The sequence below is a fragment of the Xylocopa sonorina genome, chromosome 5 (assembly GCF_050948175.1).
Source record: "Xylocopa sonorina isolate GNS202 chromosome 5, iyXylSono1_principal, whole genome shotgun sequence".
Classification (NCBI taxonomy): domain Eukaryota; kingdom Metazoa; phylum Arthropoda; class Insecta; order Hymenoptera; family Apidae; genus Xylocopa; species Xylocopa sonorina.
In genome coordinates, this window is record NC_135197.1 from 8,526,921 (window position 1) to 8,981,137 (window position 454,217).

The window sequence follows — 454,217 nt, forward strand, 5'->3', positions numbered from 1 at the left end:
TCTTGGTTGTACAGTTACGGCTACTGATACGCGCATGCCACAATATTTAGCGTATTTTAATTAACGAAATAAGAAACAGTTTCTCTATATAATACGCGTGTGTGTGTGCGTGTGAAAAAAACGCGTATATTAATTAAATACACTATACAAATTATCTTCGCAGGCACCGTCCCTTATTTCTTCAGTATTTATCAATAATTTCACTTTCTTCGATCGAATTTACTATTTGAAAAAACTTGCTGATACACACGTGGCGTTATCTCTGCAAAAAGTGTTCAAACTGGTCGCACACAATTATCGACATCGAAGTAAACTACTGAAAGACTGGTGTCGCCAACTCAGCGAAAAGTGCTCAAACTGGTTGCACAGCGTTATCGACAGTGAAGTGAACTACTCAAGAACTACTAGCGCCTCTCTGCGGAAAAAAGTGAAACTAACGCCCAACCAATTTCAGCGCTTCTCAGAGAAATGGCGCTAATAGTTCTTAAATAGTTTACTTCGCCGTCAATAATCATATACGACAAGTTTGGGCACTTTTTACAAAGATGACGCCATCAGCCACAAAATAAGCGATTCAATACAAATCACGTACATAAAAATCAGTTACTAATTGAGTGTCTAATTTCGCGCGCAAATTGTAATAAATATAACATGTTCCTTATATTCCCAGTGATGCTAAAACGGTACTTGAGAGCCTCCAAATTTCGCGTGCAGAAGAATACATTGGTCGAATGCAGATCCGCTCCACAGCTCGTCGACGAAGACACAGGACCAAGATAGATCCCGATCCAACTTCTATTCATCGTACGTAAGAATCGAACCTGGTAGATCCCTACTTTGACCGGGAACAACCGCAGGGAGCAGCACTTTCCCAGGGGACAACGAAATCCCGGACGCGAGCACTCTCGTTTCCCCTCTATCGCGACGTATCGTTCCCAGCGAATTGACTCGACCGCGAGGCAACATGGCGGCGGATCTCGAACACGTTTCGATACATCGCCGGGCGATAATCTCGTTCGCAATCGATAATCGTTTTCACGATGGACGGCGAACGTGCCGTGGACTTGATGTTCGTGCGAAATGACGATTTCCCGTGGTGACAGTGTCCCTCGCCCAAGATTTCACGCGCGTCGTTCTCTGCTTTCGTGATACCCAGGAGTTTCGCGCGTGAAACAGACAATCCCGACAGCGTCGAGTTAAGGGATCGTCGGTGGTGCTAATCGCAAAGTCTGTGGCTGTGCAACTCAACGTTAGTCCTCTCGTGCGCTCTCGTGCCGCTGTCAAACGAGACTCGAGTTACCCGGCCCGTAGGTTAATCAACGCGGAGGAATCACGCGAAACGACGAAGAACGCGAGCAGTACCTCGCCTCCATCCGCGATAGAACTCAGAATCCCCTGGAACGAGAGTCTCGCGAGGTACGCCCATTTTACAGGTGCCAATATACATTTTTTCCGACACCCATCGAGAAGAATCGACCACTAAAGACCACCATCCCGAGGAAGCCTGTTATCACCTCCCTGGAGAGGACGCTCGAACGTCGAACCGTCTAAATCAAACGCTTGACGCTCAGACATTTGCTGGTAGTTTCGCGCAAAATCGATAGCGAGCGTAGGTGCTCGCACGTTGCCCGTGGAGCGTGGTAACGCGCGAGAGGCGAGCCGGCGACAAAAATAGCCGTGGTCCTCGAAACGCGACCGGGACGCACGGCGCACGGATGTCCTTAGCCGTAGTCGCTCGTCCTTCGCGGCGTTTTACCCGGCGTTACTTGGAGCGCGACCTCTGACCGCGCCGCGCTCGCACGGCGCTGCTTGTCGAGGTGGAACGCTGCCGTATCAAAACATCGTGTCGAACGAGCGGAGCACTGCGCGCGTTCCGGCACCAGCCGTACGAGACTTAAAATCCCTCCGAGTCCCTCATTCTCGCCGCCATCGCGTCGCTCGGTTACTCCGCTGGCACAGCGTGCATCGCGCGCGAGTAAACAGTTCGAGGATAGCACGGGATGAAAGTCGAGAAGCAATTCGAGCGCGAGTAACTCGCACGCGAGTGATCGAACCCGTCGCGCATTCTAACCTAACTCTCGCTGCGACGTTCCAGCAGCGGCCTTTGCGCGCGGACCTAACCTCGACGTTCGTCGAGCGCGAACGTTCGCGTCGTTCGAGCGCGGACGCTCGATGATCGATTGAAGCGTGACTCGATGATCCCGTGACGAAGAGGCGGGTTTTGGAAGGTGCTTGTGCGTGTCGAGGGACATCCGTCGAGGGGTAACGCGGTCCACGAGCCGGCTATGACGAGGACAAGGACCAGCACGGACGGATAGAGTCGCCGCTGGCAGCCGTCGCGGATGCTGTGACCTCGTTGAATGTGGAGTGCGATCTCGCGCCTCTTCGCCAAGGGGAAAACAGAGGTACCTGCCCCTGGAACGGAGGAACGGGCGTCTGACGGCGTGCGCGACACGGCCGTTCATGTTTCCGACGCAATGGATCGTAACGCGGGTGACGATAGACGCAAGGGCTCCGCCGGCGAGCAGCATCACGGGGGAGCCGAGGCTGAACACTTCTCCGACGCCTACGATTCTCGTCAGGTACGGATCTGCGTTTAATACGACTTTTGTCTGAACGGTTCAATGGTTTAACTCTTTGCGCTGTGAATTGGTTCATAGATTTTGATTGTCGATGGACTGTCTGCGGGTTGAAAGTGGTATGGTTGAAATTTAGTTCGCAGGAGAGTTTCTAGAGAGTTGTGAACGATGTTGTTTACTGATTCTGTTAGATGGAGCTCCGGAACTTGAGAGTTGTATTTCGTGGAGCGCGCAGTTGTTTCTTTGGTTTTTGTTTACTGTTGTTGAGCGATGATCGTCAGTCCATCGACAAAGCGCAATGAGTTGAATAATTCTTTCTTCGCTAGCGTGGTTTATATTTGGTATGTGTTTTATGGGAGAGGAGTAATCGATGAAAGTTAAGAATGATTGATGAGAATGTAAGCGTAATCAGTGTTTGCATACTTTAATATGTATGTATAGAGGAAAGAATGTCGTGTAAAAGTTGTATAATACCTAGAGATTGGTATTATAGCAGCAGAGGAATGTTTTAAAACAGAACTGCAATTATTTATGCACATATACTGCATTCTCATCATGTTTAAAGTAGATACAACAGCGAACGTGTTAACACTTTTATTTTCTGATCTTGCTGTGTTACCGAACGTTTGCAAATGTTATCATTTTGCACATGAGAGATTTTGATGGAGGTATTTAATCTGAAATTGTAGAGAGCTATACGTTGATAGGAAAGAGAATTTTAATGATGCAATATAAGAAATATATTTGACATAGGTGCAATCGACTAGATGATAACAATATTGATTGCATTCTGTATTATTAGTATGCAAATTAATTGACCTGTATGTTGTCCATAGTTTTGAATTGATTTTACTCGACGATGAACTAGCTTTTGCATCCTTGATTAATATTAATGTTTGTCTATATCGTTTCTTTCAAATACTATTTATTCTTGATGTGCAAATATTAGATATGTCTGATAGAAGATGGAATAGTGGTCTTTCCAAAAGAATTTTCTTCTGCCACAGATATTTCTGGATATAAATTTATTCTGTATGATTAATTATTGAGAATGCTTTTTTGTATGTTTATGTACATATAATGTTGGCAAAAGCATATTTCCTTACTATTTAATTCTGTAATTATTATTTTAAGATCCTTGGCTTATAACTTAATACTAACGGACTAACGTTTAAAGTAAATAAGCGATAATTACTGCTGGGTATAAATATTAATCAAATTATCATGAAAAACAGATATTCATAATATGTATAAGAGGAAGTTCCTTAATTTGGGAAGTCTAATATTAACACTGTTCATTATAATTAATTGTAGGAATTTCAGAAATACCATTACCATTCTTTCTATTAATCGTATATTCCTGTTAGCACTTCATATAGTGCTCGTTTTCGTTCCAAGTTTTACAGAATAGCATTTTTAGTATTATGCTGATAAACTTATTTCTCTATGTAATTCTCGCCTTCTTTTTTTGGTCGTTAATACTTCTTCTCGCATAGATTTACGAATCGTATCTCGAGAACCTCCGCTCGAAAACAGATCTCCCCAAACAGAATAATAAAACGAATCAATTTATCCGTATCATCGAATCGATAACCGATCTTTTAAATACTTGAAATGAAAATTTCACATTTTCTCGATGTTACACAAAAAATGTGGTTCACAAGATCAAACATCAAAGAAATAATTCACACTTTCTACGACACCGACTACACGTTGGCTAGTCTTATTAAAAAGAAATGCTACGGAGTGAATGCACTTCATGATTATTCAGATCAGTTATTATTCCGATAGTCATCAGCGTGTATACATAAAATATTCAAGAATACTGTCGTTAGTCGAGAGTATCGCGAATTCCTGAAACAGCAGATTTATTCAGAAAAAAGGAAAGAACCCGAAGGCGATTTCCCCTCTTATTTCATTCCTTCAACACTGGTTAATAACAGCGTTCTCTGTAAATTAGCATCTTTACAAACTCGAAGCCAGTCGCTGATCGTTTGCATCGCAACGTTATTAGTACGGTTAATTATCAAAAATGTTTCGCAACGGTACCGGGAAGCGATTCTCATCGGGTGGTTGTCGCCGTTCCGAGTCGAGCAATTCGTCTGGATAAGAGAGCATCGTGTTCGATCAATGAAAAGATATCTCTGCGCAACGCCTCGTGTCCAGAGCTCGTTACAAGCCCCGCTGCATCCGTGTATCATATTCCAATTAATCGTAATTAATGAAGTCTGAACTTACACGCGGAAACCGTTGCACGCGAGTCGTAAGAGTTACAAGCGACTTTCTCGACCAGCTCTTCTTCTTTTTTTTTTTTTTTACCAATAGACCAACCGAGCATTATTTCTCGCGATCGAAACGCGAGGTACCAACTTGAAAAGGTGCTCCAACTTGGCGATGCTCTGAAGGACGAGGGGGGTCGCGAATTCTTCTGGCGAATGAAAGGAGGGTGCAAGTTGTATAAAGGACTATTTCGCGTCCTCCTCCTCTATTAAAGTGTACGAGAAAATATTCTTAAAGAATTCTTGAAAATGTAGACGAGTCAGTATGAAAGAAATAGGTTTCGTAATGTATTTCCGGTAGATGGTGGTGGTGGTCGCTGGTAGCCGTGCTGGCGACAGTTTGCACGAAAGCTATTCCCGAGCCGCGACGCTATGACGAATATGGCGTTCGTTTCCTGTACGCAAGGTTATTTATTGCACGGTAAAACGAGCCTGTACCTGAACGAAGAAGCCACCTCTCCACGGGGGGCTTTTTATTTTGGTTTTTTCGCATTGCGTGCTGGATCTCTAGGAATCGCGACTCGCGCTAGTAATTAGCCGTTTAATTACGCGACTCTCGCTGACTTCGGATTAACCATCGCGAGAAACCCGTCCGTGGAACCGCGTTCGGAAATGTCGCGTTCCTGGAAACCTCTGACCCTTCTCTTTGAACCTATCGCGTTAATGTGTGTGCAAAGAATTCGCGACTGTTTTTTTTTTTACTGGTTTCGACGTGACCCATACTTTTAAATTTATTACGATCGCATATCGAGCTTTGAAAGATCGCAGTTCGAGTCGAAGAGCAAGGATAAAATAACAATTTCTCTCCCGCGTAGGAATAAAATAACGTGCTAATATTTCTGCACAGCGGAGGTGTATTTTCTTTAACAGATCCCACGCACGCGTTACGGTTCTCATTTGGATCGAGGCTCGATTTGTCGATGTTAAAAAATTTAATAAACCACTTACCATACCTCGAGCGTCGTAAATATTTCCAGCGTTCCGTTTCTGCTTCGCCACGTTCCATTTTTCGTCTTCTAAAAGGGGCTTCAGGATATTCGCACGCACCCTCTGATTTAGTTTTATTGACATTTCAAGAGCGCATATGGATGCGAGAATTCTGGGTTACCGGGTTACGCAGACACGAATTGATTAGAATCCACTGCGATAGACGAAATTACATAATTTTACAGAGAAAGAGAGAGAGAGGACATTTTTGCTTTGGTAAGTCGTGATCAGATCGCGATACGAATTCACGTCTCGCGCGAAGCAGTGTCGATTTAAATGGACGAACTTAAATGGAAGTTCGATGCTCCTCAAACAGCCTGCTGCCTTCTGTTGGATTGCTTCGATTTAACCTGCGAATGTGTAATTTTAAAGATGAATGATCTTCCTTCCGTATCGATCAAATTCCACGGAAATTGATCCTACACCCAGCAAACTTGAGTACAATTTCTTCGTGGTCGCACCTCGGACAGAATAAACAGCAAAACGTGAGATTGGATTCTCGCGATGTTGGCAGGATGTTACTACAAGCGATGTATTTTAAACGGAACTTACTTTCAAGAAAAGTTTACATCGAAGTGCCACTCCGTTTTGTACGCATACAATTTACTGTCGACAATCTTCCGCTTGATATGCAACGAGGAAGTATATCGCGATAAACAAATGTCGATATCACGATCGAATATCGTGACAATAGAGTTTATTAATCGTTTCATTAATTCACGTTCGCGTTACTGAACAGCCGTTGAAAGCGACGCTTTCGATGACTCATACGAATTCTTGTTCTATGAATCGGACCACGTGGACTGATGCCACAATGCGTTTCGACATTTGAAATTTCCCAAAGACGATCCAGTTCGTTCGCTGTTGAGAGAATAGAAATGTGGAGGACTGAACTCCCGTGTGCTCTGTTGGTAATTAGGCAGATTCAGATACTTGCGCGTACCTCGTCAACTTCTAGATGTCCTGATGGTCCCGAGACAGTAGGGTCTCGCAGGACGAAACTTCGTTCCACTTGTTCGGTTAATTTCAGTTCGCAGAATAACCTGCTAGTTCAGAGTTTCTTAAACTTTCGAGGACCCCATAATATTTACAGAATAGATTGCAGGCAAATATTTTATGGCATTCATTAATCTTGAATTTTAAGGCACAAGACACTTTAAGAAAATGTCCTGTTGGAAATGGGTTTTATAAATAACAGATAGCGATTTATTTTTCTATAATGTTCTTTATTTGAAGAGACCTTTGCCTTGCGCTCTCTCCAGAGAACTGAACTAAAGTTAAAACATATAGAGCCAATGACCTAAAGAGGCTCTATCGCTTTTTATATAAACAAACTTTAGAAATGTATATCTGAAAGGAACTGCCATCCCTTCAGACTTGAGGACGAGAGATTAATTCTTGTATTTGGTTTCCAACGAAAACTAACATGTTCAATAAACACCAAACTTAAAAATACAATAAGTGTATAATACAATAATAGAAATAACATTTGTCGAGCTTTGGCGGCACAGTTTAAGAAACTCTGCGCTAGATAGCTGGAGTATCCTTGCAGGATCTTTGGTGCAGACGATGAAATCGTTGTTCTCACAGAAATCTACATCCGAACAGTGATTGGTTAGATCGTAGAGGAATTAGCCTCGCGATACGCCTCGCAATGTAATTGTCCATTCCGCTCGACGATGAGTCGAACTTGCCATTGTCCTGTGCGGTTCGTGGCTTCGTTTGCACCGTTAATCTTGGCACACGGCAGCCTGCGCAAACCCGTCGCGATAAACAATCAATATGTAGGCATCATAGCGACCCCGTTATCGACGGTCAAAAGCTTGGCGAGCGTCCCAAACGGACGGCCGTGTCTCTTTCGGTTTCCTTTCGGGAAAGGTGTCGGAAATTCTAACCGGTTGACTGCAAGAAAGCGGTGACGGACACTTTGCCAACCGGTCGGCCCCACCCGAATCAGTTTTCGACGATGATTAATTCGATTTTAGTTCGCGTGAACGTAAAACAGTGGCGTTGTCGACGTTTCAAGACGGGACGATTAATCGTTTCGAAGGTTTGGGAAGAATTAAAAAGCTGGAGAAGGTTGGAGCTGGACGTGGGATTTAAATAGGGACGATAATACGCGAGAATGTCCTGTCTTCTCTTAGATAGAGACTTGATGTGATTCTTTCATGGTATTTTAAATAGCACAGCTGATATTTGTAACGTTGCGAAATTGTTCGTCTTCTCAGGGAGTCTGTCGATTATGTCTTCTAATTAATTTCTGCAGGTTTGGGAAGAGTCAGAGTACTGATCATGGGATTTAAATAGAGACGATAATACACAAGAGTATCGTATCTTCTTTTATATAGCGACTCGATGCGAATCTTTCGCAGTATATCAAATAGCACAGCTGATTCTTGCAACGTTGCAAAGTCATTCGCCTTCTCAGGGAGTCTGTCGATCTTCTAATTAATTCCGTTAATGCGACGATGAATCTGTTAGCCGATATACAATCTTTGACGTAATGCCAGCTGGTGGTGCAGCACGTGCGCATGGTGCGCGCAGTAACCAGATTAAAATTGAAATTCGAACGATCGAATTGGCTCGATTAAATTTGGTAACACGTCGCGAGCCGCGATTAAGTATATCGCTCGATCGAAGGGTTGGAGCGTTGGTCCGGTTTCACGGGGCGCTTCGTTACTCATCGGCTAACAGCTGTAATTATTTACACACGCACAGCTGTGACTATCGAGTAATCGATGTCCTGGCGCGCAGAGCGTTCGCCGTTTTTTTTGTTAACTCCTTGGCGAATTGCTCGTCAGAACCTCGCGAAACTAATTCGCGTCGTTCAATTCGTGATCGTTCCGGGTGAAAACTATAGGGTAGAACGTTGTAGAAAGCATCGATCGAATGTCACAGTTCGACACGCGTGCAGTACACTTTAAATAGAGAGAAATTATAACGGAGAAAAGTGATTTTCACGTGGCACGCTTGTCTCGTATCGTGGATTGCTTAAACTTAACTCACGCGCTCGTTTATTATTTACGAGGGTGTCCACGCGGATCGTTAAATCGCGATTTAGCTGCTGCCTCGAAAGAGGAAACCTTTTGGTAGTCTTGCCTCACGCATTGACGAAATGGGAACACCGACGATTAATTTCCAATCACCAGAAATCACGTCGCTAAGTAAATAATAAATTCCATTGGATAAGATATTAAAATACTCGATTGAAAATATTCGATAAGTGTATCTCGATGTTCTGTCGTGTATACGAAGTCGGGATATCGAATTTTATCGGCACAGTGGAGAATAAAAATGCGTTACGTAGCACGTGACGAGTGCACGTTAGACGGTCTGTTTTCTCTAGTTAGAAATAGCGTATTACCGAGCGTATTCCGTTATTAATACACTGTTGCGTGTAGAAATGTATAAGACGCTATGGGCGATGTTATCTGGACGGATCTTTAGGCTTCAAATTGTTTCCGCCGATTAATGTTGCGGAAACGGGGGTACCTAATCTAAGGTGTGTCGCTTAATTCTGCGTTACACAGGAGAAAATATACCGCGTGTAACAGCATCGCGAAGCGTGGCGACTGCTGCCAACGATATCGTGCTGTTGTTAACCAGTTAACTGTGGGGCGTAATTTGAAAAATCCCTCGCGAAGCGTGTAATTAGATCGAGCAACGACGAGTCTCCACATCGAACGCAGATCTTAGACGCTTCTATTGCGTATCTCACGAACAAAGTAAAGCAGAACGAGGAAGCGTTGCGTTCTTGTTCGATAAAAAAATCAGCAATTACAGTCGTTAATAGAGTTCTCGATCGAAGTGTATACACGTGTCGAACGTAGTTAATTAGTTGAAGGTATCGTCGATCTTAAATAATTGATAGAATACAAATTTTCATGGATCGGTTCTTCTTCGATTTTACTATTATTCGAGACGAAATATGTTTACAATCTCGTTATTGATCTCATTAATGATTAAAATAAAGTAAAAAGATAAATAGAGGAGAATAAATAGATAAATCGTATCAAGAATAGAAAAGATGCAAAATGGAGCCGCAGCGTTGGTTCGAGCTTCCTGAAAAAGGGTTATCGTTCATTTCACCCTTCTTAGCCCCTCGAGTTCCTCCACAGGGAACAATGTATCCACGAGCAAGGGAGTATCGCGTGCACGATACGATCGCCGGTAGATCGAGCGAATTCCAAGCCGGTTTATCGCCAGGTTACGCGAAAACAGGTTGCGAAATCGAACCACCATTCGTGAATTATGGCTGGCCACATGGAGGAAAAGCTCGAGCACGAAGTTCCTTTGGTAGCTGGTTTTTAACACTCGCGACGTCCGAGGAAACGAGTCGACTCGGACTAGCCTTGTAATCTGGGTCATCGGATTAGGGATCCGACGAGCAGCTTTCGCGAAACTCGGAAAAATGCAGCTCCATTTCGAAGTGAAAGTAGCGGCTGACAGTTCGCAAAAGTTGCCACGATTTACGGCGCTCGGTTAGCGAGGCAATTAAACATTTAGACGCTGGTATCCGAGTAGATTTTTGGGGAGAAGTTCGATGGAGGAAGTCAGGACGAAATTCAAGGCGTTCAAATATTTAAATAGCTTCTCCCTTCGTGGAAAGTTCAGCCTCGAGTTTCCTTCTTATCGCGCCTTCTTATCATAAAATCTGAATGATTAAAGCTTCAAACGCTCTATGTTAATTATTAATACTCACCGTCAGATAATATATATTTTCTGTAGGCTCGTAATCTATTAATTTAGCTATCAGTTGTGTAATTATATCGAACATTTCAAAGTACTTTCTCCACAGTTAATTTTTTCTTAAGAACGACAATGGAATAGCAGATAGATTTTTTTTCAGAAGACGATTCGAAAGGAGTCGCTATCTGAAATCGTTCGGTTTCGTCTGACTGGGCATCATCACCGTTTCACACGGTCGAACGACTTCGTTGAGAGCTCGAAACGTATTCATCCTTCGTCTTCTATAAATAGTCTTCGCCATTTACTTTCTGAACATTTTTTCACTCTCTCTCTCTCTCTCTCTTTCTTTCAATTTTAGCCGGAAAAACAACGAGGCAGCGTCCCTGTTCGAACGATTCGTCCATACAATTCGCTCGCTACAATTCAAAGCGAGAGAAGAGACAAAACGAATAGTTTGTGAGCATAGTCGAATAGCGAAGCGTAAATAAGAAATTCTTCGCGGCTAAAGAATACTCCCGAAAACGCGCCAACTATTCATTCAATTTTAACCGAGAAATCGATCGAAACCCCTTCCTACCTTCCCAGAAACAATCCTGTTAATGGAACCCTCTATTCCAGAATCCACTCGATCTTTATTAACGAAACTAAAATCGATCGGCTATCTTTAACAGCGATATAAATACGCTAATAATCTCTCTTTGTAGATGACGATAGAAACTTGTACAAAAAGTTTGCAAAACCGAGCAAGCCCACGAATCGTTCGAAATCTCGTTTTTCCACCCAGGAGCATTTCCCTAGAATCATTTTCTTTAGTTCAAAAATTGTTCCTACAAATAAAAGAGGGTTACAGTCCTCGAGAATCTGTAATCATAATTCGTCTAGCGTATTACCAAAAATTGAACGACTAAAACCATCGTTTGCACAGCAAATGACTTTCGTGACTGCGTACGACGCTCGCGAGACGCGCCATAAGGTCCTCCAGTTCTCCACGAAATCGTCAGCTCGCGACTTAACGCGGAATTACTATTATCTAACTTTCACCGTAAGAAAACAGGGAACAAGGTACATCTACCAGCTGAATCGTAAACGTTTTCTTATATAAACGAAGGGGAATCCGATCGCGGAGGCTCGATCGTTACTGGTCAGGTGTCAGCGGACTCTGCGATCTAAATAAAGCTGTGCTTGCTCCAATGATCTTGACTGATCGATCGCGTTTGGTCACGACTGGTGCACGCTCTCTAGGCTAGCGCTCCACTTTTAAAGATCGAGGCTTTTCCGGGACGCTCGCGTTAATGTCGCCTCCACGGCCAGCCGTCGACGAGATCTATCATTCGCAGAGGAAAATCGCCGTGGCGCACCTTGGCGATCACCTTCTACGGTGATCGAGACGCTCGCGATGTATGCGCACACCTCTCGTACCTGCTGCGCGTTCCACGCGTGTTACACGAGACGCGATTTAAATCGCCGCGACTTCATCCTTGCAACTCGCTCGAGTTTCCTTTTGCATTGGATCGCGACGCGTTCGATGTCGAACAGTTTCCTTCTCTTCCTTATCCTTTTCGAGAGGGTTTGCATCCTTCGATCGCTCTCCTATGGTATTTTACTTTGCTCGATGAAGATTTCCGCGTTTCTCTAAATCTGTGTAACTAAACCTCGAATTTTTAGAGAATTAATCGCGCGTAATGTTTCATAAAGGCAATCGTAATCGAACGCGAATGGTAAGTTTCACTTCTCCCGTTCGTTTATCCGTGAGCCGTAAATCTCGATGGTTCGCGGACGTGATTGGGAACGGGAGAACCGTGGCACCGAATAAAATCGCGAGTTGTTAGCCCACGGACCTTTCCTTTCTTTTCAATTTCGAAATCCAGCAAACCGTGACGGGAAAAAAGGAGCAGCAGTCGAGGGCAGCGTGGGCAGCGGAGGCGAAAGCCGGGGTGATCCAGCGTCGCTGAGGAGGCGTCTCTAGCCGGTTGCTGTTCCGTTCTACGCGAGCATTTACAGCACTCGAGACGCGTCCTCTGTCGATGGAGTAGCTCCAGGCTGAAGATAAATCGCTGGGTTGAAGATAGCATCGCGTGCGATTGGTTCAATTAAGAATCGAATCCTCCCTCTTAGTGATAAACGACGCGTTTGCCCACGAAGACAATGCGACATCCTCGCGTTCGTTTCAACGGATGAACTTGATCCGTTCAGGGAATCTTGACTCCGCTATTCTTCCTGTATACGACGTTGCGTAACACGCGATAGTCATTAAATATTCTATCGACAGAGATTGATGCATCGTAATGACAATTCTTGGCTCGTAAGATGTGGTCCAGAAATTTTCCAGAATATCGTTCGCAAGGCTGAAATGTAATAACTTCGTTTTATGTTTGCTTGAATGTGATGTTTGATTGATTGACAATTATTTTTCGTCTCTGTCAGCTGTTTAATTGTAACGATCAATATAGGAGTATGTAAAAATGCTAATGGATGGTAAGAATGTTACCGCGTGGAAGTATCAGAGTTTGACGTTAAGTGTCTTTTAATTGCCACCGTTGACCTCACTCTTCCACCGTGATGATGGTGGACAATCGTCATCGTGAGCATTCCGCGATGCGATTCCCAAGGACGGGAACGATTCTCGACGATAACTCACTGTTTTACCTACTTACATCAGTTACGCATTCGTTGCACGCACATTCGTGTTACACAATGTTACCAGTAATACGTGGCTGTTTATTTCTTTTTGATTGTCTGTTATTTTCTGGTGAACGGACACAGTTTGGGCTCGCGACTTGGGAAGAGATTTTGTCAACCGTTCACGTTACTTAAGTAATGTCCAGATGAGAAACGAATTAATTCGACCGTTTATATTGAAAGTGGTGCAAGTATATTTTCTTTTGTTTCGAGAAAATTGAATGTTAGCAGATTCGACAATTAAAAAATTAGGCGAATTTAACTAAAATGATTGTCAATTTCCAGGCTGGAAATGGACTTATACCAATTTCATAATTAGCATAATTAATTTCAATTTTGAAATAACAAATATCACTCAAAATATATCTCATATTAATCTAATTTTGTTTATAACAAGAAATAAAATAGGATTAGCATTTTTTATTATAAACATTAATTATATTTATATATTGTTAAACTTGACATAAGATACTGGCATTATTAATTATTTATGCTCTTCATGTGGCAGTGTTATGAAATATTCATGATGCACAGGAGTACTACATATCCTTATATTTTTCGTATGTAACAGTCTTGGCATCGTGATACAAGATTGAAATTGAACAAAGCATTGGAATTTTTCAAGATATTAAATACTAACTAGTTATATACTATATAATACTAACATATCTCATTTGTTTTAAGAAACGATTTACACCACTTTCAAAATAAAAGATCCAATTATTTATTCGTCCATTGGCTAAGAATGTTGGTCTTTCTTAGACGTTTCTTAAATAACGAGTAAAGTGCCAAGCAAGTAGGAAAAATCTGGTACGCAAGTGGTACACCCGAGCGACTCGAAACTTTCGTCTGAAACGAAATTCGTGTTCTCGTTGGCAGTGGCAAGGATCGAATGAAATTTTAATCCGCGATTCCCAGCTGCAGTTCTCATTATGTCGCTTAACTTGTCAATTATCAGATTCGCCGCGTTGCAGGCCGCGGTGGGATCTCGTTAAGACCGGTTTCCGCGTGTCGCGGTTCATGTTACTTTGGTAAATTTTCTTTCTAAATCCGTGCACGCTTAAATGGTTAATTAAATCCTTTAGAATATTACGTTCCTTCCTTTGTACCATCCGTGACGCGTGAAACGTGAAATCTTCGATCGAGTTTACTTGATATCCCCGCAAAAGCAGCAGCACGACGTTCACTTGATTTTGCATACGGAAGCGTGTTCGTTCTTTTCTTTTTTTTCAACGTAGAAATGTAAATAGCGATGGAGAATATTAATAGCCACATTTGAGAGAAGTTATTGGCTGCCTTTACAGTTAATGATTACGGAGAAAGTCTGCGCTATCTTTAACTGCACCCGATAAAGGCTGATTAGCATTCAAATATAACCGCCTACAATTTACCAGGCATAATTTTACAACAAAACGTACACTGATAAATTTATCTATATTAATTTGTAGAAAAAGTAAAGCTTGATAGACGATTCAGCTTTTGCTGAAAGCTACTTGATTATTATTGGTGGATCGCGAACTAAAACAGCAAAAGCTCGGAAGTGAGAAAGAAGACTTTGTAAATTCTCACCTGTTTGCATATATATGTGTATGTGTGCGTGTATGTGTGTGTGTGACTGCATAAAATGAAGGAGAACCTTCTTCAAGCATAGACGATCTAGCTTCATTAATATTTACTCACTGTAATCAGTATGAAATTACGCTATTACAGTGGAAAGAATTTTCCCTGGGAAGGAGGGAACGAGATTATCCAATTATATGGAAATTGGGATAACTTAATCACGATCGAGGAGATTGCGAACGTGTGTATTCCACGTTCAAGTCCTCGGCGGCGTTTCACGGCGATAAATCATCAGGACCAGCTCCCGTGTTATGGAGAAACGCGATGAGATTAGATAAGTTGTTCACGCTTCCACAAGAGATCGAACCAATGCACGCAACTTTGTAATATCCATGTACCAGATTTTCGAAAAAGAGGAACAGAAAAGAGAGACTGTAGCGTGTGCCACGTACTCGTGGTCGTTGTGCACATCCAAAGAATTATGCGAATCATTTGTTAGCTAAGTGAACAGTCGCGTAATTTTTTCTATCTTCATCGCAACAATGTTTCCCTCGAGGAACAGGGAAAGAGATATCCTTATTTTTCAAAGAGATACAAATTTCACAGAGCTTACGAAAAAGCGAAGATAGCATTCCGTAAAAAGCGTTAATATTAATGTCCTCGTTTGATTTCGCGTGTTTCGAAAGCATCGCGGTGATAGAAGGGGTTTCCGGTAATAGAACAACTGTTTACGAAGCTCGCAGGGGTTTCACCAACGAAATAGTTAATTACAGAGCTTGGAGAGTTTCTTGGTAACAGAATAACTAATTGCAGCGCACACAGAGCGGTGGCAGCGTCGGGTATAACTAATTGCGCTGGCTAACACTTATTTTCTGCTAACTTCGATTCACGCTGGGAAGCATATTTCTATCGACTATTTAAGGAACGACGTATATACAAAGGAGGAGTCTAACAGATGTATTTCCATTAACTGAAAGCCATACGGTGCTCACGCTGGTTTACAACACCGCTCGCTGTTCAAGAGAGGAAGCTCGTCCCGCGTTGAAGGAAACGCATACGTTTCCGACGATGGAGTTGAATTGATTGGTCGCGCAAATTTTACAGTGGTCCTGTCCACTGGATAAGGGGATGTGGAAGACTCGTATAATACTTTTATTAGAGTTTTTATATAGAGAAACGAGATACGAGAAACGTAATAACACTTAAATAGTTCACTGTCGAAGGACCTTCGCGTCCTTCAGTTTCCATAATTTCAAGCAAACGCTGCTGAGGACTTGAATGCGATGGTCGAACAAACGAGTATAAGTTTAGCTTAAAGCACTTGCATTATTTAAAGTTTAATGCAAGATAAGACATGATTAATAAGACATGATTCACGTACTTATTCCGTCGTGACAACGTCTTTTGACTTGGTCAACGTTTGAGGGGTGAAATCGACCCTCAAAAGGGGTGTTAAGGAAATAGTGCAAGGATCGACATAAAAAACAGTGAGGACACTGGACAGAGAATTTGGGACCGTCTCGCACCAAGAAAATGACTATGTTCATTGGCAATCTGTTCATTTACAAGATTCCACTTCTCAACAAGTTGTCATGTTGAAAAATCCAACACACAGTGGTCACTGCATCAAGAACAAAGAAGAAACCCGACAAATAGTTTATTGTATATATTATTTTATACAAATAGTTTATAAAAATTAGTTGATAAGTCTCATATGCCTGTAATAGATAAGCCTGTACGTTTTAGTTGTATAATATGTATCATACATCTATTTTTAAAGGTGTACACTAACAATTAGCTTGTAAGAACACTTGTTAATCGCAAATTGTAAAGAAGTTACAATAAATGGTTCAGCTATTCTTAATTAATTGTTTAATCATTTAGAAACCTGTCCAGCACTCCTAGAATGACCAATCCTAATCCTTGAACGAGAGAAAACTCGTAAAAAATAGCCCTAAGCCCACTTAAATTACTTGGACGTTTAAAGCTTTGGCGCCTCGATTCCAAGAATTTCGACGATTCTTGGAAATGACGTCATTTTCCAGGAAATGGCACGTTCAGATACCTCCTCGCATGTTATGTTCTCCTGATACAAAGTTCGAAATCAGGGTTTCGCTTAGAAAAATGCCAGAAATCTGGCAGTTCCAAGAAAATGACGTCACTTCTAGGAATCGCCGAAATTCTCAGAATTCTCGATGACGTCATTTCCAAGAAGTGGCACGTTCGGATACCTCCTCACATGTTATGTTCTCCTGATACATTGTCGATTTTTCGACCAAAATTTCCAAAAATCGACTTTGTATCAGGAGAACATAAGTAGTGAGGAGGTATGCGTGCCACTTCTAGGAAAATGACGTCACTTCCAGGAATCGCCAAAATTCCAGGAATTCTCGATGACGTCATTTCCAAGAAGTGGCAAAACTCGGATACCTCCTATGACGTCATGTTCTCCTGATACATTGTCGATTTTTCGACCAAAATTTCCAAAAATCTACTTTGTATCAGGAGAACATAAGTAGTAAGGAGGTATGCGTGCCACTTCTAGGAAAATGACGTCACTTCCAGGAATCGCCAAAATTCCAGGAATTCTCGATGACGTCATTTCCAAGAAATGGCAAAACTCGGATACCTCCTATGACGTCATGTTCTCCTGATACATTGTCGATTTTTCGACCAAAATTTCCAAAAATCGACTTTGTATCAGGAGAACATAAGTAATGAGGAGGTATGCGTGCCACTTCTAGGAAAATGACGTCACTTCCAAGAATCGCCGAAATTCCAGGAATTCTCGATGACGTCATTTCCAGGAAATGGCACTATTCGGATACCTCCTATGACGTCATGTTCTCCTGATACAAAGTCGAATTTTCAAGATTTTGGTCGAAAAATCGGCAATGTATCAGGAGAACATGATGTCATAGGAGGTATCCGAATAGTGCCACTTCTTGGAAATGACGTCATCAAGAATTCCTGGAATTACTGAGAACCCCTATGACGTCATCAAACTTGGATTCTCAAATTGTTGGTCGAAAAATCGGCAATGTATCAGGAGAACATGACGTCATAGGAGGTATCCGAATAGTGCCACTTCTTGGAAATGACGTCATCAAAAATTCCTGGAATTTCGGCGATTCCTGGAAGTGACGTCATTTTCCTAGAAGTGGCACGCATACCTCCTTACTACTTATGTTCTCCTGATACAAAGTCGATTTTTCAAGATTTTGGTCGAAAAATCGGCAATGTATCAGGAGAACATGACGTCATAGGAGGTATCCGAATAGTGCCATTTCTTGGAAATGACGTCATCGAGAATTCCTGGAATTTCGTCGATTCCTGGTAGTGACGTCATTTTCCAGGAATTCTCGACATACTGAGACTCGAGGCGCCAAGATTCAAAGTTTCGACCAATTTATTTGGGTTCAGGGCTATTTTTTACGAGTTTCTTCTCGTTTAAGGATTGGAATTGGTCATTCTAGGAGTGCAGAACTTAGAGGAGAATGACAGTGCACAATTGCATTTCGTTTAAATAATTAATTTATTCATTAAAATTGTTACAATGTACAATAAATACAATTAAACTGTATTTTTCAATGTTGTAAACGTTGTACATATAATACAATCACTCTCGCATTCGCTATACAACTAAGTATGCTGACGTTAACGTAATATACTTGTAACATAGTAGAAAATATAATATAATACAATATATGATAATCAGCTTAAGATTACTGTGTAAAAATACGAAATCGATGTCCAAGGAGTGTGTCCTGCTTGTACAATATTGGTGTCGTCGGTTCTCTTGATAGAAAGCTGGCGAGAATACTTCTGCTGAGACTTGATTAATGATTCCTACGAGTAACATCCCATCTTATATTATCCTCTGGAACTCCAAAATTCTGGAATATAAAGATACATGCCACTTGTCGATTTGATCGACAAGTGGTTCAATCAGTTAATACTTTCTACCACCTAAAGGTGCCAAAATGTGCAAGTAAACCTACATTTGTGCCACTCATGGCTTTTACTACAACTTCATAAACTCGCAGAAGAGTCAGAAAATGTTAAACACGTATTCTCCTTCTATCGACAACGATCAACATTTAAGAAACACCGCGCATCGACATAAAAATCGAAATCGTCACCGTTCGTTCAGTTTCACCGAATCAGAGCCATTTAAATCGAGCCCAGAAAAATGTCTCGTTGCACGAGGATCCCCCGTGCTACCCGGATACTTACGCTCGTTAGTGTACTTGAATCACAATGATTCCAATGATTCGCGTATCCCCCCCTCCGTGTTCCCATCGTCGAGAGCCGACGAATCGACTTGGCGCGAGTGCACGAAGCCTAGAGTGCACGCCAGCTGACTCACTCGGCCACCACCGTGGAAGGTACTTCTCCTCGTACACGCTCGCACACTCTCTCTTTCGCTCCTCTCTCGGCTGGTATACGCCGACAGAGAGAGAGAGAGAGAGAGAGAAGAGAAAGAGAGAGAGAACGAAGAGCCACGTTTCGCCTCTAGTCTCGTTCCAAACTCGGAACACTTCTGGCATCCGCGGCCAGTTCCGTTCCACGACGGCACCGATGATTAACGGCTCGCCGATCTCACCGCGAGCAGTCGATCGCGCGATTTTTCCGTCGCGAGATGAACAACGCCGCTGGTGCATCCGCGTTCATCGCGTTTAACCTGCTATCGATCACCAATGGAATCGAGACCCGTGTTCATCGCCCTTCCGGCCATTTTGCTCAATTTCCGAATCGTTTTTAGCATACCCGGGACGCAGTGACCGACGAGGTGCTCGAGAATCGTTTCTTCCTCGAGGTAGTCAAGTGGAAAGGGCGGTTTCGAGGACTCGCGTTTTTTGTTACCAACTTTTTCACTTCGCTCGCTACTGCACTGGTCGTACTTGAACGGGAATGTTTTTGCTGTATTTGTGGTTTTTCGTAAAAAAACGCTATTTCGACGATTTTATATCTGTGTCCGTACACGCGTTTCGCGGAGACGTGTTTCTGGTGCGTTTCATAAGTTCCACGATATTGTGATTGGTATCCCGTGGTGTACTTTTGTCGAAGTTCCAAGGATCTGTGGCTTTCTTGGTTCCCTCGAACAGTGTTGGAGCATTGGTGACGCGATGCCCGGAAATATGACGGACGAGTGTGCACGGAGACGTGTCTGATATAGTCGAGAGGACGTTGGTGTGGTTCACGGAGTCGTTCCAACGCTTTGGCATTGACTTTTCTTCTCTATTTTCGCATTTTCCGTCGGATCGTAGGTGGCCACGTATATCGCGAAGATTTGGTGTACGAACACACGCGAAAACGGGATGACAATTTACCAACCAGCCTGCTCGCTCCCTCATCCGACGCCACGGCTGAATCAGATTCGCCGCGACTACTGGCGTTAAAATCAGCCCCTGGCTCCTTGCCACGTGAAATTTGATTCACTCGAAGATTATACGGAGGATACAGAGGAATGCGCTCGCTTCTCTTACAATGGAAATTACGACCTCGCAACATTTTCGTCCGCGTTTATCGTTTCAATGAAACGCCCCTGGGATGTTTAGTCTCTGATTTCCCTTGATCCCATAAATTCAACCGGGAATGCAAGTAAAAGCCAATTAAAATAGCACCCATCATGGAACAATGTCTGTTTAAAAGAGAACGCGATCCGTTGCAAGGTGGATTCTCGAAAACTCGATCGAGGCAAATGTTGTCGTGACTCAGAAAAGTTCTCAGAAAATCATGGAGCCCATCTCAGTTGGTCTTGTGTGAGAAGCATCTGAGACGAGTGCATCTCGGTTTGTCACCTTCGATGCGGTTTTACGGTGCATCGGTGTTGTTGCATCGCGAGCAACGGTGTTTCCGGTGACGTTTTCCTGCGGGGATCAGCAGTTTCTGGGATGGCGAGCGAAGTGATGCTGGCGCCCGCCGCGGCGCCTGGAACGTCCAGACGAGAAATAGACGACGTCAGAGATATGGTTAGAAACGCGGCCGTCACGACCGTTTACGTAAGTTAACCGAGACCATCCGCACGACGTTACAACGCTGGACGATATGTGGGCCACGAGATTACGCGAGAGATCCCCAATCACTCGTTTCTCCCTTATCGGACGCGATGCTCGAGGATAGCGATCTTCGCGCGACGATGGTCGAATCGCTGTTTGCATAAACAGATAGCTGGCTACGATATCAAAAGCGTGGCGAACGCGTTTGCGAGGCAGGAGAGCGTCACTCGAGTGTCCTGTCGGAGGACAGACTTTTTTTAGTCGCGTTGAAGGCGTTTAAAAGATGACGCGACGTCGTTAGGGAATTTATTAATTCGTTGACGCAAATGACGTCTATAGCCGTCCGATCCTTGGCGATATTTAGACAAATGACGGCTATAGCCGTCGTGGATATTTTAATCAAGAGAAAAAGAACAACGTTAGTACGATTGTTAATTATTGAGTAACGCATCTAAAAAAAAGTGATAGCATGCCATAAACAGTAACATACAACTTACACTCGATTTCATCTGGCAGTCATGAAAAATCGAAAAAGAAAGTGTTTCTGAGGACGATCGTAAAGTCAAAAATGTGCGTCAACGTGTTAAATAATGCATAGTATCTTCGTACGTTTGAGAGTGCGTTTAGATCGGTGCTTCCGGCGGTGAATGCAATGTGAAAGCTACGAGGAGCCGTAGCCTATCTGAAATTTCGCCTGGTGGCCAATTTACACGGTTCACTTTGGTCGAGCGTGGCGGTTAATTGAAACGAGTCGAAAAGCGAAGGAGAATCGAAAGTGGACCTGCGTGGCGCGGTCGAATCTTTTTTAATTCGCGTTCGATTGAACACGTTCGAAATATTTTCGACTCGCGCGACGTTCGAGCTTTCTCGCGGAGAGCCTTCGAGCTTTCGCGCGTCACGTCCATTCCGAAATTGATTTTGACGTTCAGCCAGCGTCGCGGTTATCCTCGTCAGATCAAACGAGTCTCGAGCAAATCTCTTTTACATTTGTTCTCTGTTGGCTAAAATTGTTCTAGCTAAAATCGCCACGTTCTAATGTACACAGTGGAGTCCATTAACGAACTCTGAAAGGGGTCTAATAAATGATTCTGCACAGAACGAACCCTTCCCTGACTCGAAGCTGTAAAACGGTACCAAGAAGAGCTTAATTCATGTCTTTCGCGAATATCTCTCCTTTTTCCGTTGATTATCGAGCGTCGCGATATAAAACCGAGAAATCAGAATGTTTCATTCGTACGATACACGATACCATTCGCGATAAGGCTAGATTGAACGCTTGAATGGGATATCGCAATCTGGTTTCGTATAAACGATTCTTGCCTGGGATTCGTGCTCGTTAATTTGCAACGCTCTCGCTAAACTAATACCGCGATTAACGTATTATTTATTATACACGTTATCCAGTGATACTCGCATCCACGTTAAAAGGGGTGAACCAGATCGCGTAGAAATTGGTAATCGTGACATAATTTCGAAGCACGTCTCGCGATATCTGTTAAATCAGTTAGTTCCACGACGAATATGAGATTAAACAGAAATCGAATGTCTGATTTTTCCAGATTAGATTAACGCTCCTAAGAAATCGTAATCCTCGAGATCGCCTGCGTTTACGATGCTTACGTTTCGATTCCATTTCCTGTTGATCATTCCTCTCGCGCGTTTTATACCATTTCTTGCGAAACACTGTGTTGTACAATTCGCTAGATGCGTGGCTGTTTCGCTATTACGAAATCTGGTGTTATTCTAATCCTCTGAGTTACGACTCGCTCGTAAAATTTCCTTCGCGTATTTTTACCATTTCTTTCCTCGATACGTTCGCAAAGCGAACCCTCTCGTTCGCCAAGCGAACGTTAAATCTCATCCAACAGCTCGGTAGTTCCTCGTAGGTTAAAAGGCGAAGATCGCTACGCGTGCGATGGAGATGATACGCGGCGTCTGTGCTCGCAGGGCGAGCAAATTGAAACAAGCGTCGTTCGTTCCCATAGATCGCGGCACGGTGTAATCCTCGTTCCGCTTCGTAGGTCTTTCGATGCTCTGGGTGTTGCCGGCTCGTTGCACAACTAATTAAATAGGCTGATCACGTATTCGACGCACGGGAGCTGGTTCTCCTCCTCGCGTTGCGTGTCTGCGCGGATCTCGAGCTTCCTTTCGGTTTTGCGTGGACTGTCCCAGCGACGCGTAGGTTCGGAATGACGACCGGCTGCCTACTCCTGCGAGGTGGCCAGGATGTCGCGAGAAATCGTAGTACGTTCCAGGGATATGTGTTTTCAGACGTGACGTCTGAAATGTTAGTTGTAAATTTTTATAAATGAACAATAATTGAACGTTTATGTTGGAAGTGGTGCAAGTCCATTTTCTTTTATTTCGAGAGAATCGAATGTTAGCAGATCTGACAATTAAAAGATGTAGGTTAATCATGTGGAGTCTGGGGATGTGTAATTTGATTATATAAATTTCTTTCAGGTGAGTTCAATTAAAATAATTGACAATTTCGCGGCTGCAAATGGACTTACACCACTTTCAAATAAACGGACCAATTATTGGACCATCATCGACTGTCATAATCATTAATTTTATACTGTGAATTTTAGTGTAGATTGTTAGGTATGAATGTAGATTTAAAGTTTGGCTGTTGCGTGGCTGTTTTGTTTCAATCCTTCGACCATCAGACTTAGAGAAGAGCTGCGCACCATACTTTAGAAATTCATTCGCGATTTACAACGAGAATGGCGAAACTTTTCATTTGGTGTGCATAACTGAGAAAGTAGATTCGAGTAATCGAAGCGCTGAAACAAACGCTGCATTGTTGCAAATTTTCTAAGCGCCCTCAGGCGCCAACAGCAATCAGAGGGTTAATATTTAAGGACGAAAGGGGTGGACAAAGTCCTTCTAGTCGAAAGAGCAAACAGTTGAAGATTGGGGTGTGCACGAGGAGCAGCTAGAGCAAGAGTGGTTATAGCATGATTTCTTCGTTACGTAAACGTTTTACATTTAACAAACGTTTTTACTCCAATTAGCCCGCGAACTTAATGCACCTTTTGTTCTGTTCGAGTTTCGAAACCGGTGTTTTCCTTTGAAATTACGCTCAGATTCGCTTCGTTCGAGTTTCTCGACGTTGAAATTGTCCGCGTCGGGGAAGTTTGGAACCGTCCATTTGTTCAGTTTCCGGTCAAGTAACTTGATTTCAACTCGTTTTCATTGACTCAAGCGACTCTAAACTATATTCAGCGACACGGAGCTGGTACCTCGCGTGACTGGACGTAATTAGTAACCTGAATTCGTGGTATAGACTCGAGGGGTGGTTTAATAAGCTGTCGATGGGGACGTTTCTCGACAAAAGAACTGGAAGACGTTCGAACGCTGTGTTACACAATGGGACGTCGCGTTCTTAATAATCGCAGAAGAATTTAAATGAACGACTTGCAAGGTTAATTAGAACGTTGAATGACGGATGCGAAGATAAATGATGATAGGATGCGTTCTTAAGGTGCCTCTTATTACTTAAACTCTTTTTACTTTCCGCGGATTGAACCCCCTTCTAATTGAACGTGGTAACACCTTATTACCAGGCTTGTCTTCATTGTTATTAAATATCAAGATCATGCTGGAGGATTACACGCGTTCGCAGACTCCTCTGACCCCTCGATGTTCGTTCAACTCGCGTTTCTAGTCCCCTAGCCTCGTTTTTTTCCATTTTCTTTCGCCTGTGATCCTTGCGCGAAGAAATTCGTCATCGTTTTTAGAGGCTCGATCCAGAGGTGACATCATCGTATGAGTAAAGCGCATCCAAAAATGCCACGGAAGTCGCAAATATACGTTTTATCGCGTCCTCGAATAAATTTCACTCAAAAGGTGGTACAAAGACGCGAAATTAATGTGCAGTTTTTTTTTATAGAAATCGAGTTCAAGCTTTTCAGCATTCGATGATAGCGAGCAGAAATTAGGAAACGATTTACATTCGTGGCTTTCTATATTCGCTTAATTGTGCGATCGATCTCGAGTCGTATGCATGAAAAACTCGGTTGACACGCGTCTCAGAATTCCTCATCAGACTTTTACATTAATTGCAATTGAAACTGAATTCGACGCTTGTACAGATAAAAGAATAGACGTGTGCCAATCGCAGGATACGATTTGCGTAGCGTGTAGGCGTACGTTTGATTATGTTTGAGGGAGACATTCGAGAGCGTTTAAGAATTTAGCGAATAAACTTAAAAAATTCGATAATTATAACGTTTTAGTAAAACAAATGCGAACGAGTGAACGAACAAACTCAGAAGATGGTCGATTAAAAATTAATAAAAAATCATCGCGCATTCCTCGCGCAAGTATCGCTAAATTTTCCTAATCATCGTAGATTTCAGTTTCTTCAGAACTACGTTTAAAAATAGACGACTAGACTCAGCGAGTAGGTCAACAGATGATTCCTCTCTTGCCTTCTGATAAATCTGTTATCTGGTCTTGTAAAAGTCGAGTAAACAAGGCAGATGAAGGCACACGACGCTCGCCTACTTCCTCGTCGAGCGAACAAATCATCGTCCCGCTAGATTAGAATATTACGAGAATTAAACGTTCGGAAATTCTCGTTCACTCTCACCGTGAGACCTTTGTGATCCTCGTGGGCGGATCGAAATGTGAGAACCAACCGCTTCCTTGTTTGGTAACGCTGATCAACGCTTTCCAGCACTTTTTATTCATCCGTGACAACGTGAGCATATCTGGTCTCCTCGCAGATAATTTCACGCCAAGTTTCACTGGCTATTTTTTTCTCCCCAGTCGAGAAAAGAAACCGCTTCGAATCTTTGATATCCACAAGTCGATTAATTCCTCAGAATCGAACCCTTTCCCTATTCTATTTGCTCGCCACCGTGCTACAAACTGATTGGCAAGCGTAACATTGTTCTCACCGGAAACAAATTGGATCGCAACGGGAACAGAGGTTCGATTTGAATTGTTGAACACCAGATACATCTTATAAAATTCTAGTTTTTCTTTCAATTCCATTAATGTTCAGATTAATGCTGACTAACCCTCCTTCCGTCGTCTCAGTTGCGCGAGGTAATTACCACTAGACTGTAATTGGCTATAATTAGCGCTACCCACCTCCGATCGCCTATGATGGATGCAACGCGATGAAACGCTCGGAATTTTAACAGTTGTTTGTTGAATCGCTGTTCAAAGTGAATCGTAGACATCCAATTAAAAAATCAGACCGCGTAATCACGCCGCGCGTGCATCTTACTTTTCGTTTTTTTTTCAATTTAAACGTAATAACATACTTTTACCGAGAACAATTAGCATCGACGCGTCGAGAACCGTAAGAGTTCCTCTTCGCGACTCGATCGAATCGCTTGGATGCCACCCCCTTTCCTCTGCGTGTCGATTGTTCACCCTTTGTCGTAGCATTCGACGTTCAGAAGAATTCGAGCTCGAGCAGTGCACAGAAATGTTAGCAAAATTAGAAGAAAATTCATTACACATACATTATTTATTATATTACATGTGTCTCAGGATTAAGGTCACCAGTTCGATTCGCGATACTCACGTTTGCCTCGAAATTTCGACCACGAATCAAACTCGTGACATTCATGTTCGACTCGAGATTCTCATCGCGAGTCAGACTCGTCAAAATATATCTAGAGATTAGTTAACATTCGACGTTGGAGAAGTTTTAACGATACGAATAATTGGGGTAGCGAAAAAGTGTTCCCAGCAGCGACAGTGGAAGTTCGAACGAGCTGCTCGAACTCTTTGAGCGTCTAACGATTCTTTGACCGTGCCCGGAAGAGGTGTTAACGATCTCACTCGAACCGTCCGAGTGGGTACTCCGATATAAATCCTGAAACGTCGTGTCGCGATGCGTCGGAGGAGCCCATTTTTTTCTACCACGCTGCTCTTTCTAGTAGCCTCGCGTACCCACTCGACATTTCCCGAGCTCCCTTCGAATCGTCACCCCGTCATCGCCTCGTATACACGCGGCGAACACGTTGGGGATCGGCCAGAGCAAATTGGTGCGAGTAGTTTTCACAGTTTTTTTCTTCCCTCCAACCCTCTCCTCTTTTTCTCTTCAGAACTTCAGCGAGAGGGAATTTTCGGTGACATTTCACGGTCAGATTTAATTCTCTGTGTCACGAGGATAATTTTGCGACCCTTTTCACGCGCATCCAAATGTACAAAACTTCAAATACCAAAGTGCATCTGTGTATTCGTTGTTGTTGGAAAACCTGTCTACATGTGTAATCATACGTCGAATCGAGTTCTATCGTTTTGCGTAACGACGATCCTTGAAGTCGAGCGAGATAAATAAAGATTGATCATACTTATGACTTCATCCTCCAGTTCTCCACTTGGCAAGAACGAAGGTCTGTCGCGTGGTCTTTCGAGGATAACTCATCGTGGATCGATAGAAAATGGCGTTCGAGGGCCGATCGGTTCCGTCGTGGTTTCCGCCGCTACCACCGCGGAGGATCGGCTTCGACTTTCGAAATTACCCGTATCTTGTGCAAATGGCTCGCGTGGGTGGGTGTAGGTGTACGGACGCGGTATTATATTTATTTCTCGTGCCTCCAGGCATAGCCTCGGAGTTAACTCTCCCTCGCTAACCGTGTACACAATTTATCACCGCTGTACACGGCTACGATTCGCATTTCAGCCACGTGATCGTGTTTCCGGCATTTTGCGAATCAAACTGCCGTTGCGCGCCGCGTGCGTGATTTTCCGACGTTTATTGCATTTATGATCGATTAGGCTTGTTAAGGTTACAGAGAGCCCCTCTCTGCAGCTTTTCAGTTACTTCTTGTTCGACTGTCGAAACAATGGTAGGATGAATCGCAGGGAATGATTCGCAACGATTACAGCGTGTTTAGTGGACGTTCGAGGTTTGTCGAATGAGATTTCGCATTATTCGTAAAACGAGTCGTGCATTTTGATTTTTTACGATTCCATTACGCTTGTAATGGAATCAAAGTAAGAACGTATGAAAACGGAGTCGACAGTTCTTCGTACCCTCGCTACTATCTTATCTAGCTGGAAAGTATTATCAGAGACGAAATAAGACATAGTTTGTGGGCGGTAGGACGATGTTTGCATAAGCTTATCGTTATCGTTCTACCTATAGCATGCGTGCCAGTTAGTTGGGAACACTGTTTCTACTTCTGTTGGTAACCGAAAGATCTCCAGCGTAACTTCCACTCTGCCACCGGGTCGTTCATCTTTACAGCGTACCGGATAATTACAGAAACGGTTTTTTAAATACACGATAAAGGGAACGCGAGTTCGCTTCTGCAAAGCTTTGTACGTACACGCTCGCGTATCACTCGCGTATCATTCTATGCTCTTACCCGGGCCATTTAAATTTACTCCGCGCGGATAAACATCCGCGAGAGTTCTCCGTTTCGTTTTCACGTGCTGGAAGGGTTTTTAAATAACCCCGATGCATCAGTCCCTTTCATCCTGTTTACGGTAACAAAAGCGTTTCGCAAAGCAGACCAAGAACGACGAGGAACGATCGTACGCGGAACATTGCGGCTTCTACAGGCATCCGTCGTTTTCCAGCCTCTTCCGTGAATTTCGAGCGTTTCCGTCCAGCCCGCCAGCTCGCACCCCCCGTTTCGTACGCGCCGCCACCGAAAATCATTGCTGCGCCTCCCCAGTCCTGTGCGGCTCTGCAAGCTCGTGACTCATCGCTACGAGCTGGTTTTTGTGCGTACGCTGTTGTGCCAGCTGACTTCCCAGACAGCACTCGACACGGCCACAAGGGGAGAACGAACGCCTCTCGGTTTCTATTCGCGGACGAACCGAGGCGAAAGGGTGCCGCGAACAGTCAAAAGGGAACCCTCGTGATGGGGGCAGGTGCGACGCTGCTGGCGAACCGAGTTGACCCTTTGACACGCGGATTTTTATTGGACTTAAGTTTTTGGGTACATCTTGACCAAGAATTGTAGTTGTATTCTGCGATCGACGCTCATTTTGAAGTTGATGATGGACGATAGAAGCAATTTCTTAAAGATTAGTGGATGTCTACTGTTAAATGCAAACATGCAAGATCCAAATTAATTTATGACCGGAAGGTACTCTCATCGTACTTCGAAATTCAAAGCAAGTTCATACGATAGTACCTAGTCGCAACAAAACTTTCGACTAGCAGTGTATTAGCATTCGATCTATTAATCAGTCGGATACATCGCACGATCGAGACGAAGGTTCGCAAGATCGTTTCATTTATTTAGAAGCGGTTCGACCATCCTCGCGATCATCCAGCGTATCTCGCATCGAGGTACCACGATGCTACACATTCCATTCCCCATCGCGCACCCTTCTCCAGTCAGCGTGTTAATAACAGTAAAAATGTTCTCTATAGAAGATCATCACCTGGCTGGCAATAAAACGAGCTTGACCTACACCCCCGCACGTATCTCGCGTCTCATCTTCACGGCAGATCCATCAGTCCTCATTAATTACAGTATCCAGGTGGTCGGTGTTAACTTTTCCCTCGTTTAATCGTCGCTCGTTCTCCCACTTAGCCAGGGCGCATCGCCTAATTTATGCCTCGTCCACTAACAAAGGAAGCCATCTCATCCCACCGTGACCGATTCCGTGTACACGTATAAATACGCGATATGCATACATTACGATGCGTGTCGCGTGCGGACGCGCGCGCGCGTGCATTTAAGTCCCGTGGTTAATCGTAAGCGCGGTTGCACACGCGCCACGGTGCAGTTGCATTTCGCCGTGATGCAATTCAGGTCATTGACTCATCGACAGGAATATGTCGAGCCTGGTGGAAATCGTCGAGAAAGACGGAGGTCCTGGGGCCGTCGACGATATCGATCGCCTCTGACGCGAACCGTGACACGCTGCGATGCCCCCAGCGTCGTCTTCCAGTTCGACCTCGAATTATTCGAAATCGCGCGCTCGTTCAGCTGGAGCGGCCTCCGATCAATGGTCGTGGATTTTCGAAAAAGTCATTTACAATGATCGCACGCGCCAAACAGTAACCTGGTGATTTCGTGTTTCATGGCAATGGAATGCGAGCTCGGAAGAAGTATGTCTCGCTTGGTACGCGTGGTCTAATATGGAGAGGGATTTTTTCTGTCCTCGGATATATCGGAAGAATGTTGCTAGCGAGCGTAAAAGCCAGGTTTGAGTAATGCTTGAAGCAATGGCAGGAAAAGGAACGAATGTTTAGCTGCGTTTATACGTATGGAATTTTTAAGCTCTTAGATGTTATGTTAGCTTTAGAGGTGCAATATTTTTAATGAATCCCACGAAACTCTTATCTTGTAATAAATAATAGAAAAATTAAATTTCTACGCGCTACACAAGGCTTTCTATTATTTGTAATAAACTATAGATTTCGTATATTAAAATAAACGAGTATCGATTAATTAAGTAAGCCATTAAGTGGGTCACTGGTAGTCCAAAATATCCTCAGCTCAGACTACCCTCGCGAATTCTGCTTGAAATGCAAATGGACGTTGCATATGTTGCAAATTGAGAAAAATTTCCTGTTACTTTTTTTAATGGGACAACAAACGTTTGTAATGTATACCACGCGTTGATACATGCAGGAAGCATACTCCTTCGCTGCAGAGTATAAAGTCGTCGGTCGTTAACCCGTTGTAATTAACGAAGAACTAGCCATGGTCAGACGGTCCTGACTCGAAACGATCATTTCATCGAACGAAGAACGTAGAACCATACAGATACGATCATTTGAATTTCCGCTTATTTCTTCACGATCCTTCCCACTTTCCTAATTTTCGACATTCTTCACTCCATCTCTGATAACTCTGGAATCTGTATTCATTCCCTCGCAGACGACAAACGACGATTCTCTACGAACTTTGCTCCACCGCCAGAGCTTACATTAACGCGAGCAAGGATTCTTCATCGTGGACGAAGATCGATTCGAGTCGAATGGAATTCCACAGAAATCGGTGCATACCAACCGCGCAAATGGAACGCGCGACAAGAAGAGCGATCGAACGGTGAGATGACTCGATGTTGCGAAACGAGCACGATTTCGCGTCCAACGAAAATGGGTGGTTCGCGTTCCATATCCGACCGCAACGAAAGCGACATTCACGTTCTCGTCCCAGCTCGCTTTCGTTGGGAATTTGGCGATCGCTCGCGACGGGACCGGTTCGACGAAAACGCGGCGGGTAAACGAAAAAGGTCCATCGCCTCTGCTATCTTTGGTCGTGGTGGAAAGTAGAAAGTCAGCTGCTGGGTCGGATATACGGGGCTTACAGGTTTTACGCGTTAATCGGACGTGAAACGCATCGGTGGACGCGCGATTCTCTCTGAAGCGAACCGATACGCGGCTGTTATTGCGCGTTATGCGGCTCGCGTACAACGCTTGTGCGCTCGCGGTTGCGAGCTCGCCAGTCATCGTTTCATCTGCTCGCGTCTGTCTTGCAGTCGGCGTAACGGTATAACATTCCGATTGCATCGATTCGAGCTATTTTTTTTTCCACCAACAACCTCGTAGCTGCTCGTCATTTCTATTATTCGCGATTGTTCCGTCTTGTACGATTGTCTGTACGCTCTCCTCTCAGAGACTAGCTTTCTGTCCACGTGTGTAGCGTTTGATGACTGTAATTTATGTTCTACGTACTTCAGAGCCTGCTGCATCAAATGTTCTATCGAGAATCGAACGTTTAAATGTCTGGCTCCGTTTCTAATGATTGGAGAAATGTTTGAAATATGGTTCGATTGGTTTTAGAGGAGTATAGATCACTGTCTGAAAGGATAATCGTAAAATAAAATAGTTTCACTATCTACGTGTAGGATGGATAAATAAAATTTTGCAAAATTCCAATCGTTCAATTATTTCCTCGCATGCATCGAAATCGATTGGATTTATTAATTCGAATCTGAGGCGGTGAAGGGTGATCGTTAATTCATGGTTCGATTGGTTCTTGAGGAATATAGATCACTGTCTGAAAGGATAATCGTCATCATCTACGTATTAGGATGGATAAATAAAATTTTGCAAAATTGCAGTCGCACAATTATCTCCTCGCATGCATCGAAATCGATTGGATTCATTAATTCGAATCTGAGACGGTGAGGGGTGATAGTTAATTCGTCGAACAAGTTTCGCATCGGTGTTTTGGAGGTTATTAAACCTCAGAAGTAGTAGCTCGATTAGGGCTCCAAGGGGAGGGTGTGTTACCCTAACCTCGTTAGGAAGTTAAAATGGCCCTGACCGGGCCGCTCGACGCGCCTTTTACGAAACAATGCTATCCAATTTTCACGTGCACGATACTGCTTGATCCCTGACACGGAGCAGCCACTGTACCAGATTGAAATTGTGTTTTCCGATTCGAGCACCTGCTGGGAATTTATAGCCGCACGGTTAGCGGGGGTCGCTCGTTTTATGACACGAGTGTTCTCCATATTTATGCGTCTGCATTCCGCACAATTCTCCTCTTTTTCTTCGTTTTCTACGCGAATTCCATTAATTTTATCGACCTTCCAATTGCGTTGCAACACGACGAAAAAAAGCTATCCATCGAATTCGTTTCGCAAAACGAAGCCGTTCGATCGCTTCGTTTTGGAGCTCGAACGGGACCAGAAGGGGCAGCCAAGTTTTCTCGGATCGAAGTTAAACTTTTATAGAAAACCGATTACGCCTCCGTTTAAAACGCTCGAGCTGTATCCGTTGCCATTCGATGAACACTTGCACTATTTTTTCTCCTCATAAATACAGATGCTAGCCTACTTCGTTTCCCGTACTTATCTTTCTCTTCAACAAAAAAAAAGAAAAAAGAAAGAGAAAAATAAAACACACGCTCGCGTACCACTTTTATACGGAGCACCTCAGTCGTTACCAACGAAATAAAATTTCCACGTAGACCATTTGGAATGATTACCCAGAATTAATTCGATTAATCCAGTTTGCAGCTACGATTCGCAAGATATACCTATATCCAAGGATAGTTCTGGGATTCTTTAATTACTGGAACCTGTATCCCGTTTAGTTACCACAGTAAAAGTTACATTTACCAATGTAGATTACGATCTTTTCTCCAATCTAATATCTTGAAAACAATAATTACTATATATAAAAACTACGAACTGCATAACGCATGGAATGCACGTTGAAAATGTATACAAAGTGTCAAGGAAGTCGTTCAATCGTTATTACCCTTCTACAAGACAATCAGAGCCAGACTACCCTAATGAATAATCCCTGTTCGACCAAAGGGGTGTAACAAATTGACGTCGTAACGCTTAATTAGCGAAGGACCAGCGGCAACCCCGCGAAAAGACCATTCCCAAATCGAATCAGCTCGCTGGTTACCCCTTACGCTTGAAACCAGCTAAAGCGTTCCTCACCCATGGAAACGATGTTCTCGCTCGCGTAACCACGGGGCACCTGCCTCGATCCTCGTTGTGCAATACGCTTAACAACTGGACGTTAAATAGTTAACGTGGCCATCGGTGCGTGCACCGCGATCCACATACGAAACAGTGCGAAGTTCTTTCGTTCGGTTCTTCGTGGAAGTCAGCCAGTCTTTCCGCGGTCTTTCCTCCGGCCGTCTGCCCTCGTGCGCGCAAGTTCCTCGACGCAAACCCTGGACTACGGATGTCAATGCGAATCCGGATCTCTCGCGAGCCACGCGACTGACGACTGCGGAATTCGAACAGACAGAACCCACCATTGGGCACCCTTCGAGTAACGTAAACGCGTACGTAATCGTTGCGCGCTGCTCGGTTCCGCTTCCTCCGGTTCACCAACGATGTCCTCTCGCGTAACGAACGATGGCGAACCATATTAAGATTCGTCGACGTTGGTCCCGCACGATTTACTCGAGCAGCGCGCAAGGGTTACTTGTTCGTCTACTCCTTTTTAACGATCGTTCGAAGATTCCCAACGAACGCACAGACCATCCTCCGCAGTCTAACGTACGATCTCGTCCGACAGGCGAATCGAGTGTGAACCGGATACGAGGTTGATCGATCGGGGGTGGTGCGCGCGGAACGCCAGAGTGACTACCCACGCGTTTACCAGAAATGTAATGAGCCGCTCGTGTCCGCAGCACCGGGGACTTTTCCGCGCAACAACCTTTCCGCCTGGATGATTTGGATACTCAGGCTCGTTTTGGTAAGGCCGTTGAACCACGGGAAAGTTGCGCTCAGGGAGAATCGCGGTTGCGGGGATAATCGACGCGGTTGCGCGGCTACGCGATCGATCGATCGATCGATCGTCGTTTCGCGATCCCAGCCGCGATCTTTCTCTCTCTCTCTCGACTCTTCGCGCCCTTTCCTCGAGGAACGGGAGCGGAAGAGGGTGGAGAGGCCGCGTTTCCTGCTTTGTCCCGGCCTGCCTCGGATCTAGCGGTGGCATGGAGGTTCTCGAATGGCTTGGGGCGGTCTCGCGTCGGCTCGCGTGTCGCGTGTTCGATCTGATTCTGCGGCTCGGTCGGTTTCGAGTGGGTGAAGAATCGGGCGGAGAACGGAGTTTCTGGTGCGCTGGCGGTTTCAAGGAAGGTAATTGTTGGTACATGGGTCGGTTAACCTTTTAACCAGCAAGGATCAACTAAATCGTGCTGTTTTATTTCTTTTCTTTATGACAAATCAAACGTTTAAAACGGAGACGATGTTAACTTTTAACTACAGACCATTGGATGGAGTTTTAATATTTATTCTCAAGTATTTCTCATTAACGATTGTCATTGCACACTGGTTACGCGCGTTAGTTTATAATTTGTGGATTAAACTCTACGTACGGCTCGAGATAATAATTTTTCGTTCGTCCTGGAAATATTTTAACGAACGAAAAGTTGTACACCGCGTTTGTTTCTGTAACGCAGAAGGAATGCGTGTCTGTGGTTAAGGGTTAACACGAGGCAAATTTATCGCGAGCGAAACGAGGATCTCGCGGCTTCTTCCTTAAGCAACATCCGGTCGTGGAATATTATCGCGGAAGAGCGTGCTGGTTAACAGGTTAAATACACTCGGGTGCATGAAAGTAGAATGGTGGAAAAAAAAAAGAAATTAAACGATTTTCCGCGCTGGCATTAAAACTCGTACGCTGGCGTTACCTTGATGTAAATTGCCGACGTTTCCCCGCGATTATACGCCAATAAACATTTAGAATGTGAGGAAACGAGCGATTATCAAGTTCAATTGTAACGCTTTGCAACAACGTACAGTTAACAAGCGTGTTCCACCTTTTTCAACCACTCGAGTGTAGGCTTCGTAGTCTCGTAGAGAGTGTTTCACGTTTGTGGGTGGACTCGTGGCGTTTGGTTTGCACGTTTAACGAAAAAAAAAAAATAGGATTACTCTTTCACGCTTGCACTCTATGCTTATCTGCTCTTTTTGGAAGTCAGCTTCGTGGAGAACGGCGGAGAATGTCGAGCGTGTTTGATTGCCACGTGGAAAAAAGGAAATCGTCGGTGTCCACAGTTGGAACGCGCGGGTCTGCGATACAATTGGAGCGGATTATATTTCGTGGTCGGGTGATGGCAGACGTCGCGTGACAAGCGCTTCGCGAGCCGCTTCTCCACCTTATTGTACAGGTTTATCTTCCGAACCGGCTGGCATTGAAAAATGTTAGGCTATTTATTTTGCTACGAACGTTTCGCGTCTCGCTCCAGCGTCGAATTGCTTTTAATCCACTTAAATGTAAAACGTAACGTCGCGCGGAACGAAAGTGTAATTACAGCGAGACTTACAGCGGGACAGAAACGTGTGAACAGAAAACGGACACGCGATTGAGATAAGCAAAGTGTGTAGGAAAAATTCAATTACAATATCCATCACTTACAACTCGAATATTCTTCATCGCATCGAACATACGTATCGATAAATTATTTATTTACTCCTTCGTTCGACCACTTGTGATCCAACCAAAGCGTGGCGAGGAACGAACAAAAATCCACTTCCGCCCGAATATTTTCATTGCTCACTCGAATAATTAGCCCGTTATTATTTCGAGCAGCGTGTATTCCAGTCCAATTACAACGGAATCTCCTCGACGCCTTTTCTCTCGAATGGTGTCAACTTGTCGCTGCTACGAAATTGTTTAATATGCAATACCCGTCTAGCAGCCCACACGCGTCTCCCCGTTTCTTTCTCTCCTCCTGGACAACGGTTGTGGACGCGCGCGATACATAAAAGGAGCGACACGCAGCGACGCCAGGGACACGCGAGGACTTCGCTTCTCGTCCTTTGGTCTCGTTTTCGGCGGTCGCAGCCATCGATTCTGGCAACGCGACAGGTATGCAAATTCCACGCTCGCGTTTAGTTTACGCTCGCACGCGTCCCGTACAATTTTTCCGTCCAATCCCCGTTTTTCCACCCCCTCCTCGAAAGAGGAAACGTCCAGCGAACGCCAGGAAAAACCGCGCAGCGGATCCGTCGACGTTCGTCTTTGTTTCGCCAGGAATTATTACACTTCAAGCTACCTGGATCGACGGTTTTTCGAACGTGGAACCATTGTATCGAAGCGTCGCATGGTAAATTCTCAGCCACCGCTTCCCGTTAACTACAATCGTTAATTATCCCTCGCGCGATTTAATCGAATTCAACGCGGATTTATTTCGACGAGATTCCTCGCTGAATGTAGATACATTTCTCTTGCAGCCTTAAGCACGCGTCTACCCTTGTTCTTCACAGATTTATCGCGATAGAACTGCTTTCACGTGAACAGGAAATCGATCGAGAGTAATTTCTCTATTCTAAACGATCGTTTAATCACTCTTACCAGATGAACACTGAATAGTCTCTTTTCCGTCCAAGAAATCCTCTTATTCTCGATGGATGTCTTTTAATTAACATTTTCGTAACCATCCACTCGATTCTTCTCGACGATTTCGTCAGATCTTCTGTATTACTCGATCACGCTCCGTTGATCGTTGTTTCTCGGTCCCTGTTGGCTTCCGGTTCAAATGGCACGCTTCGTGTTCATCACAGCGCTGGTTTCATTCAGAACGGAAATTTTCTTCTTTAAAAAACAGCACGTGAAAGATATTGGCGCGGTTAATTTATTTGATTGGTAAATAACGTTCGAATTCGTCCAGCGACTAATTGTTACGATCGATCCGTTCTCCAATATGGCGGTGGCTGAGGGAACCACGCGGACGTTGTACTCGCGGTTAGGGAACGTAATTATTATCGCTGGTGAAAAAAGACTAGCTCGTTACCGTTAACCACGAACCGATTACCAGTTTTGCAAGCGAGCACAGCGAATTCTTCTGGTTTTACTGGGATTCTCGATGGCATTCCGTGGCCAGCCGATTTCGTTGCTCGTTTCGTTCCCTTTTTAGCCGCGCGCATGATCGACGAACGCGTGTCCACGGTGGAACGAAGATTCGCTGCGATCGAGTGAAACCTCGTTTCTGCAGTTGTGAAATATCTTCTGAATACTGCACCTCGACGTTGTATTATCTTCCTTCCTTTTCAAGGACAATTTTGTGATACTCAGAGTATTGCGATCCACGATACGAAGGTATCGTTTGAACCATTTCGTCATACTCTTCTCTCAATTAAGTTTTCTCCTAATTAAGTTTAAACATCTCGCGAAATTATTTGGACCAAGTTGAGACTCGTTAGCAGGTGTCCGTCGACCTACTAGACTCTAGTCTTCGTTCGAAACGAGTCAACCTGGGCGTTATCTCGAAGGAATCTTTCGTCGCCAAAGGAGTCTATAATTTCTCTCGTTCTCGAAAAAGTTTCTTCAAGAACGTGTTTCTCGATGACGCTGCGCGAGACAGCCAATGGAATCCAACCTGTTTCGTTCTGCGAACCGTTCGCAGAAATTGGCCAGCGAACACCGTGGCGGCCGGAAAGTGTCGTTAGTCCCGACATTCCAGCGGCCAAAGATGTTACGCGAACTCATTGTCTATTTTTAAACGTTTGACCGGTAGGCAAGAAACCGGGAACCGAGCGTCGACGTCTTCTTTCCCTCCTCGGCTAGCCGGACGCCGGCTACGCGAACAATGCTCCGAGCACGGGAACGCTTTTTCCGTCCGCGTAATTTTAATCTTCGCGGTTACGAGGGAAGCCTCAGATTACGAGGCTGGGCGCATTAGCTAAACGTCCAGCGAGAAACGGGTAACTGACCTACACCGATGCCCGGCCTGCATGAAAGTTGCCTTCGCGCACACGGTCAACGTACTCGGGATTTCTAGCCGCGTTGGTGATCTTCGTTTCGTGCTCCGATTTGCTCTTCCTCTTCTTCTTTTCGTTCTTCTTTTTTTTGTATAGTTCAGTTTTTTTTCAGCTGACATTGCTTTCGAGCAGGATCTTTTACGATCCTCCATTGAGAGGGTTGGGTGTCCAAGAGTAAAATAATTTCGAGTTACTTCTTCAGAGTCGATTTTATTAACGTTTCACGTGGAAATTTTCTGTTCGAGGTATTTGAAATTTTTGTCGCAAGACGAAGAATGCATCTTTTATATACTTTTCTTGATAATTGTAGTTTTTGTATTATTGTGAAAATTGTATTCAGATTGGTCTTGCGTGGAACGTGTTAATGAATGTGATATCAGATGCATGTGTGACCATGCATTTGTCTCTGCGATAGGTCGTGGGGGGTAGATTTTTATGTAAGAGGATATCGTAGTTATCATGGTAGAGTCTCAGATAAATTTTTCTACTTCCAAGATAAGCGCAAGATTCATTCTGCTGCTGTGTACCTTTGCAGCAAGAATACGAGCGATGTCTGAAAAGTTTCGAGATAACAGCGGTTGAGTAATGGAGCAGATTTGTGGGTCACTTCGGGAAGAATTACTCTTCGAAAAATTCCAGAGAGTATTATTTAGCGAGGACGTCTGTCTGAAATCTAATAAACCTTCGTCGCTCCATTTTTGATACATTTTCACCTGAAATTACGGACGACTTTGATTTAGATGGACAGACGTACGGTTCCATTAAAACAGAGTGCCGACTATGAAATATGCAGCCATCGCTGGACTTGTGGAAAAAATGCCGCTGAAGATGCACTCTCCTTTGCGCCATTCGTCTCTTTCTTCTAACGCATTTTGCTAATTGCAATCAGACAAGAAACACGACTCGTTCCACTTCAGCCTTGCAGATTTATATTCTCCGCGCTAATCACTTTGTTAAAAACGCGAAAGCATGACGCAAGTAAGACGCGTTTAGGCAAACGTACCTGTTTTGCAGATTCGTTGCTCGACTGGTGATCCCAGTGGAGAAAGGACCGCGAGATCTGCTCGTAGCTCGTAATTTTAACGATACACAGCCTAACAGCCGCGCGAAGCGATTTGCAATTTTATAAGATCTCTACGAAAATTTGCAGAGCGTGTACCAAAGAATTGAAGAGGCATCGCGTCTCGCTGTTTATCGCGATGTTTCGCGGATTAAGCCGCACTTTCGTGTCGTTTCTCGTAGAAATTATTAAAATGGATGTTGGCTCTCCTCGCGAGCCTCTCAAATGTGCGTCTATGCGTCCTTCCGGCGCGTCGTCATCGGTGAACGTTCGGAGTGCATCTTGACACGGATTCGGATGGAAAAGCTCGCGCGTTTCAGGCCAGATTTCGTCAGTTTCGGAATTATTAAAGCTGACACCCTCTTTCGTTCGAATTTTCCACGTGCTCTCTGCGAAAATTCGCTTGGAAACACTCTTTATTCGTCCTCGCAAAATCATAGTTCTCCGTTCAAGTGCTCGCATTTCTTCTCAAATTACATCCAAATTATGCGAAATATACGCTTGTCGATCGCAGAGTCTTCTAAATCGAATTTCACGCGATCGTTGTTACGCGATCGCGATCGAGCGATGCGCTCGACGATGACTCGAATATTTATTCCGGACGATTATGCGGATCGTTATTCCACTCGAACAATCCTGGCTATAGGTAAAATGGTTGTGTAATAAAAACAAGCTCGTTGACCAATACTTGCCTCTCTCTCAAGGATCCCTTTTTATCACGCTCCAGATTTTCTGCCTATACTTTTGCTCGCGATGCGATCTAGCGATGATTCAAGGATCGTGTTCGATTCATTTTTTCCTTCTCGTCGCACTTCTCGTTCGTGCATGAGATTACGTATTCCATCAGCTGAGCAATTGGCGGTTTTCTTCCGCGAAGGATCGTTCAAACGCCGTGAACAGCTGAGGATCGTTTGAACGCTCGAAGGATCGGTAACGCAAGAAATATTCCCATTCGCGTGCATCGTCGATCGATCTGCACGAGGCAGATACGCGTCCCTCGTTCCTCATCGCGTCGAGTTACTTGGATTCTAATTACAAATACGAACGACAACGCTGCAACGCCGTGTCCGTTATGAATATGCAAGCGGATGCTAACGAATTCGTATTTTTACAAGCACCACTGCGAGCGAGACATCCAAACCTGGAGCGTTGCGTTCACTTTTAATTATAATTACAGTACAGTATTATCTTACTGTATTTGTTGTTACATTCTCGCAAGCTATACGAATTTTATATCTTTGAAGTGTCTACAAACGCGAGCAATTTTTTTTTTTACGAAGAGCAAACGCGTTTACTAAAGATTCCTCGAGGTACGCGACGTATCTATAAAACGATTCGAGAGATTCACGATTTTTTCCATGCATTTGGTTGTTTGCCTTCTGGCGTCTTATTCCACCAAATCTACGTGTAACACGCCATCAAGTTCTATTACTGAGATTTCTGGTCCCGCGATGATATCTCGCGAATCTCGTTGCCATTTTGCGGCTGGTGATATGCACTTTCACGGTTTATTTAGTAGATTCGCCATCTCGGTTAGAATGATCGTTTCTCGAGGATTTCCTTTATCGTATTGCATCGCGCCGCGCCTCTTTCGATTAAATGATATTCGCGTTACTCGAAATAACAACAGCGATCGACGTGACAAGAAAGCTTCGTTAAACGTATCAGACTTTCAGCATGAATTTTAATATCGAATTGTGGTACAACTTAATATCAATGATTTTTCTATTGGATGATAGTGTTGGCTTTTGTTCATTAATCGCTCCTCTTTCGATTAAATGTATTTGCGTTACTCGAAATAACGACAACGATCGACGTGACAATAAAGCTTCGTCAAACGTATCAGACTTTCAGCGTGAATTTTAATATCGAATTGTGGTACAACTTAATATCAATGATTTTTCTATTGGATGATAGTGTTGGGATTTGTTTATTAATCGCGCCTCGTACAAGCAGAATCCATTAGCGGTTCGCTCGTGGTAAGTTCATAATGGGCTTAGGAAATGTAAATAGTATAAAATGGCTTCATTGTCGTACGCACGACGGTGTGCATTTTATACTGTACTCTTTTTTACTCTTTCGGGTCGAGTGGGTTAAAAGCTGTCCCACCTTTTGCCTAGCTTTTTATCCGTGCTAGGATAGACGTATTTTAACTCGACTCTCGAAAGGCTGAAGTTACTCGTTTCAGAATTTTAAGATTATTTACTTTTATTTGAAACATTAATCGCGTTTGGAATTACCATATGTCTCAGTCTGTAATAAAGGATATATTGAAATATTATAATTTTACTTTTCTCATTTCGAGTAATTTCCAAGTATCTTCTTCAAAATCGCGTGGCTTGGAGAGTTAAAATAAATTTCAGAAAAGAGCATTGGCAACGAGCGTTCTTCGCGTTTCTCTTGCGAAACTTCAAAGACCTTTCCTACTTTCCAAAATTTAATTTTGTTGATTTATACGTGTGCAGCTGATCGAGCAACGCCAGAGCATCGCAATTTATTGAAATCTAATTACGGATAATGGAGTTATTCCTTTACTGTCGAGGGTGACTCGTCGACAGATGTTTTTCCGTTCTTAATTACCAGACGAGTTATTAACCGATCACTTTGATACCGTGACGCGTGTATAAAAAAAAATCTACCACGGGGTTCGTGTGTTCGAACCGCATTTAATCAACCATAACGCAACATTGCCCCGACAATGTCGTTAAACGAATAATGTCACCAAGGAGGAACGACGTCCTATAAATTTAATTAACGGTGCCACTTTTTACAAACACTTTGACGCGGAAAATGGAACGTGGCGAGGTCCCAGACGCTTTAAAACGGCTTAAAGTTATTACTCTGGTACAAAATTACAAGATTAAAAATACTGTAGAATTATAAAAATAATATATCAATATAGAATCTATAATATTAATAAAATATCGTTAATGCTATTAAATATCCATGGAATATCTAACGAAAATCGGATTAAAAATATTTGCGAGTCACATTCTTCTTCGCGTTAACAATCACGAAATAATTGCTGCGTATACTCCTCCCAATTAGTCGCCTTTGAACGTTAATTCGAAATCGAACGTATCGTCAACAGTCTATCGTTCGTCTAAAGAAAATGTGCTCTATCAATATACACATACCGATCGTCCCAGGATGTCTTACATAAAAAAATGTAGAGACTGTCAAAATATTGACGGCAAATATTGATCGTCTGTACACAGAGGAATGTTTACAAGCACGAGTGTTAGAAATTTCCTCGGTTCGTTTAAAGATGTTCCTTTAGATAGAAGAAGCGTTACTACTTACTGGCACAGCCACTCCTAACTTCCGCCAGCCCCCAACCTTACGTATTCACTCCTTTTACTGGAAATTATCGCACAAGTCGATCCATCGCACAGAATTATTCTTGTGGTCGATATTTGGCGCCCTGTAAATTAAAGAAAATTATGCAGACGCGCATACAAGCGAATGTTTCTATTCTACATCGCGAAATATGGAAAATTTCCAGAAAAATTGCTCCCCTCGACTCAGAAATTGGTTGAAAAACGTTTTTCAAAATTCCAACTTTTCCACTACGTTTCACCACGCCACGCAGACTCACTTTTCGCGGATATTCGATGGATAATTTATTTAAGCAGTTCTCGAATACCCGTTCGAGCTTTTCGCTCGCGAAATGGGGCGTAAAGCGTTATTCAGGGTCGTCTATTCCGAAGAATGACGAGCGCACGTTACAACAATGGTTCCGTCGGTCGATAACAATGATCAGGCAGACTTCATTGACCCCCTTAACTTGCTCACATCCCAGAGCCTCGCCCAATGTTGTAAAATCGAGGCTCCTCCTCGCCCAAATACGCGCGCATTCGCGATAACCGCCCTCGTGGCTGCCCAAATTACGTCACCTCAGCTGTTATCGTAATTAAACGCGGAATCCGCGACGACTCCGCGAATTAATTAATTAGTTCGCGCGGTTCGACGCTCCTCAGGGTTCGTTTACTCTCGCGAACCTTCAATTTCGACGCGAAGTCCAGAATTTTTATTTCGATGATGCCATACGCGTCCTCGAAGGTTAATTATTCTTCACTTTAATTTTTAGGGTTCCATTTCTATGAAATATGTTGGTTTTCGTTGGAAACCAAATACAAAAATGAATCTCTCGTCCTTGAGTGAGAAGAGATGGCATTTTTTTTACAGATACATGCACACACATGATTAGTAATCGACTTTAACTTTAGTTCAGCTCTGTAGAGAGAGTCCAAAGCAAAGGTCACTTGCAGCGTGGAGATAAAGAAAATTATAGACAAATAAATCGCTATTAGTTATTTATAAAACCCATTTCCAACAGAATGCGTTGAAAATAAACGCGTACGTCTCCTACCCTCTGGTATTTCCTGTACTTTGTTACAACTTCCTTCGCGACTTTCTTCCTTCAAGAGAAAAGAGACTATCCACTCGCAAGTGGTAGAATTAAAAAAAAAAAATTAACTTAAACGATAAGAGAATCAAATATTAATATACATCGTTGATACTCTAGTTAATTAGGTGACGAATTGTAGACACGCGTTTTTCCAGCAATTTCTAGGAAATTTAATTCAAGCTAATGTCAAAGTATTCCTGCGATCTGAAATTGAAGCGTGTCGCCGTTCGCGTTGCGCAACGCGAATCTGCGAGAACAAAATTTGTCACAGCCCCTGGCGCGTATCGTCGTACGTCGCGAGATAGAAATGCTGTCAGAAAGTTCGCTTGAAATTGTTGGAATAAATCGTGGAATCGCGCGAGATCGTGGACGGTTTGTTCGGAGGTTTTTGCGATGGATCGAGAGTGTCGCGAGAGTTCCATCGAAGACCGTTTTACGCTGCTGAGGGTGGAACTGCGACGGGGTGGCAGACGAATTTAGGGAACAACGGGACGCTTGAATATTTGACTATACAATAAGACGTGAAGAAGCGTCTCGAGTGGCTGGTGAAGTGGCTTATCTTTTTTGTTTGGAGAAAGGTGTTCGAAACACCGAGGTGCGATACCGCGATAAGTAACGACCGATAGTCGTTTGTTGATCTCGCACACATTTCACAGACAGTACATTACGCGTTTTTCAACTTTCGATTCACGAACTTTGCATAAAAATATAAATTTCCAGAGGTGTGAAATTGCTTCGTCGCTTCAGAAACTATTGGCCTATCAATCAAGCGATGTATTAAAAAGAAATAAATGTTAACTTCGATTGCTTCTCTAATTTTATGAGAGTACGCGAATTGTAATATGATTTTCAATCGTGAAACGTAGTCTGACTGGAAGAGAGGAAAAGGAATAAACGAGCGACTCTGTTTCTAACGTTCGTTAAGATTCCAGAAACGTTGATTGAGAAACGGAAAGAGGGTTTCTATGATTTTTTGTATCTCGTTGAAAGAGGAAGAACTCTGAATATTCTAAGAGCAGCTCTGAACCGTACTGGTATTCTTATTTGCGAATGAAAGAGCCGAGCGAGTTGGGTGCACATGTGATTCGTAGTCTCGAGGATATCATCGCGATATTATCAGATTCTTTTTACCCAAGAGCTTGCGATCGGTGAGCCAATTTCACGGAGAATAAAAATTCTAACACGAAAACTCAAGCGGTTTACACGGTTATCTACAATTAATGTATCTTTTCTCCTTTCTTTTTCATTAAGGATGATACAAGTCTTCCATCAATTATATCACCGACGATAATGATGTACAGTAATAATTACGCTGCGAGATATAACTCGCAACGTTGCGAGAGCGCAGCGATTACAGTTTACTACCGTTTATTTAATCAATTACCCTGGGCACCGCTCCATTAAGTCTTTATAACAGCGTCCATAAATTAATTTCCCGCAACAAAGTGTTCGATATTAATTATTCGTCTGTTTATCATCGAATATAGATTCAGGGGAACCAGGAAGCACGTAAATCCTTGCTGCCAATGGATATCATTATCATTATCAAGAACCGTTTAATAGTAATCGCGTCCTTTTTTAAAGTACCATTCGTCCTTTCAGCGTTTACATTTGTTATGCTGCGAAATAAAAATCTAGTTATTAGCCACGATCGGATCTCGTTCTCGCAGGTTGGAAGTAATAATTACCGAGTACCTTCTATTTTATTGTTGCAGGCCAAACAGCGTGCCTCCGTGAAATGGCTTCTCTCAAAGGCGTACAACAATCGAGTGCCAGAAAACCTTCGTGAGCCGTACTATGTCGATCATGAGGTATGTAATCACGATTTTATTTATCCCAATCGAACAGCAAAATAAAAACTTCCTGCAACATTCATACCACGTTAATTAGTTAACGATCTCTTAAATCGACCAGCAGCGTTCTCCAAAACCATCGAACCCAATCAGATCGAATGGCGATCGAACAGCAAAATAAAAACTTCCTGCAACATTCATACCACGTTAATTAGTTAACGATCTCTTAAATCGTCCAGCAGCGTTCTCCAAAACCATCGAACCCAATCAAATCGAATGGCGATCGTTCAGACGACCGTCTCTATCGTTCGACTCGCAGCGTTCGCTTTCAACCGCGCGAGGATCGCGCAGGAGGTGCCATCGCGGTACCAGCCAGCCTTTTAACGCGTCCTGAAAGAACACTTTTGCGGCGCGCGTCGTTTATTTCGCGTCGAGGTGAAAACCGGCCGCTGGCGTGAAAGGCGCGACGAGGCTGTTGGACGTTCGCCCCGAGACACGCTAATAAAGTTTCCGCGGAAAGGATGCCCCGGACCGAACTTCGATAATGAGCGCGGTAACCGCGAGAAACTTTCACGAGGTGGGAAACGGCAGACATCGAGCCACGCTCGGATTATCCCTGTCACTTAAATCCTGCTCGATTCGACAGAAGTCGACTTTGGTCCTTGTTCGACTCGGCTGGGATCCTTCGACCTCTTCTCGCATCGACAGAAGCGATCTAATATTCCGTTTTTGACTATTAAAAATTGCAATTCTGCTTCTCGTTGAAGTAGAGACGTAAGAACGAAATCGAATTTTAATTTCGAGAGAGATTAACCATATCTTAGAGAAACATCTCTCTAATCTCGTCTCGTTAGAATACAAATAAACAAGTATCGTTACGCTATTAAATCGTACAACTTCACATGTGTATGCATAGAAAGCTTTCGCGTTTGATCCAGTTAAACCAATCGAATTACCACGCGATCGCACCGCAGGGACGACCTGCTACGCGATGGCCAGTGAATGCATGGCACCCTCGCGAGAAACGTCCCCGTCCTCTTGTAAATTCGTTCCGTTTCGCGCCGCGTTTGCACCAGGATGCGTTCGACAGAGGAACATCAGCTATCCGCGACGCGAAAGCAATCCTCTGGGTATCGATCCACCGTCCAGACACCATCGAGATTCACGAGCGAGAAGGAGTTGTTCAAGGCGCTCGGATGCCGCCAGGTGAGACCCTTGAACTTCGAAAGTCCGGTCGAGCGATCTGCGCTCGAAGGTAGAAGGGAGGTTCGGTGAAAGGGAGAACGCGTTGCCTTGCCTCTCTGCAAGGATATCGTACGATCTTCTCGTCGTGCGACCACACCGTGCAGCGTTGACCCTTCGCGTGTCGGGACATTTTTTTTTTCGTTACGTTACCAATGTCACCGTGGCGAAGCCAGCGGAGTGCAAAGGGGTGGACAGTTGGTCTTCGATATTTTGAGTCTGTCGCGTGTTATTTTATTGTTTTCGTTATTGCTGCAATGGTTTCTATCGTAGGTGTTTCGAGAGGAGCGCGTAGTGGTAAAAAAAGCGCTACTTGGGCTGCAACGCGAACTATTTTAATTAAGTTTCTTTGGTACTTGGAGCTGAGTATATCGAGTCGAAATTGTTGGAGGTACGATAGTTCCATCGATAATAAATGCGTGCTGGTATTGGCAAGACAACGACGCATCGCGAAAGTAAAGGAATATCCCAATTAACCAGCAAGGAAAGTTTAAGGAAGGTCCATTTCCAGACCGTTACCCCTTTAACGAGACACGGCGCACGCCTCGATACTCTTTGTTCCTACGATAATGAATTCGGCCACGATCTCTCTGGTATCGCCTGATTAACCACCAGGAATCCCTCTTTCGTTACCCTTTCCTTTTTCACGCGCGAGACGCGACGCTTCTCGCGAGGCGTTTGTCCAGACGCGTTCGTTTCGTACTTGAACCTTTGTTAGAACAATCAGTCTGCTCGCAGAGTCGGTCTTCGCTTTCTTTCTCAAGCCAAAAGTGTAATCTGACGATGATTACGACTCTTTCTCTGCTGCAGGAACAATGGAGGAGACGCTGGCTCTTCTCCAGCTAGACGCTATCGTGTCTCGCTGCTTTCTTCGCCTGCAGAGTCGACGGATGCGATATTTAGTCGATCGTTTACACTGGTTTGCGTCTTTATCCCGTTGAAGCTCTCGTTGTTTCGTCTCTTGTTAAGATTTACGTAGAAATTCGTCTTTACTCGCGTTTCGACTCAGCGAGGGAGACTGTTCGTTCTCCAAGGTCGTTCATTAATGGGATACACCACTGTACTTACGTTTCATTGCAGCCATGCACTTGTACGGCTATCGTTAATTACGTAGATAGACAGAGGCGTTGCTCGAGCGAGAAAGGGTGCGTAGAAATATTTCTAAAGTCGTTCAGAGACTTCCCTCTTTGTTCTCCGGGGTTGTTCGCGTGTCCTCGCCACTCTCGAGGGTCGTGGGGCTTTTCGCCTGGCCTGTTTCGCGTTTATCGACTCGTACCAGCCGTTTCTACGACGTCATCTGTCCCCACGAAACCAAAACCGTTTTCCCAGACTTTCCATCGCCTTCCCCAGCTGTCGACCGCAAACGCGATATTCTGGGCTCCTGAAATGCTTCCCCAACAAGGGTGAACCACGAAGTATGGACAGTATAAGCAAATATGTCCGCGGATAGTCGGCAAACAAACTTCCGTGCGCTCGCTAACAGCCTTTAATCTTCGAGAAATACTTCCTCGTCCCGAGGGGTGATCTAGAACTTTATTTTTTCGTCTCGCGTATCGTTTATCGTGGAATATCTTAGATAACGTCTTCAGAAATTGAAAAAAAAAATATGTCAGATTGCAAGAGACTGTGCTCGACTCTGTTCTATTTGTGTCTGTTCGAGAGATATGCTTTCGAATCGAAACACAGCGCACACAAAATGGAAGAGCGAGAGTAAACGCTCGACGCGTGCACCCTCGCGAGTCGCGCGGTTGAATGAAATTCCTGAACGTAGATCGGTCCGCGTCTACGGCTGCTTCTGCGCAAATTTATGGCGTCCTTGGACGGCGTTTACGAAGCGTTTATTCGACCGTGGATGAAAAAAGAGGAACTGGTTCCCCCTTGGCTCTCTCATTTTCATTCACCGCGGGGGAATCTCTTTGTTCGAGCGACCGTGATTTCGTCCTTTCCTCCCTTTTTTCGTCTTCAAATTTTCTTCTTTAAATCGCAATCTCGCTGGAAGTTAATCGCGTCTGAGAAACAAGCGCGACGTGGACAGCCAGTGTACCTTCAAATCTGAAGTAGTTCGAAGAGACTCCATTACTCTGCGTCGATCGTTTCGTTTCTCTGCGATCAATGCTGAAAACCTGCTGCGTCACGAACAACGCGATAGATCTCGAAACTTCTCGTCGTAGCGTGAATATAATTCTGAATTCTCTGAAAGGTTGGTCCAGCTCTCTGAAAGTTCCGTTCCGCGCTCTGCGATGGATTTTAACGAACGGCGCTCGAAACACGTTCGTTCGCAGGCAGAAACCGAGAACCAATAATCGCGACGACCAACGGCTGCTTTTGTGTACGCGTACGTGTGGAGAGAAGATCGAACGTGCTATGAGCTGCGTCACGTTCCTGTCGTAAAGTTGCGCACGGCTCGGACGATTCCAGTGACCGACAGAAACGGCCAACTCCGGCCTAATTTCTTTTCTCGAGCGAAACAGGATCGTAAAGGGGGAGAGGCGAGTTTCCACGTTTGCCCCGGGACCCGTCGACCGTTCCAGTAAAAACGACCGGACTAACGCGAGATCCAGTTTCCGCGGATCTGGGTAAATCGTACACAGCTGGATCTAAAACTGTTCTACGACGGTATTTCCGTATTATTTCTCTTATCGAACCGTACACCATCTTCGCGCTTTAATTACGCGGCATAGAAACGGTTTATTAATCCAGGAAACGTCGAATCGATTTTACTCCACGGTAGAAAGGTATCTCGAGTATTTCAGGTTTTTATCAGCCCATCGATTATTCCAATTTAAAGGCGTTTCAATATTTCAAACGAAATACTCGAGTGGATAATTTAACGAGAGGAGAAAATTTCCTTCGTCCCCCCAAGAGCAACGGACGTGAATATATAGTTCAGCTCACGTATTCTCAAGAAATTGCATTTCACTACTAGACTCGATTCAAAGTGATATATTGGCTGCTCGAGCAGAAGTGAGATTGTAATCGCGTTTAATTACCCGATTATGTATATCGTAGTCCAGAGAAGTCTGAGCCGTCTCGTCGATGGCGCTGGCGCTGGCGAGAATAACCGAATCGTCGAGAGATGTGTATAGAAACCAGCTGCTTGTTAAACGCCATGGCAGGTAATTACAGAAATTTCCGTCACGTAAAAGTATCATGAAAATTCATACGGCGATCCGACGAATCGCTCATCCTCGTTTTCGCCAAGGCTTTCAGCGGGTCTCGCACGCGATGGATCTTGGATGATGGCGCGTGTTGCACCGCGACCGTTTGGCGACAATGGCCGCGAGCGGAGTGTCCCCGTGTATTTCCGTTACCACGACGCGCCGTCTCGAGTTCTTCGCGTCTCCACACCGGAAATTACGGAATACTAATATTTGCACGCCGTGTCTGCCGGATATTTCTACGCGGGTCGACCTGCGCTCCGCGCGATATTGTGTTTCAGGCCTCCCCCTATCGCGCCTCGGATCTATTAGTCGCGATACCGATTTTTCCAGCCAGAGCTTCCTCTTTCGCTCACATTTTTTTTTCTCTTCTTTCCTTGGTGGGATTTTCGCATGAATTGTCTGATTCGACGAGGACAGCCACTTGTGGATCGTCGTTAACTGTTATTGGATTTAAACGGCGTCGTCAGTTGTTATGTTTTTTTTTTTTGACACGAGATTTTGAGATATCCAATTGGAAAGCGCCATTGGAACGGTGCTTCCATGTTTTTTTTTTTTAAATATAGTAGTATGTAATATACGAAATATTTTCCTAAATATATTATCAAGAGTTAATCTTGCATTATTGTTGTATCAATCTCAATATGGTCAGCCCATTCGCGTAATCCGAGAAAATGGAAAATTAGCTCGAATCGCCAAAATTTAATATCGCGGCAATAGTCTACATTTTTATAAGTCCAATTACTCCTTCGTTACAATTAAAATCACAACCTTCCATTTTTATCGAAACCTTTTGCCTCTAACCGAGAGAAATACTGTAATCTGCGAGGAAAACTCCTCGCGCGTACGAGCTTACGATGCAAATCAGCCGATGGTGGCCGAGTTTTAATGTTTTAAGTTCAAAAGTGAAACAATTTAATATTGAATTTAATATCGTCCCGACGGGGACCACATTATATTTTTCACCCTTCGGGTATTACTGCGGGGTATCGCGATAGAATCCCCGCAGGGGACACTAGAACCGCAATTGGGAAGTTTGTACGGTTTCTTGGGTACACGGTTTGCGTATATAGCGTACGCAAACCTATTACACACGAGGCGTACGCGTCTAATACAGAGACACTGTGGGTGTTCCTAATTAAAAACGTATGAAACGATCCTCCGCGGTTCTGCCGCGCGATGGGTGGCAGCGAGGGTGCACCATCTCATCGACGCCTCGCGAGACTCGTCCCGAATTCTTCTGTTCAAGGATCAAGAACACCTGAAGCCGCAGATCGTCCACGCGCTCTCCAATGCGGAACTCTACTGTCTGGCGTTGGCGAACATCTATTCGGATCCAAATTACCACAATCAGAATCACTACGGTATCCTCCAGGCCCTCGCCAGAAAGGGCGTCTACCTCGCGGAGCCGAACAATACTCAACTCACCGAAACGATCCTCATTCAAAATTCACCACTCAAGATGGTAAGATACCAGCTACTTTTTCCTTTTTTTTTTATGGCGTATTGTTAACGACGCTCCATTCAAACAGCGACCAAGAACCAACGTGGAACAATACGATCGAGATAAAGCGATAATACAGAAACCCAATTAGGGTAACGTGGAACGGTACGAGGAGGGAGAGAAAAAGTTTTCTCCCCTCTCGCGAGTCCCCCTGACTTCGAAACGAGTTCAGCCGCGTGTTGTTCGCGAGCTATTTCAAGACTACACTTCCCTCATTCCACAAAGGCAAAGCGATATTTAAAATATGATCCTGCTAAATAATAATAAACCTGTATTCTCTGGTTTCCAGTCGGCGCATATGGCTGTGATAGAGGGCCTGATGATCTTGTACGCGAAGGAAGTGGTCACGGGGGACCGCGTGGTCTCAGCGATCCGCCGTTTCGACCCGCAGGCGGAAGTGGACGTGCCGTCGGACCACGAGAAGGGCCTCCTCCTCTGGATCAGCCACGCGTCGCACGCGCTGATCGCCAAGATCCAGGCGGAGGAGGGCGCCGGCGATAAAACGCGACTGCCAGAGCTGCCGGCTGCCAAGGACTTCCAATCGTTGTGCGACGGCGTGGGGCTGGCCGCCGTCGTCGCGTTCTACTGCCCTGGCGAGCTCAACTGGATGGACATCCGGGTGTCGAAGAGACCGTCGGTGGCGGACGCCCTCCACAATCTGTCGCTGGTCCACGCGTTCTGCAACAGATGCTTACCCTATTCCATTTTTCATATGCAACCAGAGGACGTCACGTATATGAGGGGGTAAGAGGGACTGATGGGGCTCCATTCAACCCCCCTCAATTACCCAGCTTCTCGTTTTTTGCAAATGCAACTAGCGACGGATTTGTAGATTATAGCTTGGTGCTTCTTCGGTTGCTCAGAGACTTTTAATACTTGTGATCATTCGCTGAGATTTTTGTTTTAACTCGAGGAGACGTATCGGTTAATAATTTCGCTATCCTTTTGCTTTCTAATTCCTTTCTCTTTGCGGTTCGTTTTCCTTTATTTAAGTATTTGAATGTTGTTGAGACTTGAACGTTTCAGTTATTTATTGAATTCTTCCAAATCTCGTTTGTGACTCTCGACGAGTTATAGCAGAGAGTGAGAGATCGAAAGAAAAGAGAACTCTGTGGTAAAGGAAGTGGTTTCAGTTGGTGATCACCAAGGATCTTCGGTCGACGATCACAGTAGAATGGGGGTTACTTTAATACGAGATGTAAAATTGTAATCGTCACCAAGCTTGATCTCTCGCTAGTCTCACGAATAGAGTCCACTGTTTGTAGAATTTTATGTGGTTTCATCTTTCGTCATCAGAGTCTCACAGCGTGTACGTTTTCTCTTCGACAGGTCGATGAAGCAAAATTTAGTCGTTTTCCTGGCGGACATGTACAACGTGTTGGAGATTCATCCGGCGAAATGCGTACGTTATCCTGGCGAGGAGAGGGCGATGCAGTTCTTAGATGGTACGTAAACTATTAAAAAACGCCGGTACGGCCATTACCGATTAAGAGAAGCATTCGCAGAGATTTGTTCGACACTATGAACGCACCCTTTGATCAGTAAGGGCTCATGAACCTTGGTATCGAATCAATGTGATTGGTGAAGGCTGCGTACATTCTGTATTGGACTTACCCGTTCTATAATTTATTTTATTATACTTTTTTTCCATGGAATCCCGTTCCCGTTGCGAGCAATGAAGGTGCGCGTACAATTTCTCTCTGTACAAGATTATCTTCAAGCGTGTACCATTGTAATTACTTTTTCACGATCTATGCGTACAGGTGTGATTCGTGAAACGTTTCTGCTAAGATAGATTTTAGACGAGGAGAGAAGGAGTTGCTCGCAGTTGGAACGGCATCACGCTTTTTATCAGTGTCAGTACACACACTCGTTCCCAGTCTCGAGATCCAGGTCCTTAGCAGCGACTAATAAACGCATCTGTATCTCTTTATTTTTCTATGTACGAACGAAACGGTTAAGTCGAACCATTCTTTTTAACAGTTTATAATATGTGATATTTAATAGAATTTCCTTTGAAGAGAGAAAGAGTGAGAGAGATTGAGAAATGGAGAAATGAATTGCAAAAGAAATGAGATGAAAGAAAATGAAAAGAAATGAGAACGTAAAGAAGGACTAAAAAAAAAAAAAAAAAAAAAAAAAAACAACAGCGACGATCCTCCACGTAATTATGTCACTAAATGTAAAACTGTAATATTTCCATATATTTCTATGGCGTAACCTTCTTGATGCTTGCCAACAACGCTATCCTCGCCTTCTTCTTTCGTCAACTTCCGGTTGCCAATGAACGAATACGGTGCGGTGACGGGTGCAGCCTGCCCGCGCAATAGTCATGGCGTAGCTCATAAAAGAAGTCTGCCACAGTCTATAGCTCCGATACCTGATCTGAGAAGCAACCTCTCCGTATCCGCGCCAGGCTTCACAGGTACCCATACGTTACCAAACAACCAAAAATCATGAAACTGGGTGGTCCTCTTCTTGTCGATCGCGCGTGGCTCGATTGGTTGACGCGTCGATTTCAATTCGTTTAAATATCGAACACACGTCTGAAGTTCAGAAACAAAAAAAAAAAAAAATAGTAACAATACGAAAGTGTTCAGGTCTTCCGTGGGATCAAAATATCCTTTCGAGTTTGTCGTTTGTTCCTCGATGTATTATTTTTTTCTTTTTTTTTTTCCTCCTGTTTTTACGTATGTACATTCTTTCGATCCCTTTGGGTTTTCTGTTTCTGGTCTTTCTTGGATTTTTACTACATTTTAAATGCGACGCATTTTCGCCTTCCTTCGAGCGAGTCGCGATACCGCGAGGTACCGTGAATACGTGCGCGAATTCACTTTCGTTGGCATTCCGACCTCGTTAGATAACGGGTCCTGCTTATCGATTTTTCTTTTCCACTTTTTTCTTCCCCCTTTTAAGTTTCACGAATATTTCCCAGGCGAAACGAAGAGATGTCGGTCTGAAATGCTCTCTGAATTCGTTGCAATAAAATTCTAAACAATATTCGTGCAGGTATATACGGTACAGTTGCATTTTCTTTTTTCTATACAATATAAAGAAAAAAAAGAAAACTATAAATTTTGATACCTTCAATTTCTTTACGTGATCCTTTCTCAAAAAGTAGCGACTCGAATTATCTTTATTACACTTTAACAGCAACGTTTCCCTACGATTCTGAATTCTGCGCAGAGATAGAGGGGGCGGTAAAAGTTCGAGCTTAGAGAATCGAAAAGTAAACGCTCCTCAGCTTGACGAGGACTGAAACGAGTCACACCGCAGAAGTCGATCGATACCTATTTTATCGGCTGCCAATGAAACACGAAGAGAAATGCGTTCAGCATTTAAAACGTGGCCAATTTGTTTAGTTTAGCTGTGTAACAAAGCGCAGATGTTAACTAGGCGCACTGCTTCTTACTAACCATATTATTTACGTGTACATCATGAATTAATGCCATGACGATTATTATAGCGAGTCTCTAACCACTGTTATAGAGCTGCATGACAAACGTTTGTTCCGCGCGTTTTGGTTTTTCTTGCGACAAACGAACATATAAGTATAATCTATCTCTTTTTTTATTTTTTATTTTTTTTTACGTTTCTTTCTCTCGTTCCCGCCGTTTCGTTGCCGCTTGCGTTCACGTTAGCTTCCCTTTCGTTCCCTTCGTTCTGCATGACGCCTCCACTTGTCTTGTGTCACGTTGAATGAGGCAGGGAGAGAAGTCTCGGCGATTCATTAAATCTATCCACTCCATATTAAGTTAGTATACTTGTTTTGCAACGTACATTGTCTACGTTATTGCGTGTATCGTAATTTTCGTCTATTGTGTCCGTTCTGCGTACCCATCTCCTCCTTTTGTTTCACTTCGTACTGGTTCCGTATTGGGTTGTCAATTATTTTTCTCTTTCGTTTTATGTTTTCGTTGTTGTTGTTGTTTATTGTTATTGTTGTTGTTGTTGTTGCGTGTGACACACATTACCACGAACAGTAATAGCGAACAGTTTTTTTTTAGAGACTTTAGTCTTCTTGTACAGCATCGATTGTTACGTACGTTCTCGGTGTACAGCGGTTACACGCTCTAGCTTGCGTTTCGTTACAATAGTTAACACGTTCGAGCTCGACACTCGTGTGCTTCGAAATTTCTACGATTTTCCATCTTTTCTATCAGCCGTATGGAATTTTATCGAGCAAATTTTATTCTTACACAGCGACTGTCGAACGGTTTCGTGTGTCGATGTTAGAGAAAAAGAGAACTCGTTTGTACGCATTTTATAGTACGATAGAAATTTCGCACATGATACTTGCTCGACGTGTAAACACGTCTCGTGCAATCGTAGCGTTTGTAAAAATGATTGTAAAGAGACTGTTTCACACGTCGAGCGTCTGATCGCTGACTTAGACATTGGTCACTATTTTTACTGTATACCTAGCTGAACGATCGCTACAGTGTTTGATTGTTTTCTAGCTGCGAAAGCATCGTCCTCGTCCTCGTCCACCGTGAAGAAGTCGCAGTCGTTGCAACAAACTGCCGAAAGTTACACCCACGACGACAGGTAACGTATTCCAATCTGAAACGACGGACACGAACGCGCAGCATCCCTCTCCTCCTTCATTCCTCGACAAATTATACAGCGAGTAACTTGAAAAGTAGAATCACGTTAGTAATCATACGATCGTTTGGTCGCGATTACTAAGAAGACTCGCGACGATTCTTGGAAAGACAAATAACAGTCTCCTCTCCGATCTGCACTGCATTCAACTCGTTGATTTATCAGAGGAAGAATTCAGAGCACATTGGTATAGTTTGAATGGAACAGTTTCGATGGGAGTACATTTAAAGCGCGCTAGCTTTCTGTTGGAAAGAATAGTCGAAGCTACTTTTCTTTCCAACTATCGTCAAACTCAATTAGCGTCACGATAATACAAAGCATCGAAGTTACGTGAAAACTGTGTCGAGCAAAGCCATGAATTTCTCATTGGATTGTCCACGCTCCCAACGAAACCACCCTCGCGGATCCTCAGAGAGTTCGTGTTCGTTCGTGAAGGATCGAGAGCACGATTGATCACTGACTAAAACGATTTGCTTTCGCAGACGAGCGGGTAGCGAAGAAAGTTTCGTGGTCCATCGCGGCAAAGGCATTCCTACGTTGAGCTCCGTGGCGGACGAGAAATCGGTAACTAGAGCGGACGCCGCTGGTCGGCCGAGCAACTGGGAAGATCAGAGGAGAAGCTCGTACGCTGGCCGGCGTTCAAGGCGTAACAGCGTCTCGGACGACTCTCAGCTGACCATCGAGAATTTTGGCGGATCTCAGGTGAGAAACGGAAACTGGGCCGCGCGGGGCCTGCTTGACGCGCGCGATGGACTTTCAGACTTGTCTGTCGCGACGAAAATTCGAGGTGGAAGAGCTATCAAGAAAAAGGGAAGTTTGCGATGCGCACGAGAAACATTGGCTTCCTAAATCGACAAGCGTTCTCGCACCTTTTACTTTGTAGAGCGAGAAAAGCTCTGGATTGCTCTTGACAGAGCTTTTCCTCTCTTTCTCAGCTGCTGCAAACTCTTGCTTTCTTCGTTCGCTGAGAGACGAAGGATCGCGTGGCAAACGTCCTGTGCAAGATACGTCCACGGATTGCATCGAGCTTGCACGAGGACGCGTGTCTACAGACAAGTCTGCAAATCTGTACGGTCGCAACGGGAATGTAAGATGGTCTCGACGATTGGTACCACTTGCTACCTATTCGAGTCCCGTGGCATCGATTAGCCGGCTTTTTTTCGGCAATCAGAGCACGTGTACCTTGGCGTTTGACCAAAATTCTTAAGGACCGTGGTATATTTGCGCGGCGACCGTGCGCGCGCGCGTGTTGCGAAGCTTTTTGAGGAGGGGAACGATCGAGTGAGGACGTTTCCTGTGCAGGATAATTTACACAACTTCGGTAGAAATCCAGACAAGGAGGTGGGGCCGCAGATCGGGAAGCGAAGCACCACAGAGCCGACGCTGCCGGCGAGGTCCAGCGTTCAGGACGTGTACGGTAGCGGTGTGCGGTATATACTGTTCGATAACGGCTACGACAAGGAGGAACCGTGTAGATTTAGAAGGCAAGCCTCGTACTGTAGGCTGGACAACGTCGCGCTCAAGCAAATTTTACATTCCAGTGAGAACGATCATTCAGAAGGGGACACGTCCAAGCTAGCAAGCTTCGCGAATCTAAGCAGGCAAAGCTCCGAGAAAGGTATTAACCTGACCTATACGGAACAGGAACGCGACGATAGTAAATCGAACGCGTCGAGCAAGAAACAGGGCCAGACCAATGGCAACGGGAACGGCGAGAAGAAAACTACGTTCGCCACGTTACCCAACACAACGACATGGCAGCAGCAGTGTAACCAACAGTCTCAGCAAGTGGAACAACACTCTACTGGTACGTGTTACTCGATCGAAGCGGCGCCAGGCAGTTCGTTTTTGTACAGGGTGTTCGCGACCAACCCTGGGAGAAATTTTAAGGGTTGATCTCGAAGATCGAAGTGGAAGAGAATTGATGAACCTGCTTGGCAGACACTGACAAACTCGAATCGTCCGTTTAAATTTCTTTCAGCAGCGATCTACCGAACACTTTGTACACTGTACAAAGACAGAGGATCGTTATCTTCGTAGCGATGAGCAGACTGCCATCTTTAATATAATAGATGACGCGACATTTGGTATTTAGAATGTGATCTTTGCACGAAAGATGACTGAAAAGACAGAGTTATGCGAGAGGATTAGCTTGCAATTGAAGACGGAAACGTAATACGTGAGATTAAGATTCCGACGGTGCGTGCAGTTTATTTTCAAAGATGGCAGAAGCATCCTCGTCGTTGCAGAGGATTTTCCCTCTTGCAATCTTCGTGGTGTGTTTATTTCATTTTTTCTTAGCACCAACTTCGTTGGACGTGCTTGAAAGAAATTTTTCTTCGCGTATCGTCACTTTGCTAGTTCAGCTGGAATAATTAAAATAAATTGTAACCATCCTCCTGTAGACGAGAACGGTGGTAACACGATTATGGCCTCGCAGCTGAATAATATTAGACTGAAGCTGGAAGAGAAACGTCGTTACATAGAGAACGAGAAAAGGAGGATGGAAGTGGTGATGTCGAAGCAGCGCCAAAAAGTGGGCAAGGCCGCGTTCCTGCAGGCTGTCACCAAGGTAAAACGCGTGATTTACGTTCGAGACGAACGATCGCGGACTTTACGTTTCTCATTTTTGACTCACGGTTGAGTTTCATTACAGCCCGACTCACTATCATGGCCTTTTTAATGATTTGTTTCCTTCAATAGAAAGTAGAAACATATGTACACTCGATCATTTTGTTATCATCTTCAATTGTACTCTGTAACGAGAAAGCGGAATTTCCCATTGTTATATAAAGCTAGACACAAATGCGATATTGAAACGAAACAGAACATTGAACGCAGCCATGAGGTACATGAAAATTTAGCCACGGGTGTTTAGTATATATAGACAGTGCATAATTGTATTGTACGTCGGACAACGAGAGGTTTCTTTTTCTTCTGCGAGAACCATTTCTTTCTAGATTCACTGTGCAACACGATAGTTATTGTATATTTGCCTCTACGTTTTTTTTTTTTTTTCGATTTCGTATCTGGCTGTGTATATTACTATATCCGATTATTTTCCAAGTAGCGTGCAAGCCAGCTTGCGATAATAACGTTTTATTTCAGGTAAACGCCGCATACGTATTTTCCGATACTTGTTCGTTTCCTTTCGTAACATTTGTATTATTGTTATATCGTTAGCTTCTCAATTAATGAATTGTTTTGCGTGTAGTTGCAAATGGGTGACAATATAATCTGTTGATGGCTATCATTTATTAATGCAGATAATATTTATTGCCAGCTATACTGTTTTAATACGTTTTCTTTTCTCTTTCACACCTTTCAGCTGTACTTGGTGGTAAGTGCATGCTGATACGATCGAATTTACGTTGTTACAGAACACTAAATTGACCGTAGTCTACTACACAGACTGTGTATAATAAAATAGGCTGTCGATACCCTGGATGAAACTCCGGGCGTTTCCGCTTCTCTTTTCGTACATAAAAATATCTCTAAACAAGCCAGTAATACGAATACTGAATCGCGTAACGATTGGACTTAATCTGGTGACGGGTATGCATGCCTTACGTTTCAGTTGCTAAAACGATAACTTTTAACCGGGAAAGTTACGCATGAACTGACCAATCTCTAATCTAGCCAAAATTAACTCTAGCAAAGACGAAGAGTTCGAAATTTAGTCCGAACTGAGATTGTATCAACAACCGGTAGATCCAAAGTAGCGAGAGATCTGTTCACGTTTAGAAAGATTAGAAAATAACTGTTAAACAACCGCTATGTAGTACGTGTCTTTTTCTATGATTATCAAATAATCAAGTATAGAGAGAAAACTGTTCACTTTCACAATTTAGTTGAGGACGCAATTGCACCATGAATATTTTCTTTGAAAAAAAAAAAATATTTATATATATATGTACGTACCAAGTCGTGCGATAGTTGAAGAGAGCCCACTGGCAATGATGTATTTGCAAGTCTTTGAATTGGCTTTGGCATTTAGTGCTTGAATGTTACGTACATTTGGCCGTGGAGAAGCCCGACCATGGTGTTGTGGTGGTTGGTGACATATTGGACTCGGCATATGCGGACTCCAAGTACTTAACAAGGCACGGTGGTTGGGCTGGTTGCAGGGTAAGGTTAAATCTCCCTCTTCGTCAACGTCTGGGGGGGACAGTCCGGCTGAAATCGGTCCCCCCACTCCTGTAACCTCCGGATCATCGGGGGAGACCCCGACAAGTGTTTCCGAGGCGCCCCCCGTTACCCAACAACCCTCTCAAGAAAAACCACAGAGACCCTTCTCGCTCAAGGTACGATATTACGACAACAAGTTGTTTCTGTAGACCAGATCTCTGCGACTGGAGCCTGCACGGCTGGCAAACTTTCACGCTTCGCGTAGAAGGACCTCCTCGTGGTGGGATAGGCAAGAGGAGTGTGAAAGTACCTGTGGAAAGATAGAATGCACGTTGTAAAAAGATGAAAGTTCGCTTCTTCGAGGAACAATAAAGCGTCGCTATGGAAAAGTCTTACCTTTCAAGCGTCTCGAGCGGTTGCCTATGCTTGGTCAATGATAACAACCAGTTTTGCTTTTCAGGAGGCAAGTTTGGGACCAGCTAGTCTCCGCTCCGTGTCGCTAGTTAACTCTCCAGTTGTGCATAGTACAAAGGTAGACAGTGAATACGTGCATAGGCTTGCAGGCACTCTAAATTAGTCGGACGAAGTGTATGGGCTTTCTGATACGTACCATTGCAGTTATCCCACCATGATTCTGGTCGAAAACTTTGCCAGCACAGGCACCAGTTGCACAAGCCTGCTGTAGACGAACATTTGAAGCAGAGATATTTGTTGATCCGTCTAGCAATTTACATACATTGCTTATGTATGGCTTCTAGACATTCGTTGACTTTCTTTTGTACCGTCGCTTCGAGGAACACTGTTAAAACAAAAATTTTGATTACTCTTTAATACACGAAACATGTAAAGAGCAGTAATACAATACGCCTTAGTATGCTGTAAGCAAGATAGGATATGTGCTTCGTACAATTTCTTTCAATTACACGATGATTCCAGTTAGTTTGATTTTCTTTCATTTTTTTCGTTCTTTTTTTTTTTCTTTTTTTTTTTTTAACTACGAATGATCATTCCGCTTCTTGTCGCTTACATTTAGCCATAGAGGAAAACGAAACAGTCCCAAACGCATTCTGTGGTCTTTGATCAAGTTTGCCATTCTGTTCCCACGTTTCAACTGCAATCTTGTATTATACAACATCGCTCTCGGAACGCATGGTACAGTACTAAACACTCCCTGGACAAGAATCTATATAATCTATATAGAGATGTGTGTTGGAATTCTCTCAATTGAAATTCTTGTTTGCGGTGGTGGTTCTTTACACTTGTGTTCTACGTACGCTCTAGCACAGACAACTTTTAACAACAAAACCAGTCTTACATTGTGATACATGTGTATTGTGCGTATGAATACTATTAACTGGACTGACTTAATGTTATATATGTATATCTTTACCCCAAGTAGTTAACTCTGTAGACATTGGTCTGTGTTAATCTTATCTGATTCTCCACTTCGGTGGAAAATCGTAATCAAAGGCAATCCTAGTACTTGCGACTAAACTTGTAAGAATAAGGTTTTACCAGATTGACTCTGAAGAGCTTTAGGTCATCGACATTACGGATTTCCGAGCGAAACGATTATTAGAAGCAATAGTCTATTATTTCTCACATACATCTATTGTTTCATTGTATACTTACAAGTAGATTTTACGATCTTAAATCACACTTTCCTTTATACATGATCACTGAGGCTGTAAATTTGTCACGAACTGTTAACTGTACAACAATGGATGAGATACTTGTAGGTGTACGCTATACCAATCGTATCGGTGAACGTTCTCCTTTGCATCATCTGAGTAATCGTTCAATATTTTATATCGACAACTGTAGGAAATTAGCGAAGATGTTCGGGACGTCGAACATAAATGGTTGGAGCACGATGGTAACGCGCCGTTCATTGAAACCAGGCGTACACCGGACATCGAGAATATGGATCTCGAGCAGTACCATCAGTCCATATCGCAGTTAGTATCTACTTTCATTGTGATGATGTAGTTAGACGTGCATTTGATTTCCCGAACTTTGTTGAACTTTCATACCACAGGATGAACAACAGTCTGAGTGAAATACAAGCGGACATACAACGTTTGGCGAACCAACAGAATCAGATACAACAACAGCACCTAATGACGCAACACCAGCAACAAATGCAACAACAACTTCAGCAGCTGCAAAGCCTTAGCCAGCAACATATGCAAGTGAGCGTTGCCTCTGTGTCTATCGCTTGGTACCTATCCTTCATCGCGAGCTAATACGTGTTTTATTCTATTTTTTATCGTTTAGAATTTTGGAATGCAACCTATGAATCCGTTAACGTCGAAACTACAAGACACTCAGCAGTCGCAGTTCTATCTACACGATCAGCCGCAATTGCACAGAAGAATGTGGGGTCAACCGCCACCAACGCAAAGTTTAGCGAATGAGATGGCTGCTGTGGGTTATCAACAATCAATGGATCCAAGATACACTGCACAACCAACAGGTATAGAATATGTGCACAGTTTCATGAATTTAGATAGTATCTGGATTAATTAAACTCTAAAGTGGGAACAAAAAATAACATCCTATATACCGTAAGAGATACCAGAACCGTAAATCGTAGTAGAAAACTGCATTAAGTAATTTGCACTGGAAAGTACCGTATTTGGATGTAGGGTATACCTAAGAACGGCGAAATAGAAGCCATCCGACTGATTACACCGCGATTAAAATTTTCTAAATGAATACGGACTGCATAATTTATAGCTTATCAACAAGATATGCGTTTGTATCAAGATACACGGAATTGGGCAGCACCTCAGCAAAAAGGATTTGTTTTGCACGATACCTCGCAAGAACCGAGATACCTCAACGGTGGAGATCATAGTCTTTGTAATAATCAAATGAGTCAGCCTGGTTCTACATATCCGTCATCTGCATCTATATTTAATCAAACACCACCATCCTCTGCTAGTCCACAACATCGTAATGCTGTGAGTATAAATTTTCATTGTTTTGTGTATTTTAATTAATAAACCGACTTTTAATACCATATATTCCTGGTATCTGCAAATATAATGGGAAAATATGAAAGCATGCAAACTATATATATTTTTATAATGACAGTTTCAATTAACAGCAGAATTTAATGTAATTATTGACATGGTCCACTATTAGGATTGCACATTGTTTTCGACATATTTCCTGGTCAGTCAAACAGCAAACGAATTGCTTTGTACATATATATATAAGTGAGCAGCAGTCATGGAACCAGTTAGTGATGTAATGCACATTTATAGATACTCTCTTGACACTTAGCACAGCAGACGCTACTCGCTTTGAAGTTTCGACGTTCGAACGCTCCTGACGTACCGCGATATTATCTGCTTTTGTTTTCGATAGTATTCAAAGAAGTACGATAAAAAAATGCGGTTTTTTCATTCATCTAGCATTACTAGCACGTACAACTATCATTATGAGGTTCGTTTATTTGCGATTGTTCTTTTTTTTTTAGAATGGTTACGCCTATTATATTGCGCTGTATCAGTTAATTAGACCGTGTTATTTTAATGTATTCGTGATCGAATTTTCCATTTTTGCAATGTAGGTCCATCGAATAAGTCAGTTAATGAGTGAAAGTCCCGAACCAAAAAGGCCAAGTGTGCATCACATACCGATTAAGTGCGAGAGTCCCACCGAAAAGAGGCAAGTTACTACGTTACACACACCAGTTCCAGCTCCACCTGTTGATGATATGAAGCCTCAGAATATATCTTTCATTGGTAAATATCTTTTATCCCACCTTCCCGTTTACGTTTAGAACGCGTATAACTATAAGCGGCGCGACGCTACCGAGAGAGACTCATCGCCGTTTACAATTTTTTTCTTCCCATCATCTTTTCGTTCACCTCGTTCATATGTTTTAAAGGGAATGACGATGAGCTTACGCACGGTATAAAAGGTTTAAACATCACGTCCGGCAGCCGCACATATAGAATCCCATCACCAACTAGACCTTCGATATCACGTAATTCATTTCAACCTCATCCATCATTAAGAGAAGCCACACCATCCCCGTCAGGTACACCAGAGGTAACGCCTTTAGATCCGACAGACGCTGGCGAGAAAGGATTCTACATTTGCTTCGACAACGACGCGCCGAAGAAACCTAAACCGACTCTTAGAGTGAAGCGAACATCTCCCAAGAAGGTGAATACATTCTGCAAGCAACATTTCTGCAAGTGCTAGTGTCTGTAACAGCGCAAGCGAGTGACTGTAGAATTTAATAATACATCTTTCATATTGCTCTAGGAAAGAACCGTATCCTCGTATGTCGATAACGACGATTATACGATGCGTCCCGATTCCCCGTCTGCCGCTATAATTGACAGACAGAAACAGCTGGAGGCTCAACGAGATCTAGATCGGGAGAAGCAACGCCAGACCGACGAACGAGAGTTCCAACGGCAAGAAACGAGGGACAAGGAGATGGAAAGAGAGAAGCTAAGAGAACGACACGATATTGGTGGAGAAAGTCGACAATCCGGAGTTGGTCTGATAATCGGAACTCAATTGGCAAATCCTGATCCGGTAAGCTTACGCGGCTGACTCTATTTAATTTCATTCGTTGTCATACGTATCTTGTTGAATATATCGTTACAGAATTCTCTGGATGAGATGGAACGGAAGAAAGAGCGTATAATGCTGCTGTCGTTGCAAAGAAGGCAGCGGCAAGAAGAGATGAAAGAGAGGAAGGAGGCGGAGGCACAAGCGCGTCGAGAACAAGAGAAATTAAAGGCAGAGGAAAGAGCGCGTAAAAAGGAAGAGGAGAGGCAACGAAGAGCAGCTATTTTGGAACAGCATAAAGTCAAGAAGGCGATTGAAGAGGCAGAAAGAGAAGTGGGTGCTCCTTCTTAGCTTTCTGTTGTTATGGTGTTCTTTTAATTGAATTGATCACTAGAGATCGTCGTTGCTATTTAGGGAAAAGTTATCGATAAAGAGCTTCTCAATGCAATAAAGCCGACGAAACTACGCAATAAGACTGCAACAACGACCCGGCCACGACCGAAAACGATTCACGTGGATGCTGGCGCGGAGTTGGATTCCGGTGCTCTCACGCCAAGCCGCGGGAAAAAGGGTTCTTCCTCTAATCTAAGTACAGGTATAACCAACGCGTCTGATTGATTCGGTAGTGTTGCCATAATTACTCGTGTTGCAATGATCAGTGTTTCTTGGAGATTAAACTTGCGTACACTTAACACTTCGAGCGCGGAGGAACGTAATTTTCTTTTTGCTTTCGATGTCAATTATTTCTAACTTTTTGAAACTAGTATATATGGACATCGTAGCGCTCGAAGGGTTAAAGGATCAAGTAAAATACATGCACAGTTTAAAAAGAGTGGTATTTGCACACGATCATGTGACGATACTCCACTATAAACACGTACCAAATCGTCTCCAAGACAACAATCACCACTGCTGTCGTAACAAGAGTGTATCCCTTTGTTACAATTTTCCAATAGCGACAGTTTCTCAATGTTGTATTGTAATTGCATTCATTCTTTGCATGGCGAAGATTCGGAAGTCAGAAAAGTTTTGTTTTCTTTGCGTTTTTTTTTTTTTCGTTTTTTCTCTACCCCCGTTTAACGTAACGCCGTCTCTTTGTGATACTGAGTTTGTTGTTAGTGTTCTCTTTTGTTTTACGAGATCTCTGTCTCTCTCTTTCACCCAGTCACGATTTCACGAAGCTCCAAATTTTCTCGCCCACACTAGTTTATCCGCACGATAACGTCTCGGAGACGTGTCTAACCGGCTCGCGTAAACTGTAAACCGATCACGTATATATCTCGTAGACACTAATTCGAATAAACTAGAACGGTAAAGAAAATTCGAGCTGATTTGTTTGCACTAACACACTTACTGTAGCGTCGCTGACCTCCCCGACGATGAGGCGAGACTACTACCGAGGCTCGCAGGACAGTCTCACTGCTGCCCATTTCGATGAACGACGTTCCGGCCCTCTTTATCGGGGCGGCAGTCTCAGGGGTATGCACACCACACACTCTCTGACTCGCATACGTATCTAATACAACACATAAATATATATTTGTTAGCTTTACATAAAAGAAACATATATGAGAAGCTACACAAGTATAGATCGCTCGGATGGTACGTCGACGGTTGACTGCACGCGAATATTCCTGTCGATCACGAATTTAATTCCACATTGTAAATTAAATTCGTATCGCTCGTTAAATTGGAAGAAGAACGAGCATGGAATAATTTACGCTGCAAACCATCGATGTATCGTTCCACGTGACTATCGACACACCGATTGGAATGTTTTGCCCCTTGTTCTTATCGAACGTAATAATTTAACGGGGATATTTGATCAATTCTTTGCGAATCAATTGAATAAAATAACAAATTGCCTTGTACGTAACGGGAAACATGCGATATATATATATTGTGTGCGATACGTTTTCTTTTCAAAATTATTAATTTTTAACATACGAATGATCTATATTAGAGCACTTTTTGTTTTGTACGATTTTGCATGCTTTAAATTTGATTTTGAATATTCGTTGATTAGTGTAATGTCGTAGCAAAAGATATTCTTGAAAACTGTTATAATAACTATCTATCTATCTATATATATGTAATATCTAGTATCATCTTGGAGAGGAACTAATTGATCGTAATAGAGGTACCCTATTTTAGTATCTTCCGTAGATTCACCCGACGACGGTAGAGGTTCCTCGCCTTGTCGAAGTATGAATCAACTTGGCCGACGTGGTTCCTACAAAACATCTAGAGGTGGGTTCGACAATTGTTTTATTAGAACGAATGCCGTATCATGTTCCTTAAACGTTTGGCTTGACGAAAGTAGACTCGTTGCAGGATGTATCACTGGTATGGGCAGCTACAGTATGAGATCTTTACAATGTTGATATATTTCATTAGCGTGTTTGATTATTCTCTCGGAATTACCTAAGTAAAAGGTTACTTAAGGGGTATGACTTTACTTTTTTTTTTTTAAGTAGCGCCTTTATAGTAGACATCTTTCAGTTGGAACGCAACATTATTCTGCACCAACCTGCACCGGCTACCCTGAGTTTATCGATGTTCCTAATTGGACATGTGGCTCGTAGTTAGACTCTGCCCCTCTCCCCCCTGACGCAATGACCAGTACGATTGAAGCATCCCCTACTTAATTAATCGTTTGATCGTACATAGCGTTTGGAATGTAACAAGGTAAACATTGCATTATTGCAGATGTGCAGGAGCCTCAGCAACAGGTTAGAGGCAGGCCTAAATACCCGAGTTACCAAAACTTTAAGGGGAGAAAGTCTAATTCCTTGATGAATTTGTGTGGTAAGAAGCACCAGTGACTTGGAATATCGTTTAAATCCCCCTTCTATCGTGCAACAGTTTATACTTTACGTGTCCCGTACACACCGTTCCAATATTTTGTAGGCTGTAGCGTACACGTAGTCGCATGGTGGCAGATTGGAGCACAGGTGGCAGTGATATATATATACTTACACGCATACACCAGAAGCACATTATTTATATGCACTCGATATTCTATCTGCTGGCGCGTTTGCGTTTCATCGTTTAAAAAATACTCTACCCTCTTGTACAGTTCTAGAGAGAGAGAGAGCAGATGGAATGTCGACTCCCATTCACAGGATAACTCATTCGCTGTAGTAGATGAAATTAAGTTGACGCTTGTTGGGCTTATTGTTGTACAGCACTGGTTGCGGGTATCGATATTTTCAATGTTTTTTCAGATTATTGGTGGTTCCAGTTTCCATTATAATAACCTTTCACTCTGACTCACATTTAGGTCCTGTATCATACGGTTCTCCTATCACTTACGTTTAATATGTATTTGTTCTCTCATATTCCTCTCTATATTTTATTTCCAGGTATTAATGGTAATGCGGCATAGTAAATTCATCTAGGCGACGAGCAATCATACTTCTCGATAGTCCTCATAACTGCTGCACGTTGCGTTTAACTCGTTTGCCATCGCATTCAAACTCAGGACCCAACATGTACAATCGTTATAGATGAATTTCTTATGCTTCGTTTCGCCCGCCTAAGATCGCAAATATATTCTCACTAGCAACCGTACGTTTCACGACAAGTGAAACGCCCGTCCGTTGTTTCACGCGTGGCCGTGCCACGCCGAGTCTTAGACGAGATGATTAGTACCCGGTACAAAAATCGTCCAAGCTATTGTTGTTGTCGTTACTCGACGTTCCTTAAGAGAAACTAGCTCCCTAGATCGTCTTAGAATCACGAAGCGCTTCCTCTGTTTCGTTTTTTCGAACAAGTTTACCCGAGATGCGTAGAATCAGAACACGATACTTTCGATCCTTAGACGTTCGTACGATCTATCAATACTCGTTCAAGTTTCTTGTATTGGACGCAAGCTATGAAGATGGATACTGTTCGAAGGTCCCTCGTAAGTCTAACAAGTGACTAATAACGTATCACACGGTTTATCATCAGGGACTAACCCCGTTCTAGTGATTAATCAAATATATATATATACATTCCGTACGAATTTACCTCTTGCTTGGATGGGTGGATAAACGTTACATATATTATCGTGGACCGACTGTGACAAAAGTCTCGTCCCTTATCTCGTGAACGGACACGTACGTTCGAGTCTATTCTCTTTCTTTTCTTCTTCTTTTTTTTCTTTTATTTCTATCTTCATATACCGAGCTTGCGTTCGCAGGTTCGTGTAGTGATCAAGACGGTATGATGTGTCCATACACAGATACGGACAGCGGACTGGGCAGAGCGACACCGCCAAGGAGAGCACCGAGTCCGGGCATGGGCAGTATGAGGCACCTTCCATCACCATCAGGGCCTGGCTCCTTACCTCCTGGCTTGATGACCAAGAGGCGGGTGTTCGACGACGGCAGCAGCGACATCAGCAGCACGCCAAGTTCGATGATGGATTATAACGGTGAGCGGCGAAGCGAGCTTGCAGGGTTGCGTGTAAGTCGCAAAACGGTCTTGACGATATCTTCTTCTCGTCGACAGGTCCGAGATTGTACAAGCAGCCGACGACCAAGTCGAATCGTGGCATTATGCTGAACGCTGTCGAGTATTGCGTGTTCCCAGGCACGGTGAACAAAGAGGCGAAGAGAAGAGTTCTGGACGAAATCGCGAGATCGGAAAGTAAACACTTCCTTATTTTATTTCGAGACGCCGGCTGCCAATTTAGGGCACTCTACTCATACTGCCCAGATAGAGAAGAAGTTTCGAAGCTGTACGGTACCGGACCGAAACAGGTCATTGATAAAATGTTCGACAAATTTTTCAAGTAAGTTCATCATCTTGGAGTTCCCGTTAGTGGGTGTACACACTCTAATGTCATCTTATTATGCAAAAGCGTTGAATGTGTGAGAATTGTATGTAATCAAGGGAGTCGGAAGGTTTGAGAACTTTTTTATTAACGTAAGTTGCACTGTTCATCGTTGACCGTTAAGTGTAAATAGATGACTTCAAAGTGTTTTGTTGAATAATAATATAGAATTGCGTCTAGAAAGGTAGCTATCCTGTTTCTATAAATGCCAGACTTCATTTGTAGCGGTACGGAAAATTCTTCTTGTCTCTTTATGTGCTTGACGCTTACACTTTTAGGATAGGCAATGAAATATAGAAATTAAGGAAACAAACGGTCCAACGCTATTTTGTCGATCCCTAACATGTGTTGTTGTTTCTAGATACAATTCAGGAGCGAAATGCTTCTCGCAAGTCCACACGAAGCATCTTACCGTGACCATAGATGCCTTTACGATACACAATAGCCTCTGGCAAGGTAAAAAGGTGAATTTGCCGAACAAGAAAGACATGCCTCTCGTCATATAGTTTTACACAAGTGTTACACTTAACATTATGCTACTATGCCCTCTGTTGTTCATAGTTACTATTTTAATACAGGCCCATATTAAATTAATGCAAACGTTGCGTTCTTAGTCAATTTTATAAGGACAAATGATTGATGCTGACTAGTAGACACTCGCGGGTGTGCGATCATTTTCAGCGTTTTTACTGATTGCACGCTATACCGAACGGCGCATTGTTACCACGTATACGTTTTCTTTCTTTTATATATATATATATACACGTATATATTATTTGTTCTATATTTCTCCCGCATTTTGTTTTCCGTTTCTCCTCTTTCGTTTCGTTTTTAAGTTAACGTTGGCATCAATCACTGTGTCGTAAGATTACCAATATCTAATTAATAGGAATGGTTTGTAGTCAGTATCTAATATCTTTGCGGACTAACTCTCGACGTGTAACCGCCTTGTAATCGTGTAAGCTGCTGTGTTGTAAATGAAATTTGTGACTGATGTAAAACGGTATTAATTAATTTCTCTTGTAATCGTTTCTCCTTTTTCGCTGTGGAAGAGAGGGAGAGAGTGGGAGAAAGAAAGAGAGGCAGGGCTTTCATAAATGTCACATAACAAACGTTTCGACTTTGTATTGCATAAAAGATAATTCGCACATGTTTCCCTGTTTACGCGTAAATTAAAAAATGCTCTTAATTATTAATTACAATTCCCATAATTATTATCATTATTATTATTATTATTATTATTATTATTATTAATATTATTATTATTATTATTACTATTATTATTATTGTAGTACCATTGACATTTACGAATCGCAAAAAGCAAATGAGGGATTCATTAATTTGAACGTATTTACGAACGTTTGAGTCTATAAATATGAACGTCGGATTAAATCGACGAATAGATTCGAAATTTCCGATGTGATTTCTGTAATCTTTTACTTTCCGTTTAATGTAATAAATACTAACAGAAAGAGTAACGAAGCGTTTGCTTTGCAGGAAGATTTCATTTTTAATCAAACGATACTGGGTCTCGATATCGTTTCGCGATCGTTGCGTCTATCTAAAAATGTTTCTTTTTACCGTTTAACCGCCACCGTGGGAGACGAATTAATGATTCCTCGTTAAAAAGCATGAGATTTTCACGGCTGCTGACAGCTGCAGCAGTGTACGTAGTATATAATGTAATTCGTTCGTTGGGAAGCGTTGAAATTGAACCAGCTCATGGATAAAAATGAAAGAGAAAAAGCGAAAAAAAAAAGAAAAAAAAATAACGTGGATTTGTATATATCTAAGTTGATTCTGATTAGTGAAAGAAAATACCAAATCAGCCTTAAGATCGGATCTGGATGTGTAATTGATGTCGTGCGAGGATGTTTTTCCTTTTACCGTATAGGAACATCGATTATAATTTATATATACATATATATATATTGTAACGAAATGCCTCGTTGATTTGAATATCTCGAAGCGAGTCTTGTGAACAGTGTGCATCGATGTAAGATTATAGAACTTGCGAGAGTATTTGGAGAAAGGAAGAGAATGATGAGACCGTACCAAACAGTACCAAAACTAAACATTAAAAGAAATTTTGGTGACTGACAGGAAAGGTGTCTGGTAGAACCGTGAAAAACCGCTCGCGGATTAAACAAGAGATTCTCGATTTGAATTGCTGTTCTTCTTTCCTGCGCGCAATACATACTTATTTTGTACGATGCGTCGAACTGTTTCGAAGTCTTGTAATCGTTCCGAGCATTGTAAGAGGAAAGCAGAGGGTGGTTGGGATGTAGAAACCGCGATGAACAACGCGAGCATTCGTCTGTACTCGAAACTTTTCTTTGTTTTAATTAAATAATTTATTCGAATGTCCCCCTTAGGCCTAAATGTTTTTAATCCAACGCCCGTAGTCTGCGTTCCTCGTCACCGGGAAAAGAAGGCTCCGGATTAGAATGTCTACGATTTATTTATAATTCTCATTGCGTATTGTTGCAAATTTTAACGAGACGGACTAATGTTTAACCCGTTTATATAACTTGGGTAATTTCTCTTTACGAATTCTGTCGACAGTATATGGATCCTTTTTCTTTCTATGGCAATCGTTCTCTTTTCTTTTTTTTTTAGTATGGTTCTTATTTCCTAATTAAACGTGTCAGTCCAATCTCGAGCGATACGAAACACGCGGCTTCCGTATTGTACATGATGAATGATTAGCATAATAACGTAATGATGGAAGAACTATTTATTGTGCCATAAATTGTAAATGACCGCCCGTTCGTATGGGACTGGCACTGGCCTTTCATCTTGACGATTCGATCCTTTATTTTTTGTTTTTTACCATGTATACGCAATTCGTTTTTGCCTTAACATGCCGATAGAACGAATAGATAGAAACTAAATAGAGGTAAAAAAAGAGGGAATACAATTTTTGTACAGAAATATGGAGGGTCTGTCCGTCGTAAAATTGATCTTTTCTCTTTCTTTTTTTTGTTTTTGTTTAAGTTATATTTAACGTGTACATTTCGCAGCGTTTATCAATTCTGTTTGTCATTAATTTGTATAATATATTCTTTCGCTTAATGGGCACGTGCATGGAATTTGGAATGATAATATTAGATGAAATACGAGGGAGAAAGAAAAACAGAGAGAAAACGGACTGGAGATCGGTTCATTGGAGCAATAGACCCCCCCATATATTCTGCAAAGGCATAAACAGAACACGACCTTATTGATTATTATTAAGTAATTACGCAACATATCGAATTTCATGTTCTTCACGATTAATCGCGGAAAATATATTTTTAATTCGCAACGATACACTTGGTTTACTTGTCTCGAGATCGTTTTGTTTCGGTCCCTTTATACGCGAGGCACGAATACCTCGTTTAGTATCTTTATATATATAAATATAGGGACTTGGAAAAAAGATTTTAATTCGAAAAAAAGAAAGAAATCCGTCGATCGTAGTATCCAAAGAAGTTCATTGTATTCTATTCTCGTCTATTGTAAATCTACCGCGTGTATCGTCGTTACAAAAAAAAAACTGATGACTAGAGAGATTTTTACGAGCTTCAGACTCTGAAAACAGTCCGACCTGACAATATTGAACGCGAAAATAAATAAACGCCATATAAAGATGAATTATTATCACGATTCGAGGGTGCGAGCCTTGACCAAGGGCCTGCGATGACTAACGTGAACGAACAGTGAATGAAGATTTACGATTAACAATATAATAGTCACTAATCTTAAGAATCAACGGAGGAACATCGGGGCTTGAACAATGTAATCGAACGGAAATGGTGTAAACAATTAGAGAACGTAACGAGAAACTGATGCGTTACTCTGGCAAGGAAATGGTTGACTGCTTGTGCTTGATATTTATATTTTTCAGAGATAGAGAGAGAGAGAGAGAGAAAGAGAGATAGAGAGATAGAGAGATATTATTAGCGAGCTATCCGGTAACCGGCGTGATAATCGATGAAACGAAAAAACACAGAGATTACGAGATAATGGGATATAAATAATCGCGCTTACTAATAATAAACGATTACCTTTATGTAATAATCCTTCATTTTTATTGTCACAAATGAAAGAAATGAGAAAGAAGAAAGAATTACTGAAAAACTTTGTCGAATCGTACTCGTTCGATTTATTCGTGTCTGTAAATATTATGTTTTTATATGCGCATAAACGAAATTACTTACTCGATGATATATGTATATATATGTATATATGATATATCGATGATACACGTATACATATACATATATATACACATATATATTTATTGAGTACGTTAAGTAAAAAATTTTGGGTCATATTTTACTGTTAGCATCTTACACAGCGAATGTCATCAATAAAATTTAATAACCCACTTTGCAATAGACTTTTATTCTTCTTGCGAATGGTACATATATATATACCATTCGCTTATATATATATGATAATAATGTGGAATTAAGCGTGTCTCCTTGGTTTTAATTGGTTGCGTAATGTAAATGTACATATATAACTTTTGGAGTACAGATGAGAGTGAATCAGGTGACCATACTTTCTCATTGTTATATATTTTATACACAATAGCGGAGGCGTCATTGTTAATTTTTTTGCATATGTATAATATATTACAATTCAACGAATAAGAAAGATATTAGACATAAATATTAAAATATTCTTGTAAAGAACGTTTCTTCCTAACGTAATTATACTATGTATATTCAATTTGTTAAGGACACTTTATTACAGGGCGTTAGATATGACTTTTCTTTCGCTTCTAATCGTCTTAAATATTAAAACTCGGATACCTCTCTTGCTACCGCTAAAACAGTCGTCCCGTTTCCGTTTACACGTTTTCTTTCTAATTCTTTTAAAGTACACGGTTTCGATCGAGCGCAATACCGTGCCTTCGCGCCACGCTCTCGACCGAAATCGCTGGATGCGCTTATATATTAAACGATAATAAATAGCTTTAAATACTGATGTACAATTGTTTCATGACTTACAAGTGAATTACAATTAAACTATATGGCAGTGATCTTGCTACTTACACGTATGTCGGTGACGTTTGCTTTTTTTTTTTTTAATATCGAATTTGCGATACGATTCGACGCGAATTCGTGCCACAATTTGTAAATGCTTTTAAAAAATCGTTTCTCAAACTATATTTTGTAAAGTTTACTCGCAAAGTTATCGTGAACGCTGATTCGAATCTTTACCGAGTTCGTTCACTTTTGACACCATTTCGATATTAGACGTAAAGTGTGTAATCAAATTTTTCTTCAGGTTTCATCAAAAGTATCACGAGGTTCGATAATGTACGACTCTGTAACCGGATAAGATATTGATCTGTTTTTATGGCAAAGCAAATCAAATAATTTTATCGCTTCTTCAGTTAATTACTTCAACGATTTTAATTTTTCACGATGATTTGTTTAATTAACCGTAGTTTAAGGAAGGAAATGTTTTTTTATATTAAATTTATCATTCCTGTTAATAGATCCTAGATAAAGTAGAAAAATGTAAGACTTTCTATGTACAAATGGCACACGCTAACTTATTCTGTTTAAGTTAGGCTCATTTTGCGTGTCCCATTATACATTTCAGCTTATTTTTAATGAAGATATGTCTGATACGTATAAAGGCAAAAGGAATTATCTCGAGTACCTGTGTAAGAGTTTGTTGTCGTAGAATTTTGCAGCCGAATGAACAAGTTTGAGAAACATCAATGTAAACTTCACGCCTTTAGCGTGTTAGCATCTCTTGGCTTGGTTTAATCTTATGTCTTAACGATTAAAGAATTTCCCACCGTGATATGGCACTTGACCCCGTTGTGAAATTGCATTGAACACAGTTCATAGAAACGTTTCAAGCATCGTTTGCGTCCTTTGAACAGTCTTTGGAACTAAATTGAATGACTCGGAGGAGTTCACACATTGTACTGATTATCATTGTACTGGGCAGGAGCTCAAGTGAATATTATGCAATTCGTCCATGTCTGTCCAATCTCGTCTCTCTCCTCCTATCATTACATTTCTTATACATCCATTGAAATAATCCCTTGTTCTTAGCGTTCCCTTTGGGGCAGAGGCTGCAAAATTATTGTTTCTTTGTTTTTATCAGACGCATAAGCGTCCAAGGGGAATTTTTAAGTCTTCAAAGCTTATATCCAACGTCTATTAATAGCCTGACAAATAGAAGGATAAAAAAGACTGATAGATATTCCTCTTTACCTGGTAAACCACCAATATATAAAGGCCCAGAGACCGTTGAATCCATCATGTGATAATTGACGTTAGCTGGAAGCCCGTACTTCTGATCCATCTCGTCGACTTTCAACGCCAACTCTTCGTCGTTATAAACCGCTTGTATTCTGTGCCATCGATTGTCACAGATCGTGTACGGATTAGTGAAGTATTGCTCTACATCCAACGGATTATTGTCCCCCAGATCGACCGACATGATCACCTTGCCATTATTCAGTTCCAATGACAACGAGGGCGAATTGCCGGGTGCCGTTATGGAAAGCAGAACACCCGACAATTCTGATGTTCTGAACTCCAATTGGAGCTCCAGCACGGCACCCAATTCAAAGTTCCTCTCTGAAAAAATAGACAGATGTTGTCCCTCCGAATTTACTGAACTGTTAATTTTCATTTTTAAATGTAGACAACGCGATCTTATAGAACAGCTTAAAGTAACCGATAATACTTGGCTTAGGTATCAGAATTTGCCTATCTTACTGTACGTGGCGTACGCCTCATCTTGGAAGTAAGCTCCGCTTTCAACGTTTGGGAAACATTGCCCCACTTGATACGCTTTGCTCGTGGAACCAACCATATCGTACACGTTCCCATTGATTCTCAACCCTCTGATACATCCCTTCAATGTCTCGAGTTTAACTACAACTTGTTCAGGTATCAGCGTCCCGCTTTCAGGCAACCCTCCAATGTACATCATGGATGCCAGTCCAATTTTCCAAGGCACCTTGATCGTACGTGGTGTTTGAGTATCCACCAGCAACGTCAGTTTCCTTTCGCTGTGACTGATCATTACGTGATGCCAGTTGCCATCATTGAACGGTGTCTTAAATAGTATCTCTTTTTTCCGCTTGCTCTTCACTAACAGCAAAAGTTGCCCGTCTCGTATCACGACCATGAGATAATGCTTTGTGCGGATACCCTATGAAATTATACAATACATTTTAATTGGAAGCATTCCACGATTAGATAGAATTCATCGTCCGGTAGAGATGATTTACAACATATGTAAAGTTCTGCTATAAGTTTCTTCGTACCGGAGTAATAAACAGCAAGCCATTCGGATAATATGTTCGAAAATCGAATTCTATCGAGTATTTCTTCTCCCAAAATTTCTTAAAGTCTAGGTAATGCTGCGTGTGGCTGTTCGGTTTGTCTCCAAATTTTAATGCGCCAGCTTCCAAGGAATAGTATGGCACTTTTTGACATCCTTCCGGTTGAGTGGACATACCCCTTGACAACGATGCCGACGGTGTATAAGCAGGGGGATCTTTTCCCATGCTTGGTCCAGCTCGACCAATCAATGCGTGTTCGAAACTGATAGCTTTATCGAATCGAATAATTCTAAAAAAAAGTGAAGTCGCGAATTAACGAACTACTCCTCGTTTACATCATCATCTTACGATGCACGATGCGTTTTTAACCTACTCATCGTTAAATATCGCGTCCTTGATCGCACCGTACAAAGGAGTCGTGGTGGCAATCATATTGGTATTGTTAATAAGTACTGGTAAGCCACCAAAGAATAATCCACCGTTTCCTTCGGGAGCTTTGATGGCAGCACCTGTGGGTAGTTTACCTGCGCTCTGGTAAGCATCGTCTATTCGCAACTCGACGTCTTTTCGCTTTTTAATTACCGTCACCGAATGATATCTTCCGTCATTGAAAGTGTCATTCGTCTGTAAAACAAGCTCCCCCCTCCCACTGTTCAAACGTACTTGCACCTGCCCGTTAATTACGCATATGGAATAGTAGCTTTTTTTCTGGAAGAAAAAGATCAGATGTGCAATAAATTGTTTCTAGTGAGTTATCGCAAGCTATTGATAAAATTATGAACAGGATCGCAGTGAAAACGTTCGAAATCATTCTTACGTTCGATTCATCGTTCATGTGCCTGATGTTAGGCATATGTTCTTCTTGCCCCTCGAACGTAGAAAGGAGAAGCACAGCTTCATCCTGCATTGTTCTAAAGGAGAAACTCAAGGTGGACTTGCGCAAAGTGTACGCGGAATATTGCAAATAACCATCACCGTAAAATCCCACTATTCTTAAAGTCTGCAATGTAAAATAATTGATTGAAGATACGAATGAATCCGACGAACGCTTGTAAAAAAAAAAGTAACCAGCGTTTCTGATCCACTTACTTCATTTCTGCAAGTAGGCTCGACGCCGTAATACTGTTCAGCCATTGGATTGTAGCCCTCTCCAATGATGATGTTCGACATGCAACCGAGGAAGGAAACCTGCGGGGGCAACATCACTTTATCCGCTCGAAAACTCGGCGGAACACCGCCCATGTAATATTTGGCTTGGCTGAAGTCGGGGATGTCGTCCGCCGTGGGCTGTAGCGAAGGCGCGACGATCCTCTGGTCGTTTCTCGCCCCAACGTTCAAGCTGCACTGCTCGATCTTTTTACGTGGATCATAGTGTCTGGACGCGTCCACCTTTATCCAATTCCCGGTGTTGTACTTGAAATCGGTCGACAATTCTATGCTGACGTTGCCACCGTAACGGATGTACAGGATCACTTTCCCTTCCCGCAGGAATATCATTATGTGTTGGTCCTACAGTTGGCCGAGAATCGGATATAATTGCGTTTCTAGTCATTTGGAAGCTTAGAAATAGAGATACACTAAAATTACATACATTCTTCGGATTGATGGCTAAGAGTAACAAGGCATTCTCGTCGTAAGTTCGAAAGTTAATCGATACACTGAACAGGTACTTGCTGTACGGTCTGGAAGAGACTCTGCTTCTGACCGCGTAACCTTCTCCGTTGAAACTGTACGTGTCATCTCTAGCGTCTTCCACTCTAGAATGTTAAAGTAAAAGATATGGGGAAAAAATGATGGGGGTGCATGAAAATGGTGATCTTTAAAGTTCGTGAGAGTTCATAGTCCTCGCTCAATTACCCTCCGACGCATCCTTCGCAAGCCATATCCGGTGCGGTTGTAATGAAATTCCAAAGACCTAGAGGCTTTCCATCGAGGATAACTTGGTGTACACAAGCCGGAAGTCCGTTAGGAGCGAGAAGCTCGGTCCTTCTTCGTTCTGATCTGGGAATCTTCCCTATCCAGGCACGATCTGTCGTGGTAATATCGAAACGACCGTACTCCGCGTTCGTCGAGTTCATTATGAAATGGTTTCTGCCTAATGTCGCTTGCTTCGTTACGGATAGTTTACCTATGTGACGTATCCTGAAAATTGTTAACGTTCTTTGTAACACGTTCATTTCGTTCGCGATGAGTTCGTTTCATTTAAATAACGCCTCGAACAATGGATACCTTTCAGCCTCGATTCGGTACCAGAGGCTATCGTTCTGAAGGTCACCGTTACGTATTACTTCAGGATGGACAACTATTCCTGTACCCCCTCCGACATTCCACACGAATCTTACTCTCCTGTTGACGATCTCCAGAGCGAGGAAATCATCCTGCAAATACAACAAAAGTGCGAGGTGTTATTCTTTCTTAAACGATACGTTAAAGTACCGCCTCTAACGCGAACGGTACACGTACATTTATGCTGCTTGGCAAATAAAATAGAGGGCCTTCCTCCTTTCCCTCTGGGAGTGCAAAGGTCATAACGATCGTGTTCGTCGACGTTGGTTGCAACGTAGACGGTCTGTAGGATCGACTGCATTCCTTTCCATCCGCTGACTTCATAGAAACACGAATCTGAAAGGAGACGTGGAGTTGCAGGTTCGTTCGAATCACGAATTTGATATATTATTATATAATTACTCCGTCAGCAGTGTTTCTGGCTTCAACGATCTTATCTTTCAGACTCTGCAATTTTGTAGCCAGTGTATCATTCCATTTGTCGAATTCGTTCTTCCTTCTGACAGCAGCGTTCGCTAGACTCGTTAATTTTGCGTCGGTCTTTTTCGTATTACTCAGTGCCTCGGTCACTGAAACAGGATTATTTAAAGCGAGAATGCATACTAAGTGCAAACGCACGTGGATACAGAATAGTAGAGAACAAATGGTATATACTTAATATATCTTACAATTTTCACTGGCTAAGCTAATTTTCGAATCGCTCTCTCGTTTCAGTTTGTTCAACTTTGGTTTTAATCTATTCATAATTGCTTCTTTGTAATCATCGATGAGCATCTGTGAAGTTTGAATGTTTTCCATTACCCTTTCGTTGTCCCGTAGCACAGCGTGGATATTTTTCCGCACTGAAATTAATTAATCGCGCCAATTACGATTATTCATAATATAGTCATTGCCAGAAAACGAACTTACATTTCTCGCTATCTCCTTGCAATTTCTCCAATTTCACATTGATCTCGTTATCTCTGATTCCGGTACTGTTCAGAGTATCCTTTAAAGTATTCACCGCTTCCTTCTGAAGCTCCGATTTCTCGCCGACTTTTTGCACTAATTTCCTGTGTTTCTTCGCGCTATCTCTTTGCCTCGTTGACGCTAGAAACATTTCTTTAGCCGTGTCCAGGAGCGATTTCAAGATAGGACCGTTGGGAAACACCTGAGGGAACACGTTTAGCTGTGAATCACTGGAAAATCCTTAGGATCCACGTTGTTTCGCGTCACATCGCTGCGAAGTGTATTCTCACCTTGTCGAACGTTTTTTCAGCGACCTCGTTAGCTTCAGTTGCTGTGATATTCGCACTGTTAATTCTATCGACGATATTCTTGTACGCCTGGCTGGCCTTCAGCGGGCTAGCTGCGATGTTTCTTGTCTCGGAAAACAGACTGCTCGGCAGAAACGCCAAGTTGCACTTTATCAAGTTATCGTTCGTCAATTACATTAAGTAATAGCGTACAATTTAAGTAACAATTATTCATTCGCAACTGGAACTGTTGCGAATAATATTTTCTTAAGTAGTCAAGCATGTTTAAATATCCTATTTACGTTATAATAACTTAAATATTTCAACAGTTTATGCGAATCAATTTTCGAACTTCATTATCGTTACTATTATCTCGTTTCGACTATTTAAATATTATTGAACGTTACCGTGAAATGTAGTGTCGATTAATAAGTATTAACGAATACGAGTAAAAGATAAATGAATCTTCTGTTTCTCTTACCTGACATACTGATCAACGTAGTTTGATAAATTCTTTACGTGTGCAACTGCTGGTATAACGTACGTGTCGTTATACTCGTAATTTAATCTCTCTAGCAGCTCCTCTTTCATGCTTAATTTATCGTACAAGTGCATTAATTTGTCTCGCAAGTCCAGAATATCCTGCAATTAAATATACGTACTTCTCCAAGTGTTTCTTGATAAACAGACGATAATATCTTCAGTCGTACATACTTGCATATTGCTTTGATAATCGTCGATGTAGCCGCGCGTTTTGTTCGTCAACTTCACCGCTTCTGAGATCGGTGCATCAACGGCGCCGCGTAGCATGTTGATCTCGTTGCAATAATCTTTACCTTCCCAATACGTCTGATTAATATCGTTATACAGGCCATCGTACGTGAACAGTGTTTCCATCGTGTCCTCTATGATGTTTCTCATGTCGTTCAGCTTCACAGAATAATCCTCAGCTTCGTCTTGCGCTATCGCTAGTGCTTCCGTTGGATCGTTCAAGGAATTCAACAAATCAGTGTATTCCGCTACGGTCCTGTTTGTTTTTGAAAAAATTTCCAATAATTGCTTATCGTTAAGTCGTGTTAAATTGTAAAAATATATCACTTCGTTTGAATCGGATTAGGTGAATTAGAATGACTGATTATGCGAACAGATTTATGTAAATACTAACTCGAGGAAGCTTTCTATCTCCATTCTCTTCGCTGGTAAATTGGCAGCTTTCATATTGTTTAAGATCATCGTTGCTATTTTCAACGCTTTCTTGATCTCGATCCTCTTATTTTCGTTACTGTATTGGTTCAACAGCGTAACCGTATCTGAGATCACAGAAGTTACACGTTTTATGTGTGCACCGCTTTCAGTGAGATGTATCTAACTACGCTTCGTTTAAAACACTTACCTTCGATGTCTTTTCTTAACTTTTCCATTTCGATGTTCGCGCTAAATATGTTGTTTTTTAGATCGTTGCTCTTCGACTGCAATGTATCCGCCTCTTTTGCATATTCGATCGCCTAAAATTCAAGATATCGATGCACACGTGGATATTACTTATCGAAACATCAATTCCTCCTTTTTAATTAATGAGATTCCAGTACGTACCGTCCTGAACAAACTCTCAACGTGAGTCATGAGCTTTTTATATTCGTGCCACGGTATACTCTTCACTCTTTTCTTCAGTTTATTTTGAAGATCTATCTCGTTGAGAAACGCCGTCACATTGGTATCGATATATGATAACTCTTCCCAGGGCGGAGGAACGTAACCGTTCGCGATGTGAGTGGTTCCTTCAGCTAGATCTCGTGAAAGCTCAACCACGGTATCGAGCAATATCCCAGTACAGTTGTCGTTACAGGCTAGTAATACAAAATAATTCAAAATATTTGACAGAAATAAAAATGTTTTGAATTAAAGATATATAAATTATTTGATCCCAGTGATTTGATCGTGCGATATATTAAATAACTCTTCTAAGATTGACGAGACGATATGTTGCAAAAGTAAACTTTAAAAAAAATTGTACATCTTTAAGGAACCATCGAGTTCTATTTTACTCACACGTGCAAACGTTATTTATATAAACGTGGCGATACGCGGTACATTGAGAGCAATCACGGCCCGTAGATCCAGCTCTGCATCTGCATTGTCCTGTTTCCGTGTTGCATTCATCGCTCAAACTTCCACCGGGATTGCAATTGCACGGTGCACATTTGCCGTCAGGGAGATGTGGAAATCCGTAATATCCGGGAGAGCATCGTTCGCATTTTCTCCCAGTGTAACCTGTGCTCAATCAAAATCAGAACAGCTAGATATTTCCTGGTATCGAACGTGTTAAACGCAATTGAGATTGTTGCGACAAAAATTGTTGCAATATATAACAAGTACGAACCAGGTTTGCAAACACAAATTGGTTCTGCATTGGCAAGAATCACACAGGTACTCGAGAACCTTTTATCAGCTTGCGGACAGGGACACGGTTTGCAACCATAATCTGGATGTCCATAAAAGCTGTCCGCGCAAACATCGCATCTTGGCCCTGCGGTATTTCCACGACAATTCTGCAACAAAAAATGTATTCTTCTAGTCGCAAATTAACTTGAAGGGATATAAATCTCTACATTAGCGTATGTCTGACCAAAAACGATTCATTTCACTTGTTTGCTTCGAAGAGCAAATTCAGCAAGAAATCAGTAACTATATATAAAAATTGTCATATTCTACGTTAGGAGAAACAGTAAAGTATATTTTACCAAACAATGCCCTGTTTCTGTGTCGCAAACATCAGATCTCCGGTTGCACTGACAACGTCTCGCCTCTCCAACAAGGTCGATGACAATGGTCGATGTGACGGTGGTGTTCTTGTACCATCTATAGTATCCGATACTTGGATTCTGACAGGATGTACTGTTGTACTGCGGTGGGCATTTGCAAATTTCAATACCAATTGCTAGAGATGGTGTGTGGATAGGCGTTAAAACTGCAGCGTCCAAAGAGGCCTCGAGTAAGCTGAAATTTAATATAGAATAAAGCAACCGAATTAGTCGATCGTACGAACGATCGAATTTAACGTACGTGGTCTTCGTGAATTCAGCATTGTCCGAAGCTTTCACCAGGATATGTTGCAAATTCTGCAACGCGACCATAAGAACTTCTCTTGTCACTTTGTAATCGGGTCTATTTTGCAATTGCCACAGGGACTCGTGGAATCTAAAGTGAAACGAGAAACTAGCCAATGAGAAAAGGAGCAAATCTAAACAGCGATTGATCAGCGTAATAATTCAAATCAAACGTATCTCACCTGACTTCGTAATGATTATCATTCGCAGGCGCGGGTAAATAATATTCCAACACGATCTTGTTGTTCCCCTGCAGTTGCACTATTGGATATTGGAAGGTTGATCTTAAAGGGATCCCACCTTCGGTTAATGTAGCGAATCTCAAGAATCCTCCGTAAGAGACGACCTTGAATCACGAATCGTTCTACGTTATTAAACAACGTTCACCAATGTTTCGAGAAAGAAAATTTAGTGGAACATTCAAAATGCTGCTACCAAAGGTGTCACGAGGTTACCTTGTCGCCTAGAAAATATTTAGGCAGCATCCAGTAGAGCGGATAATTGTAATACAAGTTCGGTGGTATGGTGACGTCGCCTTCTGTGTCAGGAATAGTGGAGAGTCCATTGGTCACGTTCAACCCACCGTTGATTGGTGACAAAAAGATTCGAGATCTGAATTTGCTCACCTATAGAAAGAACAATTCCAAATAAAATCTACGTCTATTGAATATTATTGGATGAGACGATAACGATACTCGCCACTATGTCGTTGCTGGAGTCATTGACATAGAGAGTTCGTGGTCGTGTCAGTCTTCGTTGGCCCCAACTGAGACCAGCTTGCTGGCAGGAAGTCGATCTCCCGAAACAGAAGCATTCTGTGCAGCCTTTCGGATTGTCCACCGCCAAACCAAACGTACCCTCTTTGCACTCGTTGCACTGTCTTCCGAGCACGTGTTCCTAAATCGAAAACGCAGCAATCCTTAGAAACGCCAACAAACGCGTTCGAAATGTTTCTCGAGTTCTACGCGATCTTCTTGAATTGTTATTAAAGAAAAGCTCGTTAAAACTACGATCGTCGATGTAAATCCAAGTACCTTGCACGGACACTGTCCTTGATCATTGCAATCGCAGATTCCATCGTCGCATAGCTGGGTGCCTGCCACGTTGCAGTTGCAAGGTCGACACCTTGGGTAGCCATAGTATCCTTTGGCGCATCTATCGCATCTGAGACCATCGTAGCCTATCCTACAAGGACATTGTCCTTGGTGGTCGCACTGAGGCCTCGTAGAGCCGAGGGTGCAGGCGCAGGGCCTGCAACCAACTCCTGGGACCAGGTCCCAAGAGCCTGGTCTACACCTGTCGCAATGTTCGCCGAAAGTCAACGATGGGCAAACGCAACGACCCGTTTGAGGATCGCAAATGTGGCCTGGTCGCGTGCACGGATCGCAAGCTGCGAATAATCGAAGAGAGTTAAGCATTCATCGCGTCTAAGTGAATCGAGATTGAATTTTGTTGGAAGCTGGTATCAGTTGATTTTCAATTTAGAATAGGAAATAGCTACCTTGGCATCCATTTAAAGAGAATCCATAGTAGCCAGGTAGACAGCTGTCGCAGCGCATTCCACCAACCCCTGGCTTGCAATGGCAGTGTCCCAGAGTCTGGTGGCAGGAGGAGTTGTACGCTCCCACAGGGTCGCACTCGCAAGGAGCGCATCCTGTCCCAGTGGATAAATCCCAGAAACCAACCTTCGAACGGAATATCGAGACGATTCATTGGTGAACAAGTGAGAAAGGGGTAAGGAACGAACGGTTTATTAATTCGCTCACCATACACTGATCGCATTGTCTGCCAATCACGTGAGGCTTGCACTGACACTGTCCTGTCACGATATCGCAGGCAGTGGCCGTCGAACCGATCGGGTTGCACCGACATCCTGCAAGATGTTGAAACAAAAAATTGATACTCTTTCACCTCGCTATCGATTTAATTTACAAATTGTCGCGCGACATTCATCGTAGGCGATACTTCGGAATAATATCTCTCCCGCGCGACTCAGTTCTATCGCGTTCATATTTCATATCCCATTCTGAGCGTATGAGATCACGCAGGGGTGGGAACGCGGTAGAAATATGCCTGCCATCTATTTCTAGACGACAATACGTATAAATCCGCGCGTGTCCTGATCACCGTCTATTCAATTCCTGGCGTGGTCATGCATGACTAGTGTTTGTTGATGCGCGATCGATCGCATTTCGCAATTAGCAATGCCGCCGCGGCGAATACCTTTATTGTATTCAAACGACGTAAGCCTTCGGTTGGCGCTTTCACGGCTGCTGCGTTCGCCAGCGGAAAGAATAAAAGAGCATTCAACGGGGAACTTTTATGACGCGGCGATAAATCAGCGAGCAGGTTCAGAGCGCGTTCAAATTCAATTTAGTCGCCAGTGTCGGGAGGTGAGATAATACAGGCGATCGTTCGTTCCTCCGAGTGTTCGAACAGTCGACTCGATCGCTCGAGGTATCTCCTGAATTCTTCTCGTACGCGTGTCTTTTTTCACCCTTCTCTTATCGTTTAGAATAATCCGCTCCAAGTGCGTTTGCCGTACAAATTACAGCCTCGCGGTTGCTAACTGCAAATTGCTAGAGGAAGTGGATACTTATTGTCTTCGCAGATTTGCAACTAAACAAACGTTGGCTGTCAAAATATAACGGTTGCTAACAGAGTGATCAAATTATTGGTATCTCAGGATTCAATTTACAAAGCGTACGGATTTAATTTATCGGTTCAACGAGGTACAACATTATTGCATTTCGCCTTGGGTAACATCCTCCTGCTCGTGGTGCACGCGATTTGAATACCAGTTGCACTTATCGTGCAACATCTACGTGGAAAGTTTTATGTCGTTTAATAATACGTTAAACGTTATTAACGGCCGGTTTCGTGGGATTAGTTTCGTAATCGGTTATTTGTTGCCTGTGTAAACATTAATTAAGGGATCGTATGTCGCAGGTATCGCAATTATCACGTTCTCGAATGGGCTTTACCAAAATAGTTCTAACCGCACGCTAAATATTGCGGAACAAGCTGAACTATAAATTTCATGGGAAATGTGCGACGGTTTTAGAGTGAAAACTGGACAAGTATGTATTTGCTCTTTTTTTAAATATCATCTACCATGTTATCTGTATTTATTAGTATCAGATTGCGTATGAATTTTTATTTATTAATAGTTTTGTAATCTCTCAAACATGTTCAATAAAAATTAGACGTTGATAGTTGATGACAATTAATAGAACACGTAGCCATTAGCTTAATAAGTAATTACCCAACCAAAAACTTTGAAGCAGTATAAAATAATTTAATTGACGACTCAATTGATTCGCAATTATACGTGGAAGCATAGTTGAATAAAAGACGAGACATCTTCGTTGAGATTTCACGTGCACAAGACACGCGTCCTTTGGCACAGTAGAATATACCTGTTGCTGGTCAGACAGACCCACGCGCGTAGCGTGAAGTTGAAGAATACAAGTCCAATAATTCTTGACCCATTTCAAACTACGTTAACAATCGATGCATGTATATTTTATAAATTCTCTACATTCTTAATGCTTAATTACACACAACAATAAATTTATTTCCAAGGAATACTTTAAGAAACCCGCGTCAAAGCAACATCTGCATCATCTCTCTTTTCAGGTACGTCTGATTTTCACCAATTTTTACAATTTAATTCTCAAGCCGCATTAGTCCATCGATAATCTTATTTCTCTGCTTCGCAGCAACCCTGTTACAGCCAATAAGTTCGAACGAAACAGAAACACGACGTACCCTCGCAGCGCCTTAAAAGAACAAGAAAAAAAACAATCTCCAAGTGGAGTAGTTTTAATCATCTCCCACAATGGGAGGGAACGAAGGAACTCTGTACTTAGGAATACCGGCTGGCGAGTGACACATGATTAATTCGTGCAGCCACGAAGACCAGCTTGACTCCGTGCCGCGCAACACCGTGGCTAAAGCGTAAGTAATGGTGGCCGGCGTCTCTAATCCTGCGCGGCGTCCCCAAGCCTGCCCCGATAAATAAATAACCGTTCTCGTTACAAAGCTCGATGGATCAGCTGGGAGCCAACTGTGACGCCGTGGACTTAATCGTGACTAATATCGATCATCCTTTAAACCGATAAACCGACGTGCTCCGGCATTCGCTCTATTGCCAGCTGGTAGACGGTTCAATCGCGAATTCACTTTGTTCGACACCAGCTAACGAACCGTGCATTGATTACCAGACGAAGATAAGACGGCGAACAGGCGCCCGTTGATTCGTCCACGGTGTACCGTTCGACGAGCCACCAATGGGATTGTGATTCGATTACCCAGAGACAGGGTGGAGGAAAAGTGTTGGCAGAGAAGGAAATAGAACGGCGAATGGGCTGGTCGTGGTGGTGGTGGTGGTTTTCGTTTGGAATCGCTGGCCAGGTTAGATGGTATCTCGCGCACACCGTATATATTATAGAATCCTCTGGTGTATAATCTCATGCCGATGTAGTGTCGGGTTGATAAGTTCTCTGGCAGGTATTTTGCGAAGTATCATTCATCACCGCGATCACTTCCTACTTCGAGGCTTGAATTCGCGTAGAGCCTGATTTATCGACTCGATAAGTAGTATTTACTTTCGAGTTACTAAGTATATTATACTTCGATATGGATTACCGTCGCGACTCTGCTCTCGCTTTTGTCGATAACGGGCCCGGCGTTAATAGCGGTTAATTTGCATCGTACACGTGTGTTCGGGTTTATTAGCCGTTTTCAATTTTTCCTTCCTCGTCGTTTCAAAACGATCTCTAAAACGCGTTCTAGACTCTGATTATAGTGTCTATATACTTTTAACACGATCGATACGAACGAATTTCAACCGATAAATCGCAATAAAAAAGAAGTATACAGAAAAATTTGTCACAGGAAACACTTTCAAATTGTGTGACAACCCTCGCGTTACTTTGCCTCGAATCATAGTCTGGCCCGTCGATCAGCTCGAGACGCATCGCGATCGACCCCTGGAGATCGCGTTCGATCGCAATTACGAGGTGGATAAGTACGATTTACTTAGCGAGACAGCGAAACGGTGGACGACTAGAAAGCGGTTGGAATTCCGCGCGGTTGGATCGGCGATTTTGACGACGGCGATGCTTACGAGGCCACCGGTCGATTTATTAGCCGATAAATTGGCCGGTGGTTACACTGGCGATCCTCGAAGCGGATCGTTAAACGAAGCCCGGGAGAAGTGTCGAGCCGCGAAACCGCGGCTCGTTCCTCGCCGCCGATTTTCAATTTCAAATACCTCGTTACCGTCCGCGCGGTAGCCGCGCTAATAGGCCGGAAGCCAGTGGTATTATACTTTGTAATAAAGATAAGGCGCGCGGCCGTAAACGAGGAGTTACATCCATTGGGCATATACATCCAACGCTGGTACCTTGGTTCCGTATTATTGGAGTCGAGCAACGGTCCACTCGAGCATAACCGAGGGATCAAAGGGTAGTCGAGAGACACCATATTGTTCCTGGATTACATAATCTTCTTGGAACATTACTCGTAGATAGTTAGTGATACTTTACTCTCCACTCTTCGTGCTACAACGAGGTGTATTATTCTTAAGTACTTCCTAGGGTCAGACTAAAGTTTTTAGTGTACGCCTTGGTAACTTTTACTTGTTAACTTTCACTTGGTATACCTTCTCAACGTGCAGTGATTGATCGCAGCTATCTGTCGTGGTAGAGTAAATAGCAATAAAAAGGAGGTAGTGTTTGCTCAATTGAGTAACCTGGTGGCGTTCGCGCGAGAGATGAAATGGCGTTCGAGGGACGTCTCGGCTAGACACTCTTTAATTAATCCCGCCGTCGAGATCGCCGTCTGCGATTGCGCGCAGAAATCGCTGGAATGTCGTAAAGCCGCGTGTCTGATCGTGGCTCGATGTCACAATATCGTCGCGGATGGGCACGCGGTAAAAATTGCTCGACGAGGAGCAGGAGTTTGCGTAACAGACGTACGCGATGTTGGGGCGCGACGCGGACAATTCGCAGGAGCGCCCTCCTCGTTCGTAAGTCACTTTGATCGCTTCAATCAACCGTCGCGGGGGTTTTTAGTAAAAGTTTCACAGCCGCGTACGCTTAATGCGTTCCGGTAATTTTCTCGTGCCGCGAAGGGTTTCCTCGAGCAGTCGTTTCTCCACCGAGATGATTGATGGCGTGGAAGATGGGAATCATTAATTCCCCCGTGTTTGATGTTTCAGACATTCAAAGCGACGGCGCCATTGAATAATGCCTCGGTATTGGACTGGTTTTCTTTCGTACTTTTCTTCAGCGAGGGTCTATTTAGATTCGAGCGTGACGTTTGAGCACTCTAAAGACGAGTTCAAAGTGGGGATGATGTTTTTGCTATTCGAAAGAGAATTTATATAACGTAGAAAGCGCGTTTGTGATACTCACTCGTTTAGAAGTATTTCAGGTTTGCAATAAAAAAAATATCCTATAATTTAATGGTACTTTCGAGTCGTCTGAAAAATGTTAATCTGTGGAAAGAAGATGTAGACTTTGATTATTGAAAGGTTGTCTGCCGTGGCAGTGCGTTCTCCAATAATTGTCTCCTCATCGAACAGACGCGATGGTCGTAAAATCCAGCAAGTAGGCGTGCGAAACGTTTTGAAACGCGAGAAGCGCGGCTTCGCAACGAGTTGCAATCACTTTTGGGGAGTATCCACCCGTAAAACATGCTTGTGAATTTATCTGGCGAATAATTCCACAGCAATTTTAACGCGTGTTCCCATTATTCTTTTCTACCCACCCACTAATCGATCGCCTTCACCCTTTGCCCGATCGTATCTGCGCGGCGCTTTCACCGCGTCGAAATGGCCGCGATGTAAAAAAAGTTTCGCGTTTCAAGTCTTTTGTTAACGGAAGTATGCAAATTTCAAGCACCCCCGTGAGGCGTTCGATCGCGCGCACGACCACGGTTTTATTGGGTTCGATAAATTCCCCTGTTTTATTAACGTTCTCGTTATGAGTAGCCTGGACGTTTATGCGAGTCGGTGCTTTCGTGTAGAATAGGTAACGCGGAGTTCAACCTGCGTGGAAATTTCTTTTTAAATATCCAGACGTTTAACTTGGAGCTAGTCGAGTACTTGTTCGAATCGATTCGCGTCAATTGTGTATGCAATCGCAAGTTTAATTTATTTGTTAAAACGTTAAATCAATCACGAGATATCGTTTCCATTTCTCTGAAGGATGCGCTAAACACTGCTCGATATTTTAAGTTCGAAGGCATCTTCATCGATCGCTGAACAATATCTCCCTGCATTCGTTCATTTAATCGAGCGCTAATTAAATCGTCACATTTATTGGATCGTCTCAACACACGTCTCACTCGCGTTTCTTCTGATGCTCCTCGAGACGGATGCGAAATTCCATCGATCTTGATCATCGATCATTATTACCACCTGTTACCAATCGTTCCTCGTCGGTTCGACGCGGACCAACTTGCGAAAAACACGAAACGCTTTGTACATTCGTCTTTCTGAGACAGCGTTCGTGCTGTCCAAGTTAATCGCGCAAAACTAATTCCTCGTTAAGATGTTAAAAACGTTATCATCTGCCGCTCGAATGATTCAGTCCCATTGAAATGCAACTTCGTAAAGTTGCACGCTCCGATAATGCACCCTAGCCAGTCGAAGCGCGTTGCTGTTTTGCAACACGGTACGCTCTCGATAATGGCGAGGTAGGTCGTTGCGTGCAATCGTGTGTAGGTTGAAAATAAAAACGACGATACGTTTGTTTGAAGTTGAACGCCAGACGCCAGGATTACAAGGGCTCTGGTGGTACTCGAAAAATCTGTTTTGATAAGCCACATTTCAGCGATACATCATTGCTACTCGATGCTAATACGACGGATACATGTCAAGTACCGTTGGAACCATTCATCTCTTTTATACACATTTAATACTGCGAATTATTTTTCGTTTGGTTGCTAAAGAAACTTGTTCGCAAATTGACGTCAAATATTCTCAATCGAATGGAAATTGTTTCAGCTTCCGCTGACACGTGGAAAATCTTCTATTTCCAATCAGACGCCAGAACTCTCTATATTTCCCTCTCGAAATAAAACTTCGACTTGGAGAACTTAAATCAAGTTCAAACCAAATGGCTCGAGTTAAAGAAAAACAGACGCGCTGATAGGATCGACCGTGGATCAAACAAACTGGATGTACTGTAAACGATACTGGTTGGTACTGTCCAGACTCCGATGGTACTGCTATTTAATCGTACAAATTGGAACAGTTTTGCTAACCAGAATTAAACATTAATCGTATACTCCATCACGCATTACATCTCCAAAGACACGAATTCAACGTTGCATTTAATTCGAATAAGTAACCTTTGCCATTTCACCGATTCGTACACGCAAATTAATCAAGCCACAATTTTATAAAACGAATAAATAGCAAATTGCTGCCCTTTTCCGTGATAAATGAAGCTTTTCCGCTAACCCAGCGCTACTTGAACCGAAAAACCCGATGACAAATTGCAACCAGAGTGTGCAAAAGGTAGAAAATTCGACGAGGGGCCCTGAAACAGTTTGTAACAGAATTTTCCCGTGAGCGATCGTGTTTCGATCGTCTACCAGCGGCGCGGAGCGATCCCTTATCGGGTCGATCGCGGCGTGGGAGGATCGACATGATCTACGAGCCACCGTAGCGACAGCATTAACGTGATCTATGGATCGAGCCGCGGCTGGCGCGGCTCGAATGCATTATTTCAAGCCGCTTGATCAATGCGTGCGAAACGGAAGGTGTGTTGCATCTAATCGGATCCATAGATCCTCGAATACGACGGGGTGGAAAGAGAACCGAGACAAAAGCTTCATTTGAATTTGTACCTGGTTGCGTGTGATACTCTGCTACTGGATTTCGTTCGACAGTGGGAGTTGCCTTTTCCTCCTGCTATACGATTCGATATTTGTCAGACATTCACGCGATAATCTCATTTGTTCTTCGAATATTTCTCATTCAAATTGCGCGTTTAATATTTTTGAAATTCATTCGTTCGAAGGTAGAGCGATTCGATGGAAATAGTTCAATTTCACTATGTCTACGATTCCTGAATACAGTATTAGCGTGTGTGTAATCGTAAAACGCGTTATCTTAATTAGATAATGACAGACATATATACTGGCACAGACCAGCAACAAACTCGTATTCGTACCAACTACAGTGTTTCATAATTCCAGCGTAATTTGTGACCGCATAATTCTCGCGTCCCGCAATTTCTTCGTAACTCGCTGCAGCATTAATTGCTGCAACATTCTACCGTCCACGTGTGCGCGTGCAACGATCCAATTACAGCTTTTAGCTGCGAGTGATTTTTCTGCTGCAAAATTTGTTGCGACGTCTCGTCGCGCGAATTACGAGAGTACGTCAACTTTGTCTGAAAGAAAACGCAGTGCCCCGTTGGAACGCGGAAAAGCGGAAATTCCCGTCTCCCTGGGAGAAAGTTGAGCGTCCCTGCGGAGGAAGACTTCCTTTTACACGCCCATACGAGAGACACCCACGCTCTGTACGCGGAGTATCGGACATGCGTCGCTAAAAGTCGGCGGCGGACCTTTCGTTTCGCCCCGAAAAATGTCCAACTACTTTCGATCGCTCCAATGTGTGGGATCGAGCAAAAAAATGGCGATAAAAGAAAGAAAAGAAAATAGAAGGAATAAGAAAAACGGAGGGAAACGGTCGAAAAATTGGCATACCTAACGACGAGAGATTTCTGTTTCGCCTACGCGCGTTCGCACAGTCGACGCGCGCTACGGGGGATTCTAATCGGAATGCGATAAATACGCTGATAATCCGTGGTGAACCACTCGCGGATAAGAGAGGGAAACTCGTGGCTATGGGTCGGTGCGATATTAATTAATCTGGCTGGATGTTATTAATCCGCTTCGCTGGATAATGTGGCCGATGTATAAATCCATCTGCACGCCGATGGAATCGAATTTCAACTCCATTCTCTCCTCTTAGTAGTGTATCGATTAGGACTTTTCGACAAATTGAAAAACTCTGCAGCGTCGTCCCACGTTCCCGTCTTTCCCGTTATTTTTTATTTCTTTGATATTTTTGTATAAAGGAACGAAGCGAACGAAATAAACGCAACAGAGTTCTCCAGTAGCGATGCTTCCAAGTAAACCCAAATAAACCGAGCTCCAATTAAGCTATTATTCAATCGAGTTGACGATCGAATAATTACTCGTTTGCAGTAAGACAGAGCGATCCTCGTTAGCGACGAGTCCCTCGATCCACGTTCCGCATACTGTTCCAGATTGCGCGAGTTCCAGCGCAGGACTTTAAGAGCGTCCCGCTCCACATTCTCGAGGATGGTCGTCGCGGTCGGAACCGACGCGCAAAGGCCACAGGAAATATACGTGGCCTCCGGGAGACCTCTCGGATCCGGCTGATCCCACTTCTCTCGTGCACCGTGGCTGTTCCTCCTCTTTGACTGATTTGTCGTCGACGCGGCGTCTTAAATCGCTGGTACCACGCGTTTCTGGATACGACAAGGCGGGGGACACAGGACGTACGCCAACTCGAGGACGACGAGAAGCCAGCAGCCGAGCGCACGTTTCTCCGCATTGTGGTTTAACGAGGAAATTCGTTTCCGTGGATTTATTTGCATGCCCCGTCTGCGGCGGACCTCTGAGCTCGTCTCGTCCGCTGACGTGGAAATTGCGGTTTGTCCGAGCCGCTCGAGCGGCCGAGTGTTCTTGTAATTGAGAAGTTTACGAGGCGATTGTAGTTGGGGGGGAGAAAAATTGAAAGCGGAGGAGTTGAAGAGGGTTGATGGTTTAATTAGCCGTCCAGGGAGAACACGGCTCTTTTGTGGCAAATTACGGTGAGCGAACGAGGTTGAGTCTGTATCGAGAGACACGTCTGACTAGGACGTACGAATCTACTGTTTGAAGACTTGGACGTTTAAATGGCCGCGCGTAGAAAATTGTAGGGGGATGTATATTATATAGCTTCGAGGATTCTTAATCGTTACTAATATGAAGACTACTAAGAGCAATGAATGTCGCGGGAAGAGAAGCAGAGAAGAGTTTCTTCAATTTCCTTCGAACAATCGCGCGCGACGATCGCGAGGAACGAGTCCTGACGAGAAAACGCCATCAGGTGGCTCGATGACTATCCGGGAGGAGACATGGAAATTTATTTTATTTTATCAGGTTCGACTAAAAGTACGCGATTTCTGCATCCAGTGTGCAGGCCTGTTCCCAACACGCGCGTATAAATAGACACGTGCGTGTTTAAGGTGCGCCGTTCGCCGAGGTATCAAAGCGACTGTTTGTGTGTTCCGCGAATTTATCTCCGCTGACAGCTCATTACCCGATAACGATAGGTAACCTCGAGAGTGGCAATTACGAAATTTATGCAAATGCCGTGGAATCGCTTTTTCGGTTGCCTCTCGTCGCTCCTTCCATTGTTTCTCCTCTCTTACCTTCATTTTTCTACGACAACTGTGACTTTTAATTCGATTCTAATTGAAATACCTCCAGCGAAATAACGTCAGAAACGTTGTTCTCGCTCTCTCAACCATTTTTTACTTCGTTATCCACGTTTTCGTATCATAATTGTACCCTCGTTGCGTAACGATACAGAATCTCGTTCTTGTTCCTCGGCTGCAGGATATGTCCCAATTGATTTACTAGGCGACTCGGTGGTACACATTTTCCAGCGGCTGATAAAGACATTTTCGCGTGCAATGCGTAAATTTCTGTGTCCGCGACTGTTATCGATACTTCCTTTTCCGGTCACGTAATCCTCTCTGGCCCCGTTTACATGCAAATATCAAATAAGAGAAACTGCTATGCACGCGGCTGACTTTATCTAGTCGGAACGAAGCGAGAAACATCTACTGAAAAGGATACTGTCCGAGCGCAGGGAGCGTAAACGTACGTGCTCTCACACTATTGCGTATCCTATTTAATTAAATACAGGTTTACACAATTTCACGACGTCTCGAAGTTCAACGAGATCGACAGAGTCGCGCGATCGCGATGAGAACTGTGCGCGTGATATTAGAATTTTATCGGAACGCGCTCGACTTACCATATTACTTCGAAACGCTCTGAAGAGCTGGCGAAATCGAGTAAAACAGGACGCGCAATTTTTCAACGTGACCCCGAAATAACGAAATGTAAATACGTTCGCGAGGTACCGCAAAAGGAGAGGCCCCGAGGGCACCGGAAGGCATTAAAATCAGACGCTCGCAGGCTGCGCGGTACGATTTACATGCTGAAGGGTACGCTCGAGTCCCGCCGCCTCTCCAGCGCGGTTACTCCTTTACTTTTTATTGATCCCGCTTCTTCTTCGTCCGCTGCCCACGTAACCGCGTCGGTCCATATATAAGTGCCAAACGTGCGCCGCGATGCGCCTTTATTACCGCGTGTACACACGCTGGTACCAGCCGTTTGCGCGTGTGCGATGCTCGTTTCTCATTCATCCCCGCACGGCGCCGAATAACAGAAACGCGCAGGTGGTCTTCTCTCGGCTGTTCCGCCGCGTACACGAATGAATGATTTCGCCGCGCGAGCACCACCAACCAGCCCCAATCAACCCCGTTATGGGAGGATTCGCTTCGCGGCGTTCGAGCGCTGTTCGAGGACTCGAGTCGACGTCGAATGTTGAAGGATAATTAGACAAAAATTTGTTCCAAGTATTAAGATTAAGAATTTGAACTTGATCAACGGAACTTCGATAAAAGAAATCGAGAAAGAAGCTCGTCTAGCTTTAGAAAATCGCTAAATACTTGATGGACGATTTCTTTTTCTTGGAACGCTTGATCATCCCCTTTCATCCCTTAAATTTCGACGTTTGGAAGAAATGAAATTTGCGTTCGAGCGCTGTTCGAGGACTCGAGTCGACGTCGAGTGTTGAAGGATAATTAGACAAAAATTTGTTCCAAGTATTAAGATTAAGAATTTGAACTTGATCAACGGAACTTCGATAAAAGAAATCGAGAAAAAAGCTTGTCTAGCTTTAGAAAATCGCTAAATACTCGATGGACGATTCTTTTTTCTTGGAACGCTTGATCATCCCCTTTCATCCCTTAAATTTCAGACGTTTGGAAGAAATGAAATTTGCAACCCAGTTTGGGTTTTTAATGGGCGAGATAATTGATCGTCGACGGTTGGATAATGTCCACGATTAGATCTAGTAATTGTTTGGAGAGGGAGAAAGCGAAGGTGTCCTTTTAATTAAACGCAGCGACGGTAGAACCGGGTGTTGTGTTCCGCGCGGAAACGCTGTCCGACAATCGTAAGGCTGACAGGGAACAATAAGGCGCGTTGTTAGAAGGCGTGTCGGTGCCGCGTCTTACCCATTGGTGGTTCGTGGAACGGACGTGGGTGGATACGGGCTGTTTCAGGAAAACGCTTGCAACATTTTAGTCCCTCGCTCGTGTACCGTCTAATGGCGAGGTGGCAAAGTTTATTGCAACGTTTAACTTATCAATTTCGCCGTTTTATCTGGAGATTTATTCATTGTCGAGGCGTTTCTCGCGCGGATAAAGATTTACCCGTGAAGTTAAGTTCGAAACACGGAGGAGGACTTTTGCACGCGTTCCTCTTCTCTAATTAACTCGAGCAGTGCGAAAGGTACCGAGTACTACAAGAAAAGTGAACAGGTTGAGAATATGAGTACAGAGTTCACGGAAAAATTCTTACGTAAGAGATGTGAAGGCTTATTAGGCGATACAAGCTGCTCTAGCTGGGCTTAATTGAAAGCGGTACTCGCGTGGAGATGGTAAATCAATCGAAACGCACGGAATAATTAAACAAGTGTCAGTTCGAATGAATTAACTCATTTGACTAACCAGATAATTCCAATGTGGACTAACCGTTTCCTTAGCCGTGGTAAAAACCAGTAACGTAACTTTCTTCTTACGTCCAACGCGCAAACGTAATCCTGTTTGCGTAACTACACGTGCCTACACGCGCGTGGACGCGCGCGTGTGTATTAAACGGTGCGCGAACGAGCGTTATAAATATTTGAGAAATAGGGATACGAGCGGGTAGAAGGCGATCAGGCACAAAGAAATTACGAGGGGGCTGGGCAGGGATACGGGAAATTCGTATCGATTAAGACGAGACGACGGGAGACATCATTAGCCGTTGATCCCAATCGCGAGGACAGTGGGTCTAGGTGGGCTGGCTCGCGTCTCGATTTAAGTTACGATCGATCGATCGCCACGGTGCGCCTCGCCAACTCGTTTCGCCGGAAGTAATTACATTTTAATCAATTTTTCGCCAACACCATAATATCATTATCGATAATAACGCGTACGCGGTTAATTAATAAACCGAGAGTAGTAAGAGTATTTTAAAATGGGTTTAACGTTATTTAGCGTCGATAATACGGAACTTATGAATTCCCTTGGACGTCGAGCCGTCTCCGTCGTTAATTTTTGGTAATTTTGTTTGGCTTTCGAGCGTGACCGTATCGACGAGAGCAAATTTTTAATAACTCAGCTGACTCTGAACCCGGTAATTAAACGACAGTTCGAGGTAACGGAAAATTCGCTGATCGTCGAGACCCAATTTCGGCGGGTACGCGAGCCAGAGATCGATCCTGTAATAAATATTATCTACGATCACCGATTACACTGTACATTTCTACCGCGAGTCATTTTTCCGTCCTCGATTATCGAGTATCCCCCCGGGTACGGCGTGGTAAATTTTATTACATCAGAAATGCAACGCGCGCCTCGCCGGATTAAAGTTTATTAAAGCACCGGATAAAAGTCGGAATTAAAGCCGGACTTTATCGCGAATCGGAATCACGTTCCTTACGTCCGAGCCATAATTTTCGCCACGTGTGTGACTCGATATTACGACGGCGGGGAAACGAAGAAGAAGAAGAAAAAAAAGAAGGCGATATTTTAACGATCGAGTAAAAGCATCGATACGATCCTGGCAATTTTTCGTTGTTTTTTCTTCCTCCTCCTCGATCGACACAGACCACGGCCCCTTCGATTCCTACTCATTTTGTTTTCCCTCGTTCGTGTATCTGGCCCGCCGCGCTGCAACCGGGATAATAACTCGCGGCAAAGAGTACAAGAGCGCGAGCCAGCCGCCGAGAAATTATACGCTCGTAATTTGAGTTCAAGGTGGAACCACGAGGAGGAAACACCTCTCGAACTCGTCGCTGCGCGGCATTCGAGATCGCCTCCGCCGTGGAACGATGTTTTATTCATTCATAAACCGCGACGCTTAAACGAGAGCCCAGCAATTTTTCCCGCTGCGAGAGGGGGCCTCGCGATTTTAGGATAATTGCGAAACGCAATGGCCAACGGATTGTTCGAACGTAGCGAACCAAGCGTTGGTTTGTAATGGTACGTTTTGGTTCTGGCGGTGTGATTAATGCGCGATTGTTGCGTCTTCGCGTTTCGATAAATCATCACGCTGGCTAACGCAATGCTCGATAAGGATTTTCTTCATACTTCTGCTGTTCGTTCTCGAAAAATGACAATCAGAGAATCTAAGAGTACCTACACACTCGGTTAACGATAAATCTGTCTTGCTCGCGTTTAATCTGTGCGCGATGGAAGCAGACTGCAGAGAACGATCTCTAACTCGTCGAGACGCGAGCGTTTAGTAACGATTTAGATAATAAATCATAAACTCGTGACGTGGTCGGGAAAATGTCGCGCAGGTGCGATAATATTAATACGATCTCTTGTTGGTGAGCAATTTTAATTGATACGTCACCGTGACAAGCGACTAATGCGTCTCGCCGCGTTTCGAATGATACTTTCCGTCCCCAGGCGGTGGGACGTGGGCAAATGGGAAAGAGCGGCAGCGGATCGCGCGCGGTTGGTCGTTTCGTTCGCCATCGAACGAGTCCGGGACATTTTCTTATCGATTACGGGTAGAGAAGCGGTCTGGGCGCGTTTTAGTCGGCGCTGGTGTCACGGTTGATGCGATTCGAGGGGCAAGTCGGCTGGAAAGCGCCCGCCATTTTGTTGGAGAACGAGCAAGCGCGTCTGCGAGGTTACCAGCGTCCACTCGTGCTCGCGCGAGCGACCGCGACAAATTGCTTTCGCGTTTCGAAGAAACTGTCACAGTTTGAAGAGAGTCAGGCCTTTTTCTCGTCGTCCCTCGGGAAACTCGTTCCGTGCAGCAGGCCCGTGTCGATCGGTTCATTTGATCCTCCGTTGGATTTCGCATTTTGCAGGCGCTTCGCCAGTTTTTACTCCTCCGTTTTTCAGTAACAAATTGATTCTTTTGTTTTGCAAAATGTTCCATGATACTGCGTTATTCGTTATTCCCTGTTCGACGCTATAAATAGAGACTCTGCGAACGATGATACGAGATCTGTAAAACGATCGCAGACTTTTGACCAACAGCGTAGACGAGGCAAAGGTTACGTGCCGAATACAAATGGAAACGTACGCATGGAACGTGTTAAACGTTTAATCTGCGAGCGCCGGGTGTACACGCGGGCGCGATCGTTTTGAATTTCAAATGAAACCACCGCTGACTCACCGTTTCGCAGCCTGGCAAACTCTCGTCTGTCGTCGTCGTCGGCAAATTGACACGCGATTAATCAACGATTCCATCGTGTCTGTTCCCCTTGGGCGATATTTTTAAGCGTTAATGAGGATCGCGAGCCGCCTGGTACGCGTCGAATTTAATGCCAGCGGACATAACCAACCGAACCGAGCCATCGAGGCGTCTTCAAGTCCCTTCCGGTCGACGAAACCTAACAAGCCTACCGGCTGTCTATGAAATATCGTTTCCACCGCGGCTCCTGCTTCCCAGCTAAGCGTTCGCTGTGCTCGTCGATCGTTTTCTACTCAAGTAGCTTCGAAAAGCGCGTCAAGGCGGACCTGTTCATCTTTTATAGTTTCGAATAATAAATAACTTTATTCACGGTAGAGGGAAGCGTCCAACTTGATTCGCCTCCTTTCAGCCTCTCGCGGCTTAAAGTTCGCTCTCTGATCGATTCCAACAACATTCATTACCGGCATTTTTATCTTCATCCGAGCTCGCGTCCATGGATTGAAAATAATTTAATTACACACGCTGAGTCGCGCCTTGAACCGACTGCGACCAGCTGAATTAATCATCCCTTTAAAATCACGGATCACGGTTGCGTTAAGCGTAGAAACAACTCGCTGCTAATAACGCTGCTATTCACGGTAACGCGAGTCTCGCTTCGGTAATTTCACGCGTCATTTTTCAGCCGCGTCATTAGCAGGATTAAAACGATTGACGCATCAGTCAAACGCGCGCGTCGCTTTCCGCTGGACGATTAGACAGATTAATATTCCATCCCTCTCAAGGTTTCGTATCGTTGCGACAAACGCCAGCTTCTCGTGTCTAATTATTGATCACAGCCACCCTGCGCTTCTACCAATCTCCAATACGATCGTTCGATGGTATCGAAGCGCGCAGTTGGAATTAAAGACGCGCGAAATTTCGCAACCTCCTCGCGGTGCACCTTGCGGTCCTCGCGACTTCCAATTCCTGGTAATTGAATACACCTGGAAACGATTTCGCGTGTCGTGTTACGCGTTTACACGACCAGGGTATTCCCTGGTCGCTCGTTGGACGGTTTAACACTTGTACGAATGTGCAATGGCGCTTCTGCAGCTGGGGGTGTGTCGCGCGCGTGGAGAACGGGGCGACCACCTGTCGAGCGCGCACGATCACGCGTCGCGTGGTCCTTTCTGTGATCTGTCTGCTGTTACAATCGTGAGATTGTTCGTTGTTTTAATCCTTGGGTGCAGCTTGAATGGACAAACGTCGCGATGAAATTATTCCGTTATGAGAGATTTCGATGGTTTTCTTTTTCTAATTGGACGATCAAATTGTCTAGTTCCATTGCAATAATCTTTTATCGATATTTATTATTAGATTCTCATGCGCGTTTTCAACTTCTTCCTCTCTGATTTCGTCTCAGAACTGAACGAATAGCGTGCATAGAAATGGAGACACAAAAACCTGGAGGATTTGTGGTTTGGTGTATGAGAAACGCGAAGATCGCGTCGTCATAGTTCAAGGGGAGATGACATGAAGGCAGCTATTATGCCCGGTAGAATTCGTTCTTTACCTCCTTCGCTCCGAGCGGCGCGAGCAAACCGCTTTCGCGTCGAAAGTAGTTCGCCATCGTCCACTTTTATCTCGTGCTCCGATCTTAATTAATTTCAGTTGCCTATTAGTCGACTTAAGACGTGACCTCGCGCGCGTTACGTAAGCGCAACCCTGTAATGGAGCACGATGAATCAGCTATTGGCTCCGTTTCACTGGCACGAGAAAACATAAAGATTGATTGCAGCGGAACGCGCGGAGATGTTTGTCAGATTGTTTGCACGTAAGATGAATCGTTTCTAAACCGCGCTCGCGCCACCATTCGAGGATCGATCGATGCCTTAGATTCGACAGGCTGTTAACTCGAATATTAATTTTAATTTGCGTTCACCATCCCACTTTGAAAAATTCGCAAAAGTCTATACAGAACACGTTTCGAGGTTCCATTGCGTAACATCGAAATCGAATTGTTGCTCGCATCGTGTTAAAGCGATCGATAACGTTCTCAATAGCACGATTCGATCAAGATCCGCTTTATTGACCCAATGAGTCACGCATCGCATTTTGCAGTAATTATGCGCTGCCTTCTCGCACTTTAAATTAATATTAAACTAGAATGGCGCCAAGCTAGTGTTAGAACTCGTGTCCCCTGCCAACGATAACGCGTCACTTGTGTCAGCATAAATTGAACAACATCTGTAGTGTCCATGCGAGAGGACATAACATTTAACCGAGGACACTTCAGTTTTTCTATATTAAAAAAGTCAACATTGCAATTACCATTTTTACAATTCTCCTTTTTTTCTCAAACAATCGCGTTTAGATACGATAAATATTAACCGTGTTTTAAAAGCACGAACACGTTACACGTTCCAGTCTCGATCATTCTAAAAGACCACACTGACAGCTAACATTACACGCGGCAACAAGTACTCTTGGTACCTCGACAAAGCATACAATTTGCTGGACTTTTTCAAAAAAAACCTAATCTCCATTTAATATACATCTCCTGGTAATAACCAGCGAGTAACCGCGTGCCTACGATATCCCCGTCTCTATCTAATGGCTCCAGAGACTAGCAGCCACGAGTTTCCCAGCTTTTCGCGTAATTTACAAGCCAGTTAAATCGACGTGAAACCCTCGCGTACCCCGTTGTTCGTTCATTATTGTTCAGGAGTAACGACTGGCATTAAATCTGCAAATCGATCGGTAACGAGCGCAGTCGAATCGAGACAGTTGGCTTGGTAATAGATAACTTAATTTCCTCCTCCTTCTCTGCTATGGGGCTTGCGATTTGTTCGACGATCTGTAATTCAAGTTTGGTCGCGTGCAACCAGGTCTCTATCTTAAATAAACCCAATGGCTCGTTTCGAATCAACGTTCTCCAACGGTGCGACGTTCCTGGGTCGATCGATCGTTACCATTTTCCGAATGCTGGCTAACTCTTTAGCTGGCTAACTCTTCGGATGTTCAGCGTGTCCGTTTCGCGTCTATGGTCCCCACGATGCTCGTATAAATGCAAATTTCACTGCACCCGGACAAATTGCTAGGCCTCTCTCGAACGTAACGTCCTTTTTTTCCTCCCCGCGCGATATATAAATGTAAATTTGTAGCGGCAAGAACGCGGACTTTAGTATCGTACTCGTGTTTTGTCAGTGGTATATTCTGTACGAGGCATCGGTTTTTCGGTTCGATAATCGACGCGTACTGCTCTAATTTAATTATGTAAATCGACAGAAATGGTGGTCCGTAGAGCATTAAAACGATCGAACGAGGCGAAGTTATCTCTATAACATGATCGTCGATTTTGCCTATTTATTGATCGATCAAGAAAATGTTAGGTATATTGTTATTCGATGTAGAGAGAATGAATCTTCCAAATTGCGTTCATTAACATTTTTTCGATCGAGATCGCAACATGTTAAGACGGGATAACGATCGATAGAAGGTTGTAATGATCCTCGCGTGTTCCACGTGTTCTCTCAAATTCGCTAGCGTTCCATCCACTTGGCAGAATTTACGAGAAACTTATCTCACGGAGGAATCTTTCTAATCGATCACTCGAGACCACGTTCACTGTCGACGATAATATTTGCGTCGCATTTCGAGTGTCGCGAAAAGGTGTTCGAACGTAACAATCAGCCATTGAACTCTCGCTCTATCGCTGACATTTCGTTTCTGTAAAAAGAAAGGGCAGCGCAAAGCAATCTTCACGGTTTCAAGCTCTGTCGCCTGGAGCAAACAATCTAGAAATGATCCCAAGTCAAACACGAGGCATAAAAAGCGCGGCAGTTATCTCGGTTAAACAACGTGAACGCGTACAACACTGGAAAATGCACTGAACAATCAGAACGCCTCGTGAACCGCGCGATTTCACAATCGGTTTATCCGACACCACCGCAACCCTCAGTCAAAAGCTATCTCTGAACGAACTCCTCTCGCCGCTATTATCCATTTATCCTGTTCGACGTTTTAATTCCAAGCCAAACAACCAAACGCACAGGCGAGGGGGGTGCGGTAAAGAGTAACAAAAATATAGTTTCCAAAGAAACCTACACGCGATCGACGATTTGTTCCCTTTCATTTTTTCAATGCTTCGAAATTTCGATGAGCTAATAAGCGTTCAGAAAGCATCTGTACCGCAGATTGCACGTATCGACATGGTTCCCTTTAGCTAGCGATGGGTTCAAGTATGCCGCGAGTACGCTTCACAACTGCACAGATTCACGAAAGATCCTCGCTTACCATATTAATCAACACTTAAGATCGCGATACTTGATCTAAGAATTCATCACAGAAGCTCGCGTCTAAATGAGATTATTAACGAATTAATTAAAAGTAGATTCTGCAGAGATATCTACGGTTTTGGTGTTTATCGTCGCGAAGTTTAAAAATATTTTTAGTTATACGATATAATTGTAGAAAATGTGTGAATGTATATGAGATAGAATCTCTTCCTGTTAAGAGTAGGATTCGAACGAAATTTTTTCAGGAACTGACTCGAACTCGCAGCCATACTTGGTCCCATCCGTGGCCGTGGCATGCGCATTATGCATGCAGTTAATGCGTGCGTGCACCGCGAGAACGGGCCGCCTGTAATTTCGGATTATGGGAACCGGACGGCGAGTCGCGGTTAACCACGAGGAACCGGGAGGAAGAGAAAGAGCCGCTCGGAACGAGGAAACGCGAGACGATTTTGATTAAAAATCGCCGAGAAACGAAAATTTGATAGCTGCAGATTAGGGCTGTTGCAGCGCGATTCGACGCGATTTTATTTATTTCTCTTCGCCAGAGAGGAAACGGCGCGAACTGCGCTGCGATTATTTTTTACGGCCGTGTACGCGTTATCGTCGTATCAGCTGCGTTTAATTGATAATTATCAACGAGCAGAAGAAGAGATCGTTCGAACAAGCATAATTTTTGTTCGCACGATTTTTCGAGATTGCGTTTAAAGGATATTCAAAAATACAGTTCCATACCCTTCGTTAACCTATCGTTACCCCTATTAGTCGCCTCTTACGACAAGCAGGGGATACTGTGGGTGTATTCTGATCCCCACCGCACTGGGATAGTTATTTGAACTTAATTTTTTTAACAACACGAATCCAGGAGTATCTTGATATATATTTGTTGGTTAAATTATAATACTAAATTTCTAAACGAAAGACTACTCCGATTTTTAATTAATTCCACCCTCGTTCTATACGATCGCGCATCCAATGATGCGATCGTTAGAGGAATCCGCACGGAAAACGCGATAACACGATACTCTGATAAACGACGCGTGCTCTACATACGCCAACGTTGCTCCCCGCTAAATTGCCCGTTTTTCACCACACGGGATTGTATCACCGATAATGTAATTAATCGCCAGGAGGCATTCAACGTTCGTTCGCCGCAGCGCGTTTGTTTAATTGCTCGCGCTTAATTACGCCTCGCTGATCGTTCGACGGTTTCTCACGGAGCAGCAGTTTGCGATCTTCGACACCGTAAAACGCACGCGCGCAATTATTTATGCGCCGTGTATCCGGTTGGCTCGCGTTTTACTTGAAAACGAAAAGCTGGAAGGCGAGTACGCCGCTTCGCGAGTTTCTGAATAATGGCGAGAGATTGGTCGCGTATGACGAACGTGAAGGAATGCGGGAAATATTGCGTGATAAATGCTGGTAATGGCTGGTGTGAATTATCGAGCCAAGTGCACGATGATCGAACCAACATATGTTGCTTCGATTATATTTACGCGAAACTCAGTCGAGCTGTTTATTACAGCATTCGAAAAGAATCCAAAGAACATCGAGTCGACGTACACACGCTCTGCCATTGTAATTTATAGCAGACATAACGTAAATCGAACACCGAGCTCCACATTTGCCGATTACCTTCCGATTTCTAATACAGAGGGTATCATATTTGTATTACATTCTACAGTGCGAGTACCGAGAACCACAATTTTCTACTTAGCGACCACATTTCCTGCGCCACATCGTTCCTTCTACTTTATTTCTCTTTCTTCGAACTCATTTACCTCCGCAGTAGAAGCTACACGATTAGAAGATTTCCTTTCTCGTCTATAAACTCGAATAAACTTACCCACGATCAACGATAACCCTGACAATACTCAACGACAATCTTCATCACCTATATCAATAATCACAAAACCCCACCAATCTCCTTTAAAAATCTCCAAAACGTACCAACTCGAACTAACTCAAAACTCAGAGTCAATCTCCACCCTAATCCAAGCATCAAACACAAATCCCCGCGATACAAATCCCACCATCCAGTCTCAGCGTGCACGAAAGCAACGCAACAACCTCGAATGGAGGCCGCCTCCAACATCTCCAGCAGGAGTGGCGCGAACCATCCATTGGCGAGACCCAGTCTGAATGCCCAATCTGAAAGAGAACACCTCAGCCGAGTCACCTGCGGTACGCACACCACGCGAGACAGGGTTACGACTCGCGTATGCAGAGGTACGCTCACGTGTGCAGATAATACCCAGCCATTGGTATCCGGCGGTGGATCTACGTTTTGTTTGCCTCGCGCACGTCTGGATTAGAGGGCCCGCGGTGTGCATGGCCGACGTTACACCTGTTATTGAATAATAACACGTGGAGCGGGATCCTCGAGTGGACGTGCAACGGAGTTGGCGAGCGGTCGTTACCAGAGGATAACAGCTGCACGCGAAACCTCCCCCGGACGCTCGTGAAAAGAAGAAAACGGATTTCCAGATAGCCGTGGAGCTCGTCTCGAAACGACGCGATGCTCTCCTCCTGATCTCTGCCTCGTTCGTGTTGGATAGGGATCGCCGCCGCGAAGAAGACTCGCAGCGAGTCGTTCGCTGCGATCCGCGGCGATGATCGCGGTCGCGTCCCGCGGATCGACTCAGCGCACCAGCGACGAGGCGCACCACGGAGGGGGTTATTCGCAGTTTGCCGGAAATCTGATCGCGGTACCGGTTCCGAGTGGCCTCTAATAAAGTCGTTCGAAAAGATACTCCGCGGAGCGGCTCGTTCCGGGGCACTTTAATGGCCCGATGGCACCGATCCTCAGCTTTAGTCGAGGCCTCGCGTTTCGAGACGATTTTACGGCCCGCCGTTAGGTGGTTAGTTGCTACTATTCGAGCGACAGTTACAGTTGAAGGCCTCGGTGCCGCGAGGACTTTCGTTCAATTTATTTCACGCACGGGATTAAGCAGGATTATTTTTAAACGTCTTTGCTTCTATTTAATTTCAGATAATAAAATCGGTACTTCGTGTAATCGTATATTACGGGGAATATCTACGCGTTGTCTCTGGTCGTTCTTAAATTTCTTTGAGGGATGTGAAAAGATCGCGTTGAAATTAGTGGAGAGTCCACGAATGCTAAGGGTGCGAGTTCGCCCAAGATTTACCCCCTCGAGAGCCGAATTTACCAATATGCACGATACTAAGAAACGTGCAAGTACGAAGTCAAATTTACTCTGAGTTCAATAAAAAAAAAGTCAACATAAAAGAGTCACCTTAAAAAAGAAAAAAATTGCAATAACGAACATTCCATGCTAAAGAGCACGATTCGTTGTGGAAGAATTCTCTGTGGAAATCGAGCGTCACAAGGTGCAGCGTTCACACAGCGAGAAAGTATGCCAGCCCTTCGCAATGGCGGAAGGAAAGGTACACAGATTCGCAGGCACGCGGGTACCGTTAACCTCCTAGTTTCTAGTCCCTTGCGCTCTGTCTCCGATCACGACCATTGTGTACCGGTTGGCCGTTGTACCTTGGCCCGCAGAAGAGGAAACGAGCCGATTAAGACCGAGGAAGAGAGAAGGAGGAACGGTGTCCAGCCGTGAACAGGAATTTTCAGCGACGTTATTAGCAGCCCGGAATTTATGGCACGATAGCCTGGTCTTGGACTGCGAAATAACGCGATCTTATTCCTTCGTTCATACTTCCTGTGGGGGCAAACGAAGATGGCATTTTCGTTTCAGAAGGAGAGGCTGATCTACATAATTATTAACGCCCCAGTGTTGTAGGCATTCTGAAAACGGTTCGCGTTGAACAGAATGGAAACTGTACGTGTAACGAAACAATTGCGAGTTGGAAAAATGATGTTGGAATTTTGTCGACTTTCTTCTTCCTTTTTAAAAATCTCCATTGAGCCCAGAACGCGACGTATTCGATGTCGAAAGTGAAATAAGCACGCGCTGGTCAGCCTAGCGCGGTCAGCTTCAGCGAAATCAGAGAGTGGGGTTAGTATTCGTTATAAGTTCGCATAAGATGGTGTCATGCAAAAAAGGAACGCGAGTCCAGCCTTCAAAGAACCTTGATTCAGTCTCGTTGCCTGTTTTTCTCTCGTTGCTTCGTCTATGACTCCGGTGCGCGTAATCTAAGCATCCGATCGCGGAGTAGCTTCAGTTCTCCATCCACATAGTCGCGACAAGTCTCTGTCCGGCCCTCGTGGTCGTGCTCGTTGCTTTGATGCTGTTCGCGTTGCAGTAATTCTTGTATAAATAGCACGACGACGCTATTCTCGTTTCGGCTGTCGATAGAATTCGCCTGGTGTCTCGTTAAGGAGCAGAGCGCGATTCGACTTGTTTAGGCTGTGCGTTCGAGGGTCCCAAGGAAAGACAGATTTGCGAGCTTTCCAAGGGTTTCTGGCTACGAGGGTTTGTAAACTGAGAAACGTCTCGCTCGATGAATCGAGTGATTTAAAGGCTGCGATCACTGTTTTACGTACACCGTGACGACTGATCGGGTAAACGTACGCGAGCGATGTACGCGATCGATCGTGCTAATTAATTAATAACGAAAGAAGCTGTGCAGATGTCGCTTTACAGACGTAAGCGACGAACTCGTGTACACGTGGAGTTGTAGCGTGTCACCGATAACTGTTTCATTCGACATTTTTACGTCTGTCGTGATAATATTAAATGGACAAAGAAAGTTAACGATTAAGTGATCCGTAGATAACCGCGCGACGTCAAGTATCGATTAGTCTGAAAGAGAAAATACGCGTTACCTCTGCGCAACGTTCCATTAGAAAAATCACGCGTGTCCCCCCGTGATCGGGTAACGAGCCACTAGGCGAGTACAACTTGATCAATCCAAGTAAGGCTGGAATCATTTCGCATGTAAAACAAATAACAGCTGTGTCACCGCGTCGAAATGATAGACGCGCGCTCGCTGAACCGATTCGATTGAATTGCTAATGCGCCGAGCAATCTCGATTCCGACGAACGCGTGATAGATATCGCATTCTACCCGGGTTAATCGGCGTATTAGGCGTAACGTTTAATCATCCGCCGCGTGGAAACCGCGCGGGAACAGCTGCTATCCCGACTGCACGGTTCTTAATCCGACCTCGCGTTTCTAACGCGTGACACGGTTGCTCGACGATACCACCAAACTCCTGACAAATCGTTGCGCCACGCTCTTTATCGAAGCGAGCCTCGAGTTTCTCTCGAGTGGAGCTGATAAACGATATTGAACGATGCGAAGGGCGAGTATGATCGACGCGTGTACTTAGAAAAGCGAGAATTCGGAGATGCACTCTTCGTGGCGCGGTTTAAATCGTCCTCGAAATTAGTCTCTTATCTGTCGTCGTAAATGTTTCACAAGCTTACACTTCGTGTCCCATTTTCGTGAACCGCGTGTAAAATAATTCGTGTTACGCAACTGGCTCTGTACAAACGTTCGTTCTATCTTTTTCCATTTTTTTCTGGTTACTTCATTCAGGTTCCCAGAGCTGGATAAGCACAATTGAGCGTAAAACGGTCCATCCGTCACACCTATCATCGTGTACTATTACACGGATGCTCGGTAGCATTTGCTCTCGTAACATCATAAATTTTCTCGCGATGATGAAACGAGGACAGGAAAATTACTTCAGCAGGGAATTTTGATTTCGTACGAGTTCTTTTAAAGCGCATCTTCGTTCTCTAAAGTATCCAACACATTTTATCAGTTTTCTTTTTCGCAAGCTACGTCGCGACATCGACTTTCTCGATATTAAAGTAGTGGAACGCATAATCGCGGTTTCGAAAATTATTCACGCGATGGCTGGTTGAAATTTCCCGTGGACCAGCCGTGTCCAGGTGCCAATAAAATCGAACTCGACGCTGACATCGAACTCCGCATCGAGAGGGTTAATCAAGTCGTAAATCACGTTTCCATAAAAAAGTCCCGTTGCGGCTGTTGCGCGCGTGGGGCCTCGGGTTGGCTCGCTGAAAAGGTTACAGGAAGAAGCGATGAAATACCGCGAGGCGAACGTTTCACGAGCGCTGGCGAGGAAATAAGAAAGAGGTGGAGAGGAAAGGCCGGACCTTTGATCCGCGTGGATGCGTGCGTGCATGTTTGAGCAAACCAGCGATGAATTACGGCGTGAAATAAGAGTAAATAGCGACGGCGCGAGCACAGCCGAGGAAGGGGTAAAGGGCTCGAGGGTGTTGTAATATCGTTGTAAATTACGCTTATCGTCGTGGCACCTCGCGAGCTGCTTCCTTTTTTTTTTACGATTGTACGTCGAGAAGAATGTTGGAGAACGAACGTGCGACTGAAACACGAGATGATGAGATTTTTCAGCAACCCCTTCGATACCTTAGAATGTAGAATTCTTCCTCCAACATTTTTATCGAACACGTTATTGTTACACGATCGAAGAGAGAACGTTATCGAACAAAGGTCTTCATCGAATCCTCCTTGGCGCTTTAGTTCTCAATTAAAAGAGAGCTTCCTATCCAGTAACAAAGCAGATACGATAACAGAATGCCACAATAATCGTTCGATGTATCATCCGCGATAATTGCATCGCGATTAAAAAAAAATGAAGAGACGAACCCGGCGATCGCGATATATTTTATCGAGAAGTGATACCCGTCGCGAGTAATCGCTCGTCCCATGTTTCATCTTTCGAAAAAGCGCCCAGCCCGATGCGCGCGTCCTTATCTCAAAGTTCCCTCTTCCCTTTCGAATTTCAGTCGAGCAAAACAACGAACAGGAGTTTAATCACAGAGTCTCGAGCAACGCGCATCCCCGCGTACAGCGGTACTGTGCAAATAACGACATCAATTTCAATATCTATTATCAGATAGCATCTGGAGTCCGTTGGTCCGCATCTTCGAACGATCGCGTCGATCCTGGGTCATCAGACGACGGATAAAATCGCAAAAAAATGTGTGCACCAGGATAACCAGTTAGAGATAGGCCTGGCGCGTGTCGTAGAGCGTGTAACGAATTATTCGTAGTGAAATCGGCTTTTGTTACCACTGGTAAGTAGAAGAACTTAACTATTCTAGAGACTAGACGAGGATAGATCAGCGTGACGCTGAGAGCTGTTAGAGATTGCGCGACTCTTAACCGCAGCAGCGACAGAGGCGACTAAAAGGAAAATTAATGGCGGAGCGATCGATGATATCATCGATGAAACGAACGGTTTAATGAATATCAGCCGATCGAGAGTGGGTTTTAAAAAAGAGCAGGGACAAGATCCGCGGCGAGGCCACCCGGGTACGAGAGCGTTTCCACGGAGAATCGCGTTCGATTCGATTATGTTGTACGTTCTTGTGATTGATACCGGTCATTAACCGCATTCGTGATGTAATTAATGGGGGATCCGCGGTGGTGTCCGTGCTACGCGAGCAAAAAACTAGCCGCGTAATACCAGCGTGAAAGTATTTTAAATAACGACCATGGGTGGCTGCTGGAAACGAGATTGCGAGAAAAAAATTCGTAAATCGATACAGCTTTATTGTATTTCATTTTCTGTGCTTCTTTGACGACTCTACGATCTTGCTGATATTTTTCATTGATTTCATTTCGAGGTTTGTACACTTGTCGCTGTATGTATGTAGCATTTAATTTAAAGCCGTATGGATCGCGAGAATCGACACGGTTTCCTCGAACAGTTTCATTATCAGTCTCGCAGCACGATTAACCGTATGTATCCAACGATATGTGTAACAATTACGTGAATCAATCTCTATGCCATAAACGCCTTTTCCGTTTCCGATTACGCTTCATTGATGCGAACGCTCGTTTCCTGAAACGAGTAACCGCGCTGAACCATTGATTCATCGTTCGTTCGCAGCGATGGGATCAAGTTGAACGCGAATCAGCTCGTTGCTTCGTGTCTTCTACTGCTCCTAAACATTTACGATAAAAGTATATTTCAAACGAAGCGTGAGTGTTTTTTTTTATTTTTTATGTATTCACAAGTAGTCGAACTGTATATGTGGAATCGTTTGAAAAAACTTTTAGCACCATTTATAAAATTTTTGCATCGCTCGAGATCCTCTCAATCCCATCCCTACTAGAGAAACACACTTTCGCTCAGACATCACGCATTTTTCTACGCGCGAACGTACTCGCGCGTGCATCTACCGATATTTCTAGTCTCTCCTTTCGTCTCTCAATGGTGCGTGCCCAAACGAACACCTTCCACGAAACTGTTCTCTCCGTTTGACGATAACATCGTCGCGACATTTGCGCGGATTGTACACGTCGCGATATCAACGATGAAAGTAAAGAGGCGACGAAGAAAGCCTCGACGGGACAACCTGTTCTCCGTGCGACCCTTCGAGGATGGACGAGGAAACGGAAGTCGAGTGGAGCACGGTCAGTCGTGTCGGGTCGCGATCGCAGGCCTCGACCTTCCTAACCCTCGCGGCGAACTTGAGGGGCTTCGAACGCGGCTCATTAACCGCGCGATGTCTCGTTTTTTCTAGGCGCAGAACCGCGCGGCGATAAATTACAATCAACGCCGGTGGATATGCTCTAGCGAGAGGTTTTTTTTACACGTTCAGCGGATTTCACGACCCCCGTGAACGCACGGGGAAGGGTAATTAAGGTGCGCTCGACAGGGTTACTCGGTTAGCCTGGCACAAAACAGACTTCCACGGAATCGCTCAAGTTTCCCTAGCTTCCTCGAGGAGAAGATAATTAATCGTTAATTACACTTGCGTCGAGCCATGACGATACGATATTATTACAGAGTAAATTATACAGCAAGATCGATCGATCTTTTTCTTCGTTTTCTAAACCCTTTTCTATCGATACTATAATAACGTCTTCATAAGCGTCCCCTCGTACGAATATTTTCTAACGAAAATACTCGCCACTCGTCCTCTCGAGTCGATCACTCACCGTACTTCAATCCCTGCCATTTCGAAGCCAGGTCCTGGTACTTGTACGTCGGTGGAACCGTCCTAGGAGGCAGTCTAGGCGCAGAGGAACACGGCTTGTAAACAACCATGCACTGTACGCACTTCCGGCTCGGGGCTGGTGGCGCTGGTACCGGATACGCCGGCTGGATGTGCACGTATGCCATGGGACTGACGGACTGTGGCGAATAGTAATTCGTGTATCTCTTCCGACGACTGCCGTGCGCTTTTTCGCGATGGAATTCAGCGCCACGAGGAAACAACGACTTCTCATCCGTGGACTTTTCCGCTATATCCAATCCTTTAACACTTGGAAATTCACCATGGAACCCGTGACCATCGTTACTCAAAGTCAATTCCTCAAAAGCTTCGTGCTTCGACTTAAATTTCGCATCGCTGATCCTTCGAACCATCGAAAATCCACTGTCATCATCCAAATCGAGTCTATGTCGAGTCTCCTCGTCCTCGAATCCTTGAACCGCGCGCACCATCTTATCAGTCGCTCGCGTAGCTCTGGTTATCTCTCCGTCAAACAACTCCGCGGTTCCACGAAGCCGGGACGAAACGGAGCGAAGTTTATCAGCATTCGCGACACCCCAGCCACCGCGACGGTCCGTTATTTCGTGGCTGGGCTGCGCGTCGGTCTCACGAGACGCGGAGGAAGGCTCGCTGGCCCCGGGCGATCGATCGCCGGATCTCGTTTCGCGTGTTCCTCCCCCAAGGATGTTCCCGCGGTCCCGTTTCGCGGCACGATCTTTACGGCTTCCGAACCGCTCGAACGTCTTCAAGGAAGATCCAGCCGGACCGTGGCCCTGGCGAAAAAAACGCCTGGGGCCCCTCTGCATTCCTGCGAGACGCCGCGTGCCTCCTCTTGGTCGATCGATCGACTCGACGATCGATTCTTCGCTCGGTTCGTATCCTTCTTCCACGTCGTCCGTGAATAATCGAGCTGAATTATGGGAACCGCTGGCGTCTACCTCGCTTTCGACTCTATGCTCGATGGAGACCGATCGTTCGTTTCTGCGACTCTTGGATCTTGACGATTCTGTTCTCGGATGGTTGTAACTACCTTCTGACTCGAAGGTACTCGAAATTAAACTGTTGCTACCATGATATTCTCTGTTATTTGTATTCAAAAATGACGGCGTTTCTTTGTTTGAAATGTAACGATTTGGAGGGGAGTCTTGTTTGATGCTTTCGTGACTTGTTATACTTTCGAAAGGGGGCAGCAAGTAGTGTTTCGTAGAAAAGAACGTTTCAGTTTCGTCGTCGTTCTCATCGAGTCCCTCGCGCAAGGTTAGCGACAGGCTGCTGCCCACGTCGTTGTAGTAACTTCGTTCCAAACTCTTCCCGACTTCATTCATCGATCGCCCATTCACCTCGCGCGACAAATTCTCTTTAACGTCGCTCCTTTCACCGGCCGGCGAGCCATTCAACTCTTCGTCATCCTTCGAAAACCGACTTTCATCCTTCTCGCCAGGCTCCGTGCCAGCCTCGTCGCTCCTCAAGGTAGAACGATCTTTACCCTCGTTCAGTGGTCCCCTGGCTGTTTTCAGCGACGAGATATTGTTCTTTTTTATCGAACTTTTCTGCTTCGATTCACGCTTGTTTTCTATGGCATCGATTTTTTCAAGCTCCAACGCTGGAACTCTGTTTCTCCTCGAGTAACCCTTCTTCTTCTTTTTCATCGCATCCTCCATCGACTCTTGGTTATTTTCTACGGTGTTTGATGCTTCAACGTCCGACGACGGCGATGAACTTTTTTTCGTAGCACTTGTCGAACTGTAATCATTAGCTTTACCATCACCTTTCTTCGAATTTAACGATCGACTGGAATCGTAAATTGGTTCGCGATCACCATTATCAAGAGCGCTTGATAAATGTAATTTTATTCCTTCGATTTCTGCAGCGTTTTCAAGATTCTGCATTGAATGGTGGTTCGATGTACGATCGTTTACGTATTCTTTTGTATTTCTATCCAAGTTCGAGTCGTCGTTGGTTTTATAGCCAGCACGGTCATCGTTCTTTGAACCCGATAATGGAAATGACCGTCGAACCGAATAACTTGCTGAACCGCCATCGCGTTCACCCTTTAGTCCGTCGTTTCTTTCAGGATTCCTCGACGGAAGCGACTCGTCCACCGCATAACTCTTCGATCCACCATTCCTTTCAGCATTCCGCAATGGAAATGAACTTGTCACCGAATAACTCGTCGAGTCGCGATCGTTCCCTTCGAAATGTTTTCTTCGATTCCGCGCGATCGAGTCCCCGGACAAATAGCTCGACGACTTCTCATCCTTCTCTCTCGGATGTCCCGTTGAAATCGCTCGCTCGATCGAGTCACTCTTAACATTCGAGACCGCGTGCAACATCTCCGACGAATAACTCGATGCTCCTCGATCGGTCCCCTCGAAATTCCCTGACGGACGCGAGTCCGCGGACGAATAACTCTCGTCGCGTCCCTCTTCCTCCTCGAGATCCTGCGACGCAGTCGCGCTTCCTGCCGAATAACTCGCCTCCGCAAAATTCCCTGTTCGACGCGACCTCGCAACCTCGTAACTCCTCGCGCGTTCCTTTTCCTCGGGGTCCCGCGGTGCCTGCGAGCTCTCTGCCGAATAATTTATCGACACCCGATCATTCCCTTCGAGACTCCCATCTGAACGCGACCTCTCAACCTCGCGACCCTTCGAGCGTTCCGTTTCCTCAAGCTTCCAAGGTGGAGTCGGGATCTCCATCGAGCCGTTCATCGATGGTAACCTTCCACTTGTATAATTCCTCCAACTGTCCAATTCACCATTTCCAAGATCGAGAAGCGACTCATTCATCGATCCACGATCGTCAACGTTCTCCAATGTATCCAAACCAGTCTGCACTCGTGACTCTTCATCGTTTCCTTCGAAATCTCCTGGTGTAATCCATCCTCGAGTTGGGTGGCTCCTCGAGAGTGGCTTTCGCGACGGAAGCGCGTTCTCCGTCGAACGACTGGTCCCGTGTTCGCCATTTCGATGGACGCTGGTCGGTGAATAATCCCCCCTGGACGGCTGTCGATCCAGCCACGACTCGTCGCCGTTCGACAGCCACTGCTCCTCTTTTTCCGCGCGGTCGTCGCGCCGAACGACCGATCCTGAGGACGAGGCTGCCACGCTGAAGCGGTGGTCCTCGTCCGAATCGATCGCCGTGGACGCAGACGAAGCGTCGCCAGCCGCGTTCGCCCGGCATCCCAGCAGAAACAGGGCCCCTACACCGAGGGCGAGCAAGCCCCGTGTCCACGATGACCTTCCCGGGTACATTTCTACCCCATGCTCACTGGATGCACCGGCACGCTCCAACGCGCCTCTGTCGTCACGCTGTCATCGTCCAGGATCGCCCTCCTGGGACGCGCTGCACGCTGCTCCACTGCCAAACTGGAGAACGGTTCTTTGGCTCCTTCTCAGAGACAATGGATGATTTGTTCTGTACGATTTTTAGGCGAGTCGATCTTAAGCTCGATGGATCTTATCTTCTGAGATGTTCGTAGGAAGTTCTACTTGTTTCGATATCCTGGTTCTCGCGAGGATAATTCACTGCTGCGGTTTTCTTTCGTAGAAGAGACTCGTTCGCGAACTTGTCGCGAAGAGTACTACGGTTACACTGATTTCTTAGAGTTGGCGAATTTGCGAGTTACTTCCTTCGAGTTCACTCACTGAGATCACCTGTTTACGAATATCACTTTGTTCGGACAGTAGAAAAATGGTACCACCCAGCTGGACCCACGGTCCATTCCACGATCTACGAAACTCGGTTGCGAACGGTGAGCAGTCGGTTTCTTACGCGCATTCCCTACGAGCTCGCGATTTCCAGCGTCGTCCAGGAAGATACTCGACGGAGCACAGTCGACCAGCTAAATCCGCGAGCGTCGTCGACGACGGAGCGAGTCCGGTTTCGAATGGTCGCGCACACGCCGCTCTCGCAGGGAGTACGAAAAGATCGTACGCACGTCGTCGTCTCGGGGATCGAACGGGCGGATCGCGAGAGGGAGAGCGCGGTGACCGGAAGAGAAAAAGAGCTGCTCGATCGAAGAACCCGTCCACGGTCGATCGACGAACCGCCGATTCCTCCTGCGAGGTGAACGCCTTCGGCCCGCGAGGAGGACGTCTCCTGATCGAGGCGAGTCGGCGTTGAGTCGCGAATCTGGCGAACGCGCGACGCCCGCGGATCGAACAATGGGCCGCGTCGTCGTCGTCGTCGTCGTCGTCGTCGTCGTCGTCGTCGCTGAGAGAGGCACACGTGGACCACGACACGACGAGGTGAGTATGTGTACCGGCTTCGACGGCGGCTCGAGAGACACTGGCTTGCTACCATTACCATTAGCCGTCTCTCTGCCCTCTCCTCTCTTCCTCTTCTTCCTCGTCCGCGGTAAGCGTCCTCCTCCTTCCTGCGGGCAAACCCGAATATCTCCTCCGCGGCGGCTCGCCAACCGGCGCACGTGGGTGTACGTACGCGAACTCCACGACCGGGTCTGTAGATCTGTCGCGCTCCCGTTTTTACCCGCCTCCCTTCCTGCTCAAGGACCTCTGAACCTGGACTCGCGGCGGTTACATCACGCGCGCGGCGTAAACAATACGCTGAGAGGAGGATCGTGGCGGCGATTTACGAAGAGAGCTCTGAATTACGAAGAGAGATGAATTCTTCTTTCAGCGAGAAGGAAATTCGTACCTCTTCGATGTATGGAGAAGTTGAACTTGTTTTTTGCTTGCGTTAAAGCTTGTCGCGGTTACTCGAGGTGTTATCGAGCTGGCACGAAAATGGGCATCGCGCGCGATTCGTGATTTAAACGGGGAAGATAGTTTCGACTGGTAGCTCACGTACCGTGAGCCAGTGTTTCCATTTAATACACGTTCGGCTGTTGATGTTACTAAAGTAGGTCGAAGTCTGCTCCGCGCCGCCTCGTTATCGATTGTTTAACTATTAGATAAGATGATGGGTTTCGCGCTAGTGCAGTGATAAACGTGTCCTCTAATAGCTGACAGTGATATAGAACATTGCGAATCGAGCGTTGATACCGATTTTTTTCATGGATACGAGTTGTACAGATAATCGTTGTGACGAATGCTATTTGGGACGAGAAATCGAAGAACCGTCACGATATTCGAAACGCACTGTCCTTTTAGATAATTCGATGAGCATGTAAATTATTCTGGCAATTATTCTGTTATTTAGAAAATTTTCTATTTATTGGAGAGACTTTGCTCCGCGACACGACACTCGAGCGAATCAATTCGATTCTTGGACGTGACTACACGTCGTATACATATTAATTGTTTTTTTTTTCCCTCGCTCGGTACACGTGTACATTCGTTGCATATTTATAAACTGCATTAATGCCTGGTGCATCACGAATGCGACTCGCCAGATCTCGTTTCGTAAGGCTCGTCCTTCCTTTCGTTCCTGTTCGATTCCTGACGTCTGAGTGGTCCCGAGATATCGACCATGTTACTCTTCGAGGCATCCAAACATTTTTTCACGAAAAATTCTCATTCAGAAAAAAGAAAAATCTGTGCCTGTCGAATTTTCCTAATTTTCTCAAAGTTACACTGAAATCATTTTTTACACGATCAATAATGAACGTGGAAGATTCCAATTTCCAAGCGAGGAATTTTTGTGTTTTCGTAGATGGAAAAATTCGGAGCAGAGTCTAGAGAGGGGCAAAGAAAGCTAGAAAATCGTGGTTTACACTCAGATCATTTTTCACGCGATCGATATTGAACGTGGAAGATTCCAATTTCCAAGCGAGGAATTTTCGTGTTTTCGTAGGTGGAAAAATTCGGAGCAGAGTCGAGAGAGGGGCAGAGGAAGGTAGAAAATCGTGGTCGTGGGAAAACCGGAACGTATTCTTCGATCCCTGCGCTTTGGTTGCGCCGCGAAGGGACTCCCGTTAATTGCGTGCTCGCGAGCATACCGCTCGGATTTCGCTTCCGGCATCTAGACAGCCGAGAATTTCAGCTGAGGAACCGGCTGGAATGCGACGCGGCCCGCAACAGATTCCGCAGCTTAGGGCGGATAGAAAAAATACGCGTGCCACGGCGTCCGCCACGATAAACCTTTATCGTGGTTTAATTGCGTGTTACACTAGCCGCTTCTTACCGATCCCTTTCACTAACGACACTATGGAACAAGTATCCTCGCGTGCTCGCGGACACCAATTAAAATATCTAATAACCTCGCTGTTTAAATTGAACGAAAAAATTTCATCGTTCTTAGGCTCGTACTTGTTCCACGTGTTAGATGCTCGAACAGAAAATAGTGCTGATGTTTAGGAACACTAGACGGTGACAAAAAGTAAAGCAAACAGGAAGCGAGGGCAAAGCACGAGCCCGTACATCATCGTATCTGGCCTGCACAACCCCCTGTCGTTAACGTTAAATCAATTTTATGAATGAATACATTCGTAATTGTACTGCGGATAAGTTACGGTCGAAATTAGCATAGTTAGGCGGTGCTCGCGAGCATGCTCTCGCCGCGGAAGAAAAATATCCGCCGTACCGTTACACTGTTCGCATTTTTGCCGGAGCAACAATAAATTACACCTGGCCGAGCAATGATTAACCGACGGGATGATAATAGGATATAAAATATGTCACGATGTGAAGAATGGTTTAATTCACCGTAACTTACGGCCCCGTGGCCCTATCGTATTCAAATCGTACGATTTATTTCCCCATCGAATCGTTCCGCCGACAATGGATCCTGCCATCTTTTTAGCTCGCGTTTGGCGAACCGACGATTATCACGAGTCGACCCTCTGACAAATCAAACGCGCATTATTCTGGACGTAGTGGACAAGTATCGTGTGAAGTTCGATACGAGATATCTTCTAAAAGATTCTCGAGTGTCTCAAAAACTTAGCAGGTGCGCGACAATAAAGTGCTGCGTGCACGATTCGTGACATTTTCATCCGCGACAGTTCTCGACAAATCCAGCTGCTCTCAGACCACGCAAACTTCAACCAGTTACCGTTACCACCTAACGCGATCGAATCATATCCGCGTCCCACAGTGAAATAAAAGTTCACCAGCGATCTCGAGCCGATCTTACGCGTGTCCTGTCGCCACCCACATTCGAACCAACCATCTCTCTTACTGATAGAAATCGAAATTAGACACGTGTAAGTTTATAAGTCTCTAGAAACAAAATCGTTGCATCGAAACGTTTCGTAAGTCCACTCCATTGCTCGCGATCGTCCAACGGAGCAAACATGCATCGATGATACGCGAAAGAGTTAAACGACCTCGACGATCCACCCCGGAGAGCCAGCGCAGAGGCCACGTAACGATCGTGCGCGGGCAAAAAAGTCGAATTTATCTGAAAGAACCGCTCGAAGCGTTTCAACAGCGGCGCGTATGAGTGTTCTCCGAGGGCTCTTGGTACCAGCGGGGTTAATGGTACACCGGAGAGCCGAGTTCTTGCAGGTAAAGTGGCTATTACGCTTGTCAACGATGCACTCGTAACGAACCAATAAACGCGCGCCCTCCAGCAACGAACCTCGCCGCGGTTCATTAATTATCCAATCAACCCGCGTCCTCTTCCCGCTTTCTTTCGACCGCGTTCGCCAAGTGTCGAGGTACCGTTCGCGTTTCCGCGGCCACGTCGCGGTGGACCACCTGCGATAAGGTTCGTAAAACCCTCGCGACGATCAAACACCCACCCGCGCGGCTGGATGCAGCGAGGATTACCGCATTCAATTAACCGGCCCACTTCGCATCGCCCGCGGCGCAACGGGTTAACGAAGACCGCGGTGCGTTTATCGAAACAGGTGCTTCCGATGCGGAGGCGGTGCGCAAGCGTGACCATCTCATTTCCGGAGCGCAATCGTTGAAAAATGTATTTTTCATCGTTGGAGTATGATCACAGCGTTTTAGATTCGATGAATTCTGTTTCATTTGCGACTCGATGGAGATGACAGTGTAGGATATTGTATTTAAAGAGTTTCGATTTGCCTTGTACAAGCTGGAGAACCTGGCGAACTATTTTCATCGAGATTTCGAGCTCTGGAGAAACGAGTCAATTTCATTTTTTCGAAGGAAGCATTGGCGAGACTTCTCTATTAGAAATGGAGTTAATTTCCAACGAGTTAACTGATCCTTGTGCAACGGCAACGTTCGCCAAGAGCGGATCGATAAATTAAAATGGACGTCGCGTAAATTTCACCGCTTTACTACTGAACGAACCGTGTCCAACCGGCGCGAATCAAAGGCGAGGAGCACCGCAGGTATAAAAGTGGTTTCACTTTTACGTGAGATCGTGGGTTAGGGTTCTCTTTTCGTTGGGATCGAAGGTGAATCGCGGCGTTAATTAGTCGTTGGGTGAAAGCGGACACGTTGATTGCAAATTATATGTGCGTCCAATCGGACGTACGCGATTATCTTCCGGGCAGATGGCGTGATTCCATCGATGTTTTTAACGCGCGAAATAATCTCAGCTCGAGGTCTTCGGATTTGCGTAATAAATTGGGGATACATTCTTGGGTTGCCACTTTGGAGAGTGAAAAATGACGCGTGGTAGACTTGAAAGAGATCCAATCAAGGAAAATCTCTTTCATCAGTTGATCGAAAAGCGAGCCTCGTTCGTTGAATGGAATTAAACGAAAGTTTATACAATTTTATGATGGGTCTTCTAATAATTACTAATAATTGATGAGATTCGTATACAGAATCTTTTAACAATAGCGGATTAACTGTAAGATTACGAACTACGTTCGTAGACGCAGGCTTAAAAACCTGTCCATTTAACCGGACCAACGCAATAAACGAGGTCATACGGGACGAAGAACCGCGTTTCTCTTCTTCCTCCTAACTTTCATTCCCATTTGACCGCTCGTTACTAAGCGGTTGTACAACAATGACACGGTGCAAGAAACAGGCACTTCGCGAGACTAATCAAGACTATCCTGTTACGAGCATCGTCCAAACTAATGGAAAGAAGAAAATCGAGGGAAAGCGGGAGAGTTGATCTCAGCGTATCGTTCGTTCATCGCAGTGCTCACCTATACACATGTACACGTGCGTTTAAAATGACACGTTTCCATTCGCGAAGCCGATCGATCGTGTTGATACACCTTTTGTCTGAGCGAGAGCACTCGCCAGGAATCAGAAACTGCGCGGGCGCGACACTCCCAGGGCGGCAGGTTCGAAAGAAAAGCAAAAGGCGATTTTATGGGATATTCATGGTGGCACAGGTGGTCTGGCTACGTGACGATGAGTATCTGGCGGCGGTCCGACGTCGCACATAATGGACAGCCAGCGTGGGCACGGTTAGTTTTATGAAGCCCACACGTCCGGAATACAGGATCCCCGTTCACCGTCTACTTCCGCGATGAGATCACCTGCCTCTGCTTCCCGTTCGAGTGTTTCGGTCAACTCGACGCTGTCTACCCGGACCTGGACACTGTTGTCAGCCATTGTGTCACAGCGATTCGAAAAAAAGAAATTCGCGAGGACGCCACGACTACCACGCTCGACGTTAAACCTTGCGATCGCAGACCCAGATACACGTTGATATCGCAGAAATTTCAGAAAAATTATCAATCGCACGCGGCACCCTTTTGAAGCGAGATGCGTTTCTTTGCTGCACCGCGTGAGACTGGTTGCGCTTTGGCAAAAACGCGACAAAGTGAGTGGGACGCCTCTCTTGGGGCGCATCGTGGAAGATACGATCAAAGAGAGGCTTGTTTCTCTTCGTGGCTCGGAGTGGAGATTCGCAGTTTCGGTGAGCACCGTCTCAAGATCACTGGGCTAAAGTTTGTCCTACAAACTGAACTCGTTCAGTGGAAGCGCATGCTTGATAAACGCGTATCCGTTTATGCTGTGCAGTGGATTCGTATGGAGCGAGGTATGGAGATCGATCGATGGGTTCTTTTATCGCAGTCGTTGGAATTATTCTTTACCCAATCGCGTATGATTTCGTTTTAATGCGAGACAGAGGGAAGTTGCGTTAAGACTTTCGAATCTCGATCGAACGAGAATGTAAAATTTGAGAAAGATATTCAAGGATTACTTACGGTGCAACTGATAACCGCCCACGCGTTTGTGAATATAGGTTTACGATCTTACCAGAGAGAGGGCACTCACCTGAAACAATAAAACGAACGTTAGTTCCGAATCAAATATAGTTCAAATGAAATATCATTGCCACGCCACAAACTTCGAATCCCTCGAACGTTTCCCTTCACCTTCCCACCGTTTGCAACGATCGAGCAATCGAGCGAGCGGAAGAAAAAAATCGCGCGAATCCTTCAATTTAAAATTAGTTCTAGCGCGATCGTTCCAGTGGAAAGCGCGACGAAGGAAAAAGGCCAGGACTGGCGACAGTGGTCGAGGAGGAGGCAGGCCGAGAAATTAGCGTTCGTTCGCGTAATTAGAGTCCGTCCGGGTAATTATATAGCAGCGTCGCGTCGAATCGCGAGCCACGACCGTCCCGTTCCCTGGCGTCATTAATAAGCTTATTGATAAATACGTCAGACGAACGTACGCGACGTTCTGCGTACCTCCTCCGCCGCCTCTTCGTCCACGGTACGCGCGCCCACGTCTCTCTACCTATCTGCATTCCCACTGCCGCCGCGCTGATAATGCGAGTAATTACGCCCGCTTCTATCGCGACGTTATTAACAGCCGCGTTCGCATAAATTCGCGATCGAACGGAACACGTTGGCTCTCGTATGCGCGAGAATGCTGTCTTATGACTAACGCCTATTTGCGAGGGCAATACGGTTCAGCGAGGGACTCGATTTCTCTCTATCGTAACGTAACATTTAATCTAGGAAGAGCAATTAGACGGATAATCGTAAGAGAGTGAAATATCACCAAACGATAATTATATATCGTGGTTGTACTTTTTCGCGTAACAGAGTCACGTTTTTAAAAATCACTCGTCCATAGAATCCTTTGGTCGATCAGATTGAATCTTGCCTGTAGAGAGGGATAAAACGATCACAGCTCGTGGCGATGAAGCGATCGGATACCATCGTGGCTTCGGTTCCTCTGAACGCCACGTTCTACCCTTTCGTTAACAAGCACCCGATGATACCCTGAGGAACGATCTGTCGACACTATCCGCGGCCCGCTTTTTGATCAAGCGCCACTAAAAACACGAATTTCGGCCAATTACGAATCGTCCGGCACTCCCGGGCCTCGCCATAGCTCGATTTATGGTCGCACCGCGTAGACCCTCGGCAATCTTGTAATTTTATAACTCGATCGCCAGCATCGACGAGTCGCGATGTTGAAACATACCAAGTGTTTAGCTTCAGGCTCTACTTGTCGTTCGCAAGTTTAGCCGTTTTTATTGCAAGACAATCCTATTATTCGATGGTATATCGGATAGGGAAATTCGTCAGAGCATCGACTTTCGTATAAAACCCAGTTTCTCTATGTCAACGAATTTCTTTTTCTACAGTTTCAATGATTCCAGAGCGGAGAAACGGGGGTGTCTCAATTTCACGGTACGTATGTAAGACAAGCGTGTAACGTCGAGCGCGAGAGTGGCGCACGCGACGACAGCCGGTGGACCTCGATCAGACGCGAGCGGACCCACCTTCCGGGGACTTATTGACGAAGCGGGGAACAGCCGCGACCAGACGAGCATGCGGGAAAATGACTTAATACGAACATACGAGGGAGTTAGTTGCACGAGATGGCCCGTGGCGATACGTCGGACCACCCAGCAGGTGATTGCCGTGGAGAGGATCTATCTACGGTTGCCCGAGCCGTTGCCTTCTACGTGGCTTTAATAGCGCGCTCGCTCCGCATTCCTAGATCGTCCCCAGCCGGCAGACGGAAAACTCTTCACGGCCGGATCTTGCCTCGAGGCTCTCAAACTCGTCCGTGTCGTTCTTGTCTCGCGGATATTTTCTTTCCTCCCCTTCTTTTATCCACTTTTTTCCGCTCTCCCTCCATTCCTCTCTTCTCTATCTCTCCTATCTCCTCTGTCTATCGAGCGCGATTCTCTTCTCCTCCGCCGCTATTTTTTCTTCTTTCTTTCTTCGTCGCTGGTTTCTTTTTCCCTCGAACGAGCCGTTTCGTGTTTATTCGTCCGGTTTATACGTTCGCACTTATTTGCACGCTCGGCTCCGCGGTGCAGCCTCGAGATCCGCGTCGTCAGGCATCGCGTGCATTGTGCATCTCGCGTTGCTTGTTCTCGCCGTTGCCACGCTGCGCCGGTTGATCGTTGTTTGTGCTTCGAACGTTCTTCTTGCGCGGGTTTTACGACCTCCTTGGCGAAGGGTGCACGAACTGTGAATTTTTCTATGTTTACTGCGAGATAATGTGGGATGGATATCTTCTTCTTCTGCTTCTTCTTCATCTTCTTTCGTCTGACTTTTATTTAGAGTTGATTACGACGAAGATTCCTTCATACAGCTATGAAATTCAGTAGCAGTTTGTTTTTCACAAGTACGCGCTATAGACACCGTTTTATCGTTGAACTTCTTGTTCGACGACCCGCAGAAAAAAAGTACACGCGGAACGAATGGCTCCACGATTTCCAATTCTTCAATGATCACGTTACAGAGGAGCTGGTTCCATTTAATAGAACATTCGCCTTATCTTAATGGCTTGACAATAAGACCGATCATGTTTTCCGCCGTGGCATGTATTTATTATCTTTCTATCGTGCCAGTTCAACCGTTGAATCAGTTTGCAACGCGTGTTCGTGCATCCGTACACGTTTCAGTAATTCCGTATTCCGAGCCACAGAAAGGTTACTTCCATTACCATTTCAAGTTACTCAGCGCATGTAATCAAGAGCCAATAATTCGATTACTCTAAATTAGTCTTGAACCCTGACTAAGTCAAAGAAGAGAGGAAGAAGATAAAAAAGTATCGCAGGGTTCTTCATTCAGGACGTAAATCACAGCAGGCTCGAAAATGAAATTAGCATGCAGCGCCTCATCGACAGGTTCCCCCAGTGATGAAGATCGCGTCGAGGAAGCAAGCCTCCCTCTCGTGGACGAACGCAACAATCGACTCCTCCGTATCACTTGTCCGGCTGTATCTTCGAGGGACCATCTTTTGTTAGCATTTCCACGGGGCGACGTCATAGCGTATCGGGTCCCAGTATCGATGACGGTGTTTGTTTCCGAGGGTATTACATTGTAATTAGATCGGGACGTCAGATAAAGGGGTAGGAGCGTTTTGCTCGAGCCCTGGTGAAGCGTAAATGCCGAGATCGGCTATCTGGCGGCGCGCGAATCGAATGCAAATTTCGAGACCCGATATAGATGAGAAATCCGATACCAAGGTCGTTCCTCGCCTCCTCATCAGCTGACACCGATCTCGGTCAGCCTACCGCAACGCTGCGGTTATTTTTCGCAACGCTCCGTGGACGCCAACCCCCTTTTCTCACCCGCCCAGCCACCCTGTCAGCGCCTTTCCTTCGGAGTCGTTCCTCTCCGCCAAGAATTCGGACTCTTGTGTTGCTCGATCCTCGTGCACTGGCTGTGTATTCCTAGTCGTGTGCATATGCTGATAAATTCATCACGGATTGATCGTGAGACGCGGATGTGAATGGAACTCGGTTGTACGCGTCGAATCTGACGTGTCCTATTTGGTGAAACACAGGAGGAGAGATTGAGAAATGGGATGAAACGTTGTTCGTTTCACGAGGCTTTCTTGACACGTAGAAATTTCGATTGCGCAACGTCTCTTTAGTAAAGAATGTATACATATACGGAAATAAAGGAATAATATCAACATTTGTAATATTAATTTCGAATTGTTCGGATAACTCGCGTCGAGGGTCCTCCCAGGAATGTAACAGGTTAGTGTCGCATTTGCGAAACGGTTGGAACAGCTGGTCCACGAGGCGATACTAATAGGGACTAATTTATGACAGTCTCGAGTGTCTGTCATTTTCTTTAATTAGCGAGTCTTCTGGTAACAAAAGTCGAAGCTCCTTCCGAACAGTCGAGAAGCTGGCGTACATACTTTATAAACGATACGAAGTTAGAGGGATCTATTGGAACTCGTTCGTCTCGTCTCTTCTTAACGATGGGGATACCGTTCAGGCGATCGAAGACATTTTAGCAACCCGATTCGGCTTTCAGCGTGCAACGATCGGCACAATAGACGGGCATTATTCCAGCGCGAAACACGTGTAACACGAAACGACAACTGCACATTCTACATAATTTTACGACCAATTTATAATCACTGCTTGCGTTGCGTGCAATGCGCGTACATTTTATTACTCTGGAGAAAGTGCACGCAGCAATTACAATACCCTCGACCCAACGATAAAAGTTCCTGGACAATTCGTCGTAAACTTTATTACGTGGTCGATCGGCCATTAACCGCGTTAATTAAATAAAGATATATTCATAAAACAGTCTGCACACGTACAAATGAGACAGTTTTCTTAAAATCGCCATTACTTTTTAGAATTTCTCAATGAAAAATTTCAATTCCACTATATACATACACATTACGTATATGTAATAAGGATAACGTGAAGATTTGTTGGATACATTTTACTACCTTTCAATATAGACACGTACTACTTGGAATTAGAACAATTTGGCCAAACAAGACCAAAAGTATTTTCATGAAGAAAAAGACTCGAATCATTTGTAGTACAGTACCTGTTCGCTATCTCGTACAGGTATCCACATAGATCGCATTTTGATCTAATCGTGGTGGATTTCCTGGAAGGCTTACACGAGAACTCGCGAATCGAACGATTGATTTAGGGTGTCGTTAAGGCATCGTGCAACTTTCTACATAAGCTCGTTGGATCGAGCATGTCTCGAGGAATGCCTCTCCCTCTTTCTCTCTCCCCCTTCGTTTCGCTGAAAAATATACGATCCTTCAAACTCGCACGCGTCTTACTCGAGTTCATTTGATTTTACGGCGCGCCATTAAGCGGAAAAATGTCGCGAGGAATGCCCCTTGGGCGACGCGCTGCGTGCACCCTGCGATTTCTATTTTCGTCATCGCGATATTGCAATCAGTCTGCGGAAACCGTCAGATCGCAACGTGTCTCGAAGAAATTTCGATATCCAAGGTCTCCTACGAATCAAGTCCCTTGGAACCATTTGAAATTTCTTCAAACTGTTCGCAGAGATACTCGAATATCTATAACACGTGCGCGATTCTTGAATTAATATTTCTTGCTAGAAAATTTCTCCCTGTCTCTCTTTTTCTCTCTCTCAAAAAAAAGTAATTGGACTGACTTAATATTTGATATCCTGATTACCGCTGTCTCTGCTTCCCTTTCCTACTCATTTCTTTACTTTCTGGTGACTTGTTATCGGTGCTGGTGTTACGGTAATGACAGGTATCGGGTAGTAATAACGACAGGGCAGCGGCTCGCTGCCAATGGCGGACGTTACGCTGATTTAACGACCCGCTCCGCGAGTTGTCGTTGGCCGCGGGGTCAATTAACAGCCGCATTTTTCACGACGACGCGCTCGCCGCCGGAAGTGAGCCGCGAAAGCCACACGCGACTCCGACGAGGAATCGAGGCGCAGTCATCGCGAGCAGAAACGTTTGCGGTTTCGATCCATTAGTTGTATCTTAACTCTTAAACTCATTTTTTTCCACAGAATTAAGAATAAATAGAGTTTGTGATCTAGTTCTTAGTCGAATCGATCTCATAATTCTATATCTATAAAATATTCCAAATGACTAGGCAATAAAATTCTAGTACAATTTCTACCTGCAGTCAATAATTTAATTTATTTTAAGGATTAACCGTTACCCGATAACCCTTTACCGATACCCAATTTCCCCAATCCGAAACGCTTCAGTAAATTGACCTAAATATACAATAATCCTCTTTATTACAACGTAATTACCCTTAACCCTTCGACATTTGAATCCGTATCTTGCATTGGATCGTCCATCAAATTGCACCTGGAAATACCAATGGTTCATCGTGAAATACCATCGACTTCGATACCGATTGAAACGATGGGCGAAGATTCACGACGGACAGGACGCCATTGCTCAAGCCGCTCTCGCGGCCACGCAATTAAGTGCATTCGAATCTAATCGTTATCGAGCCCACGTGGACTGGGCGCGCTGTATCTTCTTCCCGGGGACTTCTTCATTAACGCGAGCTGGATTCGTTATCTACGCGTAGCCGAGACGGTTCGTCGACTTTACGATCGTCGTCCGTCGATTCGCGATGGCTATTAGCGGTCGCGAGTTGTGACTCGCCTCGTTTCGAAATCAATTAGCCGGGATGTTACGGTCCTACGCGGATACGAATCATTCGCGAGACGATCCCCTTTTCTATCGCGTTATGGCTCGCGCTGATAGGGACACGCGTGTCCTATCTGGGGATGCATCGTTTGTCTCGAACCAACTCGAATAAAACTTTTACCAAAGAGGATACCACTGTCCCGTAATCGTCTGCTCGCGTGATTTGTGCGCGATGGTTTACGTTCGCCAGAGCAACAGGACTTCTGCTTCTATGCTAATTCACTGGCGAACAATCTATGAGGGTAAAGTAAATTCTTATTCGTATTTGTAATACTGTGTTCAAAGTGATTGCAAGAGAGAATTTCAATGAGCAAAAGGTTGTGTATATCTACCGTGGAGCAATTATATTAATTGCTATACGTTTTTAGTGATCGCAGTGTTAGTTACTTGAACAAATTTTACCTTACAGTGAAATGTGTGTATATCGAAATTTGTTCTATATAAAAATTCAAAGTTCCATTACTGGTACGTAGAATTGCTAACTAATAATTGTTAACTAATAATTGTGAAGGGTAAGCCATAAATGGGCGTCTGGCATAAACGAACGATTGTAATGTCAGTTCGTCAAGTTTCCTACCTTGGAGCGGAGTCATATACCTGCCCGGATGGGGTTATTATTTCGCGTACCCTACGAAAACTGACCTGAATGAAACACAATTCGGTACACCACCCAAACTAGCCTACCAGGGGTGGGGAAAGTCCCACTGATTTTACCATTGGCTAATTGAGTCCTGAAAATTTTCCTGTTCCAACATTTTCTTTAAAAGCTAGCACCCTCGTATTCGCCAGTTCACTTCCTGTCGACTGTTCCAAACGTAACAATCTTCACGCGTCTCAGTGCTCTCGAGTCGATCGAATAAACTGTTCAAATTGAATTTCGACGATGTTACCTATGTCGTACGATTTTAACAAGAACCTGCCCATACCGAACAGAGTAAGTACGAAATTATTTTCATTGCTTCGAAGAGTGTCGCAAGTGTGCTAAATTCCCTGCTATTTTTAACAGTGCAACGACTGTATATTTCCAAACTAAAGTGTAGAATAGAAATTTCAAAGCATTGACGTCAAGTATTATTTATTCACTTCTGTGAGAAATTCTAAGGGACAATTTTGCAAGTTAAAATAACATGAAATTGTGTGTTTCAAGCTTCGTCATTCGAGTAGAATGATTCAAAAATTCTTGACGTATACGTGCAGTAATGCCAATTGTCAGAAAATCCAATATGGCTGCTGACAGTATACGCTTACGCTAAGAATATTCGAGTCGTTTTGCTCGAAAACGAAGTTTTACACGAAATTTCGTTACTCTTAATCTTCGTCTAGCTTTAACCCGCAGAATTATCCCTTAAAATTTCTCGCAGAAGTGACTAAATAATATTCGACGCCTGTCGTTTTATTTTTTTAAATATTTTCCATCACTGGTACACGTCTGGTACGATCTAAAACTTTCGAGAAATGGCTTTAGCATTACTAAACACGGTTTGTATCCATAGAATTCCAGCACCTCATCGAGAAATTCGAGGGTCACGTTGAAACAATTGAGATCTCAGGTGGCGATTCGTTTTCTGCTGGCGAAAACGAAGCGATTCAACATTCTGAAGCAGCAGTACGAGCAGATGCAACAGAAAAAGCAACAGGCCACCTTGAAGACGGGGTCGTCGCCGGAATGTCTGTCGTATTTGGGGTTGGCGCCAAAAGACGCGAAGCTGGAGGACAGGAACGCTCGTAAGCAAGAGAACCTAGGAGACTTTCAATTTTTGAAGCCAGAGATCTACGAGTGCAGTTATTGCACTAAAATATTCTTTCACAAGCTCATCCACAGAAGACACTCGATTCGCCACCTGAAGAAAATCCACTGGTGCCTCAAGTGCAACCAAGGATTCCCGAGCAAAACGTCCAAGAGGAGGCACGACCTCGTTTGTCGTCGTTGAAAAATCTCGAGAATCTCCCGTCTGAAGAGGATCTGAGTTTCGCGAAGAAACCAAGACTGTACATATTGTAAAATTAAAACGTACTAACACATGTAGCACACCTAGAGTTTAAGGCGTTCGTTTGTAACCATGTTTGATCGTATTATTAGACAAGGATATTTTCTACTTTGCGAATGTGTAATATATTTTTTATTAATAAAAGACGTTTGTGGCAATCTAAAAACTGAGATATATATTATTTGGGTATTATGTATTGTTAGAATAGTTTAACATTTTATCCTTTCCACCTTACTTTCTCTTCTGAAAAGTTCATATAATAAAAGTATTTCTTTTTATTATTAAATTGTGCTTTCTATTGGCTAAACATCCCTCTCCCGTTGGTTAGTTAGCGTTTGCGCTGGAAAAGTTTCGTTTTGGTCATTCTGGTGCGTCACCAATTTCATAATCCGACTTTCCTTGTTATGGCGATTGTTTTGAACATCCTTGGCTACCGGTCACGTCAGATCAGCCGTATTGTTCATTTTATCAGTACTCTCTTAGAAATGCCCCGAGCCTTGAATTTTATCAGTTATTATTTGTTTACTTTCCTTCTTCGATGACTCAACACGGTTCACGTGCGCGTTGCGTGGTTTTATTTCAAATTCAGGCTACTACGGTCCTTGCCTTCTAACAGGCACGAATAAAAAAAAAAGAAAATAGGGCCAAGTCAGATAAATATTCTTTATTAAATTAATAAAATAATGATTGTTTCAATATTTAGGTTAATAGTTCAGACAACAGTTTTCTTATAGTATAATTTAGAGGAACGTTTAATACACGGGACCTTATACAAACTAGATACATAATTAAGTCTCATTATATCAGATAAATTGATTTTAAAACGCTGACTTGTACATCAGGTTCGATCGACAAATTTTTATCTGACTATTGCATTATACTACATACGTTTAGTAGCGTTAAATATCACATATATTTATCATATCGAACGCTGTGTACCAGAGATTAACAATAATTAATGACATTTTTTACCGAGATAAAATTAGATTTCTAGAACTAACGATGAGTATTATTCATTCGACTTTTATATCAGTGTGTAACGTTTCGCTAGAAAATGTCATTAACCATTATACTATTCTACGGTATATTATGAAGAATTATAAATATAATAAATGAGCTAGAAAAATATTTAAATATTCGTTTGTACGTCATATAATAAAATTCTTCTATCACATTTAATATGTCCAGGTTAACATTGTAGTAACAGTAATGATAAAATACAGCCTTCAAGTCGATACTTTCGGAAAAAGTATCCCGATAAACAATGTCGTTTTTTCATTTTCCTAATCACACAATTAACCTATATCTGAAACAGGCTTCACTGGATTCTACGCTATGATTAAACGTCACTAGCCTCTGTGTCTTAATAATACCCCTGATAAATTATATCTCAGTTTTGCAACATAATCTTTCCAAAAAGCACATTCAAACGTCTACTAAAAAGAATAAATACTAACAAAAAAAATATGCAATCTCTCGTTATAAACTTTGAAGAAAATATATCAGATCCTCTGTTAGATAGCGTCATTGTAGAAATAATTCTACGTAGACACGGAAATATTTGATGTCGAAACAAAGTGATTCTTGATCTACACACCAGACACCCTATAGCGACTTCTAGGAAAATGGAGGCGACTTAGATTATACGAGATGAGTTTCCATCATAGCGAATACTCGTAGAAATATCAAAAACTTAACGTTTTACGACTCTAAAAAAGCTTTGCTGGTACGATTCGTTAGTAGCGACAAGATTCTTCGAGCAGAACTCTACCACTGAGCTTCGATGAGTATCTGTTTCCTGCGAGCGCAGGGATGGAAGTATTCATAATGTCGGCGGAGGACGTTGGCGCTGTACGATCGCATTCTGCAACATGGACACCGTAGCTGCTGTTTCGCGTGGCAAACTTGGTGTCTGCGGCACGCTGTTCGACTGTAGAATCGTTTCAGACAGTACATACAGCTGTACACCTTCGGTACAGCGAATACTTCGTTCTTTTCCTCGTGATCGGTGCTTGCGTGCGGCTGTCGATCCTCCACCTTAATCTCACGACGATCCTCGATCTTTGCCAGTCGAGACTCGTCGTAGAAACTGAGCTCGAAGCAGGACAGATCGAGGGTGCCGTACTCCAACTGCGCCAACGCGGCCACATCGTCGAATACCGCGAGAAGCTGGAAAATTTTTTATTTCGTGGGTCAGTCGATGCGATTTTCATGTCTAAGTCTCTCATGCTTCAGACGGATTGTCTAGTTTGTTAGTACGCTACACGGAATTGAATATTTCCAACAACTTTTTGGTTCTACGAAGAATTCTAAGAGTACAGAGTGGAGGTGGCTACGATGAGGAATATGTTTCAAGTCGATATAGAGAGTCGATATAGATGAAGAGTGGATATTAATCGCAATTGGGAAAAATTTTGCAAACGTTCATCCAATCTGATAATATTTCTGACACTAACATCATGAAACACGTTTATAAAAAGAAGAATATTCAATTACTTAGAACACTTCTAAGAGGACGAACGTTTGAAACACTACTGGGGGGGGAGTCACCAAATTTTTGGAACTGTCAAAGAAGAATTCTACTCTGAATAGGATTTTGGAACTGCAATCATGCTTCTACTAAAGGATTTACGCTGTTATTACATACCTCGTAGTCAACTTCGTACTTTTCACTGTCTAAGTTCGCCATGATTACCGCGACAGGGATTAATCGTGTCCACGAACGAGCGAGTGCTGTTTTTCTTTTCTTATGACAGAAAAACGGAAACCGTGAAGACAGAGCGACACCAACGAAAATGTTTCCAGACCGTCCTGTTCCTCTGACGGATAATCAGTAAATGACCAGTCATAACAAAGGTCTCATTTGCTCTTTGCGTCGCAGGCTTCAACTACCCCTATTTACGGTGGTGGGGGTATCTCATTATACCTGACAAACTTGAAGAAAAATAACTTGCGACTTACTAGTGGCTAGTCCGCTTTTGGAGAGGGAAAACTCCTAACTATTGGTCATCGGCTGATTTATGAATTTTTGTTTGGGTTACCCCAATGGACGACACTTGCAGTGTCCGCATTATGTATGGAATAGAATAAGATAGACATAGCAATGTTATTCTACTCTGCGACAATGTATACATACATTGCGTCCCTTAAATAAACTATTCATGTAATAATTATAAATATTATTTCTTCCACGAACATAGCATAATTTTTAACAAATCTTAGAAAATGTCCATCGAATGGTTATCGAAGGATAAAGAGCGCGAATGAGTAGCCTTTGAATAATCCACGACAAATTTTCAATCGCGCCTCGTGTATCAGCGTTTGTAGCAGCCGCGAAATTGAAACTCGTTCCTCAGAAAGCAATCGCTCGAGTGTGTGTCGATCGTTAATCTCGATCGTTTCGGACCACCGAATCGATCGTTCCAAGGATCGACCGGCATTGTCTCTTAGCTCGCGATCTCGCGGCTCGCCTCTGTCGAGCGGAAATAGGTCGTGGTAGCACTTAGCCGGTGGGTGGTACTCGAGTAATCTTGTTCTCATACATAAAACATAGAGCGCCCGGCATTACGTTGCCCCGGCTTCATCTGACTTATCGTCGAGCGCGGCTCGCGGTCACTGGTTTGCGTGATCCGCGGAACGGATCTGCTCTATCATCGTGGAACTCGACGAGTTTCCATTATTCTACCGTACGAACGGAGATTAGAGACGATAATCAGTTGTCGGGACGAATGGTTCTATCGTCGTCGAGTTAATTGCGCGAGTTGACGTGCTCGATTCGATTTGACGTTCTACGCGAGCATCCGATATCAGTCGTATGGAAACAATTAGTGTGGAACAGTGTATCGATGGAAATTGGATTGGAACTGATGAAAAACTCGAGAGAAGACAAACGCGAAGCAGAATAAATATAACGAAAGAAAGGTTGAAAAAGGGAGGAGAAGACTTGGCGAAGGATCGTTTTTTGTGACGCTGAGATCTGCATATTATGCCTATATATTTGACGATATTTTTAATGGCCGCGAGCACCCTATTACGGTGTTGACAGATTTGCACCAAGGAGCCGACCCGGACAGGGCAAAAGGAAAAGAGTCACTTGGAGCACCGGCAATCAACCTTTCCTCCCTGTAGCTGGCTCGTGTTTTATCAACACGGACTAACGCGAGGAAGCATCGCGCGGATGATTAACGAGGGCGTTCTCGAAAATCGACGGGGCCAAATTCAGCGTCGTGCACACAAGATTGTCCAATATTAAATTACCAAAGGCAAGAATTAATTTTCTGTGTAAAAGCTTCGTCCTCTGCGATCAACTTTAAACCGTACACTTCAAATGATTATACAACTTAAGAGAAGAAACCAGGAAAAGAAAAGATAAAGTGCATACAGCGAACAGAAGGACGCGACGATCGAGCAGGGAAAACGAGAGGCACGCGAGCGAGCAATAAATAAAATCGTTCGACGTCGTATTGAAAACCGGTGATTCGAGAGAGAGAAAGAGAGTCGAAGATGCGATCGGATAAGATTCACCGATGGCGAACGGTCCATTTGTAACCGGAATATTATTACCCCCCAAACGGTGGGCGCAGGCATCCGCGTACTGCGATACACAATTATTGCCGGGTATCGATAATTATTGATTCGATGGAGACCAGCTGCCCACGTAGCGTACGATCGGACGTGCCACCGTGAAACTAGGATCGCGTCAGGTTCGCCTAGGCTCGCGGATCCACGTGGGTGGATTGAATGGCCGTACACGATGATATTGGCGAACGTTGCGGAGAGGCAGAGCAGGTCGCAATTACAGCCGCGGATGAACAAATAGCTTGTACGGGGAATCGATCATCGAACAACCTGGCTTCCTCTTCATTAATGCTTCCACCTTTTTTCCCATCTCCCCCGGAGGGGGGATTTCGCAATGAGTTGTAATTTGGCACGAAGGATGGATACGCGGAGCGTGATTTGTGGGGAGGATGGCGCGTTGAAGAGGACGATTAGAGTGATGTGTGAGGTATTGAATCTCGTGCACGGCGAGGCGGCTAGTATACGCCGATGATTTATCGTTAGTGTGACTTCTGGTATTCGTGATCGGGTCTCGATTAAAAAATTGTTACCCTTCACTTTATGAGATGGAAATAATTTTAAACGCTCGCGATATTTTATAGAAAATTTCCTACTAAGGCTTGATAAAATTGTTGGTACAGTGGGGTGCTGTTAACTGGTTGGATAAAACCGTATACTTTATGAAATGAATAAAGCATTGCATCTATTAATTAAAGTTCTTGCTGGGCGAGAGACTGACGGAACTCCCGAGGAGAAATATGCCAGACTGGTTAAACAAAGTTATTATCCTCCGCTGCTATCGCGTTACGCAAGCGGAATTTATGGCACGAGTAATATTTGCCCGTAGGAAAACATTCGTTTATGCAAAGAACGAAAATACAGCATTTTTTTCCACCCGGTGCAGTTAAGCTAGGGATACTTTCTCGAGCGTTGCGTTCACGATTGAAGTCTCGGAGGAACAAAGTCCCGCGGTGTTGAAACCGTGCTTGCGACACCGCTGACCTTTCCATTCGATAAGATGTGAGCGTTTAACGCGTAAAATTGATGCAGGTAAAAACTGTATTCGAAATGTCACTATCCGGACAGCACGATTTCTCATCTTGTTTCTAAGCGGCTGTCATATTTAAGAGGACGAAAACAAGAATGGAGGCACGCCGCCGCCTCGAACCGCTGAGTATCTTTGTCGTTTCAGACATTATGTCAATATACGACGGATTTCTCTCTCGAGGTTTGCGCAATCGTTTAAACTTCATCCTGAGAGCTTTACTGGTTTAATAAATATTTTTAGAATTCTATTTAACAATCGTCTACTTTTCTTTTTCGAACCTCATTGACCGCTGATTGACTTCAATTTCCTTTCAAATTGACCTAAGAAATTTATCTAAGAAATGTGAAAACTTATTTACTCCCTCGTTATTATTAAGAAACTCGCGTCTTATTAACAAGCTCGAAGCTGAACCTGAAACTTCGTCGCACCGTTTCCGTCTCAGCAGCTTTTCACTGTTGCATATCCACGTCGTTGTATAATGCCTACAAAATGTACAGATTAACACCGCGGCGCAAGCCAGTTTAAATATCCCGTGTGGAGAGCGCTTAAGTCGGTTGCGGTGCAGGTAACCGATCTCTACCGTACGAATATAATTTGCATATCAGATTATCGATCGGAGTAAATCATTGGCAGGTCGGCAGGCCGGTAGACCTGCCGGAAGGGAAGCCGATATCCTCCGATAATATTGATTCCTGATTGTTCTCTCTTTAATTACGTCATTCGTCTAGCGGACGGCACTCCGTAATTAAAAGGAGTATTTTCCAGGGGACGATCGATGGCTACCACCGAGGGAAATTCATCGCGGATACCAGATCGAAGATAGCGACAATAATTTAGTTAGTCGACGACGGGCAAAGTGATTAGTAGGGCGGTGCAACAGAATGCGATAACTTCTTCTTGAAACGAGACTTTGTTGAACTTGCGTGCACGCTCCTTGATTAAGTGGACGATCGATCGAGGCAGAATTCTTGCGCAGCGAATAGCAAATAGTTTTAATAGCCCTCTGGAAGAAGAGAAAAATTCCTAACCTTTGCAGATCTACTCGCAATATACGATATTCTTTCCATAATCATATTTTCTGATAGTTGACGATGATAGCTTCAACAGATTCCTTTCTCCTTACTCTCTTGATTTCACCTAGCGTTACCTACCGTGGTCATTAGAAGTCTCAGATTACGTTTTATCACTGGTGCTAATCATCGATAATCTAAATGGTTACCTGTCTGCGGACACTCTAATTATGACCATTGCAGATTAACCCAACGACGAGCACTTGCTTCTAACCCTCGCCAACTAACTGATAATTGTCTAACGTTACTCCAAAACCTTTCTCATATCTCAAACAATGTTTCCCTTATATTTCCTACCTTCACGGGTGTATCTTTTGCATATCGTTAGCATCGTGACAATCTAAATATTTGAGGCTATCGTTCCATGAAAACGGCATCGAAACACTTCAAGAATTCTCAAGGCTGTCCAGAAGCTTCAAGAAAAGTTTCGAGCCTCAGCCAACGCAAACTAATACCGTCAAACCCCAAACTACCTTCGACTTCTCACCCTCCTCTCGCCCCCAAAGTTCTATTTCAATTTTACAGCACCCTCTTTATTATCCTTGCACGTTCCACAGCAGCTGAGAGGCAAGTGGTGACGCGCGGCACCCGGGCCGTTCCGTTTCAAAGTAGTCGCGTAAACGACTCTGGCCGAACCGACCCAAACACCGTGCTCGTAAATCACCGCGTTCGTCGGGGCACGTTCAAGAGCGCCATCATCGTTCGACACTTTTTTTACACGCTGTTTACGTGGTCTCAGCGAGCCTCTGGGCGTGCTTGTAAATCTCGCTTCCGGCTGCGTAAAACCGGAAGGTTGGGCGCCGTACGGGAATCTTCGACTATGCTCGCGCGAGCTTTAAAATGGCGAACGATCGCCATGAAAGAAGCTGGCGACGCGCGTCGAGACTTCCATCTTAACGCGCGTTGCCTCAACGCTCGCCTGGTTCTAACTTTCGAGTAATTATATTCGTCATTTTGCAAACGAGTTCCAAGGAATTATGGAAAATATCGTTTCTAAATAGGTGGAAGTTAGGTAGAAGTTAATTTGGAAGTAATAAGAACCAGGTTGCAGGCTTCTTCCTGCTTCACCAGTTCCTTTAAGTACGCCTTTATGGCAGGATGGGCACCGGGCGAACGTTCCGGTATTTTCATCAATAGGTGGCAATAAACCGTGGTCCCATAGTACAGTTAGGTTTCCGCACGGTAGGTCGAGCAGTCAAGCGTGCTTTTGGAAAATCCCAAGTGGTAATATGCAAACTAATAGAACTGGAGGAGCACCTCGCTATTGCGACCTTCCTATTGCGACTAAGCCACGAACTTGCTTGTATAAAAGCTGCTGAATTTTCAGAAGACAGTTATTAACTTCTGTCTTCAAATAATTTCGCATCTCTGTTTTAAAATTCTGGAAAATCTACGAATGGAAGAAAATCGCAAGAGGTTGATATATTCATTATAATGACGACGGCAATGTCCGAAATTTCATTTTCACGCCAGAAGACTTAGAGGTGCTTTAGATTCGACCAACATTTTCGTCACTACAAAATCGATGACACAAACGACCTGACATTCTCGTCCATTATTGTATTCATAGAGAGCCACGAAGGGCGAAAAGCCACTAGTATCACTCATTATGGCATCCACTATAAAATTTCCAAAATTCGTCCGTAATTTTATGACCGCCAAGTTTCCACGTGGACGAGCACGCGCAGCCGGCGCGAAATAATTATACCCAGGCAATCTGTCGGCAGGTAGAAAATACCCACGATGTATACATACATTCGAATACTTAATCAGTGGCTGGCTTTTGTTGCCTCTGCTTTCTAAGCCCAATAGCCATTTGGGTCCTACCTGATTCTTTATTACTCTCGATTATTATCCTCGAAACGCGTAATAATTAAGCCCGACTCCTTGCTATTTACCATCGTCGCGCTATAAAACTGCCTGTTATAATTAAGGGACTGTTATTTGGGTCACCACCTGGCGGGATGGATTTTCCAAAAATTTTTATATTCACTAATAACTCGTCATTTCTCCAATATGCTTCCCCTCGATTTTAGCGAAGTCATTTATAACGGTTCACGAAAATTTAAACATGCGTTTTGTCGGGCAACTATTGCCGCAAGTGTAAAATCGATATTCGAAATATTCGAAAAACGAGAAGAAATAAGAGTCTGCTATTATTCGCTACAGATATGGGTTTCTATTTTCATTAGTTACAACAACAGCAACAGTATAAACCTATCCACCCCCATGTATCTACCTTTAAACCTTCGACTCACGAAACAGGATCAACGAAGATAGACTCCAGAGGCGTATCGATTAATAACCTACACGAATCACGATCATTTAACAGTGGCTAATGACTATCGATGTCGATTATTCACCGCTAGCCGTCGATAGATCGCAAAGCAATTAAACGAGGGTGTCGTAAGCTCGTTAGCGTCGGGGGGTAGTTCGCCGAAACGTTCGACGAATCGATAAATTTCAATCGATGGCGGCGCGACTCGCCTATTTGCATCGAAATGGTTTATCGTGGACCCGCGCGAGATAAAATTTCGTGGCGAACTCGCGTTGTGTACCGGTAAATCATTTCCGTCGATGCCTCGGCGTGGATTTATCATCGATCTGATAGCGGCGGGCCCCTCGTCGTCTTTCTTCTGCTTCCGTTGCTACCGAGGGGCGGCTGCGAACGAACGAACGAACGGACGGCTCTGCTAACGCGTTCCAGTTCGCGGAGAGAGAAAATAGAAAAGAGTTGAAATCACGACATTCCCCGGCTACTTGATATACGCCTTTCGCCCCGAGCCGAGGAGTCGCGTTACGCGGTTCACCTGTGACGATCCTCCGCGTTCTACCCATACGCGTTGCCCCTGGTATACCATCTTCGTATCTGTATCGATATTAACCCATTCGCCATATGGATTTGCTCCAAGATACGTACGCTATTTAATTTTAATCAAATACTTGCAGACATATCTTTATTTCAGAAAACACAATACTACTATAAGGAGGTAGTGGGACAGTGTGAATTGAGGATAGTAAGTAATTTGCTGAAACGTATGACTCGCATCTCAAAGCAAAATGGTGGTTAGAAGGTTGCTATGGAATTATTATCGAGAGTTTTTTCGAAGTTCAACCTAAGACTTAAATGTTTTCATTCCAGCCACACAAAGTACTGTGAAATACAAGAATTTTACGTTCAATATAAGCAGCAGACTGGCGCAACGGATATTACCAGTATTTTATACATAAAGTATCCCCATTTGCGACAAGGGACCATAAAAATCTGCAATTTATTTAAAAACGACAGGAAACAAGCGTCCATAAACTGAAACAACCACTCTACGCGTGCCAAATGTTACCTATCCTCGCGTGTCCGAGTGAAAAATTCTCTACCGAGGAAAGGGATCACATTCCACGCTCGCCACCTATATAGGAAATAGATTCCGCAGAGACAAAGACGAAGGAGGTAGAGACGCGGAGTGGAGGAAGGGAAAAAAGGTAAAAAACGAAAGAACGAAGGAGAAAAAGTAAATATTCGATCCGGTTGAAAAGTTATTCGCTCGTCTCGCCGGCACCCGCGGTGCTGCGAGTTCAAACTCGAGCACTAAAAACCAGATTCCACGCCACCGTGCGCCACCCTCTCGCGTTCTCCATCACGGAACGCGCGCGCCCGGGTTCTGGCGCCCGCCACCGCCGCGTGGGCGGAATTATTTTCTAGTAACGCGGGCCACGTTGCCACCCTGTAAATTAACCATCGACCGTGGGACGCGTGGGCGTCGTCGATCGCGTTATTATACCAGCCGATAGTAAATTCAACGGAATCGTGCTGTACAACGTTTCAGGTTCGACCCCCGTTGCTCGCCGCCGCTATTCATTTTTGGCCAAGTGACCCTGTTCTTTGCGCCGCATTCCGGTTGCCGTGCGATACCACTGGGTGTGGGTGCTGCTCTCTGCGAGGTTAAAACACGACTGGCGAACGCGTCGAGTGCGCTTTACACGACGTTCGTGTATCGTAACGTTAATTATTTATCGAACTTTATCTCTCTGTCCTCGAAATATTTCTTACTCTCCTTTTTCACAATGGCTTCTTCCACTCTTGTCATCGTACTGAATTTACTTTGCCAGACTCTGATACCGCGAGTGAAGTCAATCGCGATATTTCCTTGTTCGTATCTATTAAAAACTGGACGCCTTTAGTATCCAGTTGCAAATTCCAAGGAATCCTTTCGACTCTGAATACAGTCTATAGATAAATGGTTGAATCGAGGACTGGAGAACAGTTTGGCATATTTCAGCGAGCGACAAACTAGTGAAAGCTTTCTAAAAGAGTGAAACACGAACCTCGCCGCGGGGCATCGGTCCTCTTATCGCGGCGTTCTAAAACAATGCATCGGGGATAATATCACGTGGCAAATTACCACGGCATCGAGGCTCGATCTAAACGACGAAGGGCAGAGTGGAGGTGCACGGGGCATAAATCGTGGGGCGCGAGCCGAGGTATAAATCGTGCGCGGTTCAGACGCGAGAACGCTAGCAGCTGTAGAGAGAGATACGGGTGGCTGCGGCCCCGCGTTCTATGGGAGTCGAGCTCGAAATTCCCCCGGCCTGCTGAAACAATGTAATGAGAATCTTGTCAAAGTATAGCGGACGCGAAACGAACGGACAATGGAACGGTCGATAAACGTTACTGATTGCCCGAAATTATAGGCGAACGTCTACGATGTATTCATAGTTTTGCTCCTCTGTGCAATCGAGTGGAAAAGGGTTTTTGTATAAAGAAGGAATCTATAATTTGTACCTCGACATATCTCAGCCGAAAGTATTTCCACTACAAAGAAGCACATATTTAATTCCATTCCTTTCTAAATTCAATTGCAATCCTTTGAAATTCGATTCACGAACTTGATTCAAGAAAAATCGGGACGAGAAAATTGATACACGATTTAATTGGACGTAAGAAGGCGCGTTCAAAATGGTGTCCGTAGCAGCTTGGTAAGCTGGCGATAACCAGCCGGTGAGTAACTCCTTCAGCAATTTTTCATAATCGCCTGGCTCGAATTAGAGGCTGAGAAACGGACAAGTAACGGGCGATTTCGCGTTCAGGCGGCTCGCGAGGCGGTGTGCTCGAGCAGCAACGAGGGTATCGGTTTGCAGGGTTCCCCGTGAGGAAAAATCCCGTCCTACCTGGTGTCGACGATTCGACCTCTCGACTCGCCGCGTAACCGGCGCGTTAGAAGGGAGAATTTATAAACCTGCAACTCGAGCCGCGTTCCTACCGCAACTTGGCGGCACGACGCACACGTGCACACACCCTGCTGCCAGGGAAAATATGAACTCATTCACCGCGATGACGACGATGGCGAACGAATTTGATTAGCGCTGATCGAAGCTGCGACAGTTCTACTTGTCACGTTGCTCTAAATTGTAGCAATTTTACTTTTCGCGCTATTAGCTTAATTAGCAGTCGTTCCATTCTAATTCTTACGTTGGTATCTTGGAAGATTAGTCAAGAATTAGACAAGGACAAAATCTGGCTTGAACACCTCGCAGGGGATTAGACCTGTGCTTCGACCAATAGCATAACGGGGCGCAAACAGCACCGAGGGTAGCTAGCGAAGTACAGGTACCATAAAATGTCAACCACTAAATTTCGTGTCCGCAAACATCTGGCATTCCGTTATTATCTCCGCCTGTTCCTCAGCCACTTCTAAGTACCCCAGCGAAATTTCTAAACCCCGTCTCAGATACATCCATCGACGACCACTCTATTTCCAGTATGCAGGATTTATTAAAACATTAAAATACGAAAAGGGAGTGGTGATTCGAAGGCTTGTAAAGACTCTTGTAAGCAATCTATCAACTCGTCCGTCGCTAATCAATAAATAACGGCCGCGATGGGAGAACACCCCGACCATTAATTCTTCGACGCGGGCATCTTCTCAGCCGGCGCAACGGTTTCAACCGAAGCGAGCCAACTGGAAACTCAGCCGGCTTTCTCCCGGGGATTAAATACACGCGACAAAACGAAGCGATCGCGGCGCGCGGGTATCGATGAATGGAATGCCGCGGGTTCGAGATGATACGGGGCGGATGTCCCTCCTCGGGCAACGCCTGGAGCGTGTCGCACCGCGGCGTGTACGTAGGTATACACGCGACGAGCTGGAGAGAGCAAAGCAAAACGAGGCGCGGCTGCTGATCTGCCTCTGGGACGAGATCAACGGCCAGTTTATGGAAATTGCCGGGGTGCACGGAAATTGATTGGCTACAAGTTCGCGGTACGCCTGGGACCACCCGCAGGTGCTAGAATGGCTTTTAGCCGTGGTTACACGCATGAAACCGAGTATGCACGGCTGTCTAGCGCGCGGTGAAGCTAGGAACGTGGCCGATCAATGAACGTGGGCTACGTTCGAGGGGGAGATGGGACAGTCATGGGAATCCTTTGATCCTTCGGCTGCGTACGGAGGGTGCATTCCTCGGGTGTTTGCGAGCTGCTTCTGAGAAGCTTGCGCACGAGGCCTTTGAGAGGATCGTAGGTGTGATGTATGCGACCTGAGTCACGTTGCAACCGTCACGTTTCAGTTTCTATATCGCTGAATTTTGCGAGCAATTATTATCGTTAAACGATCGAGTTGATATCTTAATAGAGCTGGTATAATAATTGAACTGAAACGGATAAGTATTCGTGGTGATATTATTCGTAATAAAAAACCTGCGATATGTCTTTCGTTTATAGCTCGTTTAAGTTATTCGTTGCATTTTAATTCAGCGAAATGGCAGTCCTGGCGCTATTCCGGGCACGAGATAGCACCATCCGGAGACACGGGAATTAAACTAAGCTCCTCCAGCGAGAGCGTGCATAATTCAACCGCGGGTATCGCGATTAAGTGAAATTAGAAAAGGCCATGGACTAGAGAGGGATGAATCGCGACGAGTAACGATTTAGATAAACCGTGAATGGTGGTTTAATCCTTTTAATCCGAGTCTTAACTAATTACGAACGAGCTGCGGGTAACGGAACAATATTTTCGCCAACAAATTAAACCGAAGACACATCGGCCGTTTGCGTGGCGCGTTTCGTTCGATGTTTCCGCGTAATCGAAAGGCTAATGGACGCCTATAATTATCGGGGAATCTTATCGACGCGTGATTTCTTTTACATCGACGGATGCCTCTCTCCTCCCTTCCCTCGCCGTTTAATTATTATGGCCTAGACAGCCGCCAAGTGGAAACCAGAAGGGTGCGCGGACGAGCGCCGGAGGAAGGTAATGGGCTTCACATTTCACAGGAACAAGATAAACCGCTGGGTTCGAAGCTTTTTCAATTTACCAACCCGATTGCTATTTTACGATTACGATCTCACTGTTCGAGGGAAAACTGGTGTAACGAACGTTGTTCAAAGTCGTTGCTCCTTTTTTCAATGAACCATCGTCCAGACGTGTCCTTACCAGAGATTTTTCCAAGGATAACTCACCCTTTCTTGTACCAGTCAAATAATAACACACGCTTCTTTTAGTTCTTCCTTTCCTTTTTTCTTCCTTTCTTTTGTCAATGCCATACGAATTATTTATGGATATCAATGGATTCGAAAGCAAACACGAACGTTTGAAAAATCGGAGAGACACGACAGAAGTACTAAATTTTAATTGAAAATCCTGGCGTATCCGCGGCTATGCAAATTTAAAAAGAACTCGGGAGTCAGTTCGTTTCTCGCTGGCTCGTCGGCGCAGAGGGAGAGAAAAAAAACTTCCGCTCAATGAATTTGTACCAGTTATGATAATGCGTTTTTTGCCCGGCCGTGGGGGCAATTTTTGAAGTCCCAGTTGACATGTTTCGCGACTCCGTGACTCATATGTATTTACATATTTATCGAACGAAAAATAATCAAACACGTGTAACAAAAATCGCAGATAATAAGTCTCAATTAATCATCGTCTACCAATTACTCTCCGAGGGGGAGAAAAAAAACAAAAAAAAAAAAACCAAACATCTTCAATAAATCTTACCGCGCAACTGTATGTACGCGGAATATTTATTCCGTATATACCTAGAGAGACGCAACGTGATTTCTCTCTAATGAATTCTCCCCATTTGACGGAATTTAATTAACACCCTCCGGATCGAGGAGCGTAGACGCTTGCGATACGTTGCGAACGAAACGATCGAGCCAATTTCACGCGCGATCTCCAACGCGGGAATAACCGAGGCACGCTCGGATACATGGTTTTCGCGTGGAAACTTTCGCGAGATATCCGGGCGTTCGACCGCCGTTAACTCGCAGCTACTTTGCGCGATTTTACACGGCCATAAACAAGTCAACGATCGAATGAATGGCGAGCCGTGCGTAATTAGTACAACCGCGTTACCAGAGGAACCTCGCGATCGTTTACAAATTAATCGCCTCGCGAGTATCCAGCGGTGATTTTCAGGACGGACACGGGCTCTCCCAATCGTGTTTCATCGCGATCCGCGCGGCATCTTCGTCCCGCGCCTTCCGCGATTCTCGCGCACGTCCTCTCTAATCGTTTACAAGGGGGTTCGAGGAGATTTCATTCATGAAATCTCGCAATCGTCCGACACGGCTCGATAGATTAACGTTGTTCGCTCGGCTCTCTTTACCAGGAATCCTGAACACGTCCGCGGGCCAGGTGTTGAGCACTGAACAGCCGCCTCTACCGGGTGTTTCAAAAATTCCCGACGGTTTGCGTAACGGCGGTCTGTCACGCCACATAAATTCGCGCGCTGGCTAGACGCGGTCGTGAGATAAATCAACCGAGTCGAGGGGTCACGGGGACAACAACGTCGAACGGGGCCACGGATCTGGGCTGGTGCATGTTTAGCCGCGGTTGCTCTTTTTCCCTCTACACGATAATGAACTCGGCCACTGCGGTTTCGAGATGGTGTCGGGTGGAAAAATTCATTCGTGACTGCATTATATGTAAATCTGCTTGTACCCATAGTTCAAAGTTAGATTAATGAGAACAAATTAGGATCAGATTGTGATCCTTGGAGGAATCTCGACTTTAGTAGCTTAGTCGATATTAGAAAATTACCCTGTCACTGGTGTCAACTTAAACCTCGAAACCTATCGAATAAAGATTTAGTTGATTTCGTTGCGATAGCGGAGATACTTGTAACCAACAGCGGCTGGTAGCTCTCTCGCAAAGGGTTGGAAAAAGAACGGAAGTAAGATCAGAGCAAACGGTCACCCGTTACAACGAGCTGCCCACGCGTTCTCTAGACTAGTACGGTCAGGTGGGTATATAAGGAGTTAAGGAGCAAGCAGCAAGGAAACAAGGAGCAGGAGGAGGAAGGCAGCCGGTCGACGTATCTGATGGGCCGATTGCATCATTAGCGAGTGTACGTGCTCGCGCTAGAGAAGTCCCGCGGCCAAGTTAGAATGCCAGGACTCAGCGTCTGGCGACGGGTGCCAAGGGGTGCCAGGAGGGAGACGGCGGAGGGTGAAACGATCGAGATACACCAATTAAATCTGATAGGGACGGCTTTTCGATATTCAGTGCAAATGACGGTACGAAATCGATGCGCTCTGTCCGCGGACGGGGGCCCCAAGGATCGCGGCGCGCGATCGAGGAAGCTTTCAATCTTCCATCTCTGATAATAATCGTAACTATTTTCCGCTTCGCGGGACGATCATTCGCGACGATAAGGGCGCGTATTAAAGAGCTGCACTGGCGAGGAAAGCAATGCTAATGCGCGATAAGTAACGCTACACGGCGGGCAAGAAGGAAAAACCTTCCACGTTCTCTTCTTTCCTTCGCTTCTTTTTTTGTTTACCAGCTGGTGAAGAACTGTTTGGATACTAGAGCGTGTTTGAGTAAGCTGATCCACGCGTGTATAGCTACTTTAATTATTTACGAAGTAGAACAAAATTTCCCTTAGTTTCCCAACTGTTATATTTTTTTTTTTTTAAGTGAAAGCACCCTACAAGCTCTGTTAAAATCGCCAGGGATCGTTTCTCGCCATCTCCTGCTGGCAAATAAATACCGAGGCACGAAGCGACGCGCTCTCGCGTCGAGCAAAAATGATCCGTCAGTTTCGCCAGCGGCGATGACACGGCGGGGCATCGAAAATCTATACGCTCGGAAGGGGATGGACGCGGCGGTGGACAGCATTCCGCGGTTTCGTCCATGTTTTTTGCGCCCGCCATCGAGAGTGAAAGAGCGAGCGGTCGCTGTCCGTGGAAGCGACGCGAGAACAACAAGAGGAGGCGGCAGCAAGAACGGCCACGAAATGTCGCCTCCGTGTCACTGTCCGCGATGGTCCTTATACAGGAGGAGGGCCCGGTTATCGGGCCAGAGGATCGCCGCCACTTCGTATTGTGTATCGGCGGCGATTTAAAAAGGGAATGACGTTTTATCGTGCGGTACGATCGATAAGAGGGCGGGCAGAGCACGGGGAACGGAAAGGATGGGCCCCGTCGTCTCTTTTCTTCTGGGCCCACTTCGACGCCGCGTAAGAAATGACTTACTGACGACTTTAAGCGGCGCTTCTACCGAAAACGCGGCTCCCATTTCCGGAATTCGAGCTACGATTTGTTATCGTACGACGAATGATTTCTGCGAGTATCCGTCGATATCGAGCGTAGAGATGGCTTGCAATTTATTGGACGATCGAATTTATTCTTCGTCGAATGTCTCGGTCGATGCGATACAGATAAAGCGTTTCTCTTCTGTTCTTTACTTTGATTCCACACGCGATTGTGTACTGACGGCCAATCCTGTCGCACTTTTTCCCGACGAATCGATCATTCAGATTGTTAAGAAAAATTGCACGACACACACAAGATTGGCCGTCAATGGAACACGATAAAATACCTCGCGTCGCGATAGGGGTAACGCGAATCGCCGATAGGTGCCCACGCTCGGTGATGAAAACCAGATCGTCTGGGATTGACCGATTCCACCATTTCCGGAACGGATAAATCGTTCGATTCTTTTGCTTTCTTTGGCAACCATGCGAGTAGTTTGAGAATAGAAACCCGCGATGTTTCATTTTCAGGTGTTGTAACATCGCGCGAAGAATGCGATTCATTTCTCTACGTTTCAAATTGAGTTCGGAAGTATAAGGAAATGGAAGAGACATACGTGATCAACTGTGACGATTAAAACTGCCCCTGACGACTAATAACAACAGAAATTGTTTGTAGAAAGCATTCTCTTCAAAAAATCCTACAAAGACGCGTTGACTCACACATTACACTTTCGACGCGGGGGTAGTAACCGATGAAAGTGATTAGTCAGCGAGCATCGAACGATAGCGTATCTACAAATTGTTATCAATTTCTCTCCTCTAGTCTAAGTTAACAGTGACCTTTTCTAAATGAAAAACTAAACATCAATAATTATCGAAAATTCTAAAAATCCTGGAACACACCGTATACGATAAAGCGTTCTACTAAAGAAACTAGCAGTGCGTTTTTACAAAACGGTCGAAACTTTACTTCTATCGCCGTGTACGTAGATCCTCGATCAGGAACGAGCGTGGGCGGACAGCAACTCGCGAGTGGAGATCGACTCGATCCGGATGGAAACTGGAGAACCGCGAAAATGTTGAACCCAGCCACCGAAACGGCTTCCAGGATAATCGTGAGCCCCATCATCGTTGCCATTGTCGCTCTATGTTGTTTTTAAGGCTCTCCCATTTCGAGTCTAACAGGATTCGTACGTTGGGAGTGGCTCGCGAAAACTATGTAGAGATTGGAGGTACGATTCGACGTTTATATGGCTCGTTCGTAGCCCTGTTGGAATTTTCATTTTTCAAACGTCTAATTGCGCCGCTCGATGGATTATTCTACGTCTTCCTCTTACCTTTTTCACAACGATTCACATCTTTTTCGATTGTATCGTCAAATTCTGACAATCCAAATTATGAATTGAAACAACAATCGAGAGCTCTATCGTTAAATTTAGAAACATTTGAAAAGTGAAATCAATTGTGTACTCGTCGATCAATAACGAGCCTCGAAGTAGAATTTATCGTGATAGTGGTCGTATCATCTCAAGAGAATATATTCGAACGAACGTAAAACGTGAATTGAACCTCAACGCGAAAATCAGTTCGACGAGTTCGCTTTCTGCCCGCACCGTTTCGTATCTCCAGAATTCACGATGGCGGACGGTCGCAGGAACGACGCGGATATCGAGAAGTCAGCGTTGGTTCGCCGTCCCACTGACTCCACGTGTATCGCGTCGTGAAATGCGAACTCGCGTCGACTTGTAAACTTCGCCTAGGCCTCTTGGATCACAGCTCCGACTTGCAACAAGCCCGATGGGACCCGATGCTTTGTGGAAATGATCCCACCGTGGTTCGCCGTTGGTCGACGCCTCGCATACACGGACATTACGGTGGGCAGGATCGAATCTACGCTTCGAGCAGGGCATAAACTAGACCAGTGGAGAGCACAATACGCGCGCAACGTTTCATCATTTCCGTGGAACGGAGGATCTTGGGAATGTTCTCGAAGCGTGTTGCTCCAGCTGCACGAAGTTGTTCGTTGTCAACTCGCTATTCGGCGTTTTCGTGTGCTTCATCGAATTGATATAACGAACATAGGAGGTAGCGAATTGAAGTAGTTCTCAATTGGTATGAAAAACTTCTCTATTCGAACACGTTTATGCTTTGGAAAAATTTAGAATAGAAAGATCGACAAAGACACTGTACAATAGCGGATGATTACCATGACTTCGTCAGGATTGAGATAAGAATGGAATCAAGAATTGACACGATATTTAAACGCGAAGCAATATCGTCAACACCTGAGAGGAACGTATAACTTGCTACTTTGGACGTTCTAAACAACGTAACCAGTAGTGTCAAGGGAGGAAATCGAAGAATATCTCCGAGTTAAATCGAGTGGTCCAAGTTAAGCGAAGCGTGTCGCTCGAACGCGAGGAGGAAGGAAGCCGTAACACCTTGGTCGCAGGACGGTAATTAACATCTCAGACAGCCCGTGGCTCGTGTGGAATGAGCTAAAGCGAGCTGGAAGCCTATGGCGCGACATATCTTACGATATCTGTCCCCGTATCTCGATGCAGCGGTGAGATACGATGTCTCGACCGCTGTTTCGACTAATCGTAAATAAGGATTCGATTTCGCACTTTCTTGCCTGAGATAGGCTGCGCGGGGTCGCCGAACGATAAATTTCTTCATACTTTCGCGGCTGTTCCTGGCTGGCCACCATGAACAGCTGTTGGGCCGGACGTCCAAGAACTCGCGCGATTTTTATCCAATGAAATTCAACGACAGATAAAAGTGCGACGCGAAAGCAAATTGACGCGGAAGCATTGCATCAAACGTATATCTAAATATGTATTCGCGTTAAAAATAAAAGATATACGAAGGTTTTCGACACCCTTACGACGCAATAAGAGCTGGCGACTACTGTGCAATGAATTGTTATCAACTCGAGCATTCAAACAATAAGCAATTAAGAGGATACTTAATTAAACAACTTCCCACGCGCCAAAGCACTAACTGTCAGCGAGACACTCGATACTTTAACGACTCTATTACACCGAGTAGATTCTCGATCTATTCGCATAAATAATATTCCATTACACCTCGAAGGAATTTTAATAGCAACGTAATATCCCTTTCACTCCTAATCCTTCAATTATTTTTCGAAATTTCTTGGAAAACGCGCCTCGTTTCTCGTTTACTTGGAATTACTTATCGATTTTCTCGAACGTTTGTCTAGAAAAAACAATCGTGCGATCTGTCGATTGTCCAGAATAGCTTGGCGATTTATTCCGACATCTGTGGACGCTGATAATAATTTGAGAGAAACGGCTCAGGCGAACGGCACAGTGGCTACGTTCATTTCGAGTTTGCGATGGGTGGCTCGATCGATCTTTCGACTAACGGAACCACGAGTCGGCATGGATTACGCAACTGCCATGATCCACGGTTAGATCACCGATTACGAGCATGGATAAGCTTTTAAGCGCGTTTATGCGAGCATTCGGCCTCGCGCTGAATGATTACGATTTATGGGATTCTTTGTGGTGGCTGATCTACCAGCCCGATCTCGAACGTCCTCGCGGAGTCTACTGGCTGTGACGAGCTAAGACACCAGCCACAACGAGCTACGTATCAAATAAATAGCGAGTGGCAATGGACGATAAGATAAGATTAACATTCGTTTATCCGATACACGAGCATCCACCAATTCTATTTGACTTTATCCATGAGAAAATAAAAATTCGAAAAAACCGTTCAAAAAATGCAAAAATCGAAAAGCTGCACCGCGAGACCTGTAAAAAAATGGCAATCATAGTCAGGGAGAAAAATTGTCCACGTGTAGGGGTTCATTTTACGTATCCATTCCGTTCATCCCTGTGCACCAGCAGTTACGGTACAAAGAATTTAAAGCAGCGAAGCAGCGCTCGCAGAAAAGTTTCAGACGATGCGGAACATGGTAGCGCACACGGAAATTGCGATCGTAAATTAAACCTAAACTAAACAGACGATACGTCAGAGGCGTACCGCGAGCAAGGGTAGTTCGGGCTCTTGTAAATCTCGAGATCCTCGACTCACGATCGCTGTCCGGTTGGATAAGTGCCCTGTACTTAGGGGAGCCTTGAGATAAACATCCACGGTTTATGTTAGCTAGAACAAGGCCGAGCGTTATGCATTACTCTTGCTCGCGTTCCTTGACGGTGAGACCGCTGCGCCGTCGCACTTCCTACTTCAAAGAGCTTCGACCAGGATCTTCTACACGATACTCTTGTCACGTTTCGGAGAAATTTTAAGGGCTAATCCTGGACGTAGTTGGAATAGGATGAAATTGAAGTAGAACAGAATTGTCTTCCGTGCTGTGTCTTCGAGAAGACCAACTTCGAAAATCCATTAATACGCGAACGCTAATGGTGGAAGTCAATAAGAACAGAGCGACATGTGACGGAAACCTGTGTCACTGCGTTCAACGTTCCCATTGCATTATTGTACAGGTGATGTAGAGAAAATTTTCGAAGCAGTTTTCATCGAAGACAAATTTGTTCGTGCAATTTTGTTCCAGTTTGGCTTACGAAACCACCCCTTAGAATTTCTCCTAAGATTATTCTAACATTCAGCGAAGTTCTTTCTTTCGCAAGAGGTATCCTTCGCGACAGAACGGTCTTCGTGAACGATTCTAAGGACAGTACTCACCTGTGCAGCCTTCCGCGGACAAGCCGTAATGGTCGATGCCGCAGCGATCACACCGGAAGCCAAGGACGCCGTTCGCGCACCTGCATTCGCCGGTTACGGGATCGCAGAGCTCGTCGAGGGCACCCACGTCGCAGTCGCATTCCCGGCAACCTGCAGTCACGTTCCCGTAGCCTTCGATGCAAGAGGAGCAGTCACGACCCTCGAACAAAGGCTTGCAGGGACACTGACCGCTTCTCGCGTCGCATTCGACGGAGCTGCTGCCCATAGGATCGCAGTCACAGGCTGCAACCGTGAGATTTTCTCAATTTTCCTGTTCAAGATTCCTCTGCACGTGAATAGAGAGACGCGTACTGCTACGATCTCTCGTGTTATCGTTAATCGTATCGTCGAATAAGCGGGTAATTTACAGAGAGCCGATACAACTTGGGAATTTTTAATTAAATGTCGCAATGCGTATGTAAATTCGTTCGGCTCAACGGTACGCTCGACTGTAGGCTGATAGTAATTATTACCATAGTTTAAAGGACAGCGTACCACTGGTTAGTAATATGTAGAATATCATAGAACGTTTAGCGATCGGAGTGTTCGCGAACGGTCTGATATCGCCACGGGATATCGCGTGCTAGGATCGACGAAATAATGAACCAGAAGTAACAGATGATACTCACGCAAGCAGTTTTGTTCCAGGGGATTTCCGTAATGGACTGGTTTACATTTGTCGCATTTCCAGCCTTCCGTGTTACCGCGACACTCTAGGCACCGTCCTGTTTCCTGGTCGCAAGGGCCGCCGCCGCAAAGGCATGGCTCGCATGTGCCACCGGGTATCAGAGGGTTTCCAAAGTATCCTACGTCGCAACTTGGAGGAAACGAGATTTAATTCGACGATTTACGAAAACGAAAGTTAAATATGTAATATGGATTAATAAAATTTTCTTTTAAATGTAATTTGAAAGTGGTACATATGGATGCTTACCTCTCACAGTGATCGCCAGTGTAACCGGTCGGACACTGCGTGCAGACGTATCCACTATCGATGTCAGTGGGATCATCGAGCTGGCAGTTTGGACTAAAGTTGTTGGATTCGATTAAAAGTGGACAAGCGCATCTCTTGCAGTCGTTTGGCGCGCCTTGAAGAGCGATGCCATAGAAACCGGGTGCACAGCGATCACATTTGGGACCAACTGTGTTATGTTCGCAAGTCTTCGAAATAAAAATTAATTTAATTTATAAACACAATCAGCTGGAGGACTATTTCAATTAAAAAAAAAAAACTGATACTGATGTTACGTGTAAAAATTTAAAAAAAAATTCGATACACTGATTGTTGATAAACGTGATACCTATCCTCCCGCGACAACTAATTTCCTAAGCTACCATCGATTCCCTTCAATATCTTTGGACGGTTAGTCCATTCAGGGTAAGGAAGGAATCCTAACGGATTTAGGTTTATGTCTGAACTACGAAAGGTACGTATAGTTCTCGTGCAACATTTCATCGGTAAAAAATGCAAATGTACTCACAGTACACTCGCCCAAAACAAGATCGCAGGTACTCGCGTGGCCATTGCAATCGCATTTGACGCATACGTGTTGATCCTGTTGGTCGGATCCGTTCTTGATCAACTTCACGTATCCCCACGCGCAATTCTCGCAAGAAAGACCCGTATACCCCTCTGGGCACTCGCACGATTCGACTAAATTGTTGTTTTCGCCAGTAGCTGTGACATCTCCAGTTGACAGGACAACCGATAGCAAACTGAAACGCAATGGGAAAGGTTAAAAAAAATGATATATATATATAACGGTGAACTGATTTACGTACTTTCCCTCGATCTGCACGGAATGATACTGCGCCCTGATCATGAGATGCTTCAAGTCCGCGAGAATCTTCATCATTTCGACTCTGGTAACAACGTTCCTGTGAAATTCGGTCCCTTTCATCCTTGCGGAGGTATCTTGGATCTCGTCGTGTATGTGGTACCAGCCGTTTTCGCGCAGAGGCACGACGATCTCTGCTTCCTGGCCATTATATTGTTCCTCGCCGTAAGCTATTCGCATGCCATTATTACCCTGCGAGGAAACGGGACGAGGAGATTAATTTAAAGAAAAAATATTACACGTAATCATGGTGATCTTTCTTTCGGTACACGGATAAACTGAAAGTGGTGCGAGCAGAAGAATGTACAGGGTGCTCCCCTACATGCTATTACTAATCAATTACTGTTGGTATTGAACAAAAATAGTTCATACTTTTTAAATCAATAATTTTCTCGTAAAAACTGGTCTGATACGTGTATTCATCGGAAGTAAAGAGTGATCGAGGTTATACTTACAACCAGGATAACGTTGGGCCCTGTGGTCGGTTTTCCACTGATGTCTCCGCGCATAACGACCCAGCTGACGGCGTAAGTAAGATTGCTACCGTAGGATGAGAGGCGATTACCGCAATAAATTCGCGGGGCTAACCAGAAAGGATCGTCGTGTTCTACGTCGGACATTGGGATCGTGAGCCAGCCACTATCCGCATCCAAAATAGGAATAATAGCGAGGCTCGCGTCTGTGTCTGTCACCAACCAATTCTCCAGCGACGATATCTGAAATTAACAGAGATGAACGACAGTCCTCCAATTTGAGATTCTCGACAACCATGATGCATCGATTGAATCAAATGAAAAGAAATGAATGATTATTCGAAATGTAAAAAGTAAAATAGCAGGTGTATCGAATGCGCGACTGAAAGCGCAAGGTATAATTTGTAACTGTTCTCTTTTATGGAACTACCACCTATGCTCGATTCAATTTTCCTCGTTCGCGTTAAGACGATAACAACGTGCTATTACGTTCTTGCTCGTTTCGCTCGATGCACGTGTAACGCAGAATAGTTGTCGCTCGACGATGTAATTGCGACTTGTCCTTTCTTCGCGAGTGGATAAATGCAGTTATCATGCGTTCATCCAGTTGATCTTGAAATCTGCGCGTCGCGTCAACTCTCTGGTAGGAATCGAGTGTTTAAATTTCTTTTACCGTGTAATTAAATTTGCTATTTTATATTTTACACAATTTTTACCACAATCATATCGATACGCATACATTGATGGTTACACAGAGAAAATTCTCGCTCGATTGCGCGAAGAAGGGAAACTTACCACGGAGTAAGACAATTTGGCGGTACTGCAACGATCGCTGACCCCAAAGCAGTAACAGGAAAGGCATCCATCGAGATTCTCCTTGGTCAACGCGAAATGTCCGGGTTTGCACTGGTCGCAGAACTCGCCACCGACGTTCGCCTTGCAGAGGCAGTCGCCCTCGCAGTCATGGGACGGTAGGATCCCACGGGGATCGCACGGGCAAGGCATGCAATCGGGAAATTGTCGATAGCCGGCTGCGCACTGGTCGCACTTGTATCCCGAGTAACCGGGTTTGCAATCGCAAGCGCCTGCTACCTGGAAACACGATCGGTGTTTAACTCGATCGAGATCGAGATCGATTTGGCCGAATACGGTTCAGGAAAAAAAGGAAGCTGAGCCAGAACTGCTCCAACTGAATAGTAGTTAATCTTTTCTATTTCCTACAAAGTTAAACAACCAATCGTACGTTTTAGAAAGTGACGTCGATCGGTTTGGTCACTTGATAGTTTTTCCACTACTTTGTCTACATATAAATCTGCTTTTTACCACGTAAACGCTTGAGATCGAAGTAAATTAAAATCCAAGTGCCCAATTACTCATATCGAGACCACGAGACTCGCATAACTCATCCTGTGCCGAGCTCGACTCGCGTTTCACGCGGTGTACCGTCCCAGAAATCAAACGTAGTAAATCAATGGAATTGAAGGCTATTAAGATAGATGAAGCTCATTCATCACTGCGTGCATTTATGCGTACGCGTGCCTACCTTTCCCATATGCGTGTAGGAGTCATCCGGAGTGCAGTATCCCGTGCTACCGTGTACGTTGCAGTCGCAGGGCAAGCAAGGTTCAAGTGCGTCAGGGGCGACCCCGTTTGGTCTGTAGTAACCAACTTGGCAGACTTCGCAATTAATTCCAGTCGTGTGCTCCTGAAACAAACGATTCCACGCGATCAGTGTTGATCCTGCTACCGAAAATCTCCCTTGTACGTTACGTATGTACACTTCTCAACACTTGGAAATAAGCACAACATTTTTGTAGGAAGCACAGTACACAGCTCTGACAATTTTTACACAGATGTACATAGATGAGGGATGAAAAGCGTTCGTTTATTACAGCGTGTGAAAGGGTTAAACAGTGTCATTGTAAATTCGCAGTAGCAAGCAAATGCGAATAGGAAGAATTAATTCGTGAAACGACAACAGATAACGGTTTGTAATAGTTGCTACTTATATTAATATATCTGTCTCGCGAACAAGATCTAGATACATCTACGATACGTGAGTTAACTATACAGTCGATGGAAATGGACAGGCCAAAAATTGTCCTAATCGATCAGAGACTACAGAAGTACACGATAACTACAAATAAAAAAAAAGAAAGCGTAATTTGCGTCTATACAGTGTCATGAAAATCGGCTAATTCTACCTATACAGAATACACGTATGTAGGTGTAAGCAAAGAAACTCGTGCGGCGTGGCTTCTCCTCAGCGGCATTCGCAATCAGAAAAACAAGAGGGAAAAAAAAAAGAAAAAAAATGCACGACACAACGATCGCGTTTCACTGGTGAAATTCGGGCTTACTGTGCAATTAATGCAGACACCACCGCCGCGAAATTTCCCACGAATGTCCACGGACATTCTCCTGTCGGCCACATCCTGATCATATCTGCACGAGGTTGCATGTCCATTGCAGTTGCATTTCTCGCAGTGAAAGCCCTTCGCAGCTGTGCCAGGTTTCCACGGAATCTGATTGTACATGGGACAGCATTTTTCGCATCTTTCGCCGCACGTGTGGCGCTCGCATTCGCATTCTTGATGCTGAGAAACAATACCACCTCTTAATGGAACCTTATTAATCACCCGGACGAGGGTAAACCCGGCCAACGTCTAAATAATTCAGTGACTTCCGCGAGCTTTCTGCGAGCAGCAGACAGATACGCGATCTGTTCCCTGGAACCGTCTCGTCCTAAGTAAATTTTCGTTCCGCTACTAATGGATTTTCGTATGCGCGTCACTATCGTCGCTGATAAGGAAATAGTTCACGTCCTATCGATTCACGTACTCCGCGTACGTACCGTTCAATATTCATTAAGTGTACGATATTAGGAATATTGTTATGTTTACTTCGAACAAATATCGCGAAGCGTTGCTAAATGTAGTCGATTAATAAATTTCTCATCGTACACGATAGATAGCATAACGAATTTTATTAGCCGCGTATCGTTAGCCACGTTTAGTTTAGTTCACTGTGCTGTTATCGGAAATCTAAGAATACAATAATCCAAAGAAAATGATTGTACTCGACGTTTCTAGGAAAAGCAACGTCCCGCTATCGGTTCACTGAATGGGAAGAAGAGACGAGAAAAATAAGTGAAACGAGCGAAAGATAGTGGACTTCCGGTTTCTAGTCCCTTTCCGCGGCCATAGAATCAATTAACGCGGAAGACGTAATGGATATCGGCCGCGGGGCGCATAGGCGTGCATTATAAATCGCGACACGGCCTCCGCAACGAAGATGCTTCTTTATGCCTCGCGATACAGATAGCCGGTATTGCGCTTGGGTAAAACGACGAGAACGAGCGTGCAATCTCCTCTTTGTGACGTTTGGGAATTTATGCGAACGTTAAGATAACCGAACGCGCGGTATCGAGGGCATTAATTCGCACGCGGTTCAATTGACACGCGAATTTTATACTGAACTGGCGTGTAGACACCGCGAGATGAATTTCACCGAGCTTTCGTCTTCTTCCGGTTGTTCTATGCGAGCGTTACTAAAGCGACAAGATCGCACGCGCATCTCGCGTTTGTGAGAACAAAGAAAGTTCAGAAACGGAAAATTTCATAATGTTTACTTTAAAACTCCTCGTCGATAAAATAAGCGTCAACTTGTTAAACTAATAAACATACTTTTCAACGTTTGTTCGCATCGTTCAGCGAGCGAAAAAATATAATTCACGAGCAAGTGGCACACGTTAGTTTAATTCATTGAAATGGTTTAAGCCCGCACGAACGACTTCCCACACACAGTGGAGGATCGATTAAAGAGGTTACGGACAACATCGTTGAACTTTTCCATTAACCGTGCCCGTGGTTCGTGCAACGGAGCGGTCTCAATAAATAATTAAAGATCCATCGTGAGCGAAACGTGGTACTCCGCGCAGTAAAATTACAAACCCGCGTATGATAAGGGTTACGAGAAGTATCTACATTGTAACTGGCGAGATATTCAGCGGCGGACGGCGGGGGCAGTAAATTGTAATTAACACTTTTTACGAGGCATCACAGGCCGCATTGTGTTTCCATTAATGACCACTGTCATTCATGAGAGAATAGGCGAACCGCGGGAAACGGTTAATGACTGCCTCAATGAAGTTTTATCGGGTGATTTAGTGAAGTGATCGATGGATCGAAGGCTTAATTAACACGAGAATACGCTACGTACAATAATCGACTAGAATATTTCCTCGATCAGTTTGCACAACAAAATATACATATTCTAATATACAAATGATATACACGAGTTCTTTGCGTTCGTTGGTACAACGCGTAGCTATTAAAAATAAAAGTATTTAAGGAAGCAAAAAAATATTCAAATAAAAAAGCAAAACGCTCGATAACCGATCGTTTCGCGTGTAACAAAATCGGTCAACAACGTCGACAGCCTCGATCGAAGGTAACGGAACGAAATTTCTCGAGTGAAACCGCGAGCAAGACGGAAACGAGGAACACGACGTCATATGATCGACGATGACAGCTCGATTGAGACGTAACACGGAATATTTCGGATGCTCCACCGTTGGCTTCGTATTCAGCAATGCGATCGCAATTCGGTCTACGTGCCAATCGTTGGCCGCGTGCTGCGCCCGGACCCGCCCCAAAAACTAATTCAATCTGCCACGGTGAGCGTCGCCAAAAGTCGATTCTAATCGGACGGAGTTCGTTTCGGCGGGCGAACGGTGTCACGATAAAAACGTTCAATCGGCACTCGATCGTGGTCCCGGTGAATTTTTTCAGAGAACTCGTGGTCCACGTTGTTCGCCGTTCGAAACGAGACGCGGCATTCGGTGACCATTAAATGGAACTCTGCTGCGAGAGAGGAAATAATGACAAGTGATGGATGCGCTTAAGGTAATCGAAACTGGACGAATGCCTGGCTGGTCGATGAACTTGCTGAATTGCGATTTCGAGAAGAAACGATGGCTGAGAACCGTTCTCGAACAACTTTATCCCGTGTCACCGATCTAACAGCCTCTAATTTTAATTAAAATTTTTCACAGAAATAATTCTAGTTTAGTGTAACTAAATTACACGTCGTGTCGTTCACTGGCAATTTCTAACGCGATCCTTGAACTGAAACCCAGTTAGAACTCGTTCGAGCGGCTCGATAACGCGTTGGGTTCAACGCGGAGCATCGATCACTGTGCACTTGAGTAACTTCGCCACAGAAATGGAAGTATAATGGGACGTGAGAACAACGGCGAGCCGTTTGACGCGAGGCACCGACCGGCGATATTTTCAATTTTATTATGAAAGGCGCAACGGCCGCGTGATAGTCGCGGGGGTGATTAATGCATCGCCGAAGAAAGGTTTCGCAAGGATCGACAGAAGTCTTGCTCTTGCTTTCGAGGACACTGAAAGAGCGCGATTGTTCGAGCCTTATTTCAGCCAATATGCCCATTTCTGGATTTTAATTAATTGTACGCAGGTGTTCTATTGTCGTGATCGTGCAACCCTGCTGTTGTGAGAACCTTTCGATTTCCGAGCAAAATAATTCATTTAGTGACAGAGGAGTCAACTGAAGAAGATAAGTAGACCCTAAGAAGAGTACGTTGAACTACAATTCGCAAAGAATTTAATCGACGTATTCTACTGGTCGATTTAATAACTAAGAGGATCAATTTTAGAATCTTGTTTGGTAATTCCACAATATTATAAAAAGAAATGTAAGAAGGAAGAAATTATCCCAAGCAAGAAGCATTTAAAAAATCTTGCTCGACGACCATAAACTGTTGGAACTCCTTTCTTTTAAATTCAACTCTTTCTTCGCTCGTTTTTTGCCTTTACAACCTCCACCTCTCATTAGCGAGACAGATCGCGAATAAAAAAGAGAATTAACGACGGCTGAAAATTTGGAGCAACTCCCGCGCGATCGTACAAGAAACTTGAATGCACGGTAGTTCCTGCGGGGGCCAGCGGGTTTCTAACAGGCCACAGCCCCGAAACGATGGCGATCCCGCCATTAGCAGCGACGGTAGACAAAGGTCTGACAAGTTTATGGCATTTCGGACAGATTTATTTCCACGGACCTCTGCGGCTGCCTCTTCGAAACGGAGATGTTCGCGAAAGCTAACTTTAGAGCGAATAGCCCAGTGGAGAACGCAATCGTTCCACGATTTGCTTTGTAGACACGTATTTTTCCGATTATCGCTCTATCATTATCGAACTTCTGCTGCTCATCATCGTTGTATCGTCTGGTGTTTGGGATCGTAATATCGTTCGCGAATTTCTGTTACTCAATTTGCAAGTGAATGCAGAATGCATAAAATATGCAAAATATGCGCAGCAGCAACGCATTATAAAATTCAGAGAACGAAATGTACAATTTCCTTGTTGCATTTCGAGAAGTATAATATATAAGAATATCATGTTGTAAAGCGTATAATACGTATCGCAAAGATTTTAACGCTCGCTGTGTCCGAATGGGAAATCTTGCAGCAGGTTCGAGGCGAATGTGTTAATTATGGAACTTGTGATCTGTCGGTAGTCAGTGTGCGAATTTTACGACTTTTCATTTAGAGACGAGTCGACGTATGAATTATAACCATCGGTAACTTGTTGCGCGATATCGTGTTAAACAGAAAATTCGTATGCGTTCTCGAAATCTCGAACGTAACGTGATATCGTTGCTTTCACCTATCACGGAACATTGAATAAGGATCGTACTGTTATTACGAGTATTACGAGTCCTTCATCGATGTAGCTAAAATTTCCAAATTAAATTGTTGCGTTGGCAAAAACGAAAATTCTTCCATTTATTGCCAACGTTCGACCATTAATGAAAAAATTCCTTCGTACACTCACCCCATGTTGAACGCTGTAACGACACCTCGCCGCGTGACCGGAACACAGACACCTTCCGCCGATGTTAATCTCTTTAATCGAGTAAAAAGCTCGCCTTTTATCCGCGATCGCCTCGCCGTTACGTCGAAGACCCTGCAATCGAAGCCGTACGTATCTGGCCTGGGTGAATTCCTGAAGGGTCGTGCTGTGATTCAGGGCACCAGGTCTACCGTTCACCAGGTGAGTATGGATCTGTACAAACAGGCGATCGTGCGCCACAAATTATCCTCACGTAATGTACTCTATAAATAAATAAAAAAGTCAACAATTTCCAATTATACGTCGAGACACTGTGAAAATTGTTAAAATTTCCATTCTTCGACAGGAACAAGGAAGAAAGAGAGATGTCCGCTTAAGTGATTCTAGTTTGAGGAACGAATCGACGTAAACTGGCTGCACGAACGACACCAATGATCGATAATAAGAAATACAAACGTTCGGTTACGGCGTTGAATCGAGGAGAGCGTTTAAATCGATGAAATAAATCATTCGCGAATGGTGCCGCGCGTTAAGACGAAAACGAGTCCTATAAATGGCATTCCGCGGCTCCTAATATGGGACAATTACACGGGTTTCGGAATATAGACGCGCCTACACTTTCCTATCATTTTTTCACCTAATTACATGGTTTAATGCATGACCTGTCATACGGTAAGTAATAAACATAAAATTGTTCGAGCCTACACGATGTTGAACTCTTAAAGCATTACACTTGGAATCGTAGGAATTCGAGTAGAAAAACGAAACAGTTATCTTTATTTAGGAATCTATCTGTTCAAAGAACGATCTACAAAAACCAATCTCCTTAGAAAGTTCTCCGCTATTTACCCTTTTCAGCAAGTAATACACGCGGTACATAAATCCGGATAATCAAATAGGAATAATCACCAAAAAAAAAAGATGAATATTAGAGTTCAATTGTTTCCAAAACAACCTATGAAGTAATGCACTCAAAATAAAAATATTTTACGAGAAGAATCGCCTCAGGATTCAATCATTGTTCCGCGTTTCGGAACGAGCAGAGATTCCGGCGAGAACGTGACCGTTGTTCCACCCATGAGGTGCACAGAGCGCGTACGACGATTCCCATTTCTTCGGTTTCCGATTTTTTCCCGGGTACGATCGGTAGCCGCGTACAGAAGCGTAAAACTGGCAAACCCCCCATAGGAGGTGCGTACGTGATAGCCCCATATAAGGTGTGCCTGCGCCATACATGGCCGGAATGTAGGGATCGCCGTTTTTGTATCATCGATTCGCTCTCCCTTTCCCTCTCGATCTAGAGCCGATCTCGCTGTCCTGTTCCTTTTCTCATCCACCTTCCAGTTTGCACAAAACCGAGCCCGCGCTCGCGCCGCCTCGTGCACGGCCGCAAGCTCTAATTATCCGTTGCTCTTCCGAGAAATCGGCTAATTCGTCCCTCGTCCTCGAGAGCCTTGTAGTTTTGCGACAAAGAGATTGGGCCGGTGCGATTTTCTTCGAGGATGAACGTCTCGAGATATTGTCTCGCGAATAGAAGACGAATTATTGAGAATAAGAAACGGATAGCTGTGCGTTTTGGGGATCGTCGAGGTACAGACGAGTACACGATACAGTGGAAGCTGGTTGCACCAAGAATTTCAGTGGAATCTTTAATCTGGATAATGTACCGAGTAACGCTCGACATAATTGCTGAAATTACTCTATAAGTTAAAGTGGATCTCCGATCGAGAAAATCTTCGAGAAGGGAAAAAAGAAGCCCGCAGGTTCAGCGGAAATGCCTTGGAAGAGTTGTTTCCGTCTAGCGTGCAGTCGAGCGCGTACAGCGGGCAAAAGCGTCGGTCGACTAATCATCCAATCATGTAATTACACCAACGACTGTACGGGATGGACGATAATTAATGATCTCGTTCTCGATCGCTACCGCATCAACGCGGAAATAACAGACGATTTCGCGCGCCGGGTTTTCGCGTGGAACGCGAATAATAACACACCTTTGCTTCTTAACGGGAGTGAGCAACGACTCGACGATCATCTGGGCGGTGGTCCGATAGTTACACTTGTTTTCTGTTTGATTGATTCTGGTTGGTCGAGATTCCTTTCAATTTTACGCATTGGAGAATGCCTTCGTTTGGACGTGCGCTATCATGTTCAAACATTATCGGAATTTATACGAATACCCTGCATCAAATGCTCTAAAACGCCTCTCGAAGGAGAACGAATAACGAACCCTGAATTATAGTTGCACGTATGCCTAAAAGTATGTAACACGTTGTACCTCTCCGTTTTCCATGGGTGTCTGCCTGGAGTAGAGGCTGGTGCATATGACATCGTCGTCACCCATATAAACGGGTTTTCCGGTAACAGGCGGCACGGAATATCGCGTCCAACACTCTTCGTCGCTTGGTGCATAATACTGCCATGGTTGGAAATTTTCACCATCGATAGATCGTTCCAAGATCCAGGCAGCTGGCCTCGGTGAATTCGCTGCCTTCACTATCACGTACTCTATTTGGTACACCTGAACACAAAACGATTGCGACGTATTAGACTAGATACTATATTTTACATCGAACACACCTTCAATTTTCATCAATTATTTATTATTATTTCTTTAAGTACTCAGTATATCGCTTACCACGATAGATTGGCAAATTCCTCATCCTAGAATAAAAATACGCAAATTAATTCGAAACGAGCGATACTGTGACTATTTAACGAGATGTTTCTCGTCGTTATGGGATCGGCAACGATGTACAGAACGCCCACGATATCTCGAGCTGTTTCATTTCACCGTGCAATAGCGAAAAGCGCAATAGCAGACAGTGATCCGTAGATACCCTGCAGTTTACCAGAATCCCTGCGGAGCCCAGTGAACTTTCTGCCGTACAATTAATTCTAGCCACGTAGAAATCATGCGGAATAATTCACATAGCTGGATCGCTCGTAATCCCTCCGACTGTGTCGCGTTTCCCGCCGCGTTAATAAATAACAATGCATGTACAAAGAGAACGTAGACATCTCATAAATTCCTTTCAACAAAAAGCTATATACATTGACATCAAAATTTAACCACTAATGAAAACGATTCAGATCAAGTCTACAGATAAATTTCGTACATTCAACTATCTCCAAGAGAAATTTCAAGGGATGTAAAATAGAAACTAACAAGCTTTGAAGAAAAAACTCTGAAAATGCTCGAAGAATTAAATGTCCCAATCACACTGATCAGACTCAGCTTCCTGAATGTATGCACAGCCACCCACCATCCTCCTGGTTCTTTTAATAATTTGTCCAACCGAAGAGTAACTCACGAGGACTATCCGATCCCCGTGGAGGACGTCGTGTCACTCTGAACGGACACGCGTCGCCCTGTTCCATCGGGTTAACAAGACAGGAGTCCCTCATTCTCTAGTCGGGTCTGTCCTCGCCGCTGTCGTCGTCCTCGTCGTGGCGTCGTTACGCGAAGCATTGTGAGAGAGACCCGACCGACGCCCACTTTCGGACCATAAAGACAGATCGCATACCCGCGATACCAGCGGGGCCTGGCTTCCTTCTAAGGACTTCGCCCAGGACGCTCCTCGATCCGGGCTTCAATTATCCGATCCTCTTGCCCGTTCGATCGGGCAGCGTATGTAGATACGAGTCTCCCAACTAGTCGAATCATGGAAATTCTCCTCGTTAATATTAAGGCCGAGGGGATCGACTTTGAATCGGGGGCCTTAACTTCGCGATGGGGGCTTGGGTACGTCACGGTGTGTTTGATGAAAAATCCAGCGAGTAGGTCGAAGATTTCGCTTTGGAACGAAGGGGTTGAAGAGTGATGTAATTTGCGTTTGTTATCAGTTTTCAGGATAAACTGTAACACTCGATTCTATCATCGTAAGGCTCGATGTGATATATGTAACCCTGAGGAAACGTGAAGAATACTAAGGGTTGATTCTGACAGCTACATCTTACAGAACATAGTAACACGTTTCGAATTTGGACTTCTACTCTGAACTAAGATACTATTGAAGTCATAGAAAGAGAATAAATTCAAGTAACCAAAGATGAAACTGACAACCCTTGAACCGACCTCTATCTGTCAACGTCAAAATCGGTGCACAAAAAATGGTTCGCGTGGGAAAGAGCGTATCAACCCGAGAGGCCGTCACACCGCGGAACCGTATCCCTTCTGGTCTCTTTGCGAAGCAATCCGGACGCGGCGGCGGCGTCGTCGTCGTCGATATTTACAGACGCAACGTGAAGCGTCCCGACGCGCTCGCCATCGAGCTTACGTGCCAGGAGGACGAGGCAGAAACGGAGCAGAGGAGAAGCGCAACACACATACGGTACGGGCGTGCAAACGTTCCGAAGGCTAAATATTTACACTGGCTGCACGTGTTCGTCTGCTTCTTCGACTCGCTATCAGCATCGCGTGCCTCGTCATGGGGTAGGTCGTGCCGAAGCCGACAGCGTGCTCCGAGTTCAAGGTTGCCGCTCGCTATGTACCCTACCCGGGGTATATTGGATCTCCTCCGCTGTCCAATGGCCGTCGACGAGCACCGGGAATGCAAACATAGCCTCTCCGTTGATGTTTCCGTTCAAAACATGCTGACGTTTTCACGTTGAAACAGCCTGATGTCTCGGGGCTTTATGTGTGACGACGATTGCTATTTTCACTGCTACCAATTTGTTGGTTTCTGTAGAAAAAACGGATTGCTGGGTGTGCTCGCACTGTTGCACGTGCGAGAAATATGTTTACGTCACGGAGGAATTGTGTATTCCACGGGATTTCAAATGTTTTTTTTTATTAAGAAGAATTCACCTGAAAGACGTGAGAGAACCGAAGAAAACGTTCCGGTGTAAAGATTCTATCAACCCTGTCTAATCAAATAAATTTTCCTCGCAGAAATGCTGAAGTGCAATAAAATGAAACAAAGATGAAATTGCCTATCCGCGAAGTAACAATCTTATTGGCAATAAAAGTAACGAAACAGGTAAATACATCGTAAAATGCACGCTCAGAGGAACGCGAGGAATTTGTCGAGAACCGACGAGACGCAAGACTTCATGAAGTCATCGAGTAATCACGTTAATTTTCAACGGGTCGTGTGAAAAAAGTGCTTTCGAACCGGTCTTGTTGGTTCAAGGGCCAGCACGTTTATCTTCGACGGGGTAGCCCCAGTGTAAATAGTAGGCCCTGGATTGGATGACCCTGCAAGAAAATACGTCAAAGATCATACTTGACGCACCCCATCCGACACGACCTTCCCATAGCGCGATACATAAGCGTGCAGCCTCCAATCATGCTGCACTTACAGCTTCGTTGAAACTGCGTGCTCAGATCTTGTCGGATAACGTACAACACAGTTGTCTATTATACTTCCTGCATTCTCTTTGATTTAAAGTTAAATCTGAAAGAAAGACGATCGACGCAAAGATCAGAGATTCTCAAGTAAAAAAAGAAAAATATAATAATTCGGCCACGAGGGGATTAAATACACGAGTGAACGCCGCGGCAAGGATGCGACCAAAACGGGAAAGAAGCGCTCGATCGGTTCGAAGAAAATTAAAAGTGACCGCGACCGCAAAAGTCACGCTCGATCTCGCTCCAAGCATCCAAGAAACACGATTTTTTTGCCAGCTCGCCGCTGGCAAGAGCGGAGTTCTCGTGGTCCGTAGGAGCGGACACCGAGTCCAGGAGAAGGCTCCCACGATCGGGTCGGCGACTAGTCGCCTTCGTTCGAGCTCGAACGCATCCACGTAGCCTTGTAAGGATGCGGCCGGCATTAGCATCGGATGACAGAAATGGCTTTATAGTGGAAGCTCGCAAGATGAAGAAAGTCAATAATGACTGAGGACGATCAGCCTCGGTCTATTGCCGAGAATGCGTGCAGATCGAGCTCGATTACGGTGCGATCCAACAGATTTTATCGTAGCGACGATTGTTTGTTCGACAGGTGCACGTGCTCGATACATATTGTTCAAGTTATTGGTTCGTGTTATGATCGAATCTTTTGTAACTCTGATCGATGTATAAATTTCTGCGGATAAAGTTACCATATTTCTGGACATGATTCGACATGCCACGAAATATCTCCGAGGCCATAATTCTTCGCAGCACCCGTGTCCGCGATACTTTCGAAACACGTTCGAAGATCGGCTGGGCGCGATGTTCGCGTGCAAAAGTAACCGCAATCCAATTACGCCCTCGAATGATACACAAATTGCGTTTCGACTCGGTGGCCGGATCTTCTTGGAACAATTTACGTCGCGAGAATTATCCTCGGAATTACCCAACAGAGAGACACCATATGGTGGCTAATTAGGTTCACAGAAGTGTTTACAATTAACCATGTCGTGACGATTAATTGCTCCGCGGTAGAGGCGTTTTCAACTGTTCTTCTCGCGTGGGTGGCGATGTGACTCAAGAGCGTCGTCGTTCGTGCCTCGAATGCTCCTCATCTATCTTATTTTTTCCCTCGATACAGTCTGTCGTTTCTCTTTCTATTTTTTTCTTGTACAGAAGAGAAGACAATATTTAGAGCAATGCGTTGCATGACAAGTAAATGGCTCCTCGACTAGCCATAACAAAAACTTTATCGTATTTGCTATTTTCAGTCAAGCCTGATCTGAATTTCGATTAAAATCGTCTCGTACGTTGAACGTACATCCAATTTTCGAGCGGAACAAAGCACCGTGGATTCTTCGTAAGTCAGCGTGCCCAAGAATTCTAATAACGACAAGCGTCGCCCTTTCTTCGGCGAAACTCCTCCGACCCTGAGGAACGGGTCTCGACCACGCAAAGAGGAGCACACTTCAAGCCTTACCGGCTCCGAGAACCGTCTCTCCGGTAAACTTTCTTGCCGCTGCACCTCGGTGCACCCCATTTACGGAGCTTGCGAGATAGCGCACAATGCCAATTTATTAGTGGTGCCCCTTAGCCTCGCTTCAACGGGGGTCTTACGGTCTTGCGTCGCGCCCATAAAGGGATGTCTGGCATTATCGTTCGTGAGAAATGTCGGGACCGTGCACGGCTATCTCTCATGTCCGTTTCTCCTGACTTTCGAAAATTTCCCATTTTTTCTCCACGCCTTAGCTATATCGTTTAATCCATCAACATCCAAAACTGCACGCAAATCAAGAGATAGATGTACGATGCGCTGGATACACGGCTGCGAAACACGTATGCGTATCTCAGCGTGTGCTACTTAGCGTAACTAAGTCTTCATTGAAAATTCAAACGTGCAAAGAAATGCAGAACGCAAAAATGTCCAAAAGAAAGTTTAGACGGTCTCAACGATTCTGGCGCCGGCCTTTATTTATTTAGCGCCACGCAAGACGCCAGGAGCGTTAACGCAAGTTCATTACAATATTTAATGAGTGAAATATCTGTCGTGTTCCATTCCATTAGCAATGTCTATAATCGCGGAAATTTACATGAATATTCTGCAAATACATATGCGATTTCTATACGTAGACTGATAATTAGTTTGAGCTTTACCAATACGCTCGCGACTTATACTTCTTCCGCTAGTCTCCAGCAACAAGAACAAGGATTACGATCTCACGCGGACCCTTTGGAAGGCCAGTCGGTTGCAACGCGATAGAAATAAGTAGTAGCACCGGTAAACGATTGTAGAACGCTTATTGTTGGCGGCACGCGTGAAACGCTCGCGTGGAGCCGAGCGGACACGCGTATAAAGCAGCGTTTCGCAGCGTGTACATGCCACACGAGCAAAGGTGTCGCTCCCCGTGATTCTATCGCCGATACCAGCGTGACAAGAGATCTGTTTACGATACAACCTTTCTAGCTCTTTTGCCGACCCTTGTTTCCCCTCTTCTTCTTCTTCTTCTTTTTCATCTTCATCGTCTTCTTCTTCCACGTCGGACGAGCACGCGAATTGGAGTGTGAGGAACGTTTATCGTGAGTGGCGGTACTGCGTTCGAGACTCTTATTCGTATCAAGTCCGAGGCTATTTCAGGGTGTTTCAATTAAAATCGAGCTGGTACGATTTTTCAGGCGCAACACTCCTTTTACGTTTCAGATTACTCTCGAGTGGAGCTGGTAGCATTTTTTAATCGTAACTCTCGGCTGTTTTTATAATCTTAGTAATGATCTCGTGGAGTTATTCGCAAGAAAAGGAAGAATCGTGCAAATTTCATTTCACTGACCTCTATAACATTACACAACGAATTCTCAAAGAACATACTGTTCAAGAAAGTGAAGACTCGATTACAAACGTGACTTCGATATTCGAAGATTCGATATTAAATTTCGCATAAAAATTTGCGGAGATTTCCCAGTCGGGGCAACGCTTTCGCAATCTGGCAAATGGTGGGCTAAAAAAATGCAAATTACAATACCGTGGAGAAAGGACGAGTAACAGGGAGTGCGATGCAGCAAACCGCAAGATCTCGTAACCCTATATTCAACCAGAAATCCTGGTCGCCGTCGAAACTGACGTCTAGTCGACATGAGCCTCATAATCGGATTATGTCGTCTCGCGTTACCTTAAATCCATCTGCAATTAATACGTCCACCTTCTATTTTATATCGTAACACGATATCCTCCTAAGCCCGGTTGTTTCATGCTCGCGTATCTACGCGTACAGAGTGGATCGGGACATGGTAGCCAGTGATACGGCACACCCCATCAAAATAAGCTGTGCAACCACCTGTAAATCGTACGCAAGGGGTGGTCGTGGGATCGTTATCGTTCCTAACTAAGAATGCTGCGAATTCTAATAAGATCCTTAACAAGATAACTTGCTCGCCAGAAGACATTCACCCAATCAAACGACACGGGAATGTAATGAAAACCGTGTTCCAGAATACAACTTGTGTAAATGAACAGAATCAGCAAAATTTCCGATTAGTATTTAAATTGAGTACAATTTTATGTTACAAGTTTCTTCCTCTATTAGGTAAGCATGTAAAATTTTACCAGTCAAGTAATACAGTCAAGTCATCAAACTGCTTCCAGTCGTAGATTGATCGAATAAGGGGTGAATAATGTTGGAAACGATCGAGAAACTTGATCAAGCTCCAAATCACGATAAACACTCAAAACGAACCGAATTAAGGAACCAGTCGGGATGTTCATTACCCCGAGCGGTTAGTAGAGAGTTCCAGGAAGGCGAGCATAGACTTTTCGGAGACTACCTAGGTTCCCCGAGACGCGTTTATACGCGTCTGCCGTGAAATCCGCGAGGGGAAAATCGAGGAGCGGACTCCGCGCGGTCTGCCGCGGAGATTCCACGCCCTGGTCTCTTGCCAACGTGATCTTGGCTTGGACCTCGTTTCGCGATGGCACCATTGCCAAAACTAATTCGCGTGAACCGTGAACGTGAGCGGAGAGGTCCGAGCGTTAACAAGAAAGCCCCGATGCGCGCGTGTATGCCGGTGAAATTAGCTTCAACACGAGGAAGTGACCGCGTCTCGGTCCGATATAAACTTCCGCCGAATGGAAGACACCAAACGGCGAGTCCTATTTAGATTCATTAATCTTTGAGCGTCCCGGGTAATATTGGACCCTTTGAGCGAGCGCGCGGACCATGCAACCCGGGGGATTACGTAGTAATCTTCCGAAAATTGTCCGTCATTCATTTTAGTGTTAACGCTGAAACCAACGACGTTTTAATTAGACACGCTTATTTATATTACGAAGATCGAAACGACAAATAGTCGAGAGAGTATAAAGGACTGCAAAGAGGGGAGCGAAAATTCATCCTTTTTGGGTCCAGTTTTACAGCTCCTCGAAGCAAGTACAGCACTTTTTAATGAACAATAAAATCATTTAAAGATGTTTAATTACGTACTCGAGTCCATCTGAACAAGCAAACAAAGCCAAAAATCATCCTCGTTACAAAGTATACGAGGCAAGCTGAACGCAAAAAATTTAAAGGGCCATTTACGTTGCCAGTCAATTATCAATCGTGACAATGTCTAATTTATTGTACGTATTGTGTACGGCATAAAGGGGATGTACGGTCTTTCGAGATGTTCCACGTAGCCGCGGCTGCTCGTTAACAACTGAATCGCCTTCATCACCCGAGAAAGTCCGAAGAAACGTATTATCGCGGACTTTGGGTGGTCCAGGACCGTCGATTTTACGACTCGACTCGCTTTCACGACGACTCTGCGGTTCGAACGCAGTCCTCCTTCGTTACCAAACCCAAAGTCGATGAAAATGTCGATTTATCGACTATGTTTCCTGGCCTCTGTTTGCTAATTGCATTTCTTCTTGAAAACCTCTCATTTTGAATGTAATTGGCGACCAGGTGGAACTTTACGCACGATTCTTTTTGGTTCTTTTGCTGGATGAAATTGTGTAGTTCGTGGAATATCGAATTTTTCTGTATCAATTAACATATTCAAGGGCTATAAGTATCGAATCATGTTCAAGAAGTTCGACTTTTTCGCCACGCCTATTAACATGATTCGAAGTGTTTCAGGGGCTATTAATAATTCCAACTCCCATTGAGAACCGTACAAAAGTTATATATATAGTATCCCAGTGCTAACTTTGTTTCCTCGTTTCGACGTACTTGCATACAGTGAAACCTACTTGCATACGAACCCCGTTTCAAAACTGAGACTCGAATGAGCTCCTCTCGCTACTTCGAACCGTTACCTTTCCATAAACCACAAGCCAAACTTCTTGCCCAAGCGACCGCACCATAAAATCTCGAACACCTCTGCTAACTTTACTACCAGGCCATATTCTGACGAAAACTGCGTTACATATTTCGATTAACACACTCGCCACGAAATCTAATCGATCCTCGGCTCGGAATCAGCAGCGCAGGCGCAAAGGATCCTCCTCGAGGATCCGTGGGGGCTCTTACGGATCGTCAAGCCTTCGTGGTTTTTTTCCCTTTCGCTGTACAGCCTGGCTGGAGGAACCACGCCGCGAATACTTGTACGTACGATCGACTCGGTGCCGGAGGAGCCGAAAGTATGCAGGTACCGTGTACAACCTGCACGGGTAAATACCTGCTCCAGTATACCTGCGGTGCGACATAAGACCGCCTCCATAAACAGCCCCCTCTACGTACTTGCATTTATTCCTTCTCAGCCCTTGCTCTCTGAGCCGTAGCTCGCTGGCTCATCCCTGTAGCCTCGGATTACAGGGTAAATGAATAGTATCGTAGGCTCGCTAAGTCCATGTGTATGTATGGTTTCCAGGTATACACCGAGTTTGAAGTCTTCGTTCAAGGTTCAGTCTTGTACCATTAAATTTCAGTTAGTTTTTCTTATTTTTAATGTTGTGCGTCTCACGATGCGCTACGAAATCTCTGCTTATAGAATGTTTAGAGCTTCGCGTGCATATGCATTTCTCACCTCACTGGGCGAAAAAATTGAACGAACAAACCCCGACGTCTACATAAATTGTACGTGTATTGCTTAAGAGCCTCTGATGGTATTACCGGTGTTATTACAGCACGGTCGATAGGTCGGTCATTGGCGCCAAAAGGGTTAAATAAACCGTAAATAACAAACTTACACAACGCCACCTGGAACGGAGAAACTGGCCTGAAATCCAATCCCCCGTTCGCTGGCGCGCGAATTACGAGGCGGCGGGGTCGTTGGAAAACTGCATAACACGTCTGGCGGAGCACGGCGAGCGCCACGGCTCGATCGCCTCCGAGCGATTAAAGGGTGAAAGAAGCGGCGCGAACAGGTACCGGGCGTCAGGTGAAATAATCGCCTCGTGATGTCGCGACCACTCGTACCCCCCGCAGGCTCTCTCGTCGAATGCAATTATTCGATGCAACGGAACCGTTTAAGTTCAGTTCGCGTCGAGCGCACGTGCGCCACGGCGTTCTCTCCCTCGCGCGTCTCCGAGAGACTAGTTTAAAAATAACCAGAAGCTGTGCAGAGAGTGCGGTATGGGCTTAATTGCCGTGAAGTCGCCCCGTCGTGTATACGTGTGCAACGTAGCAGGAAGAGATCACGTTGAATATGCAAAGGAAACTACGGTCAATCCCGCCCTTTCACCCTTTAACCCGCAAGTTGAAAGGCCTCTCTGTTTAACCCTTAGGTGAAGGCCGAACCCGCCTCGAGGAATTTCTCACCCCCCACAGGGTGTTTTACGAGTATTTTTCCTATACATTAGATACACCTCGATTCGTTTCGAGTCAAAGTTGTGAGTTATTGAATCCCATTACGTGAGAAACGCGTATCCATTTGATTCCAGAAAACTAGCACGTACCGTATTCTCAAAGATGGCGGCCTTTCTAATCGACGCAAGTTCACGTCACATCTTAAGCATACGGCATCGCTCAAACAAGCTCTAGCTAGCACAGAGGCTACTCAATTACAGAGGACATTAACATCGAATCGTTTTCACTCGAACAAGTGGAAACTACTCGCTACTCCCACCGGCTGCATAGCAGCGGGTGCTGCATTTCCAAGCGCGGACCGTTCCACATAAACAATCCTAATATCCATTATAAATCAGCGCAGTCTCGAATTATATTTAGAGATGCAACGGCACGAGTAATATATATCCAACCGCGAAAAGTCCCCCTTTATCGCCGCCAGTACGTCTCCCCTGGAGCAGCCTTTCGGCTGGGCCACGGAACCGGGAGGTTCTCCATTGATTTATCGTCGACCCGTTCTCGCCCTCGATTTTCTCACATTTTCAGTCGCTGCGACTGGTCACGATGCCCGTTACCGTGCCCTGGTACCGGTCCCCGTGGGCTCTCTTTCCAGCCACGGTCCTCCTCGCGGTTGTAAAAACACCGTTGGGCTGCGGATGGGTGCCCCCAAGTGGGTGGCGGGTCATTTCCTTGGGAAACAACCCCTCTTCCACGGGTTATTACGGGAAGGAACGGCGCTCGTCGAACAGGAATTTACGGCGGCCTCGAACGCGCTAATTGGACAGCCGTTATGGTGGCCAGCTTCAGCTTCACGGTCGCTTTGAACTTTTACAACTGTCCGGACACCCGGACAAATTTTTGTGGACCTCGCGCCCGGGGCTAATTGAATCTGGCGTTGCTTCGAGTTCACTGCGCTTCGTTCAGATTGTGCTGGTTTGCCGCGCTCGGTTGTAACAATTTAGTGGATGTAATTAGGCTGTGCGTCGCTGACAGGCGTTTCAGGATCGTCGAGATCGCTACGAGAGTTTCGGCTCTCTACGCGGTCCAGGGAGGTCGTTGAACATTTATTACTGGGGTACTTGCAGCATTGCGTTTACGTGTGACGAATGACTTCGCGACGATATGGGAGACCTCGCTTCAAAGTAATAATCACTAACATTATCCTACAACTTCTCCTCTTGTCCTACAGTATTTGACGCGACCTTCGTTTTCATCTTTTTCTAATCTGTGTAGCATCTAATGTCAGACTGAAATGACTGCACGCGTATCAATTGGAATTGCGTGCAACCACTCTCAGCTGTATCCAGATAAATCGGTAAAGATTTGGAAACCACTGGGTTTCTGGACAGCCATTTTTGTTGGCCTCGCCAGGCGTAAACGGTGGGTCACTTCCTCTTCTGGTCGGTAAAGGTACGACAAGGGTCCACGGATAATATCGCGGGCTCTGAAATATCTTAATAACGAGTTCTGGCTCGGTTCGACTGCGGCTCGAGATAATAATTCACGCCGTGTGCTCGAGCGTGCACCGCCAAACGGCACGGGGATGGGAGGGATCAGGAAGGGAAGAACCGCGGGCACGAGGTGCAATGACAGGAGCACCAGCAGAAAATCGGGAACGAATGGGGAGAACAAGAAATGGAGTAAAAAGTAACGGCAGATCGCAGTAAGAGGTAAGATTTGTACCAGCTGGCGGGGTGAGAGGCGATATAAATTGAAGGAGAAAGGAGTGAGAAGAAAATGAGAAATAATAAAAGAGAAAGAAGCGAGTATGTCCGTAGGATAAAGTGCTAAGGAGTGAAAAGATTAACCGCATAATAAGGTCGCTGATTACTTCAAGAATAGAACGCTTAATCAAAATTGAAAAGACAAAAGTCAAGAAACAAACCAGAAATTACGCACATAAAACCGGACGAAACTCCAAGAATTCAGCCATCAAAAGACCGAAAGACGATTAAAATTTCAGAGCAATCAGGCCCAAACAAATGTAAAACAAAAAGCAAGCTATTAAAGAACAAACCGAGGAGAAACTAAGTAATAAAGAGGGTAGAAGAAGAATGAAAAGGGAGCAATAGGGGGAGAGTGAAGCTAAAGGCGTGAATGAGAACGGCGCTGAAAAAGAAGATAAGAGGTACAAAGTGAGTATAAAAGAAGGAAAGGGAAAAAAAGGAAAAGAAAGGGGGAGCAGCCAAAAGAAAGCAGGAAGAAAAGGTGCGGTTGGTTGCGGAGAATCACCTGTGCGCCCGGCTGAAAGAGCAAAAAGATGGCCGCCACGTCGCGGTGGTACGCGAGGGTTCAGTGCCGCGGCCTGTAATTATCGCCAGTGGCCGTGGGAATTGAATTACGAGGTAAATTCGTAACGTGCCACGGTGTCCGTGTGCCATGTGGAATCAAAGAACAGCGGCACAGCCTCTTAAAGAGTTTCGTGCGGTAAAAAGTCCATTCTGACTGATCGTCTGACACACTTTGATCGCGCGAGCTTTCCGTCCCAGGTGGAAGCACTTGCTTGTTATTAATGATCATCGGACTGGCGCAGGACGAAAAAAGCGTGCACTTTACTTTTTAATTCGCGGTATGCTTGGAAATTTTATGTGAACACGGCGAAGATGATTTATTTGAAACGCGTGACGCGAGGAGAATCGTGATTGAAAAATTAAGACCCCTTGTTTGTGGATGTTCTGTTCGATTATACATACACGATCCTAATCTTTCAAGTTCCAGCAAAAGGAGGCAAGAAACCTCTGGCAACAACAAAGATAATTACATCCATCGATCCACATCTTCCGCTTATGCATAGCGTGACACAGCAATTGTCCCCTCCACCGTTAAAACCGAAATTATCATTTAATCTTATAATATTTAATAAAAATTCTAATTCAAAACGAACTTGCTATGCAATTAAAATTCATAACCGCGAAGTCAAAGCAGGCTCCAGTCCCCCAAGGTACAAAACTCGATCCAGACACGGCACGTATGAGACCCGCGATCATGGGTCTCCGATAAGGGAGTTCCTCGCTCGTGTTACAGGCCGCATCACCCGGTCGAAAAACGAGCAAATCTGACCCGCTCGAGAAGCGATCTTCCCTACCCTACGGGGTATTATTTACGCGGCTCCGTCTTCCTCCATTCTCTTCTACCCATCCGAAGGAGATGATTCATTCAACGGTTCGAAGACGATCGGTCAGGTTCGAGGACCTTGAACGCGGGCCATCCAAAGGACCATGGTTCGACTCGTTAATCCGTGAACAATGAGAGATTTCGATGGCGTCCCGTCGACCCGTGTCGAGTGCCACTCGCTGCCTCTTTTCACTTGCGGCTCGACCCTACGCCCTCAAGGGTTACAGCTTCTCCATTCCACAGCCTGTGATCTAGTCTGTGCTTACGTACTTCTTTACACAGGGTGTCCCCACACACGTGTGCCGCCGTGAGGCTTCAGAAATTCAATTTCAAAATTCAATTTCAAGTACACCTAATAACCTAATAACCCATTGAATACCCAATTTCTTCGATGTTCGATAATTTCAATTTTTGTTCAACGTAATTCTTTGAAGAGATCAAGGAAGCTACAGAACAAATTTACACGGGACACCCTATAAATATACCCAGTCCCCGACGTCCCACTTTTCCATCGAGCGATACACCGATACGTCTGTCGCGTTTGTCGGGCTTTGAACTACTTGACAACGTGTAGTTGCCATTACGTTGTAGGAAACGGTATGGCAATAAGTTGGTATTATTATGGACGAATCTCCGAGCGCTGTTGAGTGTGCTTTTGTGGGTCAGTATGAGTCACTGCAATAAGGTATAATGTGGAAGGATCTTCTCTAAATTCGATCTGGGGCTAATTATATTGATTCAAACACGTAACCATATAATCTCTATATAATTAGAATTATATTCAAACAAAATAAAAACAAATGATATCAACGTTATGCAACATCCTATTATTAAAAAAAGCCTTATAAGGCTTGTTGAATCAAAATACCAATAACGTTAACAACACGATTACCAAATCCTTTTGATTTCGAAGGTAGTACAAATCCAATTAAGGTCAACAATCGTATATCTTTGGCGATTAACGTCACGTGGAAGTGTGCACTTAATAAATTCACCTGTTTATTATCGCAGCAAGGATTCTTAACATTTATCAGGGAATTAAAATGCAGACCACTTAATACCCCGTGACGAGAAAGAATGGACTTACGTAACGACATTAAAAATAAACGGCTCGTTCGTATCTGTCTAGCAATTGTACGATACGTTCCATCTTCGAAGCCATCTCCACGAGGATAATAGGTAGTCCGTCAGCCTGGCCATTTTAGGTAGGAACAAATTAATTTATTTCACTGGCCGTGCACGCGTGGGCGGCCGCAGGCTCTCCGATCCCACTGTGTGCCGTCATGCCAATCAGTAGCGCAAACAGAAGTTAAATTTAAAATGAGCCAGCGACTCGAGTGAAATGCACGGAATGCCTGACCGACTCCGCGAATATATTAAGCGTCGTTTATCGCCGCTTTTACTAAAGAAAACGGTGCCAGTGCGGTCAACGCCGATCTCAAGGGAGAGATACTAGTCACGCCTGGGAAACGGGTTAATGGTTCGCGTGGGACAAAAAAATACACGGAAGTGGGATCTAATTGGCAGGTTGGTGTGACAAAATGTACGATGCTGATAATTCTTTGGATGTTTAGAGAGTTGGTAAAAGTTTGCGTGAGAATTTTGGCAGGTTCTTTTTAGAGCCAGGACTATAATGGTGGGATTGTTTCTGTGCCACTGGAAGAGACTCGGTGCCTTCACACGTCGGTGACCGACGAAGTCACGAAATATAAATGTTTCATAAATTTGCTCGACGATTAACACTTCTACTTTCAACTCTAGAATAAACTTCTTCGTCTGTCTCTTACTTTCTTCGAATCGGCAGTGAAAAAAGGGAAATCTTAATAACAGTTAATTACAACCAATAACGCGTTATCGTTAATCCAACATTTAAACTAGTAATCTTTCGTACGCTTTCCGAGCCCCTTCGTTTCTCTTAATTACTCTAATTGGTAGTTTAATTGCTCCGACTAAAATGTTACGTCCGTGGCCCATGGACGATCGGCCAATCAGACGAAGAACAGTCGATGATAATCGCGACGTTCGCGAAACACAATGATGGAACGTCGAATTCGACGTTGGCTCGCGACCAGACGTAAGAGAAAACGATCAAGAACAAACGACCGCCGCTCGTAAAATTAATAAGCGCAATGAACGTTAACGAGGACTATAAATATGGCCGCCGCTGCCTGCTTATCCGCCGATTAGCATAATCACTCCTGATACCCGTGGACCGTAATTTAAAAATATCTCGATGAACCTCGGCTCGAGCACGGCCACTTTATAAAGGGTCTGACAGGGTCTACGGGGCCGAGCTCCAAGGTTCGACGGTTCGATGATATATGGCGGCTCACCTTCTTCGTGGCGTACCTTTTAATATTTAATACGCGTACGGTTTGCGACGCGGAAGATGCAATTTATTTCACGGTTACACGATCGAGATATGGATTGAAATTCCCAACTGGTTATCGCAGAATCATCACTGTTCAGACTCTCGGAATTTTTCTACCGAACCACTATTCCTAATGAGTGAAAGCGAAGAAGTAAGACAGCCGTGCGCGCAGATCAACTCAAACGTCGAACGTTTCCGATGGAAATCGTTACCCTCCCTTAAAATTACCTCAGCCGCATTGTTCGACGAAAACCAACAGGCGCATACTTTCGCCTTTCCTCTTTCCGCGTTCTAACCACCGAGAGAGGCTACAGAAAAAGGGGCCGCATAGCTCGTTAAAACGTTTTTCGCCAGCGCCGCCCGCAATTTGCTCAGGGGTCCTGCTCCTCGGGTCCACCCAATGGCTCTCTGCATGCGAAATTCCGAGAAAGGGGCCAGAAAGTATCCTCGGTTCTCTCTCCTCTATTCTCTCGCATCCTATCCGTCTATCTTCGTTCGCCTTGCCTTGTGGCGCTCGCGTAATCGCTGTCGTGCCCTCCTCACACGGCTCTCTCTCCTTTTCCCGGCGTTTCCGTTCTTTTCTGACCCCCTTTCGCCAGAACTCCCTTTTCACCCGACTGTGGTCGCCGCCGCCGCCACCGCGGATCGTGGGGGACGCATAAATTCGTGCCGGAGCCGGGCACAATGCGAGAAACGAGGCCTAACGAGCGGGAAAAAGCGACTTTACGATTTTTCGGTTGGGACAAGAGGGACCACCACTCCTCACCCTGGTCGAGCGCAACACGGCCCTTTAATGGCGACGTAATGTAGGGCCATTTCAGTTTCGCCCGGAGAAAGCCGCGGAAGGGACGAGGAAGGATAAATCGTTTAGAATGCCGACCTCTTTTTGAATAATGAAACACGCTTTTCTCACGGTAGCATTCAGAGCGTGCTCCGCGTATACCTTGGCATTGTTTTTCCTTCCTGGCTTTTTAGACGGGTTTTGGTAAGCGAGCTTGTTTTGTGTTTTATTGATGCAAAGAATGGGAGCGAAGGGGAGCGAGAGGGCTTTAATTGGAGCACGTAGAGTTGTGCCTGTTATGCTGACTTTCTGAGAATTATAAACGAAGCTGTTAGTTCAATAGTGATTTAACATGATTTTAAGCAAACTTCAAACGTAGATGTCGAGTGTAGAGTTTACAAACAAATTTTTAGAGTTTGTAAGAATTCTATTATTACCTGTTTAAGATCCAAAACGATAGTCACGTACTCGTACTGGTCGCCACTGGCGAGGGTCGGACTTTGCCACCATTTTCCAGGACTCGAGTCCAGTATGTTGGTAACGTTATGTCTCTTGCCAGGATCGGGGCTCCTGGCGTCGCAGACCGCACATCTGGACGACTCGGACGGTTTGCAGAAGGTTTCTGGCCCTTCTTCGCCGCAGGTCGCGTTTACGAAAATGTCCGCCTTCGTGGCCACGTTGAAGGTTGACGGGAAAAGACCGCTGTTCTTCAAACTCTTGCTCATTCCATACAGCGCGGATTGACCTAAAAAAAAGAGAAGTACGTTAGACGAAAATAGAAAGTAAGTTAAAAAAAACGAAGGAAATCGAAGTAACAGATATAATATGAAAGTGAAAATTCTTATTACCTGACTCTAACGTTAAACGTGTTATATTTTATCACCTCTTTGATTATAAGTGCGTGGAAGGCTATCGTGCAATTTTTATTTCAATCGTAAAGGACTCACTGTAAGACAGTCAGCGATTCTCACGAGGATTCCAAGTCCTCGCGCTTCGACCATAAAAAATTCCCACTTATCATAAAACGTTTCCCGACACGCAATAAAATAATAATCCAGCACAATTTACAGCTTGTGTAATTTCTTCTCTACATAGATAGCTGACATTTCGGATGTCTGCCTCGCGATTCTTACGCTCGATCGAGCAAAAATTTCCAGTCGTCAAACATTTGCGATACGCAATAAAATAACAATCCAGTACAATTTACAGCTTTTATCAACCCTGATCAACGTGGCTCGACGTTAACTATTATTTTCGCCACGTCTACGAGGCGAACAAAACTAGCCACCCTTAAAAAAAAATTCATCGCACTCTGGTGGTACGCATACCAGCCAGGGTCAATACACTCGTGAATTGCCCTTTGGCGCCAGCGAGCGTAAAACTTCGCGAGACGAGAAACGGAAACTTGCTGCGCGAAACGGCGCTAAAGGAAAATCCTCTGCGCGGTGGCAGCGGCGGTGTTAGAGAGCTACGTCGTAATTTTCTCGGGATACGGACTATCGACAGGTTTTGACAGAGCTCGCAGCACGGAACCAGTCGCACACGCGCAAACAAGTAGAGACGCGGAGAGATGCAACGCCGTGGAGAACGGCTACGTGAACAGGTCCACCGGTATCCCGGCCACCCTGGCCACCTGAACAGGTTAAACGCGCGTAATCGACACGCGATTGCCTGTGCCGTGTCAGGGGAACGTGACGAGCGATCGCCGCCTCGAATAATCGACGATGAGATAACAGCTACTTTACGTGAACTTTAGATAGCTAGTCGAACACTTCGCTAACTAAGAGGATGCTTTTAGAGACAATGATCTAGGCTCTGCGTGGTGTATAATATTCTGCTGTAGGATTAAGCTTGCACCTATAGTAAATCTTATTGTACTCCCATGGGCACACCTCCTCCTCAATTTCTTTTACGTGCTAATGAGAAGAAAGGAAGATCGAAGATCGTAGATTACTCTATCGTATCGATGAGTCAACACCAGTGGAACCGCAATTTTTATTTTTAATATTTCGGTAATAAAAACTGTATTAACATACTGATGACGTTTTCACATCAGAATGAAACCACACACGATGCAATTTGGATTTATCGGCGTCTGATAAACCGCAAGTGATCCAAATTACATCGTGTTTGGCCTTGTTTTTACCAGCCGACATTTGGATAAAATTTTCGCAAATTAAATTCAATTAAATTTAAATTAACGTTGCCTCATCGACACGCAGGCTTTTATCTCACGCAACTCTCGAAAAAGCCGCCAGCGCCATTACGTTACACGCTCGAGTGGATCGGAGTAAGGGGGTAATTCTGTTGCAATTAACATGGTTCTCGTATACCACAACCATCGGGAATTCGTTGTGCATCTACAACGTTTCCCTTCAAGATCCTGTAGATCCTCCTCCTCGCATAAGAGAAATCACGCGACACGAGAGATCTTTGAACAACGACAGCCATTTGATTTATCGTGTACACCCACGAATCCCGCGTTATTCCTCTCTAAACTTAGCCAGGGAGCGTTCTCTGATATCAGATGAGAGAGAGAAAGGGGATTTTTGCGGTTAACTGGTTAATGATTCTGCCGGGTGTAAATTATGCGGCGGGTACCGTGTATCGACGGGATCGTGTGGTGAGAAGGAATCGGAGAGGGAAACCAGTCGCTTTGAGATGCAAATGCGCCGTTTCTGAAGCTACCCGCCGGGGAATGTGCGAATCGTAAGCCGCGTCTTTTAGGATTCGCGAAATCCGGAACTACTTTGTACGTACATACGAGGTACAAAGTGGAAAATGTCGGTGATTAATATCTCTCGCGTTTCGAGCAATAGAGATGTAAATAGTTATTAATGCGTTTTATTACCGCGTACGCGTGGTCCTCCTTTTCGTTTCTGCGATGATGGATTGTTGTTCATTCATTTACAGCGGGACGGGGAAGAAATCTTAACAAGGATACAGCTCGTAATTAATGTTACAGAATGTACAATTTGTAATGCAATTTGTCAATTGTCAGTAAAAATGAAAAGTTCTTAATCGATTGCGTTTTAATGATCAACTGGTAACTTATTCGAAACGAAATGAAAGGGGAATTTTAACAAGACGATAGCAATAATTCAATGTTAATAAGTGCGCAATTTGCAATCCTATTTGTCAATTATTAATAAAAATAACAATTTCTCAAATATATTACGTAAAGCGTTTGATGCAAGACCATTCTAACATATTTCTTATTATCTTCTAGTTCACTTTTGTACCTCATTTGAACGTAAAAAGCACCGTTTTATAACATCTATCTCTATGCTAACAAGCACGCATTAGAACCAACTCACACACCTACAAAAATCAACCGAAAGAAAAATAATCTGATACAGGTATCTCAAAACATTCCACGCCCCTATCAGCACTTCGTTCGCAAACGAGTGTCACGTATACGTATCTCGATCCACAACATATCTCAATCATGTCCTCGCGGATTCAACCCGCTAATAAGCACGCGTACCGCTGATTCATCGGAGGCAGTCACGCGGTTCAACGATTTCGATCGGACGCTTGATTTCCTGGTGTCGTTTCGTCAACGGGAGTTGCGCCTACGTTCGATACTTCCCACTCGTGCTCGATCTTATCCGAAGAGGATAGTTAGTCACCACCCCTGACGGAATTCTTGAACAACCGTCGTCCCCACAGAGAAACGATCCTGGTGCATCAGGAAGAAAACGTGGCTGTAGCCATCGCTACCATCTATGATCCACCGATCTCGATTGTAGTTGAGCGTGTCCCGCCTGTTTCGACCCGTTATCGATTCTGGTGCGCCTTTCATCGAACGGTAGGTATTAATCGCGATCACTGATCGAATCAATCACTGTGCTTTTGAGTAGTTTAATGAAAATCTACAATATCGCGTGGTTTCTCATTGGTTATGACAGCTCGACGTATATAGAACTCCCGTCGATGAAAATGCAATGAACGCGTGGTGCGATAAATTCTACAAATTTTCTGGAGTACGTAACATTCTATATTCCTCACAGTTCTAAATAGAAAGAAATAATCGGCTAGCCAAAAAAATCTCAAAGTTTGCCCTATTTATACACTCTCTTTCACCATCTAATTCATCCATCACGAAAACATACGCCCCACTTTCCAACGTCAGGATGAAAATTCCCTTCCAACCTGTCATTCCAGACGCGGCACACGCTTCTCGTCAAAGCGAACCACCTTCGTGGCCTAAAATTACGACTCGACTCGGTACATGTCCGTCCTATAATAAGAATCCACGAGCAGCGAAAAAGTCACCCCTTCGTTACCAATGAGTAATCCGCCCCTCCCACTGATCCTCCCGTCCAGTCGCGAAAAGAACCAGACCGAACAGCTCCGCGCGCGGATCGGGCGCGTGCACAAAAGCTTCCAGAAAAGGAGCAGACCCGTGGTAGCTGCATTGTGTTGTGTCTCGCCGGCGAAACTGGCCTGTTTCGCTCCCTTTCTACCGGCCGTGGCAGCGCGCCCCGAACTTAGGCCCGCCACAGAGTGACTGATGACGACAGAAATAACCCTGCTGTTCCATCTTTCCGCCGGCGCACGTGTCCACGTTCGTGAGCGAGCCTACGCAACGCGGCGGCGGCGGCCAACACGACGGGAACAGGAGGAGAAGTGCGTGTATTGGCCAGACCGCGTGATTTGCATGAGAGACCGGAGAACGGTGACGCGGAGGATGCCGATGGACGCTCGAAACACGCGACGGACAGACACCGGTCCCGGTGGATTCCATTTAAGGGTGGGTTTCGCGTACCGCGTTTCCTTTACCACGTTCAAACCATCCAAGCCATGGTTTCGATGGAATCACGTGTGATCGATATCTAACTTTTTTTGCAGCCAAAAGTTCCAGATAATTGCATTGTGCTTTCAACGAGCTGACTCACTGAATGATTCTTTTTGGTGAACTTGAGTTCGTGTATCGACATTTGGAGGCTCTGCGACGTATAATAAATGATTTGACGCGATAGGTTTTTAATAGACAATTGAGAGATTAATAGGCATTCACGAATGTCTAATTTGAAAATTAAGTGTGCGTATAAAGTACGAATGGACTGGATAGTTTATGGAGTTGCCATTAACGATATTGAGATAGCTTACGCGTATAATTGCAGGTAAAATATCGTTCAATTAGCATAAAAACGAGCGGGAGAGTTGCACTTTTGTGATTCTGATTAACTACTAAAAGGCAGTGACAATAAGACGTAATTGTATATCCCATGCAGCTGTAGCGTGTATTATAAGGTAGTAGCACGTGTATAGAATTTTCTCTGATTCATTGTCCAATTGTGCATACGAAAGGTGTAATCGGATTTGTTCGGCGAGGACGTAATTCATAATAGAAATTGACGTCGATGCAGCGTGAGAGCGAGTTTTGCGATACATTTGAAACTGAATGAAAATTCTTACAATACACGTGGTGTTCGTGAAATTTCGTCCAACTAAACCATCAAAGAACAAGTATCTAAAAACACATATCTATCAATTTTTATAGAAAGCGATAGATTTCATACAAAAGTAGACTAATTGTCCAATTTGATTTTGCGCAAATTAATTTGATTCAATCACTGCAAATAAAATCATCGATCTCTACTAAAATACTTGCCAACCTGTACTCGTACAATCTGCATATCTGCCAATTACTGTGCCGTACAAATTTATTCATTTACTTAATAAAAATCCTGCCTGCAGGAAGGATATTCAAAAGAAGAAAATGTGACTCATCCTTAATATCTCTATTCGTGCATAATATGAATACGTAATCTATGCACGACTACTGCCAACATTGCAGGTAGTCACGATCATCACATTAAGGCGCGAATAAACTTGTTCAACTAGTTATTAAACCATTGGGGCCGCCGCTACCGAACAATGTTTTCAATGCATGAAAACTTCGAGTTGTTGGACAAGCTCTCTTAACCATGTTACACGTCAAGCAAGTTATTTTTAATGGGTTCACAAATATGCGAAATGTTGACCCTTCCTACCAGATCGTTACCTATTCCAATAGTGACATTTGCATGATGATGCGTAGTCGGGACAATGACAGTATCAATATGTCGGATCATATTAGCTATTGTTGCTATTTTTATATTTATTTACTAGTAGAACGATCTACTAGCATTTCGTCTGAAAAAAATTAAAACTACATTCCTACCGTTTCCTGTACGTTTACACATATCTCTTGCCTTCAATTTTCATTCAATGCAACATTGTTATACAACTAGTTTGAAACTAAATACACTTTCTGTGAACACCGGGTATATGGCTGCAATATTGTGAACAGTTATGATGAGCAAATTAAAGTGTAATTAAACCTGTCTAACAGGTTGCTAAGAGCTACGGAACATTGTGTACATAGTATTAATATGTTGTGTTAAATGATTAAGACTGCCAATCATTTAGATAAACTACTGTTCTACATTATACGTTGGAATTATTCGTTCAGTAATCAACTCTTTCTAACGTTTACCGATATATTACAATTTTATGAAATTTATTTGCTATTTATGAATTCGCCAAAAGCAATCATGACACATCCAACTGAAAATTTTATCGTCACATGCCCATTTTTTTAAAGTCACTTTTAAAATTGAATTTGTGGAACAAATCAAGCTATTTCTTCTGACGTATAGTCTCGAAATAAAAAGGATAACACTAGATTATTCCGTGGGAGGCCATAAATTCGCGCGGATTACGAAATCGGTTTATTTCCATCGAAAGTGGCGCCGCGATGACATCAAGCCTCATGATTTCGGTGCTATGAATTACACCACGGGTCGCGATGGACTGAATCATCAAAAATGCTAATGACACTAAAGTATAGTCGCGTACACGGGTGTAGGCTAGGAGATCGAGGGTACTATGACTCATGTTTACGGTTCGTTTAACTGCTTACGAGCTCATTGTCCTATGAGAAATTGTTCTATTCATGATCGCAATAATCGCGTACGGCCAACATAAACAAGGATAAATATACTTGGTTACTTCATGAATGTTTCTGTTTTACACTGTAATACCGCTGACAAACCGAAAATAGAGAAAAATTAACTAGAAACACAATCGTTCGAACTTGAGCAACAAAATTCTAATCTCAAGTGAATCTCTTATGCAAGTTCAAAATAGGAAAAGGAAAAATGGACTCGATCGGGTGGAGAAAGATCCTACCAACGTCCCCAGCAGAATTAAAAATATTAGCTTCAGAAGATGTTCAAGTACCTCTCAAGAATGCTCCGAAACCTGTCAGAGGCCCAAGTCCCACGATTTATGACCTGCTAAATGAGCAAAGCCAAAGCTGGAGACGAAACTTTCCAAAACTTCACCGCCCACTTACTTTTCCAAGCAGCCCTCTAGCATATACAAGAGGGAAAAAAGGGGAGAAACTGTCGAGATTCTCGAAGGGTCTATCTCGAAGGGGAAGCCACTTTTTCGTGTCCACGATAACGTGTTTACAAAATATCCTGCGGAGGTTTGGCCCACATGCTGATGGGCCACGAATGGCCTCGCACGGTGGTCCTTATGACTAATGGGCCAGTGTGCCCGTGGCTTGTTCCATTCGTGTTCTACCGTTCAGAGCCTCGTCTCCTAAAGAAGTAGAACCGTAGTAGCGAGCAAACGGGGGAAAAAAGTAACAACTGGAGTCGCTGACCGAAGCGATCGAAATTCATGGACTCCTGACGTAATCTCGCGTCGTCCGAGGTTTGGCTGCCGGAACGTGTCTCAAAGAATGAAGACGCTGAGGAAGTTGGTGTTTATCCATTAAGTTATCGTACCTAGAGGGTAGAGCCGCAGGCTACGCTGTTATCACGTCACGTGCGTTCGAACGACGTCTAGCTAGTCTTGGCTACCAGGGATGATGAACGCATGGATGTTATCGCGTTTATGCTGTTTTACTCTCTTCCGTTGGTTTCTCAGTGATATCGACTCGAGACATTGGAGCTTGGGACTGGTTGCATGTCAGGTATGAGAAATTTACTCGTGTTGCGCGTCGTCATTAGACTGTGGATTTTGAGTCGACGTATGCTCTTGCAGAAAATAATACTTAAGTCTGAATAATGAACCGAAATTACTTACTTAACGTATTCTTCCAACGATTACTTATTTTTAAAACATCCCTTTACACTTTTGTTCGTATGATTTCTCAGCGATCCATGTTCCTAATCAATCTTCTTCCAATTGTCACGAGCATTTCTCCAGTTTTTAAAACGCGCAACCCACTCCCAGTGCCATTTAAACTAGAATACAATCGGCGACACAAAGGAGAGGTAACTTTCACAACTGTCCTTTGATTGGGCAGCGGATCAATGAGAGAATAAATCAATGGAAACAACTCTCCACCGTTCGATGATAGAGCTCGGCCAACGCGGAAAAGAAAAACGGCATCGCAGACGATGTTGCAATGGCGGTAATCGCTCGTAAATAATGCGATAAATCACGGGCAAACGGCATCGTCGGGCAACACGCTTCCGCATAAGGATATGCCCCGCGAGCCGAGGCAGAACGATACTTTATTGTTTCGTTATACTATACACGTCATCCCTAGCCACCGTAAAACCCACTCGCCTTTTAACTACCGCCGCTCCCATGCAATCGTATGAATGAAACTCATGAACGACCGGACAGGGATGTGCGTAAGTCAACACGTGAACCCGTTTTGTCGGTCTGCGATAATCTCAAGTCCATGGCATATAAATCATCGACGAAGGAAATAAGTGTTGGCTGAAAGAAACAGCGAATGGAACGACAAACCTATTTCTGGCACTGTCTTACGCTTCGAGTGGAAAAATCTTCCGTATCCTGTATCCCAATCGTGGCAAACAGAGGACTAAACATCAAACGCTCCATCGCAAATTGGGTTTCCCCAATTCTGCAACCATGCCAATGCAGAGGCACGTTACGAGCCTGTACTTGCATACGTTCGTGTTATTCACACTCAAGATTCCGCGATCGATTAGATAAGCATGAAAAGTGTTCGTTCGGACGTCCGAGATAGTTGGTATGTCGTTGCCGGCGCCATTGTCTGCTAATTAACATAGCAGACAGCTGTGGGCAGGCGTGCACACGCGTTCAACGCGTATAAAGACAGCGTTTTGAGACGCGCGCGGACTACGCCTCGTTTGGAATTTACGGACGCGCGACACTCACGCCGCGGAATCGCGTTTACGAGAGAATTGCGTTTTCATTGACGCCGCTCATTCAAGAGGCCTTTGCGTTTACGGGCGAATGAAACGCGTTTCGCAACAGGCGCTAGGCCGCGCGGTTCGACGCAGCGGCGACGTGAGCGGTGTACAACGGCGAATTATTTATGTATTTCGGCTCAGAAACGACCGGAGGCGGTTACGTAGGCACCGACCACCGAGAGAATAGATCGTTGTTTAATGGCACTTTTTAACAGCCATGTTTCGGTTTATGTCTTTTTAATGCGGCGAAATATGGGGGCTGGATATGATGTACGGCGTCGCGCGCGTTATACGAGAGAATTGGAAAGGGGATAATTAAATTGAGCACGCTGTTTCTTCTGTGAACTGGATACTTGCAAAACCGACAAGATTGTAGGTTTTAAACACGTACCTATCAATTATATCATTTTGATCAGACCTAACATCCATGAACTAAACTTAATAAATAAATTTTGGAATTCTAATGGGATAAATATTTAGGTAATTGACAAATATGAATACAAATGTCTTTTACATTGCCCGACAGATGCCAACAAGATTAACCAGATGGAGAGATTGCTTCCAGAATAGGAAGTATCAATTGTAACTAACAAGATGTTATGCACTCTTTTATTATCACAATAACATGATGTTTATCGTCCGAGGAATTTTAAAATTAGCGGGGAAAAAGGATGTACTATAAAAATGACTATTATCCTAACTTTCACTTTGTCAACCCCTAGCGATGAAGTTACAAGTCAGAAACTCGGTCTGAACATTCTACGCTTTCCATTATTGTAATAGGGACCATTCAATGTAAATGTACGAAACGAATGCTGGTGTTGATTAGTAACCAATTGACCGAACAACAAAACTTTAAGTTTTGTATGATAATCATTGCTTTATGAAACTACAAAAAGAACCTAATTGCACTGTATTACAATATCAGTGGTATAAATATCTTTCATTAGCAAGAGACTAAATTTTTACTAAAATTTTGTAGAAAATTCAATACAATGTTTACTGCATTTTTAAGACAATTTTGTATAATATGCTACCAATGTAGGTCGACTATGAAAAAATTATAATAAAATACTTAGAATCGATTCCAATATTCTCTACTGTAATAAAAACCTAGGAAACATGCGTCTTTCATATTTCCTAATCACGACGAATCTCGCTTCTACAAGCAGCATGATCTACAAAGTTTTTCTCGATGATTCTTAAGCAATGACTGTGAGATCACCGCCACGAGTGGCTCGTTTTTACAACCCAGTCTATTGGCAGTGAAAAGAAGCGGTCGCGACCACTCGAGACTGACAAAGTCAATTTCCTGCATTCAAAGTGGCCAGAGCCTGCATACTGTCATCGAGGCAGCTCGAAACGCTTTTGTACGCGGTGTCGTGTTAATGCGCCCCGGTGTTTATTAAAGGTAATTTGTCAGCGTAAGTGTATACACATGTCGCGTATCCCAGCTTCTGAGCTTTCGTACGATATCGATACGTTGCGTGCTCCGTTATTACCATAACAATTTAAAGTAATAACATCGTGCGTTCGCTATGGAAATGCCACAGAAGGTATATTTAACGGGGCATTTTCTTCGTGGAAAAAGACACACGTTCCCATGTTTCAGGATAAAGGGTGAAATTAAGACGAAAATCTGAACAAATTACTACTTTCAGGTACGATATATTTTACTGAATGGAAATCCCATTTTTTATACGAACGCTTGATACCTCATAACATAGAAAAAGATTTTAGAACTATGATTAAAACTAAAACAAAACCAAACAAATGTAATCGACCTCTTAATTTCAGAAGAACACCTTTCTTCGCACCATCACGCGTACTAAATAAAAAACTGAACCCGTCGACCCTCCAATTACGCAACAACGTTTCTACACCAACTAATCACCGCATCTCCACCTGACCTCATGAGTTCTCGAAAACCTGAAATAAAACCCTTGGGCAATAACCTATGGCTCCATCCTTCCGACACAGCTTCCTCCCAGCAACTGTTACACACGAGCAGGCCTCTTCATCAACGATAGCCCCGTTTCACCGTGCACGCACCATGGAATTTATCCTAATTAAATCATTAAAATATCGCGGCACCTTTTCCCTGGTCGCGAGTGGGCAATCATCGCCATCAATATCGCCATCAAAGGTTCCTACTGCGATATATGATTATTTATATACGGGTTCCAGCGCAGTGGCGCTGATTTACGCGCTTGAACGGGATCCTGGCGCGTCCTCCGCGCCGCGAGAAATCGATTACCACGGCCTGGAAGTCGTATAAGTGGCGTCCCGCGGTGAATATCGGGCCGAAAATGAAAAGCTGTCCGTGAGGAATAATTAATGCCGGTCAGTCGACGGACCGTTCGTTCGATTAATCAGCCTCGCTCACCGCAAGATTAACGAGGCGCAATATTAATGGTCACGGCCGTTTCTAGCGGCTGCTCGAAAATACAAGGGGCCCCGATGAACCGACGCGACGGACTCATCGATGTCGGTCACTACCGTCAAGAATCGCTTCCTATCTGTAATCTTTAAATATCTACGACACAGATTCTCCTACAATAACTTTTTTTTTACATCCATGGGAGGATATACGGTTCGAAATATTCTAAATTTTCCATGCCTCCATGGAAAGAATATTTTATACAGAAACAGGTCGTACAACTTTATCTGGACAAATAAAAAAAAAAAGATCAAAAAACAAAACTGAATCTACGGTAATCGCATTCCACGGGTAATGAAATACGTGCACCGTGTGACAATCACCCTGTGATCACTTTTCACTCGGCTGCTGTGCTCGCTTGCGTGAAATCAAACTATAATCAAACACGATACGAGAAATGGGATTCTGTTTTTTCCCGATAAGTGTTTCTCAAGCTGATAAATTAAACAGCCGTAGATTTTTCTATGAGAAAATTGCTTTTGGCAGTGATAAGCGTAATGGCCTCTTAAGAGTCCATAAGAGTTCCAAGGAGACCTCGATAGTCACACTTCTAATTATATGGGGCATGAAATAGTCTACTATGATTAATTTGTGCATTAAACCCTGCACTCTATCGTCAATATTATCCATACATTATACGGATACATAATTCTCTTTGGATATTTCTACGTATTTTATCATACAACAATACTATCGCGGAAAACGCTTGTCTATTATCCGTTAAACAAACAAATTACAACCGCTATCTGATTTCCATGCTCTCAGCTACCTCCATTAGAAATACACGTGTTCGTAATTCAAACAGCCAACACACCCAGCAGTTCCACGAAAATGTTCTGAATAATTGAGCTATGCACACAACTCGTAATTGTATCCAACAGCGATTACATTCTTTCGATCTACCCGATCGGCATGCGCCACTTCATTCAAGCGGGCAGGAACGCGATCGTTCGCGCACACCCCGATTATTAATCACCCCGCCGTTTTGTTCGACGACTGTTTTAATTCAATTCGTGCGGGCCGTGACACGTTAATATTTCAGACGACGAGGCAGACAGATTGATCCGCGGATACGGATCTCGATTCGGTGTGTATCATTTCACTCCGATTGCATAACGCGAACCGGACCTCACGCGTTGCAGAATCATGAATGGAACTTGGGGGATTGCGCACACCTGTACGAACGAGCTTCGAATAAAAATGGTATCCCGTTCCGAAGTAAACAAATTATCCTATCGAAATGTTTGCACAAAAAAATCCTAGCATTTATATCTGATTTTTCCTTGTATTAAACTATTTCATAGCTGTAATTTCACCACGTTAACCCTTTAAATTTGGAAAATTTTGTGGCTTTTGTATCCACAATGTACAACGTCATTCTCTCTCAACATCATAATGAAGAAAAACCACCTAATAATTTCTTCAATATCAGCTATCCGTAAAATGGGACCACAGGGTGACAAGTTCGACCGAAATCACCCCTTTCATCGGGCCAGCGCAACGGTAACATTGCGAATTCCATAAAAGCGTCTGATCCATCGCGTGAATCGCTACTTCTTCTTCCCTCGCATGCTGAACCATTCATGCTTCTATACGCCATAATGCACGTTCAACGCGGTAAAGACATACTGCAAATCGTCAATTTAATCCTGGATGACCCGCGGTTTCGTGACCAGTTTCCGGGTGAATTAGAGTTACGTGACCACAATGCGACGTAATTGGTCATCAGCGTGAATAAATATTTTCAATCGTGGAATATTCTCGCGTGAATGCATGAAAGATTGCATAGAGGAAAATTAATTTTTTTTCCTCCTGCTGTTCCCTTCGGATTGATTGTACGTTTGAAGCATCACGCAACGATTGCATAAATCATTGCTCGAGGTAATGGAATCATTGATGGTAAAGGATGGGCGGGCTTCTTCGTTGCGTGATGGCCGTTGGTGAACTTGACGCGTTGCTGTCGTAATGCCCCTCTCGATTTTTCTTATTATATAAATTTACAAAATATTGCTGCAGTATTTGAAAAATTGCAGTAAATTTTATAGGACTGTTCATCAAATTCATCAAAAGAATGATACGAAACTGTTATTGTCGCATACTATAACCGCGCTCCAACATCAATTAATGCTCTTAATTGCGTACTTAACAGAAGTTCATTCGCTCCTAATTAACGCGTGGACACCACCGCGTACAATTTCCGTTCCAACGAATCAAAGAATTATCTTGACAGATAATATTTATGCATAACACGAGCAATAATTTTTAAGCTATATTATTATTCTTTTTGCGGAACGAGCGGCAATTCGCCGAGTCGAACGAGTAATTAATTATGCAACCGCGTGCATTAATATTTCAAGTGTCGACCGCTTCGACTCGCGCGGCTTTTGCACGCGAACTTCTTGTACAACTGCGGGAATTGAAAAGCGACTGCGAAATTAACGCGCGATGAAACCGTAATAAATTACTTTACAATTGATACCTAATTAAACGAGCCCGTGAATTTCGAGAAAGACTTTCGGTGATGAGTTCATTGGAATAAGAATTTCAGGTATGCTCGTGGTTCGGCAGAGTTTGTGAGAAACCCTGGAACGGTGAACACGTCGTCGAAACACTTATCTTAGGGACATAATTCTTGGTGAAAAATGTTCCTTATCATATTTAAGGGCCATTTGTATGTCGAAAAGTTTGTCGTAGGAGTTCTAAATTTCTTGTAGACAGAAATACACTTTAACTTGACGTAGCAAACATCTGAAAGCAATACATCGGCACAGTCATGTTTCGACGGTTGAAAAAACTATTCTATACTTTATCTTTCTGACTAAGAGAACGTACCCGTGGGATGTTGAGAGTAAAAATGATGAGTTTGAAAGAAATTAAGACGTAAGTTGTTTCGTGTCACACAAAAAACCCCAAAATGTTTCAAACATTTAGATGCAATCTATTTTTACCAATTAAATATTTAGATATGTTACAACCGATCTTTGGAACGATAAATTCCTCAATTTTTCAATGAATTATTGACCAACCCATTTGTTGAACGACATTTAACTCTCAACTGTGAAATAACACTTTCGCGGGCCACGTACGATTTATTTCGATGCCGGTTGCGTGTTGATATTATCAGGGGAGAATGTAACGAAGTGAGGCAAATAAGATCGATGCAGGTCGCACTCGAGGCTGTTCGACTCCAGAGCTCGTCGAATCTCGTTATCGAAATGATTCTCAGCGAAGTTACGATGATCCTCGATATTACGAGCACCTACATAGGATATAACCGAGCCACAGAGAAATCTCGCAGGATGCCAATCGTGTAATCGATTCGAGGGTAGAACCGATTAGCGGCACGAAGCATTGATTAAAATTGAAGCCGGACGACGATAATGATCGAAACTCTCATTTTCTCTTTATTGCCATGCCAACGATGAAAAAATTTACGACTCGGTGAAATCTGACCTGAATCGAAATTGCCAACTTCTTCTTTTTTTTTCTCCCGAAGAGCTTGGCTCGTGACGAATTGGTAACGAAGAAAGCGTACATACAACTTCATTCGATTCGGTTTTTTAAGGGAGACTCGCGAAGAGTTTTTTTCTTAGAGAAATTCTGGACTGGCGAGTAATTCACAAAGCAAGATTTTTGTTTCCTCGTCGTTAACTGATACTTTCGATTCCCGCAGTTTTTTGTGGTAATACAAAAATTCGACTCTTACTTAATATTCATCGCGTTTATCAGCAAACTCTCGTTTCTCTTACAGGAGCAAATTGAACGCAGTTTACAAGCACTCACGAAACTTTAGTACTGCATTTAACATATGTCGATCTCTTTACGAACGTAGTGGACGCGAGGTAAGCAGAGTTGCAGACCTGTACAGCGAGATTTTATCGTAGCAATCACTTCGATCTTATTTACATTCGCTAACGCGGCGGACTCTATTAATTAACATCGCTACCTGCAACTTGTGCCTGGCTATTTTTATTTGAATAATGTTGCCCTCCTTTAAGAGGCAGGAAGTTGTAACATCAAGAAGTCATTTAAAATAACAAAAGAACCTATTCAACAAACCATGCGTTTATCATAAATCCTTCCCAACAATTTCATTAAACCTAACAGAGAGGGAGAGAGAAATGTTGAAAAATCAACGGAACTATAAATTAGTATCCATTTGGCGGACGTTTACTGGTTTCAGGGGCCAGTGTTAATTAATAATTGCCTGTCGTTTGGTCGGAGCGGCAAAAGGAAGATCGACCGCTTTTTGTCCTCTCGCGGACGATCCAACCAGTGAAGAGAAGAAAGGAATAATCGTTCGTTCTCTGACCGTAGTTGGTATGTGGAAGAGAGGAACACGTCTCGTTACCTTAAACAGCCTCGCCCTTAGCCACGACTTCAGCTATCGTAGCCACGACTTCGTTTTTCACATGGTAGAAAAACTGATTGCATTTTATGCGACTCGCAACAAATGCGCGCTAATAACTATACGCAATTATATATATTATAGATACCTTTGCCTCGTTAACATAAGCGTGTAATCGTTCGACGAAAGAATGTGGAATTTCGACTCTTCGAAAAACGTCTCGCGTTTTAACCAAAAAAAAAAAAGAAGGATCGTATGAGATGTCTCGATCAGAGTGTCGCATGAACGACATTGATTCGCAAGATATGTCGTTGCCAGAATGAAGTGGGTACGAATCTGGTATTCGAGAGACGTCTTGTCCATAAATGCGAAAGAGTTAACTGCGAGTCGCGTAAGAACTAAATGAGTATATGAAATTCCAATTGACTAACGGGTTGAAGAGTTGAACGGTGAATGCCGGGTGGGAGTCGAGATGCGATATTATACGCACGTTGGCAATTACGTGCGCAATTATTTGTTGATTGACGCGAAGGAGTACGGAGAAACGCGTGGGAAGATGCGTCGCGTGTTTTGAAAGGCGTAAACCTAGACTGCGAATGGAAGTTGAACCGTAAGTTTGGATTATGCTCGTGACTCATAAGTTGAACGGGGATTTCGTGTAATCAAAATGTATTTAACTCAGTTTGGAAAAGTCGAGAACAGCTTACACTATAGTTGCAGATATGTACGTAAATTCATATTTCTAGAAATCAACGGGAAATCACTTTGCATATACCAATTTTCCACGAACGCATAGGCATTTAACATTCCAAACGCGCCTGACGAAAATATTGAAATTCATGAGCGAAAACATGCAAAATAAAAATCATTTTACACCTCTCAACCGCCTAACTGTCCATCCTCTGTCCGTTACAATCTTTCTATGCAAATCAGCGTCTAGAAGAGCACCTAACAAGTATCACGTCCAACTACAAGCGTCCAAAAAGAAAACGAAGGAGAGAAAAAAAAGCAGGAAACGTATCTCGATGGAACAATTCCAGCACGTGGTTCGCATTATTTATGAAGCAGTGAGAGAGTCGTCACCAAAGAACTAATAACGGCGCTTCGAACATGGAACAGATTGCGTGCTTTCTACGTGTGCAGTAAAATTAGGAGCGGTTATCTTCTGTCGGCGTTTCCGGTCCTCCCTCGAGTGGCGCCTCGAGGAAACGAAGCAGGAAAAGAAGGAGCGACGAATAAGAGGGGAAAAGAAAATACAAAACAGAGGGAGAAAGAGGAGGAAGAAATGAGAGCGAGTAGGCGCCCGCGATCTCGAAGGTGCAATTTCGGGCGAGTGGGCGGCTGTGAGGGCGCGAAAAAGGAATAGAAACGAACAAGGTTGAACGACCCAGCAATCGGACGTACGAATGGGCATTTTTATTCGGTTGCTCGACGCTTTCGAATCACGCGAGAAGGTGTTACATTCCGGGCTGGCGCACTTCAATTTCAGACCTCTCCTATGGCGACATTTAATAACTCTTTAACGTTCTGATTTTTGGTAAAATTCTAGTTGTCTGGAAATTCTATTTGGAGCTCTATTCGATGAATGCTCATTCGAAACATCTGTTCGTTGGAAGCATGATGTCTTGACGTTCGAAACGCTCTTCGAGGAATCCTTGTATTAGGGATTTTTATTGCTTCGAAGACTTAATTATCGTTTTTACAAGATTTTGATTTACCATATACGCAGTACCTATCTGTCCACATCACCTGAACAATCACTAAATTACTGAAGCAAGGGACTATTCGTAAACTAGCATATTACTTTTACATGTTTCTTCAGGTGTTCAACGATGTGTCGATATCCTGTCGAGTCTATCGTGACTGATGAATGCAGTGGTAGATTTATAGCAGACTGACTACGTGACATTACACGTATCGAACGTTTTACGAATGCTCGCTGACAAGACGGTGTTGTAATGCTTGGTGTTACCCTTATAAGAGACGCTTGCTGGTGATTTTCGTGCATGATTAGGTGAGACGTTAGTACTTATGTGATTTTGACGTGTTATGTATGGTTGTGCAAGAGGAATTCTACGATTTTCATTCAAGCGAACAACATTCCTCTCTGTTCTCTCGAAATCTCTCTTTTGTCAATTAAAATTGATCTAAACACGCATGACAAAATAGCGCGAGTAATTAGGGACGAAACTAAAAACAGCACCACGTGCAACTTCTCTTAAACGTTTAAATTCCAAAGCAGCTAAATTCACATGGAATTCATTAAACTAGTACGGTCTCAAATAAAATTCCGAAGGCAGCTACTGAATCTCATCGTCCAATTTCCATAACTCTTTTGAAAAAAAAAAAACGAGTAGCTCGCTTATAACCAAAACGCGTAGCGAGCCCGATCCTCCAGAGGGATAGACTTAGCCCATATTTTACGTTCTAAACAATTTTGTCCGCTGATACACCGGGGGCGATAAGAAAGGAACGACCGGCAAAAGATGAGCTACTATCGTTAGGAGATTTTATCGTGTCCAGCTTTGTCGGGGCGCACAAATTGTGCCACGAACGCGTAGCAGCATTCCGATGAACCACGATTAACATCAGCAACACGCAGATAACAGGGTGGATAATCTTCAAGGAGGATCGCACGAACGATATCTCGAAAAAAGGATAGGCGCGAGGACACGCTGGAAAGGCGTGTAGACCGCACAGCACGCATCTCCCATAAATTCTGATGAAAACCATCCACGCTTCAGGTATTCGTCACTTCGTATCAGATACTTCATAGTTTTTTTACTGCGCTAATTTTCTAATCGAATAAAAGTTTTAGAATTCATATGCAAATCATTGGAATATTTGTATAGTTCTCTATTGATTTTGTTATCGATAATGAACTAAATTTGGTTCTAACAAAAGGCTGAAATCTGATCCAAGACTGAACGTCCTTTCTCTTTAAAGACTATCCGAATGTTTAAATGGACTATAAAATTGTCGTTAGTATCGAAAGAACGAGTAAATCAAGATTCTAGCTAGGCGGTTAACATATAAAACTGTCGTAAAGTTCAGTAGGATACACTTCAGGTCGTGAATGTCCGTTGATCGAACAAATGCGATTGTAATGGGATCGTGCGAGAAAGACCATCAACATCTGGCAAGACTTCCTGTCGCGGCAACGATGCCTATTTACGAAGCCACTACGAGTTTTACGCGCAAGGATCCCCCTTCATTGCTCGCCCACCTTCCACTTCCGGTAGATTCGAATAAAAACCTACGCGTGATTTCATCTCGAACGAGTGGTCGCCCTAACTATTCATCAGCCAAACTTAACGGAAGAAGTGAACGTCTTAGAAAAATGACTACATAAATAAAACTCCACGTCTTAGACATTCGATTCAGATAAATTTACGTGTACAGTGTAGAATGAACTTATTGAATTTTTATTTGTAAAACCTCAATTTCATCGAATAACACATTGCGTGTATACGTAATACTAATAAAGATCAATAATTTCGAACATTTTTCTATAAACCCCCAATTTTCTAGTTTTAAACAATCTTTTATTATTCAAAACTCTTTTTGAGACCTCCAAGAGAATCGAGAAGTGGAACGCTTGAAAACCATCGTAGACTACCAGCTAGTGACTCTGATATAATGCTACCCGGACACGTCGGAGGCATATCTCGTGTTAATTGCACAGTACTCTCATGGTACACCTTGATGACACTCACGGGTAGTTGTCAGAAACGTGTTTCACTTCCGGCTTCTGACCTCGTCTTCCTTGTACGTCTTTCGAGTTAGTATCGTCTCGAATTGCATCGTCGTAAAGAAAATGCAAACAGAAAAATCTATGGGACGCTTTACGTCTGTAAACTCGATGCAACAATAAAACTGCACGTACGCGTGCATCTCTTGACTCTTCTATGCGCCTCAAGTTATTTTCAAGAACTTATTATACGGTCTCCCTTACTGTTTTTTTTTTTTTTTTTACTATTCATATCAACCAAATTATCGCTAACAAACGTAAATATCGCTTAATTTCCTCCAAAAAGATCTATCTACATTTAACCAAATGGATGAATATCCCTAAAAACCCTTGATCTTTTACAAATATTTGAAATTTCGTGAGCGTGTGTACACTTATGCGACTGACTGTATAGACAGATAATGACGAAGCTCGGTCGAGAGAACGGTTGTTGGTTATGGTTTTGAAAGGGCAAAACGGGACGAAAAGGAGCGGCGATAAGAGAGAAGGTAGGCAAGAAATAAGTATACGGCACTGGACTCATCGTGGCACGGTATAAATAGCTTCTACTTACGGGCCCGGATTTTGCCTGCTTAAATGCGACATTGCGATCGGTGACAGTCGCCGGACGAAGCTGTCGCCTTCAAGCGCTATGAATCACGGCCATTACTATATATTCCGACTTAAAACCATAAATAATAACAGGAGAGAGGCGCGGGTATACCGTCGCGTTTCGGGATGTCTCGATCGCGGCCTCCCTACCGGGAAACTAACCGCTTCTAATTTTCCATGAACGCGTGCTGGCAAACACACTCGATGTTTCTGCTTTAGGGAAGCTATTGCGGGACTCGCGGAAACGGGTTGCTTTTTTAATGCGGCTCTGCGGCGAATCGTGACAGAGAAGGAATCGGTGTTGGTCAGGGAGGATTGCGAGACAGGGAAATGAGCCAGCTTTGGAACTCCGATCGGAAAGAGAGATTATTGCAAGTTACAGAGAGAAAGTTCGAGTGCGAACTAAAGACTTCAGAAAATTTTATAACAGACGTCGGAAACTTCGTTGAAAAAATGTTTATATCGAGATGTGATTTGTAATTAAAAAGAAAAAGACGAACGAACGAACGATTAGATATTGAACCGTTAATTGGGAAATTGGAAAGAGAGAAGCTATAACAGAAGAAAAAAGGACCAACAAAGCGCTGTACACTATCAAAACACCTTTCTTCTTCGCGCTTCAGTCCACTCCGCTTCAACGATAATGCGCACACTTAACAGTGCAAACACGTTTAAGAAAAGCCACGCTCCTCGCTACGAGGCAAATCGTAATTATGCTCTCACAGAGAAAGGTCTACAAAAGCCGGCAGGAAATTAATCTCAATTTCAGAGAAGGTATCCGACCGCTGGAGCCCGATCTAACATAAATCTGACGTATACAAACGACACTTTAATGATATCTCAGCCGCGATCGGGGTGGCAAAGTGTAGAACGGGTGTCGTCTAGGGTATAAATCTCCGCCAGGGTAGAACAATGAACGCTGTCCATGATGGATGCCATCGATCGATTTAGAATGGTAATTACGAGCGACGCCAAATTATTACGCCCTGAGCGAGCAAAAATATCCATATTGTTCGGAAGTAACGAACGATTAATGGGCTCGTGAAACTCGACACGACAGCCTCTGGATATTAGCTGGATATGAACAGCTAGACTTGGTCGCGGAACACACGCGTAGGTATCACGATTTAGTAGGAGAGACGGGACAAAAATATCCGGCCTCGCGACGTTCCATATACAAAAGCGAGGGTATGACGAATAAAGGCGTTAGAAAAAGAAGAGAAGAAAGGAAAATGGACAACTCTTGCCGGATGCTTTGGCTTGATACACTCTCTCCTTCTCTCTATCTTATGTGGAATGTTGCTAACGACACTGCGTGAAATGGACGGTTTAACGAGGTTTACGAAGCCAGCACCGCCATGATACGAGACGGCTGGAACGAACCGGCGGAATTTCCCAATTGATTCGTTCTATGTCTCATCCCTGTTCATTCGAGATTATTCTATTATAGTCGATGTTCCCCTGGTCTTTTATGAACGTATAAATTGTGAAACGTTTTCAGCCTTCCTTGTGCGAGACGAGGAAGAATGGCGGGTTTCAAAGTTTATGTGCTCGGTAATGGCATTAAGTCTCGATCTGTTGGCCGAGTACGTTGGTCATTAAAAGGTTAAAAGTGTTACGAGTGGGAAAGCTGGTAAGGAATGGTAGAGATTTTTCATTTTAAATGAAATATGTGAAGTTTAATAATATATATGCAAAATTTTGAAGATAAGCCAATAACATTTATCTATTGACAACGAATTTTATGTTTGGAAACTATGGATTCATTTTTCAAAGTACACTACGATTAGCAAAAGGCCAGTCGTCCATTCTAAAGTCATTTATAACCCCTCTAAATGAGAAGTCAGCCAAGTAACCTAAGAAATTGCACGCACGTTTTCAGTGTCGTTTATCCTTCGAGGAACAATGAAACCACGGGATGAAATCCATTAGCCAAGCGCAATGTGAATCGAGAAAAATAAACATGTCACAACTACCAGTCTAAAGGGGTATTTCACGCCATAGGGTGGCGAATCTCATAAATCATTTAGACTTACGCGTAGTGAAATAGCAATAAAGGAAACCAAGCTAGGTTTTTGTTTCGTATACCAATTTGATGAAAACAGAAACAAGAGAAGACCAGAAATGTTCACTGAGGAAATGCCAACGAATAACATTGGATAAAATTCAACTTGAAGAATATATAATCTTTACGCAGAGATTTCATACTTTTTTCCACAAAATTATTCGTTCGACTGATTCTATTCGCGATGTCTAATCTATTCAATATTTCTGCTTGGATAACTTTCTTACATGAATCAGTAGAGTAGAACGGACGTAGCTTTCAACGCGTGTCATCTACGATTCTCATCAACCAGGCAAACCGGTTAATTAATGCAGGAATAAGGTATATTATCAAAATGACACGTGATTTTATTTGTAACACTCGTTTCGCTGTAAAATTATTAATATTCGCGTGCACGTCTACACATGTTTCACAATACTTATCTGCATTCATTTTGTATTTCTGATTCCACTGATTACATAAAAGACTGAAAGGCTGAGCTTTTCGGATCAGTATGCTCTTTTGTTGCCTTTTCTTTTGCGTCTTTCCTCATCTGTTCTTATCTGGCAATACAGCCTTAGCGATAAATTAACATAGTTTAATGATTAATTGACATGTTTTACATCCATGCTTTCCCTGACATTATCTACAGGAAAAAATGAGAAAGATATCTATTTTTCATAGCAATGGAATAATTTGATTCTACAAGCAATAAATTTCGACAGATTATTCAGTTTCTGTCTCGTATCGCGTCTAGCTACACTAAATTGCAACATTCTAAAGCGAGCGAAGGAAATATAATTTCATCGTGAGTTTCACATCTTAAATGGCAAGAACTGTTCAAAACATGATTTAATTCCTATCTTACGTTAATTGAATTTAAATCACAGAATCCATTAACCTTTGACAGCAGAAGGAAAATATTTACAAGGAAATAATCGCGCTTTTTACTGATATTAAACAATTTAATTAAACGAGCTCTTTACCTGACATTCCAAATAAATTGTTTTAGTTATTGCTGGAGCATTAGTAATTTACGAACATTAGCGTTGCTAAATATTTAATCCATTATTTTCTTATCATGTAACGAGCAATTTTGTACAGCTTGCACATAACTCGTGACTAGGCATATCTAATCCTATTTAAGCATATCGCACAGAATTATATAATACACTTTCTCTTTTTACCGCATTACTGCAACCATGCATTGTACTTCTAATCTCATAAAAATTTGTGTGCAACATTAGCATCTCTAAAATATATAGGCATTTCATCAAGAAATTATTTCTAAAGAAACAACAGTTACCGATGAGATTCATTTACTGTGAAAATTTATACTAATGTACGATATATAAAAGTGGTTTATAAGAAGTCTACATAAGTCAACCGAACGTCTGATAACCTTTGAACTCTAAAACCAATTAAAGTACTTTTTATTTTTGTACATTGACAATCACTGTCAGCGACCCTTCTACGTTATCATATTTTATTCACGTAATTTATCTAGCAAAAGTGTGATATTAATGATAAACCTATAAAACAATGGATTTTCCTCCATTTTCAAGTAACCATAAATTTTCTAATTAATTAACAGACTAATTTTTATGCTAATTTTACTTGTCTATCTTGAGCCTATTAGGAAATTTTAAACTCTACAAAAGACTTTTATCTAAAAATAAAAGCGATTCTACGTGGGATTTCCTTAAAAGTGTAGGTTTACAGCTTGTTACTCAAATAGGGTGCTTATTTATGTATGTCTCTAAGTTTACAATTCCGTATTTGATGCGTTTCTGTTTAGGAGTTTCTTATGCATCTTAGAACCCCTCAAAATCTAGCATCTGTTTAAACATACGGACGCTTCAGGTTCTATTCAATTCAACAATCTTCTGTCTCAATTCTAAAAATGATCTTTCTATTCTCAAATTACTTACTATTTCTTTCTAACTAATTATACATATCTTAACATACGATTCAACAGAAAATTTTTCTTCGGTATCCGCGGATAATAGAATTTCTTCAGCAAAGCTTGTGTGCCTTATATGTGCCTATCGATCCTGAAATATTTCAATTCTTCCTACATCCGGAAGGTAACACGATAAGTAACAACCGTCTACAAGAGCAAACGCGTGCAAATAATGATCAAAGAACAGTTGCGTGCATACCAGTAGCAAAGTTGCTGCTGTACAGAGGATATTGCTGCAGGATATGGCAATTTCTGCAAATAGTAACCTAGAAACCACAGATTCTCTGTAGTTCTATAATTGTCGAACAAGTAGGTACTACTCGATACCACTGTGAGTTTGAAATCACGTTGGTTTATCTACACTATCGTTACTTTTAATTACTTTTGGTCGAGATTAAGTTACATTACATCGTCCACTGATAAAGAAGAAGAAAGTTTCGCAATCGTTAAAACTTGTTAATGCTTATCCAAAAAATATGCGATTACCGCATGAGAAATGTCCACTTTTCATCCGACAAATGACATCGTAGAAGAACAAGCGCATATTGACAAATATATCGTCTCGTGGAAGGTGTGCAGCCGATTTAATCGGTCCGTTCGAGGGTCTGGGGTCGAGGTTCAAGGCGATCGCCCCCGTCACGGCCAAGCCTCGCCTCGTTCCCTTAAAATACCCTGTGGGGGCAGAGTTTCTCCCTGAACCCTTCCAGCACTCCGGGCACGTACATAAACGCCGTCAGTGTTACTTTGCATGCCGCGCGCGCGGCGGCATTTAAACAAGAAGAAAACGAGAACGGTGCGCCAGGACGAGAATGAAATTATTTCGAGCGACTAGTGTGGCGATTTACTCGCCCCTGGACCCAGAAAAAATCCCGGTTACACCAGGCGTCGGTGCTTTGCGCGGAATATTTTAATCGTCGGGTACGCCACGCATAATTCAATTTAATTCCATTCCACGGAACGGTAAACGGTTACGCGAACGTGCGGAGGGGCTGGCAATCTTCTGAAATATACTTCCAAGCTGCATTTTCATGGAGAAATCATTTTATTTTCGGCTAGAAGTCGCTTAACCGTGAACAGGAAGCTGGATGAAAATATGCGAACGGTGGTATGGTAAATCGCGTTCCTCGAAGTATAGTTATTCGGTTAAACGATTGAAATTCCATTTTCCGCTTGAAATATCGATACGAGTAGATACGGATTTAACAGGAAATTCTTCGGATTTTTCTGGTGCCAATCGAGGAGGAAAGTAGTGCCAAACCTTAAAAAACCGTACCTCGCATCAGAGACCGTATTCATCGCTGTCAAGTATCATGATCGAGGAAAATAATTGTAACGAGTAACAGTGAAAGAGGCGCGATTACGAATATGTGGAAACATTAACGTTTTATAACGCTAATGAAGATAATAGCGGCATTTGTACCAACATAGTTAGAATGAAAGAAATTCTGGTCTAAAGACTTCGGCTTGGTCTCGAGGCGGGTATGCGGCGCGCATTGAATCGCTATCTAAACGGACAGACGGTGTACTCTCTGGAGAATCATTAATTTAATTACATTCGACGAAAGAGCGAATTTAATCGTTCGCTCCGGCGAAACGGTGTAAACGCTCATTTGTTTGCGAAACAACCCTATTTCAGACGAAGGAAGATCGTGTCTTGTAAAACTGTTATCGTGCCTGGCGTTTAGAGACGGATCAGTGATTTCACTCGCGTTTGGAGATTCGTTCCGAGCTGTTCTGTGCTCGACACGTTTTCAACGCCTCGCGTGTCCCAATTTCTATCTGTTTCGATGGTCGTTTATGACGGGAAAGCTGCATTACTTTCTTGGTATTAAATGTATGATGAATTTAAAAATGAAACGTAAATAAATTTGTAGATTAGAGGAATTCTACGTAATAATTAAAGATTCGACAAAATTATTTCCTTGAAGGAGCAAAGCTATTCATCTCAAATGAGTTACAGATCGCAAAATGATTGCTATGAAAATCGTTTGTAAGCTTATCCTAAAACGATACTCCTCAGATAAAATATAAAACAACTTCCCTTGATTGCCAGAAGACTTGAAATTAAATAATTAAGAAGATCGTTGAAATTCTCCTAAAGTACCACGAAAACGAGATTTCTATACCAAGAATGCAATTTACATATTGCCCATAATGATACGCGCGACATATCGAGAAGTTTCAACGATTGTTTTACCATGGCCAAATAGTATACATGATAATTAGACTTGTAATTACAAGTAAGCAAATTGCTGACTTCCTTACGAGCTTCGCAATGGCAACGTTGCACAATGCAAATGTAATAAAACGATGAAAACCGATGATGTACGATGCTGTGTCGCGCAATTAACCCAGTTCCACCCATAAGTGCATTACTATGCTTACTTCGAATAGTAATTACGCGGTTAATTGTGAAGAAATCGCTCAGTTATAAATACACAATTATACTCGGTCATAAAAATACTTTAATGCATGTGTATATTCATAATTTGCGCGTTAACCGAGATTGTATTCGTATAATACAATAATGAACTATTTAATGAAATCAACGAATTTACGAGATTATCTAAACAGAATATTAATATAATACTTTCATTCTCGCTGATAGACTAGTTCGATAATGTCACTTGTCAGAATTGTAACGAGCACGATATTGATTTATGCAGTAGTCAATCAACCATTAAGTCAATCTGGAAACAATGTTAAGAAAGAATTCAAGTATGACATGAAACTTTCGATAAAATTAAATACGATGTACTTTCTCAGAAATCAGATAGTACTACGAACTTCACTATTACTCTAATAACCAAATCAATTGCTTGAAATAAAACGACTAACATCCATCTTATTCAATTAAGCATCTCGTATCTAACATCCCTCGATCATCCTACTTCTCGTTAACGAGAATCCCATTTGCCGGATAATCTACAACTGGCCAATCGTTTGCCACGTGAACGCAATGATATATTGCGATAGTAATAATAACAATAATGTGCTCGTACAATGGTATGCACTTAGAGTTTTGCATCGGCCCAGTTGCATGGGCACTTATTGAGCGTATAAAGAAACGATCGATCCGATTAGAGAAACAGGAAGCGATACATGGGCGGGCCTGTGAGTGTCGGCTCGATCTCTCGAAGATCCGATCGCTGCCACGGTCTCGCGGGCCTCCATGATCGATCGATCGATCGCGCTCGTGCAACCCACCGTGAACGTTAATTATCGCGCGTTATTCTTATTTATCGTTGCACGTAGGAACGATAGTTACGCGGGACCTCCTGTGTTCGACACTGTCGAAAATGCGAAGAAAGGGAGCGACTAGCCAATGAAAATAGTAATGATCGGTGGACAATGCTCGTTTACATGATCTCAGATTAAAATACGAACAATTTCGTGGTTGAATTCTGTTTAAGAACATTGAATTAGTACGTAGGTAATTATGCATCATGAATTTATGCACAATTCCAATGGGACCAAATAAAACATGTGTGCGCGTATACGCTTAGGCAAAAAGTCGATCGAACCGTCGCGGTGGTGGTCAGCAGCTACCCTTTCGCGTAATGAGGCTCGCGTAAATACGTTTCGAATGAGCGATTTTTAGTGGGTCAATAAAAATGTTTCTATCTCGATCTGTGTTCGAGAGCTGTTGCTCCTGGTAATTTGCATAACATCCAAGACTTTACGAATAAACGGCGATTCGCTTATATGTATTATGCAAATAACCGTGGTATATACATCGAGCCACGTCGTTGGTCTAAATCATAATCGGCCGAAAACGTAATAAAAAGTTTGACGCTTGATGACCCAGGAGATCGAAAACTTTTAAACGGTGAATAAAAACGATGTTCGCCTCTGATTTTATTTATCGTCGCAAATATTGTATTCGTGCTGAAAAATAAGGCGGTCACTGAAGAAGAACGAGAACAATGTCAACATTATCGCGAGTAACACGTTCAATGGAGAGATACTGGGATGAACAGCATGATTTATTTCTCTTGCTTACGAATATCGAAGTTAAATGTGAGTTTCGCTGAAATACATCTACATCGTTACAGTAGAATAAAAAAAAAGGAAGTAAACAGAGCATAGACGAAAAGACTCACCGTGCCTCGTGTTGTGTCTAAATCCACGGGCAGCATGCGCATCGTTCAGATTCCACAAGAACAACAAAACCACGAAGAGGCTCCGTAACATTAAAGAAGAGCGTAGCATTCGAACGGCCATGATTCACAAGAATACTCGCAATTCGCGATATCGTCGAGACAAAGGCTAGCATTCACGCACAAGCGGGGTACAAATCGAGGGGAAAGTAGCGAAATTCTCTACCAGTCTTCGACACTGGACAATCGTGAGACGATTTCGCGGCGAAGTGAACGATCGACATTCGTTGAATGGCAACAAGCTCGCTCTTCGTTTCGCACTTTTATCCTCGTGTCTTCGGTTTCCGTCGACGCGCGGATATCATTTCCGGTCGCCCGTGTCGGACACTCACGGACTCCAGTCCTTCGAATCGACGTTCATTTTTCGCGTCGTTTGCCACGCCGCTCTACCTATCGAAACATTCGAACGCGATAATCGCGCACCGCCAAGGAAAATGCCGCGAACGCGCACACCGTGAACGATCGATCGATGGATTCGATTATCGATATCCGCCGGGCACTTGAATTGAGCCGACTCGCGTGTCGACCGCGCGAACAAACTTCGACGTGTCGTAACGTAACACAGGCACGTTCACCCTTTATCGAACTGACACATCGTTTGCGGGACCCTCGACCAACCGTTGATACGTCGAATTTGTTTCCGATTTTTCCACGTGCTACCCGCGTTCACTTGTTGCACCGTGACAGCTTAAGGTCTCTTTCTGTCTGCCAATAAACGAAGACGCCTCGCCGCGAGTATCGTTTTATTATTTCCCGTTCCTCCCTCGCGTGGTGAACAATATTGCTACGCGCACTTGCGTACATACAACAAAATTGACTTCTTTTTCTCGAATCGATGCTTGTGGCGACACAAATGTATCAAAAGGGATCCGAACGAACGGTACACAACATTAAATACGAACGGTGTGAGCGCTGCGAGCGAACTGAACCGAAGTGTCGAGCTACCACCGAGTGCGACTCTTTGTACAGCCCCCACCTCGCACCCTCGACGCTTCAATCGGTTGCGCCACCCTAAGCTCTGACAGGTAAAACGGCTACCTAATGAACGTGGTTAATCTTAATTTTATTTAAATTTTCCCCTCATTTTTCTAGCTAGTGAATTTCAACGATACTAGATTTTACAACGAAATGACAACATCCATCTGCTCGCATTTTCATATCTCCTTACGTACCTCTGTTTTCGTAGATTCACAAGTGAAATATTAATTTTTTGTGTGTACTAATTTACTAATGATATTTTACAATATTTTATTCATTCATAGAAATAATCCACATTTTACAATACTACAGAGATTACCAAATGATGCCGATTTGCAACATTAAATAACATCAGAGACAAGATAGTGGATAAACTATATCCTTTTATTGGATTTCCTGTTTCACAAACTGAAAACGAGGTAGAGAAGCAGACAAGACATAGGATAAACTCATCACTTTATGGGATTTAGTATCACACAAACTAAAATAGCGATCGTATAAAGAAACTCTGATTCTATCACGGCCATTACCTCTCAGAGCAACAAATAACAAATTAAGAATCATATTCACTAAATCCCAACATATAAATACAATAACTATTTCATGAAATATTGTCCTCACTGAAAGATTCTATTTAATATCTTTACTCTGAAAACAATGTTTAAAAAATGTAAACCATATTACTTATAAGTGGCCAATGGAAGAAATAAAAATGTTGCTAACCCCATATGAAAAATCCCTATGTATGATATAAACAAAGTGGAAACGATTTACCATGACATGGTAACACCTACATTATCATCTACCGTTAATACTTTTATATATTTACCACTTAGTAAAATTAAACTTGAAAAAATTCTAGTTTATTTTAGTCTAAATAAATTTATCCCTATGACAGCTATTTGCCCATATTATTTGTTATATAATTTGTAATTGTATCATGCCACCATGATGCGATTAATAATTATATATTAAATAATATGTTGCCCAGGTCTCACCACGTGGAGGTTGCTGCGAATCGAGACCCGCCCTAACCGCGGCCCATCCACCCTCCTTTTAAGCAAATTTTCATTTAATGAAATCTCCTCTCAACGTATACTTGCAACAAGATCGCTATGCAAATACACGGCCAAAGGAGTTTTCTACATTTATATGAGATCGTATACTAATATACATTCACTAATTTCGAAAGCTGATACATGCCTATGCATAAAACACATATAGAATGTTTAAAGATCAGTCATGAATTAAAATTAAACGAACAAATTACTTACTTACTAAGTAAGAAAACTGATCAAGTATATTTTAATGAACAATGTCTATTTATTGAATAAATTAATGCGTAATATTTTCTGACAAACGCTCGATTTGTAATCAAACGAAAACACAAGAAATAATTCAATAGAAATATTCATCCAACACAGAAACAATTCATTATTATTCAGTATATTTATTATTCAGTATATTATTATTCAGTATATTAAACATGAAATAATCATCATATTCCTAAAGATTATATATCAAGCAACAAAGTGAGCAAAATTAATCGCGACAGCAGCCACACTGTGGCGCTCTTTATAATTCACAACACTAAATTACTAAATAACAAATAAAGAAAATCTGAAATTTAATCGCGGGGTGTGTCATGAAAAAGCAATTCGCGAGCAGCCACTTCAGGGCGCTTTTCTTAATTGGCAACACTAATTTATACACCCATAATTTAAGCACGCAACGCTAATACAAGAGATTTTTAAACAGTGATCCGCATAGGTGCAATGTCACCACGGTGCAATGTAGCCCTTTGGCTACTGTGGTGACTCTATGTCAAAGATCACACTTTCATAGCGCAGATGGAAGGATTTTGTAGGTGTAACAAAATCATCAACTCCTTTAGTAGCTCCTTTAGCTACGGTTGATATTTCCACAGAATAAGTGGACGATTTGGGCATTTCGTTAACGTTTCGCAACACTATCGTAAGAAACGCGTCGTTCATTATCGCAACACTAAATGGAATCAGAAACTTAACAATTGAAAACTATTATTTCTACAAGAAACAAGATACAACTACTCGCGATATATGTAAATCGCAACACTATAGAACTAATTAAAAACTACTACTACATATTAAAATAGCAAATGTAATTTAACCTTATTCGCGAAACAAATATTAGCAAATAATAATTATATATCCAGCAAACAATCGCGATCTCATGGTTCGCAACACTAAAAGAGCAACGCGATTATCATTTCTACGCAACTCTAACTCAAATCCCGATATATTAATTAATACGCAACTCTAATAAAAATCGCGACCTGGAGTTAATCGCAACACTAATAAAAATCGCGATTTGGATTTATTCGCAACGCTAAATGGAACCGTAATTAATTATTCGCAACGCTACAAATGAAACCGCGGTTTGCCCAGCATTCGATGAGCCAGCATTCTGCTATACTACTACTACTACTACTACTACAAAAATATGAGCATAGTGACAAAGTAGTAACAAGCAATGACTCTGCATCGAGAGGGTTGCCTGCCTCTGAATGCATAGCCATTAGTAGTTGCCCTTTTCTCCGGGCCTCTTCGGCATATAGCCTCTTCTTTCTTCGGGCATGAAGCCCAGGACCCTGAAACTTATATCTAAGCTCGAGATTCCCTAATCGCAAACCACCAAATGACTCAAAAAATGAATCAAAACATGAAGCCAGACTTCTAACCACACGCAAGACGAGCAACGATTTAAGAAATCGCTGTCCGTGCAAGCGTGCTACATCTCGAGCAGAAAACGTTCGTTTCGTGCAAATCGCGACCGCGACCGCGAAGCGATTCGAAAAATCGATCGAGTAAAGCCAGTGGCGAACGGCAACCCCCGTTCGCGCCAACTATACCGTCGATCTTTCAAATCTAATTCCCTGAAACAGGTTGAACCACGCGAGAAATGCGCCTGCCCGATCGGAGACTGTGGTCAACCTGCCCGGCCCTACCTACTTATTATTAACAGACAAACATACCAGAAGCAAACTACCTACCTACCTAACCCTCCTATATTTAAAAATGGCAAAACATTCACACCAACACATTCATTCAACCCCCGGAAATTCTCACTCAAACACCCGGGCGCAAAAAGCCTACACTAGAGAGAACGCCCCGGGACGCCTCCGACACCCGAGCTTGGCATACAACTTTCACACTCTAAGGGTACGTACCAGTGCTGTAATCAGCTGACGAGACTAGCGAACATTGCGTACAACGCCAGTAAAGCGTTTCTATCTACATTTGATTGTCTAATATGGAATTTGAAACTTTGAAAAAATCTGTATTTTTCACAAAACACAGAAGTTATATTAGCGACGAGAATTTTATTGAAATTGGTACTGTTATTGTAATTAAAAGTAAATTTGGTACCATTTATAAGTAATAGCAAATCGTTTCTATGGAAACGACGCACTTCCACGACCTAACTACACACACACACACACACAATGTGGAAGATACGTCGTGCACGATAACACTAGCTCGTCAGCCGCGAAAAAAACAATTTATTAGTACAAACATCGCGCCCATCGCTGTTCCCCACCCAAGTAGCACCTGGGCACGTGAGTGAGGTCCAGACAATGAACACGGAAATGCCAAAACCTGAAAATCCTGATCTAATTACAATGGTTAACACATTATTAAAAGTTATCCATTGATAGTTATTACGCTGCACAGAGTTTGAACAATGACACGCTGGATTTTTTACAGTATCCTCAAACGTAATCCCTGGGCATGATCTTAAAAATGATCAAGTCAAATATACGCGATAATGTCGCTATAGCCACCAGCGTCGTTGACGCATTTTCGCGTCCGCGAAAATGGTTAACGTGACCAGAATGTCGTCGAATAACATTCCAGACACGGCCTCCCATGAGGCAGGAATTGAGATACGCTCAATTAGCGCGCCGCGAACCCCTAGGCGAGATTCGAAGCTACCAATACCCTTGGTGAGGGTGGCGGGCTCCCCCGTCTGCCCTTCGGAATAGCCGAGGGCCTTACGGACGGGGCAGGGCGCCCGTACTGGGACGCTATAGCGACAGCTAATAAACTAACCGGACATGAAGCTAGAAATGCTCTATGCAGTGGAGTAACTAACTACCAATTATTAAATACTGATCGAGAAATAAGAAAGAAGCTTGACAATTCATTATAACATTATAATGTACAGAATAGAGTTAAAGGCGCGGCGCGACGCGAAAAAAGTGAAGGATTCTTCACTCTCAAAAATGATCGACATCCTTTGGGATGTATCCCTTCCTTCGAAGCGAACCCTCCCTCAATCTGGTCTTGAAAACAATCAAAGCAAACCCATAGGAAGTTACTACTACAGCCACCAGTACCATTTGACGTATTTTCACGTCCGCGAAATGTTTAACGTGACCAGGTGCCTACGGTGACACCCAGGCACGACCTCTCCTTGAGGCAGGGATTGGGATACGCCCAATCAGCCGGCAGTGAACCCAGTGCAGTAATCTAAGTACGCAGTCCACCACTACCGATGCCCTCGGTGGGGGTGACGGACTACCCCGTCTGCCTTTTGGAATAACCAAGGGCCTTACGCAACGGGATAGAGGCCAATACTGGGACGCTATAGTGGTAACACTTTGCTACTCGACGATGAACGCAAAGTTCATTTATTGACTGATAGAAATAATTAAATTTAAATTCAAAATTAAATTTCGAGTTCAAGTTAAACTTCAAATTAAAAGTTAATTTAAAGTTAAAGATAAACTTTAAATTACAATTAAATTTAAAATCAAAATTAAATTCGAAATAAAAATTAAATTTAAAATCAATTATTTTGTATTCCGTACATTATAATGATAGAAGGAATTGGAAAGTGTCTCCCTCATTGTCTCGAACAATATTCAATTTAACTACAGTATATTATCTCAACTTATAAGAAATGTACTATTGATGAGCGATCTCGTCATCAAAGCAATCATTCTAAAATATGAAAATAATATTCAAGTTCAATGCTTTGACTTCAAAATCTACTCGATGCAAAATGCCTTCTTACACATGTGTATGAACATAATTTCGGAAATCAGACTTTAATTAAAACGAAAGCTATACTATATATCTACAATCTATTCCATATATATGATATTCACCATATATATGATTTATTTCATGCATTCAATTTGCAATAAATACAAACTCGATAGTTTCTATCATATTAAATCAAGATTAAAATAAATATTACATATCTTTGTATCAATAATGATGCACTTTGTCAACATTATTGGACACTAATTATAATTATTGCAGATACGAAGTCGGAGGGTATCCGACTTCACCACTATGTACTGCTATGACAAAGCAGTTTTCATATATATTACTTATTTATCCACAAAATATATTATTACTACATATGCATACATGTATATAATTATTAATATGCATAAAAATATTGCACCTTTATATATATTCATATCTAATATAACTACTGTAATATTCATACTTATTTATTTAATACTTATTCATTTACTTATTTAATAATTATCAAATATTACTATTTATTATGACATTTAAAATCGCGAAGTGCAAGAAGACCTAGCCTACTCTAATAAATAACACACATAAAATAAATGTCACCACTCATGGATACATTTATTATATATCCATGGTCACTGTGCTCATCAGAAAAATTCTACGTAATTACAACCAGTCACCTGTGCCGTTTTGGACCTTTCGCCCTACGACATGATTAGGTGACCAGAGGAACTTAAAACGCATGCGACTCACCGGACGATGAGTAGAGCAGCTCAGCCAGAAGTCATCTGAGATGTTGCTGGCACCTGGAAGAAGTCATCAGAGATGCTAATGCCTCGGGGAAGTCATCAGAAATGCCAATGCCTCGGGGAAGTCATCAGAGATGCCAATGCCTCGGGGAAGTCATCGGGGATGCTGAAGCCTCGGTGAAGTCGTCAGAGATGTTGAATCCTCGATGGAGAAGTGGCAGCTGAATCCGTAGTAGAAGTTACTGAAAAAAACTTAAATAGAAACCACATTATTATAATTTGGTCTTTAAAAACCCTTGTCGAAATATTTTTATATTCATTTTATTGATTTTAATTAATTTTGTAATTGGTTACAATAAATCAATCGAAATTATGCTAATTTTGCAAAAGATTAAAAATGAAACAGATTAAAAGTTTAAGAAATTTAGATTTGTAAGTAAAGTACGAAAGATACTTACATTTTTGGCTTTTGAAGCACAGCGAAGTCCTTTGGGATGACAGCAATGACTCTAATACCGCGAGGCAGCAAATATTTAAAAAAAAAATAAAATAAAAGACTACAAAGCTATTGCCATTTATACGAAACAAACACTGACTCTATTTTTCCGCGTATGATTATTAAAAAAAAAATGCAATTGAAATTAGAGCAGCTGTGCTCTAAGTAATATTATAACTATTTATCGGAACAAGCACTGATTCTACTGACCGCATTGCGCGCGGTCACAAAAATTTTCTGGAAGAAAGGCATTGTTAGTAGGGGAACAAAGGGTATAAATAAAAACAACACATTTTACTTTCATATTATTTGTCGTCTTTTCCTAATCGAGCGTCTGTCAAAGAAAATATTACTTTCTTTCTAAATTATTCAGCTATAGTAGAAGTATTATATATATGTATAAAACATTATGCATAAATAAAATAGATTATAAAGTTTGAATATATTGTAAAATATATTCAAATATTATAAACTATTTATGAACACATAAAAAATATAACATGACTGATCGATAAAAATTCTACTGTGATTATTTGTTATACACTATGAATTATATCCAAATGTTAACAAATAATCAATAAAAAAGATATATAAATTTATACCATACGTTCCTCTTGTCACCTCTTTTAGACATCAGTGCAATATTACTCGTCATATCCATTGTTTGTAAGATGTAACTCATTAAAAACCTGTAACAAAAAAAAACAGAACAATTCGAATAAATGTGCAAAAGTAAAATTAGTTACGACGAGATTTTATAATAACTAAGATTATAAATCATACAAAAAAAAATAAAGAGAAAACTTAAAGATGTATTTGTATTTATAATAATAATGTTGAATAAATAATTAGTCAAACATATAATGATTAGATAATGTTAATAATAGAACAAAGGTATTAGTAGAATCAAAAATGAGAATACTACGTAGTCGATAAAAAAGTGAACGTACCTCGAAAGTAAAAGCGTGGTCTGGATACGTATTACTAGCAACAGAGGTCACTCAAATGGCGGTACTACTTCCCGCGCATCCTTTGACACGTACGAATTCCATTACCAAATTTCCATCAAAGACATCATTGGTCGTTGTTGAATAGTGACTACGATGTTAGTTACTCCTTATATCCCCTTATATCCATTGGTTGAAAGATATAACTGATCGAGAATCTGTAACAAAGGAAATAAAAGAATTCGAATTAATGCGCAATAGTAAAACTCGAAGATATACCTATATTAACGTTTAATAAGTTATTAAACAAGTATATAACGATTAAATAATGTTAATAATAGAACAAAAGTGTTAATAGAATTACGATTAAGGATATTACGCAGTCGATAAGGATTGTACGTACCTCGAATGCAGGAGCGCAGCTCGATACGTCTTACCGATAGCAGAGGTCGACACGAACTGGCGATACCACTCCCCGCACGACCCGCGAGCGCCCAGCGTAGTCCCGAGCGCGACCGAATGAAGTCACGAGCGCGACCGAACGTAGTCCCCCACTCCGTTTCCACACCCCATTCGGTGGCCTTGATAATTTCGTTCACTAGTTTAAACTGCAAACAACGCAGTAAACTGAAAGTTTACAACAAAGGATATGAGTCCAAAACATGAATTCCAGGAAACCTCTCCTATGTATTTTTCTTAGAAATGTTTGTACTGTTGTATTATGATACACACAGTCCTATTATAACATACACTTACGTATAAAATACATATAACATAGGAAATGCTTTGTTATGCGTATATATATTATTTTATTATTAATACGATGTTAATTGCGAATATTGTAATGTATTATATATTGAAATATTGGAATTCGTGTCTTAAGAAAGGATTTATTGCAATAAATCTCTCTTTTTCGAGGCAGAATTTACGAGTCGGAAGAAAGAGATATTTCAACTTACATTTCTCCGCAATTAGTTGCAAATTTACATCAGGAACTGGCACAACATATTCTCGAAGCTGTATTTTCACACTTTTTTGATAATTTAATTACTCGAACACTTTATATCAAACTTAAAAATGACAAATTCAAGGAAGAACGAAAAGGGACGCCATCGTCACATTAGCTCGTACGAGAAGTTTGAATTTCACGAGTGAAACGTGATTGGTTGAAAGTGTCGAACAATATATGATACATTATGGCTTCCATGAAGATCATTGCGAAATAACGAAATAAAATTATATTTCATCCCTCCGAAAATATAATCGATTATATATGAAAAAATGCCATGTATAGATCAAAGTGTAATAATAATGCAAGATTTTCATAAATTTTGCCAACGAAAATGAGATATTACGTATTATATTATGCATAATTTATCAAAAGCAAATATATATGTATATGTATGTACAATTTGTACTTACGTGCTTCTCAAACAGAAATGTTAAATAATTTAACGTATAGATTAGAATAGTTCTAGATTTCGGTGATTTGATCAAATATAATTTCTCAAGTCTCCACTTTAAATTATAGAGGGCATAATAAATCCTATGGCTTTTTCCTACGGCCGGTATTTCAGAGTACAGGATACGAAAACCCGTAGAATAATTGATTTCTCGTATACCTTATCAATGGTAGAATATTGATATAAATTAATATGAAAATAAAATATGGAAAAAACAAATTGTATATTAATAGGCTTTTATAGATATATGAAAAGTAAAGCCAAAACCTAAACAATTTTAACATAATTTTAAATATCTTTACTTACATTAATAACCATTGAGATTCTATAGTAATCGGTATTAATTATGATTAAGAAAAACACAAGACAATAATAAATTACCGTTAGATTTCGTTTTTACCATATCTGTATTTGTACAATATCCGTTTATACATCTTTCTTATTAAGGGAATAGGCCAGTTGGGGTTACGGATGGGGTACACAAATCCACAAAGTTCCTCGAGAGGAGGAATGGGCGAAAAATTCGAAAGACTCACGTGACGCGTTTTGTTCGCGCTTATACATACTACAAAAAATCAGTCATCTTCGGATTTCATCGTTACGCAGTGTAACCAGCGCGCGACATAACAATCTCTCATTAAAACACACTTTACACAATAATTTTGCGTACGACTTTCGCAAAGTTCCCTTCCTTTCAAGTCGTCTTCGATTCACTACCCAGCCTAATTACAACCATTGGAATTCTCCTTTTGCTTTGTTCTCGTTTTATCGTTACGTCTCTATTTTCTGTAATTTTTAATTTCACAATGATGATTTCCAACCGCATACACATCGTTGGCTAACGCAGAAACCTTTTGATACTTCGATACATTTTTACGTGTCGATTCAAAATATACTTTTTTGCGTCGTACAATATTTGGATGATTCTTGTAACCGTCTGATCTCATTTGCTTCCGATGACTCAAAGTACTTTTTATCTGTAACCGCGCTGATTTATTGTATCTCGAACGAGGGCGAATACGATTATATTTAACGAGGAATCATTGTGTATTGTGATTTATTGTGTACCGATCTGTGATAAACTCTGTGGTTATAATCTGTTCACTTTGCAACATTGATAAAATTACTGACATTCAACTTGTTCGTTTGAAGGAACCGTTATAAATCTCTTTGTATCTCTCTATTTCGATAAACTCTGGAACCGTAGCTTCATCAGCAACATTGATAAAATTACGTACGCCATCAGGTGACGAGGGGTATCGCTGGATATCCCGTCGTGTTCCGTTTTATTGTTTCTCATCCACAAAATGATAACATTATATACTTTCATCTGTAACATTCGATAGAATTATTGACCCGACTGTGCGGCGCATACTTCCATACGACCCATAAGTTATGAATTGCAACTCGTGTGACCGCGCAAACCGGAAGTTTCGTGTCCTCTCGGCCGACAAACGGGAATGGACGATCTAGAGGCGAAAAGTTTGAAACGCACTGACCTAGAAAGTATTCCCGTCACGTAAATACATATCGGTAAAGAACAAACATCGTGTAATAGATTGCATTTAGTTTGGTAGAACGTGGACCGTCGTTAGATCCTTAGATTTGGATTTGTCGCCGTTGGAACTGAAAAGTCTGTGTTTCCCGAAATAGTAAAAAAGTTACGTTTCCACGAATATTGTGTTTTATACGCAGGACGAAAGAGATGAAACGCTCGCGTTTTATTTTTTTGGCTTCCCTTCCCTTCGTCGTCTATCTTTGGTGCGTTTTCCGCCGCCTTGATGTGTACGTCACCTCCATCAGTTAAAGCTTAAGGAATCGATTAATCATTTGAGAGCACTATCGTTAAAAGAAGCGTCTTTCGGTCTGCGTGTGCGAAACTAACAGTTACGAAAGAAACTCCGAGCGCCAGACACCTGCAAACCATAATTTTGTGCGTCGAAGAAAGGTAGCGAGAGAGGAGGTATTGATTTTAATTTCGTTTGATGGCCCAGACGAAACTGTCACGTGACTCGAAGACGCTTCCACGCGAAATGCCTATTACGACTTTTACATACTTACACACGTACTATCGCCAGAGAATAAGTCGAACGTAGTCGACTGTGTAATCGCTAAGATTTATCGTTTTACTCGATTAACCCGTAAAAGTCTACCGCACGCCGTGATTCTAATCCACATGTGCGACAATCAACACTTAACACGTAAGGACATCACATGAAATTCAGTATAGAACGATACACCATCTAATTTACGCTTAAACTACCTGTTAAAGATGCCTTACCCAGCGTCCTGTCTACAACGAACTGTGGTAATCCGACGTTAGATCTGAATGGAACGCGATCAAGTACGAATATCTCGTAGAAAGATGAGCACTTAAGAAGATCTTAATAACCGGAAACGAAGCTCCGTCGAAGCACACAGTTTTTCCCGCGCGTAACTTCGCGCAGAACACCATGGCGTCGTCTCGCTCCGCGACGATTCCTCCTTCCCAAGAAGGAACCGCGGACAGTTTTTACCGGAAGTAGTAACTTTAGAAAAGCATTAATTTCTCGAGAAAGTTAACGAGTCACTGGAGAAAAAGGAACGCAACGTTCGAAGTAACGCGATGAATACTTTTCAGACACGTAGACGAAATCTAGAGCGACTTTAATCCTTACATAGCTTACAATACGTTTAAAGACTAGTTTGAAGCGTGATGATAACGTTATCCCGATTTGAATCGTCAGAGAGAGAGAGAGAGAGAGAGAGAGAGAGAGAGAGAGAGAGAGAGAGAGAGAGAGAGAGAGAGAGAGAGAGAGAGAGAGAGAGAGTCGTCTGTGAAACGTAGCGAGTGTCCATGTAGAACCATGCAAGGATTGAGCAGAATTTTGATGGTAGTTCAAGTTTCATAATTTCAGACGCGCAGGTGTCTATTATTTCCTAGCGTCTTTTTGCAACTGACGTCCGTAGGTCTTGGATGATTATTGTCATCCTTTGGCATCGAGGTGTTCTCCGATCCATAAAAAGCATTAATCGTATTACGCTTGTTTCTCGACATTACACGCTTGCCAAGTGACATCATCGTCGCGATTAACGTCATCGAACCGGCAATACGACATCCGTTACACGAGGATCGAGCACTCGTCGAATCGAATACCGTACTTTACTCGTTCGCTTGCCTTTTTCTCACACGATTTAGGCCGTAATTGAGCAGTATTTTGTATAACTCGTATGAAACAGTGCGGTGGTCTATCGAAGGAAACAAACGAATAAGAAGTATCATCGTGTCGCGTGAGAGTAATTCGTTATCGTCGGAAATTAAGTGTAACAAACGAACCGAAATCGCGATCCCTTTACGATACTAATCGTGTTCAATTTGAAACGCGTCTACCTAGTATAGTAGTAAGATCCTCTAACATTACAATTAGAAAAGAATTGGAAAAGTTGATCAAGTCACGATCGTCCTACTTCAGGGTGATACACCTCTTCCTCCCTCCACCCCTTTCTTTAATATCCGCTAGAATTTTAAGTAATGTAACAACAGTATACAAGTTATATCGAGTCTAGGATTGTTTTATCGTTAGTTAGCGATATAATAATTGGTTTTCTTCGTTTAATACCGTATAAAGTTACCGCGGGAAGAGGATACTCGCGAGTAGAGGATTCGCAGCGACAGGCCGTGTTGAACGTAGAACGAAGTCTACGCCAGCACGGGGTTAGTCCTGTCGGGAAAGTCTGACGGGAAGCAAACTAGAATTCGTTAGCTTAATTGTCGTTAATCGTATCGATCACAGTGATGTAATGCTGAGTTTGATTTCAACCTGCGCGCAGAGGGTGCATGTCCGGTGTTTGTTCCGCGTGAGCATAGACGCGACCCGATGAGATTGTCGTTTGACACTTAGACGTTTAGAACGAGTACATACAACACCGATACGTACGGGAAGAGGTTGTTGCTTGGATGTAATCCCTAACTTTTACTGTTACTTCGTTTCCCCGGGACGTTCGATCGTGGTTCGAAAGCAGACCTACCCGTATGCATTACGTTCTCAATGTCCACCTCCAGAAGGCTCTTTGGTTCACGCATGCTTCTCGACCGTGAAACCCAATCGATTGTCCCGATTACGTGTATCGTACGATGTCGCAAGTACATACATACAATTATATCGACGACGTTACATCTCTACGATTATTTCACACGATTATCCGTGTTTCGTTAAATTACAATTACTGTATGGGATATCTGCTAGGAGACTCGTAGCATACATAATTGGATCAATGATCTCGATTGTCAATTTCGATACGGCATATGTACGCATTCTTATCCTCATATGTATATATGTATATGTATGTATATATATATATAGATTTTTTTTATACTTAAATACCTATATTACATGTATACTTATACGTGTGTGTATATATATATAGTATTTATGTAGGCGATACGGTAGTCACAAAGTTAGGCAGACTTGATTCGTACATGACATCGAAAGGTTGATCTCCCGAATCGTAAAAAATAGTGACAGCATGAAAAAAGTTGTTCACGTTGGCATAAATCTTCTCTCTTGGTAAAAAGCTTAAGTAAATACCGCGAGTTTCTCGATGGTAATTGAAGTTCGAAGCGCCTATTGAGGGAACGAAAAAGGGGGTCGCGCTCAACGGCGAGGCGTGCACGACCTGTATCGATAATTCCTACGAGAATTGAAGCTTTCAGACGATTAGAACGTGCCGTACCCGTTCCAATTGAAGTCGAACCGGTCCGCCTCGTGAAATATCACCGACGACAAAAGTAGCCTTTCCAGCGAGAACGTGAAAAAGAGGAATAAGGGAGCGAGAACGGTCGGCGGGGACCGTAAAATAGATTACGTGCCGAAGATTAGAATATGGCAATAGTAATTGGTAGCGATGATAATAGAAAACGTGCCTACGGCGCGCGTCCTTAGCCACTTAGGAAGGAAGAACCTTTCACCTACGGGTTCAGATGATTGCATTCGTTCAACAGGATTGTCCATGCGATTAACATTGGCCGAGGACTATTCCGTGGAGGGTTCGAGGCCGGTTAATTCCCCGATCAATTGTCGAAATCGTCCTCGCGCCTAATGTACCCTTAAAGAAACGTTTGGATATGTTTGTAGGCCGATCAAATTTTCCGTTCATCGAACAGTCTACCCCCGTTTATACATATTTCTCTCGCCGTTTCGTTTCTACCAGTCCGATCGCGATCATCGTTCGATCCGTACCCTTTGAAATCATTCCACGGGCATACAATGAGTTTCGAGGTTTTTCAGAGAGCAACAGCAAATCGATAACCGAGCGCTCGCGAGTGAGTTCGCAAGTCGAGTTTTTTTTCAGGAGAATCGTTGTTCTAAACGATGAACAGCGGAATTTAGAGGTAATCGATAGAGATGAAGTACTAGTCGGGTTAGATCGGAGGTAATCTGCGGGCGTCCTTATAATAGAACTCTATGTTTAACGTGGAATCGGTTATATATAACTCCTTCTGGTTTTCCATTCCGTTTCAAAACGATTCTCCGTATATCGCTGGGAGAAGGTCATCGTCCAAGATAATAATTACTCGCAGGGACTTCAACAGACTTTAACCTTTATCGTAGACGAGATCGAATGGTCCATACTTTTGTCATTTATTGCTCTGCGAGGTTTTGCTCGAGTGTGTCAAACGTAAAATCGAAATGCGTATCGCGTGCCATCGTCTCTCGGGCTGAAAAACGGAACCGTGATCGTACGAACGTAGCATTTGCTCGATTGAGACTGTAAATTGTAATTACAGAAAATGTTTGTTCGCGTATGCGATAGTAGAGTTTTGGTTACCCGCAAAACGATGCTCGGGTGGATAATGTTCGCCAACGAGGCTCGACACGCTTGTTGTATAAAACTCATCACGATAAAGGTTACATCTGTTCGCATTTAGGATTTGGTCTGCGAAATCATCGATTTCTAGGTACCATTAATACATGCTTAGGTATGATTACTTCGTACTAGAATTATCTCGTAAAAGTATCGCATCGCGCACGCGACTTCATAATGCCTTTGTCACACACATATCTTCTCATATAGGTCTATCGTACGATTTATATTTTCCACGATATATAGTGTAATCTCTGCTTTTAGCTCGGGCGGGATAAGCGCAATACTTTCGGACAATTTATATCGTCCACACGTTTTCTCACATTTCGATTCTTTCGCTTCTTTTTTTTTTTTTTTTTTTGTTTTTAACGACGAGCGTTATATATTCTCTATTTAGAATAACCTTTCCAACTTATCGCAGCAATTATTGCCATTCCTGTTTAAGCGAAAGAACGAAACGTTCGAGTCGCAACGTTAACATCTCAGGGGCCACTGCGAACATTTGATTAAAAACGCAGTCGAATCGAAATATTCATCGAATTTATCGTACAGTCTATATCGTCGATTGGACATGTTGAAACGATACGAAAAATTTCGCAGAATATTCATAATGTCTCCTGTGGAGAAGCAGGAACGTGGAGAAAGTGAGGAAGTTGAATTTATTTGACGTATTTGCAGTGGCCCTTGCGATCTTTTTTGTTTTCCTTCTTTTCTTTTTGCTCGAAATTCTTGTTTCGGGAATTTCGTATATTAAATTCGCGAGTTAAGAGAATCTCAGATGTCAGTCTACGAGCTACAAAAATTGCCTGACTTCTAAACACCGAGTATTTTGTTTCAATTGCCATTCGTGTTGTCCGTAAGGTTGTTCTGGTGACCACTTACCGATTGCTCTTCGTGTTCGACTCGACCAGCGAGCCTTTTAACGATTGTCTACCGTTAAATAATTAAAGCGTCGTGGAAGTCGTTTCGATCCTCGAATTGCATCGCTGCGCGTTTCCTTCCCGAATCGTCATCGAATTTTCCACACCGAATCGTTCAGAAAAATTTCCCGTAATCCCGTTTCTCATCGATCGACATCTTTTTTCTCAATCCGAATCGAGACGACTACCCGACGGAAAAAATACCTAACGACATTGTATTTACTTGGTGAACATGCACGTGTATTTGTTTCACCCAGTGCAAATCGGTTCGCACGTTAGCCACGAGACACGATCGAATCGTAAAAGTCTGGATCAACCAGAGCACGCGTCCCCGTGCCGGATCTCGATCGTCTCTCGTTCGTCTCCGTCGATCCTCAATTTGCGGGAAAAATGGACCCTCGTCGTCTCTTTAAGACGTGGCATCTTCGTTCTCCTACCCCACTTTGTGCATCGTTTTCTTATAATTCATGAAAAAAATATAATCTCTCTTATGTTGCTCTTTTTTTTTTCGTCGTATTTTCTTTTTCGTTTCATAGGATTGCCCTTTGTGGAACAGGTTTGCACCTTTATTGCTAGTACCTTCGTGGACGTTTGCGAATGAACTCAAGGAAACTGAATTTCTGTCATCTTGAAAACGAAATATTCCGGTATCACGACATTTACGGCTCAGTTGATCTCTTGTCGCGCAATTAATCATTTGTAATTTACTATCTCCACGAAAGGTGACAACGAAGAAAAGAAACTGAAAGAAACTGGTTAAAGGTACATCACTGGTTTACATGTCTATTAGGAGCTGTAGGAATAGCTGCTCCAACGATAAATCATCGATCGGAGCGATCAGAGTTTGATTGTCTTTCAGCTTAGCATCGCGAGGCCGCGATAAACGAACGAAACGCAGAATTTAAACGGTAAAAAAAAAAAACCCAGTCGTGAAAGTTCGTCCGTTGCCGATAAGCTTTCGTTAGATGCGTTTAGCCAGACAATAATGGAGACAACAGCTACCATCCGTGAGTAGCAAGCTATTTAGTACGCTATTTTCATTTCGCGTCGTTCATCATCCAACTCACAGAACTTCGATTAATGAACACGTTTCTGTCCTCCATTGCTGTTTGGCTTCCACGTTAGGCCCTTTGTTCGTTGCTCGACGAACTTCCACGACTGACCACACACCGACAGCTTCAGTCAAAACTGTGGCGCAACTGCGATTCTGTTGCCCACCAAATAGCGATAATGTAAAAAATAAAACGAACAAGCTATTAAAAAGTAAGGAAGAAACGAATAAACGAATCGAACGTGGAAAGTGGAACGGTCGGAGAAGTTGTTCGAAAGGAGAGCGACCGGTTCCATCAGGAGATGATCTTGACGACGGATTCGTCCTCGTCCTTGAGCAGAATGCTCAGCCTGAGGTCGAGTTCACCGGCCTCGAGGGCCCATTTTTCCCTAAACCATCATGGGGAGTCCGCGGTATGGGTGCCAAGCGTATGAATCGGGAACAAGGGATACCAATCGACGGTCAACTGTGCCAGCGGAAGAAGATCCAGGCTCACTTCAGCCCCGCCTAGCCCCTGGTTACTCTCGAACGCCTGTTTCTTCTCCCACAGCATCACCAGCAGATTCCGCCCGAGGACATCGCAGCTGCTGTACTTGATGGTCTGACGGTATTGCGGGTTCCTCGAGTGCCGTATCACGCGCGTCTTACGTTTCTGCAGCCATCTGTCGCCGTCTCGAAGGTACGTCTTCACGTAGGTGTCTGCGTTACCGTAAAGGGTTCTGTTAATCGTCGACGCTCGGTTTTACACGGCCGAGAGAGTGTCTTTGACAATAACGGTTACAATCGCTCCGGTTACTTTCGAGTAGATTAGTTGAACAAGTAATAAATCACCTGGTTCCTCTCTTTCTCCGGGACAAATGTCTCTGGCACAGATAACTTCGACTTCGAGCGTCCCCTTGCTCAGGCAGAACCCGAGTTTCACCTCTCCGTTCTGAGCCCCTAGAAACGACCAAAGATCCTTGCAATTCGCCTAAGATTTCTCGCGAAGGAAGTTTCCCAACCGCGTCTCGATACGAACAAATATCGACGATAGATTTTTCCAAGATTAGACTCGTTAATATTGACGATGAACGTTTGGGAAACTTCTCTTGCCGGGGAAACCTTTCTCGGATAATTCCTATGGTTTCTTCTTCGTCTACGAGAATTGTTCTATTAATAAAACTGAACAGAAAGAACGACCGTAAGACCGTATGATATGTAAAACTGAAATTTTCCACGGATCTCATTCGGATTGGATGAATTTTTAAATCCTTTACCAGCTATCATTTTGAATCCCTTTGGTGGCACCTGTCCGCGGCCCAGCTTCGCGTCAACGCCATTTTCGTTTCTCGTTGGCTGACTAAAAGTGAAAGAGAACAGAATTGCCAGTCGGGATTAATATCGTATACGTGAAACGAAACAAAAGTTGGAAGAGTGTACGTTAAAATACAATAGATCTACGGAATACGAAGCCGAGGTACCAGAGCACCGGAAGCCTAAAAATTAGAATACAGACGACCGAGGGGGATGAAGTTTACTTTATAAAACAAAGAGTATGTCTCGATGCGATGAAAAAAAATTTCTTTTTCCAGAAAGAGACACATTTCTCTTGCGCGTCCGTGCCGAAAATTGATGTTGTTACAACGAAAGCTCAAATAAATCCATGGATCGAAGTAATCGACTGGAATTTGCAGTTCGCGTTAGACTGTTATACGTATTTTGTGTCATTTATGACGGTCGTTAACTTCGACGAGCATGTCGCGTTAAATTTATGTTGCCGGCTTTAACGACAGATTTACGATATTATTTGAAGCTCGAAAAACTTTTTATGAGGATGCTATACTATAACGCAGTCTTAAAATCAATAAACTGAAAAATTCCACCAAGTTTTTCACTTTTATTTACGAGCACGCGATTTTGAAACTTAATACGTGCATTTAGACGGTGCGCAATTGCATCGCCTCGTGAAATTTATAGGAGACAGATTGCGTTTGCGACTCTCTTAACTTTTAACATTTGCATCGGCATTACTGATACCACGATTAAAATACACGAGAGAATATTGATAAACCTCGATTATTTTAATCAAATTCCGCTGTTATTCTTTACATTAAACAAATACCAAAATAAATATTTACATTACGCGAAATATAAAATACTGTTACGATATCTTGAATAATATTTAATTCCAAACACCATTTCAAATTACTTTTTCTTGATAAAGAAAAAAGAAAAAAGGAAGCACATACACTGCAATAAATCGAGGGATGATAATTTTTATTCATATATTCCTTTGTGTTCAATGTTGCTTACCTCCACTTGTCCTCCTCGTCTGATTCACTGTTGCGATCATAAAACCTCTCCGGAATATTCATGATGCTCTCTTTGCGCTCACCCCGCCCTGTGAGTTAGAGAAACATATTTCCTTTCTGTGACTAGTATATTCCACGATTACCCGCCCAGCAACCTGCGTGCCGTATGATTTACCATTTCCGCAGCAGTAACACGCTCATCTTCCTCTTTCTTTGTTATCTCGCGAACGAGGAAAAAAGTTATTTCCCACCACTCGCCACTCTTTGCCCGTGAATATACGCGATGTCACACAGATTGCTGACGAATCGTTACTGAAAATCCATATTCTTCTCTTTTTTTTTTTTTTTTTCTTTACCTACTGAACTTTTTGGCTGTCTACTTAGGGGTTCATACAAAGCCTTACGTTTCCACAATTATTAACGAAGCTCCATTTGTGCGTAAAAGTGTTCGAGTTTGCAAAGCATTTGTACGATGTTCGTCAGATGTCGAGTAAAAGTGTACCTTTTTGTTTGTTTCGTCGATCGTTTGTCGAGTCGACTGAAGTTTTTGTGCTTGCGATAATGCTACTATGTTGGATCACGTGAAAAGGCATTCCGGGATGAGAATTTCTGTTTTCATGAGAACAGTGACGAGGCATTCTCAAATGGAGATTTTTATTCTCGTGAAAGCTATGTAAAGTGGTCTTAACCAGGTGTTTCTTTTACGTGTGTGTTTGCTCGGATCCAACACTGTTGATAACTACGCAAGTAAACTGCAATTTGAAAAAAAAAAGTTACATTCCCATGGCTCGCACACAGATAAAAATAGAAAGTTGAAAAGAAAAACATTCGAAAGATTCCAAGTACGGTGCTACTATAATAATTATAAACGTACACTGTGCAGGATAAATGATGCGGAGGACTACAGATTCGTTCGCTTCAACATCAAGACCAATAGAAATAATCAGCAATTAAAACGTGTCTAATAATACACCGTTTAATTCCGTAAATACATTTTAAAGTGAACAATCTCTACAGTAAACCATTGTACACTTAAAGAGAACAGTAACAGGAAGATTGATATAGGAGGAAAGCGTCGATAAGAGCATCGATAAAGTATCGATAGGTTCAAAGGTGGAGCGATGAACCACAGTGAAACCTACTTACGTTTCTCTTAGCTACGTGTTGCAAAACTCTAGCTAAGAATGGAACTTCAACTGTAGCAATTTCTTCAACCCCTACAAATATTACTGCTAGTACGAGGTTCACATCGCTATTACTGGCTACTATCTACCGGGTCTACAGAACCTATCAATTCTACTTGGTACACAGTTAATCAGTGTGATGATAGGTTACAAACAGGTAATTATTTCGGTGTTGATCTTTCGATTCAGCAACGTTAATCACGTACAATTAACTTGGACACAGCTCATCGTCTTCTGTTGATTCTATTATTGATTAAAGTTACTGTATCTTACAATTCTGTTATCGTCAAATGATCTTTAAGAACTAAAATTATTATAAAAACCGTGTTCTCCTTTTTCTTTTTTAATTAGATCGTCTTAGACGCGCAAGAATTAACTCGAGTTTCGTAGCCAAGGGACAATAACGTTCCCTTAGATATCCGTGAGCCACGTCAGAAATCTGCCATCAAGCATGTTTGGTACGAATACCGATAGTTTGGTCGGAATCTATCGGCAGATTATGGCGGGATTGAAATTAATGGGTCAATTTGCGGCACGTTTGATCGTCAAAGCAATAATCCTGGTGATGCGCCTCTTTCTATTTAATTGAGAGAATTTAATTGACAATCGGAATTCCTTTACACTTTATCGTTGACCAAACCAAAAGCGTAGCGGGAGCATCACCGATGAAACAATGGTTTCGTATCCGTGCATAAATAATATTTAAACGCAAAATCTCTATTCTTCAGTTACACGAACGATGCGAAAAAGTTTCGCATCGGTTTCGTTCGTAATATCACCTGTACGATCGTTACCAGACGAGAGAAAGTAGCACAGGTCGACTATAAGTCAGACACGAACGCGGAGCGCTTCTCGTCAGCTGTTCTACCGCGGTGTCCGAGTGTGTGCGATCTTTTATTTCACTTCCTTCTACTTATTCTACACTGAACGATGTTTACCATTTGTACGTGAACGCTTGTCGTCGTATTTTATTAAGGATCAAGCAAATTTCCGTTCTCAAAGTGCACTCAACGATATCCCAGCGTCAGGTTACCTTACCTAAGATCATGATTGCAGATATAGCAACGAGTGGTTAGCGATTAAATATACTTTACCGCTACTAATACAATACCAAGCGAGTAGTTTAATCTACAAAAGCAGTACTAACTCGGGCAGACAGGGAATCAGCGCGAAAGTGGGGAAACGGGAGAACAGCTTGCCACGGAAACACCTCGAAAGAACAGACTTACATTTAGACCAACGTGTCAAGGTACCAGAGTAGTTCCTTTCCCGCTTTCTTTTTTCTCAATTAATCGTACTAAATAAAAATCGCCCCCGTTAACGGACAATCTCGCCGTTCGGCTAACGAAACGTGAAAAAAGAAAAACAGACGAGACACGTTGAAACTCTACGAGATTCTTCCTCGAGCCACGAAAAGAAATAAATTCGACAGACAACTCGCCGGTTATCAAAGGACAACTAGAATAGAGAAAAGCAAACGTAAAAGCGGAGCGAAAATATCGACTCCCGTACAGTCTGAATAAGTAATCAGACACGGCAAACACCGTTTTGCAAATAGTCAAACAGATAGTCCTGTTGGCGGGAGGTGGAAAGAAAGTTACAGACAGACGAAGCGAGCTCTTTCGAACGATTGGTCAGACCGAGAAAAATCAGAAATAGAATGAAAGTAAGAGAGAGCGAGAGAGGCAGTCAAAGAGACAGAGATAAAGAGAGGAAGAGAGTCAGGTAGATGGAGAAGAAGAGAAGGAGAAAGAAATAGAGATAGAGATAGAGATAGAGAGAGAGAGAGAAAATGTATCTTACCGGAAGCCCGTGACGGTGGTCCACAGTGTCCTGTGGTTATTTATCGAGGTGGTATGGAGTGCGGCAGTGGGAAGGAGGCCGAGTTACCGGTCCTCGGAGATACAGGCTCGCACTGCCACACAGTAACCGTTGGGACTACGCACGCTGTTGTCGTTGATCGATGATGGTTGTGGTTGGTCGGTCGATCGAGCCCACGATTCGTCGTCGATCGGGGTCAGTCGGGATGGTGACGATGGCCGGGCGGCGTTTCGACCGAGCGAACCGAGCATTTTGATCGACCGTGTGTACGCATGTCAGTGATTAGCCGGACGGTGCCGACCGAGAAAGGAGATCAAGAAATATCAACAAGTGTGACAAACAATTGGCGGTGGGACACACTCGCGCGGCTATTTTCTTCGAGTTCAGCGGTTCATGAGAGAAGAGACGAACACACTCAATAATAGTGGAGAGACACGATCAGCGCATATAGCTATATATATGTTTTGGCACTTGGCGTATTCACGATGTCAGACGTGAACGAGGAACCAGGCCTGGCGGGGGGACTCTCTCACGGGTCTTCGAATGTTTTTATTTCTATTTCTTTCGACAAAAGGCGAGAAAGAGCGCGGCTGGAGAAAAAGGCTGGGTATAGGAACGTTGGGAGATCGAGAGCCGCAGAGTTCTTGTCCTCCTCCGTCCGCTCTCGATCTCCGCCGTTCGCGCGACCCTGCTTCTTCTTCTTCTTCACGCTCAGCTATGCGAATCCACGCGACACTTTTTTCAATCCCCGGTTGGTGATCGCGTTGTTTCGCAATCATTCGTTGCGCGATCTCGAAAGGGGGGTGGGAAGAAGGGTCGTTGGTTGTGGTCCCAGGCCGGCGCAAGGCGGAACGAGTACTCAGCGACAGGCAAACAGCGGCGCAACAGCGATCGCACAGAGATGAGCACAGAGCACAGATCATTGCGACGAAGTGAACTTGTTGGAAATGCCAGCTTCTCCAATGAATAGATATAGACAGACAGACAGAGACAGGATGACGCGATCGTGTACCGTTGTCCGTACGCGGTGCAACGTGCCCGGCTCCCGTTCTAGACGATCGCACTTTCCATGGGTTCTCGACGAGCGATGGAGCGAGTTCTCGTTCCGAACGATTAAACCCGCTAACCGGCGACGGGAAACTTTTGGCTCGCCACGCAACACGTCACAGACTTATCCTTCGACGTCCAAATTACGTACGTACGTACTACAGACGTGCATCCGGGGGAGGGGAACGTTCCTCACGCTTCTTACTTTCGCCACGTTAAGACACACGTTCATCAGCGGCAAAGGACACCGGAGATAGTTGACTAATGAGGTTAGTTGACTAGTTTCCCAATCGCTATAACTACTGCTGTATTGCTACCGCGGCCATAATAGGAAGATTGATTGGCCTGCTATTTAATATCGCTCTATGCTGCTTCAATATGGCCGTCGAACATGGACTATATAGCGTCGCAGTTGAAAGTAGCTAGTCAACGAACCTGATTACAGCGATTAGCTTCGTTACCTCCCGTACGGTGTTAACAACGAAAGCGTGAAACGGTAAGAACTCGTCCGATCGGCAAGTAGTCGTAAGTTCGGATCAAACGTAATGGAAAATTAGTGAACGTCTCGATTAAAGCAAAAGTAAACCATGTCTGGGTTGAAATTATAAGAGAGATCTCTGACACCAGTGCTATCGATCCGATCGATCGTTGTATCGTGTCGTCTCTGGTGCGTGTGTCAACGTAAACGGAACCGAGGGAAAGTAAGAGAGCAAACAACGTCGATAGAAGCGAGAGATCCATCGTACTGGTACTTTTTTTGCTCGAGATTACATTACATCGGATTGTCACCGTTAATCAGTTAATCGTTTATGATTCTGTTCGATTATCTCAGTGTGATCCAAGCGTGAAAGAACGCAAGGCTCCCTTCCAGGCCGATCCGTTTCCGGTTCGATTGATTTTAGGGCTGCGAACGAGACTCCACGGGGGGTGGGGCTGTGCTAACTTGGACGAGAGAATTGCTGGGATACCTGTTCGCTCGGTCAAATCGCGCGAGATCGATGGGACGTGATTGTACGAAGACACACGGAAAAAGAGGGAAGTAGAGAAACAAACACAGACACGCGAATTAAAACAGAGTGAGACAGAGGATGTGACCATGGTGTCGCACAGAGAACACATACAGGTGGTTAAGATAATATAGGCTCGTGAATGATGGTGTATGAGAGAGAGAGAGAGAGAGAATGCACAAAAATGTACACAAAATGATACGGACTTACACGTATGCGTCTAAAAGAACGAAGACCAACATCCAATCCGGTTGCCTCTCTTACTCGATCGCTTCGTTGATTAATTTCGACTGGATCGCGTTCGCGAGGTGCTTTAACGAGGGATATTTTTGAAAAATCCACAGAGAAACTTGGCGATATCGCGCGAAATAAATTTCTGGGGTTAAGATCTGATTTTCGTTCGGCTCCGGGCGTAATGAAAAGCGGCAGCCGTAGCAACGATTCCACGGAATCCAATAATCACGCGATTCGAGACGCACCGGGGCACCCACGGTGTTCCGCGAATCGGATCAACCCGTTCGATAATCATTCCAGCCCGTATAATTCGGTTTACCTTGCCCTGAGCCTCGCGCAGCTTCCTATACATGTACGTCCGTTGTACAGACATTTATTCGCATGCGTACGATACGCACGTCGCCGGCCGACGAGGAGGATACGACCTGCTGATGGGCTGGTGGACGAGGCTTGGATCGAACGGTGACGATCGATCCAGCCAACGATCGAGAACGGTGGCGGTGAGAAAATAAGTGAACAGAGAGAAAGAACGTCAGACAGACACAGAGACAAAGAAAGACAGAGAGAGAGAGAGAGAGAGAGAGAGAGAGAGAGGTCGAGTGAAAGAGATAAAAAGAGAGTGTGCGCACGTGAGAGAGAAAGAGAGATACAGAGAAAAGTGAGACAGAAAGTATAAAGAATAAATAGAAATAAATCGACGAGCGCGTGAAAGACAGTCAGACAGATAGACGGACAGACAGGCAAACAATAGCACGAATGGATGAACGGACTGACGGACGGACGAACGAATGGTCAGGCGAAAATGATGGCCAAGAGAGAAGCGACGTAACCATACTCACGGGTCTCGCGTCTTTTATCTGTCGAGAGACTCATCGTCCTGCCCAGCTCTCTCTTGGCCGCTTTCAACGAACGTAGACCTTCTAGAATTTCTTCCGGATCCCTCATCGGTCTGTTGAACGAGCTTCGTCTTCGGTCCCGATTGTAGTGCACTATCGGCGCGTTGTCAGCCTCGCCCATGCTACCACCTACAAAATGGAACGTCGTTAATGTACATTTGTTCGATGCCTATTTGAAAACATTCTGGACTATTAAAGAATTAAAATCTGGAGTATCGATTTAACGAATCCTTAAAGAATGCGGGAGTATCGTTCTTTAAAGTCGTACGACACTCGAGAAATTGATTAAATTCGTTTAAAGGAATTTTCTTCTGCTTTCTGGGCAAAATATAAAAAGTAATTCTCAGATTGTGAAATATCGCAGGGAGAAATGAGTTAGGAAAGTCGGGGGATGATTTTGCGATAGGAGGAACTGCGAAATAGAATCTGTCCGTTTGAGGACAAGGACGTGAACGGAGAGAAGCGTCGCGATGACCTAAAATCTCTACGATAGTATCTCATCTGAGTGTAAGTCGTGATTTCCAACCTTGGCCCAGTTTTTACAGCATGTTACGCGAACGTTAAACTAGCAACGATTCAAGTCTCAATCTCTCAATGGTGGTTAATATTCGCTTGCGACTCAAGAACAGATAAAAAGATTCTATTGGGGATTTTAGTTTCGAACGTAATTGGCAACGTTTCCTTTAATTTACTTGAAATAAATGGAAGAGACTCGGTTATTCGCGATGGAAATATTTTTTAAGGTGACGATGTATGGAATATAAATTTCGAATATCGGTGCGCAGCGTTTCCCCTTACGAAATACAGAGAAATAAAAATAAATTCACTTTCCATATTTTATAGAGATGTAACGAGAACTTTTTTTTTTTTATACGGATAGGGAGAAATTGAAATGTCAACGAGTATTCAGCAGAATTTTAGTGAGAACTGTCGAGAAATAATGGTCCCTCCTCGAACCTTTGAATTACAACGTCCTCGCGCTTTTTATTTCCAGTTTCCCGGATATCTGCGCTTTTATTATCTACTTGCCTTTCACACGCGCCTGTTCCCCGATAATAAAAATAGACGTAGAGAAATTTCAATAACTCACGACTTCTCTACTTTCACGACACGACAAGACAATACCCACGTAATGGTAACCGCTTCAATATTTCACGTTCACGGTATTAACAAGTAACAATATATCCACAAATTGATAAACTCAAAATTTGCATCTGACACACAACACGTGGAAGAATAATAAAAAAAAATTAAAACACATATCGATCGTATATAATCTCTCTAAGACCGATCGCAAGAGAAACGGTACGATTACACGCGCGCCGTTTGCTTCGCGTAATTCTCCACCAAGAAACGGATCGATGCTAATGCAAACACGGCGATCATTTAAATCGCGAATGGATCTCGAGCAGGTTAACGAGTCGAGTCGTTCACTTACGTTTACTGTCGGTACCGCCTTGGCTCTGGAAGCTGCTCCTCCGGCTTCCGGGCAAGGATCTACTGTAATCTCTGTTAAGTTCGTACGGTTCCACCTCGAGCTGTTCGGATTGGCTGGAGCCCCTCCTCGAATTTGCATGCCAAGCGTGGTCCGGGTGCAGGAAGCCCAGCTCAGGGCTTCCGCTGTCGCTCTGTGTATCGTCGCTGTAACTTCTTTCCGTTTTCCGTAGTAGCCTTTGCGCGATCTCCATCGAAAGAGAGCCACGCGGAGAACAATAGGGCGATTTGCACGTGCGAAGCCCGCGAGGATCCTCCAATCGGTACCTGAGAAACGATTTTCTTCCTTAATTTCCCATTCGCGCTAGTTTAACCCTTTCGTCTCAATTGGTAGTAACGTTCACACCCATCGTGTATGCTAACGATACGTGTCCTGTGATACGCGTTACTGCGACCGCCACTGGGAATCCAAAGAGAATATGGAATTAAGTGGCTCCGAGATCGTTAGAATTCAAGATTTATTGGATTATATTTGCATCACGGAGATAAAAGCTTAAAGGCACAGTCTTGTAACTTCATAAGATCGTCCAGTTTTGTCAACTAGTTCTGTAGTTTGAAATATCTCGCGAGACAGACTCTTTTTTAATTAAAGTATCGTATCCTCTCCTCTCCAGTGGCGAGACTTATAATCGCCGCGCAACAGAAACGAAACGAATAGAGATTCGTATTAAAATGATTTTCTCTCATTCTCATTCGCAGATCGTAACGTTGAAATTCTTACCAGACTTCCCTGTCGGTCTCGAGGGCGCGCTGCACGTCGACGGTACACTCGCCGAGGAAAACGTTGTCGCCATCGGGACAGAAATCCCAGAGGGTCACTTCTATTACGCGCTTCATTAAGCTCTCCCCGTCGACGCCTGAGAAGACTAACGTCGCATTCCAAATCGGCTTTTGGCTCGGCTCCGCGACCATGGTCTTCAGGGTGGTTTGGTCGGCGCTGGAATGCACACGAGCGTGGGACCCTCGGAATACGTACGTGTAGCCGCGCGATAAGAGCCACGAGGATTCCGATAGAGTCGTAAATTACTTGGACCCGGGATGGAATTTAATTAGCCCTCGATATATATATGCCGGCGGAATAATTCAGAAATGTACACGCGAAACGCGGAGTTGACGATCTCCGGTTTAATCGCTTCGAACACGGCCCCGTGTGCGGGGGTTGAAATAGCCAGGCGATGGAATACGTTTTCGACGGGAATTCTTACCAAATCGGCAGGAGAGCCAATTTAGCGTACGCTTCCGGCAGAGTGCCGTATCCCGTGTCTTCTCTCGCGCACAGATCGTCTGCCATGAACACGGAAACGATCAGCTCCTTCCGATCGGCCTCGTACGACACTTGAATCTGCACGCCGCCGGTCACCTGCTTCTCTTTCGCGATTTGCTCCTAGAATAGAGGAGAGAACAGCTGTAAGGCACGTAGAAGGCTTCCAACGCCTTGTAATCGATAAGACTAATGACGAGTGTACGAATGAACAGAGACGTGTGATCGCAGCTTCCGTGAGATCGAGGCTATGATTTCGTGGCCAATGAGAACAGAGATACATCGACGGGAGGTACTCGTTGGAAGATCGAACGTCTATGTTCCACACGTAACTCCTGCGCGAGTGTCAGAAAGCGGACGCATTCCGTTCATGCAGAAGCGGTTCGCGAAGGGACGTTCCACGGTTTTGGGGCGAGAAATGAGCAACAGCGAGCAAACAGTGTGTGACAGACCGGGATTGCAGAGCGTTGCGATCGTGTCAGGAGCAGGGTCTACGCGTGGGCCGCCGTTTCTGCTCGACGACTATGGCTACGGGAGCAGCACGACAGCGGGGGTGTCAGTGATGAACAACTCGGGGTTAACAATCGCACGCGATTCTCCTTTACCTTTCATCCACCTTTCGATTTACATTTAACGAGAACGTTTCGTGCGTTACACATGGTGAAAAAAAGTCGATGCGCAACTTTGGCGATGAAAGAATCCCTCGCGTTCTTAAAGAATGTATTCAGGATACGAAAGTAATTCCTTTGGTGGAGATTTTACGGCGCAAAGCGTGTCTCCACGGTGCGACCAGTGGAATAACTTCAGACGTCCCCGCGGAGGGTAAATAATTTAAAGTTCTTAAATGGAATTGCTAGTAAACCCGCGCCCGTGTCTGATGCTCTCGCTAATCCATGGTAATTCTGGTTGAAAAATAACTCCGAACGTGACGCAAAGTCAGATGTTACAGCGGAAAGGGCACGGGTGGGAGATTAATTCGTGCAAATGAAACGCGAGGAAAAAGTGGGATGCACGAGTGTAGAAGGATCGGGCTGCTAAGGGAAATAGTCCGTCGATGGTCGGACGCACTTTATACTTTGCAGAATAATTAGTTGAAACTAACTCGCCGCGTAAATCCCTACCGTATCTCGTGCGTTTTTAAATCGACGACGAGCTTATCTCAAAAGGAGCGACAAATTTAATTTTTCAAATTGTAATAATCGAAGAAGAATCATTGAATAGATCGTAAAACAAAAAACCAATTCTTGGTTACAAATCAATTCTTGCAACACTGCGAGCATACTCGACAAAACAGATATCCTGAATACATGAAGAATCCACTCTAAAACGTCTCAAATACTTGTTATCAGAGAATCACAGTGAAAATGTCGGTAAAATGATCGTTGTGCATCACTGACGTGTACGATACAGCCAAGAAAAAGGTTCGTTTCCTTTCGTCGCAACGATTGGGCATCGACTCGCGTCTCTCCTTTCCTCTTCGGTTCCACTGGTCGTCGACGAAGTCTCCTCTTCGTCCTCCTATCGTCCACCCGGACCATTTCCACTTGATGGCAGGCGTCGCAGATCCCTCTGCCCTTTTCTTCGCGCACGTACCGTTTTCCCGGACTGTACTTTTGCTTTTAACGCTGTCAAATATCTACGGAAGCGAGGTATGCGTGTGGTCGCGGCGCTTTTTCGGCCTTAAAGTATCCATCGGTACGTGGTAGAGCGGAAAAACGTTCAGGAATTTTGCTCGTTCACCGTTTTCCGATCGCTCGACTATCGCGTCGGATAGCGTCGGCGGGGGTCGATTTTCATGCCTCTTCCGGGTCGCCTCTTTAAACGAGCAACGCGTTCAAAGGCTCGCGACGACGAACGGATACCGAACGCTCTTTAAAGCCGAACCAGAGTCGCTAGAGAAGCGTGGCATTGGTTTTGTATGTGCAACGATGTCAGGCTACGATTCCTTTCGCATACGCTTTCCCTTTTCGCGCCCCTCTGTAGCTGCAATCGTGTTCACTCGATCCTGATTCGCCACGGGAACCGTATAAGATAATAATTTGCAAACATTTCACGTAACTATTAGCGTTAGAGAGCGTAATGATCGATAAATCGGTACGACTGCCATTCGTGTATGTCTACTTATACGTTCGAGGGAATCTTTTCGTTTCTAGGTCGGACGATCTTTTCGTAAAACACGCGTTACCAACATTTTCACCGTTATGAGGCTTTCGATGAACCATACGAGTCTGTTCGCGATCCGATGTCTCGTTTAAATTCAATGGAGTCCATTCGATTTGCTCGGCGGCGCGATTTATTTATTTGTTAGTTAATTTCGTCCGCATTCGTAATTAACTCGAATCCCGCGAATCAATTTAGTATACACGACACCGCAGTCCCGTCGTTCCTAGGTGTTCATTTATTTGGATTGATAAGGGCCGTCAATTCAGTCCGGGCCGCTAATAAATCTCATTCGAGCGTGACCGTTTGTAACGCACAGATGAATTTTATATGAAAATCACACATCGCAGAGTGAATGGAACGACATTTCGGTGCTCCAATTAATTGAAGATTAGGCGTTCGATTGTTACTCGACAATTACGCGCACCGCGCACGGTAATCGGTAGCTTAGAGATTAATCGTAGGGAGTGGTCGAACACCCTATGCGACCGATTTCGAATTCACGCCAAATCCGATTTGTCACGATTACCTGCACTTTAGTTGCACGACGTAAGAACTGAAAAACTGTACGAACAACTGGGCCAGTGCGATATTCAGTCCCAGCGTTGAAATTCAAAACAACCGTCTGCTCTGTTCAGAGTTCAATATAAAAATCAGCAGTTAAACGATACCCTCGCGATCGATGTTCAATCGCGATAAAAAACGCACAAAACCGTCTGTTCGCGTCACCAACGTTCGCATCGACGTTCCGCGACTCGCGAATCGAACTATTATCTCGCGCAGTTTAAACCGCCCATCGTAGACTCGATTCAAACCCAATTACAGCCGAGCAATTCATCATGGCGGTGGAGAAAATATCGCGACCTTTCCACGCGCTGAAAGCTGTTGGTAACGCGGCCAAGAAAATCGTTCAATATCCCGCAAGTAAAAAGCTATCGATCAACGTTGCGCAACACGTGCCCCGACGAACGACGGTGGCCGGCACCGGAAGCGAGCCGGAACCGTAATGAATCACTCGCGAGCGATTCACCCTCGCGTGCGCTCGCGGAATTCGACGGCGATTAGCGCGAGGGAAAGCGTAAGCCAAACGCCCGCGGTACCGCGCTCGTTTTCATCCCCTCTGGACGAGTGCTAGGGCGCTTCTATGCGCGAAAATTTTCAAAAGAGTCCCTTTAGCAACCGGTCGATCGACAAAAAAAGTTCTCGGACGTTTGGCGCACGGTTCTATACATAGTCCAGGACGGATTTGCTGTTCGTGTGAAGAGACTGGCGCTTAAAACAGGGAAATAAAAATCGGTGTACGTAGGTTGATAGACGTACAAACAGACAGATAGACAAACAGGTAGAGACAGAGAGCGAGAAATAGAAGAAAGAGGGTGAGAGAGAGAGAGAAAGAGAGAGAGAGAGAGAGGGTGTGAGTGAGAGAGAACGAAAGAAGGGAGCGCAGAGCGAAAATAAAAGACAGGGAGCGGAAGGGAAGAATAAATTTACCCTTCGTTTCGTGCACGATACTCCAAATAGAATAGAAGCAACGAAACGTGTAATAAAAATCCGCGGAATGTAAACGCATGAAATTACATTTTCCAATTTCGTTTCAATTCCAGCCCCGTGGTGTGCCGGGCCGCTTAAAAACGATTCGCGCGTTTAACAAGAGCGTGATTACTTTTCGTTGCGTCAAGATTAAACCCGAAGATGCGTTAACGTTTAAATATATATATCCCGCGGAGACGCGAGATATCCGATTTCGCTCGTTTTCATTTCTCCGCTAATTTTCGTACGCGCGGAGCGTCGCATCTTTTCCAATTTCCATCCTCGAGGCGCGAGAGACGCATTCGGATCCGGTGAAACGAAGGAGTAGAGACGGAGAGAGCGTAGAGAAAGTGAAACGGAAACGAAAGAAACGAGGCTCGAAGAGGGGGTGGCGGTGGGCGGTGTGGGTTCTGGAGTAGAGATTCGAAAGAAACTATGTGAGCTGTTCGCAGCTAATACGACGAAGTAGCCATACCTGAACGACAGAACGTAACAGAAATGGTGAACAGAACGTATAACTGAGAACGGAGATACGTAAAGGAAAACGGGGGTGGGGCGAGCCGCAAAAGAAAATGAACGCTAAGATATACAACTAGAGTCGTGCCAGTTGGGAGAGAGTAGCATGGAGGGCCAATATGCTAAGTTTTGTTCAACATGGACAACTTACATTTCCTTTTCTTTTCTCTTTCGTCAGCGGGTCTATACTCTCTTTTAGTCTCATTTTCGTAGCCAAACAATTTCGTTTGAGGAGATCGGAGGGAGGCAGGGGGTTGTGGCGGTGATGGCGGTGGTTCGATGAAGATAATGGTCAGGGGTGGGAAGCGGTGAAGGAGGCAGAAACACAGTTGCTGGCTGATATACACACGAAACTTTCCGGGGTCGCAGAGAGATAAGTACGAGTGTCGATGAGGTGAAGAGACGTCGCCGGAAATGTAATGTAACAGAGTTCCAGAGAAACAGAGATAAAAAACAGAGAAAGAAAGAGAAAGAGAGAGAGAGAGAGAAAGAGAAAGAGAAAGAGAAAGAGAAAGAAGTGCCTTGCTAGGCTTCTTGGAGCCTCGTAGAAAAGAACAGAAACACAAAATAGTTCGTGTGTGCCTGTGTGTAGAAGGAGCAACAGGGGTAAAATTCTAACCAGGTGAAACGTAAAGCAAAATGAGAGGGAGGGTGGCGAAGATCGCGCGTCTGCTCCAACCACTCGCACCTCCGCTGGTAAATGATACGCACGTGTGTCCGTAAATCTGTGCGTAAACGCGTGAATTAATTAATCGCGCAAATCTGATCGATTTTATTATACTGTTAACGTTGCCTCGGTTGCACAGCATTCGTACACGTCCGCACGTGCGTACGTACGCGCATCAACTACCCTCCTTTATTTAACACGTTCGCGACAGCTCGCGCTCCTAGCGTGTTCGATCTTAGCACACAAGCTGTACCTGCGTCACGATCGTGTTAATCGACCAGACGTTTCGTCCATTCGAACGAGGCGACGACACGAGGTTAACGAAGGCGATAAAAGTATCCGCAAATCAGACGAGGCGCGAATATATTCGACTGCTTTCTCTCTCTCTCTCTCTCTCTAGAATCGTACGAAACGATCCACGGAGTATTCTAAATTCACTCGAGGAGGTGAAAATATTTGCAAACACCTCGAGAATAGAGAGATCGTGAAATATTCAGCCGGGACAGCGTTTCTCATCGGGCAAGGAGGGTAGTGTGCACGTTCGACGAAGGAAAGAAAAAACCAAGCGAAGGAAAGATCGAATGCCACATAGCCACCATGCGTAACCGCAGCTCGAGCCATCGAGCAAGAATTTCTCTCCTATGTTCTTCGTTTCTCCTTCGAGTTTTATTTTCTGCTCTATACTTTACATCCGGTTACACAGATTCGGGGATGATTCACGGGGTTTCACGCGTCGAGCTTGTTTTTAGCTATGCCTCGACCGCTTGCGACGTTGCTGACTACCAGCTAATTAGGATTAAAATGCGTGTGGCTCTGTACTGTTGTGATCCTCGAGAGCGAGAAGTATTTGCGAATATGCGTGTGCATGTACGGTCGCTCGCGTTAATATTCAGGCAATGGCACAATTTTCGTATCTGACTCTTCGCCTATTGAATAAATACATATTTCGAATGAGGGACATTTTTTATACTTCGATATATACTGTACACTCCACTGCGACGCGGCGTGACACGTTTCTGTCGCTGGCTAATATGTATTTACTCGAAAGAAAAATAGAAACCGCACCATCGTCCGCGTATTAATTCAAGCGACCGTATGTGAGAGTTCGTCGGGTGTGTGATCAAACACGTCGAGAACTCGGGTCGAGAAACGGAATCGAGTAAAACGGTGGGAACGTATAAGCGGAAGAAAGGAGAAAAGAACGGCGACGACGCAACTCGCCCCAACTGACACTCTCGTGTTCCGTTCTCTTTTCGTAGGCGTCGTAACGCGTCGTAACGCGCGACTAAAGGGATCTTTTCGAATCCTTCGAGGCAGGACGGCTCTCTCTCTCTTTTGCCACGGGAAGGCAGACGGGGAAAGCGGTGTTGTAAACGTTCGTTCTCTCTCGCGAAGCTTTCAAGGGAGATGAATTTTCATTTCTTTTTTTTTCCTTTTTTCTTTTTCTTTTTTTTTTTTTTTTTTTGTTGCTTTTTTCCTTTGTCGTATTATCTGCAACAGGCTGCGTACGCTCGAGGACGCGCGCTACTGTCGGCCGACTTTCTTCTCCGTCGGCGTGATAACAAAAAACGATCCTCGAGCGGTGCGCGGCTCGAAAGGCGGCGATGATTCGCGGTTGTTCGCGCGCGTGCTACTCTTTCACGCGACGCTCGCTTTTACTCTACTTTCTACGGTTACACAGAGAACCCAACGGTGCACGGGCGCAGAGATTTCCTTAACGTTTATCTAGATCGATTGTCGTGCTGCGCTCCTCTCGAAACAGCGTGTAGACTCGTCGTGTGCGCGCGGCGAAGGGATACGCTCGCGTTTGATCGAGGGAAGCGCGCTCGATCGAACGCGATCGCGCTCGAAGCATCTGCGTACGACAGCCGGCAGCGGTGAAACGGAAATGGAAGTTTATCGCCGCGAACGAGAAAAAGATCCCGGCGAACTTCTAAGCTGCGTGTGCACGCTCGTGCGAACGGCTGTTTCAGAGGAGTCTCGTTGCAGATAACTCGGTCAATTAACGGATATATTCATTGTAGCTATTTGTACAAGATCGCACGAAACGGTGTCACGGTTAAGTAGAATGAGGAATTTTAAGTAGAATTAACAGAAATTGAGGGGGACATAGAGATACAACAGCTTATAAAAATGTCCACTGACACGTTTCGTTAATGTATCGTCAGAAAATCGAAAAGAACTCAAGTATAAATATTCCGAAAGAAATTACTTCAATCTGTAGATCGATCGACGCGTTTCATTCGTTCGCATGAAAGTTTGAAAAGGTAAAAAACTCGGGGAATGATGAAACGTCACATTCGCTATTAATTTCTATTCGAAACGGCTCGCGATTCGTAATTAACGCTACACTTTTAAATCCGGGAGTGGAATTGACGTCATCATTTGCCGCCTCGAGTAGGCGCACCTGGAACGGTTTATAACGAAACCCTTTCGCTAAATGGAAATAACGTGGTTACGTGTATAAAGCGCGGCCGGACTAAATATAAAATTTTATCCCATTCAGCCGGGGCTGATTTCAATTGACGTCAGAGAGCGAACGCGCATCCTCGATGGCCGACGTCAATTCCATAAGTACTCGGGAATCGTGGAAAATCGCCGTTTAATTGACGCTGGCCATTCGCGTCCGGCGCGTCGCGAGGGCGTGTGGCCCGTCTTGCTTCTGCTAAAATCGTCGACTTCGATCGAATCGACGGATCGTTACAAAATTCACGTCAACTGAGGGTGGGGGTAAAAATAATGCGACTATCAATGAAAAGCGATCGATAGAAGAAAAATGTTTCGCTGGACGCGTGGCCATCGAAAGCGCGCGTGCACTCGAGGGCGTTATTGGAAATTTTCAATAAAAAAAAAAGAAAAAAGAACACAAAAAACACGGAATAGAATTTCATTTACTCAAACTCCATTTACTGGGATATTTATTCAATGTCCCCGATTCACAGAACTTCGACTGAGCTGTTATTATCAGAACTACCGGGCGAGTGCCACTCCAATTATTATGAACGCTTACGATTTTGCTTGCGTTAGTGAACGAAAGGTTGGGTAAATGTATGCTCGAATCCAGTTATCGGAACGCTAACTTCAGCTGTTTGAACAAATAATTACGGACAGAGCGGAGAGAAATCGGTGAACGTCTACTTACGTAAACGATCCGGCGATCGCGCCCGTTTTAAATCAAATTCAGAAGTAAACGACTAACAGATGGATAAACGATTCGATAGACGAACACGTTTCCGTTCAACGTTTCACTTGAGAGGGAGAGAGGGTCTACGTCTGTTAAAGGTAATTTCTTTCTTGAAAAATGCAGAGCGCACTTAGGTACCCGCGCTTACGCTTCGACAGCGGGAGGCCATACCAGGTCGGGAATTATTTATTTTCAACGGGCTTTGCGTGTCGCGGACGAAACAAACCAACGGAATGCTAATTTCACGGCTATCGAAGCAATCTCTAAAAGCATTGACACGAGTTATCAACAATCTGTCTTTCCCTCTGAACCGATACTACCCTTGCGCGTGACACCTACGAAATTGTATCGTTCGTACCACCTACGTGGTGTCTAATACATTAACATTATAGTAGAGCTCTAAAATCCATTGGTTTCCAAACACTTTTTACCGATAAATGTAATTAGAATAATTCTTACGAGAAACACCGAGACACGAAAGGGTTTTTATCTAATTAGAAGAGGAATCCTCTACCGGTTTTGGTCCTGTGTCATATTTACTCGTAATCTTACGTTAATTTCGCGACAATCTACGTACACCTACGAAGGCGTCTACGAATTAAAAGCCGAGCACGGTGAAGATCAGAAATTTCTCTCGCCTCGCGATACAATCGTCAACTGTCTCGTCATCCCCCGCGAAGCTGACTCGAAGTTTAGCAGAAACGAGAAACGCGGTTCCCGGTGCTTTCTTTTCGCATCGCGGATGCATTTCAAACTGAACTTTCCCCTTGATCGCAATAAAACTTCCAGTTTCGCCCTTAACGCGAACTTCTCGCGAAGAATTCCGCGGATTTCGCGGATCTCTTAAGCACCCCGGCTAGCAACCGGATGGGCGCGTTCGCGCAACACTCTCTCGGCGTTCCTCGGCCGAATTATCGGGACCAGATGCCTTCCGCTTCGTGATTCGTGGACCGTTCGTTCGAGAGCGACGCGATCTCCTACTCGTCTCGTGTCGTTCGTCGAAGCGACAGAAACGAAAAGAACAAGGAAAAAGACTAACGACGGAGAACGAAAAACGTGTGTGTGTGTGTGTATATATATATACAAAACTGTGTCGCAGTTCTAATGTCGGGGGAAGCGAACTCCCTTTACTCTTCCCGTTGAGAAGATCACTCGTCGATGCTCACTCTCGTCTAGCTTCTCAGTCCAACAACGATCTTATTCAATATGCGTGTATACGACGTACATCTATTGTCAGAGACCCTGTATAATTATTTACAGATCCACCCATAGAGAGAGACACATTTAATTAATTACGATGTACACATGTAGCGTGCTCGATCAAAGAACATGTATCAAGTTACACAAAGAAAGTGATAGGACAGTCGTTATCAAGCAAGCCGACAGTTGGCCCGGTTCATGGTTTCACAAAGATGCATGGATATGATGTCCTCGACTACATCGGTAAAGCCACCCCTGGGCTCCGTACAAGAAACCATATTCTCTCTCTCTCGTCCGTGGTTCTTTCATTATTATTATTATTATTATTATTATTATTACCAAGTGACGCATGTATCGTCGGACGGGGCAACAAAGCGTACGGATTAACCGCTACAGCAGCGTCGATCGAAACGACTCGAAAGTTATGAGGGGAACGTCACGATTTCAGTTCCATTTATATCTACGCCTACGTTCTCCTAAATCCGTTGCGAAAACCGGCACGTGTTCGGCTGCGCTCGCTGCCAGCGATTTTTCCAGCGGACAGAATGTGGAAGATACGTCTATTAAACGAAATGCGAACCGAAAATATAATATTTCTGCAGTTACGTCGATCGAACTCTGCTCGGTGGTCATTTGAACTCTAATCGCTGATTAAAATGGCCCTTCGTCGGAGGAATCGGTGTCGTCTTCGCGTTAGAAACGTATAAACTGGATGGTCGATATATTTGGACGATTTTTGGCTTGTCAGCTCGTTTTTTGGAGACGTTGGAATTTTTTCGATATAGTTCATCGCCACGGATAGGACGACGATTAAATAGATGATATGTTGCTTTGGACAATTTTGGGATCAGCTTGATATGTAGTTTGTAAAAGTTTGCAACGTAACTCGGTTGAATTCACTGTCGTTCTGCTCCTAAAAACGATTCGACGTGTTACACAATACGGAGCGTGTAATGTCATGCATTATTCAGTGGCGATATAAAAGTACGTTTCACGCACCATTAAATGGGGCACATACGTGTCTGTCCGTTTAAATATTTACATTTACTTTACATTGCATTTATGGAAACGTCCAATCTCGCGTTCCGCGCGCAATTGAAATGAAATTCACGTAATTCAACGAAGAGTACAAAATCAAATCACGTTAAACCTTTCTCTTCCTCCTTTTTTTTTTTTCTAATTTTCATTATTTCTTAAGAGCACGAGAAATATTGTTCTTCTTCTTTTTCTTTTAATTACAGGCTGTAGTTCGTTCCCGTTGAAATATATAAAATTCGTATAAAATTTGGTCTCTGTCGTTATCTACAGTTGGCTGATGCGCATCCCGTTTACGTCGTACGTGGAAATTTCGTGGTAACTGAAAAAAATCGTGGTCATTCTTGTCGGGGCCAAAAAGAACGCGCTGCCTTCATCCCCTCGTGTCCCCGTCGTTACACGGCTTCATTACGAAAGTACCACACGCGTCGTCGGTTCCCTACCGTTCTGATAGACCAACCGTGTAGAATCCGTACTAATTCGACGCGTCGGAAACCACCGGAAATAGACTTGCGTACCTCGATACCGGCACGATCTTCCACCAAAACAGAGTTCGAGGACGCAAACGGCAAAACCGTACAAATTTCCAACGACGCTACGAGAACGCTTCAAAAATTCAAGAAATCAAAAGTGTTCCCTGGGCTCACGGGAAAAATTGAATTCCTGCGAATTCGTGGGGCCGAGCCGTGAAGGGAAAAAATGTCGAGACCCTCGCGGTGTGAAAAATGAGAAAAAAAGGCGGAGGAGAAGGGAGCAGGAAGGATGTATATCCCGGTTCGATCGTTCGTGATATCCACCGTTCTATCCGCGGACGAATCGCCGGAGAACGGCTCGCATCCTCGTCTCCCGTTCGTATCGAAGTGCATCCGGATGCTATTTACATGGAACGCGGCGTTTTACAGTCTGGCAGATCGCCACGGCCGCTTCCTGTTCCTGGGCGCGGTGGTTGCGCGGTTTGCGAACGGGCAAAGTGGCTCGGTGCTCGCATCGGATACGGATTACGAGATGTACGTAATACAGATACCCGAAAGACCGAGAGAGGCGGTGATCACTTCCGGTTTCTAAAGGTGTACGTGGAGGGGGGCGGGGTGGTGCTGTTGCGCTTCACTTTCCGCTACACTAACGGAACTCGGTCTAATCGAGGTTTGTTTCTCCCGTGTTAGTTAAATGCGTATATGCGTGTACATTGCGTGGAAATGAGAGAATAGAGAGACGAAAAAAAATAATATATAGTAACAAGTTGAAAGAGAGACGGTCACGTGTAGGTGTCAATTTATGAACTCGTTATACCGGCGTCTTTGGCAGTTTCCTGCGCGTCGGTGATGAGGGCGTTTTTTCGGTTTCCCCTTCTGAAAAATATTTCAGACACGTCGTGAAAAACAGGCGATGGACAGATACATGTTATACAGAGTGTCGTGTCTTTACGTATCCCTTAAACTCGATCCACTGGCGAATCGACGATTCGTTCGAACATCGAGGAAACACGTTATCGCGTGACGTTCACGGTGCGAATCATTTCCGCTGCGAACCCAGAAAATACAAAAAATATTTCGAGTTCCAAATGTTCGTTTCAACACTCTGTATCTTCGAACGTTCAAGTCGTCCTTCCTTTTCCATCTCTCGGGATGATCTCGTCGGAAGAGGCGAGAAGGGGGAAAGGGACGAATGGGGTAAAAAGAGAGGAAGAACGAAATGAACGCACTGTTTTAAACGAGAGCTACCACCGACCCAGCGCGAACGATCAACTTGTTCCCCGTTCTTTTGAACGGTCGAACCGCGTTTCTGTCCGTCGCGCGCGACTGACGGGCTCCTCGTTTCGTGCGGGCTTATCGATTTTAAAGCCGACGATGCACTCCGTCGACACTCGTCGCATCTGCCGATCGATCTTTTCTCGAACCAGCTGGCACGTGTACGCGACGAGCTCGACGGTGACTCGCGACACGATTCTCGTTTCTCGTACTCACCCATCAGCAGTCCCAGATTTCCTGGTACCTTTCCAGACGACGGGACCGGGGCTAAGTCCTCCGGTAAGTCCCCGCTGCGTTTCGAGTGGGCGAACGGCAGAACAGATTGCAAATTCGAAATGCTAGTTTCCAGACTCTATTGCGATCGACTATCTGTTTTTCATCGACGTTTTTCTCAGCTACGTGTACAATACTTACGTGTCTGCGGCGTGTTCGACTACCAGCTCGACGATATCGTCGGTCCTCTCGGTTATCTGGGCGACTTCCTCGAAACTTCTGTCCACTAAAGACACTCCGCCCCATTCCAGCACCTAGGAAGAGAGAGCAGTGTCATTCCAGTTTGGTACGAGTTCATCGTCGATGTTCATGGCTCGCGAAACGAGACGTTCGCGAATTTCGTAATGGCGAGGGTTGGTCAGTGATACTCGAATCGCGGGAAGAGAATTACTTCGATGCTTCCATTATTTACCGCATAATTGTGCCTGTTAAACTGCAAAGGAGTCAAGACTTTGTCTTTGTAGTTGTCGAGAGAAATAATCCGTTTCACTTCGAACAAGTTCAGAGTTGACGCGAGAAATATTCAACGCAAGATATCAATCCTTTGCAAAGCGATTCTCCATCGACGAATCTATTAACGAATCCACGTTCCATTGTTCGATACGGATCCACTGGTGAGCGAATAATTTCCCAGGTAAATCGATGCTGTCTGATAAAAATTCCAAGCGAGTCACCGAACTTTTGCAAGTGTTGATATTAAAACGTTTCTTATTTCCTCCTGCCTCTCTCTCTCTTCTGGGGCTGATGGAGAATGCTACTCAGATTAAGAAATAAACCGTCGGGACGGTAACTGGAGGCGCGCGTATGATTTATGCCCGGGAAGCTGAATAAACGAGGTTCGCCGTACGAAAAGTGGAGGATAATTTGTTTCTCGGTGGGCAGACGCGGACTTAATCGCGGAATTATGTGGAGGTTTCCCTCCTCTGTTCGACGACCGTTCACGCGTAGCCGTGACAAAAACTGATCGCATCTGTTGAATGCGAACTTCCGCCGTCGGGTCCCGGCTGTTTTAATTACTTTAATAAATCACCCAGCTTGAATAGGAATAAGCCGCGAAACTTTCGAGAATTCATTGCTCGGATCCTTCGTTCGGCTCGCTGGAAATCTTCGCCGGTTTTCATTCAAAGGGGAAAAATTTGCAATTATTTCGTCGAAACCCTTCCGCGGCGCGAAGAGGGTAACTCGTTTCCGGTTTAATTAAAATTTACAGCGACCTTCTACTTGATAACGTCGTCTCGTTGTTCGACTTGACTTCGTTGCGAGATTTGTCGTGAAAAATGTTCGCTTTCCTGCAGGCTTGAGAAACAATCGCTCGGCCCAGATATTTCAAAGGGCGTTCGTACAGAATCGATCGAGGGAACGTTAGATTCTATTCTAAATACCGTTCGTTCGCGTTTCAATTTGAAGTGATTCGAATGAAAAAATCAAATAGCAATTTGGAGTTGATGCGAGATATTGACTGACCCGTTCGCGTAGCTTGTAATTAATTAACAAGTGGGCGATCCTTCGTGAATGAGAACAGTCTAGAACAGTCTATCGAGTATCAGCGTAGCTTTCTTTAACGATTGCGGGGGAAGAAATAAATTTGCGAAACGCGTAGGGGAGGGAAAACGAGTTTACGGGTTGTTCGTGACGGCGCGGAAGAAGGATAACCACCCTTGAAACATTCATTATCCGTGTTTCATTCAATTCAGTTGCACAGCTGTTAAAAAAACTGGAATTGAATCGAGGATAATATAATTCGATAGCTTGCGAACAGAATTAAGTTATAAAATTGAGTTCGCCAGAATTTTACACGTGGATGGGCGAGAACCAATTTAATTGGTTTTAGAATGCTTCTCTTCTGTTATCAAGTAAAAATATAAGCATGGAATATTAAAAAAAAAATAAATAAATATCGTTTCGTAAAATATTTTTCTTTGAAACGAAACAGTGGATGCTCCGTTATTTTCTAAACGCTGTGCGCTGTAAAGAATGGAAAAGCGACCGATAATTTCTTTAAACGGAACCTCGTCATTCATAAAACGAACGACGCGAGATCCGCAACGGGTACCATTGAACCGAGCTGGGTTCTGTTTCCGTAACACGCTCGCGGATTTACTTGCACGGTGTAAAATTAAACGACCATATGTCAATGAGTTCGTACGATTCCGCGCGATACAGCTTCGCACTCGACGTTCACGATCGCGGCACGTTTACGTACTGCGCAGCTGTCGATAACTTAATTAAAATCACAGCTGGGTAGAATGGTTGTCGATACTCGCACGCATTAACCGCTTACAATAACGTTACCCGTTCAAACAGCGGACACGCGTTCCCAGGATATCCTCTTTATTTCCACCGGAATTCAGAACGGCCGCTGGACATTTTTCCACGCCAGCCAAAACTTGCCGCCGCCGCCAAACTTTTTACTTACAACTTATTGTGTCACACGCTTCGAAACTCGTTAGTGTCCACTACACAGCCGTCTCTGTTCTCTTTTTACCTTCTTTTCTTGTACTTTTTCTCTTTTTCAGTATTCAGTCTTCGTGAAGAATTAAAACAACGAGAATCTTAAGTAAATACCATTAAACATCGCTTTCTGAAAGGAAGTGGCACGAAAGTATTTTCTAACAGCGACTGACTCACGATGGTCACGTCGATGCTCGATGATAGCAAGACGATCAAACGTAAGGTAATTTTGCGTACGTTTAATTATGCAAGTTTTGATGGGAGGATATAGAAAAACGTTGGAGGTTTTCGTACCTTGTCGCCGCGTTGTATGCCAACTTTTGCCGCCGGTCCATCTGGCACGGTCCACATCACGTATGCAAAAGTCCGGCCATCAGCCCCTGTTTTACCGCCAACTACTCTCAGCCCAAAACCAGCAGCTGTAAAAAGGACGGTGAAAATTTAACGAGGTTATCGATATATACCCCTGCTCCGTTCTAGTTCCGACTGTTCCACGGAAATTTTAACGATCGACGGTGAAACGGTGAATCACGATTCCCTCCGAGTACCCCGTTTCTTGTCGAAGCGAACGAGGAGTAGCGATTAATTTCGAGCCGAAAATATACCTCCCGTTGTATCACGGTTCGGCTGAAAATGTAGCCGGGCGGTTCGTTAACAATTTCGCGTATGCACGCGCATTGAAATATTCTAAAATAGTTTCAGAGTTAAATTGTTCCACGGAACGCTCGTTCGCGAACATCCATCCGCGCAATATTGACGCTGTATCGACTCGTAGAAAACGCTACGCCTCGAAAGTTAGGTACAAAGGCATTCCCCTGTTTCGGAGAACTTGCTCGATATTAATCGGTTCCCGTATGCATATTGGAATACGTATTTATGCTTGCATGGAATTTCGATCTCGAGCTTGGGTCCAAGTAAAATGGAGCTGATAGACTCTGGCATTATTAATCGTATTAACCCTTCGTCTCGTAACACGATCCTCTGTAAAAGATGCAGAGTAAGAGAAAAGTTGAAAAGGTGCTTCGATATTTTTATCACCGTCCAGAATAAGGATTAGAATTTCTCGCGCAAAGTTTAATCGCACGGTTTCTTTCGGTTCTCAGACGCGTAAAATTGAACGCCACCGAAACGCGCAATTTCAGCGTAACTACCGCCATTTTTAGCCGTTGAAAATATTATAAGCATAGTCGGAAACTAATTTTTGGCCCGGCGACGGTACTCGTGGAGGAGGCAAATTGCCTGGCTAAGAACGTTTATAGGGGATACGTATAAACCGTGAAAGTTGCGACGCTTAGACGTACATTATCGACGTAAAAATTTCATCGTGCCCCATAGTCGCGGAATAATAAATACCATAATATCGAGCAAAGTTGAAAAAGCTCGCCTGGAAAAGTTGACCTTTATGTTTGCAGATTGCCGTCCGCCGCGGCGGCACCGGAAACTGCTCGACGGAGTTTCAAATTTCAGAGTAACCGAGAGAGGGCACGAGCTTTTGTACGAAATTGTAAATTAAACGAGCATTCGTAACTGCGACGCGTGGCTGGTCGGTCGATCGCGAAGACATCTTTATTACTCGACACCAGGCAAACCGTGAATTTATTCCTCTCCCACGCGATTACCCTCTGCACAATCACCATTCGAGGATTGCTTCCGGTCCTCGCGCGATCGCTCGAATTAACGACGCTTCGACGTCGTACATCGTAGAGCGTGAACGATTCAGAGCGCGTGCGAATGGATGTGCGTGGACGACAGAATGTTTAGTAGGCAATAAATAAAGTGACTGCATGCGATTGGGTTTGGAAGGTCGAGGTTGCGAAAGAAGAGTGTTTGGAACCGCGCGACAGGACCTGGCGACAGGATCGTCTGGGAGTGATGAAGATGGTGTTGACGTGACCACGGACGTTTGAAGAATGGATGTATAAGGAATGCATAAGGAACAGGGTGAATCTGAGGAGTGATAGCTGTGCGATCAGAGTATTTAGCGAGTAGTGACAGAAGAAAGATCGAAGAGTATTCAGCGTACAGCAAGCAAGTTAGAGTAAAGCGTCTAGTACCAATAACGAAGATTCGTTTCTTCTCTGCACATCCAAATTGAGATCTTCTTCTAATTTCGAGAGCTCGTTCGAAATTATGAAATTCGTTCCTACAATATTAACGCCCAAACCTCGCTCGGTTCAGGCAAGTTACTCGAAGTATCGCGCGACTTCAATTCGAGTTCACGTCGACGAAGAATTATCGAAGGCAACCTGGTCCCGGGCGCGCTGAAACCGGCGTTGTTTTTTCGTCGTCTGGTACGCGAGCTGATGAATCGTGCACGATGCATGAAATTGTGCCTCATCTATAAACCCCGTGCAGGATCCGTGCACCGCGTCACCTGTGTTTCCGCGGCAATATGCGACGCGTACAGCTTTCCCGTGTTCTACAAAAGCTCGTGCCGGCCGCTGCGTCACTCCGCGTCCAATGACGGCCGTACGTTGAAAGATTGGTATCCCCCGGCCATTATTCACGTACATGAAGTATGAATATTGATGAGTTCGGAAAAAATGGCTTAGCGCGGCGTTACGATCGGTTCCCTGATAATTTATATCGTAGACGATACGCGGAATTTTTTATTCGCCGATCAAATCCCTCGGACACCGATTCGAGGCAGTCTCCTTTTTTTTACGCGGATCGGAAACTGTGCTCGCAACGCGTTCGTCGCGTACTATTTGTTTTTTACCGTGCAATGAAAATTCGCTTCTGGTTAATATTCTTAAGCGTTAAATACCCCGCGCACATACTTTTATCTCAGTTGAAATATTTTCCGTTCAAGTTTAATCAATGGTTGTCTTAACTCTGTAAAAAGTAAGGGATAAACTTCCGTGCTTTAGAAGGTAAAACTTTAATGCACTAGTTAAGGTTTAATTGGAAAATATTCGATGACCCACGGGGATGAAAAAGAACTGTTAAACCCTCGATCGCGGAATTCTTGACGGTAATAAAAATAGAGAGCAACAGGATTGGTATTTCAATAACGGGAACTTGAAAATCGAAAAATTCTATAACCTCCCGTCGAATATTCGGTGGTTCGCGCCCAAATATAGAGTTTTATCGCGGTTACGGAAAAAATTCTTGCGAGTAGCATAAAAAATATATTGCTCTCCAATTTACCCGATGGAATTTTACACCCTCTTAGAGTATTACCAATTCCTACAGAAATGTCCTACAGAAATAAACAAACTCTTCAACGTGAAAACTCGAAAACGCTGTCACTTGTCAGAGAAGACCAAGTAAAAGCATGGAATTAATTTCATCCCTCAAAGATCAATCAGCACGAATCTAGACAAGGACAGGGGCGACCGCGTTATCCCATGGAATGCCGGATTTTATGGCAACCAAGGAGATTAGTTCTAGCCCAGAGAATGCAAACGACAAACAATGAATATTTCCTCCTGATGGGTGTCCGTGTAACGAAGTAAGCGCGCGATTAACGCCGTGTTAATTTCACAGGACGGCTAACGCGCGACGACTGATGAACTTTCCTAGCCTCGCGTATATAGCAACAGGTACCGACGAGATACGCTCGCGTATAGTAAATCGTAAGATTAACGAAACCGTGGCTGGTCCCAAGAAACGGGACCAGGCTGATCAGCGTCATTAATCTTCGAGTATCATTTCAGAGCAAGGTTTGCAGTCGGATAAGGGGATGAAAAGTGGCGCCGGAGTAAACGAAATTCTCGATGACTCGAAAATATTTTACCCTCTATCTCGATCAGCATAGCTGGTAATAGAAATCTATTATCGATCCAGTTTTTGCCTACGAAATCTCCCCTCCGGCTGTCTAATTCACGCTCGACCACGAATCACTTCGCGTTGCTGGTGAATACAACGATCGCGAGACTCTCGCGGGTGCTGTAATAATTCTGGTGGCGAAACGGGGCGAGGCGAGAGAAACATGGCTGTAATTCCGGGCCAAGAACAGAGAGCGGAAAGATCGAAGGTTCGTTGCTCGCGACGAGAGAGCGGATCGGACAGAATTTTGATGGGCGTGGACGTGGAAACGCCAATCAAGAGCCGTCATTCAGGCTTAATTAACAAGCCGGGAACAAGCAGGCCTACGATAAGGCCTGGAGCCGCGGGCTTGTTCTGGTAATGACGTTGCAGCGCAATTATCTGATCGGGCGTTCCTCCGTGGGATTTTCGATAAATACTACCACCAGCGCCAGGGTCCATCTTGTTAACGCCCGTCCATGGAAGCCGGCCAGCCACCCGCGTACGTGATCCACGAAAATTTCCCTCCCAGATTCCCCGGCAAATCGAATTTCCATCGGGCTTTCTCCCGAGCGATCGCATTAATCCGTCGAACGTAGCGTGCCCGGCCCGTTCTTGGACAGCGTGCCCATCCAATGGCACCGTGAGATGGTACCTCGGACTCGTACGACGCGATCGAGTCCAACGGAAGCGCTCGACTTCGAATTACGACCCTCTATTCGTCTTTGTTCGTTTTCTACGCTTCACGGGTGTTCGCGAGCCGAAATATTAAATACGCTCTTTGAAAACTGTGAAGCGAAATGTTGAAAGGCACCATTGAAAATTCTTTCGAGGTGTTCCAGAGATTGGCATCGCAGCTTACGCGCTAAGAAAACAATTCAATTTCACGTTTTATTTAAATTCTTTTTAATATGTGCGATGGCATAAAACGTGCAACTATCGAGGGCTTAATAACTTGGGAACTTTTTCAATAAAAATACCAGTCTTTTATAGTTGAGGCGGTTTTATGGAAGCGCACCTTACCAAATGACGCGAGAGTCACCCCATCTGAAGTTACGACTGAAATCTGCAAATATAGTTCCGCCTGGCTGAAGGATTCTTAAACCCGAGGTCTGAAGCGAGTCAGTTTATCATCATTACGGGCGTTCTTTCGTTTCCTACGACCGCCTACTGCACCCTTTTACGAGCCCCTGGCTCTCTTTACCAGTTCGAGAGATTCAACTTTCGCTGCGAATCGAGTTATAATCGTATCCACCGTTCAGGCTATCATTTAGATGCGCGGATAAGAAACGAGAATAGCCTGGGATCATTACATTTCCCCATCGCGAGGCTGGACTGTCCCAGAAAAATGGCTGGCCAGTCTCGATCGCTCTGTTCCGCGTGCACGAAACGTTGTAAAATTGAACAATCGCGAAAGTTCGAGCGTCTTCCTTCGAAAGAATAGGAAGTGCAATCGATAACACTTTAATTCTTGCATTACTCTTGCTCGGAAAGTTCGTACGGTATCGTTCCTCACCGCGGGATATAAATGGAAAATGTATAAGGCAGAGAGAAACGGGTGTACGCAAAGGGAAATAAGGCGTATTTAAGCGAGATATTGCAGCTGGGAATAGCTTTGTGTATAACCATCTACAAAGCGCAATATGTTAAATTTAATATCCTCGGGATGAATTTATACAATTTCCTGCCACTGTGTATTCTCATTCGGTTATACGATTTAATCGGCGTTGATATACTCGCGTGCACGTCTGCGCCGTTTGTTTCTTATCATTGAGAAATAATTGCTTTTTAAATAGCCGTCGTCGATGCGAAATTCTATGGAGCTGTCGGCGTTGACGAATCCTTCCTCCGAAACGTGCGGGGAAAATGAGAAAAACCGACGCGATAAACGCAAAATTGCGTTCGATGACTGGAAAATCGATAAGGTTATTAATTTGTGGTATCGAGCATTGTCTAGTATAAGCTTCGCTAAAATTCCATTACAATAGAGCCCGGCACGCATCGCTGTTCCCATTAAAATGAATTTTAATAGGCGCGAACCGACGCGATTAATTAACGCGCTCGTACGACACGCGCGATATTCTCGTCCGAATTGTTCGCGCGATTCATTGGCTTACGCACGTCCGTCGATACACTCGACGTCCAGACGCGATTTTCATTTATCCACGGACTATTACCCCCGGCTCATTCATTTCGCAGCTCCGTCCTACATTTATCCTGCGCTCCTCCTCGGCCTCGATCCGCTCCCGCAGCCAATTTGCCGCGCGCGACTTTAGAGCCGCGAAAAGTGAGCCATCCGAAAGCTCAACGGGTAATTAAACGTCACACGCACGCCCCGCGCTGGAGCCGAGCAATTGTTTTCATTGCCGTCGCTCTTTATGACGGCGTTTTATCTGGTTTATCCGGCTGGCTGGCCACGTCCACACCTATCTTCGAATATCTCACTGCGAATCGATCACTCGGCACCGCGTCAATTTCAGCTCACGTAAAGACTTCGATTCGAATTCGAACTCGCGAGCATTTGTCTCGAGAAAACTCTACGTATACTTACTTCTGTGCCCTTTGTCCAAAGCTGGATCTCTTCTCAATTTCAGCCTCCTCTTCGCGTTCACCCATGGAGCTGCAGCGAACAGAATGCAAACAATCATTCCTTCAATCCTGGTGAATTCGACTTACTTAAATTATCGTGAAATATAAACGAGATATAGCAAATGGTTGCGTTTAGCGAAACGAATTTCATCCATTTCCATTTTTCTACCGAAATCCCGTCATATTGAGATATTATTAGCAAGTTTTCGTTCGCCAGTCATCTTCGAGGGGCAAAGGCTTCGAAGATGAAGTGAACGATACGCGACGGAGCACGGGAAAAAATGTCCCTCTCACAAAGAGACCGAAATGGTAACAAAAGGAAAATCTTCGAAGGGTGGAAGAGGGTTTCGCCGGCTTTCTTTTTTATAATGCAAACGCGTGACTTCCGCTCGATGTAGCGTAAAGGCGATTTCGTTTATATCCCCAATTCCACTCCCGGTCGATGCTCATCCTTGCAGAAAGTGAGTCACTGTCTACCAGGCTCCCTTCAGAGTCCTCGATATTTTTTAAGGAATAGCAAAATATAATGAAACATTCGATCAAAGGAAAGAATCTTTCTGCGATACCACGCGAAGTGTTTGCTCGACGATAGAAATTGGACGGTACGTCTCGAAACCATTCTATCGCAAGGATCATTCCTCAAACAATTTCTGTCAGCACTGCGTCATACTCTTTGATACCTCGTGTGGGTAATTCGTTTCCCCTCTTTCAAATAAGAACGCGAAACATTCGTAAAAATGACTATTCCTCAAAGTATCTCGGGGTATCCAACCCAAAGATATTCCTGGTTTCGACCGAAATTGAGGTTTCTTGGGAAGTGTCTCAGAGAGGCTTCTCATATCTTTTATACAGCTACTTTACCAGAAATATTCTTGCACGCTCACCAAATACCGTATTCCGCTAGATTCTCCAGAAGTTTGCGAAGGAAAGTTGCGTTTATTTTCTGGAATACCCATTCCTCTTTGCATTTCGTTAATTATTTCCCACGAATATTGTCTGACGTGGAACTGTTTCTTCTCGAATTCGCGGAAGCAAGGATTCTTTCTACTCTTCCATTTTTTTTGCAATATTTCCTACTTGAAAAATGTTGGATCATTATTTTTTAAGATCGCAATCAGATGTGCGAGAAATAAGTTTCTCAGTTTACGACATATTAGCGCAGGACCTCTCACTGAACCTTTTGATTCCCACGCGAGTTAAGTCTTGCGTGGGAATACGCTGTACACTGTACACGATACGCTTTCGTCCTCCTCGTCGTTTCAGCTTTGGACGTCATCTCCGTCGTCACTTTCACCTTCTATAGCTTCCGCTAAGTAATTGATATCCATCAATCCTCCGTACACACAGCTTGTTAATTCGTCTTTTGATCCGAGATAATCCAACCTAAGGATGTTCTAACAGGACGCTAACATCGCCATAAATTGGTTCAACCGCGAAAGCCAATTTCGCCTGGTGTTCTTTCGAATCTTCTTCAACGTCGAACCCGCTAAACTCTCGTTGCCTCTTTCGATCATTTTGCTCGACTTCGCTATCGAAAACGAGAGCCGTGCAATTCCGTAATAGCTGCAGCTGACGCGCCTCCAATTCTCCGGCGGTATTATTAGAATTTCTGCAAAATTTTCCATCATAATCATTTTCCATTGAATTACGTCAGTCGAGAGTTCTCCTTTTGCATTCGTATTAATATTTATCAATGGTCGAGCATAGAATTTTGCAGGTTTTCACGGTTGTTTCTTCATTTTTTATCACGCGACGTGTATTTCATAATTATCGTGTAATCACACGATTGTCGCACAGCTCCCTTTCGCGTCGATCGATTGTCGATGGCCTTCTTTCCGCTCTCCATTTTTTCATCGATCACGTAGCAATCGCGCACCAACCTCACGCATGCTCACCCATCGATCGTATATCTTATACATTCGCGTCCGTACGCATTCATCCCTACGTTATCATTATTTATTCGTATATCTTGGAATTCCCAATTCTCTAAATTTCGACTCTGCAGAGTACGAAACAAGACGAAGCCAAACGATCTTCTTATCAAGATTATTTTTTTTTATTATCGTAATATTTTCCACCAAAAATCGTTGACCGTTGAAAGTGCAGATATTCCAACTTGAAACCACTTTGCGTAACCTCTTCCTTTATTACGCGTTGGGAAGAAGTGCCAGAGATGGAGACTTCGAATGCCCCGAGAAAGACAATTTAACGTCTCCGTGGTCTCATAGGATTCATTAGGCTCACATTTTTATGTAAAATTTCCGCGATCTCACTGTTACTTTTGTTTCATTAACTCTTCCAGCCTTATTCGCAGGATAAACGTCACTTCCCCAAGTCATTCATCGTTAAACAATCTTCGTAAATAGCACTCTCGATCTTCACAAAAACCGCGTTCCATTGTAACGAGTGAATTTAAAAGGATATTCCGTTCTTTACGCGGCATTAACAGACAGGAGGGACTTGTTCTTGCTGGATTTTTCCCCTCTGGGAACGCTTGGATCCACATTGTCCACGAAATTAAATTCCCCGATTCTTAATTAACGGAATTTAATTACTTCCGTGTAAAAAAGTATCCATTTTAACGAGAGTGCACCGAAAAAGTTATTTGTTTCGATATCCGTGCTTCTTTGCCCCGTACTATCGCCTCGAAACGAAATCTCGAACGATCGAAATTCGAAATTTGAATGCTCGCGCCACTGTTTCCTCTCAAAACTCCACGTTCGACTCTCGTATCCGACGATCTCCGATAACATCAATATTTGAGGAACTCGACACCGACAGTCTCAGTTGCGCCAACCGTCTTACCGTAGCAAGATACCCCTCGAAATTATCGTTATCGAGTGACGCGCCTGGGGCGTCGAACAAGTCGAGCGAAATTTCGCGACACAACCCTCTCCCCCGCAGCGTCGAATAATAAAGGAAGAATGTTAATGAAAGATTCTCCTCGAAGATACTCACTCATGTCGTTATCCGCGTGGTGGATAACGATCTTGATGCTCTCTCCATCCACGAGGCTCCCTTGTCGAGCCAGCTCGCGATCTTCAGCCGCGACCCTATTCACCGCTGATGGAGGAGCTACTTTTGCCGCTCCCGGGGCGCCACCAGATGCCAACCCTTTTATAGCGTTTATATCCGGCCTGGAATCAAAGTGTCAGACGTTGATTTTTATTATTGGATTGTCGGCGACGCGAGAGAGAGGGAGAGAGAGAGAGAGAGAGCTGAAATGTAGCTGAACGTGTTGTACCCCAGTTTCGTACATTCGCAGAGTGATCTTCTCTCGACGTTCAATGATGGTATGTTTCAACTGTTTCAATTTTATTTCACAGCTTAATTATTCACGCGTGAGAGTATATATTCAATGAGACGATAGATAGAGTTGTTGCTACTTGGACAACCAGACAGCAGAGTAAGTTATTTCTACTTAAACAGCTGCACAGTGGATGGATCGACGAATAGTCAGACAGTCGCGCAGTGGATAGAGTCGCTTCCAATTAGAAAGGCTATGCGATAGATAGAGCTGTTTTCAATTGGACAGCTACACGGTGGATAGAGCCGTTTTCAATTGGTCGGGCTTCGAACGCGTTTGCATTAATGAAATAAATAATGCCAGAATTGAACGAGTCGCGTGTGTATCAACCTCTGTGCGCTATTAGTTTTTAGACATAGACCAGCATTTTGCTTTCGTCGCTAACTCGTTGCAGACTGATTCTATTCTAATTGTAGTACATCATCGTGTGCAAAATTAATTGTTTATGCGTTTGAGTGTTCGGAAAAAAATAGATCGTCTCCAAAGCGGTGATTTCCAAAGCTCACGGAGTATTTGAACTTTGGCCAAAAAGTTGGATCCGCGCGGGCGGAACTTAAAATTGATTCGCTCGCATTATTCCACGGCGTAATTTGATCACGCCACGCGGAAACAGTTAACGAGCAATTTCAAGTGTTTTGACGCGCTTCAACGTCTGTTAAAATCGCAAATTGCGTCATACCATTTGTCACGCCTGAAACGTACGTAACACGGCGGACGCGTCGCTGAATTCAGTTTTCGGGTTGCCCGGTTTCATTTCAACGCCGGATACAATAATTAATCGCGCGCGATACAAATCAACAATCGATCCAGGCGAATCGTTGACGAATCTCTGAATAACCAGCTCGATCGCGATTCGAAGAAGCGCGGCGAAATTTCATCCCCTTCCGTGATTCGAAATCGACCGCGCCCATCCGATCTCCATGCCTCGATTTCGCTCGAGGCGTGATAAACACTCGATTCTTCGAATCGCAACAGCAACGAAACAATTATTCGAATGAAACGTCACGTTCAATCAAAGCAACTGCCAAGAGGGAAAGTACGAATTAATAGTATTCGCAGCAGCGCCGTTAATTAATTCCGATCGCGGCTAAATGTCAACGGAACATTGGGACAGGTCGTAACGTAACTAAACGAACGAAACTAAAGCCGACGTCGTTCGCTAAACTGGTCGAAACGGAACAACAGGTCGCACTAGCTCGTGTCGCGTCTCCCCTATCAAAACTCGATCGTAATTACGACCGAATCCCCAGGCTGTGGCCGTTCTCCTCAGCAACAGTGGCGTTCGAATTAGCATAGGAAAAACGTGACCGTGCCAGCGGAACGTTATACTCTTCGTTAACCTCCGTCTGTCTATCTCTCCCTCTCTCTTTCCCTCTCTAAATCCTAATTAATCTAGTTCCCGAGCGGAGTAGCTAAACCGAGCCAGCCACTTCAGAATGCTTTCGCCACGGTCGGGAAGGTCGAGTGGCTTAAGCAGGTTCATGCTCGAAAAGCGCTGAATTAAGTGAAACACGCCGTTCCGTGTGGTTTTCAGCCGACACTCGGTTCAGAGGAATCGATACCAACGATTTGGACCGCCACCCGCGGAAAGAACGAACCGGACGACGACGTTGGCCAAGCGTCGTTGAGCGAGACGCGAGAGGCGGCTACGAATGGAGAACGGAAACGGAAGAACCAGGGGTTGTCGCGAATTATCGTTGAATCCGCGGTATAATCGCGGCAACTTTTTCAACGATCGAGGATTCAACGGGAGGAGGAGCATCTCGCGGAGAAATACCTTCGATGGAAGTTTTAATCGCTTCTAGAAACTCTCTTACAGAGAGGGTGTTCCGTAATATCTGCCCTCTGGAACTCGGACCGATTCTCTTTAACCGTTTCCACCGCGGGAGAACGCGAGCCGTGGAACGTTTCACGATCGACGAAGCAAAAAAATAATTACATCCAGCTCCTCTTCTCTTGCGCGTGCGCGCGTTTTTTTTTTTTTTTTTTTTTTAACGACGCCAGAACTTTGTGGCGAACAGACAGAGCCGATACGCCGTCGCCATCCGGCGACATTTGTCGTTTCCGTTGGTATTAATTAATTAGCCGCGGATACCGCTTTCCAAGAGTGCCGCGAAAGTTGTTCGAACGTGAATAATGCTCGACCACCGATCGAAGTTTGCTGCGTTGCAACGAGCTCAGATTTCGCAGCAAGTTCATCACCGTTCACGCGTAGCTTTATTACGACCCGCGCTGCAGCCTCCGCTCGTCTTTTTGCCGAGATCTTCATAATGACTTCGCATTGTTTCGAGTTACAGGTCCTGGAGGAAGGTTCGAGGGTATCGTTGGTCGGATTTTCCAACTACTCCTCTATAGAGAGAAACTTGCAGAATTTATGTAATGCACGGCGGTATGAAAACGTGTCGAGTGCACGCGGTGCTCCCGTGTTTTTGTTGGTTCCCGCAGAACAGCGGGAGAATTTCCATTAAACCCGACACTTTCGTCCGCGGATTCGTGGTCTACGCAAAAATTACACAACAAATCGTAGGCGAAGCCCTCCGTTTTTTGCTCCCGCAAATCTCTCGTCCCGTTATAAATTTAAAAAAGAAAAAAAAAACCGCCTCGGCGTTCTCCAAAGCTTTATGGTCGGTCCGGGTTTTTGTTCCGATTAAAAAAGTTTCCACACAGCTGAGGATATTATTTTCCCACGTAAACGCTCAACTTCTGCGAGAGGCAAAGGATTTATTACGTAGGAAAGTAGCTTTAATCGAACACGTTCTTAATAACTAAGCGTACGTGCGGAGAAGAATTGCGCGGAGGCCTTACCATATCGCGAGGAGTCACCGGGTGAAATTAACCCCTCGCCTGGGGGACCGATGGGATCAACGTTAACTCGAGCCTAATCATTTGCACTGCTGCAATTACCAGCTAATGGAACTTTCACACGATATCTCTGTCTTTGTGTTGTAACCTACATTCACCTCGAATCGAAGTGCGTATTCGCCTGGCATTATTATTATCATTAAACTTGGATAACAAAATTTTATTCGATTCGCTAATGAAATTGATAGAGCAACGTGGAACGCTAAGAAAGTAGAATTTAATCGATCGTAAAATTCGTGACGAACCGAAACGTTTCAGAAGCATTCCCCCTGAAAAGGTATTTAAACGATTTCGAAAAGAGGACGCCATGGAAATAGCGGCGAACGTGCGAGAAATATTTCAGCAGCCAGTGGCGCTGCGTTTTCGACTGGTACGTATGTATATTACACAGTTTCCCATTCGATCCTCGATACCCTTGTGAATCGTAAAATAGAACATTGAGTCGTCCATCCGAACAAAAAAACGATAAAACGTGAGATAGTTGAAACGCTGATTGAACCATTATATGTTGAATGTTTCATGGAGCTGCACGGAGCGACAAGTGTCGAAACGATTTGGAGATAAAGCAAAAAAAAAAAAAAAAGGAAAAAGGAAATAAAAATCGAACGTTCTCTGATGTTTTATCCTTTCGTGCCACCCCGTGTTCCTTTGCAGTCGATGACGATGGAGCTTTGCGCTGTCTGCGGTAAAATTGAAAACGCTCTTGCGAAAACATCGTTAATTAAAACGGCAATTTATCTTTGCAATTTGCCAAATCTCTTCTTCTCTCTATGTTCGTCGCACGCGTGCGAAAAATACGAGAACGTTAATTTGTTTGGACGTAAATCGTTGATCCGTAAACCAAGGTACCAAGGAACGCACGAAAGCTTCAAAGAGGCTGATGCAATTATTCCTGGCGTGATTCGTAAGTGCGCAAAACTGACGAGAAACAAGTTCGACGAGTTCAATATTAACCGAGCAGCCGATTGCCAGGAAGACAAGGTAGCTGGTAACGCGCAGAAATTCGGGTGGCTACGAACCAACCGCGATAAGCCGCGCGAAGAGGAAACGAGGCTGAAGCCGAAGGAGGACGTGTTCGCGGGAGATTGCATAGGTGTGGCATTAATTATTCCTCTAGTGGCGGGTACGTCGTGTTTGCGATCTACTCGACTTTTTGCTGGTTCCGCGAGCGAGAGTCTCGTCCTTATGGGAGAAGGAAAGGGTGGAAGCGTTGGTTATTTCACGCCCACAACTGGATACCCGGAAATGAAGAGTGCCTACCCTTTTACACTTTAATCGTTCAATCCTTTGCGTGTTCCTCGCGTGAAAGAGAAGGACGATCAACAAAAAATAGGTAGAGCGGTTTGCATTGTACTCTTGATTTAGGCTGACAAGTAGTTAGTACGCGGTTCGCTCTCGAAACGATCATTAAATTAAATAATACAACGCGCTCCCGTATTTTGTTGCAAGCTTTAATTAATTGCGCTTTAACCTTGTTTCGCGACGGCGAGCATTATTTAGCACCGCGAACTAATTGTAACGCGTGTGTTTCCACCTTTTGTCTTTCTCGGTCGCCCGGTTTTTACGAGCTAAAAATTACAATAACGCCGCCAGGCATTTCCAAACGTGTACCTTGTTCCCGGGAAATTGTTCGACGATAAAACGTACATTCGTTTCGACGCAACAAGTACCTCGCCGCGCTTCAGTTTCTCATTTTTCGATCGGTTTCAGAGAGACGCCGCTTTCGAAGTACCCCGTAGAATTTTATTGTTCCGCATTTTATAATTTATTGACTCTAGCTCGACAGCGTCCTCGCGCAAACCGTTCCGGACGCGCCATCGTGCACTCGTATTGACCTTCATCCCCCGCAACTTTACGACACGACGATTCCACGCGAAGCTAACGCTCCGGATGCAAAATTCAGATCATCCGTTTGCAATTAGCCGAGAAACTCGTTGCAATTTCAGAGTGTTCCCCTTTTTCGAAAAAAAGAAGAGGGTAGTAAAAGCGCGGAACGTTGTTCGCAAAATATTTGTTCCTGAAACACATCCCGCAGGTTTATCACTGCGTCTAGCTCTCCGTTACACGACCCAGGAATAAATGAGGTTTACTACCACGGTTTAAAGCTTTCCCGTGTTACACTAAAATGTTTAAATCGTGCATATTTCAAACGCTGAACACGCGCGTAAAAGATGAATAAAAACCGGAGGAACGCTGGGGAGAAAAAAAGCGCGTAAAAGCGCGTATATCTAATATTTCGAAGTTAGTTCGAATGGGAGTGGGTTGGAACGGGTGCAAATATGCCAGCTATTTTTCATTCCGTGCCGCGTAAAGGGTTGAAAGATTTCGCAAGATTACGAGGGGTGAGCCTTAACCAACCGCGAATGAACGACGAACAATAACGGGGAACGTCGCGTGCGCGGTATTCGCGGGGAATTAATAAATTCGAGGCGCGCGTTCATAAAATGTTATTCGATTCGAGATGAAATTCGGTTCTAACCGAGAGCCGGCATACTTCGAAACTAGGTCTCTCCTCTTGTTTCTTCAAAGAGAAAATATTTCGTTTGCAGAAAGGAGACGTTCTCTGGGGACGTCGGGAAGGAGGTGAAGGAGCTCGAACGCGTCGACTGCTCGACTCGCAAGTTTCCGTTTCGTCGTACATAAATAGAAAGAGGAGCAAAAGTAACGGCGCACGGATACCATTTTAAATGGGCCATCCATTGATACGCGCGCCCTCGAACGAAACAGCGGGGCGGCCATTAAAAAAATCGCGACGCGGGGATGGCCACGATTTATTCGAAAACTACCTTTATTTACTGCTACATCGGGAAGATATTTGTTAATCCGCGTAACGAGCAATCCGAATTTAAAGACAGAACCGTATATTCGGACTCCCGATAGGCGGAGATTAAACACGGACTCGGAGATACCATTTAATCTCTAGTTTCTCGCTTGTTTCGCAACTCGTTTCACGTACCAACATAAATCCTGATTAAAACTAGCCGCACAAGTTTCTTTTTTACGCGTTACGCGTTATTCAGCGAGGAGAAATATTTCTCGGTCCATATTTGAACGTAGCGTATTTAGAGAAGTGCATTCGAAATTGCTTGCAAGGAAAAGGGGGACACCGTTTTTCATTGGACAAGTTATCGTGAAACGAGACTCTTCGAACGACTACGTGGTTTCCAATCGAGATTTTCTATTATATTTCAGAAGATACGAACGATATAACGTTACTCACAATTGAGAACCCCTTCGTCTGGTACGTCGTTCCTCGTCGGGACCCAAAACGGGCGGTGGTACCACCTTTGGTGAAACGACCGCCACAGAGGACGCATCGAGGTTCATCATACTTTCATCCTCGGCGCCAACTTCGTATGGCATCACCGGCTTCACTCCTCGAAACGATGATCTACGAGCAGTCGGCCTTTCCTCTCCTTTCCTGCTGCCTGCGGAGGGGAGAATTTCATTCGCACGAAGAACGTACATCCTTTAAATCCGTACATCTACGTGCTACCAACTCTATGGACGAACAAACGTTAACGTTACTCCGCAAGTATATTAAAAAAAAATCGATCGTCTTTTATGTTTCGATGAAAATCTACTTAAATAATTCCATTGACAAACGGATGAAAAGTTGCACGTTATACTTGGTGAGAATTATATTCGTCTATGTTGCACATTTTATTTATTTCCAGGGCGTTCCATTGTTTCGAGTTGTACAGTGTCTGCAGATAACCGACGAACAATTATATTCGTCAGAATGATATACCTGTATAGATAGCGGCCATTTCGAATAGGGGGTACAAAGGAAAGGAATTTGTCGGCGACCTAGATAGCTTTAATTGGTTAAGACTGTCATGGATGGCAAGGGGAAGAATCGGGTTCAGAATTCTATTATGATAACCCAATTATCTGATTCTCGTGAATACTCATTCTTCATGCCCTTTATGGAATCGTGAAACTTAAGAACACGGTCCACGGGTCTCGCGCGAACCGTTTCCCAATTTGTTTCACCCATTCACGGCAATCGAGGCGTCCATTAATATTGATGAACGCGCGATGTTCATTAATTAAAGTGGAAAGGTGTTTCACTACGTTTGCCCTCCCCCCGTTAATTCGACGCCATTTTTCTTCGCTAATTGCAATCGCAATTTATACAGTCGTAATTATTTATGTTCACGCAATTGCAGTATATAAATAGTATCGTAATCGTTACTTCTACAGTTCGCCGTTTCGCTTCTCTTTTATCTCTAAACAGATTTCGATCGCATACGATACGTTCGTTAATTAACGAAGAGTCGCGAGACGAGGCGATTGCTGAGACATCATTCGCGGCTTTTAAAATATCGTCCTAGTACGAAATTACGTTCACGGAGATTTTCGACCACCAGCTCTCGGTTGAACGCCACGCGACTTCATTCAAGGGCCGAATTAATTTTCCCGATTACGATTAGAATCTCCTCGGGCAGCGCGCGTGAACGCGGGAGGGCCACTGAAAGCGAATTAGGGACTCAAATACCGCGCGTAACAAGCGCGTAAATTAATTAAACCGGCGCGTTCATCTCGTTAGAAAGTATTTCGACCGTTAGAGATTAAAGTTGAAGTTAGAGATCCGGCCGAAATTAAACCAAGTTAAGGCCCGGGCCCCGGCCCGTGGACGTAGACGTGATTAACCAGGAGCCGTAGTTAGTCCTGAAGGAAGTTAAACTCGATTACATGTCCGCAAGACTTCCGTCCCGGCCGTAAGGATCCGCAAAAGACACCGCACGGGATAATCGAATGGACCGTCCTTTTGTAACTATCCCACGGCGAGCCCTATGGCCAAAGGGTGGCCCACAGCCTTATATTGTACTTTCTCGACCGTGACAAATAGAATATTACGTCTGGGGCGAGTTTAACCGGGCGCATAAATTCGTTCCCGTAAACGGAATTTACGGGACGTGAAAAAGTTTCGCATAATGAGTATGAGAAAACTGTAAACGCGAGACACGATGTATCGTTCGATGTATTTTTTTCTATAAATACGTTAAAAGTTCGCTCACCGCTATAAATTTATTACTCGCGTTTATCGAGTATTTTTATTAACGATATTTTGGTTAGTTTGATTAAACTTAAAGGAAGGTACGAAGGTTTATCGTTATTTAAATTGCACTTTTCAAAATGCGTCATGATTGATGTGTATCAAGATGAACGGTGTATCATTCGAGTTGTCATCTCTGTTGAATAACGCTACTCTACGCATTGCTCGACGTCATCCATTGAATACGTCGAATATCGAGCGACGTTACTCTTTAATTACTACGCGGGGACGAACAATTATCGAGCTTTCGTAGTTCACGTCGGTCGATTCAATCCCGCCGGTTTCACTGGCCCGTGAAAATAACAATAAAGCCCTGGGCGCTCGTAAAAATACGCTCGCCGTTAAATTTATTAAGTACCCGTGAAATCGAGTTCGATCGGCCCGGTTTCGCCGTCGCGCTGTCTGAAGTGCTGCGTGAAATGTGGTTAATAATCGGGACTCGGTGACACGGTTTATATCCTAATGGAAAACTGCAATTTATCAGCCACTCGCGCGCGTCACCCTTTAATTAAATTCGGATTAATTAATGTAGCCGGCGCGCCGTAAATTTCGCATGATTCTTCTACGGCCGCGGCATAATATCAACAGGCGGTGAAAAATTACGTTAATACAGTTAATTGCGAGAGTCCGTCCGGTTTCCAAACGATTGAAACGCGGGTACGCGGCTGATGGACCAACATTTCCGTTATTTTCCCTTCGCGGTCCTGGTAAAGCGTATATGCTTGCTTTTATTTCGATTAACCGCGGTTTTTTCGTGTCGCGTGCATCGCGATCGCGATAATAAATTAAGCTTGAATCGCGCGGATACATCTCATTCGTCGCCGTTTATATACAAGCGTGCGCGATTGTCACGAGTTCGTTACTTTCCTTTTTAATAACGCTGCGATAATATTTGCGCGAACGAAAGCGAACGTTGTGTACGGTGTACCTTGGGCGGAAATCGATGCCCTCTGCTGGGCAGTGGCCATCGCCATGGCGTTCAGCCCTCCGACCCCGGGCGCGGCGTACACGTCGTACGCGGACGCTCGTCTCGGTAGATGGACCGGAAGTCCGAGACCAGGCTCTGGATGCGCGTGCTGGCTACCGCCTCCGGACATCGCCGCCGCGTTCTTCATCTCGTCGTCGTACGATCTTTGCCTGGTCATCCGGGACTTAACGCGAACCGTGCCAGAACGGCGAACGTGCCTTCGGCGTTCGTCCTCTTCGTCCGCATCCAAGGGCATCGCTTCCGGTGGTTCTGCTAATTTCATCAAAAATGAATTTCATTTCGCGGTAATCACGTGCGAGCACGTATTAAATTTGTCATGCACACATCATGCTTGTTAAATCGTTCTTTAATTTACGTGGAACGTACAATTTTTATCGATACGATATTTTATATTCTAGTATGCAAAAATTTTTTTAGTCTCCATAGGAGACGTACGATAATAGCGTCGATATGATTTGAAAAATATTTTCGCTGTTCTATCGTCCATCGAAGTGCTGTCTATGAATCAACTAGCACAGACGCGTTGTATCTCAATTTACAAAGAGGAAGAGCGTTCGAACGAGGTCACGCAATATCCTAACGCGATAACACGGACACAAAAGAATAAGGGAAGAGGAGCGCGGAAAGGCGAAATCATGCGGAAGCATCTTACCAGCGACTGAAGTAGGTACGACGTTAACCCTCTGGGGGCTGGTGGCCCTTCCCCTATCGACCTGGTGACGATCCGGCGAGGCCGCCCTAGACCTGATGTTGCGGTCCAAGTCCCTCTCCCATTTCAACTCCTCGCGACGTTCCCCTGCAACCTTTCGAAACTATAACATTACGACACACAGATTAGAGCCTCACAGGGAGTGACACCATTGCGTGAGGGAGTTATGCCTGTTGGCGTAGCGTGACTGACTGTGTTCACATCGGGTTGTGTATCGTACATTGATACATACGAGAAGCTATGGGTGTACACTGGCTACTGATATATGTCTGGAAAATATTGAACGATGAGCTAGCGACCGCTGCATTCGCACGGCTATTGTTTATTCCCTTTTTCTCTTATTCTTTACCCTCGAGATACGTTCCTTGAAATCCGCCTCGCGTATTGATGCTGAGGACGCTCCCGCGATATTAACCCCGCGAATAGCTCGATACTATTTCACATTTACTTTCCGAAATAGTCGAAATCCTGCGCGTTGGATTTTATTCTTTCATTTAGAGTAGCCACGAGACACGCAGAGTTCGATAAATCTCGTTTCGACTCGTCGCAGAAGAGCCACGAATCACACCCCGTACTTCCATCCCGCTTCGATCTCCGTGTTTATCACGATTCGAATCCAGCTGGGAACAGCACTCATAAAGAACCCCACAGTGTCCTCCCTCTCGCCTCGCCGCTGGAGCTCTCGAAATTTGCGACTTGTTGTGTCAGTCAGGGCAGAAAATTACCGACGCCCGCCGCGGCTCGATTGAAAGGCACAATCGTCGGACGCGGGGGTGGAAAATAGAGGAGATCCGTGTCCCACGAGCCGCGTCGAATGTCACCGTGTCGCGAACGAGCGCGCAAACAGCGGCAAGTCGCTTAAACGCGATTCCATTTTACCCGCGTACCGAATGGAATTCGTTATTTACAACGGGACTCGATACTACGGTCGGACCTCGTCCTCGGAATTATTGTTCATCCTCCTCCGATTAATTGGCATCGACGGCCCTTCCTGTCAGCCGGCGAATCGATTTCGGGACTGGGACGCGGAAACGGGCAAACGGCTCGATCCAATCCGGGGTATAATCGTGGGTAGGGAATTGCATCAGATTTTAACGGAATCGCGCGGGATCTAATTTTCAGGATCCCGATTAGCGCGCTCTCGCGGACTATTATCCTCGCGTATGATTCGCGTGCTCGCGTCACGGGGGCTGGCTTCGACCACGGGACACGGGACCGTGCATTATCGATAAGAATCGGTGAACCGTTAATCCACGGGCTAACAACTGCGTGAATTCTTTATTCGCGGCGAGCGGTTGCTACGTTTCGTCGCTCATCCGCTTTGGATGGCTGTTGGATCCTTCGCGGTGGTAGATAACTGATTTCCCGTCGAATTTACGGTAGCTGAAACTGTAGGGATGCGAGTCTGTCAGTTTTAACTGAGAATTATATTCTTTCGGCGTTGCACTTGGCTTCGCACGTGTACCAGCGACTGGAGAAATGAATATTTGATGTAACATGGGCAGCGGTCGCGATGTTAGACGAGAAGCTTTGGGATTGTAACGAAATTGAAGGGTAAGAAGAGTTTAATGGAGTTTCCGATCGCGAAATCGTCTGGATTACGGAATTTAACCTTGCGATACGGATGAGAAGTGTTTCTTAAATAGGTAACTGAAGACGACAGGGATTCGGATAAGCCGATTGAATATAATGGCTGATAAATCTTAGCTGGATTTGCAATGCGACAGAAACTGACGGAATCAGTATTGTACTCGGTGAATTGAAACGAGATCGACTGGAAGTTCAGCTCGTAGAGCGAAATTGAACGTTTTAAAGACGCGCTGTTAAGACTCGCTTGGATCTTGAATACGAACTCTACGATTCTCGAATCGGTACGATAGAGAGTTCTTTCTAGTTCTCCTTTTAAATGATATAAATTCTGAAAATAATTGCTTTTGTATTCCTTTCCCAATTTTCTAAACGGAAAGGGATACGGACAGCTGGATGTCGTGTATTCGATAGACAATTTCGAAGTAGCTCGAGAAACGATCGCGCAAAAGATCACAGGCCAGTCTATTTACCCGCAAAGAGCACGGAAACGGAAATGCATTTCGCTTTAATGCTCTTGTCGGTCGCAGGGAGTTCGAGTCGATCCTGTTGTTGTTGGCAACCGCTAATTTCCCCCGGTGCGCCTGGCAACGGTTTAAAGAGGCAAAAATCTTTTGACTCGCGACCTCTTTCCACTTTCTCGTTTCTTTTTCGCCCGATTTCCGGCTCCCTCCAGATCCCCCCGCCCGTTGCCTCGTTCCTGATTTCAATTTCATTCCACTTTCTTTCGTTTCCGCAGTCGTTTCCAATGAAATGAGATTCTGCCGATTCTTCTCCCGGCGGACAAAACGATTTCCAATAAATTCCCAGGATCGAAAGCGCGACCGTTTTCCTTATTCTTAATACCCCTGAGCTGGCTAGGCCCCTCGCCAACCCCCTTATCGCCCCTGTTCGACTGCCGCGAGGAACGCCTATAAAGCGACCCGCGATCGTCGTGTTAATTAACTCCTAGGAAGTGAGCAAAGTAATAAACCGGTCCGAGGGATCGACCGCCCGTTCGTTACGTCGCTGCGAGGCGGCGCCGCGCGTAAACCTCCGCGCGCTCGCCAATGCGCCGCGGAAATTGATTTCCACGGTATTGTTTTCGGGTTCGATTAGTTCACAGTTCGCCAGAGATATTATATTCCGAACGAGATCGTGGGCGTGCTGTTGAAATCCAACGGGTCCCAACAAACTGGCCTGAATTTAATTATTTGTAACGCTGGTAATTCCGATATTTCGCCGGATCTACGCGCGGCGAAAAATCGATCCCGACCTATTTTCCGTTTCGAATCGTTGGTCAGCCGAAGAATTCGAATTTAGCCAGTCCGATAAATTGAATAAAATATTCGTTAGCGGCGAAATCTAGCGGCATTTAAATTGAAAGTAAAATATTCAGGTTGGTCAGAAGACGCAACTGGGTCACATGCAACCCTGACACAATAGCAGGATTATTTCTTCGAGATAACTGTAGAACACTCTACACACCTAATACACTCGTGTCGCCACGCGTACGCACGATATAATGAGCGTAATTAGACCGATGTTCCATATGTACGGTTTTCATTAGACAAGGAAGCGCAAAGGACGCTCGATTCGACGATAAACGTGTTATTATTCCCGCGGCACTCCTTACTCGTTCATTTCAGTAATTCTTCGCGAACGCAATCCTCTCGACGACGACGCTCGCGAGTCGTACTCGTTAAACCGTGGATTTTTATGTATCTCGTGGAAAATTGAAACTCGTCGAATGAAAGAAACGGGGAACTCCAGAATATACGAAAAAAAGGTTCAAAGCGATATCCTGTAGCATTGATAGAACAAATCAATCGCGCGATAATTACGCAACCGTCTGCAGTCAGACAACAATTTAACGCTATTAAACGTTATCAAGTGAAAAGGCAAACTCTTCCGCCGTTCCGTGGAATTTACGTAATGGCAGCCTCTCTGACGTGGGCCGTTGACGAAGTTTCTCTTCAAAAAACTCCTCCACTCGAAAGTAGATGACGCAGATGCGAGCCTCGACTACGCACGAGAAGCCACCGTCGGTTTTTACCACGGCGCGTTCAATTTTTCGCGCCAACTTCCGCGAGAAACCAGGTAGACGCAAGGGCTCTCAAAGGATTACCGTTCCAGCGCGCTGTCCCGCCTCCCGTATCCTCGTGTAACGGGAGAGTATCGACTCGACCTAGCCGACTGCTCCGTTCAACTCCAACGGGAATCCCTGCGCCGGAAGGGCAACCGCGGACCTGCGAGTTTTAATTTATCACGCGTAACCCGCGGCTACTTAATGGCTCGACGTGTGTAACTCGCGAACCTGACCTTTGGGCCAGTGATTTCCATCAGGAGCGCGATTCGCGGCCAAGGTCTCGCGTATCGTTACGTTTTGTCCGCGATCTTAACACTTTTCGGAACTTCGTTAATTATTGCCGCGAGAGATCGCGATATTAAAATTACCGTAGGAGAATCGGGTGAGCTGGTATCCTTTGTGCGCTAATGGCACCGCGTTAGTCCTCAGGGACCGCCATTTCGGTGCAATTTAACAGGAAGATCTACGGTACTGGAAAACTAGTTATTAGCGTTGCAAGATTTATCGGACGCGAACTCAGGAAACGTATATCGAGGGGAAGAGCATATATTTCAAATGACCACTTTGAACGCTACATTATACGCTCGCTAGTGAAACGATTAACCCTTCACGGCTGTTATACGCTTCGTTGTACAGGCAGTACAAATAGTATTTACACGTCGTCCTTTTTGCACCAGTTTAATATTGGTTATTCAGTTCGTTTGAGCAAATCAGATTGTATATTAAATTTTGTGTAACATAATTATGCGAGTGTTTTATGCGTGTCTAGGTATTTACATGTACGAGCAGCTCAAAAAGTGCAGAATGCGTATAATATTCGCAAATGTATGAAACGTTACCTTATATATCTTTAAAATCGCGTTAACAAAGATATGAAATTTTGCAAAAATATCTGCTAGCATAATCTACTAATAGTACTTTGAATGATCCACATGAAGTCATATCGAGAAAAACGTAAGATCTAGAAGTTCATCGGCAAAATGTTTCGTTCGTTCAACATGCAAATACTTTTTGTATGCCCCGAGAGCAAACTCGAGCGAAATTGTACACATGTCCGGTGGTAATTAAATTCGCGACAAAACGAGTAATTTACTTTGCGATCGAATAGGAAACGGAACAAAGCGTACTCTTCAAGCGTAAGACAAGTATCCGCCGCAACGAGTGTCCACATGCGTCCAGCCACGTACGAGGTACCATACTGCAAGGCAAACAACCGGCGTTGACATTCAAACTGAATAAAATCGCTGCCGGCGGACCGTCGCCAGATACACTTGGCGCACGGCCAAAACGACGAAAGCACAGCTGCTGAGGAATACTCGGTTTTCGACCGCAAACAGTTACTAACAATCAGCCCCGGAAGGGTTAATGTTTCCTTTACTCCGATTAGTCGAGATAATAACAGGATTAATGCGCTGCCGATTGTAAGCGCGAGATTATTCCACTCTCAGTGAACGAGGAGCCGGATTATTTTCGGCGAGGATACTTAGACAATTCGGATGATTCATTATTACGAGTCCATCGAGCAGGAAACGACATCTTCCGCGTTTCATCCCTCTGATTACAATTTTTTGCATCTCCTTCGAATCACTGAATATTTCTTGATAATTTATAAAACAACTATCTTAAATAACTGTCTTCTTCATATATTCGCAATATACGCCCCCAACGAGCAATCTCGATTAATTCCTCGTCCCATTTTTCAAATTCACGAATCCATACCTTTCAACCAGTATATTGGCAACTAAGAATCCACAAATATATATCTGAATCTCAATGCCAAGCTTACAATCGACAACGACAAGCGCATCCCGTGTTGAAGGTAGGCCCATTGACACGAATACGATGCACAGAACAGATGCCCCGATGCGTTCCGTTTCGTTCCGTCGAGAAGCACGATTTGTCTTGTGAAGCACCACCTCGGAACAGGAATATTAGACAATCGCGAGCATACCTTCTCGAGCTCCTTCAAGCTGGCAGGCGAGACGTCCGAGTGCCTCCTTATGTCCGGACTTCTGGGCGGCGCCAATCCAGAGCCGAGGCCGCCGATCTGACTTCCGCTCTGGCAGCCGAGCCGCGCGTCGCTGTGCCTCCTCTTGATGGCCTCCAGGACCGGCACCTCGAGCAGCGAGTCGGTCGATTCCTGTGTCACGATCGGCTGGTCCCGCGACGCGAGTTTCCGTCGACACACGCTGCACCGCCAGGACGACTGAAAGGGATGTTCGTTAAACTTTCAACGTCGATCGAGCGGTGTTTGCGAGCGACAGCTCGAGCGATATCGATTCGATTCCACGTGTCAGATCGACACGCGGAGGAATCGCAGACGCTGCTGCGGTAACCGGACGTCTCTATTTTGGGCGGACGTCGCATTGGGACGGTATTCCAGAAGAGAAAGTTGAATCGTGGCATCAGAAATTGGATCGAAGCGGAAATGAGTAGGTTTTATTTTTGAACAGGAAACTATGGAGGCTATGGTGTCCTTGGTGGTTACCCCTTTCACATCCTGAGTTTGTTCTCCGAAAAATCGATACATTCGATGTTTCGTGGAATTCAGGTGGAAATTTCTTTTTTATATTTATGCACGCGTTAGAAGACGAGAGAGGACTGCTGTGCGAGTCGGCTTTTCTAATTAAGGATAGCGTGATATCGAGGAGACGCGTGAGACCAAGCTCCAATTAACTTTGAAGCCGCGTGGTAGAACGGTTTAAAAAGAGCGCAGGGGATGCGCGTTCGGTGAAATCGGAAAATAATTACTACTAGAAGAGGAGAAAGAGTGAAAATAGATTGCCAAGGAAATATTTATTTCTTCGACGATTACCGCCAATCGAATATATCTCGCGATGAAATGATAAAACACGCGGGGTTAAATCGTATTTTTGACAGAGAAGTGAAAAGCGAAATTGCATAAATCAAAGTGACAAAGTGAGATGTGGGACGAGCGTGGAATATCGAACGAGGAGGGAAAATGGAAAGTGCCGACTGAAATAATGCAGGAGCTACAGAGAGTATGAGAATGAAAGGGAATGGAAATAGTGAAAGGAGGATTAGAATAAATTGCATCGCGGCAGCCATTAAGGCCATTATGCCGCTTTTTAAAACCCCCCTGTTACTCGAGAAATAGAGATAAAGGATAACGATAATTAAAAATGATGTCGAACCAGTGGCGCATCCACCATCGATAACGGCTAATTGATATCGCATAATGAAAACTCCACGTGCCAGTAAAAGAATGCACCTTGAACCTGTGCATTTGTAATTTTGACATCTACCGTCTTGCCACAGAACGTCTATTAAATTGTTTGCGGAAGATTCGCAAAAGAAACTTTATTAATGTCCTTCACGTTAAGACAACAAAGGGCACGTATCCGGGAAAATAAAGGATTCCAGCTTTTATGAGAATAGCCATGCCTCTTTTAATTAAACAGATGTGGAGCGGTGAATGTCGTTGACAGTGGTTTTCATAAAAAAATTAGACGTCGTAAAGGACGTGCGCACGCCGTTGAAAAGAATTCTCGTTCCCTGCCTCCGCCACCGCTTCCAACAATTACAATTTACATTGTTCAAAAAAATCCAGGAAAGAGATAAAATACTTGCAACTATGTACCCCCCTCTTTCTCTTCCTCGCTTCTAACTTGAACAATTTCAATACAACGCCTTAACGATTGTCGCCACTGAAGGGACTAAAGAGAGAACTGAAGTAGTAAAACGTACGTATGAGCCCACACGTAGAATATCAAAAATAATCACCTCGACTCAATAGAAACCAGAGAGAGAAATCAACGCTTCGTTTCATTGGAAGAAAAAAGCGTTTCTACCATGTTTCTTTGAATCTTCCGCGAAATGTTAGACAGGACTCGACCCAGTTCCACGATTCGCTCAAAGCCACGCGCCATCGTGCCGAATCCTTCGAACGCGGCCACTTTTGTCGCGGAGCGGATAGCAGGATTATCGGACCGCGGATATCCGGGATTAATTGCCGGAATTACTGATTGATCGTCCCGGGATGGGCAAGGATAATGCAAGGGGGTTGGCTCACCGGGTCGTCGGAATTCGTGGTCGTCGAATAGCAAGCGCAGTCCTCGCAAACTTTGTGTTGACACTCGCAGCAGATTCTCGAGGCTTCGTCGGGCGCGAACGACTTCCTGCAGACTCTGCAATCGTCCCCGGTCTTCGACTTCCTGAAACGTCCGAGTTAAGAGTCCCCTTAAGTTCCGAGCTCGAGAACTCCTGTACAGGCGCGCACCTTCCGAGTCGAATACAGTGACCGACCATCGACTTCAGAAGCGAAAACTTGCTCGACTATGCGGACCACCCGCTCGATTCATGTCGCACGACGATTTTCTTTTCAAACGATTGCACGAGCAGAAAGTTTCATTTAATCATTTGCTATTCTGTCGAACGGTTTCGTGCTGTTACCGCCTTGTCGCGTATAATTTTCTTGGCTCGAACTACAATTTAAATATAAAGTAGTAAAGTTATTGAAAATACCAAAGAAACGTTGTGTTAATTGTAAAACAGGAAGTTTCTATCAGCGTCGAAAAAAATGTAATTAAACGAGAGTTGAAATAAAAATGGAGTCCTTCGACGTTTTATTGAATTAATGTTATTACTATTGATTTTCCTTTCAGTTTACCTCTCCGTGCGTTTCGAATTAAAGCAAATGATAAATTTAACTCGCATAATCGTGTAAATTAAGCAGCTTTTATAAATGTTAATTAGATTTCGTTCAGCACTTGTACATTGGATTTCGGAATATTTCTTACTACTCGCGACGTATTAATTTGCGAGGCAGCATACGTATCAAAGATACAGAGCATAATTGGAGCGCCAATAAATCCTATGAAATATCTTCTACATATTTGCACGCGTGTATCAGCGTGGTTCGCGGATTTATCGCAGTCTACGAATTAAATTACACGTAATTAGTGCCTCTCTAGTACGCGCGTGTCTGTTTCCATTAAACATCAATTACTCGCAACAAATGCAATACGGAATAAACATTTATTCTTATCGCCTTCGGTCGATTTACTTGCTCGCGTATAAAACCATCCTCGATTTAAAGCATTACCACCGACGTTACTCACGTTTTCGTTGCTTCCGTTGGCGTTTCCTCCTTAGGCTGTGTCTCCTCGACTGGCGTGACTTTGGCGGGACCAAATTTTGTAACTGTAAACGTGTAACAGAAAAAAGCAGAATTAATTACAACAAAAGCGTTCAACATGAGAACGGAGACGCTTGTTCCGTTAAATGAAGGCAACAGCAAGCAGGAGTCATCCTATTTACATCGTTTAATACTCCTTTGCTTGCAGCTGCTATCGGATCGTGCTCGATAATAAGGTCCACAGACAAAACATGGCGGCAAGTTATACAAAAACCCACTTTGAGAGATTATTACTGAAAACTGAAGATAAAAACCGGACTCGCGAATAAAGATGCAAACGTTTCTTATATACCGTCCCATCGCATTCATGTTTCAGGGCAAATGGCGTACGCTAATAGGCTTTATTTAATACCCGCTTACGAGCATAAATCAGATATTCTTGACTTTCTGCCAAGACGCGTTAAACGAGACAATGCACTGCTGCAATTAATTCAGAAACAGCAGCGATTTACACAAAATTTCATTAACGTTCAACTTGCAACATAATTCTGACAATTAAAGAGTCGTATCTACAGCGATTCCAACGAAAGTCGTAATTCTCATTAACACGTGCCACGGAAAAGAATAAAAATTCAAAGTAAACGGATTTACGTAAATGTGACATTAAATAAAACCAGAATCTGACCGACCAAAAGAAGACAGAATGTCCAATTACATCGCGAGTATCGTCGCTGCCAAACTTATCAGCCTTATCAGCAACAATTCAACCCTCACCGTCTCCTTGAAAGTAGACGTCATTAATTTACCAAATTCTAGTTCTTCTTTCGCCTAAAGTTATCTCCACCCCCATTTTATTCCCCCTCCCACCCCCCTCGAGAAAGAAAGCTCGCGCCTTAATGCCTTTATCTGCGGATTATTTAACGAGTCTCAGTTAGCTAAGCTCTCGAGCCAATAGAAGCTTAAACCCATTATTACCGTCGTCCGGGGCACTCGAGAGCGTAAAAGGGCGTGGCTGGAGAGGGAGAAAAAAAAGAAAAAAAAAGAGAAAGAGAACCGTTTCTATTCGAAACCGGCACTGTCCCCGTAAATCTCTAAACTGACGGTGAGTTAGGCCCGTAATTACCGCCCCCGGCGCGGTCCTCGAGCGTACTTGTTAGAAAGTTCGTCGAAGGGAGAGAAAAAGCTCGTATCCGACTCTGAAACGCTTCCCCTCGTGACGAGCCGTGGTTAGAGGTTGAAAGTGAGGCTGTTCGAGAAACGTTTTCGGCTGTGTTACCCAATTAACCTAATTGCTCTCAGCGCGGTGAGATTAGAATGTGAAATGAGACCAGACGGGTGTGTATTGAAGCGTGCATCTGGAGCGGCCTCGGTTCTCCGCCACGGACGCGCAAGAAGATGACGTTTGTCACGATCGAATGGTATCTACGGCGTTGCCGCGCTCTTCTTAGAGTATTATTGACTGCTGGACGGCTTTGTCGATGGTAGGTTTTGTGTTTGCTCTAACGCATGCCACGTAATATCGTGAGTGGTCCTGTCTCTTCGTGTACCGGGTGTGTAATGTGCGCGTTGGTGAAACGGCTGGTAGTGATCTGGTTGAGAACTCGATAAGATTGTGTCGTGACGAAAATTACCTGTAGCTGTGTGCTACTCGCGTCGATAGAATGTTCTGTAGTTTTTTCTTTCTGTCTTTTCTGAGAGACCAAGATTGTTGGCTGTTTTCAAATGATATTATGTATCAAGGTTTGCCAGTCCATGTAGGAACGAACGAAGGTATCTAAGTGTATTATAATGAAACTGCTGCGATAGCGGATGCGCCATTGAAATTGCTCGACGGTAATGTAATCAAACAATCCGATACATAATCGATTTCATGTAGACATAATTTCGAATGCGATTGAACGTTGATTAATTACAGATACCGCGCATCCGCCTATTAAATCTATCCAGCCTATTAGATCACGCGTCAATCGCATTGTAATATTGCACAACTATTTCCGGGAACGCATCCACCTCAAACTGATAGTCATCAACCGCCTTCCAGTTAAATTAACAGCCAGCCGGCGATACATCACACCGCGTTTCTGGATCTTCTTCGTCATCTTGCGATAACGTCGGAAAATCTGTCACGTTGATTGTCGGTGGAATTGCGTCTGTCAGATCCGCGACGCCACAGTGGCTTTACCCGTTTTAGCGCTCGATTCATCGCGCACCGTCTCGTTCTCCTATTCTTCAAACGAAAAATTCACCTCTCCGGTTTAAAATAATATTCGTCTCGTTTGCATTTTTTTAGATACTCCAGAATTTAAAAAAAAAAAAAGCGCAGTACGTCCATCAGAACTGAGGCTAACGTCCCGCTGCGCGTATTTTTCTGTCATTGGGACAATCGAAATTAATTACTGATCGATAGCCGGACAGCTGTCGGGATTCTGACGCGCATTGTCCGCCGTTGAATAATAACGAGGCCGTTGAGAATGAAATTGCACCGTGTAAGAAATGCGAGGGGTTAAATTAATTACACGTCCCGCGCAGCGCGAGTGCGACACGGAATTCTTGTCATGTACGGTCATCCCGAACAGCTTAACCTGTGCATTGTATTTAAACAGCGCCGCCAGCCCCGTGTATCAATGCTGCTCATTACTCGGTAATTAAAATGACGTAAACGGCTGCAGAAAATTAAAAACAGCTGAAGGCAACGCCTGTAACCGAACGTTTCGTCTATCGCAACTGCCTGCCAACCTGTGCGCTCCTTTGCTAACGAGCAATGCGATCGTCAAACAAACGAAACGCGAAACAAACGACGACACCAATTAGCGGGGTTCCGCCATGTGTTCGATGTCCCCGAAATCTTGGTACGAATGGAAACATCGATTCCGATCACACTGGCTTTGTCGACACAATCGCGTGGCGTGACAGAACAATTCGAAGTGGCTTTATCTACTTAAAGTGTGCAGATCGATCATCATCGACCAGCCACACCATAGGTTTATACTACTGAGACCAATTGCTGGACGCTTCTATAATCGAATGGAAAACAGGCGATTGCTTGTTAAAAAAAATTCGAGAAAATTCATTTTGAACAGCTCCGCTGTTCAGAATTCTCGATACGATATTTTGTCAACATAAAGATTGCAATATTCCTTTGATAATCGTCATTAATTCCCCATTTTCGTTCGCGAACTCCATCGAACGCTCCGACCATTGCGCGACACCTCGAAGTTCGCCGATGACGTCGAACGCGGGGGCGGTTGCTCAAACAAACGCAAACAACTCGGATTACCAAAGGTTAGAGGAGGCTCAGGGGAAAAGTAGAATGGAAATCCTCGCGGGAAAAGCGAGCCCTGGGACCCGCGCACGGGAGCCCTCCCGTCGTTCCCGTTTCGTCGTTCGAAAATTCGCAGCGTCGTCGAATAAAGGGTGCGCGCACCCGTGTCTGGAACGAACGATGGCCCGGAGAATGATCGTTTAATTAACCTAAAACTCGCTCGACCGCCAGCCTCACCCCCGCGCCGGCTACCTTCCCTTCTTTTTCCACGAAGGGAAATTTATCGACAGGCTTAACTGTCTCGACTCCATTTCACGTTCCATCGCCTCCTTTACTTTTATGCGCGGTGTCGTCCCATCATTTCAAATGCTCCACTTCCACGCTCGCGTGCATGCCTTCGGCTTTGTGTAACGCCGCGACTTTAAAACGCTGCGACAGTCGCTTCTACTCGCCAGTTTAATCAATGATCTTATTGGGATTTGAAAAGATTTTACCTCGAGATAGATAATATCGTGGTTCATCGATATCGAACAACAGGGGCTGAAAATTTATTCGGCTGTAGAGCTTTCTGAAAGGGCTTATTTTTATTAGTAAAAAGAGAGAGATAAGGGATTTTAGGGCCCACATGTTCCACAGCCGCGTCGATTGGGTGATGAGTTTTTACGATAGGTACTCGACCTGCCAGAAAGGGACCTAGACGAGGTCTGGATGAAGCGAGTACCATAAAAGCTGGTCATCTTCAAAAAACTGGGAAATTCCCCTTTCATCAAGGGTTGTAGGCGGTTCTGGAAGCACCTAATTGGTCAGGAAAGTCAGCGCCTAGTATCTAGTATAGAGTTAAAAGCGTAGGCGAAAGAAGAAGAGATACAGATTCAAAAAAGGTACTGAAGTGCCTTTCTCCGGATCCCTGAGCCCAATCGACTCACCTGACGCGAATATCCTTCCCTTTTTCCATATTATCACCTACCCTTTAAATATTATTTGTGTATTTATTTAAAATGCTAATAACTGATAAATGCAGATTATATTTGCAAATAAACTTCGCAATCGCAGCCTGCGATTAACGTTTCATCCGATGTATGAGCATTAATTAATGTTTCCTGACGAGGGATAATAAAAATTCGTTAAGAAAAAGGAAGGGAAGAAAAGAACGCTGTGCGACTTAATTACGACTAAGTGAAAAGAAGGATAGTTTAATGCTAAAGAGATGACTCTTGCCGGACCACTTCAGGGGTTGCATAATCTCTGAGTAGTATTCTCGCGTTTGAGGGTGGCTTTTAATAGTTCTCGCTTATTTTGGTTACCTGAACGACTCTCTGTTCAACGGAGTTTACTTTGAAACGTATGGCTATCCCATAGGAACGGACCTCGCCTACAGAGAAGCGATTCTGTTAATAACAATCGAAAATATTTATTTTCAATTTGCATTTAAATACCTTGTGCACCGTTCGTTAACAGAAACACTGAAACTATTTTGCAATAAACCTGGGAACGTATCTAAAGTAGTTGAAGCCCCCGCGTAAAACTGTAAAATTTAATCCCTGTTATCCGCTATCTTACAAGTTACAAGCGTCGTCAGTTAAGTGATATTATCAGTCGAAGGAATTATTTGGAACTCGTTCGAGTGCGAATAAAATCTTGCACCGTTTAATTAACGCCTTTTAAAGTCACGTAAGAGAATCTTATTATTCGAGGATCGTGAACTCGTATTATTTCCCTTACATTTCGTATTCCAGGGTATTTCCATATTTCATCTGCTGGTAACCGCAGCATTTAATAATGCTGTGGATTATGTTTCGATCCATACCCCGGGATCCATCCCTGTAATTGCTTCAAGGCATAAAACAATAGGAATTCTACAAGGACAACGTGAGCCCGTAATTAACTGCCTCGAATCTAATGGAACAGAAAGAACCACCTTTTAGACAAATTTTTCAATCATTCACTCCATACAATTTATCCACGTCAATTACAACGTTAATAAATCCCAAAAACTACAAAACTCTAACGAAATGAAATACCCCATAACCCGGGGATACACACGAATGGAACCAAAATATTGATCGCAATGCTCGACGCAATCACAATATCTCAGAGTAGTTATTTCCCTCGTCACTTTGTTTGACGATCATAAAAAAAAAGAAGGCTCAGCATAATCGAAAATCTATAAACCCTCGTACCCCTATCGAAAAGGTTCCTCGACGGAAGAACTCGCACTTAAACGGAGCGCACGAGTCCCCGTAAAACGTGGAAAATTGCTACCATTAACTGTACACACTCCCATCGAACGACAGACATCAATTAAAGCTCAACAGTTGGAACCTATTTACCGTCCCTTCTCGCCCAATCGTTCCATCCTGGCGGGCAAAAAGAACCGCTGAAAATAAGCTCCGCGAATCGCCCTCCTCTGCGCGATACGATAATCGCGTCCTCGGAAGCGTATTCAGAAAACTCGACCGCCGTGGACGCGATGAAAGCGGCCTTCAAGTGTCCTGCACTCGCGCAGAGGAACCGCTGAGAGGAGGACACACTGTCTTGTTCCAGTTAAGCCAGCCGCCTCTCTTCCGGTGGACGCATACCAAGACCTCTGATCTCCGCTCTGCTCCTAACTCGATCCCGTGTTCCATTAATTACCTCGATGATTAACAATGCGATTGCGCTTCGAGATCAATTACAACGATGACCCCCCTCGATATCAAACGGCCGATAAGCAGCTCGAATCCGGCCGTAGCCGATTACAACGGAACGGTCCCGGTTCCGAGGCCATGAACGAATTATCCGCGCACGTATTGAACAGGATGTACGTTAAGAGAGAGAGAGAGAGAGAGTAGGAGTAAGGTCTGAAAAATGCAGGCAATTAATTGATTTATTGATCTCTGAGTCGAGATCATTCTGCGAGCGAGTGAAACGTTCGTTGGTGATCGTATTCGAGAATTAAAATTTAGTGGTGGATACGAGTTTCAGATGAGTGATCCGTTTCGAGAATATATTTTCTGGGATACGTAAAATGTTGTTAATTAAAGATCGAAGCGAGAAGGAATTGTCTCTCTTAATTATTTTGAAAACGAACATCTTTGATTGCCAACGATAAACTTGTTCCGGGTCTCTGTATCGTGCCACTGGTTTCCGTTTAGCCGATGGTGGAAAAGTAATAACGCGGGAATAATGAACGCAAATTGGGAACGTTAGCCTTTTCACAGTCGCAGTCGTCGAAAAGTTGACGGTTCGCGGGAAATTTGCCGGTGTGAATGCGACGGCAATTTGTATCTCGCGAGGGTGAAATGCCTATCAGCCATCGAAACGCGTCATCATCGTCTCTGACCCGCGCCCGATTTTATTTCGCAATTTGCAGATCCACGCTCGCGCCAGCGACACTTCAATCAACCGACACGTATCGACAGAGTGCAATGCGGCGTGTATTTTCTATTTTTTTTTTTTTCTCGAATCGAGTTTCCGAACCGACCGTGCACGCGTGGCGTAATAATGCATATTTTGCAGTTAATCAATCGAAACGGACGACGAAAGCGTGTTCCTTGCCAGCAACGAAGTCGTTACTTTCAGTCTTTTTCATCGAACGAAATCGGATACGAAGTTTGACATCGTTATCTCTCGACTCTGGGAAGTGTCATTATGCAGCGTTGTAATTACTGCTGTTAAATAGATAAATAAAAGTACCCGCGGCAAGGAATTTCGACGGTGAAGTTATTTTCATTAACGGCAAAATTAACGGGGACTTCTCAACTATGATGAATATTTATGCAGCATTTCATATAAACACTCATTAACCCGGGTTGTACTCTGCTTAACTTCGTTACGAGCCGAACTTTACTGTCGTTCATAATGTGTATAATGTAAACTCTATATAGCACGTGCACACATACTTGAATACGATAAGCCTTTGTTTTCCGACGGAAATTTCGACATAATAATTTCTCGGATAAATACATACTAATTTCGCTAGAAAAACGAACAGCGAAATATCCATGGCTGCTCTACGCTATCTCCTATTATACGTTCCGTGCGTTAATATGGAACCGCAGGAATTCGATTGTATAAAAATGTACATCGAGACGCGGAAGAGTATATAATTAAATGCGACATAAAATTCGCTGAGCACGCGGAAGTACATAGAATACCCGAGGTAAAGGAATGAAATAAAAAAATATTGCATTATCATAATGATACCCAAACGTACGATGTAAAGCGTCTCTATTGTTCACTGCCTCCTCCTCCATTATTCTTATTCTATTCCTCTATCAGGGAGAAAAATCGAGGCGACGTTCCTCTAGACCGTAGGCTACATTAAAGCTCGCGATTTAACAAAGGAACCTCGCAGCTCCGTGGATACTCTCGGGAGGGAGGAGGGAAAAAAAGAGAGGAGAGAATTTCGCGAGAGCCAACAGAGGAAACGAGGGAAAGAACATCCCCTTTTAATCGACAGGTTTCGAAGGAACACTGGTGTAAGACCGGGTAGAAGAAAATGGCGAGGGCGCAGGAGGGAGAAGAATACGTCGTGTCGCAAAAGAAAACTGTTTCCCGGGGTACGGAGTTGGAGTTTATTTCATTTGGTAAATTCGATGAGAAAGGCTGTAACGAAGAGGGGCGAGCATCGTCGGAAAGTAGGTTAGCTGGTTGCGTTCGAAGGTAGACTGGGAGCCCCTTCGAAATTGCAAATATCTGTCGCGTTTCAACGGGAACAAATTTTTCAAGGAGGATCCTTTTCTTCGCGTCGCGTGCAAATCGAGCCTGGGACCGTTTTCGCTTCCAATATCAGCGCGAACCCTTTCGTTCGACAATTTTTCGCTAAATTAGCGAAGGCCCTCCGTGTGCCCCTTGTTACTCGATCCACGTGGCAATAATATCGTTTGAGATCGTCGTAGGATGTTGCATCGTCTGGCGAGAGATAAGTATAGAGTCTGGAGAGCAATCCTGCTGAGGATAGAAGATTCTCCGGTATTAGAAGCCATATATTTCTCGTTGAGTTTTCAAAAATGGAACGGAACTTTTTCGCTGATATGGCTTATTCCCTTTCCCAGCTGAATCATCGAAAATAATGTCCATCGAAGCAGATGAGAAGATAAGTAGACGTCATTAAAAATTGTATTAACATTGAATTTCTCATTCGTTCATACAAAAAGTTGAGAAGTAAAATTTTGATGAGAAGTATTATTATCTGCTATCGTACCCAAAACGATATAAAAAAAAATACGACTGACAGGAGAGACGCATCTGGTCAGACGACTCGCCTCCGTTTATCTACTTCTCGTCCAGTTTTTAATTGTCATGACTAACTTCAGAACCAATCGATACACACGTATTATCAACGTTCAGTTCGGACGACGATATAAAGGGTTAGAAGCCATTCGAACAACAGTTACAGCTCCCAGATCGCAGGAACAATCTCCAATGCAAAACACCGTCGGCGTTTCATGCTCGTCGCTCATTGTCAGAGACGCGTATCGGCGTTCCCTCTCTATTCTTGCGAGCACGAATTTCAAAGCTCGCACCGCGGGCCGAACAAAAGAAAACAAGAAAAAAAAAAAAAACGCAGAAAACTGCGCGACCACGGGGAACAAGAGCAACAGCCACGAGCGCGTTGTAAACGAGGCGCAAACTACGTACGTTCGAATTACAAATGCATTCTGCGCGACCACGCGAACGCTGAATGAATTATACTTGTCTGCCGCGTAATTTCGAGCCAATTATTTCTCAGCTTTCAGCGAAACGGGAAAGATAAAAGCGGTAAACAACGAAAAAGCAGAAGGAAATGGGACCGCAGCGAGGGTGAAAAGGGGTGGAGGAATTTCGTAAAGGGAGAAAGGTATCCGTCGTTTCGCGACTGTCCGCCAGGTTCTCGCCACGGTTTTTTTCCTCGCCATTTAAACGCGACTCGACAGTAATTAAATAAAAGACGAGCACGCTATTTATGAGCGCTGGTTACGTTCGCGCGTACTAACCGCGTAACAGCACTTGCTCGTCGTCGCTTTCGTTTCGACGAGTGCTCGCGTGACAGAAACGACAATGGAGGTAACGAACCAGGCGAAAAGAGAAACGTCGAAGCTTGTTGACAATGGTTCCACGTCGAAGTCGTAGAACGAAGCCATTTTCGGGGATTTATTAGTATTAAGGGTTTTTAGTTTGTCGCTGGCGTTTGTCTTATCCCCGTTGGCCAGTGGAACAAATTGGTTCGTGATGTTCGAAGTCACTCGAAGTTCTGCTCTCGAATCGCTGAAAGACTTGACACGAATTACGTGTCACGCGCAAACCATTTTCTAGACTGATTATTTAAACCCCTGTTAATTATCCATTTGTATATTAGTGGACTTATTTAAATAGCTGTTAACGCGCAATCATCGCGTAGCAGTCAGCAGCCCCTGGCTAACGAGTTAGAAGCACTTGGGTTTCGGCGCGGAGCAAGAAGCACTCAGGTTCTAAATTAGTACCTGTGAGAAGCAATTAGACTTCGCTCTCGGTTATCGCGTTACTTATTGCACGATTAATCTATCGCGCGATTTAAATATCACCATATCCTCGCTGAGAGCATTGGAAAGGTGTAACTCGGTCGCGATAAAAATCGGAAAACTATAAATGGATCGCTATTAAACGAAGAAAAGGAAAGATTACAGTATCGTTCATCCCTAAACGCGAAATTAGCCGAATTGGTGAAGAAATGGCGCTGATCGCGACGCTTACCGTCTCGAATCACGTCGCAACCCAGTTGCCTCCATTTGCTGAAGTTGGTGCCTCCTTCGTCCGGTGTAACCGATCCGGTCGTTCCGGAATCCGGCTGCGTCGTCACCATCTACGACAGAAAGTTACATTTCTCCTGAATATGAGCAGCGTTTCAAACGAATCCGTCGTTCGCCGCGAATTAAACGCGAACGCGCGATTATTAACGAGGGACGCGCGTAACGTAATTGAAGCACCGTGGCTCGTAACACCGGAAGATCCGCGGGAGGATCGTCGATCGTTGGAACTCGCACTCGTGTTCGTAATCTTCATTACAGATGTGTCTGGCTTCGTGAAATTTACGAGCGCGACGAGAGAGTTTCTACGTGATATGATTTTTCAGTTCCACGGCTTTGCACTTGGATCACGACGCGGAGGACCGTGAAACGGGTATGCACGCGTGGTTATACGCATGTGTGATTTTCGGATAATTTTTTAAGGAAATTAAAAGCAGTTTTATGTAGAAATTAATTACGCGAGGTGTATCGATGTGTCTCATGTGCTGAGAGAAATAATCGGATGAAGTAGACTTATATTACTATGTTTGTGGAAGTTATTGGTGATTAACAGTTATATTATTTTCAGAGAAATAAACTGGATATATTGAGAGTCGGAAATTGTTTCGTTTAATTTTTGGAACGGTGCTCTGGCACTTGTAAACGTTTGTCAATTCGAAGTAACGTCGTTACGGTCAATTATTAGCGATGCACGAGTAGAATGAATTCGGTTCCGTGCCTCTCTCGTTTCGTATTTCTTTTTCCCGGCTCTGGAAAACAGTAGCGGAAAAATGTTCCACAAACGTATTGTTGTTTTCAAAAGAAACATCCCAAAAAGCGGAAATTCACGTTTCATTGTGCTTGAAAAATTAGAGGGTTATTATTTTCGTTTCCAGTTGGCAAACTCTGGGAATTATTTGAATAATGGAACTTTGTTGCTTGTAAATGGAGATCTTACAGTGCTCTGGAATTTGTCGTGCTTTTTTCGCTCTGTGTTAATCGAAACGTAAATTTAATTGGCATAGAAAATTCGAAATTTTGGCTTCGCGAATAATTTTTACAATCAGTACACTGTACCATGTGAAAATCATTTGAACACGAGTAGAAGCAAAAAAATAAATCGTGTAGAACGAATCGACTGTCGCCCAATCGTGCATGTATCAAAAGTTCCGCTAAAATTGGCTCCAAATTGACTCGAACAATTAAAGTGCCCAAGAAACTGAACCCATCACGCGCCCATGTTTTCGAGAATAATTCACGCGGATGTACAAATAAAACAGCGAGCAGCTGTTAACAGACTTCCTTTTCAGCACGAGTGTACACCGTTGAGGCGGAAGCATAGTCAGTTGAAAAGTCAAACACTCCGACGACCTATATAACTTTTCCCCGCCGTTAGAGCGGCATACAGGAGTCGCTTATGAAATTTCGTCTGGCCCTTGTTAGACTGATCAATATTTTTGTCGACCTACTAATTATTCCCAGCTCGTTAACATTTACTCCGTTCCTTTTTTCTTCCTTTTTTTTAACGAGCTGCGCGAACCACACGAGGACTGACATCTTGACCTTCGCTTCACCTCGACACGGGTGAACGGAGTCGAACTTTAGGCAGGTCGAGGACCAATCTTGTAATCGAGATGTAAATTGCCGTTTCCCTGGCAAGCTACGACCAGTCTATCTCACTTTCTCTCTACCTCTCGCTCTATACACTTCGATTTCCATCTAGCTCTGACCGATCTTGGTCTTGCACAGTCTGTTCCACGATTCCTCGAACTAACCCTCTGACACGTGTACGCTGTTCCTCGCATACGGTGCTAGCCAGAAGTTTAATCGTGCCAAGTAAAACCCAGTAAACGTACTACAAACTAAGTAAATTTTATTTGTTTATCCAATACGCACGATTCAACGTCATTTCATAATTTAATTTCATGCATTGTTTCAACGCTACCCTTGATTTCTGTGACTATATGAAAATGAAACTGGTGCTCCCAGTTATGCACCGCCACATTCGATTCGTTTCCATAAAATAACTCGCGTAAGAATCGTCAAAAATAATTAATCCCACGATGAAAGGGTCCGTCTTCAGCGTCAAAGAATAACATCCGGTTCTACCCTCCAATTCTCGACTCGTAACTGCGACTAAACTTGCAGTTGGTGGCGTGCACGTGTCTCACGATCGTAGATACATGCGGAGAAATGCAGGACGGCGCGTGGCATCCGGTTCTGTCCTTCGCCCTTCGATCCGCCGCGCGGGGCGGAACAGAGGGCTGGCTTTTGGGAGGATTCCAAAGAGACCGGGAGGAACGCGCGCTAACGTAATCCGAGCAAGCGATGGAATCCCGGAATGCAAATTCGCTGGGAATATTAAACGGCCGATATTCTACAGTGGCCTTCCGGTAATGCATAGCCGCGCTCGTACGTTTTCGTCGGCCGGAAAGCGAAAACCTGCGCTCGAACCGTGCTCGATTTCGAATCTCGCGTACACAGAGAGCCGCTGCACCGCGGACGTAGATCAAAAGCGCATCCGGACGTTCGTTCGTTTTACGGAGATTGCAATATCGTTTAGATGATTGCGGATAAAAGACTCTGCGACGTTTTCGATTATCGTAAAAATTTATGAAAATTATGCGCGTAACGTATCGCATCGTGTATTGGTGTCATTAATTATTATTGGAGCCCCGAATAATTACGTTATACAATTTATGAATTAAATCGGTTCGGTTGATGTATGATTATCGGTAAATAATATTACCTGGACTTATTGCGAATGGGGTAATTAACTATTCATCGATATTACCGTACTTATTGTTCCGAAGTAATCTAGTGTGTTGTTCCAATCGAACGAGTCGCTGATTTAAAGTTAATTGCTATCGCCCAGCGTGATTTTATTTATTATTAAATTCGTAACTCGCTATGTTAAAACGATGTTTTCGATATTAATTGCCATTAGAGATGAGACTTCGTCGGGCGAGGACACGGCTGGAGAACGAAGCGAGTATCCTGGATGGCAAATTGTGCGTCAAACGCGATTTGCCGGTGTCCCAACAAATTCACCGGAACTCTCATGAATCTTCAACGGAATAGTTCAGTGTTCCGCGAAACTCAATCCGAAAATCCACGCTTTAGATCAAACAAACCCGGATATCAGTTACTAGCGTAAAGTGCCGCTTTTGTTCGGATTGCTTCCATTCGTTTGAACAAAACCCTCGATCGGGTTCGATCGTTGCTCCCTTCCCGCGAAACAAAACTAATTCAATAGGCGAAACTAACAGAAAATCTATTAGATTCCATAAGTTTTACACGATACACATAATAGATCTCATATCTCTGGAACGTTGACGGATTTATTCTCTTGCGATTGCACAAACATTCACACTACAGAAAATCTAATTTAACATTCTAACACCTCACAAGAAATTTGGATGTTTCACTTTTTACATAACCCTGTATATTCCTCTTCTGGTGAAGAGCAAAGTTTATTTATCAGAGGCAGCAAACGAATTCGAAGTAATAACGCTTTCAATACGGAGTAACAAAATCTGAAGCGATGGGTAACAAACTGGGTGTTAAAGAAGAAAGTCCGTCGAGCACCTTTTCAACCCTAAGAAATTTAATCCTCACGCCCCGATCGTTGGATCTTGACACGATCTTGAAACAATGCCGTTTAATCCATACTCGAGGCTGACTGCCAGCAGATAAAGGAATATAATTCATGGTCAGTTACACCTAACTCACGTCAGATCGTGGTGATACAAAGAAATAGGGCCACGTTCAACGCAGTGATGTAAATAGCCGCTATAAATCTATCAGCATCGTGTTCCAAAGGGCGAGAAACAGTTACAGATGAAACGCCAGCCGAAACGTTGGAACTGCAAGCCTGTCTGCCCTTCGATATTCCTGTGCTACTTCAAGAAACGTTCCCAATTCACTTCAATTCAAAGCAGTTGCACTTCGAAAAGTAGTATTAACAAGTACAGTACTGGCCCAGCTAATTGTTTTCATCTTCCATGAAAAATACATAGAGTGCGTCCTATATTATTTGTTGTTACTACTGAATGTTGGAGTATCGAGCTCGTGTGCGAATTAATAACGCATATCGAGTGATAGAAAGTGTAGGAGGCGATTCTGTGGACTAAAATGAGACGAAGATGAAGAATAGAAAAATTCCGTTTGACGCTTCGTACAGGAGAGAAACGACTGAAAATCTGGCAAGTGCGCATGCACTAGTAGTAAGAGTCAATTGTGGCTGCGACGCGCGACGGTAATCCTACTTACGTGGTTACGCGCAAACACCTGCGCCGCGTTTGCACTGGCCTTTTATTACCAGCACACACACAGCTATTTATATCTGATTTTCATCTCATTTTCACTTATAGAGTCACCTATAAAATTCCCCGTTAACGAAGGCCCTTATAGGACGCCCTGCGTGTACGGTTCAGTTATATTTCGTTCTACTGTTTCAGCTTCGTAATTCCTACGTAAATATCTGCGGGAGAGAAATTTCTTCGTTTTACTTTACAAGCAACTTGTTGGATAAACTCATCCGAAGATGGAGACGCTTTATCTTGAAGCTGTGGATATTTCGTTTCAAAAACAGTATGTGGTGTATGAAACGTATTGAGTTTCCGGCAGAACGAGCAGAACGCAGAGCTACCAGCGGATTTGCACGGAACAATACATAATTTGTTTTTCCGTGAGGCAAGTTTAATCCATCGAAGCGAATAATTCACCGTTTCGACGTAACGCTGACCTAAATCTTACATCGTCTTTCTGGAAAGTAAATAAACTCGGTGGATTCAGCTCGGTTGCTTTTCGTTTCCGATCGAGGTTCGAATGGGGTTCATTGGCGAGCGTTTTGCGAGCCGGGATACCTCTCGATTTCGTGTTTTCACAGATTTAATTTGCCCCGTCCAGCATTATAACGGGGGTCGGCGAAATAAAATCATCGCGGCGGAGGAAATTCTCGAAAGAGGATGGAAATTAAAAAACGTTCCATTTCGCGCGGTGCGTCACGGGCGTTGGCTTTCGCATCACGTACTATGCCAATACTGGTTATCTATCTCTCGATTATGCAGATTCGATAAAAGGCTCATAAGTATTCAAGAAAGGAGAGGTATTTGTACAATTTAAATAATAACGTGAAATAATACCCGCGTTGTTTCAGAAACATGAACAATTTTGAAAAACACGTAAGCGTTCGCAATGCATAATTCACGAGAAAGATATCTTCGTGCCGCGGTTTCTTTTTTCTTCAATTTTGATAGTTAAAAATGTTATTGATCTCATAAAATCGAGTGCAGAAAAGATTTCTTACCTTCTTGACGAAGGACACCACGTTGGCGGGCAACATCCTGGAAGTAGTATCGTATCGTGTCTTTGGTAGGGAGAAACGGAAGCGCTTTAGCCCCCTGTTGCGCCTTTCTTGGCGTTTCGGTTTCCGCCTTTGGTCACCGGCATAAAGTCGTAATATATAAGGAAAATGTCTGTTATACTCTTCGTCTCCGTTTCAGAATAAGTTCTCTGTGCACCGAAAACAGGGATGTTCCAGCGGATATCGATAGAACGTTGAGCCGCGCGGCTCACCCCTTTGCCAGAAACGCATTCCCATGAACTCTGGCTCGTTTTACGCCGCGCACCATCGAAAGTCCTCCTCGAACAATAGAACGGCAAATGATCTGAAATGAATAGGATATTTCACGTTAGATACGGTACAACGAAATTATCAGTTGTTTCAAAACTTTCTACGCTCGTTTCACGTAATACCGTGTAATTCATTTTAATCTCTAACAACGGTAACAGTTAACTAAATCCAACTGCAACGTACGCGTCGTATTATTCTATATTAACAGGGACTTGTTACAAGCCAAAAATAAGTTTATCGCTGACTTCCCATTCAGTTACGAATTTACTCGCCCGTAAAAGTATGATAAACGCGGCCAGCGCGTTTGTGGCATTACGTGCGGCGAAAGCGTGCCGCGTGAAATGAAATCCGCATTTATTTTTGCCTCTCGAAAACGGGCGCATCAAACGCAGATAAACGGTGTACAATTGAATACTTTAAAATGGATATAGCGCATATGCATTGTGCTTTCCGAAACGTGTGAGCGTGCACGATGCGGATCCGCGTGTACCAACGACGGCAAAGGGCAAAAGTACATTACATTTATAGAGCGTCCGAATATAAGCGACTTCTGATGCCGCCTCGAGGTCCGAGAGGAATGAAAGAGTACTCCTCGCTGAGAATAGTCGAAGGCGATCGGGAAAGAATTTAATGTATGGTCGAGCCCGAGACTATTGGAAATCGGAGCAAAGAAAGGATCGAAATTCAGTAGCTTTCTTAACTCTTTCTCCGTGGCCAACAGATATTAAACTTCAGCCTCAAAGTACGTTTATTGGTACCTTCTGATACATTTTCTTTTTTTTTTTTTTCTTTTAGTTATTACAATGCAGCGGCTTCGATACGATTCTGTCCTGGATTAAAATCGCGTTATCAGATGTAGTTGATGTAATTAAAAGTTTTTAATGCAACGCCAAATTTATAGACTGCTTTAAAAGGGATCTCTCGTACAATGCATTTCCACGAATCGAAATCCCTTAATAGAAATTACAAGCTTGCAAGAAGCTAAGGAAATATTTGGCCCGCTTTCAATGGAAGAATGAAGAATAGCCGATCTATAAAAGTGTAGTAGAAAAGGATCACTCTGTACGAGAGAAAGCTTTCAATATCTCGAAGTTAGATTTCCACTCACAAAGGATCATGGTACGGACTTAGCGAAGATCGCTGAGCTATTGTGTACTGTGAGTTGTCGAAACCCGAGTAAGGAATCAATGTGCAACTGTAACGATTCAATTACAGTCTGGCAAATGAACGTATTTATATTCAGTCGTTTGTGGAAACAGTTCCGATCTGACTGATGAAAGAGCATCCCAACTCGTTATCGGAGAACGGAAAAAGGTGCGAAACATTCGTTGCAAGAATTTCGAGCAATATTAATTTCTAAGCACCATAATAATGGACACCTGGAGTAATATAATCGAAAAGTTTAAATATCCAAAAATAACTCCCCTCGTAGAGAAAAATTGAAAAATAATAAAAAACTGGACGGTAATTCGACTGAATGTTAAATGAAACAGGGTATTAATTAGCAGTTTATTTTAACACCGCGAACTCGTGAATGCTCAGCCAGCATCGACCGTTATATTTTTGTTTTCCTTTCGTTCCGCTATACATTGCCTCGCTTCCGCATAATTGGACGCCTTTATTGATCTCGATAATTAATTTCGAACAGCGGCGCAGGTTCTTTCCGGAGAACATCGGAACGGTGAATTCCTCGAGGCACGCAAGGAGCACGGAGCTCCTTCGTTCGGATCATTACGAGATAAACTAATATGTGCCGGACCATTATGAAGCGCGATGCTTGAGATTCCGTAACCGCCTCCATTTTCATCCTGGTTCGAGGTTCTTTCCACGTCTCGAAGACATCGAGTCCCTGGCTTCGCCTTTTATTCCCTGGCTTCCATCGCCGTGGCATCGCCTCGAGGATCGCTTAACGCGAAATTTTCCACGGGCCACGCGATGTAACACTGTTCGCAGCTCCTCCGCTTAATTGAAAATTGGAGCACGAGTTTCGTTCCGCTTGGGGAGTTCGAGGCGCGATGATGGTACTCTAAACAGCGTCTACGGGGATATTTAATTGGAGCTGGGAATGAGATAGGAGCCCGATCCTGCGGTAGAATTGTTCGCCGTTTAATTAGCATCGACGCGTTTGCCACGTGCTTTTTATTTCACGGACAGCTCTGCATTCGTTCGTTTCGAATCAGCCCACTCATCGACGATCTCGCGCGACACGCGCGTACATTTTCTGCACGCGCTTCCGGTCATCCACGGGGGCGATGCTTTCAAACGCAACGAAACCGTAGCGAGTTCTCCATTCGACTGCTCGAGTTGCCACTAAATTTTTACGCAAATTCCACCGCGACGAAGTTTTATTTCGTCAGACATCGATTCGAAAGTACTCCCGTCTAAGGTACCCCCCTCGTCTGGCATCGACATTTTTATCGATACGCCGGAAAGTTTCGTCGAGAAAGAGCAACCACGCCGAGGGGAAAGTTCCAGCGAAGCCTCATCTCGATTTCGAGCCGTGTTGCTCCTCGATAGATCCGTTGAATATTCTCACGAATACTCAGATACCAGTTACATACAAGATGTCATCGAGGCACAGTACAGCGCGTGATTATTTGAACGCGAAAGGTTCCCGTTTTACTTCTACTTCATTTTTCGAGCATGGTATTAGAACATTTAATGCTCGAGGTAGATAAACGACAACCAACAAACGTCCTTTAACTACACTGGAAGTGACTAATAGTTATTTTATACTGGTGGTTTATTGCTCCCCTAAAGACTTCATTTGGAACATATAACAGCGATATAACCATTCGTGTGTACTTAAATGGTAATATGCTGTCCTACTAAAACGCCAGATGCTGAGAGAGCCTGTAATACGTAGTACCAACAATAATGCTTGATTTTAAATGTCGTAGAGCAATTCTAATCCTTTCCGAATAATATAGCAACTCTGGCATACTAAGAAACTACTTCAGGCTGTATCAGAGGAATAAACGCGGCACGTAAAAGAAAATAAAGAAATACGCATGAATTTATAAGAGCACATTATCGTCGAGGCGAACTTTCTTACAGAAATGTCACGGTTATAAATAAGTCGCTGTCAGATCTCTGAAATAAGAAATGACACATGCTACGAGGTACCTGTCAGCCTAACGACAGGTAAAAAAGGTAAGTGGAGCTCGTAAAGAAACAATTACGGTCAGATTAATCAGAACGAAGTCCCCGTTTCTTTATGCCATGGAAAAACCGATCCCTGAGTCTCGATAAAAAAAAAAAAATTTCCTTCCTTTACGGTGCGCGACATTTTCCGCCCCTTGGATCAATGTCTTCCTATCGCGGGGGTGAATCTATTTATCCGAGGGTTATCACGGTATAGAAATGGAACCTTATAACCGGGGCTACGGCGCAGAAAATCATCAAAGATCATATTATTAATGGCGAAGTGCCGCGGAAGCAAAGTGGCATGGTGGAACAATGCTGTTCACCGTCGATAACGTAATAATGTAAATGCGATTCGAACCGAACGGACCGATGTACGCAAGATGAACCTTCTCAGTATGAAAGTGGCAACTTTTCTTTTTGTTGAAATCGAAAGATCGCGACTTGAATAATAACAAGAAATTTTTAACGATACATAAATCCTTTTTCATCGATCGTTCTTCGTGACGATGATCCGCGTGGTCCGCGGGAAATAGAAAATCCGCTGGACAACTTTTTTGACAGGGCCAATTTCGAAACGTGAATTCGAGCGAAAGTAATATTCGCGGATCGCGAATGTTTATGCATTTATGGGACATTTAAATGTGCATGAAAATACAAAAGTTATACGCATGCAAAAATGTATGGAATATCCACGGTAAAGTAAGCGTTATAATATTTACAGGGCGAAACGATTTCTGTTTACGTTCCGTTTCAAAAATAGTTGCGTTTATCAAACCGTGAATTTGCATGGATACGTGGCGTTCAGTATCCCGGTAATACTGTATCGCTGTTTGCATGCCATGATTACTTTGGCCCATATGTTATTTCACGTGATATGGGATATGTACTTTAAGGGATGTTTACAGTATTAGTATCGCGTCAAACAGAGCACTGTTCTTAGTTCAATTTGTGATACGCGTACGTTACCACGTAAATAATGGAAAGGGGGAAGCAAAGCAGGAAAGCAGATTTAATAACGGTAATTGCACGAAAGAAGGAAAGAAAGAACGAAAGAAAGGACCATAACCTGGATTATTCGGTGAAATTCTATTAGAACCGATGAGCAAAAAACGACGAAAAGGTCAAAGATCGAGCGCGCTAGTATAAAGTATCCTGGCGGACTTTTCAATCCTTTTAACGTGGAAGAAGAAGGCTTGTAACTGTTCTCAATTGATGTTTCCTCAGACCAATCGTGATAAATTGCGGTTCGAAGATCGACGTACCGAGGATCCAGCTTGTACACAGGGATTACGATGTTCACAAAGAGAAGACAAATCTTTTTCATTTTCTCCTTAAAAGAAGACGTCGAGGCGATTCCAGCCCGTTCACGGTAATGGTAAAATTAGAAGGTGATCATAGGATCAAAATAGCCTCCAGGCATTGAATTTCGAAAATACATTTTCCACGGATCCTTTACAATGAAGAAACGAATTACTGTCAGCGAGTATCGAACGGTGAAACGAATTAAATCCCGTTGATCTTGAACTTTCATCGAGTAGCCTTTAAACAGAACTAAAAGGATACGAAATCTCCAGGATTTCCGAGTTTAACAACTGGTATTTTCGAAGCAACGCAACATCGATCACAAACACTTGGACGATAGCTGCCTTGTCAGACAAGGATGCTTCTTCGTCGTCAGGATGGTCTGGAACTACTTGGCGGCTGCCCAAACACCAACTGTTACTACTTGTTGCGGCCGTCCACTGCGTGTCACCACGCCACGGATAGAGTCCCATCTTTATCGATATCCTTTGTGGTTCGTCCATGAAACAAATGGGACGACCCACAGTTTCCGAGATTACCTCATCTTCGTATCGTTTCTTTCGCTGTGAGACGCGAACGATTCGTCTCGACGAAAAGTGACCGATAACCGATACGCTTTCAATTAACGAACACATCGAACTGTTGCTAAATTAAGCTCGTCTATATCAGGATCGTAAGGATAGCATCTACTAATATCGTATTACCTTAATCCTCTTTCTTGAGGAATCAATTTATCCTCCGCCGTGCTTGATCGAGGCTATTAATAGCCTTGGAAAAGTTAGTACTCGACGAAATTGAAATTCTACGCTTGAAAATTATTTTAGACCCGAGTTTGAGGGTGATCAATTATAACACTTATTATTAATAAAGGCACAAGTTGTGAATAGAATTTCTGTCTATTAACGTTAACGAGGGTGTTCCTTGTTACTTTGTTCGAAGAATTTCCTTCCCCTCGGATAGGTTTAGGTTACGCTCTTAAAAGTTCCCTATTAAACCTAAAGGTAATCTACATGTATCGCGTATTATACGTATTTATGGAAAAATACGATGACTATCTATGACGGCGTTGCTATAGCCATTTCGTCAGTTTAATGCATGTCCAGCAAATTTGAGTGCTACCAGCGTATCATGTTGTAATTCATTGTCACCAAAGCCCTTTATGGCCATTAAGTTAATAATGTCTCTATTTTACCACGCAATAAAACGCGATACCGTAGTCATTTATTCAAACACCTTCAAGGCTACAATTTAATGAAAATGTCCTTATGCCACGTGCACTTCATCAGGTGCATCGATTTTTCCTATTTGTGTAATAACGCCATCTGGCAATTGCATACCTGTTAACACGATGCCACCTTTATGAAACGAACGCATAATAGAAGCTCGCATTGAAACAGAGAGAGAGAGAGAGAGAGAGAGAAAGAACGTTATTACACGTTCGATATGAAAGTACCTTAGCTACTAATAACAATTCCCAGCACTTTACGATAGACGATTCGCGGATGAAAAATTTTTTTAATACTGCGCGACTCTGAATTCACGCGAGATAGCACGAATTACTGCAAAACCGCCCCTGTCTCGAACAGTCGCGTAGTTTCTCGCGAAATGTATTCGTCGGCACACAAAATTAATCGATGCATAGTAGACGAAAAAGATCATTAGGCACGTTTATCGTACCGAATTCGATCCAAGTGCAACCGTGAGGGCACGCGACAATGCCTCCAGCGTGAAAAACGGACCGAGTGCGCACCGTGAATTCTCGCTGTATACGCGACGTGTCGATCGTAAAGTTCAGAATGGCGAAACAAAATAAATTTAAAGCGTTCGACCGGATATTCGAGCAACGAGTAACAACCGCGAGCATCAGGGCGCGCGCGTACACATTCGTACACCGCCATGGACACGTTATGCAGGTTTTGTTACGCCGGAAATATTCAGTGGAAAGGATTCGTTCCACTGACCCGACAGGCTGCTCCAGTTAAACCAAGGGAAACGGATCGACGATATATGCGGTTTAATCGATACGTACAGATTACGAGCCGCGACTAGAGCAAGTCTTGGCGGAAGTGCACCGCGAAGGAGCACGCTCGGCCACTCTGCTGGGCGAATCACATACTTTTGCCAAGATTAAACGCGGCCCGTTTAATCTCTCCTTTGAACGCGAGTTAACCCGGTGACACGAATGGCTTCTCATAAAGGGAAACGTCCGCTTTACTGTCCCGTAAAAATTCCCGGCTACGAATCTAGCCAATGGGAACTAACGTCACTGCTTTCCGGTTGCATAGGGTCCATTGCTTTTTATTGCCGTTCGTGATTCGAGCTCTAAGTATCGAACAATAGAGGGAACGATCATTTTTCAAGGGGGAACGTTCGCGGTGGCTGCCAATTTCTCGAAAAGAAGAGACAAGCGAAGGAACTTCCTCGAGAGCTATTTTTTCGCCGCGCCAATATCTGTTTATTGGCCACGGAAGAGTATATCGTGGAATTGTGAACCTTTACACGGTGGACAATTTTTATGCTCGACATTTTTTCGAAAAATTCTAGCACACTGTTAATAGGTACTTTATGTTTGCTTCGAATGTTGTGCTCAATTTGAATTTGATAAAAATTTGGACGTTCCAAAAACTCACTTAGTATACGGTTCGTCAGACACCGTTTGTACGAGGAAGTTTCAAATTATATTGGAATATTTTGTTTTAAATCATTAGACGTGAATCTAGTTAACTGACCTGCCTCGTGTTATTGTACGTGTTTTTTTTCATATTTTTATACGTAGTTATATAAGCCTGCAAACAACGTCGAGTCGCTGTTTTTATCAACATCCAAGGTCTTTCTAATCGCCCAGCTCTATGCTTTCATTAAAGAAAGAATATATTAAAGAAGAAAAATTGATAGAAACGCGCGAAACGATCACCAGCGTCGTCCGCGAATGACATCCTCGATTCGGATATTTTAATCTCGCGTTGAAAATCGAAACTTCGCGAAACCATGAAATATTCACCCGACTCTGACTCCTCGATATTCACCGGCGAGAAGGATCGTGCGTTCTAACAAGCGAATCTGAATAAACTGACGTCGATAATGAGAAAAAATATGACAGTGACCCAAATACGGGAGCCGAGGCATAAACCGTGTGGAGGGCCAGGAGAAAAAAAATAAGGAAGATCGCTTTAATATTAAACAGCGAAAGAAGTTCCCGTAATTGAAATGAATAATGCATGGTCGTGTCTCCATTGATTTAGTATAATCATGATAATACGGGCGAGCGCGAATGGTTAATCAACGGAATCGAATGTAGAAGGCTCGTAGGCGCGGCTGTTCTTCTTTCCACGGTCTGATCGATTCGATAATCCAGCCGACGACGCTCGCGTACGGGGCGGAAAAAAAGAATAAGGGCCGAGGGAAATTTTAAATACTCGTCGAGTGCCCTACGGGTGGTTTAAAATACCCCAAGTGGTAATTCTCGGGATTCTGCTCGTATTACCAGGACCGTCAAAGCTCTCCTTGGCTCGCGTAGTGTTCTGAGAGGCTTTTGTGCACCGCGACCAATCGATCGACTCGATTAAAACCTGCCAACTCGATCCGCGCCCACTGAAACGTCGCAATCAAACCCCTCGATCAGCTCAAAGGCAACACTATTCCTCGCGATTTGCCGCTCGCCGTGGGGGAGAACTTGGCGCGACAGCCCTTACACGCTCGCCATCAACAGTATCGCACCGGATCAGTTTTCTCGCTGGTCATCGTTTAACAGAACTTTCTAACGTGACTCCACTACTGCTCTATTTAATATAAGGCAAGAGTCTGTTAGACAGCCTTGCAGGTCGATCACATTTTAGTACGTCTTTTAAATTGAAAATTTAGTAGTTGTTGAGATACTGATACGTTTGTATCTTTTTCTCGCAAGTTTAACATCCAACGTTTTAAAAAGCAAAAATTGTAATCAAGAAATGAATGAATACATCGCGAATAAGCTACGACATACAGCAAGGTGTTAACACAAAAGTAATGGAGAAACCAGAAACTAGTTCCAAGCTTTAAGAGCTATAAGAAGGATTCCAGTGGATGTACCACATTAAGCGGAGAATCCTACGTCTTGACTGAGACCCATTGCACCTACCTTTTCTTCCGTGTTCTTAACCGATTTCATCTCGTTAGAAAAAAAAATTTTATTTTTACTATCCAGTCCAATAGAAAACCCAAGACGGAAACACCCACCCTCTGCTTTCCTTTCTCTCTTTCCCTCGTTAGTTCAGTTCTCTTGCGGCACTACAGTGGATTCCGAAGGGCAAGAAATTCATAAAGAACCGAGTTAAAATAGAGATGACGATGTGGCGCGGATCACGCGAAGAAATGTGTCGAGGGTGTTACGCGACGCGAAAGCTCAAGGAAGACCGCCCTAACGATGTAAAGTATTTGTCTTCCTGGCGGGGACAATGAAATATGGTTTTTCTCGTCGTCGAGTTGCGCGAGTCACGGTGAGCGAGATTTATTAAATGGATGATGTTATCCCTGAGAAATCAAATCTCCCAGCCGCAGAAAAAAATGGAACCGCCGCGAGTACATGCGTCGTCACTGCTTTCGTCCTGATTTCGTCTGATTTCGGTACTTTCGACGAGAGAAAATGAACCGTGCTAAAAGTTAAACCCGTTGGTATCAAGATATCGTAGTAACAATTAATTTGTTAGCAATCGCTAAGTTGTCAAAGCGTTTCCAACGCCAAAGGTGCATTTAATTTCTTTTCGATCCTTTTTCTCATTCCGCGGAACACTTTAAAGTTGAGCCGCTCTCGCGATACCGTTCTCGGGTTATTTAGAATGATGAATTTAGCAGTACGTTGTTTAACCGGGGAAAGCAGGCATTTCAAAAGGTGGAGTTTGAAGAGGAAGAATTTGTTTGACGGCCTGGATATTTTAATTTGTTAACGCAGTTTGTTGCCCGAAAAATTCACGTTTAAATACCAGTTCACTGATTCACTTTCGAAAGCGGAACTACAGCGGCGAACTAAAATTGGCGGCCATGTTTGTTACTGCAGAGGAGAATTCTTTTAGAAGGTCCATTCTTTCCCGAATGAAAATTGGATAATTTAATTAGTTTAAAACGGAATTTTTACAAACGCTCGCTTATCGTTTAAAGGAGAAGCAAATAAAGAATACCATGAGAAATGGAAACGTAGAAATATTAACGAATTTACATTGCCTTAGAGTTTTCGAGTAAATGTTGCGATCACATAAAATGTTATTGAGAACAGACGACTCAGACAAGCAAAGAATAATAATTAATACTTCGTTCGCATTACCTTTTAAGGACTTCGAGAAATTCTGCAAATGCGCATCAAACATTTCTGATTGTTAAAAACGGATCACAGATTACTCGTGCTGATGCCACTTAAATGAATATGTACGTGGAAAAAGATGCAAAATAACCGGAACGGGGACAGTCTGCATGAGATATTCCAATTTACCTAATCGAGAGGAACAATATCAGAAAACAAAGGAGGCAACGATGAATTCGCTGAAAGCGCGGCTCTATACAAATATTCGCCGAGTAAAACAGACGCTTCCTAAAGGATTAATGCTGAGGGAATTACAGCGAACGCGTTAATCTTCATGTAACGTTCTGCTCGTTTTTCAATCCATTCCGAGCCGATCTGATTCAAGACACGCCCTTCTGGCGCAGGCTTGTTGCACGCCAGACTATTCAAATAAATTCTCCAGTCGTGGTTACATTCCACGTACGCGTCAAATAGGTCAAGCAGAGGTCAAATGTTTGTTCAGCAATTCCGGGAATCAACAATTATAACGTCTTTGTACGTCCGCGTGAGAAATAACGAGCGGGAGAGGGTAAAAGAGCGCCTTTCTATTCGCGAACGGAACGGCGGGCTCGTAATCTCGGATTGAAATGAAATTTTATGACAAATTGTTGTCGCCCCGAGTGCCTCGTAACCTTCGGAATGGATTAATGAAATTTTACGATAAATTACGATCTCGTTAGGAGACGTTCCGCGCGAATCTACGTGAGCTGGTTAAATTCATTCTTGCACGCGTTTCATCCGATAGGTCGCATCGCACGCGGTTTATTTACGCGCGAATTCATAGAAGGCGATAACCGGACGTTTAACGAACACGGTGGGCTTTTAAAAACCGTGGAAGAGAGTCGTGTTAGAGGAATATTATAACAACGGCTCTAAACGCGCGCAAGTTTTAATCGAGAACGTAAAAGGAACTCCTTTTTTTTTCTACTCGACGATTCGTTTTCGAGAAAATCGAGTTTCGATGTTTGCGAAGTATGCGTGCACTTGGCTAACTTCCGGCTGAACACGTTCGTGCTCGTGGGTGTCGACAAGATGTCGACAAGCACTCCTCGCAGGTGGGCGTCGACACCGCAGTGACACGCATTAAAAATTAATTCTTCCGCTGTTTAATGGGTTTTCGTTGTTATGAAAATGGTAAAATAATTAACACCGGGGGTGAAAATATTCCATCATAATTTCGTCGATAACTTTAACATTTCAGATAACGTACGACCGCCATTATCGCGAATAAAATTAATTTTAAAGGGATCAACGGTTACTTGAACGCTGAATACGTTATTGTACATTATTATCATACATAATATTGAAACGTTGCATCATAAGTGAAAATCGTTACTGCAGGGGAGTTCCCTAAATTCCTCGTCAACTGATTCGTAGCGTGCAATTAGTTTTCGCGAGTAAATTACCGACGTAAACTATCGAATCGATTATAATTTTCAATTCCGCCCACGTATAATTTCGGGTTATCAGTGCTGCTAACAATATTGCCGATAACTCGCAACACGCGTGCTCGTTTCGATGTATTCAGGTAATAACATTAGTAGAAGAACTCCCTGTTCTGTGTGTGTCGAAAGGGAAACTTCCCGCTGCACGAACATAGGCTTCCTCCTGCACACAAAGGCTTCGATACCATCGTCGAACTATTGACTACGGTCGCAAATTCCTTTTGCCTATATACACACATATGTACGTGCATCGATGTACGTGCGCGCACGTTTCCTTTTTTTTTTTCTTTTATATCCTTTAACAACGCTGGTCAGCGAACCAAATATCAGGTGTTCGATGAAAAACAACGAATTGGTTACAAGAGTGCAGCTATGCGGAAACCAGCGTTTTGGACATAGCGCTAATTAGTCGAAAAAAATGGGAGGAGATATCTGTGCGATATGGACGATCGATCGATGAAAATGAAACCTGAGGAAATAAATTTGTTCCCATAAAAAACATGAAAAAATCTACTTCGTGATTGTAAACAAATTTCATTCGCCTCTCAAACACGTCAGCAACGAGCTTTACAGTCTATCGTTCACGTAATTATTTCTAACTACATATTGCACAAACATACGTAACAGCATGCACTACATTCCTCATGATTATTCGGACACCAATCACACTTCAGCTTTACATATGTTACATTATTATTAACGGGAATAACCATTTACCCGAATAATTGGCACTGATTTTATCATGAATTAACCGATATTCTACGTATCTTAAATCTTGCCAATCAGGGAATAACATCGGCATTTAAAGCGATTTGGGTAATTACAAGCGATGCTATGATTCACAGATAAATTACGACACCATTCCCTGCTTTTCCCTTAAAGAATATTAAATATTATTGTCATTACGATGCACACCACCACTGCCCACGCATTTCAATGCAACTGAGATGCGACCAACGTGCTTATCAAAATGTGTTTCCTGGTACGAATAACAGCAGCTCGAAAACAACGAAAACAAGTAATTATCTAAATAAAGTTTATGAATAGCCCTTCTCAGAAACGCGGGGATTTTATCGACATGTTCGTTTAATCTCGACAAAAATTCGCTGCAAGCTATTTAAATAAATAGCGTCGGGATGGGCGAGCGCGCGCGCGCTCTCGCTTTACATCGAGTAAATAATTCGAGGACCTAGCCCAGTCCATTTTAATTAAAACCATCGAGATTATATCGCGCGCGTTGCTTTCACGTCCCTCGAATGTGGCTTCATCCTAGCGCATACAAGCGATCTATCTGTATAATCCACAATCACATATGACAAATCCCAGTTTATTCGAAATCACGTTGAATGCTTACAGCACCGGCGATAATCACGAGCGTAAACGTCGACCAAAGCTGAAACAATTGCTACGGTACTGAATCTTGTAGCGACAATTAATGCAAGATTCGTTACGAAAGCATACGCGCATGACTACCCCGAGCAATACCTCTAATTCGATGGAACGCAGAGTATGACGTCTCTAACCTGCCCAAACGCCATTTTCCACGAAACAACACACATTCGGATGATTGGTAACGTTACTTTCATTCGCCACCATCGTCCTACATCTGTCGACTTTTTAAACGATGACTTATCAGATACCCAACCCGCGAAACTACTTCCCAAACACACTACATCAACATTAATCAATTATCGTCTACAATTCAGCCCTCCTTACTGTACCTGAACATTTCAACTAGACGAGAAAAGTGACAGGAACGAGCACAGCTGCCTGTAGAACAGCCAAGACAAGTAACTTATCCTTCTACCAACAGGAACAAGAATGAACAACGCGATGTTCAGCCTTGCGAGTAGAAACGAGACGGATTGCACGGAATTTCCATGCTATTTTTCCAATCAGATTTCGCCTGGACAAAGAACGAAGGGAATAAAACCGAGACACGGGAGAAAAATATCCGGGAGTGCCCCAAAGTGAGAGTAGCAATGAAATCTACGTCACGAGAAAGTTGGGCATCACGCAACGGCCATTGGCAGAGAAACATGGTCGGCGAATGGCAGACGGGCGGCAAAGGGAAAGGCAGCGGAGAATAACGGCAAGGAGCAAATGATACAGTTAAAGGGAAACACGGCTAGAGGGAGGATGGAGGCAGCCGTTGGCTAGGAAATGGCTGCCACCTGTAGCTATTGATCGGTAGGGCGAAGCCGAGTGCGTGCAGCGTAGTTGGCCATAGTAGTCGTAGTGTCCCCCCGTTTTCAGCCACCGTCGAGCTTCAACCGGAAGGAAAAAGAAAAAAAAAAGAACTATCGTAAGCTTACATCCGTTAGCAGCGGTTTGTCCTCTCGTCACGACTTCCTGCCAGGCGTTCGTCACCCTCCTGGCGGGCTGTCGACTCGCACGCGGCCGATTTTCGGTCCGTTTGCACGGTTTTTCCCCGCGGCTGAATGCGGTCGGCTGTTTCGTGACCCGTTCCGTTCAACCGTCGTCGAACCCTCGTCCGCAGGACGCGTAGGCTGCGGCGAGCTACCCCTTTGGCGTTCGTACTCGTGGCCATGAACAAGTTCCACGCAATTCCCGCCGCGATCCGTAATTACATTTCCATTTTAATTAATGCACTCACAGGCCCGCTCGAGTTTCCACGTGGCCGCAGCTGCTCGATTTACGGCCGGCCCCGTCGTTCGTGGCTGAGCGACGTGTATCTACGGTTACGGGAAAAATCGGCGAACGGGTGGTCGGATAATCGAGGGCGACGCGTCGCCTGTTTGTTTGCACGGAAACGGGCCATCGCGAGCGAAACTCGGACCGTGTGCGCTCGAAACAGGTAAGCCTTGGTCACACCGGGCTTTTATTTGTCCATCTTGGTCGCTATTGCGAGAATGAATAATTATTCGAATGAATGATGATTCGTGCCGATAATTTGTCGAACGTTCCTGTCACAATTAAAAGGCTCGCACCGAAAATGACGTTCGGTTAAGCTTGACTCTACCTTTGCCTGCTACCTGGAAAAGCAGAAAAATTTGAACGTTTTTTTAATCCCTACTTGCTGGATTTTCGATCTTTTCAAGGAGATTGCTTTACTTTTTCCTCGCGTTTTATTGTTTTTATTGCGAGGTCCCCTCGAACGATACGCTGGTGAGATTTTGTTGAACGGTTTTGCTTATACAAACTGAATGTTCCGCGAAAAATTTAGCGGATCGATATTGGAACGTTATTCTTATCGCGCAGGTTGGCACACGATGTTTTTAATCCTACAATGAAAAATATTTTCAAAAGAAACCCTATTTGCTACGACCAAGCCTGGATTCTCTTACGCGTGGCTTTAGTCTATTAATTGTCTTTCCAGAAAATTTTCTTTTACAAAGAAGCTTTAACGATCTAAACGCGATAAACGACGAAAGGAATTGAAAACAATTACTATACTGTCATGTGTTTTATAAAAACCAATCAGTGGATGGAATAATTAAAATTGATGGTGGACGCTTTTATATCGTTTGTTTGTTTCGTCGGTAATTGAGATCGCGATTTGTCTTCTCAAAAAAAAAAAAAAGTGCTTTCAAAACAACGCAACGCGCCACAAAGAACAGGACAGACGTGAGAACGAATTTTATGACGTATCAATCTGGACTGACGTCAAAGTAAATGGAAATTTTTTATCTCCTATGTTATCCACCTTTAAAACTGTTCGTCCATGCAAACGATATCTTTTAATAATATATTTGCACGAAGAAATACAATTTATACGCCACTCGATTAGCCTATCTAATAAACGGACTTTAAACAGTTTTATTTGAGAACGAAAATAAACTTCGAACAAACTGAAAAACAAGTAAAGATTTAAAGTCGTGTACAGATGAAATTTTTAATAAAAAATACCTTCTTCTAGCAATGTGAAATAGTTTTTATGAGGACAAATTTGCAGCTGTAAAATTATCATGTATCAATATTCGTCCAAATTAAGCGGTCTCGAATGATACACTTAATTAAATCAAGTCACTCATTTACCGGATCAAGGACTAGAATCTGCACACCTTATTACTTTGAACATCACAATTTCCATCCTCAAAACTGAACTTTACTTAGCTGTGGGTTATACCAAGGTGAATAAAAGTCCTATCTTATTTATCTCGTTAACATTGCAGAGGACAAGAAAGTTGCGATTTTTAAAATCATGAAGGAAAAAGGCTCAAAGACACGCGACATAATTTTGCAATTTAAAGTTAGTTTCCACACCGGTCGCCTACACCTCCCCCTCGCTCTCTCGCTTCTACTAATTAAGCAAACATTATTCCTTCAATCTCAATTTCATTTCAGTTTGTGTCTCATATTTCACCCCAGTATTCCCCTGGAAAATTTAACTTTCACACCCCCTTCATTAACGCGGCTCGTTGCATGGATGCCCCAATACTCTCGCGATCTACAATAACATCCTGTGTACCACACAGTCGTGTACGAGACGTTACATCGAAGAAACCGAGAAAACAAGCGAGACTTCCGAGGAGTCACGAGCAGACTTCGCCCAACAATGCGATGACTTTCGAGAGTTCCAGTTGCTCGCGACAATGATGCACAGCCAAGCTCACGTTCGATGCGGATAATTTACATAAGCCAGAGGGAACAAAGATGCCTGCAGAAACGACTAGATTTGTCGTCGGACTACGAGAACAATCTGTGCTCCGTTTTCTGCGCTAATTCAGACCTCGGTTGTTAAAGATCGTCGCAAGCAAATCAATGCTGAATTAATTCACCGTCGAATCGATGCTCACATTTTCTCGCGTTGATTCACATCTACAGTACTGTTCAAATCTTCGTGTCGAATATTTGTCGTAATTTTTTACTAATGAACTGGAATTCTTAACGTGACTTTAATTGACCACATATAAGTCAGTAACGTGCGCAAAGAAGGTTTAATTAATTCAAATTTTATTCACTTTTCTGGCGTCCCGTTGCATAACGACTCTCGTTATACGTCCGGTCATAGTTGCACACGCTCGCCCCGGTTTCCGCCGGTTGGCTTCCATCCAGCTACTCTTCAACCACGAACATTGTTCGCACGACCGTTTGCAACCGAAGCTCACAATGCAGCCCGAAATGAAAAGGAACGCGGCGCGACTGTAACGAAAATGATTGATTAGCACAGAACCGGGAGAGCAACCTTTACTTTCGTCCCAGAAATTCTGGTTTGATCCCATCAAAAGCTCGTTTAACTCGAGATCGTTAAATCCTTGGAACGTAACCGGTTGTCCAAAGAAAAAATTCATTCCAGCCGTCGGATTGACTTGGAATTACGTATTTCTGGGATTAAAAATCGTAATAAACGGATTTGTCGAGGAACTCATTAGTAGCTCGAAGAACACTTGAAAATTTTCAGGAAGAAAATAACCGTAGTAATTACTGGAGAACGCGTGTGAATCGTGATCAATGATTCTGGTTGAAGAACGAACAGAGAAAATGGATAAACGAAATTTAACGGAATTTTAAACAGCTACCACTTGAAGTCGATTGTTTAAAACAACTTCATCCGTATGAACATAAACTTCAAGCCAAATTACTGGGATCCAAGTAACTAGACTAATCTGAACGAGTCCTCTCTGACTCTGCTCGCAGCCTCTCGAAGCCGCCTGGCGAAAATCCTTGCACCGCTCCACGGTATCCCAGCGTGCAATTTCCCGCGCGTATCTCGTCACGAAAACTCGCCAGTTGGAAAGTGCGAGGAAAAAAGAGGACTATTAGTTTCGTTAGCTCCGTTTGTCTGAGCGCGCGCCGCTGACAACGGTGCCTCCAATTAACTGGCCGAGGCGTGCGTTGCAGTCCTAATAACGTTTCGCCAGATGCATTATCCGGCTGGTAACGCGGGGACGGAGATTGTTCGCAGCGCTGGAAATAATATGGCGTCGTTAGGAGCGGGAAATTCGGCGGAGAGATTCATTTTTTTTACGGGGTCACAGCGGCGGGCAGTGCGCCAGGTGGCGTCGATCCCATGGAAAGTATGCCCGCGGACCTTCCTCTGGCTGCGACCGTGATCTCGTTTGGTCGACGCGGAAATGACGCGACGCTTTCGATTGAAAAGAGCCACGCTTTTGCCGTGACGCGACGGATTTTCGAAAACGAGAAATTAGATTGGCGGACAGCGGGGGGTGGAAAGGGCGAAACGCACAGATTACCGCGTTGAATTGAAAGCATAGGGGTGCATCGATAGAAGTGCTGTTCCGAGTGATCTCTAGATTGATGATTTTCCGATACAACCCGACTCTTTTGTATCGTATTCCACGTATGGGATTTTTTTGCGGGCGAATCGCACGATGTAAAAGCATCGCGGCAAAGGCATTGTCGCTGGCCTTTACCGAGATTTGTTATTTAATATGAAAAATAGTCGAAACTGAATCGTTCGTTTCAACATCAAGAAATGTTAAACTTCAGAGAAAATCTGGCAGGATAAAATAACAGAAGTATCATCTGTAATGAGATTAACAAGTCCGAACGAAAGGATTGTACGAAGTACATTTAGTATGGCCTTTAAAAAACCCCAATGTGGTGGAACGTAATTCCATGGAAAGAGATTAAAAGAAAGACATGGGTAAAATAAAAGAATGAGAGTTAAACGACGCCGTGATGGACGTGAAACGAGGCAGAACGCGGAGGAAACGGTGTGCATCCGGGCAATTTTTGTTTAGAAACGTCCAACGAGCCTCTCGTTCGCGGCGGGTGTTTTCCTTTACGTATGCGGAAAGGGTGCCACGTTTGCGAAGCTGCTTGTTTTTCCGTATTTCGGAAAACGGATCCCTCGGGTCGTCCGCGGGCTGAATTACAACGAGGCTTACGGCCCTCCGCGTCCGCCGGAAGCCTGCTCTATTCAAACGCGGCGGAAAAACAAATTCAATTCATCGGAATTTAGCGGCGACGTTGCCCGCAATTGTGCACACGTCCGCGCGATATCTCACCTTTTAAGGCGGCAGGTAACATGTTTCAGAACGCTGCCAATTTATTTTCATCAGCTCTCGAAAGGAGGTGTAAGCTTTTTCTCAGAATATTCGCGAGAAGCGTTCAAGTGTACCGTTCTACGAGTAAATCGGGCTTTGCTTCGAGAGGACATTATTGCTCAAATGGATCCAGGAACTGCTTTTTCTGCTACTGGTTTTTTAATACTTTAAACTTCAGAGTCACGGTTAAAAACTAATGAAAAATTACGAAAGCATGAGTAGCTAATGTTGGTGCAATTAAATGGACATACCCTTGGCGTCTATTAACATTGCATGTGGAAACTCGGTTTTATTCATAGGAATTAAGGTTAAATAGAAATGCATTAATAGCATATTTTCAATAAAACCTCTGCGTATTGACTGGTAGACGTTCAACGTTAATTTTCCCAAATCAGATGAAACTAATTTGCAACTCTCCGTTCCAAGCTTTTGTATAATATTCCATAATCCGTTCCATAAATTCTTTGTAAATAGCCGAAGAACAGAATTCCACCTTCCACCAAGAATTTCTTGTTTCCTTACGAGCGTTCAATTTCTCAGTTACGTCCTTGGCCCAGCTTTAAGAACTCTTGAGAAAGAAAAAAGTAACTTATCGCGAGATCTTAAGCAATTTTATGCTCGATCAAGAATAAGCTCGACCCGTGACGCACAGAAATAGCACGCGTCGTTTCACAACTGCGTCGATGTAACGTCGGGTTTTTAGCTATCTCTGTGATTCGCATGTTTCGAAGTTAATCGTTCGGATCCCGTAGAGCGACGCGTTGATTATACCGCGTGTAACTCTTCGTGTAAATCTGTGTGTGCAACCGCGAATAATTATTCTAACCCTGGTGGTTTCGCTAACACAGATGCGTGGCAACGGCCGCCCAATGAGAAATGATCTACTTATTTAAGTAGACAGAGACACGTCCCGCGAGACGGCTGTGCCACACGATTGCGCTTAGGCAAATTCGTCCGGCTCACTTTGATTGACGTTGCGGTCGGTTTAACAAAATTTCAAGCAAATTAAACAGCGCAAATTACAATATGAATAAACAGTAGGATCAGGCGGTAAATTTCACCGTGCGCTTTGCTTTTAATTTTGTCAAATTAATCGCAGTGGTCGACCAAAACGAGCCACGTATTTCCACATCTCTCGCAGCTAATAAAATCGAGATCACCATTGCGCGTGTTTCCACTACTAGAAAGTGGTGTCGTAACTGATACGACACAAAAATGACGCATATCACGTGTGCGAATTAACAGCATTCGAGGGCCTCATTGTACGAAATCCAATCGTTACACGTGCCACCGCAGAATCGCAACCGAACGCTGTTCGAACCTCGAATTCTCCATCGCTATCGAAGCTGTGAATTCCTGGGAAAACTCTCGAGCTCGTAACAAGCGATCCGAATGGATGGTTCAAGTATTAATGAGTCCGTTAATAGCCTCGATACGGGTCCATTACCGAAGATATCGTAATCGGAGGGAGTGTTGTTCCAGACGGGGGCGAACGGACCGCGACAAGCGTATCAGAAATCGAAAGGTAGCCAGGGACACGAACGGGTCAGATAAAATCGGGTAAGAAGAAGAGGGAACCAGAAGGGAGTACCACGTCACGATAAGGACGTCATAAAAATGTTGGAAACGATCTGGGAGGGTCGAAGGTCCGATCCGTGTATGATAACGTGAATTCCCGGTGCCCTCTGGCCAGACTCTGAGTAACGTGCACGCGTTTACTTAACTCATTGAAAAGTTACGGTCACAGAGGGGTGTCGGTCTCGTGCGAACATGGAACGAAACGATCTCGCGTGATCCACGCGTCGTGGAAACATTGAAACGCAACGCGATACCATCTGAAAACGCGGGAACCAGGCGGGATCCTTATGACTCCACAAACATTTTCGTTGATTTATCGCCACGTATGCGTACGCGGCGAAGTTTCGTTGAAATTGAAAGGAGAAACAAAAAATCAAAAATAACAGAATTACGTTCAGAGGTTTACGTTCTCGCGACTTATGTCCGCGCGCACCCTAACGTTGGGACCAACGGCGAGGGCCAAAGAGAGGCATAAATTCTATGGGTTGCACGCGGATACCCGCCCCACGTAAAATACGGTGCACGATTTTTGGAGAGAATTTTATTTCCACAAATTTCTCCCCAGCTCTTCGCAGTATCTTTCATATTTTATTGCAAACATTTCTTTTGTAATATATGGCTTGCCTGTACGTTTACAGTTAACGTTACGCGCAATTTCTCTGCATTACGGTAAATTTGCGTGTGCCGTGTACGACTTTTCGTCAGCCGCAACACGTTTCACGAATTTTATCACGGACTGGTCAAAATCAGGAACGAACTCGCGCCACGCAATACGTTTGGGAAATTCGCCGAATGAATGTTTGTAAATGTTACACGACCACCCTGACTTGCTAACTAGCAATGCGACAAATAAATTATACCGCCTCTAAAGCCATGCGATAAAGCTTCAGAACTGACGTGAACCGAAAAATCGAGGAATTAGAACGGGTAGAATGTCTAGAAAATATTACGAAAGCATTTCAGCTGGAGAGGATATAAATTAGGCGTTCTCCGTTCAAGGACCTCTACTTAGACATCGATGAGGGACAAATTAGGCAAAACGTCTTGGCACGATCGATCCAGCGGAATATTCGACCGAATATCGTCGATAGGTGTGTATCTGGCAAGTTATCGGGCACTCGAGCGTATACCCGATCGTGAGAACTCCGCTCCAAGTTTCCTGTATGCATAATCAGCCCCGCGTTTTCGTAGTCGATCGCTTCTCCGGTAGCCTGACGGAAAGTTATTCCGCTTCTTGACACGCTTACCGCGCGCGCGGTTATTTGTAAGCCCAAGCCCAACTACGTGTTCCCGGGTTTCCGTTCCCGGGCACATTATTGCAGTCTCGGTGTACCCATCGACACGAATATTGTGATCACCGCGAAAACTCTCGCGTCTACTCGTCTCGAGATTTAGCCAGGAAATTTCCTGGCGTCGAGAAGCCAGTAACTCGACGCCGAGCGCGCCCCTTCGACGGAACCGGGACGATTTTCGGATTTATTAACCGAAATTGAACGCCAGTGAAGTGGTATCGGCGAAATTTCGCGCGGCAAATATCGCGGATGGAAACATCGTTAGCGAAAGCCAACAAACGGGGTGAAACGTTCACGATAAAGATAAATAAAGAGAGTTTGCGAAGATTTGTTTGACGAACGATTCCAAGTTTTCTGAATACGAAACACCCTGTATATGGAAGGAAATAGGAGGAGCATTAATAACTGAAGAAATAAGTATCAGTGTGTAGTAAATGTAAAGTAAGTAGTTACTGAGATATTGGAAATGGACGGTTTAGAGTAAAACGCTCGAATCATTGACCTGTACTACTGATGCAGGCTGACTGGAGACTTGCTACTCGATATTCCTACGAGACCGCTATAGACTGTGAAAGTGTATTCATTTTTATATTTATATAGAAGATAATTATCCCTAAACAGTGTTCCGTGAAGGTGTTCCACGATTTATAAACATTCTTCATCAAAATGCATTACATTGCTGTTAAAATGTGAGCGGACCGGCAATTACGATTCCCAAAAGCGCAGCGTCTGCTTAAAAAGAGAAATCCGTTGCGTTGCATCGCTTTGATGCATCGCCTAGCATAATAATAAATTTATGCAAAGTATGAGCCATAAAAGTTACCTCTATACGGTATTTCGAGGATCCGAAATGAAATTTACCAAGGAATTGAATTATGTGTTCCGTGGAGCATTTTACTGTACGTTGATCGTGAAAAGTTGCAGCACACTCCGTGCTGTTTCCAATTACGTGATAGATTGAAACCGCATTATTCTATACGTTCTTTTGCGCGAACGTTAAACAACTCTCGCTCGGCTGTAGCCATTTCATTGATACAATTTATTATTCGCGTTGCGGCATTTTAACCTGAGAGTAGTTCGCGATTTAATTTCCCAGAAAACGTTGCCCCTCTTTGGGAATGAGATACGAAAGTATTAATCACGTTTAAAGTGCTCGCACTTACTCGATTACGTGTCGGTGAAACAAAAATTGTATTACACGCGCGCGCAGGTATTCTGTAACTGCACTGGTTCTCCCGTAACAGGTCTCTCGACCTCCGGACGCGTAATCAGCGCGCTAAAAAGTTTGCTATCGGCGCACTTTTCGTTACCCTCGATTACGGGAATCATCGGGTAAATTACATCGCGCGGCGATTTATTAGACGGGAACGAGGGAGGGGCACATGGAAGAAAGGTCTGAATTGCGATTCAACCCTGAAATCCAATCCCACGGTTGCGTCATTTCAGAAGTGCGTAACCGTGTAACCAATCTTATTCCCGGCCAATTCTCTCTCCCGAAATCCTTTTCAGCTATCGATTTAAATCGAAGCTCGGGGACATTTGTCCGCGTCGCGGGAGTAACGCGGCAGCCATCAACTGATCGGGAAAACATCAAATTCTAGAGAGTACGAGGTGGAAAAGACGGAGTCGCTGGCTGTCGATGCGACCGAGCAGCAGGGAAAGAGGATTGAATTTAACTCCCCCTTCCCTCCCCCATGTACTTTCTCTCTCTCTCTCTCTCTCTTTCTAACTATTTCTCTCACTCCCTCTCGCTCTGTCTCTCGAGTACCACCAGCAAAGGGGTGGTTTCGAGGTCGAGGGCTGTCGACCGACCCCGACCGATCGATATAGCTACAGGTGTCCGAAACCCTATCCGTTCTAGTCGCTTTCGTCGCCGGAGAAAAAAATACCCGAGAGCAGTGTGCCGCGAGCCTGTCGCTGGTTCCGTGCAAACCCGCAGTTGTTACATATTTTAATCCGTTTTCGAGCGCGAGCACTTTTCCGTTCCCAAGGCGAACGATGGTCCTGCATCGTCACGAGGCATCTAAATAAATATTTTCGCGCACACACGCGGAATACCACCGCCTTCCATCCGTCTATGTAGACCGAGATGTACGCGCACGTAACGTCCACGCGCGTCTAGGGCGTCGCGCTTTGGGGCAAGGCTTCTTCGATCGATCTAGCTACAGGTGTTCGAAAGTACGCTTGTCGCCGGAATATGCCGTCGTACGCCTCGCCTCAGGCGATACTGCGAAGCCCACGCCGCTATATTCCTCCATCGTATTTTTATCGTCTACCGTGAATTTGCTTCGTCGCATACGAATGGCCGATGGAAATAGATGACTTTGAACGATCGGCGTCGAAGCTACCTACGAAAATGATCGCCTCCCCGGGGCACGTAATGTCGGAACCTTTCTATTCGAAATGACCAACTATCGAGTGCGTAAATTCTATCAGAAACCCCATCGATAGGTTTCCAATATCTGCTGATATTTCCAAGCGGACCTGGCAAGCGCACGTGTGACTGCAGTTCGCAATTACCCAGGTCTGCGCTATGTATTAACGTTGGGAAAGCTTTCACCGAATCGAGGTTTTCGGTTTAGTCCAGCTTCCCTCCCTTGTGTTCATCTAACTTCGCCACCGCAGTGGAGATTTATATTTCAGGGCATTAAAGTGTCTCGGTATCGCTTGATACCTTAACGCAGCAACCTTCGACGTTCTGAATTTATCTTGCCACTTTGTAACCGCGATTGCCCACAGCTCTCACGTTCCTCCGACCATTCTCCAGCTTTCTGTAACTCTGAATGGTCTTTATCGCTTCGCGAAACTCGTCGAGAATGGGCTCTGGCACCTTGAAACTTGCTTAGATACGTGTACTTTAGACGAAAGTAGATGTACTTATCTTGTAATTGGTCGCGGGTATCCGAAAGTTCGCCTGCCATTCGTCGTGTTTGATTAAACTTCTTCTTTCTTTTTCGTTCGAGGTGAGGTGACTTTAAAGAGTCGGGGAATAAAAATGTAATTTCTAGAATAATCGGTGCGATGATGTTGTAGCGATGTTTCCCGAAAGTACTCAAATGTTATTTTAATGTGCTTTTAAAATATTAACTTCGCGTTATTAAATGATAATATTATTAAGTGGCCCGCTAATTACTTTACGCAATGTGTACGCATATCGATTGCATGCAAATTTAATTAGGGGATGCATTGTCTAAATGTGACCGTTTAAATACCAAATTTATTAACCGAATAAAATGCGTCAAATTGTATCGAAGCTGTAATTGAATTCGGAAGAAGAATTATGTATCGTGGTTAGCTGCGCAATGTAACCACTTTAACCCTACAGGCATCGAGTAAAACAACAGCCGCACGTCCTGCAAGATAAAAATTTTCAACCATAATTTTAATTCCCCGTTTTCGCGATGCCACCAACTGTACTGTTTCGTTCCATTCTTTCTCGTTTCACCCGTCAACGAACGTTGCTTGAAAACGTACGAAATATGACCGTTCCTCCACGCTTTCGCAATCAATGCAATACGCATCGCTGGTGGAGATTTCATGCGCTTTACACCCGGTTCCGCAATATTTTGCGCTGTGATAAAAAAAAAAAAAAAAAAAAAAAAGAGAGAGACGTACATACGCCCGGTAACAAAAAAGAAATGACAACAGCGATTGAACCTCTCGAAGGTTTATTATCCACCGTTGCACTGTGCCGCAAAAGTAGTCGAGCGCGTTATTGATCAGCCAGTTGACGATTTCCCACGTTGCGCGAAGGAAAAAAAAAGGGAAATAAAATAAATAAATGTAGCGTTTCATCCCGCGTTTATTGCGTTGCGCAACGTCGGGCTTCGAATCTGATTATCGACTGTTAATGATTACAGAAATGGAACAAGCGACGAGGGAAATACGATTACGCAACGAATTACGTTAACTTCGAATCGCCGTTGGAAATGTTACGTCCGCCAATTATTGCGAGCCTTGCGATTACATCCAAGTCATCGTTACGTGAATCTAATTGTCCAAATGTCGAGGTTCGATGGAATATTTTGCTGAGAAGGCGCTCTCGAGACTTGTTGCGTCCCGAGAGGCGAGAGGAGCAAGCAAATCTATAATATTGATAGAAATTCGAACGACGCTTATTGGCTTTACTGTGTCAAAGAGGAGGCTTCTTGGGTTCCTTTGATCAGCGCAGGCGGAACATGAAATTTAATTAAAAAGTATCGGCTACTTTACCGGCACAAATGCATACCATGATCCTACTTATTCCTGTATTTCTTGGAAGGATATCTAACAAGTTTCAATATATACATTTATTACAAATATTTTATCCGATTGAAATTTTCTGCATTTTAATACCTAAAAAATTACACATTAACATCGATACAACGCCTAATTATCTTCTTTGTCATAAAGGGTACAAGAAAAGCTACGCTCCCTACTACTGTAAATAATTATCTTTCCTTTAAAACAATCCGTTCGATACATCGTTATACCAGTGAAAAATATGAAATTCTCATTATTATACGAAGCGAGCAGCAAAAAAAAAACCTAATCACAACGTCTGGTTCGTGGCATGATGAAAAGCTACTACTTTTTCAAACATCTCCCCCTATTCCCGCGAACGGCAAGAACAATTAGATAGCTAGCTCGAGGCGAATTGCCCCTAGGAAGTAACGCTCGACGGAAACCGGTAACAATCAACGCGTGGAGATACGACTAACGGCGTCGATATCGCAGCCGGACAGCTAGCGATAAATTTGTTCCAATAAAATGGGAAGTAGCAACATAAAACCCGCCCCCGTCGTTCGCGCCCCAGGAACGCTCGGAGCTACCAAGCAACGCCGTCCAAGTTTCGCCTGGTGGAACATTAGAGGCGAAGGAGATATTCGAGCGCGGGTAGTGCGCGAAAACGCGTAATGGCACCTTTGATACCATCGAGAGGAGCTTTCTACTTTTTCCGCCCGTCCGGCTGTGCGAGGCACCGCCGCGCCCTTGGCGCTCGCCTCACCCTCGCGTCGTTTCGCCCTCCTGCGATTTATGATCGGAAAAAGGCGCATAAATATTAGCTTTCAAGCCGGCGTGGAAAACGTGTCCCCGCGTAGGCCACAAAAGGAACACGTAAGAGGCGAGCAACCGTAGTAAAAGAGATTTACCGGTGCGCGAGTGGACTTCTAATAAAATGGCACTTGTTACTCGTATAGAAGGAGCTCCACCGATTTTACGGTGGGTGCCTCCAAACGACCGATGGCGGTCGAGTAGGTGGTCTTTCTGTTTGCGAGAACAACAAATCGAGAACTGCTGATCGCGCAGGATCCTGGTAAAAGTGGCTACGACGAAAACGTTTCCAAAGGTTATCCACGCACTCGCTGGAAGTATCGCGATTGGAGCGCAACGTTGCGAACAAAAAAACGGGAAGGCTTCGATTAACCTGGTTCGTAAACATGCCGAACGCCCGTTACAGCGAACGTAAACCCGGAAAATCCATCAGTCGAAAGCTATAAATCGCGAGAAACAGGGAATACTTTCGAAGCCTTCGAGAAATTCGGCTCGCCTCAGAGCAAACAGAAAACTTTCCGCCAACGAAACGAAGACCTCTCGGGAAGCTTTCGAGGTAACTTTCTGCTCGCGCTCCTTTCTTCCTCTCGCCCCGCTGGCGAAGTTCCGGGCACAGGGCGAACGCCACGGTTGCATTTCGAAATTAAGAGGGGACGCGTGCGCGCGGGAGGAAGCTCGCCGGAAACGTACGGATGGTCAACGCGTCCGGAATACCAACGCGCGGCTGTTTGTTTTACTCGCGTCGTTAGCCTCCGTGGGCATTCCGTTCACGGTTGTTTGCAGCCTAATTTCGAAGGCGAGTCCGAACCCGGTGCTCAAACCAGAGGGAACTGGGTCAACCGATCATCGTGTTCCCATCCACATTACGAAGAAATAGGAAACGCAAGCGCGTTCTTTTATCGATCGCCGTATCCTTCCAGTGGAAGAGAGGAAACGAGGAAGAGAGAGAGAGAGAGAGAGAGAGAGAGAGAGAGAGAGAGAGCGAGAGAGACGGAGGGGAATGGAGAGGATCCTCGAGGAGCATTTTCGATCGAGTAATCACTCGACGAAATTGTTGTTCTGTCGTCGACAACCGATCGCGATAGCACCCGGTGCTGATTTGCATCGCGATATCGTACAGCCGTTACGTTATTGCGTCCTCGTTAGTTGCTGAACGACTTGAAGCGTCGTGTGCATATACAGATGCTGGTGCATCGACTCGTTAGTCGACTGCCACTGAGAAAGATGAAACGAACTATATCGATACTCGAAGGATATCAGGATTTGTGGGTGGAATATAATTTTCAGAGAGAAAGATCGAGGGAACATTACGGATTTTTTCCCTCCATGACCCTTAGCGTCGTGCACCCATTGCACGTGAGTGGTCGTTAACGATAATATGAAATTTTTCAAATATTTATCAGCGGATCATAAATTACCGCATGGACGCGAATAACTGGTAAAAAGAAACTAGATAGAATTACATTTAAATTATATTCGCTGCAAGAAATAACTTCTGGCTGCGGATTCGTATTGAGACTCTGAATGTTCAATGAACACCAATTTAATACAGCGTGAAACATTGTATGGATAAGGATGAATGGGCCATCAATTGGTAATTAATCATTCGGCGAGAAGAATGGAATTAAACAATCGAGACTAATAGAAATTAATTGGAAGACATCCTTTAGCTTTCATCCTTCGAATTTCGAGAGTTCTATTCATTTATGTACGTACGCGTACTTTAAACTTCTGAATGCGATAAACGAGATTTATTCTGCAGTATTATTCGTTCTACGCGTGCACGTACATAAGGCACGAAAACATATCGATATGTATTGTATACGTTATAAATAACAGTGGCAAGAAAATAGAACTTTGCATTCATTCGGCAACGATCTTGCAAAAAAAAAAAAAATATACCGTAATTTCGCAGCGGAAAAATTGGTATTCATACAGCGATATTTGCACGGAAATGGAAATAATCAGTGCACGAAATATTCGGACCATAGAACGGTCCAATTCTTGAAAACCTTCCCTTTCCTACTTGTACGTAAAAAGTATTTCCACGGAACAATGGCACATTCTATTTCCGAATGAATATAAAATTCAATAATAAAAAAAGTCAACGGAGACAATGAACCGAATAATCCTATTCACCCAACAAAATTCATGTCACAGCATCCGTACTATTCCATGCTGTACAATAAAACCAATTTCTACGTTTCCAACCTATTACCAATCAATAGCCAATTTAATTTATACGAATTTCTAATTTCGATGCAACCAAAGGAATGTTCGGTCACAAAACCATTCATCACTCGCACCCATTCAACTTGTTACATATATATATAATATACACCATGATTCACTGCGAAGCTCGACGCGGATAAACTTTCAATGCCATAAATGTGAGACTGGCGAACGAGCATGGGATCAGCGTTTCAAGGACCAACGCTCGCAGGATGTATCAAGGGCCGGACAATTTCCTGGGTTAGCAAGCCGTAAGATATCTCGCATCAGATTCGCCCCATTTCAATTATTACCGTTGTTCCGACGAGTGACACCATACGAGCCGTAAAACAAGCAAGGAGGCGCGCCACAGGATTGGAGCGGAGGAGAAAATGAAGAGAAAATGGGTGACAGGATGTTGAGCAGATCGCGTGGCCCGCGGTAAGGAACTAGGCCATCTGATGACCTTGTTGCAATAAGCAGCCAAGGTAATATACGACGGCGCGGGTATAACAGGAGCGTTGGTGAAATATTCATCAGGAATCGTTAACGAAAAAGAGGACGGATTGGTCGTTAACCTTGTAAATTTAGACAAGAGAGCAAAGTATAACGCGTGCATTATGGTTTTTATAACTATTTGTTCTATACATGTATTATACATGTATTTGTAGTATATTATATTAGGTCTACCGTAAAGTTCTGTCTGTCTGCGAAGTGGAAGAAAATAATACATTTTTCATTCATTGTGCAATGTAGTTCTCATCGTTACTTCTGACCTTTTGCCAGCGTGATGGCAATTTGTAAATATCATTCTTGAAAAATGCCTTGTCCTTAGAGGCGAAGAACTCAAGTAGTGCTTGACTAACTTCTGCTTCAGTTTTTTAATATTTGTTTTCCTTAACAAATTTTGCAATAAGAGAAACAAGTGACGATCGAAGGATGCTAGGGTCTAGGTGGATGTGGAATTTAGAAGAGTACATGGGTATAGATGCACTTGATTTGTCAATTAATTATCGAATAATCCATTCGACGTTTTTAGTAGCACGAATTGTTTCTTGAAGATGCTCGAGCTTCTTTGTGACAGCTCTCGAGAGGTAAACACTAGATGGAAAAGCGAAATCTTCGGGGGAGAGAAATTGATGGTCGTATAGCGTCTTAAAAGAACGGTATTCGCGTTCGAGTAACCATTTGCAGTTCAAGTGAAATGGATCGCGAACGATGAATGTATTCGCGGTATAGAGGCGTAGACATGGTATCCCGTACGAAATAGAATACTTCAAAAAGACAACACAATTTTACACATGATTTTGCGAAACATTACCGTGTCGTTCTTCCGCCCCCTTTCTCTGTAAATGTTAGACATTAGAGTGACAGGAATATATTGAATTACGATACGAGCTTATTTACTAAAGTGAAAGATACCGCTCGCTATGACATTTTCTAAGAAACGTGTGGAAGGTTTAATAAATTACCAGGGACATTTTATTGCCTGTACTATTTAAAGGCCTCACCGAATGACCTACTCTATATAACTTCAATTTTTGATGTTATGACTCTGCGAACATACAGTTATGGACTTCCGCGCATTTTCAGATCCCATCGCACTATGTCGCGTGAAATACCTCTTTTATAGACTCGAAGAAAGGAAAACGAAACGTGGATGTTAATTATTTTCACTCGTACGCGTAATAAATCATGTTGCTAGACTTATTACGCAATTTAATAACGATAATACTAGCTCTTTTTTTACTGAGGAACTTTTGCACTGATCATTTTAATTCCAAACCTTAAGACTTGTTGCAAACAAATTTACTGTCTAATTAAGCTAGAGAAAATACTCTTATGTAATTGGTAACGAACTGATATTGCATATCAGGAACGCTGTCTGACCAAGTATTACTGATACTACTGATGCATCCTTGAATTTCAATCGACAGTACCTATAATACACCTATACACCAATGGAGTGTTGGAATCGTTTGCCAAAAGGATAGGGAACCTTTAACCGAAACACGATTCACTGTTCTGGTAATTAATATCCGTTCCAAATACATGTGGGGAACGATTCAAGCATTTCGGTAATGCTGTAACAGCTACATCGATATTACGAGCTAAATATTAATTAGTACTCGAGCGTCTGATCATTTTTCCTTGATGTAATGGGATAACGATCTAACACTTGAATGCTGACCAAGAAATTATTTTTATAATTGATCGAATTCGTAAAATAATGTTACTAAACTCGACGTATTTTGATTTTCAATTTCTCAACAAGGTTTTGCAAAATTTCTTTTACGCGTGTCGTAACATTGTAAATTGCTTGACATTGCTAACAAAGAGCGTTAGTTTATTAAAAATTTCAAGGAAATAGCCAGCCGTTTCGAACGCGTGTTTCATAGTTGAACGTTGCGGTTTCTCGATCGATCGGCGAGCACACTTGACACGTCAAAGGTGACACCGTAGCCTGTACTAAAATATCGCGATATCAGTGCGTTAAGATGTCAATATGTCAACGGCATCGACGTTGTCAGGCGCGTTTATACCTGAAACGGGCGCTCGAGAGCAATACCGTAACTTGCGTTAATTTACGAAAATGAGAAAGTGTCAATCTGTCAGCACGTGAAACTATTGAATTATCGCTGGCCGTTGTTGAAATTGCCGCTTTTAAAATCATTGAAAAACCGCGCCCGTTCAATTACCGGCTGGATGTGAACGAGGGTAACCGTTCAATTTGCTGGGAAGACATTCTCGTAGAATTTATAAGACACGTCGCGGACCAGGCTATTAAAATATCCGTATCATCTTGAAATATCTTATTAAGGATATAAATTGTGTAAAGGTTAAAACGGGTAATTGAAAATTACGTTCTCCTTTGAGAGTTGTCGGTTTCGGCCGCTTGACATCGCACAGCCGCGCACTCTTCGAGTGTTTCTCAGGCTAAAGTGAAAAATTCCAAACGTCCCGTACAGTACGAAAATTTCGTTTAACTCGAAAAAATCGCACATCATCCTGGCTTGGAAAAGTTTTACGCGGAAAATTAGATTCCGTCGAAACACAATCGACGTTTCCTCCCGTTTCACTTGGACACTAATTTCTCCGTTCCATCGTACTTTTAATAAGTGCGATTAGAACAGCTCCTTTCCTCTGCCAATATTTTCTTTTACCATGAAACAGACTTTACCTCGCGTCGACCTTCGATTTATCGCGGCAGATGGTGAACAAAAATATTTGCTCGCCGTTCAGACTATTATTATAAACGTAGAAACGTTCAATCACGATCGAGAGCGCAGGTAACTTCGAAACGTAACAGCTTGCTCAAACATGCATGGGAGTATATCTTTCATTTCGCCACTTAAGTAAACGCTCCTTCCTCCCTGATTTCCACGCGGATTAACGCCACGAATTACATCGATATCGAAGAAAAAAAAGCTCACGCTAATCGATGATGATAAGTAAAGATCCACAGATGTAATCAGCAGGACACGGCGAGGAACTTTTGAAGCAACCAGAAAATGCCGATTCTAATAGGACCAGTCCACTTAAGTGGCTTTTTAAGACTCTCAAGTTATTCACAAGCGTCTCTTTGCACGTGTGAAAATACCAGCTTAATGCGAGCATGGACGATCGTCGCCCACACGAGCAAAATTTTCAGCGATAGCGGTAATGGCCTATAACACTGTGACAGTGTGCATTATAAGACTGCATACACTCGCACACAGAATGACTATACGGATGTCTACGTTGGACAGGTTTGTTGCCTCTGGGACGAATTGAAGGCTGCGATGTTTGAGAGCAAACTACTCGCGTCGGTTGAATAGAACCTCGAGCAGAAGTGCATTTTAAAGGATGTGGTCAGCTTTTCAAAAGTAGTGTACACACAGCGCACGCATTGATCCTTGGAGAGGCGTCTTAGAGAAAGAGTTAAAAATCCGGATTGTGCGAGAAATTAGTAGAATACTTGGGACTCCATTCGATCAGCCCACGTAAGTAGTTCAGCCTTAAACATAGCAGCCTTTCATCTGTCGCGCATACATCGTCCATCGAAACGAACTATATCGTATCAAACGAATAAAGATCGCAGCACGTAATAACACTTGCGTTAAACTGGTTCGGCATGCCTCGCAGCACAAATATTTGTCTTCAAAATATTTCTGCCCGTCCGACTTATCGTGCTTCATTCTACTGGACTACTTCTACCCGCGACACGTGTGCTTTCTGCCCGCACAGGTCACTTCACCTCGGAGTTTTACGCAACAAACAAGAGGACTTAATCCAGCCCACAGGCTTGGTTTGCATAATCCTGAATCTCGCGAAATAAACACGCAATTAATTAACGTTCACACAAAACGGCCTTAGAAACCGGGCGGTTGCGTACAAAGTTCCATGAAAAGCCCACGCCCGATCAAATGTCAAGCTGGCAGTCATTCAGAGGTCTAAAAATACTGAAAGATCATGTTCGGGACCGCCCACGCGAGAAAGTCCTGGGCTCGAATGACGGGGTGGATCCCGAAAGGGCGATCGTGTCCGCCACGAAGACTCGCGATATTGCCGTCGTGAGGTGCGCGAAAGAAGATCGAAAGGGGCTGCGAGTTCCACGACGAAGCTGTGTATTTTTCATCCGTGACGGAGACGAGGAAGAGAAGTCGTGGCGAGAGGAATGCTCGACCATAGACCAGCGTGTTATTAAGAGATAGATGGCGGCGAGGATCCCTCTTTTGGCGTCTCGTGCGCCATCGACACCCCCTCCAAGAGTCACAGACAATGGAAACATTCCATCGCAATTAGCGAGACGATTCCTCGTAAAGGGATGACGAGGAACGGAAAGTAGACGCGCGATGTTTACTCGGAGGCTTCCTGCGGGCCCGGAACCGCGTACACGCGCGAACAAAGGAGCAAAAGGGGTGAGAGCGAGTTCCGGCGAGGGAAACCAAGCGACCAAGTGTTCGCTACGCGACCACCTTTCCTACTCGGATCTCCGTGCTCGGATTAACTCGCGTTTTCGGGGGCTGTAAATTCCGAGCTGTCCCGCAACTTCGTCGCACGTTCGCCGCCGCGAGGAACCGGGTGGCCTCGACACGAACGATGGACCAATCTCTCCGAGCTGTGCGCGTTTCTGCAGGGACTTTCAATTTCTCGTTAACCGCTTCGACTCACATTTTTCGAGAACGGAAGATGGAACCTTCAAGCGAATCATTTTTACTTGGCCGTCTCCTGAAAGATTCGCGTCATAACGCGCGGATGAAATGTTAAACGTTTGCCTCGCGATTCTTGCGATCCTCCCGTTAATGGGTGGACTTTTCTTTGGAATATTTTCGAATTTTCCTGAAACTTCGCTTAATTCAAGAACAAGATAAATAGTATGATATACGTTTTCCTACCCAAATGGAATATGTAACATTTTTCACACTATACAATTGGAAGTTGATCAATTTTGCAAGCACTAAATACTTTTATAAAAAATAATCCAAATGTTCAGTTCATGAAATTCACTCCAACAATTTACGATTGTTACGAACGAAGACGATGCTGTGCAAGCACTTTCAAGTGGTTCGTATCGATAATTTAAATCGGCTCGCGCGAAACGTCGAAAAATTCAAATAGGAAACTTAATCTTGGCGCAGCCTCGATCCACCGTAAATTTTCCTGCGCGGCGATAAAACGTAGGAAAATTCCCATCGTGGAAAGGAATCTAGCAGGCCCTTAATGCGAACTCCGCACGCGATTTCATCGGCGATAAAGCAGAAGGAAACCAGCCCGGAAAATTACCACGTCATTCGCTAATTAATTGATCTATGTAACATATAACATTTTTGCTACAATTTTCATCGTCTCTTCCATTAAAAAAATAAGGACAACAATACTTTTACAGGAATTGTGTAATCTGACTAATTTCAAAAATCATTCAACAAACGTCTCATTCCCTTCTTAGTCTAAAATTTTGTTATACTGACACAACCACGCTAATTTCCTCAACAAAATACTTCCATTTTACTATCAAACGTGTATCCTAATCAGTCAGATATCATTTCGAAGTGTCATATCGTAAACAGAAGGCGACGTCTCATCGTCGCGTTACATTTCCGCGAGTCGTGTCCACGATCACGTCTTACATCGCGGGACCATTTAAAAGCGAATTATTAGTCACGCGAGCAACGTTTGATTTACCGGTATTCTGGAAAAGCAAACATCGTCGTGTTAAACGAACGCGAAACAACCGTGGAACAGGCTGGGGGACTGCGTTATTAATTTATTCGAATTGAACCCTCTAACGCGACCTGTTACACGCGTCGCGTCGCGTGCAATCAATGCACGCGGTATTCGCGAACATGACCGTGTGACATTAAAGACAAACTTTTTACCGCACTTCGCGTAGAGGCAGAAACTCGATCGAGATAAATTCTAGAAAAGAACAAAATTTTCCATCCACGAGAAGGCGAGGAATCGTTCGAAACTAATTTAGAAACAGCTGTTCTTTCCGTCGCGATAAAGGTTCGATCGGTGTAGCGACGGGAGTCGCGCGATAAGAGTCAGCGTAGAAGTGGAGATCGTCAAGACAGAATGGAACGTTCCCCGGGAATCGAGGAAATGGGGGCGGAAATCAGACGATTAAAACGGGATCAAATCCATCTGGAAATTACGTAGCATGCGTGGCTCGATTCCCACGGAAAACCGCATCCCGACGAACACAGGGGAGCACGGCTCGAAAGGCGAGCGCACCTTCGGCCCATTAATTACCAATAGCATCGATTCGGCTATTCGACGACTGGCTCCAACGAAAAACACATCTGTCGACGGGCAATTAGGCGAACCGTTTTCAATTATACGACGAGGAAACGTTTCCATTCCGCTCGACGATTTCCAGGACCTCTCCCCACGGATCCCCATGAATTCTCCTGTCGAAACGTACGTATAGAAAGTACCTACAGACACGTTCGCCCCCAATAACGAGGCTAACTACTTGTTCGATTCTCGCTGGAAATTCACTGTCGACTCTGGGGAGGAGTGGACGAAAAAGAGCGTCGAGAGGTCGTCCGTGTGACACCACTGGTCCGAGGGGTCGATAGAAGCGCGCGAAAGCGGTTTTAAGAGAAGAACCGGAATGACCAACCTGTTACTTGAAAGCTGCCGGAAGCTTCCGAGCGGGAAAGTGCGTGCGTTCTTTCAGGCGCGCTCTCACGTTCAGCTGCCTCCCCGGATGGATGTGCACACGTGCTCGTATTTTCTACAAACGTACAAGATTACCATCTGAACGACTGTACACGCGCGCGACGAGTCCGTGTCTCTGGTCCACCGTGTTTCTCGCGGTTGGTCCGCGCTTTCCGTGCGTGCGCGCAGTCCACGAATGTTCACGCGCTGCGTGTGTACCTACCGTGCGTATCTCTCTACCCGTGCGTGTACGCGTCCGTGCACGTCTGTCTGTACGTATGCGCGTCGTTGCAGGTGCAAGGTGTGCCTGTCGTTCTCGCCGTGGTTCTCCAGGGGTAAAAACCGGCGCGCATGCCTGAGCGCGAGGACGCGCAAAAAAAGTGAAACTCACGTACGGCTCGCGTACTCGAGGCTCGAGACGGAGAGTGGGCAAAAACAAAAACGAATAAGAACCACCGTGACGTCCAGAAGGAACGATATCGTCGGGCAGGCTGCCCGGCTTGTACTGCCCGGGTCTCCTGTTTCTCCCACCTAGCGAACCATCCACCCCTCCGATTCCAGTCTCTCTCTCTCTCTCTCTCTCTCTCCTTCTCTCTCTTTCTCTATGTGTACGCTCTTTCTCTCTCCCGGCTCTCCTGCCTCTCCTGCCACTCTCCTGCCTCCTCTGCCTTCGCCCTGCCGCTTTTCCTTACACCCCCGTCACGGCAACCCCCGCCAGTGAGCGCGCCTGCCGAAAAAGCTCGCCTATTCTCCTCTATCCGCACCCCACCTTTCGCCCCCTTTCATCCTCCTTCGCCATCTCCCCGCTCGTGCCTCGCAATGATCGTCCTTTTCGCTCCTCGAACAGGACCCCCTCTGTCCCACGGTTCCCTTACCACGAACCGCGACTCTCTTCTCTCATTCTCGCTTACTCCTGGCTGGCTCCTCGGTCCTGACTCCGACTCCGTACACTCTGAACCGAACCCGATCCGTACACGATGTCTTTACCTCGCCCTCTCGCCATCTGGTTCGACAACCCCCCTCTGTACCCCGCCGCACTCGCGTCCCACCGCGAAACGCCAGCTCAAGGCGCAAGCTCGTCCTTTTCTCCCAGGTGGATGAAAGTGGGAGACCTGTCGGGCAACCACCGGGTGGAATATCCTCCGAAGGACCCCAGGGATCGCACCAAGACGAGACGCGCATTATTCGCGCGCGTTTTCACGCACGTGGACCGGAACGCACCGGGGGGTTGCCTCGAAACGGAGCACCCTTCTTCCACTCGTGGACGCGGGATCGCGATTTCGAGGGCTGATCGTTTAGAAACTTTTTTTCTCCTTGTTATCTTAGTGAATAACGTTCGAGAAGAGGGGAACGGGGGTGCTGGGGTGGTTTTTCGGGAGCGTGGGGAAAGAACAACGGCGAGGGACGGGGGTGGGCTACGTGACGAGAAGACGCGTTCGAAAGGGAAAGTCGTGACTGGACTGCTGATTTTATACAAATGTGAATTTTTGAAGTATGGTAAATATAATCGAAATGCGGGTCAATTGTAAGTGGGAGATTAGATCGAATCGTGTATTACCATATGGAGGGCTCTTTTTGGGAAAGTTCCAGTTGAATTTAATTTTGGTGTATTCGATTTTTGCCGTCTGATTTCTTGTTTTTTTTTTTTTATATACAATCAAATGGGAATTTATAGAAGTGAAAATCGCAGAAACGAAATCCGCTCCGTAACTGCTTCGATCGAGCTCCCGTCTGTGCTTTGAATAACAAACGAAAGCCTGACGAAGCAAAAACGAATCCCTGTGATCTTTGATGCATTATCATCCCAGTCGCTATCGTTATTTCAGAATAGACTTATTCGGCTCTTTTTCCATAAGCTGGCGAGAGACTGGCGAGGGAACGATAGATGCGGGTCAGAGACAAGGCAGGAGACAAAAGGGTGCATTTCAAGGGTCAATTGGGTAGAAAATTTCAGCAATGAAACCGGGTGACGGTAACATGAAAAACGACGCACGAAATGGGATTTACAGAAACGGCTGCTCGTTATTTGCCAAAAATAAATAGTCACGGCCATATTATACACTGCTGACTTCGCAAACCGATGCGTTCCACGAACGAGAAAAACTCGAAACGTTGTTCGATCCTTTTCATATTGTCTGCTTTTTCATCGATCGATTAAAAACGAATGTCGATCGATCATCAGTTATGATACCAACAGCATTATATCAACTGGTAATCGGTGGACGTTCATATTCAATCGAAATATAAAAACTGAATGATGTGAAGAGGCTCTCACACCAGCCGATGTATCGATCAATTTTATGTAAACAGTTGACGCACGCAACAGTTTTTCATCGTACAAGAAAAAAAGTAAACGCAAAAAATGCTTTGCTGCCGTTGACTTTCCATTTTTTTTTTGTTCGCCTCGCTTTTCATTGGTTTCTCTTTTGCCACAGTACGCGCTGCTGCGAGTGTTTTCTCGTTGGAGAATCGAAAAATTACTATTAATACGAGCTTCAACGTTCCGAGCAACGGCGTTCTGTGGATAGAGTCGCGTGTTTCAATTTGCTTTACAATCCATTAAAATGGATAATTGACATTGTTAATGTAATGCAACATTATCAAATATTCGGGCTCCATCAGAGCAGCGAGTACACGTTCCGCGGTCTCAGAGTACCTGACGCTGCATGGCTGAACGATCAAAGCGTTTCGTTCGAAAAAATATTGGATATCCCGGACATTTCGTCGTAGATTGAATCTTGAAGCGTATTTCGTGAACCTTGCTTCAAGATTACTTGGAAGAATTTCATCGTAACGTTTAAACACAGCGTTCTTAAACGAAAAATGATCGGTTGAAAAATCATTTTTCATTACAAAATATAATATATTTCTTTAGAAAAAGGTTCAATAAGTGTGCGATATTTCGTAATAACACCATACGAAAAGTTAAATAAACCATTGAAATTACTCTGTACCATCTGAGGTTGGCTACGAATAGCTTTACCTTTACTACTGATGATACAAAGTATAACACGTTGAAACGTGCAAATGAACTTTCGATTAAAATACTTGAGCTTATTTATGGTTTCACAGGTATGCTCGAATACGTGTCTCTGCTTTTTAAAAACGTATGCGATTAAATTACACATTAATTAACAATACAATTTTTGTAATTAACAATTTCATTATTCAAATACGCTACTCTGATATTTTATTTCAAAATGTATCACTGTAAAACGATACTAGACAGTAATAAACATTATAAGAATCAAATAGGATTTTATTATAAAAAAAACATAAGGAAGAAAACATTTTTAATTGAAACAGTTGAACTCTATCGCTCGACTCGTGCTACTTTACACACGTGAAAGGCAATTTAAGTTCCAGCTCGCGCGTATACCAAAAATTCCTATGAAACCATCTAACTCAGTATTAGGTAATACGTTTGGAACATTTACATGACATACCTGCTTAATTAGAGTCGTATGCAGAATAGTTTGTCGATATATGTGACTGAAGGAGGTCTCGCCAGGCGGTGCCAAGGGTTCAGCATTGCATAGTGAACCGGTAAGTCGTTCCCCAAGGCGTATCTAGGAGATCCCACAGGCATTCCCTTATCTTTCACTGTCGAGTGGGGCCAAGCGAAATCCCCTCACAAGTGCCCAGGGGGCATCCTTAAAAAACATATTGCAGGAACGTCCCGTGACGGCTTATGAAGCACCTTGAATCCCAAATCACTCCTAACTGCTCCTCCCATGGCAGTTTCAAGACCTGCTGATAATTTCTTAATCTCAGTATTAACGTTATTAAAACTTAATTACACGTATATACAGTGGCTTAATACGAGGTCCAAGTACCTGTTAAGAGTTTTACGGAAGCGATCCTGTCGTCTTGAAAATTCATTGCCTCTCAGCTTACGATTCTATACGCTGGATAAAACGGGCAAACCTGTAAATGAAAATCAGTTTTTTTTTAATTGAATTGTATTGTACATAGTCGCATGGATCTTTTCTTATTTTACTAAATATTGTGCATAATTACTATTGCTTTACATTTTCAGCAATCAAAGGATTAAGCAAACGCGTGTTTCGATCTAATCGTTAAAATTTCAACAATGGATAATTATTTCTAACGATAACAATCAGTAGAACACTGTTACACAAAGGATCCACTTATCCGAATTGTTTATTTGTCCCTCGGTGATCAGATAAGTGAAGTTCTATTGCATTTAAATTGCACATATTTGTGCCATTAGGTATTGATCAGCGACTGCAAGTTTTAAGTGTAAATAGTCATGTGGGTCGATGCATGTAAACAAGTTAGCACGGTGATTAGCAACCTGCGTCCCACGAGTTCTATATACTCCACCAAAGTTGTTTGTACGACACGTTTTAATCAATTAAAATGAGGAATTGTTATATATCCTACGCGAATATGGTTGTATGAAATAATTTTCCATAAAGACCGTATGTGATAATTATTTCAGTATAAATAACGTGATAAAAATAATAACGTGAGCGATAGCTAAAAGAAGAAAAGTTGCTCGTTACTGTAGAGCAATTAGCTAGATGATTAAAAAGCATGTCCCCCCTCCAGAAAACTGTAATGGATGAAAATCGAAAACATACCCTCGTAACAACGAATCTTGTACTCTTGAATTAAATTACGACGCTATTAACATAATATAAAAAACATGAATAATTCATAAATATACAAAGATTGATGCAATTTATGATTTTCGCTTCAATGATAACAACGAGAAGTATTTGTATTTTATGTTAACGTTGAACGATTCGCAAGTATTATTCCGATATTAAATTACCGGGAATCATTAACATTATTCGACGAAATGCTCAATTTCATTTGACGAAGCATCATAAAGATATACATTAGTTCGTCCCTATATTGGTGGACATATTACAACAAATTAACGAAGATAGCTTTCAGAGAAAATTAAAAATTGCAATTTGCATGCGATCAACGACAGATCGTTTCACGTAAATGAAAAAGAAATTCTATACATATATATTAAAATTCTGTCCGATAATATCGTTTGAAATTTCGGTACGATAAGTTATAAATAAAATAGAGTACCATGGAGATAAAGCTAGTACGAAAAAATTATGATCAGAGGTAGCTCGCGTATAAACACTGTGGAACTGCAGCACCCCCTTGCAGCATCCCACTTGACATTACCGATAGCACTTAATATAATAAGTCCCTTTTTCTTTCATTCTTTCATTGTAGTTGTACAATGTATAATCCTTAAGCTTAATGTCAATGTTTATCCTCCAGTTTATAAAAGAGATAAAAAATCTTTGCATGGAACTGTGCAACACCCCCACGAGCCACCAGTGATTATGGGAGATAATACATAGATCCCATAGATACACTCACCAAAAAACAAATAGCGCTGTAATACAATGCTAAATTTTGTTCTCGTACTAAGCTCCTACTTCTGTAAAAAATTAGATACCAAGAAGTACAAATTAATTTCATGATAATTCACATTTCATAAACTTTAAGTGAAATACCGATTCTCGACTAATATGTTTATAAGTAAATTCTTAAGTTATACATATAAAAGATGATACCTCAAATCTTATCACCATTTATGAAATTCACGCTGATAACTGTACACTCGCACACGTTCTATAATATTACATATAATCTATGTATTTAATGTTTGAAAATTAAAAATGTAATTATCATTCGATTTCATATTCCACCCTTCGTCCATATTGAAATTACATAAATAAGAGCGCATGCGGGTAACACTTGTGATATTGCGCTTAAAGTAATATTATTTTCACACTTCTGAATTTATAGGTAAATGTGTATATATATATATGTATAGATAGATAAATATGTACCGTTAATAATTTTCTATATGCGTATAGACATTTGTCTACATTTTAGACATAATAGATCAATTTAACATGTAACTTTCGAACTTGTTAAAACGTTAGTTTCAACATAACCTCAATTGAATTGCAACAGAACAAAGTTATAACAAAAATGAAACAAATTTCGATATTACTTAAAATGAAAGAATCGATGTGCGTTGAAATTAGAAAATTTATACTTTTTCTATTTATATATATATATGATATAACTAGTGTGTAGAGGTCAATTAGGTTTTCAAAAGTTATGAAACTGCATTTTTTATTTATGTAACTATTTGTTTAAACAGAAGCAGATCTCCACCAAAAAGGATATACTAACGATATATAACTAAGATACAGCAATTGTGCATAAAATCACACGACAAAAGTTTAGAAGATGCAACCTGGTGAATGGCAAGATCGATATTAAGTGTACGTCGTTGTAAATCTTCTACTTATTAATTGCTTTATTTACAGATGAAAACAAAAGCGACTTTATGCAAAAGCTAGATCTTGTTAAAGACAAAAGTAAATTGAAATACAGTGATATAATATATATGAAACAAGCGGAAGAGGTAGCCATTCAGAAAGCATTGAAATATAAATATACTCGCAGGAAGTGTAATATAGCAGCTGTTTCTCTAGCTTGTTTAGTTGTAGGAATCTATGCATATACCATTCACGCTGTGAAACAGGAAACTTTTCTAGATAATTTAGACGAACCGGAAAAAATAATTGAAAAGCCAACTTCGAACACTAATTTGTCTTAAAATTAATTATAAATAAGATTATAAATATATATAATTAGAAAAACTAAAACTGATGCTGAATATTGTAAGACGCATAATTTAATAGTAATAAATTACTTTTACTCTTAAAATATAAATATCAAAAATGTCTACCTTAAGGTTACCACCTTTACTGAGCATAAAAGATGTGTTAAAATTGTATAAGCTAGGAGCAGTGAAACACCTCTCTCAAAATTTCATCTTAAATCCAGATTTGTGTGATAAAATAGTTAAAAAGGCAGGAAATCTAAGTGATTGTCATGTGTTAGAAGTCGGACCAGGTCCTGGTGGTTTGACACGATCCATTTTAAAGTACAACCCACAGAAATTAATCGTTGTAGAGAAAGACAAAAGGTTTGAGCCACCGTTAGAAATGCTCCAAGATGCTTTCGCAGCAATCGATGGTAAAATGGAGATTATTTATGATGATATCATGAAAGTAGACTTAACTAAATACTTTCCTGCAACCGAGGCTCGAGATTGGATGGATAAAGCTCCAAGGATTAAAATAATTGGTAATTTGCCATTTAACGTGTCAACACCTCTCATAATAAAATGGTTGCATGCGATAAGTGAAAGAAGAGGCGCCTGGGAATTCGGAAGAACTAGAATGACGCTAACATTTCAAAAAGAAGTTGCAGAACGTTTAGTAGCCGAACCCATGAACATTCAAAGATGTAGATTATCTGTAATGGCGCAAGCTTGGACGCATCCTCTATTAAATTTTGTTATATCAGGTAAGTTAACTAGTTTCTTGTTTTTGTCCTTCAGATTTTGTTATCAATAAAATCTAGTCTACGTTTATTCTCCAATACAACAGGTGCAGCTTTTGTTCCTAAACCGGACGTTGACGTCGGCCTTGTAACGTTTGTACCTTTAGCTACTCCAAGAACGAGACACGAATTCAAAATTTTCGAGAAAGTAACACGACATATATTTAGTTTTCGCCAGAAATACTGTATACGAGGTATTGAGTAAGTAACCATCACGCAAAGACATTGTCGAATTCCAATGAAGAAAATAATTTAGTCGCAAACATTATTAAATGTTAATGTCATTCTAAATTACTCACTCATTTTTGTAGAACACTGTTTCCTTTAGAAAAGCGAGCGGAATTAGGTGAAATGATGTTCAAATTGTCCGACTTGAATCCACACAGGAGACCAGTAGAACTTACGGTGGAAGATATTGATAAACTTGTGTCTGCATATAAATATTTACTGGAACTCCATCCAGACGTAGGAATGTATGAGTATCGTGCATCTCGACGCATTGTATCCCTACGGAAATTAAAAGATTTAGAAGTTATAGAGTTGGAAGATTTGTAATTCATATAAATGTAATAAATAACGATTAATCTGTATAATGTTTGTAAATTTTTACGTGAACGCAATTGCTTCAATAGATATACGTTATATACTTACGTTTTAGACCTATTACTTCGTGTAATACTCTGAAGACGTAAATAAGTACGACATTGAACGTAAATGCGCAACGCGCGAATACGTGACACGTAAATAACTAAGGCATTGAACATAAATACGTAGGCATGTATATATAAGAAGTACGTAAATGTAAATACCAAGAAATATCAACTCTATACATACACCAGAAACAATAACATCGAATAAAGCAACACACGAATGCGCTTTATAATTCATACATGATAATTAAACATTTCAAATTTCAAATAAAATTTACGTATCGATATTATTTGATAAACCTTATTTCGAAGCTATTTTCATGTCGAACAGCGGAGTAACAAACGACTATTGGCGTCATCTCTGTGAAAAGTTACCTCAAACTATTCGCACAGCACTACCGACAGCGAAGTAAACTACCAAAAAAATGAAAATTTCTAATTCAATTGTTATCAATATTTTAATTTCTTCGTGTTTATTTACGTTTTAAATTATATTATTAGAGGAAATGTTATAATTTAAAAAAATTACTTTTTTGTCTGTGGCGCCATCTCTCCACAAAGTGCTCAAACTGGTCGCACATCGTTATCGACAGCGAAGTGAACTGCTGACTAAAGTGGTGCCATCTCTGTGAGGAACGGCGAAATTAATTCCGAATTAGTTTCAGCATTCGTCACATAGATGACGCCACTTTAGTCAGTAGTTCACTTCGCTGTCGATAACGATGTGCGACCAGTTTGAGCACTTTTTACAGAGATGGCGCCACAGACGAAAAAGTAATTTTTTTAAAATTATAACATTTCCTCTAATAATATAATTTAAAACGTAAATAAACACGAAGAAATTAAAATATTGATAACAATTGAATTAGAAATTTTCATTTCTCGTTTTATTCACACATACGTTAATGTTGTGAATCCTAATAAATCTGTTTAATATATAAATTGTTTAATATTCGCATTATCGTTGTTATCATTACTGGTGATAGTGATAGAGTAGTAATTAGAAATATTCTAAACGTTGCCCAGGAAGTAATTATTCTATGTGCTAGTCTCGTTATTGCATAAGCAAAATTTAGTTATTTTACAGACTAAGCTATCGAATTCAATCCTGTAATTATGTACGTCATTAAAATTAATTTGAAGATCGTTAATGAACATCTGATTTACTTTCACGATTTTGAAAATAATCTTATACCTCGTTTAATTCCCATGATCATCATATAATATATAAATACAATAGTAAACGATTCGCCTACTTGTTTAATCGTAAAATATTAAAAATTATAATTACATTAAAATACATTAAATTCAATTTCAAATAATTTGCACGAGACCAGCTCTTTACATATACAATTGTATATAATTATATTGCTTGAAAATAGAGTGTGTAAGATGTAAATAATAATATACAAGACTTTACATTTCGAACTCTAATGAATATATATATGTATATGTAGTATGCTGATAATACATGTGTTGTAAAGGTATAAGTAAATGAAGACTGTGTAAAAGGAAGAATTTCATTAATCCAAGTCTTCTAATTCATCTTCTAAATCTCGAAAATCTTCCTCTATAAATAGATTCTCATTTATCGCCAATGCCGCTGCACCTTCACCAACAGTAACTACCGTGAAAATAATAATATTAAAAATTCCTAATAGTGTCAAAACTATAGTGTCAAAATGTTATCTCAAACCAATAGATAATAAATAAATATATTTTCTACATACCCGTAGAGGTTTCGTTATTTGTATCTATATTACTTTTTAATCGATCTGCAGCAGCCACTGTTATTCCAGATGAATCTATTTCACTGGCTTCAAGTGTAAGCCTGTCCATATCGAGTTCTCTATATTGTATTTCTTCCTCGGTCTCATCTTCGTCGAGAACATAACTAGATATCGCTTCATCCCCGTCATCGATACCTAAAAACGTTCGAAAAGTTATAAAAAGTTCGAGGCTTTTCACGGTCCGGCATCATACAGTTATCGCTACTGCGATTTTTCAGCGTGCAATAATAATCCACAAAATACCATCTCCAGCTGCAAGCTCGGGGTTGAAGTAAAACATTTCTCTGCCAGATATACCAACTTGGCGACCAGCTTTGTAATCATTTCGTCTTTTCTCTTCATCTTTTAATGCCTGCTCCTTCTTTTCTTTTAGTTTCCTCTTCTTCCATGCTAAGAATGTCTCCAACGTTATTTTAGTCTATAGAAATATAGAGTAGTACAGACCAGAGTACATATATTTAAAAATACATTAAATGTTTGAATGAAACTTTTCAATATATACCATATAGACTAAACATAATTATCATCTTAATTATTTTCATTAGTAACAAGTACATTTATACCTGATTCGGTCCCAAATTAGCTCGTTCCTTCTCAATTAAATCTTCCAAGGAAATTTCATCCTTCTTATCTTCTTTCTTCTTATCTTTCTTAAGAACGAAACCAGGTGGTAATGCATGCCTATAAATACATTTTTGTCCAGATGGACATTCCCAGAACCAACCGTACTTTGATTTCTCTACAGCTTGCAGGAAATGTTTACAAATCTACAATTAAGAAAACAAACATTTATTTTTTTGCTTTCCAAGACATACGATAAATATCAAATTACTATGAATATGCTTACAATATCCGTAGTTGGACGATTTCCGCCACCATGTTTTTTCTCTACAACTTCTTTCAACTTATCTTCGTCCCATTTGTCCATTGTATCTGCTCTTTTATCGTCATCTCTCATATCACAGTATAACGAACGTTTCTCTGGCTTTCTTTCTATGGTTAAATCATGAGAAAACTTGCACTTCTCACCTTTCGTACATTGTCCTTGTTTAAACAGTACGCATACTACCGATTTGGGATCAATTCCTGTAAACGTTAATCAACAATTATTTTAAGCCTAACACATTTTATATTCGCACAGAACCAAGAAAACAAATAAATAAATAGAGCTACTATAAGACTGATAGTTCACACTAGTATAACATATTCAATCGTCTATCAACAATCCTATTCTGTCTTTTAACTAGATGTCTGCGATTACCTTAACTCAGTTAATACCTTTATCTATCTTTTGCGATTGCACAGGCTTAAATATGAGAGCTAATTCTTTCTGCTCCTTTAATTTTTTTTCTTTTTCAAGCTTTTTAATATTAGGATCTTCTAATTTCCGCGGATTAACACCACCAGATTTTACCTGCTTCTCTACTTGCTGAATAAATTTCTGTTGTTTGGCACCTTTCTTGTTCTTTATACCAAAGGTCTTATCCTAGAAAAAAGATAAAGGGATAATTAGATACACGACAAAAGGGAAGGGAATATAACGAATCTCGCGGCGGGTACACATGCCCAAAATAAGGAATGTATTATTTTAAGGTTAGAAACGTGAAATGACTGGATCGAAATACCTCGATAACTTTCTCTTTTTTCTTCTGCTCCGCTTTTTTACTGGGAGCAGGTGCCTTTTTGGGTGGCATTTCATTCAATTCTTGATATTTACAAGTGTCAAACGTAGAAAATCCACTAACGGAACACACGGGACGAACAAAAATTTAATTCTGGTTCGTAGAGCGATACATGCACACATTCGTAAACGTAAATGTAGTAGTAATAAGATGGGCCATATATTACGTACGCTCTACACAAGAGAACAAATACAATAAATGATATCTTTGCTCGATTCTCTATAATTTAATAATTTCTTTTACCAATAAATTAAATAACAGAAATGCTTTTGTCTATAAGAATATTCCTTCGATTTAGAATATTAACGTTACTAAATATTAATAATAATCATAATGCTAACGATAATAACGTAGAGTAATGAGAAATATCTTAGATTTTCTTATACGAATAGGAAGCTTGCCTTCTGTCTTAAATCAGAGGCACAAGAGTATATTGTTCATAAGCTATAATAGCATAAAATACCATTACTTTAGTATTCTCGCGCATTTTGATTCAAATAAAAATGTTTTAGCTCGTCTAGAGAGACACGAGGTAGCGTTGGACAAGAAATCCTACCGCTTTAGGTAGAAACTTCCCTCTCAATCTCATCCATGCTCCTTGATTTTAACGTGGAGCGTGGTCAGCTCCCTTTTTTTAGCTGTAGATTGTGGTTAGAACAATTTTCGGTCGGTTTCTTTTAAGTAAAGAAATGGCAAAATTCGACTTGACATCGCGTATCGGCCAATACCTCGACCGACATTTGGTCTTTCCACTTTTGGAATTTTTATCTGCGAAACAGGTACGATAGAGGATAAAATATTTCTGCTATCAGACGTCTTGGTTACCAATTCACTTGTGGTTTTCAGATTTACGATGAGGATGAGTTGCTTCAAGCTAAGCTCGATATTCTTAGCAAAACAAATATGATAGATTATACAATTGATATTCGAAGACAGCTGTATCCAAACTTGGAAGTACCAGAGGTATGGATGAATAAAATGAATACATGTTTCCGGATGACAGAAGTGTGATTAAAAACTTTTCATTTGCAGGAGCTGAAAGCTAGACGTGCAGATGTGCTACAAGAACTTAGTGTTTTACAAAATAATGTGTCCGTTGTTGTGCAACTTATGAATAATGAGGAGCTTATGAAAAAGATGGAAAATATGCGGGACTCTAAAGCGCTAAACAATTATCTTACTCAAGAATCTGAGGTAATTGTAACAATGTTTAAGATAACTTGTTAATGTGTCTGACATATAAAATTAGGATTAGAATTTTGCAAAGTAATACTAATATAATTATAATAAGTAATTCTAATTCTATTTTTGTAAACAATAATATGCATTTGTATGTTACTACATGTTGGACTATTTTTAATTACTACTTACAATTTAATGTGTTATTAAAATAATTTTCATTATTTTAATTCACATTTGTTGTATTTTTACAGTTCAGAGTGGAAATGATGGATAATTTTGTGAAGTTAGCAAAATACCGTTACGAATGCGGTAATTATTCTGTTTCTACATCGTACTTATACTTTTACATGCTTATAATGCCACCAACTGATAAGGTAAGCATTATAATGAATTTAAAAAATATATACAAAACAATTTATAAAAGTATAATAGATTACTTTCATGATAAACTATATATAATTTCAGAATTATTTAAATGTATTTTGGGGTAAATTGGCATCAGAAATCTTGGTGCAAAACTGGGAAACTGCATTAGAAGATGTAAATAAATTAAGAGAATACATTGATAGCAATGTTATAGGAAATTCTCTTCAAGTATTACAACAAAGAACATGGCTTATTCATTGGAGCTTATTTGTCTTCTTCAATCATGTAAAAGGCAGAGATTTAATCATAGAAATGTTTCTTTATAGACCACAGTATGTCAACATTCTTACAAATACAGTAGAACTTCAATTATTAGAACAAGACTGAATAATTCTATTACAACAGCATGTATTATTTCATTAATTGAGCAGTTCTACTGTATTATTATTGTTAAATAATATACTATGTATACAACACTCATAGCAGAAAAAACTGAATATTGCTTATCATTGTTTGCAGCTATTTAAATGCTATTCAAACAATGTGTCCTCATATACTGAGATATTTAGCGGCTGCTGTCATTGTTAATCGTTCTAGACGATCTATACTAAAAGATCTTGTAAAAGTGATACAACAGGTTTGTTATTAATCACTTACAAAAACTTTAATACGATTCATTAACTAATTAAGTATTATTTAACAGGAATCTTATACGTATCGTGACCCTATCACAGAATTTCTAGAACATTTATATGTCAATTTTGACTTTGATGGGGCAAGACAAAAGCTCCAAGAGTGTCAAACAGTTGTATATAACGACTTCTTTTTAATCGCATTATTAAGTGAATTTGTAGAAAATGCCCGTTTAATGATCTTCGAAACATTCTGCAGAATACATCAATGTATAAGTATTGGGTATATAACACAAATAATATTATATTCACAGTTTTACAGTTATATGATGAAACGTGTATTTTCAAAATTTTTCTATTATAGAATGCTTGCTGAGAAACTTAATATGAAAGCTGATGTGGCAGAATGCTGGATTGTTAATCTGATACGTAACGCGCGATTAGACGCTAAAATAGACAGCAAATTAGGACACGTTGTAATGGGTGGACAGCCTGCATCGCCGTACCAACAACTCGTTGAAAAAATCGAAACTCTAAGTGTTCGTAGTGAGGCGTTAGAAAATCTTATTGAACGCAAATTAAAAGCTAAGAATCAGGATCCTGTAAGTATAGTGTGGAACTAACTAAGGTCAGTATCATTCACAATCATTATTCATACATCAGTGTCTTTTTCCCTCTTTTCAGTCACGTAATTAACTCAAAATGATTAAGATTCTTCCCAAGAAAATCACACTTTAAATTAAAGAATTTAATTAAGATGTTCCTCAGTCATTTCTACTAAACATTTTTCACCATTATACGATTGCTTTCTTAATAATTACATTATCATATATATTATACACTTCGCTCTTGTATAAAGAAAATAAAAAAGAGAACCATATTATACTAATGTTTGTCCAACCTTTAACTTTTTCATAAATAAGTTATTATATTAAGAAATTATACTTAACATAATTGAATCGTATTCTGTACAATATGCAAGGTATTATTAATTCATGAAATCAATCATGTATACATAAACCGAAAGCATAAATGATTTCTTATTCTGTATGTGAATCATTTTTGTTTTGTTTGACTCTGTGTATATCATAACAAAGAATTTTATTCTTTACAGTATCAAAGTTCTTGGAATCTGGATTTGTGACATAACAACATAATGTGCAGGGATACTGTAAAAAAGGGCACATAATTCAACAACTCAACTGTTTTCCAAACTGTAAGCCGAATACCTGACAGTGAAATAATTCAATTCTATTGTATGTAAAGCGAAATCAGATTGATACATCGCAGAACGAATATATTTTTATTCATACATTTTTGTTAAAAAATAAACTACGCGAATAAAAATATATTTGTAAGAAATATTGTATAAATATACGTATGTACATTACAACGTAAAAACTATTGTACTTTTTGTATCCGCGCATTTCGTTACAAGAAATGTATACAAAAAAAAAAAAACAGTTTATTTCTTTCAACACTTCCAAAATGAATAAGGGTTAGAAATACGAAAATACGATTTTTAAAATAATAGATACGTTATAGGCTACAGGTATTTTATACTAAAAATTTCCCTTCATTTATACGAAAAAGTAGTATAGTTCATGATATTGTTTTGAATATAACATCAACAGTATCATTTATTTGTTTGTAAAAACATTAGTCGACTTAAAATATTGTATATCAGGTAAAATATAAGTTTTTATAACTTATTAACGCGTATTTCGATAAGTGTAAAAAATACGTACTTCGAGAATATTGTCACAGATCATCCCTAGTTGTTAGTTTTATCACTGGAAAAAGAATTATTTGTTTCTATTTGAAAATCTCCCATATCGGGAAAACCAAAACTACATCCGGTATAAGAATCCTGATTGATACAGTATATTAAGACGCTCCTCCAATATGGATCTTGAGCTAAAAGACCAGGATTTCCTAGAATGATAACCAAAGCACGAGCACGTGTGATTGCAACGTTCAGTCTTCGAGGGCAGGCAACGAATCCAAGAGAGTGTTTAATATCTTCGTTTATATAATTCATTGAAGAGCGTACAGTTGAGATAATGATAACATTACGTTCTTGACCTTGAAATCCTTCTACGCTACTAACTTTTGGTAACTCCACATCTAATTCCATCAATAACTCGCGAATTTGAAAAACCTATGTTTAGAAATTAAGGAATAATATATAAAAACAATTTTATGGACGATTTCTTAACAAATTATAACCAACTAGTTCACCTGTTTTTTATAAGGAGTTATAATGCCAATATCATCAGGTGAAAGACCACATTTGTATAATTTTAACAAATAAAGATACACTTGTGTTGCTTCTTCAGGATTATACCAACTTGGACTATCATTATCCTTGCAATTTTCTCCATTTATACCATGAAAGATTATAGCTGGTGGGGAACCTTTCCTTTCCGGTAATTCGCAAGCTAATGTTTGTAACAGTTTTGCTTCTTTACTTTTTTTAGCAGATATCTGTAAATATTCTTTTTCCTTTACTTATCTTAATAATAATGCAGATTTTTGAAAGAAAAGTTATAGTGAACTTCTGTATGTAATATATGTATGCTGATATAATAAATCATTAATGATACAAACAAATCGTACCTGTGCTTTTAATTCAGAATCGTAAAATAGCGAGCTTGATAGCTCAAGTATTTCTGGTAAACTCCGATAATTAAAAACAAGCCTTGTGACAAGTCGTGGATCATAATGTGTTTCGAAACCATTGGGGTCTCTTTGGTAAGGAAAATGACGTAGCAATCTCGATAAAAACGATTCGTTTAAACCGAAATTTTTTGCTATTCTACTTTGTACGACTGGTCCAAGTTGCAATGGATCACCAGCGAGAATCACTTGCCCATAATCGAAATGAACAAAATTAAGTGGAATCATTATCTCTGGTTCTGTTGCTTGACCAGCTTCGTCGACTATTATATGTGAAAAATGTCCACGAGGGAAGCCCATATTATTCAATATTCCTAACGCAATACAGGTACCAATAGTAATTCTATGACGACCAAGTACGCTCATAGTACAATTTAATCTTGGTCCCATTTCATTATGCTTTGTTTGTTTAACTGTTTTTTCATCTGCTAATTCAGCAGTGGCACAGTATGGCAATAGTTTACTGGGTATAGAATCACTACCCAGACAATGATGAGCTATAAGACGTACCTATAAAAGAAAGAAAATATTTAAATTATGTGCTAAAATGATATATTTTCAACATAATTTAATGCATACCATATCACCGGGTTTCAGTATATTACTATCTAAAAGTCTTTCTGATATAAGATTTGCCGAACTATTAGACGGTGTTGCAATCAACAATCGACTTTCAGGCATAATTGATAAGATTTGTAGAATTGTTTCACAAAGCGTGACTGTTTTCCCTGTTCCAGGTGGTCCAAATATTACATATGGCAATGGTCGTGCGAGTCCTTTCAAAATATTTTTCACAGCTTCCTTCTGGTAATAGTTTAAATTTTTGTTGAACCAAACTAGCTTCCGTTTTCTTACTTGTGAAATCAGTGGCTGTAATTCAGTACTATAAGAAGAAATTGATGTTTCTTCTGAATCTTTTGGTTTTGAGTCTTGAGTACATACTACATTTCTAGTAACACTTGTATCATTCATTGTCTGAATACATTTTTCATCTTTTACTATTGTATCAGATTTTATTGGACTTTCTTTATTATGCTCAATAGGTTGGACATTAAATAATCTTTGTACAACTGATATTTTTGTAGACGATTTTTTTATACTATTGGATTTATTACTTGTGCATGTGGTACTAGTACTAGTAGAGGAAGATTCTGATGATACAGAATCTGTCCTTCTATGAGTCGATTGTTTAAAAATTGCCTTGTCTGTCACTTCAAATTCTTCAAGATCTAATTGAGATTCTTTTTCAATGACATGAGTGGGAAATAAGAAATTTTGTCCAAGTCGATGTACGGCCATATTAACTGCATTATGACAACGTTGTATGACAGATTGTGAACATTTAAATGTTACTTGACAATCTTCATAATTATAATCTTGATGAAATTTTTGATTGAATTTTAAAAATATTTCCAGATTTGTAACTTTGTGAATAAATCCTTCATATTTTAATTTCCCTATTCCAAACATTATAATAATATATATAAACATTCCATAATACAAAAGATTGCCTATATTTATTTTCTCAAGTTTAATAACATACCTTCAGAACTATCCCATTTAAATGATACTATAGCTCTGTCACCAACAAGAAGAGATGGACGCTTTTCTGCAAGTCCGGGTACTTGCATAACCAGGTATTCTCCGCAACGTCTCATAATTACACTGTCTATATTGTACTGCTGCATACTTATTGCCTGAGCAATTTCTTCGAGATACAATAGTGCATGAAAACGATCTTTGTATGATTCAAAAGAGAGTCTATTTAACAAACAAGGTATAGCATTACCAACATCGTATTCACATTCTACTTGTGATTTATTCTCGTTTATGCATTGCGATATTATATCCCAATAATGTTTAGGAACTTTGAATACCATGTTTCGTACTTTAATAAACGACGGCGGTTTACAAGGGCGAATACCTGGAATGTATGGAGCTTGACTCCATTCGTCCCAGTCTGGCTTATGACATTTATTAAATTTGTTGTTATCATTATTACATAAGGATCTACTTTGTACAGTTTTAGACTTAACAGTAATGTGAAAAATTCGTCCAATGTCAAAACCTTTAAAATTGAAAATAAATAACTCTTCGCTGGTGCCAACAAATTTTGCTGTGCATTTAAATACATAAGTTAACGACTCTGAAGGATTTAATATTGAAGTTGTACTAGAAGAAGGTGGTTGCACTAGTGCTAATTGAGATTGGGCTTTTTTAATCATAAAACAACCTTTGCGCAATATATGGACAGTATCACCCACGTTTTGTATTGTAACTTCTAAAGTTTTCTCTTCTTGTATATTTAAATCAATATTCAGATCATCACTAATAATTATAGAACATTTATTCTTCACAAGTTTATTTAAATTTTCTTTTGTTCCAGGAGTATTACATAACATTGGTAATTTAGATTCTGTTTTGGAGACCTGTAAAGATAAATTTACTTTAATCATATTTTGACTTTCAATTTTTATATAATGTAATGCCACAGAAAGAAGGAAGATGCAACAAGGGCTTAGTTTTTTCTAACTCAGAAGTATTATTTTCTCAAGATATACTGAATTAAATATAATAAGAAATATTTACTTTTGTACACATGGGAGCAAATATTACAATAATTGAAAATTAAAACAATTACTTATTCTTATTTTATCAAATGTACAAAATTTACCTGAAGTACTGGAACCACTGTCAATGATCGCCATGTATATATTCCTTGATCACTTTCAATACTATCACTGACAACTTTATCTCCAATGCAAGGAACGTAACCAGGATCGCATATCTTTTTATTAAATACGGTATCCTTTCCTATAACACCAACTTCTTTAATTGGATCAAAACTAGATACAGTGCTAACATTCAGTTTAGATCGCAAAGGTTGTATTCTTCTTATCTCTAAAATTTCTTCATTTAAATTATAAGACTCTTCATTGCTCTCTATTTCTGACTCTAACATTAACCAATCTCCAATCACAGGAATAAATTCTGATTGTACTTTATTTAAATCAACAGTAATATTATTAGGTTCCACTACTAACACTCGATTCCTACGTTCTGTAACTTTGCCAATTATATATTTCGTTAATGCTTGTGGTTCAACATTTAAATAAGACTTTTCCACTTCATTATCCCATGATTCATCTGTTACAGAAATAATTTTTATTTTGTGCTCCGTTGTTTGATTATCTTTTAAAGCCAAATAGTGGACTTTATCACCTACATTTAAATTATTTCTCAAAACATTTGCCGTGTTGCAAACATAAAAGTCGTCGACTACGATATAATCTGCAGTAATATAAGTTACATTTCCTGTTTTGTAGCAACTACCACCCTCGTTAGAACACCCATCATTCTCTGTTTCTTTTTGATAAGCATTTTCAATACGAGCTATAACATTATTTATCTCATCTGTTTCACTTTTAACAGGTGGCTTGTATCCTATAGTGTCCTTTATAAAGTTGTATATGAGTGACAACATATTTAATTCCTATTGTTTCTGTCCATGTACCTGTACGATATTTATTACTATCATTAATACGTGCATCAACATTTTATAACGAAAAATTAATTGTCATTTAAAGATAAATGGTACCGATCAATTGGCTGATATCTCCACTCTGTTGCTTTGATGTAATCCAATTCCTTTCTTAATGATTGTACACGTTTCAGATGTAACTCTCGAAGTAGACGATCCTGTTGTTTTTGTTCTTGTAACTCGGATTTCACTTGATTCAATATTTTTGATGTTTGGTTCCCAATGGAGGTTAGTTCAGAATCTTGAGATTCGGGTGTCCGTTGTCCTGGTGAATGGTTTAAAGTTCCAGACGCCAAAGTAGAAGAATTCATAGTTTTATTACTAACGTTCTAATGTCACGCATGCATCATTTGATGGTTTATAGATGAAATTTTCAAAAGCGATACCATCCGACCATGCCAATACGAAAAGCATCGTTTACTGTTTAGACGCTCGTCGAACACGTGACCAATGTGACCTGTACAATTGAAACTGCGCTATCAGCGGGAAGATTGCTTTGGTGTTTTTGAAATATCAATTACTATCACTATTTTATATGTAGACGCTTTATATTTATATATATCATTAATAATTTTCAATATCCCGTTTTGTTTGTGAATTACATTGAATATAAATATTGCTCTCATTATGTTCTGTCACCATAAATAGTTAAAAGTAATAACAAATTTTAATCGATTATTACTTTAACACATAACCACCTTTATATTTAATGTACATACACATATAAACAATGATTCTTCTAGACAGTCCTTTTAAACTTTAAAACCTATTTCGTTTAATGCATCCTCCAACTAAATTTAATATGTATACCAGGTATCAAACATTTTCAATATGAAAAGGAACCGTGTTAAACAGCTTAACGTCAGTACTTCGCAACACGACCTTATAGCAAAACCTTATGGATTTTGTTGCGATATCAAAGACCAAGATACGAAATTATTCGTACCGCCAAATGTATCCGTGCCCCTTTTCCCATCGACGGGTTCAACTGGTGGAGGACCCAATATAAAACTTCGTATTCAAGAAGAAGACGATGTCCCGCGTTACGGACAGCGTGCTGGTTTTCGAAGTGGCCAAGGAATCGGTCGACGCGGTGGGCAACGAAGTAAATATCGAGGTGGTCCGCAAAATGATTGGGGTGATCAAATACGTGGTCGACGACGTGGGCAACGAATTACTTATCGTGGCATCACTTCGCCAATCAGTGTCGGCAGACAAACTGGAATTCATTCTTCTGCCGATCGAATGATATGTAAACGATGTAGAGGTCCTCTACGATGGTACTTAGAAGACGAAATAGAAGCTGCTCGTGATATTATGATGAGTGAGCGGCAGGAAAAATATATCACAGAAACGAAGAAGAATATTAAAATTGCTAAGGAGAAAGGTATATAATTCCGTTCGATACATAAAAAATAAAAATGATAATTTTTTAAGTATATATAAACTTCAAACTTATGAAAAGTTTTATTTGATAATATTGTATGTAAAAGATCGTAGTATTCATTAAATTTTATTGAGCAGAGAAGAGACAACGAAGGAAGAAGAAAATGTTGAACAAGCTTGAAGAAATTAATAATCCCCAGGAAGAAGGGGAAATATAATAATGTAAATAAAAAAAGCAAGGTAAAAAAATCGAGTGAAGAAATAACATAATAAAATAACGCAAATAACGCAAGATTCTGACTTTAAAAGAATTTATATTTGTAATGTTGAGTATTTAAATTTAAATATTCCTTTCCGAACTTTATTTCAGCTAATACGAAATCATTATTTTTTGTTTAAAATAACAAATGTCTCCAAAAAATTCATATTAGAAAATATATTTTATTATTATAGAAATGTTTACATGATCTCATTTTTATCATCGAACGAAATTGTAAATATATTGCCCAAAGCTATTAGGTTGATCTGTCCTGCTTTAGTAATCTCGGTAATTTGAAGTCATAAATTTCCTTACATGTATCTCCTTACAAACGTATGAAATAGATAAGCGAAACTAACATTACTGCCTTTTTTATTGCGAAGATTTACTTTTAAATCTCGTCACACGTTGCATAAACAAATATTTTGCGAAACTTCTCTCTTCTCTCTTCACTACGCAATTTATTAGATTCGTTCACATTGAAATAAATCACAAATATTACAAATAATTTTATTAGAGCACGACTTAGCATTTAAGAGACGGATGATATTCTTACTGATTCATTTTGTAAGAAAATTTACATAACTATAAGTAATGAACGAGAAGATTCATTCTTACTAATTATAATCACGTTTCTGTAATACTGAAAATTGCAGAAATGTTTAATATTTGTTTACCTTTAAAATGTCATGTTAATTTATAATAATTTCTAGAAATGGACCGTTTCTTAAATACCAACATGTTATGGTGATCATGATTATGCACGTTTAAGATTTTTAATGTAGTATAAAAGTAATAACTACAGCATACATTTACGCGTGTTATCTTATCGCAATAAATCCTTATGGAAAAGACATTATATTATCAGTTATTAAAATACTACGTGATATATCAACTATAAAATGTATTAACAATATCACTCTTATAGGCGTTTTAATATTACCATTAATTGTTACTTAAGTGAGAACAAAATGTACTTTTTCGATAGAATTTATAAGCATGTATAACTGGATGATTAATTGAAATTTACCTTTGCACTTATTTTTATAACGATTTAATAAACATATAATATAATGTTACTCGTTGTAATAGAAATTAAATCAATTTCAGCAATAGTATTTTTCATACTCCAATCAGGATTGTATCAACACCAGTGTTGATATATTGTTCGGTATGTTCACAGCTGTATAATTATAACAAAAAAATAAAAACAAGAAAGAACACTGTATGGTAGGAAGTTAGAAAACTAACATTTCTTTCTCTAGTGTTAGAAAACAATGTGTATAAACTAAAAATGTAATTCTCATTTATTTAAAAAATAAATATTCGGGGAAAAAAAATTAATGTTTTGAATCTTTTCTTGTCATAAATTTGATATAATTTTATGAAACATTTGTTTGATTATATTGTTTCTTAACTTTACAATTAGAACCACAATATAATGTAACAATAATGTACTTATACCGTTATTTATAGGCCCTAGTATTAATTATAGTATATGTCATAATTTTTCTTAATATACATAATAAAAGCTAGATGCATTTCAACAGAAATATATATATATATATATGGGCATATATATCTTTTCTAGACAAAACTTAATTTTGTATGAAGTTTATACTTTCTTTATTACAATAAAAAATGGTTACACGTAATTTATATTTCTATCAAATATTTTGAAAACTTTTATTTATTGATATTAGAAAAAATGTAAAAAAATAAACGACTTTATAGCTTAATTAAGCAAGAGAGAAAGAGCGAGAAACAAACAAAAACTATAATTGTAAACCATTTTTAAAAACAAAAATTGCATTAATTTTTACTAGAAATACATAGAAATCAATTTATATGATTTTCATATATTATATCAAATTTATGTATGATTTCTAAAATATGTATTTTCTGGGACTGTTTTCATTCTATTTTATGTTAAAGTATTTTATATAAAAAGAGAACTGTTTTGATTTATTCTACATCGTGTACGATTTTTATTACTCTTTGGCAAAGCACCAGAAAACGTTTCATTGCAATTGTTATAATTTCTTTTTCATTAATGTAAAACAATTTTGTTCCGTATAATACATAATCAAATAATACAGATTACTTCTTCTATATTTACGTACAGTAAAAACATAAAAATAAAAACTTGTTACTTCAGTTTCTTTACATTTAAAGCTGCAAGTACGCATTTGGGAATGTTGTCTATTAGTGAAAGTTTTATTTGACAAGAGCACAGCAGCGTTATTTTCTGTGCATTTTGTAATAGTCGTAATGTTTGCCATACAAGCAAGATATATTTATTAATATAATAAAATATTTCGAAATTAAATATATATCTCTTTGAAAAAATAAAAGACAATTGATTTAGGGATGCAGTTTCAATATCATCTAAGTTATGCTCGAATACAAATCAGTCTTTGTACATAATCATTCTGATGTTGTTACATTCTTCAATTGTGAAGAATTTTCTACATTATTTTTTGTTATAACCTGTTCAGAATCCGTTGTATCAGTTAATGTAACTGTATCGTGCTTGCTAATAATTTTACATTCCTTGCTTGCTGTTTCTGTCAAATGTAAATCTAGAGATGTTTTCTCTTCTGTATTTTTTACATCAGAGCAATCTTTAAGATCTGCCATACTATTAATCTTTAATTCGTTACCGTTTTGTATTTTACAGCCTTCTGTATCACTTTCTTTTAATACTTCTGCAGATTGTTCACTTACCAATATTTCTGACTGTAACCCATTTGCTTCAGAATTTTCATTACAATGAATATTTATATTTGATTCAGATACTTCCACTTCAATGGTGCATCTGTCTGTTTTTGATATTTCTTCTTCTTTTGAATTTTCACTAGATTGGATATCTACATTTGACTCAGATATTTCTCTTTCATTATTACATCCACACATTTCTGATATATTCCCTTTCTTAGACTCTTCTGTATATTGGACATCTATATTTGATTCACTAATTTTTGTTTCATTATTAGACACTTCTGATGAGATTCCTTGCTTAAAATTTTTGTTACTTGTTTCTGTCTCATTATTACATACTTGAGGTTCTGGATAAGTATGTATGCTATTTTGTTCCTTTTCAAGATTTTCTAAATTACTGACAATACCTAAAGAACATGGAACGGTGTTTAATGTCATTTTTTCTGTTTCACTTGATAAAATTTCTTCATCCACAGCTTTCATCCCAATGTATTCTTTACTATCTTCCGTTTTAGTTTTACAGTCTTGCATTTCATTTTTCTCTGCACATGACTGCGTTTCGGTATTTGTTTCCAAATGTTCTAAATCTTTTGTTATTTTATAAATATTATCTTTTTTGTGTAATTCAGTAGCGTTGTTATCATTTCTTAATGTGTCTTCATCATCTTCTGGTTCAGCCACTTTCATGTTTTGGACTATTTCATCTACAGTAAGTTCTACAATTTTTGCATCCAGATGTGAATCATTTGTGCTGTCTCTTATTTCTTCTTTTATATTTTCAATACCATCCTGTGATCTATTTACATCAGCACTGTATACTTTATCGTCATCTTCATCGTTTGTTTCATTTTTGTCTTTTGTTTTTATAGTTTCTTCGGAACTTTCACTTTCATTACCGCATAAATTTTCATCTGTCTTTGTTATAGTATCCTTTGACATAGTTTCAGAAAATGGTACTAAAATATCAACAACATTTCTTCCATTGTAACTTAACTTTACGTAAATAGGATCAGTGGTGTCGTCGAGAATTTCAAACTGGAACGTAGATTCTCCATCTGTTGCAAGTTTTCCAAACGTTTTATAAGCCTCTGATGGCCAACAATCAATAGTATCCGGCTTTTTTAGAGCGCAATGTTTCGCTAACGGAGCAATATTTATAATGTCTACTGGTAACATCCGTATTTCATTCGTAATCGCTGTATTGCCGTAATCTATGTACAAAACTTCAGTACCATGTTCGGATTGTGAAAGAATTTTAGCTCTATACCATTGATCATCTTCTGAATAGTTTGCAGCGCAAATGGTTCCAACTTCAGACGTATTTAAAGGAACAAAAGTAGGTGCTGCTTGTAATCGATCTAACATCATATTCAACTCCGTGGTATTGCTTTCTGTCTGAATCCAGAAATCATTCGGTGAATTAACGCGACTAATAAATACATTTGGTGAATTTTCTTCACCCAAGGGAGGTAATCGTTCTTCTATAATGGGTGGATAATGTTCACAGAACTCTGCAAGTACATCCGCTACATTTTTACCATCTAAAGTCAATTTCACTAACGATGTTTCGTCTTCTTTAAGCACATCTAATAAAAATATAGTTGCCCCATCAGCTGCCAATGCTACGAACTCCTCGCAAGCCTTTTCTGACCATTCCGTAATGCCCTCTGGCATGACTAAGCTACATTTTCGCGACAAAGGTGGTATGTCTGCGAGATCGGCAGGTATAGCGCGTATTTCTGTTGAGGTAGCTGAATTTCCATAATCAATGTATATGACTCGTGTAGCATTATCACTGTGCGATATAACGCGTGCCCTATACCAATAGTCGTCCTCAGGATACTTAGCGACGCACAACATATTCTCTTCAATCTCTTCGACTTTGGGAAACATATGGGCTACGATAAATCTATCAGTCATGACCTCTAGATCACCGACAGATTTCTCTTCTTGTACCCAAAACTCACCAGGTGAGTTAACATGACTTACAAAAGCAGAATGTGGATCTAATTCGATATCAATTATTTCGTCTATTAATTCTTCTTCCCTGTGAACCTTTACAACGTGATGTTCATCGACTAATGTTTCACTAACACTCTTGTCATTTATGAATAAATCTACTCGTTTTGGTACGCTATTTGCTACTACCACGGCTTGTAAAGACTCGACAGTAGTTATTAAATTTTCAAATTTCTTGCAAGTCGTAGTGCTCCAATCTTCTGAATCCACAGGGATAACGTCTAGCCTGCATTTAATCGAATATTCCTTCATTTCTTTCCACGAATCGGGCATTAATCGAATATTTCCAGATTTATTGTCGATGACATCTGTGTTTCCGTAATCAATGAAGCGAACAGTTGTTATATCTTCATCGGCATCGAGTACTTGCGCTCTATACCATGAATTGTCTATAGTATACACAGCAGCGCATAAACTTCCTTCTTCTAGTATTCCATCTACTTGCGAAAATGTAGAAGCTTGAGCTTGAAGTTCTTGTTGCTTAGTAGAAAGATCCATAGAATCATCCATGTGTTGAAGCCAAAACTGACTAGGCGAGTCTACATGAGATACATACACATTATATTTACAACCCACTGTCATATTATGAATATGAGGCTTTCTTGTCCCAGATGTATCTTGTTGTAACGTTGAATTAATCGAACGGAATTTATCACTAATTTTTTCTCCTTCGTATAACAATTCCACTATCCATTTTCTGTTTACATTGCGAAAAACAGCAGTAAGTTCTTTGTTTGACAAATGATCTTGTAGTATGTTTAATTGTTCAGATATTGTACAATTAAGCGTTACTGGTAACGATACATTAATAGCTAATTGGTGGGGAGTATAAAAACGTGAATCTAACGCCATTACTACGTCAGGTGTAACTTCTTCATTATTGCCGTAGTCAATAAAATTTACATAAACTCCGGTTTCTGTACATTTTAAGACTTTAGCACGATACCAATGACCGTCTACGCTTTTCACAGCACACAAAAGATTCTCTTTCGGCTCTACTAAAGTTCCAGGAGCTGAGTAATACTGATCAAGTGCTTCGATTAATTCTTTGTCCAAATTATATTCTGCATTGCGTTGTAACCAAATGCTAGCAGAATGATCCGCGTACGATACTGCTACTTTGTGAGTAGAACTTAGAATCAGCATTGGACATATTGGTAATATTTTTTCATCTGAATCCCCAGAAATGTTTATTTTATTACCGTTTAAGTCGAACACTTTAACAATAAGTCTGTAAAAAAATCAATTTTATGCAAATAAAGAAGGTAAATGACAACATGATGTATTCTTCAATTAAGTGATTATAATTTTCTCACTAACTTAATTGGAGAATGCAGTAAATGAATGTGCTAATAATAGTTTATAATTGAATAAATATTAAATTTACCTATTGTTGTCAACTTCGTCCACGTGTATAATTACTTCTTTTCCTTCAATACATTGTTTCAATGCAACATCTGTTGCGGAAGACGATGTAACGTTTGTTAGGGAACATTCAACAGCCTGATTCTGCATTACTGAGAGTTCTCCTGGTAAAGCTAACACCTAAATAAATAAACAGCATTAACAATTGAATACCGTTAAATAAAAATAAAATAAAAGCAAATAATACAAGTGTATTTTTATTATAATAAACAATGTACACTGAATATTTCAAATATTTAATTAAGCGCTTTCCTTAATATTGGTACGCGAAGCAATACAATATCAATTTATAATTCTATACTTTAGAAATACATAGCCTTAATAAACATTCCAAAACTTTGATTCTACTATTGAAGTTCAATTTACTAAAATAAATATTGTATCACTGAGTTAACATTCTTCAATGCAGCAAGTATGGTATTAAGTAACTCCTACTCCTAGCATTAAATAAATTGAATCTAGCATTTAGATTGATTTCGGTTTGTTTTTTTTTTCTTGAAAAACTCACACTATCTGAGAGAATTTCATCATATGCTCCAGTATCAATGAATTTTACATCAAAGCCAGTGGATTGTACATGGCTACTGATTACCGCTCGTCTCCAAACTCCATTTGAATAAACCAAACAACCTGTTCCTAGGCATATCTCATGGGTTGACAATTGTTGCATCACCTGCCATTGCCATACTTATGCTTACCAATACATTTATGAAATTTTTATACTTAACCACGTACAACAAAGTTTAATTTTGAAAATGTCTATAATGATAATAGTTGCATATTATTTTTTCAATGATCTTTGATTAAAATCTTTCTTATGAATAATTAGTTTTCAAATCAGCATGTTTATAGAAATTTAATATGCAAGTAGTAGTAAAGTTGTCTATGATATAATCTTATTTTGATTAGTGTCAAAACATCACAAATTATACAAAGTACTCAATGCATATATTCAATATATATATATATGTGTATGAATAAATTCAAGCATGCAATGTTAGATGTAACATGAATATTGCATTTAAGTATACAAGTTCATAATATTGTCATAAATTGTGTAGATGTAATATTAAAGTACAAATAGCAACAAAAATATGTATTGCTAACTTAAAAAAAAGGTAAACTTTATTGTATAAAATCAAAATATTTAAATAACAGAGAGAAAGGAAAGAGAGAAAGAACCCTACTCCCAAGTATACAATTCTAACTGTACAATCACATGTTTAGAAGACAATAAATATGCATAAAATAGTAAAAGACAATATACTGATTCCTTACAACATTTTGAACAAAAAGGAATTTTATGGAATTTAAGATTGATTTTGTTTTCATTTATTACTAAGTGTATCCAGTATCACTACTTTTATATTCATTTTAAGCAATTAATTACTGAAATTCATAGCCTTAATAAATACTATAAACTGAAATAATGTGTAAAATATAGAAACTCACGTCTCATTATTTCTTATAAAATACATTTCATTTAAAAATTAACAGTTAAATGCAAAATGGCAGGGATATTATTATTTATGATGAAAATGAACATATATTAAGTATATTTAATACAATTTTGTAGGAGAAAAGTCAGTACAGCACAAAGAAAATATACTTTACTGATTAAGTTATTAATACCATACATCGTGCAATGGAATGCAAGAAATATTATATGATTAGAGTAACAAAGATTAGTAACAGATTATTACTTTAATTGCATATAATTCTTTCATATCAATTTCAGTTAGTGAGAGAATTAGTTAGTTTCTAGTAATTTTTCATTGTATATAATATCTAAATATATAACATACAAAGAAAAATGGTAGTTCCAGTTCAATTAAAGTTTTACTAAAAGTTACAAATATTATATTTTTGTCTCTAAATAAATAAATCAATAAAAATTGTTTGAAATTTTAATACCATGTATTAAATATGTTCATAATTATAATAATTTATAAGTATCAATTTACCTTTAATTTACCTACTAATTTACCTAGTTTTTTATTTATTCAATATGTTACGAATTATTACGTTTTTTAACTAATAGCTCTTATATATCATGATTTTCATGCATCAAATGCATTATTAGTATTATGCTCTATGTACTTATACTTACAGTATGGTACTATATTATATCATATAATTGTGAATAACACAATTATATCCGTGTTTAATATCTTTGTATTTAAAAATGGTTGTAATTAGATATGGTTGTATGAAACATACCATAGGATTTTTGTTAGCCATGTATGTATCAATCATGTCTTCACATTCAGCTGCTGAAGGAAGTTGTATATAAAATTTGGATGTATTTTCGACACTTGAAACTTTTACTCTTAATGTTTGACCACTTAAGAGATTTATGTCCACTTTTTCTATATCACATGAAATTGTCGGTGTTGAAACGTTCTTATCTGTAAAAAAATAATTGTACATATTACATTTTTTAAATCATAAATATAAAATTAACTGTATTATATACATTTCCTTAACCATTTTTCTGTTACATATCTTTTGTTATATAATATAGTAATTTAATTACTTAAAACAATATATTTTTAAAAATCAAAGTTGAATAAAATATAATTATACTGTTGGCTCTAGTAAAATAAGTTTGAATTATCATTTTTATTAGATTAAAATTTTGATCATTACAATTGGCGATAGTTAGTGTTTGGAATTTCCAAATACAAGAGCAACAATACACTACGTTTTAAAGATTCTTACCTTCAATTGCAGTATCAGATATAATTTCTGAACTGAACGACGCAAGATTCTTTTCGACCAATGTTTTGGCTACATCGACTCCATTATTAGTCAACGATATTGTATATTTATTATCTTTTACATCGTGAAATATACATTCATAATTGTCAGCATTGAAACAACTATCAATTGCTTGCGTGTTTACTTTAGACCAATCCAGACTGTTTTGTGGAACAATATTGAGCAAGGAACACTGAACAGCTTGTTTTGGAAGATTCATTAATTTTTTCTCTACTGGGTAAATCTTTCGAGGATCTACCAGAGCATTATTTCCAAAATCCACATATTGTATAAGATGACCAGTTAATTTATTCAATTCAATAATCTCTGCACGATAAAGAGCTCCATCATCAGAGAATACTGCAATTACAGGAGATCCAACCTAAAAATAACAATGAAGATATATTTTGTAACATTTTATTTGATGCACGGAAACTCACAAATTATGTAAAATATCACCTGTAATGCGTATGAAACTGATTCTCTACCAACATATATTTTTTGAATTTCGTTCATCATAGCTCTGAATTCATTTTCGTTATCAAGTATTTGACAATAAAAATTATTAGGATTAGTAAACCACGTAATGATCACATCTTTTTTAGTTTCAGGTGTATATGAAACAGTAGCCCATTTAGCATCCAATGGTGCGTAATCCGGTTTACTAAATTGTTTTATATCAGTAATGATTGTTTTACTAGATATCGCGGCTTCTTTCGCTTTTAATAAATCGATACCTTCACAGAATTTTTCATTCACAAAAGTACTCGATGGCTTACTATCGACAATTTCTTTCAATAAGACGCTATATATACCATTTTCTTCAGTTACAAATTCTGCCTCTAATGTTTTACCATTAACAATATCTTCAAAATTCTTTGTTTTATCTTTATCGGGAGCGTCATTTTTTAAACCGAATAATCTACAATGCACAGCTTGTATTGGAAGTTTTAAGAATTCTTTCTGAATAGATTTAATTTTATTGAATTGTATTATTTCGGTATTTCCATAATCTACGAATTGTACAGTTGCACTGCGTCCTTCCACTGATTTGATTACGGCTCTATACCATTTTAGATCTTCTGAATATTGAGCAATGCAATATGTGCCGCATAATATTTCTGATTCTTTCATTAAATCCCCATTGTTTTCATATATCGATGCGATATTTTCCATTACAGAATCTAAGGCAGTATAATCAGGGTTTAGTTGTACAAAAAAGTCATGAAGACTATTTGTAAAAACTACTTCACAAGTTTTTGTTGATCCAACAGTTATATTATGATGTGGAATATGAAACACATTTCTATTTCTCATAGGACTATATCTTCGTCCTTCTCCATCAGAAGAAGAACTATTAATAATATTCATCTAAAATAGAATAATAACTTTTAATACATTAATCACGCGTACATTTATTATAAAGAATGAAATACACATAAATACAGATAGTATATTTTACCTTGCTTTGTGATAACCTATATCCTTGCCCTTTTCTTTCCCTAAATCTGTTGTTGGCATGATGAGAGTCACCTATTAATGATATTAATATTAATATTATGAAAGAGTGTGTATGTGTGCGCGCGCGCATAATTTCAACTTTGTATATTAAATATTCACAATAGACAACTTACTATTCGCTCTTCCACTTTTGAAACTACCATCGCTATCTCTATCGCTAATTTTGTTACTTTGCGTTCTTCCAAAAGTTCCTTCGCGTTTAGAGTAACCTCTACGAGCAGCACTACCTCTTCCACGTCTGCCACTGCCTCTTGATGATGTATCTGAATCCTTGTCACTCCAGCTTTTCTCGGAAGAGTGACTTTTAGGTGTAAATCCTGACGATCTGTTCCTACCACCTCTTGCATCTTTTACACGTTTAAATGATTCATTATGATCGTTTCTATTATTCCACTTATCTTTTGTATTCCTATCATTAGAAAAGTCATCTCTATTAAATCTTTCACTTCGTGGACTGTTACGATGAAAATTACTTTTTTCATTTCTATTTTCATGTATTTTCCCTTCATTTGACTCATCCTTCCAGGTTTTAAATTTGTTCCTTTCTTGGACAATGTTACTATTCTGCGATTGATGCCATGTATCTAATTGATTTTTTTTCTGCCACTTATTTGCATTTTCACTAAAACATAAATTACGCATTTAAAAAATAACTAGGTATACACAAAATAATCACAGTCATAATTGAACATAAGATTGAAATGCTGAAAGTATAATGCACAAAATCATTCCGAAATTATATTTAAATGTTATAAATTAAAAAATTAATTAATTGAGATAATTCTGCATTTTTACGAAGTAAATAAAATTATGCGCATAAAAAGATAATTAAGAAATAGAACAGTAAAAATTTATATACTTTTGTTTGAACATTGTTAATAAATAGATAAAATATCTTTTTAGAAATTAAAAAGCTTTAAAAGTTAATTTCTCTATAATTCGCATTACCGTATTGCATCTATGTTTATTCTATTTTTCCGTTGTTGTACCAAATTCATTTGTAGTTTTGTATAAGACCTGTGATGCAGTAAATTACACCTTAAGTCATATTAAATATTCTTACTATAAGATTTGATAACATTTTGCATTTATACTTGAAGAATTATAGGCAACATAACAAAAATTTAATACCCTTGACTAATTTTCGAAGTTGTCCTAGTCGAATTTTGACTATCTGTATCTTGATAATCCAGAGAGTCATTTTTTATTAGCTTCCCAGTTCCGATTATATGTAACAATTGGGACTTAATATTCTCATTCTGTTCAGGTTCATATAAATCAATTGTTGTGCCATTCATATTTACATCTACGACTTTTATGCGCAAACGTTTTTCCAGGACCAATAGTTCAAATTGATTGTAGACTTCTTGACTACATGGCAAGAGTTCCCAGCCGTTTAAAGAACACTTTATAGCTTGAGCTTGCAATTTTTTGACCAAGTCATCGCAGATCATACGAAGAGACATTAAAGTTACAGTTTCTTCATTACCATAGTCTACATACAAAACCTTTATGTTATCTGCATTTATACCCAGGATCTGCGCTCTATACCTAATAATAACAAAAATAATAAATATAATACTGTTCAAACTGTATACAATTTAGATACAATTATTTTGTTATATATATATATAACTAACCATTGATTATCATATAAAGCAGCACAAGGAAGACCAATCTTCAGTTGTGCCAAGTTCAACGTAGGTGCTGTTCTACAGAAGTCTGTTAGACTATTCATTATTAATTCAAGAGACTTAGCGTTGCTCTCTAATTGTACAAAAAATTTTTTGCACGATTCTACAAATGAAACATATACAATTTCTTCAACACCTTTTGATAGTTTTTTTGGTTCTTGATAAACAAAAGGTGAAATCACTCGAACAGGAGTTGGAAACACTTGTCTCAGAATATCTTTAATATTTTTTCCATTATCATATAAGTCTCCATATTGTACCAAAGGTGGTCCTTCAGGTGGACGAACATGTAAAACAAGTGGTTTTCCAGATACGATTTGCTTGAAATATGCTTTCATTTCATCTGTGGCATTTAACTCATGTACACCACTTAATGTGAATCGAATAGAAAGTACTCTAGGGTTAATAAAATGAGGCGGTAACTGAAAAATATCTGTGTATGATAAGATTTCGGTGTGACCAAAATCAACATAGTAAAGTTTACACTTGTTTTCCATGACAGACATTACAACAGCTCTACATAAGACTTTGTCCTGTGTGTAACGACCTAGACATACTGATCCCGGTAGAGGAGGTTCTTTTAATGGTTCTATAGGATGACTATTAATTTCTCTCATGAGCAGACTTAATATTTGAGTTGTACTTTGAAGTTGTACAGAAAATTTATGTGGACCATCTTCTACAAATGAAACGTATATATCATGTTTTGATGATACGTCCAAAACACGGGACTTAAATACAAGAGCTTCTTGACAAGGAGTTTGCATCATATGTTTCTGTTGAGCTGCACAACATAATGGAACATTTTGTTGATATCCATGAATTTCATTTGTATCGCAACGCAGTGTATTTGTATTTCGTATAGGTGTCATTGTATTGTAATTATTACTGACACGTTTTGTTGGTATTTCGTACATTGGCGCTCCACACACAGATTGTTTTGACCTGTGAAAATACATGAAAGTATTAGAAAGTATAATATATATACAATAATTAATAATAACCACATAATTATTAATATAACATATTTAAATGTTGACATAGAAATAATGATCATGAAAATTCATACAAAGTATCTGTAAATACTAAAATAAAGTACCTAATCATATCCTGAAGTGTTGCTCTAATTGCCATATGTTCCTTGATTAACAATTCACTAAAGTCCTCGTTATTATACCAAAGTTTAATAAAGCAATGATTATTGATCACATTATGAATCAAGATTTTATATTCATTGTACCACAGGGTCTTTTTAATTGACTCGATTATTTTGTTCTCCCAAACCGTATTCAGGGGTAGTACATTCACTAATGTAAACTCGAATGCCACAGGTGGAAATGATTGTAAAGACTCGGAACCAGATATGTTTTCGAGTAAGTGTATCTCTTGAGGTGGTAGCACTTCAATGTTACCATAGTCGATGAATTGCAAAACTACCATACCGTCGGGACGTATATTAATAACTTTTGCTCTATAATAGCCTTCATTTTGAAATCTAGCACAGCAAAGTGCGTTTATACACAAATTAGCAGACTGTGATCCGATACAGCCTTGGCTCCTAGCGAATTGTTCAACCAGGGGTAAAATCATACGTTCCACGCATGTTGCAGAATTTTTGTCAACTTGACCCCAGATCTTGAGGAATGTGTCCTCTGCTTCAACATGGGTCACAAAAATAATCAGCTCTGTACTTTGCTGAATGCTCATTGCGTTATATAATGTATACTTTTTTTACATGCAGCACTAAGTATTATTTGCCTACATAGATAAACTTGTAATCTGAAATAGAAAACTTTTGTTAGATATGACGAAAGTACTTTTATTCAACCCTAACCGTTAACCACAACTGGGCCAACTTAGCCGCGACTTATCAAATAATGCAACCGGAAGATCATGCGATTACGGTTCTTTCTAACGTTATATCTATACTTAAACTGATTATACTATCTTTTTATTTGCAACACTTTAACGATTGTTTAGATAAACAAAATCCTTGTTCACCGTATCGAATTAAAAGATATCTTACACAACAGTTTTATGTTTTGTTAATACAATCATTAGTTCATGTATACGTTTGAATGCAGTGTAACACTACCACAATAAAAAATTTCGTAAAATTTCACGTATCTGGTACTATCATCTGTTTTGTTTGCAATATTAAATGTGTATACCATATTTGTTAGTCATAAAAGTTACATACCTAAAACCGATATTCTTTATATGATACTGCGTATAAAAAATGTACGTCAGCATTGCAACTAGAAGTAATACAAACCTTACAAATATTGTATTGAAAACAATTACTTTAATTTATTTCATTAATGAATCAATGATAATGAACCAATACTTTTTTCACAAGTTTTCTCTTTTGTAAATAACATCAGAATCTGGCGGTTGACCGGCTTTTTATTATCCGCATGGAAGTTTCTTTGATCATAGTTTTGACATGAATTAACGGCGCGAAAATTTAATTAACATATCCGTATTACATACTTATATTTCATCTTATAACATTATTAATATTGCTTGTTCATTAATTAAAAATATTTTATATTTAAATTTGGTACAGATTATAATGTACATTATTAGTAATAAATGTAATAATTGTATTATAAAAGCATATATTTTTGATTTTTAACAGTAATTACAATATTGCAAGTTATTAAATGAAAATACATATATATGTATATAATTTAATTTATCACTACATTATACATTTCATTAAAAATTAAACTCTCAAATAATTTAAATAATTCCTCAAAGCTACATCACAAAATATTTTGTTAAGAATAAGATTAGTTATTGTGATTACATTAAATAAAGCATTCTTCTCTTCTATTATCACCTACATCTGTTTATAATTTTTAAATGGTTTCATAACTGAACCTTTAACGTTTTTTGGCAATTCGATTAAAAATACTTAGAGTATAATCCCTAAATAGGATATTGTACTTGTACATCGTACAGGAATTTGATCAACTAGCTTTGATTAAAATATTCTAATGAGGACAAGATGAATTACAAAGTATCAATCATGCCACTGACATTATGTTTATATTACACAATAATTCATATTGATAAGAACTATCAAAAACCGTCGCTAGAAAACGTTGTTCTTATTCTTTGAGACTTGTAGAAAAACGTGTAATAATGTATCGCAAATTCCCGGCGTAACTTCATTTATACTTGACAAATACATACTTTTTATATTTGAACGTGCTTAAGAAGAAACACGTACTTAAGATTACAATAGTCGATTCAGCAGTTTTGGCAATTTATTCCTCCTGTGATGAGACCGAGTTGCACTGCGACGCGAGCCCGCTAGGTGTTGATGCGACATTATAACAAAGAAAAGCAGTTAGATAATTCACACATCCAATGTTTTATTTTCTAGAAAAAGAACGAGTGAAACAGAGTTTAAGTATAATGGCTATTATACAGGCACAATTCCACTATATTATATCTACATTTCTTTATCAAAATCACAATGGAACGCTTATCGCTTATATCTTCTTTTTAAAGAAGAAGGGAAACTCGAATCACTCGTTACGTTTTACAACTTGCTTTAAAGTCATGATTTAATTTTTCACTGGTGACTTAATGTAAGGTGATAAACGTAAATGCTTTTTAATCATTCTCCTAATATTTTCAAATTTATAAGATTGCAGATTTGTGGAGTTTCAAATTTAAATGATAGATTTGCTATATCAGAAAAAAAATTGAATGTTCAATGAAATTAAATGCACAATGGTATGGTGCTTTTCAAAACAGATGATTTTGTATTATTTAGTTTAAGATTAACTTTGTTTATGCACGAAGAAAAAATAAAAGAATAAAGATACAAGACAAAGTGTCCAATGTACATTTTCAATTTTGGTCTGAATGATTGAAGATTTTGTATAGAATATACCTAAGATGAATTATATATACATATACTACTAATTATTTCGTTTTCATTAAGGTGTTACATATATATTTAATGACGCACATTTATGAATTTTGTAAAAATATTCGGATAAATGTTTGCACAATTGTTTTAGTATTTATAATCTCTTTACATTCAACTTTCAAGTATAGCATAGATCTATAAAAACTATTCAGTAAAAAACAATATTTTATCATTAAAATTAACACAGACTTAGTAGAGTATTATAGTAAAATTATTCGTAAAGAAAGAGAAATGCTCTAATACGACTTTTAGAAATACTGAATGTATCCTTAGAAGTACTATTAAGGACATTATAGGAAACACTGATAACAACAAATGCGAGAAACGGCAGTGCGCCAGTTACAGTCGAAAATATTGTTAGCTTTTTGTATATATTACATTTTATGTACAAAGATAGTATATTATAGTTGTTTTCTCTTCAAAAAACAACAAATATGTTAAATCCTTAATTACTTTCAGTAGCCTAAAGTATTATTGGTTTTATAACGTAAACTATAATAATAACAGTTTGAATTAAGTAAAATTGATATTAAAGTACAGGAGTTATGGAATGATATTTCATTTCTGGAGAACATTTCATAAGGAGATGGTAAAATATGTAAAATTACGAATATACTAATTGCACGTTTATAACTATAGCTTGAACATACGTAATATGCAAGAAAATACTTAAAATATAATCATTCACTGAACATTTAGTTGTGAAAGACTTAAATTGTACTTAAATTGTTTTGTTTTTAATAAGCATCACAGAGTAATGTACAGATTTCATTTTCGGTACATCACATCGTATATAAATGTATTTGCATCTCTATGAACATGTATGTGGATACGAGTTTATTATACTATACTTTTCGCTTAATGGGATGCCATATTTACTTTGAATAAAATTAAATTTTTTCTCTTTAAAATGATCTTCACAATTGATGAATAGGAATTGTTAGATGTTTGTAGTCATTATAATGTAGGATGAGTGGAAGGTGATTCACTCTCTTCATCTTCCTCTAATTCATCATCTGTGTCTGAAGATAAATGTTCTCTCAGAACTAAGGAACGCATTTGTTCTAATACCTGATGTAAAGAGTCTCTTTGTTCCATTCTGTCATTTAAAGGCGTAGCATCACCACTTGCTGTTCCACCAGCTGGTGTTTGTGGTGTATTACTTGGAGGTACTGGAGTATTTGTACCATCTCCTGTGCCTTGGAACACAAAGTTATATTTCATCCAAATATGTTATCCTAATGAGTACTACAAAGTTATTGCAAATCATATTAAAACATTGACAGACAATTATCTTTATTAATCATTATACCCATATCATCGCTTGCAGGACTAGCTGGTCTTTCTGCTCCTCTTACTTCTCTGGTAATTTCCTCATCTTGATTATTTAATCTTAAACCTGCAACTCCTTTTTTCGGTACATTATATAAATCGCGTTTGATCTTTCTTCGCCTAGAAGGGTCGTTTCTACGTAACTGAAGCATTGAACCGAAATCAGCAATATAAAGAAATCCTGCGATTAATAATTCGCAATTCCGTTTGCCTTGTTTATATGCAGTTTCTAATTCATGACTTGTACGTTGATCATATTGCCACCAACCTGCAACAATGTAAGTCAACATTATACAAGTTACATTGTTCATGATATAAAACAAAAAATCAACAAAAGTTGTATAAATAAATGCTAATATTTCAGCTGGGGTATTCACAAAGAAAAATAACTTGTATTCCGGAACACAGAAATTTTATTACAAATATACATTGAAACTAAATCATTATCCTTTTATAATAAAATAATAGAGAAACTCTTATACTTTATATACCATACAATACTTTACATGAAAAGTCATAATATATTTTACGTAGTACTATACATATAGTCTTGTAAATAGTATTATGTATGAGGTACAAATATGATTGAAAACAATTAATGTTAACTATATCTGGGGATGCAATGTGTCATTTTATTCCTGAGACACCTTTACATGGTGCATCTTTTCTATCACGCTTAATATTACGTTTTTTATATGGCTGATGCTTTCTATACTGACAATTATTTTTAAAATCAATTACATAAAGCATTCCGCAAATTAAAATTTCGCAATCGTTGCTACCTAGGTTGTAAATATCCTCCAAATCCTTGCTGGTCCTTGAATCATATTTCCACCAACCTATGAAGGGGTAGGATATAAACTTTTCTATACTTCTACACATGTTTGTAATAGATAATGAAATTATTTACTTTCAATTTCAATTAATACTAATCGGACTAATTTTACTTATCATTCAGAATACAGAATACAGAGTATCCCAGAGGTTAGCTGGTACAACCAGGCAACAGATTATTCTATTACCTATTCTAGAACACCCTGTATAGTACCTTGCTATTTCAATAGTTCACTGTTTTAATTTCTGTTTCTCTATATATTTTTGTACGTAGCATTTATGCATAAAATATATATACTTATAATTATATTTGAAAAGTAATCGATCACACTTAAAAACTGAAATAAATCTATGCAAAAAACACTTTACCATTTCTGCCTTCGTAAAACCATTGATACTCCTCTTCGAAATGTTCAGATTCCTTTTGTGCTTCGTCTACTTCCACCAACTGTGGTCTATTAAGGAAATCAGGAGGAATTTCTTGACGACACATAGGGCATCTTTTGCTTTGATTCGCAACACCTTTGACGCACAGGTAACAATATATATGATTGCAAGGTAACCTTGCAGGATATATGCATGGCTGAAGACAGACAGCACACTCTAATACTGTTGTTGAACCTACAGTTAAATTCTTATATGTAAAATTTCTTGGTAAATAACATTAACAGAAGTAACAAGAGTATTTATTCCTTTACAACACCATACACACTCTCCTAACCATGTATATCGAGATGTAATTATTTCGAATAATAAAATCGAATATAAAATTTTTCGAAGGAATTGAAGCGTTGATTAATAAAGATTATACGCGACAACAAAAGTTGTAAATGTTTTTAACATTCCTAAAACTGTTCCAGAGCTTTACCTTCTTTTTCGTCAGCCTCTTTCTCTTTATCGTTCAATGTGCCATTTGTTTCTTCTTTCGAGTTAAGTTTCGCTTGAGCCATAATTTTAAACAGAGCTTAATTCCTCATTGAGCAAAATTAAAAACTTTGTATATAAAATCGTGCATCATGTCAGTAGGACAAACAGAAAGTCTACCGTAAGCCATCTTCATTGTTTATGATACACCACGGGTTGTGTAGCCTACATAACTGAACGGACATGAGAACCTTTTTCTTTCGTCACTTGTTTCGCACTCTAGCTGGATGACGTCAAAAGATTTGAATTCAAAATTTTATTGCCCTTAAGTATTTCATTTCATTCTTCTTAAGTATATAAGTTAATCATTGTGTCATTTTTGTTAAGGTAATAAATGTTAATAAGAATATGCGCGTGGAAAAAATAAAAAAGGCACGAGTCATGCCGCGATACACAGCACGGGTACAGGTATATTTGATTTTTATTGAATGATGGATTTAAGATAGCAATTTTTTACGTATCTAAAACCAATTTCATTATAAATATACATCTATATACACAACATATGGCTTAAGTCTTAAATAAAATTATAGTACAATGTACAATTTCTAGTTTGTATGTTAGACGCCATAAAATACTGTTAATTATTATTGAAAGAATAGTTATGTAATATAGTAAGATTAATTAATTTATAAATCATTAAAAAAAACAAAAGAAACAAGGCCGGTCATACGAGACATTTGGCAGTTTTTTAGTCCTCATAAATTGTAGGTATAAAGTGTAACAACCCTATTACCTCATATTTTTTTACTATTATGTACACTACACTATCGACTTATTCTCGCAAGAAAGCTAAATGTCGGTCGTGAAGTACATAGGAAACAAAGCTCAAATTTGTATCGCGCTATTTGATATTATCTGGTGAAGGTATCTAATACACCGGTCAGTATCACAGCTACTCTCTGTTCTTTCGATTTGTAATGCAATCATGGCTGGATTAAAGTATTTGAGACCCGGAGTTACGAAAAAAAAGGAACAAAGGGTACAAGTTTATTGATATTCTTAATCGGCTTTAGCCACGTTTAAATGGCCACTCGAATGGAATTTTGTACAAAGGCATGTTATAAATAAAAACGAAACTGTATTTTATATAAACTCCTGTTTAGGATAATTAAATATTTCTTCCCGTATTTAGGCATACACATATAATGTGTAAACTGTTTCATATTTATTCGTTAAGGCTCTACTAAGCCCCTTCCTTTAATCCGTATCTGAATGCGGTTATTATATGTATAATAAAACAGTCCCATGCGTGGACGTTTACACGTGCAATATACGTGCGTAATTATAGTATCCAAGAGAAGAGAGAAAGAGAACAGTTTGTGACGCGATTTAATGTTATAGAACGTGTTGACTACAGCGACGTAGGAAACTTAAGTTTCTGCAACGTACTGTAACCGAACGCAAATATTTGATCTGCGCACGGCGAGAACTAGATTTTCGTATCACTCATTGACCTGTACCGTCAATGAGCACAGGAAATCCTTTGGTCCAACACACATTCTCCTCGATAAATCACTACTAATTCATCTGGAGATCATACGCCAGTTTACTCTGTTATACGAACTTTCTGCGAACACGCGCACATTTTAGGAATCATAATCACCTTTAAATAACATCTGTAAATGTAGATTCTATAATTTTTTTTTTTACTTTTAATCGTATCGTGTTTTTCATCAATTTCTCGCGACACCGCATATCATGATATTTGGCAGTGCTCCACGACGTTTACGCCATGCACCGAGAGACTGTGCGTGCGCTTGTAACGTTCTACACCATCTCTTTGTTCTAGCCCCATCTTCTGCCTACATCAGAGGACATTTTTTTATAATCAGTATGAAAATTTGTAGAATAACTCATTTTTTATTATGCGATAGTAAGTACGAGCAAAGGTACAAATAATAATAAACCATTACCTTAAATATAAAAGTTTCCTTTGATGATAATTCTTGAATTTCAAAATAGTCTTCAAGATCTGTTTCACAACAGACTATACATTTATCAAGATATAACGGTTCCTGAAATGGAGACAATTTCGCATCATAAATGAAAAAAATCAATTAAATCATATATTCCATTTGAAGGAAATGTAAAAATAACTTACGCGTAACAAAGAATAACGCCCAAGTTTCTCTTTTATTAACAAAAGGGTGGCTTCTTTAATACCAATGTGTCTTGGAAATAGAGAATCGTCATTAAATTCAAGGTCCTCTGCATTTGGCTGATAAGAAAAATTATTTTTACAAATAAGTGTAAAATATAGCCCGTAAATTATAAATGATAAAATAACTATACATTTTTAGTAAGTTTAATATTAGTAAAGATAATTGTAAAAAGTAAAAAGAAACCATCAACCACCTTGCCATTAGTAACCAACATGGCAGTTACAGGAGCAAGCTTGACGGTACGTCCGCGTCGCCAATTGTTATCTGTTAACTGAGCAACTAAAAGACGTCCTTCTAATACAAAATTTGCTTCATCGTGAGCCCACTCTAATACTTCCACGGCTATCTATTATTTCATAAAAAGAATGTCAATCATTAGAATCATTGTTGTAATTCAGATATTGAACAAATCAATTTGTTGTAGCACATCAAAGTTAAAAATTGTATCTGAGAATAGATTTTATTGAAATAAATATGTTTATATTACCTTTCTTAATTTTATGTTCACTATGTCTTGTTCTCCGATAGGTCGACGTCCATTCTGAATGATTGAAATTCTTCTCCAAAGTTTTGTTGAAGTTACATCTTTTGCTTCCTGTTATTACGTTATTGAATTGTTTCATTGTATACATAATATTTCTACTGATATTACATGAAATTTCTAATAGAGTTTAATTACAAACTTACAGCATTCATATGTTCCAAATGCAATTCTATGTTAGCCTGTGCTTGTTTTAGTCTTTCCTTCGCTTCTTGAATGTCTGGCCGCACGGAAGGTGTAGCTTTTAACAATCGAGCTAACAGAAGAGGATACTTCGTCACTCTTTGAACGGGTACCTTCGAAATAATGATTTTTTTATATAAAATTTCAGTAAAGAAATACAATTCGCAGAATTAAAATGAAAACACTTTAACTTTACGTCATCCTTACCATTAGAAAAGAATTTAAATTCATCCTACGTAAGACAGTATTTTCCATTTGTGAAACTTTCAGAAAAATCCGTAGCAGTTCCTTTTCTTTCTCCAAATTTTGCAATAATAGACTTGCGCTTCCTTGGCGGGTGCAATAACTTTCGAACGCATGTAACATCCGTTCAGATTCCAGGAAAATCTTTCCTACGTCCACTGTTAAAAGATCTTCGTCCCCGGATTCCTATGTACAATTTAAAAATGATTAATTATTGTTAACTATTGTGTTAAATTAATAGATAGGAATGATAAAGGAGGTATTCAATGGCTGTTTTATATACCTGAGCAAATTCCACGGCGTCCTTTAATTTCTCCGCGAGTACAAGATTGTGTTCGAGAAGTTCTTCCACGTTGAGAAAAATCGCTGTAAGTTGTTCGGATGTGAGTAGGCCTGCTCTCAGCATAGGTCTGTGGAATTCTTCAAGAATAATTTGCAGGTCTCTCCCATACTTTTGTTCAGTCTCTACGATTTCCGTAATGATTTCTTTGCGCTCTATTCTCTTCTTAGAGCATTTTCTGCATGCGAAAGGCGCGTACACTACACCACTATAAAAAAATGTGAGAATAATAAAACTATTTATATAAACGTTATATATTCTTTAAGCTTAAATAATGTAGTTGAAAACTAATTTATTAATCTCCTGTATTTGTTAATAATAATTCATTTATATTGTTTCATATTTAAATGTTTCTACGGTGTATTTAGAAGCGTTGAAACTCTAGTTTAAAACTTATAAATGTACGTGTCTAGCAGTGTACGCGTTGAATTGAAAAAAATTGCAAATGTCTTGGCAATCGTTCGAGGTTTATGTATATTCGGTAACAAAACTTTCGCTCATTGCGGTAGGAGAAAACGCAATACAGTGGTTCTGGATACCTGTTACGTGGTTTGTCTTCGAAGATAGTGTTGAAATCGTAAACGTTTTGATTAGTACAAGTTACATTTTTTGATATGCTATCGACAACGTGGAAATTAAGTAAATTGTTCCTCAATCACTTATGCTTTAGACTTAAATTTGTTTCAAGATATGTATATAAACAGACATATATATTGTTTTATTAAAAATTTGCATATTAGCAACATTATTACAATGTTATCGTTTACCTGTCTGTTATTAAAGGATCCAAACGTTGTTCGCAGTCCTCGCAGAGCTTTGAATCACCGGAAATCACTTGTGGGATTCCACTGAGGAGACTTCCTGGTCCCGAAGAGACATTTCCTGCTCTCCAACGTCTTGGCACGCCCCGAGTGCTGCTGGCCTGACTGCTTTCCGATCCCACTCCGCTATCAGTTCTCTCTATATCTACGGCCCTCGTCTGTAAAAATTGTGTACATATCACTATTACAATTTGTATCATAATTTTTTCGAATCTCGATCTATCTACGATTATACGATCCATCGATACGCCAATTATTTATGTGCGATATTATTTTGCTCGTGTGTTTCAACAAACTTTTAATTGGAGAAACCATAAATGCGACACTATTGTGAGCTAATTGAGATTTGTTTAACGCATCTCTAATTAAAGGTATATAATGAGAATAATGTGTGAGCCATTGTTCGTGTTTGAATAATGAAATGAAATACTTACAGAGAAATTAAGGTTGCTTGTATAATTAAGCTTCATTAAAAATACACGGAATTTGATTACATTCTAATGTCAAACAATTTAGAAACAAGATATTAGAACAGCTAAAGTGTCTCAATTAAAGAGTTTTAAATTAAAATGCACATTCTTAAGAAAAGTCTTCGCAGATAAGTACAAATACACAATATATCTATTTTCTAAGCTTGATGATTAATTCAGATAACCGAGGAGGAAGACTCACTTTTGATGTTTCCGATGAACTGGTCAGGATTATGTTGCATTCCTCGCTGCTATCGGAAACGTTCGATATTTGCGAGCTTTTCGAGCTGAGATCGCCAAGGCTGGTCTCCTTTTGCTCGTACAATGCTTCGAGGTCCCCCTCCGTATCCTCTTCGTCCTCGTCCTCGTTGTCATCCTCCTCTTCGATGGATATCGTCCGATCCTTCGAGTCTATTAGGAAGTTCAGTAACTCGAATTTACTCGAGATATTCTCCTCATCCGGCGACGTGGACATTTTCTTGAAGAAATCCTCTGGACTCTTGGACAGATACGTTTCCGTGAGGTCTTCGGAATTGGATTTTTTGAAAACATTGTCCGTCAAGTAGGAACCGAGGAACTGATCGGAATTGCCTTTCCTGTAGTAATCAATGTCACCAAAGTATATTCTGTCTTTTATGTAATCCTCTGTTGGTGGCGGGCTTAGCGGTAATGGAGGCGGTTCGTCGGGAATCTCCTCGTAAATCGGCTCTTTGATTATCTCGTAAGGATTCTCCTCGAGGAAAAGATTCGTCGAGATGAAGTCGCCCTCTGAATTCAAGCTGGACGTCCTCGAATAATTTGCCTCGAGAGTTGACTCGGAGCTCTCGTACTCCTTGCTCTTCAACAAACTTTGCTTCAATATCTTCAGGATTGCCTCGCCGCTGTCCTCGTCAAGGATTTCCCCGTTCTCGCGCGCTTTTCTTAGAGAATCCTCCAACAGCTTCGAAATCAACGCTTCCTTCGATAGTGCTGGAGGTTTCGACGAATTTTCCGCCGAATTTTCTTTTTCTTGAGCCTTTTGTTCCGTTCGGGCCACTCGATCGTTCGTTGCGTAAAATTTCGCGTTCTTCTCCAAAGTAGTGGGAGACTTACTTTCCACGCTGGACTTTGTTTGCTTCTCGGACTCAATCGGCGTTTCTGGGACACTTGACATCGACTTATCCGAGGATAAAGATTCGTTGTTCTTCTGAGCATGTTCCAGGTCCTCGTTAGAATCTAATTCGACCGTTTTCGACGACTTGGATGTGGTTTCTTCCTTGCTGTCTTCTTTAGTAGACTTCACTACGATGTTCGATTTGTAGTTGTCCAGGATGACAAGTGTGCGATTCTCACCAGAAGTCTTTATTCGCGGTGTATTTTCCGAGTTCACAGAGATCACCGTGGGATTGTAGACACTGTCTTCTCCGCCAACGCTGATAGTCACCTTGTTATCCGGAGACGTTTCAGCGGTTGGTGCTGCATCACCGTTAATTAAAATCGATGTTCTTCTCGGCCCATTGATACCCGGGCCTATTTGTAATCGATGGACGAGAGGAGAAGCTCGAGGACTGACTGTGATTTTGTACACGTTGTTTTCCGTGGCCGTTGATCCGATCTCGACTTTTGAAGATCCGTAGGAGTTCGTGCTCCAGGTTGTCTTCAACACAGGACTGTTTCGTTCCGAGTCGAAATGATCGGCGACTGTTGCTTTCGCGTCAGAATCGTTGGTCCTGTAACGATATTTCTGCTTTCCTGGCGGAGGGGACCAGCTGGTTGGTCTCATTCCACGAAAATGATCGCTACCTTCGAAATTATTCTGTATTCCCATCGATGGTTCAATATCAGACTTAATTGTCCTTTTTGTTGGAACTTCTTCGATTTCTTTCACATTTGGCAGTTCAGATTGATACTCTGCTTTGACCGAATCGACTTGTCCTTTGAAGCTTGAGTTGTCTGATGTGTCTTTCGTAGATTCGATTGAATCTACTCGTCGGATCGTTTGTTCGTTCGTGTCTGAAGAAGGCGATGTTTCTTTGATCTTTCTGCAAAGACTTAAACGCATGGTATCCATGAAAAGCACATCGCCCGCCGATACCTCTGGCCTAGTGAATGATCGATCGCTTTGACTGCGTGATAAAGATGATCTCTTCGAATTTTCTGTAAAATTGGTGGAAGATGTGATTCGACTGCACTATTTTCTGGAGAATGTTGAAAATTGTGGGAAAACTTGGGAAGCATTATGTATTTTCGGAACCAAAAATAAACAAACGCACAAGCATGGCTATTGTATAAGGTATAATCACAGATACTAGAGTGTGAGGCCGTCAGTAGCCATGAAGAGAAGAGAAAACACGTGAGATCTCTAAAAAGCATAATTACACGCTCGCGATATCCAGAGAAAGGAGAACTCTGGAAACCATCTGACGATTTATGAATTTGAGACGAGGAGATTGGTCAAGAAATTTTTATTGTTGATGGATTATTGTGCTAGTCATCAAAAAATAATCGCCAAAAACAACAACACCATGATAATTATACCTAAACAATTTGGGATGATCTTAAAAGGAGCAAAGTAATCTCTTACGGGAAGCCATTAATTGGTGCTTGTGCAAAAGGAATCAATTGAGAGTTGCACTTTGGTAGACAGCATCGAAACGATAACGAAAAAAGTACTTGAAAATTCTTACCCTCGGATTTTAATATCAAGTCCTTCTCATCCACGGCGATTCCTGGAATACGATCCTTGCAATTTTTAATCTCGACCCGCAGCTCGGTGTCTTCTTCCATCCTGACCGCGTTTTTCTCTTCTATCCTCTTCCTCTCTTCATTTTCTTCCCTCGTGTTCTCGCGTTTCGACGAATGAACTGTCTGATCGCTGACCTTACGCGAGATCATGTCCTCCGTTCGCCGTGGCACGTCGTTCTCTTTTTTCTTCGAGAGGGCACGCTCCGCGTTGCCAGAAGGAACAAGCTTATCTACCTTAAGTCCGTCGACAGGGTTAACGGAGTTTTGGCACACATCCTGCGAGATTCTGGGTTCCTTCAGTCGAACTCTGTTAACCTTTGGATCCCGGATATTCGGTATGGTGATGAAATTATACTTTTCCCTCTGATCGTGGGTCACGATTAGTGGGTCCTTCTCTTTTTCCTCCTTGTTACCGTTCTCTTCCTCTTCTTCCTCTTCTTCGTCCTCTTCTTCCTCTGACTCGTCATTACTCTGTTGTTCCCGGCCTGGAACGCAGTTGGTGATTCTCCCTAGTCTACCCCAGGACAATCGCGTCACCTCCGAGGGCTTCTCAGGAGCGAATATAACATTATCGACGTTGAACAAGACGTTCTTCCTTCTGGTCACCCCTTCGATTACCTTACCCCGCTTTAGAATGCTCTTAAGCGTTTGTTTGGCTTCCTTCAGCCTTCTCGGAGGCCGCTTCGGCGAAACCTTTGGTATGGGGATCCTCGTGACCGAGGGTACTTCCTCGTCGTCCGAGATCTCGCGCGGCTCGTTGAACACCCTGATCCTTTGGCCACTAATCGCCGCCACCGCGCTTCTGCTCGGTATCCTCTCGATCGATTTCACTTTCGACGAGTCGAACAGGCTGGACAGCGGCCTGGCGTCGTCCTGCTCGAGGGCGTTGTCCGACAGGTCGTCGCTCAGGTCGTCCTCGTCCTTTTGCTTCTTCAACAACAGATACGGGTTCACGTCGCACTCGAGGATGCTCCTCCTCGAATCACCTGCGCTCGAGGGCCTCTCCTTCCAGTCCTCTTGATGGTTGCACTTCGTCTGGCCGAGTTCCGGCGTTTTCGATAACGCGCGATCCGGCCAGTCGTTCCTCGCGCCTTTCGTCTTCCTCGAGGCACGTGCCAGCCTTGCTGGCGTCGTTGGAGTCGTTTGAACCCGCGGATCCGTCAGCAACGTCGCCCCCTCGAGCCAGACGTCCCCGGATGCACCAGTGAAGCTCGCTCTTGGCTTGCGTCCCGCGTCCTCGTAAGTCGTAGCCGCCTCTTTGTCGAACCATTCGGATCTCGAGGAAGTACTTTCGATCGAGCCCTTTCGCTCTTTCGTGTTCCTTGCCATGCTCTGGCTGCGGGTATCGCGCTGCGACAGAGGACGGTGCGGCGAGATGCTTCGCGCTCGTGTCCTCGGCTCCACCAGACGATTCCGCCGCATCTGGTCGTAGGGATCGTCTATCGACGACCTCAGCACTCCTGTCGAGTATTTTTTAAACGTATCGAACAAGAATACTGGTAAAAGAGAATGATGAAAGCTAGTTGCTTCTCAGCGTCCGTTGAACTTTAACATTTGTTAATTCATTTCAATAGAAATTCCTTAATCGCGGATAGCACTGAAAGTTATTATCAACTCTAAGTTTATCAGTCTAGCGGTAATTAGAATTGCAAAAAAAAGACTTAAATGTTAACTACATTCCCTTACGTAACACGACTGTGATTTTTTTTTTTTACCAGCGCGCTTCACAAGCGTAGAATTTCAATCGGAGTATGTTGCATCAATGTCATAATAAAGCAAGGAAACACTACGAAATCGTTGCTGGGCAAGTGTGTCGTACGAAAAATTTAGTTAGCAAGGAAGGTAACTCGCTAATGCACCCCACTTAGAACGTACTAACCGGTGCTAACCGAACCAAACGGTATCCGCGTGTTAATTACCAAAGAAGGTATGCTTCTCTTACTCACATTTCCTTCGGCAGGCATAAGCAAAATGCAAGGGACAAAACGAGTGATCAGTAATCGATACTGCGACCGCTAAAATTCGTCGGCTAGGTCTGATTTAGACTTACCCGCGAGGCTGGGCCTCGACCTCGAGGATACCGCCGGTAGCCGACATGTTCCTCCTAAAGGTACACCAGCCAATCGGTGACCACCGCACTTGCGGCAATTGCCGAACTTCCGTGTGGTTCCGCTGAGAAATTCCGGACAGGAACATACTACCAGTACTGGTGCTCCCGGTGGCGGGGGCGGTGGTGGTGTCATGAAGCCTCGTGGCTCGTGGCCATGCCTCGATGACCGAACCGTACCATAGAGCCATGGATCCCCGTAGATCATTTGCCGCGAAATCCCGCTACCGCCGCTTATCGTCCCCCAACCCTTGCCGGGGTCATCCGCGCACTGATTCTGTCGCGACAGCCCCAGTCTGACGCTCCACGATTTCTTCCCCTTGCTCAGCGTGTCGTAATTCTGAAACGTATCGACGAATCGTCTGTCGTTTATCGAGATGTAGTACATTTAACGAGATAGAAGCGTCGAAACAAATTGTGCTTCAAAGCACCGGTATCTACCCGTTTGCTAGTATATCAAGGTGTAATAAATTCTCAGAGAGATTATTGTTTTCACTTCCGCAGCTGCGGTAAAAGTGATTGATGCGCCTCTTTTGTTACAGCCGAGGCGTAATGTAGCTTGCATTTTCTATGGAATCCCATTGATACGTGTTCTAACAATGAATTGAACCGATGGTTTTCACTATGAGACTTTGCCGATATTAAGCAATCGTTTTAAATTAACACGGATTCCTTGAATACGTTTAATGAAAATCGTCAGTGATTCCTACGTGTAACTCAACTTGCAAAAACGTTTGTTTGTGGATGTAGATCCATCGATTCGTCGACAGTTGCTTCTAGACATCGTTTGAGAACAGTAATATTTCAGCTGCAAGTAAGCGTAATACTAGATGCATTACTACATCACAGGTGTCAACGTGTCAGTAATTAGCATAATGTTACCGGGGTATCGGTGTTCACGTATAGCGTGCTTGGACTCAACTGGATATTCAGATACAAAAAACAAGCTTTGCTTAGACATTAGCATATAGATTAAGCAATATGTCTGGTGTAGAATATATACCTGTTTCTTTAACTAAAGAAAGTAGTCAATATTTTTATATCCACTAAATTTTTTTCTTCAAGTGAAATAGCGAGGAAAGATATGAGTCTTTGACGTGAGCGTTTAAGAGTTACATGAAGTTATTTTTATAATTATTTATTATAATTTCGTAGACACAATTAAAATGTGTACCCTTTATTTCGTGAATGCATGGTAATTCTATAATTGCCATCTTATTTTTAATTTGTTGCACATGCATGAATATCAAGTACTCACCCCTTTATTTGGAGGCATTATCAATATTCAGTGCATGCCTTTACTGCGAATAATTACAGTTGTTATTATTGTCATGCGAAAAGGAGCACGTGTACGTGAAGCTTTCGTTTTCAACAGGATATCCTGATTTAGTAGGCAGAATTTCCAATGAGTGATATGCACTACAGCACCAAATATTAACGCTTTCAGTCTTACATCTACGTGAGACTTCCGGACACTTTCGATCTCATCGTCAAAAAACAACAGCATTATTGAAAGCGAGACGCAATTTTCTTGAAACAAACACAAAAGTAAATCTTTCGGTCTCGCGATTACATTTAATTTGCATGTACGGCATGTTGCAATTAACAACATATGGATTTTAATCGATTCACGGACAAGTTATTGGTAAAATTTATAGTACGATTTCGCATGAAGGTAACCAGTTTCAGTTTCAGTGTACTAACATTGTTGCATACGCACCTGACACAATAATTGCAATTTACATGCATAAATACAAATTATTGCAGCACTTGATGTATAAAGTTGCACAGCGGTGGGCAATATTTAAAATAAAAGGGCAGAGTTAATTAAACAAGCTCGGTATTTATTCCTTTCAGCAACATAGTTTAAACGTGTATCAAGTGCAATTCACGAAAGCCTCTACATTATCTGTTTAATTTAACGTCGATGGAAAAGAATAACAGCAATAACCACAGCATCAGGAGCAATGAAGGTGTTCACATAAATCAGCTCTTCGATGGTTCTACATTACAATAAATTTCGAAATTCGTCCTACGCCCGCGTTCTTGTCATTGGCTATAAATAACAAAACGTTCGCGACGAAAATTAAGTTGGTTAAAAGCGTATTTCTCTGTTTTCGTGGTACACCGAACAGTGCCTGATGGAAGAACGAGAGGGACAGATACAAAGGGACGGAGTGAAAAGTGAACGCAAGGGGAAAAAGAAAACGACGGAACAACAGGTTTCAGCGAAAGTAAATGACGGTAGGAATCGTTCGAGATCCCATTTTAAATTTGTTTTCCCTTGGTGAAACTGCTACGACCGCCGGGAACCAACGACACGTTTTAGGCTGGTGTCGTGAGTTTCGAAAGGCCGTGGCGAGAGGGAAAGGGACAGGGCGAAAGAAAGGGGCACTGCCAGTGGAACAACGAGCACTGATCAGACAGATCGGACGGGCACCTTTTCTTCTGTAGAAGAGAAGAATTTCGAGCCTATGCAGGTTCGTAAAAATTCTATTTATAGAAAATGATCAAGAAATCGAGGAAGGAGAATTGAAAAATATTTGAACTGGTCTTCGCCTGGTTTTTCTGGTTTCCATGTCTCGCTACTGCTGTGGGGCTCGTTCCTTTGAGAGAGCACCTTTTAAAAATAGCAGGAAATCTATCGTAAAATGGTATGCATTGGCTAACAGGTTCTACGAGGCGAATAAAAATCTTATTGGTTCGCCAGAGACGAAAATGCGCTTTTGATAGTTATTTCGCTGACCGGATTGAACGAGGCATCGTTGCAATTTTTTTCTGCCTCTGTATCACAGATTTAGCAGTGATTATTCTAAGATCTCGTACTAGATAATTGCAGTTGCTTTGGGAAAGTACACAATAAACTGTCTGCGTTGTGAAATGCTGCTGGTATTTGCCGTCGGCTTAATAGCTTTTTTATTCGCCTTCGTAATAAATGGAAATAAAAATCAACACATCAGAAAGAATCGAGACTTCCACGAGCGTTTTAAAATAACAAATCTTCATTAGCGGATAGGTTTTGGATTCATACTTATTAAACAGTCTCAACAGTAGTAAAGAATAGACTTTATTAGCCATTCACTAAAATGCGTTAAGTGAAATTAATTACCCGGACTGTTATTCAGAGTGATTCCCAGAATTTCATTTTCCACTTTGTCTCGAAGCCTCCCAAGAGAAATGGCAATAAGAATATTTTCAAGGGGAATAGCTTCGAATAATGGACTGAAGTTTCGTCTCGAGCACACGTACGGTACCACGCGAGTGCAATTAACATGAGAGTTACCTGGAAAGCGAAAGCTTAATTGAAACCAGGAAATTCATAAAGTAATAATCCCCCCGACCATTGTTTCTGAAGGAGAAGAAAAAATATTAAAGAGTGATTTGCGTGTATGCCGTTGCATGCTCGAAGGTTAGACGCAATCTATGATCTTTCGAGAAAATATGTGAAATTACATGTGCGCCCCTTTTTCTCTCCCTCGCAATCAGAGAAAATTAATGTATAAATTGGCAGGCGCACAAAGACGGTGTAACTCCGTAAACTTCGCTTTACGCTCATTATATTACAAGGCGATAGCACAGTTATGAAATTGTTCGAATAAGGACCGAAGTAAGATAAGACGTTCGTGATCGAGCCAAGTATCACGATATTTCGTGAAATTTTATTATACAAATCTCTTTGCGTTAATGCATCGCATTATCTGAATTACTTTCATTTATATCGGTTGTATCCCTTTTTGTTAAAATGCTGAAGTTTATCAGTGCTTGAGACTGGAAGTAATAATCGTAAGGTAAAAAAAAAAAAAAAAATTGGGAAATGAAAGCTTCTCACGAACCGAGCACTTATATCTTGAAATAAGATTGAATAGACTCGTATCACTCTCACTCCTGCAGTTGTTACCCATTATTATTTCAAACACACTTAATATTCTTTTTTACATGTTATTAATACTTTATTACCCGGAAGCCTCATGGTGATAGTTATTTATAATCATATCAAACCGGTAAATAATACGTTAATAACACATTACCTTGATGTGCCTTGCTCATATTATTAATAAAATCGAACGACACCTGCATCTTTCGAAGGAATATATTATTGCACGTTACTCATCAGGCTCTTCTTTAATTTCTAGTTACACTATTTTACAAATTCCTTTGAAAAAAAATTGTATTTAGAAAACACTTGTTACCTTGCATGTTCCCATACAGTATATTAACAGCTAACCGTGCTCTTCCAAGTTTTGCTAAATGAATAACAATAACAGGAAGGTACTGTACATTCTCCTTTTCTGGGAAGAACGACGCAGTGACAACTTCGAGGCTCTTAATAACCACGACTGTGTGTAATTTGTCTTAGCTTGTCAATGCAAGCGTTTACACCTGCCGTTTAAACAAGCCCGTGCGACGCTGCGAAGAAACATTTCCTAACCGTGGAAGAGACCGTTTGAGCTCAACTATTTTCAATTTCACAGAGACTCCAGTTGGTCTGGTCAAAGTGTATTTAATTTTACATTTAACACGTTAGTACGTTTAGAACTTTACCATTGCAGAGGAGCATGTTACAATGGCGAAGGGTTGAGCACTCGAATCCTTCGTGTAATCAAACGATCGGGAATAAAACATTTCGCAATATTCTGGTCGACTTCGCGATGGTTATCATATCGGTAAAACTATAGAGAGAACCACCGAGGACCATGAGAAACGTTAAATAATGGTAATGAACGATCACGGTAAATTGCTTCCTCCGCCGTGTCTCGGATAGGGTTGATTCTCAGATTGATCGTGGTACAGCATAGGAAATCGAGCACTTCCTCCCGAGCACGGTTCGTTCGTCGCGGGGAAAAAGGGGCACGCGATGGAAAAGAAGGTTATTTGCATTTCTACAGCCGTGGAACGGCGAGGAGGTCGGAAAATGGAGCAGATAGCTGGCCCGAAGGCAAACACCGATACGCGTTGCTTTCTCGCGTCCGATGCTGGAGACTTTCGTAAAAGTCTCGTGGAACGAGCTCACGTAAGAGGAGCGGCTGCTGTACGTTCTACCGGTCGAAAAACAACAAGAAAAGCATATGCACATAGAGGACACGATAAGTGCGCGCATAGTGGAGGCCCCGTTTGAACGGCCGTAGAAAATGATGTGATATCTCGCAGGTGCAGGTGCAACGGGAGAACGGGCGTGGCCAAACGAAATTTCAGACAGGGATACAGGTTCTCGGTCCACTGACATTTCCACTGATCTTTCCCAATTGACGGTGTTTGTTCGAACAACGGATTCGAAGGTGAAAGTACACGGCTCACTTTTGGCTACACCGTATCTACACGGTAGATTCAACTAAAACGAAAGCGAATTGGACGTTAGATCGAATATTTTTATCGATCGGCTATGGCAAGTTAAGGGAAAAAAGTACACGGTAAACAACGGGATCGATTCAACGAAGTTGAGAGCAAAGTGAAAGGTGTAAATTATAGTTTGGTTGAACACTTTAATGAAACGCGCGTGTGCCTATGTGGATAATATGCACCGTTCACACTTTCAACATCATTGTACGAACCGCATTGTTCGAATAATGTGAAATCTTTGTATTTTCGTTTTAATGAATGTGAACCAACTTGATCGCTCTTTTTGTCCACGTCTCGTACGAGTCGTTATCGTGATAACGTTTAATTTGCAATTTTCAGGCGCAAATGGCTGGAGAAAATTCGTGCGAATGGAACTTTGTTCTGTGGCTTACAAGGGATGTTTAGTCAAACGATTAGGCTTGTCTAAAGAAGAAATTATAGCGTTGTACGCTGTTTCAACGGTTTGTTGCTTGCACATAGTCGTGTGGCTTCGTGTGTCGAGCGTTTATATATTGTGATACATACGTTAGAATTTCGAAAGCGAGACTAGCGAAACGTGAAACCAGTAAAAAACAGCAGAGATTGCGAATAAGTCACCGGATACGGACACTGTTACAATCTTGAAATTTGATTTGGAACTAAGTTTCAAAGTGTGCTTAAAAATTGTATAATCAGGAACACGCGATCGACCCGCGATTTCCCCTTCCATCGTCAAACGTTTCTAAAGGTACGCAATTGTCGTTGCACCCAAACGTGGACACCAGTCTAAAAAATGATATATTACGATTTAAATCCGTGGTTAAATAATTCACTTATTATCGTGATTTTCTTACTTAGAAATTTCGAAAGCGAGGCTAACGATACGTAAAACGAGTAAAAGTGCGGCATGAATTACAAATAAAGTTGCGTCTGAGCCACTGTTTTACACAGACAGTTTTGAAATTCTGCAAACAGTGCCTATTAATTCTACCTTGTTCTTTGCACCTCTTTTCTCTCGCTTCTACCTAGCAATTTTTCAGGCCCGTTACGACTTATAAAAAGCAACCCTCGGGGGCTTTCTGAAAGCCACGGGACAAAAAACGAGTATTTATACGGTCATTCAATGTTGCAACTACTTCTGTTCGCTGTTTCCTCGCCGATTCAGCCTTCGTAATTTCCGCGGTAAACGACGAATGAAAACTGTTACCTCAGCTACGACTAAGATTATCCTCGATGCTTTTTACACAATTAGTCAGCTGAAGTTAACATTACTGGAATAGAATCTATCTACAGACAGATACTATTAATTGCACTTTTCAAATTATCCAAAGGTTGAAAACCTTTCAATGAAACACCACGAGTACGTCAAATAGAAAAGTATTGAATCGCGGGAATATTTCTACACCGTTTGCAAACACCATGCAACTTAGCAAATTGCATACCTACATACTTGCATATTCTTGAAATACTTATTCGGCGCACTACTGAATTTTAAAACGAAATAATTTTCTTCCAAATGTATGGACGTTACAAAATATTCTATACAGCTTGAATTATGCATTGAGAAGTTAAGGCGAACGTATCCCACACATTTTGCTACGATTGAACGTAGCGAGGCTTTCGTACAAGAAAGAGCAAGGAAAATCACGTACAGAACATGAAATTAATTCCAACTAGTTGTGACTAATTAAAGTTAACGGGTAGCTATCTACAAATCAGTACTGATTTATAGACCAACAATAAGAAAGCAAACCAACTAAGGAAATTACGTGAAAATGTGTTCCAAATTGCTCGGCTAATTCAGGCTTAAATCGTCTGCCCTGATTTAATCGAATCTATGGAAAGGTCGAAAGAGAAGGGGAGCGAACCAAAAGTCGACCACGTGTGACATAAAAGGAAGAAGTCCACTTTCCCTCGATGGCCAAGGCTCGCGATCAAGATGACCTCAAGAGATGGGCATCTTCTATTCGCGTGACTCCTCCTACTCTATCGTTTTGTTGCTCGTTTCTTTCTCTTTCCCTTTTCGCAAGAACCGGCACACTCTTCCCGCATCGATTCGTATCCTCCTTTTTTTCCAGCTCGAAACGAATTGCGTTTAACCGCGATTTCAAAAGCGCAGCCCTCTTTTTACGTCTCTTTTCGAAGGCTGTGCTCAATTTGTATTTATGCCACGAGGCACGAACGAAGAAAAAAAGAAGCGTACTACAGTTAGATTACCGAGGAAAAGAGACGATTATCATTTGGTATCGTCTGTTTTCCTGTTGTGCCATCATTCCAGAAACAACTTGTATAGAACTGCGCTTTCATGATAATCGAACAATTATCTTTATGTACGTCCATGTAACACTGGATTATGTTCATATTACTATATTTAGAATCTGACTAGAGGTATTGCAATACTCAGACGGATAGTGTAATCATTTTCTTCTGCATCGATGTTAACTCAGCTGTATCCTTCGATTAAAAATAGAATTTAATGTTGCAACTGTTAAGAATTACATAGGACCGTGCAATTTCAATAAAAAATTCACACGTTTTCGAGTATGTTTACAGGTTTAGAAAAATATTGATTCATTTGCAAGCTGTGACATGAATTTGCCTTGGGCACGAGTCGAATTGAATCAACATTTGATTCGTACTCAACGTTGTGCGTACGAACGGTCTTGAATAATTGCAATTAATATAGTTTAGAATTACTGCTGAACATCATGAACAAGATTGATTGTATGAGGATCAGAGTCTATCGATGTAAGTAGCGGAGATAGATGCGCGTTATCCGTTCACGCTCGGTTCACAACGGATAAATAGCAGACTCGGAATCGATGATAAACGACGATCGATCGAAAATTCTTCGTTCGAATTCCTGTACGGTGCTCGTAAAGTTAGAAATTGCAGAGTCAGCGTGCGAGATCGGAAAAGTATGTACATTCTTACGTCGAGAAATGTATGCACTACTTAACACGTTTGCCGATCGGAGAAAACTATCGTTCTGCTTGCGAATGTCGAACAAAAGGCGCGCTGCACCAGCCGTATGAATTTTCACGATGAAAAATAACACGACAAATTTGTTTCGTTGCAAACCTGTTTCATCTCTTCTCTCTTCGGCTCCATCTCGATAGGGTGACTTCGAATAATTGTGATTGTATCATAAAGAGTTAATAAACGATAGTTATATCGTTTTATTAAAATTTTTCCTTCGGGAGTAGACGCGAATAATCGAGATCGCAAGTTAATTAGAGCCTAGGTTCCTGCAGAACGCAGAAAGACCGTTCAACGGAAGAGTTTCAATTCTCAGATGCTAATGCGATTGCGACCGTAAATTCCAATTACGAGGACGAAACGCGATGTTCACTTTCAGACTCACGTACCAAACAGCAAAAATCAGGGAGCAGCGCAAACAGTAGAGGAATCGTCTCATCTAGAGCGTTAAGCGAATGCATATGCACGTATTGCACGACCTGCTCTGCAACAGCCTTAGTACAAGTCATTGGCACACATCTCGTAATACATTTCTAATCGCGTTCGCTCAAAGTTCGTATCGACAGATATGTGATTACATAGTAATCGATATACTGAAAATTCATGTTCTGGTTAAGAAAAAAAAAGAAAAAGAAGTAGAAGAGAACGAGTAAAGTGGCTAAAAGTAGACTGTACAGCCGAACGAGTTAAATCAACTTTTTAGATGTGAAAGGTATGTTCTTACGTCTAATATAAATATTCAGAGACTTGAGATATTTTGTTAATAAGTTTTACGAAATTGCCAATCTTATATGGCACGAAACGTTATCATTTCTAAATCTACCGTTGGTACTTTTTATTTCACGTTTATTGCCCGTAGAATTGTTACCGAATTCTAAAAAAATTAATGACGTACGATCTAGAATACTGGTACTAGACCACGATAAATGCAGCTGTTCGTTACGTGGGCACACGCGTGTGTACGCAATCGAAGACAGGTGAATATGGGCGTTATTCCGATAAAATCTGGTATATACGTAAGCGACATGGGTGCACGCGCATGCACCGGGGTCACGGCGGATGCACCATAGATGCATCGTACCCGTTCGTCTCTATGGCAAACCAGAGGCTACGGTTACACAATCCTCGCAGCTTGCGTTCAGACGATACCGCAATTTGCGAACCGAGACTTCGTTCGCGAAGCCCGCCTCACCTTCTTCGCCGTTTCTCTAACCGGATGCTCAGCCTCATCTTTTCATAAGCCTATCCGCGATGTTTTCACCGATTGACACGAAACGCGGATGCTGATAACGATCTCCGCTTTAGATCGGTGCACGCGATCCGTTTCGATGCGATTTCGACGAGTTCGTGCCGCGTGTTGTGTCACATCGATCGCTACGTTTTTAACGCTGAAATTATTAACTGTGAACCTGTACGAACGCAAACAGCGAGCCTGGCTACACTCGCCCGACTAATACGAGCGCATGCCACGGCAGTCCGATTAAACGACGGTTCTAACTACTGCCATTATTTTTTATTGGTCACCCGTCACCGCGCGTTTGTGTTAGCGAAGCTAATAAGGTCAGAATCACTGCTGGCGTTCGTAGCTGAATGAATTATGCAGAAACGGGAACTGTGCGCTTGCTCGCGTGCATTAAGATGCTTAATATTTTATTTATAGCAAGAAAATGGAACTTCCGTTGAAAATCCAGGAAGAATTTACTATCGCGCCTAGTGACAGGAAATCCGTGTTTAATGCGAAAAGTGCACGTACTTCTGGGACGGAATATCGCGAAAGTTTTATCGCTGCATAGCAATGTGGGCCAAACGCGAAACCGGTTGCGTGTAGTAGACAGGTACGTACGTGCGTAAGTCAAACGTCATTGCGTTGGTAGCGTTCGATGGAGTGCGGAAAGGTGATCATGGCGAAGCGTACGCACGGCGAATTGATCATGCCAACTTTGTTCAGGGAGAAGCGCGAAGTCCTCGTGCAAATAACGCCTACCGACTTCGAGGAGGGAAATTTCTCGCCGAGGCACTATTCATAATTCACTGCCAGCTTCCGCTGTTATTTGCATCGCAATGAAATTAAAATTGTCCGCGCGCGAAGTGTCGTTTCGTTTATTTTCGAAAACGTTCGACGGACTTCAATTTCAATTACGGAACTTCGCGCGCAAATTAAATTGAAGTTGACGATTGACATCGATGGAAGTTTTATGTGAAATCGGTACGCGGGAATTTCGTCGTTTAGATTTTATCGTAGTTGGTTTTCTCTCATTTTGATAGTTGTAATTAAGCGAGTGTAAGGTAATGAAAATATTTTGCTAATGCTGCTTTTTCACGCGTCTCACTTGCTAGTTTATTTTTAGTTAACCAGTTTGGTTTTGTCTAAAATAAAACGCTGCCATAATGTTCTAAAGGTAAACGAACGATTGTACTTTGAAATAAGTGAAGTGAAAGTGATAGCTAGTTTAAATAAACGATTTTTGCGGACCAGCGAAACAACTTTACTTTTGCGCTTGAGGTAGCACTGAATTATGCCAGATGTGTATCTGCCTCTGATACTTTTTTCCGATGGATATATTATATTTTTTATTTTCTTCGCCGATTTACTTTCTCCATTGTACTTGACCAAAAGAAATATATTCGTGGCTTTCGAGCAAGTATCGAAAATGGTGAATGTAAAATTTACTTCCATGACTAGAAAACCAGATAAAACGTCTTGCGAAATATTAATTCTCCAAACGAATTTATGAGTTAAAATAATATAACATGCTGTTCTAATAAAATCTGCATACATCAGTTACGATACTCGGCTCGTTACTGATTATCGCATCTGTTTATCATTAAACACTCTTTGCCCGTGTTATAATTCCTAGAAACGAGCGGAACACAACTTTCCTTACTTCCTTGCACCGTACTACTATGCTTTCTAAATCCACAAACGTTTTCTTACGGTTAACTGCATTAAAACGAATTGTCTTCCTTAAAACCAGATGAAACCGAATCTCTACTTTGCGAACAACTAATTTCTTCCCGCATACTCACGATATAATGACACGAATCCTACAAGATCCAAGATGGAGCAAAATATCCTTCGCCATTTTCGCGTCGCATCGCGCATCGATCTGCTCGCTTGCACTTCCGGTGGGTTCGCAGGGTCATCCGAAGCGCGCGTTGCGGCTCGCGCGGCGATCACGTTCAGCAACCGCGAGTAACGCGGGGAAATTCGAAATCGAACCGGACGGAAACCGATATCGAGCAGCCGGCGGTCTCGTTTTATCCGACGTTCCGTCGTCGAACACGGGGACTGACATGAGAAACGAGGCGGTGGTCCAACAACTCCTGTTCGACACCGCGTGGAAGACGCGGCCACCGGCGGGGTGTTCGGTGTCGTTCGACGAGGTCAGGTTTTAAGGTAAAACCGGAGAGCCATCCTTTGTGAGAGAGCTCGGTGGACGAATTAAACTCGCGTAGTACGTGAGTACGCTCTTACATCATCGGAAGAGCTGGCTTGTCCTTGTCGAAACGGTTCACGTTTCAACCCTTTCGATATATGGATTCGTCTCGAAAGAATAACTTGGGTTTCGCGATCCGAATACTTTCAATGATCACCGTCGAGTAGAAAGTGATTTCATAAAATTCTCTTCGATTGCGAAAAATCGCGCTTATCATAATTGTACAAATGAGAAACTAGCTCGTTTGTTACCACGTTGGCCTACTGTCACGCTTACGTTTCTCTCTATGCGACTGCAGGAGTAATCTATGTACAAACGATACGACGGAGAGCTAAACGACACACGAGACTATGAGAATTTACATACACGCCACTATTCCACATATTCTGTATCGTTACATAAGCGGCTGGTCACGAATTGTAATTATCGGCCGGTTTATGCGAACTTTCTCTGTACGGTTTTTATCAGAACGGACACGGCCTTAGTCCCGTTCTCAGCTAATAAATACGAGACGCATTATGTGTAATATTTTATTTCCGAGCGTGCAACGTGATTCTCGACGCAGTTTACGTAATCGTTCAAAACAAATGGCCAGCAATTTTACAATACCAGATTGCGAATATTTAAAAAAGATAGGGTTATCGATATTGCAGGATTAGCCTGAACCTGCTTAAGAAACGCAACGATCATTTTAATCTGACGAATCGTATCGAAGGCATACCTTTCCGGGAGTGGGCGAGGACGATGGTGAATTTAACCCCTGCTGTAGATGATACATTTTCGGGGCGTGCATGGATGGAGGTGCACCGAGGCTACCCGGGGCGACAGCCACGCTCGTCATGGTCATTTCCTACGACGGACGCAGTCCTCGGCTTCTTCCAAGCACCTGTCCGCGGCCTTCTGCGATCTTCGTAATTGTTCATCCTCGTACCGTGACCGCTGTAGCATAAAATAATACATGCATAACGTAAATAAAACTCTCCGTTATTCTCGTACACTTTGCGCAAGCGAAATGAATGAAAAACGACACGCTACGTTTTTACGCTGATTACTCCCAGGAAATGGGGAAAAATATCTGCGAGCAATACGAAACGAATGAAGCGTGAGGCTGAGAAAATACATCGACTCTTTTCCCCGTCGCGGGTCGACACGAGTATAACGTCGCATCGAAGTGGCGATTTGTGTTGGGCAACCATTTCGATCGCATTACGACACTCCACAATGCTACCGTGTAATTTCACTCTCGCCGGGAGATCGCAATTGCACAATTTTCGTCGCGCCAGACGAGACATTCGGGCGGACCTAGAAAGCGTCTAGGAAATGCTAATTCTCAACGGAGTTACTGGTCTTGTTACACGCGCGAGGCCCCCACGAGTATCAGTACTTGCCGATGGGACGATCTGGTGCAACAATCGCCCGATCTGTTTCAACCATCGTGCTTTATCATCGAGCCAATGTAAATTGCATAACTGTTTGCTTGAATTATCAACTTTTCAATCCCTGTCTATTAAAATACGCGAATAAAGCAGATCCCCGAGTATAAATAACAAAAAGTTGATGGCGTAAAGTATAAATGGAAGGAAAAGCCGATTCAATCGGTAATTAGTCTATTTCTTAATCAGGTTAAATGTGGAATTTATGATAAAGTTGAATTAAGTAACTGTATTACTTCAGAAGCGAATTCATCTAACGCTACTATGTTAATGAAAAAAATGAATGAGGAAAATACATGCGATTCCTCATTATATGATATAATCTAGATTTTATTGTAATACCTTGAAAAATAACAATGAAAGAGTCTCATGTTTCGACTCTAGATAGAGGTTTGCTTTTCTAATTGCTGGATCTGTTTCAGAGATAAATTTTAAGCTGGAAATAAAAACTGACAATCTATTCAACATGTTATAGCATGTAATACGTGCACACGTACACAAAATCTATGTAGGGTTTAGAATTCCTAACACAATAGATCCGGAAAGAAATGGAAAGAATTTGAAGCTTGAACAATGTAGGTTGACACACCTCTCGTAGAGTCAACGGTGTAGCTACACTCTCAATACTGTTATCCGGTACTGGTGAGATTCATTATGATGCACCAACATGTCGCCGGCTGATTTTTATTTAAGAATCATCGTGACACGCATTTCAATCCGTTGATCTCATTGCTGATACCTACTCGCATGGATTTATCTTACTGACCCTCATTTCATACATGGAATTTGTACTTTTTTACGGATAACCGTACAAATTCAGGAATCTAGTTTTATCCTCGATAATGTAACGGTTCTGCGCGTCGAGGTATGTTACTTTCCTCTTTCCTCATTGTCTTTCTTCATGCATTTTTATACATCTTTAATAATAAAAAGCATCATCTAACAATTTGTAGGAAGGTATCAAACAATTGCCACAGAAGAATTTTAAAGTACCAGGTATCGATTTTAATTAGTACGAAGCCTCAACTGGCTTAAATCCTCTACTTTAGGTTTCAATGGAAATCAATATCTACTGGAACCGCGATGTCGAGGGGAAGTGAAACGCAACCAGACAAAATCGATCAACGAGAAGACTAAGAAAACAAGCCGGAGGAAACAAAAGCCAGGGAGCTTGGCAAGATTTTATTTTCGCGGGTATCCATTAAACCAAGGAGAACACGATCTCGTTAGGTGGTTAAGTGACCTGATAACGGTTCTCCAGAGGAACGGTTATCGACACGCGGAGACAGAAAACGGAAAGATGAGTGCAAAAATCTGGTATGGAAGGCTGGTGAAAAAGTGAAAAGGACGCGGATGAAGGAGCACGTCGAAGCACACCAGACGAACAGTACTTTTCTAATCGATGGAAAGACAGTTATATCACTGGACTTGAATAAAAGAGATAAAATGGAGCTCCCTCGAATTGAGTTTTCTAAAAAGATCGACTGAATTTCTGTCACTGTATCCGCTTATTATTTCATCTATTTAGTTCAGGACAAATAATTTGAAAATCGAAGGAATGGAATCTGCAGATTAGTTATTTAGATATCAAGGAGACCGATTGGAATATTTGTAAATGTCAAATTAATTTATTAATTAGTTCCGTTTCCGGATGCACTAGAATAGGAAAGCAGTAATGTGAGTGCTAAAATGTCAATTAATTTCTCTCCATACAGGTTCGCGTATATAAAAATACGCTTTACCTAATGTTTTCTTTGTAAACCGCTTGTAAGCAAATTGCCACTTTGCATAAAGATCTTGCGTTGGTTTGCGAAAGGGTCTTTTCTTGTATTTCTATTTAACATATTACTTTCACCACCAGCGAAAACACTTTTGATTATCAGAACCTAGTAATGCAGACGCAATTACCCTGATATTTTCGGTGGATTTAACATATTATTGCGTAACGAGTTAATGCAACTAATTTCCTTAGATTCGACCTGTTATTACGGTAGCAAGTTGCAAATGATCGGTGTGAATGGAACGTTTCCAGCGTTTCCCACAAGAACACCATCGTCTCCGAGGCGAAGAATGGTGCTAACCGCAACGGAGGGAAAAATAATTATTACTGCCTTAATGGCCAATTTTGCTACATTTGCGTGCCAGAAAAAGGGAGAGACATAGCCGCGCGCCAGTATCGATTTCGTAACACACAGGAGAAACCATCGTCTGTTTTACGGCTCAGCTAGCCGAAACAGTTGAAGATGTTAAAACAATCAACGAAGATAACCGTCGCGATTCAGAAACTGGCGATTCTTCCTTTTTCGTTGAAAAAGAAAAGTACAGAGAACAGAGGAAAAAGTATGAAAAGCAGAGCGTAAAGTGGTAATGGTTTTCTACATGCTATAATCATCATTGGCGTCAGTTCAGCGACATCGATTCTCTTCCTTTTAATATTTTCGAAAGTTCTGACGGGAGGCACAATTTATCTCATAACATCGTTACAAACGTGAATTACAACAGACGATGAATGTTATGTCAATTAAAAATTAATTGAGAGTTGTGGAAGCATGAATTTGTATTTTAACAGTGGCGACGTTAGATCAGCGCATTCCTGGTATCCGTAAGTTTTGCACGTGAAACTTGGCTTAATCGCTAATTCATCTTCGTCTCTAAACAAGATGTTTGCATTCATCTTAATCGTATTTTTTAACGCACCCCTTTTTAATGATAGTGCGATGAAGAGTTTAATGAGCGTTCCCCTATTAGCAGCTTCTCAGTTGAAGTTCGCGAATTAACGTTGGATCGTGTGGGAAATCAGTGATTAATTTTATAAGTATTTTACCTCGAAGCGTTTCCTAGAGATGATAAAGTTACCATTAGATTTCTTTAACTCCATCGGGTATCGAGAATTCCTGCTAGCCCAATAATAAGTACATAACGTCTTTCTCCACAGATATGTAATTATTTTAATGAACGATCATTCGTTTCTTTAATTGTCCATCATTTTCTAGCGTAATAATAAATTACAGCGTAATGTTGTGTTCTTTTTCTGCTATGCGTGTGCCAAGATCATTGATTATTAATTACACGTTTTTCATCATTTCTGTTACAAATGAGATGGCAGAGCAAGAATCTTTTTTGCAGATCTGGTAAAATCATAGCAAATGTTGTACACAGCCTTAATAAGTTTTGTGAATTGTTTTAGGTGTTTATTGGTCTTTCCAAAAGTTGTTGATTTTGAAATCGCCTACGTTAATTTGGAAAATATGCTAGATTCAGAATTTACAAATTGTTCGTACGCTACCTGGAATTGCGTATGCGAATGTGGATGAAACCAAATACATATGCTAAACAAGATAGTAATCAACATGATGATTCATGTGTATTTAATATTCCGTAGCGTTTAGAAATTATAATGCTCTTGTGTACCATTACGAGCAGCTACTAGGAAGTGAATTGAATAAATTTTGCACACACATTAATTTCAACGCACGCTGAGATATACTCCACTTGAATTAGCATATGTCCAATCACAAACTCGTAAGTTGACGTGAAAATGAACACTTTCGGAAATTCATAAAAACTCAGATTTACCAGATAAAACAGATGTTATATATTTATTTTCCACAGTCTTTCAACGAGTCTATCGAATAAAAATTGAAGCGTCTGCGATACTTTTACTGTAATGCCAGACGATTATCACCGTTTTGAAAACAGACGGTGATTAAATTTGCATGGTGTCGCAAAAATGTGTTACTAGCACGTCTTGCTTCGCTGTATCTTATAAAAGTCACTGCGTCTTCGACCGTTCCGAATCAACTTTATGCAGCGTTACAAGTATTGTAAATAAAATATAAAATCTTAAAGAGGAGCAAACATTTGATTTCGAAACGAAAGTAATTGACGAACGATCTACATTTTCCAATAATATACACGTAACGGTATATAAATCAACCGTACCATTCGGTGATGAGAACGTCACCTTTAACCCGCTTAAGGCCAACACTGAAGCGAGCCGATCTCGCTGGAAGAAGAAACGAAAGAAGTGTTTGTGCACGCGGTGAAACCTTCCCGCCGATCTTTTTTACTCTGGCGATCGATCGAGGTGCTAACACAATTTCGTTTTTCTCTCGCTTTTATCGTGATACCGAAAGGCACGGCTAGGAAAGAAACGAGCGAGTTTCTTCGTGAAACTCAAGCCGTTCTCCCGTCCAGTTAGAAGACAAGCCAAGCTGTTACGCGAACCTGGTCGCCTTCCTTCTACTTTGTCTACCTGCACATGCAGCCTGGGTAACGTACGTGGGTAAGCGCGTGCACATTTCTAACCCGTTTACAGCGTTCGTGTGCAGTAAGTACTTAGGTGGACGGACTTTCCTCGCTCCATGAAAGTAGATTCTCTTTGGGCGTGAGTCGCGTGTGCGGTTCACAACTACAATTCTGGGGTGAATGGTATAAATTGACTTGAAAGAGTCCGAGTCGATCGACACTTTGCACGCCTACCTTTCCCCGAAACTATTCCATGGATACAATGTACTTGCTGTCCTAAACGGTGCGTTTTTATGCACGAATTACTACGAACTAATGTTCGACTAGCTCGATTGTTCGACCAACTTTTCTTGTTTCCTCGATGATAAAATATAAGAGCGGAGAATGTATAATAAAAAGAGTCATGTTCAGAAAATAGAATGTAGGAAACGCGAGGTATTCGTAAAAGGGAAGTATGTAGTACTCGTTGCTTCGGATTACACATCCTACGTAACATTATGTTACACTCTCGCATTATCGTCGGCTCGCGTCTCTGATGTATATGCAATACCGTAAGGAAAGATACTCTTTCAGTAACTGAATAGACCAGGGACATTGCCACGGACATTCTCTGCTTGGTAAATGACGAACGGAGCTCGTGAAGCGGTTATGAAAAAAATTAGCGATCGCATAAGCGAAGTCTCGCGTACGGTACTCTGCACTGTCCGAGATGAAAGTCGAATTAATCCATCTTATTGAAAAAAACGGACAGTAACCGGAGGTGTACACGATATCGAAAGCGAAATTTGTTTCTAACATTTTACGAACACCGATCTTCCAAATGTACCATAGTCAATTTTATATCTCGAAGCTGAAACAATCCCAATTTTGTGTCCTAATTTCAATGCAGGCACAAGTGTTTCGACGGTCCTGGTTCGCAGAGATATCGTTTTGATTTCAAAAAAAGCATGGGATACACGAACAATCGGACGCATCTGAATCGAAAACACGTCTCGAATCTCGAGCGCCTCGCATTACGTATACGCGTCCTATGGGTTCCCCTGTTCTACGTAGAGCACACGGGTTTTACGTTAAATTATGTAAGACCTCTCCCGTTCTTATTGACCCGCATATGGGAAGGTAAAATTTCCTCGCGCCCAACCATATAATGTAACCTAACCCACTCCTACCTACAATGTAGGTAGACGGCTTTCTTCGGTTCAAGAAAGTAGCCTCACTTCGGGCATGCATCGCGGATATATACATACGCGTGAACATTCTTTACGCAAGTTCTCGATCTCTCCTCTCTTCCCTTTCCTCTCTCCCTTTCACAGCCACTCGCTGCCTTTCTTCCTATCCTCTCCTTTAAACGCATTTCCATACCATCAATCGGACGCTATCGTTCCGATAACGTATCATCGATTTGGTTTTTCCTTGTTTTCTTCTATTATTTCTTTTTCTTATATACATATCGAGATGAAATCTGATGTTTCGGAGTGGCGAGATATGTAGGACTCGAATTGCGTGCACGAGGCTGTTTGGCGATTCATTAACGCTTGTAGTGTACGCTGTTATTACGTTAGGCGTTGTAGTGTTAAAATGCTTGTCCGAGGAACAGAATCAAAGCTACTTTCGACTACGTTCGGAATAAATTTCTTTTCCAAGGAACAATTTCGTTTTTATAGAAGCTGTCGCAATGTTATTCGCGAAATATATCACGTCGCATTACTTCCACTCGACGTCGGTGTATCATACGTTCACATTCCTGTTACAAATATGTCCGCGTAATAAAAACAGCTGAAAACTGTGGCTACTGGTTCCTGTAATTGCTTCGAAATATTTACATTTCACGTATTCAGCGGGCAGAAACAGAAATGATTAAAAAATACAATATGTGATTGATGTCGCGGAGCGTAATGTGAACGGTAACGGCATTCGCTGATAAATTAGCGTTAATTTCAACTTATACCCTCGCGATGCAGGCTTTCGCTCGCATCCAATAGAAATGGATTAACGAACCCTGAAAACCGGATTTCCTCCTTACGTTCGAGATAACATCGGATTAAACCTCGATCGATCGATTTCCATTTCTCCTCCACGTCAACGCTCGTGCCTTGCTCGTTCCGATCCGGCCGCTAGATCGAAATTGGCTGCCAGCATTTATTATAAATTAATCACGGGCAAACGCCACGATTACAAATTACTGTACGGTTCACCGTAATGCGTCAATGTAACTTACTGTTCGTTATGAAACGTCTCGAGCAAGGGGATACCCCGAAGCGAACCGGAGAATCACTTCTGTATTACAAAATATCATTAAATCAATGACATGCTCGCGGGTTATGCGTCTCGTTTGTAAATTCCCTCGTAGCGGTACCACGTCTATTTCTGCGTTCAATTGCATCGCGTTCAATTTCTATTTTTTCATCCATTCGCGTGTAATACCGTGTAATGATACACGCATGCAAAATATGCGCACCTATCTATATATTTATGATTTTATAAACGCGGATTCGGAAATGGAATTACATTAGGGAAATATTTCACTCTTCAAGCATCATAATGTATATGCACATTACTGTACCCAATAAAAAGAATCTTTTGCTTCTGCATGGATGCGTGTTTGAAATGATAATAAATTGTCTTACAGTAGAACTTCATTTATCGAAGTTCTACTGAACAGCCAGTCGGCTGAATCTCCTGACTGACTCCGATTACCTGATCTACTGTCGGACTCTTATTACTCGATCTACTTATCTGGCGTCAGTTCGGCACGAGAAATTCTAGTAATGAGGAGAATCAGCGAACTTCTATTACATAAATTGATCGAGTTATATAAAATACTTGTTCCACGATCAAATTAGATAAATGAAGTTTTATAATATCCATTTCAGCTGGAGGTAGAGTTGAAACAATTTTTCTTATGACAATTTGTAAGTGTTTTGTACTCGCGCGTTGCATTTTGCGTAACTGGACACGTTCTACTTCTTTCACGTTATTCTGCGCATCGTGAATAATTATAGCGGCAGAGCTATAAGCGAAAATTGCATCGAAGCTACTTTCAAGTGCCCTCGAATTGAAGTGAAAGAAAAACCAGCAACGGCTGATACTACTCCCATTCAGGCATTTGTGCGTAGCGAATGCAACGTAAAATGATACTTTACGGTATTCGTAAACGTTTACGAACGGTCAAACGGAAGATATGTAAACGAGATTCTCTTTTGTCAGTTACATCGCCGTGCTTATTACATCTAACCACTTCGTTTGCATTATTTGCATACTCGTCCGCAATTGCACGCGTAAGTAACAAAAGAAAATAGATGCGTCGTCCGCAGCTGATATTTTATAGATTTATGAAATGTTTGCAAAAGATAGAGCATGCGAACGTATTGATTCCCTTTTTTTTTCAAACGTACAGAGATCGCAGATGTGTGTGCACGTGGCATGTCGATGACTTTTACACTATATGATAGCTACACACAGCTATCGAACGCACTCAGTCATGCTCCGTTTACTTTGGGTCAACAAGGAGGCCACCTTATGTAGAACTGTCTATTTCTTACGTGCACACCGTTTGCTTCTACCTGGCATCATCGGATAAATAATTTTGCGAGCGATCGATTTAAACATTCCCACTAAAACAAAATTGAATTGGGAACGTAAGCCTCTAAGTAAAATACAATCTGTACCGTGATGTTAGTACGCGATAAAACCGACTATGCCTCGGCTGCAAATGTAACGAACGTTACAATAAAAGCAGATCGTGTTAAGCGAAGACCATTGGAATGTTTGATCCACGGTTCGTTACAAAGTCATTCCCAACAAAGGGGAGCGGAATGAAAAATCGTCGAAGAAATGCGAACACAAGATCACACGAAAAAGGAAGTTGTTCCCGATGTTAGTCACGCGTTCGGTGTATATTCATCGATGATGTGTGGAGATCTTATACGAATGTCTACCAATCGGAAAGTGAAGACAATGGCCTACGCTCGTGCACGGTTCTCTTCCGGAAACAGGGTTAACAGCCTTTACCGCTGGCATATTCTGCTATGATTGTACGCATGTATTCCACTCGATATGCAGAAATTGCGGAAAATGCGCTCGTAGAGGCATGAATTACGATCCTTTAATAACACAATTCGTGATCGCTGTTCTGGTGCATTTATATGCATTTTGGTACACGCAATACCCTTTGTTACATTTTCATTCACAAAAGAATTACGTTTACTGTTACGGCTACAATAGCCAACCGGTTATTACTAACTACATAAAAAGTTATTAACCTAGATACGACCAAAATCTAGATTTAAATTGAATGAAAATTCCTGTGATTAACCTCCGAGTTATTTTCTTCTTTACTGGATACTCATAGTGTAAAGAATTAGCCTAATTTTAATACAACACATAATTTTATTTCTTTTATATGTAATACGATAAATGAAAAGGAGCACGCATATTGCACAACCGGTGTAATATGCATAAGAACAACTATATCAAACGTTCACTAAACACAACACCGCTGGAGGCTTTCAAAGACCCCGATACCTTATTGAGCGGTACAGTTACTTAAGTAGGCGATCCTCTAATCATTCTAGCAACTATAAATAGACAATGGTAACCAGGTATGATTCAGAACCTTTGAGACCATTCACGTCCGACCGAAAAATTCCTTCCCGCGGAAAAGCAAGGGGCACGGTTCACGATTGGATATATCCCGTACATAATATAACCGGTAACGATTGTTGCAGCGTAAATAACATAGTATTCGCGTGCGATTGTCGCGACGAGCTGGCCAACCGGACGCAAAAGGTAACCGGGAGAATTTGCGCGTATCGGATAAAGAAACCGCCGTGGCGAGAGAAGGAAAGGAAGAGAAACTTGGGACAAGAGAGAGAGACGGAGAGAGAGACAGGAAGAAAGTCGATGTTTCCTTTCTCGATAGCGAGAATTCAAACCGGTCGCCCCATCGCGTTTCCAAGTTTTTGCTGCCAAGCATTCGCCGTGACCAACGGTTCATCGGCGAGGCACGGGGCTAAACGGGTCATCTCCATTTGTCTTCGCCTCGTAGCGTTAAATTCGTCGAGAGACCGCGGACAGAGAGACCGTTGCTCGAGAATGATTATTGAAAGGTCATCGAAAAGAAACAATCGGTTCTATCGGTGGCCATTTATCAGAGAATGAAAAATGAGATTGCTTCTCGCGTATGGCTTCTTTTTTCCATCACCCTATACATTCAAAAATCTATAATTAAAGGTGAATGAATACTGGTAGTTTCATCCCCCAATGCAGCAATTGCTACCGTTGGAATCGTTTCGATGGAATCGAATTTAGAAGAAAAGTTAAACGATGGCTGTTGAGGATTCTTTCGTAGCCGATAAATCCATCGAAGTATCTTGACAGCAATAAAATCAGAGGAAATCTGTTAGAACCGTTTAACCGTGGGGTAGTAAATCTGGCTGGATGAGTTCAAGTATTTCTAATAGGAAGAAGAACTAGCTCCTCCTACCGATTGTCTGAAATGAGCGAGGCTCGAAAGCGTAGGAAGAACATTGTTTTCTAACCGATTTCAACTGAGATTCTAATATTGCAAATCAATGCGACTTCATTGAAACCGTCTGGATCAACGCTTAATGAATAACGAGAAAATGTTTGGTTAAAAGATACGTGGAATCATGGAGATTTTACGAGCGCAGTCTTACTTTAGTTTCGAATAGAAAAATTCGACCGGTTCTCATTAGGCTCCAAGTCGAACGCCCGTAAACGCATCGTGGTCTGCATTTCGATCAATAGTACATCCAGACCAGTACTAATTACCTAACTAGATAGGTGAAAGAAACACGCGTTGCAACTACGTCTTGCGGGACTTCTTCGTCTCCCATTTTCGTGGAAATGATCTGTACGTCCGTAATCTGCGGTACAAAAGCGTATGGCTGTTTAAACAATTGTAAATCTATTTGTTTTCTTCTGAATAAATTAAAGAACGAATGATCGAATATTCGTATCGCAAGATAATTTGTCGGACAATGACGATCGATCGAATTGAAATAGGTCTCGATGTATCCGGCTCGTGTCCCTGTTTAACCCAGTAAATGCAGTAGGTAGTCGATACGGACCGAAACTGTTGCTTTTATATTCCTTTTCGTGAGTAGGTTAGCCACACGAAGAACATCGAGGCATTCTACTATTTACTTGCCCATTGACACACTTCGCGGGTATGGCGTAATGTGGGCTTCGCGGACGTACAAATTGTTGCATCGATTTCACGCTAGTTCCAACTTAGAAAATTCATACGCGCGCGTAGATATTTCCTACGATTACGGAATAAATATTTGTACGAAAGGTAAACAATATCGCACAAGAATGTGCAAGGTTTTTAGTTTTTAAATGTGCATACTATTGCTCTCGCTTTGTATAATAATAGGATCTCATTGAAACAGATTTCAGCTTCACGATAGTAATTCAAGGGAAATGTTTTGTATATTAACTTTGCAGAGATGCGTGCGAAATTCAGTTTTGTGAACATTACATTTTTAATTCATTCCTGCGAGAATAATAATTCGAGAAGTCGTATTCTTCTAAATAGAAAGTTACGCATTTGCATTTTCTGGCATCTTCAGCGTCTTTGTTTGCCAACTAACGTTACCCACCGATTAAATAACCAAATGGTATTTATTAAGGTTTCGTGATTGACTAACGGTTGCTCTTGCAAGCCTACGCCGAATCGAGAAACAGGATTTTGATGAAGAAATGGGAACGGGGCCACAAAATAAGAATGAACAAATTCGACCTCCAGAGAAAGAACGTGTACGTCACTTTTAATACCATTTATCAGAGAGTTTAAACAATTATTCATCAATTTAAAAACAGCATTTCGCAAAAATGTCGTACTTAAATTTTTTCATAGCGAATACAATTGGACTTAATCTTTTGATAATATTAATAATCGCGTTTTAAATATCAACGTGAAAATTTCTTTTTGCAAAAGGAGTTTCAATGGGCTTACATTGAATGGCTGGCAGATACGAACAGCGAAGAAAGAAACGAAAACAATTTGATCGATTAGATAGAGAAGATTATCTTGGCAAAAAAGGTAATAGAAAACAGTAGTTAACGGGTTACAGCCATTAATCACTGCGTTTATACGCACCATCGTACTTCACTGGCACTCTTAAATCTCTCGGATTTAACATAACTATTAATATTAATACGTGCACTTTTTTAAGCGAAATATTTTTTATATAGCATTGCATCGAAACAATAGTGAACAAGTCGCGCGTTGATAATTACTTCTCCGACTAGAACAAACTACTGTTTCGCAACTAAATAAAAGTTAAAGCAACTGAAGTTAATATTCCATCGTCGATGTAACGGCGATAACAATTCAATTACTTTTTTATTCAAACGCGATGGGATGAATAGCGCCTCGACACAGTGAAACGCGAGGACAACGAAATAAAAGTGGGAAACAAGTCAACCTTCGTAACTTTCAAGGAGTGAAGGCTTACAATCAGATAAACGACACATTAATATCAAACTATAATTCTTATATCCACATGCCTGCGGCTAATGACCCAATGAACATTGCGATGTAAATCCGCATTCGCACAAAATTTGCATTCTGATAAATACAATTCGACTAGATGAAATTACGTTTCGTGCGTGTTTATACAATTTTTTCCCAATTATCCAGTGACTGAACTCGATATATTTCCCACGCAAAGAATCTCGCACACGTCCTACGACCATCGTCCGAAAAAAGCCCTTTTCGCAAGATGAGGCGTGATTCGTAATGTTCATCACGCACCGGCATTCACAGCGTGACTTGTTCATCGAACAAGTGACTTTAACAGAACGGTTCGCTATTACCATGCTCGAAGCGGTATAGATGCACGTATTATCTGTTCTCAACACACAACGGTGCATTGAATCACAAAAGGTTACTAGGCTTTGCATTACGCAATTAGGTTGTCGCTCTTTCCTCCAGGAACTCGCTTGTTCATTGCGACTGTTCGAATTCGATTCGAGCGAGCCGGTTAATGCCTCTGGTAACGTGAAAAGAGCTAATTTAACGGCCCGTAATATGTTTTTAAGGAGATACGAGAGGCCGAGGTTGATTGTCATTAAGTCCACGTAAGATGCATTCATCCTACCTCTATGCGATTTAAGAATAATTCCCCTCAAAGGTGAACGACTCAGAGATGCTTCTTGGTCTCGGTTAAACAGATGCATTATTCACGGTGTACCCGCGATTAAGCGTTAAATGTTAAACATTGATAATCGGCTATTTTTTTCGCGATTGTGAAGAAGAATTGAATGCGATGTGAAAACGGAGAAAACAGTGCTCACTTTCACGTGGAAATGAATCCCACGATCGTTTTTTGTAACGTTCGCATTTCTTCCCTTTTCTTTTTTTCTCTCCCTTCGACGAGGACCGCAAATATTCGCGGGATGCACGATTCCGATCTTTCTTTCGTTTTTTCGTTTCGAATTGAGCAATTTCTACTGCAAAACAACTTTTGATCCGACGTATGATAATAGTGTTTCGGGGTCAAATGTTCCACGTGACCAGCCTCTGAAAGTGGCCAGACGGTGATTTTTTTTTCACGTACTCGCATGATACATCCAATCCTCGCGACTCTAGAAAACCTGTTTCGTCGGCCTTTAAACGATAATCGCCGTTTACTGCAATTTCATTCGTGCTCCTTGCATCGAGTCGTTCGTCAAATAAGGAACGATATTTTGTTTATCCCATTAATAAATAACAATTCATGGAATAAGGCAAATCCCCCTTACGACTGCCATTAATCAGAAAACTAAAGGTCAGTTGCCCTTATATAGGATACCTAACATGAAACATCGTAAATATATAAAGAGTATTGATATCAAGTTTAACTGATGATGAATGGAATCAATTATACTTCTCGTGTGTTTTATCCAACGAGTATACAAAGAAATTGTGTCTCGACATGTTTTTGTAAGGCGATATTAATCAGAAAGGACAGTCTACTGTTTTTTCAAAGAATCTTTGAACCGATACCATGGACAAACGCGCATCAACTCTTCTCTTGGCTAATTATTTCTCACATATAATCGTGTTTTCATGTCATCATTGTTAGCAATTTCTATATTAGGATTCACTGTAAGAATAATCAGTAGACGATTATTAAGGAGTATGAAGATGTACATCGATGTTAATCTAAAATTCACGTACGAAGTATAGCAATAAAAGAAACTGATGATATTTAAAAGAAGAAGGCTTCGTTGATAGCAGCGAATAAAACACAACGACTCTTTGTTTGTCGGAAAGTGAAAGAGAAAAGAAATCGAGTCGTGCGAGGCGAACGGAAGAAGCCAGCCAACACCGGAAACCACCGTCGAGACGATTTTCGAGGGTCACACGTTCGCGTTTCCGGCAGAAACGCGATTCGATCCCTTTCTTTCGTTTCATTTTGATAAAACCTAGAAGGTGTAATTACACAGGTAACACGGGTTTTTACGTCCGTTTTCGCACTTCACGGCTCTCGAAACGCAAGAAAGAGTTCGGTTTACTCTCGCCAGAATCCGAATCCTCTTCCCACTGTGTTTACTTTCTACGAAAACAATCAGAGGGAATTTTACAGCGATGCTTTCACGATTGTCTCGCGTTCTCATTGTTCCGTACGTCAAATCCTATTGAGTTAACGTCGCGGTGAACTAACGGCAACCTTTTTAACGTCTTCGCACATTTCCGTGTGAAGTCAATTATCGCGCGGGCACGCATTTTGCTCTGCTCGAGCTGCGACAACTTTATGAGAACTTCATCCCTGAATCGCGCTGTACGTCTGTGTGTGCAAATCGTATCATATTATATGCAAACTGAACACATTCTTCTAAAGCGTCTTCCATGCTTCCCTGTCGTTTCGATGATGCTTCTGGTAATTTTCAGAAACTGTCTTCCTTCTGCATTTATAAGACTTAATAACTGTACTTAAGAACGATCAAGTGAACAAAATTCCTATTCCCCTAACCAACTGCCGCAAGTGTCTAACGTTTCGTAAGTCTATCCTCTACGATTTTTGATCAAAATCGTATTTCCTCCGTCTCCCGTTTCTGCGGTCGCGAACAAGAAGAACCAAAGGGTAGATATGATGCAACTGGCGGTTATTCGTCCTAAAAGTTATCGTCTGATATCAAAAAGATACTTTAGAAGTTTCCATATATGCAATTCTGATTAGTTCTTTTGTTTATACATCTTCCTAGATAAACAGTAATCCCAACCGCAGAAAAATGAATCGCTAATATATTTACCACTGTTTCTGTTTCATGTAGAGCGAAAACAGAAAGTCAGATTGTTCAAGCATTTTCATTGCAACTATATTTTCTTACTATCTCCTCCCCTTATCGAAGCTAGTAATGATTAATTCAAAAAATCGATCGTGTATATTTCCTGAAATAAATCGAGCAATAAAATATAGTCGAAAGCATAACTTTCTCTCCCGTTTTTCTGTTTCCAGTCGTTTTATAGGCACAACAGAAGGCAACAGGTGTCTGATAATTTATATCGCATTGAGATATGATTACAGTCACAGAGGCGTTTAATTTAGGAAGGAAAAGGACTTGGAAGCTTATATAGAATGAAAGGAACCTCTCATTTCGCTCGACTAACTTCGAGCGGTAAAGCGTTCCGATCCAATAAATAGGAAAAGAATATTGCTGTGCATAATTTTTCTCATTCGAGCGAATCGGTTCTGCCAGCTCGATCGATCGCTGCAGCCTTGTTCTCACCGAAAATCGTTTACCTTTTTATCCATTGCGATTTCTTCGTGCGATCACGATGGAGCAAAGTAATACGAAGCGAAAGTAAACAAAATCATTCTACTCTTTCTTGTAAAAAATTTCTCTGACAATTAATTTACTCCGTTTTAAGAATATCGAGTATATCGAACTTTCTTCTGCGATAATTCTTGGTACATCTACTTTAATATGATAAGGACTACTATAAGCATCGTTACGAATCGGTTGATTTAATTCACCATAACTCTCAGAGGGTTTTATCCCCTGTTCGCTATTTTTTTAGGTCAGTTTGTTTACCCAAAGACTATTTATAACTTGGGCTACAATTTACATACGCTCTTCCAGAATACTAATGCAGAGTATCCTTCGAGTATACCAATTCAGCGTCGGGTACTTCAGAAATCGGTGAGAATGTCACATTTCGACATTCAATTACACGATGTATCGATCTTTGTACGGAGTTTTATGGTTTCCACGTTCGTCGTTGATTTAGAATTACCCTCGAGTTAACGATTAGAGATTGTTAGTCAAATCTTCGCATGTTTCATGCGTGCACGATGAGAACGTAACACATGGCGAGGTCGCCAAAGAAAAATCAATTATCCATGTTTTGATTTTTCTAATGAGAAGCATAACCCTACTCTAAATATCATTCCTGCCAAATTTTTAATTTAAATAGTTCATATTTCATCGAAGTTTTCTTCTACCCTTCCATTAAAGCAGTTACAAGGAAGAAATACGTGCGCGAAGTTTGAAACCCATCGGTTGAACCCTTTCATCGGGAAAATATTGGTTTATTTGCAGACGACAAAGGTGAAAGGCCCGTTGAGTTAAACCTCTCGCAAGGTATTCCAGTTCGATCGCATCCGAAATCGAAAAGACCGATCTAGTGTGGTTCCCAGGCCCGTAATACATGGTATAGACCTCACCGGGGGAATTTATTCCTATCACGAATCCTGACGACTGAGGTCAATCCACTTGAAGTCAGGATGCTCACTCAAACTGGACTTACTGGATACTGTGAGTCCCGAGCCTTCAGAGGTTTCTGGCTGCGAGCGATTCGTGGAAACGCGAGATATTTTGTTAGCCATGCTCCAGAACGAAGCGAATCAAACGAATCGAACCGCTCTGAATGTGCCATGGGAAACTGTTAACCGAAGACCTAACAGTTCTCTGACCTTTTAAAACTGTCCAACGAGCGAAATGCTTGAGAGATGTTGCGGTTCAGTCCCGTGGATTTTAAACGTTAAAATTGCTAGGAAGCATGGAGCGGTACATGCTGAGAGGATCGAGTATGTTGATGACTATTAAAGTAAGAAGAATTAGCCTTCGTGTACACCAGCCTTCCATACAGAACGCTATATGTACGTGTTTGTATTTCATAGACTTTACTTTATTCGTTTATCACTGACGCTATCCACTAACATCAAACAGCCGTACCTGTAGCAATTATTAATTCTTAATCTCTGGCTCAAAGTACATAATTCTACCGAACTACGAAGCCTTCTTTCCACGGAATAGGCGATGTTGAAATTTCGTCGAACCATTTTACAATCACGCTAATAACGAATTAGTGTAATTTAGCGAGAAAAACCGCGGTCGACCTCGTTAAACGTCCATCACGGATTCGAAGCTGATTCTCACACTGCGACAGTGCCGTTTAAACGCGGTAATCTGTTTTAACCCGTTAACCCCTTATTCCTTTTACGATTACTAGATCGGTGTATTTTCCAAAGGAAGAGTACACGTTCACCGGTTTTAATTGAATGACGTGAGAACGACGTAACGTACGCGCAAAGTTTAACCGCTTTGCCCAACTACGAAACGAATTCGATCATTATTTTTAAGCACCATGGGATCCGTTTACCGCGCTTGTTCTTTTTCGGTCAATTTCAAAATAACGTTCGAGGCATGGAAACGTATCGCAACCAAGTAAAAGTAAATTGAATTACACGCGCGTTACGTAATATCAAATTAATTAAATAAATTTACCGAATTTACATCGATACAAATCATAAAGAGATGCGTTCGCGTGTTAAACAATCGTGATAAGCGTCCTCTTCGTACCTCGGGTGAAGTACGCTCAAAGTAGTCTCCCTTATTACCGAGGAATTCGATAATTCGTTCGGCGATTATGCAATTTGTGACAAATCTTACTCAATGTTACAAAACACCGTGTCGTTCTTTTGAAACACCGGTGCCGGTACAGCAACACGGTTCGATTACAACAATTATGTTTCGCGTGTTTGGTATACTCCCCGTTTTTATTGAAAACATCTAGGGAGCCCTGTAGGAAATAACGTTTAAGTAAGTACCGCGACGGGATCGATGAGTTAACAACTTCAGCGAAGGTTTCTTCGTTTGTACTCACGTAATACTACACGTGATCATTATATATACATCCTCGATCTGAAGAAAAAGAAAAGCTAAAGAAGACACAGAAAATCCGTAAACGATTGTATCATGCACTCTACATCGCGGAAGATCAATAACATGTTTTATTATCCTTTTGTGGAGAGAAACAATATGTTATTATGTAAATGAAACGACACGGAATTTTCCATAAGCTATATCAAGTCATTTGGGGACTTTGATATTGATGAATGTTCGATTTAGCGAAGCGTGATTCTATATTATTAACATCAACTTGCTAAGAACAAAAATCCACATTAAATAATATTATTTCTCCAAGATAAACATATTAAAATTTATCGTCTGCTTGTACCGTACTGTGTTATTAATAACGTTTCAAACCGTGCAATTTTGTCTTAGTACTAAGAGGTAATAACGAAACAGGTGACCGCGTTTCTCTATATTGAAGGAATGCATGCGAAATGACCAACATAACAGCTTACTTATCACTTAAACGCTAAAACGTCAGATTTCAGCGCATTGTACCGTTTCATTTGAGCGTTTTTTGAAAGAGAATATTTTTTTCATCCGAGGATAGTCAACCCGAGATATATAAAAAAAATATAAATATTGGACTTTAATTAAAACCACGGCAATTTACAGTTTGACTTCTTTTAATAAATTATGGCTATAGATATTAATGCAAATTTGAATCTAAATATTTAATTCCCTATAGCTGACGTTTACCATCAATTATTCATGCTACGGTGACGAAAGAGTATTTTCGACAGTTATCCAACGTACGGACATTTAAATGTCAATGGTCCATGGATTCGTCCCGTAAGTCAATTAGGTGACGTTTGCGAATGAGTACAAAAGCCAGTAGAATTTTGAGAAACTTCCTAGAAGTCTCCTCACGATGGACACAATGTATACAATGCAAGGAAACAAAATTATTCTCGCTGAAATGTTTGGTTTTTCTTCATCCTAAGTACACACGGACATATAGCTACAATGTGACAAACAGAGGTCATCAGTAAACTAAATTTCCATAAAACTAGCTTCTATCTATTGAATAAATACTACATGTTGCAAAATGATTTATTACTCGAATGTACATCCTGTGCAAAATAGGCAAGGGGTCTTTTCGGAGCCCACCATTTTTCATCTATCACATTTGACATTCTTTAAAGTACAAACACTACTTAAACGCGATAAATCACACAAGTTTCTTATCAGCATGTAATTATTATCCAACTAAAAAACTGAAATGAGCACAGAAAAAATGGGGTTCCGAAATATTCGAGTCCTGTACAGACAGGAAATTAATATCTCGCTCCATTATACGAAACGAAGAAGAAACAATTTGCAACCTATTTTCCTATTTACGATTTCCAACATCGTCTCTTTCGTGCGCCCATTCCCAGGCAGGATATGAACGCAAGACGAGATCGCGAAGAATACAGGGTGCGACATGAGCGATAGATAAAAGCAGGAAGCGCAGTGACACGGGGAAGAAAAAGAAGAAGAAGAAGAAAAGTGGACTCACCGTAGCTGCCACCTAATCCATTCACGATCGTATCCAGAGTGTCATGGCACAACGATAGAACAATAGAATCAGCCCCGCACACTGGTGAACCGGCGTACGAACCACCCGGATCAACCACCAGAACAGAACTTCACTGACAGTTTTTGCACACCCGTCCGCGTACACCGCGCGGTGGACAGCTGGTCCCTGTTACATGTCGCGCGCACCTGGAGCGGATTTTGTAGGTTGAGTTAAGGAGAGCTACCTCCGGTAGCCAACGGGCCGCGAGTGTCGTGGCTCGATCGAGTCGATTGTCTGATCGTATCGATATCGAACGGATCGGCGCGGAATTTGAGGCAAACCGAAGCGAGCATGCCGAACGTCGCCGGCCAAGTGAGAGGCTAGCGGCACTACCGACCAACCGATGTGACGTCAGAGTGCCTCCTCTCTTTTTGCCATTCCATAGCGAGCGCCGCGAGAAAGGTGCCTATACAACTTCGTATCCCCTTCTCTTCTGTCCTTGTTTGCGAGGATCACCAAGAGGAGACCTTAAGGATACCACCTCGCGCTACCAGGCGAATATTTTCATCGAAATTCTTTGGACGAATTACCTTTACGGGGACCAGCGGCGAAATGGTGCCTCGGATAGAGGAGAATGGTACCAACACGTTATGGCCGAATGCTGCGGACGGCTGACGGATGGACCGTCCGCGCCGAATTGGACGGTCGGCTTCTTGGTGAAGCGTGAAGACGAGAAATTGGTACACTTTAAATGGTTCCGCTAACCGATGGTGGAAAGAGACGGTGCAGACGTTGATATATTTGATAAGGAAGTCGCAGAGGCAATAGGAGAAACAAGAATTTTCTTCTCCTTATATCCTCGGGGAAATACGTTAAGTAAATCATGCGAATGTTTAATTAATTTGACTTAAATCGGTATCCTGTTTCTCCTCTATCAGTCGCTCGACAGACTTGTCGCAGATGTGAATTTTAATCCGGTTGACGAAGTTTTTAAGTCTGAACTAGTTGACGACGTTAACTCAAGCGTTACTATATTAAATTGGTTGGGTAACCCAGATTTTTTGATTTCACGGGAAAGAGAAAGAAATATCTGGAATAAAATATTGAGATAAAGTTGAATAAAAAGACTAAGGCTGCTATATATCTACTGTAGAATAGTACGTACAAGGAAACGAATTTTTTTAATTGCTTTAGACTAAGTAACGATTTATATGACTTGTACGTTGGCACTTTTATGACGATATGACCAAAGTAGACTTTGTATAATATTTTATAACATTTTATAATACAGTTATGAACAATACACTCTCTAATTTATACGATTATTATTGTATCGAGGAAACGGACAATAGGATCATACCACTGTTCTCGTAGAAATTGACTTTCACTGAATAAAACTACTTTTTAGGCAACAATCATATAGTTAAAGCGAACCAAGACCAATGTTACGCTTGGTTCACTGAGCCATTCAATTACAAGCGGGGAAAAAAAAAGTGAAATAGAGAATACAGCAGACAACTGATTATCCGCGACGAATGTGAAATAGATCTCGGAGATACATAAAATCACAAATTTTCCAAGGTAACATATAAAAAAGTACAAGTACGTGTTACTAAACTGTATATAAAATTTATATAATATTGGATAAAATAATTTCTCAATCGCATTATAATGAAAAATTGTAGTATACGCGTATTAATTAAGAGCAACTTAATAAATATTTCCGGTACTAGAGATGTAGATTCATACATTACTGATACTCGGAACGTTCCAATAATTCACCAAACGAACGCGTTCAATAACGAAAGACGAATAAAAAACGCATTCAATGTCGTTTACTTGCAGATTCCAAGCCGTACGCACAGCAGCTGTATGAGGAAAGAGAGTCCGGGCTCCTGTAAACACTTATTTAGGTCAAATTCCATCGCATACGAATCTCTCGCAATTCGATCGTTCCATTTTTCGCCAACGTTCTCCAGCCGGCCGCCGGCGCGGTACCCGTCAGGGTGATCTTAGCCATTGAATCCTTGGAATAAATTAATACTTAAGTAGCGCCATGACGAGGAGAGCTGGACAATTCTTTTAAGCGGCGACATTTGAACGGAAACCGGCGGGCATGATCTTGTTTTTCTTCGAATGGTTCGGTCATGTCACCCGTTACATCGAGATCGTATACGCGTTCCTCGAGGCACGGCACAAAAGAGCGAAGAGCGAGCACTTTCACGTGGAGGCCGCGTTAGTAAATATCATGGCCATATTTTCTATCCGCTCGTCTTTATCCCGCTCGTATCCCGCCACGAGGAGCACGCCTATCTCTTTCTGCTTCGCAATAATCGAGTGTGGGTCATTACACGTTCCTGTCTCCTTATTTATTCGTCGTCGCCGTCGCCGCCGTTCGCCGGGGACGTGGCGCACGAACCGCGCCACGGCCCCCGATTTTCCGTCATAACCGGCTGCAATCCGCGCGATTTATTGTGTTCCACTATATTAAATCTTTTCTTGAAAATGTACCAGCAATTTATTGAAATACCTGAGAGTATCCTCGGACAATTAAAACTTGCAGTTGCATCATGTCGTTAATGCTTAACTGCAACTTAGATCCGGGATTCTCTGTCGCGAAGGTGAGCGATGGCGGTTGATTATGCAACTTATCCAATCTTTTTGAATTGTTTCATTCTTCAGAAAATCGTGAACTCTGTCACGAACAGAATTTTGCTCGCGGTGTGTATCGCAACGAACTACGACAAGACCGAATTCAATTTTCACTAATGAAAGTGCAACGAATACTTGGAGTTTCCAAGCGTTCGCGCGATCTTCCACGAAAAGCAACGCCGATCGCCACGGAACTATCGCTAGGTGCGGAAGCGAGTCGAGTTTACGATCGCGACTTTTTCTTCGGCTTTATAGCATGGCATCCGAGTCTCGGTCAGTGGACTTGAGTCATTGCAAGGGGAGAAGGAAGCCTACCAAGGAGAACGAGAAAATTCTCCCTGCACATCCGTGATCTCCTGTTCTCAATTTCCGACCTAATATGCTCCGGCAAAAACCACAATCGAATACAAGGAGCAAATAAGTCAGACGTGTTCAATTTCGCCATGTCTTCTTCTTTTCCGCTCTCCTCCCTCGCAATGAACTTTTAAGCGTTTCTCAAAAAGCGTTCCATCCTTTCCTCCCTCGCAATGAACTTTTGAGCGTTTCTCTTCGCCGTCTGCGAACCATTGGCAATTTAAAAAAAACGGGACTGCATTTGAAAGATTTGGGCACGTCATTCGCTGGATTTTAACCCGTGATCAAGTTCTTATTTGTACATTGTTGCCTGTGCAGTTAGTTATTTGGCATACACGAGTATCGCTGCTTCGCTTGCAATTTCGACACCGATGCAGTTTGTATTATTTTGCAAACATGATTTTGTAATTCAATAACAGCGTACTGTAATGTTGTCTGATGCAGAACAAACATTTACGGTAACAGTTCGCAAAATCTATTTTTAAAAAACAGATGATGTAAATAATGTGATCATAAATTGCTCATATTTCATTGCATACATTTTTTCTGTTGAACATAACTTGTTTACAGAAGATACTCATTTATGAACTTTATACCTATACGGGTTTGCTACGTCATTGTGCAGTTATGTATTTCATGTATGACAATTGCTAGCATTTGTTGTCTATTATTATACTTAATATATGACTATTTTGACTCTGAGAAAGAAACTGTTCGAATACTTCTTATTGGATCGTCAAGAAAATTCCTTCGTGATCTATGATTCCTTGGACCTGATCGTGACAGCATGATCGACAAGTTTCTTCAGCATTCCGTGCTCTAGCAGCTCGCATTACGTTAACACTACATTTAAGTGACGTAATCAAAACTCTTGTGCACGTTACACATTTGTCTGGATAATATTTTTAGTCGCAAAGCCTTCGCACATGAAACACCGACCTTTCCAGCCGAAGTATCTTGTCAACTTGCGGACATTAATCATCACGCGTACAAGGTATTTCAGAATTGTAAATAAGAAGCGCGTTGGTGGACTTCGATAAATTACCATAATTTATGGAAAATTACATAGATATATTCAAAAGAAATGTTCCAAGAGAAAACTGTTCGTTTCGATATGAATTCGAATGTGCCTTCTCACGATTTTTCTCTCATTACTTTTCTCTTCGCTCTCTGCGAACAATGACGATTCAAAAGAAGTTAATCTGCGAGAGAATTATTTGTTAAAATACTGGACTCTCCATTACATTGTGGTGTAAGCGGTGTACATAACAATTTCAGTTTCATTTTAATTATTACTCGAATAACCGTACTCTCGCGACGTAACCCGATAAATTCGAGTTGGATCACCGATATTTTTCGTACCTGTGCCACCGCCAAATGTGGTAAAGGTCGAGTAGTAATGGTCCACTGTAGGCGTACAATATCCAGTTTCAATTCATTACTAACTACAAATAGCCATTGTAAAAATATCTGCATTGACTCAACATGCCGCAACATTTTGTTTCAATTCTAGAAGAAGAAAGAAGAAAGCTTCTAGTCAAGAATAGCTTACAATAACCCATGCCCAAGTGATTAAACGAGGATAAACAACAAAAGAGAAAGGGAAGGGAGAAGTGATAAAAAATTGAATACCAGAGAACAAACCGTAGCAAAATATTAACAACTCCGCGTATGCTTCCCTTTTTAAAGAACAAACGAGACCGTACACCAGAAAGTAAACTCGTACAGCCTAACAGCTCATCTTATTTAAATTTCAAAGAGCGTTCGTTGGCACCATTTCACGAGCATAAGGCCCGCCGACTTGACCTGTTCAGACCAACGAATTCAGGAGGAGAATACACGCGAACACCTGTCGATTTTACATTCGAGGGGTCACCATACATGTGTTTCGACACGCGACGCGAAAAGAAAACGTGAAAATCGAGCAGTGAGAACAGAGAGGAAAAATGTTGGGAATAATTATATAGAAAAGTCGTCGCCTGACACGACCGTAGTCCATGATCTTGAACAGCATTCTTCTGGTCGTGGGAGTACTTCGCATAATTAAAGCAGCGAAAGAATGCAACGGTGAAAGAGAATGCTTAGAAAAAGAAGAAAATAAAGGGGCACGGTAGAGGAGGACAGAAACGGTCTCGAAAGGAGGGCGATAGGGGAAGGAAGCAGCCTTAAGGAGAGAAAAGAAAAAAAAAGAAAAAGAAACACGAACCAAAGACGGAATATGAGCGACATAATTGATGATTTCTCCGTAATAATTAGCGTTTTCACTGATCTTAAATCGCACGTAGATCCTTCCTCGTGTTAACGTGTTTACTCTCGCTTCGCATAGCGGTACATATGTGAAAAATTTTGCTCATTGCCTGACACACATCCTGAGTCGTTGATCTCTCCATAAATCACATTTTTTGTACACTTTATCACACCCCGGAAGACAAAAATAATTTATAGACTTTGTATTTTAATTGGCAATGAAGCTAGACAAAATTGAACGAATTAATCTTGATTGTGAATTATTTGAAATAATCCAATTATTCTATGGAATACAATTGTTTCATTATTACTTCGATCACGATGATGATACAGATTATTTTGTGTGAAATGACTTTGTTTAGGATAATATAATAAGAGAACAATTTCACGTCGTAAAAAGCGATAGAGTTCGCGTCGATAAAAAATGCGTACGTAATTATTGGAGCATTGCAGTTTCTGTAAGGCTCATCAAGAAAATACGAGACTCTCGATATGGAGTTGACGCCGCGAAAAACTTTCAAAAAGCAACAAGTATCCATGTCACAAGCTTTTAATACGTTATTAGCTAAGGTAATAAGATAGCGGATAAATGTTTTAACAATAAAAAAACTGTACAATTTTAGGTTCTAAACGTGGCAAAAAAAAAAGGAAGAACACAGAGAATAGCCTGTGAAGCTTCAATGAATAGCTATGAATGAAATTCAATGGACTTTCGAGTGCGAAGCTTGGCGAGTACGTACACGCATATTATCAGGAGGATCTTGGCCTCACGCGGGTTTAATTATAAAGAAAATGTGTCGCGCAGCACTTTCTCTCGTGAGTCTATTAATCATTAATCTCGTACATTACACCGCGATAGGATCTTTATAATCATTCTTTTTGAACGGCTCACTGACTTCTTGTGGAATTACATTTTGTGCTTTAAAGAGTTATAGAATCGTTTTGGAATGAAACTTTCATCGACTTTCATCGACAATCAAAATTAACGATAGAGGTATTTCATTCTTCGAGTAGTAGGAATTAACTTCGTGAAGTATTGCAAAAGGAAACAAATAGATTCGTTAGGAACGATTAAAACGGTCTTCTTGGAACGAAAAGTTACGTGAAATGTTATACGCGCCTTCAATACACCGATGAAGAGCGACACGGCGAACTTATAACGTACAAACGCGTTTTCCGCAACTCTGATCTACATCGCAGAATAAAGGTGGGTACAACGTATAACGGAATGTTGCCAGATACCACCCACGACCGGGATCACTAACATTTTCACATATGGCCGTTATCCAAGGGTAATTTTCACAACGTGGGAACCTACGACCTTTCGCTTCTGCATTCGCAATTGATCGGATCTGAATAGCGGGAAAAGATATTTCGCAAACGGGATTCCGCGAGAAAGAAAACCACGAAGATCGAAACAATTATATAAAGATCCGTTTGCTCGAACAAGGTGAGAAACGACTGAAATACGGACACGATGGAAACTTTGTAGAGTTGAACGAGTACCTATAGTTATTTTAAGCAAAATTTCTTTGGTCAAAGTTGTAACAATTATTTGAGAAACTGATCCTTTGATAAATTTTAATAAAACTCGACGAAGAGATTAGCAATCCTTTTATATCACTAAAAAGAAACTGAAGCTAGTATAACATTTTTACTTCGCACTTTCTCATTCAAAAAGAAGTGGAAGTCGAATGCTTTACATAAGAAAAAATACACGTTAGTGTCATATTTTATTGCTATGCACTTTCATCGTTTTGCGTATCTACTATTTCGTAATAATCAGTTTAAGCATGATCGATTGAAATTTCACCGTAACATTATTATACAAGAAGCGACGACAATTTACGTAACGTTTTTTCGTTGGAGCGTATAAAAGCAACAGTTATATTCTCATAAAAACGTGGAAGCAAAAGAATAAACGTTTATACCGATGTCAGCGTTTAATGTGATGCAACATATTAAATGCGTTTCCGTTTGTGATATAATCATTTTCTATAAACTTTCCATTTAAACGACAGATGTTCTTCTGATACTCTTTTAGAACATCACCATTTCTTAAACTCTTTTCCTCTCCCAAAAATCGCCACAATTCCTTACTTTCGAAAACCTAATAGCTTGACAATTCGGATACTCTTATAATTTTCAATATAATAAAAGGCAGCTATAATCAATGTTAACGGGTACGATTTTACCATTTCGATCGGAGTCGAACACGATTGAGCAGAGGTGTAGCAATCACGAGGCTGCTCGCAACACTTTCTATTCAGAACGTTGAACGCGATACAATTTCACTTATTTCCTTCTTGTATCGTCCGACGATTTCGTGGACAACTTTAATTCTCTTATTGTCGAACGTAACTAAGTTGTATACTAATAAAATAAATTTTCATTACGCACCATTATGAGTCAGCATTGAAATAGCAATATTCTATTTAGCTATGGAACAAAATAGCAGTGTATTAGCTTTATTTTTACTGAAAGCTAAATAAATTTGTTGTTCCTTCAAAATATAAATTTGTGGCTGCAAATGATACAGGAAATATAAGAAATAAGAAAGCACAGATCCATAGATCGAGCATGCTTCTCAATTCTACATGCATCACTGACCCAGTCCGAGCTGATCACAAATCAGTTGGAAAAAGAAAACAATGAACAATAAAAGTTAAATTAGGCAGCAAGAGAACAACAATCATGATGCTTCAATAAGTGCGCAAAAGAAGAAAAGAGCAAGGAATTCTTTACACTGAAAGTGCGTATGGAGTTCCGGGTTCATGGCTGTGGGACGACGCTGGTCACGCGATTCACGCGGTGGGATAATAATTAACCATAAAAGAGCGAACTTCCCTTCAAGGGCTTAAGGAAGTCACGAGAAGAGTCGTTAACAAACTCTCTTACACGTATTGTTTGAGCTGTGCGGGATCAAAAACGCAACGGAGAGTGCGTTGATAATTACATTTGCTTGCGAATAACGCACGCAAATATCAAAACCGGTAAAAAACAACCGATTTTGATAAACAAGTATAAAGTAGAATTTATTGTTAAGTTTCTATTTTTATATTAATAAGTGGATTAAGAAATAGTGTCAAGAGTATATTAATAATTGTTTAATGAGGATAAGTGTATTACAAGAATGCGTCCTAATATAATTGGACCACTATAATTCGCCATTCTTGACATTACACGTTATCAAATAAACTGTTATATACTGATAGCAAGAAAATTACTCAATATGAAATGTACATAAAAAAGTAATATAATGAAACTACCAATACTATCAATTTGACTAGCTGTTGTCAAAGACTCCATTTTCAAGAGATTTCCGAGACAGTTTAATTTGAACATTTATCTTGTTACTAACTGTAACACAGATTTCTCTTATTCATATGAAGCCTAGCAGTATCTTTGAACTGCTTTTCAACAAATAAAAATGAAATTTGTTGGCTTGCAAGATAAGAATGTATACCCCCCCGAAGTCTCAAAACAAGATGAAGAGTAGACTCCTTCTGAATGTTGTAATCTGAAAGAGTCCTTCCATCTTCTAATTGTTTGCCAGCAAAGATCAAACGTTGTTGGTCAGGAGGAATTCCTTCCTTGTCTTGAATCTTGGCTTTTACGTTCTCTATTGTGTCTGAAGCTTCAACCTCCAAGGTGATGGTCTTCCCTGTGAGTGTCTTAACAAAGATCTGCATTCCTCCTCGAAGTCTCAACACCAAGTGAAGTGTAGATTCCTTTTGGATGTTGTAGTCTGAAAGTGTCCTTCCATCTTCTAATTGCTTACCAGCAAAGATCAAACGTTGCTGATCTGGAGGAATTCCTTCTTTGTCTTGAATTTTGGCCTTTACATTCTCTATCGTGTCTGAAGCTTCAACCTCCAAGGTGATGGTCTTCCCTGTGAGTGTCTTGACAAAGATCTGCATTCCTCCTCGAAGTCTCAAAACAAGATGAAGAGTAGACTCCTTCTGAATGTTGTAATCTGAAAGAGTCCTTCCATCTTCTAATTGTTTGCCAGCAAAGATCAAACGTTGTTGGTCAGGAGGAATTCCTTCCTTGTCTTGAATCTTGGCTTTTACATTCTCTATCGTGTCTGAAGCTTCAACCTCCAAGGTGATGGTCTTCCCTGTGAGTGTCTTGACAAAGATCTGCATTCCTCCTCGAAGTCTCAACACCAAGTGAAGTGTAGACTCCTTCTGAATGTTGTAATCTGAAAGAGTCCTTCCATCTTCTAATTGTTTGCCAGCAAAGATCAAACGTTGTTGGTCAGGAGGAATTCCTTCCTTGTCTTGAATCTTGGCTTTTACATTCTCTATCGTGTCTGAAGCTTCAACCTCCAAGGTGATGGTCTTCCCTGTGAGTGTCTTGACAAAGATCTGCATTCCTCCTCGAAGTCTCAACACCAAGTGAAGTGTAGATTCCTTTTGGATGTTGTAGTCTGAAAGTGTCCTTCCGTCTTCTAATTGCTTACCAGCAAAGATCAAACGTTGCTGATCTGGAGGAATTCCTTCTTTGTCCTGAATCTTGGCCTTTACATTCTCTATCGTGTCTGAAGCTTCAACTTCCAAGGTGATGGTCTTCCCTGTGAGTGTCTTGACAAAGATCTGCATTCCTCCTCGGAGTCTCAACACCAAGTGCAGTGTAGACTCCTTTTGGATGTTGTAATCTGAAAGTGTCCTTCCGTCTTCCAATTGCTTGCCAGCAAAGATCAAACGTTGCTGATCTGGAGGAATTCCTTCCTTGTCTTGAATCTTGGCCTTTACGTTCTCAATTGTGTCTGAAGCTTCAACCTCCAAGGTGATGGTCTTCCCTGTGAGTGTCTTGACAAAGATCTGCATTCCTCCTCGAAGTCTCAACACCAAGTGCAATGTAGACTCCTTTTGGATGTTGTAGTCTGAAAGTGTCCTTCCATCTTCCAATTGCTTGCCAGCAAAGATCAAACGTTGCTGATCTGGAGGAATTCCTTCTTTGTCCTGAATCTTGGCCTTTACATTTTCTATCGTGTCTGAAGCTTCAACCTCCAAGGTGATGGTCTTCCCTGTGAGTGTCTTGACAAAGATCTGCATATTTGTAGATCTGAGAAACTGTTAAAAAGGGAAAGAATTCTCAATAAGAACACTGCATCAATAATTATGATGAATGACGTAATGTTTGTAATTGTTATAAAATAATTTACGAATTCTTTGAAGTATTCCGTTATTTGTATAAATATAAATGTAATATCTAATTCTACAAAATGTTAAGGCTGCGAAACCGTTGAAGGGCAGATGAAAATGGCGTCGCAATCAACGTTTAATATACGATATACGAAAAGAGCTTAGAAATTCACTTTTCGTATATAATTTAACGCTGATAATTTTATTTAACAACATCATGATTGGGATGATCGTGATTCTAAGCTTTAAACAATCTGGTCAGATAATAATGACTGTTGTGCTAACAATTTAGGAAAATATCGATCGCCAGCAAGCTCCTTATTCAGCAAGATGGAGGTTCCACGATTAAAATTTAAAATATTGTAGAATGTGAGTAGCAATGGTTTTATGCAAAAGTAGAAAATAATTAGTTAAGTTATACTTACATGCGTCGAAATAATTTACAAGAAGATCTTTGCAACGCAAGTGAAATATAAAGTTCTTTAGAAAACTAAGCACACGTAAGCGTACGAAACTATACACACGAAGTGACGCAAATAACGTAAAGTGTTTGTATATATAGACACTTAATATAGCCACCAAACTTGTAGCGTGAAACTCTCTACATCGTGATTAAAATAGTGAAATTTGTAAATGATTCACTTTTTCCATTCTTGTTTGCTTTGTAGAAACAACTTATATATACTTAACTTTAAAATAAAATTAACTAATTAAAATAAATATAAATGTATCATTTACAAAAACAATTGTAAAGTGATTACGAAATTTGGACAGATGTGCACAGGAATTACTATCATCTCTTTGTTACCAGGATATCTAGAACTCTTATGTTTTAGATGTTGAGAGCATGTTTATTAATTCGAATTTAAAATTTGCAGCCACAAATACGTAAGTGAAATTTAACACGTCGTGAAATTTAACACGTTGTGAAATTATTAAAATAGTTAGCTAAATACATAACACAGCAATGGACACATGTAAATTTATGTGCGAAACAATGGAACAATCGATTGTATACGTTTCATTTCCGCAAATAAGTGATTTATCTTGTGCAATTTGTGAAATTGATTTTGTTGAAGTTCGTGATTCGTCAGCAAAATCAAATTTTCACTGGCAAACAATGAAATGTCGGTCAGTAACGTATGAATTCCATATTTTATACTTCGTCTTTATCATTCTATGACTGATGCCTATATCTAAAAACTATGTAATAATTACAGAATACTTATTTATTTAATTTCTGATATTATCGCATCACCAGTATCAGGTACAGAACGATATATATTTGTTGTTGGACACAGAAAGCTTTTTGAAACTGGGAAACTGCAAAAAATTTTAAGAAATTTTAAACTGGTGGTTTGTTGAAAGCATGAAATATTCATTTGTTTCAGTAACTTATTATTGATTAATAGTTTGATTGTATATCGCTGATTTTCCTTTTATTTTGGCTAGTACCAAGGATTACGAGCAGTTACTAATGAACTTTACAAGAGTTGTCTTATATATACAATACAAACTAAAATAGCTCCATTGTGGTGTAAAGTTGATGATTATTTTGTTCAAGGAAAAGAGTTTTATAAATCTGTGGATGGAATTAGGGCATTAAAATTAGATATACTTATCAATGGTATTAAAATCCCTCATTTTGCTTTAGTTTCTATTTATGTTGTTTCATATACTGTAATGAAATTTTAGAAGGAAACATAAGCTTACAACTTCACGTGGAGAAAGTAAAAATTCCATGTATAAAACTGGAAGATTATCTTCCTCCATCTACTATATGCCACTTCTTAGCAGATCCTAAAGGATACATTGACTTAACTAAATATAAACTTCCATTTATACATGTATTACCAAGGTACTGATAATTTTTTTAATTTAAAAGTATACTTTTTTCAAAAGTTAATGTTTTTAATATTCTTTAGCACAAAGAAAGGAAAATTATTGTCTGTATCTAAAGAACTTCCAGAAAACTGTATTTTCAAAGATTATGATCAATTACGTAAACATTGGAAAAACATGGTATTAATATCTAAGAGTCACATATAATTTTTTTAATGCATATTGGTATACAAATTTAATGCTCATATAGATGTGTTGTGTTATAGTATGGTTATTCTTTACCAAAAAATAAAGATGGAGTTTTATATTATGAAATAAAATTTCTAATACCGAAATCAAACATTTTCATATATCCTAATATGTGTCTAACAAGTGGTCCACTAAACATTATTCCAAATAGAGACAAAAAACTCACAATTACTCAGTTTTTATCCGATATACTTATAAAATTACCCACAATTTGTGGTAAACCATTACAGATATCTGAGCATACTCCATTTAACACAGTAAGTTTGTTTCAGCAAATAATACTCAATAGTTCCTTGATATTGTTTAAAAAAATCATATTTATACTTTGCTTTACACAGAAATTTTTAGGTACAAATTTCTCATCGAATATATTGCCAAAAGACAAAGATATAGATGTAAGTTTCATGGAGAAGAATAATACTACTTCCCAATTAGAATTTTCTGCTGGTTATGCAAATGAGTTGCATAAAATGAAAAATATAAGTGCTACATCATTAGAAACACAATTGGCAAAAATTCACCAAATTCATAATATACCATTTCATGAAAATTTAAGAGTAAATTCAAGTAGAAGTACAAGAGAATTCCAAGATGGTATTAAATTTAGTAATACATACATATATGTGTATATGTTCAAATATTGTTAGAATTTAATTATAATCTAATTATATGTTGAATTTTATAGGAATTCAGTGTTTAAATACTGTACAAAATGTGAGAGGTGATTATGTAAAGAATAGTACAAATGACAATTTTACAGTATCAAACGAAGGAAGCATTTCCAACTATTTTAAAATTCAGAAACCACATCCCTTAGTTAATGAAAAACTGGTATATTATTCTTAATTTTTATCAATTATATACATACTGTATGATCTATGTATAAACCTTGACTTTTCAAAAACAGGTGAAACAGGATGAGAAACAAAAGAATTTAACACTGAAAGACAAACTAGAAAAAGCTACGTGTACTAAAAACAATAAAGAATCTGTAAAGAAAATGGTATGTTATATTGTACTCTTAAATTTTTTATTAATAATATAATAATTATACTCTATTTTACTAAAATGTTTAAGGATCAGAGTATTACTGTTGAAACAATGGCAAAAAATAATCAGTTAGATCAACTGAGAATTTGTGATCTAAGCGAGTGGCTACAACAACATTCAGTTCCACATAATTCTAAAGGAAAAAAAACTGAACTTATTAGTAAAGTGTTATCTCATATAAGGAATACTCAAATGTTACATCAATTCCGTATATAATTAATTATTATTATAAAGTATAAATTTATATAATTAATAATTTGAATTTAGAATATTAAAAGTAAACATTATTTTCTTTTCTATAGATATTGTGTACATGTTTACATTATTTAATAAATTTCTTAAATGTTACATATAAATTAAAATAAGCACAGTATACAGGGTGATTCACTACTCGTGTGACAAATTTTTACAGCTAAGAGTGAGAAATGGAGTCTTTAATATAGCTTCTTGTAGGTACGCATACTGGAGTGAAACCCTCTGTATATTACGAATTTATTGCCTTCCTGACTTTGTTTCCTGTTTTCTTTACTTCTCTCTGCTGTTCTCTCTCATCTTAATTACAGAACTTTAGAGTACTGCTGATTAAATAAAGAAATTCCTTAATTTTCATTAAGTAGAAAGAGTAAGATAAATTATATTTCTCGCTTTAGAGGTAAGAGAGAGAAAGATGCTATAAGAAAGAGTGAGACAGATGCTACCACCCTACTCCAGAACCCCTAACGCCATCTCTGTAAAAAGTGCTCAAACTGGTCGCACAGCGTTATCGACAGCGAAGTGAACTACTCAAGAACTACTGGTGCCATCTCTGCGGAGTGTACTGAAACTAATTACCGTCTAGTTTCACCGTTTATCCGAGATATGGCGCTAGTGCTTCAGTAGTTCACTTCGCTGTCGATAACGCTGTGCGACCAGTTTGAGCACTTTTTACAGAGATGGCGCCACGGGTCATTAAATAGATGTAACGTTTGATTGTGGTAGTGTAGTGGTTAATACACGTAGAATTACCAACAAACTCGGCACTGTACGTACATTAAAAACGCGGTAAAGCTTCATTGATATAAAGTTTTATTTATCACGTAGTTAAAAATAGTAAAAAATACACTACAATCGTTTTTATTACGCGATTTATAAATCTTCGACGTGACCTGCGACCACTGTATTGATATGTGTGCATATCCACTCGTTTATTGAAAATTGGGTTATATTTATAAACATGAGCGAGAAACAGAAAGTATTACTTTGTGGGGACGTGGAGGGTAATTTCAGCTTTTTATTCAACAAAGTTGAGGCTATCAATAAAAAGAGTGGCCCGTTCGATTTTTTATTGTGCGTCGGAAACTTTTTTGGAGAGAATAACTGGGAACTTGAAGCGTACAAATGTGGCCTGAAAAATATACCAGTTCCCACATACATCATTGGCGCCAATAGCGAAATTGACTTAGGTTTTTATCCAGACGTCGATGGATGCGAGATATGTCAGAATCTTACTTATCTTGGAAAGCGTGGATTATATACCGCTAGCTCCGGGCTTAAAATAGCTTACATTAGCGGCAGAGAATATAGCCCTTCAGAAGAAAAATCCGTTTGTTTCGATGAGAATGATGTTATGTCGATCAGGCAGGCTTGCTTGAAAGGCCAGCCGAGCTTTCGTGGCATAGATATATTAATGAGTTCTCCGTGGCCTATGGGTATTACAAATTTGGATCCAAATAAACCAAATTTTAAATATGAAGGTTCAAAATTGATTGCATGGCTGGCTGCTCAAGTGAAACCAAGATACCATGTAGCGGCATTGGAAGGAATTCATTACGAAAGACCTCCGTATAGGTAAATGGAATTTATGCTAGTGTTAGAACATATGTGTTTTAATGATTTATAATACAATATTGCTTACCTAATATTTTGATTGTTAGGAATCAGAGTCAACAAGAGGGTAGTATTGAAATTGCTACAAGGTTTATAGCACTTTCTTCTGTGATGAATGATGAAAAGAAGAAATGGTTATATGCATTGAATCTAACTCCTGTTGACAGGACTCGTTTATCTGATTTAGTTATGAAAACTACAGATGAAACAGATTCTCCTTATCCAAAATCAATGTTATCAAATGTACCATCTTCACAAAAATCAGAGCAACCAAAACGTACCCAGTTCTTTTACGATATGGATTCTCAAGAAACCACTACTAAGAGGGCCAAACGTTCCGATGGTTCTAACAAAAGGCAGAGACCAGAATTTGACCAAGCAAAGTGTTGGTTTTGTTTATCTAGCCCTGAAGTTTCTAAACATTTAGTAATATCGGTTGGAACAGAAGTTTACGTTGCTCTTGCTAGAGGTGGATTAGTTGAAAATCATTTCTTAATTCTGCCAATAACACATCATCAGAGCGTTTCCATTCTACCTAAAGAGGTAAAAGATGAAATGGAACAGTATAAAAAAGCTATAACCGAATACTATGCAACTATGGATAAGGTACCTGTATTCTTTGAGCGTAATTACAAAACATCGCATTGTCAGTTGCAAGTTGTACCTGTTCATAAAAATCAAGCACCAGCTCTGAAAGAAACATTCGAAGTATGTAATCCTATAAGGATCATTTTCATATTTTGAGAAATTAATAATTTAGTTAGGTGAAATTATATTTTGAAAAATAGTAATTTAACAATATTTTTGCTTCAGGAAATGGCAGAGTGTAATAATTTCAAAATATCACAGTTGCCTTTGCACACGGATTTACAGCAGATCGCAAAACCAGGTGTTTTGTATTTTTATGCAGAATTACCAGGTAGAGAAAAATTGTTCTATAGAATAAGAAAAGATTTTCCGCTCCAATTTGGTAGAGAAGTGTTAGCTTCCGATAGTATATTAGATCTTAATGATCGAGTTGATTGGAAAGATTGTCAGCTGGATATGGAGGAGGAAACAGAGTTAGCAAAACGAATCAGGAAAGAATTCCAACCGTTCGATCTAGATACTTGAAAATATATACAAATTTGACAAATCGGTATTGTAATATATGTATATATATTTATACGTGTTTTTTTTTGTAAAATATACAAAAACATTGATTTGATATCCTATAAAAATAATTTTTGAAGACGATTCACGATTTTATCCCTTTAATATTTTAAGACATAATCTTCAGGAACTGCAGCTGGATCTAATCCACTTAGTTTCATTTGTAAAGCTATATCAAATATATAATCATAACATTCTGTCCTAAATGGAAAAAAGTACATTCACAATACCTTAAAATGAAAAAAATTAAATATATTAAGTTGTATTAGTCGATACTCACATTGTCTTTGCTTGTTGCCACGTATCGCCCCAAACATAAATACCATGTCTTCTTACTAATACAGCACAAGTTTCTGGATAGGCAAGAATAGCCTCGTCTAATTCTTCTTTTAAATCCTCTTCAAATGGAGTATTTTCTATTATTGGAACTACTAATTCTTCGTCATAACGATATGCTTTCCCCAGCTTTTGATTTCTTATACCTACATTCAGTAATATTTACGTGTATGTGAAAATGAAGAATAACTAACAATCATTGTATACCTTTTATCATTTCGAGATGAGTAACACGAAACTCCTTTCCTGGCCAATGTAATGTTATCATTACAGCAAATTTTGAATGGGTATGAATTACAGCGCCAGCATTTCTCCTCGTATATGCGCACATAAATAATGGAGTGCATTGCGATTTCTTTAACTTCTTCTCCTTTGGTGGTAATTCTAAGTCGTTGCCACTGATATCTTGTACAAACATGTCATCCGGACATATCCGTTCCTTTTGAACCCCAGATGGTGCGATGTAAATTTTATCTCTGTAAAAATAGGATAATAGAAAATACAATTCTTTAAATGAAATAGAATAAGAAAATGCTAACTCGTGTTTAATGGATATTCCACCGCCAGTACCGGTTACCCATCCCAGGTTATAAAATTGTTTACATAGTTCAGGAATTAAATTTCGTGGGTGCTCCTATAATACGAACAAATTAAAGAAGTTATATATTATTATTAATACATAAATAAATAATATTTTTAGTACACATACAGTACCTTGTCGTACACAGTATTATGCGAAGACATTGTTAATAATTCCGTACAACTTGGAACGAATTTTGTTTTTTATACACGATCAAGTTCTTATCAAACTTAATTCAGTGATCACGATCGTGACATGACGTGCGCACGTGCGTTGACGTGGATGCAATAAATTTTGAGTAAACCGTAAATTATTGTTGCGAGGAAAAGAGACAAGCTCTAAAAACGCTTATATTTTTTGATCGAATATATGTTTGCGTAAATTGTATTTGTAGACCTATGTTAAAAGCTCAATTTCAGTATATACACGCCCAACTAAAATGCATATGTCACGTGTGATGCAAACATATAGCACAGAATTAACAGAGGCTTTTAAAAAGGTCCAGTGTTAACCAACCTGATTGTTAACACTGATATGGTGCGGTGTTAAGTTATGTTAAATGCCTAAGTTCAATTCTCTGTTGAAGATAATTGTATAACCTACAAATGTGTCAAGTGTCATGGCTTCTTGGGTCACAGTAACGCCACGGTAGTATTTAAATTTGACAGCTTCCCAAAATGGGTAATACATATTGTCTGGACTAACGAGGCATTAATATTACGTTCCAGGCTTGAACAGGGTCTGAAAATAGCGAATCAAGTAGACAACGGTAAATTCCGTTTACTGATCAATCGTATTTGTCAATCGCTTCAGTCTAATGTTAACCCAAAGGTATTTAGCGAAGAAGAGGAGGAGAAATTGTTGGTTTCCTTAGACTTGAAGAAAGACGATTTAGTTTGCCTCCTAGATGCGATCACATCGATTTATAAACAAGCTGTTTGCAATATTATAAAACCGCAATTAATGGAAAGCACTCTAAAGGACACTTTTAAAGTAGAGGATGATAAAGTTCAAGTATTTTTGAATGCGTGGATTACATATGGCAAAAGCATAATCGATCATTTTAGGCAAATGTCAATATTTCCTGTTCAAGTATGTATAGATTTACAGTACAACATACATGTAAATGTGATTCTGTAATATTACTTCATCTACTTCATTATAGGTGAAAGACATTGATTGGTGTTTAAACATTCAAGCTGCATCATCTACTATTAAAAAAGATGTACGCCCAATGGCATTAGTGCAATTGAACTTAACAGGGGAGGAAGAGTCTAAATTGACGGTCGAATTTAACAAAAAGGAACTTATAGATCTATATCAGAATTTAGAAAAAATGCAATCACAATTGGATTCTTTTAAATAATATTTAAATAGTTATTAATAATTATAATTATTTTAAGAAAATTTTTTACTAAATACAATATATTTTCTGACTTCCTATATTTATTATTAGATTTATTAGTCTGGCATTTTTAAATCAAAGAAGAATATTAAAGATGCATATATTTTTTTATCAAAAATTTATTCGTATTACAGGGTGGGCTTACTACTATATTACATGCCTGACTTTACCCAAACTCACGATTTCCGTTATTTTCCGGCACGTTCGTAAAGCTGCGCACTTCTAGTAGGAAGAACGCCATCGATACTCGTTACATTTTGATTAATTTGCTCTGAGAGTTGTACATCGACTTTTGTGAGATTTTCAGTGTATCGTTCGTCATTCAATTGCGATGGCGATTTCCTATCCGATGTTGGAATAGTTTCTAAAACTCTTGACGATTTCCGCGTGAAGAAACGCGTCTTACACACTACTAAAACAACTATAATAATCATCAGAAATAAAGTTAGGGCCGTCAGAGCACCTACTATCCATCCCAACTGTTCATCTATAATGGTAAATTTAAGTAAAGTTAGTAAAAGACAATTTCATTTTTTAACACTTCAGTGTTTAATGAGATATAAGATGCCAGGCGCGTACCAGCTAGACTATTTAACAGAATAATGGATGCGCTTCCCAATTCTTCGTCCGCGTATTCATTAGGAATAGTGAACTTGCACGTCCATTGTCCCAGATCTGAATGATCGGGTTTAAATTCCAAATTGCAAACGCCTGTACTGTAATCCATTTGCAGGTTGTGCCTAAAAATTGAGGAATGAAAAAAATAATGCAAAAATCTCATAGATTTCTTCTGAAAACATTACGAAAAAAATGTTACCGTCTCGTTTCGCTCATATTTTGATAAATATGAATTTTTGGAGCATGGATCCAGTGGCACTGTACTTCCGACAGCACAGCTTCTACTTTACACGAAAGTGTTACCATTTGATGGGGCGTAGCCCATAGTACTACGGTTACCGGTTCTAGAAATCATCAATCTTTCATTGTAATTTCAATGTACCGTTTCATCGTTCTTTCATCCCAATCACCGAAAAGCGTTGATGTCTCCTCTCTGATATAATGCAGGTTGCTCCGTGAGAGTAACATAGATCGAAGCTTTTCCATTGAGTGCTCTGATTGTGCTTAAGCGATTTCCACGTGATTTCTGTTAGAATACAATGAGAAAAATGTGTGTCGATGTGTCGAAGTTGTTCGATGTGTGTACGTATAGCGAGGAGCGTGTCGAGTACTTAAAAAGGTCCGTTCTCGTATGGATTGTTGAATTCCCAATGATAGATTGGTCGTTCGAATGGACCATTTCAAGTTCGTGTTGTACATACATTATCTGTTAGTATCGAAAACGATGGGAATGAGAAAGGCAGCAATGATGTTTTCGTATTACCATTTATTTGAAGAAATTGTTTACAATGCCGGAGAGAGCGCGACGCTGAAGCGCGCGTAAAAAAAATGTACGACGATCGGTCGATCAAATCCCGGTGCGAATTCACGAATTGCTCGCTTTGGAAACTTAACAGTAACTCAATGGCACACAAAGGTATTAATTAGCTTCGAACGAAAGCGTTCTACGTTTGATTATTGCAAGCGGTGCGTATCGAGTCCACTGCGAGCTGCACGCTCTTCGAACAACAACGTTGCAATCGGAATTCCTTCTCAACGTCGATATCGTTTGCTGATATCACTCGTTTTTTCTTCTTCTTCGTGCCTTCAGTAATTATACCGTGATTCGAATGTAATTATTGTTACGTTGTGGTGATTGCCCGTCGAGTGACGGTAACGACAATGTTACATCATTCGAAACGAAGGTGAACATCTCAAACGGGACGCTTAACAGTAAGAATTGTCTACTTAGCGTTAATTTTAACACGTAGCTGAATATAATGAGTATATAGTAAGTGCGTATCTCGTAGTACTCTAATAAAAAACCTGCTTCATCGTGTAATTTTCATGGTGTCATCGGCGTTTCTGTTGACTTTTCGTTTAACAGCGCGTTGCCTACAGACCGGCCAACCGATTCGTTAGCGGTTCCGTGGCCACTCTAATTGTTATTAGCACACTGGAGTCTCTTAAACTGCTTACTTCGCTTAACAAATAAATATTTCTTGGCCTTAAACGTTAAACTTCCTTCCTAGGTGTAGTCTTTTTTTGTTTTTAAATAATTACTAGCTAATGCGCCTCAGGTCCGAAGTGTTACGCATAAAAAAAGCGTACGAAGAGCACGAACGCTTTTTCCCTGTTTACGTGCACCAGGGTAATTAGGATAATTGTTCTGCTGTTCGACCAAAAACGGCCTGAAAAACTTTCGGGCCCGACCCATCCGAAGGGAGAGAAGAAAAAGGACCTCGAATGCCACGCGGACAACGTTCGAAAGCCGAGATCGACGATCGCACGCCATCGTTCGGCTATGTAACTGTAATTTCAGCGGTGTTCGATGGCGAGCGTTTTTTTTCAAACCTCGGACACTTTCCCTGTGCGTGAATAGTGACTTTCGACAATAAATAATACGAGGAATGACGACAAATGCAGCCAGGGTGCTCGCGAAAAGGCTTACACACGTACAATACGGTTTCGCGTAGTACCTACTAACGCGGCTACTAACTATGCTAAATGCGAAATCATTTGAGCGTAGACCTGCCGTTGAGCATATAAATAAGAAAGGGTGAATGACATTGAGTGATAGATGTTATTTAACGAGAGAGGTGAGAGCTCTTCAAGCGTGCCATCAACGAGGGAGAAGAAAAAAAAGTCAAAGAAATTACACTCGAAACATAGTTTTGCAAGCACAGAGAAGTACTGTACATCCATACGCGCGACAAGTGAGCCAGAGAAGTTAATCGACGAAATAATTGTTATCGACGGAATAAACTTGTTGGATGTGCGTTTTTTTTTTTTTTTAATGATAGATGTGCCTTGTAAGAGAAATGGACAACATTATTAATCGCTCGTTAATTGCTAGGCTTCGATTGCTGGCCCCGAGGCGCGACGATCCAATAAATCGTCGCGAAGATTTATCGAGGGAATTGCGAGGGAATGGATGTGGCCAAACAACGATAAATTAAGATGATCTTACGCTAATCGATGCAAATTCGATCGAATGGTAAATATACAACACGCTAGGTTACGCGTGAGGAATCTTACTTTAGTCCACTAAAGTAAAAAGCGGATTCCTCGCGCGGAACAATGCGGAGAATCTCGTTTAAGAAGAACAACTGTAAACAAAAATTGAATGTATTTCCTTTTGCACGTCTACCTCTTCGACATACGCGGTTGATGACTAATTCTTAAGTCATATAGAGAGGTAAGCATCGACACGAAACTTGGAACGTCATGCAGATTCCATCACCACCGCGGATGCCTTCACCCACAACAGTCTTCGGAGAACGTAGACGCGATCGATTCCTCATCTACGGTACCACGATTGACGGTCGATCAATAAAGTTCGTTCCTGGTACGAATTACTCGAATCGTGTCCTCGTGGTCCCCGATTGTATACACCCTAAGACTTCGCGATGCGTACGGTAGCGCGATCGATTTAATTCGATACATTAGAAGCTATAGCCACTGTTTTTCTACCGGTGTCCAGTGACGTGCCTCCAAACGATATCGATCGCAAATACTAATGCTACACGATACATCATGTATACATCGCGCGGGATGAGTCACTTAATGCTAGAGTATCCGGGTACTTTGTAAAACCGGATAGCCGGGGAAACAGTGTCGAGCAGAAGGCCTCGTTTCCCGCTCGATTTCGTTTCACGTGTCTGCTTAAAGGAACGGACATATGAATTTGCTTCGAAATAATTTCTGTCCGATCATAATTGAGAAACGCTCGAGGATAGGCATCGATAATTACTGTCACGGTTTCGCAACAGATCTATCTTGGCAGCGATCGTCGTTGATCTTTTCGCGACGAAGCATGCGATTATTCTCTTTACTCGGCCAGCAAAATACAATCGGCCTTCCATAGCTATGCAGCACGCCTCAACCTTTTACGCACGCCCGTTTAGTGGATCGAAAAACAAGTAACAGTCCCGTCGAGGCGGAAAGTTTCTTTCGACACTGTTTCCTGGCTACACTATCCGCAATTCTGCTTCGAGTTGAAGCCATTCGTGTAGACTCGTCCTGTACGCAGTCGATATATACATAATATATAATGTATAGACTTAACGCTATACACTGTTCGGGATCTATAGCCGATCGACGACCACGCCTCGAAGTGTTCGCGAGCGTCGCGAGGCGAACCTGTCGATCGATAGATCCGCGGATCGGTGAACTATGATATTCTTTTGCACCCTCACCCGTGAAAGGAAGGGAGTGACGCGGTTCCGTCTCAAGATTCTATGATACCTGGTTCCAGGAGGCTCAGTTTGGCGGGCGGTGCATCCGTATAGTTCTGTCTGCCGTGTATCCTGGCGCCGCAGGTCCACAGACCCTCCTGCTCGGCGAGCGCGTGCGTCAGCCTGACGCTGCAGTCCCTGGCCTCGCTTCCGGCCGCCGGAAATTGCTTCACCACCACCGTCGTGTTCGAGTTCACCGGCGTCAGTGACCATCGACACTGTTCCACGGCCGAGGAGGTCACGCAATGGAGGAAAACCGTCCCACCAGCCGATATTTGGATGTCTTGCGACAGCTCGGAGAATTTCACCTCGTCTGGAAAGCGAGGATATTGGGAAATTGTAGGAGAAGAGCGTGGCTTGTGCCTGGGTAGAGAGGACAGCGAAGAAGATAACGAGTACCTTGCTCGAACACGGTGAGCTTGGCGTACGGCGAGGTCAGCATCGTGTTGAGGGAGCTGATCGACACCTGACAAGCCCACTGACCCTGTTTTTCGGCGCTTACACGCGGCAACGTGAGCGAACAGTCTCTACCAAGGTCGTCGTTGCTCGGGTATTCCTGTGCGACGATCTCCGGCTCGTTTCCGTGAAGCGGTTTCCAGGTCCACGTACACTTCTCCACGCGGCTGCTCGTTACGCATTTCAACGTGGCCTCCGTACCAATCGGCACGGAAATGTCCGTCGGCATTTCAACGAAGCTAACTTTGGCTGGAACAGCGACCGGGGCAAATTGATCGATTAAACGCACGCTCTGACAGGCAAACGCGCGAAACGATCGTGCGCCGTTTGCCAATTCTCCGTTTCGAGAATGAATCTCGAGAAGTTTCTAACAAGAAACTCTTCATCTTCGACGCGATGGACAGGAGAAGCTGACTTTTTCAAAAACGAATAGTGTTTATACCTGTTGGCAGAAGGCTAACAGTCGCCGGTGGTGCTTGATGTAGAATCCCATCCGGTGACAATCGAACGCCACACGTCCACAGCCCTTCCTCCTCGTACAGGATGTTCTTGAACCTCACCGAACAGTCATGATCGGAGTCTTTGTTCGGGTTGAATTTTTTTATTAACAAAGGTTCTTGACTCGAATTCGAGGACCTCCAAGACCACTCGCACTGAACCACCGGTTTGTTCACCAGACACCTCAGGAGCACTGATTCACCGGACGCTACTTGGACGCCTCTGGACAACTGTACGAACTCGACTGCGAGCAAAAAAATCGACGAAACTTGTCAGGACGGGAGATTCGCAGAAATCGCAACATTGACATGATCGAGTTGGAATTTTTTCTCTCTCACCTTCCGAGATTAGAAATCGGATTGGAACCGACTGCGTGAACGAGGTGTTCGGATCGATCCTGGCGCCGCAGGTCCAGTATCCTTCTTGCTCCGGCAACACGTTTTTGAATTTAATGCTGCAGTCGGTGCTATCATTGCCAAAAGCTGGGAATCGCTTCACCTCGAGGTTCCACGGCTGGGATTGATTTAACTGCCGCCAGGACCATTGGCACTCACGGACGGCTGATTTCATCTGGCACATTATTTGAGCCGAGGATCCTGCTGGTACCTCGACGACATGGTCAAGCTTCGCGAACACGATCGGAGGGCCTGGGCGTTCATAAACGTTGCTCTTTGATTATAATTGTTGGACGAACGGAGAAATTTTTAGTGCAACGAGAGAAAGAGAGTTTTTAATGTAATTTGAGGCTGAATTACAAGGACGAGGGTGACAATCAACATTCCATACCTTGACGCTCATTAACGATGCTCAGCTTAGCGGGTTCCGTGCTGGTGAAAGGATCATTCGTGGAAGTTCTCGCGGCGCAGGTCCAGTATCCGGTCTGCTCGTGCTTCGTACTCGAGAATCTTACGGAACAGTCGTTGCTATTGTTCCCGAAGGCAGGAAATTGTCGTACAGGCAACGGATTGGTAGTCGGCGTGGTTGTCGTCTGAATCACCGAGACCGTGGTGGCTATAAATTACAAGGGAACTTTGATAAATACGCGGCACACGAGTGCCGTGGAAAACAACAGGTCTCCGTTGGAACCTTGACTCATTACCAAGCCTGCTTTCGTCATTATGGAAACAAATACAAACGATACACCTAAAGCTACAGCTCTGTTCAAAGACTTCAGGATCCGTGCAAGGATCTTATATCCTTAAATGTAATTCAGTTTCGTATAGAAAAGAGTATTCGTCAACTAACTGGTCGAAGGGCTTTCGCTGATGTCCGGAAGTGGTAGGTGAACCGGTGGCAAAGGTTGCCAGGACCACTGGCACTCGGCCACAGGATTAGCCGTTCTGCATGCTAGGAGCACCGACGAACCGAGTTCCGTTTCCGTGTGCACTGGTACGTCTACGAATATCACCGGGCTCGGTGGCGCCTTAGTTCCTGGCAAGACGTCGTCCATCGATTGACCTTGAATTTCAGCCTCCACGGGGACCGTGGCGATCGTGGTGGCGTTGATCGTGGTAACGCCATCAGCATCTTCTGGCACAGGTACACCTGCGAACAGATCGACCGAACGGTGACATCCTCCGACCGAAGATCGTTGAAATGGAAAGTCAGATTTTTCAAATGGCCCCTTTTTGCGTTGCCACGCCGGTTGCCAAACGCGTTCGAAAATTCCTCAAGTATTTTGAATACCACACGCCAGGTATTTACAACGCGATCACGTCCCTACAAATTGCCAACTGGCCTCACATAATGAAGCTTTTTGAGATACGCTCGAACGGATGAATTCATAGGACTTAAAATGCGGCGGACAAAGCTACCTTCAATATGGTTCCACTAGGTTCTCGTTCATAAAAAAACTGGAAGTACCTTGCTCAAACCTAACACCTATTGGTGCAACGTTACTAGAATTTCATTATTTCTTCAAGAGCCGATTCTTTTCGTCAGTTTAACGATCTTCATCGATTTTTCTTATTAAAAAAGAGCGAGACCCTTCGACTGGGATGGAAATTGGATTAATTTCCATTGTTTGTTTTTTGCTCGAGCCTAGCTGGACGAGTTTTCGTGAGTTTCGAGAAAACCAAAACGGAAATGACAAACCACGCCGTGATCCGAAGGAACTCAGTTGAACATATATGTAGGACACATCGGACAGGAAGCTACGACAGTCACGTAGACAATCGCCTTGCGTCGCGCGTCTGTCCATGTGCAAATAGAACCAGGGACGGATCGATGATAAAATATTTGTGAAAAGGGGAACCACCAGGAATTAGCGTTGTAAAGCTCGCCTCGTACTCGGAATATCGAATCGTTCACACCTTGACGAGCCACAGAATTTCCTAGACAATCCCAACTGAATTTTCACGCCTCTACCTTTATCGTCGCTTTCCTTTTAATTTTCTCTCGAAGTTTCACCTGACGACGTACCTCGTATTCCGCGATATCGCAATCAGCAGAGACTTTCAATTAAAAAGAAAGAGAAAAACAATTTTTCATCCAGGAGAGCGTTCCATAAGACGATTCTAGCCGTTAAAAACGGCGAGGAATCGTCTGGAAACAGTGTGAAGCAGCTGGTATTGTTAATTGTATCGAAAGTCGGTCGTTTTTGTCCGTCGAACGATCACGGTCAAATTTCTCTGAATGAAAAGAGCGACCGTGTGCACCGTTCCACACTTTCTACGTGGCAACGGTATGTAATACGCGTCCGTGCCGAACTTGGTCCTTGGTATTGTCTCGTTACGTTCGCCATGCGGCGAGCTCGTCCTCAAGACGAGCCGAGGTGGTCGCTGACACTGGAAGGTCGTTTCCCACTTCGCATTGACATACTCATCAGCTCCGCGGTTTTACGACTACACGCGTTGCCCTGGCGTATCGGTAGCCGGCAATATAATTCCGCTGCATTCGCGGTGTGTTAACTCCAGAATTTATGGCCGACGTCGTTTTAGAGTGGTCTCGAAATCGCGTCTCTTCTTCCACTCCGAGCGGCGACGACGCTAATGACGATTCGCATCAAACGCCGACTGATTGCGTCACTGCACACGATTTGTAATTACTGATTTTTAACAAAACGTTTGCAGGAGATTTTACGATTATTTTGTAAACGCGAGAGACCTGTGTTGAGAAAATTGTCGAGCGTTTGCTTGGTGGAAGGCAACGGGACCTGATTGCTCAGAAAATATTTCATGCGCCAGTCGTTGCCTAATCTTAGTAGAAAAATGTACCAACGTGAAATTAAGAGTTGGAAGTTTGTGAGAACCAGAGGATCGTTCGGGTGTAATAAGTTGAGTAGCTGAGAGATTTTTATTGAAAAACTTTCTCCCTGAATAACTGTGATTTCCATACAATGGATTATTAAGTCGTCGCTTCCTCGTTCCTTCCTTCTCGTTCGAGTATTTAAAATCTTTTATGTATTTTAAAGTATTGTTCGGAATTGCGGCACCAGTAGCCGACATCCTTCGACGTTTGACTTTGCGGCGACGAATCGTGAGAATCATTGCATAAAAGACAGCGTCGCGCGTGTGCGCCCGTAACTACCCGCTAAATTAATAAACCCAAACGAACTGTTTTACTTCCATTGTCCCCGTTATAATTTATTAAATAATTCCGCGAGAGTCTCGCTGGAGAAAAGTAAGGAGCTTAGCGATAGCTTTACAATAGAACTGAAAACGTAGAAAGGAAAGGAAAAGGAAGACTGAACGGGATCGTGCAGCATCTAAGTCATGCCGTGCTCATTGAGCCTGTCCAAGGCCATCGTTTACTTTCTTCGTACTTTCTTACTTTCTTCATCGCGTCCTTAATACTCCGCCACGTAATTTGTCGATCGTTACCCTCCGCGCTTCATCGACGACTCCGATTTATTACGAACTATTCGACCGCCGTTCTCTATTTTTATGACTCACTGAAACATGAGTACCAATCTTTTTCTGGGTCGGTCAGTGGTTTAACGGTCGCGATTGATACATCGGCATTTCCAGTATTCGAGCTGGCCCAGCAACATCCCGGATGTATCTTCGCTGGTCTCACCGTGACTAATTCCGCAACAATGGAATCCCATCCCGAGATTATCGACCGTAAGACAAGGCCAGCCGTTTCTCCAGGCGAGGATCGGTCCCAGGAGGAGAGAGGCAACGGTGAAAAACGAGGATCCGACCGCGTCGAAGAGGATTTCGTTCCGTAATTAAGAACGGGCCGATAGGCGCGCAGCCACGGTCGTTAACCCGCCGCCGATGTCTCCGGGAGGACAATTAGAGAGACGATTTCTTTTCCCACGTAGAGGCTCTGTTATGAAACTCGAAATACGTCCGCTGGGCGTTGCCTTTCCCGTCTGCTTTTCACCGCGGAAAACGGTGAAAATTTTCGTCCATCGAAGGCTCGAACCGCGACCGCGCGCTCGTCGGCTCGGTGAGATCGATATTTCGAAAGTGTTTCGAGAACGCGAAAAATATTTTCAGCCACATTACCGTGACAGTGGGAATTGTTTGAGCAACGTTCCCTTTCAAAGACAATCTATTCCCGCGTAAGAGTTTGAGGATCGTAGGAATGTTTGGTTAGCATTTTTCGCCAATATGTACCCAGTCGTACCGCAAAACGAGGAAACGTATGCTTGCGACAGGATTTCAGGAAACTGTTCTTCGAGGAACGCGTGTATTGAAACGATCGTCCGAATCGTCGAGAAGAATATCATCGTGGAACTCGATTAAACATCAAATTCCCGGCGCGTACCATTTTTAGCCGGCCCACATAACTGTTTCTGGCGTGAAATCAGCCTTTAATTATTCCCATCCGAAGGGAACTGGAGCGATATGGGAACGTTGCTTTTGGCACGCGTATCGATTTATGTCACATCTGCGGCTGGCAAATATTACGTCGGCCGTTGCACGGTTTCCCTCGTTACCGAGCAAAGGCTCACTCGCGGTCGTAACTCCTCAGCGGAGCATATAGATCACTTGGATCGAAAGGAACGAACGTGTTCGCGATTAGTGTAACGTAATTGACGCAAGGCTTGCGAACCGTCGTTAGAGCCAACAATGAGTCACTTTTGCATTTTTGCGTATGTCCGCGACGTGCCTTATCTAATTCAACAGCCGAGATGAAACGGCGTGTTCACGCGAACGACCTGCTATCGCGCAAGGGGAGGCTCGGAGAGGACAATGAAAAAAAAAACCGGTTAACGAGCAACGGTGACGTCAGTTTCATTTTCGAGAAAACTATTCTATTAGGCGCCCGACAGCTTTCGACACGGATGACGAGAAGAAATACCGTTCGAGGAAACGATTGCCGCCGTTAAGTTTCTCGGAAATGTTCCGAACGCGTGTCCAAATTGATTCTAACAGTATCAACGGAGAAAGTGTCTCGAGAGCCGCGACGATAAGCCGTGGACGCCTTTTTTTCTCGTTCAGAATTACAGTTATACGTCTGGTTATGTTATCGAACTAATTAATTGATTGTAAAAAACGGTAATATTTTTCCATTACGGGAATTCGCTACAATTTCCTTGTACAATCTAGAGTCGTATGCGTTAATGCGGTGGGATCTCGATTAACCGGCTTAATTGGCGTCGAGGCAGACCGGTTAAATCGAGACCCGTGGCGATCGAATTACTTTAATCCATTTCATGTACGCCTCCTTAGAAACAGATCAGCTTGTTCATTGCGCCAAAGTGGTAGTCAGAGGTGTTTCTGGAAGGTACCATTACTCTGAATATTGAAACTACCTTTTTACACGGGATCGATCGTTGGTCTGGAACGCTTGAAAACGTTTCCTATCCAAGGAGTAACCTCATACTTTCTGCACTTCGAACCGCATTTTCTTTCAGTCGACTACTATCTATTGTTCACATCTCGCAGCGGAGTTTCTCAAGGAACGTTACAAAACCAGCACACCGAGCCTACGTGTTCGATCCGACTGTCGACGTTCTACGATGGTGGGAATGTTGATCAATCGCGTTCATCGATGCCCATTTTCCGATGGACGACATCGACGACTCCGTCCTTGGTTAGGATTAACCTCGAGGATCCATTGAATTCCGTTTCCGTTTCGCGGTAGCTACGCGTCGATTAGAAAATATCGATTCCAAGCCCGAGAGATGGCGAGTGGAATTTATAAAAGTCCCGCGGCTGGTTTGAAATGCCGTTTTCTCGACGCCCTCGACGTTCGCGCGTTTTCGACGCGGCTCTACGTTTCATGGCGTGGAAGGGAAAGAAGAAGAGGGAACGTAAAGAATTCCGTAAACGACGTGGCGTACACGCCTGACGAGTGAATTCCCGCGATGGTGTCAAGGATGAGCAAGAACGCGCATCCTCCGCTCCCAGGTCTCGTTACAGGTGTAATGGGTCGGGATGGTTTGCTAAATTTTCGAGGATCGCGTGCTGTTGCGTGATCCGCGTTTCGTGAGAATCGTGACGCTTCATTTTTGGAGGGATACGCGCAGAGATAATGATATTCCATAGAAATTTCCATTTGCCATCCGTGTTAAATTCGTACGAAACGAATTCTTTTGTCAGTCCGCCGTGCAAACGCTTTAGAGCTTTATTACGAAAAATTAAGGGTGATTCGAGGAGCAGGCTGATCGTTGTAAAAAGTCGCAGCACGAAGCGCGGAGAATCCTTCGTATTATCCAGTACAAATACGAGATCGAAGGAAAAAAGAAGGAAGATCGTTAAACAATTCCGAATAAACAGGCATTACGTAAAATCCGAAGGCAGAGGCCGCCTCGATGGAATCGAAACGAGCGTGTCCATGGAACGCGTAAAATTCAACGGCGTAGATCGTAACGAAGGATCGTTCCCATGCAGGTTCCTACCCTTCCCCACGTGTTTGCATTCCAGGCCGATGTTTCACTAAATGCACGCATTGCATCGAGTTTAACCACCCTCCGCAGAAGAACCAGTTCTTTGGGACCGGTGAGCACACACCGTTCCCCGGCTCCGCTGCGAGTGGTTTACGTGAAGGCGTCGAATAATGATCGACAAAAAATCCCACCGCCACCGAAACTCGAAGACCCTCGTCGGCAACGAGCAACGGCTCACGATCGACATTATGCTGCCGATAGCCAGTGGTTACGTTCAATTACTACGTCGAAACTGATGTTTCCGTTTTCTTCAATTTCGTTTTCTGATCATTTTCACCTTGCTCTTGCAACAGGTTCGCGTACGCGGCTCTCGACTCGATTGCCACGTCAGTTACTCGATACCCGCACGTGGTATTGTTACCGCGGTTTTTATCACAAAACCTAATGGTCTGTCTCGTTAATGATTGGACGCAACAATTACGCGGAGTCGGGTATTTACGGCAAGCAAAGCGAACGAATTCCTCCTTCCTCGATGATTCACGGTGCATGGTCCAAGATCGTCTGGAGTTCTTTATCGCGCGATTGTTCGATTTGCATCGTTCCCGACGACGAACGGTATTCGGGATGCAAACGTCTTTACAGCAACTTGGTAACTGTGTTACTGGAAACCTCATTCCTGGTTACTTCGATTCTTTATTATCCCATGTTTAACGTTTCTTATAGTCTGTCATATTTCTGTCTTAACGTTTTAGTGGTCTCTCATCCGTGAAACGTAGGAAAAAGAAGGCAAGGCGTTTTACGTATACCCGTGTTAGGTACCAGGTGTGGCTGTGCAGCGAAGAATAAGCTGCTTCGAGCAATTTTCTATTTTTTATCGGCAAAAGAGGGTTGAGTAATAGAATCTGGTGTCCCGTGTACGTTATGAATGAATACCTTACAATCATTATTCCAAACTGTTCTACCAATTGATTCAAGTTCACAAACTAGAACAGGACCCGTAACTCGGGAACAGGGTCAGCTATGACGTACGGTATATACTGTCCAGAATAATTAGAAGATTACCTGTCCAAATCAAGTAATCAACCCGTACGACACGTGCACGATACATTCCACGCATCGTATTTCTTCCATTCTGGTATTTCATTCATTCTTTCGACTGCATTTCTAATCCATTCCCTTCGAAGTGACGACCATTCGAAACCGTCTCAGCATTAGGATTCCCGCGAACGCAATATCCTTTGTAATGACACTTAATTAGGAAAATTTTGCCATTTCTAAAGTCAGTCAATTATTTTTCTAACTCTAATAAAATCGCGCAGAGTGTGACCATCGCAGGAGGCAACGATTCCAGGCGACGAGTCTCGTTTCGCTCTGATTATGGACGCTCGAGATTGCCACGATTTCGCCTCCGTTCCGGTGTGGGCGACAATTGCACGCTGCTTGTTATTTTAACGAGACGCGAGGCACGATCGTCGAGGAAAGTGAATCCAGCCCGGGCGACACGGATTTTCGTCTGGTGCGTTTTTTAATGAAACGAAATCGATGCGAGCGATGCGAAGAGAGAATCGCCTTGATGGCGGGTTTCATTGTCAAGGTTCCTTTCAAGAAACAGTTTCCACGTGATTTTGGACGAGTCGTTGCTTTCGTGGATATCGTGAGTGAGAGCTGACCACAGTTCAGTTCGGGGTTTTTCGTTTGGACGGTGGAATTTGGGTAATTTGCGTTTCGCGTGAGAGCAGATGCGTTCGAAGGGTGCATGGTACGCGGTGAAGAAAATTGCGCGAGGATTCTTTGTGAATACACTCGCGTGGTGTTCGCGGTTAAAGAATAAGAAATATGGTGAGTCACTTATGGAGGTTGTAGCACGAATTAAGTTCGACGGTTGGACCAATAGTGAAATATTACGTGTCAGTGACAGCAAGAACCAATGCCCTCGCGGTAGTCATTTCGAATGCAACCACTGTAATGGCGTTTAAAGGCTACGTGGCCCTTGTCGAGGTTAAGGCCTTCGAAGTCGTAAAAATGCTGGCTTCTAGCATATTAATTTGTCCATATCGACCAGACGATATTATAACGCTACTTGTAATTTTTCTTCACGGTAAATTACAATCGTACAATTACGTTCTTCTACTAATTGAAGAATTCTGTTATTGGACGTCATTAGTATTCGCGCACCACCTATCTATTGTAATTCCATTGTACCTCGTCAACTCACAGGATTTTCTCGATAACAAAATTGACGTAGAAACTTTAGTTGACCGACGAAGCAGTGCACGACAAGTACACTCGGAGATATTTAATCTCGTACAAACATTCGTGTCATACGGTCTGCTTAAAAATTATTATCGCGGCAAGTAGAACGGAAATTACTCACGACTAGATAAAACAAGTGTCAATGAATGTCATTGAAGTTTGAACAAGTGCATACCTATGAAAGTTGTTTAGAATCAGCGACTTTCCACCAGGGACTGTAATGGTCATTTTTTACTATTCAATGTCCATTGCATAACACGCTTATACAACTGTCTACTTTTATAAGAAGACAGTTTCCCAATCCCCGTTTTAATTCTGATCAAAGTTAATTCAATCGATTCGATCGCTCATTCATCTTCCTTTAAAACTTCCTTCGAAACGAATCCTATTATACTCATCGATTGTATCTCTATCTTTTTTCTAGAATCGATTCGTCCGTACCATGATGGGATATACCCAATTGTTGCATTCTCGGTGTTAACAGCGATGTGGTAACAGGAAGAAGAGGAAAAAAAAATGTAGACGGAGCGTTGGTACTCACCGTTGCACGCGACGATCAGGCATAGCAGGACGAGCCGGACGGGCATTTTGGAGAACGCGGAGGGCGTCATCTCCGGCACTGCATTTATCACCGTGTGTCCTTGAAAGAGGATCGAAGCCCCGTGTCTCGCAGGAGCGATGATACGCGTTGTTACGCACGTGTACTGTCGTCGAGTCGTATGGTCGCGTGCGATTTGTACCCGCACGACGATGACGCATGTAAAACCCCCTCCGTGTCACCGATTTACGAGCGTGTAAACGTTCGTTCTTCCAACGTAACAACGTCTTCGACTTCCACTCCGCCCTCCTTCTTCTTCTTCTTCTTCTTCTTCTTCTTTCCGACCGGCCGTTCTCCAGACTTCCTCCCTATTCTAATCGGGATCTTGATACGGTACCCCCGTGATCCTTGCTCCTCTTCGACGCCTACCGCCTCGATCGTCACGATCCAATGACTTTTTCGCGCGCAACCTGCTCCCTGGTTCCTCCTTGCGTCCGGTTTCTTATTCTAGATCGAGGAACGAAGGTTTTCTATTAACGTTGGCATTATTGGTCCCCCCCAATGGGCGTAGTTTATTTCGGGGATCGCGTCGAGAAGCACTTGACCTTTTTTCGATCGCCTGGAAAGAGAACGGTGCCGAGAGCACGGGGAAAACCGGTGTGACGCGAGGTGACCAGGAAATTTTTATCGGACCACCTGGACGCCGAGCCAGAAACTGGCTAATTTATGGAGCAGTTCCGTTATTGCAACGTGACGTTGATCTGTACGAGCAACCTCCAGCTGGCTCCAAGATAACCGTGATTTATCCCTCTTATCGATTTCTCAATGGAAACGAACGCGACATCGATACGACGATCTTTCACGGGGATCATAAAACGATCGGCTAAATTGTCGATCGGGCATGTACATCGCTTGATAGTCCCTTGCTTGTGTCTCTTGCGGAATTTTTCAACAGAGCTACGAGAAATTAAAAATATTCAAATGGAAATTATTGAAGGTTACGCGGACAATTTATGGCTTGCTTGTACAATTGAAGAAACGTTCGTGAAATATGTAATTGTTCGTGCCTCAGCGAGGATAGTAACTCTTTGGTTGTATCGACCCAGTGAAATGCCGATAGAGACGTAGAATTTGATCGGAGCGTGCAATTGACAGGGACAAAATGAAATATTGAAAAATTCACAGCAATTGCAGCGCACAATGGTCGACCTCGTTCCTAAGGTGGAACAACTCGAACGTGGCTCGCGGCGATCGGTTTAGATATCGAGCAAACGTTGACTCATGTCTTCGACGAGGTAGGAATAAAAAACAGCGTCTGAGCATCGATCAATGAACGTCTACGATCGTCGATCTAAGCCAGGTCGAGCACGAGGTGAACGAACAGACCGTTTCGAGGCATTTCTGATAACGTAATTGTGTCGCGAAGCGGATCGGAGCCGATCTAGTTGGTTCTCCCGCGATACGCGGCGAGGAATACCAGATTCGCGAGCTCCTTCCCGCGTAAAGAAGTTCAAAAGTGATCGCGAACCGCGCAGCGCGGCTGCGTGTCCCAGGCAATTATGCTTCCGATATGTCAAAGTTACTCGAGCATGAAGTAACATTGCGTCGTCGAATATGCGCCAAGGCGATTACCATATAATGGGGTGCACGGGATCGCGAAATAATCGGGCCCGTTGAAAATAACGATTTAAGAAAGCGGCCAGGCGAGCGTGCGAGCGCGCCCGTGTTTCCTTGAACTTTCCGCGAACACGAGTAACGGAATCGGTCGGATGATTCACCGTGTCGACGAAAATATCGAAACCCAGACCGGAACGAAGGGGAGCTCTCAGAGGAGGAGAGGCCACTCGTCGGCGGTCCGCGTCGAAAATTCCTCTCGATTCGTAGCAACGCTCGCGAGAAAATCGTCGCGCGACTCGTCGCGATCAACGCTTGGGAACATCCTACGCAAATAGAAAGGCAAAAAGTCGACGAATATTTCGAAAGTCAGACAGAAGAGCGTGCGCGCGCGTCGCGAGTATACCCGTCGCTTTCCCTCCGAATCGTTCGTGTTTCGCGGGCAACGGACGAAACGAAAGAACGGGGGAACGTAGAGGAACGAGGGAACGAAGGAACGAGAAGAACGGCGGACGGAGAATCTTGGGATTCTCGGCCGTTCGGTCCCATAAAGAGGACGTCGAGGCACGTTATCTCGTGGGCCCCGTGGTCCTGAACCGCACCAGGGATCGTTGGTCGCGCACCGGATTCACGGGATTTACTCACTGTCACTGGCGGATACCCCTTCCTCCGAGAGTACCCTCACTTGTGCCTGAATCACTGGCCGAAGAGTCACAGACGTGGTCGCACCGGTGAAACGCGTGTCGTCCGTGGACCGGTCGATCGGCTCTCGCTCCAGGCCTTCCCAATTCCGATCGCGCCGCAGAGACAGCCGGAGCGTGTATGCGGCGCGTGTGTAACAACGGGGAAGGAGAAAGAGAAAGAGAATTCCGGCCGGTTCTCGTCCAGTCGGCTTCGTGGCACCTGTGAGTCACTGTCGTAACGCGAGTCGGGCACGGGACGGATACGGGAAACGGTCGAGTCGAGGGAAGCAAGAGGGATACGGCAGGGAATCCCCGGTTTCGATGGTCGGATACGGTCGCGTGCTCTACGGTGAGCGCCGTGGCCGGACTGCAACAACTGCAGACGCTAGGACGGATGATGGTCGCTGGTCGGCGTCGTTGTCGTTGTTCGGTATATCGGTGTCGGAGCCGTCGTACATATGCGGCTGCGACTTCGGAACGCGCAAGTGGGGGTCCAATGTTACCAGGGTACGCAACGACGCCAGGGGCCCCTACCAGAGGCCGCAGCCGGGACTCGTCACCCGCCGTAACTCCACCTTCCACCTCCCACCTGACTCGGACCGCTCATGGGGAAACGCTACGGGCTACGAGCCGCGATCAGGTGTATCCGGGGAATTGTTTCGACGCACCCTTTCGCCGGCGACGCTGCTCTCGCCCAAGAGGCCAGCCCGCCACCACCGACCCGTCCACCACTGGAATGTTGCAGCGTCTGCCGTGGAGCAGGGTTTTGTGCTTGTACCGTGTTAGAGTATGCCGGAGCTCCGATAGGAGAGCCTGGGAACCGAGTTGGGTCACGGTAGGGTACGCTGACGGCATTGGGAACGGGGACTTACACTTAGCACTTCGTTTTAGCCGAACTCCTCGCGACGAGGGTTTTCTAAAGAACTGTACGGTCGAATTTTCTTCTTTATCCGAACCGGTTGGGGGACGAGCGATTGGTGTGATCCAGGTCTGGTTTATGATTTTTCGTTTGGGACCGTCGAACCGCGGTAGAGATTAGGTAAGACGAGTTCGATGCTTCTAATGGCGCTCGAAAATAGTACAGCTATTGAAAATTGCGATACATGCTGTTGGTGGATGTCTGACTCTATAGATTACGGTTATTCTACTGAACTAAGCGACTTATTTTGGTTGTACACATAGTGTGCTTAAAATCAATCGTTGCTCAAGGATATTAACGAGGAAGGGGTTACTTCTGACGTCATTTCAAGTCACGGAGGTAGCATCGAATGGGTAATTAATTTGGACATGCCATAAGTCTAACGTTCCACGGGACTTCGATCTACGTACGCTTAAAGCGGGGGAATCTTGAGAAATGTATAAACGTCACCCAGAATAGAGTTAAAATCACGGTTAGGTCTCCCGTTCGAACTCGGGCCAGTAATTGCGCTGTCGTGACTTTACGGATTACTATATACCAAGACTGATTGTTAGTCTAAAGTTCGATTTACCGTCAGCGAGGCTAAGTTTGCGAGACTGTCTCAGTGGGTCGCAATTAAACCGTCGTCTTTCCAGGGGACGCGAACGGGTATGGAATCCAGCTACCGTCGAGAGACACTTATAAATGGCCACCGGTGGCTACGGACAGCAAATAGGACAGGGTGGCGAGCTCGAATGCCCGCAAACTGATACGCGATGGTACCGGAACGCGCGAAACGAATAGTCCGCATAATTACACGCGGTACAACCTATTCACCTGGTCGATATTTCCATCGAGCTTATCGGTGTCATTGGACACGACGTTTTATCGCGGCTGTTCGAAGCGCGAGTACGCGTACATCGCGAACGCGTCGAAGACAATCGATACGGCATACATTTACCTATGCGTGCAATCCGACCATGACCTCGAAACAATTGTTCCATTCTTTCGATACGATCTATCGCGAACGTCGTCGCTTCGTGTCGTTTCAAAACAAGGGAAAGAAGGTGACTAACCGAGATCCTAACGCGGTGTTAACACTGACCTAGTCGCCGCTCAACAGGCCAAGCTGGTGCGAAAGGTGCTCCATTAATTGTTCAGCGTCGAATCGACGGTCGCACCGCGAAAATGAATATTCATCCGCCTCATTGGGAATTTAATTAACTTCGCTCTATCATTGCACGTTACGCAACGATCTTATTATAACTTGCGATTCAAGAGGTTACCGTAATGCGTACCGCCAGTCCGAACTTGTTACTGGCGCTGCGGAAAAATCGGGTCGGAGGAAGGAGAATAAAATCGAATGAAATGAAATAAAAGAAGACCGATGAAATTAACGAAAGCGGTCAATCGGAAACCGGTACGACACGTTCCTCGATCTAGCCTGCTAGATTTACGATTCATGAATGAAAGGACTTTATCGATTCCGGTCAACTCTCTCTCTTTCTCTCCCGCGCGAGATATTTCGGGGTCGAATGAGTAATAGGAATGGTCGGTGATTAATTCTGTTATTCCCATTGAGCAACATTGCTCGCGAACCAAAGGAATTGCCGAGAGCGCCTGACAGAGATTTCTTACCGAAGGACAAATCACGGGCCAGTGGCGCTTATCGTTCATTGAAACTGGATGTTACTCGAAGGATTAATGGTAGGGACCGTCGTCGTCTCGAGCACGCTCGCCGGAGTTTCGATACGCGTCGTTTACGTCAGCCACCGTCTCATCTCCGACAATGAGAAAGCGGTTGCACCTGTACGCGGCTATAATCACGGTATTTGCACACTTGGTGACCTTGTAGGTATCCGTATCGCTCAGTGAAGCCTTGAACTTGCACGCTGAAGAATCTGGTACGAACCTGGCAGAGGATCGAGTCGGACTACTTGCTCCGTGTCTCTCGATTCTCCGCCGAGAGACGGCTGGCTCTTACATTTTCTCTGTCGTTGATCATTCCTTTACAGATTACGTAATTCCATTGAAACGCAGCACGATTCCACCATGCTTCCTCTTCGTCTCGTGTATCTGCCTGTTTTCTTTTTTTCTTTCTTTTCTGGAACTAAAACGCGGCGCGAATCGACTGTGTCGAAAGTGCACCGCCATCAAAATTCCTTTAAGGCCGCAAAAACAGAAAATCTATATCGTGCAACCCTTTCGCGTCTCTACCATCCGCCAGCGTCACCCTCTTTTTACCACCGACCATTAACATAACTCTCGATCGTGAAATTACTCGGAGGGTTCAACCTTCTTGCAAGGTTAAGCGCAAAATCGCGCACCGTCTGACTGGATTTTTCTACTTGCCCGCCGCTCCGAGGCGATTATCCGTAATGGCGGTTCTGCGAAGGCAACAATTGCTCAGAAGAACACGCCGATCACGCTTATCGTTCCTTAATTCCTATGGAATCGCGTTACGCAACGCTCGTCGCCTTTACGACGGCGATTTTTTTCTTCTCGTTTTTTCTTTTCGACTCGCGCGAGATGCGCTTGACCGCCGCGAGCGCCGCTTAAGGTCAATGTCGAAGCGGATCGATCGAACATTCGGCGGAGTCGGACCGATCGATCCATCCGCGACCAGGAAAGGAGGAAATTTGACATTTAGTAATAGGCGAAATGCAGCCACGAAGCTGGCTCGAACATCCTGTTACACGCGCGACAGTTTAATCGATGTGTTCGTGCAACATCTTGATCGCAATCTTTATTCCCACGCGTGTACTGTGGGGAATAAAGGAAACAAGAAGAGCCAGTGAAAGATTCGACGAAATACGATCAATTTTTTTCTTTTATATTGGTTTCTCTTTATGTATGAACATGTCAGAGTATAAGTTTAACTTTTCAATCAGATTCTGCGCACTGGCGAAACTACTGATATACGCTTTGCGATTTCAAGTTCAAATTCTTGCCTCCACTCCATCTTGATACGCTTTGGAAAACATCGCGTGAAACAATATTTGAAGTAGAGGAAACGCGCAAGGTAATCCCGCGAGTGGTTCTCGTGTAGAAACGCACTGCACTCAAGGATCTATTTTTATTCACCGTGCATATCTGTGTGAAAATACAGGATTTTTTTCTCGACACGTTACACTCAGTGGCAATCTCGAGGCGTGGCGTTATTTTCGAATAGGAAGCGGGCGTTTCCGTGTGCACACGAGGAAGGAAACGCGAGGAAATCGGACGGTAGCGAGCGCAGCTAGCGAAGAAGAAATCTCGTACGTCGCTAGAGTTGGACGATTTATTCTCGTCTTCTGACTGGCGCCAGCTGATCGTCGTCATATGGGTACTGCGCAATTAAAGATTCAATTTCGCGTCGAAT

At 42.4% G+C, this 454,217-nt stretch overlaps 19 protein-coding genes across 54 annotated transcripts; 8 read left to right on the forward strand and 11 right to left on the reverse strand.

Annotated features, from left to right (window-relative positions):
- The first annotated feature begins 2,283 nt into the window (after positions 1-2,283).
- Positions 2,284-70,398, forward strand: Patronin (calmodulin-regulated spectrin-associated protein patronin). Of its 23 annotated transcripts, XM_076895640.1 has the most exons (27): positions 2,284-2,582; positions 45,089-45,184; positions 50,816-51,031; positions 51,360-51,814; positions 52,400-52,515; positions 53,385-53,495; positions 55,531-55,618; positions 56,158-56,377; positions 56,978-57,105; positions 57,217-57,482; positions 58,081-58,247; positions 59,803-59,979; positions 61,628-61,761; positions 61,842-61,995; positions 62,081-62,279; positions 62,543-62,769; positions 63,384-63,558; positions 63,705-63,985; positions 64,088-64,366; positions 64,439-64,675; positions 64,757-64,937; positions 65,702-65,821; positions 66,497-66,592; positions 67,052-67,150; positions 68,529-68,762; positions 68,840-69,122; positions 69,526-70,398. In XM_076895640.1, the coding sequence occupies exons 1-27, from the start codon at positions 2,361-2,363 to the stop codon at positions 69,668-69,670; spliced, it is 5,106 nt and encodes a 1,701-aa protein (XP_076751755.1). In that variant the 5' UTR covers positions 2,284-2,360; the 3' UTR covers positions 69,671-70,398. The 23 variants fall into 23 exon arrangements, with proteins under 23 accessions (XP_076751755.1, XP_076751749.1, XP_076751753.1 ...); XM_076895634.1 differs by having other exon boundaries at positions 56,978-57,482; XM_076895638.1 differs by having other exon boundaries at positions 56,978-57,482; positions 68,571-68,762.
- A 4,239-nt stretch (positions 70,399-74,637) lies between these two features.
- Wb (wing blister) lies at positions 74,638-209,856 on the reverse strand. The gene is made up of 43 exons (XM_076895824.1): positions 208,863-209,856; positions 180,866-181,173; positions 164,348-164,590; positions 162,055-162,285; positions 157,555-157,791; positions 156,738-156,899; positions 155,990-156,286; positions 155,177-155,437; positions 154,666-154,913; positions 154,365-154,599; positions 153,818-154,044; positions 153,513-153,700; positions 152,845-153,126; positions 84,868-84,974; positions 84,603-84,786; positions 84,136-84,491; positions 83,801-83,998; positions 83,557-83,727; positions 83,284-83,447; positions 83,058-83,192; positions 82,736-82,991; positions 82,375-82,543; positions 82,044-82,265; positions 81,588-81,841; positions 81,388-81,499; positions 81,160-81,304; positions 80,709-81,021; positions 80,476-80,636; positions 79,998-80,136; positions 79,669-79,909; positions 79,428-79,601; positions 79,162-79,328; positions 78,937-79,095; positions 78,703-78,851; positions 78,331-78,615; positions 78,065-78,230; positions 77,563-77,982; positions 77,291-77,473; positions 76,847-77,181; positions 76,456-76,762; positions 75,902-76,340; positions 75,392-75,760; positions 74,638-75,249 (listed from the first exon to the last, which is right to left on the reverse strand). Exons 1-43 carry the CDS (start codon positions 208,981-208,983, stop codon positions 75,107-75,109), a joined length of 9,663 nt encoding a protein of 3,220 aa, XP_076751939.1. The 5' UTR covers positions 208,984-209,856; the 3' UTR covers positions 74,638-75,106.
- On the forward strand, positions 129,918-131,033 carry LOC143423813 (uncharacterized). Its single transcript, XM_076895394.1, has 2 exons — positions 129,918-129,968; positions 130,528-131,033. Exons 1-2 carry the CDS (start codon positions 129,918-129,920, stop codon positions 130,963-130,965), a joined length of 489 nt encoding a protein of 162 aa, XP_076751509.1. The 3' UTR covers positions 130,966-131,033.
- Positions 132,693-133,748, reverse strand: LOC143424022 (uncharacterized). The gene is made up of 2 exons (XM_076895823.1): positions 133,670-133,748; positions 132,693-133,191 (listed from the first exon to the last, which is right to left on the reverse strand). The coding sequence occupies exons 1-2, from the start codon at positions 133,709-133,711 to the stop codon at positions 132,790-132,792; spliced, it is 444 nt and encodes a 147-aa protein (XP_076751938.1). The 5' UTR covers positions 133,712-133,748; the 3' UTR covers positions 132,693-132,789.
- A 16,796-nt stretch (positions 209,857-226,652) lies between the features above and the next one.
- Fife (regulating synaptic membrane exocytosis protein fife) lies at positions 226,653-334,991 on the reverse strand. Of its 7 annotated transcripts, none has more exons than XM_076895671.1 (23): positions 334,931-334,991; positions 295,718-296,078; positions 290,375-290,483; positions 280,403-280,484; positions 279,355-279,496; positions 277,273-277,527; positions 271,610-271,760; positions 270,898-271,209; positions 268,128-268,335; positions 261,697-261,875; positions 258,701-258,769; positions 252,694-252,818; positions 250,090-250,202; positions 249,892-249,965; positions 249,218-249,276; positions 237,580-237,758; positions 237,096-237,311; positions 236,319-236,641; positions 234,824-235,009; positions 228,693-228,780; positions 227,657-227,739; positions 227,232-227,339; positions 226,653-227,099 (listed from the first exon to the last, which is right to left on the reverse strand). In XM_076895671.1, exons 2-23 carry the CDS (start codon positions 295,751-295,753, stop codon positions 226,798-226,800), a joined length of 3,399 nt encoding a protein of 1,132 aa, XP_076751786.1. In that variant the 5' UTR covers positions 295,754-296,078; positions 334,931-334,991; the 3' UTR covers positions 226,653-226,797. The 7 variants fall into 7 exon arrangements, 5 of the variants coding, with proteins under 5 accessions (XP_076751786.1, XP_076751785.1, XP_076751782.1 ...); XM_076895670.1 differs by having other exon boundaries at positions 270,898-271,206; positions 271,610-271,769; XM_076895667.1 differs by having other exon boundaries at positions 271,610-271,769.
- Positions 332,214-338,482, forward strand: LOC143423971 (cytochrome c oxidase assembly factor 3, mitochondrial-like). Of its 2 annotated transcripts, XM_076895692.1 has the most exons (4): positions 332,214-332,223; positions 337,692-337,755; positions 337,826-338,202; positions 338,349-338,482. In XM_076895692.1, exons 2-3 carry the CDS (start codon positions 337,746-337,748, stop codon positions 338,116-338,118), a joined length of 303 nt encoding a protein of 100 aa, XP_076751807.1. In that variant the 5' UTR covers positions 332,214-332,223; positions 337,692-337,745; the 3' UTR covers positions 338,119-338,202; positions 338,349-338,482. The 2 variants fall into 2 exon arrangements, with proteins under 2 accessions (XP_076751807.1, XP_076751806.1); XM_076895691.1 differs by lacking the exon at positions 332,214-332,223 and having other exon boundaries at positions 337,675-337,755.
- Mttfb1 (mitochondrial transcription factor B1) lies at positions 338,214-339,502 on the forward strand. Its single transcript, XM_076895685.1, has 3 exons — positions 338,214-338,873; positions 338,957-339,110; positions 339,221-339,502. The coding sequence occupies exons 1-3, from the start codon at positions 338,243-338,245 to the stop codon at positions 339,462-339,464; spliced, it is 1,029 nt and encodes a 342-aa protein (XP_076751800.1). The 5' UTR covers positions 338,214-338,242; the 3' UTR covers positions 339,465-339,502.
- A 1,303-nt stretch (positions 339,503-340,805) lies between these two features.
- Positions 340,806-343,153, reverse strand: LOC143423966 (zinc finger CCCH domain-containing protein 15 homolog). Its single transcript, XM_076895684.1, has 7 exons — positions 342,975-343,153; positions 342,628-342,835; positions 342,197-342,435; positions 341,913-342,116; positions 341,593-341,767; positions 341,290-341,484; positions 340,806-341,183 (listed from the first exon to the last, which is right to left on the reverse strand). Exons 1-7 carry the CDS (start codon positions 343,041-343,043, stop codon positions 341,083-341,085), a joined length of 1,191 nt encoding a protein of 396 aa, XP_076751799.1. The 5' UTR covers positions 343,044-343,153; the 3' UTR covers positions 340,806-341,082.
- Positions 343,154-343,626: 473 nt separating this feature from the next.
- On the forward strand, positions 343,627-347,545 carry Eif3e (eukaryotic translation initiation factor 3 subunit E). 2 transcript variants are annotated; one of them, XM_076895683.1, is made up of 9 exons: positions 343,627-343,810; positions 343,878-343,994; positions 344,064-344,225; positions 344,465-344,587; positions 344,679-344,911; positions 345,099-345,216; positions 345,283-345,494; positions 345,576-345,839; positions 346,326-347,545. In XM_076895683.1, exons 1-8 carry the CDS (start codon positions 343,721-343,723, stop codon positions 345,832-345,834), a joined length of 1,314 nt encoding a protein of 437 aa, XP_076751798.1. In that variant the 5' UTR covers positions 343,627-343,720; the 3' UTR covers positions 345,835-345,839; positions 346,326-347,545. The 2 variants fall into 2 exon arrangements, with proteins under 2 accessions (XP_076751798.1, XP_076751797.1); XM_076895682.1 differs by having other exon boundaries at positions 345,576-345,813.
- Positions 346,986-351,621, reverse strand: Armi (probable RNA helicase armitage). Of its 2 annotated transcripts, none has more exons than XM_076895665.1 (7): positions 351,489-351,621; positions 350,565-351,404; positions 349,434-350,319; positions 348,470-349,347; positions 347,831-348,400; positions 347,453-347,698; positions 346,986-347,372 (listed from the first exon to the last, which is right to left on the reverse strand). In XM_076895665.1, the coding sequence occupies exons 2-7, from the start codon at positions 351,372-351,374 to the stop codon at positions 346,986-346,988; spliced, it is 3,777 nt and encodes a 1,258-aa protein (XP_076751780.1). In that variant the 5' UTR covers positions 351,375-351,404; positions 351,489-351,621. The 2 variants fall into 2 exon arrangements, with proteins under 2 accessions (XP_076751780.1, XP_076751781.1); XM_076895666.1 differs by lacking the exon at positions 351,489-351,621 and having other exon boundaries at positions 350,565-351,037; positions 351,117-351,259.
- A 3,353-nt stretch (positions 351,622-354,974) lies between these two features.
- LOC143423951 (protein tudor) lies at positions 354,975-367,414 on the reverse strand. Its single transcript, XM_076895624.1, has 13 exons — positions 367,243-367,414; positions 366,316-366,995; positions 365,163-366,161; positions 364,654-365,073; positions 363,636-364,144; positions 363,464-363,534; positions 362,461-363,372; positions 361,955-362,383; positions 361,462-361,641; positions 359,750-359,914; positions 359,204-359,361; positions 355,989-359,047; positions 354,975-355,898 (listed from the first exon to the last, which is right to left on the reverse strand). Exons 2-13 carry the CDS (start codon positions 366,921-366,923, stop codon positions 355,504-355,506), a joined length of 7,905 nt encoding a protein of 2,634 aa, XP_076751739.1. The 5' UTR covers positions 366,924-366,995; positions 367,243-367,414; the 3' UTR covers positions 354,975-355,503.
- Positions 367,415-368,313: 899 nt separating this feature from the next.
- Positions 368,314-372,451, reverse strand: Rnf146 (Ring finger protein 146). Of its 3 annotated transcripts, none has more exons than XM_076895252.1 (5): positions 372,200-372,448; positions 371,701-371,952; positions 370,478-370,765; positions 370,237-370,364; positions 368,314-368,537 (listed from the first exon to the last, which is right to left on the reverse strand). In XM_076895252.1, exons 1-5 carry the CDS (start codon positions 372,279-372,281, stop codon positions 368,475-368,477), a joined length of 813 nt encoding a protein of 270 aa, XP_076751367.1. In that variant the 5' UTR covers positions 372,282-372,448; the 3' UTR covers positions 368,314-368,474. The 3 variants fall into 3 exon arrangements, with proteins under 3 accessions (XP_076751367.1, XP_076751368.1, XP_076751366.1); XM_076895253.1 differs by lacking the exon at positions 368,314-368,537 and adding an exon at positions 371,280-371,336 and having other exon boundaries at positions 369,676-370,364; positions 372,200-372,451; XM_076895251.1 differs by lacking the exon at positions 368,314-368,537 and having other exon boundaries at positions 369,678-370,364; positions 372,200-372,449.
- A 207-nt stretch (positions 372,452-372,658) lies between these two features.
- Positions 372,659-414,147, reverse strand: Rhogef64c (Rho guanine nucleotide exchange factor at 64C). 2 transcript variants are annotated; one of them, XM_076895632.1, is made up of 15 exons: positions 413,916-414,147; positions 394,303-394,520; positions 381,793-382,189; positions 379,685-381,202; positions 377,221-379,154; positions 376,495-376,706; positions 375,671-375,935; positions 375,352-375,573; positions 375,108-375,257; positions 374,908-375,015; positions 374,614-374,766; positions 374,360-374,476; positions 374,172-374,273; positions 373,909-374,060; positions 372,659-373,825 (listed from the first exon to the last, which is right to left on the reverse strand). In XM_076895632.1, exons 2-14 carry the CDS (start codon positions 394,426-394,428, stop codon positions 373,932-373,934), a joined length of 5,433 nt encoding a protein of 1,810 aa, XP_076751747.1. In that variant the 5' UTR covers positions 394,429-394,520; positions 413,916-414,147; the 3' UTR covers positions 372,659-373,825; positions 373,909-373,931. The 2 variants fall into 2 exon arrangements, with proteins under 2 accessions (XP_076751747.1, XP_076751746.1); XM_076895631.1 differs by having other exon boundaries at positions 372,659-374,060.
- Positions 414,148-422,260: 8,113 nt separating this feature from the next.
- Positions 422,261-424,852, reverse strand: LOC143423961 (polyubiquitin). The gene is made up of 2 exons (XM_076895674.1): positions 424,744-424,852; positions 422,261-424,246 (listed from the first exon to the last, which is right to left on the reverse strand). Exon 2 carries the CDS (start codon positions 424,226-424,228, stop codon positions 422,525-422,527), a length of 1,704 nt encoding a protein of 567 aa, XP_076751789.1. The 5' UTR covers positions 424,229-424,246; positions 424,744-424,852; the 3' UTR covers positions 422,261-422,524.
- Positions 424,853-426,519: 1,667 nt separating this feature from the next.
- On the forward strand, positions 426,520-427,675 carry LOC143424046 (uncharacterized). Its single transcript, XM_076895854.1, has 5 exons — positions 426,520-426,670; positions 426,758-427,015; positions 427,095-427,240; positions 427,326-427,412; positions 427,487-427,675. The coding sequence occupies exons 1-5, from the start codon at positions 426,520-426,522 to the stop codon at positions 427,673-427,675; spliced, it is 831 nt and encodes a 276-aa protein (XP_076751969.1).
- A 964-nt stretch (positions 427,676-428,639) lies between these two features.
- Positions 428,640-430,530, forward strand: LOC143423962 (CWF19-like protein 1). Its single transcript, XM_076895675.1, has 3 exons — positions 428,640-429,286; positions 429,373-430,033; positions 430,139-430,530. The coding sequence occupies exons 1-3, from the start codon at positions 428,673-428,675 to the stop codon at positions 430,436-430,438; spliced, it is 1,575 nt and encodes a 524-aa protein (XP_076751790.1). The 5' UTR covers positions 428,640-428,672; the 3' UTR covers positions 430,439-430,530.
- Positions 430,461-431,688, reverse strand: LOC143423968 (putative methylthioribulose-1-phosphate dehydratase). Of its 2 annotated transcripts, none has more exons than XM_076895687.1 (5): positions 431,528-431,688; positions 431,353-431,447; positions 431,021-431,289; positions 430,758-430,959; positions 430,461-430,673 (listed from the first exon to the last, which is right to left on the reverse strand). In XM_076895687.1, exons 1-5 carry the CDS (start codon positions 431,555-431,557, stop codon positions 430,664-430,666), a joined length of 606 nt encoding a protein of 201 aa, XP_076751802.1. In that variant the 5' UTR covers positions 431,558-431,688; the 3' UTR covers positions 430,461-430,663. The 2 variants fall into 2 exon arrangements, with proteins under 2 accessions (XP_076751802.1, XP_076751801.1); XM_076895686.1 differs by having other exon boundaries at positions 430,461-430,678.
- A 63-nt stretch (positions 431,689-431,751) lies between these two features.
- On the forward strand, positions 431,752-432,829 carry Vlet (COMM domain containing 10 protein valette). Its single transcript, XM_076895689.1, has 3 exons — positions 431,752-432,041; positions 432,122-432,485; positions 432,559-432,829. The coding sequence occupies exons 1-3, from the start codon at positions 432,013-432,015 to the stop codon at positions 432,757-432,759; spliced, it is 594 nt and encodes a 197-aa protein (XP_076751804.1). The 5' UTR covers positions 431,752-432,012; the 3' UTR covers positions 432,760-432,829.
- Positions 432,830-432,869: 40 nt separating this feature from the next.
- Positions 432,870-450,431, reverse strand: LOC143423960 (uncharacterized). The gene is made up of 11 exons (XM_076895673.1): positions 449,921-450,431; positions 447,665-448,168; positions 439,332-439,631; positions 438,873-439,097; positions 438,425-438,733; positions 438,031-438,330; positions 437,532-437,837; positions 437,143-437,445; positions 433,616-433,760; positions 433,378-433,538; positions 432,870-433,285 (listed from the first exon to the last, which is right to left on the reverse strand). Exons 2-11 carry the CDS (start codon positions 447,732-447,734, stop codon positions 432,987-432,989), a joined length of 2,418 nt encoding a protein of 805 aa, XP_076751788.1. The 5' UTR covers positions 447,735-448,168; positions 449,921-450,431; the 3' UTR covers positions 432,870-432,986.
- Positions 450,432-454,217: the final 3,786 nt, after the last annotated feature.

Coding starts and splice junctions, on each gene's coding strand:
- Patronin (XM_076895634.1), top strand. CDS start 2,361: ATGTGGAGTGCGATCTCGCGCCTCTTCGCCAAGGGGAAAACAGAGGTA. Junction 58,248..59,802: donor TCCTGCAGGCTGTCACCAAG/GTAAAACGCGTG, acceptor GGCTGGTTGCAG/GGTAAGGTTAAATCTCCCTC. Junction 62,280..62,542: donor ATACACTGCACAACCAACAG/GTATAGAATATG, acceptor CATAATTTATAG/CTTATCAACAAGATATGCGT.
- LOC143423813 (XM_076895394.1), top strand. CDS start 129,918: ATGTTACCTATGTCGTACGATTTTAACAAGAACCTGCCCATACCGAAC. Junction 129,969..130,527: donor ACCTGCCCATACCGAACAGA/GTAAGTACGAAA, acceptor TTGTATCCATAG/AATTCCAGCACCTCATCGAG.
- LOC143424022 (XM_076895823.1), bottom strand. CDS start 133,711: ATGGCGAACTTAGACAGTGAAAAGTACGAAGTTGACTACGAG. Junction 133,192..133,669: donor AGTACGAAGTTGACTACGAG/GTATGTAATAAC, acceptor AAAATTTTCCAG/CTTCTCGCGGTATTCGACGA.
- Wb (XM_076895824.1), bottom strand. CDS start 208,983: ATGGCCGTTCGAATGCTACGCTCTTCTTTAATGTTACGGAGCCTCTTC. Junction 77,182..77,290: donor ACATGAACGATGAATCGAAC/GTAAGAATGATT, acceptor TTTTTCTTCCAG/AAAAAAAGCTACTATTCCAT. Junction 76,341..76,455: donor GCTTGCTGTTTATTACTCCG/GTACGAAGAAAC, acceptor ATAATTTCATAG/GGTATCCGCACAAAGCATTA.
- Fife (XM_076895667.1), bottom strand. CDS start 295,753: ATGTTGCCCGCCAACGTGGTGTCCTTCGTCAAGAAG. Junction 236,642..237,095: donor GAGACCGACAGGGAAGTCTG/GTAAGAATTTCA, acceptor ATCGTTTCTCAG/GTACCGATTGGAGGATCCTC. Junction 227,740..228,692: donor GACGAGGAGGACAAGTGGAG/GTAAGCAACATT, acceptor TTTCACTTTTAG/TCAGCCAACGAGAAACGAAA.
- Mttfb1 (XM_076895685.1), top strand. CDS start 338,243: ATGTCTACCTTAAGGTTACCACCTTTACTGAGCATAAAAGATGTGTTA. Junction 338,874..338,956: donor ATTAAATTTTGTTATATCAG/GTAAGTTAACTA, acceptor CCAATACAACAG/GTGCAGCTTTTGTTCCTAAA. Junction 339,111..339,220: donor TACTGTATACGAGGTATTGA/GTAAGTAACCAT, acceptor TCATTTTTGTAG/AACACTGTTTCCTTTAGAAA.
- LOC143423966 (XM_076895684.1), bottom strand. CDS start 343,043: ATGCCACCCAAAAAGGCACCTGCTCCCAGTAAAAAAGCGGAGCAGAAG. Junction 341,768..341,912: donor CTAATTTGGGACCGAATCAG/GTATAAATGTAC, acceptor ATATTTCTATAG/ACTAAAATAACGTTGGAGAC. Junction 341,184..341,289: donor AAATAACGAAACCTCTACGG/GTATGTAGAAAA, acceptor TTTTCACGGTAG/TTACTGTTGGTGAAGGTGCA.
- Eif3e (XM_076895682.1), top strand. CDS start 343,721: ATGGCAAAATTCGACTTGACATCGCGTATCGGCCAATACCTCGACCGA. Junction 344,588..344,678: donor TAATGCCACCAACTGATAAG/GTAAGCATTATA, acceptor ATATAATTTCAG/AATTATTTAAATGTATTTTG. Junction 345,495..345,575: donor CATCAATGTATAAGTATTGG/GTATATAACACA, acceptor TTTCTATTATAG/AATGCTTGCTGAGAAACTTA.
- Armi (XM_076895665.1), bottom strand. CDS start 351,374: ATGTTGTCACTCATATACAACTTTATAAAGGACACTATAGGATACAAG. Junction 348,401..348,469: donor TACTGAAACCCGGTGATATG/GTATGCATTAAA, acceptor TTTCTTTTATAG/GTACGTCTTATAGCTCATCA. Junction 347,699..347,830: donor ATTCTGAATTAAAAGCACAG/GTACGATTTGTT, acceptor GAATATTTACAG/ATATCTGCTAAAAAAAGTAA.
- LOC143423951 (XM_076895624.1), bottom strand. CDS start 366,923: ATGAGCATTCAGCAAAGTACAGAGCTGATTATTTTTGTGACCCATGTT. Junction 363,373..363,463: donor ATAGGTTATCACAAAGCAAG/GTAAAATATACT, acceptor ATTCTATTTTAG/ATGAATATTATTAATAGTTC. Junction 359,362..359,749: donor ATGAAATTCTCTCAGATAGT/GTGAGTTTTTCA, acceptor TTATTTATTTAG/GTGTTAGCTTTACCAGGAGA.
- Rnf146 (XM_076895253.1), bottom strand. CDS start 372,281: ATGGCTCAAGCGAAACTTAACTCGAAAGAAGAAACAAATGGCACATTG. Junction 371,337..371,700: donor GTTTTACGAAGGCAGAAATG/GTAAAGTGTTTT, acceptor ACCCCTTCATAG/GTTGGTGGAAATATGATTCA. Junction 370,365..370,477: donor TCCTGCAAGCGATGATATGG/GTATAATGATTA, acceptor TTGTGTTCCAAG/GCACAGGAGATGGTACAAAT.
- Rhogef64c (XM_076895632.1), bottom strand. CDS start 394,428: ATGACCATGACGAGCGTGGCTGTCGCCCCGGGTAGCCTCGGTGCACCT. Junction 375,258..375,351: donor ATTTAAATTCTTTTCTAATG/GTAAGGATGACG, acceptor ATTATTTCGAAG/GTACCCGTTCAAAGAGTGAC. Junction 375,016..375,107: donor ATTTGGAACATATGAATGCT/GTAAGTTTGTAA, acceptor ACGTAATAACAG/GAAGCAAAAGATGTAACTTC.
- LOC143423961 (XM_076895674.1), bottom strand. CDS start 424,228: ATGCAGATCTTTGTCAAGACACTCACAGGGAAGACCATCACCTTGGAG.
- LOC143424046 (XM_076895854.1), top strand. CDS start 426,520: ATGTGTCTAACAAGTGGTCCACTAAACATTATTCCAAATAGAGACAAA. Junction 426,671..426,757: donor TACTCCATTTAACACAGTAA/GTTTGTTTCAGC, acceptor AGAAATTTTTAG/GTACAAATTTCTCATCGAAT. Junction 427,241..427,325: donor CCTTAGTTAATGAAAAACTG/GTATATTATTCT, acceptor CAGGTGAAACAG/GATGAGAAACAAAAGAATTT.
- LOC143423962 (XM_076895675.1), top strand. CDS start 428,673: ATGAGCGAGAAACAGAAAGTATTACTTTGTGGGGACGTGGAGGGTAAT. Junction 429,287..429,372: donor TACGAAAGACCTCCGTATAG/GTAAATGGAATT, acceptor TTTGATTGTTAG/GAATCAGAGTCAACAAGAGG. Junction 430,034..430,138: donor CTCTGAAAGAAACATTCGAA/GTATGTAATCCT, acceptor TTTTTGCTTCAG/GAAATGGCAGAGTGTAATAA.
- LOC143423968 (XM_076895686.1), bottom strand. CDS start 431,557: ATGTCTTCGCATAATACTGTGTACGACAAG. Junction 430,960..431,020: donor TCATCTCGAAATGATAAAAG/GTATACAATGAT, acceptor TACTGAATGTAG/GTATAAGAAATCAAAAGCTG. Junction 430,679..430,757: donor TGGCAACAAGCAAAGACAAT/GTGAGTATCGAC, acceptor TTTTCCATTTAG/GACAGAATGTTATGATTATA.
- Vlet (XM_076895689.1), top strand. CDS start 432,013: ATGGCTTCTTGGGTCACAGTAACGCCACG. Junction 432,042..432,121: donor TGGGTCACAGTAACGCCACG/GTAGTATTTAAA, acceptor ATTACGTTCCAG/GCTTGAACAGGGTCTGAAAA. Junction 432,486..432,558: donor TGTCAATATTTCCTGTTCAA/GTATGTATAGAT, acceptor ACTTCATTATAG/GTGAAAGACATTGATTGGTG.
- LOC143423960 (XM_076895673.1), bottom strand. CDS start 447,734: ATGACGCCCTCCGCGTTCTCCAAAATGCCCGTCCGGCTCGTCCTGCTA. Junction 437,446..437,531: donor GCTCACCGTGTTCGAGCAAG/GTACTCGTTATC, acceptor CTCGCTTTCCAG/ACGAGGTGAAATTCTCCGAG. Junction 433,286..433,377: donor TCTGTTAAATAGTCTAGCTG/GTACGCGCCTGG, acceptor TTACCATTATAG/ATGAACAGTTGGGATGGATA.